Source organism: Camelus bactrianus, chromosome 2 (assembly GCF_048773025.1).
Source record: "Camelus bactrianus isolate YW-2024 breed Bactrian camel chromosome 2, ASM4877302v1, whole genome shotgun sequence".
Taxonomy (NCBI): Eukaryota; Metazoa; Chordata; class Mammalia; order Artiodactyla; family Camelidae; genus Camelus; species Camelus bactrianus.
Window position 1 is genome coordinate 114,119,335 of NC_133540.1, and position 531,249 is coordinate 114,650,583.

General features: G+C 35.9%; 1 protein-coding gene across 18 annotated transcripts; it reads right to left on the reverse strand.

Moving 5' to 3' along the window:
• Positions 1-9,860: 9,860 nt before the first annotated feature.
• PCDH7 (protocadherin 7) lies at positions 9,861-397,177 on the reverse strand. Of its 18 annotated transcripts, none has more exons than XM_074349482.1 (5): positions 392,905-397,177; positions 254,579-254,710; positions 215,398-215,590; positions 189,023-189,118; positions 14,064-14,200 (listed from the first exon to the last, which is right to left on the reverse strand). In XM_074349482.1, exons 1-4 carry the CDS (start codon positions 396,079-396,081, stop codon positions 189,030-189,032), a joined length of 3,591 nt encoding a protein of 1,196 aa, XP_074205583.1. In that variant the 5' UTR covers positions 396,082-397,177; the 3' UTR covers positions 14,064-14,200; positions 189,023-189,029. The 18 variants fall into 18 exon arrangements, with proteins under 18 accessions (XP_074205556.1, XP_074205568.1, XP_074205555.1 ...); XM_074349477.1 differs by having other exon boundaries at positions 215,374-215,590; XM_074349455.1 differs by lacking the exon at positions 189,023-189,118 and having other exon boundaries at positions 9,861-14,200; positions 215,374-215,590; positions 254,579-254,665.
• Between the last annotated feature and the right edge of the window lie 134,072 nt (positions 397,178-531,249).

The window sequence follows — 531,249 nt, forward strand, 5'->3', positions numbered from 1 at the left end:
TATGTGTGTGTTTGTTTTGTATTAATTGATCATTACATATTAAACTCAGAACATAGTAATCAGTGATGGGTCTAAGGAAGTTTAAAGCAAAGAACATTTTGGTGTATATTAATGTACATTATTCTCAAAGCAGCAATAGGGGTGAGTATTGTTTCTTGTATATTACAGATTTCAAAACACATACTCAAAGTTATGCCAACATGTGTCATAAATAGTGACGCTAAAAGGGGATTCTGACCCACTTTTTTGGCTCTTGGCTTTATTATAAATCATAGTACCTTTTCATGAACAATAAATAAAGATGCCTATTAATCAGCAATCTGCCACTCAAAATTAGTGCATTAGTGAATGTTGAGTCTGCTGAAACATGCTGAATGATTTAGCAGAAAATGTGCTCAATTACTTCCAAGAATATTGTTCCATAACTACATGTAATGTCACTCTTGAAATCCTTCAGTATCGAGACATAACTTTCCTTATTAAACAGAGATCTCAATAGCAAAACTAAGATATCATGGTAAGTGTTTTACTTATCTTAGGAGTCTTGAGATTTTATCAATCTTGGGAGTCTTGGGAGGCACTGTTCTCTCCCTAGCATTCCTGTAACAAGCAATCTGGGAAAGGTGCTGAAGAAACTGCAGATTCTTTATCTCTATCTCCAATTCCATCTCTATTTTTATCTCTATGTACATCTTTATAACAAGACCAATAGGATGGGGATGTAAATAAATACAAGAAGCAAAGAAGTAAAAGAAAAAAAATAATCCTCTGTGGTCAAATAAACTCTGTGGGTTTTATTTTTTTAATTAAAAAAAAAAAAAGCAAACTCCTGTGGATTCAAGAAAGAAAATGAGCAAATGTCTATTTTTCATCCTTAACTTAATTCATTCTTCTGTTGTGAGGAAGAGTGAGATGTGAGGCAAGCATCCAGGATGATTTTGTGAAACTCTCTTCTATAGAAAATGAGAAATAAATAAATGATATTTACCTCCCAAATCAGAGTTTAGGGAATAGAGAGATGATTCTGAGCAGGAAAAATCAGAGAAAGTGGCAGGGAACCTGAGGTTGATCCAGGCATCGTACCGTGGGCAGGATTCGGACAGAGTACGTACTGAGTTTGAGGAAGCACACATTTGGGGAATGGGGAGAGATGACCTAGCAACTGAAATCTACCAGGCAAGTTCAGAAACAGTGAAAATGCCTAAGTAAGACATAGGGTAGACATGAAGAAATTAAGGAAGATTCAACTGGAAAGGTAGGAAGATAAAACTGTATGAATAGAGCACAGAGAATATGCATCTATTTTCCGGCACTTGACTTTTTTTCTTCAGTCAATATTATTAAGCACATATTACAGGTATTAAGATGAAAACATTCAATAAAAGGGAGGTGATAGGTAAGCTCTTACATGGCTCTTTAGAAACAGCCCTGGGGCTCTAGACCACAGACACTGTAGAATAATCCTCAGGGTGCCACAATCAGAATCAATAAACTAAATTGTTTTCCACCTTTGGGTCATCCTCTGAATTGGAGAAAGAGTTAAGTTGGCCCAACATGATTCACCTACCCAGCACATGGCCGGGGGAAATGGAGACCCTTAACTGCAGACAACTGCAAAAGAAAACTGAGGTGATCGTACCAAAGGAAGGTAGGAGGAGTGCTTGGTTGATAAAAAGAGCAGACGTTCACCACCAGTGATGTATCAAAAAGTGTGTAAGAAAGATTAAATAATATACAGTGTGGGTGTGAAAAATGGCACTAAAAAGTAGAGCTGGGTGATGGGATTGAAGGACGTCTGCCCTTCCTCCTCCTTGTGCTCCAGGAATACTGAACATCCAGGGTATAACCTCTGACTTCTTTGATTCTCTTACTTTTAACCTTTAGCATCACTGTTCGCTTTGCTTGGAATATTTATTTTCCTCTAACTATATAACTACTCTTAATCTTTCCAGGTTAACCTTTAATGAAACTTCTTTTATCAGCCTCCCCAGTTGCTTCAGTCAGATTAGTCTTTTTATATCATATATATGTATTTCTCTACTGTGGTACTTATATCTGCATTTAGTATTACCTATGTTCCGACTAACACACCCTTTAAATTAATGGAGCATGTCTTATTCAATTCTGTATCTTCAGCATTAAGCATAATTGCAAATAGTTGTGGAAATATATATGATATGATGCCTGTAGCATCCTTCCACCACTAAAAACTGCAGTTGCAAGGATTTCCTTCTGGTTTGGTTACTATATTTGCCTTCATCTCACCATACACTCAAGTGATTCTAGCAGAATGACCTGAAAGCAGCCAGCAGGATGACCATCAAACTTTGAGCTCAATCATTCTCTGTAACTCAGTCAGACTATCAACAGAACTGAGCCTGAAGACTATTAATTGAATTAAATCCGTTTTGAAATAGCCCCATGTGACTAGTGGCTATCATATTGGACAGAGCATGTCTGAAAAGTACAATTATTGGCCACAACAGCAAGAATGGCAGCAGAGGCAGAGATGAATCAAGTCACAGCTGTGGTTAAGAACAGATTAGGGGACCCACAGCAGTCAGGAGATGAACAGAAGTGTTGAAACTGGATGGTATCATGACTTTTCAGTACCCTGAGGGATAGGGCGTCAGCTGCTAAGATGGACCCTGAGCTTTCTTACCTCTCACTAGTAAGACAACCTGAGAATGTCTCAGTTCATTGAAACAGGACACTAAATCATTCAATTGTTCAATCAAAATATTCAGATTTTTTTTTCAAGAAGGAAGACAGAGAGCAACCTTTGGTTGGTTCCTCCCTTTGTTACCACCATCTCCATTGCACCAACTCCCTATCCTCTCCCTCTCCGCCCCCAAACACCCACATCCCCTTCCTCCTCTATCATTTCCCCATCCTGAATTTCTTTCAATTCTTCAAATTTCATGCTCTCTCAGACCCTGTCCTTTATAAACAGTTTTTTGGGTTTTTTTTTGCCTGATAAAAACCTCTTCCTTCCTCACTCCCATCTAGCCATCCTCATTCCTGATCTTGGGTACCTCTGGGTGCCTATTCTTACTGCAAAAGTCTAAGGTTGATGCTTCACAAGTTATACTAAACAACTTTTATCTTCTCATCATTGCCCACATCAAGTTCTTACCGGTTTCAGTGTTGTCTACCTCTGGCTAACTCCAACAATTTTATAACTCTCTAAGAGAAGTGACCATCCCTATTTTGCTCATTGAATCCCAAATATCCATCACTGTGTTTGATAGACCTCATATATTTTTGTTAAGTAAATAAATTACATCCAGATTTTCTGGAGAAAATGCACAATGTAAAACATTTCAAGGGGAAAAGATACATGAATGCTTTTTCTGCCAGGATAGGATACATTTTTCAAAATTTTATTCTGACCTAAACTATCCTTATGGATCTGAAAGTGAAGAGAAATACCTTTCCAAACCAGAATGACAATGACCGTTTTAATAGACAGCTTTTCCAGAAGGTCGTTTCCCTGCACAATTGGAGAAGACTGAGAAGCAACATCACGTCTTTGAGAAGATGTCACTGAAATACAAACTTTCTCATTTGAATCATAGCCTAGAAATTACGCTGGACCTCACACGGTTATAACCAAGACTTACCTATTGGCTAAAGTTGAATCAAATTACAGATAAAGCCTATGTTTAGAACCAGGAGGAACATCTAGATATTCCTAGATGGAAATTAACCATAATGTGAGTGAAATAAACCCGTTCCACCTGATTCCTCTATGCTGGTTATTTTAAGCCTGTGTGGAAAGACTGACACCTCTGGGAATTCTTTGCCATGGTTATGGGGGAGCAGGAAGTGCAGAGATCAAGGATTTTTTTTCTCTGTAAGTGATGAAACAAGCAGTGCAAATGCCATTTCCAAATTCCTGTCTGGCAATTTGGTTCCAATCCACTATCCTGAATAATCTTTTTATATTTGTAATTCAGGTTGAAATCAAACCTGAGTATATCCTTCTGTTTACATATCTTCCTGCCCTTCTTGAAGAGTTAAAGTATAAATTGGTGCCTTCACCTCCATTGAAACACCAAAGTGATGCACGATTCTTTGTCAGTGTTGGGTCTGATTACAATAGAGCGAAGATTACTTTTCCACCTGTGACACTGTCTTTATAATAGTCTGACTTACATTTACAGTCAAGTGGGAGTGTTTCTCTGATGACTTAGAGCCTTTAGACCTGAGGATAACAAAATGCTGGCTGTGAAACTCATATAAATCCTAAGCAGAGAGAAAAATCAAATCACCTGTTAAACTATTTGTTTTCATCTAATAAAAAAAAATGAGCCTGGAGTATTCCAGGCAATTTAAGAAAGGAGGTCAACAAGCAATATATTAAATATCTCACTATGCTTCCTAGTAATTGACATAGCAGAAGCATAGCTCGAATTTTACAAAAAAGACGGTTCACTGAAGGATGTTTCTTTGGATTAGGGCTATATTGCTCGTTCTGTTCACCCTCTCTTTGCCGATAACATCTATAGCCTTGAAGCAAATTTTCCAATATGGTCGCATTCTCATTTGCCCTTTTTATTCCTTAAACCATCTAGGGACTGACAGTATCCTTCATTAGGATTGAAAATTTATCTTTTCCTTTCTTCAATTATGCTCCCAGATTACTTTAGTCAGTGACAACGTTGATTGTTTCTGGAGGAGGCATAGATTTTTATAGTAGCTATTTTTAGTAGAGCTATATTTAACATAGCTATTTTTCAAAAGCTTCATTTCTGAAGGTTTAACAAAAATCAAATAGCCCTGACTACTACACAGTCATCATCTACAATAATTCCCAGATTGAAGGTTCAGAGACAGTCATATTAGAAAATATATATTGAAATAATATGATTGATAAACTGAAGCTCTCATCCATGTTTTCTGTGTTGATCAAACCTTAGGCAATAGGTTCATTGTAATGGTTGATTTTTTTTTCTTGCTTTGTTTTATGTTACTTTCCTCAAAATATAAACTTCATGTTTAATTTACAGGCTTAGCAGTCTTCATATTAAGGCTTTGTATAAAAATTATTTCCTTTGTGCTAGTTTGGTAACAGCAGTCTCTGAAATTACTTAGCATAACATATTTACTTTGCTGGAATGGAAAATAGCTAATGTCAAATGTTACAAAAAGTTTATAATCTAAGCTTTTTTTTTTAAAGTACAATTTCCTTTGGGAGTAATTATCAGATGAAAAGTGTTCAATGTTTTAAAATTAAAATGTTTCTCTTATTATTCTTAAGTTATTCACTCAACAGCACACAATTTTAGGATACTTCAAAATGCTCAATTTTTGATATTGTTAATGTAAAACATATACATGTGTACAATTTGGAAAACATAAAAAAGAACTAAAAAAAAAAAATCACCTCATTCCGAGAATGTCATTAAATTCAGCACAGTATTTCTTATTTTTATTTTATGTATATCATGCTCTAAATATAAAACTTCTTACTATTTGTTACTTAGTGTAAACAAAATACATACATAAAAGAATCAGACCTTATCCATTGCATTTAAATGGAAGTATATTTAACGCTTTTGAGCCAATAGATACAAGCAAACCTCCCACCTCTAAACCAAACTGGGAATTTCCAGAATAAGACACTCTTTTTATTTTCTTATGAAGTGGACAGTGATGACTCCTGCATTGAGATTATGAGCTCTTTTCCTGTTGTGGATTTCATGCCCATAGACCTGCATCTCTTACGGTGTCTGCCTTTTGCGATCTAGGAATGAGATTGTTACATGGCTGGTCAATGGGAAGGAATGAGCCTGATACCAAAGTGATCACGTAGCCTAACGTTTGAGGGTTATTATTAGTGACTTCGATGGATAAAGCCATAAACCAGCATCGTCCAGATCAGACAGCAACGCACTTAAGGAGTAAGAAAAGAATTTCGGTGATGAATTCTAAAAATTGGTCTCAGTTGAAGCAGTTTTGGGTATATGCCAGGATGTACTGATGTATTGATGTATATACAGTTTGAACAAACCGTAATACCCTGATCAAATCCAGCCCACTGTCAGCCTTTATATGTCTCCTCGGCAAAGAATGGTATTTATGTATTTAAATGATTGGAAAAAAAAAACTAGGCATTTGTTTTCTCTCTTCTCATATAAATACCTACACAGTATCCTTGATTTTTCTTATTGAATTGAGAAGCCTAAAATGTTTGCTATCTAGCCCTTTATAGAAAGTCTGTGTGTGCTGGTGTCTCCTAGTTCAATCATTCACGTTGTTTAAGGGGCTTTGCTTCTTATCCAAATCTCTGATTTGATTTTTCTCACAACTGAGTAAAATACGAACCTCTGTAAAGAAAACCAAAAATTCCCTTTGGACTCCAGAGAATATAATCATTCACACAATTGATGGATAAATACTGACTTACAAATGTACATTTTATTCTATTAAATTCAGCTTCAACTGAGAATTATTACTGAAAACTATTTATGCTGAAGTATTACTTTGATCACAGTCTTAATAAAACTCAAAACTTTAAAAATTCGTGTAGATTACCTGGAATTCTAAAGCTCTGTGGTCTCTTACTGGATCACAAATTTCAGCTGAAGAAATATCATTCTAATATAATCCACCTTCACCATAGGGTCTGGAAAAATACTCAAATAATTGTTTCTCTCTTAAAGGACGTTGTTAAAACTATAAGTAAATGACCTAGCCATCTACTTACCTTATTTCTTTACTTTTTCCTAGTATTTTTTGCTCTGACTTACTTTTCATAAATGTATTATAAAATGGTCTAAATACATGGTCAAACTTTTACAACAATCCATAAAACTGTAATAAAAATATTCCATGTACTATTGCATAAAACACACTTAGAAAAAAACTGACATTATCCTATCAAGTTTCTATGAATTTTACTAAGTCTGAGATGCTGTAATGTACTTTCAATTAAATTACCAAAATAAAACATCTTGTTTTTATCTCCTTCTTTGGATTGCTCATCCAGGTGTTTATTTTAATGGATGATTTTTTTTTAAACGTTAGGCACCTTGATTAACATTTTTATTTTTCAAGCCTATTCTAATCTCTAAGATTGTATCTGCATTTCTCTGTTGACCTCATTCATCTTTCTTATGACCTTTTTGGTGTTAATCAATTGAGTCATAACTTTTAGTAGAAAAGAATAAAACGGAATATCACAAGTAAACTCTAATTTTGGCCTAGCATCATCTGAGAGTGTTGGGGGCAAATTTTACTTTTATGAACAATTGAGCATCTTCTACGTCTTCCCCCAGGAGGTTCAGTAAACAGACAAAATTATTTCTTTGTGGGTCACACATATTAAATTCAACCAATGAATAAAATTTACATTTAAGAGCAGCGTGACAGGAAAAATAATAATAAAGTTAAGGCTAAAGAAGAACATACATTTTTAGCTTTTCACATTTTACATTCATATCCTCTCCTCACTCCCTGCAGCTTAGAAAATTTGTATTATCTTGGTTAATCACCTTCCTCCATGCAGTTTTATAAACAAGTATTAGAGTCGGGATAAAGATAAGAGAAAATAAACAAAAGTTCAGTCCCCATTCACTCTGCCTCCTAAGAACTCAAGTAGTGATATTGTAAATTTCCATTAAAATAAAGCTGATTGGGTTGCAAATCCTCTAGTTCTCGCTTAGCTACCTAACATCCCCACCATCTCATGGGATACTAGGTTTGCTCCTGGAAGGGAAAACACGGAGCAAATAAACTTCTCAGAGTATGGCAATGGACTTTGAGATGAGGACACAAAAAGGTTAAATGTAAAGACAGAAAAAGTACGAAACAAAATCTCAATAAACAGATTTCTTTGTGAAATCAGCCCACTGAAGCCAAAGTAAGTTTGGGGATTCTACAATTATCTGGTCAATTTTGATAGTGCTGACTGTTGGTTGTGATCATTCAATAGTCCCCGAACCTTGACTGACTATTCAGCCAGCCAAAGGCAAAGAGTCCTCATTGCCTGGTGGATCAGGGCAAGGGTTTCAGCAGGAAAATCAGGCTATGATGTTTTCAAGGTCTACAATGTCCTGCGAGAAACCCAAAAACAAGTTACAGTTACTGCCAGGGTATGTCGTGCAAAGTTAAGTGAAGAAAATTACCTAACAATCTGAATAATTAGTGACCCTCATTCCCACTTTACCAAATGCCTATTTTATTCAGGTGAGTGGAGGAGCGTTCCTCTTCCTCGTCATTCTGCTAAATCATGCAAAATGATTTCATTGGTACCTAAGCTAGTAGAGAGAAAATGCTAATAGTAGCAGAACTTTGTGTTCAATTTGATTTCAATCGAAGAAAAATATAATGAAAGTAATATCCTTCATACATGGCTCTTCTAATAGATTCTTCAGCTTATATCACAGATATTATGGGAATTTTGCAGTCAATCTTATAAAAACACTTGTAAACCATAATGGGTGCTACATATGTACTTGTGCTAAGTCAAGCTTCTGAGGAACTAGATGGAACTCTTCAACAAATCAGAGGAGGAGAGATAATCAGACCTAAGTCCTGGAAGCAATATACACAATTTTTGTTGACCTTCTTTATGTATATCTTATTTCTAAAATGGATCGCTGTATTTGTACATGTTTGAGAGCTTAAAAGATATTTTAACCAAAGAATCTAATCTCAGGCTAAAGAGTAATGTATATTCGTCAAATCTAAATAGAGAATTTAGAAGAAAAACACATAGTGATTTTGTTTTATGTTCTCTTCTAATGATTTATGTACTGGTGTTTGGTTCCCATCATTAGATGAGTGCAAAGCCAAATGAACGCACGTGTTATTTGTCATTTGTTCACCTCATTACAACTTGAGGCAGACTTTCTCATCATACCTCACCCTTAATTCCTTCTTGAGGGAAGGAAGACTTCCAGCCAAAATCAATTCACAAAGATATCTTTGAGTTAAGAAAGAATGTGTCATTCTAGATAAAGTATCTTGAATTTTCAATCAAGAGAAGGAAAAATGGTAGAGACACTTCAAGGCAAGCATCTTTAGAATTCCAATTTTTTTTCACATTGGTGGGTTCTAGAAATACTGTTGTGAGATAGGGCAAAACTTCCTTTCAGTCAGTTAGTTTCTATAGAAAGTATTTCCTTTCTCTTTTTAAATCTCTGAGTTGGGTTGGGGAAGAGAAGTTGCTTGTTTGAATAGATAACAATTTAATAAACAAAGAAGATAACTGCTATGGTTAGGGTTATAATCTGACAATAAAGAGTAAACACAATTACTTAAAAAAGAGAGAGAGAAAGATAGTAAATGATTGAAAAAAATATAAACAGTAGAGAAAGTCCAGCTAAAGAAAAAAAATGAGTCAGGTAAAAATTCTAGTTTTTGCTTCAAGTTTTTTTCTCTATCTCTCACATGAGATAAGGTTTTTTTCTTAGTGTCTAACTTTTTTGTACTCATCATTATTTTATATTAAAAACAAACATTTCCTTTACAAAGATAATTTTGACTCAGAATTAATTTTATCTGAAATGTGAAATTTCTCAAGATGACACCTAAAAAAAAAAATCAATCTTTACATTACTGATAAGTTCTTTTACTGTACACTTAAGATTTCAAAGCCAGCTGGGTAACTATCTCAGGAATTATTTTGGTGAAACTGAAGAATCTAAGTTCTCCTCCATTATAAGGCAAAGTAATATAACAGTTATGCCCAGTGCCCTCAGAATTAACAATTACTGCAGCATCATCTTCCTTACTCCATCTTAGTTTAGCAGAAATCAAGCCATTCTAAATCAAACTGGTCCATGCATCCATTCACTTCTAGTCCGATCAAAACGGAATTACCTGTCAACAGAGAAGTACACTTACAAGTGTTAAACCATTTGACCATGTTATATTTTAATTTGCAGAGACAAAAATGACAAGCAATTTATTTACATAAAACTGTACAAAAGCAAATTAAATTATGTAAAGTATTTCATAAATATTTGGACGAGTGTTTAATACATTTCGCCATGTTTAGCATAGTTACGTGCATAGTGACTCGTAATAAACGATGATAAATTGTTCTCTGCTTCACTATCAACATCCAAGTAGCAGAACAATAGTCAATGATTAACATTACAAACGGATCGTACCACACTGAATGCAAGTGCTTTAAAACGTAGGAAAAGTCATCTGAAAGTAAACCCTAGGTAGCTGAAAAAATGATGCCTTCCTCCGGATGTTATATATACCTCCGCCCAGGTCACAACTGATCTTTACTTTACTCATGATCATCTTCACTCTTTTCTTTTCTTTTCCTTTTTTTTTTCCCCTTAAGAACACATTGCATATTTATCACTGATACAATATACCTAAAACTACTGATGTCTTCAGATTTCTCGTGCCTGTTTTAGGACAGCTGTTTGATTCTTAGCAGTTTCTTCTGCTCTTTGTGTTTTATTTTCCTATAGGACAGCTTCCTAGGGTAGCCTTTCAGCCAGACATCTTCAGTACCATCTTAATTTTTCTTCCCATAAAAATAATGCCTCCCTTGTTTTCTGAAACTCAGGCAGCAGGCCAGTCAGAAACTGTACAGAAATGGTATCTGGAGGTTCAGAATGAACCTTAGGTTTTAGACTGAAGCTACAGACGTTTTAATACGCTGAAATGTATATAGTTACTCAATTTATAAGTGTGTCCTAATGTATAATGCATGCAAAGTTCACTGAGCTTCTTGTGCACAGGAAACAGTTATGGTTTATATACTGTACAACCAAAATGAGACAGCAGCTAAAAGAAAAATAACAAAAAGAAGAAAGAATAGAAATGGTAAATCAGTATTTTACCTTGCAAAATGGACTGACTTCACCCTGATTCTCTCTGTTTTACTATTACAATAAATGCTTTAGCCTTCTAGTTGGAATTAAGAAGCCCATATTAATGCCTTGATTTTGTTTTATGAATGAATGATATTTAAGACTGGTCCACTATCTGAGTTTGTCAGAAGGCAAATTTTTAATATATTATTTACTATTTTCAGAAAATAAACATGGATAAATATACAGGATCAAAAAAGTTGGGAATAGCCCATTTCCCCTCATTGTCCAAACCCAACAACCGTTTTTCTACCATAATAACAGGTATAAAAGGCACAGTTGCTTATTTTGCATTCACTCATTTATTTTTTTTTTTTGTTCTTTTTTATTGATTTTTTTCAAAAGCACTCTATATATGGAGTGGCACCAGATTTAACCTACTCAAAATAAAAGTCATACAAACACAAAATATATTTCTGTGTCATGCCAGCTCATTATAATAATAAACATGTTATGATAGCTAATTCTACTAGAATTACTGCGAATACTTACAGTACACTGAATTTTATTCTTTCACACCCATTTTAGTTCTAAAGAGGCTCACGAGTTAAATGACAATAACATGGCTGTCTTGAATGTGGTGCAAACGTCATTGGGGAATGTGGATCCAATTAATCCAAAGGTCCCGTATGACCCGTATTAGCTTCATAGACAACAGAAGGGTTTTAAGATAGAATGAAGTGAGCTATCTAAATGCTTCAAGTGTCTCATGAAACAAAGAAAAAAAATGCATTAAAAGAATCTGTTGAACACCTGTGTTAAGCAATTGAATATTTCTTTTGTAACGTGCAAGAAAAATATGTATACATTTCATAAGTATCTTTAGAAGTATTTTGTCTTAATAGGTACTTACAGATTATACAAGGCAGAACTGCTTTAATGCAGTTTCCTAACAAAGTACTACAATTGCATCTTTCCATAATGTAAATAATAATCAAACATAAACATGTTCAATTATTGATATTTTAGTCCAATGTTTTTGTTTCTTCAATTACATATCTTCTTTCATCCTAGCTATTATACATAAACTAACATCAAAATGAAAACTCCGTTTAAGAGAGAGCATAAGGAAATGACCCCGGAAGAACACCCCACCAAACAGAGAAGTGATTTTCAAAGATAAGCATTGATGACCTAGAGTGAATTAACAACCTTCATTCCAGGCTGCTTCACCTTGTTGACTAAGAAATACTGCAAAGCATGAAACTACCCAAAGCTACATTATTTCTACAGTTCGCTAGAGAGCCGTCAAGGCTACGTCTTATTCCAAACATTCAGTGACTGGAACGTTTACTCTCTTCACCTGTTATCCCCTAGTTTGTCCCTGGATTGTCACTTTTGTCTGAATGTCCCAGCTCAATTTCCAACCATATTAGATCATCCTCCATAGAGCCAGTGACTCAAAATCTGCATATTCTTTTTTAATTTTTTATATTATACTGAAAAAACTGCCTATGTCTCATCTTTGAGATGGGCAAACCACCAGACATGTCACTGCCCAGAACTCATTTCTTTCATGTTCAGTCTAGACTGGTTTTAAGAGATATATTAAATAACCTTCCAACCACATTAGTGACAAGTCAATTAGGGTGTCATCTTGCTTCAAAGTTGTGAGTCTTGAAATAGTGCCAAATTGCACAGGATTCAAAATTAATGCACTTTTGTTACATGGAAGTGTGCACTGAACACGTAAAAATGCACTTGATAATTTGAAATATGGATAATAAGACCAGCAAGCATAACTTGGATTCTAAAATGATAATAGTGGATTTAAAGACTATTCACCAATGCATCTTTCCTTCTCTACCTACCCACAGATATGATTTTAAAAAGTAGAATCTTTCCTGATAATATTTTTGAAACTAAATTTTAACCTCAACTAATTGCCTATTATAATACCAAAACTATGTCTCATTGACTTTTCATTTTCTGAACTTTCAAAAATCCATTTTAAAAGAAAATGCATGTTTTTCTGGGTATAGAGATTATGTAAAATAAACCAGCATATGAGGATTTCTGTGGGTGCCTGGGTTCAGTTGCTTTTGCTGCTTAATGGATTTCCATGTCAAGACCAAATTTACTTCATGATTTCCCTGATCTGCCATATGATCTTTGGCCTTTTAATGACACAATTGTTCCAGTTAGTTGATAATAGTGATGCTGTTCTGAAATATATATATATAATTTTTACAAGTTACGACTAGTGTAATTGATACATGTAGTCAAGATTGTGCATGTACTAAGAATATTCAATAAATGTATGTGATTGAAGTTGATGCTCCTGACTTGAGAAAAACGACATACGCTGATTTGGGACTGCAATCTCCAACTGGGTGTTGTTTAGCTCTCAGCCTTTGTTGGAATATTAAAGCTGTGATCTTCCCCCAAGGGCTTCTTATAGAGTCCTCCTCCCTAAGGTTTGTACCTTTAAAGGAACTCTATCATTTTTGAGGGATTGCCTTCCATGGTGATTAATCATATTCGGATCGTGTCTGAAACTTTTTTTTACCTGAACTGCTCTTTTTGATCAACCAGATGACATTCGAACTAAATCAAAGTGACTAAAATCATGCTTCAGCTTAGGGATAATGAGAGTGCGTTGTGTTCTGCTGATCAGGCTTGTTACCAGGAATGAACCTTGCAACCGTCTTCCTGTAGTTGTTGCTGCTGTTTTGTTTTTTGGAGGGGGGCGGGGAAGAGAGATCGGGTGTCGGGAATCGGTGAGGGGGTTAAACATGCAAGTAACAAGGATGGTTTCTACATTGTACATTACAATCAGGCTGCACAGTATCACTCACTAACGGCCTGATCTGGAGGCAGAAGTGGCGGGCAAAGCTCTGTCTCTTTGGTAGCCCCCTCTTGTGATTACACGGTTTTGCTTTGTAAGTTTTTTTGTTTTTGTTTTTGTTTTTTTTTTTTGCCCCTTTATTCTCCTTCTCATATGTGAAAAGAAATTTGTGGTTGCTTCTTTACAGCCTACAGGTAAACTTCTCTTCTAGTGAGAGTGTTGACAGGAGATGGCTTGTATTCCCCTGTTTTGGTAAGGGGAATATCCTCAGTGTTGGCTTCCTCATTTTTGCTGAAACTAGCTGCACTGAAGGTCTCGTAGGATGAGGTTAACTTTTTGTTCAGGAGGTTTCTGTTGCGGTCGCCCATGATGGCGGCCTCGCCGTTGGCCAGCTTTTCCTGGCTTCCTCGTTCATCGACAGGCATGAAAGTGGAGAGTTTGGGCTGGCTCTTCTTCCTCTCCGGAGAAGTGCGGACTGGCATCCAGCAGGAGTCGGAGTGGCCGTACTCATCACACTCGCGGGTACACTTCCCGGTCAGGGCTACATCTGGAAGAGGTCTTGAATCTGAAAGCCAAGGAGAGGGAGCCGTTAAAGCTGGCCATTTCTCAAAAGGCTTTCCTGACCTTTATGAAATTGGAAGGGGGGACATACATGAACATAATGTTATATTACGTATATATTTCCTTTAGCATATTATTTCCCTTTTTTCCCAACACCCTGCAATTCATCATCCCATAGAACAGTTTTTATTTCACATCCATTAAAGATAAGGTTTTGCAAAAGCATCACATATTATAGAAAGAGAGGAATGGACAGATAAAATTTAGGTCTGTAGAACAGACAGGTATATATGCATTTGTTGCAGGACAGGGACGTGTGTATACTCTCAAGCAGAAATAAAGTATGTGTGTCTGTTTGTATAGGTATAAATTTTTCCACACGCAGAAGAAAAGTTATTAAACCCAAATAGATAATTTTCTGGATTTATAAATTATCCCAGAAATCATGTACCTTTGCCAATTGGATTCCTTCCTGCTTATACATTATTCATAGAATGCAAATATGCAAAACCTTATATTTTAAAATACATTCTAAAACATCAGGGTGATTCAAAAGGAGGACCTGAACTGACAACACATTATGTGGTTCAAAAGTTTAAAAAGGCACAGTACAGGTGGATTACAGGTGTGAGCATACTGACAGTACCACCTACCCGCCTAGCCCACACCCCCTCCCCCCCACCATGTTAATGACCTAACATGTGCTGTAGGATAGTCCCCTGAGTGTTCATGTAGAAATACATTTGCCAGTGTGTTTGCTGAATGGAAATATTATGTGAAATGCAATGTATTGGGTAAATCGAGTCAAGTGTCTACAATTTGGATGAAATGGCATGTCCTCCTAATTAATGGTGTTGCCTAATGGAATGCGGAATTGTCTTCGATTTTTATAAAGCTAAGTTATATCTAGAGAGTTCTCAGGGATCAGGATTAAAGATGGCAGTTAAGATTTACTTGTATGTGTAATTAAAATCATTATATATGGTCTGTCTTTGGACAATAGTTTTATATTTTCTATTATAAAAATTTTTTAACAGATTTTGTTTTTCTTTGAGAAAGAGAGTGAGAGAGAGAAAAACCTGCTTCACCTCAACAGATTCTAAGAAAATAACCTCTAGGGTTTTATTTAATATATTTTATAGTTTCTTTTATAGGCAAACAAAAGAACGTAATATGACTGTGCTATCATATGGTATCATTTTATTGCAAAGCTTGGGACTAAAAGGACTGACAAAATTTAACCTCTGCAAATATATTCACAACAAATGAAATCAGTTAGATTTGCAAATGCATCCTGGGTAAATTTGGTTTAAAATAGAAAAGAGGGTAATTTAAATTATTCCCAATATAGTTACACTCTCTGCTTTTGTCTCCACACACCATCCACTGTAGTTTCTAATGATTTTCCTATTTGGTTACCATTTGTGTAGTATATTTTAGAACTTTTACTTTGCCAAAGTTTCTAAATCAAGCCAGTCCAACATTGCATCTTTATTTTTCAGTGATGGATGGATAACTGAAGTATTGTTATTTGTCAGCCCATTGTTTTTTTGAACCACTGTGGCCAGAGATTTTTATGCTGTGTGCTCAGAGTTCAGCAAGGAAATGCCAGTGTTCTTCACAGGAAATCTAGAATTATTTTTCTCTTTTCCAAAGGTAAAATGCAAAAATAGTTATTTATGTAGTTGTACATGTTGCTGCTTGACTCTCAGTTGGGAAGATCCTATCAATTTTATCATCAAAAGAAAAATAAAAGGTACTTTCCTATTTACTTTTTATGCTAAATTCCTTCTGTCTCTCAAGCACATATTTGAGATACATTAAAAAAATCAAACTATTGACAAATTTTATGAATTGCTTTGTAATCTAGTTAGTTTAATTCAGCAAACTAAGTTCTTTGGGAATATTTCCGATCTTGGGATACTTTGTATATTTGAAGCTGACCTAAATGTTTTGAATAGGAAGAAAGAAAAACCTTATAAAAATGCAGAGTGTAAGATAAGATCTACATTGTATTCCAAACAGTCCTTTTTTTTTTTCTTTCTTTATTGCTTTAACAAGTTCAAACTTTTCTTTTTCTCTTATAACAGTGCCTATCAAGGACACAAGACAATAATCAGAAATTTAGCTACCAAAATAGGAAAAATCTCTAAGAACGTAATTGTCATTCCCTGCTGAAGGGATCCAGAATGGTCTCCCATCATCTCTCAGTTTACTTAAGTATCAAACATGTGACAGTTTCCTTATACAATGACTTACACAGGTTGCTGCTTTTCGGGGATTAATCTGTATTTCTGGTTTGAAATTCTTGGCACTTTTTTTCTTTCTTTGAGATGCATTTATAAAGAGCTGATAGACCTATATGAAGACTCTAGCACCTCTCCTTACCTGCTGTCCTTAACTTGTGTACCTGAATTTCCTATAGCTCATAAAATATTATATTCATAGAGATTGACTAAATTTCCAATCACCTAGGAGTGAGATAATCTTCAATTCCTTCCCTCAGCTTTTACTTCATAGTCTGGATTATTGCCTGCTAAAACTGGTTTCCTCTTATTGCTTTTAATGAAAGGCAGCTTGTCTTCTCTGCCATCAGCCACATGTGGGCTGCCACATCTCTATCCAAGAAGCTTGACTTTTAATAAGGATCTCTTGTCATTTCCAAAGTCAAAGACTTGATTGGGGACCACAGTAGAAGTTGACAAGCCTAATTGGCTGAGACATGTTGCAGTGTTTGTCATCAAATTTAGAAAATAATCAAGAAAGGCTATAAGAGATTCATCACAAGCAATCAAAACTTCCAACCTTGATGAGTCAAATGAATCCTCAAAAGAAATGCCAATGATTAACAAATGCAATTTATATTATGATGCAACCTATTAAGGGAAGGCATGAGTGGAATAGTACTTTTCTGTGTTTCTGTACTTTCTTATTTTAATTCTGTAAGTAGATGTTATACATCTTTTAAAACAGAGAAATTACATAGGGTCTTACAGAATCGTCAGATACACATCTTTCTCCCTTCCATAAATGATAAACTCTTAAAATATTCCATTTGTTGTGGGATTATAAAAGCAGATCTTCCATTTTAATCCCTCTGAGTCTTTCAGTCTTTCCTTGAAGGATGTGTTTTTGATACCTAAGAACATTATATCACACTTTAGTTGAGTACTCTTCCGTTGAATTTTTAACTTTAGTGAAGACGGAAAACAGTTAATCACAACCCTTTTCAGTTGGTATTGAGTAAATCAATTCAAAAAGTAAAATGTTCTTATTGATACATAATGCAACTCTCCAGCAGTATTTTCCATAACAAAGTCAGCTCCTTAGAGGTCCCCCGACACACGACGCACACACACACTCAGTCAGATCAAATCTTGAGAAAACTGAAAGAAGTAGTATTCATCAGATCTTGCTGTCCCTTTAGCATTAATTGCAGAGTTTTCCATTTTCACCTGGTTATGCTATTTACTAGAAACATTACATCACTCTGAAAAGTTGAAGTCCTTTCATAGAGATAATGTTAATTTCCCTCTTGAAAGTACATGGTTTAAAGCTGTCATATTAGCAAACAAGTTATAACGTATAAAATACTTCCCCACACTTCATCCCTTTTACTTATCACCTCAACCCAACAGTAAGGAAGACGGACGCAGTGAGGGGTCCAGACTCTCAGAGAGCTGAGGCCAAAGAGCGAGTGTTATGACTTTCACTTTAGTGTTTCCCATAACACCATATCACTCCTTCTTAAAATGTAACAGCAGGGTTATTTAGAGGTCAGTTACTGCTACCCAAAGCCATAAGGAAAGGCTACAATCTTCAAAGAAATACAAAAAAAAATTATCTGAGCAGCCCGGGAAACAGATGCCACAAAGTCACCCATTTTACTACTTAACGAAATAAAAATTCAACCTTCTTAAAACTATGCTTTTCCCAAAGTGGAGAAAATTATAACAAATTTAAGAAGTCATGTTCTTTCTCTAAAATGAAGTGCATTTGTTCTTATGAGGCAGGGTAGACAAGTGGTGGTGAGATACTCTTACAGCGACCTCAGCAAGAAGTAATAGACAATACGTAGCATCATTAGAAGTAAAAAGGAAAGCCCAGATTTACGGAGGCATTTGAAGTTTCCAGAAGCTGTCCTACACCATCCAGAAACCTTAGAGGCATCAGTTATTATAGGAGAGCCCTGGAATCATTAAGGCTCTTAAAGATAGCTCTGCACCAGTAAAGATTTTGATAGACTGAGTTACGCCTTTTGCCAGAATCCTATTCTGGGTTTGGGGCTGGAAGATACAAGGATATTTCCATTTCCTAAAAGAAGGCATGAAAATGTTGCCCTTAGTTTTAAAACACTTCCAATGAGCTTTTCTTTTGTTTGTCTTAAGCTCAGATATTTAAAGCTATATGCATAATTGCTTCTTTCTTTAATATACAAACTACTTAATTCCCTGACCCCATGAGATAAATGGATTGTTAATCAGCATGTAGACATCTCCGACATTCATGTCTTTCTTGTGCACTTAGCACATTCTTAACAGTATTTGACAAAATTTTGCAAATAAAAATTGTGTTACTCTCTTCTTCGGGAGAGAAAAAAGCACAAATAGGCACCTCTTCCCTTTTTTCTTTTTCAACTGTTTATTTTTCTTTGTATATATCTTGACTTCCTGTTATCAGAAGATTTCTTTTTCTAGAGATACACCTAATTCTGGTGGAATCTGGTGGACTATGAAAGGGTTTTACAGAAGGATGAACAAAAATAAGAAAAACAAATTTTGTTGATTTTCCAACAAGTATTTTAACATTACCTTTATTTTCTTTAATCCAAATGAAAATATCTCTTTCACTAAGATGATTACATCAAGTGCTTTATCTTAAAATAGCTGTCAGAAAATGATTTATTTTTGCCTTATATAATAGATCTGAGGAAAAAAAATGATTAAATACAACTTTTTATTGGAAAACTATTATTGTAGTCAGTAAAGTTCAGGTGTGAGCAGATGAGATCCAGAAGTGTGTACTGAGTTAGACTTGGCTTTTTTTTTTTTTTTTAAATAAATGACCTAAAGATCCCCGCCTTTTGACTAGGGGATTTAGGAAGATTAGAAAGGTAAGCACATAGCAGATCATGGAGAAGGTAGAAATCACTGACTTAGACAAGCAGTCTGTGATCCTCTAAATACCCAAAAGCTTGGGGAAATTTACAGTTATGCAAGTAAGTGTTACCCAGGGCTACAACAAAGGGGTTAAGTTTCCTAAATAGTGTTCTAATTTATCACAAAATTGTTAGAGCAGGCAGATAGCTAGATATGAGCAGAGAAAGGGGACTCAGGACAAATGGTAGGAGTTGGGCAAAAGAGGAGGGGCACAGGCCAAATGCAGAAACCATACATCATATAGACAACAGGGGTCCTTGGGCAGAGAAAGAACTTCTAGGCTGATAAGCAGTGACACATCTTGGGGTGACAAGTGGCCTGGAGGCTGACAAGGAAAGGGGGAAAAAGTAGGAATCTCCAGTATCTGAATGTAACCTTTTGCTCATTATGCCCTCATTTTAATAAAATTAGTCTTGCACATTAGAGGTGCCCATCATGCAGCAATGCCACGACACTTCTGATCCAGACTAAATAAGGGCAAAAATTCCTCTTCCCTTCAGGAAGGTGGAGTTGGGATACAATTCAGGGAAAATACCCCAAACCCTTCCCTCCCCAGCCAATATTCCACCCATTCATTTTTACACGCCATGTGACCAACTTGCCAAAGAAACTCAGGGCAGTTGCTCACCTGAGCCTGCCCACTGTCCCCTGGAGAGTGGACTACCCATCCCTTAATAAGTCCCCCTTTACTTTCTTAACCTCCACCTCTGGATTATTTCTGCAGTGAGATAAGAACTTAATCACTGGCAACAAAATCACTTGATCCAACCAATTAGAAGAAGATATAAGGATTACCTATCAACCAACCCTTATTTCAGTCTCATCTATATCTCCTGAGTGCTTCCCTCAAGGGAGAGTGGAACTCAGGGAAAGAACAGGAGACTGGGAGTATCAACAGTGCTGAGTGTGATTCTAGGCCCATCATGTATATGCTGTGTGACCTTGGACATACTTTCTCTGAGCCTCTCTAAGCCTCGAGCATCTCATCTGCAACATAATGATGCCCACTCCTCCATGTATTATGGGGATAAAGAGTTAATGTGTATAAAGTTTAGAGCATGGTGTCTGGTGCAGTGTAAAATTTAGGTAAATAGCTGGTGGTAGCGCTTGGAGAGATTTAAAAAGTAGTTTTTTGTTTGTGTTTGTGTTTGTGTTTTTTCTGTCTGGAGTCTTCCATGAATGAAATGGAAATTAACTGAATAGGCTCCAGAGCCAAGATCCCTGGATTCATATCCTAACTTTGTCACTTAATATGTACCTTTGAACAAGTTGCTTGATTAATTTAAATTTCTTCATCCTTATAAGGGGCAGAAGAATGAATTAACTTCTTAGGATTATTGTGAGGATTAAATACATTAACATAGGAAGAGTGTTTGCAATAATTCCTGATGCACAATAGGACTCCAATAAACATTAGATATTTTTCAGGTGCACAATCCCTTATCCATAATTCAGTCCTCAAAAAAAGCTTTGAAAACTCAAAGTGTTTTCTTCTCCCATAAATTTACAACAAATCTGACCTTCAATACAAGGTTATTTTTCCTCTTTATTTATCTCACATAGTGTGAGTATTTATATGTTTTACAGGAAAAATAGTGTTTAATTAAGGGCACTTTCTCAGACTCTTAGATCTTAAAAATAATATACATGCATGATACTACCTTTTCTAGTATATGATGGATTCTGAATTTTAAGATGTATTTGTACCCAAGGGTTTCAGATAACATACTGTGGGCTTAGTAGCAGTTATCAATCAAGAAAGAATGTATTTTGAGTTACTTTTCCAGTAGTACTAATGGATTTATGCTGATAGACTCTGCAATATACCAGAGCTACCATCTACGTAGGAAAATACAGTGGTCACTGATCACTCTGTTTCAGACATCCCCCAACACTTCTTTATTAAGACTTTGCCAGAGAAGATTCATTCAGTATGTGTCATTACAGTTGCTCAAAACTGAAGGGCAAATGCTCTGTTATTTGCAATTATCTTTATAATCGAAACAGATCAACCTCACAGTCATTTTGACTTGAAAGAGACTTGCCCCAAAGATGCTGCCGTCTTGCTTTGCCTGCATGGGCTACAACATATAAAAGAGTTCCATTTTAAAGATGTCAAAAATTAGGAATAAGATAACCTAAGACTAAGAGGCTGAAAATCAAGGAAAGAGAACAAAAAGCAAAGCAAATACCTTGAATGCAGTGTGCCCTTCGACATTAAAAAAAAAATAATAATAGTAAACTAAAATAAAACATAAAAGCCGTTTAGCATACAAGCTATGCAGATTTCATGATGTATGGACATGCTTGTTTTAAGTTGCAAAATAAGCCAGAAATTCCTCTCACTTTCTTATGCACACCTCTTTGGAATATGTCATCACTGCACCTACTGCCAAGCCTCTATTTCTCAAGCCCTTGAGGCTGGGCTAGCTTTGATGAGCAGAGTGCTACTGCGTAATTTCCAGGATAGGTCTCAAGAGTCCTGGCAGCGTCTGCTTTTGCCCTGAGAAGCCTGCGATCTCCATCCTGAGAGAAAGCGTGGTCTAGCCTCTTAGAAGATGAAACACTATTTGAGAGCGAGACTCAGCTATCTCAGCTGGCCCAGCAGAGCTCCCCAGGTGAATGCAGCCCGTGGGGGACCTGGAAAAACTCACAGAGGAGCCACATAGCCAATCCACAGTAATATGGAAAGTAATCAGTCTTTGTTGTCTGACATTCCTAAGTTATGTTTGTTTGTTTTTGTTTGTTTGTTTAGAGGGTGGGGGGAGTGCCTTGATGCAGCAATCGATCACTGAGCTCATGATCATGGATGTATTTTATTATCTGCAATAAATCAAACGACAGCCTGAGATCTGGAAACAATATATTCTATTTCTTTTATGCCTTCATATCATGGGCAACAAACTGACCAATACTGTGGAAAGTACAAACATTGTCAGGAATGTAAGCATGTTTAATTAAGAAGTTCAAGCAGAGGGCTCGCATTGAAAGCTCTGGAATTTCTGGTCCTGTAATTACAGGATTTCACTGCATTTTTCACCTAGGAGTGCTCTAGTTCAGGCTGACACGCCAAGACAATATTAAAATGTTTAAACATGTTTGAAAGCATCAGCAACTTTTCTCGTACCTTAGGCTAAATTCAGTTAAACATCAATTGAATGAATCTCAAGAAGCATTTCCTGCCCTGAGGCTTAGACCACTGTCATTCTGAATGTGGTATTATCATATGCAGTGGAGACTGGGCTCGCCAGGTCTCAAGCAGTCCTGCTGAATCAACTCAAACATGAATCTGCTGGTTGGCAAGTGAAAACTGCACGATGGCAGAAAAATGTATGGTGACTGCTGGAGAGTCATGTATTTCTGCACATCAGAGATGGGGCTTCATTTTGACTTCCCTCTTCATGAATGCAAAATTAGAGGCACTGGAGGTTAAGGGAGTATTAAGGGAGAATGAAAAGAGAGAAGGTGCTGGAAATGAGAAGATGCTCTGATACTGATCACAAGAATTTATCAAACCCAGTAAGAGACTGGGGACATTTATTACACAAGTTAGCAATTGATTACCCACTGCAAATAGACCCAGTTTTGATAGTGTGAGCCATGCATGTGTATTTTTCCACTGCAACGATCAAAGGCTTCATAATGTTTCTTCTAGTCTCCTGGGTTTCCTTCTATTAGAAACTAGTTGCTTCCAGTATCATAGACTTTAATAATCTAATGGAAGCTAGACGTACTGTCTCTCTCCATAAATGCAGATATGTGCCCACAAAATTGGCATAAAATTTCAGTGGTGTTCAAGATATCAGAGTTAGGGTCACTGCATACTTCCAACATTCTGGTGGATGGAAGAAAGAAGGGTATATTTTTTAACTCACTTTTTTTTCCCTTTGAGTTGGAATCAAAGGTTAAGAAATATTTAACAAATGTACATCCATCCTTGAAAAATAGAAATTTACATGGGGCAAATAAATTGCCATTCAAACAGTGACAGAAAGGGTTAAAATAAACAAAAAAAAAAACAAATTATGAAACACATATTTAGAAGTAAGGAAAATAATTTAGGTTTGATTATGCTAATATTGTAGGTAGGTCATGTAAATGCCCAAATCTAAAAACCCTTAATGACTTATAAGACTTTGTATTAATAGCAGATTAATGCTTGGGGGTGGATTTTACTGATCGGTGATCACCGATTTGAAACGTAGTTTTCTTTACTAAAACCTTCGTCCAATATTTGCACCAATGTCTTGAACTACCAGCAAACTGGATCTTCACTCACCATGAGAAGGGAGAAGAGTTGATGAATTCTTGTCATTAAGGAATTTTATACAAAATAATAATGATCCAGATGAGTTTTTTAAGTTAATCAAATGTGTTAGCCACTACATATTGGTTTTACTGTAAAGTGTGAAGTGGGTGCTTCTGAGAGAGTTGCAAGTATCAATTTAGAGTCACCTTCTAGGAATGATGTCAAATCTTCAAAGTTTTCAACATTGGCTATAAAGTTGTAAAATATATATCCTACAATAAATACCAATATTGTCTTTAGGGATGAATATTTATTCTAAAAATAATATATATAGGCTTTATTAACTGTAAGAATATTATTTTTGGATTGTAGTCTTGAAGGCAGTGCCCATTTTCTCTCTGCTTCTCCATATAACATATAATTCTATACAGATAAAAAGACTGAAAAACGGGAAGCTGAAAAAACATTACAATATATGTTCTCAAATCTTCTTTCCTCTCATATAAAGCACTTTTCATTGAAGTATTGTTGATTTATAACATTGTGTTAGCTTCAGGTATACAGCAAAGTGATTCAGTTTTATATATATATATGTTTTTTTCAGATTCTTTTCCATTATAGATTATTACAAGATATTGGATCTAGTTCCCTGAGCTATACAGTAGGTCCTTGTTGTTTACCTACTTAATAAATAATGGTACTTAACTTTTAATCTCATACACCTAATTTATGCCCCCACCTTTCCCCTTTGGTAACCATAAGTTTGTTTTTCTATGTCTGTGAGTCTTTTTTTGTTTTGTAAAAAAATTCATGTGTATTATTTTTTAGATTCCAAATAGAAGTGATATCATTTAATATTTATCTTTGTCTGACTTACTTCACTCATGATAATCTCCAGGTCCATCCATGTTGCTGCAAATGGCAATATTTCATTCTTTTTTGTGGCCAAGTAGTATATATATATATATATATACACACACACACAAATACACACACACACATACACACACATAAATATATACCACCTCTTCTTTATCCATTCATCTGTTGATGGACATTTAGGTTGCTTCCATGTCTTGGCTACTATAAATAATGCCGCTGTGAACATTGAGATGCATGTATCATTTCAGCTTTAGAGTGTTCATCTTTTCTGGATATATGTCCAGGAGTGGGATAGATGAATCATATGCTAGTTCTATTTTTTAGTTTTTTAAGGAAACTGCATACTGTTTTCCATAGTGGTTGCACCAACTTACATTCCTACCAACAGTGTATGAGGTTCCCTTGTGATAAAACTTTTTTTAAGTAAGAAGTTATAAAACAACTCCTATAATAAGTGGCTGATATTTAATATCTAAACACTTAATGTGAATATGTTAAATACTTTAACAAATTAATTTGGTATTTGGGGATGTTTTAAAAAGAAAAGAATCATTGCAGTGGCCATAATGTGGTATAAGGATTTTCTATGTATTTATGTGAAAGTCTAAAATATACTATGTTAAAGTTCAAATCATGTATGAAGTAGAGTTGTAATATAATATGATTATTTTTTGCATGGGAGCAAATTCTACCAATTCAGATTTACTAAAGTAATATATTTTTTTCTAAATATGGCAAAAATCATAGTAGCCATTAATCTTCCCCTTCAATGTAGTGATCCTAAGAAACTATATGATTATTCTAGTGCTATGGCCATGTTTAAAACACATTCTCAAACACTTTGCATGGGGTTACCTACCGAAATACTTCACAATCACACAGAAGAAACTTGTCTGGTTGGAAACACTCCTGTAACGACAAGCTGTGTGGTCCATCCATTATTGTGACTGGGGAGAAAGACAAGAGTTCCTTCTTTGTGTTTCTTACTGAGGAAGGTTTCACAAAATCCTTGAGCTCTGAAGTATTTTGAGAGATGAGGCTCTGAAAGCTTTTAGTGGGTGCTGAAATGCCATTTATAGGGAGAGTTCTAAAAACATTCGAATGCTGGCTCCTTACTCTGGTCAATAAGTTGATCAGTTAAAACTAAAATTGGCAGTCACAATTAGGGCCAAAGCGTATTGAAGGGCTTGGGAGTTCAGAGCAGGTAAATAAAAGGAAAAGGAAGAAAATGATCTCCAATGACTAGCAAACAGGACTCAATGAGCAGCTCAAGTGGAAGAAATCAATGAAGCAACACTGGATCAGTCGGCTTCATTGATTTTTGCTGCTCATTGAAATGTTTTCCTTTATTTACTTCCTGTTTCTTCAAAGAGTGGCAAAGTCCCACTGTTGAACCTCCCTGGGAGCCTGTGGAGGGCGGACAAGCAAGCTCTGGAGATCCTTTCATGCCTGCCTTATGCCTTTTCATGCTGGATGGATTCAGGGCACTTCTAATGCTCCATGTGATGTTACAAGGGCCACCCTGTTCCTGCAACCTTATTGTGGTCTGGTTGGCAGAATGACGGTTCCCTTCCCCAAATATCTACATCCTAGTCCCCAGGACCTGTGACCAAGTTAGATCACATGGCAAAGGGGAATTAATTAAGATTTCAGATGGTATTAAGGTTCCTAATAAACTGTCCTTAAAAGAGGGAGCTCAAACAACAAGGTCCTACTGTATAGCACAGGGAGCCATACTCAATATCTTATAATAACTATGATGGAAAAGAATCTGAAAAAGAATATATATATATATATATATATATATATATGCATAACTGAATCATTTTGCTGTACACCTGAAACTAACACAACATCATAAATCAACTATATGTCAATCAAAATAAACAAATAATAATAAATACGGAGCTTATAGGGGGCTACGCTACAAACCAAGGAATGTGGTCAGGCGCTAGAAACTGCAAAAGGCAAGGAAACAGATTCTCTTCTAGAAAGGGAGGCAGCACTGCTGAGGTTTTGATTTTAGCCCCTGGAGACGCATGTCAAGACTTCTGACCTACAGAACCGTAAGAGAATAACTTTTTTGTTGTTATTTTAAGAAGTGATGTTTCTAATAATTTGCTACAGTTGCAAGAGGCATTTGATACACACACCCACCAATTCTCTGCTCAGAGTAAGGACAGCATAGACTTGAAGCATTTGATCCTTTCTACCCATGTTTCGTCCACAAAAGGAAATAGAGCGGCAAAACTCTGATTTTCAAAGTTTTCATTGAGTCAGGTTTACCTAATTTGTGAGTGTCTGCTCAAGAAGTTTTTGTTTTACATTTTCGAAAATGTTGCTACACTTCAGTGTCTACTTGTCCAAGTTATTGGACCAATCAACCAAGTTCAATTTCTGTTTTGTTCAGAAAAGTACTAACAGATCATCTTCCTGAATGACAACATCTTACCTGGCCCCTCAGTGACGGCGGTCTCTGGGACTATCACCAGAGAAACCACTTCAAGGAGTTTTGGGGTGGTGTGATTCCCAAGAAGAGAAGAGATAGTGTGTTTGGCATAACATACAGGAAGGAGAGCCAGGTGCTGGGGTACACATTTAATGAGGGCTCTGTCAAATTATTATGGTGCTTTTGTGACTTCCTGATATTTATTCCTTGTGCTACGTTTGTCTTTTTAGCCTGTTTCCTTCTTAGTAGTTAGCAGGAGAGTGTGTAATAAAAAGGCACTTTTATGATTATTTTAAAAAGAGTACATAGAATAATAAGTCCCTCTCTAGCTTGAAACCTTCTTCTCTAAATTTCAGTGTAAATTTCAAACTTTGTATTTTTTGCACAGAAAGTCCTTCCGGATCTGGATCCTGCCTACCACTTAACCCTGGCCTCTTTCCCTTCTTATGTGCTTCCATTTGCCACTTCAACAGACCTCCTGGGGTTGTCATTTCTGGAAAGCCTCTCGCTGTTCCATGTCTCTGTGATATTAATGTGTTGCTTCTTCTGCTAGTCCTTGCCTCGTAATCTACTGCACACAAATCCTTCAAAATCCATTCCAGGATTGCAACTTTGAGATTTCTTCTAACCAGTCGGTCTAATTCTGATTTCTCTTTGTCTCTCTAGTCTTCATCTTATACCTGTCTCTATCATAGCATTTAATACATTGCAGTGAAACCTGCTACCTATTTATGTGACTTTTTCTGTAAAGGGTCACTCCCTGTGGCTGGGATTCACAAGTTACTTAAGGATGTATTCTGGATCCCAGCACCAAGCCAGTCACATATCAATAAGTGCCTTTTGAATGGATGAATGAAAACCATGGTAGTGAGACAGACCGCATGTCAGCCCTGATGATTAATTTCACAATGGCCACAGGTAAAGGATGCTAAGGACATCTGTTCATCATAAGAAGAAAGAAAGAAAGAAAGAAAGAAAGAAAGAAAGAAAGAAAGAAAGAAAGAAAGAAAGAAAGAAAGAAAGAAAGAAAGAAAGAAAGAAAGAAAGAAAGGAAGGAAGGAAGGAAGGAAGGAAGGAAGGAAGGAAGGAAGGAAGGAAGGAAGGAAGAAAGGAAGAAAGAAAGAAAGGAAGAAAGAAAGGAAGAAAGAAAGGAAGAATAGGATATATTTTGTGGAACAAAATGCAGTCCTCATACTCAGCCTGGAGCAGGCTGGGGGATGGGGGTAATCACTGGAAGCAGTAGTAGGTGCTAAGAAAAAGTCTAATGGGAATAGCCTATACTTAGCGGTCACAAGGCTACACATATGAACTAATTAGTTATGTTTCTTTGCTCATGGATGGTAGCTATTTTATAGTTATTTTAATAAAAGTTGTCAGGACCTCTGGTTGGCAGTTGTACAAATCCTTCAATAATAAACTTGGGAAATAAAATTTACTTTTGGCTTATACACAGCTTGTATCATAGATGAAATTTTACAAAGCATGGAGCCATGAAGGAAAGGTATTGTATGTGATGGAAAATGGAAAAAAGAAAGCTCTCTTCTCTTACTCTTTTAATGTGGGTGTATTTTAATAAGAACCATTGTAGGCAATGTGCCAACCTGTTTCAGTTCAAAAAATTTTATTTACCTTCTTGTAGCAACCTGATGGGTACACATTAAATGGGTAGGATCGTGGGCAATTTATGTCATTGCTTTTCAAACAGAGAATCATGATCCCCCAGTTGGTGACTGAACCCACTTGGAAATTTGTAACCAGTTTACACCATGTTCATATTATTTTGTAAATATTTTGTTTTTTTTTAAATATGTGTATGTTTATTTATATGGGTGAACTTGGTCCCTGCATAAAAGCAGTATTTGATTCTGGGTCACACTGAATCTGTAATTTAAATCGTATCACATAGAAATCTGTGTGTTCCTAACTATTTCTGAGTGTGCTGTGCATTATATGATATTTAATACAAAATACAATTTTAATATGCAACAGTGTCATGTAAATTTTAAATTGTACTTTTAGCTGTCATTTCAAGTTGTACTTCAGAGGCTAAAGTTTGATCCTTTTTAAAAAGGAATTCAGATAACTCAAAGAATAAGAGGTAGTCACGTCCCCAGTAACCACTTCAGGAAGTCTACCGTCAATACAGTTTCTTACCTTGAGACATTCTGAATTTACAGTTAATTCCCTAGATTCCAATTTTCTAGAATTATGTATAATTGTGATGAGCCTTCTCATAATCCACTTAAATCCTCTGATAGACTTTGATTTACTTCAATCAGCAAAATGGCAACAGACCGTTTAAAAAAAGAGGACTTAATATGACTTCTTAAAGTCATAGAGACATTAAGATGTAGGGCACATTTAAGCTGCCTAATTGTACCACTGGTCTAATGCCTAAATATTAATCTGTCACAATGTCAAATTACATTTAGACTTTTTTTTTTTTTTTTTAGTAAAACGTGTCTGTGCTTAACAAACTCATAGTGCAAAAAATTCAGGAGTGCAATTAGAATGTCGTCTCTTCTGCAGATGACTTAAGAAAAGCATGAATCAGAGCTGAACAGTCAACATAATTTCACAGATAATCGTGAAAAAATTATGGTTCTGCAACAACTCAGAGAATACAGTGAGGTTAGCAGGCAGTGATGATCAACTATTTATCTCTACCATCTGCCAAGCATGCTCTTTATTTAAGTCATTTTTTTTTCTTTTTTTCTTTTTTGCCAATGTTTTCAGTGTTGACTTTGCCAGCAGTGGGCATCATGTAGGAAACGAGGTTTCACGGTGCAAACAGATTTTTCCATGTATTCAGTGAATTTGCTTCACTGGCTCTTAGGCGAAGAAGACTGGCTGGAAGGAATTAATTTTAGAAAGCTTTTGTGTTTTGCCCAGTGTCTTGTACACTTCAAATGAATCAATCCTATAACAACAAAAGCGATAAAACTACAAGTTCTGTAACAATGGAAATCATCACTAAAGCATACGCTTTGGGATTTTCCTTTAAGTGACATACTTAAAATTTATGAGTACTGTACTCGGTGAGTACCTAAGTGAATCAATTGGTGGGAATCTTGCTACTTTGTCAACCTTCTCTATCTTCTAAATAAGCCAAGGGCTAGTGGAATTAGGACTTGCCATGGCAGGACAGGGGAACTCAAAGGAAATTCCAGTGTGCAGAGAAAGTAAGAGATGGACTTCACTACACAAAGCTGGTGTGAAGGTTTCAGGTTCAGGAAGAGAGTTTCCACTATTATGGTAACATAACCTGCAAAAATATATGCATTCATTCAAGAAATATTGATACACCAGGTATTATTCTAAAACTTTACATATATTTACTCATTCAATTCTCACAGCAACCTTGTGGGGCAGGTTGTATATTACCCCCATTTTACAGATGAGGAAACTAAGGTACAGAGAAGTTAAATGAGTTTTACCCAAGAGTTTGCATCTAGTGAGCAATGGAATGAGGCTGCAAACCCATATATTCAGACTTCAGAACTCTGCTCTTAACCACTATACCATACTCCCTCTCAACCAATAACACATCAAGGTACTATAAGCTCAAGTCATAAGCTTGAAAAAAATCATCTTTGTCGAAGCTGAATTAAAGCAGAAAAGCATTTCCCTATACACAGGAGAAGAAAGCTGGAAAAAGCAAATGTCTCTAGACTTCAGAAGTAGTAGGAATCGCCACAGTTTTAGTCTGAAAAAAGGGGAATATTTTTAGTTTGGACAGAAAGGTGAAAACTCAAGGAGCATGTGTGCAGAGGTTCCGGGGCCAGAATAACATTGGGACAGGACTGTTTTTCCTGGAATTTTCTCTCACAGCTGTCCCTCAGTTGATCTTTGAATAGGATGAAAAATTTTGTATCCAAGTCAAAATAAGGAGTCTAAATTACTATGTCGATAAAAAGCCTCAAACTTCTACTATTATTAAAGCCAAATTCATCTAAGAAAAAGTTGCATCTTCACAATATGGGTCTATTTTTAATTCTACAGGGTAGAAGGACACCTCAATTATGTGGTTTGGGGATCATTGTCATTCCAGAGACAGAAAAGCCATGTTTGGAAACCACAGTGTGCTGGACTGAACTTCTGCGAATGGGAGATGCTGGGCCCCTCCTTGGTGAATTGAATGTGAGAAGCAGATATAAATGCTTTAAGAACAGAAAACAGAAGTATGGACAGTTATTTCTGGCAAACAAGAAAGCATCAAAGAGATTATGTAGGACATATTAATCACAGTTGAGCTGGTTAAATTGGGAAAGAACGCCTGACTAAACTAACTTCTTAATAGAAAGTGAACACAAAGAGATATGTGGGTGATATTTATCTAACTTGATTCCCTGTATTGGTCAGGTAATTGATTGATATTCAAATTTTTACATTATTTGAGAATACACAGTTGCAACCCACGAAGCTGAGATTTGATCTGTAGGGATGGAGAGAAGTTATGTATTATCCTACAAGATAATGATGTAAAAAGAGTGGTGACTTCGAGTACACGTATACCTCGTACTTGTTCATAATGGTATCTCGGAACAGAAGCCCGAGGAACCGTGCGCAGTGTAAGCCTTCATTTTCATTTTGTGAAAACCTTTACTTTCATTTCCCTTCAATGGAGAGAATCAGTGAATCAGAGTGATTAACATCCTGGGACCTGAGCAAAGGAAGTCTGTTTGAGTCCACATTCTGTCATTTAGCAGCAAGGTAACCTCAGGCAAGTTACTTAACAGAGTCTGTCGCACTGGGCTGCCCGAAGGATTAAATGAGACAGTGATGCTGAGGGCTCAGCCCGAGGATCTCCATGCAGAAGCATATCGAATATTTTTCTGCTGTTACCATTACTCCTATTCTAACTACTATTCTTGTATCTTTTCCAAACGCATAATTGAATGGTAGAATATTGATTCTAAATTATTGAAACATATTTTTAATCAATGTCCTCTTGTCTTAGAACAATTAAAGGAGTCAAAAGCTTACACTTCTAGAATTTTTACCAAGTAACTGTAGGAAAACAATAGCTTTCATATAATAAAAATTAAAATTTCATGTTTTTGTATTATAAATTATAGTGCCAAATATATATCTTTTAAATAAAGCTGCAGAATAGTAAATGAAAAAAGATGTCCTTTAATGTTAAATTTATTTTAAAATTATTTGAATTAATAAATGTTAAAAATGCACATCACAGGAAGCTTGAAGAAGAAATGCAAAGTAATTTAATTTCAGAGACTAGGTGTACATAAGTTAATGATTTTTCTGACAGGTAGCATTGTATTTTATAATTACTAGCTGTTCAAAGTTAACTGAAACTTAATCTATTGTTACCTGCAGGTATATAATAATAAAGGCTATAAATTATAATTAGTACTCTGTCACCTACTTAACTAGTTATAATCTCTCATTTCCCCCAAAGAAACAATTTTTACATAATTATTATTTTGCTCACTTCAAAATCACATTTTTAACTGCTTAAATCCTAATTTGCTTTTTTAAAATATGAGGACATGAAAAGATGACAAAATTGAGAACTTGAAAGAGATTATGTCCCTTCGACATAGTATAATCGCTAACCTATTACTTGGGTGGACTTCACCAGTATATCAGTGCTAAAAAAAAAAAAAAAAAAAAAAAAAGGAAAAAAGAGTTTAAAGCCTCTTTAAATAGATCAGAAAGTATAAAAGGTGCAGAATCCCAGTTAATGTGAATTAAATTATCTTCAACAGAGGGGGGAAAAAGTTAAGAAGCAGTTCTCTGTCCTGCATGCTAACTAGTCTAAATAATGCAGAGCTTAAGTGAAAAAGCAAGAGAATTTAAAAGGGAAAACAAATATCTTGAGACGACTTGTCTTTTAAAGTAACTGTCAAGGAGAACTTGCTGCTCTGAATACAAGCTAGCCATGACTTAGGGGATTCGTTTATCCTTTAGGCTGTATTAACAAATGTCATTTAACTATTTAAAATGTTGTCCAGTCAAAATAAGGACTAATTATCTGCTCATGATATGCCTATATGGCTTCCAAAGAACGCAAGGGGATTTGGTGTGATTAAATGCATTTAAGAATTACAGTCAGGTTGAGGATTCAGAATAAGATGACCTGAGAAGTATGACTAGTTATACATTATTCATGAGTACGGGAAACAAGTCAAATCAAAAATGCTGCTTATGGTCTGTCCAGATAGTTAGGGCTAAATATTCCAAAATAGTCAGCATCAGACCTGCCTTTCCTTCTTTGCGTTAAAAAAAAAACTTCTGGGTAAACAGTGATTCACATGTAATCATGATGATACTGAATTATTTAACCCCAGGGCTACCAACCAAGAAGAAGCACTATGAACTTTTTCCTGCTGAGAAAAATATAAATTAAATCTGCTATCTTGCAGATAACTAAAGAGATCCACAATTTTTTTTCTTATAAAACGGAACTACTTTCCAAGCCACTCTCATCATGCTAGATTTGATTATTTTAAAATAAGTTGGAATAATTTAAATAAATTTTGTATGTGTGATATGCCTTTCCCCCTCCAGACAGTTGTTATAAAATGTTCAGTCATTCCTATTTGGAGTTTAAGGGTGTTTTTCTACACATGTGGAAAGCTAACAACTACAAATTCTCAACCAGTAATCAGAGTTTCCTGACTGTATCTAAAGGGATGCAGAGAAATAAAATTTCATAGAGATAAAATAACTTAAATGGCTAAGCAACTGCAGACTATAGTACTGCTGCTTGCTACACACCCAAGATATCAGCGTTAAATACATTTTTCTTTAATTAGTTATTCTTGAATTTTTAAGTGATCATTTACAAATGGTAGTCCTTCTAGTTTGTTCCTTTACAGTTAAGACAGCAAATCATAGCTACTGATAATTTCCTCCCACTCTTCCTTCCTTTCTAGTGCTATTTTGTTATATTAAAAAAAAAAAAATAGCCTGCTATATATACTCTGCCTTCTCTCCTCAAAATTTGTCTTAAATAAACATTCTATTCAACCTAAATTGAGTTTGATTTAAAAAAAAAAAAAGTCTTTTTTTTTCCCTCTTGCAGCACCTGGACATGAACATAAGAAAAAAATGTGCAAAGGACACAACAGCCCAAAGACATCTCTCTGTCTTAACATAACCTGTGAATAGTGACCATGTGCTGATTATACCCAGCACAGCAACATTCATTAAGATAAATAGCTGAGCTGTCATGATGAATGGATTGCATTTACCCATGTAAAGTGGTGAGGACAGCTTCGGGTACACAGAAGACTATGTAAGTGTAAGGAAGCATCATCGTCATAATCATCATCATAGGACTTGATTATTCAGTGCCTGGCACAATTTAGGGCATCTTTTCTATTGAGAAGATAAAGAAGCAAGTGTTGTGCCCATTTCCCAGAGGGCTAAAAATAAGAAACAATTGCCAAGTGATCTGTCTAAAAAAAGAAATCTGGAAAGCGAAAGAGGTATAAGGTATTTGGCTAAGTTAAGGATCCTGGGGTAGATACAGTCACTTTCTAATTCTACCACTCACTGTATGAGCTTATGCAAGCTAATTAATCTTGCTTAGCCACTGCCTCCCTACTCACTTGGAGGGATGTTTTGAAGAATAAATACGATTCTGCAACCTCAAATTTCTAGACGTGTGCGTGTAAGAAGTTTTCAATGGATATGAGATTGAGAGAGAAAAGGATGAAGGGATAAAGGAAGAAAGGTGGCATCCTCATTTTATCATCTACTCTTTCGATCACACCTGCCTAGTTTTCAGTGAGCATATGGTGATTGTAACATAAAGACTGAAAAAAATACAAAGAAAGGAAAAATAGAATAAAAAAAGACTGAAAGGAAGACAGATGGTGGGAAAGTTAGAGCAGACAAGGGAATGAAAAGAGGAGAAAAGACGGAACACATACATAGAAGGAAGGAGGGAAGGCAGGAGGGAGAAATAGTTAAGGGGAAGGAAAAAAGGATGGAAAGAAGGAAAAAAGAAGAAAAGAGTATGAGGAAAGTACGGAGGAAGGAAATAGAAAAAAAAAACAGGAAAATCAAAATAGAGAAAAAAAATGAGTCTCAGCTTGATGTGTGACCTGTGGAAGAATTTATATTTACCATTTACTTTATATGGATTTTTCAGCTCTGTTTCAAGGTATAGTGTGCAGATTAACTATAAACATTGACTCTCAAGGGTTACAGATTTGTAACAGAATAATCAAGGTTAAATCCATTAGAAGCTGTACTGGAGCTAGTAGTCCCCACCCCCTTCTTTTTTTTTTTTTTTTTTAATGTGTACGGGCAGGCAGTAACAGAAGGCTAAAACATAATTTTAAAAAATGACTCAGCCGGATATTAGCACATTGGCATGAAAAATAACAGGGAACGAGTGAGCTGATCAATCATTTCCTATCACGAAGGAAGAAAATATATACAGCCTACAAAACGAGTCGCAAATAGGAACACGGTAGACAAGTTAATGAAAAAGTATGGGCCCAGCAAGAAACACAAAAATTGCATTAAGGGAAAGAAAAGGTAGACACGGAACACTGGAACATTTTATAGCATCTGCCCTTAATTCCAAAAACTTTTCAGCAGGATTCTAGTGACTGAAAAAGAGGAGCAAGCCAACAGGAGCTGTCTGTTAAATATATATTGAGATCTACAGCTTTTCTTTTTCCTTCCTTTACTTCTTTTAGTTTGATTTTCAAGTATCCGATCTTATCTAGAGTTTTAACTAGCCTTTTCACGGTGTTAAAGAATACATTCAATTTAAGCTCCTTCTAAGTCGAGTGTTTTAAGGATTTTAGATGAATATCACGACCGGTCAGGAGGCCTTCCTGCGGCTCCTGTGCATCTTCAGCTCTTCTTCATCTGCACCATCAGTACCCAAATGATGGCTTTCAGTTGAGGGTAGGACATCCAAAAACAGATTTTAAATTAGATTCTACTCAGATTGACATTCTTTCCTTTCCTTTCTTTTCCTTTCCTTTCCTTTTCTCTCCCTCCCTCCCTCCCTTCCTCCCTTCCTTTCTTTCAGAATTTCTAAACACTAAACACGTTTGAACTAAATTTTTTTAAAGCTGAAAATATGATGGATTAGCTTCCCAGAAAAGAAGAACTTCCAAATGACTTGGCTAGGCAGAGGCATATATTTTAAAATATTTTTTAAAAATATTATTTGAGAATTGTTTAATGTTCCAGAAGAACAACTAATGACCTAAAATTAGTATAGGATTTAAGATGTTCCCAGTGACTGATTTCAATTCTCTGTCAGAGTAAATCTGCGTGCTGTAATGACAGCAGAGCTTTCTCAAAATTGACACAAGCTTTGCTCCTTTCTTACCAAGGTGGATGTGGATTTAAAAGAGGATGATGGGTTTTATAAGACTTTGAGGGGTCATCTTACTTAAATGCAGAATTCTGCACTCAGTGATTTACTCAACAGTTACTTGGTTCTGCCTACAAGGGGATGGTGGGAATTATAGAATTAATTTAAACATGGATCCTGTCTTCAGGATGTAGAGAATTTAAGAAACGGGGACAAATATATAGGGAACTTCCAATTGTTAGAAAGTAATGACTTTCATAAGATAAGTATAATAAATTATGTGAAATGTTTATGGAAGAATAAATAATGCTATTTATATTAAAATGAACCCATGTTTGTATTGAGAAATTGTTTATTTGAAACTTTTGAATTGTCACAGTTCAAAATTTGTTCAAATTATGACTACCTTTTTTTTTGTCCAGCATTTCATTAACATGTCTGTCATTGTCTAATATTTATGAAGTAAGTTCTGTAAGTTCAATTTTTTTGTACAGAACATTTGGTATCTACTGATATATAGATATTAATTCCTTCTTCAGAGTGAATCCAGTGCACATGTGCAAAGTCAAGTGGCAAGTTGAAAGAATCTTCTATTTAATAAATAAAATTTAGCTTTTGTCATTGAGTCTGATATTAGAAATGACAACATTGGTCCACAACAGTCCCCACTCACATTCACAAGAGACATCATGAATAATATCTCCACTCACCCTTCCCAACAGAGACTGACCCCCACTTCCCAGTCCTCCTAAACTCAGTATTGGATGAAAGATGAAACCGTTTTTCCACCCCTGATAATTTCAGCCAATTATCTCCATCTGTCATTTACCTCTACAGAGAAACAGATACAGCTTCATCCAAACTGGAAAAGTTGTGTTTTTAGCAATACCATAAAGATGCTAATATACTAGTAGGGAAAAACATATTGGTTTGATAAATATCCTTTCTAGAAAATCATTTGGCACATTTAGATATACGATGAATAATGGTGGAAAAAATGAATTAATGAATACTAAAATAGTAACTACGTCTCAGTATTATGATAATTCTCATTGCTCTATCAAATATGTCAAATATATACCAGAGTCTTGAGTGCCACTCAATGAAAAGCTCAGTGTCTTTAATGGAACTAAAGGAAAGAAACAGCTCTAAGGCACAGCACCCATCGCTAAACTGAGCTGGAACCTAGGGCAACATGGGAAAGTTTAAGTTTGGCCCAGGTCAGTTGGCTTCCTGACTTTTTTACTCAAGACAGATTCCAAAGTACCTTTAACTCTTTCCCAATGGCTTAAAATTTTGAAGCATAATCCAGCAAACATAATATAAAATTCACAGATTTTTAGTCAGAATGCTACATAATTTCATGGTTACCACTGGTGCTCACACTTAGCTTAATTTACGTATTTTATGTAACGCTTACTGTTTATTTTCTATCCTACTCACCCTCCTCTATACAACTAGCATTTGAAACTATACTGAGAGAAAATAAGGGGCAAGAATTTTCCAGGGATGGCAAAGTCATCGTGACCTGTATGAGTCTTTCAGGCAGCCCCATAAACTACTCTTGCAAATCATGGTGCCAACGCCGCTGAAAATGCCACATAAGTGGTCAAGACACGAAGACCTTGTCCACCTTGGCTACCTCACATGTGAAGGGATGGTATCAGTCCAGTTTAACTAAAGCCTTGGACATGGTGGTGGGCTCTCACGAGGTTACAAGTTTCTATGAAACCCAAAATACTCATAAAAGCAGCATTTTGATTACTGCCTATAACAGTCAGAAAAGTTCATAAACAGTGTTTATGGACCTTGTTATAACCAAATTCACTTTTGATAAACCAAAGATGTCTCACACTTTTCCCAGAGAGTTACTTCTCTGAGGGTGTCAGATACAATGATGCCTGAAGAATCGACAAAGATGAAAATATGCTTCAAGATATTTTGAGCATAAGGCAGACTTTTCTGGGGTCAGAGGCACGTACTTACGAGGAGGGCTTAGTGCTCTCAAGAGCATTTCTCTCCCTTCCACTAACCGGGTCTGGTCTTGTAGGAATCTTTTAAAACTACACCTAGAGAGGTATTTTTATATATTCCATAGCTCCCAGGAATAAGAGAATGAAGTGTTGTCACATCAGTATCTTTTTCCCCTAGGTTCTCTGTAAATAATATTATTTGTGGGGAGAGAAAGAGAGAAGCATTAAACCATACCTGAGGCATTTGGATACAATGGAGGTTTTTCTCATCTGTTTTGCAAGACAAAGAATAAATGTGAATTCATCGGCAATAACAGGCTGAATTCTCTGAGCTGGCAAAACGTATATTTTAAACTGATTTTCTGTTGTGTGAGATCCAATTACTTTTGTCAAACTGGTTTAAAATTCAATATCACTTTCTCCTGTCCATGATTATGAGAAGGAAGGAAAGCATAGAATATGTATGTTTTAAAGAATTCTTTTCCTAGTTATGCGAGTTATAATAAAGAATTCATTACATTGTATTAATATTATTACTTAAAGTAAAATTTAAGAAAAATATGAGTCCTACAGTTTCCCATAAAGTGAATGAATATAACTTATACTATATATATATATATATATGAGAAACCTTTAAAAACAAAATTTATTTGACGATCATGCTAGCTGTAGAAAATTAAAGAATGAGCTGAAAATAAAGAATTCATACTAAATAGCTGCACATATTTCACAACAAAACTGTGAAGTTATCACATCAATCATCTTACCAAACTACTTTCTCTTTCCCAGTTGAATACATTAAAGGGAATAAAAACCATCCATAATAATAACGTAGCAAAAATTCAAAGGACTGCTAATAATACTTAACATCCTTTAAAAAAATCATTACATACCCAAAAATCATCAAAATATATTGTTTGTTCATAAGCGTCTCTGTGTTCTTTGTTCAGCGCGTGCGGTTCTGTTAAATTCAAGCTGAACGTGACAACGCGTGACGCGCTGTTTATTTCGCTCTGCACTGTCCTGTGTACGCTGTTTCTTCCATTTGTAGATTTTCAGTCAGTGAAAGTAGGGGGAGGGACAGAAAGAGGTCAGAACTGACAGCAAAACTGAATCAGTGCGTCCCATGCCAATGAAGTAATGAAAAACCGCACTGTTCCTACAGCGGCAATAACGAACATAAATAGACAAAGAACGTTGAACAGCTACTGGGAGGAAAAGAATGAAGCATCCATTTCAAGAAAGAACCTTTTTCTGCCATCACAGATAGCTTTGTGGACTGGCTAAATTAGGATGCCATATAACAATTTCATGCTTTAAGAGAAGTCTTTGAAAGACAGCTCTTGCGTATTTTATTTAAGGGGTCTGATTTAGTAACAGGAGTTTTGCTTGTTGTAATAGGTGTACAGGCTCAAGTCGCTCTCTCTCCTCCTTCCCTCTTCTCTTTCTCCCAATCTCTCCCCCTCTCACAAAAGAAGAGCATTTTGAATACAGATTTGAGTGATTTACAGGCCTCTGAACAGATGATGACCTAGAAGGCAGGATCTCAGTGGATTCTGGGTATTTAAAATAATATCAATATACTGATTTAGTATTTACCCACCAAGGCCATGCAAATATGTAATGACCCATCACCTAAATGTCAGAAGTCATAGTATGGTTGTAATTATATGAGGTGATTTCTCTGACTAGACAAGTTTTTAATTGGAAAAAAAAAGAAAGACAGAATAGTATGAAACCATTTGAATGGAAGGCTTATGAACTTAAAGTGCCTAACTTCTAAATTTATCAAATTGTCTATAAATTAAGTGACAATGTGTTAAGAGTTTGGTAGATTGTTGTGAAGAGTTATTTAGTGATTTGCAAAATTTCTCATAGCCACGTGGTCAAAGCTCAAGAAAAAACATTTCTGAGACTATGTTAAAGTTAATTCTTGAACACAGAATAAAATAAACTTCTTATGGTATTTCAGTAAGATTTTGGATTTGCCTATGCAGTATGATACTATAAGCGGATAATTTACAGGATAAGCCATAAAATGCCTAATTTTCAGCTCCCCTATGTCACAAAATTTTTAAAAAGCTAATTTGCTAATATAGAAGAGATGGAAACAATATGTAACATATCTCCCTAATGAGCATTTATTCTGTTAAGTAAAGTTTTTTTAAGATATAATACATAGGCATCATCACAATTAAAATGCAAAATATTTCACTTTAATAATATAATTATCCTGTGATTTTCTCTTAATAGTCAAACAGAGGATTCCTTCAACTTGCCACTTGACTGCCGATGAACATTTCGTTCACTCTGAAGGAGGAATTTGTGTACATGCGTACATAGGAAGTTACCAAATATTCTATACAAAAAAAGGAATTTATAGTATTTACTTATTTCATAAATATTAGACAAAAGAGACATGTTAATGGAATACTGGACAAAAAAAGGCAGTCACAATTTGAACAAATTTTGACCTATTACAATTCAAAGATTTCCAGCAGACAAAGTCCAAATACAGAAAAAAGGTCAATTTTAATATTAAATAGCATTTTTGCTTGCAATGCTAGATCTGCTTGATTAAAAAAAAATAACAATACAAATAAAAAGGGAGCATAAAGGAAAACCTGAAAAAATGAATCAGCTTTCCTCTACACAGGATCTGAGCAATTATCCTGAAATTCACGTAGTGTAAAGAATAGCAGTCCTAGACAGTAAATCTGACTATTATCCCAAATAGCATAATTACCTCGTCTCTACTAAATATCCTGTGCTCTTTCCAAAAGGATGGGCAGAGGGACTAATTCTCTGTAGTTATGCAAATCCCGCCTAGAAAGAACACTATTGGTAATAACCATAGGTCAGTTTATTTCAAGATAATATACCAGGTGTCTACATTGTCAAAATACCTGCATTGTAATTCCATTCCAGTGGCTGTTTTTAATTATGAGGTTCTTCTCAACAGGAAGCAATCCCACAGAGAACTGAAACAATTTATTTTAAATACTGTAAACAACAGAGAAGCTTTGCTTCATGGATTTGAGATTCCTCTTCATCCTGAGAGCTCACAGCATGTTACACCAACTGAGCACACAGTATTGATAAAGATAGATTCTCATTCAAAATGTTTTGCCTCCTGAAAGACCTTAAGTAGAGATTCAAATGGCTTTGATTCTTTGTGGTAATTCCTAAGTACTTGATTTTCTTTGTTTCCCTAATAACATTTATGGAAATACAAATCATTGTACAAATCAAATACACCAGTTCTACACAAAGTCCAAGGAAAACATTCAGATCAGATGCAGCTCTGGACACAAGAGGACAAAACTAATTTTTCGAATAATGAAATGTCTATAGGGTTCTTGTACCACATACTAGTAACTAAATCTTATCTGCTTAAAGAAAGACATAGGACATCATCAAACCTCATCAGTTTGGGCAACTGAGGGGAGGTATACATTGATGCTTACAGGTTAATAAATAAAAAGACAGCAAATGGGATTTAAAGAAACTTCAAGAAAAAGAAGTATCTCAGATAACTAACATCTGTCCCTGTACTGAACTTCTAGAATTTGCAATAACATTTATAAAATGCTTATTAGATGCCACTCATGGTTCTAAATGCTTGCCTATTAACCCATTTAATGTTTTTGTCCTTATTTTTTTAAATCCTCATTTTGATGAGTCACAATAAAGTTAAGTCACTTGTCCAAGTCACTGTGCTAGGAAGTGCCCTAGGCTGAATTTGAACTCAGTCTATCTCCTGAGTCCATGACATACTAAGAGTACAGTTGAAGCCAGTAGTTAGAGCACAAAAGAAAAACTTTAAAAACTATAATCCTCTGTGGGAATGCTTTGACACAGAGGAGATTCTAAGTTAATTATTGTGAAGCATGTTAGGGCTGGGAAGTCTTCATCTTCCTCTACTAGCTCTTAGGGTGTTCACGACACACAATTGCTTATTGGTGTCAGAATATATGATGTTTGAAACTTCTGTGTCTCTGAGTTGTTGTTATTCTTATTTGCTTGTTTTTTTAATCATGGTTAGAGACTATGTCCACATATGAAAATTTGGAATGAATATCCGTATTATTTAAGCTAGTAAATAACAAAAAGTATTGAACTTCTGCTTAAATATTATTTTATATTGCAAATTACAAGATAAGCTCTAGGCCACATATAATGTACATTGAAAATATTTGTTTGTACCTTGTAAGAGTAAGTCAATTTTCTAGAATAAATACGAACATGGATTTTAGGAATGAATCTTTATGAAATCACAAATATACTGACCTCAGCCAGAGTATCTGCAATGTGAATCTCAGTATGAAACTCTGTTGATAAATACAGACTTATATTTAACAATGACTTTTTTTGAAGTTTGGAAACTGTTTTAAAGTTTATTTATTAATTTTTTTATTGAAGTATAGTCTGTTTACAATGCTGTGTTAATTTCTGGTGTATAGCACAGTGATTCAGATATATATATGTACATTCTTTTTCATTATAGGTTTTCACAAGGTACTGAATAAAGTTCCCTGTGCTAACCAGGTCTCAGCAACATTTCCTACATGAAAGTTAACTTGATCCTTAGATGATGTAAAATGCTTTCGGTGTTTTAGATTTCAAGATTTATCCTCTGATATTCAAAGCCATGAACTGCTGGGTCAAAACAATGAATTTCCTTCAGCAATATCTTTCTTGGTGTATGTGAGATGACAAACTAGTTTTCAATCTTTCAGCTTAATCAGCAAAACTCATTTTACAGCTAATGGAAATTCACATCTCTTAGTTTCCCTAATTGAACAAATAAAACTTCGCAGATGCTTTTCAGGCAAAGATGACAAGGCAGAAGGGTTGCCAGTAAGTCATTAACACAATTTAAAACTTGTAAGAAGGTATCAGACATTTGATTAGTTTTTCTTTCTCTTTCCACTAAACAGCTTAGTTGAACAAACACAGTCTACGCTCTCTGTATTTCTTCTTAACTTCTCCAGGCATGGTAAAATTTAATGTCAATAGAGAGCCACTAACTGAACTTAATCTTGGTCCCACATAAGTATATGACATCAGTTTTCTTAGCAGGAAAATACTAAATAATCAATAACAGATGATTAGCTTCACAAGTGGTTATCTGTACGGGAAAGCTGTCTATCGTGGATGGTGAGAGTGTTGGCACTTCGGATCCAAGAGTGTCGGTGTTGGAATCACAGCTCCAGCAATAAGATAGGTGACCTTGAGGAATTTTTAATGCTTTTCTCCTGAGTTTCCTCAGCTGCAAACTGGGATAAAAATAGTACCAACCTCCCATGGTTGCTGTGAATATTAAATGAAATAAATAATACATGGAACAAACTTAGAACAGGCTTAGGCAGCCAGGAGCGTTTTGAGTATTCAATAAACACTACTCTGATGGTGATTGTTCTGTGCATCCTTTTCATTGCTGATTAATAACATCGAGCCTTCAGCGGGGCCACACACTTTCCTTGGGCAGTCAGTTTACACTGAGGCTAAAAATTTTTGGATGGCTGTCAGTTGAGTCTAAGGCAAGATTGTAATGAAATCTGCCTGATTTATAGGAAAATGAAAAACAATTTAGGAATCTATCACCTACATTATCAATATCAGGTGAAGCACTGGCTGTACCAATGGCAAACCACAGCAGAGTACTCATATTAGGTACTTGGTAACACATGTTTGGGAAAGCAAACCATGTCTTCCATGGTTTCAACCAGGAGAATATCAATTTGGTTAGGACTTCCAGAAATAAGCCTTTATATAAGAAGCACATGACAATGAACATATAATTTGTCTGGTCCTTTGTATATTAAAAATTAAATAAATTGATTTAAAGCTAGAAATAAAAGCCAGCTGATATTCACCATGATATTTTTAACCTCTAAATGAATACATGTCCATCATGTAAAAATTTAACAATGAATTTGATCTATCCTTTTATATCTTTGACTAATTCGGTCGTTCCATGGCTCAATTTTTTGTCTGTTTGCACTGCTTTGTTTTGTACGGGAAAAGACTGAGACTGACAAACTTACAGTAGTAAAAATGGGTAAAGACATTTCAAAAGTAGAGCAATCGATGATTCTTTTTGCATGGTCCTAAGGTAAAGTCCTAAAATGGTTCTAATTCTCTGCCCTTTCCTGTTCCATTGCCTGTTTTGCCATTTGACTTCATAGCTTCTCTCATCACACAGTGGAGCTGCCTCCTCACACTAATTAGGCCTGGCCTTGGGACTGGCTTTGGACAATGGAATGAGGTGGAAGCAGCAAAGCAACACCTCCCACATTTGGGTGTTCCTGCTTTTGTTTTATTCCTGCCAAGCCATGAGGATAAGCCTGAGCTAGCCTGTTGGGTTAGAGTCGCCCTGTTATCCCAGCAGAAGACAAATGAAAGAGTCTATTCAAGGTCAGCAAAGCAACCCCCTGGCAACCCCCAGTGGGCCAGAGAGCACCCCACCAAGAACAGCTCAGCGTGGCCCAGATGGGAAGAGCCACTCAACCACTAATAAATGCTTATTGTCTTAAGCCACTGAGTCTTGCAATCTTCTCTGCACAGTTTATTCTTTTTCATTATATGACTAACGCACATAATGCTCAATGTGCAGTTGGGAGGAGAGTGACTGAATCAATCAATATTTGCTAATACATGATATCTACAATTTATTGCAAAGTTACTTTGTGCCAGGAATGTTCCAAATCTCTTACGTAAATGATCTCAGTTAATTTCCTCCCCAGTAAAAACAGCCATTGTGAGCCTTACCTTTTCCAGCTGGGAGGCAGGTGCCTACAGAATCACGAAAATAGGATTTGTCTCTTCTTGTGGCATTTTTGCCGAGAATGGGTTTCCAGGTTTCCATGTGGCACAAACACTGAATCACTGAAGCAGCGATTAACTTAGTTAAGAGGATTATTCAAATACTTGGAATCCTCTCCCCCTCTCTCTTTCTCAGATAATTAGAGTGTATATTTTGCTGGATGCCTTATGTTTCAGTCCACTGTTATTGCAGCTCTCTTTTTAGAAAGTCAGTTTATGTCGGCTGAATTCTACATTTCTCTCACAACTAACTTTTTTCAGAAATCTCTATTACTTGAAATTTCATATTTAAGAAGAAAAATTCAGGTTTTAGCGTGGGGCATAGGAATAGAGTGATATTTACTGACTTTATATTATAAACATGGCCATGGTCTATGTTAGCCTTGGAGATTAAAGCAATTTTAAGATAAACTTTTCCTTTCATTGGCCCAGTAATATATCTTTCGTCCTCTGTAGTTTTCTTTGTAAATATGACAAACTAAAATTGAAGCAGTACTATGTTTTATATGTTAGGGCTTTGCCTTAAGCTGGTTCATTTAGGGGGCATAAAAATGACTGAGTTTTTGGTTATTCATAAGTGAATTTAATGACAACTACAAATAAAAAAAACTTTGCTAATCAAACTTTTCCATGTAAAGGCATTTTACATATATAATTATATATGTAATTCTTATATATGTAATTATATATGATATATAATTTATAATAATTGAATATCAATTATATATAAAATAGAAATATATTATATATAATAATATATAAATGCATATAAAATTCCAATGAGATAAGGAATTTCATACACATTTTAAGGAACATAAATTTCTTATTCAAGTTAACATAGAAAAAAATCAGAAGGCTTTAGCTTCACAGACTTAAGACTATAATTCCCCCACTAAATTATGAACTACTTTTATTTCTCCCAGCTAAGAACTGTGAACTTTTTAAGATACATATTGAGACAGAATCTATTACGCCAAAGCCCAAAGACAAAGATTAGAAGCTCTAGTCCCAGATGCCGAGCTCACTGGTACCTGACTCAAAGGAATATTATACTGACATCTCTTGTCATTTTGACTGATGTCCTGTTTCTGTCTCAGAAGAAAAGAATATTTTCCTTCCCCATCATCTGTGCAGGCTAAAGCAGGCGGGATATTGCTTTTGACTCATTCTAATTACCAAGACCGCTTTCTCACTCTCTCATTACACCACTGGGGTGTCTCTCTGCTGAACTACACCGCTTCAGCGATTCAGTGTGGCAGTTAACGGGCCTTCTATCACATATATTTGTATCACCCGTCCCCGCTTCATTGCGAAAAAGAAAAAAAAAATGCAAATGCAAAATGCATTTCTATCACCATTTAGCCTTCAGTTTACATTCTATCACCCATGTATTCACATCATTACTGGTATACATTAGTGCTTAGTCATAACAAGAATTGGGTAATTTTGTCAGCCAGATATACGTTGCTTTGAGAATACATGAACAGTGTAGATAAGGTTAAGTTTTTACAACAGGGAGTATTACAGAAAAACAGCTTGAAAACTAAAAATAAAGAAAATGTATTACATAAATTAAAAAGTAAAGAAAATAAGTAAATGATATTAGCTTTTTCGAGAGTGAGTAGTTATCAAATAATTATCCAGAAGTTAGTAGAGTTTACAAGTATCACGCAGGCTGAGGACGTTAAAAGATTAATGGTTAGAAAACCATAATGGATTATTAATGGAGGCTGGAATGGTCATCCTTAATTTAACTTCTTAAACTAGGGACTAATGTCAAGAATGAAGCTCATGCTGTTTCACAAATCACACTGCATGCCGCTTTCGGAAAGAGAATGCTATTCTAAAAGAATTTCTGAACCAGTACTACAAGTCTACATAAGATCCCTTTAAAATGAGTGTGGTCATTTCACCCACTACCTTTTCTTCTGTTGCAAATAATTTTATGATAATTGATGTGAAATAAAGAGTCAAATGCTGGCTTTCAGGGGCCAGGAAGTATGGTTAATAATGTTAAATAGAAAATATCATGGCATTCATATTTTAGCCCAAAGGCAGATCCACTTTTAGCACTGAACCCAATCAGGAAGTGGGCTCTTCCATCTAAAGGAACAGAGTATAAAACCTCCTTTTCATCACCAGGGGACACGGGGAAGTCTCACTTCATCAGACGCGGAGAGAGCCATGTTCGTAGCAAGAGAAGCTCTATTCTATGCACAATGTGTACCTGGTGGCCAGCGTACTGCAGAGACCAAAGGAAGAAAAGCAGATCCTTCACAAAAGCACATACAAAGATCCTGTATATTCAGAAATTTTTGCACCAACGCTGACAGAAAGTTTGAACATTTCTGCAAATAACATTAAGGGTTCAATTCAAGAAAGCCACTTCCCAGCACAGACACAAGGTCAGGGAAGGTGGAAAAAGAAAAATGGGAGACCCTCAGGAAGAAACAGAATCAAAACTGGACCGGAAGGTAGATGATTGCCTTAAACATACCCTGATAAGTTTTTTTTGTTTTAACTAGTTTCTGTCATAAATAACATAAAATTAACATAATACTCCTACTACATATCATTTAAAGTTTTAAAATATGCATCCTGTGCTTGTACTTAAATCCATAGAATGAGCTCTATAATTCTCTGTTAATACTCGTGATTGTCCCAAGTTTCACACACACACACACACACACACACACACACACACACAACTGCAGGTAGTGTTATCAAAAGAATTCTGGACTAGTGACTCCTACTTCTTCACTGAGGTTGGTGTTCTCCAGAGTGACCAGAGTAAGTTTCTAGAACAGGCATTGCCAGAGAATGCAGTCCTAGTAGGAATGTTCCAGTCAGGGAGTTTCTCACTCTTTCACTCAGCTTCTCTGATACATATTTGAGTGGTTTTTAGAAAGTTCTCTCGATCTTTCCCTAACTTATATCCAGGCAGAAATTAACATAGAAAGCCTTGATTTGGTGAATCATCCATATACATTATTTTAAAAATCATACTGTTATTATAGTCATTCATACGAGCCAGATTTAAGATGTAACTTTTTTGCTGCAAAGCCAGTAAAGTAATTGTGATGAAACTGGGTTAATAGCTTTAGATTTAAAACGTCCTCTATTTACACACAAAGAAATCAATGAATTATAACAATTGTCCAGTTAGAGTGAATAGTTCAGTTCAAGCTAGTTTTCAGATTTGACTTTTTTCCACAAGCAACTTCATTCCCCATTCTATTACACATGAAGGCAGGCTCTATCTTTTGGGTCAACATGAACCTCTTTTGCAGTTTATTGGGTATATATGAAATTCTGCCTTTGAAATACACAGGATTGTCGTGCATTTCTTAAGGTACACTGATGCCATATTAAATAGCTTAACTCACTCTTTCACCATCTATCCCAGCCAAATTTTACCAGCCTAGCTTTGCACACAACTCTAACTTCCCTGTGGGTTGGCGCCCTCCTTGTTTGAGCTGGCACTAATCAACCAATACGCTCATACTTCAGCTGTTCAAGCAGCAGCTAACCAGGCAGCCACAACAAACACAATTCTGGCAGCTCCTAATGTGTGTCTCTGCCTGTAATTCAGATGCTGTTTGCAAAGAGTTTACATGTAGACCATGTCGCTCTCAGAAAGCTCAGTGCTAAAGCTTATTAGACACACAGTCCTGCAAATTAAATCATTATAAATAGTTGTTCAAAATAGTTTGGGAAGACAGAGTGCACGGTAATTATTTTGATACACAAAAACTAACATTTTCTTGGACAAGGCCACCACTGTAGCAGATGATAACATTCTGGCAATAAAGCACTGAGCATTGATTCAATTAAGTACTGTACCATTCTCCTATAAGAACAAACTCATTGCTTCCCAATTTAAACCACAAAGGTCGAGGACAGGAGGGGTGTGTATGAGACAAACAGATATTCTTTTACTTGCTATAAATGTATTTGGTGGGAAATACAGAGATGAATGCATCTACTCAAAACCTCACACATAATTCATTTTGTAGAAACTCTTCGAGCAGATTTGACACTCGAGTCACTGTTCTGAGTGCTATGGTGGTAGAAAAACAAACAGAATTTGGTGTTTGCACCGTGAGCTTACCACATACAAGATAACACAAATATTGAGAAACCATAAATGCACAAAGTGTTGTGCTGTAGAAGGCCATATCTGGGGGAGGAATTTCACCTGAGGCATTGACATTTAATCTGGATTTTGAAATGATTGGCTTTGAACTACTAAGGAATGGGGTAGGAGTGAGGAGAGCAAGGATGGGAGCAACACAAGTCAATGCATGGAGGCATGAAATGGTATCATGTGCCTAAATGGTCTAGAATGGAGAGTCCAGCTTAGAGGAGGGGATAAGGTTAGAAAAGAAGATCATTACGGTTCTTACTGCTATTCAGATTCTATCTCAAACACTTCGATCAAAGCAGTAAATCAGTAATGTGTCTACATAGGTATGTGTTATGATGAGATGTATTTTAAGAGGAGCATCCTTACTTCATAGAGAGTGGGCTGGAATAGATAAGATTAGCAATCTGGGTAACTTCAGCAGCACTGCTGGAGATGCAGAGGGAGACGGGAGAAATTTTAAAGATGGTAATTTGAAATATAATGAGTAAAGTAGACTAAAAAGTCAAAGAAGACTAAATCAAACCTTTTTTTTTTTAAGTGGATGAGTAGTAATATGTTATTGGTAGTTATTTGATACAGAGTCAGAAGGACGATACAAAGACATCCCCAAATTAAATAAACAAATAAAATCATCTTCAATATTATCTAGACTTTTTAATTATAGAAACATTGCAAGGAAATAGAAGAAAACAGATGTATAAGATAACTTGATATCTCTTAAGCAATGTAACTACCAAATGATTAATCACACCGATCTGTCAATTAGCCATATACTTTGTAAATAGAGCTTTATTATAGCTAATATTAATATTCAACCAAGAAGTCAGTGGACATTATTTTTTTTTCTGCCTGCCACATGAGAATACTAAGGTAAACATCAAATTAAATAAACAAACAAACAAATAAACAAAAAAACTTGTTCCCAAACATTAACAACCCTTTGGTATGATTATACATTATATAAACTAAATCTTATTTTTATTAGTTCTATGAAACATATCATGGAAAAATGTATGTATTTTGAATGTGAATAATCTAAATCTTATGATGACTCTAAATTATATCTCAAAAAGTAGACTGTTATTATTACTCCTAATATATCAAGCCCAAAGAAGGCACAGGAAGTGAAAATCACGTGTTCAAATTATGAATACAGATACACTTACACGTCTCCTTGACTGTAATCCTAGTATTCCTTTCATAAGCCCTTTTCACCTTTGTTTTGTGTACAAATGCTTTTCTTCATTGTTCCATTTGCAGAAGAAATTTTCAACATTATAAACCCTGATGCTCCCAAGAAGGCTGCCTCTTTCTGTTAATCTCAGTAGCCCTAGAGAGGCTAGCAAAATAAAGCTTTTCATTTCTGCATTTTTCACTTGACTTGGCTTAGACTGATACCAGGTGACATTATTACTTTGGGTTGCGGATGCTGTTTGGGGAAGAGGAAAGTAAAATAAAGGATAGAATGATCATTTCAAAAGTGGCTACATTTGGGGGCTACCTTACCCACCAGTTTTCATTTAAAGTAACAACTCTAAGAATGATGCCTATTGCTGGAATTCTTAATATCTTATTTCATTTTAAATGATTCTCTGTTACTGGCAGATAGGAAACCATTAATAGGGCTTGAGAAATGCTCCACAGGGGTAATATTTAAGTCATTAGGGTCAGAGCCATGCGAAGTTTTTCATGCATAAAGAGATGAGTTCGTTACAGCAAAGTATTCCTACCATGTCCTTTCATTTGTAATATAGAATTATGCTTGGTTCGTCCATATTGTACTGTGAAACTGTACAGATGCAGCATGCACACACAGGGACCATCTCATATATCTTTGAGTCGTTCAATATGCTTTCCAGTGCCTTGCATTTATAAAAAGTATGCTCCATGCATTTATGTAATATGCTTACTTTTTTTAACATTTCAGTTGAAGGGGAGATTTAAAGGTCAATGCTTACTCTGCTAAGATAAGACTTTTCATACTTAGAAATAACACCCCACTATGCAGCAACTCAACACACACATTGTTAGAAATCTAAAGGATAACAAAGAGCAGTAGGTTTTCCAGGAACCTGAATATATACGGTTTAAGGCACTTGTATGGTCACAGACTTGACAATTGTTAATTGCTTTTTTCCAAAGTATGCTTATTACAAAGAGGAAAAAAATATGTCTAGTTGTGTCATACACACACATACACACATACAACCGTCCCTAAATCTTCTAACTAAAATGCGTGAATACCCGAATTACACTTAACAGATATAAAGTGATACCTAGAATAAGTTCTCTAAAAAAATCTTTTTTTAAATAAAAATATCACTTTAGATACAGCAGTTCAAAACCCAGTACATAATTAAATACATATGATGGATTTTACTGAGTGCCTAATGCATGTAACATTTCCTTTGACAATTCAAATTTAAACTCACTTTAGTTCTTATAAATCTTGCAAGAGTATAATTGACTTAACATTTTTTTCCAAAAACAGCTAATACATTACTTTCATTTCTATCTGGATTTTCATATAAATGAGAATAAGAAATGAGAAAAAAGTGCTACCTGGTAATAATCAACAGAGAAGCAGCTTGGGAAAACCAAATGCTTTTTTTTCTCTCCTGTGCAGTCTTTTGTATAAGTTTTTGGTGATTTTGAATATGATTCATTACAACCAACACAGCAAATAGGGTGAAATTAATTTTAGAGTTGCAAATATTCTGATAGGGATCAGCAGAGAGAAATCTCCAGGCAGAAATTAACAATTTTTCTCTGGAGATCATGAAACCAATTTTCCACATGCCAAAGATATTAGTAAATGCATGTGCAGAACTATCTAGATAAAAGAGCATTTTTCTATAACTTGAAAGGCAAACAATTTATATCAGACCACAGTTCTACTTTCCTGACTCCTACTTCTAACTTGTCTAGAAAGTTGGACTGGGGAGGAAAGAGCACTGTAGAGGGAGCCAGGAGTTTGGGGATCCAGTTCTGTTCTTGTTCCATAAACTTGAATTAACCCTGGTTAATTTCTCTGAAACTCGGTTTTCTTCAAAATGAGAAGATCGAACTGGATGGTCCCCAACATATGGAGGAACTCGAAAGTTCTGCTTTCGGCTTCCATTGCTAACCATGTGAAAAAGGACAAGCGTCTTGCCTAATAATCACCTGTTTTCTATCTGGATTTCCCCGGTTGTTATACTTTAGAAACCAGCAGCGAACAGGCTTTACATACAAGTAATAAGAATCATGTGATAGTACATTTCCTCTGGGACTGATTATCTCAACTCGGTCTTAGGGAAGTTCTTTGCCTACAGAAATGCTTCACCTTCTATTTACGCTTTTGTTTGACACTGACTTAGATCACCTCCCGTTACTTTTCTCCAAACCTGTTTCAGCCCCATTGATCTCCTTTCAGCACCCCTGCATATCAGCTGAAATGCTCTTGTCTAATCTACTGATCGGAACCTACTTCTCTTTTCACCCTGTGCTGCAATTTTTATCTTCTCCTTAAGGCTTTTCCTGAACTAAAGAAATCGGAGCTCTTAATTAATTGAGCTTTAAGCTGCAATTTGTATGAATTTGTATGTTTGTGTATGATGGTTGCGGTGGTGTTACGGCACATCCATGGCAGTGTAGCAAGAAGGAGAACCATATTCAGCGACATGTTCAAGCCTACCTTCCTGCCATCCTTCCTCCCTTCCTCCCTCCCTTCCTTCCTTCCTCCTTAGTCCAGTGTTTACCAAGCCTTACCAGAGCATAAGCACAGTGTTAAACACTGTTACTGTAAAGAAGAATCAATCACCGCCCCTTCCTGCAAGAAGGAACAGGCACCTGTAGATACAGAACCACATGCCATTACTACAAATGCTAATGGAGACATGTGTCAAGTCATCTCTTCATATTTTGGTTTATCGGTCAATACAATTTAGAGCATGGATTTAGAGAATTTAAAGGACATACCTACTACACTTTCCAGCTCTTTGCTCTTGAAGAACTTTCAAAGCTTCTTAGGGGCTCAACTTCCCCACACATGAAATGGGGAAAATAATATTAAATGATGTTCTCCTCAGTTTTTAGTAGGAATTAAACAGATAATGTATCACAGTTCCTGACATAGTAAGCAATAAGGAACTTGCACATGATACGTTTTTATAGATACCTGTATGCTTATCATGGGTTTGCATGAATCTTGAGGCCAAGCCTCTCATCCATTACCAATCACTTTCCTTAACATGTATAATAGATATTATAGTATATCTGTATATCTAGGTATTAACGTGTGTAATAGATATTATTTGTAAATTCACTACCTATGATAAATGTATGACTGTCCAGGTTTCCCTGATATTTTTCTGAGGGTACGGTTTGCCTGTCCAGGTAGAACCAACAGCTTTAGGGAGAGTCCCTCTGCAGACATATGTTGCTTGGATAAATGAAATCCACTTTACCCAGACATTAGATTAAACCATACTCAGACCCACAATACAGGGTAATGGTGACCCACCTTTGCCCTGTAGTGGAGTACACAGTGTTTCCTAGACTGTTTCAATGGCAAATGAAATAATTTTCTCTCCCTCTGTTACGGACTGAATTGTGTTATCCCCAAATAGATATTTTGTAGCCCTAACACCCCAGTATGGCTGTATTTGGGGAAGGAGCCTTTAAAGAGGTAATTAAAGTTAGATGAGTCAGTAGGGCTGGTATCCTTGTAAGATGACAGAAAGACCAGGTGTGCATATGCACAGAGAAAGGGCTATGCAAGGTTGCAGCCAGAAGGAGGACATCCACGACCCAAAGAAAGAGGGCTCATGAAAAACCAAACCTTCCTACCCCTTGATCCTGGACTTCCAGCCTCCAGAACTATGAGGAAAAAATTCTGTTATTTAACCCCCCAGCTATTTTGTTACGGCAGCCCCAGCAAACAAGTACCCCCTGCATTAAAATGCTGGCCAAGTGTGTATCTAGCTCATCTATTTTAGAGGTAGAAGGGACTATGAGAAATAAGGTTAACTTTCATGATAACTAAAGCAAGGAAGATAACCGATCTTTATATTATGTGTTTAGTGCCTATCAGTTACATAGTTGCAATGGTCATAATGTTAAAGTGACCAAACTGAAGTGATCCCATGTGGCTGGTATCAGACTCCATGGCATAACCACAACACTGTTCTTCTTACTGCTTCTGCCATGGTTAGCTTTGGGACTCTGCAGCAATCGGTCGGTCTCTTCTACTCCTTGCAAACTGAGTGTAATAAAATTTACATTGCAGGGTTATTAGGAAGATTAGAAATACCGTATATAAACCAGTAAACACTAGGTGCTCAATATATGATTATTATGTGGTGTTTTCTAAACACAGATTCAAATTGTGCTAGAAATACACTTCACAGAAATAGCCTGTGATCAAGCCTGAGTTTTTCCAGTGGTCAGTTATAAGAACTAGAAACAAAAATACCTTCAGAGATGATAATAGAGTTTAAATATGGAACGGGAAAGCTAACTGGTGTCCCTGGCCTGGCTATGTGGGCAATGACATCACTTTGCAGGGAAATTGGCAGCTGTGGGGCATAAATCCAAGATCTTGAATCCATTTTTCTTCTCTCTGGATGAAGAAATAAGCCTAGGGTTGCCAAAATAGAAGTACATGAAGAATTTGGGATTACAGTGATACCCTGAAATATACTCCATTAGGATAATCCATGGCCTGAAAGACCTTTCCTAGAAAACCATTTATTTAGGTTAAGAATCGTCTTACTGAGACATGTAAATTTCCTTAATAAGGATAAAATAATGACACCCTATACCGTCAGCATGTTGGATCTTTGATAACTTTGCCATAGTTTAAAATAAGTCCCTTTTTCATAATTAAGACAAGAGAAGGTACTTATCAAAGTTAACATGTAAGGAGGGGAAAAAACATACTTATAAAGGTACATAGAGCCTAGTCTGCCTTTGAACTAGACCAGTGCTTTTTTCCATTATATTTTATAACACTTGTTGGATTTATCAGCTAGACAACAACTTGACTATAAAGTCATTAAGCCTCACTAGGGAAATTACAGAAAAAAGACTGATTACATATTTTTGGAGGAAAAAATAGCCCCATCTATACGGCTAGTTCATATGTGTTACTTGAGAAAACAAGCTTTTATGTTTATTTTCTTAAGATAAAAATACATCACTATGTCATAGACTAAAATAAATGGCAGGCCCATGCACATGACATATATTTGTCATAGTTTAGTGGATGTCTAGATGAGACAACTTGGGGAAAGCTTACTTCACCTTAAACAAAAGTTACGTAACAGTGGTAAAAATTTCTCTGTCTCTCTGTCACTGTACAAACACACACACACACACAACACCTAATGGAAAAGCACACATATACACACCCATTAACAGGAAAACCTATTGCCACAAAACAAAAAATTGAAGGAATGTATTTTTTTATTATTCTCAAAGTGATCAATTATGGACTTTTAGAGAAAGTATACTTATGAATTTTTTCTTTTTTGCTTGTTTATCTCTCCCAGGACACAATAAACCCAGTCATAAATTGTATGACTCAACAGAGAGCAAGGATCTTAGAATCTGTTTACCTGGATTGCTCTTTTCTCACATTGACAGATGTCTAAGGTTTGAAGTAAACAACGTGTCCCCAGTTGTGTTTTACTCTGGGAAGAGGTTTCTCTTGTCTCTATATATCCCTGTAAGCCTGAAAGCGTGAGATTTGATTATTCCTAAACCATCACCTAAACTTCTACAGCCATGAAATTATCTATTTGTTTTTAAACTCTAGACATAGATTTAACTCAACCAGCCGAGGCTTTAAATCCCACAGGTTGATTACTTGCTACAAAAAGAAATTCTAAATTTGCTACTCTTTAATTTAATTGAGAGTATCTATTTTTACCCTGCATTTTGGGACAAGGTGAAAAGGAGGTTCTTCTGTAGGTCCTTTTTATACCCTTCAATTACTTCTTAACTTTTTTCCCCTCCAGATCCAGTGACCCAACTTTCTATTTAAATGTAAGCTTGATTGCATCTTTTCCTATGTTGGAAAGGTGACTCAAATCTTGAAAAAAAAAAAAAATATATGTATATATATAATAGATTTTCCTGAATAGTTAAGCTAAATACATTCTAAAGACCAGAAATAATTCTACCTGCCAAAATTCTCATGACAGGAGAACAATTTTATGTAACGTAAATAATTGAGATATATTTTGCACACAGGGTTTGCCTGCATTTTAGACTACGATGTTGTCTTATTAGTGAAGTTATGTAATATTTCAGCACTTATTAAGGGCCTGAAATGTTAGACAGGTTATTTCCATACAACAATTTTCTATTTACCCTGGGTCACTAGCACCAAGGAAAATGCAGCCTCTGATGATGGGAACATCATGGCAAGACTACGTCAGGCTTCATTAGGTAAGGATTTGGAATGTCCTTCTTAACATTAACAAGGCCACAATATATTGATAAACGAGCCAGGATAAAATAACCATTCTATAATAATCAGAAGAAACAGAGTTAGTTTACAAATCAACAGAAAATTTCCTAAACTAACAGTGTACAGGGATTCTGAAAAATTCTTAATTCTTTCTTTCTTTTTTTGTTGTTGTTGTTTTTAAAAGGATATTATTTCCCGTGTAGAAAACCTCAGTTACTTGCTTCTCTTCCAAGCCTCAACTGACCAGTACTTGGGTCTCTGTCAGGACTAGGCTTTTTTCACCTTTTTTTTTTTCTTAAAAAAGAAATACTGAAATCACTTTTTGAAAAATAAGAAATGAATGATTTCTTACAATGCTCTATTACAAAACAGAGACCCAGACAAAAGACACCAGTAGAAGTTATTTTGGAAGGCAGAACATGTAGAGATGTCTGATAAGAAACTAGGGTTCCTTGAACGGGCTGCGGAGAATCGTTCTGGGGTCAGTTAGTTGATTCTCTGTAGGAAGAGAAAAGTTATAAATCCCCTGCAGGTGCCCCCAGTGAACTACCTCCATTGCCTTGGTTCCCTCTCCTTAATCATCCTTGTATTCAATACTCCAAAGTAAGGGTGGGGGTGACCGAGTGGGACTCACTAGACCAAAGAAATGAATTTAAGCTAGGTACAAAATCCACCAGGGGACCAATCCTTATAACCACAATTAATAGCCTAAAATAAAAGGAAAGAAAATGGCACCAGGCGATATTTAAAGCTAAGGTTTCAACCATAAAAATGCCTGCCTAGTATATCCATAATTCAGTTCTCTATTATATCTTTGGCTTTTGTACAGGTCAAGGTCTCTTTTGTTTCTGAAAACATACACCCAACTACTACTGGATTTGATTTTTCACCTATAGCTACACCTTTTGGATCATTAGTTTGGCTCTCAATATTTAAGCCCAAGGATCTTTTCTTTTCAAATAACAAAAGAATTATATGGCAAATTGACACTGGATGCTGAAGAACTTGTCCCTAAGGCATAATGTTTTTTTGTAATATTGATCATAAAACTTAACTTCAATGTTTTAGGGATTTAAAGGAAAATGCACTGGCTGCAGGCAATGTTTTGGAGAAGCAGACTTCTGCTGAACCATACGTATTTTTTTTGTTGTGGTTTTTATGTTCCCTACCAGTGGTGTCTGGACCAAGGGCAGGATTTTCACTAATGCTCTCCCCAGTTCCACTGGCCTCTGACAGATGCTGTGAAACTGCTCCCAGTCCCGCTGCTGGATGTGCCTTGCTGATTTGCTTCTGTTTATCAGAAATGCTTTCCCTTATCTCAGTGTGACCTATCTGTGATTCCACAGTATAAACTAACACATTTCTTACCAAGGAAATACACGTTTCTCCTCACGCTCCCTTGTGAAGATTCTTCAGCCTGTAAGACGTGCTCTGCCCATTTTGTAGCCTCTCATTGACTGGCTTTAACCTGTATTACATAATAATTGCTGAAGTGATGGTCATCCAGCTCCCTGTCTTTTGAATGAAAAATCTAAATGGATTGGTTCAGCTCTGTACTGGGAGGCCTGGAATGCTTCTGTTCCAGACATTGTCACAGACATCCAAGCAGGTTCAGATATGTGGTTCTGCAGATTGAATCAGTTTTGATGATTTTATTTACTGCGAGATTTTCAGGAGGGTGAAACTATCACCTTTTTCTCTTTAGCAACGGCAATTGGCAAATGGTTTTCACATACATTATTTCACTCAGTTCTTCTTAGGATTTTAAAGAGGCAGGTATTACAGTCACTATTTTGAGGATGTGGAAATTGTGCAGATGGAAGTTACAGACTGTCACCCAAGACAGTGACAAATATCTTGAATTCATAGCTTCCAACAAAATGCCCACCATAAACTGGAAAGGAAGAATAAAAGTGGGAAGAACTCTAAAGACTTAGGTGATGATAATCTCAGATGACACATTTAAAGATTTACAAACAGTTTCTGTATCATCTTGTGGTATTTTGTTTATAATAGAATTTCTCATGTATTGTTATCTCATTTATGCTTGCCAATAACCATAAAGGAACGAAGGGACTCTCTGGCTCACACTGTTGCCTTTCAAAGTCTCAGAAGTATCACTCCTCCAAGATCCCAGTTATAGGAGGAACCTGGTTACAGGAGGAAGCAAAGATGAATCACAATGTAATGGATGTATCTGCAGTGATGCTTTTAAGAAAACTTACATTTGAGTTTCAGGTTTAACAATTTGTCTTCCAACTAGTATATAGATGGAAATTGTACTGTATTTTTAATTTCATTTCTATAACCTCCAGAGGAAGCTGTGGAAGACAAATACGTTTCCCACGTTGCTCTGGAAAATCCCCGCTCTACCTGGTGTTCCACCACCTCAAGAGATGCACTCAGAGATATATGTTTTTAAGGAGCAGAAAGAAGTGGCAAGAAGTCTGTCAGTCAGTTCCTCCCTACCAAGTTCCACTGATCATCTTTTTTTAAGAAGAGTGACACAAAAACAGAACCTACCTTTTGACAATTACTCAGAACAAGAGAGAAGCATGCAGTGCTGACATGGACAGCCCTTAAACTGTGATTAAATGAATGTGATAAAAGTGACTCCTCTGGCTGTGCCTTAGTCGTCACAAAGCTCTTACTTTAAGAGGTTCAAAATAATTCCTTACTGTTTACAGCAAAAGAACATCTCAGCCTATTTGAAAATCAGGTAGTATCTGTGGGAAATAAGAACGCAGCATCCAAGTGCTTGCCACTGGACAGCAAACTTAGTCCACATTATTCTTTGGCAGATGGATGCAGAAGCAAACACTTAACAGAAAGAGGGAATAACCTATTTAAGCTTTGAAATGGTGATGGACACACACACATGCACACACACATACACACTTTCATAACAGAGAAAGGACAAAATACTTTTTCCGTCTATAAAGACAAAATTAGGTAGCAGAACTGGACTAGTCTCTAATGGAAAGAGGAAATCCCTTCCACACATTTCTGTTTCCTTCCGGTCATAGAAATAAGAAAAAAAAAAATGAATATTGGGTGGGAGTCTGTTTGGAACATTATCAGCGCAGATGGCTGGACAACTTGGAGAGGTATGAAAAGGTCAATGGAATTGGAGTTAAGGCATCTTTTTTTCTCTCTGGGTCTCAACACATTTATAAGATGAACTTTGAATAATCAGAGGCTTTTAAATTGCATCTGTGGGTTGTCTGGATTAATGAGAATTTCTGGAAATTACACAGAATTTTGTGCAAAACTGTGATTCTGGGCAAGTGTGTAATTATCCAGTGAGAGGGTCTTGAACCCTCATCATATTCACCAAGTGCCTCAAAACTCAAGTTAGTTAAGAACCATTGGACTAGATGATTTGTAAAGGCCCTTTCAATAATGATGGTCTATTATTTTAAACACAACAAATAGCTTCAGAGAAACATAATCAAATCTCTCTGGAGAATAGAAATGTTACCATTGCTGAGAGATTAGAACCTGATCCAAAACATACCTTATGTTTGTAGCTTTTTCTAATTCATTTTTTTCCTTTTCCAATGTCTATCCTTACAACATCCTTTGAATTTCATTTATTATATCATACTTAAATCTAAGAAAGATAAAGCTTTGACATTTGCCTTTTTGTATTTATTTGGAAAAAGATAATCTCCTTTCTTAGAGATAGAGAAATATGTATATTTTGGAGTATGTATCTATGGAAAATATTTGTACATTACTTTTCTTATTTAAAGGGAAACCTTATTCCACATCAACATTGTACCAAACACTTCTCAGAACATGGAATTAGGCAGCTTCTCATAATGTAAAGTATGCAGAAAATGTGAACACGTGCACGGGGAAAGAATAGTAACTCCATCAGGCAAGAGATTACTGAAACGACCACCGGAATGGAAATCATAGTACTTCACACTGAGCCTGATTATAATTTCACAATTCAGCCATTATAAATACTTCTAATTTTTCATTTCCTTTAATCATGCAAGCATTTTAGCTCCACTCTTTAATTATATACATCCAGAATCTCACTCTCTGCGCTTCTAAGTTGTGAAATTCCTCTTGAGTTGAGTGGAAACTTTATTCATAAATTTGTAAGTGGAATGAAAATTATTATATATTATGGATAACTATACATTATATTTTGGTTGAGTAAAACTTCCTGACAATAACGGTGAGAATAATTGGGAGTTAAACGAGGATATAAAGTTGTATCAAAATGTTCAAATGTTCAAAATACAGAACATGAATGAATTACTGATTAATAAATTTTGAAAAATCACTGTGAACCTGCATGTTGAATAGGATAACAGAAATAATTAACTTTTTTTACAATCATCTATTTTCATATTCTTAATCTTATAAAAAGAAATTAAAATTTCTTTCCAAATTTAAAAATATTTTCCTGAATTATTTTTAGATTTTTTATAGAAATCCACAAAGAAGTGAAATTCATAAGCATATATATATATATGAAGAGTTTTTTAAAGTCCTTTTTGGGTAAGAAATAAGAAAAACACCAGCAACCTCAGGAAGTTGCCTTTAGGTTTGGTGACTGGCTATAATAATAGCCTGTCTAGAAATTTTTTCCAGAAAATAGCAGTTTAAAAAAAATGAACTAAGCTAGAAATGAAAGTTGAAAATTACTAATCAGAATCTCACTGAAAATATTCATTATATTAAGAGATAAACTCTAATCATGTTACTTGTCAGGTGTATTTCATAAAGATTTTTTAACTGAACAAGTTTTGTGTTCTTAAACATTGATATATCATAAGTTTCGGGAAAGCAGAAACAAAAAAATATATATCTAGATAACACTTTCCAGAGATATTCTGAAAGGAGACATGGGATTAAATCTTATTTAAGAATTAATCGGTGAATTCAGAACAGAAAATCGTAAAGAAGGAATATGAAAATAGTATTTTTGTCATCAATTTGTAAACCTTAAAGATTAAAGAACAATCTTCTATATAAAAGTAGGTGTCCAGGTCTAGAGGGAAAAAATATTTTTTTGGCATCCTTGGAGTACACGTTTACTTTAGTGTAACTGCAAATATTCTTATTGCTTGAATTTCAGTTTTAGTATTTGTTAGCATTTATATTAAAGACAGATGACAGGAATTCCTTTTTTTCCCCATAAAGTCTTTCAGAACAATGCATACATCTAATGCCTGCACACACCAAGGACTCTCTTCTCGTTACGCACATTTGGCATAAGTGCAATGACCTGAATAAACTATAAACTGGCAGGTTACTCCTGAAGGCCACTTCCCAGCCTGCTGACTTGGCTGTTAGCCACTGAAATCAAAGGAGAGGAAGGGGTGATGGCTCGTGGTTTGCGTATGTACGCAACTTCTGAGTCAGGTGTTTCTTAATCACATCTTTAAGGGTAATTATTAGGTCAAATTACATTTGACAAGCAGCTCTAAAATCTTACTAAGTTATCTGGGGCTTGCAAAAGAAAATTAGCTCACTTTGCTCAGCAGAAACGTCTGAACGCTAAAACACTGGGCTTATTAACCGGGCTGGGTTTTTTTGGTATTTTTCCTTATTGTAAGACTGATAGCTGACAGTTCTCCGTATATCATGTTACTTCTCCATTAGCTAAAATTACTATTCAGGGAACATCATTAGGTAGAATTATGGGGGAAAAATGAAAAAATTTATAAGAAGTTTTTGTGAATTGCTTTAAAGAGATCCCCAAGTCAGAAAATAAATCTAAATATGTCACTATTCTAAATTTAACTTTAATATTTCAATACTGGGAGTTGAAAATGTAAAAATATAATTACGGTTCAAGCCATTTCTTGCTATTTTATACACAGCATTTAGTATAGCACCTATCAGTGCTGAGATTAATTTACAATCTTACTCAACTTCACACGTATGTAATGCCAAGAAAAGGGAAAAAAGGAGAAAAATTTTTCTTGGCATTTTGTATTTTGGTAAAGTAGCCAAAATATCCTTAAATTGTTAAAATAGCAGGGTGGCCTTTAAGAGACATGTATTTTTCTTTTTCTGTATTTATTACAAATTCTCTTTCTGTTCCTAAAACACATTATATTATGTGCTTTAGAAACTATAACATTTTACAGTTTAAACTATAGAAATAATGTTTGGAAGACATTATCCAATTATACTTACTGGCATAGTTTTGCCAACTTTTGCCAACAACACAATGTCACTGCAGTGTGGTCATTTTCAGCATGAGAGGTGATGAATGACCGGGAACCCGTTTATCTCAAGCAAACAAGTAGTGCTCTTAGCTGTTTTCTGACTGAGTCAGAATTACAAGATAACGTGTCTGAAATAGTCCAAAAATGTAGTGCAAATGCACCATATTAGGAAGTAAAAATGGAATACCTAAAGTGTAAGATATTTTGGGTGTTAACATGTGGTATATTGTATCATGGAACTAAAATAATTATTGGAGCATAAAACCATAGCTTCATATTATCATTGAAAGCACTGAAGATACTTGAAGCTTTTATTACACTTTAGTAGGTAGGTGGAAAGAACTATGATTACTTATTTTTAAAATGTGACTCTCATTGTGAGTTAATCACACTGAAAAGATGGTAGACATGGGTACAGGGATTCTAAGGAAGCAGATGCATTTTTAAAAAATTCTTTACATTTATGCATTTTAAAGGATTCAGCAATAATGTTTTGATTCTAATTACAATATAGGATGTTCTTTTCCTTGCTAATTTGGAGAATTATGACAGATATCCTTGACTCACGTATTTTTCTTTCATAAGCAACAGTTGAAATTATCAACACCATTAAATAATGACTCTTGCTTTCAAGAAGCCTAGAAAGAGAGAGAAGGCATATACAAATATAATACAAAACAAAATGTATGGCATGTACAAGATATACAGAAAGGCTCAGGGAAAATCAAGAGAAAGTCACTAAACTTTCTTGAAGTATTTCTTTTATGAATCTGAATTCACCTAAATAATGATGTGGTTCTTCGTGTTGCTTGCAATCTCCTGATAGAAGTATTAACAGGAATTCTTCAAGTCATATGCACCTCTCAAGATGACCAGAAGACAATGGTCTTTTCTGCTGGATTCCTCTATATAGGTAATAAGAGGGCACTGTCCCCAGGTGATGCTCTACCCAGGTTTGAGAGACAAACAGCGTCATGAATACATACGGGTGTACTATGAGTCTAAAAACACATATCAAAAGGTTCTTTTCATGTACAAGGTATTACAGTGGTTGGGAGCACAGGATGTGGAGAAAGAGGGCTAGGTTCAACTCAGTTTACTAACTGAGTGACCTTTGGCCTTTTACTTAAAATTTCTGCCTCAGGTTTCCTTAAGGAAACAATTGGGGATTGTAATGGCATCTACTCCTTAGAATTGTTACAAGAATTAACAGAGTTAATACGTATAAAGTATTTAAAAGAGCTCTCTTATGTCCCTCCATTAACTAATTATTGACCATCTATTATAAGTTAAAATATTAATTAGTTGTGTCATAATAGCGATGTATGAGGCTCCAGGAAACTGAAGGAAAATATAGAAATTTCCAAGGTAAATATAAAGCAGAGCATTTGCAGATAATTAGTTTGAATGAAAAAATGTCACAAGATGAAATTTTAAATCAATCAACATTTTAGTCCCCTTCACACTGGTTTCCAACTTTTTTCAATGGGTTCAGTTAAGGGAGCCAGAGTCCTTTCATTAAAATCTGTACTTGTATTATATTTCTTCTGCTGTGTTTTTCACTCTTCCTACCTGCCATTCTGTACCTGTTCCCATTAGCATAGGTCATTTCTACATCAACCACTGTCTATTTCTCGATACTAGGCTGCTTACCTAAAAAAGATGCAGATTCATATTCAGGCAAGTTTTAGTAAAGGTAATTTTTTAATATACAGAAAAATGTGTCTTTTCTAAGAATACCAGAGCCAAATACAAAGTGTAGAATTGTGCCTGAGTTTCACCTTAGGGACACCATTCATTAATCCTCCTGTATAAATCTCCCATTGGATATCACACAGCCACCCTTCTATTATCTTTATAAAACACAGTAAGTGACAGGGAACATGATGAATTCTGAGAGTGAATAAAGGTACAGACACCTCACATGATGAGATGATTTTGATCTACCCACAGCCGGTTGTTGACATACTGATTTAGAAATTATTCGAACAGAAAGACTCTATTTATTTACTACCAGCATCACAAACCATGCCACGTAATTAATCACACCCTGCACTAGCAGTAAGGAAGGCTGCTCCCCACAATACAGTGAACAGTTATTTGCCTCTCTCTTACTTGGCGTTTCTGCAACCCTATTGCGATTTTGTTTCCAGAAAGACCTCTGTCCCTGCTGTTTGGGGAAATGTATCTATAATGTCTTGATCCAAGAATTTCATATTCAACAGATGGTATTCTTGGCTATGTATTCACTGTGGTTTCTCTGAGAAGAGCTGAGTACTTAATATTGCTTGTTCTCTGCCAATCACCTCTTAGCCTACGAGTGAATTTTGATTAAATATGTATTATTCCTTGTGCTTTGGCTCTTACCCTTCTGGAATTCTGATCTCTAGCTAGCTAGAGTTGCAAAGATACCAGGCATGTTATTGTATGGTCGTGTCTTAAAGAGATGCCCAAGGCTATATGTTTATATGCATAGATAAGTATAAAATATCTCTATATTTATAGAGACAGAAACATACATGAGACTATCCCTACAAGGATTAATTCTTCTCTGAAACTGGAATTTTCTCTATACTGTTTTTTTCTGTGCACATCACATATACATATACCTGCCTCCAAATTTTGTAAACCCAAACAAGTTGCTTATTATGCATGATAAGGTAAATAGCATTAAGCACCTCTTTTAGCCTACAAATCCCTGTGTATATAGGTAGTATATCTGTATAACAAAGAGACGGGGTCACAGTGCTCATATGTTCCAGGGCACACACACATTCACACTGCAAGCAAAAACAGACTTCTTAAAAATACTTGTGGGAGACTATCATCTGAAAAGTCTTTAGAAAAGCTATAAATCAAGGATTAGGCTTTTTGCTGCAATTTAATTTATTTACTTAAAACCAAAAAACTGCTTTTTTTTTTTTTTTTCACATGGGTCTGGACCTCAAAAAGATGCATGGAAGGAGATGATGGGGACAGCATAGACTTCACAGAAAGCAGGAACTCAAATCTCATTCATTTTTCTGCCTCATCTAACAAGCCTCTATAAGGCTACAAGAGAAAGATTATGTTTTTCCAGACAAAGCAACTGGATTAACTGATTCAACGCCTTTAGTTTCCTGATGCTTTCCAAGCTGGCAAAATCCACTCTTTGTCTTTATCAACTTTTTTTTTTTGTTTTTACTTTCTGGCATTCTTTAAAGAGCGTCTTCCTGTTAGGCATTGAATCTGCCATCAACAGATTTGACATGGTCATTTGTAGGAAAAAACCCTGCGATTTCTTAGTGAAGAGGAAAGGATGAACAAAAGAATCAGATAAGGAGGATGGCACAAAATGTTTTTGACCTTATGATCAATTTTAAAAGTTGCCAAGTCAAGATACTTGTTTAACACGTCTAGCCATCAGTTGCTGAATTAGGAAAGTTGACAAGAATGCCCTACTCTTTAGATGAAACGCAATGAGTGAATTCAACAACAATGCTAACTTCTCAATAGCCATGCATTTAACTAATTTCACATCAGAATTAAGTTCCTGTCCCTGTAAATGGACCTATCATATAGTTTTCAACTTTTAAATATTTCCCTGCAACCTCTCTATATATTCATTATTGGAAATCAAATGTAGCCTTCCTTTCCAGTTATTATTTTATGTTCCCATAGTATAGGCAGCTGAACTTCAGTCTTAATATACTCACATCATTATGGGAAGCATAGTGGCATTTCTTAATAATCTGAATCAAAACTGTATATCAAATCTTTACATCAGATAATATTTATTCTTTGAATATAATAAGTACGATGAACAGAGTCAATAGCACAAGTATTAGGCAGAGCACACTATATGTAGCAAATGATTATATTTTTTCACATTTACTGTTATCTAATTTCTATTTATAACTTTTAAAGACAAAAATATTTATGATAGTAGGCATTTCCTATTTATTATTTTAGCATCACTGTCTGAGGCTGGGGAGGAAAGCGTTACAAGCAAAAAATACTGCATTAATGCCCTGGATGTTACTTAGTAAATTAAAGGTAGTCACACTTTGACACAGCTGACTTCTTTGATGAGGTCAAGGGCTTAGAGAGTCTGTCCCATCCTGTCCCACCACCGAAAAATGAGCATTTTGAAGACAGGTTGGAGTGCTCTTAGAGACACTGCAGTTTCTCTCTTTAATCCTGCTGGAACATTTACAATATCACACGATGTCTCCTTTGAATGTCAAGATTAAGAACGTAATCCTTTAAAATTTAGCTGGGGAAAAAAAAAGTGAAGTTAGGCTTTTCACTTTTTTAAAGGATGGCAGAAAGATAACTCTATCGGTCAGTTTTAAGGAAAAAATGATTTTGAAAACAAAACCAAAATTTTAATAAAGTCAAGATTCATTTCAACCTTCTTGCTTTTTAAAAAAAAGCCCTTTCTTATCAGTATCTACCAACTGTCCAGACACCCAAACTTTCAGTTCAATTTAGTTGGATCTAAAAATTTATGAAACATCTGAATTGTGTTAAATATGAATGGACAAATTCTTATTCTACCATATTTTATTCTATGCGATTCAGAATAAAACCCATATTTCATAGGGGAAAATAAATATAATTTACAGTATTTCATATGCATATTTAGAATATGATTCTCCACATATACTTGTCTTTTGGTTGTCATAAGTAATAATTTTCACTATGTTTCTTCGCACAAAAAAATTGCTGTAATATTGGACAAAGGTTAGCCCAGAAGTAATGTGGATTCATTTAAGACTTCTATCTGGAGTCCAAGCCTTTCAAAAGTAGTTCAGTTAATTTCATGTACTATTCCGTGTCTATTTTCTCCAGTTTCTGTTAAGTTCATTCTCAATTAGAAATCAGAAGGAAGTTAAAAAAAAAAAAAGTCCTTCTTAAACAAGATTGTTTTATATTTAAGAGGTTTCTCACAAGGCTATCTGATCATTCCGACTTTTTTAAGTAAGAAGTTGGGGAATGGGAAAAATGAACCTTGGTAACATTCTTGAGATAAGGTCATGTAATCTCAGCTATCTTGGCCAAAAATCATACGGAAACCTAAAATAATAATGCTGCAATATTGAAAGAGACAGAAATATGAGTCATTGTAGAGGTACCTCATGGGGACTTTTGGTGAAGTTCTAAGCAAAAGAAACTTAAGGGCCATATTAAGAAAACGTTATATAATGCTTCCAAATCTATCCAATTTCCACTTATAAAACTGCATATAAAAATGATCAAAATCTGTATACATATATGATTATAATTAAATTGCATGGAGAATCTAAGAAATATAAAATGTGGTCAACTTTAGAAATAAATGCTTAATAGGTTAGCTAGTTTGATATTTCCTTGATTATAGTCCATTTTATTCAGAACCCTAAGTATAAGAAAGTCTGCTTACTATTAAGAAAACACACCCAAAACACACCCAAATGGAATTTGAAAGCAGCTCTTTTCTCTGGAAATCTGTAGTGTAAATAGATATGTCAACACCAGAAATCTTTTTGAGGTTTTTTTCTTCCTTATTCCAACATATTGCGTGTTATGTATGTATTTTAGTTCTGCTTGGTACTATTGCTAAGGCCTGGGGCAAGTTTACTTTCCTTTTATAGCTTTCTGTGGCTCTGTCTCTTCAAAGATAGATGACTTTTGAAAATAGGGCTAAATGCAAATAAGAAGAATTCTACTTTTTCTCTAAAGAACAATCTTATTCTAATTATCATTAACTAGACATTTACTTAATAGTGAGTTCCGGTGGTTTCTAATAAATCAAATGATTCAATATTATGGGTTTTAATAGTACTTTGTTAACTCACTAGTACTTTTGCACACTGATTTTTTAAAAATCACAGCTGAAAAATATAATTGATTTTTTTTTAAGTAATCAAGACATTTTTGACAATTTTCTTATATTCCTTGCACACACTTTTTTTTCTTAATTGATTAATCAAGTCTGAGGCAAACAGTGGGTATCCTAGTTGAACACACCTTTCAAAACAAGGCTTAATAATAACTACAGATTTGTAGAAAAAAAATCAATCAGATGACATTTTACAATTCAAACATTTTATTTTCATTTTTAAAGTGCAAGAGGAGCCTTTATCCCATTATATTTAAATGTTTCTAATTATTGGGTAAATGGATGGCACTCTGAAAGATCTACTAGCTAAATTAAAACATATGTTCTAGGACTGTGCTTTTATGCTATTTAAAGCAAGGGCTTCGGTGGTAACAGGATGGGGGGTTAAAATTATGTGATGTGTAAGAAAGGACATGGCCCTTGTTACTGACAGTTTACTCTTACTACTGATATTTTCTTTGTACTACATACTTTTTCTCATCACTTCATCTTCCCTTTGAAATTATTCCTTTTTCTTCCATTGTGTACCATCCTCTCCTGTGTATCTGGAGTCGCGCCCTTCAACTTCAGTAGACTATCACATGGCATGAACCCACCCAGATGCATTGGTCTAGAAGTCCAATAACTGACATCTGGGCTCCTCCCAGAGCCACAGTTCACACTCCTGGGCGTGTCTCAACGTGTTCATGTACAAGAGTTTTTCCAAGGTCTGTCTAGAAGAATGAATGTCTCATAGGGGTCTGGAATTCTTGAACTTCACTAGCTATTGTCAATTTCTCCCCAAAGTCTCTATCAAATTATTGTCCAAACAGTTGTTGGTCAAACAGATAGGATGAGAGAAGTTCTATCTCTCCACATCCTCACCATGCTCTTGGCATTGCCAGATGTTATCCTTCTTCGGAATCCGACGGTTGTAAAATAGCATTCAGAGGTAGTTTCAATCAACCTTTACTTGAATACTAGTGAGACTGAGCATCTTTTCATGTTTGTTGGCCATTTGGATATCTTCTCACATCAACTGCTATTTTGTCTATTTTCAAAAATTGCAAATATCTTGTCACACTCTGTGGCATTCTTTCTTCACTTTAGTTCATGGTGTCTTCTGTTGTACCGAAGTTTCAAATGTTAATAAAGTCAAGTTTATTAAATACTTCTTTTGTAGTTTGTACTTGTTAAAAATAAATTGTCCTCATTCAGGAGTCATAATGTTTTCCTATGTGATCTATAAGTTTTACAATTCTATCCTTAAATTTCAGGTCTTTAATCTACCCAGAATTGATTTTGCGCATTCTGTGAGGTAGAGTTCTTTCTATTGATCCCGAATCCCCAGTTACCCCAGGATCATTTACTGATTACAGTCAATTATTTCCCCTGGCCTTCTCTATTAATAGCTTTTGTAAATTAATTGCACACACATATATGGATCTATCTTATTGTTTCTAATTCTGTTCCATTTGCTTATTTTATTTAACATTGTGCTAATACCATACGCTTAAGTACTCTGGTTTTAAAATTAGTTCTAATGTTAGGTAGAAAAAGTTCTTCCTATCATCAATTTTGTTCTTAAAATTTATCTTGCCAACGTTTGGACTTTTTAATCCTAAATGAATTTGGAGATTGGCTTGTTAAATTATCTGAAAAGTACACTTAAGATTAAATGCTTTAAATTAAAAAAAAAAAAAAAGATCATTAAGAGAATTGGTTTGGACTTGGCAGATGTTCAAAGCTGAATCCATTGTAGGATCTTGTGTAAGTTCCACATAAGGACCCTTGCTGGGTTCTGTCCTTCTGCAACTACCAAGAAATGAGTGACACACCATTTTCTTCCAGCCTCTATATCTGGCCTTGGTCTCCTAGTTTTTCAGGGTGGTGCAGATGTTTACTGCTAAATTCCACATTTGACCCTTTTTAGGCAGAAGTAAAACCAGCTACCAGCCAACTCTCTCCTCTTCATGGCTTACATATAATTCCTGGGAAACATTTATGCCCCTAACCTAATAAACTCTGGGATAAACCTAAATCAGCCTCCTCATTTTAATTCTTTCATCAGAGTAGCTTGTCACCTCTCTTATCTTGTTCTCTAGATTTCTGTCTAGGACTCAGCCAGTGGACCACGAGCCTTATATATATATATCAGGGTCACATATCAAATTCTCCAAGGAGGGTCATTGAAGGCCTTCTTTTTGGGCATCTTGGCATTTAGAACATGCTTTCCTTATCAATTCCACTTTATAGAGGGAGTGAGAAGCACATGTATTATCAGGTCTAATCACAAAAAGCTCTTAAATGGTCTCTACCTACCCACAACTCCCTTTCAATTATTTTTCATAAACATGTCATGATGAGGAATATTAACAGACAGGAGATAAATTATTTTGAGTGTTTCCTTTGAAAAATTATAATTTATTTGTCTACTGTTCTCTTTGGTATCTAATATCTGTTGTCTCTGCAATTCATTCTAAACTTCCAATTTAACATCCTTTTATAGAAGTCTTGCACATTTTTCAATAGATTTTTGCATATATATCACAACATCAATTAATGTGTGTACAGATACAGATAGCATTTCCAATCATTACATTTTCTTCTTTTCTTGTTTTTGCCTTTTGCACCAAAGACCTCTAATAAGATGTACTGAAGCAGTGATAATAAGCATTTTTGCCTAGTTTCAAATTTTAAAGGCATTCTTCCAATGTTTCATCACTAAATATAACATTTCATGAGGGTTGGGGAAATACCCTTTTATTCCAAGTTTGCTAAGTTTTTGTTTGACATGAATGAGAGTTGTTTCATCTGTTGATATGAGTATTATTTTTTCCTTCTTTAATCTTCTAATGTGGTGAATTACATTGTAGATAATCTGTGTAATAATGCTGTGTACCTGATCTCCCTTTATGTTTGAGATCTTCATAAAATTAATAGCTATTTAACTCTGTTGAAATGCTGAAAAAGTGCAATTTTGGCTTTTTCCTTTGGCATATGAATAAACCTGAGAAAATAAGAATGAAATGTAGCTTTCTCAGTATTTGTTTGAATAAAGTGTAGGGAACTTTATAAGTAAAAAGATTTAAAAGCGATTTAGATGAGAAAACATCAACACCAGCAGTATATTTTAGTACCATTGTTTTAAATTAAAGTCTCACTTATGTTTTAGGAAAGTAGAAAGAAATAGGTTTCTCTCCTTAAGATTTTCCTTTAGAACATTTCCACACGAATGAAATGCATTTCTAAATGTTTTTAATACTAATAGGCCAGAAAAGACAATTAAAGTGGGAACTAAAATGATCCTTTTTGATAAAGGATGCTACCACAGAAGGTGAAGATATTATATTCTGGATGTAAGTTTAGTTCATGTAAATTAATACACATCAAGAGAGTCGGTAACGTAAACTTGATGATGAAGAGGGCAGAGCTGGTCCCTCAGACATACTGTGTGATAATACAAAATTCATTCCACTCTCTTTTAAGAACTTTAAAAACAGCATGGCTTTCAGACTTCAGACTACACAGGGGCAAGCAAAATAACTGACTCACTGGAATAATATATACATGCCAAGTAGCATTTGCATGCTGCTTAACCTTCGGGAGATTATAGAGAAACAAACATCCCTATGAGATCAAAACGTACATTGAGACAGGTGCACCGGTTTCACACCTCCACGAGCGATGCCCGGGTTTGCTGGGAGTATTAGGCACCCCTTCAAATGTAACCTTCTGGGATATACAGAGGTAAAATGAAGAAAATTTTAATAGAGAAAGTGAAATTGGGAAGCTGATTCAAAGAATTTAATTGAAAGGAGGAGGGAAGCGAGAAGGAAAGAGGGACATTGTGGATTTAAAAAGCTATTGATACATCCCATTCCTCACTGAATGTAATTACAGATGTCATCTCCAATGAGACACAACAGGCCCACATCCAGAGAGTCGGACACTGACCTTTGCCTTCTGCTGTGACAAAGCTAGTGTTACCTAAAAAGGGACTGAGTTGGCCACTGGCTTTGATATTCCCAAGTCACAATACAGACCTCTGGTTCTCAACCCTGGTGCAGAGGTAAACTACTGTGAGCCTTTAAAACAGCATACATCCCTCGGACATACAGAATCAGTCTTCTTTTAGGTGACACACCTTTTCCTTTAATTTGTGAGGGAAGATACCTTAGAGGTAGAAGCTTAGAATCTGGAGACAACAAGGCTTACGGGCCAGAGGTCCAAGAGGACCAGGTAGCAGAGCCGGTTCTGTGATCTGTCATTTCCATTTTGGTTTACTCATAATCTCTGGCTGCTTCCATCCTGAGTACATTGCTGACCTATAAACAGCACTATAGCATCACTATAATTAGTATGATGCCATGTAAAAGGAGCACTTTCAAGCAAACGCAAAGGTCATGTTCATGATTACAGAACAGAGCTGAGTAAATCAAAATAAGTCAACAAGAACAAAAAAATGGTCGTTGATGGCAACATATTGTTACAAAGGATGTACAGAACAAATCCGATATGGTCACTTTTATCCGCATCTGTCTCTGTTTGTAAGAAAGGGTGAGGTCCAGACAGTCATGTAATTTCTTTCATGCAGGCTCCCTTTCAAAGCCTCTTTTGGTAAAGCCTTAATAAGTACTCTGCAGATGAGAAGGACATGGTTGATTATATGCTGGAGCAGGAGGAGAAGGAGAAAGGCCACTAACATTTCCTCCTAATTCCTATTAACTTTCCTGGTACGAATGATGAGCCGTGTATCCGCGCGAGTGAATCTCATAAGCAGAGTGGCGTGGCTGGGCTGCCAGACAGATGAAACGTTGAACCAAACCAAGGGCCTTATCATTTGCTTGGTGTAGAAAGGACTAAGTTGTACGCTGTTCTTTTCAGCCACACCCCCAAATAGTTGGTACCTATTATTAACACCAATCTTTGAAAATAATGATGTAAATATATGGGAAGGCTATATCTGCATTCAATCAACTAAACACCTATTGTCCTAGGCCCGCATGAAAACAGTTATGAGCTATGTGGGCAAGTTACTGGCTCTCATATTTTGCAATCTAGTGTGTATGTGGTGAGGACAAAAGGTAGGAGGAGGCAGAGTAAGTATATAAGCAAAGAGATAAATGGAATGATTTCAGAGAAGAGGGGTGATGCGGTTGAGTGTGACTGGGGCTTTGGGGTTGGAGAGTGTCCCTATCTAATTTAGACATTTGTCTTGGGATCTGAAAGACAAAACAGTTATAGCCATCTTGGGGAGAAAGAATGTGGGCAGTAGGAAGAGCAAGTGCAAAGGGCCTGGGGTGTGAAGCTTGGTGTGTTTGATGACTAGATAGAATGGTAGTGTGGTTGGAACACAGAGAGCCCAGAAGAGGATGACAGGAGAAGAGGTCAGGATTAGGCAGGGTTCAGGTACTGGAATATTTATAAGGCATGGCAAGGAATTTTGATCTCATTCTCAGAGAGATGGATTAGAAGATTTGACCCAAAGAATTGAGTATCTATGTTGAAAGGGATTATGATTTACCTACCTAAAACAAATACTATATTTTGTTGTATAAAATTATATATGAATACAGTGGGACCATCCTTCCATGTAACCATTTATGTCAAGAAGTACTGAGTCTTGGTATAAAGTGGTCAGAGAAGCTACTGTTTTATTACAAACAGTGCATGTGCTTCCTTTCAGATTGATCAGATTTGGGGACTTTATGTAGAAATAGTCATAAACTTGTTTAGGATACTTTAGAAGGTACAAGATATCATTGTGTTGGTCATGTTACAATCCATTTTGTTTGTCTATGTAGGCTCTAAATCAAGGCCCAAGGTGCCAAAGCTCAGCTAAGATCTTTGACTTCACTATTTACATAACTGCCAAGACCCTAAGGCCGTGGAATAAAGTCCAACCTCCTGAGCACAGCACTCAAGTCTCCCGCCCTGACCAATTGTGCCTTTCTATACCTGCTTTCATTTACAAATGTTTATTTCATCTGCTTTGACAATTCATATTACACTCTCCCCATCTACTTTAATATTTACATACCCTTCCGAATCTAGCCCAAATGTCAATTTCTCCATTAAGTTTTTCTTGATTCCCCCAAACAGACTTAATTATACATGTGTTTTACTCTCATAACACTCTGAAAGCTCCAAGTGAAGAAATTATCACATGGTCTTGTAATTATCTGTTTTTCCTTCCATATTGTACAATAAAGAATGATTCCCTCCAGGACAGGCATTATATTTCACTCGCTTTTTTTTCTGAACGTATCACTAGTTTATCCCAGGGACTAATTCATTTCAGGAACTTGAAGAGCTCGGTGGAGGAGTGAATGACAGGTGACTGCATGGTGCCGTCATTCTCCCCTTATATTTGATTGAGTTCCCTCGCGTGCTCTGTGTAGTGTGATTGAGATCAAATGTCTCTCTGAAATGGCTTCAGGTTTCTGGCTTTCGTGTCTCCACTCATGCTGTTGCCTGTTCTTATACTTGCTTCTTTCTTTCCACTAATGACACTACCTGTTAAATCTTACACATCTTCCAAAACCTATCTAAAATGATCAGTTCTCCACAAAGCCTGTCCTCTCTCCTAATCCAAGAAACTTCCTTCCTTCTCCTGTATCCCCTCACACATTGTCAGTGCTTCCTTTTTTCTCATCTTCTTCTGCACTGGGTCTGTTTATGTTAAATTACAATTATTAGTGCACAAGTCTTTATGCTTGTAATGCAACTCTAAGCTCTTTAAATGAGATCATAGATGGTTTTCTTTGTCCCACTCTCTTACAGCTGTGCACAGGAGCACATATTTTAGGGTCAGGCAACTGCAGTGTTCAGTAGAATAACTCATGTTGTTATAAATGTTATCCTGTTTGCATTTTTTCAAAATTGAAAATAGATTTCACATATTATTCCCATTAACGATGACAACAGCCAGCAAAACCCTTCATCAAATTGGGTATTTTTATTTGTCCAAAGGATTTCTTTAGAGTTTTATACCAGCTTTGTTTTTATCTCAAAGTGTGCTAATGTGCATTTATTGTGTGTTTCAGATGCTCCAATATTGTCTTCCAAAGAAAATTAGCTTTGTTACATTTCCAAACTTAGCAAAACAAAGATAGTTAAAATGAGTCATAGCTCTGACACCAGTTTAGTACTAAAAGCAGTTATTTATACGAGCTAATCTAAAAGTAATAACAACTAAAGAAAGTGTTCTCACTCGCTTCAGAATACACAGAAATGCAAATAGCCTATTACTGGTCTCTACTATTAATTACAGAATCTACTTAACCCTGCAGGGAGAGTTCTTTCTAAATGCTGTATTTCTGTGTATTTCTAAAAGTGCAAAGGGAAAAAGGAATGGCTGACTTAATATCACAAACCTAAGTGGAAGGTGAGGGGTTTATGCCAGGGAGAATGATGGGAGTATGTTCTCACGCCATCAGAGCACTGACTCTGTAGATGAACTAAGGTGGGTGGGGTAAATGCAATGAATTGAGCTCTCTCTGCAGACTTAACCCCATTATTTCATCACTAATGAATTGATTTGTCAAGCATCAAAAGCAGAGAGAATAGAACGAAAATGTACCTACATTTGTTAAACCTTCAACTCTTTTCTGTAATTTCTAAGCATCATTCTGTTAGGGTGATCTAGTCAAAGATGGATTCATTAGTGCTCAGTTTAGAAAAGGTTACCTTCCAGAAGACGTATTTTCTACCAACTTCTTTTTCTTGGCGAATAACTGATTTTCTTTCATATAGATAAAAAAATAAATAACCCTGTTTGTAAATAAAGGGACATACACGTACATGTAAGTGTGGTAGGATAAATTTAAAATATAGTTTCAGAGAGATGATGAGTTTTTGGCTTTTGGGAAAGTAATAGCCTCACAGTGAATTAATACTATGCATTTTCTATATATATTTTCCTCTTCCAGAGACTTAAAAAACATCTATTAAAGATGATTCTACCTGTGAATGAGATTTGAAATAACTTTGCTTCTGTCAAAGCTCATTTATCAACCTGACAGTGTGAGTTTCTAAAAGCAAATAAGAGCAGGAAAGGGCCCTGCACTCTTGCCTTGGGAGAATTAAGCTCCTTTTCCAAAAGGAAAGGCATCCTAGAGAAAGCTGTAGTATTTTGCACAAACTCAGCAAAATACTACATAATGTCTTTTTTTAGAAGACCCTATATAACTTGTGTCTGGTACACATCTAAAGGTCCCTCCCTTACAACAGTGCATTATACATACATTTGTTCATCTCCATGAATCTGATGGAGTTTTAGTTTTAAAATGCAAGGGTTCAGGAGAAAAAAAGTAAAATGAAACCGCCTCTGTAAAAGTAACTTCTGGTTATGTATTATTTTGATATTTTTATGTCTGTTCTTATAGTCTTCATATATAATCCTAAAGATAAAATAATTTGATACTGCTTGAGAAATATTTTCTATAGGCTACACTAACTTAAAAAATCTGAATAGGTCTACAAAAACTTAAGTTTAATAAAAAGGTCATTCAATTAATACTGCAAAATGGTTTGCTTGAGCAAATGCCTACATACAAACATTGAGGATCCAGGCACAGATGTCCGTGTTTTATTAACTGATGTCCTTGAGAACGTATCTATGTAACTTGAGTAACTCCCTTTTCACTAACGGTGTGGAACATCTTAGAGAGAATTCTATTAAACAAAAAGTCTGTCTTATTATTCGATCTTGCTGGATCAATGATGCTAAAAACATTATCCAACCAGTTCAAAAAGTATTCATTGTCAGATGTCCATCTAAATAATTATGGCCATTTTGTTTAAACAAAATGTTAAAAATCATACTACTGAATGACCATGTGTGTTGGTCAATGGATCAGTCATACTACAGGTGGAGTGAACTCTCTGGAAAACCCAGAATAGAAGGTGACGGTGGATCAAAAACAGTCATTCTCACACGCACATGCATATTTCACACTTTGCCAAGAAGTCACTTCGTATCAATTCCACCTTCAATGGAAAGAAAAACCCCCTTTAGGCTTGGACTACCTTTACCTTTTTAAATTAAAGTCTGACTAGGTCAGTTTATTTTCAGATTGAAAACAGGATCAGTTGCATTAAGTACCTCAATAATATAATTAAAGTATTTGAGCTGTGAAAGGTGATTGCATAATATTTTGGTTTTAAGAAGGCAAAACCTCAGAAATTCAGCTTAGAGTCAATGGATTGAAAGAACTGCCAACTGAAAATGAACTAAAACTGAGAAAATATGGGATGAAATTATATTATTACAAAATACACAAACTAGGTGAAGAGGGCCCAAAGGTTCAAACTTCCAGTTATAAAATTATTGTCACGGGGCTGTAATGTACAGCATGGTGACTGCAGTTTACAATACTGTATTGCATATCTAAACATTATGAAAAGAGTAGGCCTTAAAATTTCTCATCATAAGAAAAATCTTTTTGTAATCATGTATGGTCACAGATGTTACTTAGACTAATTGTAGTGATCATTTTGCAATATATACTAACATCAAGTCATTATGTCATACAGTTGAAGTTAATATAACATTATATATCAATTAGAACACACACACAAAGAAATAAAACAATAAAAGAAAAACAAATACCCCCAAATATAGCTAATGCCATTTTATGAACAGATAAAAAAAGTGAACAAATATAAGAATGAAAAAATATTTTTAAAAACTTTGCCAGATGGACAGGTGAGTTGAAAAGAAAAATTTCCCCAACTTTTATTCTTAGAAAGGTTTCAATTTTTAAGAAAATTTGAGTATAATTACATCTAACTTATACTGTCATTTGCTCTGCAACTTTATGCAAAAGCTAGAGGTTATCCTAAAGCAATGCAAGTCATTAAAGTGTCATTTTGAAGGCACTATATTGCAACTCATTTTTTCTTTCCTTAAACATTATTTTTAATGATATGCAAGGTGATACATATTTCTTCTTGCTGGGATGTCTCTGATAATTTTTTTGTTACAAAATTCTTCAAATGATCACGGAGAATGCCCTAAATCCTATGAGAGGGACAGGTGTATTCACAAGGAAACTTGAGGCCTGAGGTACCATGGAGACTTGCTGATTTCAGCAAAGTGAATGAATTGTATGCGGTTTCTGATGCCCAGATTGAACAGAATAAAGCAAGTCCTCCATGGATTAATGCTCTTGAAAGTCGAAGGGCCTCTTTTGCAAAAGTTGGCAGAGGGCTGCCTTACGGTTGAAGTAAACTCCCTTCTTTGAAAACTCCCATTTATCTCTAAAAATAAAGACACAGAAGAGGAAATCATAGAGGAAATCATAGAGCTTTTTTTAAAAAAGCATCTATATTGTCTATCGGTTTAGTATTTAGCTCAAACTTAACAGCTATACCAATGTGTAAATACACACATACATATTAAGAAGTTACAGGTACTTAACAAAGAGGTCATCTTTTCTGTGACTCCAACATTTCTAGGACAAAGTCAAGGGAAGTATTTGGAGCCATCATTTTAAAACAAATGTTGTTCTCCGAATTATAGGTCTTCTGTCTGTTCTGGAAATAGTTGCATGGCCAGTGTAATTACGGCTTATATGAGTCACAGAAGCTGCTCCAGGCCCTTCCATCCTATTTATATTCCAGCCCTGGAACAAATACTCAGACATTAAGGAAACAATAACAAAAAACTATGGCAGGTGAAGTTCAGCAGCCACCGCCTCCATTCTTACAACTTGAACTAAACTTGAGGATCCCAGCAGACAGGTTAGGGAGAACTCCTTCCTCCCTGGCAGTCCTCAGCAGTTATGAGGGGGCATGTGAGGGAGGTCACAGCATCGTTTGAGGTCTGACCTTGCTGGGCTATTGTAGAGAAATGAATCCTACTGAAAAAATTGGCCATAGCAATTTTCTCTACAGCAGAATAATGCACTTCACAAGAGAAGTGTCAGATTATTGAATTCTTTGTGCTGAAATGCCCTTTGTACGAGGGTGTATATATTACACCCTACAAGCCAAATACAGTTCCCATACATTCTGTCCAGCTTCAGCTTACAAGTCATCCTGTTGTGTGGGAAGTTTCATAGAACAACAATGTGTAAGTTGAACGCCACTGAATGTTTTTTCTATTTTCTCTTGAGTTAATAGAATCAAAGGAAAGAAGACCAAAATTATGAGAATTGTAGTTTCAAAAGTAGAAAAAAAATGAAGCCCCATTTTCCCACAAGACAAAACTAGCAACACTTTTGGAATATCTTGTCTCCATAATCAGTCTCTCTACAGGTAAGTATGTCTGGATTGTATCAAACTGTAAACCCATGTGTAGAAGAGACTATATATTTAAAAATAGTTCTTATCAATGAGATCCTTTAGGAGCAGATAGCAAATATTTAAAAAGCATCTTTTGGTCTGAGACAGACTCTGAGGCTTAAAATAGTCTTTATTTCAGAATAGGGGAGAATTTTTGCTATTCTCTTTATTTCATTGTATGTATAATTTAGTTCTAACAATTTAGTATCTCTTGCTTGGAAAATCTTCTACTATATCTTAGAATGAACTTACAAGATTCTCCACAGATCTTAAAAGGAAGAAGCTTGTTTGGTTTATTGAAATTGTTAAAAAAAAAAAGAAAGAGGTGTTGTAAACTCATAAAAAAATGAACTAAGTTGGTGACATCGTGCAAGCTTAGCAAACATTATTTTACTTCTCACTCCTTTCATTCTTTTTGGTCCCTTGATAATGTTACACTTTGTGATCTGGACACTTTTCTCCTTCACTCCCAATATCCTTCCAGCCAATAGTTACTGACACTATACTAAGTACTGTAATACATGCAACAGTCCTGGCAACACAATACTATCCTCATTATTTGGAGAAAGAAATTGGCTCTCAACAATTTAAAGTCTTGCCCCACAAGGCTGGTAAACAGTAGAGCTCAGACTCCAGTCTGGCCTCTTTAATCCTAATTAGGCAGATGGCAGCTCAGTGATGAAATTTCTCTGAAATAGACTTTGAGGGTCATATCTGCTTTGAATTGAAACAGATCGGAGAGATTACTGAAAGAGTGGTTCCCACACCTTGTTGTGCATCAAGGTCGCTATGGAGCAAAAATCACAGATTCCTGGGCACTGATCCTACATTCAGATTCCTCCGGACTGGGGTGGAGCTTCTGAATATGCTTCACAGCTGAATGGATGCGCAGTGGATTTAGAAAGCATGGAACTCTTCCAGATCTCTTATTTTAGAGATGGGACAGCTGAGACTCGTGTTTGTGCTGACAAGCAGAATAAAGCCCAGACTTCTCCTCTCACCAATCCTTTTTCTCCTCTATCATGACCAGCAACTAGTTCTGGTGTACAACTATCTCTGTGGAACACACAGTTATTCTTTTATTTCTCTTTATCGTCTCTAGTCATTTTTCTTTAAGAAATTGTGAATGAAATGAATGCATGTATTGGGAGAGACATGCTTTAAAATGTTTGTGAAACACTGTGCCTCCTCGACTGTTATTTTGGTTAAAGGACACAAAGGGAGGCAACTGGGTCTTTATGAAAAAATCTTGGATACCACAGATGACACCCTGCATATGGAAAAGCGTATTTGGGTTGTTAAGTACTGTGTCAGTGGCTTGACCAAAACACATTAATCCCCATTTAAAAGCAAATTTCATGTCAAAGCACCTAGCAAGAGCAATGTCATAGTGAAATTCCAAAAGGTGGAGTGCACAGAACAGATTAATAGAGCCCATTAGAAGGTGTTTGAGACACTGTTACATTTTGAGAACATGGCTTTGGTGAGTGAGAACGGCTAATAATGACACCTGAGCTAATTTCCCACTTGAATTCTCACTTTGTTTTTAATCTTACATTAAATATGAAGAGAAAAATTAAAGGGATGTAAATTTCCTGAAAGCTTCTCAGGGTTTGGGCAGATACAAATGAACTGTAAGTCTTTTTCTTTTTTAAAGGGGGTTGCTTATGAATACATTTATTCTTATGTAATAGAACATTGGTATTACATTATAAAATCCATCCTATGAAAACAATATTCAAGCTGAGCTAGCTCTAAGCCCTTCATTTAACATGGGAGAAATGGAACATTTCCTTCTAATTATTTGCAGGTATTATCTCCTAAATTAGATAGTGAATCTTAAGAAAAAATAGCCCCTTCTTACGCTGCACTGTAATGGCACTGGAACTCAAGTGAAGCCTAACTGGAATTAGGTGGGGATATTTGCTGAATGAATGAAGTGGCTGATAGGGAACTGGATGGTGATCATTGATTGGTCAGGGTGATGTTTCTGAGGCCACAAGAAACGCTCACGAGATACCAACTTCCAAGAACGCTTCAGGGAAAACGTAGCACTACTAAGTCTAAGATGTAATCACCCTGGATCATTTATCTCCCAGTTTCCCCTCTATTACCAGCGGAACTCAGTTTTTAACCCTGAAATTGTATTAGACCCTTAAAAGTGTCCTGCTGTAAAGTATTTTTTCCCCTAGTTCCAACAGTTTCCAGAACCATAGGAGATTTCTGTTAATATTCTGATAAACCCTACTGGGTAATAATGACTGTCAACTCCAGCTTGACAGAACACTTTTCAATTTTCTTAAGTTAAAAAGCTGAAGAAAGAAAAAACAAAGAAGATAAGGCAAAAAGCATACAGTCACAATGACAGATCCTGAACTCTTTCTGCCCAGTACCCGCTGATCGATTTAATAATCATGTGTTAAACGCCTACTGTATGCAAGATTCTCTCTAATGCCACATATTTTTCTGAAGTCCTCACCAGTACATGGACTGCCTGCTTTATTTCCTCTTCCACTGCTGACTACATGCTTTGTAATTGGAGAAGCATTAATTTTACCTTGAATGTGATCTCTTAGCAACAGGTAAGTGAGGGAAAAGAAAGTTGAAAATTGCAACCCTGACTCCAAACCACAAAGTGAAGACAATTTTCTGTAAAGTCCATTTAATTTAAAATCTCTTTTCTGCCTCTCAGACAGCCTTCCCACTAAGCACTGCTATTAAAGTGCTGCTCATTCCACCTCACCAAGAATTGCTCTCCTGCTTGTTTCGATGACTCACTGCCAAGTACACTAGGCAGAAGCTGCCACATGGATCTTATATTTATTGCTGATATGCGGGGGAGAGGATGAGAACAAGTCAAATGTCTGGGGTCCCGGCATTGCCAGAGGAAAATAATAACATACCTGGTTTACACAGCATCCCTCCAGTCGAGTTGGGGGGTCTTGCTTCCTTGCAAAAGCACCAGGAGGACGATAAACTACATTACCATACTATTTGACAAATGGGATTCTAAATTAAAGATCTTTGCCATGTTCAAAATCAAAGTAAGTCCGGGGGAGGGTACAGCTCAGGGGTAGAGTACATGCTTAGCATGCACAGGGGACTGGGTTCAATCCCCAGTATCTCCATTTTTAAAAACTAAATAAAAAAGTAAATAAATAAGCCTAATTACCCCCAGCCCCAAACAAACAAAAAAAAAAAAAACAAACAACAAAAAATCAAATGAAGTCAACTTGAGAACTGTAATCAAAAAGTAATTATCTTCATTAATGACAATGTAAGTTGTTCACAATATACTAAGTCAGATTCTGCAAAAAACTGAAAATAGGCTTATCTTATGATCCAGCAATCTCACTCCTGAGCATATACCCAGAGGAAACTCTAATTCAAAAAGATACATGCACCCCAAAGTTCATAGCAGCACTATTTACAATAGCCAAATCATGGAAGCAACTTAAATGTCTATTGACAGAAGATTGGATAAAGAAGATATCACACACACAATGGAATATTACTCATCCATAAAAAAGAATAATGCCATTTTCAGCAACATGGGTGGACCTGAAAATTGTCATACTAAGTGAAGCAAGCCAGAAAAAGGAAGAAAAATACTACATGATATCACTTATATGTGGAATCTAAAAAAGTGACACAGATGAACTTATTTACAAAACAGACTCATAGATGTAGAAAACAAAATTGTGGTTACCAGCAGGGAAAGGAGGTGGTGGAGGGATAAATCGGGAGTTGGGGATTTGCAGATAGTAACTACTGTATGTAAAATAGATAAAAAGCAAGGCCCTACTGTATAGCACAAGGAACTATATTCAATACCTTGTAATAGCCTATAATGAAAAAGAATATGCAAAGGAATATATGTGTATATATGTATATATTTGTAACTGAGTCTCTATACTGTACACCAGAAACTAACACATTGTAAACTGACTATACTTCAATTAAAAAAAAAAAAAGATATACTGAAGTCCTAACTACCGTCCCCTTACAGAATGTGAACTTATTCTGAAATCGAGTCCTTGCAAATGCAATCAAGTTGAGATGTGGTCACACTGGAGTAGGGTGGACCTGTAACCCAATATGACTGGTATTCTTGTAAGAACAGAGAATGCAATGTGAAGACAGACACACAGGATGGACATCGTGTGAGGACAGAGATGGAAGCAATGCAGCAAGGAAGGCCAAGGGCTGCTGTTCCCCCGCCCCCAGGAGTTCGGACCTAACATTCTAATTTTGCATTTTGGAAACTCTACTGATGATTATTACATGGCCCCAAACATAATATCAGGTCTCAGAATCTGCTTTCTGGTATATGGTGTGTTGTAATAGTTGTGTAAAATCAACCCTAAACATTTAAATCGTCTTGAGATGTCAACACATTTGTATAGACTTTGTGCCAGTGCAACATCCAGCTCAAAACTGGCTGGAACTGGGTTGAATCTCTTCTCCAGTGACTACCAGCTATTTGACTTCTCTTGACCTCAGTTTCTTCATCCATAAACTATTGACATTTACAGAAAACCTACGCTTATTGAGATGTTATAATACACAGAAGAGATCAGATGCAAGAATCACTTAGCTGAATGTCTAATGCATATGTGCTCATTAAATATTAGGTAACATTACATTCTATAGAGTGGGACAGGCAATTTAAATAATGAACATACTACTTTGAATATCTATCCCCTTGTCAGAAAAGAGATAACAGCATTCTTTGAAATCAGTTATCCATTGCTTTGACTGCAAGAACTACCATTTCATTTGTGCCATCTCTTTTAAAAGTTACTTAACCTGAGAATCAGTGTGCTCAACTGTGAAATGGAAAAAAAAAATAATACATATTTCATTTGGATAGCTTTGGAAAAATAATAATAATGATAATAACTACTGTCGTTTATTGGGTCTGACAATGAGTCAGGCCCTAAATTAAACACTGTATGCGTAGTAGTATATTCAATCCTTGCAAAATCTTTGTGAGTTATTTTGAGGAACCAATTCCTAAGAATTAAATGTAGGTGAACTGCATAAATCAAATGGTATGATCAGTTGGCATTAGAAATGATGTATTGTGTACTTGCTTGCATAAAAATTATATTATCTTCTCAATATCTGGATGTTTTTTGAAAGAAAATTTATACATGTATTTTCCCTGCTGTTACAGCAATCCACATGGCCCACAGCTCTGCTAAATGCTTTGAAGAAATGAATACATGAATTAATAAGAGAATGAACGAATGAATAATAGTCTATCTCTCTGAAGGTATCTGAATTTTCAGCTATATTAAGATTTGTGGGCTTACCAAAGTCTTTCCTTTTAGAATTGCATTTTAATCTTTATTCTCTCAGTATCTTTTCAGCGATTGAATACAGGTTAACTCAGCAAATATATTACATTATACCTACATATCATTATACACACATACATGCTCTCTATGTGAATAGACTACACCCAGTACACAAATCATACATAGCCGCAAATTTTATGCAAAGAATAACAACAAAACTGCCTGCCACCTTCAATATTTTTAAAACTATGAACACATGAAATTTGTATTTTGCTTAAAGCCCCTGTTGCACTTCGTACCAATCAAAAGTGCACATGAAAAAATCAGGTTTCATGGGACAGACACACTGAAACACAAAATTACATTTTGTATGGCCCTATGGCGTTTTGACAAAATGGCTCTGGAAAGGATATGAAGAAAGAGTGTGATGAGAGGATCATGAATGTAGAAGGAAATTGTTTTTATTGATTTTCATTGGCACTACAGTTCATAACATGAGAACTAAATTTATGAAATCAGTTGTAATTTTGGCACTGAGAAGCAGGCTACCTTTAGAACTCTGAAAGCTGGCTCTCATATTCTTCTGATTATTAATTTTTGAGTTTCAGACCTGTTTCTGATGTCCAAATGATAAAACCCAGGACAAAATAAAGGAAATGAGATATTTTAAAAGAACAAGAAAACTATTATTTTTAGAAGCATCCTTCACCAAGATCTTAGAATCTATGCTGGTTCTTTTATGTCTTATTTCATGTCTTTTGCACACAATGCTACCCTGTTGCAGCAATAAAAATTTGACTTGGAAACACAGGGATAGAATGCAATATCCTTAGTGCATTCAGATTTATCCCATTGTTCTAGGATACACTCCAGTTTTTTTTAATGTTGGAAATTATACAGTTAAAATAGATGGTTATCATACTGCCAATGGCTTTGGTTCTGATAACTTTGCAGAAGCCAAATTTCAGATACCATCTTTAATATAACACATAAGTGTAATACACAAACTATGTGAATCTGAAACAATTTGTAAAGATTGTTTCTTTGGATTTGAACAGTTGCTGAATCCACTGTTACTCTCCCTTGTGTACGGTTCTATTTCCATTTGCTTTCTGACACATTATTAAATGCAATCATAAAGCAGAGTGTTTCCTGGAGCAGAAGAGAAGCAGAGGGAAATTATGTTACTCAGCATATCCCAAATTCAATAAACAAAATCTCTGTATATATGCACAACCAATTTAACCATGTTGACTCAATTGGTCAATCAATTCTGATTTAAAACAAAGGTCAGCTCAGTCAAAGCAGCAATCAATTAAAAAAATCAGTAAAAACGTTCACTTTCAATGTGCATGCTTTGACTATTACAGGGGATGCAATTACATCAGAAAAAAAAAAAGAAAAAAACTGATTTTGTAACACTGAGTTTAAAATTGTTTTAAGTTTGTTTTGTTCAAATATGCTTTTTTCTCTTTCTGGCCTCAAGGTATCTTTTGACTGTAAAAGCAGGACACTAAGTAGGGGGAGACAGTTTTTCTTTGAAACAATCTATATAAATTCTATAATGAAGGAAAACAAATGCAATTTTATATTTTCTAACAATTACAGTCTCAGGAACAAAACAAAAGGATCTGTTAGAAAAACTAAAGCTTAACTCTAGAAAAAAATTAAAATTATAATCTTTGGATTATCACTCTGCGAAGGCCATATACGTCACATGACTTTAAAAAAGACAAACCAAATAAACAAAAGATTTCATGACCCCATGCAGTGTTGGGACAAGAAACCTAATGTACCAGTTATCCCCTGGTTGCTCATGCTAAAATAGATCATAAAATAAAATCACAAATACTCAGTCCAGGGGAATACCATGAATGAACGCACAAAACAGACTTTCAAGAAAACACTGAAACTGTTATTTAAAGCTTTCTTAGAAACTATACAATTATTATGTTCTAGAATTTTATACTCCATAGAAACCAATATGATAATAAAGAGAAGTCAGTAAACAGCAAAGGCACGTTCTTTCAAAGAGAAGATTGTACCGTGAAATGGTTACAACGTGGCTCCGAGAGATCTGGACACAAATCAAGATTCCCTCTTACAAGTGAAATAAACTTGCACAAGTTACTTAACAGCCTGCGTCTTATTTTCTTGAGAATAATGAAAAATTTCCCTAAATTTGTAATGATATTTAACCAAAAGAATGTGTGTGCCATGCTTACTACAGAGAATTTTGAAAAACTGGCATTTAATAAACGATAGTTATTATCAGTATTGATACATTATGTAAGCTAACTACATCAATGATTTCATCCACATGGCAAAGGGTTCTCATTCTTCTAAGGAAAATATAATGAAAAGTCACTAATTTAAAAAAGCTGTCAGATTACAAGAAGAAATTACACACTAACCTTCGAATATACTGAAACAATATTTCTAGACTTTGGAGGTGGTAGGAAATGATTGCTCTTGGGGAGTATTTAAAACTTAAGGTATATGGACAGTATTAAAAATATACACAGAAGTAGCCTAAGTAGATGGCAAAGACTTGGTAAAACAAGCTTTGGCAGATGTCCAATAATAAATAATAAAATCTATCCCCTCAAGGGGCTTTAATTAAATGTTTGGCCACTAAGGGCCATCCAACCAATATGGCAATACACAAGACAAAACCATTTAAGAATCTAATGGTACTGGGAGCTCTCTGGAGATGCAAGAAATAGGAGGTTTTGGGGTGTTCTTTGTTTGTTTTGAAAATTAAATGCTAGCAAAAATATAATTAAGTGACCTCAAATAAATTAAGTCTTTCTGGGTGGGCTCTTAGTTATTTAAACATTAAGGGGAGTAATTCATTATCATAGAAAGATATCTAGTCCCAAAGCCAAGATTGGGGACCACATATCCACAGAATGTCTCTATTTTATCTGTATATATGAGCAAAGGGAAATGAGCTTACTATCAAATGCAGCAGATTTATTCTTTAGAGGATTTAGCCAAACTAGTATAAACTTGTATGTAAAGATAAAGGCACTTTTTAATGGAAATCAACTCAATCTGTCCAGTTTTTTTGGGGGGGGGTCTGATACGCCTGACCAGATACATGTGATGTTATAACCTCAGAAAGGCAGGCTGATTCTAGCTTTTATTATGCCTGGATAATTGTGTAGTTTTCTAAGCCATTTTGCCTCACTGTAGCTCAGTCTCTTCGATTTGTAGAAGGAAACTAGGGTAGATGATCTCTAAGGTTATTTTCAGCTCGGTATTTCATACATGTAGGAAAACAATATAGTAAATATGCAGAACATTTCAGTTATAGAAATCTTTGGCAATACAAAGAATATAATTAATAAGACGGTATTTTCTTGATTCTAGTTTCTTTGGGTTATTAGAAGCATAAAATTGAACACAGAGATATTTAATTCAACTACCTTGTCCTAACTATAAATTATTTTTACCCTAGAATGTTGTGAAAATGACAATGTACATCTATTTAACTCAAGCTGAGGAGTATATTATTTTGCTATACATTCAAAACTATTTAATTTATATCATTTTGGAGGCAAATCAAAGAACATTTAAATAGCATGGCACTTAATCATTAGAAGAAAAAATATTTATGTAAATTATAATGAACATTATGAATAAATATGACGAGTATTCTCAATTTGTACAATTTTACTATCATGTTCTTAAAGTGTCAAAATCAAGCTGAAGGACTGTATTCAAAATGATTTTAGAAATTAATAAATTCTGTAATGTTAGAAATGGTATTGGGTACAAAATTGTTTTTATTCATATTATTTAAATTATTTAAGAATTTATGAAAGTCATAGCTAGTAATTGTCATCAAGGACTCAAGGAATATTTCTTCTCAGAATGAAGATTGCTTCATAATTGGTTGTTCTTTCAAGTTATCTCACATATACATAACCATAGACTTGGAAAACAAAACTTAAAGCAAGCAGATTGAAGCATGATTTTCAGGAACAGTGATGTGTTATATAAAGTCAAGACAAGCATCCACTTTCCAAAGTAAATTCTAAGAAAGAAACTTGAAATGTTTGTGAATCGTCGGGCTTCTCTGTTTAAGGGGAAAAGTTTCTTCAAGGTCTACTGAGTCTTGAACTTGGCCTGTGTTTTTGCCCCAATGAAAATGGAATGCTAGGTTTTAGGCCTGCTGTCAGTTATATGTGGCAGTGAGTGTCAGCCTGTAAATAGCTTCACAATTCTGTGCATCACTGCCTCTGTGGATTCTTCAACTTGGCTCTGCTTCTTCTATTGTTCCACTTTTGAATAACTGTCTAGAATCCCCTACTCAAAGACTCTCTCATTATCTGAAGCCTATTTGTCTGTATGAGAGACTAGTTATTAGGTTTGCCACTAGATTGCCAGCACAGTTGGTGTGAAAGGCTGCCAGGCAATTAACTTTTTCATTCAGTAATTTCCAAAAATATTACCTAGATTGTAAGAGGGCCTTTTACCTCCTTAATTAAATCACCTGTCAAATTAGATTTATTGTCCTGAGGAATCTTTTTAAAATAAAACTAATAGAAATTTAGAAAATCTTCTTTATAACAAAATGTCATATATATCATTTACAAATCAGGTAAATGCACTCTGCCTAACTAAATGATTACTATTTGCTAGGTTTATACATTTTGGGTTAAAATTTGCTTTGATAGATATAAATGAATATTTAATAAATCAATCAATGCTTACACAACTATCAACAATATTTAAGATGAATTCCAAAAAAGATGACTATTTGGGAATACTCTATTAAACAGAATGGATTAAAAGAAAGAATATTGTAATAGCCTTTTAAGTGAAAATGTGTATCACGTGATTCCTTAGCACAGATATATGTCTGACTTGGAATTAACAGACGGAATTTTTTTGCTTTTGTCTTTATTTTCTGTGTCTGTGTGCATGTGTGTGTGCATGTTGTAGCAAGCCAAAATTTCCCCTAGTGCTCCTAAATAAAAATATTTCAATGCTGCAAATTCTTGTTTCATATCAGATTCTGGTTCAGAATCTCATTGCTTTCAGTTGCTAAAGTTCACTTCAACTTAGAAATTTAAATCCTAAGAATTTCCTATAAGTATCTAGTAAAAGATTTCTCTTTTTGAACTTCTGTTATGCTGTCTTAAGGCATTTAGTATATGTATATACATTTATGAATAAATATATATATTTACAAATGTGACTTTTCCAGATAAGAATTTTTAAAAATCAAGTAAGAATTTTAAATGATGCATTTTTTTTTTAATCAATGCCCTTGTCCACTTTCATAGAGTGTATGGTTACTTTGGCAGTTGAGTTCAGTGACCGAATTAGATTCCTATAGTGCAAACTGGCATGTGATCTTCATTATCAGGTGTATCACTGGAGTCCAATTTGTTCACAGATATAAAGTTTTTTTTTTTCTTCTCTAATCACCAGTAAGGAGAAGCTAATATATGTTTATGTGTAGAAATTCAGATAATTAATTCCTGAATGCCTGGGTTGTTCTCTCTGAATCACTACTGTTAAAAGTGATCATGTTTGTTCTATTTAACAGACTGTGCTTTAGGACTGAGCTCTCATTTTCCTACTTTCCATGACGATTTTGTTTAAAAGAAAACTGGAGATGAGATGACTATTTCACTAGAATCAGAAAAATAGTGTCAATTTCTGGTAGGTGCGGGGGAGCAAGATAATATGCCTAACCTTTTTTACTTACGAAAATCAAAATGTTTTTGTTGGCAAAACCAGACAGTAAGAGAGAAAAAGTCTCACGTTTACCAATATTTTAAATAAAGCACATTTGGGTGTGCCATTATGAATGGACTTAACCAAATATCAAATTTATTATTAAGTTACATTTTTCCTAAACAGTGACATTTTCTAAAAATAAGCCAATTCTTAATATGTAAAAAAGGAAACTGAAATACTCACTGATAATCATACATATATATAAAATTTGTCTCATTTGGATGTTTGATTAATGGATGAAAACTTAAGAAAATGTCATAGAGAGAATATATAAACACCCGATGTTTATAAAGATGAGCATGGTATCTGGAATCTGTTTGCATAGAATATATTTCTCCTTTTACCCTCGAATTCAGCTATGTTCCAGGTGGGTAAATGTTTCCAATTAGGGCCCTAGTGATTAATAACATTAACAATTAAGTGAAAATCTAACTCCCTTTAAAAACAAGATACAAAGCCTTGGATGTTCTCTTTATTCAGGTACCTTAAAAATTATGTGAAATTTGTGATTAACTGATTAAACACACACCTCTCTCATTAGTTGCTTTATCCACTTCTGGGATGCCTTAGCCACAGAGGGAAAACATCACCAACTACAACTGAATTAGTCATAAAATTTGCATATTATAATGCTGTGTCGCTCATTGACCTAGTGTTTCCTCTTTAACAAAGATTAAGAGGTGTCTCCTGCCAGAGTACTTAAGGTACTTATTATTTTTTATGACATTTTTATATTATAAGGCTCAACTCAAGAACCTACTGTGATGCTAGGTGTGTACTGAGGTGAATGAAATAGTTGTCATTTGAGGTTTTAAAAGTTTGCTACTACCTAAAGCCATTGAATTTCAGTATTAGGTTTTTAAAAGCTTATTATCACCCAAAGTTTTTGTAGACCCCATTATATTCAGTTAGTGTATGAAAGACCTTAAAAATTAGTATTTGTAAATATTAAACTTTATTATGCCAATTAAGATCTACTAAATTTCTCTGGAATTTAAAAATTTAACAAAGAAAATGCTTTATAAACTTAAAAATATAATCTCTTAAAACATAGACAACCCTTTTTCATTTTGGTGGAAGGAAGGTATAAAAACATATTTCACTGAAAGATGAATCACATAAAGGAAGAAATAAAAATATCAGTTAAGGAAAAAAGGAGCAAAGGTCTTTGTAAAGTTAAAAACAAGTGCGTTTCCATGTCAAATCCATACTGGCTACCGTGAAACATAAGTGCTTTGCTATTCAGACGTTCCTATAATGTCTAGGGCCAAAACATGTATTAATAATGCCATACAGTAATAGTAAGAAAGAAAGACAAAATAAGACCTTGACAGCAGTTAGAAAATAACATGAAATGGGATGGAACTACAATTATGGCAGGTTGATACAAACATTTGATAAATACCCTAAACTCCATGTTAAAAAACAGAGCAAAACATTAAATAACAAACATTATAGGGAAAAAATTCAAATACACTGCCGTTCTAAAAAGAAAACTGCAGATAAGTTAGCCTAATTAGAATCAACAAAAAGCCACTGAGGACATATCAGACCAGGTGCACCCATCTGGCACTTTTAACCATTCTGCCTTTCCCATACAATGGCGTCATGAGGAGGAACTAGAATCTAGTCTCACTGATCTAATGGCATGCAGATTACTTCCTTTAAGTCAATCAAGCTAAATTTTTCAGTTCCTTATTTGCTTATACAGAATGTAGATGCTAAAAGAATTTTAAAATATGTTAGAAGCACTGGACCGAGATAATAACACAAGGCAGCTCCTTCCAAAGTTGGTGTGGTTTAAACTAGAGTTGTTTCTTTCCCTCTTGCAAATTCCTACCCTCCGAAAGAGGTCAGTTTGTATCATCTGGTTTGTTGTAACTCCAGCTGTAAGATTAATAATCATCAACCCTTTTGGGACATATTATCTTGGCCATGTCAATAATCTTCAGTCCATCTTACAGATGTTAAATATGCTGTGGTTGTTTTGATTTTACATGTTACTCTCAGGAAATTCTGCTTTGATGATTGCATCAAAAGTTTTTCTAGGGTCCAAGTGTTTTACCTGTTCCAGGTGAGTATTTTCATTATCATTACTGCTGAAAGGAATTTCAAATAACTTGTAAATCTTCACTGAGTAACTTATTTTTAAAATATATTTTGCTTAGTGGCATGCAGAAACCAAAAGAATTATAAAATGTATCTACTAACTCCTAGAGAGTAAAATTTTGTAGGGACAGAGCATGCCTGCTTGACAGGATATGGGACAATAGCAGTTTGGAGGTGACAAACAGCAAGTGACTGTCAACAGACTCATTAAGGCACAGTAAAAGGACAGCACAGTGAGAGGAGAAGAGCAGGGAAGGCTCACCCAAAGATTAAGATCGCTGAGCTCTGACATGTGAAAAGGAACACAGTTAGTGGCGTCATGAGGATGACACTGGTTGAGGAAAGAGCAGGAACAAATGCATGGCAACACGAGAAAATTCAGTTATGTTTGGAGGACAGGATATAAAGTTTGGAAAATTAGGTCAAGAAAGTCTGAATGACTAAGTAATGGGATTAGAATTGGGGGTGGGACCAGTGGGTGGAGAACTTTGAATGTGGGGCTGGGTGGCTTTGAGACTCCTGTTTTCAGAGGAGTAGCCTGGTGATAGGTAAGCTGAATTGTAGAAGTGAGATTAGCAGAAGAGACTCAGAGAGCACATGTGAACACTGGGGAGAGTGAGAATGAAAGGGAGTGCATAGCTTCTCTTTTGCTTTTGTAAATCATACCCACTTTTTAGCATCTATAAAGAAGACCATAAATTACCAACAGAAAAGGTATTAACTATTGCAAAGAGGGATCTGGAAAATGATTTCTCACAAACAGCCATCAGAGCTTGGGTGAAAAAAAAAAAAAAAAAGGACTTCAACTCCTGAAGGACAGATAGCAGTCAGAACATAACATTTACCTACTTAACAGGAAAAAAAAAGTTAAGGATAAAGAAAAGAAAAATTATTCAGTTAAAAAAAGTTATAAAAATCTCTATTCTGAAGGGATATGGTTTGATGATGTTACTTTCGTTTTTTCTTTCCCTTAGAAGAGGCTGATATTCAATCTGACACAAGTGATCCTATGAGAAGTCATGCAGTCAGACTCTGGCATCACCAGCTGTGAATCGTACGCAACAAAGTTTACAGTGTGTCAGAAACAAAGGTCCTTTTATAATTGCATATGTGGAGAGATTTTTCAGAATCATTCGTGCTTGTGATGATTTTTGATTCCCAGTCACTATTATACTTTTATTTCCTAAAGAGTGACTTGAGGGCAAAGACCAGAGAACTGGGACTCTAATATCCCTCAAAAAAAAGACATATTTTTCAATCTTTTCTTTGCAAAATGGTCTTTGGATTGAAATCATTGCAATGATTGCCTACCACCTCTCCATAAAGCTAAAAAAATTCCTCAGACATTTGGCAAATTTCAAGAATCTATAACTTGTTGATGTTCAGTATAACAACGATGAATTCCTCTGTGTAGTTCTCAACTGTCTAGTGGTGAGGAGGCTATTACCTCTGAGATGGTACTAAGAGTAGATAGAATTCTGTATTATTTTAACCAAAACTCCAAACATTGGTCCTGGGATCATTCTACAGTGAGGACACTTTTAGTTAAGCCAAGGTTGATAAGCAACTAGCACAAGAACACATTCCTTCCAACACCAATCAGCACTTCTCCAACATCTTATACCCAAAACTGACAGTTATATTCAGGACTGAAACACAAACATACCATTAGATTTCTATTAGTGTATAAAGCAATAATCTTAACACTTAGTTTAGACACTTGCAGAATTATCATCTCTTTCTATAAAACCATAGAAAAATAGTTTATTAGAATAAGTGAAAGGCATAATATTTAAACATCATAGAGCTAGAGGTCATCTATTTTCTGTTGAAACTGTATTCAGTGATGGAAATACCATGAAACACTTCCCCCCTCCACACACACACACACATTAGATTTTAAAAGATCAAGTCTGCTCCTATTTAAGACAAAGTGTAAGATTTTTCTTCAGAAGATTGCATACCTGATGAGGTGTCAACTCAAGATTGCTATTTTTATGCTGTGAAGGTTTAAGTTCTGTTGTTACCCATGGAAAGCATGTGAGTTAGTGCTGTGTTATTGTACTTGTTAAGAATTAATTTTAAAACAAAGGGCATTATTGAAATGCTTTAATATCTACATTAAGAAATTGAACCAAACTCTGCTGTAATTCTAGGATGGCAACTTAACAATATGAGAAAAATTTTGAAAAAACAAAGCTACATATAAAATCCAGAGACATTACGCTATGGTTGTAGATTACTTATCTCTAACTTCAGTATGCGCCAGCAAGGCACTCTATCCACACCTCGTTGCTGCTGTGTTTTCAGTATGTGTGGTCCATTCATTCATTCATCAAACACTGATAACTCAACTAATAGGTGCTAAGCTTCTGGAGCACTAGTAACTGGGATACACAGATGCCCGAGACATGATCTCTGTCTTCAAGAATCTCACATTTCAGTTGGAGAGACAGTCATGCAAAGAAATCACTGTAACAGAGTGAGACACGCTAACAGCTGCTTGTACAATGAGGCTGTGATGATAGACAAGACATATTTGCTTGGGGATTGAAGAAGGCCTTAAACAAAAAGTGGCGTGTGAGCAGTATTTTGAAGAAAGAATTGGAGTTTCTGAAGCAGGTTCAATAAAAAAAATCAATGAAAGAAGATGATAAATGACTATGTGAACTATGTGGCTAAGATTTAGGTGCTATTCACAAATAATACAGCTGGAAAGACATTAGTGGAGTAGAGAACAGAGGATGTGAAGGCAGAGGACCTGGCTATAAATGCAAGACAGTGAAGTCCCTGGAAAATTAGTGTCCATTTCTAATCTCTACAGTATAGATTTAAAAAAATGGATTCAGTATATAAATCTGTTCTGTGAATTCTAAAGCACCTTAGAAATGTTATTTACCTAATTATACCTATTTTTGTCCAGGGAGTATAGAAGTAGAGGTCATTTAATTATAAAGATGTGCTTCTTAGAAACAGCAAAGCCAAGAGGCAAAACTCACATTTCTCTTTATGTAAATATTATTTCAGTAAAATACGGGGAACATACTGTAAGGCCTCTTCATCTTACATTATAGTCATTAATGCCTATGAAACTAATTCTTGAACAAGGGCAAACATGATAAAGCATAAATCATATTTAAGAGACTCATTTACAACCAAATAGCACCTGAACGAGTGTCCTTCCAATTTCAGAGTACATCTGTTTTAATTTTTTCCAATAATTTTATTTTATTTCTCAGTCCCTGCAATTGCAAGTACAATTATTGTGTCACGTGATAATATTTTTCATATTTACCCCCACCCACATATAGTCAGTCTAACAAACAGGCTATCTAGTAGAGTGCAGTGGTTACAAAATCAACTCTCAATTCCAAAATAGGAATATTTTTATAAGCTGTTTTTTGAAACTGATGTGCAGTGAATCTGACACAAATCCAGGATTTGGCAATAGTCTGCCTGAGGGCAGACTCAGTCTCCTTCCTAAAGCGTATTCTTAAAGCCTGACCCTAGACTGAAGGTAGAGAGCTTCACAAGGAAGTGCTGAGCACCTAGTGTCACAGTCAGGGACGGGCCCCTCTGTAACTACTGAGTAATTGGCCAACGTAGGAGACATTTGTTGTGTTTTTGCCACCAGTATCCACAACCCATATTTTTAGTGCAAATAACATTATTTCCTTTTGGAAAACTATCCCCTTTCAGGTTTTAGCCATTGCTGTTTCTGTAAAGCTGGTCCCATCCCCAGTACTAAGGTAGACATGTGGCTCAGGCTTAAGCCAATCAGAATATTACTTTCTCCCATCCATATGATTGGCTCCAGTATGTCCATGAGATGCCACTGGAGACAAGAGACTGTGCTGAAATGGCCAACAGGGGCCATCTTTTAAATGCAGAAAGGAATCACTTATCTGAGCATGGAAAAGGGGCTCAAGAGATAGAAAGAGTCAAACAAGGCTTTGGTGATCACATGTGACCTTGTATATAATGATGCCAGGTCAAATTCCAAACATTTCAGATACCTGAGAACTGATAGATTTCCCTGTGATTAAAGCTAATTTGGGGGCAAGTTTTCTGTCACTTGCAATCTAATTAACAGATACTTTCAGTATTAACAATTTATACCCTACCCCTGTTACTTGAAAGAAATGAAAGAAAAAAAAGCATCGCGTATTCCTCGCTTGCCGCTTTCCTGGCTACCCTTCATGGCTTGAATGTCTCTTGCATCTTCACACTTGGTTCCTCCTAACTATCAGCCTATACAACCTTCACCTCTAAACTGAGTCGCATGCTGTCAGAGACATCCTTTGTAAGGGATGGTTATGCTTATCCGTAACCTAATGGTCTCTCACATGCCTGATGCTCCTAGTTACCCTAGTCTCATTTTAATTTACTTGCCTTGAAGCCCCGTTCAGGTGGCAATATAAAAGTCCACTTTAAGATTAAACCACCCACAGCGTGCTTTCCTGTTTCTGGTTTGCAGTCTAATCACACCGTCTGTTTCCTCACTCATACTTTTGTCCTCCAAGGGTATTTCATTCTTTTACATTGTGGAGCCTTGTTAGGACAACATTCTGATATGAGGCGCTTACTGGATCCTTTGGAGGAAGGGCTCACACTGCATTGGGTTAAGTGCATTTCCTTTGTTGAGCACCAAACAGCAACCCCATTTAAGGAATTAAGTCTTTCTTTTCCTCTCTTTTTCACAGCATCAGTGGGATGCTTTCTTCCGAAAAACTGAGTATCTGGCATATGGAAAAATCAACTATTTGTACTAAAAGCTTGAGGCTTCTGAAGACTTTTGTGGGCATCCCATATAAATTCACTGGGTTGGAATTAACAGGTCTGTCCTTGCATAAATGAACAGAAAGTCTTCAAAGTAATTCTCTGCTAATCAGAGCAAATTAGTCTTGGATTCTACTGACATGGAAAAATTCTAACTGGCAGCAAGCTTAAGGACTAGTAATAATTATATTACCATGGATTAGACAGTGTCAATATTTATATCCCTTTGTAAGATGCAATCTTTATTTAAGATAGAATAACTAAGTTTTCCCCAATATTGTAATGCTCTGATTATTAACATGCTTTTGGACTTGATAAATATATATCTTCTTGTCTGGAGACTGAATATAGCCATGGTTAAGGAATCTGGGAACATCTCCCACTAATCTCTCAGTTTTCAAATCTCCTGAGATGTTCTTATCCTTATTACATCATCTAATAGCGTTTAGTAATCAGCAATAGCTTTATTTTATACATTTCTTCAAGAAAGTGTTTCTTGAGTACCCATTATGGCACCAAACTTAAACTGAATAGTAGAGAGACAATTACGTGAAAAAGTGAAAAAGGATGAAGACATTCCTCTCCCTATGGAACTTAGGTTCTAACAAATGCTTGTACAGATAACTGCATAAAGGTTAGAAAAGTGCAAATAGTGTGCAACAATGTGTGTGTAATTGTTAAAATATATAACCAAGGCACAAGTTACCTGTGCATATGGATCTTTAAAACTGTTCATTGGAACACGTTAAATAGCTTATAATTTTATTTGTCCATTATACCTCGGTATACTTGGGAGGGGAGTGGAGTTCATCTGGAAGCTTTTGAATGAGACAGAGTAAGTGATGTTTCCTATCACATCAGCCGTGGTAGGATGGCTTTAATCAGGCTAGCTGTAAGAAACCCAAAACATCCAAGTAAAGCAGCAAAGGGGAATGACTAAATGCAGAAAAAAGACAAAGTTTTATTTTCCTTTCCTTCAAGGTGTAATATTTCAGAACACATGGAAGAAAATGCAAAACAAACATGCAGTTATGGCATCACTTCTTCTTTACAATATTCTAAAATGTAAACTGATCGTTGAAACGTAACATGGACCAGAATTAAACCATGATGTGTTTTTTTAAAATTAAGGCAAAAATATTAAAACGGTAATTGAAAAAGTCACTGCACAGATTAAATCAAATAGATTTGCCATCAAATGGGAACTTACCACTTTTCTATGTCTCTCAAGTTAGTTCTGAGTAGAGAAATAAGTACTAGCCTCAAGAAAGAAAATGATCAAAATGAATGAAGTATATGTCAAGACATCTGACATATTTGCCTTTGCAATTTTGAGAGCCATTCAATTAAATAAGACCTTTAGAACTTAAAAAGCATCATTGGTTTCAAAATGTAGATATGATGAACTCATAAAAGAAGCTCTGAAATCAAGCAGCCACCCAAACAATCAATCAATTAACTGAGCAGTCTCTTTCTTCTGTTGTAGTTCTCTTCAATACAGATCAGTGCATTTTGAGGAGTGATTTTTGAGAAGGGAGAAATGACAATTGTTCGACTCCTATGGAGTAACAGTAATTAGATAATCAGGGAGAGGCAGAGACAGTGGCTCCCACTACAGTGAGCATTTGTCCAAAAGATGCAGCTGTACATGCCCCACGATTTGTAACCTCGTAATGAAGGAAAAAATGTAAATGATGACCAAGTTTGAGGGCACTGGTTTGCACGCTGATGCTTGTAAATTTGGAAATCATGATAGTGGATGGTGTACCAATGCAGGGGGGATTTGTTTTTGAATATTTGTCCTCAAAAACAGCAGCGGAGAAATCCACATGAAATTATTCATTAGTTTAATCTTCAAGAGCATTTCAAGTTCATCATATCTGCTTTTTAGAACTACTGTTATGTAGTATTTGTGTATCTAGAGGAAAAAGAAAGCTTCAACTATTTGAAAATTAAGTCAATTAAAAAAAATTGTAAGTATTTTAGTTAACTTGAGACCATTAAAATTTAACTACTGACATCCCATTAAAATCAAATATAAATAAGCAGTATTATGTACAGAGAGATATAGCAGCAACTGTGGTCCTTTCATTCTTTTTTATCTCTTTATATCAATAATACATAATTTGTGTCTGCGCTTATAAATTCTTATGTTGGATTTATAACACATACATTTACAGCGATTTCTGTGCAAAACTAAAAATTATATCAGAATTTTTCCCCTCATATAATATTTGAAAAGAAAATATTTTAATATGATGGATATAAGTACCATTTAAACAAAAATAATTTATCTAGAATAATTTAACTCATGATACTTTGGAATACTTAATTCAAAAGGATTTGCCTCTTTGAACAATTAAATTCAAGTCACTTTAGAACAGAATTTCCACAAAACTGTATATATGTGTTTGTGTGTTTATATGTGTAAATATATGTACATATATATAGAATGCCTTCAAAAGTTGAGTAGTTTTAAAGTCTTTACCTAGTTAATTAAAAGTATTATATATATTTTCAAAAAATTAAACATTTTAAATAATCATAGACCAACTACATTTTACACAAACTATAAGTTAGATTATTTGAGTCACGGCAAGTGCAATGGAGAACTTTTGAAATATGTAATACTAATGAAATTAGCTTAATGTTACCTATATATATAGGTATCATGTAAGCCTCATAACAACCCAAGAGGAGAAGTCATTTGGCATATGCACATTCTCTAAACAGTAGAGATGCTATTTAAACCCAAGAAGTCTGACTCCAGAATCAAGCATGGTGTGTGTATATATATGTTATAGAAAGTAAAATCACTTATAAGCTATATCTTAATTTAAAAAAGTGGAAAGAATCAATGTTAAGTGGAGATGTTCCAAAGTGCTTTATTAAGCAGGTCTAAGCCTCACATCTCATAGCCAAAACTTTGCTATCTACACATATCAATTGTACAAATAGCAAGCATAAAGAGGTGCTTAAAAATACTTTTTGATGAATTGATAGCTAGGATGTATATAGTTGCAGCTATCTCGGTAGGTGGAACAATCTAGGAAATGTTCCTGGTGTAAAACCAGTCAAAAGTTGCGAGCTTGCTGGTATATAAGTTAACCCCTGCTATGTAACCCTGGACAGGTGGGGGTTGCTATAGACAGCATTTCAGATAAAAATAGATTAAAAACACTCTTCAAGTATTGCAAGGGTTCTTATCAATAAAAGGTACAAATTATAAGCTCTGTAAAACAGGTGACAGTGCCCTCTTGAGGACGCTATTGAAATTTGACACCAGCTACCTATCCAAGACTTCTGCAGGTAAATTGATGTTTTTTCCTTTATTCTAGAATCCCTGCCTTTTATTTTTACAATTATAAGAAAATGAAATGAAAGAACTATTCACATTGATTCTTCAAACTTTTCCTCAAAAGGAAGCCTTATAATACTGTAAAATTTAATGCAAGGATACAGAACTTTAATGTTAGGTTTTCCATAACCATAGGAAGGATGTGTTGCAATAATGGAACATATAGAGAGTATTATATGGCTAGGTACTGAGGGTTTGAACCAAAAATGTTTTAATAGCAAATATCCATACCAACCTATAGCAAATCTGGAATTGCACTCCACAAAAGATTCTAAACATGTTACCATCATTTACATGAGCCTATCATTTGCTTAGAATGCCAGGACTTCTAACAGAGAGAATATAATAGCCTGTTGGCATGTTTTGTGACACTCTTGATCTAGTTCTTTGGTCTAGAACCTTTATGCTCCTAGGAGTGAGAGTGCCTCCTGGCTCTTTATGTTGTCCCCTGAATACACACAGACACACACACACATACATGCAACATAGAGTTTTTCCTTAAGTCTAACATCATAAAAGATTTGCAATCAAAATACAAATACCTATGAAACAGCTTTGTCGTAACCTAAAGAAAACCTACCAAAAAAAAAAAAAAAAAAAAAGACCAAAAAATTTTTTAAATGAAAAGCAGGCTAAGTTTTAACAAAAAGAAAGAGATTCAGAGATTCCATTTGGAAATCATCTTAATAAAAAATTAAGAAAGGACGAAGAGAGTCAAAAGCTCAAATGGATTTTCTTTCTTAAGGTCACAGTAATTCCTATGTGTCACCCTGTGTGAGAACAAATTCAAAAACTGCTTGGAAATTACAAATCATTCATTTATAGGCTGCTTACTTCCTGAAAAATCTACCTGGTTATTTAGATTCCTTTTAGGCCATAGAATAGACAAGTAAGAGGTAAAAGCAAAAATAATATGCTTAGAGGTGACTCCCCAAACATTGGTAAGTGGATGTTCAACCTGAGGCAAAGATGTGAGGGACCAGAAACCCACTGCTTTTCCTCTGTTCAGTTGTGTTTCAGCTCCGGAAAAGGAACAAATATGTAAAAGTAACTAACCTTACCAAAACCAAAACCAAACAAAAGTGAAAAAAGCTACAATAAGTCTCATAATTATATTTATTTTCCAAAGAAACAACTCCAAGCTTATTGAAAATAATCAATTAATTTAGAGATTCTTTTATAATTGTTTGTTAAAACATCAACTTATTTTACTAAGAACACTAACATGTTTTTGTTGATTCACCCTCCGTAATTAGTAATTAATTACTCAGTAGCTTACAGGTATGGTAGTAATTTATTATCCTGGATATAATAAATGATTATTATCTTTTAAAAATTTACATAAAATACACAAGATTTAGAGTCTTTGGGCCCCTAGAATGAAGAAACATAGAAATAGTAATAAAATATACAAAGTGTCTTGTTAGTCTGTGTTATGTGTTGATAATTAAATTAAGAAAGAAAATGAGAAGAAAGAGAAAGGCATAATATATTTTTTGTCACAGATCATTATCTGTATAGAAGTGGGATGTGAAGTTAATAACATATTGATGTAAAAAAAAGGTAGAGTTTTAAAATGTGTCCCAATAGCGTTATACCCTCTGGCTTTTCTCTGCACTGACTTGAACAAAAATTCTAGAATCCACTTTGCTAATGCTGAGAACACTCAGCCTTCTGTACAACCTGCTCATTTCTTGCCACTCCTGCCCCTCAAATGCGGAATCTGTTATTTTCTATATAGCTTCTCATTATTATGTCTTAATGGCGGGCACTGTTATTATTTATTTACTTATTTAAACAGACAGAAATTGTCTATTATAAAGAGTGCTGTTTCCAGGCATGAATTCCATTTGAAGCTGCCATCTTCTGCCCTTTCTCTTATGATCAGACATCCTTAGAGAAGCATACACTACAGCCAACAATCTCTATCTTCTCGTCTCCCATTCGATCGCAAGCTGCTGATGCTGTGACCTGTGCCTTTACCCTGCCAGGGCTGTTCCCCTGAAGGTGTACAAGGGTCTAATTTATAAACTTGGTAGCTTGTGCAGGCCTCTTAATCTTCTGAAAACTCCTTGGCCTTCGTGACATCACACTTTTTGATTTTCCTTCTCTGACTGTTTCTGTTGTGTCAGACCTTAACCTCCACCCCCCCACCCACACAACTAGAGCTTAGCTGTTCTCCATAGTATTTTTCTATTCTTCTCTATAATAATTGATTCAGCAACGCCATGGCTTTAAAACATCACTTCCATAGGCATGGTCTGTGTATCTATATTTCTAAATTTATCTCTGTCTTAGATCCTAATTCTTTATTTCCCACCTTCTCCCTATTTTCCTGGTCGTCCACCTATGTTTAAAATATTTTAAGCACTTCAAATATTGTGCCAAAAATTAAATACATCGTGTATCTCCATAAATCATTTCTTTATTTTCTGTTCTGTGAATGTTTTAATGGTCATTGAATCTCCAAGAATTTTCTTGGAAACTTCCTTTTAATTTGTCTTCTCATCAAGTTAGCTTTCACATTTTGCATATTTTACTTCTTTATTATCTTTCTTATATGTAATTTTCTCTTAATTTCTGATACTGCCACCCTGATTCATACTTTTTGTGCTTTTCTAATGGAAATATTGTAATAGCCTTCTAAATAGCCTTTCTCCTCCTGTCTTCCCTCATTCCACTTTGTTCTGTCTATAGCTGTCAGATTAGTCTTTCTAAAGCTGAAAATTGTACAATAACCCACCACTGCATGTAAGTTAAAGTCTAGTTGTCTTAAGCTGCTGTACAAGACCTTGGATAATCTGGCCCCATTTTACTTTTCCAATATTTTATGTGCCCTGTGATCATTCAATACTACTATTCAATAATACTAGTTGACACAAGTTTAGTGGGTTTTTTTTCACCCTTGTCCACCTTTCCAAGCCATTCCTGCCTATTGGAAAGCCTTTTCTCAATGTTCATATATTCAAATCTATCTTTTTTTTTAACCCCTGGAGGTCAATGCCACTTACTCTGTGAATGTCTGTTTAATCCCCTGCCACAAAGACAATACAAGGAACTCACACCACTTTAAGCCAGATATTTTGCACTAAGTTCTTTATGTGAGTTACTCTGCTGAAAACAATCTTTTCTCTTCCTGCTAGCCATCACTGAATAGTCTCTGTATTTTTCTTACATCAGTAATTACACTTGGCTGAACATCATATTTATTTTTGTGTCGTTTTCTCCCCCAAGAGTAAACTCTTTAAGGTCCACATCCAAACATGCTCCATGCACCCAAGAAACTAATATAGGAGTCAATTTACAAATCTCTGTGTGAAACAATATGCATAAACTATTCATAAATATGAAACACACATACATATTCACATGCATACATACATGTCTATGACGGTTTTGATAAATTACTTCAACACTACTCATCAAAAACTCAAATATTCTCCATGTCATTGTAATTAATAATCACCAATGCGACATGCCAATATCAAAAGGAGATTAGACACTTCTGTAGGGAAGAGTTCTTTGTGACTCTTGTCTATCTGACTTAACTATCTGTCTGATTATCTATCTGACTCGACTATCTGACTCTTTGCTCTTACTTTAATAATCTGATTACCAGGGGAGGCATTGTTAGGCTTTGCTACCCTCCGTTCTTACCTAAAAAAAATAAAACTCAAGGAGAAAGAAAGAAACAATCACTCAAACAAACATATGAATAGTAATCAAGCCTGAAACACTTGCATATATCCAAATGATATGAATGACTGAGTGCATCTCCCCATCTCGGAGACAGGCTGCACACTCAGCTGATGGAAACCTTAGCATCCTAACCCGCTGAGCACCGAGCACGCTGTCAGTCAGGAACACTAGTATCTAGTCGCAGAGGGAATGCCGCTTGGATTCACATGATTACCTTTTTGATTAACTTTCCTACTCCCATTGCTCCGTTTGTTCCCTGTTGCACACAGCTCTCTGGAAGGAGAAGCTACTCAGCTCCATGTACAGAAAGCTTTTTAAAATTCCTGGTTTGTTTTATGCCCTTCAGATAGCATTTATTTATTCTTTGAAATATTAAAATCTGCTTTTTAAAGCAAAATTACCTTTTGAAAAAAAAATAGCTCAAAACAATGAATGGCATTTCTACATCTTCTTCAACAGGAAGAAGCATATTGATTGGGCTAAAAAAAAACTACATAAGCAAATGGGAACAGCTTGTCGGAGGGGAAATTGCCCTGCCCTAATGAAAATGTGAGTAACTAGCAAAGCAATGCCAGCTGAAGCGTTGCTCTGCTTGGGGGCAGTTCCTGTCTTTGTAGGACTGCTCGGTGCCAGGGCCGACTGGACTGTAAGTTGCAGGCTATGCTGCGCTCCTCCAGGGCTTTTTCCTAGAAGTGCATGGCTTCTGGCACACACGAGTCCATGATTTGATTTGCACTTGTGAAGCTGGAAAGTGCAGCCATGGTGATTAGCAGTGACCAGATTTCCACATGTTAAACAAGGAGCTTGCTCTTTACTGTGTCCTGAGTGGGAGAAAGTGAGGTGAAGGAAAGTGAACTACCAGCAAATGAGTATTAAGTCAACACTCGGCTGTAAAAGGCATCCTTTCCTCTCATGAATGTCATACAGAACTTGTTGAGCAAAAAATAACCAAACACAAAAGCATCAGTATGCTTCCATTTACATGAAATTCTAGAATATTTCTAGAGAGAAGGTTGCAAAGAGGCACAAGGATATTTCCTGAGATGATGGAAATATTTTACATTTTGATGGGGTGGTGGTTTTATCCATGTATATATTTGTCAAAGCTCATTGAAATATACATTGGAAAAATCTGTGCATTTCACTGGATGTTAATTATTCAAATTATATCTCAATAAAACTGATTTATTTAAAAAAACAAACATTCATCCCGGGCCATTTGCTCTTCTGAGACAGAGGCAACACTGTATAATCCTAGAATCCCTTTGGAAGTTCTGCTTATATCTAAGCCTATGGTTTTTAACTGAGTGCAGACTCTAGGTTAGGGGAGCATGAACTTAGTCTGCAACCCCTAGTAGTTCTGTTGGCTTGGCATTAATAAAATTTACCTATCCTGCTTTGAGGACATAATCATCAGGTTGTTGAGTCAAGTTTATTCTCTTAGCTTATGAGGAAATGTGGCTGAATTTCAGTTATGAAGTGTGTTTACACACACACAGATAAAAACACACAACCAACAAAACATTTAGACAAAATAAGCCTTTCCATTGATCTTCTAACAAAGAATGTATAGAGTCAAGGAATGCTTTATGTTGTTCTAGAGATAAAACTAAAAATCAGGAAACAGAGAACATGAGGAGGTAGCCTGGGGCCTGTAGAAAAGAGACACTAAAACCATCAACTGTAGACAACAGACCACCCTACTTCAAAACACACCCTCTCTTCTAGAGTGGAAAGAGCCTCTAGCTGGCCTTCAGCCTTCAGATGCTCTAATTTCACATCTGGTGGTAGAGGGGATTGTGCTGAATACTCAAAATGTCCTTATACTTTTATTACACTTTAACAAAAGTACACTTTTGCCAAAGTACAGTGAACTCTAAAATACTATAGACAAATGCCAAATTGAATCTATGATTTTGCTGTTTCAAATCATACTGGGTAAAAAAGGTAGTATCTTCTAATCTTTAAGCTCAACGGTCCATGTGGAAATGGTTTTGCTGATCTGAGGTAATACAGTAACCGTTCATGTCTGTTCTGCTCTTGTGAGCAGGTGCTGTTCTAGGCACATGGCATGTGTCATCTAAAAATTTCTCTTTGCAAACACTCTATGTAGCAAGTTACTACAATCATTCCCATATTACTCAAAAGGAGTATTCAACTCAGAGAAATTAAGTAGCTTTCTCAGGTTTAATGGCAGATTTGTAGGGGAGCTTGGATTTTAGAATACATATGCCATACAATATTGCAAAAGTGCGTATGTAGGATCATTGTTAGTTATAGCAAAGAACTGGAAACAATTCTAATGTCTATCAATAGAAGAACAGATAAATCAACTCTCACATAAGCCTTTAATGATATGCTATATACAACTGAAAATCAGCGAGCCGCAACTAATCACATCAACATAGATTAATTTCCAAACAAAATTCCTGGTCATAAATCACAGAGGAATATACAAAGTATGGTAACATTTATATGTAACTCACAAATGGAAAACATAAAACAATATGTTTTGAGGGGATATATTCCTATATATTAAAATTATAATGAAAAATAAATATCTATAAACCCTATTTCTTCTCTACATTTTAATTTCTTATTCCATCTCAGATAGTCCTCCAGCTAGTTTTGTGTTTATTTAGCTTAGATATAAGCTTTTCACCACTTTTCACCACTAAAGAAGGAATCATATTTGTTGCTTTTATCTCTTACTTTATGATTCAAATAGTGTATTTTAATAAATCTTTAAGCTTATAATGAGTAATAAGTAATAATTATAATAACATTTTGACAAAACTATCAGAAGCCAAGCATATAGAACAGTGTTTTAAAAAAGTATGTGCCAAGTTCCTTTGCTACTGAAAAATGTCGATCAAAGCCTGCTCTAGACTGACTCACTAGACCTCAGTTTACTCTAAATTTTTCCCCAGGGTCAAGTAGCTTGGCTAAATCCTTGAGAATACTCCTCTGTTCCATATCTTGTAATTTATTCTCTGCTACTAAATCTCTGCTTTGACCATACTTCTGGAATTGCAGGTCAGGCTTGCTCTCAGAAGTCCTGGCCTGGGCCCTAACCATCTGCTGCCAGACATTACTGAATCCATTTACTTGCCTGCCTGAATTCTGAAATAGCTTGTTGTCATCTTCCTTTGTCAATGAACTCTGATCATCAGCCAGGATACACACGTCGCCTGTCATCTGCCTGTTGTCTGATTAAGCCACTGTCAACTTCTATCAACATACTATCATGATATTATAGTTCATCTGCGTTTCCATCATTTAAAACAAAATCCACACTGCAAATGCTGGCCCCATAGCAGGGAAGTGGTGGGTGAAATGAGAGTGGCTTAAACACTCCCTAGAGTGCACTCTTCAGCATTTCTTCTAAAAAAGAAGCAACAGGAAGGAAAGATGATTGCATCCAGTATGGGAAGGTGAAACAGTCACAATTAACGTCAGCTACAGGTATATATTTCAGAATATTTCTTCAGTCGTTCAGTTGACCACCATTTTGAGATTCTTGAATGTCTCAATTATTGAAAATACAGAAATGAATAATATATGGCCCATTTTCTCAAGGTGGTAAGTTATTGTACGAGAAAAAATAGCATAGAACTTGCCTACAACAGCAATAGAAGCATGAACACAGCACGTAGGACCAGGGGTTTGAACTCCCTTCCCAGAGAGCCTATAATATCTAAGCTGAATCTTGAATACAATAATAATGGCAATATGATTAGTAAATAATTACTGTTTAACTAGTATTTGCCAATAATTAAGTGAAATGATTTCTAAATATTATTTCATTTAATTCTCAAACAACTGCTAGGTTACATTGTTATTTCCAATACACAGTTGAAGAAACTGAGAGTCAGATCAGGTAAGAGTTTTCAAGGATGGAGAATAGGTCATTGGATGGGGCAGAGATGGGGCTGGGACAATGAAGAATATTAAATTAGATAATTAAGGATTTTATAAAGTTAATTCAAAATGAAGGAGATGGGTAGAGAGGTAAAGTGGTAATGAGGTGTGGAATTTTTAAAGCTTTACTAAATTAGAATTACTAGTGCAGTAGAGTGTCTTGCATGTAATAGATTATGAAAAAATATTTTTAATGAAACAACGAGTATTACATGGTTTAGTCTCTAAATCAATTTACTTTGCAATTTAACAAAGTTGACTATATATATACATATATATATATATATATGTTAAAATGTTGGTTTTAGAGTTTCTTGGAGATGGAATCTACTATTGCTGCATGTACTTAAAAAAACTAGAATTTCTTAGCATCTCTCTTCAATGAAAAAGACCAAATAATACTGAGCAAAATACTGAGTAAGCAATTATATTAATTAAAATAATAAAAACTCAGTGCACATATTGATGCAAAAGACATTTATAATACCTTTTAAAGTGTCTATCTTAGCAATCCTAATGTTTTGTTCAACTTCAAGAAACAAAAAGCAAATGAATCCAGACAACATTTTTGCTGACAGTGAAAAACCAAAGGCGAAAGTGCACTTGGGACTCTTGGGAACATCGAAGGATGTACGCCAAGGAACGTTTATCATTATCATAAACATTTTACTTAATGTGCCAAAAGAACTGCACACAAGCATTTTAAGATCATTTGAATGCTAAGAAAATCCTTCCACATACTCAAGGCACTGTAAAGAAGACACATTTTAAAATAATAAACTGCTTCCCATTTTCCTCTATTAAGTGATTATCTGATGTCAGGTACTCGTCACTTAGAGCTTAATTACATGGCGGCACTACCATTTGGGGAATTATAGTCTAATGCCATGCTCACCTAAAAGTAATCTACGTGCCACCTGCTCTCTGGTTCTGTGGATGACATCAGCCACTGCGGATGTGGAGAGGGAACATGTTATTAAGAAGCATAGATGTTCTGTGAGGTCATGTTACAGAATAAGCTAAGGACAAGTACATCCCTTACTGGAAGGGAAGCCATCACCATGCTTCCTGCCATAAGAGACACAGATTCCTAAAGAACCTCATCTGTCACTCATTGAAAAGTGACCTGAATTCTAATTTTCTTCTCCAAAAATCTGCTTTGAAAAGCTGTTGATTCTCTATGCCCCAGTCTCCCTGTCTCAGAGTGGAGGATAGGATCTCCCACATCGCAAGGGCATAATTAATTAAGGTGTAAGTGTTTTCCAACCTGTGGATGAAGGTAACAGGTGCAAATTACCATTTGAAAGAGTGATTCATGTCACCAAGACTAACTGCTGACTAGGGAGGCTTAAATCAACCTTATTTGAAGTTCTATTATTTTTTAAATGCTGACAGAGAATCCACACTTACTGACAGCATTGCACAGATAAGATACGCTCCCTGCCCTCTGGGTCTGCCATTTCAGTGAAACAGATGGCAAGATTATAGAATGAATGTGGAAGCAGTGGGCAGGGAAATGACGAACGATTTTTCAACTCTAAGAAAGTTCTGGAATAGCATTACCAGTAGGTAAATGATACTTAGCTAATGGCAATTTCTAAATTCAGATGTTTATATGAATTTTTGAAAAGTCACAGGCTTCAGTGGTCCTTAGTCTAAAACTATTTTTAAAATAGGCATCATCACTCATGCTAATATTTATAATGAAATGTGAACATCAAATATCTCAATATTTTAAAAATGCACCCAACTGTTGTTTACATCATGATGATTGTTAGAATGTATTACAAATAATGAATAATTATTTTCTTTTTTTCAATTCAGTGACAGGAGGTAATTTTCTATGAAGAGAAGCACTTTAATGTAGTGCCTTCGGAGCCCAGGTCGAATTTGGTGTGAAGAAGGAGAAGCAATAGCAGGAAGGGGTGGTGATGGAGCTTAATGTTAAATGAGCTGCTGGTGAAAAGGAAAGAAATATTTCCTTGGACTATGAAGTTGACACTTACCAAAAAAGAAAGAACATTCAAGAAGCTTCTAGAGGGAAGACTTGAAAACCGAATTGGAACAGTAGAATAACAAACTTAAAAGTCAGATTGTGAGGAGGGAGAAATTGACCAGGGTGAGGACTATCAAGGCAAGATAGGGTTGAGCTGGGCTGTCGCTTAGTGGGATAAGTCTAGAAAGGTTTCAATGTGAAATAAAAAGCTACAGGAGTGATGTAACTGAAGGCTGAGTATGAAAGGAGGAGGAAGCTTTAGGAAGAAGAGGATGTGGGAACAAAGGATGGGGCGGAAAACTTGTAAAAATGTGTGAAAATTATTTCCTGTAATTATTAAATTGACTGTAAATAAAGTACTATATCTAAATGAAAGAATTATATAAACTATTTTTATAATTTGACTTGCGTTTTTGAAGCCAATGTAAATTCCAGCTGCATCACATGGTGGAACTGGAGTTAGCATCTAGGGGCAAATTCTGCAGTAAAAATAACCCTCTCTGCTGGGCCTCCCTCACCCCATATTTCTTTTCACTATTTTTCTATTTCTTAATAAAATATGCTGAAATATAACTTTTATTATCCGAGTAAAGAATCCCCAATCTTAGTATTTTTTTTTCTCCATTAAGCTGGGAAAGACACCATTTCAAACAATATTTTCCAGCTCTCTTTGGTTGCTGCACGTAGTTTGATAGATCTCTCAGCCGTATATGCTGTAAGTTACTGGCGAGGCCCATGGCCAGTGGTCTCATAGAAACATATTTCTATTGGCTGCACACAGTATCAAGTTAAAAAAATTACAAAGAATGGGATAATAAAACTTACATAGTATTCTTATTTTGCATTTTATGTTTATACTTTGTATTGTGGGGAAGTTGTCTTTTGAAAAAAACATATTACTTTAAAATTATTCAATCTATAAACATTTTCTGAATGCCTACCAACACACTGTGCGTGGATTAACCAGGCTTCTTACCCCAAAGTAACTTTCCATGGACAACGAGAGAGGGGACTTACAAGAGAAAATAATAAGCACTACTATGTAAATAAATACCCAAAATGACACAGTCTTGACAACAGGAAACAGCCATCACATAAAATCTATTTGTGATTTATTACTGTCCATTAAATAGATTCTAAGACAAAACATTATTTTATGGCAAAATTCAGAACTTTTAACCTCCCATGGAAAGTAGATTGTTTCAACACTGAATTTTAGTTTCAAAATAATTTATTTTGAATTTACATTATGTGTAAAGGTCAAATGTTCCAAAAGAACAGATATTGTTTCCTAAACCTTATCATATTCGTGTGTTGAAAAAAGTTACATTAGTTTTTGTAAGGGAATATGGGCTTTATGAGAACTCTCTAGATATATGATGTTACGTATAACATACACATGCATAATTCTATAATTAGAGGCTAAACCTTTTAAGAAGGGTGTGTCATCTGATAAAAAGTTTCTCTGATCTTAAAAGGTTGTTTATCACAAGTTGACACGCACAGGTAATTATGAACAAATAATTTTACTGAAGCAGCTAGAGTAAAGCTTTTTAAAAAAGTTAATTGAACATGAAATAAGCAACTATACATTCTATCTTGATTTTTTTGAGGTTGAGCAACAAAACTATTTAACCCTGCACAGATATTACAAACTACTTATGTGTAATTAAAATAATCATGAAAAGGCCATAAAAATATTTAAATATTTAATGGACGAAAGTCATGCCAGAATCATGAAAGGCTTAAGTTAGAATTCTAGCACTTATCTGAGGAAACGATCCCTTATTCTTTGTAAATAAGTCTGAAGGAAAATGGCACATAATGAGAACATTTGTTCAAGGAATTACTTGACTATGGTTCTAAGTGAATGCCCTGTTAATTCCTTACACTAGGAAAGGGAGACATATTTGAAAAGAACGAAGTCTACTGAATACTTAAAATAATATTGTTTAAATTAATGAAAGATATTTTCACATTCTATTCTATCAGATGTGAAACATTTTTATTAGGTGGTATCAGGAAGGCCCCTTAAGAAACTGAAATGCTTTAAATTGGCTTTGAAATTTGTCCTAAACTATCTCTCCAGCCTTCACTTTCCTTATAGTCCTTCACACAATCTACACCTCAGACAACTGAGACCAATTGGGATTTCCCAAAAGTCTCAAAATTTGGCTTTTGTGAGTATTTTTCCTTCTACCTGGAATGTTCTTTATTCCAAGGTTTCTCAATCTGGACACTACTGATGATTTGACCTGGAACAATCTGGTGGTGGGTTGTCTTTTTTTTTTTTTCCCTCTTTGTTCCAATAACCATTTTTATTTTCATAGCTGTACTGATAACATATTTCTTTTGTACTCATTCTTCAAATTATTTCAGTTGCATTTTCAGCCTGAAACTTATAAGACTGTGAAGTGTCTGTTATTTGCAAAATGTGAGCTCCATATACACATTTCTTAGAGATTAAAACACATAAGGAATGAGGGAGGCAAGGAGGGGCCACATCTGGAGATTACACAACAATGTAGATCTGTGGCAGCCACTGTAATATCTGGGAAAGCAGCAGAAACAAAAAGATGAGAGAATGGAATGAAATAATGCCATTTGCAAAAACACAGATGGACCTCAAGATTATCATATTAAGTGAAGTAAATCAGACAGAGAAAGACAAATATACAATATCACTTACATGTGAAATCTAAAAAAAAATGATACAAATGAACTTATTTACAAAACAGAGACTCACAGACATAGAAAACAAACTTATGGTTACAAAAGGGGAAAGACGGGAAGGGATAAATTAGGAGTTTGTGATTAGTGAATACAAACTACTATATATAAAAGAGATAAACAACAAAGTCCTGCTGTATAGCACAGGGAACTGCATTCACTATCTTGTAATAACCTACAATGAAAAAGAATACATATATATATATATATATATATATATATATATATATATATATATATATAAAAAACACTGAATCACCATGCTGTACACCAGAAACTAACTAAATATTGTAAATCAACTAACTATATGTCAGTTTAAAAAAAATGAAAGAATGACCCCCCCCAAAAGAAATTGAATTCTGTCTTCCCATCACTTTCTATGGACTGAGGCCAGTCTTAAAGATACTTGTTAGACCACGCTCACCACGCTTGGCTGAACAGGGATGAATTGCCACCAGAGATTATGGGAACAGCTTCAGGAAGGTGTAATTAAGGTTCTGAGACAAGATCTAAATTTATTCAACATTACACACCAGTCAGCCTTTATTCATTAAAACATACAAGAAATCAACTTATTTAAAATAAAATAATAACAAGTAATAGATTCTCCACGTTCAGGGTCTAAGTTCTAGAATTGTTGCAATTTGCCCATCTCCTATTGGTTCTCTAGATCCATCTAAGAAGAGTGCTAAGTATTCAGAAAGGCTGGTGTCAGAGTTATATCCATTTAGACAGGGTACCAGGAACCATCTTATCTCACCAACCCGTGACCTCTGGATCACTTTATCCCCTCTCAACTCTTTATCTTTTAGTTTTTGACTCATGATCAACTTTTTGCCTTTCATTGTCTACTGGCAAAGTTTATTCTTCTCTGATAGTTCTGATTCAAAAGAGAGGTTTTCTGTTTTCTTATTTATGCTGGCATCAGGGTTACATCTTCTCCCTACAAAAACTTTCATCTTTAGAGAACGACCTCTATTTATCAAAAATATGATTTTATTCATCCAGTGAAAGTATATTATGAATATGCAGCAAAATGGGTATGTTCTTTCCACTACACCCTTTCAGCAGCCTCTTAGCCAGCTTCTCTTGTGGATCTTGTGGCTTATAGGATGTTTAGTAGCATCCTTGACCTCTGCTCACTAAATGCCAGTTTCCTTCCCCCAGCTGTGAGAAATAAAAATGTCTCCAGGCATTGCCAAATGTCTCTTGGTGGGGGGGAGGGACAGTGCAGCTTAAAATTGCCTCCTGTTAAAAATCAAATCACTGTTTAATCCTTTCATATATACCTGATGAAATCTTAACCATCATTCCCCTTTCAGACCTAGAGTGAATATAATCTTTCCAACCTCCACAGACTACTAGTCACGTGTATCTTATTCAAACAACCTCATTCTTTCTTATATTACAACCATTTATGCTCAAATCTTATCTATATCATCGAGAAATCTGGTAATATGCTAGGATCGTACATTTTCTTCCTTGGTGTCTCCAAGAGGGCTTTCTCCACAAATACACCTCTTATTTGCTCAGAAAGTGTCACATGTTTGTTATATAATGGTCAGTATTACTGTCATCACCATATTCTTAGCCTCTACATTACTATTTGTACTATGTATTTTGAAAAAGCAAAATATGATTAATATTAATCAATCTGAAGAATGATACAGGCAAACTCTATTCCCTTTTATTGCTTAAAACTTGAGAGTAAGTCTTTGCTGTTAAATTCAGTAATGGTCTTGTTGTCTTTTCTCTCTGAAGATAAAGTTCATTACTAAACAAATTAGCTTTTCAATTACTGCTGCTAAGCCATAAGTAATTGGAATTCACTGAAACTTTTACAGTCTTTTTTTTTCTAGTTGTTCTTTTTCTAAGCACCAACAATTTAAAATAAGATGAAATTATGCTGCTCATGATTAAAAAGAAATATATATGAATTTAAAAATGTAACTTGGCTCCCAGCCTGAAGACAAATAATTCAAATAACAAACTTCAACTGCTTTTTTTTTTTTTCTGTCTGTCTTTCTGCCTTTCTCTCTTTTTCCTTTCCGAGTCTGTGGTTAAGCCTAGTTAGTATTTGGATAGGATTCTTAAAATATGAAACTTTGTGTTATTATAGGTAGTAGAGCAAATAAATGCATGTCTTGCTCTATTATTTGTGAGGAAGCATAATGTTCTAGAACTAGATTGCTAATTAAGTTCTAAAAGGGAAGACAAACAGAATGAATGAAATTTTGAATCAAATGGAAAAATCAATGGTCAGGCAAGTCTTTAAAAAAAAACGAGGCAGACTGGTAGAGCCACGTCTTTAGCCCCTCCCTCTTGAAACTGACACAAGTGAAGGATGAGTGCTCCCGGGTTCTCTAGCTCCAGGGTGAGGCCCCACCAAAGGCAAAGCAATTTGAGGATACAGCGAAGGATGGCTGAGGTGATGTGACAAGACTGGGACTTACAGGACAATCGAATAAAACCAGCCATCTTGAACACCCCATTACACACACACACACACCCCCAACCCAGACTCAGCTTATCCTCTCAATCACAGCCAGAGGTACTGAATTCATAGTTGGCCACTCAGCATCAGGTCCTTTGGGGAGCTGATTTATTCATGATCAGAATATTGGACTTTTTTTTCAAGACCAGGTAGAACCTAGCCCCCAGTATAATGGTTTTTTCGTTTGTTTTATTTGAAAACTTCCATTGCATTAGTCTTTTTAAAATATATATATTTTTACTGAAGTATAGTCATTTTACAATGGTGTGTCAATTTCTGGTGTACAGCACCATGCTTCAGTCATACATGGACATACGGATATTCGTTTTCTAGTCTTTGTTTCTCTTTTTCAATTCTCATAAACTACCTGGACACCAAGGTCTGCTTCTACTAATATATGACCCTTAGGTACCAACTTCTTATGCTTGAACCCCAGTCTAGTGCTCAGAGCCCTGTTATTTTTGATATGTGACCTTTCATTGTAAGGTCTATCTGCCTGCCTGGGGTTTCCACATTTTGCCCAAGTTCTCCATCTCAACATCCAGCACTGGTTGGATTTCTGAAGCACATCACATATCATCTGGGATATAATATGAATTAAGAGTGGCAGATTTAATTTGTAAACCCAAATACGTCTGTATCTGAAGTTTTCTGTAAACTTCCTTACTAGAGCCGAGAGCCCAGGCTTGCCTAGTGCTGCTACACCCAGGTACTGCTGTTTCCTGAAGACCCTCCACGATGCCTACAGGTGTCTTCGCGCTCTAAAGAACTCTGCCCTAGACTCCACTGGCTGCCATCTGAGGAGTCCTGCTCCAGATGCCTGGATATCTAGGACATTTCTGACCCTGTTTTCGTATTTGAGACACACCATCTTCAGAAGGAGACTACCTTTTATACTTTATGATTAGTTAATAGTGCATTAACGAAAACAGGCATAACATCTCTACACATAAAAAAAGAGATGTGCATGCTTTTAATTTGGGTAAATTTGCTGCTGATGCATGAGCATGCTCAGATTATTTTTTTCTGGTCACAAAAACACACCGATAATTACAGCAAAATGAAATCACCAGGCCTTCAAAGTCAAAGATATATTTAATATTTGCTACCTTTTAGGGGATAGAAGATAAAATTTTTGAATCATCTGTGAAAATTGCTGCCAATCTGTATCCAATTACAACCTACCACTGACTTGCTTTATTGGCTGTTCTGGGCATAGTCAATTATCAAAATAAATCAAAGCCACACAACCAGTTTGGGGTTGCTTCTGACCACTGGAGTAGTTACATTTTGGGACATGAGAATTATTTTTTTCTATTTTTTCCGTACCTATTACACTTCCCAAATCTTCAGATTATCCTACAGTGAGCTTAGTTTCTTTTTGCAAGATTAGCACGTTTCACAATGAGTTTCCTCTCATATGTTATTTATCATGAAAAAACGACAGTTTAGGCTAAAATTAAAGCATCTAGGTAAGTAATTCTACTATTAATCCTGAATTTTGGATCATTTTGAAATGAAATATTTATCTTACTCCCTTCTATTTTAAAGGGGATTTTCACTTTTAAATAATCAAATTTGAATGCAGTGTTCAGCATGAGCATCAAAACAAGAAACAAAGAGCTTTTGAAGACTCTACTTAAACACTTTTATTCTAAGACTATCCTTATGTATAATGCTACATACACATCATGTCAATTTTTTAAAATATCCCAAAGTACTAAAGCCCTGTTAGTAGATATTGGCTAGCTGCTCAAAGTCAGTATCATATAAGATAAATAATTTGACTCGACTAAAAACATTTTCTAGACTACTCATATTTTAGAAGAAAAAAAAATTAAATTAAAACTACAAGTTATAGAAAGCATAAAATGACCATGACCATTAATAAGTCATCTATAAAAAAGAAGAGTTGCTATAGCCAAAATTCAATTGGCTGATTTAATTTCCACAGGAAATTCAAGCATTTCTACAGTTAAATTGAATCAAGTTGATAAAATACCAATAAAAAATAGGCAGGATTGATACAAAACAGGTTTGCTCACATTGCAAAAGGTTATGTACAGCGATTTCAATGGAGCTTATAATCAGAGCCATGCTTCTATTAATATGTTTTAATAGATGTACATATTTATAAACATATACATATATAAATATTATGCATATATAAATGAACATATATACATATATATAAGTGTAAATTCGGGGCTTTTTTCAGAATTTTAGAAAATAATAATGCAGAATATAGTAAAGAATAGTGTAGGATACTGTATCAACACACAGCCAACCAAGGTGTTTGATCAAATGCAAAGCGGAATTTTCTTCACAGAACATAACGCCTGTTTGTGAGAAGGTTCCAAGGAAGCTCAGCTGGCAATTTAAAGAGTCCTTGGGGGGATTAACTTAGCTACTTCATCAAGACTTAGCAGAGATGTACCAAGAGTTGAGTCTGGTGAAGATAAATTTATCTTAACCGTCAGCAAAGCTGGGGCTGGATTTCCTTATGGCAAATCACGAACATTCTGCGGGACTTGGGCAGGGGATTCTAGTGCAATAATTGCATAAGATTAGCTTTTTTAAAAAGCTTAGAAATAGTGGTTAGCTGCTTACTCTGACATTTATTAAAAATGCAATCATCTGAAGCCCTCGTGAAAATACGATCAAACAGATTACTTCTATTAATTACCTGAATTACAGATCAACTAATCCATTCGGCTCTGTGGCATCACTGCATATATTTATTTTAACGTCGTGGACCTGCAACCGCAGGCCAAGAGCGAAGAACACAGGAGTGTGTGTGTGCCTGTTTGGGTGTGCGTGCGTGTTTGAAAGGGTAGTATATTTTACATTTTTTTCCCCAAAGGTAAGCCAAATAATGCAACATATTTTTATGGCAAAAATAAGAGGTGTTGCAAATATCAATGATATGTAGGAACGTTTTAATTCTGTGGGATGCCAAGGTGGCAGAATGTTGTGTCCCAAAGAAAGTAAACGAGGAAAGCAGAACGGCACGTATGCTAATACATATTTGCTCACAGACACATACACTTACAGCTTTAAAGGGAATACATAAAAATCATGCTGCAGACAATGTCTTTATACAGATTTATCATAGCATCTGTCAGCTCCATAATATGTTCATAAAACTAGGAACACGTGTCTTCACAGCATGCTCATTTTGGGATGCCCACTGTTGTTATCTCAAATCCTCTCACTGCTAGCCTGGCTGTTGTCTTTCAGATCACAGCCTCAGGAATTCATGTTCCTTCACTTCCACATCAAAATGAGAGGTTTACATTTAAATAAATCAAAGGTACAACTCGGGATACAAAAGGAGAGGGAAATAAAACTGCTTAGAAAGAGAATTCAAATAACATTTCTAGGATTGGAGGGAACACGGGAAAATATCGTATAGATGGGTGGGCACAAGGGGAGAAGGTAAAACAAATTAATGAATTATTAATACAAGTTTAATCCTACCAAGCATTTTGGCTATCCCAAAGTCAATGAAACCTCAAAGCGGTTTGGAATTTCAGTAATGGCGGTGGTAACATGTCACAGAATAGCATCTGACAAATTACTGGATAGGTACTAGTAATGACTGTATAAAATTCTAAGTGTAAGTGGTTGTTTAAAAATATTCATATCTTATCCATTGAACACCATTACTTTTTTGGTCTGTATGTCCTGAAAAGCTTTCAGCATTGTCCACAAAGATTTTAGTAGAGGAAAAGATGTTTGTAATATTTATATTTTCAGTGGCTGCCATGAAATTTATTCTGTTAAGTGTTACCTTTACAAAGACCTAAATTTCAAAAAGCAACCTTCATTAAAATTCACTGGGCTTACAATCTATGAGATAATGGATAAACTGGATCTTGATATATTCGGGAAAGACCAACTTAAAACAAAACATATCTGGGGCTGTATATTGTAGGGCAAATAGACATTTTTAGAGAAATTTTCTATTAAATAATAGGCAAATGGAAACATTTCTATTTTCATTCATCTGTTAACCACCTATGATAATTAGGAAGTAAATTATCCACTTCAAAACAAATCTCATTGATTTGCATGGTACTTAAAGAACAATACAACACTGTGAATCCTAGTGAAGTGGGTTCAAAACATTTCAGCTGAATGACAAGCAAACAAAAATTCTTCCAAATCCTCATACTCTTTGCCAGAGTTGGGAGTTCTTCCAACTCTTACTAGAACTACATTAAGAAACAAGTCACTCTCCTAATGTGGTTTGTACACTAATAGCCATTTCATTTAGCTTTTCATAGCTGAAAATTAAGGGCAGATGCTATGCAAGATGTTAAATGCAATGTGTCCTATATGTGAGGCAATTTCTCTGAAAATTCCATGAAATTTATGTTAACCTTTTCCTTTTCTTGGGTGGCTATCTCTTGAGTGAAAAATGACACAGACTCATGCATTTCATTAAGCTGCCCCCAAAAAGAGCAAGATATTACAGGCATCATGAACAGGATTAACATTTCTTAGTAAAATTGTTTATTATGTAAGTCTTAAAGAGTTAAAAAAAATCACAGAAAGCCAAAGTACCTACTAGAATTTTTTAAATAACTATGAATTAAGTAAAAACATATATTCTTTCTCTGAGTATTATTGCTATAGTGTATAGTTGCAAGGACTAAATGCTTTGAGGGAAGTGAAAAATAAATGTGATAAAGACAGAAAAAGAATACAGATATTAGACTTAAACAGGTTTAGATTCTGGTCCTGACTGATATTTATTTATGTCATGACCTTAGGTTATAAAATCCTCCTGTGCCTCAGATTCTGTATTTCTTAAATAAGAATAGCAAGAATAATTATAAGAGCTCCCTTTTGTGGAAGACAGCCTAGTATGTTTCAGGGACTGAACCAGGTGCTTTGTGTACTCAACTGTAATTTTTTTTCAATAACCCTATTATATGGCTATCATCATCTTAGTTTTTAAAAGATGTAGAAACTGAGGTTAAGGGAGAAAAGGAAATGAAAATATAAATAATATCTACCTTGCAAAATTTTTTTTCCAAATTCTAAAGGAAATTGTTTTATTCAGTGACAGAGTCCTCTGGAGAAAAAAAAAATAATGCATACTCTTTATTTATTATTTTTCACAGTTCTCCACCCTACTCTACCTTTCTGCAGTATATTCTTTCCTGAAACACAGAAGTTTCTCTTCAATCAAATAACCACCCAGGAGGAGCGTATAGCTCAAGTGGTACAGGGCATGTTTAGCATGCATGAGGGCCTGGGTTCAATCCCCAGTATCTCCTCCAAAGATAAATGAATAAATAAATAAACCTAAGTACCTCCCCTGCCAAAAAGATTAAAAAAAAATTTTAATGACTATACATCTACATGGCAGAAATTAGTATTTCATGGTTTTAATGCTCTTTTTTTCTGAGAAGCATCAATCCAAGCTTCCAACCAAATGGACATCAAGTTCTGCAGAGCCTCTGACCTGCTTCTCCTAAGCCATGCCTCATGACCGTCCCCAGCCCTGCTTTCTATGACATTGTCCTTCCTGGGGTTAGAACTTCCTCTCTTTTATATCTGAGCATTTCTTCTATATCCAACTCCTCCTAAATCCTAAATATGATTCCCAGGAGCTTTGTTTTGGATTCACAGTCTTTCTTTGCTACATTGTAACATAAGGCAGAGAAACCCTATGGCATGGATTTTATACATAACCATTCTTCTGTAATTTCAAAAAAAAAAAAAAAACAGAAAGGAAGGAAGAAAAGAAGGAAAAAAATTGACCCTTAAGTGACAGCAGGCGGGGAGCAGGGAAGTGAGTGATTATGTCAGATCTCCTTTGCACTGATATTGTTTGAGGTTCCTACCCGCACACACACACGTATTATTTCACTTACTCCTAACAATAGGCCTGAAAATTAGGAATTCTCCTCAGTTTTATTTAGGAGTAATTTTAGGTTGAGAGAAAGAAATGTTGAAATTATACTAATTTATAATAGAGCTGGAACCTGATCCTGGTTTGACTCTACATCTCTTGTTCTTCCTGCCAATTCTCTGAGAAGAGGGAGGTTTAGATGTCAGGATAAGACTAGGGATAAGAAATAGGTAACACATGCTGGAGCCTTATTTGAGTTCCACGGTCTGGTTTTATGAACCCCAGAGCATTTCGAACTACAGTCAGCTTCCATGAGATGAGCAGTTCTGGCCTTACCGATAATCAGGTCTGAATGTGGGAGTCAAAGACTATGAGTTCCAGCCACGTCATCCTTGTGAATTCCTTCTCTGCTGTTAGACCTTGATCTCACCAGCCAGCCATCCCCTCCTCAAGTTCAGAAGTGTCATGCTAACATTTCTTAAGTCTTGTTCCGATGTCCATTGCAAACATTTTCCAGTTTCTGTTTCTCATTAGCTTTCTCTTACCAACTCCAGCCTCTGGGTCTAAGCAAAGATATTTGGCATCATTTTCCTAAGATTTTACTTCCATTTCTGTCACCTTGAACGTACATTTTCTCTCAAATGTTTTTCTTCTATCTTCCTCATCCTCCCCCTTCTTCTTAACTCCTAATCTCTTAGCTTCATTTTTCCCTAATTATCCTATCTACTTTGCACAGCAGCTTCTGGTGTTTATATATATTATTTCTATTGCTATGTGTAAGCTTTTTGAAAAGCAAACTCCAAGTTTGATTCAACACTGTGTTTCTCTCAAGGTCTAATGTGATGGCTTACACATAATAGCTTGTCAACTATACTCATCAAATTGAGATACATCAAATATTTACAAGTCACATTCTACGGGAAAACTAAGCCCAGGAATGAGGGAGAATTTAAAAGTTCCACTTACCTCTCAAGCTGATAAATCTGATTTACAGTTTAAATATCTGGGCTGAAATCACTTGAAACATCTAGGTTGTCTATCTTTGATCTAAGATCTATTTTTATGAAATAAACACATAAGAAACATACAAAATATTCATTCATGCATTATTCTTAATGTATCTTTCTACTTCCCCATCAGGCTTCAGAAAGTGTTGTGCCTTGTTACCTAAATAGATTTAATGATACAGTAAGAAAAATTATGTACAACAAAACTAAACACTAGGAATTTTAGAGCCTCTTGTGTGAATTTTTAAAGTCATTACCTACTCTGCCGTTAGAAATAATCAGACATCAACTGTGCAAAATCACAAAATCTCTGTCGTGCCAAGAATACCTTTAGCAGTAAACCTAGGAGTTGTTTTCCACGTGGAGCACATGAGAATTGTAAAAATTATTATTAATACCCAAAGGGCACTTGCATACAACCAGCTGTTAGCAGAGTCTGTTGCTACAGAAAATCAAAAGGCTCATTACTATTAACTATTAAGGAGCCTTTCCAGTTTAAACACACACTTCATAAAAGGTAATTCAAAGGAAATATTCTCTATTTCACATCTTTATATGAAAATAATTCTCCCCCTACACATCAATTAAGCAAAGCAAGATGTGTGGGGTTTCTAGTCCAAAGCACACGCACTTTTATAATTTCAAAACAATTAAGAAGATATTTCACCAAGATGAAAGGTGTTGTTTTGTTTTGATCTTGTGTTTATTTCCTAAAGAAAAGAATTAACTTTCTCAATGAATTTTCTTCTGTGATAGAAACTGGTTATAGTCATCCAACCATTTTGTTTATCCCCTTCCAGGGACTCCATATACCAGATTTCCCCACCTCCCTTGAAATTAGATACAGTCACATGACTGTCTGGCTAATGTGATGGGGCTGAGAGACATGAGCCCCTTCCAGAACTGATCCATTAAAAACAAAAAAACCCCAAAAAACATGGTGCAGCTTCTTTTTCTCCCTGAGGAACTGAAAGGATTCCAAGGTCTCGGGGGAGGCCGGACCTACAAGATGGAAAGAGACTGGGACTCTGAACCCAAAGGAAAGTCACCCTCAGAACATCGCCAGTCGATTATTGTATAAGCAGAACTTCAAGGACCTGAGTTAAATCTCTACAGTTCTGGGGCTGTTTATTACAGCAGTAATGCTGACCAACAAAACTTCAGAAATGCCTTTTCAAAACTATAGAGTTCTTTTAATTTGGTGAAGGTTTTTTCCCTCAGCCCGTTCTGGTCAGGGATAATTCCCTCAAAGACTCTTTGAAAGGGGGACGAGGGAATGAAGCATCTTTGAGCTGTGATGGATCCAGTATGTGTTAGTCATGCAAATCCCTAGGGGCTGTGTGAGCTCACTCAGGAAAACAACTGAAACTGTCTTAATAGAGGTAATACATCTAATTCCCTAGGTCTCTGCCATCAGAGACCCCTTGTTCATGCTCATTACTTGTCAAACAAAACTGGCCAATTTACATCAAGATACCTTTTCTTTTTCCATGCATGATTTTATCATACAGCCTGAGTAAATCAGTATGAAATATTGGTCGTTCCCGTTATTCTTTCACAATACTTTCCAAATGAGTTATTTTACTTTGAAATGTAGCATAGAAGAATAATGTTTTCCAAAGAACACAGCTATCTTCTTTGGATTCTACCATTCAAAAGGCAAAATCAAGGAAGGGAGGAGGAGGGAAAAAACAATCAATTTGGATGAGAATCTCCACTGCACACAGTCAGTGGGTAGAAATCAATGTGAACCCTAGTCAAACACAGATTTCACAGGGGGAACCTATACAGCCCTGCATTACTCAAACAAATGGTTAGCGCCACTATGAACAACTGTAACGAGGCCTGGATGGTGCTGTATTAAAGCCAGCAGGATCCTACTGTTAATTTGCTAAACCAAGACTGCTGGGTGTCCTAGCTCATGCCACTTTACAGCAGATGGAATTTAGCTTCAGGATCTACCCCTCTTCTGTAAAGTCTACACTGACGTAGTTCCTCATCCTTTCATGGTTTCCCGTGCGCTGAGAGAGCACACCGGATGCTGGAGAGGGCTTAACAGGTCTTCACAACTGCAGGGGTTCCCAAGTTTACTGCGAAACTGGGAAGTGGAGCTTGATTTGCCCATAACATGGTGAAGGCTGCTTCGGGGTCCAGTGCCTCTAAACAACTCATGTCTCACACACAGACACACACACACACACACACACACACACACAGTCACACACCTTGAAATAAAATCCAAATAATAACAAATGTCCTGTTTTTCATAACCTTTGCGGTCACTGCGTGATAGAAATCTCAGTAGGAGATTCCATTCATTTTGACATTGTTTGGATCCTCTGAGGAATGTACAATGTTCAGGCTGATCTTTGGTCAGTTTTTACAATGTTGAAATGGAAATGTAGATTAGAAATTAGGTTATTTTTGTGTGGATCAATGGGGCTTTATGGATCTATTTATATAGTTTTTACATGTAGATACACTGATCTATTTTTTAAGAAAAAATACTAAGCTGCAGTTATCTCTGATGTTATCAACAAGTTACTCCATTTTGTTTGCCAAATTGTTTTTAAGACGCAAAATTTAATAAATCTCATATGTGCTCACAATTGACACATCAATCAAATACCATTGAAAGTATTTTCAAAAGCGAAAATCACCAGAAATCCCACTGCCTAGAGAGAGCTACGATGGGAATCTAGGAAATTTCCTTCCAGAATTCCTCCTGCTTCGCCCTACTATTTTTTTTTTTTTTTTGGCCTTTTCTCCCTGCTGCAAGTCCACTTTCTTTCCTGCTCTCACGGGGACCTCCAGCTCCTGGTTCCTAGCACAGCATACCGCACACCATGTAGGATTCTTTCAGGTGCTCATCAGTTTCACTTTTAGTGTGTGTGTGTGTGTGTGTGTGTGTGTGTGTGTGTGTGTGTGTGTGTGTTTGTGTTTAACAGATGTTCCCTCCAGTTAACTATGGGTTCCATGAAGGCAGGAACCCTGTCTTTATCAATCCTCTGGTCCATGGCCTCACACAGAGTGGAATTCAATCATTATTTTTACTGACTAAATGAATACAATGTGATCATACATTTTTAACTGTTTAAAAACCCCTTCTTATGTCAATAAATAAAATTCTAGCAAATTTGAAGGTCATATATTTCATTTTTAGAGTATAATATATTTAATGATATTCACATGCAGGCATTCTCTCTCTCTTTTATTCCCCCAGTTACCCACAGCAGTGTGCTGGGCACCAGTGTAGGACACACATTTGAGAACTGATCTCCTTCTTAGGATCAATGACTTAAGCTGGAATGTTGGATCAAAAGTTAGACATATTTACCAGTGATTCATGTTTCTGAACTATCTCATCAAAGGTTGTGTGGATTTAAATAGTCTCACCCAGTATAAATGAAAGTGTCTGTTTCTCTTCAATTTTATCATAACTGAATACTATACCTCTATTTTCACCTTTGTTAGTTATAAAAAGAAAAATCTAGACTAGAGATATTCAGCTATTTCTTTATAAATTTTGGCCATTTTTCTGATGTATTTTTTTAAACAAGGATTTTAGCTTCAAACTATATCTTAATCTTCTTATGAACTGGGTAGGAGATGTAAAAAAAAAATCATGGAGAAACAAGCTGCAAAAAAAAAAAAAAAAAAACCTAAGGAAACAATTGCCTCAATTTGTGTCAGGTACTATATATGAGATACTGTAAATTCTCGGTAGATTTAGAACCATCATGTAAGGGTCCCAGGTGATTGCAGATTTTGGCTCAAATGTCTAATTCTACCAAATGTACCTAATTTACAAAACTCCTAGCTCAAATTTTATAAGAACGGAGAATACAACGGGCAGTGCTTCAAGGCTTGGGTTATGTTTGTGAGACTGTAAATGACAAAAACAAGGAAACAGAAGATGCCATATTTAGGTCCTGATCTGAAGAGTGTTAGGATAGTGTCAGGATATGGAGAAGGTGCACGACAGTGAGGATGCAGTTGAAGGATATTAAGGAAAACACTGGTACGTGGGATGAAAAATGTTGAGCAGAGTCAGGAACTTTGTCTTTGACAACTTAGTTCACTTGTCTTTTGGTCTGGGTTCAGTGACCTTTGTTTTCTCATCAGGGTCTTTTTTTTCACAGACCACATTGGTGAATATTTTCCTTTTACTGATTCAGCTGAACTGAAAAATAAAACTGAGATAACTGATACAGGAAGAAACTCAAGTCAGGCTAAATATATCAGAATTTTGCAGAGGAAAATTTTCATTATCCTGTCAATCACCACATGCTGATAATCTTCTTTTCCAGCCTTTTCTCCAAGTTAATTAAGATTTCCAAATATTCATAAGTGCCAAAGGTTTAAAAAATAAAGTTTCCTGCTTTGATGTTGTAAATCTGGGAATTATTAAAACTGTCTAATTTCTAATTAAAACAAGGTTGAAACTGGCTTTAAGTTACTTAGGTAAATGGAAAGTTTCATTGCTGTCATATTATTGCACAGAAACAGTACTGTGTTTATTTGAGGTAAGATATAAAAAGGCTCTTGGGTTAGTAATTGCACTTTGTGCTGCCATCATTTTAAGGCATATATATCGCTCAACTCTGTACCTGTATTCAAGTATGGAATCAAAGTATCCGCAGCTCCAGGAGAGTTCCTTATTTATTCCCATTTTACTAAGCATTATTTTAATTTCGTCCTCTCTGTATTGTTTCCACCACAGCAACTAATCAAATAGACCACACTGCTTTTGTGGTGCTGCTGTTGTTGTTCGGTGTTGGTGGCGGTGATGGTGGTGACAGTGTGTGTGTACAGAGTTAAATTTTGATGAATACATTTATGTAAACTTTGTGTGTGTGTGTGTGTGTGAGAGTGTGAGTTCACACGAGGGTGTCTGCTGAGATGCATTACATACACATTCCTCACCATGTCTGAGTCTATCTTTGTATGTACTTGCACATAAACTATATACATATGTTCACATGGGCGTGTGTGTGTCTATAATATACATATGTTAAGTGAGTCTTCATACCATAAGTTTCAGGAAAACAAAGATAACCTCTTTAATTTCTCCTATTCAGGGCATCTTCACTCAGTCAATAAATGAATCTGAGGGCCCATTAGGCGGTAGGTACTAGGAACTGTTTATATGTTCCCATATATGTGGGATCTGTGAATGAGCACAGCTAACAAAATCCTTGCCCTCATTAGCTTAAATTGTAGCCCTTATAATTCTATGAGCAGAATGCATTTAAATCATTTGAAAATAATACCTATCACTTAATTCAGTTTTTCATTGGTCACATAAATTGTCTCTCATGTCAACTATCATCCAAAGGATAGAGTTAAAACCAGAATTTTGGAAGATAGCAGAATCCAGATTGTGCCTAGAAAGAGGAGGTACAAAATCACTGCTTCTTGGATCTGTTACAGCCTGTTCAGCAAGTAGCTCTGCTCTCTCACACCACATGGCCACACTTCTAAACAGCTTTATCTAAATGAGCTCCCACATTAATGAAGAAAATTATTAGCCATACACTGTCTAGAAGGTCTCAATGTTGTAAACAAAAGGAATACAAAACATACACACACACCCCTCTACCCACACACTACAAAACAACACTTATTCTCAACTGTTTGCCTCGAGGCACCCTATTGGGATAATTCATGTGAGAATTCTTTTTAGTGAGTTTTCCTATATATTGATTTCAATTTTTTAAATTTAATTTCATACGGACAGACCATCAAGTAATAATTTCCTCAACAAATCCTCCACATTTTATTATAACACTATTCATGATGGCTGCCCACTTCCTAGCAAGGCTGCTGCATTGCGTGGATCCAAGGGCACTACTTCCACTGTAGTTCATGTGAATGGCGCCACCAGCGTTGGTTGAAGTACACCCCACAGCTGAGCTCCAGGTTTAAAAGATGGCCCTTTCTCCTCTCCTGACTAATAAAATCAATAGCAGTGTCTTGTCAGCAAAATCTGTCTTTTCAGTTACTTGCTTTGCAAGCTCCTATAGTAAATCATATGCTTGTAAAAACACCAGGAGTCAACTTTCAGGAAGAATTATTTAAAAAAAAAACTCAAAGAATGTTTCAAAACCTGTTTCTTAAAGCACTCTCTTCTATAAAGTGGTTTTAAGGACCCATATCACCCTTGTAATCTAATATTCATCAATGTGTAGATATTGCATTACCAATTATAGATACTCAAAGTATATATTTTCTTTGGGTCATTTGGGAATTTGAACATGTTTTGCACATTAACAAGAAACTGTAAAAATAACCTGAACATCACCCTTTAATAGGTATTACTTTAATATTCTTGTGCGTTTAGAAACTAATTCATTATATTTTTGTAGTAACTGGTTGGATTTGGCAGGTGGACTGCTGGCCTTGAGTAGTTTAATTGCATAAAATATAATGGATTATATTACACCCACCATTCCCGGCCCATCCGCTTCATTGCCAGAAGCTATGTATCTTGGTAACTGTAACCACATCACAAAATTAATCTGTGAAAATTAATGAATGCACATATGAACATAATTAATAGATTTGATTCTAAAATAAATTTAAGTTGGATTTTGACATTTTATGTATTAACTGAAATCTGTTCTTACACATGTGAGCTATAATTCAATTAACTTTCTGAAGATCCTCCTATGGGTGAGGCTTTATACTAGGCAGTTCAAGACGGAGAAGGAGAAAACCAACACTGTCACTACCTTTAAGAGTTCATAATATAGGATGGGGGGACTAGTTTTATTAAAGACCCACATACTAGTAGTTTTACTCGATGAGAAAATAATGTGTTAAGTGATACAATGCAGGCATGAATAAAAGATTTACGTGGGAGTTGAGAATTAGATTCTGGGTAGTGTGAGATGTTAGAAGAATTAATGGACAAGGTGGAATTTGTACTGGATCTTAATGGATGCCCAAGGATTTTCGATGTCACTCTTGAAAAATATGCCATCATATACACATTTGCGTGGGAATTCTTGATTAATAGGGACAAAGTATTGCATGGTTTGTGTAACTTTTTTTTCCCCATTTGATAGACATATCACTTACTATGTCAATAATCTATAAAACACACTGGAAATCATCACCTGAATATTCGAAGTACATCTCTGTGAGGTTGTATTATACAATTATCGTGGACTTGGCATTTCATCATAAAGTGCTGACTTGAAAGTATAATCGCCAATTGTATTTATGTGCACGATAAAGCAATCGGTAGTTTGCTAAGTTTAAGCACACTGATTTTCTGAATAGAAAAAGACAGGGCATGAAAAGGAGCTGTTGCCTTTATGAGAAAAAATAGGTATGAAACCCAAAAGAACTTTCTCTTTGCACATCTGGAGAGTTCAGCCATCAATGCATATCCAGGTCCAGACATGGTACCAAGGTGCCATCATCGATGACATGGCAATATACTATGCTATATTGCATCTTCACTGACGAAGCACTTAGTTGACTTTAAAAACATACATTATTTATTTATTTTACTCATTCATTCTATGAATATTGATTGTCTTCCATAGACCAGGCAAGACAATCTCTCTTCTCTCATTAGCTTACATTTAGTAGTAGGGCACACATACAAAACAAATAAATAAACAAGTATTCATCAGGTAATGATGAACCCTGTGCAGGAAATTTAAAATCATCTGACAAGGAAGAAAGTGAATGGGGGACTAGAGAGATGTCTTTAAAGTGACATTTACTTGCAAACTAAATGATACGCCATTTTTGTCTAAGAGGTAGTCTTCCTGTGATGTCATTTAAGGAAAGAGTATTACACCATTTTAAGGAATACATTACACACCTCAAGTTTTAGAGCTTTCTGTACATCGTTGAGAAGTGACAGAAAAAAATGTATTCTCATTGGATATTTTGGCCCTAACAATTTATGTTAAGATAAAATTAATGTAGAATTGCAAAAGAAATGTGTGATTCATCAACTAGCCTGTGTGCTATTATATTTTCCTTTCCCTTCCTTTCCCAGCAGTCACCTCAACTCCTTCTCCTCTCTCTTCTCCTGTTTCCTCTTTATTTCTCTTCTTTCGTCTTTTTATCCTACTTTTTTCCCATTTAAATTCCCACTAGGTGTAATACAAGCTGCTTATCATAGATTAGCTATAGAAACAAATAATTCTAAAGTATATTGCTATAAACCTTTTTTTGGGAAATGGAAAAGCAGTAATTTCAGGTTAACTCTCTGAATAAGAGCCAAATAAATAACATTATTAAATGTCTCATTTTTTATGATTCTAAAGTTAAGTATATCTATATGTATTTCACACTTTCATAGCAGCATTTCAAACATTTTTATAATTCTGGTGTGTTTTCCTCATTTTTCCCCCTCTGGCTAGATTTTTGCTGTAAGATTTAAGTAGGCCATGTCCTCTTTTCTATAGCAATGCACACTTCTTTTAAATCAAGATTTTAAATGAGTTTACATTACAATATATACTTTAGCACTGAAAACAAACTTACTATTAACCAAATCATAATTAAAACTATTACTGTTTTCAGAAGTCTTCATAAGGTTTTCTTTGCTGTATTATTAGCCGAAATTCCTGAGATAATTATTTGCAAATCACCACCTAAACTGGAAATCCCTAGAAAAAAAAATGTTCCACTTACAAGAGGTTATAAATAACACGGATGCCAATGTAACAGAATGGAATTCTATGTGACAGGGACATTACAAAATATCTTATTTATTCTACATATAAATTATTAAATTCCATAATTATTTAATCCTTTTCTCCAAGACAGGGCCTTCCCTTATCACACACCATTGGTAACTGTAAACCATGTAATATACATGTGAAATTTATGTGACAAATAAGTCATAATAGCGCTCTGTGTATATTATGGCTAGTCTCCTTTCCCAGAGAAAGATCATGGTGTGGCGCTCTCTCTCTCTCTCTCCCTCTCTCTCTCTCTATATATATAATATATATATATATATTATATATATATATATATATATATAAAATCACAAAGAACAAAGTCTCTCTGACTAGAGACTATGTTTTCCAGTTTTTAATCCACTTACAGAACTTCAAATGAAAACTCTGAGATTTAAACTATAACTATTGTTTCTAGTAAGATGATCTGGTGATAACTGACATTTGCTAATTCACTTGATGCCTGAACAAATTATAGGTTATTTGTAGTAAATGTTTATGTAATTAAAATATCTGACTAAAAAAGCAAGGATGTTATAATAAAAATAATACTTGCTTTGGATTAACTTAAATGATAATATCACTGGAAAAGTACACCTTAAGAAATCATTATATACTAGGAATACTGTTTTCAAAATCTTTTATATTCTATTTTGTACCTGTGGTTTGTAAATTTCCTTGACTACTAAGTATACTCTCAAACATTATAAGTAAATGAATTATGCTTATAACTTTAAAATGTGACAATTATTTGATAGCTAACTATTATAAAGCTGAGAGTTGACTAGACTGTACCTGATTATTCATCTAAAAAAAATTAAATAATCCATTTATACCCCTTATCCTTGTGGTTATCACCTCTTGATTCCCACCTCAGTCAGTTTCTGATTTAAAATGTATACAGTTGGAAACAACCTAAATGTCCATCGACAGATGGATGACTAGATAAAGAAGCTGTAGCATATTTATACAATGGAATACTACTCAGCCATAAAAAATAATAAAATAATGCCATTTGCAGCAACATGGACGGACCTGGAGATTGTCATTCTAAGTGAAGTAAGCCAGACAGGAAGGAAAAATACCATATGATATCATTTATATGTGGAATCCAAAGAAAAAGAGACAAACTTATTTACAAAACAGAAACATACTCGCAGACATAGAAAACAAATTTCTGGTTACCAGGAGTGGAAGAGGGTGGGAAGAGATAAGTGGGGAGTTTAAGATTTACAGATACTTTTATATATATATATATATATATATATATATATATATATATATATATATATATATGATAGATTAAACAACAAGTTCATAGTGTATAGGGAACTATATTCAATATCTTGTAGTAACTTATGGTGAAAAAGAATATGAAAACAAATATATGTATGTTCATGTATGACTGAAGCATTGTGCTGTACACCAGAAATTGACACAACATTGTAAACTGACTATATGTCAATAAAAAATACATATATATATATATATATATATATATATATATATATATATATACACACACAAAAAATGTATACAGATCTCATTTATACCTGGAATCTAAAAACCAAAACAAACCAACAAAGCCACACAGAAACAAACTTACAGATACAGAGAGCAAAGTGGTGGTTGCCAGAGGGAAGGGCAGTGGAGAGTTGAGTGAAATGGGTGAAGCAGATTAAGGGGTAGAAAGTACTGGTTATAAAATAAATAAGCCACAGGGATGTAACAGACATCATAAGGAATGTAGTCAATAATACCTCAGTAATTTTGTGTGGTGATAGATGGTTACTGGACTTGTCGTGGCCATCCTTTCATAATGTGTCTGATTGTGGGATCACTAAGTTGTACATCTGAAACTAACATAATATTCTGTGTCAACTATGCTTCAAAAAAAAAATGAATAACATGTATACCAACATTAGAAAGTGTCTTAATTGTGTGGAAGGGAGAAAAGAAGGAAAAAAAGAAAAGAAAAAGGAAAAGTAATGGTCCCAAAACCTAGAATTCTATTAAAAGTATCATTTATTAGCCTATAATCCAAGATACTTTACCAGACATTTAACAAGCTTGGAAAGGAGCCAGATATCAGGAATAAAGATCCCTGTTGAATTTTACAAACAGACCAAGTTCCAAGAATATTGTCCATATTTCAATTGACATACTGAATAGAAAAGCAATTTGATGCACTTTCTTACAGCAGCACAGTTCTTTAATACCTTCGTATAAAACGGCTTAATGCATTTTTATCTTCCCATTTGATTTCTTTGATGAATAATCTAACAATACATTCCACATCTGCTACAAACTATGACCTATGGTTGCCCTTGTCAATGGAACCTAATGTCTCTATTTACCTTGACTTACTTTGACCATAATGATTAAAAGAGAGATATAAGAACCCACAAAATGATAATGGGCTTGATTTTTCTGTATAGGTTCAGGAGAGGTAGTAAGTCAGCTATTTGGATGAGAAAAAATATATTTCAACATAGTTATCAGGGGAAGGTAAGGGGATTGGCACTCAATTTCTATCATGTCCGTATAATTTGCTTGTTTCCAAACTACTCTAAAGGTTGGAATTACCATCCTAATCTTTTTCTTATTTAAATACAGAAAGAGAGAAATGAGGCTCAAAATGATCAAATTCCTTCTGCAACAGTTTTCTTTATTACTTCCTGTACATGCAGGGCTGATTAAGCATTCGTCTAGATGTCTTTTTTTCTTGAAACTATTACATCTATTTAAAGCATATGGCAAGAGTTTAAAACTAGGCAAGTTACTTTATGGTTAAATGTTCCCTCAGAAGGCTTCAGAATACTGATTTTACACTAGGTGGGACACAAATATATTTTTAATATAAAAGCACAAGTTCTGAGTTAGAGCCCTTTTGAAAATGTAATTTTGACTTCTAACTCATGGTGTCAAACACTAGAGATAATCAGATCAAGTTAAAGTTGATTCTTATTAATGTTCCTTGTTTCCCAATTCATTCAGGCCTGCTGCAATCATTAAGTAAAATGTTGCTTTTTAAAATGTTTTACTTATTTATTTATTGAAATAGCTCAGTTTTGAGGGGTCATTAGGTTTATTTATTTTTAATGGAGGTACTGGGGATTGAACCCAGGACCTTGTGTATCCTAAGCATGCATGCTACCACTGAGCTATACCGTCCTCCCTAAAATGTTGCTTTAAATTGCCTATTTTAACTTAAAAAAATAAAAAAGTAAAAGTTAAAGAATTACAAAAAGCGCAAAACAAGCAAACAGATTAAAAACTCCATTAGGTCTACACAAAAGAGGATTTGCACAAATATGTTCCTAATATTTAAATCTGTGATTTCCCTTGTTTCTAACTCTTTAAAAGAGTCCCACAGTAGAAAGGTCAGTTTGAGAAGCCAGAAAAATGCTTATATGATGCTCATCCAGGCATGAATTTCAAAACACTCTCAGCTTTATAAATGTGAACGTGGATTGCTTTTGCTCTGACTGCATTTTTCTCAATACCATAAGGAGGACACTATTCTGAGTTTGAGGTTTATACCACAAGACATTTTTGAATTTTGCAGGCAAAAGAAACTGTTGGAGTCTTATGGTCCAGCAGGGAACACATTTTCCCCTCCTCTCCAGCATTTAATTCAAATGTGGCAAAACTAGTTTTATCTAAGCTCCCCCAAACATTCACCTTTAGCCCTATGTCAATTAAAAAAAAAAAAAAGTTTGACCTCCTAAGAATTGCTTTCTGGAGTTTTACGAAAAAATTCATCTTTACCTCAGCAGTCAATGAATATCAAAGTTTTCAGTTCTGCCTTTATCATCTGCAGCAATATACTTCAGCAAAAAGCAAATATGGGGTTTGTTTCAGCATAAAGAAAATCTTTATGGCTAGTTAGTAAGAAAATTGGTCCAAAATTATTTTTTTGAAAATATCCCAATACATAATTGCTGTATAGACTGGGGATAGAGATGGTGTTGACATAGGAAAATAGTTCCTGATAACAATATAATTGAAAATTAATGACAAATCTTTAATTCTCAAAATATATCTAATTTAGTGATTTAAATTTTGCTCTATTAGAAGTTGCCAGAACTTTTTACCACATTGTTAGTGGTTTCTGTTGTAACTTCTGGCAGGTCTTGTGCAGAAATTGTGTATTATATTAACAAAAATATACAATGAAGTAAGCCAGAAAGAGAAAGAAAAATACCATATGACAGCACTTACATGTGGAATCTTAAAAAAAAAAAGAAGCCAAACAAACTTACTTACAAAACAGAAAGACTCACAGACATAGAAAACAAATTTACGGTCACCAGCAGGGGAAGGGGGTGGAAGGGATAAATTGGGAGTTCGAGATTTGCAGATTCTAACTACTATATATAAAATAGATAAACAAGAAGTTTATTCTGTATAGCATAGGGAACTATATTCATTATCTTATAGTAACTTATGGTTAAAAAGAATATGAAAATGAATATATGTACGTTCCTATATGACTGAAGTATTGTGCTGTACACCAGAAATTGACACAGCATTGTAAACTGACTATACTTCAATTAAAACACGTATTAAAAAGAGAAAAATTATATACAATGTGTCTGTGTGTACCTTCAATTTTCATATTAATCAGTTTAGTTGCTTTCAACCAAAATAACAATATTTCTCTATTGACATCACAAACAGCTGCTTCGCTATTTCCACTAATTGGAGTGAGGTTTTCCTATGCCAAAACATGGAAGCAGGTGGAACAAATGGCCTAAAAAAAATGTTATCCTGCTACAGCGATACGTTTGGCAATCGACTACTTGAGTAGAGCTAATCTGCCATTTTAAAGCTACAAGATATTAGACAGACAATATTTCAGTGTTAATATTATTTTCTATTTTCATTACACAATTCAATTACATATTTAGTTATAACACATGGTATAGAAAATTGGATTCCTTTTCAATGTCTCTCATTCATATGTCACTTATTTTCCAAACGATCTCTGTATTTTGATTATTAAAGCACCTAGATTGAACTCTGTCATAGGTGCAGAAGGATTTGGTGTATTATTTGATGGAATGTAAAGCGTGGGCACCGTAGGTAATGGGCGAGGGACTTATCTAAAATTACATAACTCTGCAAATTTGAGAATACAGTGGAAAGAAGTTAAGAGGTGAGGTTGAAAATAGAAGAAATAAGAACTATGTTAGCTCAAGGGAAACTTTTTCCTCAAAATGACTTTTTGAAAGGATTTCCCTTAATATGAACTTTACTGAGCTGTGGAAAATGAAGAGAAGGATGGACAAAACAGAATGGCAATCTGTGGGTGTAGGAGTTACAATAATAAAACGTCCATTTGGTTTCAGGAAATAGGACAAAGAGGTTAAACAGGAATTTCAAAGGCTATTTTACAGCTGTTGTTCCTTAAAAGGAAACCCTGTAAATTAACAAGCGAAAGTCAGGAAGAGAAAGAAACACTAACATCCATTTAAAATTTTTGTAGTATTTATTTTCACCAGATTGCCCAGGAAATCTAGTTTAGAAGTAAGAATGCACATCCTGAGTGTTAATTCATGGATTTATAAAACAAACATTTGGACATGATCTGTGAGAATGTGATTTTTAAAAGTAAATCACTCAAGTTCACCAACTTAAACTCAGCCTGTTTTATGAAACATTTCCTAAGTTAGTCACTTGAATTCTACACTCTTCCTCAAAAGCCAAAATTCAAATACTTTTCCCTAAGTAACATACTCACAAAAAAGGAGAGGGGCAGCTAAAGAATGTGTCTCAAAATCTGAATAAAACTAATAAAAGGAAGACACTCTTAGCACTTCTCTGGAATTTGATTTCTTTTTTTTTTTCTCATAATTCATTTGACTAATGTACCTTTTCTCCTCTCCAGCTGCTGTGCAGAGTGTCTGCCTTCTGTCTCAATATCTCTGATCATCTGCCATCTCCCACAGGTAATTTTCTGTTTCTGTTTATTGTCAACTTTTCATGACATTCACCCCCACCCCTTGCAACTCTCACCCCATGTCCTACTGCAGTGATTAAGTTGTGCGTAAGAGTTGTGAGTAACAGGAAAGTTACTTTTATAATGGGGTTTCCAGGTACAGCGTGTTCAGGCAGTAAAAGAAAAGAAAGCCGATTCTGTAATTCACTTTTCAGTGAAGCTTCAAGGGTAATCACTATGTGGTTGCCTTTGAGACCTGAGGTCACATACAAAAGCTATTACAAATGATTTAATAAATACATATTTAATTATTGAATCACGTTAAGTGCACTATTTAATTTCCTTACCACAGATGGCATGCAATTACTAGATTTACTCAGGTTTCTCTAAGTAATTTCCACTAGCGTATATTGCTCTTTTTTCCCTCTAAAGTTGAAGAACTCTTTAGACAATTATTCCCAGAGTGTCCAAATATTTTTTTAAAAAGGAAAACAATAACAAGAGCAAAAAGCACATAAAACTACACCCTTTAGCAACTGCATCAAAACACACATAAATACTGAACAGCACTTTTAGGAAAAGTAGAAAATTAAAACTAAATTTCTAAAGTTCTTATTTTTATACTAAGATTTTTAAATTATTATTTTCTACTGTGATAATCTCTGCTATACAGACAATGGACAAAAGCCTTCTTCTACACCAGATTTTCAGGAGGAAAATGAAGAATGAGAAGAGTTAGGAGAATTCTCCAAAATCACAGGCAGCCATTCGCTGCTACTGACGAACACTAAATACTGCTTGTATTGTCTATGCACTAAGCGTCAGGCAGTCTGCTGTTTCATCCTCCACAAAAGCCTGTGAGAGTGTTCCAATTGTTATCTCCATCTTACAGATGGGAAATTGAGACACAGAGTGATTAGGGAGTTTTCCAAATCATTCAGCTCATAATGTAGGAGAGAGATTCAGTCCACACAGTCAGACTCTACCTTCAGTGCTAAACCGCTGTTACATCAGTACCCCACCTCTAAGCTGGTGTTTCACATATTCTTAGCTTTCCCCTAGGTGATTAGTAGGGCCTATTGATTATATCTGCTTTTTTTTAATCTACAAACAATAGTAGGCTATTAAAATAGCTATGTGTAATAGGACATTTCCCACCAGTTCTATAAGGTTCTGTTACTTCAGAAAAGTGAGTTAAGGTTCACGTTGTACATGGGTGCAACTCTGAAACTTTTCTGACATCTATTTGGATGCAATCTGAATTTTTAAAAAATTTAAACTAAGATTGTGCCTAAATTACATGTCTCCCTTTGGCTATAGCTACAAGGAGCCTCAGCTAATGTCTGCTGTTCAATTGCAACAGCTTCCGTTAACCACGGTCTTCTATAAATCCCCATCCTCCTCATTGGTTTTTGTTTTTGTTTTTGTTTTTTTAAAATTAGGTTAATCATTTTTAGTTCTGTTGTGTCTGTCCTTTAAAAATTTTTGTTAATAGCCTCAAATCCTTTTTGAAAGTGAGCTGATATATGAATAAATGGAAGTGAAATGTGTTACTTTTAAACTTCACAGGTGTCTATTAGCATAATGATTTTAATCTTGGGATGTGTAATGGATCCTTTTCTAAACAATTAATTACATTTAATTTAATGACTTGGAAAAATATGGCTAGTCCCTAATAATAATAGCCAGCACTTATAAAGCTCTTTGCGCCGGATACCAAGTATTTTTCATATATTACCTCATGTAGTTCTCATAACAACTAAATGAGATAGGTATTATTAACATCCCCACTTTGCATGTGAAGAATGATACTCAAGATTAACTTGACCAAGGTCACACTGCTAGAAAACGAAGCTGGACTGAAACGCAGGAAGTTAGAGTCCAGCTTGACCTGTTAACCACAACTCTGTATCAGCACCATCGACAGAACTTTCTGCAGTAGTAAAGCATGCTGGAAAATCATGGCTATTGTGACGAGGATCTAAATTTTTATTTTAATTAATTTAAAAATAGTAGCTGTACAGGTGTAATGGTTACCATGCTGGGCGGGGCAGCTAAACTGCTATATACAGCTATATATTCACCACGTTTTATTTTATAAAAACATATACATTGGGCCTGTTTCTGCTCCTACTGTAAAGTGGTTAGAGTCCTTCATTTGATTTTTCAATGAAATAATGTTAACCAAACACAGTGACAAAAATCTTAAATCTTTGAAACCATGCTATGCTGATAACCTAAGAGTATGTTACTAGGGAGAAAGTCTTGTAAATCACTGCTTGCCTAGTTTAACTTTTTCCACATATGAAACCTGTTGTGAACTTGGTTTTTCCCTTTCAAAGCTGATCCTGTTGTGAAGAAAGGCCGGTTGTAACAACAGAGATGGACGCTTCCTCACGGGGGCAGACAGCTATCTCTCCCCGGCAAAGGTGGCTTTGCCTGGGGCACCTGCACTCAGGTGCGTTTCCTTCTCTCCACATCACTTTCAGTGTTAAGCCCTGTGACTAGGGTGAGACTCAGCCAATAAATGCTCCCAGCTTCCTGCAAACTTCCCATTAGAAGCAGTTCAAGCAGCACTTAGTTCCTCTTGGAAAAAGAAAAAAAGGAAAAGGAAACTTCAATAACAGATAAAAAAACTGACATCTGCGGAGCAATTTTACCAAGTTCTTTTACAAGATAAACCATCTGAAATTCAAGAAACCCTGCAAGCTGTAGGCCAAATAATTCTTCACATTCAAAAGGAGAAATAAAACTCAGAAATTTGACTTGCTGCATTGTCACAGAAATACGATTTCACACGGTGAAGTCGTCAGTGAAGATTTGGGGGATTTTCGTTCTGTTTTGCTTTTTTATGTTTCACTTTGACCCCTCCTTAGGACCTCAGGCCATCCCATGTGCCCTCAAGCTAGACTAACTGGTTTTCAGTGTTGTTTCAGCCACTGAACTGCAAAATCTTAGCATATTAATCACTCTAAACTGATTTCTCGTCTTTAAAATGGGAATAAAATAGTTCTGATTTAAGACTGCTGAAAATACTGAGTTAATAGAAAGTACACCAAACAGTGCTTAGTATATAGTCAATGTTCAATATGTGTTAGACATTGTTATTGCTTTTATTATTCTTACTAATCTGTCTCACTCCTTGTTTTAGTATTGCCTCTACTTCAAAGTCTAGTGATAAAGGATACTCTGTCCTGCACTGGGAATTAGTTATCATCTGCATGCATGGCTTCTTCCCGTAATTTTTTTAAGGCCAAGTCTCTGTCCCATATTTATTTCTCTTTCTCTCCCTTTCCCCGCCCTCTCCTACAAACTTAGTATAATGCAGCACATAGACTATACTTACCAATTACGTATGAAATGAAATTAAATGTGTCTCCCCAATTTTTAATAGATGCCAGTTTCTTATAAATGGGAAAGATTTTCCCTAGCCACTAGAGGACCATGGGAAATGTGGTCCCAATAGCTATGAAGTAAATCTCTAAGGCCAAAAAAGAAGCTTTTCTCATTCAGAACCTTAGCAGGATTTGTATTCACCCTTCTGGGATCCAAATGAGTTTGAGGAAAATGGCTTTGTCTTGCTTACATAACCCAATAGGCTAGTGCTGGATCTGTACAAAAGGAAAGAAAATCTATTTCATTTAATGTCACTTAAGGTGAAGAAACTGGTTTAATATATTTTGTGAGCAATGAAAAATAATGAAGCTTAGAGCCAAGAGAGGAGTGTTGCAATTTCTAAAGAAAAAAAAATTTTTTAGCACTTTTTTTGGTGGTGAAATGTTTACTGTGTGGAAACTTCTGACAGAAAAACTTCTTGGTGAGTAAGCTAAAACTACTACTACTACAGCTCGAGATTTGCTTTGGACCTGTTCATTGTCCTTTACATTAAATCTTTCAGTTGGAAAGTCTGCAAAGAAGAAAGAATCTAAAATAAACACATTTAAATGAAAGTATGCTTCTGGCTGGGACGCTGGGGGGTGATCAAGAAGCTTAAAACACACAAACACTTGGTGAGTATTTTAAAAGAAATTTTCAACAAGCATGATTTATTTTATTTTTCCAAACCAACTGTGCCTTTTCAAAGAGCGGCACGTGAATGAATAATGTGAAAACAGCTATTACTCTTAAAGGGATGCATTTAACTATGGAAGTGTTATGATTTAAGAGAAAGCCATCCACTCAGAGCAAAAGTTGAGACTAATTAAAATATATAAATTACTTTTCTGCTGACCTCAGGGAGAGAGGTGCAGGCTGGCGTCAGCACAAGCCGTGCTCTCAGCAGGAGAATTATGATTATAAATGGAGCGGAGCTTCAGATATTACAGGAATGCACATGTCAAAATATTTGGGGCTATAACTATAGACAGAATCAATATAACAGACACAAGTGTCATTCTCCCCCTTGATTTTTCTATTAAGTTGAGCTGAGAATATCTCGAAGAATAATTATTTCATGCCACAGTTGCAGTAAAATTTGCATTAATCAGTAAAGCATAGGTTTATTTAAAGAAACCTGCTACTTTGGTGAAGTTTTGTTACTGGTTTTTAGTGTATTCTTCCAGTTTTCTTGGGTTATATCTCTATGCCTATTCAAATCATGGACCAGAAGCTAGTTTTGTTAGCATCCTTGCACAAATCCTGGCCTCTGTTCCTATGACCTAAGTAGAGCCTATAACTCTAGCAAACTTACTTAGGTCAATTTACTTTAAAAAAACAAAAAACAGTCTACATGAAATATAGGAATATTTTCAGTGGTTTTCAGCAGTGAAACCGTGCACATTGCTTCAAAGAGGAATCATCTGATTTGGAACTGTGTGAACCGGGGTAAAAGGCACATGGCACCTGAAGGCTTATCATTCTATCCCCTTGAGAGGCTACTATACCCCTAGATTTAAATTTTGACTGGAATCATGCCCGTTTTCCTTGTCTCTAGAGGTCAAATAAAGATTCTCTATTTTTGAGTTAATATATTTCAAGTATGTGCATTTATAATTATGTTGGTGATTCTCAGTTAGGGGAAAACAGCTAGATGTACAGCATTTGTGGGGTGGAGGAAGGGCTGTTTGCTATGGTTGTTTATAAAAGCAAAGCAGCGTGCTCTACATAGTGGAAGAAGCTATGTTCTATCATATTGGCTTAGCACACTTTTTCTTTTCCCCAGGAATTTATAATTAGTTTAAGAAGTACAGTCCAAGTGATGCTTTTGTTGTTACATTGTTGTGTACAATTGGTTAATTGGACTTCAATATTATACTTAAGAAAAGATGTTTACATTAATCATAGAAGTAGGGGTAAATATTTCTGTTCCCAACTTCAAATATAAACACGCTATTGGATTTTTCCCTTCATTTAGGCAACTATTCTCAACCTTAAAAGTAGCAACAAAAGGTACTGTTCCAAATAGCTTCTCTATAATCAGACTTTGGCTCACTTATTCCTCACCTCATGATTTAATGGCTGTGTTAGTAGGCGTGCTTTTTAACTTCCTTTTAAAATGTAAATCCATGCTGGTAAATGTGTGTGTGAACTGGAATAGACTAGGAGTTTGTGGGTCCCTACAGATTTGAGAAAAAAAATATATGATGATCATCAAATGCATCAGGCAGGTAACTATACACATAAAAACCATCACATGATTAACAAGATTTGAGGTCTGATTCAGTAAAAGCGCTCCTCATATATGTGAGTGTATTTGTACATTGATTATAAATAATATATATATATATACACATATATAAAACATGCTCTGTTACGCTTATTCATTATGCATGGATAAGCATATGTTTAATGTTTTATGATACAAACTAAAATTTAAACTAATTTTAAAATATATTCTAAAGAAAATTTCAAAATCATATGTACAAATACACAATATTTGTCTTATTATTTTGTTTTTTGAATCAAAATATATTACCTGGTTTTGCTTAATTTAATATTTTTTAATGAGAACATAGGAGTCAGGCTGTGGAACATTTCATGGAATTTTTGTTTTAACCCACAGGCTTTTGTTACAAGTGGTTTAATATCTAGCCAACTTGCCCTTACTATAATCTTTGAAAATAGCTTCTATTCGTTTTAAGTAATTATTCAAGACACATTTTTACCATCAACTTACTTTTGTCCACACTACTACTGCTCACAACCCTAGTTTCACCATGTAATTAATGTATTTCCTGAAGTTTCCCCATCTTTATAAAAGTGTATATATAGTACATACGTAGACCTCAAAATACATAAAATACACCATCACAGTATAAAGATTAGTCAACACTGAAGGCAATGATAATGGTCGTTACCGCTGTACTAGACATAAGAACTACCTTCTAGGAATACACTATTTTCTCGTTCTAAACTCAGTTTCACTGGATTTTAAATAGATGGACCTTGTGCTGTTTCTTTTTCTTTTCTTTCTTTTTTTCTTGTGTCATATTTTGTTTGGGAGAAAGGAAGGGAGGGAGGGAGGCAAGGAGAATGAGAAGGAAAGAAAGATGGAAGATACTCGTAAGAGCAATGAATGCTGTGTCCTGCCATTTACTCTACCTCATCCTTTAACCTTTTCCTCATAAAAAACAGATAGCATCACTAAATCTTTTATCACATTAGCCAAATTTAAGCCCTCAGAAAATAATTTTTCAGGATCATAGCTATTTTAACTGCCTATCTTGGTGAAATAAGAATCAACTGGTTTGTTGTGTTTAAGATACAAGATTTTAGGAATATTATAAATGAAGTCTAATACATTCAGATATGAACCAGATGTCTATCTATATTTAGGGGCTTTCATATAGTGAGAGTGCCTTTGTTCCAAATTGAAAACCCCTTTTGTGTCTGAAAAGACACCCTACGAGTTGGAACACCTACTGGCATTATTTTCTAAATGTTAAAATTGACAGCAGACAGCTACTGCTGTTTTCTGTAATTCTGTAAAAATCTTTGCCCACTTCAGCCTTCTCAATTGCAAAGCTAGTCCAGATGGGACCATGAAATTTTTGCAGCAAGTTCTACAGCACATAATTTTGTTCAATAAAGTTATTATGCCACACACAGCTGTATACTGCCATATAAATGAGCACATGTGCAATAGAGTGCTTGTATTATAAGTTTTATAAGACTAAAATTGAGATTATGCAGCCATACACAATAATTTATTTGAAACATCAACATGTGCCTTGCTCTAGGGTTACACAAATGGTGCCATTTCTTTTCCAAGAGAAAACGTTTGTCATTTAATATTCAGTATTAACACAAATGTTTTCCTCAGAATTATAATCTAAATTAGGTGCTTTAAAATAAATCAATATATCATTAACTTCTTACTTGAACATATTAGATCTATAGAGGAATCAATTCTCCCTAACAATGGTGAAAGAACCTAATCACTCTCTAAATTTGGTTTTAATTAGCATCATCTGCATTAATTGGTGTAGCTGATAGCAAAACATTACAGTGCATTGCCATTTTATATTTGAAATGTAATATATCTTTTGGTCCCAAGTCTCTCCAAAGGAAACTTAGCCACTTTTTCTGCCATGCCTTGGTAAATATTTTCAGTTATATTGCTCAAGCATTTTCTCTCGGAAACTGACTCTGTGAGGCTATATCAGGAATGTACTATTCAAATAAATTTCCAAGTAACTATTTGGTCTTGATTTCTTCTGCAAGGCTGAGAATATCCTGAGAAATATTTTTCTCTCTCCTCCATCTTCATTCCCCCTAATTCACTAATGCTCAGTCAGATTTTTGGGTTTTGCCAAGGAAATGCTGTGTAATTAGCAAACAGCTGAGAAGGGAGAAAGGAATTTACCATTTATACTGTGTTATGTTTTGCACACATTATTTTTTCACAATAATTATGAAATATAGGCAATATTTCCTAGTGGGGAAAAATAAAAAAAAAAGAAACACAAATAAAAACCTAGAACTCTGAGAAGTGACTTTCCATAGGTAACAGAACTAGTGTTTAATAGCTGGGCAGTGTTACAGATGTTCTAGGCTGTAGCCATAGTTCAGGTCCTCTGACCCTCAGTCCAAGGCTCTTTCCTCGAAACCACACGTTCTAATGGTGTTCCAGTATCTATCCAGGCTCCTTCTCTGTAGAGGAAAACTACTAATTAATAAGTCTCCGGTTCAATGAAATTGGTCTAACCAAGACCAATGCCTAACATTTGACCAGAGACATATATATATATATATATATATATATATATATATATATATATATATATATATATATATATATATATATATATATTTTTTTTTTTTTTGTAATGACAGCTTCTTTGACAATTAAATATTTTCAAAAGTATCCTTTTTGGACTAACCTAATTCTCATCTCATATATCCTATCTCATATAATGATACCACTCTCCCCACTGAGTTGCCTATAATATAAATTTAACAGCTCCTGATTCCTCCATCCTCTCTACCCCAAGTCTAATTAATTGTTTAATTCTATTTTAACTCTGAAAATACATCTTTAAGGCTTTGTCTTCAAATATTAATGTGCCTCAGATTCCCTGGAAGACTTGTTAAAACATGAGTAGCTGGAGGTCATAAACATGTTTACCGCCTTGGTTGTGGTGATGGTGTATGTCCAAACTTAACAACATGTTGAACATGTGCAATTTTTTGTACGTCAGTAACACCTCAATTAAGCTAAAATAAAAACAGGTTGCTGGATCCCGCATCAGAGTTTTTGATTCAATAAGTCTGCGATGGAGCCCCGGACAATCAGCATTTTCAGTAAGTTGCCCAGTGATGACAATGCATCTGATCTGAGGACCACATTTTGAGAAGCACTAGTCTAGTGCATCCTTTCACTCCTGGTCCATAACTATTGCATCATGCTCGCCTCCTGCCTTGGACAGACAACCACAGAAAACATCAGTCATCACCTTTCCCATCCCCATCCACTCTCCTGTACAATTTTAATAAGTAAAAAACACAAGTCCGATAAAATTATCCAACTAACTAACATCTCTTGAATCTCTCCAATAGTATGCCACTAGCCAGAGAGCAAGAAAATCACCTTCGCCATATAGTGTTCATCTACCACACTCTTCTGTTTGCTCAGGCTGTTTCCCTTGCATAAAACGCTTGCCTTAATCTCAATCTGTCCAACTCCTACTTAACTTCCAAAGTCTATTTCAAAGGTCATGTATTTTGTGTGAAATATGTCTAAGATATCCCTGGCAAAGTTCAAAATGCCCTGCTGTGATTTCCTATTGTGCTTGGTGCTAGTGCAATCAAATCTTTCATTATATTGTATTTAATTATCACTTTTGGTCCCTTTGGGGGTTTATTTTTGTGTGCCTAATTCTCCACTAAAAGAGACATTTTAAGTAACTTCAGGTACTTTATGATTATTTCTGCTCCCACCGAGCAAAAAAAATTAGAAGAAGAAACAGAAAATGTGTTTGGTTTGCTGACTTTCCTTTATTAAGTGCTCCTTAAAAATGTCTTGATCACAAATATGTCACTCAGCATATATTATCACCTCTAACCTGCTATGTTAATGCAGAGTGGTGCTGAGGAAAGAGTTCAACATTATCTGTATGGGTTTAGAAAAACAACTTGTGTAGGCATGTGTCTCTGAGATACAAATGTCTAAATCGATAGACTGTAATTTTTGTGTAATTTAAATCACTATCTTTAAATATACACAGACTTTATCTTGATAAATGCCTCAGGATTTGGCCCGCCTTCCCCCTCAGCTTTCAGGATTTTACCTGATACATGAATATTTGAAATTTGCTACCCCTTACATTTGTATTTTCTAAATATAGACATAATCTAAACTCTAAATCTATTAAAACATATCTCCTATACTAAATGCATTTTGAAACGTCACAAAAGCTTCATCCAAACTGGGATTGAAATTATTATGGACTAAGTATATAGCAAAAATCCTTTCCTTCCATATAACAAATTTTTACTAATGTTACTTATATAATTTTAAAAATAACTAATTAGAAAATGAAAAAAACTATGATATCAATTATGGAATTATAAAATAAATTTATTTTATCTTCCTCAAGCATTTGATTTTATTATATTTATCTTTAGCTGATATATTTTCCCGTAAAAATTACCTACATGAAAATAATGTGTAAAGCTTTCAGAAGTAAAGTTGATTTTAATTGCTCTGGTATGAACAAAAAATAAAAAAGAAGAAAGAAAATATGCAGCATGTATTTAAATCATCATGTTTAGAGTTCACTGATTTTATTGTTACATCTCTGTGGCAGTTAGTAGCCAATTTAGCTTTGTCCAATAGACAGGATAAATTAATAGTTTTCTAAGTCTAGTCAAACCATTTTCATTGCTGAAAAGAAGAAAGCAATTTAAATATTGCAATGGGGAGTATAATATGTTAAAAGATGGGTTTCATTTAAGGCCATGGATTACAACCTTTGGAAGAGTCTTTGAATCATTTTGTGCAAAACTGCAGCAGGCAAATTCTGACCCCTAAGCACCGCTCATCAATTACCTTATAAGTAAGCTTTGTTAGCCCCCAATATTATACCAGCCAACATGAAACTGTGTCTAACCCACTATACTTTAAAAACAAGACTGAGTTTTTCCAGTTATCTGACAAGGTGAAAAGATGTCACAAACTGCTGCTGTGCTCCTACTGGTTCTTGGGGAACCCACTTTCCAGTCTCAGAAGCATGTCCCAAGATAATCTCAAAAGGTCTGAGCAGGTGTGCTAAACTAACAAAATCTCTTGGAGAGGCAGAGAAGTACTTTGCCTCTTTCCTTTACTTGGCTTTGTTTCAAAGCCTTTTCTTTTTCATGAAAGTTCTACTCCTTCTATCCATGCTGACAAATGTGCTCACCCGCTGGAATTCACAGTCCCTTCTGATACTGCTGTGGTGCCAGTCATTAATCTAGCTGAGGGACGAAGCAAATTACTCCAAAGGCTGAGGAGTTCTCCCTAATTAGACCCACCTACAGACAATGAACAACTTAGTTTTCCTATGTTATCATGTGCTGGCCTTTGGCTATGAGTATTTGGGTGAGACAAAAACTATCTGGAGCTTTTATGAGACTTAAAATGATAAGTAGTACCAAAAGGAAAATGATGAAAAACATTTAATTTTTTTGGTGTGAAATGGAGAGAAAAATGAAAGAAAGAAAGAAAGAGGTGGGGAGAGAGGGAGGGAGAGAAGAAGGAAGAAATATTTTATATATAAATTTTATATATTTATGTATTACATTAAAGATAAACATAAGTATACACACTGTGGTAGGCAGGATAGTGGATGCCCAAAGATGTCTGCATCCGAATCTCAGGAACCTTCGCACATTTTAGGTTAATGGCAAGGGGAGGCTTAAAGTGGCAGATCACTTGACCTTGAAATAGGAAGATTATCCTGGATTATCTAGATGGACCTAACCATAGGGTCCTTATAAGTGGAAGAAGGAGGGAGGCAGAGAGAACTGGAGAGATGACAGTCTCAGAAGTATTTGTCCCATGTTGCTTTGAAGATGAAAGAATGAGGTCACTAGCAAAAGAATGTGCGAAGAAAAGGCAAAAAAGGGATTCTACCCTAGAGCCTCCAAAAGGAATACAGCCTTCCTGATACTTTGATTTTTGCCCAGTGAGCTCCACTCTGGACTTCTGATGTCCAGAACTGTAAGATAGTAAATTTGTCTTGTTTAAAGCCACTAAGTTTGTGTTAAAATTCATTAAAGCAGCAATAGAAAAGAAACATACACATACATACACTTGCTTCATTGTTTATCTCTAAACTACAGAACTTCTCTTTTGTGTTGAAGGATAAACGCTATCTACATCAATACCAATAGGAATATATAATTCAAATCATGTGTAAGCCACCATAAACATAGTTAAAAATATCCTTGTGACTATATTTAAAAAAAAAAAGAAACAAGTGACATTGACTCTAATGATGTGTTTTATTCAACCCAAAATATCTAAGATATTTTGGTATCAATATAGAATCAATATGGAATTATTAATGAGATGTTTTACATTCTTTTTATTTGTACTAAGCCTTCTAAATCTGATCTCTGTGTTACAGCACAACTCAATTTGGACTAGCCACGTAATAATCGCTCAATTGTCATAACTGGCTAGTGGCTGCTGTATTGGGCGATACAAATCTAAATATTAAGATGCCTTAGTTTTCTAAAGTCAATTTTGGGATGGCTTTGAATATATCTATGTGATTAAAAAACTCTAATATTAATATTGTATCTGTTTTTAATAAAGAACAGTGATTTCTTTATATATTTCAAAGTGTACATACTTTGACTTCACCAAGACATTGCACAAACAGTCCAAACATAAACACAAAAACGTAAATGTTAACAGGACCATCTCAACCTATGAACTGTTTTCAAATAACTAAGTAGCAATGTATGATATTTACATATGTTTCACGCATTTAGGTGGGTATGTCCGAAAGCCGATCTTTGAGTCTCACACAAATTTGTTTTTTATCATCTTTCCCAATTTGAATTTCCTTTTACCTACTCTGTTTTCACTCTTAAAAGCTAGGAATCAAAGTTTTCTAGTGCAAAACAAGCTACAGTATAATGAGTTCACTTCTTTACATCTTTTCTGAACAGCTGCTTATTCATATCACAGCGTAGCTGCTCCAAAGCTGTCACGGGTCATGGTGTCTGCTCAGATAAGAAGCTGAAATAGCCAGAGTATTGCACGTGAAAACACAGGTACATCAGACCATCATTTCCCAGGCTAGCTAAATTCTACAGATTTCCAATTGCTTATAATTTGCAATAATCTACATAAACTGCACAGTTTGTTCTTAACGAGATTTAAATAGACATTTTATGGAAAGATAATAAGTAAATGTAGCCTATGAGAATTGATAATTCTGAGAATTTTTATTTCAACCTAAGCGGGTAGTAGGATTTTTTCCCCGTTATGCTTGTTTTTCTAAATAGAGCTGATACTTCTACCAGAATTTTAAGTAAGTATACTGATGTTTGAAAATATCAACTAGGCAGTCAACACAGTCTTTTTCACTACCTATGTATAAATTCTATCCAAATAGCTACCAACCTAGCTTTTTTGTTTTTTAACTTTTCTAGTTTCCAGACTCACACATTAGTGGGATGTTATAAACCATGAACATACACCTATACAGAGCCACCCTCTTCTAAACATTTGGTGGGCATCGTAGCAGTTTTGTTTTTCACTTTAATTTTATCCCAATCTTCTATTGAATTTACATTGAACTAAATCTTCCAAACTTAGACTTTTTTTTTTTAAGGGTCATCACTATTTGGCAAAAACCTTAAATTGATGGTGTTCTTCAAAACTGTTAAAATATTTTCTTTCCTGTAAAAAATATAAAAAATAAACCTACAAATTCTTTTTCCTCTGACCTGGCTTTAATTTGCTTTTCTTATAAGGCTGTAAAAAAAACCTGAGACAGTATAGCTGATGCCCAGATGTGGGCATACTACTTTTTGACAATTGTCTAATACTTATGTTAGGAACAGGCTTTCCTTACAATTAACAAAGTTTTATGCTTTATAATGATGTTATTCATCATCATTATTATCAGTCTCCATGTATCTTGCCACTCCAATGGTTCCTTCCCTCTCCATTTCCATTCAGTCTAGTTTATAGGTGCATTAGACTCACAGGCACATACCTCACTTTGGTAAGGGAAAACACTATAATCCGATTGCAAAGTATGTGAACACTTTGTTACTTAGATTTACTTAAAAAAATAATGGCAAGTACAGTATCCACCCACAAAGGATCTCCTAATGGGAAATGCAGAAACTAGGGTCAGAAGCAGCATAGACTGGCACGCAGTTCCACTCCTCCACCTTTACATTCAGCTGAAGTGACAGGAAGTGAACATCTTAGGAAGGGCAGTTTGATGTCTGGGGACTGTTTGCCAAAAAAAGAGTGGGATAATTGCCCTCACCGAGCCTTGACATTAATGATAGTAGTTGGGGGACTGAGGATGAAGAACTTACTATACGTATTTTAGTGTTAGTCATTTTTTTTCCCATTACAGTTGGTAGTGTCAGGTCCTTCCCTTTCAGCTGATGTCATTTGTAAGATCATAGATTGAAGGCCTCTCAAATGACAAGAATCTTTCCCTAACTTTGGCTGTAATAAAGAAATTGGCCCCATCTGAAAACCAACAGGTACATGGCTCCACAGTTTCACTATTCAAGAGCAAAAGCTAGAAGCTCAATGATACTATTTTCAAGTGTTAAAAGAAGCATCTCCTTTCCTTGGAATGATTCTTTTAACACTTGAAAATAGTACCATTTTCCCCGAAGTGTTTAAGATTCTTGTTATACTGAGATATTCTGCAAGATCACGCTATATCTTTGTGTAGTCAGTGGAGAAGAAAGTACTAAAACCCATCGGCACTGTCTGTGTTCAGCTGGGTTGGGGATTATCCATTATCAGCCCCATAAAAGAAACAAAGTTCATTCTGACACCTTTATTCATATGCAGCATTAGGAATGAGACTGGCTGACATGCTGACATTTACTGAAAAAACACTATGAGAGAAGTACAATGCTCTGTGCTTTGTAGTACTAGCTCATTTAATCTCCACCACAATGCTACAACATATGAAGCATTCTTACCTTAACCCATGGAGCAAATGAGGACTTAAGAAGCTCAGTTATTTGCTCAAGATCACTCAGCTGGTCACAGAACTAGAACTTAATCCCATGTCTTTTTGACTTCAAAGCCATGACCTTAACCATCACACCAGGGAAGTGTTAAGGCAATGGCTAATTTCTGTAACAATTTTTATATATGTTTATTGAAATTCCAGTAATAAAGAAAATTATATATATATAATTAATATGTAAATTGTATATATACACGCATATACATATGTCTGTAATTCCAACTTGCAAGATACATTTTAATTATATTCAGTGAAGGAGTAGTTGAAAACTACAGAAGCCAAGATAAGTTACATGAAATTAACAAAAGGAATAATGAACCTTCAAAAGAATGATGGCCAGTTTAATTCTTTGGGGTCTACTTCAAAGGCTAAATTGAAAATAGTTTATCTTTGTCTTTTAAAATGAAATGAGAACTTGAGTATCCAAATCTGTACTGTGCAATATGGTAACCACTAGCCAAATGGGGCTATTGAAGTTTAAATGAAGAGTGAATAAAATTTTTAAAAATCAGTTCCTGTCACATGAGCACTGATCTGAATGGAACTAAGGCCTGACAAAGCAATGCTTTTGTCAAGGATGTTCTACACTAATTCTCTCCCCTTGTACAGTCTCCGTCCCCTTTCTCTCTCTCACAACCCTGCACTCCAAATAAGATAGACCATTTGTCATTTTCACGTTATTTGTAAAGGATCCAGTGGACAAGTTGTCTGTTTACATGAAAATGAAGATTGGCAAAATAAGAACTGATATTAAGACTGGAGGGTGAGAAGTAGGACTCAGTTTCCTTTTAACATGAGCCAATGGTATATTTCAGGAGGTAAAATTTAAGACATAACATTTCATTGGTGACTTCAGTGCTTCCAGGAAGAGGAAGAGTCTTCAAACAGACAGCTTTTTGAAAAGTATGACATCTGAATTAAAAGAACTAGTGTGAGGTGAGAAAGAGATGAAGAGATGAAGAAAGCAATGAACATTTACATCTATAAAACCTCTTTTTTAAAGTGAGAAAAATAGAATGCCTTCTGTCCTTACTATATCCAACCCCTATTTTCTTCATTACATATGTAAAGAATTTTAGATAGTTTTTATACTCATTATGGAAACAAGAAGATGGAATTATTACACTTAACAATTTCCATAAGTAACTTTAAAGGAGTTTGCACTTTCAAAATAGGAGGTTGAGCAAGATGGTAATTTAGATTGTGAGCCCATTAAGAAATGGGCTCGCGTTATGCTTTGCCCCATTTTCAGTCCTTGAAAACAGTTTCAGTGATAAAGACTAGTATCAGTGACATCATTATTTTTAGTAGCATTAATGATTTCCATAATCACAATACCATTTACCAACTTCAGTAATAAGACTATTGGGTTTTATAAGTGGTTTGCTCAAGTCTATTCAATACCTATTTAATAAGGCTTTACCCATGGTAGATTGACTTAAATTCTTTTAAAACTTCACATTGTATATAAAAGGACACATTTGTAAAAGAAATTTTGAAAAAGAAATTTGTGACTAATTCAAAAAAAGAAAACTGGTATTTTGGAGGCACTGATTAAAAAGTCAGAATCTTTTCTTTTTCTTCCACACATGGAGGTTAAGAATATTTATGTCAAAGCCATACCATTCTGGAATTAAAGTTGTTATCATGTTGAAAAAATTTCTACACCATACATACACAAAATAATGTTTATATATATTATATATGTATACATTATATATGTATATGTAATACATATAAACATTGTCCCACTTCTTTGAAGCTATTACTGTATACTTTTTTCCTCCCTAAATTCACAAATTGTGAATTTCCCCAAGTGGGGAATAGTCAAATGCTTGATCTTATTTAATGACTACATTGCACAAAAAGTTCTATTACAATTTTAAAGAGAATCAACCAGTCAGTGTTCAGTATTTAATCCTTAATGTAATTAATTTTATATATGATCCATCAGCCTATTAATCTCTATTCGTCAACATTCTAACCTAGTTAATCTCTGCCTTCTATATTCATATGCCACATACATTATTGAGAATCTTTTAAAAAAATCAGCAGTATGTGCATACCTTCTAAAACATTTTTTCTAGTCACATCTTGAGGAAAAACTTTTGATAATTTGATAAAGTAATGATTGATCCAAATCTCTCAATCTCTCTCCTCTTTTTTTAAATCAATTTTTTTTTTTTTTTTTTTGGTCTGACGAGGGATAATATGCAGGAACTGTACATGGCCCTCATTCAATCATTAGCTACTCTTGTGTTTTACTTCCTTAGCTTGGTTGTGGATATCTAACACACTGGGTGGCCTCCAAAACATTGCTCAGAAGTGTGCTGTGCCTTTATAAGTACTGCTTATTCTTTTAGTACCTGCAGTTCCTTGGAATGGTGCGGCACCTGTAAAAGGTTAACGAGCATAGAGACTTTCAGGCATAAAGCAAATTACAGACAGACAGACACAGGCATTTCATTGATAAACTGACAAGCGACATGCACGCTGCAGGCACACTACAGGTGGCAGTTATTACTGCTGCTCCCCCATTGGGAGTATCTTATAGATCATGGATAGACATATATATTTATTTTTCAGTATGGTGAGATACCATTTTCAAATACTATTTTAAAAAGAGGGAAAAATTGTTTTTCAACACTTTTTAGGTATACTTAGCTTGAGTTGCAACAAGATATTTATATCATCCTTTTTGTTACAGGTCATTAGAAATCTCTTCAATGTCATCAAATAAATCAATTAAATAAATCTTTTTTTTTAAAGGCTCATTCTTTCTTTTTTAAAAAGCCTGATCCACTGCCATCCAAAAAGTATTGAATTCACAATTCAGCCACCTTGTCGTCACTGTATTTGATAAACATCTTTACTGCTAAAAATAAATCATTGTCTAAATCATCTGCAAGAAATATTTTAAATAGATTCAAACCATCTGAGCTATTAAGTAAAGTGAGGACTTTCTGATGAACTCAAATTTTTATAAAGGACCAAGCTGTCAGGTTTCCTAAAAAATCCTAAATTATTTGTCTTCAAAATTGCATTCATGGCTCTATTAGAATCATCAAGCATTAATGTACATGCATTAATACTACCATCCTTGCAGAGGGCCTGCAGAGAAAGAGTTCTTCCATTCCCAGTTTCATTTTTTAAACAATCTCTTGCTATTTTTGTAGCACTCAACACTAATACAGAAGTAATCAAATTAGCATTAGCGGTTCATGTTGCAAACTTCAGTTTGTATTGCTACCACATCAAAGTGAAAATATTTGCATATCAAAAGTAAAAGAGGTGGGATTTAAATTAATTTCATGTCTTAAACAAAATTAAGTAGGCCTTGATGGTAAATTAAATGATAAATAGTTCACAAATACCAAAATTGAATATATTTATTTTTCTCTTTAAAAAATCCCAAGGCCTGTGTACTAAATGTTAATGAAATATGAATATTAGAAAAAGAATGGAATATGACAGTGCATATGGAAAATGTTGGGTTTCTCATATTCTGAGAATTCTGTTTAACTTTCCTTCAGACTATCGTGTTTACAACTGTTTGTAACTCAGCGTATGTAGGTGGTAATTCTACCGATCATCTCTCTCTCTCTCACTCTAACATATTATAATATATTGAATCTAATTATCAGTATGTTACCATGGAGGGAAATGTAGCGGCTTTGATACACTTGTAGGCATAATCATGCCAAAACAATGTGATTTCCAAAAAAAAAAAATGCATTCCTCCTTTTATCACATGCTATTTTTGTGCGTTCCCTCTGCTTATCACAATGATTAATGTTTTAATATTCTTTTCTTATGTGGTTATTCATATGGCCAAACTGGGAGAAACACACAATTTTTATAAATGGATAGTTTCATGTAACCACCATGTCCGTGTGCTTCCCAGGGGATAGAAGCTGTTTTCAACTCTGCAAATTTGGCCTTTATAGTAATTTACATTTCTGCTTTAGCTCAGCCTCACCCTGACAGTGACCTAGTGAATGACCACCATTTGCAATATAATGCCCTCCCTAGACATTAAATATCCCCTCATGTACCTGGGCACATTATGTTCCTTTCTCTCTTGGTACACACTTCTGAACTGCCTGTTATGAGAACTATTCCCTAGGTCATGAGTATACAACTATGTACTGATATTTTATTTATTTATTTATTTATTTATTTATTTATTTATTTATTTATTTATTTATTTATTTTTGTATTCCAACTAACATTTAAACTAAAACATGTTCCTATGGTACTATCTTGCTTCAAGATATTTCTAAACTATAAAAGAATTAAGTATATTCAGACTATTTTACCCTTTAATCTTATATGTGTATCTGGAAAAGAAAGAAAATGCTATTTTATGAGCCATTCTCATGATTTTAAACTACATAATTGGAGAAAGAAAAGTGACAAAATTTCCCAGAGATACTATAAATAGTATCCACCATATTTTATAGCCACTAAGTGGGCAGCATGGAACTAATCTAACATCCATTCTTGGAAACTTTTAAGGTATTAGTCAGGTGCCCTTACAGAAAAGGCATACCAGGAAGAGATAAACAAGAAAAATAAAGGATTTTCAAGTGGAAACTTGGGACAAAGTAGATATAGTTTATTACCTTCACCTAATGTTTAAATGTCAAGGGATCTGGAAGTTAATTACATGATATTCCAGTAAAGTATGCTGGCACAAGGATGAGTATTACATACACTTATTAATTAAAGACTTCTTATCCTTGGATTAAGTTTTGTTGCTGTTGTCTTCTGTTTGCTTTTCCCTGTGAGTTGGAAAAGAGGAAGATTTTGGAGTCAGACAGAAGAATAACATTGAATAGCTTCTCCATCATAAAATCATAAAGGAAAGGACTAAGGGAAAAGTCACTCTCTCTAACTACAATCTATGAAACTGTCATTTCCACGTAGGTGTGAATATCACAATGTGCTGTGGAATACTGTGCCCAAAGACAAAGATATTTTCAACTGCATTCTGAAGATACTAGAATACTTTTAAATTTTAGATAGGGGAAATTGAGTTGTACAAAGATCACCTTTGTCATTGTTCAACCATTTCTTCATAGTGAGATTATAGTCATTATTTTTTTGGCAGAGGAGCAAGTAAAACGGGAATTGTCTATACATTTCTCACAAGTTTTGCTTTGCAGATTTGATATAATACCTATATGACAGTGAATCATTTGATTATCTAAAGTGGAGATAGTGTTTTTTTGTTTGTTTGTTTGTATGCTTTAAGAAAGGCCCTTGTAACTACAGTCCCTCTTCATAGGAAATAATAATTTTCTTCTCAGAAATACATGAACTTAATTTTTTAAAAAGACAAAAAGTGACCTTTTGGGAAGACAGGACAGAGATCTGAATATTAATGTAATCAGTGGTTGTCATTTAGAACACAAGGAGAAATCAGCTGCAGGCCAAAAGAAACTTCAACTTAGATGTTTACGACTCAATAGAAATTACTAGCAGAAGGAAAATTTCGAGTAAGAAAAAAAGTCTCTATTCGTGGATTAAACTTTCCCTGTTTTTAAGAAAGATTAAAAATACCCATCTCAAGACTCTAAACTAGTCCAGGTGGAAAGTAGGATGTTTTTCAAGATGATTCTCACATAGGATGAGGCTTTGATTCAAGAAGGTCACAGCAGTTAGTATATCCTTGGATTATGACATGTTGCATAGAAAACTATTGTAGTCTATTGCAGAATCAGAAAGTGGTAGCACATCTGTTTTGTTGATGTTGTTCCTTTAAAACTACAAAAATCTGAAGAAATAAAACTAGGTGAAAGGAGAGTGGAGGATTTAAGGTTATAGAGTTCAAATCTTCCTTTTACAGGTAACACTGGAGCGTAAAGGGACAGTGGTTTTCTCAAGGTCACACATTCTGCAGCAAAGCCAGGATTAAATCACAAGTTTACAAATTCCAAGAATTGAGAGTTGTGCTTATTGAGAGTAAGTTGAAGGAAAATCAACTGAGAACTGATGAAGATCCAGTCTATGGCAGATACCATGAGACATGCTTCATAGATAGTCTCTAATCTCACCCCAATCCAGTTCAGGAGGTTATGGATTTTACTAATGTTCCAAATGAGAATGCTGAATATCAGAAAGGCTAGGTCAATTGCCCAAGGTCACAAAGCTTATAAGTTGATTGAATAGTTACCACTAAAATCCAAAGCATTCTCTTCTGCCGTGTTCTTTCCATTTTCCATGTTAAAAGAACTAAAATTGAAAGCCTGTTCTATAACCAAACTAGCATAAAATAGTGTGTGTTGAGGTAATGAGGGTGGTGATTTATAATGCTTCCTGAAGAAGGATCCAAATATAAATTCAGTAAATACTTAGCTCTGAGGGGAATTTCTCTTCACACATATTTATGTTCGTCATGGCTGGCTTTCTTTCTCTTTCTAATATGAGCATTTTGTTTGGATTTAACGTATCTTTGCCACATTCTTGGATTGTCTTTATTGCCTGTGGAGATTCTTCATTGCCTTAGAAAGTAGAAAACTTTCTTAGAAACTTAGAAAGTAGTTGCCTTTAGATGTGACTCATAAGGACCCACAAATAATTTTTAGAATTCCATACTGGCAGGCAATTTTCTCTTGGATACAAGTCTAACTATTAAGTTTTACTCTGACTGTATTCTTTCTCTGGGACACCAATTATCTAATATCGAAGATTCCAGAACCATGGCCTTTTAGACCTAGTTGAAAAGACCTATAACGTTTGTCAGTCCAACTCCCTTATGTTGATGCGTGAAAAAACTGAAGACCTGAGAAATAAAATTGGATGGAAAAAAATTACCAAGGAATAGAAGATTCATGACCAAATCTAGAATTTGTAACTAATGCTCTTTCCATACATTCTCACAACGGTAGTGGTAGACAAACATTCCCCTGGCGAACAGTCCCAGATGTTTAAAGATGAGAAATGAAGGCTGGCCTTTATCCAAGAAGGCCGTTTTGAAGTCTCTTCTGTTTCAGTGTAGCCTCCGGTTATGATGCAAGAACTTATATTAAAACTAACCTGTGAGTATTGATCTCTCCCTTCAGTTCACCTTTACCTAATTCATAGGACGGTTGTGCGATTATATTTTTGGATTTTTACATATTTTTGATAATTAATGTATTTGAATGTAGAATGTGTTTTACTGATTCCTTTAGTCCTCTAGCTCTGTAAACAATGAACACAGTTGCTTTTCTTTCAAGTCCATCAATCTCAGTACTGTACATCCTAGTGTAAGATCATTACTTACTAGAGTAAGAAGCCTTAGAAGTAGAGGCAGTCTCATGAATTTACTACCAAACAATGTGGAATGCTTTTTTTTTGTTAAATTCGCACAAAGACTTTCTTCAACTCAGTGGTGTGGGGCACTATGACAGCACAGAGTATCAACAGACAAACGGAACTAGACTGTTACAATGCTATTATTGGTATTTACAGCAGCCCTAGCGCTCTTGATAAATGAAGCCACATTAATTAGTTTCAGGATCTTATTCTCACTTTGGCATATCCACTAGCACTTCTGAACATGCAATTAAAATATTTCAAAATGTCACTTATGTTTCCATTCTACAAGAAATGCATACTGATGATGGCCACTTGATTTGTACCAGGCCACATACATTTAGAAAAAAAATTTGTTAACATTTTAGGGGTTAAGAAATCTTTCCTCCACTGCTTGCAATAAAATCTGATGAAAACCAGAACTATCAAGGATCATGCACATGTATAATGATACCATTTTTCTGAGTATGAAATATTTCTGATTATATATATATATTTTTTCAAGGCCCAATCCTGGTAAGTTTGCTTTCCTTTTATTTTGGAAAATATAAATTCAGTGAAGATTTTGAATGATAATCAGTGAAAATAATGGCTTTTTTGACATCCCATAAGTTAAATTAGCTCACTGTTAAATAAATAGCATAGCTGATTTGAAAGTTAGATGGTAACTGATGCATTGACTTTAAAATAAATTAGCATTCCCTCTTAAATTCTGGGAGACTGGTTTTCGTCTTCGTCCAGTGGACACCAGAAACTCTTTGGTTCATGCTAAGTATGGTTTAAAATAAAAGAAGGACATTTGAAAATGGATTCCCAAATTAGGAGTCTGGGTCAAGATAATAGCTTTGTTCCGAGGACCACGTCAAACCTGGGTGTCAGGCTTGAAAGGCCCCATGATTCTATCGCATATGAGTGAGAAAGTTGTGAAGTGTCTCTTGAAAGAAAAAGCCAGAGCATAAGGAGATCTTCCAGAAAAAGCAGGAAGAAGGGGAGGAGTGAGCAAAAACTGGGAGAGAAGTTGTAGATGGGAGAGTTTGCTAGAAAGACTTGTGGAGACTCGGAAGGAGAGATTCACATGAAAAGGAAAAAAGAACTAGAGAATGAGGCACCCAGGGTCCCCCTTCTCCCTCTCCATAATCCACTCTGCTCCTCTGCCCCTGCGATGCCCTACTAATAGAGCCCATGTACTGGCAACAGAAATAGAACAGAGCCTGGCTGGTGAATGGAACTCTGAAGTGTAACATATATGAATTCTGACTCTCTCTAGACTGGGCTAAAATTGAATAAGGGCAACATTAAAAAGAGAAAACCTCAGTGACATAGAGCACAAAGCATTTTTATATCAGATCGACGCTGGCATCGAAGACTTCACATAAAGGAGCAAGGTTAAGGAGAAGGGTGAAAACGGAATCCTTTATTACTCTTGGATGCAGTATTGTAATACATGAACTGATATATTCTATTAATTTCCAAGAGGATCTTTGAGGAGCTTGTACTTTACCCACTGATAGAATATAGGCTTTTTATTGTCTCAAATTGATTTGATTTCTAATAAAATATTTGCTTCAACCTTGGGCAGCAAGAAAGCAGATAGTTCAATGCGAGACAGTAATATTATGAAAAATTGTGATATTTTTCCATGCAGCTCAAAGCCTCCTGTGTTATCCATCAAATTCATTTCCCTTGTAACTAAATCTGTCATAAATCTAGGCATCCAAAAATGAAATGTGTTTCTCAACAATAATCTACTGTCAATAAACTTAATAAAGACTTCAAATGATACAACAATTTCTAGTGGTTTTAAAATGCTTCACAGATAAATGATTGATTTTGGTAGTTGACAATGATATTAACAGTAATCTACAAATAGGAAGATGAGGTATGGGGGGCAGTTAGTATAGCCCAACCATTGGAGCATTATTTTTATTTTAATTTTTCACGATTATAAATAAACAGAATCACAGGGAAAAAATATTCTGATAAAAATTTGTATTTTGACACAAAATTAACCAAAATTGATTCAATTTTTTTAAAGAATTTAGGAATCATTGAACAATTTGAAACCACTTTTAGGAATTAAAAAAAAATGAGTTATTTACAATTACTAAAAGTGGGTTTTCCCCTTGCTCAATAATGAATGAATCATTTGTTTCCTGGCATGATACTTCTTTTTTTTTTTTTTTTTTCCTTTACAAGCCTTGTGTTTTCTTCTCTTCAGAATCCATTAGAGAAAACAAAATGTGAATACTGAAGTTAGGCGTAATTCTTAATGTTCATGTTTGGCATATTTTGTCTGTCAGTATCTTCTTCCTTAGACTAACTTCTGTTAAGCATCAAAGGAAACCCCATGCTTGTGCTAGTAGCTAAATACACTCTTCACAGAAAAAAAAAAAAATTAAATTAGTTGTAACATCTTAGTTTTAATAACGCTCTTGACTATTATGACCTTGAATTATTAATCTGATACTAGGAAAAAGTGTATTTTGTTACCAGAAAGCTTTAGCATAAATATATCATATACAAAAGAAGTATATGATCATTTATTGAATGTCAGAAATTACCAGATAATGTGATAGGTACTTTTAATCCTCACAGCTTTGAAAATATTATTATTCCATTTTTTTTTGCAAATGACAAAATCAAAGTTCAAAAAGTTTAAAATTTTGTCTGAGATCATATTGCTAAAAAAAGATTTGAACACAGGTAGGTTTGAACAAAATGATACCATCCCATTAAATCACAGCACTTCTCAATACCAAAATACTGTTAGGAAAACATGACATGTTTACATTCTTCTGATCGCAGGGCAGTATGGACTGTCAAACACAATGCTAAGATTATCCTGTATGAGGGTTGAAATAATTCTCCCCATGGAATATCAGCATGGAAAAAGTAGTTGAAAAATAATTAGTGACAAGTAGTCATTTTATTTTACAGATGAGGAACTTAAGGCTCAGTAGGAGAAAGTCTGGTACCCAGGGTTACGTCACACGCTGGAGACAGAGACATGATTGAAAACCAGTTCTAGATATTGACAGGTCCTGATTAATTTATAAGACAGTTTCTTACAGAATTGCAGGATAACGGATTCAGGACCCTATAAATTCAGATTGAGCCACATATATGTATAATATTTAGTTCACTGCAACAATGTAATAACCTTTTCAATGATGCTTATGAAATATGGCTAAGCAGCAAGGAAAATTCAGAGTATTCAAGGAAAAAAATGATCCACTGGAAAGTTTTAGATTTATACGAAGAAAGGGCACATGCGTCTCTACATCAGTATACACGCATCAGCATATGTGCAACCGTGTCCATCATGTTACTCAAGTACTAAATGATTTTCATTTCAAAATGGCCAACATGGATGTTTGAGAGGGAAAAGACAATTGTTCATTTAAACACCTGATCAGATGATCTGTCAGAGGTAAAGAGAGAGCTGGGGAGGGGAGAAGCCTGGAATTTCGGCTGCATCATAAAGAACCACAGGCCTACATGAACCTTCCAAGCCTCTCAGTGTACCGAGGAGAAGGCAGAGAGAGTGAATCCTGAGGTGGAATTCAGGTAGATCATTTCTGAGAACAAAATAGTGCTTAAAGATTTGCACTTGGTGATACTTCTTAACACAGCACCACATTCCAAACTTTGCTTCAATACCAGTCATATCCCCCCAGAGGTGGGAGGCAAGGAGACAAGCAGAAGAAGATGAAAAATCATATATCGCCTCCAAAAGAAAGTCTCCCATTGATGGAAGAGGCAGGTCTTGCCTTTACTTCGAAATACCTAACTGAGCACTCCACAGACAGCAATGGATCCAGCTATCTGGGAAGTGACACTGGGGGACAGAAGAAAATAAGGAGAAGGCTGAGAAGATTTGGGACAAATACGAGGATGACATGGAAGACAAGACCCTAGTGCTACCTACCTAGATGCTAGATCTAACTCTTGCAAGTAAGAACACTGACCTAAATGTCACCATTTTTTTCACATTTGTTGTGCACAGAAGACTTTTAAGAAGGGTGCTGCCAATGCTTGTTTATTTATCAGTATTGTGTGCTTAATGTGGATTGAAGTCTTTAAAAGTTTTCCACATAAGCAAAATAACCATACATTTTCAGTGGGGACAACTATTTACAAATAAACACCACATGGATTTAAATAACTTGCTATTACTTATAAAACTAAACTTGGTATACACTTAGTTTAATACTTACACAGTTTCCAGATGAGTTACTAATTATTTTTAATGAAATAAAATAATTCTCACTTATTGACCTTGAAAATTAAGACATGTAATTGCTTACTGTTATTTGACAATGACTTTCATTCTAATTCCTGGCAAGAATAAGGTTAGACATGGGCAATAAAACCTTGTCAATGGTAACCAAACATTTTCCCATCGAGTTGTACTTACTGGCTTTAAGCACTTTATATTGAAAGTAAATGTAATAGCTCCTGGAGGGACTACAAATCAGTCTGCAATTTGAGAGACTTGTTTTTGGAAACTGTAGATATGAAAACCCACTGATAATGTGACTGGCATTTGTTAACTGGGGAAATCATAATTATGAAGTGATGGGCATTTATAAATAACCACATTACGAGGGTTGTACATTCTTTCAAAGTAAGACAAATGCTCACCTGAGGAGGCAGGGATTTACTGGGGCTGAAAGAGATTGAAAAACATAATGGAAATGCTGTAGGAGGTCTGTGACTGGATACCCAAGGACTGATTGCCCGGGGAACACTGAAGTTCCAGTCTGGTTCAAATACTCTCAAAGGTTTGTGGGAGGGGGCCAGCTTTTACCTTCACAGACAATAAGCACAAGTAAATTTTAAAATAATTGTAACCAGGTCAAAGGGCATTTTTCACTAGTGTAACATGAACAATTAATCAATTCTAAGCTGCTTTCAGAGTATGAAAAGTGTTCAGGAGCTAAAAATGAACAGGCAAATGAAAAAATGAATAAACAAATAGTATAACAAGTAAAATTGGGAAAGCTAACATCCTCTTGCTTTATAAAATAGAAGTACTTTAAAAAAAAAAACTTTAAACAAACTGCCATAGGTGATAGCATCTCTAGGGAACGTCTGTCATTTGAACATTTAATAGTCTTCCTAGGATATTAAAAATCACTAAGAATGTCAGAGTTTCTTGCATAAGTAAAACTGCTCTTGTAAAATAATGGTTTTCCCTGTGTGAAGGAAAGCCCTATATTATATTAATAATGATGGAGAAAAAAGAATTTTGTTGATTTTGGAGATACGATATTACATGCTTTTAGAACATTCTAGAGTGATATGTTTTCTCGGGAAATCTTTTTCATGGCTGTTCTATAAACCAATCTTTGAGTGTTTTGAGACAATCAGTGCTCAATGAAACTTAAACCTTCCCTGGTTCCTGGTAGGCAAATACAAACACACACCACACACACACACACACACACACAACACACACACACACACACACACACACACACACACACACACACACAATGAAAGGGAAACAGAATGGGTTTGTAAAGTACTGCTTTGTGTCTACTTCTCTGTGGGTCACCTGCTCCCTGGACTCTCTCCACCGTCAGGCAGGCTGGCTGACAGCTCCAAAATCAGACAGTCAATGGCCAGAAAAGTGCAGTGCAGCTGCCTCCTTGCCCTGATGGTTCTTTCTAGAGGAATATAACCTATGTGCTTAACATAAGGTTAAGAAGAGTGAAAATGACTGAGAGAAATACAAGCCAACTAAATAAAGAAGCTTTTTCTTCTGTAATCGTTACTAATTCCTTCCCCCGCCCATCTCCTTCAAAATAGCACTCATACAATATAATGCAAAAAGAGTGATACTCTCAGCATTTTTTAAATGGTTGCTTACACTAAATATGGCCAGACTGTAGACACCACTGAGCCGGGCTATCCTTTCCAAAGGAGGTTATAAAATACTACCTTACATGCTTAATTTGTCTTGGCACTCTTGGATATTTTGGTTAATTATCAGAAATTAGCTTGAGGGAAAGATTAATCTTTTTATGTAGCCAACTCACAACTGGTAATTTCTAGTTAGTCAAGCCCCATGACAGCTTCCACTATTTCTTATCATTATCAAGAAAAATGGGAGGCTTACACAGTGAAAGTCTCTATTAGCCAATTTAGTTCATTAAGTATCTGACTTTTGGTTATGAAATGAAGCATGCTTGAATTTAAGAAGAAAACTTTCATACTTAGTAGGAAATTAAATCTTTGTGAAGAATTTCTGTATTGCTTTCCTCCCCAAGTCACCCAAAGCTAATAAGCAAAGAGAGAAACTCACATTTAAAAGAGAGAGAGAAAGAAAGAAAAAGAAAGAAAGAAAGAAAGAAAGAAAGAAAGAAAGAAAGAAAGAAAGAAAGAAAGAAAGAAAGAAAGAAAGAAAGAAAGAAAGAAAGAAAGAACATGCAATGATCAGATTCCATCTACTGATAACTTGAACTTTGGACTTGGCTTGAGAAATAGGAAAGCATCTAGGAGTATTTTTATTTCAACACAGTTCTAGGGGAGTCTTGGACTAAACGCAGAAGTACCTGCCTCAAGCCTACCCCTCCCACCCCTGCAAATATCCCTTCTTGTCTTTGCTATTTTGCTAGCAATTGAACAAGATTTGCTTTTTCTAAATTTACAAAGTAAATTCATATGAATTCAACAAGCAACATTTTCCAGAAAATTTCTCCCTCTCTCTCTCTCTCTCTCTCTCTCTCTCTCTCTCTCTATATATATATATATATATATAACTCAAGCCATTAAAGTAAACTCAATCCATTTGGGTGATTTTTTTAAGGCAAAATTGAGAGCTATTATAATAGAAATTAATATTTTTCCACCCTGAAATACAAATTGGGATACAGTGGAATCTGAACTAAACTAAAAAAAGAAAAAAAAAAAAAAAAGATTTGACCTCTAGTACCACAGTCACCCTGGCATTCTCGTCCAGTGCAGTTTTAGTCCCATATTCACCTCCTTTCCCCCACTACTCTGCTACCATTACCACCAACATTTAGTGCATTCAACAGTATAAATGCTTCTTGGCTTTAGTCTCCATCCTTAGGAAGGTCTCAGTTATTACTTTTTTCTTTTGGAAGGTCACTAAAATGATCTGCCCAAAATTCCAATAAGGTAGTTTTCTATTCAAGGACTGTAGGCAATTCCTCACCACACTCAAAGTTAAACGCTTGATCTGGCCATCAGGTAGTCTATGATTTAATTCTAACTCGTCTATCCAAATGCATCTTCCCAAATAATATTCTCTCCAAACCAATCTCCTCTCTTGTCTCCAAACATGCCATAGCATTGCCCAATCCCTACTCATCTGCATCCTCACTCTTTTTTTTTTTTTTTTTTTTTTTTGAGTACCTTTCTCTAATAGCAAACTTAGTATGAGTTTAATCAGGGCTCAACTTCACACTGCTGTGTATTTTAGGGAGTTTGTTTCTGGGTATCTTATTTTCTCAATCATGTCATCTTTTCAGAGGTCAGCAAAGTAGTCTATCATTTCTTCACATCTCTTAGTAATACTACTGACTTCTCATCCAGCAAGTATTCAAGAAATATTTGGAAGAATGAAACTGTCTATACTAGAAGAAAACCAACATAGTGACAACAAGGTGGTGAGGGATACATTTTAGCATTTGTTCATTTGAGGATGAATGTGAGTTTACATTGTCAGGTGAGTCCATCTCTATGGGGTGGGGCACAGCTGGGATGGACCAAGCCAGATTGTGCATAAGTAATTATACATCATCTTAGGTGGTACAAAGCTTGGGGTGTGGGATGATGTGGGTGAGGCTAGTGATTTTATGAGCAAAATAAGATCTGTGAAGTGTAACTGAGGTTTAGAGATAATTTGTTTGTGCTGTTGAGGACAATTACATCAAAATTAGGTTGGGCATTATAATGGTCTTGATTACCTCACTCTTTGGAAGAGTCGTGTGCTCACTGGAGGACCTGTTGAATGTACTTACATCAGAAAATGACTCTCTGAATTTTCAAGTTTGAAGGGACTTTGATGGGTCATGTTATTAAACTTCTTTATTTCCTAGACAGCAGTGGCCTCCCCCTACTTACCTTTCATAATCTCCATCTTAACTGTGGGACAGATTTAGAATGGAAATAGCTTCTGAAAAAAATTAACCTACACACAAAAAATTTTTTAAAAACTAAAAAAATATATATAACAAGTCAGTTGATAGACTCATATCAAAAGAAACAGTGTTAAGTTACCATAATAGCCCACAAATTTTAGCAACTGCAGGTGAAATATTGGTGTTCACATTAAGAAAAATCAGAACACTTTTCATTTCCATAATAATAATCCTGACAATTAAAGAGATAATTATTTTAGTTATAAAAAGATTTTTCTTTTCATCTTAAAAAGTGATATGACTAAAATTTATTATCTTAAGAGACTGGGGCTTCTTAGATTTTCCATAAATATTAAGCAAATTATAAATAAAGTCACCTCAATATTTTTTCTGTTCCGAGATCTTTGTAGCTTATTGTTTTCATCACATGTGACTTTTATGTTTAGTGTGGCTACTACAAGACCATCATTAAAAGGAGACATTGACCTAAAGTGTAACACTCATTATGCACCTTGGTCAAAAATGTTTGAAAAACACTGACGAGGAAGCTTGTTTAAAAAGAGAAAAGACAGCCAGGTTGATTCTGATTCAAAATTCTGGGGGCCCAGGGATCTGCAGTTTTAATAGGATGACTAATGCAGATGTTCCGAGGACTATATTTTAAGAAGCCCTGATCAAATTTACAGTAGTTACCAATGGAGCTGGAATTATTGAGCCACAATTACCTGGGACATTTTAGAGAAATAATCCTGCCTAAACTTGATTTACATAAACACACAGCAGGTGTTTGGGTTTATTTTCTTACTGCTTTGCTGGCAGAATTTGCAGAGTAATTGGAGCCCTGGTTTCAGCCTACTTAGGGATGTTGTTTTGTTTTGTTTTGTTTTGTTTTGTTTCCCTGAGATTAAGAAACCTGGATATAAGCTGTTAGTCCTTTCTTCATATTCCCCTGACTACATGTGCATTTAGTTTATACAAGCAATTTGAAAAACTTTGGTCAGAAACATATGCTCTTTAAAGGAAGTAAGCCAGAAGAAGAAAGAAAAATACTGTATGATATCACTCATATGTGGCATCTTTAAAAAAAAAAGATACATATGAACTTATTTATAAAACAGAGACAGACTCACAGACATAGAAAACAAATTTATGGTTACCGGGGGAAAGGGGGTGAGGAGGGATAAATTGGGAGTTTGAGATTTGTAGATACACACTACTATGAATAAAATAGATAAACAACAAGGTCCTACTGTATAGCACAGGGAACTCTATTCAATACCTTGTAATGACCTATAATGAAAAAGAATACGAGGAGGAAAGTATGTATTTATATATCTCACTATGCTGTACACCGGAAATTAACACAACATTAAAAATTGACTATACTTCAACAGAAAAAAAAGTAAAAAAAAAAAAAAAAGACTATAGTTTACCTTTTAACTGAACACAGTTGGACCATCTACATCACCTCTGGCAGGGAATTCTTTTACGTGTTTCTAATGATGCGGATCTGATAACTCTAAAAGGTAGATGACTCTACATCTTCATAACCTGAATTATCCTGTTGAGGTGCATGGAATATTCCTTCCTAGAACTTTACCTACAAGATCAGAGGGTCATTGACCTTAGAACTAGAAATGTCATCTGGATTTGAATTCACTCTACACTTTACATGTGAGGAGCCTGGAGCTTCGGCAGATGAACAGACTTCCACATCTTCACAGAACAGTGTCTGAAAAATCTAGGCTCTGAAATACCTTATACGACAATGCACTATTTCATTTATCACTCTGTAGCTGTAGAAAATATATTAAAACCCTCTTCCATCTGACAAATAGTTAATAGTTAGCAACATGTTCTGTAAAGCAGTATTGATTGCCGGGGATACTTGAAGCAGTAAAGAAAACAGTGTTTTCCTTTTGGCCTTCCAAAAAGGGATAGGAGGAGGGGGAAAAAAAAAAGCCTGATATTTAAAAGGTATCATTCAACTCATATGAAATATTATTTGTGCCGGGAAGAAAGCAACTACCACTTTGTCACACTTCTGTACTGTGTAATTTACAATCAAATGCTGGGAGCATAATAGGTCTCTTTCAAAATTGTTATTAATAAAACGTTATTTATATAGCAATGACTATGCCAGGCGCGGCTTGCAGGAAGCAGGCAAGATGCAGCGGGAAGCAGAGCACGTGGGGTTCAGACTCTGGGGTCTGCCCACTGGGGTGAAAATATTTGATGGGTAAAAGAGGCAAAGTGAGTAACTCTAAGCCTCAACTTCCTCATGGGTAAAATGAGGACAATAGGATTGTTGTGATAATTAACTTAACACATAATTCAGACAGCAAAGTCTAGCATGCTGGAAGTGATTGCTAATCAATGGTTATCTCTTTAATTCATGCAAAAATGATCTACAGGAGGAGATGCTCAGTGAGGTCATTCAAGTGTCTTCAACACTCAGCCTCTAAATACAGATGAGATTTGAACATGAGTCTCTTTGACTGGGAGGCTTGTAATTTTAACCACTATTGTTATTTAAAACCAGAGAATAAAAACTTTGAATTTTGTTCCACATGTGTTGTGATGAGAGATAAGATACTTTTAAAGTCATGTATTTCATTCTGAGCTTTTAGCTACAGGTATTCTCTCTGCGTCTCTCTTTATGTCTCCTCTCTAACTCCTTTCTCCTTTCTTCCCAAGCAGCCTTGGATCTATGAGACTCAAAAGTCACACTTGCATTTAAAAAAGAGGCGTAAGAAATGGCTTGCAAATTTGGACAACCACCTCCATCACTCCTTTCATTTTGTCAGTCCTGTAGATACAAGAATGGAACAAATACTCTGCCTCATTTGGGTTTGTCAACATATCTCCTAAATTGCTTTTCCAACGTGTCCTTCCGTTCCTGATGGATTCATAGAATAGGAATTGACACTCCTCTGGGGAGACTTCTGAGAAAAAAGTGAAACAAAACCAAACTTCTTTCTCATCGAGGGATTTGCCACATTGGTGCAGTGGTACAGTTTCAAGGAAAGAAACAGGGATGGCACATCTAAAATGCCCAGGGATTCTTTATGTGCTGCACAGGGGCAACATTCAAAGCGTTTAACCGACTGGTAAAGCAAGGGCATGAGGCTTTCAGAATGGACACTGGCCGTAAATAACCAGTCGGCCTATGCTCCGCATTCTGGCCTGAAACAGCCCTGTCTGTAAAGCTGAAATGACTCTTTGTTCCTGGCACAGTGCATTAAACAAAACAGGCTCTCAGCAAATATTCTCTGACCGAGATGCATACCAAATGTCAGACAGGGAAGGAGAGATGATCGTTTCATGCAGGACCCTGAAGCTGTTAACAAAAGTTCGTGGAAAGAGATCATATTTGTGGACATTAATCCATAAATAGGAGTTGTCCAAAAAGAAAAGAGAGAAAAACTGTAACAGGGCAAAGGAAACACAGTCTATACAGGCACATGCATGCTTGAGACACTTTGAGTTGTTTTGTGTCACTAGAGATTATTATATGGCATCTTCAGTTTTATGACATTGAATGAGAATTATTTTAATGTCCAAGTGACATTCTACCTCACATGGAGAAATACAAACTCATCACTGTTAGTCAGTCCTTTACTAAAGCTGGATTCCAAATAACTGGCAAGTGAACTTGACTTCTCTTTCAAAATCCCTGGTTTAAAAAACCGAAATTTTTCTTTGAGGGAAAACAAAACATACACCATTATGTAAGTGCAAGATTAAGTGTGAAAAGCATGGGTTTACAGGTTATGTTAAGAGATTAAAGTAGAAAAGAAGCCAAAAAAAAAAAAAATTCTTCTTATGTGTTCCCCTCATCAAAAAGTCTCTGACTCTGACCTGAAGCTGGTTGCCCTGTCTTTTTCGGACTCCTCCGTAATTCTTTCTATACATTTAAGATCACATTTTTTCTATTATTGATGTTTATGTTCTTCTTCCCACTGAATCCTGAATTTGTACAGAGCCGTATGGTTAGTCTTTTTCCTCCCTGGAAGCTAAATAGTACTTGGAACACAGGGTCCACTCAGCAAATACTTGCAAAATAAATAAAGTAAAAGAGGAACAATGGTGACTTAAAGAGAAAACCTTCTTGGGTCTGATTTGGCTTTTAAGGGCATTTTTAAATTATAGAATTGTAGACTGTATATATATTCTTTTTCAGATTCTTTTCCCTTATAAGTTATTACAAGATATTGAATATAGCTCCCTGTGCTATACAGTAGGTCCTTGTTGTTTATCTGTTTTTATACAGTAGTGTGTATCTGCTAATCCCAAGCTTTTAATTTATCCTTCCTTCCCTCCCCTTTCCCCTGTGTAACCATAGACTGTTTTCTATGTCTGTGAGTCTGTTTCTGGTTTGTAAATAAGTTCATTTGTATCATATTTTTTTTTAGATTCCACGTATAAGTCATATCATATGATATTTGTCTTTCTCTGTGTGACTTACTTCACTTAATATGATAATCTCTAGGTCTTAAGGGCATATTTTTAATAAAATCCAGGAGCTACCTTTATTCATCAAATATATATTGGGACCATCTAAATCCGAGACACTAAGTTGTGAGTGGAGCACACGTGGTGACATTCCTTTACTCACCAGGTCCTCGGTCTAGGGCAAGAGTCTGATGCCCAGCCTGGGGCTCCTCTGGGCAGGGATTTGGGCTCTCCAGGAAGGGTGTGTAAAACGCAGCTGCACCCGCTCACTTCCCTGGATTCCAGGACAAATGTCTCCCCGGTGGCCTTCCACTGGGGAAACTTCTATAGATGTGAATCTAAAGTTTTAGATTCAGAGGGAAGGGGTGCCTCATTTCTTAAGTTCTTTGATTTTTGTGTTTGGGGAAATGCTATTCAATACACTTGGTTCTGAAGACTAACATTTATTAATGTATTTTCAGCATCATTGTAAAAAGGCTCAGTTTGAGTACAATACATATGCGTATATATTATATATAAAAGTATGTTTATGTACATATTTATATTTTATATTTACTTCACTCTCATACACATGTTTTTTCTCATATATATTTTCTTCTCTCTCATACAGATACATATGAGAGAGAGCAATATAAGAATAGCCCTAGGATCTTACAAAGTTCTATGAGACTCAGTGTTTTCCACTGTTTACAGGGTACTTTGGTTTATACAATTGTCTATATTTTCTGTCCATCACAGTCTCTATAGTTTTTCTGAAAAAGCATGAACTATAATTTTAAACAGAGAGAATGAGGTCAGAAAGATATCATATGCAGACTATCTATTAAAGAGAATAATATGAACTATAAGAATTGCTTGATTATAAATGTGCAGGAAATTATATTTGGCCCAATTTTAGAAAATATCTATTGCTAGCTATTAGGCTCTTTTATGACTAGTTTTGAAAGTACCGTCTGAAATTACAATTCTAACAAAACCAAAAAAGCGAGAGGATAAAAATCAATTGTGTTTATGACTTAGGTTTTGTTTTCTTTTTGTAACATCAGTCATTACTTCCCTTCTTGTAATTCAACATTCTTCTTTAGCCACAAACCTTACGTGAATTGAAAATAGCTTAAAATTAATCATTATTTTTATGATAAATTTTTTTTACTTTACATATTCACATTTTATTTATATTGGCTAATTTAAAAATATCTAGCACATAGAAAAAAATAATTTAAAAACTAGATGGGATTTTAGAAATCTTTAGCCCCATTCTCTAATTTCACAATGTGGCAACTGAGGGGTCAGGAGGCTGATAGATTGCCTGGTTTATTTCCCAAGAAGGATTAAAATGGAGATTCTTAGTTCCCATTTTGATGTTCTTCTTACTAAAATATATTCTCTCACAAGAATAATAGGATTGTGTCCTTGAAAGCAATTATGATAACTTTTATTTCAGCTTTCATAGTGATCTGATTCATAGTCTCTGGGGACCTTTTGCCCCCTATTTGTAACATCGCCAAGTCTCAACATAGGGTGCCTCTCCTTTTTTCAACTACTAATCGTATGAAAACTTTGTGTGAAAGTTGATAAAGATTCTATACTTGATTTCCTAATTCCACCCTTGAAAGTTGGAGGCAAACTCTCTCTCTCTAGACACACACACACACACACACACATGCCTGTTTATATACCTATATGTGTATCTATATTTATCTCCCTTCTTACTCAATCCATATTGATTGCACTCCCCTCAAAAAAACAAAAATAAAGACTAAACCACACCAAACTACTAAATATATTTCTCTTCCTTTACTCTTATATCCAAAGGTCCCTGATTTCCTCTGTCCTTTAAGAGTTATATACTTTTCATATGGGGGGCCAAAATGAAACACTTTATGGATATTAAATCCTGTTGCTAAAGAAATGACAGTTATCCTCAGTGTGTAATTCGAGAACTCAAAACGGTGTAGTTTTGTCCTGAACGCTTCCCTCATGAAAGGGAAGAAGGTAACAGGCTTTTAATCCAGCAGAAACATTTAAGTACGTATGACTCAAAGTTCAAATGGCTGAGCTAAAACTTCAATGGAAATTCAGCCAGTGTAGTTCTTGCTCTGCAATAATGTATGCTGATTGGAGAACAGTGCTTCACAATTACTTAGAGAGTAGCTTCCAAGCTCTGACATCTAGCCAGCAGCAGTCAGGGATCCGCAGAGAAAATCCTTTGATTTAAACAGCTCTTGCTTTGGAAAGTCTGATGAGTTATAATGTTGATGGTCAGAAACAGCGTGCATGTTTAACGAGGCCAGGTTATCCACCTCAATCAGCCGTGTGCACTGAAAATTAATTACCTTGAAGATTCCAAGAGAAAAAACAAATACTTTCACTCCATAGAAATACATTTAGGGGAAAATGGCCATCCAGTCTGGATATTGCTTGAACATTATCCATAATAACCTAGCTGTGGCTACATCTGAATTTAGGAAAACATTACCTTTTTTTCTCTTTAAAAATGTTTTCTTCTTTAAGTTCCATAAAACTTCAAAGATGATTTGTTTTTAATGGAAGGATACAGATGCAAGAGCACAAAAGGGTAAAATATTTAACACAACTATCTCCAGCTGGCAAGTTGGGTACTTTCTTTTCTTCAGTTTCTTTCAGTGCTGATGTAGAGTGAGGAAGACACCTAATTTGCATGGAATGATTCAACAGCATGAAGTAAGATCTCTCCTGAGGGATAAATGCTTAGAATTTTGAAGATCTTTTGCTCTGCATGATTGGTGAAAGGTGATTTGATATCTTATCATGTGATCTATAGAGGAATAGCTTCAGGAAAAAGCAGAGGCTTGATAAAAGATTCTGGTCAAACACATTTAAAATAACATTATTTTGATAACAGTGATTCGTTGCACTTTGAAAAGGCTGGAAAAATTAAATTTCACGTTTTCTCCAAAAATTAGCCACCAATTTTAAAGATGTCATCCCATATAATTAGGATGATGGAGATACCATTATTTAATCAGTTCATCTACCTGCATGCTTTGGCTGATCCAAATTACTTCATCTCCCAGTTGTGAGTCAGGAATATCAAACATAAATTTCCATTGCAGAAAACAGCTATCATGTTTTCTTATTCTACATAAACTCATATATAATTAAAATACAAATGATTGTATCTTAAAGACCACCTGCCAAATACAACACACGACTGCTGCAGATCACATTGCAGTACAAACCAACAGGGACTACGAGTTGTTGGGTTGAAAATAACTGGATGTAAGCTAATTAGCATATATTCATTTCTTATGGATTCTAGAGAATGCCTCAAGTCCTTTGTGTGAAAAAGCATGACATAAATATGAATTAAAAACAAGCACTGAAGCAAAACTTAGAGCAACAACTCTGAGTATCGCTCACTTTCCCTGAAAGGGAATTTTAAGCAATGGGACAGAGGATGCCTCTCTACTTTCCAGCTGGGATTGGCATTAAGAAACAGACAAACAAAACCCAAAACTAAGCAGTCTGTCTAAAAATGTGGAAAAGGGAAAGGACTTTCTAGTCTGTGCATGAATTGCCTGAGCGAGGGCAAATGCGTGCGGAACAATCACACTTTGTTCTATTACACACTGGTCCTCCTGGTACCACCCTTTCGTTGCCCTCAGCTCTGAAACTGCACCTCTTCTGCTGCTATTTCTGCCTCCCCCAGGCAGTTAAGAAAAGAAGTCCATCTGAGGTTGGCATATGCAAAGATATGAGAAGTGAAATGCACAAAGTCCCCAAATAAATATAACTATTGCCACCGAAGGAGCTTAATACACCCTGTCATTTCCCCTATGGCAAACAAAAGCTGTGAGTGAGATGTTCCCCAAAGAAAATGAACTCTGATGTTCACCATTATTGGGATAAGATAATGTGCAGACAATTTAATGTTAGTTGAAAATAGAATATTTCTTACAAAGCCAAAAGACATGCATTTCCTGAAGATACATCAAGGGAGCAAGATAAGACATAAGTGTTTGAAACTGAAAGATTATAATATGCCTGTGTCTAATATACTGGAGAAATTGTCCTGGAATGGTTTATACATGTAAAAATATGGCCCCTCTGATACTGTCATGATCTATAAGACTCAGGGTGATCTTCTGAATTAAGCCTGGTTCACAAAGTTGAGTAAGGTTTTAACTCATGTCAAAAATTTCCCTAGACCTGAAAAATTATTTTGGAAATGAGAAAAAGGAGTAGCTGGCTCGGTTGCACTGTTTTTTTCCTTTTCTCCTTTCTGACATTCTATTCAGATCTGCCAGGGATCATAAATTCTAAAAGGCCCTGCATCTGTATATTCCACGTTACTATCTACGAACTGTGAAAAATGCAGGGATATCCAGCATCTCCATTTGTAATGAAATAGAAAAAAGGAGACAAACAATATAAGCAACAGATTAAATTCTGTAAATTCAGTCTAGCATCCAGCACAGGTTTGGACACAAAAGAGGTATTCTGTACTATTATTAATTGTTAGATGAAATTAATTACCACTATTTTCATAAGGGTGCATTATAATGTAACAATGCAATATTTGGCCTTAAACAATCACCAAGAACTGGGAAAACTTCTTCATAATCTAGAGATCTCCAATATTGAGGAAGCATATATACAATAGCTGAGAAAATAATATTATCCAAGAAAAGCAACTTATCAAAGTTAGAGAGGAATACAAAATCTCCAATGAGTTTTAAGCCTCAAAACATATGCTTACTCAACATATGGCATGATATTTTATTCTTGGACACATTATTTTTTGTATATATATATTTTTTATTGAAGTATAGTCAGTTTATAATGTTGTGTCAACTTCTGGTGTACAGCACAATGCTTCAGTCATACGTGAACATACATATATTCATTTTTATATTCTTTTTCACCGTAAGTTACTACAAGATATTGAATATAGTTCCCTGTGCTATGGATACACTTATTTTTGATTGACTAGGTTTAGACCAAAAGCCAGAGGAATCAATGAATTTTTTCCTGTCATATCTTCCTGACTGTAGCTACCAATAGCCAAGGTTTGTGTTCCATGTGATGGTTTCAACAGTAAACCAAGGCATCTCTCTTCTGCATTTTTCGCCCTACCTCCTATAACTGGGATATTCCTGAAATGTAAGAGTACCTTGGCTGATTAGAACACTAATGATAATACAGCTTGGTCTACAGGCTTATTATCTTTGTGGTGGAAGCCCAGTGGAGCTGTTGCCACTTCAGCAGAAATAATGAACAATTCAAACAACTACTGAGATAGATACTAATATTACATCAAGACTCATGTCAATCTCAAGACTCGAATAAATAACTTACATAGAATGACTACACTTAACTGACCACCTTTCTACTTCAACTGGAAATATACACATGTCCAGGTGCACACACACATACATACACACCTTTCAGCTTTTTAATAGTTTGAGGGCTAATAATTTAAGGAAGTCATGACTTAGGCAGCCCAACCTGAACTAGTCCAGCTGATGTCCCTTGGCATATATCTTCCGTGCTGTGTAACTCCCTTATTACAATATCAGAAAATCTCCTCCATCATTTTGTCATACTTCCTGTCAATTTCTACCAATTACAGAGACATATGTTTATTAAATATTTCTTAAACTGCAGATATCCCTGTTTTAGGATCTTAATAATCTTTCACGAACAAGAAGGAATTCAACTCATATAGTTCACTTCCTCCAAGACCAACTCCAGTGGTTCATAAACTAATGTGCATTTGTTCGGCTGAATTCTGTTGTTCCTACTATCAAGCTCAGAAGATGTGTACTGAATAAATGTGAGTGTTGACTGAAAGGGAGAGGTAGATTACCACAATGGAGAACAGTACTCTGTGGGTAGACAGGTTACTGAAGGAGACTAGTTAGGTCAGAGGAAATGTTTTAAAGTTACTAAGTCAAAATCTGATAACAGCCTCTGGGCATGTTCTGTTTGACCAAAGCAGCAATAGACAGCTTATCTATATCTGCACCAACAGGTGAGTTGGTTTGGTCTGTTTGTGGCAGAAAGATGGCAGTAAAAACAATGAGATGGTACCAGGTCAAGAGATCACTAGAGGAGTTTTATGTAAGTGCAGTCTGCTGTATCAATTGACAACACTCCTGTGAGGTGAATAATCACCAAGATGACATTTTCAAATAACAAAAACAGCACGTGAATGAAGTATGGGGAGGTATTTTTTTGGTAGACTTCAATATGTTTCAATTATAATAAAACTATGACTGGTTGTCAAGGTTTTATAATGCATTTTTATAAGCCACTTTAAGTCATTTTTTGAATAAGATAAAATATGAATGAAAATACATGAATTTAAAAGTGTTATTAAGAATATAGTAAATATTTTATAAATGTTCCCAAGAAATAATAAATGACTGTATTCATATAGCAAGAGCAGATCTGTTAAAAGGAAATAGTCCACCTAGAACACCTATAAATCCATATATTTTCATTTCAATGTAAAATAACAACTATGCTTTCTTTCTCTTCGTTCATATATTTCAGTCACCTAGAATTTTTAATGGAATCAACTCTAATTTAAAAAGAAAATCTGTGTTTAAAATGAGAGGTATCTCAGCTTATTTAGATTAAAACATTTAAAAAATAAATTTTATCTCCCTTTTCCTTAGCTCAGCAGAGATATTTTTTGGCCTCATGTATGGTCTTACTGTTATTTTCTCATCTTATATTACTTAAAAATCATATGACTGTAACTGAAGTTCACATGAAAAATGAAGGAGGCCCCCTTAGCAGCCAAAGATGATTTTCATCAATAATACCTAGAAAATCCTGGGACAGAAAACAAGATGCAGAGAAAGATAAATGATATTTTAACTAACTGCTATAGGAATTAGCAGTTCTCACCCAATTTTCAGGCTCCTGTTTATATATTTTATCTACATTTGCAAATTATTTGTAGCCCAACATTTTCTGCACTCGATCCATCTGCTTTTATCCTGAAATAAGCAATCACATAGGTCAGGACTGTCCCTCTAACCTTGACAGTGAAACTTGTCCAGTAATTTCTTTGCCAGATCTTTTCTGTTATCATTCTGCAAGAGTTCTCTAGAAGATTATCCCCCAAAAGTGGCCATGCCAAAGGAGTTCTGCCTACAGCTAGCAGTAGGAAGTAGTGCTACAGGGCAGCATTCTTCTCATTAATAAACTGCCTGGCTTCCTAGTGTCTCTATATACATACTCCTCCCAGTGCCCCGTTACGTGACCTAGCTGCAGCCAATTCTCATTCTCCAATTCATTCCTAAAAGCATTTCTCTAAATCCAGCTACATAGAGACTCATTTTTTAACTGCTAAGTATTCTAATTGTATCCACTCTCCAAGTCTTCTCTACTTGGATGGAGCATCTCCAAATGCACTGAGGGACTGACCCTTTCATAAATCAGTAGAAAATGTTTCTTTCCATCCTTCCCTCCTCCCTCCGTTTCTATTTGAAACCATCCATATAATGACTACATGAACTATTGGGAACTTGATGTATGTGACTATGTTATTTTGCAGGTGAGAAAATAGAACATGGAGCGGTTAGACTTTATATCAAAATTTAATAGGTAAGAGTTGAGTGTGAGTGCTTAATAGATGACAATTCAGTGTAAGTGCTTTACTCTGTCAGCCAATCAGTCATTGATTAAGGCTATGTCCCCTTTCATTTAGGACTTGTGCTAAATAAAATGAAAGCTCTCAATTAGTTATTCAAAGTAAAAGAGATAAATAAGTAAATGACCACTTACTAAAATAATGAAGGCACACATTTCAGATAAAAGGCAACTTCCATTTGTAGTTTTAAGTGTCTAAAAGTTTAATTATCAACAAAGTAAATTCTTAGGTGCCAGGGTACTAGGCACAAGAGTAACCCCAAAACACTTGAAAATCAGTTAAATGCCATCAGACTTCTGGATAAATAAGTAATACACCCATTTTACTCATAAATATAATATTCATACAACTATAGAAAATATGTTTTCATATATACTACAGCCATGCCAAAGTAAACCCCATAACACTTTAATATAGTTTATGTTTTTCTTTTCCCCTAAATGCTCAGCAATGATCAGTTCTGATGTTTAATTCTCCCTTTTTTCCTAAAAATACATAACTCATCTAATAAGACAAAATAATTTATATCTTTGACATATGAACTTTATGAGTCCTGAAAATAGTTCATCATTTTAATTATTAACAGTGCTTTTATATCACATATTTCCTTAGAGTAAACTACTTTGAAATCTCACAGTTATTTATAACAAATTTTTGGCTTAAAATAAACTTTATATTGCTAAATGCTCCTCTTAGTGCCCCTCAATTTATGAGCAAAATTAAAAAACATAGTCATTCTCATTATTGAATCTCATAAATTAGCTACAATTGAAGGTAAAAGCTAAACATATATTATTGTATCATTGCAATATCTGATAAATGGCATTTTTGGAAAATGTTAGCAATGCTTATACCAAATTGTAGATAATTCATTACTTTCTTAAACTTTCTGAACCATCTAATTTTGCTGTTCTAGTGCTTGGAGCCTCACACTATTAAAACAATAAGCAGGCTCCCCCCACCCCATATAAAACATAACAAATACTTAAATAATTGACATCTGCTTGAACTACTCTTCAATTTATTTATTGGTTACATTAAAATAAAATGGCTAACAAGTATACCGATGTTTGGACAAATATATTATTGCATACTTAATAAAATACTTTTATGGTTTATCTGTTCATGATACTTTTTCTTTTCTTAAAAATTTATTATTAAACTGGTGTTGAGATAATCTGGTTTTTGTGTTTTGCCAGTCACTGTTTTAATTATAGCAATGATTTATTACATGAAATTATTGGTCTACTTTTTCTTGATTAAATTAGATACATATTAAAATTCTCTCTTAAAAAAAAAAAAAAACAGAACAGGTGCTATATTCTTTAAAAGTCCTGTGATGTCGCATAATCACTGATTTCACTTGTAAACCGTTTACTTCCAGATTGAACGAGCTGATTTTGTTAAAATATTATCAGAACTTTAAAGTACTTGGCCAAAAATACTTGAAGATTTTTTTTTCTCCTATCTTTCACCAAACTTTTCTAAAGACTAAAAGGGCGTGTTAAAATAATTTTGTTACATAAAATATATTTCATTTTCTAAACTTATGCTTTAAAATGAAAAGTAATGAACTATAGTTTTACATGAACATAGATGTATTTCTTTTGTGATATATAATAACCTGATACCACTATTAAGGCAACCTGATTGGTCATAAATAGATTCTGTATTCTTTGATATAAATTTGATATGTTTATGTAACACTCATATGTCCCTGACATATATTCTGGAAATGTAAAAAAAAAAAAGAGAGAGAGAGATTATTGGCACAGTTAACCCTATGAGACATCTAAAAAAGGACCTTTGAGCAGACCTGCCAGGGTACTGTTAATTTTCTCCTCCTCTTTTCCTACTTCCCTGCATTCCCAGTCTGACTGCCTTGTTGTGCAACAAACAATTAACTAAAAAGTTAAGCATATTTCAAAACCTGTAACATCCTCCCTCACTGATCGTCCCCACGCACATGCAGTTTGTTCTGTACAGCTTTGATCTCTCTCCTTTCTTTACTTTCTCACAGAACCACCATCTACTCATCCCAGTCCAGCACGCATTCTCAGTCTCTGAGGCATAACCACAATGTTCTTACGTTCAGGTGCTGCAAAACGTAAGCAAATGATTTGATTTCTGCCTCTGTTCCCTCCTTTACTGAAGTAGAACCTATTTGGATATTATCCCCTAACCTAAGGCGATCCAGCGGAGTTCTCAGTAAAGCAAATTCATGGTTTAGCTGGAAGTTACCTTTCCACTGATTTCCATGATAAAATTAGAACTTCAGTCCCCTGGGAGAAAATGTCTTGTAGATACATACTAAAAAATACTTGTTATGCAAAGCCTGTTGAATTCACATATTTAAAGACATAATATACAATGTCTTTTTGATAATTGGTTCAGAAATAAGAAAAAAAAGCCATTGATAGTATGGTGCTTTATTGAGGAAAAAACAAAACAAACAAACAAAAAAACTTTAAGATAAGTGATCCAAAACACCTTTGGAAAGCCATCAGTCCTCTCAACCTTGTATTTTGTTCTCATTATAAATTCAGATATCAGTAAAACTTTAGCATTATGGCCAAGTTTTCCATGATCTTCCCCAAAGTGGTGCCACTTCTAAATTAGATCTACATTTCTTTGTTGTTTTAAAAAAATATTTGCCTGCATTTTCTTCACTATTTGACTATGTTGACTTATCATGGTACTGTACTTAACAAAGACCACAGATAATTCAAATCCTCACCAATATGCACTATGGTGTCTAAAGACATTCTCCCCCCGCCAATTAGCTAATATCCTATTACAAGCAGCTAATGTGCCTGTGTTAACCGTCCTCTTTATAATGAGAAGTACTATTTATTTAATTGACGCCTGCTGTCCTGATGAGAGTGGACAGGCAAGCTTACATAATGATGGGTGAGTCTGGTCAATGTTTTTGACTGGACTCTTCAGTAACTTGTTTCTGTAAACTTTGGGGGTGTTGCCTACTGTGGTGTCCCCAGTCACAAGATAGTGGTGATAAGATCATATCAGGCAGCTCCTGATTTTAAGTTGGAATATGTTTTTGACTAGTTTTTCACTTCCAGCAAAAAACTTTAGTGGATTACAAAGAATGTTTGTAATGTCAAGCTTTGCAAAGAGATGCCAACTTCCATGCCCCTCCGGGAGCACAGCAGGCTACACTACCTAGTGTTTTTCTGTTTCTTATGAATAAAATTGTTTGCTTTCCCATTTCATCCTGCTGATTTGAGGTAAATAGTGCATCCAAGGACACACAAAAAAGTGTCAACTCACCAAGATCTGTACTTTTAAGCAAGCTACTGCAGTAAGTTTGGTTATTCTTCCAGCTCCCCTGGACAGGGATTCAGAAAATCTGGATTACAGCTCTCTCACTAATTTAATGACCTTGAAAAAGTTACTTCTTCTCATTAACTGGATTTCCAAATGGGGAATTTTCATAATCTCTCCCAGGTGAAATAATTTATGATTCTATATGAATGCTTTATATTCCACACTTTAAGAAGTAGAAAACAATCAATCATAAAATTACTTTTGCAAGTTGTCTTTATTACAACTTTACTATAGTCAGTTATACTGCAATAGAGAAATTATATTCAAAATGAGGACAGAGTGGCATCTCTAGACACAAAAGAATTGATAGTTCCGCAGATGGAAACTAGTGACTTTCTCTTCAGAATAGTAGCTTTGGTAAGAAAAAGAGCTTCACTAGGACATTGTAGCATTGGTTAAAAATTAGGTGACTATGTTAAAAATTCTCAATCACTCCTTCCAATGAAATCTTTGAGAATTATGTCACCAGATTCCAGTACAGAATGATTGCTATTATGTCTGCTGAAAATCATAGAATCCCAGACCATTAGTGTTAGAATCCATTTTGTCTAACTTATGAATGAATTCCTTTAATAATGATTTTGAGAAATTACCATGCAACCTGAGCTTAAACATCTTCAGTGATAAAGATTTCAGAACATAGGCTATTCTTTGGAGCAGATTTTGCTGAGCATTTCTTAAGTTAATACATTTCCTCCTTATAAGGAAGCAATTTTCTACTCTTTCTACCTACCAGCGTTTGTTCTGCCCCCAAGAATTACAAAGAATGAGTCAAATCCTTTGTCTCTCTGCTGCATTAAAGTGCTTCAAATGTCTTTTAAATTACTGTCTTCTCTTCAACCTGTCTTCCTCAGTGCACCAAACATTTTCTTGGATGCACGTATTTTTAAAAGCACTATCTGCCTATACACCAAAAAAGAAAAATATAGCACCTTAAGTGATAGTAATCATCAAACTTTTTTTAATTTAAAACCTTAGAAATTATGTAAGAAGCCTGTAATATAAGTCATAATTGATCATATGATCTTGACAATCCATGCTGCAGAGTCAAAGCAAGTTCTCAGAATCCTTCTCAACAGAAACTTCACAAAGGAAAAATAAGGTCAACACATGCTGTATCACTAAAGATTACATCTCTGGTCCAACTTGGTCTCCATATTTTACAGATGAGGAAACCATGCCCCCAGGAAAGTTAAATATAGTTTATTGGCAAACCTAGAGCAAATCCCAATTACTAAAATTCCTTGTCTTCCATATTCAGAAATTTGGAAGTTACTTTAAAGGTCAGTTAGTTAAATCCCTTATCTTGGTGAAATAAGTGAGGTCTTGAGAGGTTAGGTGATTGATCTGTATCTCATACATTCCACTCCCCTCTTTCTGAAATATTAAAAGAGATTGAAAAATATTAAATTATATATGCACACATAGCATACCTCTTCAACAGCAGTGAGAGGCAGAGCACATATAGGTTTTCTATAGTTTTGGAATATTGTCTAAGACTCATATATAATCAAATGCCAAAAGGGTATTACTTTGGGAACTGAATCTAAGAAAAGCAGAACGGGAAGCCTACAAAGCAACATTCAACAGTATTATAGAGAAAGAATTTATGTAGGCACTGAAGCTTTTGAGACTATAAAGTCAAGCACTATAATTACCATATGGAAGATGTTCATTAAGATTATATAGGTTCATAATATATGAAGCAAATTGAAAATGGAAATCCTGGGTAGGGTCAGGGAAAAGTCATGTGGCATTAAAAGCATTCTCTGCCAGCAAATTAACTAAATGTCCCAGTTCTAGAAAGGCCATATATTGTGCCTAGGCACTCACTGAAAGTCAGATATACAGGGATGCTGAGAGATTGCCACCATCTACTCATAAATAGGACTCACCAAGGGACACTGACAGCACCTTGGCATTAAGGAGGAGTTCACATACATGAAGGATGTACTTTGCAGTAACTTTTATTAAGGAAAGTCCATACCTGTCAGGACATCCAATTCAGACATTTTTCAGTCTTATTTTGCTCTATTTTGATCTCCATGTAACATTACTGTTATATGTGAGTGAGTACATAATATTAGTCATTAAAATCAATAATTTGCACTGAGAAAATAGTTTTTGTTTTGCTTTGTTTTTGTTTTGTTTTGTTTGTCTTTTACTTCTACTGATATTATCCACTCAAGGAGATATATATATATATATTATATATATATATATATATATTATATATATATATATATATATAATAGTGCCAAATTTGCTAGAATGCTGAATGGGCATCTTAGGGAAAAATTTTCTTAGGGAAAAATTCATTTCAGGCACCAACTCAAATCAAAATACTTATTCAATTAAGAAATAAAAGGTAGAGACTGAAAATTCTTTTATATCAATCGAATATTATTTTTTAATTAATTCATTTTTTTCTTTTTTCATTCTTTTTTACATATACTTGTATTTATTTTATTTATATATTATACACTAGCCAAACCATACCTTTATTATGTGCAAATTCAGATCAAAGCCATATGCAGTTTTAATCTGTACCTCCCCTTTATTTCCCCAAAGGTATTTAAATGGATTTTCTGGGTTCTTCAAAATGAATAAGTATAAAAATATAAACTGGGGGAGCTCATCTTAAATTCCTTATTTCTTTGAAAAAATATTTTTCACTAAATGAGACTAACCAGAATGCTAAAAGGCTTTGCAACCAAGTAAAATAGAACAATTGGGAAGACTGAGGCTGTAAACCAGAAAAAAAAAAAAAAAAAACCAGAGGGAATATTACACATCCAGACACTATAACAGAGTATCTATCTGAATTTAGGTCCTGGATATACTTCCATTTGGGAAAGGAATAGAACTTATTTTGTGTTTTCTCAAAAGGAAAACCCAAGATAAATGGATTCGAGCTATAGAAAGGCAGATTTGGGCTCAATATTAGAGAAAGGTAGAAAGTTAAAAGATGTCCCAAAATAGAGTGAGCTACCTCTGGATTTTGTGTCACTGGAATTATTCAAGCAGAAATGAATGACTCATAGTAGCATTAAAGGATACGTGAACAATCTGAGACTGGATTGGTTGACCATAATCTCTCTACTAACTCTTAAACTTCCATGACTAATTCATCAAACATTCATTCTATGCCCTAGGCACTCTACCTAAAGAAAAATAGTCATGAAATGATCTGTATAATTCACAGAGCTAACAGATTGGTTAACACTCGGAATATCTTGGTAGGGTGGGGGGAAGGGTATTTTGATTTGTTTCCTAATTTTCCATCAAGTCCTCCCTACCTCAGTTGTATTCTCTAGGCACAACCTTTTAAGTTCTAAATACATAACTCCACATTAATGCTTAAGCCCTTATTTTGCTCTCAAAAGCACTGTTTCCACAGAAAAAGTCCTAGAAAAACCGTGTACACAAAGTAACATATCTTTACTCCCCTTTCTCTTTCCAGCCATTTTACCTCAAAGGCTTTCCTAAGAATAAAGGAAACATGAACTTATAAATAAAGTCCTTTTTCTCTACCTGCATTGATTTTTTTCCCTCCAAGTTGTGTTTCACATTCTTTTAAAGTCCTTTCAGTGTCCCTAGTTTTCAATGATCTGTTTCCAATTTTTCATTGCTTTCAATTTATGCACTCACCTCAAATCTCATTATTTCTGTTTTCTTATCTATATTTTACTTCTCCATTCCCTTCTATTCTTGTATGGTAAACTGTTAAGACTCTTTTCCTATATGGTGCATATTTTCTTTACTTAACATATAATGTCAAAAAAAGGTTTCTCTTATTACCTTTCCTCAAAAAATTTAGAACATTTTGGTTGAATTGTCTTCTTTCCATATGAGATATAAGTACTTCTTTTCTTACCACTAGATTTGATGAATTTTATAAAATTTAAATGATGTCTTTTCTGTTTTCAATCATTTTATACTTACTTGGTTTTTAGTTGCAGGTCCTAAATTTGGGGGGAAATAATGACTTATTTCTTATGATAAGATATATTGTCATCTGTGAAGCTAATGAGCCAAGAGCCACAAACTCAGGGGTATAAAAACAGAGCAGAGGGAAGTATGAGTGAGGAGAAGGGCCCATGTGAGGGTGAAAAACATGAATGACTGTTTTGTGAAAATTCATTCATTTGTTCCAACATTTAGTGAGTAACAAACACCGTGGACACAGAAGAGGTCATAAAGGATAAGATGAAATCATTGTCCTCTAGAAACTCGGAGTCAAACATGACTGAGAAGCCCAGCTTTGCTTGAGAGGATTAAGGACACTACTTAAGGCACATGCCCAATTCGGTCAACTCTGAGTGACCTCGGCCACTTTAGATTTTCTCCAAGCCTCATTTTTTACCTACTAAATATGGACAATAATAATTTCTAACTTTACGTTCCCTTGTGGAGATGAATTCAGAAAACAGAGATTATTAAGCTTATTTACATTGGGCCTGATGACACCCAATGTCAATCTTCAACATATGTGTGTGGTTATCATTGCTGTTGGGAGTTTTTCAAACAGACCCCGGGAAAGGGCATGCCAAACAGAGAGACCCAACTATGCAGAGGTCTGTGGACAGGAGAGATTTTACCCATTGAGAAAGAGATGGGGGCCAGAGCACAGTGTGCATCCAGAATAGAAATGTAGGTAGAAATGGGATCAGGAAGGCCAACTAATGACTTCAGAGCTTTCTAGAATAAGAGGACACACATTGCTGAATGAAGATTAATGGTCTAGCCTTTAATGGTTAATGGTCACATCATTTCACTCATGCGTGTAATGAAAATGAAAAGGCTTTGTTTACGTTCACAAGTCTTAATTATGCTGTTTTAAGGAACACCACAGATAGTGCTGCCACAGACATGCACACCTATATACACACTCACTGCTTTTTTTTTTTTTTAAAGACATCTGTCAATAATCTTCCTAGCCCAAAGGTAGTGTTTTAGTCACGTCTCAAAGATTCTGATGGAGTCACAATTATGTAGTGCAGAGTCTCACACATCCTCAAAACAAGCCCCTGCAGGAGCTAGGAGGACCAGTTCCTCCAGTGAAAAAGGAAATCAAGAAGGTGGGCGTTTCCCTGTGATGAGTGAGTGTTTATGTTTCATAGGTGATGACTCTGCTGGAGTTTGAGCCCTGAGGGACTAGCTCCTTTCAAAATGTAGCAGCCTGAACCAGGCAATCTTGGGACTGCTGAAGGAAATAGTCCCCTCCATCCCTCTCAAATACCACCAGCTGAGTTGACAAAAGGAAGTTTTGCAGAAAGTGATTAGCATACATTCAGCTCCTACATCTGGAGGACAGCGCTTTGTAGGGTATTCAGATTTATCTGAACTGGATTATTCTTAATTTTCTATAACCAGATGAATAAGTATTGTAATTGATGTGCATCCAGTTTTGTCCATGCTTTGGAAAATTCAAATGCTATCATAATTGCACTGAGTTCAAATTCACAAACTTTTCCCATTTTACACATTTCAAAGGTATGTTATATAAAAAGGATTTGTAGAACGTTGAAAGTGGGATATATAAACACACAAGGCCCATTTTTTTCCTGTGTAATCAGTTGAGGAGACTTCATAGCACCTTCCTCTGAAAATGGTATCATTAATTCTTCCATACGCTTAAAAAATAATCTACAACTGGGCAGGGAATTCTGAAATGCACAGCATGCTGAAATATGCAAAGATGTACTCAGGCTGAGCAATCCTTCCCTATCAGTAGGCTCTGTCCAGCAGGTGAACGAGTCTTGTAAACGTAAGAAAGACTGTTAATGGAGAACGCAGAAGAGGGGCAGTTGCTCTGCTTCGTGAGAACCACCATACCTGTTGATTAATGGAGAGGCCTTAACAGCACTCTTCTTCCGTGCGTCTTGCCATGAGGAAAGGGGAGGAGGGGAAAGGTGGTGATGGCAGCAACACCTGAGGAAGGGAGATGGGGAAATATGTAAAGGGAAAATCAGCAGCCCCTACACAGTGGTGTCCATCCACAGACCTCGCCATTAAAACCGTTTCCAAAAACCTGAAGCTTATTTTCTTTCTCTCTTTTTCTTTTTTTTTTTTTTGAATCAAGGTAAATTTCAAAGATCATTTAAACAAATTCAGTATTTCAAAAGGTGTTCATCTGAACATTCTCACAACAGTAATCTTCCAAGTCTAGGACAGGAGGGCTGCTGCCCTGGAGGGGCTACCATCTTATTTTCACTTTTGTGACTAGACAGAGTAGCTTAAGGCAGGATTTTGATATATGGGTTTAGTTTTTTTTAACAACAGATGTAAGAAATATTATAGGATGAACAATACCAACTATATATGTATTTTCTCCCAGCACACAGTAAGATTATTATCATTTCTTCATTTTGCCTCTACCCCATTGCTGTATAACTGACTCACGATGTATTTTCCTTTTTACATTCTCCTATGGGCATTTAGTTTTGATATCAAAACAATTGCAACTTGTGAAGTTGATTTAGTAGAATTCCTATACCCTGCGAGAGGTCAAACTGATAAAAGCTGTAAAAAAGTCTCATATTTTAATTTTATTTTTGTAGACATGGCTTTAGCTGGACTATATGTAATTTAAAAAAATTAAATATATAAAATTATTTGGAAAGAATAAACCAAAAACTTTTAATAAAAAGTTGATGATAACAGGAAATTATTTGAATTTTAATAGTGATTAACTACTTTAAGAATATCCATATATGAGACAACTCTACACCTGAAAATGAAACACTGCTACAAGTTTGGCTCTCAGTGTTTGTTTTTAAAAACATCTTTAACTTTGTATGTTTATATTTAAATACAAACTTCATATGAAAATGATTTTTTACAGTATTTAGAAAAGCTTTTATACATAGTGGAGCTAAACTGATTTAAAAATATGCATATTTTATGAAGACAAGAAGCAGTATTCCACGGTGGTGGGGGTGTTAATAATGGAGACGGCTATGGGTGTGTGGAGGCAGGGTATATCTCTGTACCTTCCTCTCAATTAATCGTGTTGTGAACCAAAACTGTTCTGGAAAAAAAAACAGTCTTTTAAAAAAAAAGTTTTGTAAAATATTAAAAAAAATAAGAGGAAATTAAATTTTTGCCTCTGAAAAAAATGTTTTTGATCCTCTCACAATACATTTCTCAGTGTAATATTTACGGAAGAGCTGGGGCATTCTTGAATTTTTCTCTAAGGACAGGGATTTTTGTGAATACATGTTTGCATTCTTGTGTCTGAATGTGATTCTAACCTTTAATCCTAATGTTTAGGAAAGCAGCTATCACAAAGATCTTTGGGGTTTGGAGCATAAGCCTTTCGGTCTTGCCCTAATCCTATTTAGATAGGGTATCTCAAAACTTTCCAGTTTCTCAACTCCTCTGGTCTTTGACACACTGCTCACTATTAGCCATCATCTCTGTTTAAAATAACATGACCCACCTAATACTTAAGCAAGAGTATTAGTCAGCCCTTGAATTGGGAAATTTGGAAGCTAATTGGTTATCATAAGAGATTAGCATCAAAGAATTCTGAGGGCATATGCACTATCTAGCCCTTTTGAATTAAAGAAACAAACTCAAAGTAGCAAACCTAAGTTTTATCTGATATGATCGAACATAACTTCTTGTAGCTTTCATTTTTTTCTTTCATTTTGTATTTAATTTAAAAAATATTAACTGCCATTACACAGAATCTTTTAAAATTTAAATCCCCCTCCAAACCAACATATTCCAGTAATATCAAAGCAAACGAAATCTAATTATTCCTACATTTAAATATACCTGAGTGATTATCTGGAGATCAGCATTTTATCTTTAGAAGAATCAAACTGGGGAAACTTGCAAGCCAGGAAAAAAAAAAAATCCACATGCTCTTAATCTGTGGTAAGATCCTTGAATCTAGCATAAAACACAGCATTTTTTTGGTATATGGATTCCTAATATCCTAAGGATTTTATATATGGTAAGTTCTTCCTTTGATCTTAGGAAGGGTAGATTATTATGAGTTAGTATATTTGGAAATTAGCACCATACTATAAAAGATACCAAAATAACAAAAGGTGTGCTTATGAGAAACTCTGGAAAATAAATATACATACACAAAACAGATAAACACTAATAGTACAACTTATCCAGATGTAACAAGTAATATAAAATGGTTTTATAAATAGCCAAGTCTATAAACTCCTAAAACAATGTAGAATGGTAACAGGAGAGATTAAACAGAAATTTTAGAGTCATGAATTCATAGAGTGGAAAACAGAACTTTATGGATTAAGGGAAATAAAAATGAAAGCTTTTTCTTTTTTTTTTTTTTAATATTTCAAAGATAGGAGCCAGGTACTAGAGGGGTATTTGTAGATATTTGTTTCTAGACAATGTTACGAGCTAGATTTTCACCTGGATAAAAAAGGGAAAATGGACCATATGATATTCAAAAAGAAGTGGTGGAGAGAAGGTTTGTGATTATTATTAAGTAGCACTGACAACAGAGAGTTTGTAATGAGATTGATATTCCCAAAGGACAGAAATTCTTTGTCATGTAGATGAAACAAGAACATCACAGCGAATACTGTGGTTCAGCCCTTGTAAAGTCTGTTTCTCTTTTCAGAAAGATGTATGATTGAAGAGGAAATACTGAAACTAGGGTGCTGATACTAACGGCTGTGTGATTTAGTGCAATGAGCACAGGGAACACAGCTGCAATGCCAACGAGAAATAAGGCACAAGACCTGCTTCATAGCCTCAAAAATACAATCTTTAGGAGGGGAACAAAAACAAGGGTCAAACTTTGTAGTGCTTGGGAGTTAAAAGCGAAGGGATACGGGGAGCGAACTTTGACAAGGCACATACTGAGCTGCTTCTTAAAGACACGGTGGGCTATGGACAAAGGATGAAAGGGGGAAAAAAAAAGCAGTTTGCAGAAAAGGAAGCTGACACAGCCTAATGCAATGTGGTGGGAAGGACGTGGTTTAGTGCTGGCAAGTCTGAGCTTAGTCCAACCAGAACAGATTATTTGGTGGGAGGAACAGAACACTCCTTGATATGCAGAAGAGACACATCAAAAAAAAAAAATATATATATATAGGGAGATTAATTAGGCAGTGAGACTGCTGTTCCCTGCTTAGTGTCCTTAAACCTATATCAGAACCTGACTTGTCTGGTACAAGGATATAAGAGAAAATGCCATTGCCATACCACATAAACATCCCTGATAACAGTATCGTTTTCCTTACCCTATTTGGGAGAGCCATCTTAAAGTAAGTTTTCTCTTAACAATTAGAAAACAGATATTTTAGCTCTGGTTCTGACTCTAAAACTCTCCCACAGTCTCTCACATTCCTACCCAGGGCTCTTTTGAACATGAACAGTCCTGTATATTCCTCTTGGGGGGCCAGGCTCCAGGCAGTGATCCGGTTCACTTTTCTTTCATTCTCTTTCTTGCTGATAGTGGCTGGATAGTTATCAAAAAGGACACTTTATTAATCTTAATGCTAGGGTCCACAGTGTGTCTAGGCAGGGCGGGAGCGTGGAGGGCCAGCTAACTCCTGCCTGACTGCCTGGCAGGATTAAGATCTGCCCTGGTAGCGTCAAGGAGAGATGGAATCTGAAAACCTCTGCAAAGGAAGGAATGCTATGTGTTCTTCCACCCTCAGGAAACTGCTCTACTTCTGACACTGCCCAGTTCAGTTTTTGTTAAGGAGTAACAAAGAGTATTTTTATGTATAAAATAAACAATCCTATAAACCACAGACGAGTTTATCAGTCAGCACTTGAATACTGAGGCCACAAGGAGGAAAAAAAACAGAAAATACAAAAGGGACTAACATCACTGCACAGGCACCACTGGGAGGTTTTTTTTTTTTAATCAATAAAAATTATGACTGATTTAAAAAGAAAGAATGGTTATTAATCCTTTATTCAGCTCTTTAAGGACGTGGTGTATTTCTCGTGCCTTGTATTGTATCTTATGTTCCTAAGATATAAAAGTATAAATTGCTTAGCTTAATGGCAATACAAATCTGCTAAATAACAGTGTTTGATGTTACCAGCTACCAGCTTTAATAAAACAATTGTGCAGTGAAGAAATTAGGAAATAATATTAAAGAGATGTAAGTGTAAACCTTTTTTACTGAATTACATTTTAACTGGGTTTAGTCTATGTAAATTTACAGTCTGATGTATTAAGGCTTGTCCATGATGCTTAAGATCTCTTATCTCAGTAAAAACATGAAATATTCTTTTGGTTTTTTTTTCTCTTTAACTGAGGATGTTCATTAATTTTATTATCACACACTACTTCCTAAAAATAACTTTTCATCATGACAATTAGATTATTGCCATATACAAATCTAAATCTGCGATAAAACTTTCTGACAATTGTATATAAATTTCAAGATTTAGTTGCATTAAAAACATTTTATAAAGGTTGTCACAAATCTATAATATTTTGCTTTGCTATTTTCAAATTTCTAATGTTTGACTAATCTGCTCTCTAAAATATCTCACAATTTATCACTATAATAGAATGACCCAATGTGCCTTCTATACAAAATAATAGGCTACCCGAGTACCTGGTTAATCATTGATTGATATATTGTATAATGTGCACTTCAAATTTTAATTTTAATTAATACAAAGTTTTACTCAATATAATTAATATTCTAAATGTAGGTTTTCCTAAAAAAATACACTTTAATATGGGTTTTGCTCATTCTCTTCTTAGCATTGTTTGAGTAAATGTATAAAACTATGGAAATCCTAAGTCCTCACATTGGACTTTTTTAGCCTCTACAACTAAAAGGTTTTATATCAATTTGATTATTTGGTTTTGTCCCTCGAATATTTCAAGAGTGTTCAGTCTGTGCTAGATGCTGCTTTAGCCGGTGGTGCTTAAATATTTGGGTTTCAAGACTCCTCTCGCCTCTTAAAAACTGTGGTTGACCCAAAGCCCTTGTATTTTCATGTGGGGTATACCATCCTTGGTATTCATTACATTCAAAAGTAAAACTGACACTTCAAACATAATTACTGTAAATGTATTTGAAAATAGCCAACGTCATTTCATTCCAACATAAACTGTCTTATGACAAATTATTACTATATTTTTTAAAACTAAAAAAGAAAGGGGGGAAGAATGGTGCCACTGTGATATGTGTTAACAAGGACGTGTGATACGCAGAGAGCTAAGGAGGAGGGCTCCACAGAAGAGGCGGTACTTGCAGTAAACTTTAAAGAAAGAATTGGCCAGCAGGACAGAGATGTAGGTGAAAGAGGTTAAGACCATTTCAGGGAAAGAAGGGCATGGCTAGACACAGCGTGTTGTAATAGAAAGAACATGCTTTTTTGGCTTGACAGATTTTTTTCAAACCCCATGTCAGCTATTTTGGCTGCATGACTTTGAGTAAATCGCCTAAGGTCTGTGAGCCTCCCTTTGCTCTCTTGCGAACTAATAAAACCTACATATTAAGAACATCAGGAGGATTAAGAGAGATGAAATATGTAAAGTATTTTCACATGTGGCAGTTAATTAGAACACTCAATAATATATTGCATTCTGTTGCATATTTAAGGAGCGTGAATTGGTTATCACGCTGAGAGCACAGAGTAGAGTGAGGTGGGAAGCGGATGGAAGTTATAAACAAGAGTGAAAAGGGCAGTGATTACACAGAGTTGGTAGGGAGGCTAAAGGTGGCTAGGAGCGATTTGAAAAACAGAAATACAATAATATGGAAGGAACTACCTTGGAAACTCCAAAGAGAAGCACTTCTCATGCAGATCTTAGCAAACTCATAGAAAACCCTGATTTCCACCCAGGGTCATCCTACCCTCTTCCAGGAAATAAACAAACTGCAATTTTAGAGAAACCATTTTCCAGTAGCATCATAAATACAAAATGAATATGTAAAAAATAAAACGGATGGAAGAAAACTTACTAAGACAGACATTTAACCAACCTCTTCCACTGCTAATAGAAATTTACTTGACCTGAATGTCCCAGCTGTCTTTGAAATTAGATTTCAATTATATTTGAGCAATGAATGAATGACTATATAAATAAATTTATATTTAAACCCATATGAACAATGTACTAAGAATTTGAACTGGCAACTATGACGTTCTTAACCTGGAATTGAGAATTAGGAGACTCAAAGAATCTACTAGTCAATGTCAGTTTACCTAGAAAACAGTTTAATTAAAAGTGTAGTACACATAGAATGTTAATGATTTTTCCCCATGATAGTGGGTAACATCCAGAAACTATCTTTGACCTTCAAGGACCTTCATGGATAGACATCAAAAAACATCTCTCAACTATAAAATATTTTGTGTTGATGCACCTTAGTTCTGTCAATTAGGATACAGAGAAAAATATATATCTATATCCTTAGTAGAGAAGCATGGTTTCTAAATATAATACAAACTCTTCATTGAGGCCCAGGTTTAGAATTTTATGAAACACAATAAATATCCTGGTTCACGTACAGACACCTGCTGCAGTAATACACCAAAGATCAGTGAGAACAATAGGAATTTTAGGTGAGAATGTTTGCAATATTCTACAAAGAGTTTAGGATTGGCCCATTCCTTTTCTTACAAAAGATGTTTATACTAGTCTATCATTTGGACTAATTTCTCTACTACCACAACTCAACCCAGACTAAGTTATCAGAAGAGCAAGCAAAGAAAATAAAGCATACAAACTAAGGAAATACTGGAAATTGTGGTTGGACCTTGAACCCAGGACCCAGAAAATATTCACTTATTCTTTGATTAATTCAACAAATATATACTGAGCATCTACTCAATGGCAGGCCCTGCCCTCGAACCTGGAGATAAAACAATCATGAAACATGGTCTCTCGCCTCATGCAGCACAAAATCTAGCAGGTAAGACACTGAATAAATAAATAAATAGAGGGTCCTACTCCACCCAGAACACATACAAATAATTCAAGAAATTCCTTTCAAGAGAATGTTGTTGTAAAAAATTACGTATCATAAAAAAGAGACCGAGTTCTTCAGTTTATAATTTCTCACATCCTGACTTTGTAAAGACAGATAGTAAAGCTCTACATCCAAACAGACAGGAGTCTAACTCCATGTAGCACTCATCATCGAGGACTTAACAATGGCTGTCCTAATAGCTGACATGAAGTCTTAGATGATAACTTTCACCTTCATTTCTCAGGCTTCTTGTGTGCCCATATGTGAGGGCAGGACACAGGATAATCAACTTATGGTGATAACTTTAGAACAAAATGTCTCTATTTAACCATCCTTCCCTAGAGCACAATTTACATAGAGTTTCTTCATTGAAATTTCTCTTTACAATTTTTCTTGCTACCTCCCTTCTCTTAGTATTAACTATCATAGTCTAACTTTGCCAAGTCAAACAGCAGTTGTCAATTCTGCCTGAATTTAGCCACATAAGTGTAGTAGTCTACTCATAATTGGGAAACATTTTTTTTTTCTTTTTGTCAAAAACGCTTCAGTCTTGAATAAGCTTAGCAGAAGCTACGCTAAGCCATTTTGAGTTTATCCAAAAGAAAATGAAAACAAAACGGATGGTTTCCTTTGTAAAGTCGAAATAACTCCACTCTGCACTGTTATTTATAAATTTAAACCTCAAGGAATGATTATTCATAGATATGTAGAATGGAAGGAAAGTAAAACAGTCTGTTCACCCTACCCTTCATTTGAAATACTTTGCACACTGCTCCTAGTTAATGTATTTTAGTTTATTTTAAAACACAAGTTGTTCTTTGACTATAAAACATCTCAGACGCTTAGTAAAACTTTTTTTGGTATTATTTTCTTCTCAACAAATTCATATACAACCAGAGAGGCAGTATGCTCTAGGTTGGAATTCAGTTAATACAAGAGAACACATTTTTCAATACTGTTATTTAAATGACACGAACTACAGTGTCAACTTTGGGCAATGCTAGTCCCTCACAGCATATATATTATTTCATTAGGTATGTATTAATTCATAATATTTTATTTCAAGACCATAAAATACGGTACACTCTTGAGAAATCTGACAGATGATAAAACTGCATCAGAGTGGTCATGTACATGTCCATATGTTTTCATATTTCTACAAAACTGCTGGTTTCTTTTTATTAAAATCAGCTGTCTGAATGAGTTGACTAGCATCAAATTTAATAAACAGCATATGGAACTGTTAATATATGAGAAGAACCTGTTCTTTCTTTCCCCTGCCACATACATGCTCTTTTACGTTTCAGTTAAGTGATATATTTCTCTGGGTGGGAAAAAAAAAAGAAGACATTAAAAATAAGCTGTATACCATGTGAATTTCATTATACAAATAATAGCTAAGTTTATCTTAAGAATATTGTATAAAAGAAACTAAATCTTTGTCTTAGTATATTCTATTTGTACATAATACACAAAATATACTTTTTTATTTTGCTTTTGTATATTTTTCCTTTTGTAGAACTGTCTATTATGTGGCTAAACATTTTGAGTCTTTTAAATCTTTAAGCAATCAGTTAATGGGGGCTCATTAAAAGAAGAAAAAGCTAAAATCACCTCTTTTAAGTTAAAATTTTACTGACCAAATGCATTGACTTTCTCAATGGATCAAAATCAATTCAGAAAGTGTGATGATAAAAGCTATTTAAAAATTCAAGACAAAAAAAATCCACTGTTTAAAATGTGAACCAAAACTTTAAGTTTAATTCCTGAGAGACAAAGAAGGAGATTAAACATATTTTGATATGCCAAATGCAGTTTCAGAGCATTGGTTAGAACCCTGACTCCCTCTTGCCTACATACTGATATTCCTTATTCTAGGGTAATTACTGGTCTCAAATGCCAGGCCTATGCTTATCAAACTTGGTCTGTTTTTCCTCTAACATGAACTCCATTAAACTTCCTACTCTTCATTGACCTTTCCATTTCTTGGCAATGAAAGAAACAGGTAAGGAAATGCATTGAAAGTAGGTATGTCTGGACCTAGAGATCATTATTCTAAGTGAAGTAAGCCAGAAAGAGAAAGAAAAATACCATATGATATCACTCATATGTGGAATTAAAAAAAAAGAAAAAAAAAAAGGACACTATGAACTCATCTACAAAACAGAAACAGACTCCCAGACATAGTAAACAATCTTATGGTTACCAGGGGAAAGGGGATGGGAAAGGATAAATTTGGGAGTTTGAGATTTGCAAATGTTAGCCACTATATACAAAAATAGATTAAAAAATAAATTTCTTCTGTATAGCACAGGGAACTATATTCAATATCTTGTAATAACTTTTAATGAAAAAGAGTATAAAAACAAATATATGTGTGTATATGCATGGCTAGGACATTGTGCTGTACACCAGAAATTGATGCATTGTAACTGACTATACTTCAATTTAAAAATATCTATCTAGAAGAAAAAAGGTTGGCATGCAAATGGAATGTTACATTCTGTGTAAGAGCAAGTACTTACAAAATAAATGCAGGTTCTAAATTTTCCTACATCTAATTTAGATGTGAAAAGCCAGGCCATGTATGATTACAAATGCTAAAGGCATACCTCTACTGTGGCTCAAGCTCTCAAGATTTCAAATTACAACAGCATCCTGTTTTTACAAGGCATTACTAGAACATTCTCCAGTGTGTATATTAGATTCCTTTATGGAGACAGTCATGTTCCTACAAGCCATAAATTTAATAAATCACCAGATATATAACTTTCATCCTCACATTTACATTACCAAGTATTTTATGGCGCAATTTTCTTAGTCATAGCAGTGAGACTGCTCAATGACATAAATAAATAAATAAATACTATTTCAACATAAAATCTTTAACTCTAAAGGAAAATAACTCTGCTGGAGTCTCACAAGAATACAATTCACTATTAAGGAGAATTCAGCTATCAGTAAGGTCGATCTTGGATTGCCTCCATGAAGGTTTATTACAAGTAGTATCAGAAGGACTTTATTATAACAAGTACTGCAGAAGCCAAGGACAGAGTTACGGCTGGATTCCAGGGAAGAGAAAAAGAGCTTGAAAAGCTTAATATACCACAATACGGAAATTGTTATTATAAATAACTGGAACATTTACATCGGATTATCATACATTTTCAGCAGAAACTTGAAATGCCAACCCTGTCCGCATTAGTTTCTGGGCACAGAGTTTCTTGTCGAGACCTGTTGTGCATTAACAGAGCCAACCCTAAGTATTCCCAGGGATTTTTAGGGTTATATTTGAAAACAAAATCCCTTGCAAGGAAAACTAGAATTTTAGGTATAAAGGATATTTTGAAATGATGGAATATTTGAGCAATTTACTGAAATTACTCTGAAGCAGTATTTTTACAATACTCTAAACTAACTCAAACTCACAGCTATTTTAACTTAAACAGCACAATTCTCTAAGTTGGAAAAATTGTAAATATACACCTTATTCTTGAGAGGTTAAAAAATGCACTAGAAGGCATTAGAAAACTATACCTACCCTTAAGTTAATCTTTTTTAATCTTTTTGTTAGTTTTTTACTTACAGGATTATATTGAATTTCAACTTGGCTTGTTAATTAATGAGAGAAAACGATCAAAAAAATCATTGCACATGCACTGCAAATTTTCTATTTGCAACTTAATAAACAATTTAATATAGGGGTATAACTCATTTTTACAATATAAAGTCTCAATATGGCAGGAGGCTGTCAAATTTGCAAATGATGAAGATACTGACTTTAACAGAACATTTCCAAAATAAAGTCTTTCTGAAGCTATAGTTTATTGGTCAGATTTATTCCCAAGATGTGCTTTAGCCTTTCAGCCCAGCTCATCGAGGATGGGCTGCGTGTCGTGTGTGTGTGTGTGTGTGTGTGTGTGTGTGTGTGTGTGTGTGTGTGTGTGCATGTGTGTTTCCCAGGTGAGCAGTGCTGAGCAATGCTTCAAATGTGCTCATAAATTTCAGAATGAATATCCAAAACAGACAGTACCTGAGAAGTCAAATTCTCCACGTGTGTGCCATCACATAAAATATTTGTCCTCATAATTGTTTAGGGAGGCACATCAGGTACAAGCAGATAGTTTGTGAGGTCCAATCAATAATGATACCAGCTAAATGAATGCAATATATATATATATAGCGGATCCTTCTGCTCTTTGGAATCCATGGCAGTAACCTTTGTTTAGAACGAATGTGTGTCTGAGCAATAACATGTACTGATATTTCTCAAGCTGCTAAAATGAAAAGAGCTCAGAGGCAGGCATCTCTCTGTGTAGCTATATTACATTTTCTGTTCTTTCCTCCCCTATCGAGGCAAGAGAACTGCCTTAACCACTTCAGAAATGCCCTTCCTTCTTCCCACGGAAGGAACTGAAGGCCTTAGCGCTGATGCTAAAATATATGTAATAGATACAAATGAGCAGCAGGGACAGATGGGGACTTTCGGCTGCTTAATGACTAGGTCAATTATTAGCAAGCTAAATATGTCAGCTTCTCAGTGAAAACAGATATTTTTACTTAATCCCATGCTGAAATATGTCTCATCTTTTCGGCATGTGTGCTCCTATATACATGAAGTGTCTATATGTCAAATATAAAAGCAATATTCTTACTTTAGTGTGAAAACCAAATTACACTATCTTAAATGCTAGTGCCAATTAAGTTAGCAATCCACATTTGTAGGCATATCTTTTTCTGACCACTGAAAATTTTAATAAGGCATAAAACTTGAGCAAAAGGGACTTGGGAATTCTTTTGTACAGATGATTTATATGCCCTGCAACTTGTTTATGCCAGTGATTTCAAAATTCTTTTTCAGTTTGTTTTAATGTGTTACTGTATCTAAGGAAGCTTCTTATTCTTAAGCAAGTTGGAGCAAGTTCAATAATTTAGATCAATTGATAGGCATAGTTAAAATACGCCCTGGAGAGGCAGGGGGCTTGAGTTGCAGCTAAAAATATGTGTGCCCCAGTCCCGAAATAGCTGTTTTCTAATTCAATCGTATATTATAAAAATTCTATTACTTAACACAGTCTAGTAGTATCGAAAGTAGTGATAGGGATATGGAAGTGTTTTTCTTATATTTATCCTACAATTTGAAGAATCTGAAAGAAAAATCTCTGAGTTTTTTGCTTATTTTGCTTATTTTGAAATTTTTTGCTTATTTTGAAATTTCTAACATTCCTGAGATAACATTAAAAACATTAAATAAACTGTTTAAATATCTTTTTTAATGCTTACTTTACCAAATGGTTTGCATAATTAAAAAGTGAATTGCTTTATTTCCACAATCTTTGGAAGTCATGGGACCAAACCCAGGAGCAGGCTCTTAGTTTTAATTTTCTTCTACACATGCATTATCTTATTGAGTGAGGCAAAGTCCCAACTTTGGCAGAAGGGTGCAATGAAGGGGTGTGTGTGTGTGTGTTTGGGCAGGATGAACTACCTATAAAACAGGCACAAAGAATGTAACTGTCTGGTTTAACCAGTGAATAAAATACCTGATATTAATTCTTACCCTATTTTGGCCCTCTTGTATTTCTTTAAAAAGCAATTCATTATATTGATTCTATTATATTTTTATTCTGAAGGGAAAAATATATATTATCCTCTTCCTAATTTTTGTGATACGAACATTTGACTATTCCACTTATGATCCCAGGTACCAAGTTACCAATATTTATGTCAAGCCACAATGTAGAGTAGTTCCTGATGATGAAATAAAATACTGCTTTACCCAAAATTACAGAGATGCATTGTGTTTTATAACTCATGCAAATAAAAAGAGGAACTTCCTTAATGTCTCTGAAAAGTCAGTAGAGAATGGATTAATGCTTGCCTTAGACAATAGGACAACGAGATTGGTGATTTGCTTAAAACTGCGTGATACATTAATGCTTCTGTTATATATAAAATGAAAACTAAATTTTCCTACTTAAAGAAGTTTTCAAAACAGAAATAATTACAATGGCTACAATAGGTTTTCATGAACTTTGAATGTAGTAATGCAAATACAGCCCTTTGGCGCTAAAAGCAAAAAGCAAGAATAATAAGTAATAACAGTTACTATGTATTGAACACCTAGTGATAATCAGGTAGTAACCATAATTTTACATCTCTTCTTCCCAGTTTCATCATTTAGAAAACACAGATCATATTAACTTCCTCAGAGTGATTCTATAAAGCAAATGAATATGTAGAACCCTCAGGTTAACATTACTGTACTGTAAAAGTATTTGTTTATTATTTCAATTTCTCCTTACCCTTTTATCATTTATTTTTAGATACTTAATAAGGATACTATTTCATCATCCTAGTAAGCCTTCTTGAGAGATTATCCTCTTTCTGTTCTGTTGCTCTTTTCTCTCCCATGTGTGTAAGAGCGGGAGGGAGTGAATGAATCCGTGATTCATTTGTCTCTGACATTGGAGATAGATACTTCATGATGACTTGGTCCCTTTAAAATCCCTTCAACCCTTTCTGTTTCAGTTGTATTGTAATTGGGGTGTTTTGCACTGTGATCTGAAAATTATCTCCAATACCCCATAAGAGTTGACTTATACATTTATAAACATATTTGGCTTAATTAGCAATTTAAGAGGAGACGTGGGTAAGTGCTAGGAATTGGTGCCTAATTGGCAGAGTCTATCCATGCTCTGTGATTGGCAGTCATCTTTACAAGGCTTTTCTTCCTGCCATGAATATTTGGGAGTTGACTGTAATCTCAGTCTTTTAGGAACCACTTTGCTACTGGGCACTGAATGATCTTTAATAATTATTTGATGAATATCTCTGTGAGTTACTGGTTTCTGTCATTTACTATTCCTCAACAATAAATCCAGGAAAATACGTGCAGACCTTTTAAAGCCAGAAGCCATTTAGCGGCAGAAAATAAATGTGAAACTATTCATATGTTTTCTCTGTCTATGGCTTTCACAGAATTATATTTGTAATAAATATTGGCACTTGTTCACAGCGGATAGAGAGCCATGTGCTCTTAGCCTTGGAAACCAATAAGAAATTATCGGTTTCCAAAAAAGGAGCCAAAAAACAACTTACCTTAATGGCAAAATACAAGGGAGGCCATTTTTGTAAGCAAGAAAACAATCACATGTTTGACAAATATTATGAACATTGTGGATCTGATTTAATGCGGAAAAAAAACTATAGAACCAGAAATATTTTTAAAGTATCTTTTAAAAAGTAACATAGTAAAGTAGTGGTCTGATAGAATTTTATGAAATGCTACCTACCTGAAAAATACATGTTCATGTATAGTTGTAATAATCCTTTAAGGAAGACAGGCCAGTAATTATTTTCATTATTGTCTCTATTTTACAAGTGAGTGAGATATTATGTGAGTTGATCTAGGTTGCCTTCTTGAAAATGTGATGGAGGCTGAACCAGGACTCAAACTCCTGGCATCAGTTGTTTGTAAATGTACATACTACATTATATACTACAACACAGCAGAATTAAGTTAGGTTTAAGAAAGATGTTTTAAAACTGAAAATTTGTAGAACAGACTCTTCTAAAAAAGTATCCCCAAAGGAATACAGAAACTTGATAGTCCGAATGACTCAAGCATAATGACTTTTGGTAGAGAAAATGAATTACTTGATCCTCAAAATATCATAGGTGAGGTATTACAAGGGAGAAAATGTGCATGCGATCGTGCAGTCGGGAGAGGCAAAGGAATAAGGTTATTAGAAGGATAAAATCAAGAAAAAATATGAAATCTCAGAGTCAATCTGTGGGACAGTCCTCTAATCTTCCTTCAGAAATGAAATGACTGTCAGAGGAACTCAGAACTTTTCATTAGGGTAAAGAAGAGTAATGCATTTTCCCTGCTATTTTCAAAAAAAAAAAAAAAAAAACTTAAAAAATAAAGACCAGAGGCTAAGTAATCAAGCAGAAATCTTGTACTTTGTGCCCTGAAATAAAATGTGGTTACTTGAGAAAAAACACACATGGGGACCTCTAAACCCATGGACAATTGATAGAACTAATTTAATAGCTACTTGATTCTGGGGACACAGATAATACTCAGACATGAGCTGCAAAGGAAAGGCATGTAGGTTTGATTTCACAAGCGAGGATAAAAACTGTCTGGGGCTGAAATAGGCAAGAATTAGATTTTAGATTTTCATTATTCTGGGAAAAAGAGATGAACCAATGTTGTCCAGGAAACTAAGAGTGTTTCTCAAAATTGAGCTCTCAGAGAACTAGGGAAGGCTGAATACAATTGATCAAGCTGAATAAAGGGCAATAAGCTTAAGGGGAAAAAAAAAACTGATAAAATATGGTTCTGTGTGAACACATTGCTTCCAATCACCTGTTCAAAGATGATGTATGGTTAACATTGCCTCGAACAAAGCAAAGGGAAAGAATAAGGACTGGGCCCTAAATTCAATTTTCTCAAATATTTGTGTAATTTAAAACTGAGTTTATTTTAGGTGAGAATTACCTGAGAAATTGTGACTGTATATATAATAATTTTGAAAATTCCGTATCAGTCTGGGAGATTTTTCTGATGGACAGAGTTTTTTTTTTTAAGAGTCACAGTACGTAACTCTGCCTTGTAAACGATGAACTGATGGAGAATTAATTGACTGTTTAGATAAAGCAAAGACATCTTACAACATGCACCAGAAGCAAGGAGGTAAACAAAGTCTGCGTATTTATTCAGGCCTAAAAGTGACATTGAGAAAAATCAATGACATATTTTTCAAAAGAATATGCAAAATCCTGAAGAGATAACTCCAAAGAGAAGAGAAAACAAACAAAAAACAACAATTAAAACAACACAAACACAAGTTAGAGACAGAGGACTGAATTTGGTGCCCAGTACTAAAAGAGGCCCTGAGTCTCGGGAGCCAAAACAATCTGGTTTTCTGGAGATGATCTCAGCCACTGGCAGACAGGATACAGCAGAGCTTACCCACCTCACTGGGTCTGAATACAGTTCCTCTTTACAGTCCATTCTCATCAGGCAATCTTTCAAGAGGTACACTGATTTTCCTTGGGTCTCCTTAGACAGAAAGAATATTGCCTTGGAGACAAATCAGAGGCTTTCCTATTTTTTGAATGGGATATTCTCCTGTTCAAAATTTAATAAACTAATATTCTGGCTTGACATCAGGATCTTGTAATAATGTTTAGAATTTGTCTTGGCTCTGTATGGTTCTGCATGCTGATGAAACTGACTTTGGGATCTAGAAAAAAATTTCCAGGTACCACCTCGAGACCACTCAGACAGGTAGCTTTCTCTGGGCACACCCTCCATTTCCATACATTCTATTCAGTGCTCCAGGACAACAGGGAGCACATATGCCAGGCCAAAAAAAAAAAATGACTATTTCTAGAGGTTTCTGATGAACGTATCATATGCACGACTAAATAGGAGTTGCATTTTTATTTGGAAATTATTATGTGGCAATTATTTAGATTATCTTGGGAGGGAAAAACAGTTTTATCAATATATTTAGTCCCTACTTACAATTCCTACTAAGCAACAATGAACACAGAGAAAGGAGAATACATTTATGTGACATTGATAGTTGTCCTTTCTTAGATAAAAACAACATCAAAAGTGACATCTGTGGGGCAATTCATTATCAGCAAGTCTTTGCACATAATATATTTGGAGGCAACTCTCCCCTTGCATGGTAAGCACCTTTGACACTGCATTTCTGTGGTGGTGTTCACATACAAAATACTGAAACTGGACAGTCAATGACTATACAATTTGAATCTATTTCCTGTGCAAATTCTATTTCATGATTTTCTGTTTTGAAGCATGTCTATTTGCATAATATTACTAACAACTGATAGCACTATTACAGTGTAATCACAAAAAAAAAGTTTGATGATGATGAGGACAATGTTATCAATTACTGAATCTCACTAAAAATGAAATTAGTCAGGTACTATTTTGATTTCAAGCCAGTGGGATGGACAAATGATGACCCAGTATAAAATAAAACATAGAAGTCATATAAGAGGCCAAAACTCACTTAAAAGAGTAATTACTATATTTCAAGGAAAGATCGTGAAAGCCACTACAGAAATTTCAGACTCTGTAGTACGTTCAGAAAATTTTGTAAAAATGAACAGACAAAAATCCTGAACATGACGTAGACTCATAGGCTGGTTAGAAATTCATTAAGACTGATGTGAAGGGATACAACCATGCTCTTGCCTCTGATAATGACACGATAATAGGCTTGTTGACCTGGGGAAGAAAATTCCCAAGTGTGTTTTTACACTACCTTTCCTGGCCTTCCACTTCCTCAGGTGTCTCACTTCCTTTGAATCTCCATCGGCAATGTTGGGCTCCTAGGCCATATAAATATATTCAACAATTTTTTTCAACATCTATGTGTAGGAGTCTAGGTGCATAATCCTAATTCTAAATTTCTCCTTAGCCTGCTATATTTTGTTTGGTTTTGCTTTTTATTTTTAAATGTCCTTCTCAGTCGCTTTCACGGAAACTTACTTCTCCATCATTCTCTTTTATTTCAAGATTTGTTTTCAGATTCTGTGTTGAGTATGAGCTTTTCTCCGGTGTCATATGTTTAATTGATGGTCACATCTATTCTCTAAATTCCATAATCAACAGGGTGCCAATGACTCTTATAGCTATATTTCTGCTATTTATGTCTCCTCCCAAGTTTCTGATGATACATTTTCAATAGCCTGTTAGATATCACCTGAATTTTTCGAAGATACCTTAAATCCCACGTGCCTTAATTAGGTTCATTCTCCTGGAAAGGCACTGTTCTTTCCATTTTTCCCAGGTTGGCAAACAGTACCACTGCTTTCCCAGCATCTCAGGCTGGTATCCTTGGTATCACTCACTATCCTCTTAAACTTATTCATATTTCTGCTCATCAAATCCCTACTCACCCATCCTTCAAAGCTTGGCTATGGTTTCTTATACTGGCAACTCATATCCTCCTTTGGTTCTAATAACATTTAGTGTCCTCACCTACAGCCTCTCACATCTTTACTTTTAAACATCTAACTCTGTTCATGTCATTCTCCATCACAATATTTAACATTTAGAAGGCAGGGGAGAATGTCTCATTACCTTTGAATCCTTCTGGGAATTCGCATAGAGTAAACACTCAACAAATGATCATGGAACTCCATGAATTTTCATAATACTCCAAATTCCCTGTCCATTGTATGAAATTTTAGCTCTGGCTGAGATGACCTTTTGCTACAAATGCTGGGTTGGTGAAATGCAACCTCATACTGAATAGAAACAATGTGCATAATTCAGTATAGGGCACTATGACTCTCAGGAATGCAACCTCAGAGAAGCATGCCATTCTCAGCTTATATGTGGGTCCCCCAATGACCTCACCAATGCAGATGGTAAGAATTTCAGAGCAGAAATACTCACAGACGATATATTTTGCAATAGAAATGAATGAGTGGACGATTTTTAAACAGGCCGCTGTTCTATCTTTTTATTACCGAAACATTTTAAAGCACTCATCATAGATTTCTTTTCAATAGATAGTATCAAAACTTAGTTTCTTTTGTGATTATCATATTTTTGCTGAAAATCTGTTTTAAAGGAGGCATTTAAGTTTTCATGTGTTTCAAATATTTTCTCATTTTATTAAAAAATTATATTTTCTGGACATTAATGAGAAGGCATACAAGATAATGAGATGGATGCTAAAAAGTCTACTTGCATAAATTAAGTCAAATTTATCAGAAACAAGATTTAGAAACAAAGCCACCTATTGTTTATGTTCCAGATAGAAAGGGAATGTGATAAAAAGACACATATCCATATACTTAACTTGAATCTTGAAAGTAATTACAAAAATTATATGCAACCATAACACAAAGAATGAATTGGTTTTTCAAAAAATAAGCCTAATCTAATCCAATCTACTCTAACCTAATCATCTATTTAATTTGAGTAATTCAATTGATCTTCTGGAAATAAATAATAATAACTTCAAAAGATTATTTACATGCTCTTACTAAGTTTAAAAAGCCTGATTTAAAGCACACATATTTTTACTAATTATTCATATTTATGTATAGGGAGAGAAAAGAAACATGAAATTAATCTGTAGATCAGACTTAGATTTAGCATACACTAACAAGTTGATCAATGATAAATTCTGGAGTTTTGGAACTAGTTATGTTCAGCACCAAAAACAAACAAAGAAACAATACATTGATTAGAAAAGTAAAGCAAATAATTTAACTTTATTTAGCTTAGCATGAAGCCTCTGGGCCAATATAATACTTACTTTTAAATTATGTAGAAGATGGGAAGGTAAAAAGAGAGGATATGATGCAGATAACATTTCAAGCCCTTCTTCTGGCCTAAGATATTATTTATAAAATGTAAAAATTTCAATAAGCACTTTCATAATTGTTTCATCGGTGTAATTTTCCTCTCCATTCTCTGTGCTTCATACCACCCTGAGCTTCTCTGAGGAGCTTTCTCCTTTTCAAATTATAGTGGAGTTACTTGAAATCAAGGTGTATCTCCCCAACATAAGGACCTCCACATGAAGGCAGAAGTTCTTTCTCATTCACTTCAACTTACTAAGAAAGACGTGGTCATATTGTATTTTCAATACATGGTTGTTGGATCAAAATGAACAACCACAGCTTTGCCACTAAACTAGAGGTGGGAAGGACATTATTCTGTTTTGCTTTACTTAAGAAGAGAAGGCTTTTCTTACCAAAAACAACAACAACAATAAAAACCAAACCAAAGAAACAAACAAAAACAACCTGCAATAGAAGAAGTAACAACAGTGGGTGTTTTAACCTAGAAGAGAAATATTGAGATAAAACAGTTTCTCAATAAGTGGACTGACCTCTGAGGTTGCATGCTAACTACATTTTAAGAACCAAGTTCCAGAGTTCCTTTAATCACATAGAAGTTGCTTTAGAGTGTTGTCATATTTCAGCAACATCGAGTTTTTCATACATAACTCTAGAAAAGAATCGGAGGAAGAACAGAAGTATATCCAATCTGAAAGCAAAAAAAGAATGCAAGAAACATGGGAATAATGCCTTAACTAAATAAGGAGCTAAACACAGAAGTCATTATCTAGCAAGTGTGCAGAAATTCAGATAAGCAAATGCTTTGAGAGTCTGGAGGCAACCAACCCACTAACTGACCTCCAAAGTCACTTTGGGATTTGATGAGAGCTCATTCCCTCCTCAAATGTCATAAGGGTTCAGCGGAGTGATCTAGTTTTAAAGGACCAAATTAGAATAAAAAGGGTAATATGGCCACACGTTTTATCAGTGTTAATTATTAATACTGAGATTAAAAAAGAAAGGGCTGAGAGTTCGGTAAGCATACTAATTAGATACTTTTTTTCAGCTCATTTTCCCTGTCAATGTGAGTATTTTTGCAGCAGTTTAAAGGGAAATATAAACCTGAAGAATAATGCATTCAGCTGGAAAAGTAGGTATAAAATGTAAAAACATTTAAAAAGAAAGAAAAGAATTCAGGGAGAGAATGGCTTCTTCTCACCTTGAATGACAAGAGTTGGGTTGATTTGGTGTCAGAGGATAGACTCTTTCTTTCCCCTCATTTTAGATCCTTGATATGTTTAAATGTCACTGCTCCTGAGTGTCACCCCTTGGTATCCCACAAAAATGAGAAATCGGCTGGGAAATATTCAAAGTGAGAATATTCTTAGCAGTAATTTTAGAATGCTACCTTTGTGAAACTAACATTTGATGATGCTATCTATCATGACTGACCATTGTGTTATATCCAAGCTACCTAAAGTTAATATTAATCACAATCATTTTATTATTGCTATTGAAACAATAGTAGTGAATAATTTCACCATCAACCAATATAGTAAAACTACTGGAACTCTTACTGTTTATTTATAAATTATTAGGTGCTACTATCTCACTTAGTTTCTTTCACAATCCTATTTGTTATTGGAGTAAGAGGGGCTGAGAGAGGTCAGAAAGTTATACTGCTAGTAAGAGGAGAAACCAAGATTTAACCCAATGTCATTAGATTTCAAAGTCTGTTTTTTAAATCACTACATTCCATCCACAACTTTGCCTCTTCTCTGGTAGGAAATCTTTAGATTCTTGTAGATTGTGCTGCTCATTTTATTGGAAAGCCGGAAAGCTACTGTAGCATACATCTTGATTGGCTGAGATTCTGGTTAAAAATAATCTCTATAATCACTTTCTCTCTCTAATCATTATGGAGACGTAGGAGTAAACAGGGTCCTCTGGAAGTGGGGACATGTTGACTTGTGTATACTTGGGAGGTACAGAGCCATTTCATAGATGGCTAGAAAAGTGGAAAATGTGGTCAGACGCTAGCAACTAGACATGGTGAAATGCAGAATCATAAAAATGAATCCTTTCCGAGGTATATCAGTCACTTCCCATAGAAAAAAAGTGCAGGGTATTTGTTTTGAGGCATTATGCTTATGCTATTAACAAGTATATGAGCATCTTTGGAAAGTTGGAAGAAGCAGCCTTGCTACTTAATTCAATCTAAATAAAAACAGCACAAACCAACAGTAACTAGATGAAAGTACCTTGCAAACGATTGCTGAAAATAGGGTAGGTGAGAAACAAGGAGAGAGACAGAGAGAGTCCTTTATCCCACACAAGGATATGAGTTTAGTCTCTATTCTCATGACCTTTGGTAATATATTTGATACTTCACCCAAATGTTATTTCAAATATCTTGTCATTTACTTCTGAAAGCAAGGTAAAAAGTCCATGATGGATACAAAATGGAGTCATGGTAAACTGCACCAAGTTTTAACCTTCAAGAACAATGTGCTCTAAACACTAAAGCAAGTAGAGTGAGGAGAAAAAAATAAAACAAGCAAGAAAGTTTGGAAGTGGGAAATTCGAAACTATCAGAGTATATAACTGAAAATTGTCTTTTAAGTATTAGAGAAAATCGAGAGGCATAAAATTTATTAGATATTTAGAATGGCTAAGTTTCTGATTATTCAACTTTTTAAAACCACCTACCTTATGGATCAACTGCTATTTTCTTATTTTAATTTATTTCTATGTTATACTATTTGTAAGTTCATCTAGAGGAAAATACATATTTTGTTCACATTTTGTTCACTCACTGTGAACAAAGTTTACACTATCAAGGAAGACGGTAAATGCACTTATTCTGTTGTGAGATCATTTCATCATAATTAATGGTTTTGAGGGCACTGTGCCCAGAGCCAGATCAGACCTATAGATGCCTCTTGCATAGTATAGTCTGGGATGGCTCCAAAACTGTCTCCCATCCCGATCTGCTCTTGGGCCAACCTTTCCACCTACCTGGCCGGAAATCACACCATTTGACCCAATTCAGTTCTTTGGCTTATGTAATACATGCATTACCTGCATGCATTTAGAAGGCACAACTTCTGCTTTGCCTGTATTACTACGTATTATCAAATTCACTCACCATCTCACTAAGAGACCCAAAGGTTTCTTTCTGTTCAGGAGAATAAGATATATTAAAAAAGAAAAAAAAAACTGAGTGTAAGGAAAGAATTGCAGCTTATCGGATCTGGGTATGATTTTAAACTTAATTTAGTTAATTACCTTACAGATGATTAGAAACAGACTCAGAAGGAGTTAGTGACCTACCCAATACTAAATGAAAATTGGGATCAGAGGTCAAGTGGGGTGTTTTCTATATTGAAATTGCTAAACACATCATATGATCAAGTGACACACAGTAAAAACAAACTAGCCTTGCAAATATGACTCGGGGGACTTTGAGAAGAATAAGTAGATGATGGCATGAGGCAGGGGTCAAAACAAATACTTACAATAGACTCATAAACACCGCTCCAAGAGAAAGTTTGAAGACTACTGCAAAATTAAGAGGACAAGCTTTTGCATAGTCAATGGTTGCCCTTACTGTGTTGTTGCTTTTAAGCTTTAATTTGGTTTTTACTTGAATTATCCACTTATTTTATCATTATCAAATATTTTTTCATCACTCAACTTTCTACCATGTACTCTATATTTTCAAATATTTCATACCACTAAATGTATTTTAATGAAATAACAAATAACCATTTTCCGCAATCTTATCAAAGGATCAACATGAAATAATCACAATATTGATAATAATTAAACCAAAGAAAAATATATCAGTGATCTTTTTCATTAATAAATGTATATAATTCATTAGAGTTTTCTTAAAATGTTTTTAAATAGTATAATTTTCATTATGCCTTTCCAGAGACCCATGGGCTGTAAGAACCCAAATTTGGAATTATCAAAATGTTGGGTCTCACTTTGATTACTACATTCAGGCTTCAAAAAATTATATTTATCCTTACACTATATTCTTTTACCTAAGCTAATAAGAAAATAAAACCTCATTCATCATTTGGCACTCCTATAAGCTGGAATATAGGATAAAACTTGTTATAAAGAGAATTAACCCATAAGCCTTCTTTATAAAATTTTATTACGCTGAAGTATAGAAGGCAGATAAAAGCTTTTGTAAAACAAAGTGCATTTCACTGCCTATGTACTGAAGTTTTCTTGTGTTTTAGTTATTTCCTTATTATAGCATCTGTAGTGATTTATTATTATTATAAACAATTTATTTTTATCATTCACTGTCCCAATTTATACTCAGTTCACATCATCATACTAGAATGTTATAAAGCTATTGCACTGGAAATTATCTTCTAAAGTTTACAACAAAAGTTAATCCTAAAAAATTAGTTATAACTGCATTGTTTCACATAGGTTAAAATTCAAGAAAAATATTTGAGGTAATAATTACGAACCAGGACAGCATCCAAAATGGTATTTTCAGGGAAAATCCAATACAAATCCTGATTAAAACTTAACCAAGCAAAACACTGCAGATTACCTGGATTCCAATTAAATGTGACAAATGAAAATTTGACAGGTTTCAATTCCAATTCTATTTATGTCAGAATAATCCATTAATGTTGAAGATGAAATTACCAGAATTCAAGCAACACAATTGCACTTTACGGTTAGACAGTAGTCTGAAATCTTGAACCCAACAAAACTCTTACTCAAATGTCAACTGCTACATTTGGATCACCCAAGTGAATCATGTCTCCTTCTGTCATTACCTATAGAGCAGGGCTAACATAATCACAGCTAGCGGATGACAATTGGTTATATAAACACTGAATTTCAAGTGTCAGTCACATAAAGTCAGAAAAAAATCAGTTACATTATGTTCCTTGGCTGTTGACAAGCCTGAAAGCATGGTTATAAAAAAAAAAAAAACTGTAAGTCTTCTTTGGGAAATGTTTTCTCAGTAAACTTTCTAGTCTCTTAACAAGCTCACCTGTTAAGTTTTCCATGACATGTATGTTTCCTAAAAGGTAACTGCTATGTGTTTGTCATATATCATTGTGCTTATTATTCATTATTTCTTATTTTAATGGCGTTGAATCTTTTTAAACTCAAAAAAGAAAATAACATTAAAATGGGATTATAATGCCAATGATAGCTGATATCTAAAAAATAAAGACTTACTTGTACTTTATTAATAGCAATACAAGTACTTTTTAAAATACAAATAAGTGATATGATATTATCAAAAGGTAACACAGATATTGCAAAGCACTTAAAGTAAATTAATCCTGCCTTCCTAGGGGCTTGTGTATGTGTGTGTGGGTGTGGGTATGTGTGTGTGTGAATACAAAACATTATTACAGTATTCTTAATTTAACTTTTACTTTTGTGCAAAGCATTTCAAACATATTTGCCTGAAATATACATTTATCAGCACTGTAATTCATACTAAATTTTTTACTTATTTAAAAAATACGAAAAAATGTTAACTTTTAAAAACCATATCAAATTCCCATCCACATAAACACACACTGCCATACACACAGATAAGCATGCCTTTACAGCCATAAGGCAAAATGCCATTTAAACTCTGGATGATTAATCAAGAGGGGTGTCAATCATCAGACCCCAATATCATATCTTCTCACCAAGATATGATAATGTGGAAAAATAATTATTTAGCATGATTTAGTTTAGCAATCATTGCACTTGGGGTCATTTATGATATATTACTCTCTAATGTTGGATTTTGATATTCACAGGTAAACTTCCAGAAAAAAATCAGACTTTCTCCTGCATTAATATGCTCTATTTGCATATTATCACTCAAGAAACTGGTATACAACAAAAAGTTAAAACGTCTTGTTTCAGTTGGAGGATGGAATGGTGAAAGACATAGATTTGTTTCAAGGTTTCATTAGAGATAAAATGTGTGTGACTCCTTTCCTTCCCCTACATATAGCCAAATCTCTTTTTATATATGAAATAATAATAAAGTTAGTAAGACTCTATCATTCCATTATTGGACACAGATCTATTCTCAGGCATTTATTTATAACCTGAAATAAAAAAAAAACCATCTAATTGTCTTTGGGAAAATAACAAATGTGAAAAGCTTTGTGAGTACTGCTTGCAGTCTAACTGCACAACTTAAAGGAAAGTGCACGTAAGGTCAATTGGAACTATGAGAACCATCTCACAACAGGACAGGAACAGAGAGAACTCTAGTTTTCTTTCTTCCCTTTCCCTCGCACAAAAATGAGAAAAACCTTACAATTAAATGAGAAAGGAGTACAAATAGCATTTACGATATATTTTGGAGAGTAAGATAATACTGTTCTCCTTCTTTGACTCCATTTCAGCTAGCACTTGAAAGGAGAGGTTTGAAAATGCTTCTTTAAATCCCTTGGAGAAGAAAGATCGGAGAATATGTGTTTATTGTCATTGTCTCTTACTAAGACTGGACGATTGCATTTGAAGAAATAGTTGCATGACAAAAATGAATCAAAGAAAACAATTACACGAGACCTTTCTCAGTGGCTACTGTTTAGATACTCTGCACTCATTTAGGTTTTTTTTCATAATAGGTACTACTCTGATTTCTTTGAAAATGTGTTTATTTCTGATAGGTGGTTTTAAAATGATGGTGCGAGTTTGGTGAATTTCATCTAGAGAGTTACGTTCCTTTATTTGGTGTTTCTGTACTTTAGCAAATGTTTGTTATTTCCAAGAGAATCGGTTCAGTGTCAGCTATTTTAGCTTGGTTTTAGACTGACCTTCGCGAGTCTACTTACTACGGCTCACTAGCGTGATTATGTGTGTGGATGTTGTGTTTGCCCCTACCATTTTCCATATGCTCTGCCTCACCAACACTGCCATCCGGCGTGGTCCTTTCATAGTTGTCCTCTGGGAGTGGAAGGGCACCCAGTCTTGGCCCTGATGAACTCTTACTGCTTGGTGTTTCTGACTCCTCCAGCCCGCTGTCATAGCAACTCTGCAGTGACCCCTGATGTGGGTCCTGAGGCTGACTCACAACAGAAAACGTCACTCTACGAAATGGCTGTAAAAGAAAAGAGTCTGAATGTCACTAAGACAGAAGATTGTCAATGATCTCATTTAAAAAACACATAAATTACATACATTAAGGTCTACTGACAACTAATTCAATACAAAATGGTTAGTATATATTGAAATCTATTTGGTTAACTCAGTATTATCTGAAGAAATGTCTAGAGCTTAGATTTTTATTTATGGAAAAACTGAAAATTCCTTTTTCGAAACAGATAAGAAAACAGCAATGTCACTAAAACACACATTGAAATCTGATATGTTAGTTCCACATAGTCAACATTTTTCTATTCTGTAGTCTTCACTTCATATACGTTTTTCACAAATAGACTCCTTATAAAAACAAGGGTCAGGGATTTTGGAAAACAATAAATATAGAACTAATCCATTGTAAGAAGACTTCATTTTTAAATTCTTTGTCCATACAGCATATGGTTTAAAACTGAGTGTTCTGGCAGTTGACTTAAACTATTAAAGGTACAGCTGAGAAATAGGAATTTAGATGCAGTGCTAGGAAATCAGAATTTAGTTCTTACTTCATCCATATAAAAAAATATTGTCTATTGACCTTGAAAAAGTAAGGATAGTAATGAAATAATAGATAAAAGTTTCCTTAACTAGGGAATTGAAAATAAAGTTTAAAAATTTAATTTTATGTGCTTACTATGACTGTTTTCAGTTTATTCCAAAAAAGTAACATCACGTACAGTCTTTAAGTCATATTTGAAAAGTCCTGCAAAACTTTACCCAATTGAACCTCACAATCTACTATGTTACAGCTTTGGCTGAATGCAATACTTGCTATGTATGGAACTTACAGATTATTATAACTACAAAATAAAGCAAAAATACTTTAGGCTCATTAAGGGAACAAATTAATGTCATGTATTAACAGGGCTACATACACGTAATATTTGGGAAAGAACAACATAAAAAGGTTCCGTAATATCTGTCTGAGATTATTCTCGGCAATAGTTGATTCCATTAAGCTCTTATATGATTTGAAAGTGGCATAAATGTACAGATTTGTAAACCTATAACTAAGACTAGCTCTTTCTAATATAAAATATAAAACTAATATTACCAGAATGGTGAGAAAGGTAAAGAACCCTTCTGTACTTTTATAACGTGAATATTTGCAGTACAAATCACTTATCATAACTGGGAATTTTTTAATGTTAAGAATTAAAATGTTAAGGATTATCTACATGATAGGTTGTTAAGGGGAAAGCTAAAAGGAAAGGTCACACTTCCCCTAAATTTATAAAATGGCTTTACTAAAGACAAATGCATGCTTCCACAATTCTTCCCTTTATTTTGTCTCAGACAGAAGATTGATCAGGAATATTGTCCATTGTTTGAGTTTCTAATCCAGTACCTCTCCCTCCATGTACATATTTAGAGTGTGCAGTCTTTATAAAATCTTCTTTTTCATTTCATTCAAAATCAAACTTTTAGAAATGCTAAATTCTATTGGAAAAGGAAAACATTTGAATCACATTCTCTTCTTTACAACGTTTTGCTGAATTGGAACTACAGTATTTTAAAGCAATTACAAAATATTTCTAGTACCATCAGCATACACACCATGGGCCCATATTTACTAGTAACACAATTTCTAGAAACATTATCCTTGTTTCACTAATAATTCTCATATTTATTTACAGCAGTATGACTGTAATATTTTACCTTATTTCTTAATAAATATAGAAATCAGTTTGTATTTACCATGCTTTATCTCATGTGTGCATATTTTCTTTTTTTTTTTTTCCATTTATCACTCCCAACTGACAGCTAACTACCTGTGAATTACTTTATGTTCAGTCTCACCTCAGAAGTGAGACCACTGACAGGCTCCTAAAACCACTGTTGTGCATACAGAAGATGCTCAGCGAATACTGCTGAACAATAACATTTTAATGACAATGTTGAATTTAGGAAAGAATGCGAAGGTCAGAAAGACATATTATCACTTCAAGACATAGCAATGGATTAAAAAATATATATAAAGAGAAAGGAGGGTCAAAGGCTATTCTTAATTCTATTGTAATGTTTCTCAAGTATTTTAGACTCAGTCCGCTAATTCAAGAAGAAAGTACAAAATGAATACAGAAATTACACTAATAAAGTGGAAATAAGAAATTTTAAGAGATAATGTTCCAGTGTGACATAAAAATAGAAAAGAGGGTGATGTTTGAATGAAGGTGGTAATCTCAGAATCTGTGCTCAAATACTGGTTCTGCCAAAAGTAATGACAGAATAGCAGGGACGGGTAATCAGCTATGTTTGCAATGAAGAATGTCAAAAATAAAATAATTATTTTTCTAGAATGTATTATACAATAGCTACTATAAATCAGTGCATTTTATTTGCTTGATTCCCTGCTTTATTTTGACAGTGACTATTTAAATCTCCATAAATTATTGTAGGTTACATGTTACATTTAATGTTGGAAGGAAAATGTAATTTTAAAACACTAAGAACTATATATATATACACTAGCAAATGCTTAAGGTCATTAATACTTCCTTTTAGCAAAAAAATGGTTTTTCATTTAAAACAATATCTAAATGAATGGAAAATGATTCACAATAAAAATCTAAAATAAAGAATATCACACAATGGATCATAAAATACCCCATCCAACATTTTTATCTGCATTTGAAAATATTCCATTAGACTTCTACATAAAATTTCAACATTACGTTACTATCTCTTAAACTCTATTTTGATAATTTTGAATACATAAAATTCTTGTGGCAAACTATTTAAGTTGGTAATGTGAAACAAAGTAGTACAAAATTCTGAATTATGAAAGAGAACCCATTAATGCAAGAATTAAGCTTTAATTCTAATAGTAAATCAGACACGTAGATTTAGATAGGTTGATATAATAGACAGACAGATAAGCAGATATATAAACATTTATACACTTTTCCTCAGCATCAGCAGGTTGGGTCTGTTGAGAAGATATGTTATATGGCAGAAGTTATGATATAGGATTCATATTATTTATATAGTCTGGATAATATTGACTACACTGGAAATGTGAGCAATGTGTTAAAAGCTCTGTGACAGACTGAATGAGTCTGTACTATATATGTAACTGTCACTTTGTTAATGACTGATACTCTGATGTAGAGTGGTTTAAGTGGTGATTCCTAAACTTAGATGTGCCAAATAACTTATGACAACACAATGCCAATGTCTGGCCTTCACTTAAACCCAATGAATCAGTGTTCAGGGTTGGACTGGATATTAGAAGTTTGTAAGATCTCTCCAGAGGTGATGAAGAGGCATAGAGAAAAAGCATAAACTCAACAATTGAAAGAACATTTGGAAAGAGGTCAAAAAGAACAAACTGCTCCAGGAAACCAGCTGGTCCTCTAAGTGTCCATAGCGTTTCCCTGGAGAGTCAGTACAATCATGGTTCTATCCTGAGATGCAAAAGTATGAACATGAAGACATCTAGTGACCTGAGACATCTGAGATTTCCATTTTTCTCTCTAGAGTGAAGAATGACTTTATGTCCTACAAAGGCAACCTAGTCTACTCGACATAAGAAAAAGCAGAAAAACTTGAAGGAGAGTGTCAGCTTTCCCGTAGGTTTTTTTTTTTTTAAACTATGAAAATGTGCTTGAAAATTGAATAAGTAGTGCAAGAAAGAGGTCTCTAAGAAAGCTGTTCCAAAAAATTGTGAGTGGAACATGTGTGAGAATTATAAACAATAGGGAGTGAAAATCAAAGATTTTATTTAGGCAAATAAATGATCTAATTAAAGGGAGGAGATTGAAGACATGATCTGATCATTCTCAGCAAAACGGGAGGAACAAGAAATGTTGAAGGCAGAGGATTATTCTGAGAAAGAAGGAATTATGGGAAACAGCACTAAGAATAGGCAGCGAGGCCATTATAAAGTGAGCTTGTGTGGTTGACTGGATTTCGTCATTATTTCACTGTACCTACATTTGTTTCCTCCCATTATGTCCCAGGGTTTTCAGGATGACACATTGAAGAAACTCAAATCTTATAGGTATATAAAAACAGACAAAATATAATATTATTTAAGTTTCCTTTAATAAAATAAAGGTACAAAAAATGCCATGAAATCTGCTGGGGAATTTAGGGCAGGCACTGCAGAGGAGGAGTTTCTGGGTTGAGATCTCAAAAATGATTTTGATAAATAATATACATTTGAGGACCAGTTATAGATTCCATATTGGGGGCCAGCAGCAAAGGATAAAAAATATGGTGAATAAGAAAAGTAGGTCACTTTTGAAATTCAGAAGCCAAGGAAGGTGGTAATTTCTAGAAAAACAGAATAAAGTTTTATGTGAACCAAAGCATCAGAGATGTGGAGAAGAATGCTGATCACCTTATGTCCATTCGGTTCATCCATTAGAAGGTCACTTGTGCTATAAAATCTCTAAGCTTTGGGGAACCACGCAAGGAGATAAAAATCAAAGGAAGTAAAAGACCCACTTGTAAATATATAGAGAAAGTGGGGATAGACTACTAATTTTTAAAATATGGCATAAGAGAGAGAGAGGGTGGCAGTTAAAAGAAAAAAAAAAAGATTTGTGTAAAATCTTTTATTTATGGACTTTCTGTCTTTCTTCACTATTATTGAAAAAAAAATTTGCTTTAAGGTAAATATTTGAGGATGCAAGCAAAGAAGGGCAAGTAAAAACATGCCTGATAATCTAAGCTTGTTGGGAATGAAAGAAATCAGAGACCAGAAGCAAACTAACTAAAATTAAGAGAGGACTGAAATTTTAAATAGAATCACAAAGGCAAAGTCAATAGTGAAACATGTTGAGAAGCTGCATGTACTGTTTGTGTGTGTTCATGTGTATATGTGTTTAACGATTAAAATGAGAAAACAATGTTACATTAGAAATAACAGAAAATAAAGATTCTATTCCAAGCAGCATTATAGATTCCCCATTGACCTCAGATAAGTTAGCTGACCTTTGGTTCTTGTGCCTTAGGCTCGGGGTCTGCCAAATGCAGAAAATAATATCTACCCCGTCCTAACTTAAATTCTCTGAGAAATAATGAGGTAGTTTATAAAAAGAGCCTTAAGCTCCCTCAAAGACATATACTATAAAAGGTATTATACCTCAGGCCACAGCTATGTAACTAGACCTATCTCCTATTATGTTTTAGATTTTTTTTAAAGAAAATATAGAGCTGACCCAGTAATTTACAAAGTTTCTAAATAGAATTTTTAAAATTCATGATATTTCAAACCTAATTCTATTCACGTATTGTTTTTATTTTTCTAAATGCAAATCATTTGTGAAACAAGCATGTACATACAATAACACTCAAATTTTTCAAGAACGATTGAAATCTAATCTTTTATTAACCATGTGTGTTTCTATACTCAATTATTTGAGAATGACATTCATCAATTATTTTTTGTTTCCATTATGACACACTGGAGACTTTCACTTGAAGATATACATACATTCAAAGGTAACTCTGGGTAATACGTAGTCCCTGGGGCGTGGGGTGCTACTCCATCGTCATGCCAGGTCCCAGATGAGAAAATGCATTAGAGTTGATTTTGCTTTAAACTACCATAGACTGGGACCCAGTGTTCTCCGTTCTTTATATAACTTTATCCACTTTAGAAATCCAGAGGGCACACTGGAATGGGGCACAAGTGCAAAGGGGGAGGTCCTCTACCTTCTGTGCTTGCCCTCATGATATGGGGGTCCAGAAGGACTGCTGCCTCTTCCTACCCTCCCCTCCTCATCAGAAATTCTGGTGAGCCCAAGGTGAGGGATGTGTAATCGCCATGACCATTTCCACATGAAATTAACCTCATGGCCTTGAAAGGACAAACATGGCAAATAAGAATGAAGTTGGGTGCTGTGGGGTGGACGATGTAATGTATTCAACAAATGTATTTACTTATTAATATCTCGGAGTTTTTAATTTGGAGACTGGGAACAGAAGCTAAGATGGGATATTGGTAAACTTGGGATCAAGAGAAAGACAGCCCGCTTGGAAGAAGAGGGAATTTAGAACATGTCTGGATGACACAAGGTTGGTGTTCTGGTGACATTATTGCAAGGGGTAAGGCATTCATGAAGGGGAAAGGTGGTGAGCATTTGTCTCATTCTTCTTTCTTATAAAATTGTCTTTCCATAATTGATAATGTGGATTACAAAACAGTAAACCTAAATCCAGGCAGTCTAGTAGGTTTAGAGGTCACATAAATTATCACAACTTCTACTTCAAATATGGACTAGCAGCTGCATCTCAACCTGGATTCAGAGGATTCAAAGAAAGTTAAGTCTGTACATTTCAAATTCATTAGAGGACTGGAACAATTTTATAAAAAGGTTTTTTTTAATACCTAGAAAGCTGATGACAAATTGTACTTGTATGTGCAAGTATGATAACTGCCTTTTTCTTATCTTGCAGATTCATTTTTAAATTGCTTTTTTAAAATTTTAGAGAACTATATAACCACCCTCCTTTTTTTGAAAATACTGATATGATAACACTATTTATAATCTGCACCTTTGGAAATTAATCCTGAAATTAATGATAGTATGTTATTCTGATTTCAGAATTCGATCATTATCAAATATGTATAACAGGGGCAACCTATTAAAAAAAAAATCCCTGTCACCAAGTTTACTTATAGTTTCTAAGAAAAGCAATAAGGACCAGATGCATATTCAAAAATACATGAATAATAATAAAAACTTTATTTTATCCATTCTTAATTGTTAGATTGATTAAAAGGTAACCATCCCACCATAAAAGCAAATATTAAGTTCCATAATCCGAAATATTTTAAAGTATTGGCCCTCCATCGACATCAGCAAAATCTCCTAAGTTACCACCTGCCCAATGATAATGGACTGCTTTCTTTGTTAGGGCAGTGGCCAATTTTTGAAAAAGGAAAAGAAAAGAGGTGAACTTCAGGAGTATCTTATTATACACACTACTTGGAGTAAAGAAGAAAACGAACATCAGGGTAAGAATGCAGAAATGTCCCCCTTGGAGTCCATTTCTTACAACTTTGTGACGACCCTGCCTTTATGAGGATTTCGTTTGCAGGAAGTTAGAGCCCTAAGGATGCTTCTGGAAAGAACTTCGGGTTAAATCTCTTTCCCTGTTGAATGCTGCTCTGTGTCTTACAGACAACTTTATGGAGGACTTTAAATTTGCACCTTCCTTTTTAGTTTCAATAGTTTCTCCATAAATTGTCTCTTTATCTGGAACTCACATATAGTTGTCTCCGTCACATCAATTATTTCTGAATGGGCTGAAAGGCTTTTTTAGTTTTTGCAATTCACTTAGTTACGTCCATCAGACAGACTTCTAATGACTCTTTTTGTCAGTCATAAAGCACTGAAACAGTCATGGAGCAGGACATGGCTGTATTATAAGGAGCCCTGCTTTGGCTTTTTATTTTTAAAGAGGAGTTATCTCAGACTGTGAGATCTTTCCTCGCAAATGAACAGGAACTTGATTAATCTGCAAACATTTTCAACCGGTGTCAGTGGCAACTGAACAAACATATCTAGGATTCCATAGGGAATTAGCTGGACTGTGTCTGGCAGAATCTTCAAACAAACCTTAATGAGGTCTTTTAACTTTTTAAGGGCATATTCCTTTGCTAACGTTTCAAGATTCTTCCGTACTTCAAACTGCCTTTCTTTCTTTCAAGTCAATAGCAGATGAAAGGGGAGTAAAAAAGAAACATGTTGAGACATTTGTATTAGTTAATTAAAACTCATTTGGGGAAGGAGAAGTTAAATAACTGTATTTATTTCTTTTGACTTACATGCAATTACAAAATGTCATTAATTTTGACAGTACTGTGTATGTTTGTCCTGAAAAAAGCCAAGAATGCAGGTTATACTTTATTGTTCTTAGCCCACTAGGTCACAAACTATTTAACACTGCAGAAGAATAACGACCAGAGTATTAAAACAGAAGCCACTATGTGCCGGGGAAGTGCTATTCATTTTACTGGTGTCACTTCTCGCGTACGGATCATGTTAATATTTCGATTTTAAAATGAGAAAAAAATAAATTTAATATTCAAACTACTGCAAGAACTAATCTAGCCTGAAAATACAAACTGGTTTCCTATTTTTTTTTTCTCTAATGAAAATATCAGAAAACAGAATAGCCCAAACCTAAAACTCTTAGTAAATGTAGGCAAACATCGTTTTCTTCTGAAAAACTCCTAAAAAGATAGTGTGCTCTAAAACATGAAGCGTGGGTCCTCAGTATTGTGCACACATCGTTTGATCTATGTTTTGCTCTTTTTTGCTGGCTTCTATTAAACCTAGTCAAGGATTTGGCAAACTTTTTGATAAAGGGCCCGAAAGTGAATCTTTCAGGCCTTATAGGTCAGAGGTCTCTTTTTTCTCTGTCACCCCTACTTATTCTGACATTGTCTTGAAAAATAACCCACTGAAGATGCATAAATGAATGACAAGAGCTAAGTCCCAATAACACTTTATTTATGGAAATGGGAATTTCAATTTCATGTAACTTTCCCAATTCATAAAATGCTGTTTAAAAATTATTTTCAACCATAATAAAATGTAAAAACTCAAATGTAAAAAATACAACTTTTCTGTTGTGTTAACATTTTTTAAAATGAAAAGAGTTCTCAACTAGTGTATAAAGTCCTCTCAAACAGTGTGTATCCATTATACTTCTGTTTCAGTAACAGTGCATTGAACATAGTTTAGATTCAATTGTCATTTATTATCATGGTTTACTATTTCTTGTTCTTTTTGGAAATAACTCTGACCTGAGGGATCAGGAGACCTGGAGTCCAGTACTTGCTCTGATACTAAGAGTAAAATCTGGGGGAAAGATTAATCTTTCAGCTTTAGCATTTCAACTTTAAAATAAAGTAGTTATAACAGATGGTATTTAATATCCTTTACATTCCTTAATTACCTGAAACTTTTAGAAGATAGGTTTGTTGAATCAGTGAATACATGATTGAAATCAATGATTTTAAAAGTAGACTCTGCTCATCCATTAAGAAATTCCTTTGTGCACTGCATGGTCTTGAAAATATTAGTGCAACTTGGAATGCATTTACTCATGAAATGAAAACCATGAACAAAAATACACATAATAACCAAACATTTTAGTCAATTACCTCAATGAAAAGCTACAAAGACGGCTTTAACATCTTTGTAAAAGACATTTGTGAAAAAGCAAAGACATTCTCTGGAATGTCAGCTCCACGGAACATGTTCTTCCCTAGCCTGTGAAACCACCTCTTCTGTGATTTCTTCTTTGACTCAACCACATAAAAATGTTCAGCTGCATTCCTACTGTGCGCTAGAGGCTGTAAGGTCTCATTCATCTCTTAAATGCATGATTCCAATAGCAGAGGTTAGTAAAGTTGGTATGAAATTGAGTGGTGAAAGCAAACTGGGCCACTGACTGGATTTCACCTCCCATTTCCTTTTGAGACCCTACATATTCCCTTGTAAGCTTCTATGTTTACGGGCACAGAGAAACAGGAAGGCAGAGGGAGGCCTAGTTAGGAAAAGAGAATATTGACAGGCAACTAATGAGAAAAATACTATCTTTGCAATGACATTCAATCCAGCAAAGACTTATTAAACACTTGCTTTGTGCCTACCACTGTGCCAAAAAGTCAACATGCTGCAAATTGAGAGATTAAGCTTGGTTGGGCAAGTGTAGATTAATCGTACAAAAGCACTCAGAGAATACAAGCAAAGGTTTCTTTTTCTTTCCTTTTTGCTATTGTGATAATCATCAAAAGCTCAGTTCATAAGCCTCTTGGTTGCTTTGCATGACTACTCTACACACCCATGGAGTTCCAGAAGCAGCTGAATGAGGTCGATAAACCTCTGCCTTAAACTACACAGTTGGAGTCAGTCTGCAGCGGTTCAAGGGAGCAATGCAGAACTCCAAGCAGAACTGCAAAAGAGCTGCCCAGGTTTCCAACCACTAAAACACTAAAAATGAACAAATAAACAACCACAAGGACAAAAAATCGCCTTTAAACAGCTACCTCCTAAAATACGGGGAAGCTGAGAAGCAAGCCCGCCTCACAGGCACCTGAATCAGCCCTCCACACTGAAAGGAATGAAAATGAAACTTGCGTTCTAGGATCCACTCAAACAGATGCTTCACATTTTTCTCTTTTTTTTTTTTTTCTTTTCTATCCTAGGCATTTCACCCAAACTGCACCTGGTAAAATCTGTTTGGGAAACTATATACGTTGAAAAACATTGGGTTTTCATATTCTACGGAATGAAGGACTGTGTCCTTAAGTAGCTTTTCTTGGTCTGGATGGAATCAGGATACACAAATGGAATAAGGCTCTGAAGTGTTCAGCTCAAGATTTAGTTCTTAAATTGAGTTGAAACCTAACTAACTCAACCCAGAATCTTCTGCTACCCAGGTAAACCCACTTCTCCTCTGCCATCCCTGCCACTTACTTGTTTCATCTATTTGTCAAAAAAGAACAGCTACCAGTGTCCCTAAGGAAGAATATATTCTTTGTCCCGTGTATGCTCATTTTCATTTCTTAATACAAGTCAAATGACTCCAGGAAAATCAGTGACAGTGGGTTTGGAAGGCAGAAAAGTGGACCCCAATCATGTCCACGTCCTAATCCCTGGAACCTATGAATAGGGGACCTTACATGCAAAGGGGAGTTTAAGACTGCAGATAGAATTAAGATTGCTAATCAATGGACCTTACAATACAGAAATTACTTTGGATTATCTGGGTGAGCCCAAGGTAATCACAGGGCTCTTAAAAGGAGACAGGGAATGCAGAAAAGGAGGTCAGCATAACGCAATGTGAGAAGATCTAAACTCACCTTCCTGAGCTTTGAAGAAAGAGGAAGTGGCCACATGCCAAGGAAAGGTGGTGGCCTCTAGACACTATTAAAGGTAAGGAAGAGAGTAGATTTTCTTCTAGAGCCTCCAGCATTAATATTACCTTACCAACCCCTTGCTTTTAGCCCAGGGAAACCCATTTTGGATTTTTGACATCAAAAATTATAAGTTAAAAAATCAGCGTAGTTTTAAAGCATTAAATTCTTGGCAATTTGTGACAGCAGCAAGAGGAAATGCATCCAGTGGGACATGGAGCACCTGAGACATGATGGGGAGAAAAGAGAAGTAAAGCAGTTGGGCCCAGGCTTCCCACTTATGGCAGAGGTTAAAGTCATCACTCAGATGTAAATTGATTTTCCATTCCTGAATCACCCCACCAGTAGGGCATTGAGAACCAGCATGGAATTCTAATAACTAGACTGATTTCATAACACACTCAAATACATTGTTTTATATTTTATGTTGAAAGTGTTTAGTAAGTGTCAAAATGTTAAAATAATCTTTAAAATCTATTTTCACATTTATTTTTCTCTTAATACAGTGAAAGAACCAATATCAAGCATAACAAAATCAAGTGGACCTGGTCTCTGTCGACTCATCCATGTGGGGAAATCCACTTCAAATTTATATTTCGATCAGATAACTATGTTGTATTTGGGGAAACCCCTGGACTTTCAAATCTGGAAACCAGAATTTATTTTTCTGACAGCAAAGAGAAGTTGAACAAGCTTGGGCCACTGACTTAATTCTTCCGAGCCAGGTTTCAACTTTTGTAAATATAAATGCTGATTTCTCCATTTTAAAAAATGCAATGAAAATCCAATTTGATCTTGTAAGTGAAACAGATTTTACATTGTAGAGTGTTCTATAAATGATAATGGTGAATTGAACTCAAAATTGTGTCTACAAGGCCGAAGATTTAGAGAGCTGATACAGGCACTAAAAGAAATTCCATGAACTTGGAAGAAATGAATCCGTCCCACCAGGCTAACATAAAAAAAAGATAATGAATGTCTTGATTTTCAAGAATAGCCTCATCTACACTAGAGAGAGTTAATAAATCCTAATTGGTGCCTAATTGGAGTTACCATATTTGTAGATATTGCCTCATATCTGCTACTTTCTTTCTTATTTCTTCTTTGTTTTATACTTGTGCATTGAAGACACTTTCTAGGAGGATGAATTCTTTGTATAAAAACTTGAGACGTTCAGAAGAAAGGAGGAAAATAAATTCGCCAAATAAATAATAAGTAAGCATGCTGGCATTTCACGACTCTTTAGGGAAATGAAGATACTCACAACTTGACCCTTATGTGAGGACTCAAATGTGATTCTTGTGCAGTAGGGCAGGTAGTCAGAAACTGACTGGAGGTTAATTTTCAGCCATAATTTGAAAGTGTAACTAATATTACCCAATATTTGCCATATATCATTTCGATATTAAATGCCACAAGAGCAACTTATTTAAATCACCACCTCCTTGAGAAAAATGGTTGCATTCTTAAGCTTATAGAAAAGAGACATTTTTAAGTATGAGGGAAAAAACAAGTCCATAAGGCAATTACATCATATTTTAGTAGTAGTACTACTTCTACTGGGCTTTCCAAGCCTGTTTACATTTCATATTTATAAGATACATGGGGAACCATATCTAAAATAAAATACTTTTATTCTTTCTTTTTTTTTTATCTTATGACCTTTTTCAAGTTTCTGATTCTTTTTCACACAACTTTATATACATTGATATTTTGTACACATTGCTTCACTGATATCTTAACATTCACTTTAGAAGCGCTAAAATGATAACACTTTGAGTACCCATGATTTGTGAAACTCATTATAGCTTATTAAAGTTTTTGAATCACCAGTGCTCCTGCCCCTTGGATCTCATTATACACATTTTTTGTATTAAGAAATAAAATTAATAATAAACCATGCAATTAAGTCAACTCATATTCTGGAGGAAACAAGACAGTCATGGGAAGCCTTTTTTTTAATGTTTAACTTCAGTTTTTTTTTTAATGACAACTGCTTATGATGGCAGATTGTGAATAACTAGAGATGGCATGTATTACCTTCATCTCGTTTGACAGGGAACCCTGAAGCAAAACAGAGATACTTTGCTGAGCGAGAAACTCACATATTGCAACTGATCAATGGAAAGAGAAACCTTTCTAGGGGGCAATCAGTATTTGGTAGCAGACATTTCCCAGAACACACTGGAAGAAGGCAAAGCCTCCTTAATGATATAGCTGATAAAATGTCTGTACTTGAACCCATAGTGATATTCCCTAACACTCATTGATTGCTTATCACGTGTCCATTCAAAACTTATTTAATTTTCACAATAGCACTATGGGGTAGGTGCTGAAACCAATATCCATGGAGGTCACTTGCCCAGAGTCACACAGTTGCTAAGTGATCCATGAGTTGGTTCTTAACTCAGTTATTACTCAAGTAGTAGCTTGGCCTTGATTGACCCCCGAGAAATTGATAAACAGACACTGACTTCTGCATAGATTCACAAGAACACTGGCTTAACTAACTCATATTCTTGCACAGATTACTTAAAAGTACAGGATGGTAGAACCTGGACTACACAAGAAAGCAAGGCCTGAGGAGAATAAAATCAATTATTTCAGCCACTTCTGATAAGAGTTCCTTAGGCTGAAAATTAGATACTCAGAGTTGACAAGACATATAGTTTACTTTTTACCATGTGGGGTTTAAGTAATTTTCTTAAAGTCTAATGAACCATCCTGCTTTGTTTTGCCCCGGTGAGCTGTGCAGCTTTGCTTGTGCATGTGAACTACCTTAAAGAATACTGACACTTGGACTACATCTCAAAATTATTTTGGGAGAGAGTTCAGCATTGAGGCCAGCAGGGTTGAAAATCCACTCTAATCATAAAATAAAATGGAAAATCATTCTAATTTCACTCTGCCTTGGCTGCCAGGAATCTCAGCCTTCAATCTCATCTATTTATAAGCCCAAGTAGGGCAGGTATATTTCCTCATTCTTCTCTCTATGTCGTTTTTGAGGTATTACTTCTATTTTAATGTCTCATTGTAAATTTGTTTTATCATAAATTACTCCAAACCCTTTTGGAAGCAGATGGCCTACATTTTTAAGATGATTACAGAAAAACTTAAAATGAGTGTTTCTTATCATTCACTTTATCTACTTTGGGAAAATAAATGACTTGGGTGTTATTTTCTAAAAGCTATAATACATTCTAGAGAAAGTAATTTGTAATTAAAATCAGCCATGCTTGGGGTTTTGTTCAAAAACAAGAAGACTAAGAGAGTTTTATTTATTCATTAGTATGGGGATGATCAACATGCCACTAAAAACACAAGCAAATTCATCTTCATGAAGTTATCTAATACTTGTCATAAGACATGCAGGACATATTACACTCCTCAATCAGCAATTAGTCTTATACGGCTAATGATAACTCTATTTTTCATCATTACAAATGTATATTGCTAGTCATCACTTTATTTCTATACAATAATTTACTAGGTCTTCCTTTAAGACTAGGACATCACCGGCAGCTTTATGAAGCATTTCTAAAACCATGTCTTTAGTTCCGCTTCCTCCTTTTGACATTTTTTATGCCATAATTTTTCACTTTCTTTTTCTCCCAAATTTCTCATGTCATTCTACTAACACATTGCATCACCCATCCAGGACACATTACCCTTGCTCTGTCCTGTGACCTCTGTGCTTCTATTTGTGACTACCCGTGGTATTCATATAATGACAACCAGAATGCATTGTCTTCTAGATGGTGCATTGCTCCCCTCAGATAACACAGTACCACTAATTAAAATACTTGGTGCCTTAAGAAAATCTTTCATGAGTGATGTAAATGTCAAAAATTTCATACTTAAGGATTATGAGACATTTGAAGAAGGAGATTAAAGTCCCAAATTCATAACTATTCCATCGATTCTTCTTTCAGCTAGAAAAAGGACTGGACTTAAAGTTGACACATAAACTTTCTCATTTCAGTAACAATTCAAAAATATTTCTTGGATCCCTACTTTGCTCACATGAGCTTTAATACTTACAAGCTCTAAGCTCTAAGGCAAGGTACTGAATTCCTGGAAGCCTCAGTTTCCTAATCTCTAACATGGGGGAAAACTGGGAGCACTTACAACACAGTATGACTATGAGATGTAAGTTACACAATCCAGTGAGTCCTAATCTCCAGTGTGCATGGCAATTATGTGAGGAATTGTTCAGTTCTCAAAAGCCCCCGGACCCCAAATTAAGAAAATCTGTTTAGGAAAAAAAAACAAACATGATTGTGATGCACACCAAACTTTGAGAATCTCTGATATAAACAGTGTAGAACTCTGAGCACATCATTTGTTTTATTAATGTTACAACTGTTACCTGTCTTATCATTATTCTAACACTGAGATCCTCCTTACAGTAGGCAATGAAGTGGCAGTCAGGCCCACCCATCATCAGGAAATTTAGTTACAGTAAAAACCAACACCAAGAATTGCAGCCATTCATTGCTCTCCTACCCCTACCCACAAACAAATGCATTTGGTGGAGAGTTGGTGAAAGATGGCAGAGTAATAGAGTCAGAGTCGAGTGGATTCTGTTCTAGAAAGGGTCCAGGGAAAGTAAGGATACATTTTGAAAGATGGAGGCAACAGAAGAGGCAAATCCAAAAAAGGGACATAATGGGAATGACCAGATGACTCAGCCTCGTCCTGGCTGGTATGCCACTGCTTCCCACTGGCTAAAAGACCTAACAGGACGCAGCAGCAGACGAGGGAGCTCCTACCTCACACGGGGCAGCTCAGATGGGATTGGCCTTACTGGAGGGACCTACATCTTGTAAGATAGCTTTAAGGAGCTGGAGATAATAAAGGCATGGAAAATTAGGGAAGGAGGGATTATTTAAACAGAAAGAACAAAAATTGACATGTACGCAAAGTACGTGAGTTTGGAAAGTCAAAGTAAGGGCAATTTTTATCCTTTAATTCTGGAATACTGAAATACTACAAGGGCCTTTTTTTAGAAAAGTAAGTTTATCTATTTTCAAAGCGGAGGGGATAGGAATATCTTAGAGTTTGCATTGTTCTAAATAGTCATTCTCTAAATCTATAGTGTAAGAGAATTCTCAGTAGTGGCTTTCAAAGTTGTTTTTTTAAATCACTACGAACAGTAGGAAATCAATGTTGCATTCCTATCCTGTATGTACAAGTATATACACACACACACACACACACACACACACGACAAAGGGAAGCTTGACAAAACAACATTTTTCTTTACTGTATGCAGTATAACTTGATATATATTACATATTTTAACCATATTCCATCTCATTTTATTCTCCTCATTAATTAAAAAAAATGCTTGTTAAGACTCACTAAATTGATTTTATGCCCCATTACTGGGTCTTAATTACAGTGTGAGAAAAAATGGCATTTGTTAAAAATGGATATTTCAACTCCACCTTTACCGCAAGATATGTATTTAATTGCTCTGGGGGTAAGAGTCAGGAATGTGCACTTTACAAAGGCCTTAGGTGATTCCGGTTTCTTAAAAACTGAATTATGGAGTTAAAAACGGCAGCCGCATAGAGTTGATCTCACCTTCCCCTCATACCTCCTACCTTCCTGCTCCTTTCCGTTTCTCTACTATAAACCAGAACTGAATTTGACATTAGACTGGACTCAGTCCATGCCTGGCACCACATTTAACAGATGGATAAACTGAGGCCCTAGAGGGTGAGTGCCAGACAAATTCACAGCCCCCTTCAGATTTTCCTGGATTTTAAATTCCTTCAGGTTTTGCATGGATCTCAGAGTTCAATTCAATAAGAACAAAACCCAAAAAACAAAAACAAAAATAAAAAAACACAAAAAACTCTACAGATGCAATTTATGGTTTACATGATGCAGAGTTTTTTGCCCCCTGAGGCTACTTTTATGCTAAGAAAATAGGCACATATTAAACCAGTTTGACTGAACTCTGCTTTTAACACGTATTTATCTTATTGAAAATTGGAAAACTTAGCTTCTCAGTTTTCTTATTAGAGTTCAACTACAGATGTACCTTTTTGGGAAAAGAGGACATTTCTAATGTACTCTGGAGTTGCATGAGTAAAGAGGGCCATTACAGGACTGAGAGCTGATTTTACCAAGTTGTAAAGATATTTCCTATTATTGCCTAAGAAGCATATATATTGTATTAATTGGCTAAAATTCAAAATGATTCCTCAATAAAACCAGAAGCAATTTTGCTACCATTCCCATGGTAGCAAAATTAAAAGTAAAAAAAAAAAAAAAAAATTTAATTTGTGTGCAGCATTGACATATATGACTGTTTCAGAGGAATAAACAATTATGTGTTTTAATTAGCTTTGCCTGATGATATTTACTCTCTATCATCAAAAGCAAAATGATGAACTCACACAGCTTCTGTCAAAGAATTTAGGAATCACAGAAGCTTACCCCTCTTTTAAAAGTCTATAATCGATAGAAATATTCCTAACTAATATCCACATCAAATACCTTTGTATGATCTTATTAAAACATTTATATTAATCAGTTATTTTACATTAATAGAGGAGATAACTATGTAGCTTAAGAAATATTTTCCATTTTTTAAAATAATCTTAAAAAAACTTCCAGAAATACTTTGGCATCGATATAGAAAATATGTCAAGTTAGTGAACCACTCACTCCTATGGTTTAGTGGGCTGTAATGTGAAATATTGTTGACTGAATAAAATAACAAGTAAGGGAATGGTTTTTAAATTTCATATCTTTAAGCCCTTTAGATATTTGCATTATCTCTTAAAAAGGAGATTCTGAGGCAATTTAGTGTTAAAAACAAGAGGACTGGCAGGAGGTAGGAGAACAAAGGGAAGCACTTGGCTAAAGTTTCCAGAGCATACCGATCTTCCTGCTCCTGCAAAGTGTAAACTGCAAATACTTTACATGTTTTTGCTTTAAAAAGTAAGCATATGAAGTCAGTATAATGACACGATTAGTTATTAGTACAAGATATAGTAAATATTTTGAAGAAATAAAACTTCATTTCAAACTTCTTTATCAAATTTTTCACTTCTTCATTAAAATTTTCCACACAATTAGTCTGAATTAGTGTGGTTTTACTGCACCTAATTTGTTAAATTAGTGTCTCAATCACTCATCATCTGTAAGACTAAAAGGAAAAAAAAAATTTTCTTTGCTCCAGTGATGAAGCTTGTACTATATATTCAAAGTATACAAAGTTCATATAGTTTGTTATTTTTATCATCGTGGTGGGTTAGAGCCTGAGTGGTGGGGAACATTTATAGAAACAAACCATTGAGAATCAGTTGGATTAGATTGGAAACCATTGGAATAGCTGTCCAGATCAACAAAGGCAATCAAGCTGCATTGGAATAAATAAATATTTCAACGGATAACATTTTATGTTTTGTTTAGTTGCCAACCTCACAGCAAAAATTTAGTGCCAGTTCAAATCCATATAACTAAATGGTAAATTAAATGCTCTCTAGACATACCAAATTTATAGTCCAAAATGCAAATATAACTGGATTTAGTCAGAAGTTGTTTATGATGTAGTGAAAGGGAGAAAAAAATGTCATTGGAATATTTAGAATTATGTCATGGAGTTCAGAAACAATGATCACTGCAACTCATTACTGCTTCTGTAGGGAAAATCATTCTTGTCTATAAGATTGTATGGAACCCTCTGAATACATTGACTCAGAGTTCTGTGTAGGATGCATTAGATGAAATGGGGAAAAAATCAAGCATCAATAGAGTTTTGAATTATTGATATGTTCATTGCACAAAGCAGACAGCGCTGTTGCCTGCGTCGCTCCATGCGCTCAGTGTTGCTCTGAATGGGTTTACTGTCATTTAGGTACATTTGTCACATAAATTGAGTCTGAGTAAGTTGACAAAGCCAGTCCTTAGAGCAACTGGCATCGGTGTTCTTCTTTTTTTGAGGGGAGGGGTGTATTTTCCATCACCTTGGATGGTCTGCAAGTAGCAAAGTAGGAAATGACTTTCTCAAGCTTTTACCACTGTTTATCTGAAAAAAGAAGTGTTCTCTCTCTTCTTGGGAGCAAAATAAATAAGGGAAAATAGCATTCATGGTGAGAGAGCAGGTGAGAGAAGGGTAAGATAGACACTCCTGTGAGAAACAGCTATACTCTGTCCCACATTAGAATATATCACATGTTCCTGTACCCAAACTATTTATAAGGTGTTTATTTTTTAAACATCACTTGCACTTTCTGGTAACTTTACATAAGATACATAAGTACATCTATTGCTTTACATAGCTGAGATCATAGGTCACGGGTATTATAGATCAATGCACAAGGAGGTATGTTAAAATGCTCAAGCATACACAGATTATGCACTGCATGTTTTCCTAAATAGACTGCAAGATTCTCTAAGATACTAGATTTTGTCTTCTTTTGTATCCTCCACAGCTATTGGCACAAAGTTGGTCCTTGTTATTTTTGCTGAAATTGTCATGTTCACATTGAAAATATAACTGTTTAAATTTAAAAATATATATTGATTTAAAATTCTATAAAGAGAGAAGCTATATATATTCTCCTGGTATAAAAAGATGAAACTGATGCATGACATAATACTATAACAAAAATAAAATAACAATATAATAAAAATAAGTATAATTTATTTAGCACCTACCAACTTGCTAAATATAATGCTAGATGTTTTACATATGTTGCTTCATTTACTTCTCACAAGAACCATATGGCATATGAGTTATTACCTCCACTTTATAGAGAACGAATCTGAGTTTCAGAGAGGTGAACAACCTTCCAACACTCAAACAGAAAGGGGCAGAGCCACAATGTAAAGCCAGGGTCTGGATCATTCTACTCTTGGAGTTGTTTTTTCATCTAGTAGTAACTGTGTGATCCATATTAAAACATCTGTATTTTTTCATCAAATATTTCTGGTGACCAATGCTTATGTTAGCAAGATCATATATTCACATTAAACAATGAAGTTGTGACTTCAAAATCTTCACACCACACACAAAAAATAAACTCAAAATGGATTAAAGACCTAAATGTAAAATGGGAAATGACACAATTCCTAGAATAACTCTTTGACATAAATCATAGCAGTACTTTTTGGATCTATCTCCTAAGGCAAAGGAAATAGACAAAAGGGAAAAAGAAACAAATGGGACCTAATTAAACTTAAAAGCTTCTGCAAGCAAAGGACCATCAACAAAATGAAAAGACAACCTACAGAATCAGAGAAAATATTTGCAAATGATATGACCAATAAGGAGTTAATATCCAGAATATATAAACAGTTCATACAACTAATACCAAAAAAATCAAACAACCCAATTTAAAAATGGGCAGAAGACCTGAACAGACATTTTTCCAAAAAAGATACACAGCTGGCAAACAGGCACAAGGAAAGATTCTCAACATAGCTAATCATCAGATAAATGCAAATCAAAACCACAATGAGATATCACCTGACACCTGTCAGAATGGCTATAATCAAAAAGTCTATAAATAACAATATTGACAAGGATGTGGGGAAAAGGGAATCCTAATACACTGTTGGTAGGAATGTAAATTGGTGTAGCCATTGTGGAAAACAGTATGGAGGTCCCTCAAAAAACTAAAATAGAACTACCATATGACCCAGCAATTCTACTCCTGGGTATATATATCTGAAGAAAAAGAAAACACTATTTCGAAAAGATACATGAACCCCAGTGCTCACAACAGCATTATTTACAATAGCCAAGAAATGAAAGCAACCTAAGCGTCCATCAGTAGGTGAACAGAATACTACTGGAATACACACACAAGAATACTACTCAGCTATTAAAAATGAAATATTGGCATTGGCAACAACATGGATGGACCTGGACAGTATTATGCTTAGTGAAATAAGTCAAACAGAGAAAGACGAATACTGTATGTTATCACTATATGTGGAATCTAAAAACATAAAACAAATGAAGGAATATAACAAAACAGAAACAGACTCACAGATATAGAGAACAACTCTGGTTACCAGTGTGGAAGGGGAAGGAGGGATGGGCAAGATAGGGGTAGGGGATTAAGAGGTACAAACTACTATGTATAAAATACATGAACTACAGGGATGTATTGTGCAGCACAGGGAATATGGTCAGTGTTTTATAATAACTTTGAATGGAATGTAATCTATAAAAATATTGAACCACCATGTTGCAGACCTGAAACTAATATTGTAAATCAACTATACTTCAATAATATGTATGTATACACATGTATATATACAGAATCTTCTTTTCCAAAGGTAACTGGTCTCTAGACCATGGCCTTGGCCTCATCAGTTCTGCACTCTGATCGACTGGCCTTCTCTGGGAAGCTAAATTTCCAGCAAGACGGATAAGCATCATTTACTAGTGCAAACTTTTGCCATAGACACTGAAAATGTCCTCTCCTAGCAACTCCTCATTTGATAGGACTTTAATCTAGCAGAGTTTCTCTTTGGGATAAGTGTTCACTCTAGGGTGCTGTTGTCTGGTTTGATGGCAATGCAAGCCTGACTAAACTGGGGGCCAAGCAAACCTGAAGCATCTGAGGTCCTGGAGATGACTCTTTAGAATGAGGCTCATTTTTCTCACAGGAGTAATTTCTTTAAAACAAAATAAAATAGCCCAGGCAGTTAATGTCATTATCAAGACTGAAAGATTCTATATTCAGTTCTCCCAGGAAGCACACAGGTATCTGCCTAGTACCCTGCACTGTCCCCTAGAGGAGTATGCCTGGCTTTAGCCTTTAGTGGCCTCCTTCTACCATATTTATTACACAAATGCTTAATTGCAATAACTTAAACTTACCACTCCCTAGACACTCGGTCTAGTCTATTCAGCCATGGTGATAATGAGCAGGTATGTGTAAGCAGCAGAGTCCATTTTTCATACAGAAGGCATTTGGTCTTCCAATGAGAAATAATATTTTAAGGAGGAATTAGTGGAATAAATAGTACAATTTGTTGCAAATGAAATTCACCTCTGGTTTAATCCACAAGTGGCATTGTAGTTTCTGAGAATATGATGACAGGTTTCTATGCCATATACTTATATTCAACTAGATGAGCCTTATCACCAGGAGATGAACCTTCCAGATCACATGTACAGCAGTCACATTTCTCCATGGCTATTAGCTCACATATCTGCAAGCCTGAATGTGTGCTAAACTGCTGACTTTGAATCCAAAAGTGGAAATAGCCATAAGCAAATCAAGAAACAGGAAGACAGATGTTCCTACCTCCACTGCAGTGCGCTGAATACTGATATTTGGTGGTACTTTGAAATTTAAGTGTTATTCAAAAGGAATGCCAATTCACACATATTTAATTTAAGTTAGATCTTTTACGTAAATTAAGTTACCATGCACATTGAAAAACAATGAAAATGGAAGCTTGGAAAATTTTAGATTACTGAAAATAGTATCATGTTAATAGACAAATTATTTTCTGCTTCTTTTGTCATGAAAAGCAATGTATTTGAAATTTACAATTTTAAGATTATATAGCATGTGACACAAAACGTTAAGAGTAAAACGGAAAGTAGTTTCTTATGAAAAACATAAAAATTTCTTAAGAAAAATGACTCCACAATATTCATATAACATATTAAGCAGTAATAATCGCGCCTCAATAGACTAATCAGACTTGACGAGGATGCAGCCACTGTATGCGTAGAGGGATTAGTTGCAGAAAGAATCGTGGCCTTTTTGTGGCAAGAGGAAGTGGTCTAGGTAACCAAGGATGACAGATCAGTGGGAGGGGTCAGTAACAGTATTTAATTGGCAATTGTCCAGTTTCCTAATCTCTGAGAAGGCTCATCAGATATATTTCCATTTGGGGAAGTAGAATACAATAATATATACATAAATACATAAGTCCTTTGCTTTTTTATATTCTACATGCATTATAGTCAATATAGAAGAGAAAATTCATATACATGACATATTAGGATGTGATTATTCATCTCACATCTTCATTTACCAATCATTCACTATTTAAATCCATTAGAGAAAAGGCAACTGGTCTACTTAACATATATGATTTTCACACCCCTCTGCCGTACACTTTATTATACAAAAAGGCTCCACTTTACAATTCTGTTTAGAGTGACTATTTTTCTCTGTTAGCATTGTTTGACTCAGTTTCTAGTTAACTGTAAAATATTCCAGTAAGTTTTAGTTTAAGTAAGTTTTAATTTGGGAATAACTTCTGAATTTTCTTCCCTTTTCACATAGTTTGCAGTTTAAGAAGTCTATCTTTCCACATATTTTGTAACCAACAGATAATAACTTCTATCAATTTTCTTTCATATCTAATAAAAATTTTTTGAGGTAAAACCGTATAAAAACCTATTAATGTATTTAACATTCGTACTTTTTATTTATTATTTATTTATTTTTATTAAAGTATAGTTGATTTACAACATTCACATTTTTGACAGATTATCTCTCTTTTCCTATATATTCTATGTGAAATGCAAGTAAGTTCATGTAAATTAAAGTGAAAAATGACAACATCATTGTAGTGTTTTCTGAAGTAATTTATATACTAGAAACTCTAGGAAGTGCAATTTAACTATCAACAGAATAAAACGGCCAACTGACAACTGGGGGAAAAAACCAAAAACACATACAATCAGCTAGTTGGTTGCAACATGTAGTTAAGTATGAGTCCTGTATTAATCAATAAGTGACCTTTGGTCATGTTTCCTCCTTCCCTAATGGAATTTGTTGTTGCTGCTATTGTTGTATTTAGCTAAAGTTAAAGAATAGTGGATTTGGATCAGACACAATAGTAAGTTTACTCACAGGGAGTAATCATTTCTTCATTAAGTGGAAGAGGAACTCTTTACAGATACCAAGATCCTAACCACATCTAACCCACATCTAACTTGGTATTCTAATTATATAAATTATTCCATTTATTTATACACAGGAAATGGCTCTCTGGGTTATGTCAAAATTAAGCTTAACATTTCTATGCTGCAATGCATGTTAAAAACCAAAACCTGAAATGACAGCAGCAGAATCGAGGTACCTTCCAGAGAAAAGCAACACTTTCAGTCCATTCAGCCTACTCCCATTCCTTGAGTGGTTCAAAATGGTTAATGTACTTCCAAAACACAATCAATGTATTCTCCTATCTCTGGTAAGACAGATACAATTGTTTACTGAATCATGAGATCAAACCAACTTAGAAACCCAATTCATTATTTTAGTGACTGAAGAGGGGTTAACAGATGATTCAAAATGACAGTTGGTAATTTTAGGACTCTCCCCTCATTTAAATAGGGCTGGAGAGATGATCTTTTTAAATATGCAGGCAGAGGGTGTACAAAATATTATCTCATATGACCACAGTGAGAGTTTTGATTTTTCATCAAGCATTTATTGAGCACCTACTGTGAGCCTGTGCCCAACCTTGGGGAACCTTCTGTCCATGTTGGTTTGGCATGACTAATAACAAGGAGACCCCACTTAACAGGGCTGCTACAATACATGTGAAGAAAACCTTGCCTGTTGAATGGTATCAGTTGCTTCACTTGGATGATATGATTAAAATGTCACTGCTATGAATTCGTACACTAGGTTTTAAATGTGCCCCTAGAAACAACAATTTAAGATTTTAAATATACCCTTAGAAATAACATGCTTTCCACAAGAAGGCTGGTACAACGCACCTCTACCTAAGTATCTCATGCATGCCATTTTTCCAAGAAATCTATCAGATTATTGATTCTATTTTCCCTCTGACCTTGAAAACTATTAAGATAAACTCGTGACTTGAACTCCATTAATGTGCATCAAAATAGATTAACTCTTTGAAAAGATTTTCAACTCTGCATGAGAACAAAGTTGTTCATATATTTAGGTGTAAATTTTCAAAATATCTGATTTTCAGCAGTTGATACTGACTACACAATGATCAACAAAAGTAACAAATGATGAAATCGAATGCAATTCCATCTTTTAGGAGACACATAAAACAAAGTGCACTACAAATCATGTCCTAGTCTAAGGTATTTATGGTGAGCATGCAATTACAGTGAAAGTATATTAAGTGTGGAGGACATTTTTTCTATCACCTCAGCTTCAGAATCTTTCAAATTAAATAAGTATGAATTGCATTAAATGAAAATCAGACACACTTGGCATACAAATTATAACCCTCTTTGACAGTGATCTTCATTTTCTCTGTTTAAAAGAAATCCCTAGAAACAGTGGTCAATGGCAAATTTTACTCGACAGTTCTTATTTCTGAAAGTCTGCTAACAATATCTTTTTAGTTTACAATTTAAATCACCACAAGGGAATGCTGCACATACCACATAGCAAAATCACATAATAACATTTTCTTTGATGTCTGTCCTGATGCCTAGGCTGAATTGATCACGATCTTTCCACGTTCAATGTGCACCTCTATTATTGCACTTATCCTATTTTTTGAAACTCTTTATGTATTTACCTGCCTACTAAAATTTTTCATTTAGTTAGGGCTGATTTTTGTCTCTGCTGCTGAGCACAAAGCAGATTTTCTGCATTTTCTTTGTATTGTAATATTGTGAAATTTATTATAATATTATTTTTCAAGTCTCATGCTATAGAGCATCACTATGAAAGTTCTCTTAAAAATTATGTTCTGTAGTCTAAGGTAAATTTGCTATAGGTTATAATTATTGCTTTTCCCTTTGCAAAGAGACCAGCAGTGAAATATATTGCTTTTATATATCACAAACCATATTTAATTTTATCACTCAGTTACTTTCAAACTACCCTAGAAATGTTTGATTAAGTGCCTCTACTTTTGAATTTATTAATTCAATCCAATTTAATGCCTAGAACTAAAGTAAATCTGTAGCATTCTCAAACTTGTTTGACTATGGATGCTTTCAAACGTATACAAAATTCAACAAAATAATGTAAGCAGTGCCCAGGCACGCACTGGCAGGTGCACTGGCAGGATGACAACAGTCATCCCCAGAGCAAAGTGCCCTAACCACGCTTCTGTCCACTTTCCTCCCTCCCCAAACACTAGGAAGTAAATCCCAGACACTGCTTCATTTCGTCCATATTTTAGTACTTATATCTATAAAACATGGACTATCTTAACCGAGCCACATCATCATCACTCTTAAATGATTAATACGAATTCCTTAATACCATCAATCATCCAGTGACTATTCACATGTCCAGTTGGTTCATACATGTAATGATTTGTTCTATGTTTTTAAAGTAGAATCTAAATAGCTTCATACATGATAACATGGCAATGAACTGCTGTATCTCTTAATCTATAGGCATTCTATCTCACTGTTTTTGTCTTGCCACCTATTTGTTGAAGAGGAAAGGAGATATTTGTTTATTTATTGGCTGCTGCATTATCTCAGCTTGGATTTTGCTGATTGCATTCTTGTGGTCAAGTTGAACATGTCCTTCCATCCCATGGAGATAGTTATATAGAGACTTATCAGATCCTGTGTTTTATAAGATGACTTCGCAGAAAGTGCCTATTTTCAATGTTTGAGTTTTAAAATTATGGTGGAGCCATTATTTAAATCCATTTAGAAAAGAAAAGGCTCACTGTTGCTTCCATTATGAAAATCAGATAAATGCCCCTTGAATATAAACTTATAAATTTCATTGAATTCAAGCTAATTTACCTACATGGTCTGGCATACAATCTTTCAAACTGAATTTTATACCTTTGTAGTTTGTACCATATCAAAACTATTGAATATAAAATTAACACAATTATATTAGACCAAATTGTAATAACATTTGTTTAATATCTTATAGAAAAAAATAAGTTCTATAAAAAGAAAGGAATGGCTCCTTGTATGTATTCCATGAACTACTATGGCAAAACCTTATATATTTTAGATAACGAATGTGTGTCTACCTTTTGCTATAGCCCTAATTGCATTTGGTACTTGAAAATGTGGCTCATTGTATTAGAAACTGCACACTCATTTATTGAGTGCTTACTACATTTGAGTGTTCTGGACTCCTGGAGTAGAAAGGTAACTTGAGACATATTCAGTATAACAGAAGAGAGACACATACACATAGTTGGTTCCTGACACAATCTCACTATGGTGTAAGTATGCTTATAAAAACCTCAGCTTTAAAAATTCAAGTTGAAAAAAAAATGATTATTTCATGAAATCTGACATCCTTACTATTAATAGGGAATTATTATTCAGACACAGCTGCCTTAGCATACCACTGCTTTATTTGCTAAGATTAAGATTTTGACCCCTCTGGTGGCTCTCAAATCTCTCTCTCATACACACACACACACACACACACACACACACACATTTCAAAAGAGGATAGGGCTTCTTTTGAAAGGGACTGAGGAAATGATGATAACACTTGCATATTGTTCATTATGTGGCATGTGCTATTTTGCACCTATTAACTCATTTAATTCACTTAGCACAATATATACTATCACACAAATTACCATATATGAGAAAACTCAATTTCAGCAACTTCCCTGACGTGTTACACTAATAAGCGGCAGAGCCAGGAATCACACTGAGGCAATGTGACCACGGGGTATGTGTTTTAAGCTCTCTGGTAAACTGCCTCTTCATCAAAACGTGTAGATGAGAAACAAAGGAGAAGTGTGTCATCCGGACTGTGTCAGACTGCTTGGGCTTGGGTTCTGGCTCATGACCTTGTACAATGAACTTCATGCCTCCTTCTGTCTGTAAAATGTGAACGTCGATAGTTCCTCCCTCATGTGAATTCTGTAAAGATTCACAAAAATGGGCAAGTGTTTGACAAGCAGTCAGGTGCTCAAAAATGTTAGCTGTTATTTTTATCAGTATGCACCCAAAACATAGGCCATGGTATTTAGATTTTTGTTTTGAAAAAAAGCAATCACCATATCTAACATATAATATTAAAATAAATAAAAAATGAGGTGGTCAAGGGAAAATATTTCTCCTCTTGCCTCCTGCAGAAATGAAAAGTTACAAGAGGAGACAGAAAGTGGAAAAAGGGACCAATCTGTCAAGAAAGATGAAAGAACATCTGCTCACAGTTATCACTTAGTATTCACTTTGACCCCACAAGAAAAGTGCTCTTATTCCCATATTACAGTCAGGAAAACCGAGTCTCACTGATTATTCAGAATCACACAGTCAGTGAATGGCGAACCCAGGAGGCTTTGAAACCATAACTCCCCAGCATCATAGATCTTATTTTTCCACTACACTGGTACTTTTCATTTTGTAGGTCATAAAAGAGTTTAAAGAGTCATGCAATAATTTTAGTAAATTGTGAGCAAGATTTTAAAAATATAGGAGAGAAGAGGAGAGGAAGTGTTAGTGTGCGTCCCATGAAGTGAGAGCAAACACTGGTGAAAATACTGCAGTTATATGTACATGTTTATATCCATGGGTCTACTGGGTTGCCATGGAAATTCTATCACTTAATGTCCAGAGTAGTCAAAAATTTTAGAAACACACAGTACCATGTCACATTCCTCACGCTGGTGTAATAACCAAACAAATATTTATTGATACCCAAACTATTAAGATCATGATCCAACAACTGCTTGGACCTACACGTATTCTGAAAGTACATTAAGGAAAAGAGAAAAAAAAATCAAAATATGTACAGACAGACACATGCACGGACATATATACACACACATGCATGCATTCAGATAGAGTAGAACATAGCTTTCTGTTCTGTCTCTTGTTCCCAGAAAGCGCTAGGAGAATTCGGCTTGATGGTTATACCATCACTAACAAGCTGAGTGGGCTGATACATCAATTAAATTTTATGTTCCTTGGGTTTTCGCTCTATAAAAAAGAAGATAACAATTCCTTCTCTCTAATTACCTTCATGGGACTCAGAGCTATTTAGGCAGAAGTCAGCGTAGTGATTTAGAGAAAGAGTTGAGAGAAAGATGTGTGTGTGAGTGTGTGTGTGTGTGTGTGGTGTGCACTTGCTTCCTAGGAAGAAAGTTAGTATTGACTCACACAAAGAATGGCACAGTGTGAGATAAGGCAAAGGATGTGTCACAACGAAGGAGAAATCACAGCTTCTTGAGATCACAGGATATCCCTGTCACCTGGCTGGCTTTGTGGACAATTAGAGTCACGGGTGATAACATGCGAAGTATGAAGTGCTGGAGAAATGAGGAAGTCTCCCAAGATGAAGAAAGGCACTCGGTGTGCCAGCTAAGGAGCACTGTCTACTAACCTCCGGCGTGAGTTCAATCCCCAGAAATCGCAGCTATTACTAAGGCTGTGACTTCCATAAGCCAAAGTTCTACTTTGTTTTTATCTTCTTTCAGCTCTTCAAAGAGCAAGGCATGCAATGAAAGATTTATTTCCCCCCATGACCAAAGCTCAGTGATGGTAGATTCACCAAGTGTATATTTTATTTATTTTACCAACTGTTACAAAGGAAAAAAGGGCTTCTAGCTAACATCCTCTAAAGCAGTAGAGAATAAGCATTCTCGGCATTGCTGGCCTCAAATAGTGAGGTCCAGAATAAGACCTGGGTCCCTATTTAGTGGCCCGTTAAGGCTGCCTCTCTGCTTTTTGGCCAGTTGTATTACTAGTGTTAAAAACGTTTTGCATCTGTTACTTTATATATGACCCAACTTTATATTACATATGGAAAAAAAATCCATAACTTTAGATTTCAAAAAATGCACAGAAACCCAGTCTCATCAATGTAAGGACTATTTTGAAGAGTCAGTTTCAAACAACACTGCTAAAAAAAGCGAAGGTGAAACCCACATGTCACATGAACGAAGATTCCATTTTGGCCAGTTTTAAGTTAACATGAAAGCAGCAGATGGTGTGACTTATTGAAAGTACTTTTCAATTTTCCAGGCAAAGTAATTTCTTAAATGAAAGGGCTCCTTTACGCACATCAAAACCTCCTTCCAAAGCTTTTCAGAGACCTAACTGCAATCACCAAGCTAGAAATGGTGGTAGGGGACAATGAGGACTCAGCGAAATCGTCTTCTAAGTTGTGTGAAAGTTAACGAGTTGTTCAGTGATCTCTGGTTGTTGCGAATGTGTCTGCCTGTTTTTCTGCATGTGTGGACAGCTGTTCTTCTGACTTGCCACACACCCATCTTTCTTCTTCTGGTACATAGTTACCAAGAGAAATCACTCCTTTCCTACTTCCTGAACCTGTGGTGAGGCTACGCTGATCCTACCAACAACTCCAGGATGGGTAACAGGATCTGGCCAATCTTTTTTCCCATCCACCTTGCCACTGCAATTGGTCTAGTTTGAGAAAATGTCCTGTTTATCCATACTGACCTGCTCCAAGAAAATGATTTGGAGAAGTCATGTGATCTGAGTTTGTTGAATGAGAGCTAATCTGATGGTCTTGGCGTTGAGAAGGTGTAAATCTGAGTTTATAGAGACAGACCAGCATGGAAGAGGGGCAGTGAGGCCAGCACAGAAGATAGCAAGGAGAACAAAAAAGCAACCGAATCTTGATGTCATTGTTTGAGTCCCCAGATCCAGCCATAACTGCAAAGACAATGCCTCGGGCCTTCCAGGTGAGTTTGCCAATCAATTCAATTTTGTACCCTCACTGTTTGTTTTACACTAATTCACTTCCTCCTCTTCTGATCATCATAACTCTACATTACTTTCTGTCCCTTGAAAACCATTTGCTTGTATCTTGACTAAAAGAGTGGTTGGCATATGAGGCTTCAGTTAACTTAAAGAAATAAGTAGGACAAAAAGAAAAATATAGAAATAAACTGCTTAGGAGATAGGAGAACTCCTGTTCCTGTGTTTGTTTTGTTTTGTTTGCTTCAAGTTGTATGACACAAAGCAGATGATACCTCAGTGGATAAAGAACTCTATTAGAAACTCACGGCAGAGGTGTTTCTATTGAGCAATGCTAATACTGATTTCTCTGTTTTTCTGTGAATCACAGCTATAACCTCGCTGTGTCCTATAACAGTTACACACATTCTACATATTGCTTTAAACCTGCATGAAGGTCTGGTTATTGAGACTATTTTAATTAAGCTATTTGTATGAAAAGTCTTTTGCAAATAAACTTTCTATAGAAAACTTAAAAGTGGAATTTGTTTTCTTTTTCATGGGTATTTGTGTTTTTCTGTGGATTATGGATGATGACAACTTACACCTTAGAGACCCTCCCAGGAAACAATACATGCCACCTTTTTTTCCATTGGCTATGTTACCGCAGTTAGTTAAAACTCTTAGCTTTCGTCAACTGTTCCTAGGTATTACATTTTGCCATGGAGTTAAGAATTCATCCTAAACCATATGCTTAAGGACATTCCATTAAGTATTCCACAAGTCAATCTAATATATTAAGAGTAGGGGTTCCAGTCATTAGTTTCTGAAATGAAAACTATTAATGGGCTTCAGAGAATCTGATAACCATGGAAGTCATAGGAGAAATATTTCAGAAACATATGTCTAGGTATATTTTTTCCCAGAGAAAGGATCCTAGCTTTTTTCAAATTCTCAAAAAAGTCTATAATCCCCAAAATGTCATTAAATAGGAGTAAGCAGAGAATTTTGATTTTTAAGGAAAACTCCAGGGAAAGGGGATGTTCTCAGAATTTCCATTTTCTATTTATCTTGTTGAAAAACAGCTTTAGTACAATGTCAGCTTCTGCAGGTGATAGGCTTACAAATATGCAAAGTTAACTATGATATAATCTACTCAATATTGCATTTTATCATAGCAATAATTGCTGTATTGTTCAGTGGTCAGGGTCTCTGGCAGGCACTATAATCCAAATAAGAATTAAATGCAAGAAGTACATCTCCATGATAGCACAATTATGCTTAGTACACATAGACCCGAACCTTAAAGGCAAATTTATAATCTCTCAAGATATTGTCACATAAGTGGTCAGAATTCAAAAGCTCGAGGATGAAATTTTTCAAAAATACAATAAAATAACATATAACCACAGTTCTAAAATTTTAAATTCTCTCATATAAAGACTTTCCTTTTAATGGACATTCACTTAGATAATCCTTAATAATCACTCTTGGCGTTTTTATGTCTAAAATCAGGGTCAGATCATTGTTTCAAGTCATTTATTGAAGGAATAAATAGGAAGAACCAAAACAACAGGAAAAGGAAGAAGAGAGGTGGGAGGGAACAAGAATAAAAAGGAGTCCTTTTATATTAACTGGAAATTTGCAGAGAAACTTCCATCTCCCTTCAAGTTCAGCTGCTATAATTCTGCACTATTTCCTAATTATCATATACATATACACAATATATATATGTTACTAAATATTGTTAAAAGATCTACTTTTGATATTTTTCCCCATCTAGCTATATTAGTTAAGAGACTGGTAGATAGGCAGCTGAAACAGAGAGACCAAAAACCAAAACAAAACAAGCAGAATAGCTTAAAATATAAGAAATCTATTCATTTTATATCAAGTTCTAGAGGTGAGTGATCCGGGCTGGCAGTATAGCTCTGCTTCAGGTGATCACTTGGATGCTCAGATTCCTTCCATCTTGTTCTGTCACACTGTCCGAAAGCTTAGTTTTGCCCAGGGCTACTGGCTGGCCATCAGTATCCATTCCAGCCTTCTCTTAACCATCACACGAACCCTATCTTCCCAAGCTACCTTGCAGGTAGGTAAGATCATTTGATTAATTTATGGGCAGCAGCATGCACACAAAAGTGATACATACAAATTAGATCATGCTTATGAAGGACCAGAGGCGACTTCCCTCGCCTTTTTACTTTCTTACAGACGTCATAGAGAGTCACCGCAACCCAGACAGGGTGGTGAGGCATGAAACCACAGGAGCCTATACCTAACACCGTGGAGCCCAGCCACTGTACCGGTACGATGGGTTTTAACGTGAGCAAGACATGAAACATGCTACTTTTGTTTAAGCCAGTGTAACATAAACAAACTTAGGTCACAACAGTTGATCCTATGTCCCAACCGCTGCATCAGTGGAACACTTGCTGCTCTTCCTCACCCTCTTCTTTTGATACAAACATACTTGTAAGTATCTCCCACCCACATTTTTTTCATACTGGGTTATTTGTCTTATCAGAAAAATGAATAAAATAAATGAAGGCACCATGGGAAATTTAGACTGACCCATTACAAAAAAATTAAAAAAAAAAAACAAATAATTGTCCCCAAAACTTTTACTTATCTTACCAACCAAATTTTAATATCCAAAAGAGAATCAGCAGTGACACCTTTCCATCTCTAGCGATTGATTCCAATGTAAATTGTCTAAGAACAGAGATTTTGGCCTAAAGCTGTATGTACTGAATTCTCCACCGAATACCATGTAGCAAGTGGCATGAAAATACGGAGAACAAAATCTTAGGAGAAACAGATGATGAAAAAGATAACAGGAGAGAGCTGAAAGCAGTATGTCAGGGATGTAAATTATGTGTGGGAGATAGAGGGTGGTGAGAGAGGAAGCTCTGATGAAGGCAGAGGGCCTAGGTTCCTCCAGGTCAAGACTTATTTTTTTTATTTATTTTATTTTATTTTATTTATTTTATTTTATTTTATTTTATTTATTTTATTTATTTTATTTTATTTTATTTTATTTTATTTTATTTTATTTTATTTTATTTTATTTTTTTATTTTATTATTTTAATTGCACACAAGCTTTGTTGCTTTAGGCATGTCTTTCTCCGACAGCTACAACTTCCTCTTTTTACCCCTCATCGCTGACTAATCAATACACAATGAGGTGCCAGAGTAATTTCCTTTTTATAAGACTCTCACCACTTCCTGACACTTTTCACATTTCTTCCCTAATTATTTTCTGATTTTGACACCAGATAGAGAGTTCTTGTTCCCGCTAACAGGCATGAGCTCTCCACACATTGGCCCAACTTCTTTGGCTCAGTCCTAACCTGTCAAGCTTTTTTGGGGGTCCTTTATTTCTGTCACCTTCTCAAAGAAACGACATGTCCCAGGCTCACTTTGTCCTTGCATCCTAAGTGGTCTTTTTTCTGTCTAATAGTCACTACTATTCTCACAAAATACTTCTTAAAATTTTCATAATACCTCTCAAAAGTCTCCCTAAGGAGGCTTTTCATGGAAAGGAAAAAGTAGAAAACAAGAAAGTGTTAACTTCTGTCAGGGCTGGTGCAGAATATATTACACAATATATGCCATAGGTAAATGACTCACGGCTTGTTTCTCAAGTAAATGCCTGCTCTGTGGGGTCTAAACTAAATTTTAATTTTAAACTAAAGTTCTTAACAAATGTGCCTCCAAATGTGCATGCAATATTATAATACCCATATACGGTGTTATAACAAAGTAGCCTTCTGAATGCATTAAGCATAGTGGGTGTATCTACACTATCATCCGCACAGTCTCTACTTTAAAACATTTTTGGATCTTAAATGCAAAAAAGTAATGATAAGAACAGTTGTTTTAACTTCTCACATCCTATGCACATTAAGTCCAAAATAAATATAAATTTAATATATTACAGGCTTGGCATATGTTTCCTGCAACTTCGCCTATAAATAATTTCCATTCTGATGCACTTTCCTATTTCTTAGGTGAAAAAAAGGTAAGAATATTAACATTAGAGGTTGATGTTAATGCATATTGCAATCTGTTACCTTCACTGGCTGATGAACTCGTGAGTGGCCCAGGATGAAGTGGAGGGAAGGGAACTGAAATTTCCAGGAACTGACATTCTTCGCAGACATCATGGCAACACGTGTCATCAGCACTCATGAATGTTACGGACGTACTTGGTTAGGAGCCCCATTTGTTCCTTGGAGAACAATACAACCTCAGAAACAACTTCCGTAACTGTTGAACAGCATACACCTGAAAACTCAGTGACACTAATTTCCCCTCCCTCACAGGACAGAAGAGAACACTCACAAGCCCTGTGGAAATTAACAGCCCACGTCTGGGTAGCCGCAGGACTACAAGGCTTCTTAATAAATCTCTGCCAAATAAATAGATGGTAACTATGTCTCGAAGATACATAGAAAATTGAATTAACTGATCCTCCCTTAACTAAAAACCTTAAGATAAGAACCAAAGCACGTATAGATTCAGGTGAACTTCAATCACTTCCCCATAAATTCAGAGGGAGTCTAAGTGAGGCCAGTGCTGAGAAACCTGCAGTCTATTTGTGTAGAATAGACTTACACATTAATCTAGGGAAGAGCGATAGAACACTCTGGAAAGTGTAAAAGAAATTAGAACTGTTACTCTGATCCTGCCACAAACAGAATGCAGAAGCTTAGGCTAGTCACTTAGACTCTCCAGTCTTTCTCTAAAGAATCTTATGAATGGAACTGTCTCCCCCAAATCTTAGGTTGAAGTCTTAGCTCCCATAGTCCAACTGAAACAACTATGAACTTTCTGAGCCATTAGATTATAGACAGCTTTCAAATACTATTAAAGTGATTCAAACTTTTATTCTTTAAAATTAAAAAAAAAGTCTCTAAATAAATAACAAAAACACAAGAGTGTATTTCTACAGATTTGAATTTATTGAAGCCAGTGTCAAGGTGACATTTATATGAACAGGGCAGCATATCGCATAACATACTCAACATATAGAAATAAAAATATCACTTTAAAGCTGAACCTCATGACCCCATGAATATATTGCAAAACAACCAATGTGACCCATATTTCATTTTTCTTTAAGGAAAGAGAGAAACTAGCTAATCCTCATAATTGCTTCTCTGCAAGTAGTTCTTATTATTTAGAGATACATATGTCTAAATTAAATTTACATTTGAAGTTACTAACAACAAAGTTTAGGTGTTTAATTTGTAATTAGCTATTTTACTACTCTAATTCTAATTCTATATTACTACTCTATTTCTTCTAAAAAGTCTTCATCCTTATTTGTTTCCAATAGAACAAGGCAAGTTTCTGAAAATCATTAATTTAAACTAACCAAGGAAAATATATCTATATCTAAAAAAATTTCTCAACTACACATTAGCAAAATGTTATCAAATTTCATGTATTTATTTTAATTGGAAGGATTTTAAAATAGCATTCGAACCCTCAGGTGTAATGGATACGTGTTTTATACCAAAGTTGGCTCTAAAGCAAAATTCCATTTATTGAATTCCATTTTCCTTTAAATGCCAATTGCAGCATGCATGAGAAACTTCAGGCATAGTCGGTCTGGAGGACAGAGTGGTTGCCTTAACAGTCTGATGCTTTTAGCCTCCCTTGTTGAGCAGAAATTGTGTAGAGAATAGAAGAGAAACCATTCCTTCACCCTAATATAACTGATAAATTAGAAAAAGAAATTACTTAGGCTTGAATAATCATCATGTATTCATACAGTTCACTCCTTGACTTAAATTCAGCAAAAATAAAATTCAATAATACATCCCATTGCTGAGTAACAAGAGATGCCAATTGTAACCATGAAGCCCAATATGAGTGGACAACGTTTACTGAGTGCTTATTAAGTGCCAGGCACTGGTCTAATTACTTTACATGTATTAACTCACTGAATCTTCATGAGCAGGCTAAAATGTGGACATTATCATTGCATCTATTTTAATGATGAGAAAAATGAAGCCTGGTGATACGAAGGAGTTTATCCAAGATCAAACACTCTGAAGGGGCAGTCTGGCTTCAGAGTTCTTGCTTATACCCAGTCTGTTATGCTGTCTCTGCAAAAAGACCTGCAGAGACAGCTACATCTGCCATCCACCGTGTGGATGATTTACGTGAAATGTAAATTCTGTTGATGAGGGACTAGCACTTAAGCAAGGTGAAGCTGTTCAAGGTCACTGCTACTCAGTGATGGCTGGAATTTGAATGTATGTGTGTCTGAATCCAGAGATGGGCTTCATTTCGTAACGTTCACATCCAGATGATGACGGACTACAGCCTAGCACAGCGGTCTGAAAACTACTGCCCACCGGCAAAATCCAGCCCGCCACCAGTTTTTGTAAATAAAGTTGTGTTGGAACTTACAGGCCCCTGCTCATTCATTCACTACTGACCATGACTGCTTTTCTGCTATAGTGACAGAGTGGAGTCACCGTGACTGAGACTAAATGGCCCACAAAGCAGAAGGGAATATCTGGGCCTTTACAAAAAGTCTTTGCTGACCCCTGGTCTAGGATGCCTCTATCTGAGATCGTGGCCGGGTTCAAAGAACCGTGTTACGATCATAGTTGCCATCCTTTGTATTTAATTTATAAATAGGCAAAAATTGCTAAAGATATTTTTTTAAAAACCAAAGGAGCTCAAAATTCTGTTATAGGTTGAATTGCTTCCCCCAAGAAGATAGTTTGAAGTTCTAATCCCTGATGCCCAAGAATGTGACATTGTTTGGAAGACAGAGTCTGTGCAGAGGGATCAGGGTAAGATGAGGTTGTTAGTGTGCACCCTGATCCAATTTGACTGCTGTCCTCATAAGAAGAGGGAAACGCCAGGCGAGACTGAGACACAGAAAGAGGATGTCATGTGATGATGGATGGATTGACTGGACAAATGTAGCCAAAGGATGACAAGGATCGGGGCCCCCACCAGAAACTGAAAAGAACCAAGGCAAGATTCTACGCAGAGTCGCAGAGGGATCAGGGCCCTGCTGACACCGGATTCCAGACTTACAGCCTCCAGAACTGTGAGGAAATAAGTTTCTGTGGCTTTGAGCAGTCACTCTGCGGAACTTCATTACGGCTGTCCTAGACATTACCACGCTCTTTAGGGTAAGCAGAGACATAGGACAGCACTAAAGTACTTATTTTGAATAGTGTATCACAGGTAACCAGCTGACCACCAACAATCTGTTTTTTTTTTTTTTTTCAGTAGAGTTATAATTGGGAGGTATCCATTCAGCCAGGGACAACATTTCCCAACCCCACTGGCTTTAGTCAGGGCCAGGAGACTCCCACTCACCAACTGAATACCAGTAGAAACATAATGTCCCAAGTGACTAAGGAAGCTGTCTGCATTTTTTGGGCTGGATGCAGAGGGTCTAGTAAATGGCTTAAAAGCCCTAGGGATGGTGGAGCCACAAGATGAAAGGCACTCAGGCCCTGGGAGTCTGCATGGAATAAAACTCTACCTACTGCCAACTGACCTTCATGTTAGTGAGAAGGAATATTCCATTAGGTTAAGCCCTGGAAATGTTTTTATGTTAAATCAGTTAACATGACATCAACTATATTAAATATTAAACACAAAATCTAGTTACTCTCCAGAACTTGAAATCCTCATGGGTGTTACATTATGATTTCCCTGTAAATATTTTTAAAACCAAATGGAGAAGGACCTCATCAATGTACAGTTTACAGGCGTATCAACCAAAGGTCAAGCAACATTTGCCATCAGCACAAAGTCTACAGAGGAGCCAAATAAAATATGGGGCAAGAGAACATCCAAACTGCTGCTACATGGTGAACCAAAAAGGTGTAAACTCAGAATTTTGGTCATAGAAGATGTTTACATGTACCAAGAAGTAAAAAATCTAGTGGTAAGACTTAGTCAGGGACATTTTAGATTAAAATTTAAAAAAAAGCAGCCCTAAGATCAACGTGATGCATGGACAGGATTGTGCTCAAAGCAAAGTGTGAGACAAAAGGTGAGGACCCATGAGTCACACACAACACTCCCTCCTGCAAACAATGGCTTCCGAGTGATGCCAAAATGAGATCTTTCCGTGGGTGCAACAGGGAAATCAACTGGTGCTATTTTTGCACTTCCTAGATGGGATAGCACACTTAGAGAACAGTGTCTGTCAAAGAAGAGTCTTGAAACCTGCAACTCCATAGAGGTTATCTACGACTAGGAAGAACAGTTACCCGCCCCAAGTAAAGGAGGATGAGCTATTAGATGTAAAATTTTCCAAATGAGACTTATGTTTTTCCTTTCTTTTTTTTTTTAATTAAGTCAATTTGATTATTTTCTGAATTTGCATAGGCAAAACTGCAATTTATTAATTGATTTTTGTCAGTGTTTCCCTTGCCTCTGAATGCAAACTTCTTTTTTACAGTAAGGCCTAATGAGACTGGAGGTTTACCTTCTTGGGGCGGCATGCTGCTCCACCATCAGTGGCAAGGCTACCATCTTGGAACTGGTGCTCTCCCTTGTAATATTTCTGTGCAATCTGACAGAAGGAATCCAAAATTATCACTTTGTTCTCTATCACTAGCTGAGGGGAAAAAAAAAAAAGGTTGGTAACATCCTTGGCTTCCTTTAGATTTTGTATATTTTTAATTCACTCTTTTCCATTTTGCTAATTCTTTTCCATACGGGTGAACTATTTTTGCGGATAAAGCCTCAAAAAGTAAAGTAAAAAAGTCTTTGAGTGGAACTCACACTGTACAGCAGAAAGCCAGAGTTACAGACAGAAACATCTGTCAACATATGGTGCTACAGATGCATTGTAACACTTTTGGGTTTGACAGCTTTGCATTGGATGTGCTCTTGAGTAAAAGAACAAATTGCTTTTGTTTTCTTGGATTCTAAAACAACAGGTCTATGCTAGGGATCAAGAATTTCCAACTCTAGATCCTGGCTTTCATCAGTCACACTTACATAAACACAGATTTTCCTTTTTTCCATCAGGGGTTTATCATTTAGTTATATGGTTTAAATGCACACAAGGAGCAAAAGAATAGGGGAAAAAAAATAAGCACTTGGAATTGCTGTTACACAAAAATTAGTCTTTAAAGAAGCATCATAAAATGGAAGGCATTGAAGTTTCCTTGTCAAGTAGCTAGATCAGAAAATATACAATGCTTGTTCCCAAGTGTTCAGGAAAAGGCAGAGACAATTCAGCAAGGAATTTCAGTCAACAGTGCAATGTTTAAAATTGGAGTTTTGCAAGCGGCACCATTTTGTATGATCCTAACATGCAAATGAACCTAAATCACCATTTCTTCATCTCTAAAATAGCATTATAATAGGGATTAAACGAGGTGATGTATGTAAAACACTTAGCACCATGCCTGGCATACAGGAATTTCGCCAGAAATGGTATCTTTAAAAAGTGAATATTCATGACAGTTGGTATCATTAACTGAAGTCCTAGTTAGTAGTGCATGAATTTTTATTTCTGTCAGAATACATTTCTGACAGCACTACTGAAAAGTAGTGAAAATGATGGATTTTACAAGATGTGTAATGATGGATAATAACGATTAATAATAACTAATATGGCTTCAAATTTGAGCCTCTTTTAGGGAGAGGTTTTGTGACATCCTCATATGCCAACATGATTGACAGACCTAAATTTCAACATATATTAAAAATATCATGCAATTTTTAAGTGCATCCTAATCTGGAACTATATGTTAGTTTCTCGAAATGAGCATTTCATCTCTGATAAAATCCAAACAGCTCTTTTGAATCGCCCAACAATCAGAATGAAAAATGAATGCCATTTTCCCCTCAGGTGATCCAGACATGTGACAGGGAAAAGCAGGCAGACTCCACATCATCCCGTGCAGTCTGTCTTTACTTCTTACGAGGAAAGTGGCAATGCCTTTTTTTTTTTTTTTTTTTTAAATCTAAGATGTCCCTGACTAAGTCTTCTGTGGATTCCTGCCAAGTGAAAAGCATTGTGCTGGGCTCTCAGATGGATACACGGATGTATAAAAGCTTGCCTTTCCTTCCCCCAAGAAGCTTCCAACTTAGGTGCTGAGACACAGGAGGAAAACATGAATATATGAATGTAAAAGTTATTGCAGAGGTCACGGACCATCTCAAAAGAGGCGATTTTCATTGCTTTTTGTTCAATAATTATTTGATTATAAGGTGCCCTGGAGTGTATGACAAATGCCCTAGATGATCACAAAGCCTATCACTAACCACACATATTTTCTCCCTGCTTGGAGTATATCCTTGAAAAATCAAACAATTTCCTGGAAGGGAGCTTTTGGGAAATATTAAACTAGCCCCTTACCTCCAGCCCCACTTTTCTCTACCTTAACACACAAGAGGCTAACTCTACATGGAATGACTGAATCAAATGAGAACAGCAAGGTCAAACCAGCAAGAATTCTCAAGCTGTGGTTTGTGTTTCTGGAAAGCCACAGCGAGCTCTGATCTATGCACGCGGACAGGAAGCCTGGGCTGACATATAACTTGATCTCATCACCCTAGGGAAACAGAATCTCTAGATAAGCAGCAAGGGAGGGTGCTGGAAAGACATTTGCCGTTCCTACCCCACGGATCTTAGTTTTAACTCACACTTAAGGGTGGGGTTGTATTTCTTGTCCCCCCTTCTGTCTAGCTCTGTGTTCTGGAAAAGCAACAATAACAACAAACACTAACGCAGGTTTGCTGCCCGATCACGTGAGAGTCACATGCAGACTTCTTTATTAGCTGATGGAGGCCTTCGTCTGTTCTTTTCAAGCCCTATTTCTCTGTAAACTATTATCTTATTCCAATTTACCATGTAAGGTCCTCAGAGAAGGAGTAAAAATCCATCAAAAAGAACAATACTGTTTTTTTCTTCTTTTTTTTGCCCAAGATACTATTCGTGGAAGCCGTTTCCCTTTTATGGCCATGGCTGGAAAGCAAATGATTACTCAGCAAAGCTGTCTAAGCACAATATTCATTCACTTCATCTCACAGAAATGCAACCTGAAAAACTGAACAGAAAAGTCAGAAACTGGTGTAAATTTGGTCTAACGTTATAGCCACTAGCCTAAAAATGCCTCTGTTATAAATGTCTGCATCAGATAAGGGAGACAGAGGGTGCAAGAGAAAGTTATGTGGACTTTGGGGTCAACCAGATCTCAGTTTTTTCTCAGTTTCAGTTTTAGCTACACAAAACGACTAAGCACCTATTACCTTAAAGTCACAACGATGATAATAATAATGCTAATAGTTTCTTGGAGAAGCTTAGGGAATTTAATGAAATCCTATGGATTCTTGGGTAATAAAGTAAACCTGTTGGTAGTAAGTGAAAGTAAACTTTTCAAACCACCGTCATAACTAACACACGAATAAAATTAAACTTCCTAATATAGTACTTTACCATGGAAATACCGGCTTCATTCATCTTACCAAGTAAAGCAATGAGGGTAAAGGAGGAACAGGAAGGAGTCATAGGATACTGAGCAGAAATAGCTCAAGATTATCAGCTAATAACAGAGCTTTAAAAAGCAAGAGGGGGGTGAGATCATGTTCACTTAACAAATGGGAATTTAATATATACAGCTTCAGGGAAAGAAACAGAGGGAGACCAGGCTGTGTACAAAATGTTGTCCAATTTTCCACTCCGTGAATCTATGCCCCCAAATGTGAGATGATAGAGATTGATCTGCTCTTCCCCAGTCATCTGAGTTCCAAACTTTCTCCCAGCATGTGAGGGTCTCTCCTGCCAAGTGTGATTCAAGGGTCAAATAACACATAGTCTTCCTACAACATATTCTACAAGTATGCCAACTACTTTGGCTGGGACCTAACTTAAGAGTCAATGTCTTGTCACCAGAGAAAATAATGGCTATGTTGGAAAGAGAGAGGTGTGTACACTTTCATCAGGTTTTTTTAATGAGGTTTTTCTAAGGTAATTTTCCTCAAAATATGATGCTGTTGTGAATCATTAAGAATATAAATTATCATTTACTTTTAATTATTATCTCCTGGCCTAAATGTCACAGCTATAAGAACACTACAAGATTACAAGTTGATGTTTAATATGGATAAAGCAACCATTGCTCAGGTGCTCAAATCCCCTTTGGTAGAACCATCTACCAAACAATGGTCCAGCCTCTGTTTAAGATCCTGAAGAGACAGACACTCACTACCTGCCAGGATTTCCATTTTGTTTCTGGATGTGCCCCATCTGAATACTCTAATACTGATCAGAGGCTACTTTTCCTGTAGCTTTTCATTACTGTCCTGAATACTACAACTTAACTCCTCTTGAACATGACAAATCTTCAAAAACTGAAATTTTTAAAATGCAGCCTTGTAAACATTCTAAGTCTTATATTCTTCAAGTCAAACATTATTAATATCTTCATCCTTTCTTTGCATGAACCTTTCGCCATCCTGACTTCCTACCTCTTAAAAATAAGTCTTTTTTTAGGTATTTTGTCACTTGTTACCTGAGATGTCTAAAAATAAGCACAAGTGCTGGTTTGAAATTTAAGGAGCTTTCCAGGTAAAATCTGAAACTGCCCCTGTACACAGAGGGCAAGGGGAGACCAAAGAAAGAGGTAAATCACTCCAGATTAGAAGGTGACAGGTTTGATAAGCAAGGGAGCTCACAGACCAGGCTTATCTTAGGTGGCTGCAAGGTGAGTTGATCTCAGCACCCACTTGCCAGAATCTTAAAAGTTCATACAGAGACCTTCACTGGGTTCAGTCACAAACACTGTCCAGATGGTCTCAACAATCCATCGCTCTCTCAAGGCTGCGTCCTTGAAGATGGCTCCCGCTGTGGGAACAGCGGGTAGAAGGTACATTTCAAGGGTGGAGGAGGGGGAGGAGTCTCTGGTTGTCTGGGTCCTGCTTGCAACTCAACCAGAAGTCTCATCCTCTCGATGCCTTCCTCCAACAACAATGCAACTGGTAGAGTCTGACCAGTATGGGGCCATCCCTCAGCAACTGCTTCTCAAATGCTATAATCTTAATCAAGCACTCAAAAATCACACGGGCTCATTTCATTGTGAGAGAAACACTCAGTGCTGACTGATTAAACTTACAGTCACATGCAGTTCCTGAAGATGTTTTCATCCTTGTTGCTTTCAAAGTTCATCCCCCTTATTCTTTATTTGAACGTTACCTTTTTAAAAAAAGTTTCCATTATCCATAGTAAATAGCATCTTCTAAGACCCCACCCTCAATCCAGCCTGTGAGAACCTTTTACGCTTGTTCACTCTGAGATGTTTACACCCTGCACCAAGCCACAGTATCCTGGCAACCAGGAATGTGGAACCGCAACAGGAGTTTCCTCAGCTGAACTTTGTAAATACAAACTTGTTCATTCACCGTGTAAGACAGCTGTTTGAAGAGAGTACAAAAGCATCTAATTTTTATGGACTGACTTTACTGTGCAATAAACAGTCTGTCATCCATTTAAGGTTAACCTAGAATCTATAGCCTACAGATTCAGGAATAAAAAAAAATTAAGCCTCACTGTTTTCCTTAGTAAACCAAGCTGGTTCCCTTGATATTAACATGACATGTACCTATGAATGTGGGTGTGTGTTTTCCAATAATTTATCTTTCTAATATGAAAGTTAAAGGGACTTTCTCATAGTAATTGTTTATTAACTTTGAGTCTGCAACTTATTCCTTTTCAAGTAAGGAAGAGAATTAACACTGCACTTCCAGGTTTACTTCCATGTCTGTCTTTCACTGTGAGCTTGGATGTCCTGAGAGGCGAGGGGACGTGCTCTATCGACGTTTGCTTCAAGGGTAATTAATATGCTCCTGCTATAATTAATACATTCCACTGAATGAATAAATATATAAGTGAATGGATGAAAAGGTCATACAATTCAAAATCAATAAGGAAACAAAGAGATGGTCTTGGAATAATTAAGCAACTTCCTCTCTGGTTGCAGAATTCCTCTGCCAGTCTTTTGTGCACTGTGTTCAGCCGATTACAGATTAAAGTAATTACAGTGAATTCTTGATTACTAGCATGCGGTCTAGCTATTTTCTGGATTACCTATCACAACTAATTCCAAACTTATCTGCTGCCACCCAGCATATGTCTGAGTTACAGTCAGCGTCGGTAATAGCAGCTGCATGCTTCAGGAAAGCACATTTATGTTGATATTTCTGTACAGAATACATAATTATGCGATTCATTCTGGTGGAGGTTGGAGAGAACCAACAAGCATTCCAAAATAAAAGACAGGGATTGCTTTTTAATTCCCAGAGAAGACGAGATGATTTGGATAAAGGGTTCCAACAATTTATCTGTATCCCTCCATAAGAGCTTTGTGTAGCATAATCAGCATGCAGCCTATTCCCCACCCTGAGACTTGCTACCTGTCTCTATTACCCCTGATAACTGAAAATAATTGTGCTTTAGTAATTCATTCTTTCATCTAACAAATATTTATGAAGTGCTACAGTGTACTAGGCAATGTGCTCAGTGATGGAGATCAAGCTTTCGGTAAGAACAAGTATGGTTCTTTCCCTTAAGGAGCTTAACATTTACTATTGATTTAGACTTGGTGGTAGGCAAGAATGGTCCCCCAAAGATGTCCACAGCCTAATCCCTGATACCCATGATTATGTCATGTTACATGTCAAGAAAGAACTGAAGTTGCAGATGGAAGTATGGTTTCTAATCAGCTGACTTTAATTCAGGCAGATGATCCTAGATTATCTGGGGGAGTCCAATGTAATCAGATGGGTCATTAAGTGGGGAAGACGGTGGCAGAAGTATCAGAACCAGAGAGATATTAGGAGAAAGAACTGATTTGCCACATCTGGCTCTGAAGATGAAAGAGGAGCACACAAGAAATGCAGGCAGCCTCTAGAAGCAGGAAAGGCAAAAAATGGATTCTTCCTAGAGCCTCCAGAAAGAAATGCAGACCTACTTAACACCTTGATTTCAGCCATGTGAGACACACTTAGGACTTCTGACCTACAGAGCTGTAAAATATAAGTCTGTGTTGCATTGAGCCACTATGTTTGTAGTGATTTTTTTTTACAGCAGCAATAGGAGACTAATACAGACCTTCAATAAAGAATCAATCAGATTAGATTTTAATTGCAATTGTAGAATGCAAAGCTCAAGAAAATGTTATGTATATGTACTTCAGAAAACTTACCTAAACTGGGGTGTTAGGAAAAGGATTACCTGAAACTTAAGCGGAGATTTCAGAGAAGGAAGAGATTTCAAACTAAATGAAATAAATGTGGAAGAGATTTGCAGGAACAGAGAATAATGGGTATGATGGATCTAAGGAGAGAAGAAAGCTGGTATTGCTCAAAACCTGAACAGCCGCTGTGGATGCTGCAAAGTGATTTTGTGAAGAAGGGGGCTTAGGCAATGCCAGGGAAGTGGCTGAAGATCAGACTATGCACGGTTTTATAAATGGCCATAATACAGATTTCCAGCTTTATCCTATGGGCACTGGAACCCTTCTGAAGACTTTATACAACAGAGAGATAGAACCAGATCTGTGTTTTCAGATCATCCAGGTTCATTTCTGGGTTATGAATTGAAGTGGGAAGAGCAGGTACATATAGGAAGGTCGTGCTGGACACTCAGCAGTGCAGATGGGTGGTAGTGGAGGCTGGTACTGCAGTGGATGCAGGAAAAATGTAGACAAAGGGACAGATTCAGGATTCTTTGGGGAAGTGGATTCTGTAAGACTTGGTGATTATTTGGAGATGGGATGGGAAAAGAAGAGCTGGCAGGAATGGCTCCCAGTCACTGTGTAAAGAATGGTTCCATATCCTGGGATTGAAAAATCTGCTGGCAAAGCAGCCTAAGAAAACAGACTAGGCATTCCTTTGTGAATCTGCTCAGTTTGAGATGCCTCGGAGAAAGCCATGCAGAGATGGTGAGGATGAAACTGGAACACTAGCCTTTTTTGTCTCCAGCAAGATGGCAGATACTTGGCATGGCTGCTGCCACTCCTTAATAAATCTGCTGTTGGCCTCAGAAATCTCCTCAAAATAGTGTTCCCTGTAACAATCACAAGTGCAGGAAGTTGGCATCGGAAAAGAAGCTTATTTTCGATCTGTGTTCTAGTCTATAAGCAGCATCAAACATTAAATTGTTAGTGAAATGGCTATGAAAAAGGAAAAATGCTAGTACTCACATTACAGGAAAATTTTAAATGCTTTTTTCTAGTTCTCTCCTCTTTCTGTGCTTCCACCCACTTCCTATGTGAATTTGATTTTAGTGGTTTCCATCAGAGGCTCCATCACAATGGGGAATTAATTTGTTTGAATAGATATATGTCAACATCACTTATTAGGAAAAAAACTCTCAGTATATAACCCTGGTGTGCTTTACCATCCCCAGTGCCCCCCTACACACACCACAATTTCTAAAAGAGAAAACTCACTTCTGTTTCCCTTTTAGAATTTCTTCCTCTGGTGTCAGTAAGTTAGTTGTTTGTGTTCGTGTTCCTTAAATCTAAAGATGTTTTGCACTGACAGTTGCTCAAAGCAGTAAAGGATGCCTATTTATATGTTCCTATATGAAAAAGGCATATTTCCTACTACAATTAAGGTTTTTTTCTGGCCACTAAAGATTGTAGTCATCTATAGGATACACTAAAAAATTTAATAATTCCCTTATGTCATTCCCATCTCTTTTTACTTAACACATCATTCCTTGTTGGAAAGAGCCTGTGATTCTACGTCCAAATCCCACAATCTCTCATTGTGGCCCCAGCCCCACTGCTAAGTAGTCATTTTCTTTTTGACAAGTCACTTTAAATTTCCCCATGGGTTTCAACAGTAAAACTAGAGTCTTATACTAAATAACTCGTAAGTTTTCATAAAGTCTTAAAATGCTAGGTTTAATATAAGATTATAATGTCTTAGATAGTCACCATGAAATTATACATTGCATGTTAACATGATTCCTCTCTTCTGCCCAAATAGATATCACATGTTATTAATATATGGCTGTAGAAGTTCAACTAGAAGAAAAATGACCACGATGAGATGAAATAAAGATAAACAGAATAAGGAAAATAAGAAGGAAAAAAAGCAACAGATACACATGTGGACAAAAGGTTCAAAGTATAAGGTGAACAGGTAAGCTGAGCACAGTGGAGGTATGTGTAATATGAGGAGGGATGGTTGACATAAATCAAGTAACAAATATTCCTTTTGTGACTTTAGGTGTTGTGAAATCAAGTTGCAGTTATGTTATAGCAGGATCAGAAAGGCTGAAAACAATAGGAAGCTATAAAGAGAAAAGAGAAAAACTTGAGCCTTTTATGCAATTAAATTTCTGCATCAGTCACTGATGTTAGAGGTTATTTTTATCCCAAGTAGCAACAAATTCCTTGTAAACTATACCCATGCTGCATTAAGAAAAAGGACTGTTTTGCCTATCTCTCTATATGATTATGTCTCATATTTCAAGATGAACATGTGCACGATCTAATATGATCTAACAATTACACTTCTGGTATACAGCCAACAAAAATGTGTGTATATACACACCAACACACATGCACAGGAATACTTACAGTCATATTAACTCTCAGGGTTAACACTGGAAACAACCAAAATATCCATTAACAATTAAATGAATAAAGCATGTGCTACATTAATCCAGTGAAATACTCTTCAGCAATGAAAACGGACAACTTATAGCTATACACAACTTGGATGAATCTCATAAACATTCTGTGATTTTGAACGAGAAAACAATTTTAAAACAGGAAAGTGTTCGAAGTCAAGATGGCAGTTACAAGTGGAGAGGAGGTAGAAAATGATGTTTGGGAAACACATAGTTTATGGTAGGTTGGCACTATTCACTTGTTAGTCTATGTAGCTATAGGGATGTATTCATTTTCTGATGATTTATTGACCTGTACACTTAAGATCTGTACAATTTTTCGTGTGTGCCAAATATCAACACAAAATGTAAACAATGATTTCCACAACTCCCCAATGAGGTAGCAGTCATAGTCAGACTTATATTTGAGAGTCATTCAACATTTAATATTTATGGAACTCTTCTTCTCGTTGAGAATACTTCAGGAGGCAGAAGGCTAGTCCCTGACCAGTAAAAATCTTACAAGCCAGTAAAGGTGAGACGCAAGTAAACAAATGATTAAGATACAATGTGATAAATTATTAGAGCAGGCGTTCTCTGCCTTGGCACTACTGACATCTGGGCCTGGGTAATTCTTTACTTTGGGAACCTGGCTTGTGCAATGTAGAAGGTTTAGCAGTATCCGTTCCCCTCTACCCACTCTATGCCAACAGCACCACCCCTGACTGTGACTACCAAAAATGTCTCCAGACATTGCCAAATGTTCCCTTGGGGATACAACAACCCCTGGATGAGAACCTCTGTATTAGAGCCACCTATGGCCGTCTGGGGTTACCAAATGGAGAGTAACTAACTGCTTAATCAGAGAAGGAGGCATCATTTTCCGGGCAGGAAACCAATACAGTATCTTTTTCATCCCATTAAATTTTGGAGCAAGGGGAAGTTATTCCATAACCACCAGGCAAAAGTCCAATTTCCCTTAGTGTCACTCTAATCCCAGAACACACATGAACTTGAAGAAAGCTTTAAAAATTGCAAAAGGGAGATATTTATTGGCAATGCTAAAGCTTTCAGGCCAAAACATCTCCCTTAACTGGTTTTAATATATATGAAATAATTTATTTTGCTTTAGTGTTTGTCTCTTGTACATGACCAGAAAAACATTTATTTACTTATTTTTTCATTTCTTGACTCACTTTGGGCAGTAAATTCTTACGATCAGAATTATGTTTCCACAATCTTGTGGTTCAAAACTACACTAAATCAGCCTTATGGTACTATATTAAATCTTTTAAAATGTAGTGCTGCAAACGTCAGAATGTCAGGAGAACAAATATTTTCATTTCAAATAAGAAACTAAAATCAAGCGATGTTCCACCTGATCTCACTTATGACCCTTTTGTTATTTAGCAGAGAAAAACTACTGAGAAAACCGGGTAAACCCGAGATTTTTCTCAGCGTATTTATTTAAAACTTACAGTAGCTAAAAGTTTCAGCAGAGGCAGCAGATTCTAAAAGGATGTTTACAATTGGCATAAGACATTATCTTGGTAAAAACACTGGACAAAATACATCATCAATTCTGAAATATAATTCTGTGATACTCACTATGTATATACTTCAAAGAAGGCTATTTCAGAGACAGATTTCTACATTTCACAATGGCCAAGGTATTAGGCTACAAATATCTTCTTATATGAATAAGGGTTACCCAATTCCTCAGCATGATTTTATACTACAGATTTTATGAGCTACAGATTGCTAATGGCAAGAAAGTTTTCTGTGGGGAGAATGATTCTGACCGATTCTGGGTCCTGTAAAGAAAATACGGTCAGCTACAGAGACTTTCACACTGCTGGCATTTCTCTCTGAAATTCCTGGAGAGCACAACAATTTTTGACTTGCATCCCCCCTAGGAATTCACACTAACATTATCACCTTATTATTAACTATTTTCCAATTTAAAGAAATCTATCATGGATAAGCTGGAAGACTGAGGATTAGAACTCAGAGGACCTGGACAGCTAAGGGTTGGAACAACATCGTCTTGACCTCAGATTCTTCAACCATAATGTGAGGGCTTAAAGGCTGACATTTCCATGGACCTTTTCAGCCTTCCTACAACATCGGCCAGACTCCTTCATGTGCCCCTAATAGGATTATATTTTTCCATGCTTAGAATTTATAAAGCTCATAATTTGAAACTAGTAAGGGCCAAAATGAATCAGAAGTTTAACTATGGAAAAAAAAGGGTCAAATAAAAAACAAACAAAATACTCTACTTCTGTGTTACTTAGACATAGTATCTGGCTGACCAAAATATGATTATTTTCTATCATTGAAAATAGATCAACTTGAAATGTTATTTTGACATGTACATATATCTAAAGATAATAATATTATTGTGCTTATTTTCCACACAAGTACAACAAAAACAACACTCCTAAAAATATTAAATAGTACAGTCCTATGTAAGGAATTAACATGTGGAAAATAATCTACTTGTTTGACCACATTGAATTTATGAACCACAAATTTTCAGAACTTGAGAACAGTCAAAAATCACCTATCCTAAATCCCTCAATTGACAGGTAATTAGATAAGGGTTACACAGCAGAAAATAGAAAATTTTTCATGTCTTTTTCTTTGTCATTTTGTTGTGTTTTCAACATAATGTGTATATACAGCTATTTTGCTCAAGTGGTTATTATAACATAGCGTGTAGACAAAATACACACATGCATTAATTGCTCAGATCTACTGTTAGAATCTAACGATCACCCAGTCAGTCACGTTATACCCACATGCAGTGTAACACTAGGGAATCAGAACCAAGGCGGGGGGTGGGGGGGTTGGTGAATCAGAGAAAAGTAATTTCCTCTACGGGAAAAACAACTCAGGATCGTGTAATGCTGATGTTGAATCATTAGAGGCATCATCCTCATATTGAAAGAACAGAACTTTAAGTGGATAAGGTGGGGCCGTCACGTAGTACAATTATTCCATAGAAAACCCATGAATCTCTCTCTCTTGTCTGTCTCTCTCTTGCTACTCTGCAACCACCTTTTCTTAATAATCAGGAAGTAAGATCTTTTAGCCAGAAACTCCAAAGGTCTATCTAAGTAGTGTTTAATATCCTATAAAATATGTGGGTCAGAATAAGTTTTTTCTTTAATGATTCTGATACAGAAAAGTGTTCTATTTAAACAGCATCAAAACAATTCAGTTCAAAAGCAGATGACAGTATACTAGGTGCTAGAAATTCAGAGAAGTATACAATGTTTTCTTTCCTCTAGGAGCCTAAAATCTAATGATCAAAACTGAAATTAGCCTGTATTTGTGCTATAAAAGTCACATATTAAATTCTGAAAGATTAAAAAAAGAATCTTAGTACATTCACATTCAGTTTTGCATAAAATTGTAAATAGATTCAATCACTTCAAACTTTGAACACTAAAAAAGAGCAAATGATGCTGGTTTGGGGTCAGGGGTAGGTTAAACAGAAAGGTGTTCACTTGAGAAGGGTATATCCTGGAAAGATAAGTGGAACATCTTGGATAGTACATGCTTGTTCACATAGACTCCCAACATAGGTAAAGAATGGTACACGATCTGAAAATTACAGTAAGTAGACAAGCCATATCTGGGGAATTTAACCTGAAACTTTCCAACTGGAAAATACAGGTGATATTAAAACAAAGAAACAAACAAGAAAATACTAGGTAATCATTCATTTACACCTACCAATATCCCGTCAGCTCTACTTCTTCAGGGTAGCACAAAGAGAGTTTATTTTCTGTTCAACAATGTGTGTTTTGGCAATCCAAAAGTTCACCAAACCTGTTTGTTTCCCTGGAAATTTTTCTTATTTCTAAGACCCTCACTGGAGACAGAAAGATCACACTTTGAAACCAGAGAGAGTTGGTGCTCCACTACTAAATAAACACATTGCAAACTATTTGACCTCTTTGACCTCAAATCTGATCTCAGATTTCCCACCTGTGAAATGGGATTTTGTGAGAGCCAACTTTTACAGCTCTGAGAATCCAATGAATCCAATGTCTTATTGATGTTTGTTGGTGGATGGTCCAACTAATGTTAATTCTCATTTCGTTCACTGATTTTAGTATCTACCCTCCAAAAAATGTAAAGAATTTCCAACTTCAATCACATTTTCATAAAAGTTTACTTTTTTTAAGTTTACTTTTTTTTTAATTGAAGTATAGTCAGTTTACAATGTTGTGTCAATTTCAGTTGTACAACATAATAGTTCAGTCATACATATACATACATATATTTATTTTCATATTCAAAAATTTACTTTTTTATTGGTTTTCCCTCTGAACTAGTGTTCAAAGTACCAACTCATTAAGAGGCCTCTTTCTCTTACTTTTCAATGAACTCTACTCACTCTGTGCTTTTCTATATCTGTTAGAAGCAAAATCATCCTGCCTTTTAGTTTCCTTTCAATCATCTAAGTTCTTCCCTTTTCTAATCAGGAATGACTTGGCTTTCCAAAGAATCAGAGCCCTCTCCACTGCATATACAAGGAAACACAATTAATAGCTTTTGTTTTTAAAATATGGCATGCTGAGAAGGCAGTATACAAGCATTAGGATAGATTGATTGACCTCATGCAATATCAATTGTGGTATCACTGTGCTCTCCTAATTGTAACCAAAAAGTTAATAAAATCTTTACATGCTGAATTGTCCCTACACATTGACCATGTCTGTCATTAGCATTCAACTTGTCTTTATCATTAGCATTCCACTTGACTTCACTGGTCTTTGAAGACATCCCGGATGAAAACAAAAGAGTCTCAGATTGGCAAATAGAAAGTTCTAAGAAAGAGAATGCACTGTACTACAAACAAAATGAACAACTTCACTACAGCAAGAGTAGTGACAGTAAAGAACAAAAAAAAGAAAAGGATAGGAAGAAGAGAATTATTTGTAGGGAGCATCAGAGCCCTAAGCCAGGAGGCTCAACACAAGAGACAGAGCATTAACACTGCTGACCAAATAGGTCTGTGGCAACCAGCCTTAAGAGGATGCAGAATTCCTCCAGGTAAATGATCTTATTTCCACTATTCAACGATAAAATAGCATATGGCACGTTGGAAGAAAGCAAGAAATTTAATGTATTCAGCTCAGAAATGACTCCTAACACAGGACACAATTAAGGTTAAAAAAAAAAAAATCACGCTTCATGTGGAGTGTCAGTACAATAACAAGATGAAGAAGTAAATGCCCAAGGGATGCTAAGCCAATGGAAGGAAATCAGTAAACAGCCAATTAGCTTGGTTACATGTACTTGGGCATTTGTTACTCTTGCCGAATAGAAGACCTTCTCCTTGCTACAGAGATATTATCAATATTACTTACTTATGTAGAGAAATATTTTAAAAATAATTTATGGTGTTATTTACTATTAACCTGCTTATACAGAGGCCTACCTCTGAACGTAATTCCAGTACATTTATTACCTGCGTGGTTTAGAATAATAAGGGTATCCTCACTACAAAGGAAAACTCCTGGTAGCAAAACAAAGAATAACAAAACAACAGAAACAGAAAACAACAAACAAAAACAACATAAGAAGACATAACCGTTTGGATTTTTTTTTTAACTGAGAGGAATATTTGCAAAATATCAACATATAGAGGTTAAATAGCCAAGCAGATGACACACCTTACAAATCAGTAAGACTCAAAAGAAGAACCAAAGGCATGATTTAAAGGCTTCTGCTGAGGTAGAAAAATAAAAGACTTTTTTTACATGTAGATCAGAATGGTAAATATTTTAAAAATTGACAAGGATTGGTATTAGCCATGTTAAAGGAGATGGCAACCTCAGGTATTACCGGTGATGTATTATGTATGAATCGATGCAGGCAAAATTTGATACACGTACAAATGATAAATCTTTGCACAGACATATGACTGTCAGTATGCTCGCTAAAATATTAACTATGGGTTTGAGTGACTGGTGTAATTTCTGTTCCTTTTTAGTATTTTCTTTATCTAAACTTGTATTATTTAAACTGGTGTCCAAGTATGTATTGTTTCTACAAAAGCAATAATGCTACTTTTGTAACAAACCATGTTTCAGTTCATGTTAAGAGTTCAGCCCAGGTAAATCATGGCATAAAGCAGAAGGCTGAGATCTGTGCTATGATTTAACATAAACAAAGGAGAAGCGATCCAGAACAAAAAGGGCTAATATAAGTTACCTGGTTTTCAGGGTCTCAAAATATAGTTCTAACAAAGGTAAGACTGGTGCAAAAAAAAAGGGTGGGGTGTGAAACAGGGAGAACACATTTGATGAAGTGTCAGGATATCATAATAGAGCTCGTCATGTTGGTGCTGTTTGGCAGGACAACCTGAGTTTTGAGCTCCCTCATCTCGAAAATAAGGAGTCTGAGCTTCAGATCTAATGTGCCAAGAAACTCAGATCCTGAGAACACCTGTTCATAACCTGGCCATGCTTTACTGACACGGAAAAGCCCTGCACGTTGCACAGGAAGCACTGCAGACAGAAACTGAAATTATAATGGAAAACAGCTACACATGAAAAGTTAACTTGGTGAAACCACATCCTTTAGAAAGGTTAAGAGGTTGTGGTCTTTAACAAATAAGATGCTCTGAGTGAGGGGGGATAACTTCCTTATGTCACCCTCAATAACAACGTTAATGACTTGATGAAAACAGCATCCAGACAGTCTAAAATGGTTAGGTTTCTACGGCATCGCTGATCTGAAGCAGACAGCGAAATTAGATTTCTAAAATATGCCTATTAAATGAAAGGCATTCAGAAAACACACCCCAGAAGGGAAGTCACTGTAAAAGGTACCAAGGTTGCCATGAGAGTCAAACAAGAAGGGAAAAGAAGTTGTGTTTTGACAGTGGGTTTGAAAAGGTTTCATTCAAACATCACCATTAACCCTGTTTTCTAATTTCAGAATGCATTTCATTACCTCTCTATTTCAACCTCCACGTTGACTCACCACTACCGCTGTTCCTTGATAACTGAAATAACCTGACAAAGTGGAGTCATTTGAAGATTAAAAAAGGGAAAAAAAAAAAAGCTTCCCAAATTATTCTAAGTAAAGAGTTAGATGCATAATTTCACAGTCAAATATTACAGGATTTTGTTTTCAGAAAGCAAATCAAATTACCTTTCTTTTTAGCAGTAAAAATGTGGGTTTTGAAAGTCATTGAACTCATATTTTCAGCAAGCAACATACATACACCTCTATTTAATCTTCTTATGTGAACAAATTATAGTCTTGGTTTACACTGGTTTAAAACATATATCAGAGTATAGTAAGTACTTGCAAAATGAATAGAATATATATATGCATACAGGTATACAACTATGATTTCATATTTTATAAATATAAAAATCTGTGATCAAGCTTATATTAGTATATGACAACTGCACAATACAGATTCTGTTTTTAGTATCTGACTTCCAGGCTTTAGTAACATCTTTTAATCTTGAATTATTTAAGAGGCTCAAAGTTCAGTCTATATTTCTTTTTTTGCCTGTCTAAACTCTCAGCCTAAAAGGGAGAGAGAACATATTCTATTATGAAAAGTTGGTTCAAGCAATGTCAAGGATTAATACAACTCTGTACATCCATAGCGGGGGAAGAACTCTTCTCTGTTCAAAAATTAAAAGTAAATACTCCAAAAGATTACTATAAAACCAGTGACTTAGCATAAGATAGAAAAATACAGTGCTTCAAATCTTATAAAATTACATTTTTTTCTTTTTGGGGGGTTAATCTGTTAATTCCTTTTGGCATAACCTTTCAGACAAACTAAGTTTAGATGTAAGAGTGAGAAACATTTTGTTTAAAACCAGTGTAGCACTCACACTATTTTCTAAAAATGTCCTCATTCCATCAAAAGTAAGAAAATGGGTTCAAGGGAGAAAATCAAGAGGGTTAAGTTCTCACTTGGTCCTTCAATAAAATTACTTGTCACCACATTCAGCTGATGATTACCCAGACAGTGCCCCTTACATTAACAATGCGGACAGATCCGACATTTTACTGATGGCAATGGCCCTCCGGCAGATTAAAGTACAATGTAGATTTAATCTCCCCAATGACTTGATAGCCTCAAATGAAGGATTCTCAAATTTCATGGTTCTGACCTATTCAGGGCGAATAAGCGTATAATAAATTACCTGTCCCCTAGCTCTGTAACAAGAAAAAGAGCAGGGCTGGACGGTTCCTGGGCTAACTTCCATATATGACTAAGTCTACCAATATAATCTGCATGCCACAGAGCGAAAGATCACCCTATTTAACAGATTTCAAGAAATTAACTTGCACTGATATATGACCCTGTCTGATGCCAATACAATAAGGAGGTAGCAGCAGGTTACAGAGAAGCCAGATTTCAAGAGATGCTCATTTGACTGGTGATTAAGGATAACTTCCAGTAAAAGTGATTTCTCATCAGGGAGGAAAGATGTGTTCGCTGCAAAGAGCAACAGTGCCCACCGGCCAGCCAGAATGTTAGCCACAGTCACACCAAATGTGCACGCCACAGTCACGCTGGAAAGTCTGGCTAAAGGGACGACGGACAGCTGATGTCTTAGGAAAGGACAAGAGTTAAGAAATTTGACAAAGCACAAACGTAAAGGAAGAAGAAGCAGGTCCACCTTGATGTTTTCTTCTGAGCACGACAGATCAAACATCTTCAGAAAGCTTTAATTTATGTTGTTCTCTCTAACCCAGGCTGATTAAATTAGAAACTCCATTATCCAGCAATAGTGCTGTCTATGCACAGGCACTCCCCAACGTGGAGCTTCCTGTCCTCGTCAGCAGACCCAGAAAGACCACAACAGCAGATTCTGTGGACATTAAAAATTAGCAATGAGCCTTCTGGCTTCAGAAGGCAAATGCTTGACCTCCACTCCTTGAGCAAGAAAAAAGATTCTTGAACCAAGGAAATGAATGACTAGATCGTGATTTTAGGCGTGTCACTTAACTCAGAACCACAGAGATCCTAATCAGAGATTTATAAATGAGCATACACAGTTTGCCTGAAAATAGCCTTAAAAATTATAAACATTACATGGAAGGTAATTCTTTACTTCTTGAATGCTCTTCAAATGTAATACCCCCTCCATCTACCCTCCACAACCTTCCATCCTTCCTTCTACTGCTCCCAATTTCTTCAAACAGATTTCCATGGTAACCAAGAACAACTATAAAAATTCAGACTCCTGGGTGACATTCATGAAGAATATGCATGACTCCGGTGATCTGGCTTTTGCTGCTGCACGGATTTTAACCCACGTTTCCACATACCTTTCAGCCTAACCCCCAGGGACCAGCCTCAAGGACTTTTTGTCTCCAAAACATTATTTTTTTCCTTGAAGAAAGTAATAGAAAGATCAAACTAAATAATTTTAGAACTGAATAAGTGTATTCCAAAGTTTCATCTATTTAAAGGAAATCTGGGCCAGAGAGAATAAATAAGTAACCACCCAAAGGGACACAGTTAGTGAGTATGAGAACCAGTGAGTGGTAGCCCACTTCTCTTCATTCCCAAATCAGCGCGTGGTATCTGGAGACACTTTTGGCATCATAATTGCCAAGGGTGGGAGGGGGGCGAGTTGCTACTGAAACCTAGTGGGTAGAGGCCAGGGATTCTGCTAAATGTCCCACAATGCACAGGACAGACCCTAAAGAAAGAATTATACAGCCCAAAATGTCAATAGTGCCAAGATTGAGAAACTTATCTGGACTATGAGGTGGGGAAATTGAAAATTTTCTAATAGAAGTTGTAATCAAGTTTAAATTATATCTTGAAATGTCAAAGCTAGTGTGTTAATAATGGTTTTCCTTTCAAATTTCCATTCTCTGCCCAAATGCACCATGAAACAGAATATGTTTCCAACTATGCATAGAACTGGTATTTACTATCATCACATTTCATTTTACCTTGAAATGTTAATTGCTGTACAGCAGGGCTCCATGGTTGATTTAAATTTACATTTGCTTTTAAATTTGATTAATCTAGTCTCTTAGGAGTCCATTCTCCCATAGCTACTAAGAGGGAAAATAGGCTTTTGAGGATACAGTGGTTTAAAAAAAAAATCCTGGCTGATTTGGTAGTTATACTTTTACATTAAAGAGATTTTTAACTTTAAGTAAAAAAAATAAGGAATATTAAGAGAAGAATAAAATATATCCTCATTTACCATGGATATCTGTCCTGAATATCTTAGGCATGCTGTAACACAGTAATAAATACAAGAGAAAATACAGCTTCAGCTTACTTCTTGTATTCAGAAAATATGCTACCTTTTACAAATAGCCTAATGTATTTAATTTAAAAATATATAAATATATAAAACTTGAATGAGTCTTCTTAGGAGCCAATTGGTGGATCACATAGAACCACTTCCTGTGCCTAGATTCCGGCTCACCTCCCCACTCTGCCTTCTGGGATTCTCCGAATGGATATTGCTAAACACTGGCCAGAGGCCCACTGTAAGAAGGTTCTTGTTGGCTACACCTAGAAGTGGCTTATGATAAATGAAAGATAAATAACATTGCTTAAATACTTCATGCTCACCAAGCACTCCCCTAGACATTTTATTTCTACCTAGAAATGGCAAATATTGGCAAGCATCCTCTCCATCCCACTCTAAGGCAAGTCTCCCATTAACCATGTCACTTTCCCAATAACTTAGATTTACCATAAAGTCCTTCTCAATGTGGCACTCCAACAAGCAATTACCAGTTAATCCTTATTAAGCAACAGGTTGAATGAAACCAATTTGCCATCCCTGATAAACATTAAAAGCATAAACGAGGTTCACTTCTGCTGTTCACTGAGGCTGGTCAACATGCTTGAACAGATCTTTTTTTTTTCCCTTGAGACTGTTTGACCTGAGTTTCAATTCTTATTCCAACAGTTCCACATCAGTGTCTATGAATTACTCCACCTTAGCCCCTGGCCCCAGGCCAGAGCCCATGGAATTCTGTGGTGAAGGTACTGAAATTTGGAGGGCACAATATTGTAAAATAAGTGTTTCATGTGCAAGGTTTTAAAGTCCTTCCTCCTCCTTCAAGGATTTTTCAGAAGGGCTATTATGATTCAATAAAGACTGTCAAGTAGTGCCATTTGATTTGCTCACCAAGAGGTTTTCTACTCTACCACCATTTTGGTTTACATATTAATAACATGAGGCTCCTTCAAGGAGTCTCAAGAGGGAGCTTAGGATTCTGTCTGATTAGATGAAGTAGTATTGCTGAAGGACAGAGTCTCCTCTGACACTTCTGACGCCCTTGGTAGCTACTGCTTAGGTCTGGGATAATTCTTTCTTCTATTCTCTATTCTTCTTCCCCTCACCCCCTTATCCATGCCTTTGGCTTCCCTGACTTTGATATAATTTCTAAATTGTAAACAACATGAATGTGTATATATCTACATGTAAACAATTGGCCTTTATTGAATCCGATTTGACTCTGTAACTTGGTAACCCGTATCTTAGCATGGTATTGTATCTTTTGACGTAGCCTCTTAAATATAAAATACTGAAGTGGCACAAAGACACTCAGCTCCCTAGCCAGAAATAGAAATGCTTACATCACAACCTTTTTTAGATGGGAAAACACTATTCTTAGGTGCTTTGTTCAAGTAAACACCATAAAATAGCGAAGTATTAAATGACAATTTCTGCATATTTTATCTATTACTTTCCTTCACAAAACTCTTTTCCTAGGTTATAACTTTCTTTGAGGAAAAAACACTTGAGCTTCATTACTTCCATGTGGCCATAATATGTAAGCTGATTTTCTTGTGAATGTATGTGTTCGTTTTCAGGAGTAAATTATTGTAAATTACCATTTTGATTTATCTGAGTAGTAATGTATTTGAAATCAGTGGCCATCAAATTTATCATCTCAACAATATACTCTAAGGTCAAATTAATGACAATCTGCTATGGTCTGATATGTTTGTGTCTCCCCCAAATTGACACACTGGCATCCTGACACTCAAGGTGATGGTGTTAGGAGATGAGGCCTTTGGAAAGAGATTAGGTCATGAGGATGGCACCTTCATGAATGGGACTAGTGCTGTTACAAAAGAGACCCTACAGAGCTTCCTCGCTCTTCCTGCCATGTGAGGATACAGTGAGAAATCTGTGACCCAGAAGAGGGCCCTCATCCAACTGTGCTAGCACCATGATCTCAGACTTTCTGTCTTCAGAATTGGAATAAATAAATTTCTTCTGTTCATAAGCTACCTAGTCTGTGATATTTTATTATAGAAGCCCAAACAGACTGTCAGAATCATTACTTTAAAAAAAAAAAAAAGTACCCAACTCAGTTTCTTAGGACAGAAAGAAGGTAGCATCATAATTCTATTCAGTGCTATTTCTAAAAGATACCCTTCACATACATGGTCTTATTTTAATCTTACTGATGTCTTTATCTCAATGTCACAACTGAAGCAACTGAAGCTCAGAGATGTTAAATAATCTGGCCATTTAGTCTCCAGTGATTTACCTTGAGGTAAGCTGAAGTCCATTTGCCCTTCATGCTAGAGGCAGAAAACCATGAACACTCTTCTCTTCAGTTACCTTATATGAACGTTCCCAAGCAGAGTATGTCTTATGTCATGGTGTTTGAAAAACAGATTTTTAGAGTGTGGTAAATTTGTGTTTGAATTCTGACTCTGGTATTTAACATATAATTTTTCCCAAGGTCATCTATTTAGTAATTGGAGGAATTGGGTTCCAAATGAGGTGAATCTGATTCTTAAGCCCAAACTTAAGCCATTGTAACATTATGTCTCCAAAGGAATCCCTCCACTAACATCACCTGTGTGGTACTTCAGCATAAACACACACACACACATACACACATTTACTTTCTTGGTCTCATAAAAGAACTGAAGGAAAATTGCAAAATCATGAAGAACATGTTTCTCTCCCTAAACAAGACTCTGCATTTCCAAAAGCAATCTTAGGGTCACTTTATAAGGATTTCCAGGGAAGAATCACTTGGCTTTATCCAATATCTCCATCAGCCAGAACGAAAGATAAATCAGAAGTAGAAACCAGACAAACCTAATGTTTCTTTTTGGCAGGCAACTGAAGAAAATGCAGGAAGTCAAGGAAAAGCAGCACAATGGCAGGTGACACTGCGAGAAAACCAAGAGGGTCACATGGAGCCCACACAGAGTTACCAGGTGGAGAGTCAACTGGGGAGGCAACGTCTGGGTATGAAGGACAAGCAGCCAGTGGGCATGCGGCTAGGCTGGTAGCAATGGTGACTGCCCACCCATGGTGGAGGGCCATGATATAGGCTCCCAGTCCCTCTGAAGCCTAGAAAAAGCAAAGTCATGCCTCGAATACAGATGCCAAGGGTAGCAAGCTAGCTAAACAACTGAATACAAAGCAAGGAAGTAGAATTAGACATTCCAGTAACCCCACCCCCAAAAAAACCTGATTTCTAGACCTGACTCTGAATGGATTCAAGACAAATCACTCAAGATTTCTGAGTCTCAGTTTTCTCACATATAATATGGGATGAGACTAAATTATCCCCAAAGCTATTTTTAGTGCAAATAGTCTACGGTTTGCTCAGAGGAATGAGAAGAGCAGTTCTTAAAACTGAAGGTGGAGTGAAGGGAAAAATCAATATCAAAGCAGACTCAATGCTTAGCCATCAAGTTATAGTTTAAAAGCCCTTCCTGTTTCTGCCATGAAGACAGCAGAGATCCGGGAACACCGTGCCCTCCAACAACAGATAATATGTATTCGCATCAAGAATACCTTCTCGGTTGAGGTCTTCACACAAAAGAAGTGTCATTTAATTGTACTTGCAATAACACAGGGTTATATCAGAAGATATAATAGCTGTTGTCTGTGGAGAAAGACACATTGGAGCTGTATAAAAACACAGGTAAGAAAATGATAAAGGACCTAGGAAAGAAGGGGTACCCAAAGGAAGCAGAGGAGACGTTCTTTTGCAGAATAAAGGAGATTATGCTACAGGCAGAGTAACGTTACAGAGAAAGGCTAGGGACCTCACAGAATTTTAACTTTCAAAACAACGATTGTAACCTGAAGCCACAAAGTATAGACCTAGGTTTCAGACTAACAGACATGTCTGTGCTCACAGAAGATGGAGAACCTATTCTGCCTTGGATTCAAGGAATAGAAGTTACAGAAGAAATAGCAGAGAAGAACAGCTCTTTAAGAGCGTGCAGCTTGAAGAGGAGGAGGTCAATGTGGAGGAGGGTGGTAAGTGGAAAAAAAACATCAATGCTTTGAATGTAGTGAATTAGCTCCCGCTCCCTCAGGACAATTAACAAGGTTCTATTTCACACGTGAAGAAAATGAAATCCCAAAAAGTAACAAAAAAATGTTAAAATAATGTAGCTAGTAAATTTTGAATAAGCAGAAGTGATACATCTGTAAGTAGCCTAATCGCATGCACAGGCACATATTACAGTCTAAGTATGTCACTGCTATTACTAAAACAGAATCCTTTCAACTGCTGAAAATCTGGCCTGTGGTACCTTGGGCAGTCAGAGGGAAGAAGGCTGAAAGTAATGTTAAACGCACAGAAGCCCTAAGTTATCAGCGTCTACCTGTACTGAGAGTCAGGACACCCAAGTTGTGATCTCGCAGCTAGCCTGCCATGATCCGTAAGATCTGGAGGAGATTGTCTCATCTTTAAAATAAAGAAGTTAAACTAACATGATTCTTCATTATAAGAGCCTCTGATCTCCCCAAGCATGGTCTTTGGTGGTGGGAGCGGAGGCAGGCAGGAGGGCAGAGGTAGTCCTCTCCTATACATGTGCACACGACTGCTAAAAGGCCAAGTTTCACCTAACAGTATGGTGTCTTGAAGGCCAGTTTTCCATATGGCCCTTTCAATTAGAAAAACACAGAGATCCCCATGCTATTTTTCACCACCCACAAACTACAAGTAAATGAATGCTTTTACTAGGAATGGAATGTTAAAGGCAAGTAAGTATTGACGAGACGAAACAATGTTTAAACAGCTTCATTTTTGAATCTATAAAGAACCTAATCTGATTTCTCCAAAGGGCTCACCCTCAGCAGTGTACTTTTCCATTTTATAATTAGTAATAAGAAGAAGTCTTGAAGAAAGAAAATAGTATTTCCAAAACCCCAGAGTGAGGGCCAGTTTATCAGCTAGCTAAGATAGGACAATTTTAATTGCATGTTTAGGTCATTGGCTGTAACTGCTGATAAGCTGTTACTATGAAACTCCCTAAGATCAATAAAGAAAATGTTAGAAGGAGAGAGAAGTTGTAAATGGAAATGTTAAGAGATTCTTAACTATGCTGTCTTAAATGCTACTGTTGGAATACACACTGAACTTTAAGCATGATTTAGCAAAACTCTGAAAAGAAAGACCTCTGAACCACAGCTCTTATTTTCAATTGTACTGAAAGCTAGCAGTGCTGTGTTTATGCCAGACTAATTTAGTCAAGAGTAGAAGTATTCATTTAGGCACACAGCCCTCATTGCATCTGTCCTCATCTGAAAAGAAAAACTAAATGAAAAAGGAAGGAATGCACTTTGCTATAGAAATCTTTAAAAATGTCCAAAAAATCATCATTTAGTATGCCAGCATGGTGATAAATACACGTTAAAACATAATTGTGCAGAGAATTACTGATGATACATTATCTCTACTATATTTGTTTTCCAATTGGATGAAATAGTTGTTTATATAGAACACTTCAAATTTTAAAACGTATTTAGAGTTGCTACCTGCAAAGTTTACGATCAAGTAAAAATTTCAGATTGCTGCTGCTACACACACTAAAACTGTTCTAGAAGGCAGTTGATGTAGAGAAGGTAATATGGTTGCACAGTTGCATAAGTTTGTGTTTATAGTGTATGCATATAATCCATTTTTATACAACTGGCCGTATGTACGTTTATTGGGAGGGAAGATAATACTGCTCATTAAAGACAGAGCAGGAGTGTGGCAAGCGAATTCATTAAATACATAGTAATAGCAGCAACATGGGAAGAGGTGTGCATTTTTCTCTTGAAAATTGTTTTAAAGTAATGCGCTGTCTTTATTGGTGTCACCTCTTAATCTCAAGTTCACATTGATAGATTGCTCGATTTAGAGATGCAACAGTAGTAGGAAATACGAACGAAGTAATAAAGGAAAGTGGGAGAGAGGAAAGAGTAAGAAGATACAATAGAAAAGGAAAAACTCTTTGCAGAATATATGATGTAATTCTCAAAAACAAAATAAAAATCTTGCTGTAGTTTATTTGTAAAACTCCTTTGTATTATTAAATCCACTATAAGATTAACTTAGAATCATCATTCTCAACAATAGTGATTTCCATCTAATAATTTCTAACTTATTATTATAATTTACTATATAAGTATTATAATTTATTATACGAAATATAATAATATATGACATATATAATAAATACAGTGAATATAATATATAATAAAATTATATATCAATTTATTATATTATGATTTGAAATAGTAACTTCTAAGTTATTTCAACCTAAAATTTCAGCTAATAATTTCCATTATACTTTGGAAAAAAGGGCCACAAAATCATCTTACATATGGACAAAGTCCAAGTTCACTTGGTTGGCTAAGAAAGTGATAATATAACAGTATACTGTTCACATTTGCATTGTGCCTTTGTCTATGTGAAGGCAACCAAACATTTTGGCAAGTCATACATTAATGTGCGTGGGTGTGGGCAACAGTTCCTTCACAGGACAGCTGGATGTGTCCTATAAAGACGTTTCAGCCAAATGTTTATGTTAAAGCCTTCTGGTGTGAAGCCCATAGGAGGCCTGCAGCACAGCTAGTCTGAAGCAGCCCCTAACGCAGAAAGCTCAGTCTACTGATTGCAGGTTCTCACTCCTGCATGTTCTTTGAGCAAGAGGGTACATACAAATCTGCATCCATCATTTGTCAATCCACCACATGAAGAAAAGAGGCAAAAGCATAAAGTCTGATAGTAGCCTTGTAAATTATAAACAGAATTAAAGAATTTTTGTTTTTACCTCTGCACTCTTGCCTTTTAAAAACCTGATTTCTACACAGAACTGGGAAATTAAACACACACACACACACACACACACGTGTGCCCATGTGCCACATATTTTAAATAATAAAATATAGTCGTGCACATTTACCTTAAAACAGTAGCTCTCAATGGAAGGTAATTTCCCCTCAGGGGACATCTGGCAAATTCTGGAGGTATTTTCGCTCTTCACAACTTGGGTGGCACTATTGTCGTCTAATGGATGAATACCTAGGATGCTACTAAATATCCTGCAACTCACAGGACAGCCAGGTGCAAAGAAAAGAATTACCTGGTCCACGATGTCAGTGCCACGGTTGAGAAACACCGCCTTAGATATATTCAGACATTTAGCCACCACTATTAAGGAAAAATTTAGTGAGTTGATAAACATTGTATCTGCTGATTAAGCTGATTAAATTATCTTTAAGATAATTCCAAGATGAAAACTCAATTTAAAAATAGAGCATTTCTAAAGCACCTTTCATAGTGTAGAATCAATTTCCAGTTTCACAGTAATCAAATAAGAATCATCCTGGTCCATGTTAACTTTATGCAGAACTGGGTTCTTTTCTTTCTTTCTTAAAAAATAGGTTTTATTTCTTAGAGTAGTGTTGGGCTCACTGAAAAACTGAGCAGAAAGCACAGAGATTTTCCATACTCTTCCTGCCCTCCACATACACACACACACATACATCTTCTCCTCTATTACCATCCCCCACCAGAGTGGTTACCTTTGTTAAAATCAATTAACACATTATTATTACCTAGAGTCCACATTTTACCTTAGGGTTCACCCTTGGCGTTGTACATTCTATGAGTTTGGACAAATTTATAATGGTGTGTATCTACCATCACAGTATCACACAGAATAGTTTCATTGCCCTAAAAGTCCTGTCTGCTCTGCCTATTCATAATCATTTCCTGTGTTTTAAGGTTTTAAACATACCGCAAAGTGAGTGGTATAGTTTCATAATAAATTCATATATTGATTAGATGTATCATGAGGTTGGTGTAGGTTTTACTAAAAGAACTGTAACTCGGGCTCCACAAATGATGACAAGTTAATAAACGTTAAACAAGTATCCCACAAATTTTCAAAGTTACATTTCTGCATCAAAAGAAACATCTCATACAAATATTTAAAGTAAACGTGACAGATGATCTTTCCATCCAATACAGCATCTGATAGGCTTAATCTCCTGTTAAAAGAACCGATATGCTTTTAATGTGTTTCACCTTTTGAGACCAATGTGTAATAAAACCCTCAAATTAAGCAGATTGCATTTTAGCTTAGATAAACTAATAGCACAATTAGAGCACTGCATAATTCACCATTACTGCTCCAAGGGAAATCACTTAAGTATTTAAGCCCTTTAGAAGGACTTCACTGATAATGACTATCTACAAAACTCCCCTGAAGATTAGTGGTCTTGGTGCCCATGGTAGGTGAAAAGAAGGTTGGGGGAGGGGCTATACGTTCTAAGATGCACTTTTAGTAGCCAGAATCACACAGGGTTTTGGGGTTTTTTTTTCAAAGGATACTTGCTGTGCTTCTCCCCTCCAGCCCACTCAAATGTGGAAGAGATGTGTCTTGACTAGTCCTACCTAACACTGATCATATGGAGCACAATTAGAACAACTGAATCTTAATTATTAGAAGTATTAATTTGCCCTTTTTCAATATTGCCCACCACTACCCTGGAACAAGTTTGCTTATTTCATTAGTAGGGAAACTGACATATGCTCAAGTTATTTTTGAAACAAGGAAGGAATTTGTACTACATATATTATATAGTATATATATTACATAATAATATATAAATACAAACACAAATGCAGATAATATGATTTTTGTGAATACTTGATTTGGGGAAGGAAATTTACAGGTTTAAGTTTCTATAACTTCTTTCCAAGTACCTTGATTCTACACTTATTTTAGAAACAACTATAGAAGGCTCTTAAAAAGCTAGAAAAGACCAAGTATGAAATAAAAAGTATGCAGTGAAAGTCTATGAAAGTCAGTACTTATATATCTGGGACCCACAGAGTTCACAGATGACTGATTAGAATGTAACTATTTATTTGAAAAGCTTATTATTCTGATAATTACAGCTAAGTATTTAAGAAAAAAAATCAAATTGTTTATCATACTTTTGTTTACCCCCATAGTGGCAATTTACCAATGGTGGGCTGTTTTTCTTTTTGTTTTTGCTTTTTTGATAACATTGCAAGACTCAGGATTGCTATACAGAAATTGCTAATTTTTCAGATCACACTGTTCATGTTTAATTGATGTATATTTATCTAGTGAGAGCTAATACACACGTCCACATGCTACATATAAGAACCTAGTGCTTGGGAACCATCCACAATGTAGACTCAAAATGAACCACGTATGTAAATAAACTGATTTTCCCAACTTTTCACCTAAGAAAATTTCTGGACTTTGAAGACAAGAGAACCATACAGTGCAGTGACTTTTAACAGAAAATAGACTTTGGTTGTCAAGGTCATTCATCTGCTTCTGGATACTATGACTTCTTTTACAACAGAGACTTGCAAGAAAATCATCACAGTGAATTACTGAGGTTTTGGAAGAATTTTAAATGCCTGGGCAGAGAAAAAGATTTTTTGTTACTAGGAGAAAGTGCAGTTGTAAACTTATTTGAACAGATTCTTGTGCTGATAAGAACAGGCTATTCTAACTTTGATGAAACGGTAAATTGCAATCCCAGCCCAAATGTACCACAAATCCCTAAAGGACAAAATCTAAAGGGCTGCAGGAGCAAGCTTGTTATTTAGATTATGTGTTAAATTTAGCTTGAGTAGGTTTTTTGTTTGTTTGTTTGTTCGCCTCATGTCTCACAGACCACAGGCTGAAAAAGGTGAAGACAAATCAGAAAATGTGACAGTCTTTGAAAATACTTGCTACATTCTCAACTGGAAGAATTATTTCTGTTTTATTTAAAGTCTCCGATGCCTCCAAGATGGAAGGTAGATTAAAAGGTGCATGTCCAGGAAAAGGATAGGTAGAAATAAGATACAATAGACAGCCCAGCGGACATTCATAAACTGCTCCCTAACTGTGCTCAAGTTCTTAAAAAAAAAACTATTCATTTATTTATTCAGTAAATATTACGGCTCTACCTTATGTGAGTAGTTGAAATTGCTGCGGCTACAGTATTGAATGACACAGACTCTCTCTCTTCTCCCATGGAAGGACAAGTAGGGTTTGATACATAATAAACGTATAAATAAGCAAATTTCAGGGAGTAGTGCATACTATGCAAACAATAATACAGAGTACTGTGGTGATGACCACCGCTACACTATCCAGCGTGTTCCTCGCTGCCATCTCTCTCTTGATTCTTCCTCCATAGAACCTTCACAGTGGTCTGCGGAATCATCAGACTTATAATGTCACAGACCTGCTCAAATGCTTTAACTGCCTCCTACAGAGCATGATCTAATATCTATGGTATTGCGGATCCTTAAAACCCACCTTCACCTCCAACCTCATATTACATAATACCAAGTGTACCACATCACATTGTATATAACTTTCATTTACTCATTCATTCATCCATACATCCACCTACTCAAGAAGGTATTCATTGAGATGCCTAGGTGTGCTCCTGACACAAAGTTGAATTTAAATATTCATGGTTTCCTCCATTACAAGACCTTAAAATCTGGTATAGAATACAGATATTAATCAGATCCCGCAAAGAAACTATCAGTTGCAAATGTGAAAAGTGTTTCAAAAGAGAGGAACATGGCGGGAGGGAAATAGCTCAGTGGTAGGGTGCGTGCTTAGCATGCGTGAGGTCCTGGGTGAATCCCCAGTACCTTCATTAAAATAATTAATTAATTACATTTTTTGTTTTAAAGAGAGGAAAATGATATCAGAGTGAATAAAAAGGGATATGATCCCCAGAGGAAATGACAACTGGGCATCTATTGGTATGTATTTTTATATGCTTTAATTGGGTGTTTTTATGTGTTCAATAAATTTCTGCACTCCTCAAGGGCAGGTTATTTCTGGGTTCCTAACCTAGTACATAGAGCGCCATATACAGTATCACAAGTGATAAAGGAATTCTTCCAATGGGTTTATAGCTCTTCCTAACATATTATATAGGTAGCTGAGATTATTATTAAAAGCAGAGGCAAAAAACCAAAGCTCAGTTTTTATTATTGTCAAGTTTGTTTTCCACATTGAGCTCTCTCCTCGGAGCCAATCATGTGACCAATGGCCTCTGTCTTTCTCACTCCAAGCTTATGAAACCCTGATCTCTGACTTTGCATTCTTAAAGAAAATGTATTTACTGCTGACATCTTCCTTGTGGGTAAGGATCTTAAATACATAGATAGGAAGACTTTCTGTTTGGCAATAGAGAACTCTAGAGAATATTAAACTTGCTTCATCTTTTTTTTTTTTCTTTCCTTTTTTGCAGGTAGTAACCATTCCTTCGTACGCACACTCTCTATCCCCAGGTGTTAGCCAAGACCCCCTGGAAATGATAAGGAGACAAAGACAATTTGGAGTTAGATAATTCTGACCTGGCCTAGTGTGGCGTTTGTTTATATTTTTATATTTCTGGGTATATGTATCATTTCACATTTTCACATATTCGAGGTTGGGGGTGGGTAACTTCAAACCCACATTTAGAGGTCAAACACTCAAGCTATCACCTATTTCCATCTATTTGTGTTCCCTGCTTAAGGCTGAAAATGTTTCAGCGAGATCATAAAATCACATATGTCAGAAAAGCAACTTTCTTAGAATGTCTGGAGGGTAATGTTTTGGATAGATTAAACTAAAACATCATATCAAGGAAGTTGCTGGCCTGCAAAACATAATGTTCTTTTTAACTAGAAAGATAAAGCCCAGAGCTGCAGAACCAGAATGGCAGAGACATTTAATTTTTTTAATGTATAAACAATTTAGCTCCTTGAACTCATTATATCATGATGAAATTTGAGGAATCATGTTTTCCCTATAAAAACCTCTGGAAAAATCTTACTATGAAGAAAATCATGAAGTTATAAGGTAAAATATATGGCTTTTTTCATTGTCTTTTTTTGTGCCTGTTTTAATCGAAGATTTTTATCTTGAAAAGAGCCAAGTTATACCAGAAACTTAATGTTTCTGTCTTCAATTTAATTCTGTTTCTTTTTCGGAGTCCATTAGAGCCATTCTAAAGTATTCTTAGCAGGTATATTACTTGAATGTACACATGTCAAGATCAGTTGCATTTATTTAAATCCTATGCCCTTATGTTTTCAGTATATTTTTTAGTTGTCATTTTAAATGCTTTAGCAAAGGAATTTGAATTTCCCAAAACTGAGTCCTTATGCATGGCAGTATTTCCCTGCATATGAAAAAGCGAACTCTTGATTTTGCAGGAAAAAAAAATGGCCAAAGAAATTATATGAGAGCAACTGTATGTCCTTTTACAGCTAGAAGTTGGCTTTACACATTCCACGACTCATAAATAAACAGAAGAGTTCTGTGAACTATATGCAGATGGCTGGGTCCACACTGGGAGCCTTTTGTGATGACTTTGGTTTGATTCCCTGTTTTGCCATCTCTTAAAATATCTGCAAAAAATTTTTTTTCTTTTGCTCTTTTCCTCAGAAATAGGACAAGTAGAATCCTGTAACTTGAGAATTTGCCCTCTATTTCGTTGGGGCTTTATAATGCTTGGAGAAATCCATTTTTCCTCCTCATTATTGTTCACATAAAGAAATATCTGCCTCCACAACTGGCATTAAAAAGGCTTTATGTTTTAAATATTTATTGTTGTATTTGTAAAAGATCATACAATAACGGAAGTACAATGAGAATGGCAAAACTACAAGGTGGTAGAAGGAAGTAATAAACCAAAGAGGGGAAAAAAATCCCACAAACCACACGAAGGAAGAGATGAGATCAGCCACTTAAGTGAGCGAGTTTAAGGTCACCACACTGGCAGCGAGCGAAAGTGTGCCTGCCAAGCCCAAATGAGGAAAGAAGTGGGAAGAAGAAGGGCACCTGACAGAGCAAGGCAGAGAAAAGAGGTACCAAAGTCAAGCAGAAATGCTAAGACAGCATTATGTGTCTTTTCTTTTTTTCTTTTCACCTGATTATGGCACAGAAATTCTCGCAGGCTGGTAAGAACACTGGGTTTAAAAAAAGAACTGAAACAATATGCGTGCCATTATTTATTATCATTTAAATGTTGCAAACACTTTTGTTCAACTAGCTCTGCTCCTCCAAAGACACTTTATATATACACAGACACACACACACACACACACACACACTCCTCACCATTACTGCTGTAACAACAACCGTCTGCTTAGCTAATCATAAAGCTACTTTCTCAACAGCAAAAGCCTAAGGGCTTTGGCAATGTAAAAAGTATTGGCATTTCTCTGATGTATATTCAAAAATCTATATTACAATTCTTAATTCAGACTGCATGAGTCAGCAATAGATATACTGTATCTTTAAAAAGGCATGAAGGCTTCCAGTCAAGCCTTTTAAAGGCTTTACAAATAACATTTCAAGAGGCTTGAGAATGTGGACTAAGATAGCAGATGGCTTTTAGTACAGTACTGCTCCAGGATCCTTTGATTTTATTACTTTTGCTTTCTGATGGTGTTCTTTTCTGGTTTGTTTTGATGACTTTGTGGCCTAATGGACTGAAAATCAGACAGCGAAGCCGAAAACCCTTAAGTTCTAATGACAGAGAGTGACTTGCTGGGTGACCTTGAGGAAGTGTTACATTTCCTTCATTGCCGTGGCAGAAAATAAAAATTTCTCTGACCTCCTCCCCACCAAGGATGGTCCAAGGAGACCAGTAATTATTACTCAACTTGCATAATATGAAATAATATTAGCTGCCATTTATTAAGCATTTCGATGAGTCAGACACTATGTTAGGTACTTAGCATACTCTGTGACTTTTGATCCATACAATAGCCATATAAACTATGGATAGTTAACCTCACTTTATGGATGAAGAAATGAGGCCCAAGAAGGGTGAGAACTTAAACTTAAGTCAACTTGACCAAAAATTCCTTCCTTTTTCCTTTACGCAACCTGATCTCTGCTAATGAATAATGATAATAATAAAGATTAAAATATTTAGTAATTAACTGGTGATATCTATGATAGCAATTATATATACTCTCTAATCCATAGCAATTACTACATACATACGTAGTATGTATATAAAAGTTATTAATTGATGATACATTATTGTGAATTCAGGGTGGCCTTTTAGCATTAGTGTTTCATTGTTACTTGATTTTGTTCAGTCTCTGTCTACTAGTGTATTACTTGAAAACAATACCCAAAAGAAAGGAAAGAAGGAAGTGAAGCTTTGTTCCTACAGTCAGTAAAATACTCTTAGATTTCTAATGTATGAATGGTGAATTGATTTGTAAGAAAGAATGATCCCTGGTTTGAGAATGAAATCCTGGCTGCTAGACTTTGTTTACTTGGTGGTCCTTGGTGGAATTATTTTTTCTGTAAATTACTGTTCTGCAACAGAAAATAAGATCTACAGTGCTCTATGGTTCCAGGGAGCAGACAGAGAGAAGGAATCTGAAGTTTCCTTAAAAGGAAAAAAGAAGGGAGGCAGGAAGGCAGGAAGGCAGAAAGGAAGGAAAGGAAGAGAGAGGAGAGACCCGGTTCCTGGGCTCATTCATTAAAATGAGGGCTTTTTAAGAATTGTTTTTAAATAAATGAACCTTCTGATAAATCACGTCCATGTGGCTAAATGCGTTTTCTGTTTTTCTTTTAAAACTGCAAAGAAAAAACTCTTTAAAATATGTTTAAAAAGCAGCGATAATTTACGATGATGTAAGAAGTTTGACTGGAATGATTACAGCCACTTCTCAAAGCTAAGGTATCAAAACACTGCCTAATTTCCGTATATCTCCCAAGAGTTGATTCCAGAAAAGAAAGGATCAAGTCTTTGAGTCTCTTCAAACTCCTAATTCCGGTGCCTGGGGAGAACCACATGCCTATGGTTTTGTTTTTGTTTCCTGTCTTGGGTTTTTTTAAATACATTTTTCTTTTTCTTTTCATTCTGCCTGTCATTCATTCAGCAAGGGGCTCAAAGCACATTAGAACATTAATTTATAATACTTATGCATATGTAGTGGAATCCTCTAAGATTTTAAGGACTAACTTGCCAATGGAAAAGAGGCCATATGGAGCGCCCAGGCATTCTGAACACAACTGAAGTCGATTATCTCCCTGAGCCCCCAGCCCCAGCGTGATGAAGAGGATATTTGGCTACAGTATTTTGGAACCTAAGATGCTCTTGTGGATTGTGGATGCCAAATTGGAATGGAATTGATTGCATATAAGGCAGTAAAGGATTCAAGCACAATAATGTTATACATACTTCTAATCGATTATTTTTAAAGTATGCACTGTGTTTAGTTTCATTAATAGAGACATTTAACAATCAAGTGAGATTTAATTTATAAAAAGTGAAGAAAAGTTTTCAGCTGTCAAGTATATTAGTCAACTTATAAAACAGTAATTTTCAGGGAATTCATGCAAGTTTGTCAGATTCTAAGGGGCAAATTACATAAAACCTTTGAGTTTATCAATCTGAAAAACTGATCTACGTTGGTTAAATGAACTCCACTCCCCAAAGACTCTACAGACTCACATATATTCTTTTTCAACCTCCATTTTCCATTTTGTTTTTTTATTTCCTTCCTTGTATAACACTACCCTCCTTCATGTCACAGTTTGACATATTTTTTTAATGACTTCACGCTTTCCTAGATAAAATGGTGGGCAATTATCTCTGGAATGCTGTAGAAAAGAATTCCTTAAGCCTCTGGCTAGCTACAGAAGGGCTTACATTAATCACTCACTCTCTGCATGCCTGTCTCCTCTCAGTAGTGTCCAATGTCAAGTCAGACGGTCGAGGCAGGGCCCTTGATAGAACGGTAAAAGGGCATTACTAAACACTGCAGGTGGCCAGCAGGAACAAAGCCTTTTGCCCTGAGTAATGTTAATAATTTCTGCCCAGATCAAATCCAGTGCCCTGGGGCATATTTGTTCCTGAAATCCTTGTTATATGACTTACCATACAATTGCTGATTCACCATTTAAAGGAAAAAAATGTTGTTCTTATAATCCAAACCACTCTAAACTTGGTGTGTCTGTCACTTGCTACTCTATTTTTGAAATTGCTGACAACCAAAAGCTAGCTTCTCATTGTTAACTATTTCATTTTTGTGTCAACAAGGGGCCCAGAATGCCCTACTGTGCTAGCCAGTTTGGCTTAAAGTGAGTCAGCTATAATGAACTCTAAGGCATCAACTCAGCTAGTGAAGTTAAACAGTGAATGATTTTGACAAGCATCAAGGTCACAGTAATGTAAGTGGGTGTATTCTTCAGGGGATTTTACCTCTGGTGTTTGAAATCTGCGGATATTGTAATGCCATCTTGAAATGGTCTAAACCAGCTTGAGCCAGACATTTTTCTTCCATTATCATAACATCCAGGCTACAGGTTTTATCATAATATTATTTTACTCCTTGATCTACTGATCATGTTTTCAAAACTATTACTCTTCACAATAAAACTTTCAGGAGAGAAACTTACATTTTCATAAACCACAGTAAAATTGCTATGAAAAAATGTACCAACACGTGCAATCTTCTGGGTAGCTTTGGTCATTCCTTATAAAATAACTGGGGGTTTTTAATCAAATGATACTTCTGCCACGCTGCTTGATTTTACATTGTTTTTTCTTCCCACAAAAATATATATATAATCCAGATTGTTAGTTACATAGTTTACCATTTCGTATGTTCATTTCTTCCTGTGAATCTTCACAGCTATTCTAAAGCGCTCAATACGTCTGGTCTTAGTGTGGGGATAGCTCAGTGGTAGGGTGCACATTTAGCACGCATGAGGTCCTGGGTTTAATCCCCAGTACCTCCATTAAATAAGTAAATAAATAAAATAAAAATAGAAAACAAACTTACAGTTACCGGGAAGAAAAAGGGTAGAAAGGGATAAACTGGGAGTTTGGGATTTTTAGATACTAACTACTATATATAAAGTAGATAAACAACGAGGTCCTACTGTATAGCACAGGGAAATATATTCAATACTTTAGAATGACCTATAATGAAAAAGAATAGGAAAAGGAGTATATATCTATATATGAATCGCTATGCTGTACACCAGAAATTAACACAACATTGTAAATCAACTATACTTCAATTTAAAAAAAAAATTAAATACAAAAACAAAAGGACATGTTCCCAAAAGCAAATAAAGGGAAAAAAAAATGCCAAATTTTATTGCCATTATCACTAGCAAACCATGGTCTCCATAAAGGTACAGACTGTATCTTATCTTATTCATCTCTACATTACTTGCAATGACTTATAAATAGTAAATGTCCAGTAAATGATTAAATGAATCAAATAAGTTAGCTTCATGTTTTGGCTCCCCTATTAACTGAGTCAACCAAATACGAATTACACACTTAAGATTGTAAATTAAGGATTAGAGTAAATTAGCGCTGCTAAGATCTTCAGTATTTTTGTTTTGGTCCAATCGCTGTCTGAGTCAACTGAATATGGATTATGTAAGGTAGAAAAATAGAGATTCAAATAATGTAGCTGTGTTTACTGTGAAATAAGGCTTGCTTATTCATACTTGTGATTTATTGCCTATACCTTGTTTGGAACTATTCTTAGTGCAAGAAAAACATCTCTGTTTAATACCTCCCTCCTCTTCCCTTTAAAAAAAATCAACATGTATTCACATTCAAGGATCCAGTAAGTACTTACATCACCTCGTGAAGTAGGTAGAAAAGATGCTATTAGCACCACTCTGCAGATGGTGAAATGGAGATACTGAAGGGCTGTGAGTTGCCCAAAGTTACACATGTTATAAATTGGTAGAATAAACATTACAATGTCAAAGTGCTTGCCTCAGGTTCTTACTACGCTGTCTCTTCCAGCCCTTGTCATGGACCCTTTCTGATGAGACCACCATATGATTGAACCTCTCCACCCATGGAACTCCGTGTTCCCTGAGGATGATTTTTTATTATTATCACTAATAAAATTATTACTAAAATTTCCCTCACACAGCCTAGCATTAGCACACAGCAAACCTCAGAAAATGCATATTAAATTAATTTGAATCCTAACAACCAACAAACCCTCTCAATTGCTCCTCCTACCCTACCTGTTTAATACTATATACGGCTTTCTTATTTCTCACTCTATTGAACAGACATGTAATTATACTTCTTAATTTTATTCATGGATTTCTATAATATCACTGCTTCTAAAATTTAAGATTTTTAAGGCTAAATTAGGACAGTGGTAAAATATTGCTTTGTGTAGTTTTATCAGTGCTCCCCAGAATATCTTGCTATATAATCTAACTAATAAATAATCAATAATGGACTTTGAACAAGGGAATATCCTTAGACATGATTATGTGAAAAGAAAAAAAGACAATTTTAGCCTGTTTGAACAAATGTCTTGGAAAAGATTCAGGATCTTTTTTTTTTTTTTTTTTTACTTTCATCTCTATTCGTTGAAAAATGAAATGAATATTTTTACCAAAGACCATCACATATAATTTAGTTCAACAAGCACTTAGCGAAAATTAACCAGGTAGCAGACAGTGGGTCATAGTTGGGAAGAAAATACTACCTCTGCCTTCAAAGGAGGAGGAGACTGAGGCGGTTCCGAGCTCTTTCTCCTGAGGTCCAAATCCTGGCTCTCCCACAGACCTCAGTGTGACCTTGGACAGTTAACCCTTCTGTGTCTCCATTTCTCTTTTACAAAATGTTGGTAAAATTTTTATCTAGTGTAAAGCTTTGGTGTGATGAACAGGACCAACTAAACAATTTATAGGGTCTTGTGCCAAATACAAAAAAAAGGGTCCATCCTTCAAAAACGATGAAGAATTTCAATAGTGACAGCAGAGCATTAAACTGAGGGGGTGGGGGCTTCCCAGAGTGGGGCCTGTGTGACTGTACAGATGCTCAAGGAGACAGCATGGTGATGAATAAACAATTAATAGACGTAAGGCAGTTTGAAGATCGCTTGGCATGCGGTAAGTGCTGTAATGTAGTGTTACTTTACCACTCATAGCGTTTACATTTTCACTGAACAAGGAAGAAATATAAAGGAAAATGGTCATTGTTTTTTTAGATGCTGGATAGATCTCAATTTTGAATGAGATCTAAAGTTTGTAACGATATTCTTTCTCTCCATCTGCCCTGGATCTGGGGTCCCATCATCAAAATGCACCGCCTCCTACTTATTTCACAGAGATCATTTTCTCCCATCTCTCCCTCACCCAAAATGTACAGAATGTGAGTTTAATCCTTTTTATATGATAACTATATGATACTTCCCATTTGTTTACCTGCATAATTTTTGTCTCAATATGGTACACAGTTTATGGAACAGGGAAGGGTCTTAACAAGAAATTCAAGTCCTGGTCTTCTCTCTACTGTGCAGATGGAAAGAGACTTTCAGTTTATTGCTCATATTCTTAATTTCCTCCCTAATATCCAATTCTTAACTGGAAAAAAATGTATACTTTTCTGGCATCAAAATAAAGCACACACCCCCCCCAACAAAGATATTCACATTTGAATCCCCAGAATCCATGAGTATATCATGTTACCTGGCAGGGGGTTGGTGGTGGTCAGGGGTGACATTAAGGTTGCAGGCAGAATTATGTTTGCCAATCAGTGGACAATAAAATAGATTACCCTGGATTATTGCAGTCAGCCAGTGTAGTCACACTGTCCCTTAGATGCAGGTAAAGGAGGCAGAAGAAGTCAGTGCCGGGCTGATGGGGTGTGAGAGCTCCTCTACTGGTCACTGCTGACTCAGAAGATGGAAGAAGGGGCTGTGAGCCAAGAAATTCAGCCAGGCTTTAAAAGCTGGAAAGGCAAAAGCAGATCCTCTCCTAGAGCCTCCAGAATGGAATGCAACCCTGTTGGCGCCTTGATTTAGCTCCCTGAGTCTCATTTCAGACTTCTGACCTCCAGAATTGTGAGATAATAAATTTGGGATGCTTTAAGACACTTAATTTGGGTAATTGTTACAGCAGCAGTAGAAGAGTAATGTAAGATCTGTGTGTGTGTGTGTGTGTGTGTGTGTGTGTGTATTATCCAGAGATGTTTCAGTACACGCACATGCACACACACACACTCTAGATACACTTTCAAGCACTGAACATTGCTGTCCTTAAGGGCCAGGAAACACTCTCACAAATGCGGATTGTTTTTGCTTGAAGTCAACGAAGAATCTCATTCCACATGGGATGCCAAACAAGCTTCCACCTTCTGCTATAGAGATATTTCAGTAGAAAATGCAAAGAGCCTACCTTCTTTGACTTTGACTGAGGATTCTGACCTGCCACACTGTTCTCCTGAACTCAATCTACTCCTCTATTAATGAATTGATCACATTAACTGGTGGTTAATATATTTGTCTTACTCACTAGACAGGGACAGTCTGCAGGACAGGGGCTGTGTCCTTCATCATATCTCATATCCATGCCATGACAATGCAAGGCACCTGGCAGGCCCATCAATGTTTCTTGATTTTTCTTGATTTAAATTAATGAATGAATAGCTAGAAATTTCTTTAAGCATGCACACACACACACACACACACACACACACACACACAAACACACACACACACACTGGGGTAAATTTATACTTTTATTTACTCTAACAACAATAATATGAGATAAGAACTATATTAGTTGGAGATGAATAGTAAGGTCTGATTCAGAAATCCAGGCTTGTGACTATGAGTCATTAGAGCTTTCTTATCCCAGTTTAAACACTGATAAGCAAAAGAGCAACAGGCTTCCTTGCTATCAGTTAATATAACATCACATTAACCAAGAATTGGTCAATGCTCATGAGGTATTTAATTACAGGGTACACAGAATATATCCAGTAACATAAAAGAAAGGAAAAAAAAAATCTTCCGGGGCCTAAAAGGTAGACTCCATTCTGACTGCATATGACAGATAAGTGAGATAAAATTCTTCAACAGTGGAGTCACAGGGTCTATTTTTATGTTACTATAGGTTGTATCTTTTCTAGCTGAAACCAAGTTTCATTTACCCACAGCAAGAAAAAGCTCACAACGCTGCCTCAACTTGCGATGTTGAGCTCAGTTCTAGGTGGGAATAATTTTGTATTTTTTAAAAGAAATTTAAAACAAATGGGACCTAATTAAAGTCAGAAGTTTTTGCATAGCAAAGGAAACCATAAGACAAACGGAAAGAAAACTTATAGACCGGGAGAAAATATTTGCAAACAATGTGACAGACAAGGGCTTAGCTTCCAGAATACACAAACAGCTCATACAACTCAATAACAAAAAAAAAGCCAAAACCCAAACAACTCAGTCAAAAAATGGGCAGAAGACTGAAACAGACTTTCTCTATTGAAGACATACAGATGGCCAATAGACACATGAAAAAATGCTCAATATCGCTAACTATCAAAGAAATGCAAATCAAAACTACAATGAGGTATCAACACATACCAGTCAGAATGGCCATAAATAAAAAGTTCACAAACAATAAATACTGGGGAGGATGTGGAGAAAAGGGAACCCTTCTACACTGTTGGTGGGAATGTACTTTGGTGCAGCCACTATAGAAAACAGTATGAAGATTCCTTAAAAAAAAAAAAAAAAAGAAAACTAAAAATACAGTTACCATATGATCCAGCAATCCCACTCCTGGGCATATATCCAGAGGAGACTCTAATTTGAAAAGATACATGCACCCCAATGTTCATAGCAGTACTATTTACAATAGCCAAGACATGTAAACAACTTAAATGTCGATTGACAGATGATTGGATAAAGAAGTTGTATATTTATACAATGGAATACTACTCAGCCATAAAAGAAGAATAAAATAATGCCATTCGCAGCAACATAGAGAAACCTAGAGATTATCATACTAAGTGAAGCAAGTCAGACAGAGAAAGACAAATATCACTTGATATCACTTGTATGTGGAATCTAAAAAAAGTGAAACAAATGAATTCATTTACAAAACAGAAACAGACTCACAGACATAGAAAACAAACTTATGGTTACCAAAGAGGAAAGGGGAGGGAGGGATAAATTGGAAGTTTGGAATTAGCAGATACAAACTACTACATATAAAATAGATAAACAACAAAGTCCTACTGTATAGCACAGGAAACTGTATTCAAAATCTTGTAATAACCTATAATGAAAAATAATACGAAAAAGAATATGTATACATAGGTATGACTAAATCACTATGCTGTACACCAGAAACTAATACAACATTGTAAATCACATATACTTCAATAAAAAATAAATAAAAAAGAAATTTAACAAATCCCATTTAGTCATGTGTGAGTTACTGTGCTTTGTTGAAGAGCCATTTTGGGGGGTTTAGAAAAATGACAAATCACTTAAGTACTGATTCATATGTGATTAGATCTCAATGAATGGGTGTACATTGAAAATACAAATTTGTGAACATTATAAGACATCTGAAATAGGAACTATCTATGTAACTTTAATTTTAGGCACAGAACTTATTAGCAGAATGAACACTTGCCTAGCAGAGCATGACAAGGAAGCTTTACTGATGGCTGTATCCACATCAATAATAACCCTGTGACTAGGTGGTTCACGTCCACTGTACAGATGTGACTTTGCTCCCGTAGCTAGAAAGAAAAATAGGCCTTACATCACCCTGCTGTTTGCTGGGTACATTGTAGCTAAGCTTGACTTCAATGTATCTCTTCCTGGTTTGGAGTCACCTGATGGAGGAGGGGCGGTGTGCACAATGAGTAGGGACCCTTCTGCCTTTTCTGTTGATTTTTGGTTTGTTTCTGTTTTAATCAATCAGTTAGGAATCGTTTCATAGATTATTTAAATGATGGAAGAAAAAATGATTTTTAAATCTCTTGGCATATTCATATCTATGACCCCTATCCCTTTGCCAGGAACTCGTGCCCAGAACTTTACACGTTACCTCGCTTAAGTTAAAACTTACATTACTTGTGGATAGTTGTCATAATCATCTTACAGATGAGGTTTTTGACCCATCGCCACTCAATGCCAGGATCAAGATTGGAACACAGTTCTGTGAGTTAATCAAATCCCATACATACCCTTTGTCTTTTCTGGAGTAGTTCTCAAGATGGTGGCATCTCAGAGCAGAAACATATTTCATGCAAATAAATTCCAGTTATGACCCTTTTTGTCTTTTTAACTGTCCAGGCATAAAAGGATGAAGCTTATGAGAGAGAAAATCTGGCCCACTGGAGAGGAAGCTGACATATCACAGATAACCGGACAGCTACACAAGACAGCTAGCAGGGCATAGAGAGTGTAGAAACGCCAAGTGTTAATGTAAGTGAGCCCACTTGTGGGAAATAGCTAACTAGTGACATGTCTGAGTGCACATCTTTCCAGAAAATCACTTTGATGAAATGTTCTCAGTCTCATAAAAGTGATTAGACCTTTGCTATATCTAACAGAGAGAAGTCAACAGTCCAGTACACAGAGGGAAAAAGAAAAAAAGAGTGAAATGAGTTGAAGTAGAAGAAAGTAGTGGAAACCTGCAGGCATGGTGAAGAGATAAGAATTAGGTGATATTTTAGCTAGAGCAGTCAATGTTAGGATGCATCAAACTTTTAGAAAAATAAGATCAAAGATAATTTGAGAGATTCAAGAAATCTGTGGTGATGTTGAGACGAGCATAAATAATTCTCACTCTGGAATGGCTAGAATGCTAACTAAAAGCAGAGACGTAACCTCAGTGACCTCCGAAATCCCCCAGATTTAGGTCCAAGATTTCTATTGTTATTATTAGTGTTAGCACTACAGGCCAGGAAGGAGTAAAGATAAACGAAGAAAAACAAGTCCTATCTAAACTGGAGAAACAAGAGCCAGACACGGAAGGAAAGCAAAAGAAGCGTGAAGGATGATTAAAAAAGGACTAAAATAAAGAAAACATGTTATTTTATTTTTATCTTTTTTTAGTCCAAAATAATGAAACAGAAAATGTGCAAAATGTGGTACCTAAACCCATCAACAGCAGGATGTAAAAAATTATAACGGCTCTATTACCTCACTGCATGTAGTACTTCTGATGGCTAATTACACTATCAGATGTACAGACGTATGTGATGTGAATAATGCATTTTCTGAGTTTTTTTTTTTTTTAAACCTAACTTTGGTTCCTGCATACATTGACAAGATTCAAATCTACAACAGACATAATGTGGAAATGCAGTTTTAAGCAATCATGAGATAAGTATATACTTTTCAAAACATTCGTATTTAATTTAAATAATGCGCATTTAGGCATCTTAGTTGAATTGGATTTGACATGCGGTACATTGTAAAATGTCTCAAGATGAGTCCATTAAAGAAAAGAATGCCAGAAAATAGAGACTGATAAAGAGAAAAACAAAAGAAAGCAGAATAAATAAGTTAAAAACTTAGCACTCCACAAAACCAGGGCAGATTCCGATTGGCTAGACATGAAATCATGATTTACTAGTCTATTTGCTCTGCTATTCAATAAATAACATGGTGTCAATGGAGCAACTGTCATATCACAAAGAATGTAGACCATGAAGTGGCCCATGCGACAATATATCATTACTGTGTTTCCACCCACTTTCTTAGAGCAAACTGTATTCAATAAGATGATAAAGATTCTGACATTTCAATCAGCATATTTCTTAAAACTGTGCATCACGCAAATTCTTTAGTTCTTTTTCCCAAAATTTATTGAAAGCCAGGATGCGTGACATTGTAATATTATTATGTGTTTAAAATAATGACATGTGGTAAGGTTTCAATCGAGACACCTGGTGGCAGAAGAATTTCCCTTTATTGATGTGGAGAGAGTTCTGAGCATATTTTTTAACAGTTGGCATTTGCAGAAGTACTTTATGAACATCAGTTAGTTACTGATGACAATTACTACACGAAATAGAGCCACACCTGTGGGTTCAGGCTGCCACTTTTAAATACTGATACGCTGATACCCTATCCACCAACCACCTTGCTTCTGAAGAGCAAAATCTGACTTATTAATAGAGTTTTTACTCTCCGGGTTTGCTTATAATTGGGGAAATTTCTTAAACCACCTCTCAGCTTCCTCTCTGCTAATCCATACCATTTGCTTTCTCAAATTATTGTATACATTTGGACCTTACCTGTTTGGTAACTAGGAAAATGAAAGGACAATTTTCCATGTTTATGTATTTGTATGCTTGTGGAATTAAGTGCTGTATTATACAGAACTGTTTGTTTTTCCTGCCTATAGCGTGGTTCCTTGGGTAGAGCCGTCTCTCTGTTTCATCATGCCCAAACCCCAATGTCAGTTCCTCAAAACCTCCTCCCCGCCCAGAGCTAAACCCTGAACTGAATGGCAGCTAGATGGACGGCTCCTGTTCAAAAAGATAAAGTAACAAAACGGTGCAGACACGTGCACACCGGCACAGGAGCTAGAATCTGGGTTAAACTCAAGCATCAACCTCCATGTCCAGGTTCATATACTCAAAGAAAAACATGCCAGAACAGCAACATTCAGAAAGTGCTCACAAGGCTGAGAGACCATTAGAAGCTTTTATAAAACATAGTCAAATGACTATTATGAATGAGTAAGAAATGCATGGATTAAGTGTTGCTATTAATATCTACGGTTGGGAAAAAAAAAAAAAACTCAGGGTCAAGGGAAAGCTACACTGTCTATAGAGTCCACAGAACGGCAAACCAGAAAACATTGGAGAGTTTTACACACGCATGACAGTGAATGTTTATATTGAGAGTAAAGCAAACAAGCACATTAAAAGAGAATCAGTCCAACCAGAGGACCGTGCTTTTGGAACCATGGTCACTGGCTTTCATTCCCCCATAAGAATCAATTCAGGAAAAACAGGTATGTTTATTAATGAACCACATTTTTTTTATTACATTTTTTTCATATCACTGGAATAAGACTCCATGATAAATGTATGTGCTCTCACAATGGAGAATGCCTACTCAACCAAAGAGAAAAATCTGAATAAGATTATTGGCTACTTTTAGGCCATCAAAATGTAAATAATTGGCATATCTCATATGTTACAATGGAAATTAAGAAGCTCATTGGGTCACATTCCACTGGACAGTTTCTCTTTATTGGTCACCAGAACCAAATCTATGACTGTGACTTCAGTAAGCATGTACTATGTATCTACTCCTGTCTCTGTATATTATGCACGCTATGTCTCTGCTTCCAAGATACTTCCCTGCTTCTTTGCTAAGAATGAGATTTATTAAGCTGCATTTACTGAGGGTGTACTTACTTAGCGCCAGCCATAGCTCTAAATACTTTATACACATCAACGCCTTTTATTCTCTCAATTTAACAATAACAGTAGCCACCTAGCTCTTCTGAGAACTCAACAACTTATTGTTTGTAAAGTGCTTCGGTCACTGCGCAGCATGTAGAAAATGCGATACAAGTCAGAGTTTTGTCAAACAGATGAATGAAATAGGTTATATTTGTTCTTCTCATTTTACACATGAAGCAATGGAAGCAGAGGTAGATTAAGGAGCTCCCAAGCATCATGAGCTCATAAGTGGTGAAGCTGGACTTTAGACACCAGCAGTTTCATTCTTAAGCCTACATTCTTAACCATTCTTGACAACAGGGCTCTGTCACGTCACTAAAATGTGCGTGGGTTGTTCCTTCAACAACTTGATCCTGAACACCTTCTCTAAGAACTTCCCAGAATGTATACCTGTACACAGCCTAGATTGCGGGCTTCTTGAAAATACAAACCACATTCTGTCACATAGTCTTTCTTCTCCTCCAGGACAGTTCTGCACTGATCTGTACACTGCAGATGTGCACAAAATGCACGAATGACTGTATAGATTGATGCCTTTGTGAGGATAATGCAAGGGATAATGTTTTAACTTTAAAAATTTAACAGATATGCACTGACTATTTTCTGCCTCAAGATACAAATACCCATCCAGTTTAATTATCCTTTTTTTATTTGAGTATTCAATGACCACTCTTTCTGTACTTAACCATCCCCAAAAGCATTCCTTAAAAAATGCCCTGCAAGTCCTGAATGCATAATTTTGTACTTTTTGAAAAATGAGTATTTCAGTCTTTACAGATTTGAGTTTGTGCCCCAATTCCACAACTGTGTGTGGTACTACCTGTGAGCTCTGGAAAAAGTTCTTTAATCTCCATGAGCCTCACTTGCCTTTGCTTTCACATGGGGATTCCGGCACTTGCTTAGTAAATGGTGAGGAGGAGTACACAAATCCAAATAATAGTGAGCACAAAGCAAGCACCACAGAGTGAGTGTGTAAATTGCTTCTCAGACTTTCTCCAATAAACATGTAAATGAAGTCTAGCTACAACTTTACTTGGGTTAGACACGTGAGTTTTCTTTGCATTTTTGTCTTTCTAATTCTAAAGCAGAAATGTATTTGCATTGTTTACATACAATTTGAGAATTAAAGGTGGGGCACATAAGAGTAAAATCTAGAGTAGCACTGGGAAGTCAAGCTGAAAATCAAATTTTCCTGAGAATAATTAATTACCAAATAAAAGTATCTCTAAGAATTCTCAGATGACAGCCTCTTCTAAGTCTGCAACATTTGGTGATCTAGATATTCTTGGAGGGGGTGCATCCATTTCTGGGTACAGGGCCAAAAAAATAAACTTCCTGGTTCTTATTTCCAAGTGAGATGCTACAGATCAACACTGCCCTAAGTGGAGCATGCCGGGAAAAAGCTCCGGAATGGCTTTTAATATACCAGATATGCTAGAGGCCCAGTTGCACTAATGATGGATTATTGACAAACTGTATTACTGTGATGCATTTTTTAAAAAGCATACATTTATTCCTACGAGGCTCTGTTCCAAGTCTGACTCAAAGTTCAGTGCATTTGTTTTATTTATGTATATTATCCTTGTCCCAGAGAATCCCAACTGTAGTAAGACACAATACACTGAATTTCTGTCAGTTGTATTTCCCTTCAACAAATTCCACAATAAATATTTATGATTCTAAACTCAGTACAGGTCGAAGAGAGAAAGAGAGAAAGAGAAAGAAATGGAGAAAGGGAGAAAGAGAGAAAGAAAGAGAGAAAGAAAAGGAAAGAAAGAGAGAAAGAAAGAAAGAAAGAAAGAGAGAAAGAAAGAGAGAAAGAGAGAAAGAGAGAAAGAAAGAAAGAAAGAAAGAAAGAAAGAAAGAAAGAAAGAAAGAAAGAAAGAAAGAGAGAGAGAAAGAAAGAAAGAAAGAAAGAAAGAAAGAAAGAAAGAAAGAGAGAAATTACAGCACCACCATGGCTTTAATGAGGTTATCAAATGCAGGCTAAGACTGGCCATTAGGTTGTAAAGAGTGGTCAGCTAAGAGAGAAGTCTGCTTTGGGGCATGAGTGTTGAGAAAGACTCAGCAATAATGCTTGAAGGGAAGGAAGGAAAGAAGGACGGAAGGAGAGAGGGAGGGTGGGTGGAAAGAAGAAAGGACGGAAGAGGAAAGAAAAGAACAGCTTTTCTAGCCAGATACAAACCGGAAGCCAAATTTGCAGGAAAATTCTACACTTACCAAGGCATGTTCCCAACTCTCAGGTCCTGGCAGCCACCTCATCATATTAAACATTAATCTAAAAAGCCAGTCAATGCTTGGCCTAGTCTGCCCTGCCCTTCTAGAATTTTTTCAAAAAGGGGAAAAAACAGCCATACAAAAACATATTAGTATCTTTGGATATGTTCACAACGATTCAAGGACTTAAGCACTTAAACCACTGTAGCTCTTTCTCAAAACTCCCTAATGAAGTTTTGACTCTTTCCTTGTTGTGGCCGCAAGCATTCTCTGAGCTTTTACAGAGGCAGCTACTCAGGACCACCATAAGGGCACAGCAGTGGTTAAGCGAGAGGCACCAATAACAATACAGATCTGACATGCTTTCTTTTTCCTGGCTTGCTGACAGTTCTCAGGAAATAAAGCATGTGGTTTTGATGAAGTAGTTCCTTAAATTTTAATGTGGCATTGATCTAGCTTAGGATTCCTAAAGGTTCATGGGCAGTACACTAACGGAGGAGAATTGACGGCTGAGAAGAAAAACAAAACACAAGAAACAAAATGAAAGTTTAGTTCTAAAAAATAACCCGTAAAGTGCAAATGAGAAATGGTATGATGTTACACAAAAACCCAGTATTGTTGATAATTTGGGGGTTCATGCCATAGATTCTCAAAGTCCACACTGAAAAACGAATCACGTGGTTAACATGCCTTGTCCATAAACCAAGACATGATTCAACAAGGCTGAAGCAGTAGAGGGTAAAAGAAATGCACTGGTGACATGACCTAGTGTCCTAGGTGGTACACTTCATCTCAGTTATCAGCAACGCCATCTACTCCATTGTCCAAGATAGGAGCCACAGAATAACCTTTACATCCTGTCCTCATGAACACACCCCATCCACATGCATTCATCAAGCTCCATCCATTCATCTTTACAGCTGCCTTGCATGTCTCTCTGTCCCTCCTTCACCACTGCCATTTGCTTTGCTAGGTTCCTCCTCACCTGTCTCCTAGACCCTATTCCAGTCTCTATGCCACTGACTCTAGTCCTCCCAATCTATCTGGTGCCAGAATTATCTTCCTGTAATACAAATCTCAGATCATTACTCTTTATAAACCATGGATAACTTCCCGTTTCCTACAGGATACAATCAGATCACCTCCTCACGGTATTCACATAGCTCCACGCCTCTCAGTGTCTTTCCCTGTGCAGTAGTGCTCCCCCCTAGGCTTCCACTTCTCCATCACAACAGAAGATTCACAGCCCACACCCATTTCCATGCTCCAAAACTGTGTTTGTGTTGTTTGCTCCTTCTCTGCCTAATACAATTTTACTCCAAGGTCAAACACTCTTTCCTCTCTGGAGCAGATCCTTCCCCTGGGGCAAGCAGTGCCTCACTTCTGTGTCCCTCAGTAACTTTCTGCATGCACCTCTATTACCTGGTTGTGGTAGATTTGGGGAGCTTCCTCTCTTAATCACAAAGTCAAGGTAGACCATCCATAGGCAGAAGGTGTCCAGCATTTTTGCTTATTCGTTTTTTTTTTAGGAAAAAAAAAAGTCTTTAAATTGCCTTCACGATCCTTTCAGCAAAATACCACAACCACAGATCTGAAGTTTCTCAGGAGAAGTTTAAATCTGATTTCAGAGCGTGGAGTGCCATTTTGTCCCCTCTTTGGAATGGAGGGACAACATACACAGGCTACCCTTGGTGGGCAAGGACTTAAAGAAAAGATAATGAAGACTTCTAAAGTCATCACGAAGAAAAGCTAAATGAGAAAAATTTCCCAGAATATGAAGGAAGGGAAAAAAAGAAACCGCATTTCCTTTACATTCTATCAGACAGACAGCCATCAGGAGGGGTTCTGCCTTTGCTATGACTGATACTTCTCTCAAATCCTCCAAACTTACTGGCCTCTTGAGATTCTGGGTTCCTTACTCCAAATTTGCTGAAGGATGAAAGGAAACTGCTTTTGCTGAGCAAAACAAGAAAAAAGCACATTCGGAGTGAGATGTAAATGGTAACCCTAAAATTAGAGAAACTGGAAATTCTCTTCGTGGGCTGGGTGTTTTCCATTCTGCAGAGACAGCATTCTCAGACCTGTACTGAGTTAACCTGTCCTGTTCTGGGATCATTCGAGGATGTTAGATTTTCAACTACTCTAAACATCAAGGTTCTAGCTCCTGATGTTATCAATCTAATAAGAATCAGGCGTTTCAATGACAGGATTGCAAGGAAGCCTCGTTCACATTCTGTCTCTGAAAGGCATTTCGTCAAACAGTTCTCGTTATCAAAGCCTCCCATCCACCCAGGGAACATCCTATTTAAATTTGCAGGGACTTTCTTGTAATCTCAGCAGTATGGTTGTCAGCAAGGAGGTGGCATAATGGACTATAATCATTTTGCACACAGTAAGGACAGGTCTAGCAGAAAATGTTTAATTCTAGGTGATGGCTTGTGCCCAGTCAGAAAAGGGCACGTACTAATAAGGAACTGCAGAAAAGTGCCGGTGACGACATGCTCGCTTCAAAAAGCAAGCTCAGCACATTTGCAGCAGCTAATAGAACCATTACAGCTGCATGTCAGGCCATGAAAAACACCAAAGGACAGGAGCACCAGAGTGAGAGGGATAAGAAGGTACCAACAACAACAAAAAGATAAATCGGGGTATCTGATCATGCCTCCATATTTTTATCAGCTGAAAGTTCGGTGAACCAGGTCATTAAATCTAGGAAATAAAAGTGTGCCCCAAAGCTTGCACAGGATGATCTCCATGTCTTAATTTATTATAAACATCACACACTACAACTGAACCCTTCACTATATGAATATCATTTTATTTCCAGTAATGCCTGTACTCTTGTCTGTTACTACATCCAAGCTCTAAGGCTTTTATCTTTGCTGTTTAGTTTTCTCTCTTCTTCTAATTCAAATATACAATGAGAAACTTTACAAATGAAGAGAAGGATAATGCGTGAAAAGGATCCTGTCGCTTTTAAAAGGGAAGGGTTCTTCACATAATTTCTAAGTGTTTGTTACCCCTGGAAGACTTAGGGTCAAACGGGTTCTCTAGAAAACTGGGAGCTGGTCTAGGAGTAATGCCAGGGTCCTAAAACCTCATCTAGATGGTCCTTTGCTCACCAACAGCCCCCACAGTTGCATTCTTCAACGAAGGACAGTCCTTGTGCAGTGACCACAAGGAGCACCGATGCTTAAAAGCTACCTATTCGAAACATCCAACAGAAAAATATAAATTTTTAATATGAAGAGGGGTGGAATTGCAATATAAGTAAACCAAGATGGATTCATTTAAAGGCACACGATATTCTCATAGGAATGTAAAATAGCTATTTAAGGCATACAGGACCATTTATCAGCCAGGAAAATAACACAAACAAAAGATGAAAACAGAACACCTGACCTTTTCCACAGCCCACTGGTAGTCTGGGCCGGGCTGTGGCTGTTTAATGCAACACAAGAATGAGAAAATGTTCCTGGATGTGGCGTATGACATTCCAAACCTAGCATGCACTGGCCTGCACTGTGAATCCGTCCCAGCAGCCAGCCCTCCATTAAGCATGGCTTCAAATGTACTCATTATTTTGAGTAAGAATGAAATTAAACAACAGAGGATTCCTGCAAATAAATGTAAAAGCAGGTGCACTTTGAAAATAGATTTGCTTAAGTTGGGGGTGGGGGTGGGGGTGGGGTCCTTCTGTGCCCTCACTACCAAGGAGTTTAATTAATCATGGCTGGGAGACGGAGGCAACGCTCGGATTACTGGCCTGCCCTTTAAGAACTTTCTGTGTTATCAGCCAATATCTGAGATACTGATCCTTTGCTATCGCTGGTTACTGTGCTGCTCTGTGATGGGGCTTAACTCAATTTATCTGACTCTTAATTTAACCGTTAATAAAAACTGAGCATTGGGGAACATAGCTCAGAAGGTTCAGAATAGTGCCTCTGGGATACACATTTTATCCTTCCCACTGTTTCTATTCTGGTTACATCAGTATGCAGAAGCCATCTCAACTGAATATTCCTAGACACAATACAATTGTATGCAGAAGGATGGGTCTGGGTTTAAATTAAAAGTTTCAGATGCTGGCAATTCCTTCATGCACACAGCACCAATGCACGGGAAATCCTGGGCCTCCGTAAACATAGGCCATTTGTCAGTGGAGATTATGAAGGAAATCCATGCAGGAGCAAAAGTATCTCTTTGTTTAAGTTTAAGAAGACAAGTGCATTTGCAGTAGACAGTGCTCCCTTACAACTATTTCAGGCCAGGGTAAGCGTGGGAAAACTTGAGTAGACAGGGCGAGAGATCTCTGCCCAGCATCTGAGTGAGACCTTGAGAAGGCCACAGTTACTCGCTTTATCTCAGATCCAGTTTAGCCACATTTGTATTTTCTGAACATGGTGCCAAGCTAGAGACACACCAAATATCTTAAGCCCACATGGGAATGGCAATCGCCTTTTCCTCTGTTATCTGAAAGGGGCCGACCTCTTTCCTCTGCATGATATCAGTCTTCTGGAAGCCTTCAAACACAAAGAAATGGATGAAACTCTTATTTTGGACCAGTACTTGGCTGAGAATGTATCTGCAGAGGGAATGTAGACACGGTGCTAAAGACGTGGCCTTTAGAACCAGACAGACTGAAGTTTGAATCTAGTGCTGCCTTTACTAGCTACAAGGTCACAAGGCAAGTTACTTACACCCTCTGGAACCCTTAGTTTCCTCACCTGTAAAATGGATTAAATTCACAGTCCGTGTCTCACAAAGTCACTGTGACAATTCATAAGACCTTAGGACAAATGCTTGGCTTATGTTAAGTGCTCAAGAAATGTTGTATATTGTGATGATGCTATACCATCAAAAGTTAAGCCATGGGGCCAACATTTTGAAATGAGGCATAGAAAATCATTCAGTTGTGAGGCAAACCCATGCTTAAAATATCCTGCAGAACTCAGTAATAATCTCCCGAGTTTTCTTCACTTAAGTCCTTTTTAGAAATCTTGCATTTTTCCCCATGTGTCATCTCCAGTAAATCCCTGTAGTCTATTGTGTCTTTGCAAATATGCCAAGTAACATTCACATTTGCATTAAAATGTGTCACTCCCCCAACCCCATTTGTTCCTAGACGAACTGTAGATTTTATATTCCAATAGTCATTTTTACATAAGGTGTGTTGGTTTATTGGCTATAACCTACATATTCTCAGAACTTCTTTATTCCTTAAAAAACTAAAAAGCTAATGTTGTTTAATTAACATAAGTTTTTTTTCCCACAAGTAATATGCTCAGTTTCTCATCAGAATGTCACTATTTTTAAATCCACTTGAATATGATTTATCATCTTTCACACGTTGCTACTCGTATGGTGCTTCATAGGCAAACACTAGTCAAATACACTACCCCTTCGGATTGATATGTCCCTTTTTACATATTCTGAGAGAGGGCAAAAAGAACTGTTATAATTTTTTTTTTCAAGTGCCTGAGTCGAAAGGGTGAAAACAAAGATAAACTAGGGATTTATAGCTTTTCTAGGGCTTATTTCTTTTGCTACTTGGGCGTGTTTTGAAAGTGTTCATATTATTTTCTATCTTTTTTCCATATTCTGTGACTTTTTTTAAATAGCAAAACAATTTTCCTATCATCAATCTACCTACAATTTTTAACTGAAAAAAGTCCAAGAGTGTTATCTGAAATGTTCAGTCTTGATCTATTAGAACTCTTTTGCACAACTTTTTTATGCTGTTAATCATTCTGATAACTGGTTTTATGAGAATTCAAGGTGCTAAGCACATTTTTGGAGAACATTTAAAAGACAGAACATGTTTCATATTTACTCTTCATCCAGTAAGGGTGTGCCTTCATCCAGGCTTTATTCAGGACTTGTTTATGAGAAGCTATCTCCTCTAAGCTCTTGGAAGATGATGGAAGAGGCCCCACTAACCCATATTCGTCGCCAATCCCTTCCAGAAACCTTTAAAATAGTTTTCTAGACGATTTACTTTTCAAAAATAGATGAGCTCTTCAGTCAAGCCCGATTACAGGAGTTTATTCACCATAGCCTCCTCGAGAAAAGTTCTACATGCTGAAAATTATCTGAGCAAAATTCACCAAACAAGTGATTTCATAACCAACTTGAACTTAATTATTCAAGAAACTATCATAACATAACACACTCATCAAGTTAATGACAGGGATAGACAATCTGAAGATGAATCATTTAACTCGTCCTTAGAAAAATGGTAACGGAGTCTATTTTTAATTTTATCTATTCAGTTTCCCCCTAACAATGTAAAATTCTTGTACAAGCACAAAGCCATCTGCACTTAATTAATCACACAATCCACCCAAACATTATCAGATCCCAAGAGAACGGGAAAGTATAGATAGATAGATAGATAGATAGATAGATAGATAGATAGATAGATAGATATAGATAGATTTATATACTTTAAAAATACATAGACAGTTACAGACTTCATGTAACACATTTAAATCAGGGCATATCTAAATGATCTAGAAAAAGCAGCAGTGCTCTGCCCAACCAGTTAAATTATTAATTTCAAGAGAGGAACACAGAAAGCCAGGCATAGGTTCCCATCACATCTTTTTAGCCTGTTGATATTGATTTTCTTCCCTAGAAGATGCAGTTTATGTTGAAGGTCTTTGTATGATGGGAAATTTCTAAAAGAGCTTATCCATTTTGAACCATGGCTCTGTACCCTCACAGACAACAAGGAACACACCATCTTAAGAGAAAAAAAAAAAAAAGCTCATCAATGTTCTGCGTTCTGTGGACCACAGCTCAGCCACTGTTGTCTCATCCTGTGACAACAGGAATGATTTACTCTGAAAAGTATCCTTCCCTTCCCAGTCAGGAGATGGAAACCAGAAATGGCTAGGAATAGGAATCATTACCGTGAAATCAAGAAGATTTACGTTTTAGAACCACAGGTATAAGGGAAAGAGAAAAGATTATGAATCCCACTGTCGGTCTCTATTTTGTAATCTTTCCTGCCAATAATCCTTTGGTTTCCAGGTCTCATCATGTTTGTTTACTCGTGTTGTTCCTTCAGGGCTGGTTTCCTGGGATCACTAAGTTGCATATATTGAAAAGAACATTTCCTTGGAAACCTCGTGTTCTAGATTCTAACTCAAGTTTTCCCAGGAAGACTGGACATGTCTGAAATAGGGGCATTAGACAGATCCTTCCTTAAGTCTTTATCGATAAAGAAGTCCTGATTTTCCAGTTCTGTGAAGCAAGTCTGAGGGTTACTATGGTCATCTAGCTACACATATGTATATACGGAGTTAATTATGATCATTAGAATTGTTGGGTGCTCTTCAAAGGGAAACGGCTGTGCTTTCATTGCAGAAAGAAATCATCTGGTGTTTCAGAGTTAACAACAGCCAGCTCCGTCTTATGAAGAAAAAAAAAAAAAAAAAAAAAAAGGCTTACTCTGTAGATCCCAAAGCCTTCTTTTGAGTTGATATGGAAAGTGGAGATATGGAGACTCAGAAACAGTAAATAATTTCCCTATTCGACACAACAAATACCAATGAGTACCTTCTCTTGGCTTGGATACAGCAGTGAAACACACATATACACACACACAAATTCCCAGACTCAGGAAACTTACATTCTAATGAGTGAGGAAGAAATAAGCCAAATATATAGGTAACTATTAAACACACACACACACACACACAATATAAACATATATACGTACATACTTACATGCATGCATACACATCCCAAGCAGGACTGAGGGGAAGGGAAGAAAAGTGGGGAGTGTTTGGGATCTAAGAGGAAGGTGCTATTTGAAATAGAGTGGTCAGAAAGTCCTCACTGCTACAACGACCAGAAGGAGGTAAAACTTGAGCTATGTGGGGACTGGAGGAAATACCCCGGAAGGCAGAGCAGATTTAAAGATTCTGAGCAAGAAGTGGACCTGGCTTTGAACAGGGAAGAGGCCAGTGTGGCTGAGGCCAACAGAGTGAGAGGAATGTGGTCAGAGATGTCTTTGGAGACGTGAGGAAATCAGATCATGCAGGGTCTTGACGCTTTTGGCCTTAACTTGAAGTAAGCTAGGGAGTCACTGGAGGCTTCTGAACAGAGGAGTAATTTGAATTATATTTTATAAGAATTATTCTGCCTGCAGTTTTAAAAATAGACAGCTGTAGGGGCCAGGGTTAGAAGCAGGGAGACTAATTAAGAGTCTTTTAGACACTCTTTGCCATGCAGATGAGACAGCATAAAATTAAACAAAAACAAAATAGCGTGCGTGCCCCTGTATAAAAGCAAAGCAAAACAAAACAAAACAAAACAATAAAAGTCCTTTAACAAAAATCCGCAATGTCCTGAAAAATGCAGTTGCTGACTAGTTACTTTCTCCAGGGTATGAATACGAATATCAGAAGAGAAAAGCCAATGAGGATGAAAAAAATGCATGTTCTTCAACAAATTACACAAACCCCTAATATTTCATTTCCTTCCTATTATTTATAATTTAAATATTTTTCTACACCTAATTACTTACTGAAATTTATAGAACAGGCACACGCACACAAAAGGAAAAATTGAAATCCAAATGCTTAATGTATAACGCAGAATCTTTTGCGTTAGGACACGCTAGTAATTAAACTAGGCTTAAAAAATAAATTTTAAAATATTAAAATAATTTAACAAGTCAGCACACTGAAACCTACAGAAAGAATGTAAAATTTTTAAGCACTATGAGTAACAGCCTCAGAAACATATTTCATTGAGCCCTCACGACATCCCATAGGATAGAAGGAGGTGAAAAAACTGAGGCTTCAAGATGTTAGATGATCTACCCAAGGTCCTATAGCAAGTGAGTATCAGTCGTGGATTCAGATCCAGGTGTTTGCTTCTAGATTCCATTTTCTTCTGTCTAAATTCCTCCAAACAGAGATTGCAAAGCAAATAATCAAATACTTAACGATGGTCAGTACTGTCAATAACTTGCCTTGAAGTGACTGATCTGTACTCTGCTGATTTGTTCACTGAATTTCTGGCAAAGTGATGCAGAAATAGGATGCTGTGCTAACTCATGATGAAACTGACTGATGAGGTTCTTCTACATGTGAGCAGAAGCAAAAAGCCTTTCATAAAAAGACTCCTAAAGTGTCCTTTTCCCCAGTTCTTTGCAGTAAGTGCACCCCCATCAGTATCTTTTTTCTCTACTCTTTACAGTGAAATCCTGATTGAAATCCAAGCCTATCTTGAAAGGCAGGTATACATTTTTTGTATAATATACAATCACTTTTTGGAGAACAGATTTTTTTTTTCTGTCTTCTGATGCCTAAATGAAAAGATAGAAAACTGTTTCAAAAATGATTATGAATTCTTATGGTAAAAAATAGGCACTTTCCACTTCTAAAATCTAAGAAAAATGAAATAAGTCTCATTTCAAAATTTTACCTTATCTTGTAAAGAATTACAATATAGACTTAATTTAAAAGAAGCAACATAATTAAAGAGGAAAGTCCCTGCTTACATGTTTTAAAAGGTCAGTGGCAAAACTTGACACGAGAAAATATGTTTCAAATTGCACCTTTTAAATTTAAATTCCTCTTTAAATGTTTCTCTACAAAGTCAATCACTGCAGGAGAGAAGTACTTCAGGGAGTTTAGAACTGAAAATACATCTTAAATCAAAATACGCCACTAGCAGCGTTATACAAAAACTCAAGAGACAACCTGACATCATCTGAATTTCTTTAAATGTGCACAGTATATTTCAAAATACATTTGAAGCCAATTTGGTCAAATTTAACTGGATCTATTTTTACCATAAAGGCAAAATGATATTTTAATAATATGATGAACAAAACTTACTCATCTACAAAACAATGCAAGTTAATAACTGATCAGGAGTCTCATGGGAGTGGTGTCCCTATGTAACATACAGATCCATTTGGTAATTTATTGAATGAATCCACTTGCATTGCTTCAAGTACCTTTTCTCAAAGTTCCATCTGCAATGAGATACTGGGTATATTTCCTTTTAATTTTTTAAATTTTATTTTATACACGCATGCACACACATATATAATCCATACTCACACATAAAAATGAACATATACGTTTACAGTCTCATTATATAACTTACAATTTAGCTTTATTCTCTTTTTTATTAATATAATGCCTTTTAATGTGTACTTGTTAATCTGTCTCAAAAGCTTTACTCTCTAAACTCACTGAGTAGAGGGATAGAGTCTTACACTAGTTTTTACATTCCCATCACATCAAACATAAGATAGGAAAGCAGATGCTCGATTTATGAGTTGTAATTAACACATTTGCTTTAATAAAAAGTTATGGGAAAATGGACTCTAATCCACTCTTACGTCTTTACATTAGGAATTAAATGTGAGGAGCTAGTAACTTATTCCAAAAGCTAAAGAATACATTTAGTTAATAAATTATATAAAGTGTATATCCGTATTTCAAGCCTCAGCCATCTTTCACAAGGGAAAAGAATCTGCTTGATTTGTTTCCATATGTCTTTTTACCAGCTATTAAGCAATAGTGCAATGAGTGGTGAACCAAAGTCAACAGAGATTACAAACGGGCTTCTTTGTGTATGTGTGTGTGTATATATTTATATATAAAGATAAAATTAGGTAGGTAAAGGAAATACCAGTGTTAGGTAAGGGCAAGGTGAAAAATTCACCGACAGTGCTTTTTAGAGAAGAAAGAACAAATGAAATAGAATTGAAGCTGCATTTCACCTCATTTTAAGACAACTCACTGAAGAGTAAAATAAAGAAAATCACATTTAAGTGAGTCAACAACAGAGAGTAACATGATGAATGAATTTTTTACTGTGGAACTGGACTGATATTAACGCTACAGAAATATTTGGAAAGGCATGATAAAAAAGTTTCTGAAGTGTGTTTACAATGATATTTCCTTTGTTCACAGATAGATAGATGGATAGATATTCCAAAAATAAACAAATTTCCACATATATATATATATAAACATTACTTATATAAAATACAAGTAAATGTTAATTATGTGTAAAAATAGGTAAAAAGAAACTGGGCCCTAGAGTATATTTGTTTATCCAAAATTTTAAAATAATATATAAAAGAGGTCAAAATTTCCTAATCACGTCAGACATAGATAAATCTAGGTATATCACTTAGAAAAATTTACCCAGCTCTTAAAAAAAACAAAAGACAAACAACAAAACACAACCCTGTGAGCAAGGTAAAATTACTTCCTTGAAGCAGCCTTCACAGCTCCCATGGGCTCTTCGTCTACGCTGCCTGGGTGCAGGGTGAGTCGTACCCTACAGTGTTCCCACTGTGTTTCTGTTGCCTCCACTAGACTGTAAACTTCTTGAAGGCAGGGATTGTGCCTCACACAGCCCTGCAGTCCCTGTCTTTAGCATGATGTGTTGCTAAGGTCAGTATTCTCTTGAGCGAATAAATGACATTATTTGAGGGATCTAGAAATTGATGGAATTCTTGCAACATCACTCGGTGAGTAACATTCCAAAATTAATAGTTCAATTTTTGCTAATGCCTTTGTCTGACTCCTCTTTAAAAATTTTAGAGTTGCAAACAAATATGCAACAAATGAAAAAAAATGTATTTTAAAGATTTCTCTCTTTATAGATTTCTCTCTATATTTAAAAACATAGATTGCAATATCCAATAGTTCAACTATTTATTTATAAGAAGGGCTGGTATTTTTTAGGTCTGAAGATGATGCTGTGACCTTCTACACCCTTTTATTTCCAATGGCTCTCCTACATGCTCAGTACCATAGATTTACAAAAGTTCCATTCAGGATAGAACCAGAATACAGCACTCTGATTGAGTTACCCCATCTCCCTAGATGTGTTAACCACCAGAAGCTCAATATATCTTCATAATACTTAGAATTATATTTCCTTCATTTTCTAATTAAAGGCCTGATTATATTTATGACAGTTAGAGAATTTAATATGTGCATGTTTAATTAGTTGAAAAATTAAATTCAACAGCTCACCTACTATTCACTACATCTATTATAATAACAAAAAAAATGTAAGTAGCCTTAATGTTATTCTCTCAAAATAAATTAGATGGATAATGTTTTCCCTTCATTATATGAGGGGGGAAAACGACGAAGACAGTACTGAGAATAGGGTTTAGAAAATATGGAGACAGTATATACTTTAAGAAGTTGACGGAAGGTGGAATGAAACGGGAGCAACGGAGTACACCAGAATGGAGTATTACTTTACTCTCTAAACTTTAAAAAATATACCTTAACAGAATTCATCAATGTGAATTATAATATGACTCACTTCACTGACTGGGATATTGAAGTTGTCCTAGAAAATAAAAGAAAGTTTATTGATTTATCAGTGAACATTTGTACAAAATGTACTTAAGAATTCCTATTTTGACTATAGTATTCAATTAATCCTGCCTGAATTTCTGAGGGAAAAAAATGATGCAAATTTTAATGTAATTTTGAGATGTTATCTTGCTAGGTAATATTTTCAAGATATATATGGAGAATAATGAAACAAATAGTGACAGATTCATAGTTACTGACATATAAAGATTTTAGGGCTTGAAGACAGTCAAAACCACAGTACCACCTACCCTACAGCCAAATATATTACACATACCAGAAAGCTGAGAATGTTACAATGGTAGACTTATTTTATCAGTTTTATTTATTTAAGCTGTCTGGTTGTAAATTTCTTTTTTGTGTGTGGGGGGGTGCTGTTACTAGGTTTACTAATTTTTTAATGGATGTACTGGGGATTGAACCCAGGACCTTGTGCATTGTAAGCACACATACTACCACTGAGCTCTACCCTCCCGCCTCTGGTTGTGAACCTTTACTCTCAGGAATGTTACAGATTTAGGAGCAGGTGCCTCAGCTCCCATTCTTGGAATCGGCATACATCTCCTATTACGCCTTTAGACTCGGCATACCTCTGTCTCCGTCCACTGAACTGTGATTTGGGGGCCATGTCTTGTGCACCCCTGAATTAAATCACCCTATACTTTCCCAAGTCTGGGCCTTGCCCTTGGCTAATCTTTTTCACTATAAGGCCTTCCTGTCCTCTACCTAGTCAAATGTTACTTGTATTGCAAAGCTCAACTCCATTGCTCTGAGTCTTTTCGGAATCACTCTGGCTTCCACTTGCCCTCAGTCAAGGTCACATTTTGACTTCCATGGACCCTAGGCTCTTCTGCCTTTATGGAACACTTTCATCATTAAAACACATTACACATTATGTATAATGACCATGTTGGTATAAAGATAAACATATTAATATTCTGTATTAAAACATTTTATTTGACTGAAAAGATCCTTGTTTATCTTCTGATTTTAAGTGAAACTGAAACACTGTCATGGGCCCCATACTAAAAAGTATTTTGGCTCCAAAATATTTTAACTACCACGCCCAGTAGGAGTCAGTTCCATCCCAGGGCCCTCCTCCAATGCCAGAGCTAAAGATTCTACACTGCTGTGTTCTTACAGTGCTTTATGAGTGCCCAACACAGTGCCAAGCAAAGAACAGCCCCTAAGAAATTTTGTTTAATGCTATTAATGAACATTTCACCATTTCTTTATCAGTAATTGAATACATTTTGCCTCCCTAAAACTTATGACTTCCTCGAAGAATGAGCCAAGGCTTTATGCACTTCTATGTATCTAGAGACTCATAAGTTATTTGGTATACAGTAAACATCTATTGAATTGAATTGAATTGAATGAAATAGTGCTTATTTTTGCCAACTCATGCCAGAAGCCACTGACTGCCACTTGGGAGGAAATATTCTTCCAACGGAAGGTGTAGCATCCTTTCACATGAGCAGAATATTCGAAGTTTCTGATTGTCATTCAAATGTTTCCAGTTATCTGAACCTCAGTTTTGATAAGAAATACACAGATAGCTAGACATGATCTGTGACAGTAATCCGTTAAAAGAGTCACTACGGGATTTTATGAGCTGTGTTCTAACATCGGCATAGTGCCTCTACTATGACTGTTAAAGTTCAGCCGTGACCTTCAAGATGAAAATAGTTTATACAGTACAAAAAAGAAATGAGAGAATGAAAAGTTGCTTTAAAAACGATAATTTACAAAAGCATTCCTCATTTATTTATTATACTTACGTCTATTTATTTGTTATTATAATAAAATTTATTTTTCAATATTTAAGTCCAATGAGTATGAAAGCACAAAATAAACTATGAACTTGTTATATTAACTGCAAATGTAATTAATTATTAGCTGTTTAATATCGTCCCATATCTATTTATGAAATTAAAATGAACTACACACATAAACTATCTGTATATCTATTCATTCATTCAACTTATAGGTAATAAATGCCTATTAAAGATACTGCAGCACCCATGACTGTATTTACAGAAGATCTCGGTCTAGTGAGACAGACAAATAAACAGTCCGTTATAAACGTTATCCACTCAGATAATTATTAGGAGAGGTGGACATTTGTGCTAGTAAAAGGCAAGAGGCGCACCTGACCCTTCAAAAAACTTCAGGTTCTTCTTAATGAAATCTTCAGACGGCATTATAAACTACACAAGTCATGAAAGAGAACTGAAGTGTAAAGAAGAAAAAAAAATTAAGTCTCTATAATCATACCATACAGAGTTGAGCTGCCTGTTGACGAACAAGGAAAATGTAACCAGAAGAAAAAGAGAATTTGCATTCCAGACGTGTGCAAATGCAAACAGGACTGAGAGGGCATCACAAAACCAGGAAAGGTGCCAGAGCATTGGAGCCGGGGCACAGGAGGTGTTACGTATACGAAGTAAACCAGACTAACCCATTCTGCTTCTGCTGAGATGGTCGCTGGGTCATCCAAATCAAAAGACAAGCAGGAGAACTGGAGTCTCCCTGTAGGGAAGGCTGTACAGAACTCCCACGCTGCGGGAGATGCAAGGTCAGTGAATTTTCACGAACCCCTCAGAGACTGAGGCTCAGAATGAAGCAGGGCTGGACCAATTCTACATACTACTTCTCCTCAGAGATAAAATACTTTAGTCTTCAGGTGGGTGACAAAGATGGCCCTATTGAGAAGCCTGGCTGGTGACAGCTATATCTGCCTCCTGAGAGGGACTTACTTTGACAAAATATTTGCACATTCTTCATTTTATTCAGTCTTCGTAACAGTGCTAAAGACTAGCAGAGACATTCCCTGAATATGACCACCACGGAAATGGAGTCTCAGAGACATGCCGAGTTTTTTTCAGGGTGAAAGCATCTCAAAATAAGAGCAGGACTAGTTTTTCCCTTTCCCTCTTTTCAGTGGGGAGACCTGGTTATTCAAGACATTCTCCAGCGGGCAACACAGAGAGTTGGGGGCCAGAGTTGAGGGAGTTCATACTGCTATCCAAATGATTGATTATGAAAGTTTATTTTTTGCTTTGATTTATTTAAATAACTGTTTAATTTTCCATTTTGTTGAGTGTATGTAGCTACATCATTAATCCAATTTAAGTTTTTAAAAGGTTATAGGCTTAATAGAGAATGAGAAAAAGAATGATAAACTCTATTTTTCCAGATACATTTGTGAGCTTTTCAGAAGTGACACCAATATGAATATTTCATAATTGCATATTTTCTCTTTGAGGACCAATAGCCATTTTAATATAGAAACCATTAATAGAATTACCAGATGGGCGCTTTATTTGCTTTTAAAGTGGGTTACAAATAGTAGCAATTAGTCATTGATGAAGACCTCTCAGTAGAGAGGTTTTTTGTAATTCAGCAACATGATAATTTTTTATTTCATCTGCGAAATAATAAATACAAAAATATTTGTAAAAAGCAACATATATCTTGACAATTTTCTAATTATCTGTGTGTAAAATACTCAATTCTTCCGCACAGACAGAACTTTTCACATGACACATTTGTATTCTAAAGCCTATAAAAGATTACTAGAAAGTCAGCCCATATTTCTACAGTTTGCTTTTTATCTGATTCTACCTGGTTAGAGCCCAGAGTTGTATTTATTTACCACACAAAAAGAGGTAACTGCTCATATGAAACACAGAGGGGAGAATGGGTGTTGAGCTGAAAGCTGAATTTATTCAGAAATAGCATTAAAAACTAGACTCCACACTTTTCAGTAAAAATAAGTAGAGAAGGATGCCAGATGGAAATCAGCCAAATGGTGTTCTTTTAGGAATTGTGTCTAAGTTATCCTGAAGGGGGAATAAAAAAGAGAGAGAGAGAAAGAGAGTTTTTAGCCAGATGCCCTGAAAAAGTTTTCTGGCTTTCCTTGCCAACAAAGAAGCAGAAAACAATTATTATTATTCAAACATCTTAACGAATCCATGAGAAAAACTACTAAATATTTTATACTAGGAAATGCAATTCATCGTGGCTTTTCTGTGATATTTGAAATTTATCTATTGTAATCTCTCTATAAAATCAATGATGGATAATGGCATTTAACCCCTTTTCAGTATGTTTGTTCATGTAGTCAGTACTGACGTCGCTTCCAACCATCCCACAGCCTTTCTGCATGTCTGGTTCTCACTCATCTTCTGCAAACACCAACACAAAGATGTATCTACATGCCTACCCCTCCTTCCTACACCAGCTAAGAAAAGAAGCCACCCATGTCACTGTAGGCCCCCAGAGAGCCCACTGTAATGACAAGTTTTGGCTCCTCTTAGGAAAAAAAAAAGAACTTGGGTTGAGACCTCTCTTGTTTGAGAGTCCTTCACAATGTATGCTCTAATTAAGCATCTCACTCTGGGATTTACAAAATATTTCAGGTCAAAAAGCCTCTCTCATAGCCCTTTCTATCAACTGGAATTTTGAAAGTGTGCCAGAAGTCCCCAAATTTCCTTTTTCACAAATAGATGATGACTGTTACAATATGTCCCGAGTTAGGCCTCGGAGTATAATAATATTTAGCTACAAAGTCAGAACACGTGCTCCATCCTATCTTTAAATAATCCAACCTGAATCCAGAAATATAATATTTGCAGTTAAGACTAGAAAGCCTAATTTTATATTCTAATCTTAAGTGATTATAAAGAGTTAGCTGGGACTGCAAATATAGCATTATATTTGATGAATAAGAATCTATTCTATTTTGGTAGTGGAAAGCCCACGATTGCAGTTCATGCATGCCTGATATCCTCATGGTAGTTACCTTAAAACAGTAATCCATGAACATGCCTCTATGGTCAATGTCTTGATCTCGTGATATTTATAATCAAAAGACATGGTTTCTCAAGTTAGTAAGTATCCTTGCTTCAGAAACAATAAGAAGTAGGTTTTGCACTGTTTTCCTCAAAAGTAAAATAAATGTAAGGAAGACAATATTTGTTTGTATTTCATTGTTTACACTTTGGAGAACTACCTACACAACAATTAGAATCTTCTGATACATTAGCTTCATTGATAAAGTAATTCATGATTCAAGTGAAGTATTTCTAGGCTTACAAACAACCTTCGAGTCATTTTAGCAGTGTCTTCTTATATATATATCTTGTATATAAATCAAAAGGTGAACAGCTCATTTTCCAAAAATAGTTCTCCAAGAGAACTCCAGATCCAAAACAAGTACCATTTTATTCACATCAACTTTTACAAATATGAAGAGGCTAGCTGGAGATGGTTCATTCTAAATGCTGAATGTACCAGCAAACACCAGTGTATCATCTAATAATCACTTTCCTTATACGACCAAGTATATACAAAAATAAAATTTAAGAACTCTGCTGACCAAAATGTAAATAATCAAGTAAAGCAAATGAAAGTTTACAAGAGGTTTTTAAAAAATTTTTCCAGATTTAGGTATGACCAATTTAGGCAAACTAAGGTTGGAGTGGAAATGGCAGATCCTAATGAGTGCTACAAAAACTCTACAACAGAGTATCATGATGAAGACGGTCAAGGGGGCCCCAGTGAGGACCTGACATCTGAAGTGAGATTTAAATGATGAAGACAAGGCCTGCATATGAAGACTGGATGGGAGAAAGAGTGTTCCAGATAGAAAGCAAAACAAATTCAAAGGCTTCCAAGAAAGAATCTTTTGGCATGTTTGAGTAACAGAAAAAGGGGTCAGAGTGGCTTTGGTTTAGAGAATAATGCTGAGAGTGAAAGGAGCTAAGCTCCCAGGGGCAGACTGGTCCCCAAACAGGGCATGCTTGTAGACCACTTTGGAAGATTGGGTTTTATTCTCATTGTAATGGTAAAACAGTGGCAGATTTTAAATAGTGGAAGGACATATATGCATTTGCACACTAGAAATATCACTCCATGGATATTGTAGGAAGCATGGTAGAATTAGAGACACAGCAGATGTCAGTGGCTTGGTTTATGATTTAGAATAGAAGGTGGTGAAAAGTGGTCAGATTTGGTAAATATTTTTGATGTAAAGGTAATAGAAATTACTGGTGGACTGGAGTGGCATATAAGGGAAAAGAGTAAAAGATGATTTGGGGATTTTCCCCTGAAAAAAAAGTGGGTGGATATCAGTACTATTCATTCACCCGAGAAAGGTTTATTAAAAGGGCAAATGGAGGTATATGAGGGGAAAAAAATCAGTGGTTCTACTTTTACTGTGTTATGTTTGTGATAATAATGTTAATAAGTAGTAATTATTAAGCACTTATTCTGTGGCAAGTATACTTGTAAACACTTACATTTTTATTTATTTGTATCTTTTACTTATTTAATTGTCCCAAGAATCCCATGAAGTAGTTTTTATTATTATTCTCATTTTAGAGAGAAGAAAACTAAAAAAAAAGTACAGAGAGACTTACCCTAGTCAGCCAGCTAATGGAGTCAAGGAGAATCTGATGCCAGGATCTGCCACATGACCACTGTGGACTACTGACTTTACCAGTAGAAAAGCTAGATAGGTATTTGTATTGAGTAGGGACCCAGAGGAGAAGCCTGGGATGGTGATATATAGAGCCAAAATCCTGGGGCACTATATGATCTAGTCATCTTACTATTAGAAGCAGCATAGGAGACTCAGAAGATGCAGTCAACAATGGAGAAGGAAAACCAAGTGAATATGGTGATGAGAAGTACCCCAGGGAGAGGGAGTGAATAACCAAATACTAAATTTAGACAAGGGGACAGAATTGATCACTGAATTTAGCAAAAGAAATTCTGCTGACCTTGACAGAGCCATGCCTGGGGAGTGGAAAGGATCAAAGACCCACAGGAGTGGATTAAAGAGACTTTGAGACTTAAGTGGAGAATGACCATATGGACACTTTGATATGCTTTGGTGAAGCAGATCAGGCACTTGAGGCTATACCTGGAGGTGGTAGCTAAGTCAGAGATCTACTTTTTACAGTTAGTTAGGTTCTTTCTGTTTAAGATAGGTTGTACTACCATATGTTCACGTGCAAATTAGCATGACCTAGTAGAGAAGAAGAAATTTATCTACTAGGACATATCGTAGGCCAAAAACAAACTAAGGTTCCATGCCTGTGAATTGTTTGCAAACAGTTTTAAGGTTTATTCACATAGATTTCACTTCAAGCTATACCACTGTTAAAAATAATAATCAACTTCTTATCTCTGGGCAAAGAGGAAGAAGCACATTCTCCTGGACTTCCTCTACCAATTCTGAGACATTCTTCTATTATCTTAGTTCAATAAGCCTTATGTCTACATCAAGCAAACTACCTGTCTTTTAAATCTTGTCATCTATAAGTAGTTCATCAATTCACTTGAATAATTTGGCTGCTAGCTTGTTTGGTGTTTGGTTTCTGTTTTTTGGTTTTCTTCTATCACTTGTCACTATCCTAGATGACTTGGATGACTCATACATCTATTCAGTTTCAAAATTCTTTTGCTCCTATATTCCAGTGACTATCACTTCCACTAAGCTTGGGCAATCCACACTAGATACAAAATGGATTGTTTCTAAACAAATTCTACTGTAATATCCAGAATTGTGAAATTCTCCTTCTAATCCCCTATCCCACTCACTCATGCCAACAAAAATTCTTCTTAGGCTTCAAAGGCTGATGCTCTTCCCTGCTTTGTCCTTCCATTTTTTTTTTTGGCAGTCTCCAGTCGTTCCTGGCTTGACTCTTACCTCTTCCTAGTTTTGATCCCCCTGATAAGATACTTTCCTGGGTGCAACTGATTCTTCCACTCTTTGACCTTCTCTCACAGCTGTCTTGCCAATCCCATCACCAAATCAATCCTACCATCTGTTTGCTCTCCTCCTCCTCCCGGGCTGCCAAGAGTTCCTGAGAAAATTGAATAACCACGCTGATTGACTCTGCTACAAATTTATGATTTCCGATGTCAGCTGAACCCTCAGAGCTGCTTAGCAGTCCTATTACTCATTCCTACTTGGCTGGTCTTCCCATTGCATACAGCAGCTGTTCCCACCACACCCTCCTCAGATCCCCCACTCACCCTCACCCCCCTCAACCTCAACATGATTTCACCTCCTACTGCTGAGAACATTGCGGTCATCATGTGTGAATCCCCTCGGCTTCCCTCCTCTCCATTTCCTAATTTATCTGTGTATTTACTTACCCAGGTTTCACTTTGCATCTCAGAAGAAGAACCCTTACTCTCTTGTTCATCTGACCCTTTGATTCCACTCCTTCCTGCCTCTGCCATGACCCTGTTTCACCAATGTGCTTTCTCTTTTCTGTTCAACCTCTAGCTTTCTTTCAACCTACTAACCTACCTGAATTTCCCTATTTTATAAAAAAAAATCTTTATTCCTCTCTTCCACCACCAAATTGCTGTTTCCTTTTTTTTTTTTTTTCCTCCTGCAAAAATTCTTGGCAAAGTACTTGCATTCAATGGCTCTACTTTTATTTAAAACTGGCTCCATAAAACTTGATGTTATCTTACCCGGCCACCATGTTGATGAAACTATTAGAAATGCTACATAAAGGAGTCTTTTCTCACTCTTAATTTTCTTGATCTGAACTGGGAGTTTGGCTTTAATATGATTTCATTCACTTACTGCTTAAATTTGGCAAAGGTATTTAACTTCCTTAAGATTTAGCTCACTTGGGGCTGGGCCAGGGTGGCAGAGGAGAAGAATATGTGGCTCACCTTCTCCCACAAATACCTCACAAACTACATCTACATACACAACAATTCACACAGAGTATCTCCTGAACTTTGGCAGAATATCTCTTACAGAGGAATACAAGGAGAATCCTCACAAAACTGGATAATATCAATATCTTGTAGTAACCTATAATGAAAAAGTGTATGATAAGGAATATATGTATGTATACGTATGACTGAAACATTATGTTGCACGCCAGCAATTAATGCACCATTGTAAACTGACTATACTTCAACTAAAAAACAAATAAATGAGTAAGACTGAGCTCCCTCATATTTAAATTGAGGATGCATGGGTCAGTTTTAAGAACACCTCAACTTCCTTTGAGCAAATTACTTTCAGTCACTGAATTTAGTTTGGTAAGACTATTATCCAAAGTGCATTGCCCTTCTTTAACCAAAAGGCTGACAAGTTACCCCAAAAGGATATTTCAGCCTTGCCTCCCTGGAGTCTGAGTAGCGAGCATAGTGATGAAATAATTTAACATAATTGGATTTAAGTCATCCCAGCAGTAGGTTTTGAAGAGACAGCTCACCAATCCCTACTAGCCTCTGAATTTACTTCTACCCTCTGGAGTCGGACTAGACCTTTCTCTTACCTGAGCACGTGCATCCTCCACGAGTACTTTGTGAGCCTCACCTCATGGTCCCCTCAAACCATCTTCAGTTTACAATACTAAGTGATAAACTTGATTTCTATTGCTTGAAAACAAATTTTATTATGAAAATTAAATGAGCTCATCTGTGTCATATTTTTAGTGCAAAGACTAGTGCCTAGTACGGGTTAAGTCAATTTTTGCTATTATTATTGCTTCTGATATTGTTATTATCATTATGTTTATTAGTAGATACACTTTCCATCTTTTATCCAGCTTTTCATCACAAAATTTTCTTCGAATTCTACGTTTTTACTTCTTTGGTGCTGCCTTTATGGTATCTTTCCCAGGCTCGTCAAGATTATTTTTTTGCAAACTTCTGTTTTTATGTTCTCTGTAAATTCCCTAGGGATTGCATATACTTCCAGGGAGGCACCGACCACTAAGTGTAGATGAACTGTTTAATTCTCTCTTTTCCCTATCTTAATCTCCTACATTTCAAAGTCCACTTTCTTATTAAAATGTTCAAACTAAAATCTGAAACAAAATTCTTTTCCAATCCTGTTTTTTCTCTCCTCTTTTCCCCAGTCTCAATCATCTACCAAATAGTTTATATCCTTTTGTCCAAATGCCTCTTGATCTGTCTCCAAAGTCATGGCATCAGAATCACATGATCAGACTGTATCGGACGACAGGAGTTCCCTGACAAATATCCCTCTCTCCAGTACTTTTACTGTGGCCTGTCCTCCACTCTTTCAGCAGAGCCATCGTCCTAACAGGTACGCGTTATACCCTTGCTTGAAATGGTGACTTCCAGATGCTTACAGGATAAACCCAGACTCCTAGGCATAAAATCCAAGGCTCATTTCAAGGTACATCGACTTCATCTTTCAGGTTCACATCTAGTCATATAACCCATGTTCGCTATACTGTAACCACACTGGATTATGGGCCTTTTAGCAAATAAGTGATGAACTCTGATGCTTTCATTATCTCGTTCATGATTTCTTTCCCAGTTTAAATGCATCTTTCTTTCCTCCTTAGAGAGAGTAAACTTAATTTATTATAAGGCTCAATGCAACAGTTTCTTGTATTATTAAATCTTTCCCAAATGTCTTCACTTTCCTTCTTTATCTCTGTTGTCCTATAGCACTTGTAACACATTTAACACTCTTGGTAATGAGTTCCTTGAAAACACAGATAGTATCTTTCCCATATTTATATTCCCAGCCTTAATCACAGTGCCTGGGCTAAAGCAGGTATTCAGTAGTTGCTGAGTAATTGTTTCTCTCTGGTGATTGTAGGAATAGAAAAATACATTCTGAAACATATATATATATATATATATATATATATACACACACACATACACACACATGAATATATATGAATAATATGCATGGACATAAATATGGACATGTGAAACATACATGTGGAAAAATATATTTCCAAATATTTATTATATATCTAAATATTTATATGTGTGTCCAAAATAATTCAGACCTTTTATACTTTTATACTCCATTGGGTAATGCTTCAGCACTCAGTACATGACTCAACGCTGACATTAATATTCCTGATACGCTTTACTTATGATATCAAGAAAAGTTATATTCAGAATTGGCAAAACAAGCATTGAGAAAATTCTAAATTATATCCAATGGTAAGGTATCCTGACCAGGGATATGATATATCAGAAATTATACCTTTTTATAATAACATTAGTAAGACAATTTTGATTTCCAAGTGAATTTTTAAAAGAAAACATTTAACTCTTTCAATTAGAAAAGACATGATGCATTGTCACCCCGTGTAACAGCAACAGTAAAGGCATGATGGTGTTTCTTCTAAAACTGATGAAAAACAACGAAAACTTCAAATAAAAATATAGTCATTTGTTGAAAAACTGTATTTAAAAGCATACTGAGTATGGTTTATATAGGATTTTGCATACATTTTATGACAAAGCCTAAAACAGGTACTTTGAAAGTTGCACATAGTGAATGTGGATGTTTATCTATAGAACTATGGGTTAAATATTTTGCATTGATATGATATGAGCAAACTGCACTCTGTGGAGTATTGACAAGTACTTCAGCAGCACAGAACAATGCCACAGGACATCACTGTTGTAAAATTTAACATTATGAGTATTACACATTATTATTTATAGGAGAGCGGTTCTACATTCTTGAAACAATAGACAGCCCGTGGCGTGCTGTGGGCCCTTTCAGCTCTAGCAGGTTGAAGCTGAACTTCCTCGGTTGCAAAGCAAAGATCACACGGAAAACATTCAGGCAGAAAAACATTCAGACTAAGGGAATATGTATCTTTTAATTTGAAATAAAGGTGAAAAAAGATGGAGAAAAAAAAAAAGAAGAACTTTGCAGACTGTGCCTTCACTATTGTTAATCCTTAAAAACTTCACTGTTATAGAACTGCCAGAATAGTCTTATTACAAATGAACTCCTATGAATTGTTTTATTTTTTTCAAAAGAAAACAATGAGCATTATAAACAGTAGGGCCGTGAAAATCATATCTGCATTATCTGCAGCATAAATTCTTTTTTTTAAAACCATGAAACACAAAAAGCAAATTGAAAATACTTTAATGATATGATGCAAGGTTAAAAATCAAATAAAAATATTTTGGGGTAAAGTCTGAAATAAAACTCAGCTTATAGCTTGAGCAGTTAGTTCAAGCAATGATGGGGTAGAAATGGAATGGCATGAGTTTCATGAGTGATGATTCTTTAGCCTTCAGCCTTCTGGGCATGATTTACTTGAGCTCATAGCTTAACATCAAGGAAAGTCTTTTTTGACAGTCAGTATTAGAGCAAAGGAATTTATATTTAAATGATGCTTTCCTTCCATTTCCAAACACCATACAGATTTCCCATATCATCCCATATAAACATTTAATTTGAACTGAACTCCACATTCAAAGAATAGTGTTTGATCTATGGATTTTAGAAAAGATGCATTAATATGCATTTCTTTTGTTATTAATTGTACTAATTCCTCTAATAAGGAAATAAGTCTCTAGAGCTGAGCAGTGCGTTGGTGCCAAGAAATGGTGAAAGAGAGCGATTGTCTCTACTGCTTCTTATTCCACATAAAGTGTGGCCACTAATGGCACAGAATTCCACGTCCAAGAAAAACACGTCTCCGTTAAACCACAACCCAGATCCCTTTAGGGTTATCTGTGTCTTCCCTCCCTAGTGCTACTTTTGCACTGCTTTTAAAGTTATTCCCCCAACAAATCAAGGCCTCCACTCCCCTCTGCTCCGCTATTAAAAGACATCTGCTGTCTGACTCCCACTTCTCCCAGGATCAAGTTGAATTGACTTAATGTGAAAATCTGATGCCTTTTGCATTTTGATCTATTTCCCAGTCTCCTTTTATACCCTCCTGCCACTCTAGGCACGAGGTAGTTATCACATCTCTGGGTGACATGCTTGGTAATAACAGAATTCCTGCCATAGGGTGCGTCCCGAGTAACACAGAAGAACACAAGCTGTAACAGAGCTCACATGATCTGTGATATTTATATCTATAAATAGGTGCCTATCACCTCAACTGTTACCCAGCACTTTGTATTTTGTAGGAATGTGATAGCCTTAGCACCTAATCTATTGTAGAAATGCAATAAATATTTATTGAGTACCTATTAATACATTACATTGAATCCCATTCTAAACGGCATAAAATTCCCATTTATAGCATCAAATGAATTCAATCACTATTGAGTCAGCATCTACTAAGATACAATCGGCAAGGCACTTTGCTAAGAACTGGAGGGAGATGGAAAATATGAATCAGACTTGGACCTTCCCAGTGAAGAGATTATGGTGTAATAAATAAATGGTACATATACACACTTACAAAACCACAAAAAAGTCCATCACTAAAGATGGAAAGCTCCAGGTAATATAAAATCGCACAGATAAAATAACTTAAAATTAGCACTCCCAACTTGGTAACCAGAAAAACTTGATGAAAGAAGAATCAAAGAAAGTAGGATTCACACACATAAAATTAGAAGACAAAATTGCTGGAGGAGATGACAGTTTAGGTTACGATAAACCGGTAGGAAAGTGTGAAGTAGGTAAAGTCACTTGAAAGTTACCAGGCTTCACTGGAGCAGAGAGCTCATGAAAAGGCAGAATGAAAAGTAAAAATGGGAGAGGGAGATTAGAGTCAGAGGAATATGATTCTAAATTGAGAAAATGGAAATGTATTAATTAGAAATGAACAGGCACTAAATGTTCCTGAGCATGGCTTAAGAAGAAAAAGTTTTCTGTTCTTGTAAGATTTGGGGGCAGCAATGTAGGGAACACTTTAACCTTCAGTGTAATATTTGAATCTACCAAACAAGTTTGTTCACAAACTTTAATAGCAGTTCGACCATGCTCCCCTGCCTAGCCATGATCTATTTTATCTCACAGTCTTGATTAGTTGACAGTAGCACAGAGAGAGAGAGAAAGCTCTTTTTAACACGTATGTTTATGATTCAGTATTGCTAGATGGCACAGTAATTGGAGTAACTTCTAATAACAGTCATCAGGGCTTATCAATTTCAAATTCAACTAAACAGGAAGTAACAGGGACTACTGAAGGACCATGCTAGGCTTTACAAACATCTATGTGGAAAGTAGCCAATCTAAAGATCCAACTGTAACATATATTTTAAAATAAGTTAACAGGAAAAATTACAGCACATTATTTCAAGAAAGCTGAAATAAAACGTTCCTCACAGTTAAACAAAACTGAATGGCAACACAATTGATGCAGCAATAGCCGAAAAGAAAATGTCACAGTACAAAAGGTGCTTCCCACAATCACGGCAGTGATTAACATAATTAATCACTTAATTTCATTTGATTAACATAATTCCAAATAGTCAAGAAACTGAAAGTGAAGGTGAGAACTTGAGCTTACCTAATTACCCTGCTGAAGAATACTAGAAATAAATAAACTTGTTAGATATTTCACTGGGGTTTATTTTAAACAGTAGTCTCTAAACTCTAAGAGATAATTCATTGAAACAGCTCAAGGTATGCGTTGATTGATTATTTTTTATTATGTTCCCACTTATAAACATTACCGCGTTTTATAAGCATATCTGTATTTTCTAAATAATTCCAAAATTACCTTCCCAAGATACACTGAACAGTAAACTTATTTATAAAGTCTATACCAAAAAATAGTTCTAAAATCAAGTTTAAATTCCTGAAAGGGTTTAAGGAAATCAGGGTTAAAAACCAGGCACACCTGAAGTTCGAATCTCAGCCTAACTCGTGGCCAGGGGTAAGACTGGTGTAAAATGGATTTGCCTCTTTTTAATAGCAGATAGCACTTAGAGACATCTACTAAATGTCAGACACTGTTCTGAATTGCGTTCGGACTGCTTCTGGAATCTTAGCTCAACTAGTGAATAGCTATGTGGTGGTGGTGTCACGTTTCTGAGCCTTTCTGTAATAATAGCTGTTGTTTATACTTCCTCACCTTATGCCAGGCAGTGCCATAAGTGCTATGTATTAACTTACATTAACTCATTATAGGACATATAACTTACATAGCATACAGATTCGTGCATATTTCCTAATATTACCATGAGACTACTAACATCTTCATTTAAATACATGAGAGATTAAGGAACTCGCCCAAAGTGTCAAAGACTGATCCACAGTGGATGCTCTAAATACATCATCTGTCAATTCGTGAATTATATATACCTTTAAATCACATATTTTTAAGGAACTCCCAAGAGAGGACAAAATATAGCAATTCAAATGCTTAACAAACATGTTTACACTGAAAGATCACTCTCAGAGCAGATCATCATCATCAGCTAACTATCAGACCAAAAATTAAGTTGCAGCTTTCTGATTGCTGAAAATACAATGCCACCAACTAAAAAGAAAGAAACCGAAGTATCACACATTTTTGTGTCCGACCTAGCACAGATGTTTACGGAATTGGCTTTTATCACAAATTCAAATTTGTCCTTATTTTAGAAAACAGAACTTGCAATTGATCATATGCTATCTATATATGTTCATATGCTTTCTCTTCTATTTGACAAAAAAATTCTGCTAAATGAAAAGGGAACAATGTGAATTGACGTGTTAGACAAAGGAAAAGAGTAAGGAAGGTAAAAAACAACTTAACTGGCTTTTTTTCTCTTTATAAGGTTTTGCATAACAGTGTCTAGATTTCCATAAATACTCAGTTTTGTGTACAATAAAATATCTGTGAGCAACATAATAACCAAAGTTACGCTCCAAATGGCACCCGTACATTAACTGCCAAAAGAGGTTACAGAATAATTTTTGAAAGGGAAAAAAAAAAAAAAGCCCTTTGGACCTGCTGTAGTATGCAATCTCAAAGGAAACCAATAGCCTAATTACACAGCCATGAGGAGGTAGCCAGCAGATTTCAGTGATTGGGAAAGAGAAAGCTTGACAAAATCTAGGATATTAGTCAGATCTGTAAAATCTTTTACTTCTGTGCAAGTTCTGAATTGTCAGCAGTGTAAAATGAAAAGAAAAGTACCTTCAGAAGGTTCGCTATATTTTATAACTCACTGTTCACAACCACTGTGGCCACTCTACACACTGCTGTAAAAAGGAAGAACCAATCAGCTGGTGGATGACTGTCTGGCTCGGCAGAAACTTCCATTTCATGTAATAAAGACAAACACACACAATCTGAATATGTTCTCACTGGGGAGGGAAGGAGGGGTGAGAGACCCCTTCATGTCAGGTACTTGACAGATTATTTCAAAGATGCATATTTTTCCCCCTCAGGCCTGTCCAAAGGCAGAGTCCCATTGTGCCTTTCCAAAATGCAGTCCTTTGTATGTGATTTCAATGGCCCTTAATAGAATCCCAAGAATCACATTATACATTCAAAAATATGATCACCCTAATACATATCTTTTGTGTTTTCTCTCAAAATCATGAGAGGAACTTCTTTTTTATCTAAGTATATTCTTTAAGCATTTACTTGTGGTCACTTGGAATTGAAAATGTACTACATTTGACACTATTGCACATAGAGTGATTTGATATGCTTTTAATTCACGAAAGTATTTCAAACCGTAAAAATGCCTTAAAAAAAATCTGTTCTGAATTCAGAAAAAAAGAAAGCATATGCATGTTCTCTTCTTTTAAAATAAAGAATTATTTTTAATTCTGGTGGCATTTGATATAACCATCAACAATTCTGATGCTTTCTTTCATTTTTCAATTTTTTTCTTTTTCATTGTCTCTGATAGACCCATTGGGAGTACAATGGCTTAGGTCACAACATGAAACATCATGCTAATTAAACTGCTAATTAACAGCTATAAGAAATATACTGCTTGAAATGGACTGCTGTATTACTTTGTTTTAACTTTTGTGTCATTGCCACTTGGTAACCACTAATTTAGAATCCTCTAATCAAGCTCTTTAATCCAAATGCTAATCTCAGATGCCAGGAGCACAGGATGGCTGAGCAACCCTGGTGCAAGATATGGACTGCATTTCTTCCCGGTATAAAAGATGGTTTATTGAAAGATTAAAAAATTGAAGATGACAAGATCCTGTGTTTATAGATCCTTGGTATTCACTTGAATGTAACCTCTTTTAGTGTAGTACTAATAGCAAGTCATCCTCAAAAACATTTTCTCAAACATCTCCATCTAAATAGTGAGGCATCTATGTGACAAGTCATCATAGGATTTTTATTTAAAAAGCTCATGTGATAGATTTCCTTAATATCAGTCTTTTCTTTAACATGTATTTTGTTCAGTGACATGACTCTATCAACCACGTTTCAATTTGGGCTTCCAAACAACGGCAGGTTTGTATTCAATAAACACGCAAGGGTTTTAAAAAGTCAACCAGCAGGAAGTGTAGACTACACTATCCCTACTTGAAATGTCTTATTAGGAGGCAGCCAGTTTCTGATTGCCTGGTATGTAAATACCAAATGTCTGCTGCTTACATGAGCTTGACACATAGGGGAGAAAAAGTCCGTGCTGACCCATCTTTTAACAGCTTGACACAGGGAGAAAGATTAGAGACCCGGGTCCCCTTCAGCTGCTACTGAGACAGAATTTTCGCTGACACAATTGGGCAGTAGCAATTAAAAACCAGGCAGAGCTGTACCCAATCTCAGAACTCCAATCATTTACCATAGGAAATGTGCCTTTTCCCTCTAACATCTAAGGACAGAGTCTAGAAAGATATTCATTTTTAATCAAATTAATTTTAACTCCTCATTAGAAATTCACAAAAAGCAGCATAAGATAGGTTATTATTGGGGTATTAACATTCATAAAAAACAGAGAATAGGCAGATTTTTCACAAAAACAGTAAAAATTATCGAAACGCAAGGTATACTAAAAATCTGTACTTGGCTTTATCTCTTTTCAGATGCTCAGCCACTAAATTGTGATGTGAACTTAAAATATAACTTTCTCACGTTTTCACCAGCAATGCTATGCGTTTCCAGGAACACAGCGCCATTTCTGAGGTCTACACGTTCCACAGTCACAATTATTATGCAATATATTTCATCCAAAAGTAGTTTCAAATAGGCAAAATTGAGCATTTTCAATGGTTGTTTATTTGTTTTCTCCTCTCGTATATGCTTACATAACCAATTACTGTGTTAAAAATGAAATCCTCTGACTTTCCAGATATTAAATACGATCCAGTTCAATTCAGCCAGTATTTATTTTATTTATATTTCATACATTCAAATCTTATCATCTAATAAATGCAATGCCACTTTTTTGCTCAATGAAGGACTTTTTGAAAATAAATCCCTCACCATATATAATAGATATGTATTGGATATTTACAAAGGATAATAACTACTTATTTGTGGATAGGTTGTCACAATCAGCATGATCCTTAGTTTTTTAATAACCCTACAAATAATTTCTCATTCTTACATTTCACAATTTTTAAGCTACTAATAATGGGAGAAAATCGTGTTCCTTTATGACCGTGGATAAAGTGATCTTCAAAAATTGCTCTCTGACCTTTTGGAAACTTTCATCATTGAACTGTGACAAAGGTTTGATTTCAGCTCTCACAGTTTCCTTTCACTTGTCTATGCCTGAAAAAATTACAGCTCCCCGAGCTCCCAGATTTGAATTGTAGCAGATCAGAAACTGATGGATTTCCCTGGAGAACTGGTACCTGCACAATTTTTCTGAGTTTCACACCCTGGCATATGGAGAATATTGAGGGCTTGGCATTATACTTCTCTGTGAAGTGCCTTTGATTTCACTTTTGCCAGTGAGGTTGAGTTTATTTTGGCCCATGACCATCTCAATCAGCAGCCACTACACTCTATTCATGTCAACTAGAAAAACGACAAGAAGAAGATGAATAATTACCAGTGTTTATTGAGTTCTTGTTATGTCATACTTACTTTGCCTGGCTAAATCTCACTTAATAATCACAGCTAATTTATGAGGCAAATACTGTTATTAACTTCATATTACATGTGAAGAAACGGAGGCAGAGAGATGTTATTTGTTCAAAGGTCATTCAATTTATGTGTTTGAACCACGTTTCAAACCCAAACAGCCTGGATTCTAGACACAGAACTCTTAACTACTGTGCTATTCTGTCACAGTTCACACATGGCACTGTAATAATTAGCCTGCATGGCTGGACTTCCCATTAGACTGTGAGCTCTTCCTACTCAAAGAACGAAGCTGCCATTTTCCTCAGTCCACCCAGATTCCAGCGGCAAAGTCTTCATTTTCAAAAAGAATTGATGCAAATAGTACATATTTATATTAATATATTTTAAACATGCAATGCAGGTAGTTTAGAGACAAATTTCTCTTCTCCTCCATATACAGTATTTAGAGCAGACCTTTTATCACAGATTCCATCTTGATCCAATATTTCAGTGTACTAGAATTTCTGAATACCTTTCATGTCCAAGTCATGCATGCTGGATCTGCCTCACTCAGGCTAATAAATGTGTGATCTACAAACCACAAAATTTATCTCTGCACCTCTAAATAGTTCCAGAACCTACTTTGCACCCCCATCTATAATAACATTTGACATGAAAGCTCTGTGGCTCATCTGTTGAGTGTCGCCTCTGAAACCAGAGTGACAGGGCTCAAAGCCCAGTACTACCTCCTGCTAATTCTGTAGATTTGCAAATCTACCAAAACTCTCTCATTTTCTCAGCTGTGAAATGGGTACCATGACAATAATAGTATCCGCCTCATGCAGTTGCTATAAATATTAAACGTAGCAACTAGTATACCATCTGCACAGAGCCGAAAGTTAAAAAGTTCTCAAGGAAATATTAAAATCTGTTTAACTACATTATATTTACCAAAACAGGGAAACAGACTTATAGTAGTCCAAAAAATAAAAAGAACTAAAACTAGAAACATATTTTAATCCTCCCAAAAATATTTTAATTTTTCCTTTATATCTTTGTGAAATGTGTACCTATGTGCATCCAATCTGATGGATTCCGGGTATAACTTTTCAAGTGGTAACTCTCACGCCCAGTTGTTCCACTGCTTTATATAGCCATTTCCCTTGAGCACTAAGCTCCCTCTCCCTGCCACCTTTTTTTCTTTTTTTTCCCCAAATGGATAGAGGCAAGAGGCAAGGGTAGTTTTATGTAGAGATAGTGGGACTTGGGAGAGGCTTGGTAGGTGGAAGCTTGCAAGTCTCCCATCTAAATTTCTATTCTTGTAAAGACAAGATTAAATTGACAAAATTAAATTTTACTATCAAAATCAGCCTCATCAGGGGCCAGAAGTTCACCTAAATGAAAACAAGTTCAGTCTGACCAATTCTCTAAATAAGGATCCCTGAAGATTATCCATGCCATCATTGTGATATTGAAAGTGACACTATTTTGCAAGTCAGTATGCTGCAATGAAAAAAAAAATCCACATGATATATCTGCTTTCATTTTGCTTCCCACTGTTTCTCTGACCTTTCCCAGTTGGAGTAGTAGCAGGAAACTAAAATAAAAGTACCGTTTTTCTGTGTGAGGCACTTCATGACTAAACATTAATCGTGAAATTGTAACAGTTACAAGACTCCTCTGCCTGTTGCTTCTCCTCAGCAGAGAATTACTATTAGATGAAAGCGCCTACAGCAATAAACATCAGGGGCCAGTGTTTCCTCCTCCTCTGAACCCAACCAGGCTGATCCAAGTCCAGAAACTCCTTTGAAGTCCCGCAGACCTTCATGTGCTGATCAATCCTTCCGGAGTAAAGAGCAAGAAAAACTGGTTCTAGCACTTTAATAAATTCTGCCAGGGAATGTATTCAACTCAGTGCAGTACAAAAAGGTTTCCTTTGATACAAATTGAGTGATTTTCTACTTGGGTGCCACTTGGTTCAATTAACTTAGAGGGAGCCATTGATCCCAGATGTGATTATTTATACCTCAGTACATATTTCTAATAAGGCTAACTAAGGTTGGAAGAGTAACAACTGTAAATTCATATTTTTTCTTGGTCTTAAGGCATATGTTGAGCTTTAGGTCACTTTAAGTGGAAAACAGCACATGGTTCTCTTAATACAGATGATCAATATCGAATGTTGATATAATCAGTATTCTGTAACACACTGTAACACTTCTAAGTTATCAATCTACGAATTAAGTTAACTTATCAAGATTTAAGAATTTAAGTGATCTTCAGATTGATAGTGCAATCCAAACTCATCATTTATGGATGAGAAAACTGAGCACTCAAAAAAAAAAAAAATGTATCCTTCAGGTCTGGCTGTTTGGTGGCAGAGTAAAATCTGGAGTCAAGACTCCTGACCCTGTTAAGGGTGCTTTTCTCCAAACATTCTCCAATTTATCTCTGTCAAACCTTTGCTCTTTATCTTAAACGGCTAAGCTCTTCACCCTCAAATGGTAAAGAATAATGTCTAAAAGAAGTAGACACCGTCGTCTAAAAGCCAGCAACATGAATATGTTGAATGTCCTACTACGTTTTAAGAGACTATTAAAGTGGGAAAGACAAGGAATTTTATAAAGTAGAGGTTTTTTATTATTATTTTGGTCACATAAAAATATTCAATACAATGGAATTATACAGTTTGTAGACTTATAACTTATTATAATAGCATAAATAAAGACAAAAATCCCTGTAAGAGTATAGATAGGGTACCTTTCAGTTGATTGTCACATAGAAAGAAGAGGTAAAAATTCCGACTATAAAGTTAATCAGCAAGATAAGAGAAATGAATACAAATACCAAAGAACAATAGTTTCAAAATTATTATGGCACATGGTGACCACAAAAAATATGTAATACTTCAGTCTGTTTTAAATACTCACTATTCTATGATATATGATGACTTGTTACATAATTTCGATCGAAGGAAAGTGGAAAAATAATACATGTAACTTATTAGAAGATTAATAAGTTGTAGTCAGAAAACAAATATTTCCCGAGTCTCATCTCCAAGAGCATCCGTGATTCACATCCTCTGTCACTGAGTGAAGAGCACAACTTTCCAACTGTCTTCAAACTGACTTCACAGGAGCCTACTCTCATTATTTTTCAGACATTGCTACCATCTTAATTTAAATGGCTCAATTGCATTAAATATTACACATAATTGGAGAGCCGTTGCAGTAGTCATTCTATTTTTAGAACTGCTTCCTTTGTGAATAATAATCTTTCATAACAATCATGACCCATGTGAAATGGCTTTACTCTATCTCTTTATATTCTAGGTAACAAACCAAAGTGCAAATGTCAAGCATTAAATTTTACCTCCTTCCACTTATATATGTACACACGCACACAAATGCATACATATACACTCACACCCATACAAAAATTAGACTTTATATAGTATCTTCAACTGAGCAGGTAACTGTAATGCAAAGAGGTATTTCCTGCATGCAATTCATCTTTAATAAAATTCAAAAGCCCTCCTCTGCATACGTAAATGCATAGGACCACAAATTTAAAAGGCCAGTTTCCTACTGATATAATGGCCATACATTCCTTTAACACGGGGTTTACGTTAAATTCAGTCAGAAATTGGTAAAATGTCTGTGAGAAATATTGGGATCTTCTGCTTTTATACCATAATAAGTGATGTTTCAACAAATATCAGAATGACCTAAATTTTATTTTCTCTCGTGTCCACTATTTTCTCACTTTCCCTGATTGGCAGTAGTATTTCTTCCTCGGCCCTCATTAAATAGCATTGAACAGCATAACTTTCTCGGAATTCAGTCCTGAGGTATACATTTCCATTTTCTTTGTTGATCTAGCACAGGCTCAGGTGATTTCTACAGAATGCATTCAATTAATTCAAGCAAAGCAAATTAAATCACATCTATACTAATCACGTTATTAACCATAAACAGTAACAGGATACATGTCTCCACTCTTTGCTTGAGTCCATTCAAGTGCAAACCGAAGGAAAGGGACTTCCTGTTCTTCTTTTCATACTCCTGAGATGATGATTTTTTATTCTGTTTCTCCACAGTAATTGACAAGATTGCAAAACCTCTCTCACATCCCTTCTTTATTCCATACTGAGAGCTTGATTTTCTTTTTCAGTTGTTTGCAAAGTATAGTTTGATTCCTTTTTTGCAGAGATTTTATTTTAAAGCCATTTTTGTTTTCTTCAAAATCAGAGCTTCATTTTAATCAGCTAGCGGTCCTGCCCCTTGGGAATCGATTTCTTTCTACACAAGACAAATTCAAGTCTTTTGGGATCCAACACACTGAGTTGGAACATTAGATGTATTTCACTTACGAGCACATACATTCATTTTACACGATTCCTCAATGTGGCCAGGGGGGGTTCGTGGTCTGCACTGTATCCACCTATAAAAAATACAAAAATATATGTCTGCTTTACAGGGATGTGAGTAGGGTTTTGCTAGCCTAGTTCCAAAGCTTGGATGCACATCTTGACTGATTGTATTCCTTCCGTCTTTAAGATGTATTTGCAGTGGCCATAACTTCTTTCAGAAGTCAAGGAGACATAACAGCTCCAGCTACAACTAACAACCCTGGGGCATCGAGATCAATACTGCTGGGCTAATCTCTTGGATGCTATCTCTGACAAGAGATATTTGCATGGTAAAAGAAACACGGAATTAACTGTGTTTCGGGCTTCAAGCATTTGAAGGCTCTGAAGTGTCACCAGGAGATGGGCGGTCAGGGGAGGGGGAGTTGTTGGTTTTATTTACACTGGAAATACAAATAAGATTGAAATGGTAATTTTGTTACCACTGCTTTTACAATTTACTGTCCCTAAGATCTCAGGAAGTGAGCTTGATCTGAATGTTCACACCTTTCAAAGTAGCTCTTAGTCTCTAAATGCAATTATCACACAGCTCACTGTCTATAGAAATCTGAGCAATTTACATGCTATCAACAAATGGTCTGCTGATCTCTGGTCAAGGATGAATTACTCTCCCTTTCAAAGTCATGACCATAAAAAGACAATGTTTTCCACAAATAAAAGTGATGATAATACTCCTTCAAAATGTTTTGGTGCTAAGGTGAGTTTTAAATAGTGTTGAATATTTATTTCTTTGAACTTGAGCCTGACCAGTTGGCTTATTTTTCCTCTCAGTGCCAAAAGGTACACAGAATACTCTTTCCAGTTTTATGGTGAAATTGATGTCAGTAAAACCTTTCATGAGTTTGAATATTGCCGAAAAGACAATAAATCACTTCCATAAACTAAAAGTGATATAGTTCGCTACCGAAAGAATTAAAATCCTTAAGAATTAGAATTTTTAAAAATCAGTATCGTGCTAATTTCCAGTGTCACAACACATCAGCACGTGAGAATCAAAATTAGAGAAGACGTAGATTATTTCTTTCACTGAATAATCAACCAATTAATTTTTGAAAGTAAATGATGTAAAAAAATAATGATTAATTTTTAATTATATTCAAGAGAAGACAATGTTTAAAAATGGCTCTGACTGCAGATTATCCATATGCGCTGTATAAATCTAAGCAGCTATGAAATGTCTTAATTTTTTTAATTAAATTTTTTATCTTTCCTTAGAAATAGAATTAATATTTTTTCTTGCTTTAGTAGCTCTAAACGTTAACATAACTTGGGATGCTCAGGCTAATTACACAAGAAGCACAAATTTACCAAGGAATTGATGATAAAGTGAGTCTTTATGATTTAAACTGTAAGTTTAAAATGAACATAGTTTATCTTATGTTTATATTTCATCTATATATGTTGTTGCCACAGCATTTATCAAATATTTCAGTTTAACTATTTTTACTAAGTTATTCATTTAACATTTTCATCCTCCATAAGGCTACAGTGCACTCCACGAGGGCAAACATCACGTCCACTGTTTACTGCTTCATTCTCCGTGTTGGCACATAGTTGGCCCTCAATAATTATTGCTTTAATAAGTGAATGACTGTTTGGGACTGGCTAATTAAGGAAATCATATTACTTGTCACATCACAGTATCACTTTTATCTAATTTTAATATTTTGAAATCATGTGGTTATCTTTGACTTTCTATTATTTATCATATGATAGATTATGGAAGAGAGGCTTTTTTTAACTGTAGTAAATGCTCTTTATTTTACTGGCATATTATTTTTTCCTAATTCTTTCTTAAATTTAGTCTGTCCATCTAAAATTTCATTAACCTTCTCTTTTTAATTCTTTCTATATAATAGTCATTATTTTCTTTCCTTAAAGGAAAGATACTATCTAAGACTTTCTGCAAGGTTTTAAATAAATGAATGAACAAGTAAAAAAATAGAAAATCAGAGGTGTCCAAATGTTTCATTTTCTATTTTCAAGACCTGACATACTTTTAATTTAACATATCCAAGAAAGAGAATGCATTTAAGTAATACCGTCACTATTCTGCCATGCAGCATAATGAAATCCTCTTATTAAAATGTTCTTGAGGAACAGAACGCTCTCATTTCATAAATTAACTATGTAAGGGCAGGTTTCACGTTTTTGTGGTTTTAAGCTTTGATGCACTGAATAAACGCATCTATGTACTAATATCCACCTGTCACTAAAGCCAAGAAAAACGGACTCTTTCCTCACCATTAAAGATTCATGTTTAAAAACAAAAGCGCTCACCTCAAATCACTTATTGAGTCTGCGGAGAACTACTTAGGAATCACTATTCTGAAAACAATTGTTGGTGAGGGTCAGGGTGGAAATGGATGTTACCAGTATGTGTTTGTTTTGATTTGAATCAGCTAATTAAGATGGCCCTGGAAGCAATTTTCAGATCACTGCTACTGTGAGGAGACAGGCTCCAGTAAATCAGTCCGAACCAATCTCTGAGTCAGGTCCAATTCTGCTGGAGTCGTATAGATGCAGCCTTTGTCTTCCCCTTTCAGCCTTTCTCCTCAATTTGCTCTATTACCCATGCACAGACACACAGACACACAGACACACAGACACAGACACACTACACACACACACACACACTACACACACACACACACACAATGAGATGAAACCAAGTCATTCCTGGAGCGCGTTTCACCAGGCCATCTCTGTATCTCACTCAGTTTCCATTTCCATTTCCTAACCACAGAGACTGAAATAAGCTTGGAATTTAATTATCAAAAATTATCAGAAAAAAAGTCAACTTATAAAAGCTTTGTTCTCCTTTTCCCGACTTCCCTGGTCAAGAACTGGTGACTCGCACTAGGAAAAGGAGCTGAATTCCACACAGAACAGGAATGGGATTCAGACTCAGGGGCAAGAACACACTAAATACTCACACAAAGGAATCAACACACTCTTGACAGTTCTGAAAAAAAACTTCCAAACCATACTCAAGGAAATACATGTATTTTGAGAGGAATATGTATCTATTTTCTACTTATTTCTATTAGGTATGCTTCAAAACTAAATCACACACCTACATAATTGGTGTAGAATGTGCAAGTGTCTGTTGAATGTGTTTGCATGTAATTGGCAATATGTAAAAGGAGTCTATGAATATTCATAATCTTTTTCCCCTGACTGATGTTCAGATCTAGGGAAAAGTAAAAGGTATCAAATGAAAAACAGAGCCGATTCCATGACACAGAAAACCAGATTGATGGTAGTTTCTGCAATCTAGGAACAGGAAGTGGATATTTGTATTTTAGAGCAAAAATTCACGATATAGGAGCTGAACCAGGGCAGGGCCATTATCAACACTGAACATTTATCTATGTTTTAAACAAATACTGGCAAATCATTTGAAATAGAAAGCGGGACACAAGGTAAACACAGGATTTGGTGAAAGGACTATGAGAACGACAATTCTGGATGGTATTTTGGTGTTTTACTTTATTTTGATTTTATATAAATGATGTACCAAAACTCGTCAATTATGATTATTAGCTACTATATCACCTATTTAGATGTTTATTACAAGATTACACTTAATTATCTAACTTAACCTCACAAAGTCCTTGTGAAGTAGCAATTATAATTTTGCTCATTTTACATATGAGGGAATTAAAGAGAGCTTAATTTTCTTGCATAAAAATCACATAGATAATGGTAGAATCAGGGCCCCAAACCAAGACATTTGGCTCCTAGTCAAAGATTTTCTTCTTCTACATTATGTCTTCTCATAATTATTTCTTAAATCTGACTTGGAATCTTTTAAAAAATAAACAGCTACGTCATAACTGCAAATATCTCCATTTTTGCCACAGTTTAAGAAATAATAAGCAAAATTATGCTGATTTTTAGTTTATTCCTAAACTACTATAAATGAATGTGTTATGAAGCTCAGTCCTAGAAGCCTATGTATTTATCAGACTCAGGATTCCATCATAATTACTTAAATTTGTGAATATATAAGAAACAGCTTCAACATACTCGAAAATCGTCCAAACTGCCAAAAAAAAAAAGGAGAGGAACGGAACACAGAAGACAAATCCCATCCAATCAAAGAAAGGATGTTTATACCCATTTACACCTGTAAACGTGCACACACACAGGAAGGCCATTCATCAGCACTGTTTAATCTACACTCTTCAGAAAAGAGGGCTGTTAGATTGGGAGTCAACGACGACTGGCCATGGAAGGAAAGGGCTGGACAATACCATATCGCATCCTAGGAATTGTACTCGGCCCTGACTACAGAATACGAATGATCTGGGGCCTAACAAGAGAATGCAGTAGGTTGGATGGCCCAGCAATCAATATGCATTGACTGGCTGACTGTGAGAATCAGGGAATCTCAGTCAGAAAGCAAGCCAAAGGTTACAGAGCCCAGTCATGCGAAAGGCACTGCCTGAGGCATGGGGGGACAGACAAAGCACCATCCCAGTTCTGAGGAATCCTTTATCTTTTGAAGAGATATGCAAATATATACACATCAACAGATTACTAATCTTGGGGTGGGTGGGGAAGATACAAGCCCCACAGTTAAAACTAGGAGAGCCCCGAGGAGAGAACTGCGGTGAGGGGAGGAGGAAGAGGGCTCTTTGGCTAAAGAAACCTAAGTTGTGTCTTAAAAGACAGGGAAGCTTGACATCTTCCGAAATGAGGGAAAATTGCCTTCCAAGAAGAAACAAAGTTGTGAAGATCTGAGGTGAGGTCAGCAGGCAGTGAGAGAATTTCTTTGCCTAACCCACAGATTTCTGGAATTCCACTCAACTCCATCATGAGCCGTTTTCTCTACTCGCTCTCCTTAGCTCAAGTCTACATATAAAAGGAACCAATGTAGTAATTAAACACCACCACCACCACCAACAAAACTGCCCTGAACATCCTAAATTGGATGTTCAAGACAAATCAAGATAACTGTCAGAAGCCAGAGAACGCAAAAAAAAAAACTATTTGTTAAAACTAATGCAATTAATTTCTGCTTTAGAACAGCTTATTCTTTAATGTTAAAGTGTGTCATTCTTAATCCATGATTTTATTTTTTTCTTGTTTTTCTTCTAAATAAGTATTTTACAGAAACACCCTTTCTGAATCAGAGAGGGACAGAGATCAATCCAGACAGACAACTGTGCACTATATAAGCAAAAACGTTAGACTGCATCCCAGCTTTCTAGTTCCAATTACGTTTGTCCAAAGTTGAGCATTAATGCATTTCCATCCTTAAAGCTTATAAACAAAATGTAAAATGATGTAAACTTAAGCTATCATCACTATCCTTTTTGGACCATAGTATTGGTCACCTTTGGAAATAGAAGCAGAACTGGCTAGTATTCATATACCAAAGCAATAAGCTGCCTGAGAGAAACGGAGACTAGATGTTAATGAAACAAAGTGAATAGCAAACTCGGCTGTTGTTAAATGCCACTGAAATTGCAATCCTGTGCCTGAAAAATTGAGAGCTACTTGGGGAGCCTTAAAACACTCACAGAGGGGAGCAGAAAGCAGTCAAAGTGTTTCCAGATGATGGATAAACTAAGAGTTTGATCCACGAGCCAGAAAATGAAGTAAATATCCAATGAATTAACTGAGTCTTGGAAATGTAAATGTGAGATAGGACAAAATGATAAAATCTAACCAACCAGTTTCCTGCTCGTGAAAGATAATGTTGAAAGTGTAACAACTGCCAGTGAGTATGTGGATCCTTAGTTAATAATAGATACACTTCTAAGTTGAATATAATTCTCTTTTAATATGATTTGTGGTTAACCAGCTTTAAAAAGCTATGCTTTCTGATCATCAGAAGTTTCTAAAAATGTTTTTAGAAATACTTTCATAAATACCAAGTGGCACTGATTTAATGATCGATATGAGCATATTAAGTACTGACCTTCAGGACACAGAAAGGTATTATAGTAATAACTAATGCAGAAGTGTAACTTGAGAGATAAGGAAGTCACCGGGAATCATCCTCTACCAAACTATTCACTTTACCAGTGATAATACTGAGGCCCCGAGGGGCGACAAGACACATTCAGTATAACACTGCAGACCTAGGATTAAAACTAAACATCCTCACTCCTAATCAGAGGTTTATTTCCATGTATCTTATGAGAATTACATCTCAAGGAAATGGAAAGTTGGGAAATGAGATTATTTAAGTAAAGACCAAATAGCTCTAATTTCAGTGCATTCCAGTTGTGAAATACAGGGACAATGCACAAGTTACAGAAACTTGCTCTTCATTTATAGTGGACTTTGCATTAATGTCAGTGGGCCCCAAAAAAACAACCAATGGTGAGTGTACATTAAATACCAAAATAAGATTCTTTGTAATAAAAATGCTTTTTGCATGGGCAAAATTTGCAGAACCCTTTATTTTGGAGAGTTGGAAAAATCATAAGAAATTTTCATAGCTTCATTTCAAATTTTGGCGAGGGGCTGGTCCCAATCAATATTACATAGAACTTTTTTTAAAACGTGCTTCCTATGTAAAGGACTGTAAATCTTACACGTTAAAGTAGGTCACAAGTCTTAAAGAGCTTAATCAAAAAGCAATATGGTGTTTTTTAACATAAAAAAGATTATTTGCTCCTTTTTTACTCCTTTGTCTTATAAGTGCAGTGTGATGTATTAGTTTAATTAAACTCTACCAAATTATCATAAGGATTTTATGTGCTGCAAATAATTGGCTTTGTTCTCTGTTCACTTTTTCTTAATGGAAGCAGAACATTTTTTTTTTTTTAAATGATACTTAGTATAGGATACCAGAAAACCACTAGGAAGAAAGACAAATGAGGTACCTAATGAAGTGACCTTTGTCATCTTGGACATGAAATAAAATTAAGCCTGCACTAATGCAATCAACATAAGTCAATGTTTCCAAAGAGTTAAAAGGATAGGTAATGTGATGGCTCTGAGCCAAACCATACCAAGAATCCTTTCATACATAAAAAATGACAATCCTATTAATATGAAAAGCCGATAGGCCGTAAAATGAAGTAAAATGTATAAATAGATCACGTTTTAAGATTTTTTTTATGGAACCCATAATGAATCAATCTTTTTCATGGGACAGATTTAGGTGATAATCCCGATAAAACATACTACCAGCTACCTCTTTGATAAGAGACAATTTAAGCATATAATGGAGCAATGAATACAGCATATTAAATGAAAGTTGTTTCAGAAAGTAACGGTACTAACATAACTACTCTTGCCAAAGGTGAATTGGAACAAATTATAATTAAAATATACATTCATTTATAAGACCGTCTCTAAAAGTAACATGACAAAAATTGAGAATAATCTACGAACACGAAATCAGCTAACTGATTATTTTATGGAATCTGAAAGATAGAAATGACCAGTGGCTTTCTTACAGTATAGATCTCAAAGTACATTACAGTATATGTACAAGACATAAGGGGCAATCAGCAGTGCTTCTTTTGTTAGGGGGAAAAAGAAAGCATGCGATCACTACTCATTTACTATTGTCCTGAAAGAAACATGATTTGTATGTTGCAGAATTCCTGAAAATTATTGAGCTTTTAATTCATCCTCTGAATTACCTTTTTTTTAAAAAAAAAATTCTGCTTTTCTATTCATGGCTTAATAACATGGTAAGAGTTTTCAGTTACCAACAATAACTAATACTGTTGAGTGTTTATGAGATCTCAGGCTAGCGGTATGTGGACTCTAGGAAGTAGATACTATCATTAGTCCCATTTAACAAAGAAGGGACTCAAGAACGGAGAAATTAACTTGCTCTGGATCACAGCATTGGAATTTTTAGCCCAAGAAGTCTCATCTCTGTGTCTGTGCTCTTAACTAGACTACACTCCACTGCCTCTCCAGTTAGCGATACAACTGTTCTCAAAGCAGGTTTTATCAAACTTGCTACACCTTTTCAAATATACTCAACAACATTTTTCATCTAGAGAATATTATTGCATTTTTAATATATTCATAAAATGTTTAGAATCTAACCTTAGGCTTTTAAACCTCTCTCACACACGCATGTGCAAACACACACACACACACACACACACATACACAATAATAATTACATTATTGCATTTCTAAAAAAACATGATAGAGGCCCATAATGATATACTCAGATGGTGTTAAACTAGGAGATTCTCCTTTTCCTCTCTTTTTAAAGGGACCACTATGTTCTAGTGAAATCCCATGACCTCAAAATGTGCCAAATAATAATTAAGCCAAGAAAATGAAAGTCTTCCCGATCCGTGAAACATGTTTTAAAGGTAATCCTCTCATTGGTTGTCTCTGAAGGAACCTTCCTAGGAAGGGGTGCTTCCTCCATGAGTGCACACGCATATTTTGAACAGATATACTTGATTTACTCTATTTGTTTTAAGCCAAAGAGTGAAAAGGGATCTTTGACAAAACTGTCATCTTTAAAACACGGTGATATTTCATTTTCCCCTTCTGCACTATTTAGATTGCCTGGAACTGAAATGCTTCCAGCGGCTCCGGTGTCCAATTTTTCAAAGCTGTCACTTTCTAGCAAATCTGCTTAAGCAAAATACTTATGTTGTTAGAAAACAGAACAAACATACATTATAAAATACATTCTATTCTTCTTTGCAAGTCAAAGTCTTATTCAAGAATGGGAACTTGGAAAAACGTGGGGAAATAAATTAAAAGATGACTATGATGGATTGGTTAAAGTCAATGAATCTGGTGCACCTCTGATTAGTTTCCAGAGATACACTTGGACTTAGCTCAGTAGAGTCTTCCACACAATAATCATATAATCAAAATGTTATTTTCAGTGCATCCACTAAAGGTCATTAAACTGAAAAAGAACAAATAGAGAGGCAAATGGGACATTGAAAGATGACCATGGTTACTCTTCCTCAGATCATGTCTAGAGCAGCTATTATAATGTTCTTGTCAACCTCCCATGTCCCAGAGGGTAACGAAAAATTGCCAAGCATTTCACTTGTAGACCTCTGGCCTCTCTGAAGTGTGAGCACCATAACTCATATTCTGCAGTACCTACGTGAAAGCACAACAGTAACAAAATGCAAAATAATGATTATAAGAATGATGTGAAAGACAGCAAAACTTGTTATCACCAATTGACTTCCAAAATGTGAGGAGAAATATGTTTTGAAAAGGTTTAGTCATATTGACTTGAAACATTACTCAGTGTTCTTAGCACAGAGTATGCTGTCTTTAATCACATGTATACATGCACTCTAAACTGTATGCATACAGATATGCAGAGTACGTATTTACCACACGTGGACCATTTTCCCTGTATGCATGATTACGCGCTTCTGGTTTAAATTAATCTTTCCAAGGATATGCAGGAAAAATTACGAAAGACTTACAATTCCTTCCATTACTTTAAAAAGCTAGTCATGCCTCAGCAAAAGCCAAGACTGCTTATGGTGTACAATCTGAAACCCAGTTCTCTCTTGGCACTTTAACACCGGATCTGTCACCCTTTAACACCACAAAATCAATACCCTGGAATGTCATGGTTCTCTGATGGCCCACAAAGTCCAGGCGTGATCAATTTCAACTTCCTTACTAGACAGAAATAGACTTAGACAAATAAAAAAAGATTTCATTCAAGTTAAATTCAATAAAACAAAGGAATAAAGGTAGAGAGAGTCAAAGTTGTTAGAATTGAGCCCAATAAATTTACACTTAAGTCTGGATCCTTGTTTGAATCTAACAAAATTGCACACCCTGCCAAAAGATATATATCAGATACATTTTTAAAAGCCTAGAATTTATTGTAACCCCCAGATTAAGAAATACTATCAATTAAATATATGTTTCTTTGAATGCATTCGCTAATAAGCAGTGGGGAAAGGTGATGTCTGAGTTCTTTATTGTGTATCTCTAGAAAACAGTGATTTTTGGCTTCAATGTTCAAAAGAATACAAATCTTGTCTTTCTTGTCATAAACTGTATATCCTGTATTTAGAACAGTCCAAGACACAGAGTAAGCCCTTAGTAAATATTTGATTAGTGTATGAAAATCAACGCATATTTGTAAACTTTACTGAGGGCAAAACTTCCTCTTCCATGTTCACTGCTGTATCCGAGGCCTCTGTCGTGCCTGGAACGTAACAGGCACCCAGTAAACATCTGCTGACTTGAAACACTAGAGATTGCCTCCTATTTCACTAGTCAACGCCTAGCACTCTGTGGAATTGGAATTACAGGGTGGTCATTTCAAGAGTTTTTTTTCTGTAATAAACACTTTCTATGTCAGTGATTTTATTTTGCTTCTAAATTTCAACATATATGAACATATAGACATATTATTTAGTAATACTTAGAAAAACCCAGGCCTGGGAGTCCAGAGATGTGGAACCTAGTTTAGGTTCACTAACTTGCTATGCAGCTTTGCCTCTCCAGGCTTCCATGTCTCATCTATAAAATGTAAAGAAGGGATATGGGGAGAACAGGATGGTTCTCAGATACCCTCTTGGGATTAGGTAGGTTTATAACATCTTGGATATGTGTAGAGATATGGATTAAAAAAATAATCATTGGAAGGGGCTCTAAAGGTCAGAGAAAGTTAGAAAGCCATCCTATTAAGAGAGTTAGAGGAAACTGGAGTCATTCAACTGAACAAAGAAAATGCTGAAAACATCTGAGTGACTCATGCCAGTGTGAGAAGACTTAACAGGCATGTGGTACCAAGACCCGAGTTACTACTTCTGGTCCCTTAAAGCAGAGGGTTAGTTTGGCTCACTCCCTCGTCTTCCACACCACCAAAACTGAAAAGAAAAAACACCCACACTCCCATCTAGCTTTCTCCGAGGAGACGCTGAGTGGCAAAATTTTGGACAATAAAATATTGAGAAAAGTCCTTGAGGAGGGAATCCTTCCCGGGATAGAAAGGAAATGGGGTCAAGGAAGTTTTTCTTTTTCTTTTTGTCCCTCTTCCTTCTCCTCATCTGAAACAAGGACAGAGTGGCTGGAGAAGCAGCAACTGTCTCGGGAATATGAGAAGGAAAACCAACAACTGAGGATGACAGAGCCACAGGACAGCAGCATCACGACTCAGCGAATCCTGCTGACTGGTGGCTTTTTGAAACTTGTTCTAAGGGAAAAATCAACCCTTCAGTTAAGCATGGTTAATTTATTACTTGCAGCTAAATGCATTCTTAAGCAATCTATTTGCTAAGGGAAAAATCAGAGAGAAGGGTTAGCCAAAAAAAAAAAAAAAAAAAAAAAGAATAAGAAAAAAAAGAAACTATGACTGTAAGGGGTCCTATTATTAGACACCAAATACAAGGCTGTGGGAGTCTTGGGTCTGATTAACTACCATGTTTCACAAAATTTTGTATCGCTGACACCCTGCAGAAAGGAGGTAGCTTTTAAGTGTAAAAAGCTCTGAAGGAAGAATCGGAAGACATGGTTTGAAATCTGATTCTGTCACTTAATAACTCACTTAAGTTTCAGCAAAAGCTTTTTCAACATCAAACAGAAATCAAAGCATTTAGTTGATAAAGTGATAGTTAGGATTGACGATATAATGCAAGCAAAAACACTTTTTTAAATGCACAGTGCTTTATGAATAGTTATTTACAAGAGATGATGCAAATAAAACACTTAGGCACAGATTCAGGCATACAGTAGGTGTCTATTTATTATCATTATTGTTATTATTATTTGATAGTATCTGCATCTATCTTCTCTAGAATACCTTGTTCATGACCCTTCTCCCCCAGGGAACAGCTGATTGAAAGAGCCTTAATCTAGGCAGAGCCAGAGTTTCTCTCCCTGACATTTGAAATTGGTACCCAGAAAAATGACCAGTCTTGCAGGTAGATGGGCGTGTAGCATGCAAATTAAGGAACTGTGGAGTTATCAGCCATGGTTTACCATCTAGAATAGCAGAAGATAAAAAGATGGTCTCCAGTGTAAGAAGAGAGAAGTGGATGCACAGAAAAGAGAGATGAAGAGATAGAAAGGGAGGAAGGGAGAGGGAGAAAGGGTAAGCACAGATACTGGTGGACCGATCTTCCAATACATTGATAAAAACTGGGTTCCATGTACTTCCATTTTGGCATAATACACCTTGAGCTAATTTCTCTTACCGGCAATTAAAGAGTGCTAACTGAATAAATACATTCGTTTGGGTTTTAGCATTAAAACATGTTACCAAGTTTGTTACAGAAAATCTTAATCTATGAAAGGTTTGTAAGAAAAGGCCACACGTAATCCCCTTCTGTTTCTATAATTTAACGTTAGCTATATAATTTTATGAGAAAATGTCATAAAGAATTTTAGAAAATGAAAAGATATATACAATTCAAAACACAAAATAGTTTTCTATTTATAATTTCTAACGGTTGCAGTCATTAAAGAAAATATAAGATTAGTTAAAATCCTGAGGCTACACGATATTTTCTTGAAATGTTTAATCTGTGTGGCTTCTTGCAAAATAAAGACAAATGAAAGGCACATTTATGAATACAATTTCCCATTATTCTCTCCTGTGAACAGCAAATGGCCCAAGTAAGAAAATGCAGATTTTAGGTGCCAGGAAAATAAAACTGACCAACTTCTAAACCCTCCCTGACAATGTAGTGAATGCTAGGATCCTCTGGGTACATCACAGTACCCAGACCCTAGAACCAAAGTACAGGTTTTCTGAAGGTGGGGACCGCCAAATTGCTAAATGCTTTTGGATGAAGTCCCAGAATGCAAGGGCTTATGTGTACAGTTTTGTTTTGTTTTGTTGACAATGAAGAAAAACTCCTAGGTTTCACTAAAATCCTGGTTTAACAATTGTCATTATTCAGGGGTAAGACTGTTCAAATACAGTCAGTTCTATGCAGCTAGAACAAAATTTTGAAATTGTTCAAAATAAGTAGAGATTAAGTATAAGAATTACAGGAGATTTTTTTCCATCTGGTGACAATAAACAGATCAAATAATGCATGATTCCTGTTTAAGACATTCAGGTAACTGATTTTGTCAATGAATTTTTAGCTTCCAATGGAAAGAAGTTTTATGACATGACCTTCCCGGAACAGAGAAGTCCCATATTTTGTGTGTTTATACTTTAAATTGTCACAGCTCAGATTTAAGCCACCTGCTCATTCATGAGATTCAATGGCAAAAAATAACAGTGATATGAAGTAAGCCTATAAGCTGGTATCTTGCCTAGTTTTTTAGTAATAAATCTTGAAGCGTATACTGATTTTTTTAAAAGACAAATGGAAGACAAACTATTGTTTCCCCTTAAAATGTGGTTCATTGTATAATTTCAATAATAACCAATCCGATCTTTTGATAATTATTAAGTGAAACTTTTGTTCAATTTTCCAGTTTTTCAGTGGGGAAGCTGTATGTCACTCTTATGTTTTTAACAGGAATTTTGACAAGCTTCTAGTTTATAATCATTTGGAGCACAGATTATAACATTAACAATAAGTTTTAAGCTAGAAGAGTAATTGGCATGATTCAGACACACAATTAATATTTGTAGGGTGAATGAATCTATAAAGAAAGAAGAGTGTACACTATCACTGAGCACTCGCTTCCCACCTGAGTTTCATATTTCTCTTTCCATTTAACTTCACCCCAGTTTCCAGAACAAACACATTGGGTAACAGGGCTAAGACACTCAACGCTATTTCTTATTGTTAAGAAGCAGGAAGTCATAAGCCAATTTCAAACCACAATCCCATAACTAAGGAAATCTGCCAAAATACATGAAAGCTATAGTGATTTATCTCTTGAAAGGAAAGAAAACCTGATGGACTATTTCAAGCAAGGACAACTGGAACTTGGTGCATTAGCAGTATCTCAGGGATCTACTTTTAGAACAGACATTCCTTGTTTGAAAACAGAGCATGAAATGATGTTAATGTGTAAATGAAGGAAGCTGTTCACAGCCCTCTAATCAGAGCATGGGGTACTTGAATCATCCGCCCTTTCATTTTCCAACTTAGAATACCCACCAAGCCTGCGCCAGCGGCCATCACGAGTACACCACTCTTAATAAATTCATGGGGTGTTTTGCAAGAACAAAGCCTGCAGGATTGGACACTTTAGACTGAATTTTAGCTGCATAATCAAGAATATGGCTGAAAACGCCAATTAATGGTGCAAAGCACAAATAAACTTTAGCTATAGAAAAGCCCTTTATGGACTAAAAATATCAGTATGTAATCTATCCCTGACTGCAGTGTGGCTCACCAGAATATTAACAACCAAAGCTATTCAAATAAATTCCTGCTGAAAAGTGACCTCCTGGCTAAAGAGAATTATGTAAGAGAAGAGTCAAGTGGAAAAAAAAAGCCGTTATATATTTAAGTCATCTCATTTTGCTGTTATTTAAACTTTAAAGCCAATAAAACTTGCAACATGGTAGATCTTAATGGCTTAAGACACTCAAAATGGGATGGGCAATGTGGAAAAAGACTCTAAGCAGCTTAATAGAGTGTGTCTTCAAACAGAAACATCTCAAAGTTAAGAATTAAGTAACAAGTATAACTAAAGGGAAAACACACCCACGGAGAAATTTCATTTTGAGCCACAACCTGGGAAGGCAGGTCTTAAAGCCAAATTGAGGCTTATCAGACAAATACATGCATGCCAGGCAAGCAGTGAAAAAAGCCATGAAAGAAGATCAACACAGATGGGAACGAGAGAGCTGACTTGCAGGAAACCATGCGGAGTGACAGCTCGGCGGCATCTCCACACCTGATCTGGCGGCAGGGGCTGGGGGGATGTGCTGCAGCCAAGTCAGCGGGGGCCGCGGGCAGATGTGGCTCGGCGCTGGCAGCCGTGTGCAGGAAATCCTGGTGCCTACCAGCCTGCAACTCTGCAAGCCGTGTCTCAAAAAAATACATAAAAATCAAAACTCACTACTGGGCGCATCAATACTTAACTAGATGCAAATTATACTTTCCATTCGGGGGAAACTTTTCAGAAGGGAAATGTCTGCCAATAATTGCTATGAAAACATTTATTTGACCCTGATCCATGTAGCTCCCCAGATCCAATTATTTTAAATAATGGATGGAAGTGGAAACAAAACCATTGCTAATCAATATTAGATGGATTCTGTTGTACAAAATCTACATTTTCTTAAACCCACCTGAAACTATCATTCTCTTCTAAACCTGATTTAAGAAATTTGATTTAAAAAAAACTTGATTTAAGAAACCTGATTTGAGAAATTTAGTTTAAAATGATGCTTTGCTTCAATTTGTTTTCACAGCAAATATCATCACCTGTTTGTCCATAGCTGTATTGCTAAATACAAGTCTCTCTAAGAGAGGTTTCAAGTTGATTTAAAAGACACATGGGATTACAACGCTGCAAAGTATTATTTTTAACCTCTTTAACACATTGTTAGTTGCTTCATCTCAACTCAGTTACTACTCTTCATACAAACTCTAATGCTAGTTAACTTTATTATCTTTAAATGAGCATTTCTCTGTATCTCTATTTTAATTAAGCCCCCAACCCACCACATCTAGACAGAATGCTGGAAATGGTTAGGGCTTGGTCTGATTGTCTCACAACTGTATATTCAAGAGCATCACTGTAACCTCTATTTGACATTTGAGTTCAGGTAGTAATTACAGATAGCATTAAAAGGCCTTAATTTTTCACTTTTCTTGCCAGTAAAGGTATGTTTACTTATTCTGTTCATTTAGAGTAGTGTTTTAACATAACATTACTGTGAAAAACATTCCATTACATAGTCACAAGCAAGTTACTGCACATTTTAAAATTGTATTTTACAATTCAGTTCAAATATTTTAAGCCTCATTCTTAATTTCAAATCACTGGTATTTTACATTTGGTAATAAATATGAAATCACATTTTGACCTACAGAATGATCATATTCTTAATTAAAATACTTGTTAATATTTTAGGAGGTTTGAGTCTCCATTCTTTTGGAGTTAATATTTAAATTCTCATCACTTATTTTGATAGTGTCTAGTAAGAGGAAATAGTATTCATTGCAATTAAACAAATTAAAACATACTTCAAAGGATTTTTTCTAATTGTTAAAATTTGTCATCATCGTGATTAAAGTTTGGCCTGGCATTCCCTTACAATATATATTAACACGCTTAACCACTAACTGAAACAGTCTTAAATATGATGCACCTGCATATAAATGAAAACAGCGTGTGCATAAAGACATTTTCATGGGAGATGAACTGGAAGATTTCTGAAAGCACGTGAAATTGCACCTAAAATTGTGTTATTACTGACAATGCTAAATTTATTGCACTTGATGAACGAATGTATTTAGTCTAGTCAAAGTTATCTTGGTTTAAAAGTCTAAACAATTTCTTTTGGTGGAGGGTATAGCTCAATGATAGAGTGCATGCTTAACATACACGAACGAGGTTGTAGTTCAGGCCCCATTACCTCCATTTAAAAAAAGGGAAAACAAAAAATGTAAAAATAAAATTATTAAAAAATAAACAATATCTTCCTCTTTTTAAAATGTGCTTGTAATTTGTACTACTGATGGGGGTGTTCCTGGACTACAGAGGTTGTTGTTAACATGTGACTTGTGTTTTTTATGTTATAGAATCATCTAATGTGACATATCAATTTTTATATAAGTGATATTAAGGGAATTCTAATAAATGTATATATGACAACCTATTTAAATGTTTTGCATTGGAAAAAAATTTAAAAGACACAGGAAAGAGCAGAATAACAGAAACTGGAAATCAAGTCAGGGGTAAGATGGAAAATGTATATATACCCACCAGCATCTGGTTAAATAAATTAACTGACATCGAAAAACAGCAAAGTCGTGTTTGTAAGGAACTTTTCTCTTATTTGAAAACTTCCTACTCTAAAACTGTCATTCAGTCACAATATGTATTGAGAGCAATTTCCTGCTTTAGTATCATGGGATTACAAGGAGTTAATCTCTGATTCAGGCTGACTGAGGTCTGTCTTCCTGTTCACATCTCCTTTGCAAATGGGGCTTCCTGGGGAAGCTGAAAAGGAACCAAATGTTTCACAGCTGAAGCCATTCACCTGCCCTTCTGGTGGCATAAATTTATTTTTTAAAGTTCTGAGGTTTCTACTGTTAAGCAAATGAAAGTTGAAGATGTAAACATACTACTTGTAATTGACAGTATACCTAGTACACATATATTCAATTGTGGAAGCGAACAATTAATTCAGAGATCGAAAAAGGTATTCTTGCTAGATCTTTAAAAGCTCGTCAACTAATGCATGACATTAGATTTACCATAATAGCAGCCACACACACATCTCCTAAGAATATTTTATCCAAAAATAGATAAAAAACTATTTTTTAAAAAGTATTCTGTCTCCTTCTGATTCTGAGTATCATATTGTTAAGGTACAATGATGATTAAAAGATTATTAAACAACCTTCTCCAATGAAGTGGAAAGTGGATATCATTTTCAACTGATAAAACTCGAACAATGTAGGATAGGAGGTGAGTTACTTGAACTGGCATTTTGCCAGCTCCGTTACTGCTTTTAGTTCCACAGGGCTTCAGTTTTCCTTTCTGTTGATGTGTATTTCAGTGGATGGGCATTAAGATTTTTCTGAGAAGTTTAATTCTCTCAAGTTTCCAGTTCAATGTTCTAAGTTGCAAGATGAATACCAAATTCTGCCTTCCTAGGAAGATCTGATAAGGCTGTTTAACTTAACTTCTAAAACCCTTTTCACTTAGTACCCCTAGGAGACCAAGGGTTTCCTGACTGTTGGCAGAGCTACTGAAGATTCATAGCCCCAGTGAAAGGAAGATTTTCATCAGAGTCCGAATTTTTATGAACAAACCTTACCAGTTCTTGTTATCATCTCTTTCTCTTTTAAAAATGTACCTTGGACTTCTGCTGGCAAAAGGTCTCAGGTTGGCTGGAATATCCAATAGACACTACCTTGTGCTATGAAGTTGCCCGTTCACTCTGTTCTCAGAGGCAAGTTTACCACTTGATAAATCATTAGCATCACTTCCTGTAGCACTGAAGTTTTCCCTAGGGGTCCCTACTAGCTAAGGGCTAATCATCTGTGTTCTTATTTAGCTCTTAAGTTCTGATTAGATCATAGTTTAAAGTGGATGACTGCAGACTGATAATTCTTACCCGACAACACAGTGAACAAAGACTATCTATTCAGAAACCATGCTTTATCTTTCCTTTTAACAAATCCATACCTTACTATTGTATCATTAAATGTGAAATCATGCTGAGTTTAGCTGCTCAGGGAAAAGATATTGATAGGATTTCAGTGGCCACACATTATTACTATGGGAATTTGTACTGACTAAGTTATTTACAGCCTATTACTAATTTTAAAGTTTGATGTAGCATTACAAAAATGTATCAGATACAGGTTAATGCCAATAACAAAGTATTATAAGTCAAATTCATCCAACAAACATTTAAAAATAATTTAACTATTATTTAACTAAATTTAACTAAATAATTTAAATTTTAGTATTTGAGATTATTAAACATTGTATACAAATTTCTTTTCCATTTGTAAACCTATCTTTTAACATCTTTTTTGCTAAATAGTACATTTTATTCATCTGTTTGTAACTGAAATAAAATTGCATTGATCAATTCTAAACTATTGTAATTTGAAGAGAAGGTGATGAAAATGGCAATAACTATAATACAAATGAATCAGATATAATGTTCTAGAAAATCTGTCTTAGTAAATTTTATAAAAAATACATAAAATACAAAAGAGATTGTCTTCTTGCTTTTTCCTATATAAATGAGCCATTGTTTTATTATTTTATATATATAATTGATCCTCTCTGAGATTTTACATAATATTGTACTTCTAAAAATAACACATTATATGATATTTAAAAATACAGCAGTATCTCAGTTAAATAAATTTAAAAACATGTGTTTTTCCCTCCACACAGTAAAGCAGTTGTCATAAAATTAAAATTTCAAATCATGTATTGTTATCATTTAGCACATCACAAATCTTGTTAGATCAAATCTTAGATTTTGAAAGAATTCTTACAAAAGAAAAATACAGTTACCAAAATTTGAATTTTAGTTGCCCTTTTAAAAACTGTTTATAAGCATTCTCTCAAATTTCTGATAGTTGCAATACTAGATCTAACTTATAACAAAGTAACATTTTACAATTAAGGGGGGATGCTTTTCATGAGAAGCAGTGTCTTCTCTTCTCTACACGTAAAGGGAAAGATCCCACTGGTATGGAGTCCCCTGCCACTCTTTCCTGTGACGTCTTTTCCAAGCCCACTAGTGTCTCCTAACAGGCGTCATTTGGTTCCTTCCTGTCTCCAGGGAGTTTGGCTCCTCCCCACTCCCTCCCAATTATAAATATGCAGGTTAGATAATTGACCCACCCCTCTGACTGATGCATTGTCTCCATGGAACAGATTGCCTTCTAGCAAACCACTAACAACAGGTGGGAGAGGAAGTACTAATTAATCAACCTGAATAAATGAAGTCATTATTGACTCAAATCCTTTGATACCTTCTTTAACTCTCCCAACTATTAAAACACTCCACCCTCTAACCCACCTGCATCACTCATACACTTGTTGGAGGACACAGCAAAGGGTTTAAAAATTATAGAGAAGTTGCAAAAAAATAAAAAAATATGTGTGCACACATGGATATTTAAATTATTTTTCTTCTTGGTGTCCTAGGTTTACCAATCAGATTCTCAAATTTGAACAATTGTAGAGTCTAGAAAATGTGGTTGTGAAAAACTTATTCCCTTGGCTCATAGAGTATTTCTTCACACCAGTGTCTCCACTAGAAGTACAAAAAGAAGCCCATAAAAGTGTAAAATCAGAAACAGCAGGACCTTGAACAAGAGGTTCTAAAGGTTCCTAAAGTTACCAGGTCCTAAAGATGTAGTCCCGAACGTTAACAATCCAAAACCAAAAAAACCCATTCCAGACTGTTAGGAATAATAAAGAAAAATCTCTGTGAGGACAACTTACAGCCTCTATTGCAGGCTAGAATGTCTGATCATAGACAAAAAGCCACCAGAAGCCATTGATAAGAGGCCTTTTCTGCTCTTAGATTTAAGGTGGCAAAATGGGATTTGTATATCCAGGTAGGAGGGTTTCCAGGTCCGTTAACCAGCAGTGTGACTTTATCATTCAAGGCAGTTTTCAGAAAAAAATGTGCACGAAATGAGACACCTTAATACATATTTGTTACTTTCCTTTCCTTCTTACCTGAATCCATTCTAAGTGTCTGCAGACCTACTCCCCTTTCCCTTAAGTGACTCTTCTTAATTACAAAGAACATTCCCCAAGTGGAATATATATGCAAGAACACAGATGAGATAAGAGACTGAACAGTCAATCAGGTCAACTGTGTGCATTTTAGTAGACTTAGGATCGCAGTAACATTGAAGATTTGGTGAAACCTTAAGGCCAGTATTTTAAGGTTAACACATTTCATTCCCACACTTCATTTATTTCAATGACATATAAAGATTTAACAGTAATGTTTACTTCTACGTCTTTAAAAAATCCACAGTCATGGACTGATTGGGCATTGAAGCATAGATAACCATGTTAGGGTCAATTATAAACTATAGGCACTTTGTGATACAAAATTCTTGAGTCTTTACTTAAAATTAGATACAAGGATGGCTCACTGATGTTCGCAAAAATTAAATCTATACAGCAACATACCCATTCAACACACATTCAACCATTTTGGGTGGAAATTTTCCAAGATGTGTTCCATGGTGACCTGCGTTCTTAAACAAAGGATACATGAAGACTGTAAGATCAGTATAAATACCAATCAGGCTGCCTAAGCTAGTGTCATCTGAAGGCAACAAAGTACATGTAACTTTATGGATCCAGACAAACATCTGAAGGCAACGAAGTACATGTAACTTTATGGATCCAGACAAACGTCTCTCTTGGATACATATATCTTCCTTACAGTTGAGTACTGTTCACTTCTGATACCAGAATACACATGTAGTACCAATGCCTCTTCATTTAGATTCTAATTGGCTGCTTTAACCAAGTTAGGAGTGGAAAAATAAATAAGCATATTTGATACAGTCATGGATAAATAAGAAACAGCAGGTGCTGGTAAGGACTTGGAAGTGAATTATGTGAGGTTTTCTGAATACATTTGGTAGCATTTTTTTTTTCTTCAGTTACTCAATGCTCTTTTTCGTTTGTTTTGAAGTTTCATTTTTATTCCAAATAGTAAAAGGTTATGCTGTGAATTACGCTCAAAATGTGTAAATTTATCAAAGTGCAAGTCAGTATTTACAGGAAAGCAAGAAGAAACTTAGACAAAAACGACTAGGGTGTGAGCCGCATGATCTTCCTCCTTCTCTTTCCAAGTGGCAGCTTTGGATATTGAGACGCTATTTCATCATTAATGAAAAGGGATTTAAGAAATACTGGGATCAAAAACAAAACGGATCCTGAAATCCCAGGCTGACAGAGCACCCTGGGATTTCATTTCCTACTTCCGACTAGACGGCTATACCCATGAGGCAACAGCTGTACTTCATGTAACACTGCAATTTACTGACTGCTAATGAGTGTAGCCTCAACATCAGGAGAAGTTTCTAAGCTTCCATGTTTGTCTTATATACGGACAGACGATTTTATAGGAACAATGGAAGAGAGCCCTTGATATTTAAATCATTTACACTGGATTGTCTACATAGGAGAGATGGCGTAGTGAATTATCTAGGCAAAACTTTTAACTCTAGCTTGACTTTCTGTCAGAATGCTTCTAAAATATTTTATTCATTGACATATTACTATACACTCAGGATTGGAAAATAAAGATTTAAAAATAATACACTCATTTTAAGCCAAATATAATATATTTAAATTACTATTTGCCATTTATCCATGCCCTTCTCATTAGGGTGACTAATCAAGTTTGGAACACTAGGATTGTATGTAGACTCACTCTAATGATAGATAGATACAAATCCAATAAGTTGGTTTGGTTTATAAAAATCAAGATAAATAAAATGTTTGTTTGAGTCCGTGTTTATTTTCATTCCACATCGTACAACTGGCTTTACATTTTCAAAGCGCTTGCTGCCTTAATCTGAAGATCTAATGCAATCCAGTCCAAGACAGTAATAATAGAAGACTAATGCTTTCCATTTAAAATAATATTTTCTTTGGTCTTTGAAAGTCCTCGAGGGGTAAACTATTTTAATTTAATAGCTGCAATTGATCTTCAGATATTCAGCAGTATTAAAAGCAAAGGGAGTCCTTTTTCTTTAATCAACTGAGATAGAACTACAATAAAAGAAGACGTTCATATCACGCATTCAGGAAGCAAGGGAAAAGAAGAGTAAATAACTTTTGACAAATAAGCTTCTATGAACAAATTATCCAGTGAGAATCTTGCCCTAGAAAAACTTCAGCTCTTACAGTTTTATTACACATTGGCCCAGTTTATGTCTTTATTTTTTCATTCATATTTAAGATAATTAATAAGCGTTAGTAAATGGCCTTTTTATACTATTGGTTATAATGTTTCCTATTGCCTCAGAGGGAAAAAACGAACACTAATCTTAAGAAATATAAAACTGTTAAGAACAAAGCCACACGTAATGATTGGGTATTTACATAATTCACAATTTTTATGTCGCGTCCTCCCAAGCATCCCATGCCAAGGACGCTTACTGCAGTTCTGGGATGTTAAGTGGCATGAGAGACTAACATACAAATGTAATCCAGTTGCCTCTGAATTCCATTTTGTGATATATTTATATCACACAATCCCTTGAACATGTACGTCTAGGACTTTTCACCTTAGATAGAAGTCTGTGTTGCATGTAATTGCGTAAGAAATAAGCGCGGTGTAGAAGCGGGTCCTCCAGGGCAGTTAGCCCGCGTGCTCTGAGGACGTGTCGACCTGTTTCGTCTCCCACTCGCTGTACGATTTTGGACATATCACTCTCTAGAGCCTGTGTTTTTTCCTACCGAGTAGATAAAACAGCACACCTACCTCATATTCCTGTTCCTTGGGTTTTACAACATGATGCATTTTAAGAACTTAGCTTAGTGCCAAGCACACGATAAGCACAAAAGAAAGCATGTGTTTATTTAGCATCGCGAGCTTATTCACTAGATTTGAAAGTAATTCTCTAAAGCTGTGTTGTCCGATGTGGTAGTCACTAGCTCCATATGGTTACTCAGTACTTGCAACAAGGCTAGTCCAAACTGAGAGGATGCACCGTCACTGCAAAATACACACCAGATTTTGAAGATTTAATTTTTTAACGAAAGGAATGAAAAATATCTCATTAACAATTTTATAGTGATTAAATATTGAATCATAGTATTTTGGATATATGGGGTTAAATAAGATACATAATTAAAATTAATTTCATCTGCTTTTTTTCTTACTATATTTTTGTGCCTACTAGAAAATGTAAAATTACATGTGTTGTTTGTATTATATTTATATTGGATAGTGCTGCTGCAAAGTATTTTCCGTAAGAATGACCCAGGGTGCTTTTTGAAAATGTAGGTATCTGGCCCATCCCTGAGGTGAACAGAAGCAGAACTGCACTTCCTAAAAGCTCCTCCAGTGAATCTTCTGCAGGCAAAAATTTGAAAACTATTTCCCTAGATCTTCACATATTAGATGCTGCCAAGAATCCAGCCTCATCTGGACTACTGATCTGACTGTCCTGAAAGATTTGATTATTTCTACTTAGTGTCAAATGAGAGTGTAGTTTGATACAATTAAAAGGTGCCTATTAAATAGACAGCAGTTCCTTTAGGCAAGCACCCAGACAAATGGTCAACGTCAGGGTTAAGGGGGAACTTGCAGACACCTTGTTACACAAGTAGAGTTGAACAACCAAAAGGATGACGAGGAAGAAGCACCTTGTATGACCCAACATGATCCACCCCTAGATATACCTCCTTAAGACACACAGTTGAGCTGCAGAAGGAGGAGACAAGAGTCAAAATGAAAGGTTGGATGCCTTACTAGTTTGTGGTTCTCACACGTGCTTGGTGGAGGGCTCATCAGTGTCAACTGTCCTTTGAGGAACATCGTGGTACAGGGAAGGATTTAATACATTTAATCTAATTAAGAATAAAGAAAAGTTTACATACAGAAAAATCAGTATATTAAACTTGCTCACTCTAAAATCATATAACAAGCATATCTGTTACTGGAAGAAGGGGCTCAATATTCCCATTGATAGTATGACAAAAGTTTGCTGGTTGGTTGTTTATTCAACCTCATGTTTTATTCTGCCACATGCCAGATCCAGCCAAGAAGTGATAAGAGGCAACAAAAGCAGAAGCAAAATGTACAGAAGATAAATCTAAACTGAGAAAAAAATGCATGCATTATTTTTTCTGTGAATTAATAAAAAAGAAAAAGACCATTAGTAATTTACTTTAGACATAGAACACCTTCAATTTCCAAATACTGTTATAGAACCACAAGCCATCTGCAAGGAGAGACAATCACTGATCAGGAGGAGAAACAGCAGATTCTCTGTGAAACAGTCTGACCATAGCCCACATCCTTTACATCCCTGCAAAGCGAGAGAGGACTTGGGACAAAGAAAGAAGAATCCTGGGGGGAAAAAGTCACAACTCCAAGGAGGCTGCGAGCAGGAAGGAGGCAGCAGGAGAGGTGGCAGAAAGCTAATGCTGATGAGTGTTTTGGGCAGCCGAAGTCCCTCTTCTCCCATTTCTCTCTTCTTCTCTTTTAATGTCTTCAGTAAGAGTTACGAAACACATTGTGGGAGAAATTTTGGCAAGAGAAGACCCACAAATATGTAGAAACGCTGCAGGATATTGACCTTAAGAAGGAAACAATGGAAACTGAAGCTTAACTATCATGGTTCTTGAGGTCTTTTTTTTTTCTTTTCAGTAATAAGAAACATGTATGCATGTGTGTATATATACTGTGTCCATCTAGCTCCAACGTAAAGAGGTGATGCCAAGATTGTAAAGGAAGTTTAATGAAAAGATAGGCCTAAGTTTCGTTATGGGGGAACTGGAGAGTGGAAATCAAACCAACAGAAACATAAAGAGAAATACAACCTTAGGTTTTTGAAGCACATGGGTTTACGACCAAAAAATAATATGTAGGATAGATTTGTTCTTAGAATGCAGATCTGTGTATGACAAATACAATGATGTGCTTTCTGATATAACCTAGCATTTACTCATTATTTTAAAAATATTTCAGTTAAATTAGATCATAGTATTATAGAAAATGCTTTGAAATCTATGATGTATATAAATTATGTATATATATTAGTTATATATATTAATTATATATATTATAATATAATATATAAATATAAAACACATTATATCTTTTGTATATTTAATGTATTTATTTGTATTTTAATAAAATTGTAGCTGAGATAAAGAAGCATTTTTACAATCTTTTTTCATATAAAGACAAACCTCTGGCATCCAATAATTTAACATTCAAGTTCCATTTTTTGACTGCCTAGAAAAATAGGAACTTTATCTTTCTCTATAGAACACAGATTAGCATAAACTTGGCTGCTTGATTGGGTTTCTTCTGTCTTTCAAAGAACTTTTACTTTTAGAATTTCCTAAAAGCAGATCCACTCAGTTCTAGAAATTCTATATTGTCTGTTTTACCATAAAAGAAGTATGGCTTCAAAGCAACTGTAAAATTGCAACAAGGAATCAGGACAGAAAATACACAGAATGATTGCTGTACTGAACGGTCCATAAGGAAGAACGCTCTCATCCTCGACATCTCTTGTATCAGCATTTTTTTCACAGCACTTGCCACCATCCTATCTTAGGCTTTACTTATTTATATCATTAATTATCTGCATCCCTCCCGTAGATGTGACAGCAATGATAGCAGTGAGTTTTATCAGTGCCATTCTTTGCCATATTCCAGTGCCGTGACCACTGCCTGGCACAGAGCATGTTAAATACATATTAAACAAAAGTTTGCTGTTTACATTTGTTAATTTGACCACTGAAACTGTTCTACAAGCTTTTCTTGAGAATCCACTATGTATAGGACACCAGATATTCAATAATAAATTAGGTATAATCCTTTTTCCTAAGAAGGTCACATTATTGCAGGAATAGGCGTACAAAAAGTGAATTACAATGCAAAGTGATTAGCATATGTGAACAAAGACGAAAAGCAAGAAAACAGCTCACTCTGAGAGGTAGGGAAAGCTCTGCATAGGAAATGACATTTGAGCTGAGTCATTAAATCATGAAATATACGTGTGTTTCTGAGGAATGAAACACAGGATCAGGATAGAAGGACATTTCAGACAGAGAAAAGGGAATGCACAAAGGCATGGAGCAGATAAAGGGAACGTTCACAGAGCAAACGGCAGACAGTTTAGTGTGGCTGTAGCAGAGTGAACTTGGGAAATAAATCAAGAAACAGAGATGGATTCGTTCATTTGCTAAGAATCTTTTTGCGCTACTCATTGGTCCTCACTTTATCCTGTGGGATGCGACTGAAGGTTTTATTTGTTGAGAAAATAACTTAGGAGGACAAAGATGTTTTGAGGGTTCAGGACTAGAGGCCTCTTTTTTTTTTTTTTTTCTGTTAGCAGCAGTGAGGAAGTACAGGGAAGTGAAAGGAGCTTTCAGGGCCCAACAAGAACTTGTTTACAACAACCTTTCACATACAAATTTCTCTAGATGTAAACAATTACAGAGAGAACCAAATCTATGCATCACCTCCGGCCACCATCAATATATGAAAAAAGCAGTAGCTTCCTCTAAACTTTCAGAAAATAAATTTGTACGTGCAGCTTTCAGAAGCCTACTTATTCAAAAATAGAAATGCACCCGGGATTTTAAACACTTAGGTTGTTTACATTTCTAAGGTCAAGCACATTTGAGCCTTTGCCCCCTCATTAATATTACAGAAAAGCACAAATCTTGTGAGATGCTGGGTGAGGCTAGTGACTAATCTTCGAGAGAAGAATCTGCGAAGTCACAGAGCCGTGGGTTCCGGTCCAGCTCTACCTCTGATTAACTAGACAATCTCAGGCAGGTTATCAAAGCTTGAGCTTCAGCTTCTTTAACTGAGAAAGCCAACAGAAAAACAATATCCATCGGCACCCTGAGAATGAAATGCCCTAATCAGCCTAAACACACCTAGCACAGTGTCTAGTATACAAAAGAACCTCTGTCAGTGTGGATTTCCTTGAATATCATTATCAATAAAATCATTGAAGCCATCTGAACACCACCAAACAATTACAGACACTCACCAGAAACCTTGACCACCCGTCCATTTGTTAAACTATGCAATTAGATATGTCAAAAAATACGTATCGGTTTCTCAAGAGTTGACTTAAAATATTTAAATACCAAATCAAATCAAAGATAAAATACTGAAATCTTTTAAAAGGGTATCTGTATGTCATATGAAAAATGATGAATCTCTTTAAATGTATTAACATATTTCCCTGAAGAGTATTATCTTATGACCTTCATTTTTTTTTTTTTTTTTTACAGCAATGAAAGTACCTTGAGCCTGACAAGATTTATTGTTTCCAACTAGTATCTCCCACATTGGATGTGAATTTCATCCCTTAACACCTTACAATTTAGGACCTTTAATTCATAACTTTTGCAACCATAAAATACCTTAGACCCTAAACAATCTAAAATAAATCAATATATCATGTTTTCTATAGAAGAAAGGGAAAATAATAAAGTGACACATTTTTTTGCTCACATTACCAGGGATGCTTGAATTTGACAGCCTCCTTCCTTTTCATCTGATAAATGACTTGGGAATGCTTTGCTGCCTGCCTGATATGGAGCTACACTTATTTCAGGACATGTTCTAATGAGTCATGGTAGAGGATAATAGTAACCCCTTCTACTACTGCCTCCTCCTTCCAGAAAAACCATGGAAGTATTTGCAGGATACCTTGATGGCTCTGAGTAGACGCAACAGGGCTAACTGCTGGAGGAGGCTTAATTTTAAGCTAACTCTGATTGTCCAACTTGACTCCAATTTGACAAGGGTGCGTACAGAGATTCAATGTATCTTATGAAAATGTATTTCAGAAACCCACTATGCTGTTATTTTTGGTAGTTTCTATGATCAGTAACACTTTGCAGACAAAATCAAGGTTTTATCAATACACTTCACAGTAATCAAATATAATTCAAACCTCATTTTAAATTACAGACAAAATGATTTATTTTCCAACACAGTTCCTTATTTATGTGCACAGTGAAATCAGAAATTACTGGTAACTACTCCTTTGGGAGGAATACTTGGAAGAGGCTACTTTGCAATTTTTAAAAATCCATCACATATGTAAAAACCTTTATATCTTCATTCTAAATTAAGATGCAACATGAGAACAAGAGCAGAGTCCAAGAGAGTAGGTGTTTAATAAGTATTTGTTGAATGATAGAAGAGTCAGTTTGTCCTCTAACAGAGCCTAAAAATAGGCATTGCCATGGAAGCCCGGCTCAAACTTAGTATGAGCCCTGTGCCAAAAATCCATAAATTGTATGGCACGTGTCACGCCATCTTGCATGGTGTACTCTTAACAATCTGCCTATGCTAAGTGCCTACTTGAAGCAACGTCTCAAGTTTGCCTACAATGCACCTTCATGTATCAACTTAGCAAAATTTGCAATTTATGTGAAAACATACTTCTTAGAAAACTCCTGCTAACTTAACCACATTACCATTCAGAAAAATACAGTTCACAGCAACTGCATATAAACTGGGGGATTTTCATTCTGTTTCCTTACCGATAAAAGAATTGTAAACGTTCTCTCTCTCTTTACAGTTAAAGATACGTGAAGGGAAATGAGATATGTACCAGAAATAAAAATAATCTGTATGGAAGAGTTAAGAGAAATGCTTTGACCTTGTCTTTTATACTGCCCATTACTGTTTATAATGACTTAAAGAGTCGCCAGACATGATGCTGACACATATGGTTGGTGTTTTATCTCCCATACCAGCCAGCTGAGAACTCTTCCACTTTCATTAATGTAATTTAATCAAAGATTCCTGGAATCTAAATGCTTCTTATTCCTTTCAGAACTTCCCAAAATCCATGACACCAAGTTCAAATGCTCCCATTTTGAAGCCTAATATTTTTAATTGGGTTACAGTAACACATTTACTTACTTGGAAATTGAATTGCCATTTATTTAAATACCAATAGTGTATGTGGGGCAAAAAACTTTTATTCATAAAATCTGTCCCATTTATTTCCAGGGATTTTCACCCCAAAACAAGAAACCTAAAGGGATGAGGAAGACAAGAGACTGGTTGTCTAAGAATCAGGGTCAAAGTTCCATCACCAGCTTCTGCAGCCACCAGTAATTACCAAGATTCTGACCTTCACTGAAAGACACCAACTCAGGAAGGTTTGCAGAAAGTGTCAGTAGCAAAAGAAGTGTCCACATCTTCTAATATTTACTTGTATTTTTAACACTTCTCATATTCAGATCAAAAGATAGCTTCATTATTTTGAGAAGTGGAAATAATAAGGCTAACTACTCAATTATAATGACATTTCCCTTCAAGCTTCAGGTTCAAAACTAAAGAGAAGAGACACCAGGTAGTTGCTGCTAGTTCGTCACTGCTGGCTTCAATCCCTTGGTTTGGAAATGTATTGAGGGGCACACAATGATTAATAAATCTTATAGAGACCAAGAAAAATGTATGTGTATTTATATTTAAATAGCATCAAATTTAGGTGCATCCACATAGTATAAAACTTGAGTCTCAAAACATTATGCTGTATACCAGAAATTGATATGTTGTAATTGACTATATTTAAGTTAAAATAATTTTTTGAGTCTCAATTATTTAGCTTACAAACTTTTAAAAAATCTGTCCCCCAACTATGATTATTTCTAGAAGATAATGATATAAAAAATATTTCTCAGCATGCATGTGAGGATTTAAGGAACATTTATAGTTGAGAAACAGAAGAGGGACTCTTACTCTCAAAACATGTCTGAGATCTTTGATCCTCTGACACTTTAATCAGAATAGCCCAGCAAAGGACATTTATTAAGTGCTATCACTTTTGAACATCAAAATGCTCCATTAAAATCTTCACTAAATTAAGCTTACTCAGAAATAACTGAATTGGTACAGCATCAAGTTTAAGATATTATTTCTAAAGATTTCAATTTAGAGACAAAATTCTGAGTGGCTCATACCACACAAGGGTACAGAAGTTGGAAATTTAAAAAAAAAAAGTCAAGTTTGCAAGAACATTGCCCATATATCCAATGATTCTCGACTACTTTGTAGTTATAGTTCCAATATCTTTGCATGGAACACAAAGTCCTTGGAAACAGAATACCTTATCGCTGTTTCCACTCCACCACAAAGGACATCTCCAAGTCTTGACTAAACTAATCCTATTTTTCTGTCCAGAAAACACCTACCTGACCTTCGAGATTCTGTCAAGGTCACTTTCTACAAGGCCTTTCTACATCCCAGCTAGTACCTCCTCTGTCTCCCATACTACTTCATATGTAAATGCTCCAAGAGTTGCAGTGATTTGCTTTTATAACTGTCTTTCCTCCTACATCCAAAGCTGCTTCCAGAGTGACACCATTTGGTATCCATTTTTTTGTATCTTCTGTACTTGGACCAGTACCAGGCACTCAGCACACTCTCAGTAACCTGGTAAATTAATGAATGGACATAAACAGACAAAGGCATATAGTAGAAAAAGATACATGCAGATCCTTACTATGTTTTACTACCATGAACAAACACAAACTATCTCTAGGGAAGAATTAATTTACAGATGTATTTCTGAATTTTCCTTCTCTTCAAATTTGAACCCATGATTGACTTTTCTCTCTGCATATAGATGAACCTATCCACAGACATTGTTTCCTTATGGACTCACAGAGCTGAATATTAATTAGACACAGTGATTCATGGTTGGGGATAAATATTTTCAATTTCTCACCCCCAACCTATGCACCTGTTCTGTCCACCCTCGTCTTATCCTTATGATCATGTCTAACACTCAGGAGGCTGACCAACATAGATTACATTCACAGGATCCCTTTCCCTCTGGCTTAGAGCCAGGTTTGACCAGTGGAAATTCCAGACCCAGACTAAAAAGAGAGAGAAGAAAGAGGTCAGAGTACTTATTCCTTGACTCCCAGCTTCTGGGGCCACTTTGGGCAGCCCTCTCCAAATGTTTCTCCTTTGTTATTCCACTAACTTCTCTCTCCTCTTGTCACCTTCAGCCTAGAGGTGGGAGAGTAGCTATTACTCACTATAGGGCAGGGGATCTACTTTGGCATTATTGACATTTTGTGCATCACATTTCTATGTTGTGAGTAGATTCCTTGTTCCTTGTATAATGTTTAGCAGCTTCCCTGGCACCTACCCAATAGATATATATAACTTCTGTACAGCAATTTACAGTTTATAGATTACTTTCACCTACTTACTTGTACTTGAGCACCACAATTCTATAAATAGATATTATTTGAACACTTATTTTTACAGATAAGAAAATGACACCCATAGACACAGCAACTAAGAAACACGCACCCAAAAATCCTCCAGAGTAATAATGGTATGTACAGAATTTTTTATATGCAAGTCATAATCTCATTTCATACTGGCCTTGTAAACATTTACTGAACTAAACTTCCTTTTATTACTACTTGCCTAAATTCCAGTGTTTCATCATCAGGGCCATTGTGTTTCCTCTAAAATGCAAAAGTCATGACGGAATTCTTGGGGCACTACAGAAAGCGTGAGTGATATAGTTAGTCACCTATTATCTCTTTTTCTACCCATTAGAAGAATAATGTTGCAGGCCTGCTGTATTGACAATTGGAACCCTCTTGAAAGATAATGTATTCTGAGCCCCTTCTACAAAAATTCCTACCAGAATTACAATGGAAATACAGAATAACTCCAGGCATGCTTATATATTTGATCATTTGATGTTAAAGTAAGAAAGATGTTTAATGCATTTCAGAATTGTAGAGACTTTTTCTACCTTTCCTATCCTTTTGTAGAGAATCTGGCCTTACTGAAATCTGCTCATTCAGACAAAGAGAAACAAACTGCTATCAGACTTTCAGGAACAAAGTGCTGTCAGCATATACGTGCCAGAAGAAGTTCAGATATCAAAGGAGCACCAGGTAACGTTTCCTTTTATCTCAGGGAACACTGATTGATGAGAATTGGTGAGACCAAATCTTTTCTCCAGAGTCAACATTTATTTATTTATTTATGTTTCTTTCATAGGGGGACATTATCTTGGATTCACAGTCTCCAGTGAAACTTCACACAGGACTAAACTGAATGCTTTTGAGTAAGCTATGACTGAATGGTCTTTTCTAAATCAAAACATATCCTTTCCTCTGTTGATACCTAGTAGTCCAATCACAATTAGTATGGACTCCTGAAATAAAACAAATCATAAGCCCTGGCAGTTAGAAAGAGAGGAATTATGACTATTGCCAGATAGAATTACATTTTACTGCCCTCAAGACAGCCCCGCCATCATGCTGCCCTTCTAGCGGCATCACTGTCGGGCCAAGTCCTGGAGAGTAAGGATACTATCCTTGGTTGAGTTCCTGTATGTCCCAGGATTGTGGCTCCATTATCTCATTTAACACTCATAACACCCCTTCAATGGCAGACACCACTATTCCCAGATTACAGATTAGGATATTAAAACCCAAAGAGGAATCAGATATATTCTGCCTGAAAGCTATTCTCACCTCTTTGCTGCCTCTGGTTGAGCAAGTCAGTCAGACCCCATCTGACAACAACTATAGTATTTGCACATAATAGGTACTTAAATTAAATAAAAACTAGTTTAAAAAGTTACTGCAGTTATAAACTCTTATTAAAGTTGAGAGTGAAATCATGAAATCATATTACTGGTCACATCTTAAAACATTTGATGGCTTTATATATAAAAGTTTATCTTACAGAAAAAAAAAATCACTTTAGCCTTTTCTATCCTTAAGCTTTTTCAAATACAAATTCTTTTGAGGGAAAGGTAAGATCCAGTAGAGATAATAATAAAATATCTATCTGGTGATAAGATAAATTGTTGAGATTTCACAGGGGGAAAAAAAGTCAAACTGGAGACTGCCCAAATAGTATTTTGTGGTTTATAAAATGTGGTTATCAAATATTTAGATTTGCCTGTCAGATCTGTAGTGAGCAGAATAATGCCCCTACAAAGATGTCCACATCGTAATTCTGGGCATTTATGAATATGTTACCTTGCATGGCAAAGGGAATTAACAGTCCAGATGGAATCAATTTCTAATAAATTGATCATAAAATAAGGAGATTTTTCCTGGATTATCCAAATGAGTCCAATGTAATTACAAGACCTTTCAGTGTGTAAGAGAGAGGAGCAGGGAGCCAGAAGGTTGTATGAAAAAGACTCTACCTACCATTGCTGGCTTTGAAGATGCAAGAGTCGAGAGCCAAATAATGCAGGCAGTCTCTGGAAACTGGAAAAGGCAAGAAAATAGATTCTTCCCCAACTCTCCAAAAAAAAAAAAAAAAAAAAACAAAAAAACCCCACATCCCTGCCAATACGTTGATTCTAGCCAGAGGAGAACCATTTCTGACTTCTGACCATCAGAGGTATGAGAAATAAATGATTGTTGTTTAAGTCACTATGTTCATGATAATTTGGTACAAGAGCAATAGGAAACTAATTCAAGACTAAAATAAGGCCTGCAGACCCTTGGAAAATGGAAAATGATGGTTAGATGCATTAACCAACACCCCTTAGGACATAAATTAAAGCTTCCTAGTTGTGTAGTACCATCACACCTCCATTTTCTTAGACAGAGTTCAACACTAACTATGCAAAGGGTATTAAAACATTTGATCATTACATAAATGGTTTTAGCCAACACCTTTTTGAAAACCACAATATAAATTGCCATGATGAAGAATAATTCAAAAATGCATTAAAATACTTGAAGGATTAAGACACATCATAAATCTTGTTCAAATGATTAATTATACTGCTCTATTCTGATTCACGGAAGAATTCACCATGATAACAGTGGTATAAAAGACCCAGTGATAAAAATAACCAGTATGACTAAGTCCTCAAACATCTATTTATGGTTTACTAGACTCTACCCAATTAAAAACTTGAGAAAGAAAGAAGGAAGGAAAGAAGGAAGAAAAAGAAAAAAAAATCTTCCATTAGCCAGACTTAGACAATTGGAATGACCATTGCTAGCTGGACTGTTCTTGCATCAAGTCAATTTCCAGCTTTTACAAATAGCTGGTAGTGATATTAGCATATTAACCCACTAATATTCACCAGTGTAAATACGCTCTCAATAGAATATCCCAACTTATGTACTAGCTTAAACCATTGTCCAGAGAGAATTATCAAGAGATTCTGCAAGATTTTGTAGAAAGTAAATGGGCTGGATTTCAAGAATAGTTACTGAAAATAAGGTCTCAGGAGACTGGAAAAGTTGGTAGCAAAAAACACAAGGAAACAGAGATACCAAAATGCAAAGGGAGAGACTGCAACCAAGGCTAGCTGCCCGGTGACACCCTCTAGAACTTCTACCCATCTGCTCTCCCTTCATGCCATAGGCCTTACAACTGAAGCTAATTTCCAGAAAAATCAGTCTGAATGTTCTTCCAATAAATAACCTTTTTTCAGGATCTTTTTACCACAAGGTTTGACAGGGACATTAAAAAAAAAAGTGACCCTCTGCCTGCTGCTTCTTACTTAATACTTAGAGAAGATACATATATTTGAGAAATATAATTTAGAATTTGAATTTTTAAAAAATTATCACCTAAATGGGAGTTACTAGCCTCTGTTATCACTCAGGGTGAGAGGTTTCCAGGCCAAAATTTACCCTAGGATTTAAAATATAATATCTCTTTTGAGAAAAAAAATGTATATATACATACAAAATGAAATAAGTAATTTGACCCTGAGTGGCATTGGCACTAAATAAAGAATGCTTTACTCTTTACTGCCACCTGGACACAAAACCAAAGATCTACCGTGAAGTGACACCTTTAAGAGCTCAAGGGACCGAGAATGACAGAATAGTCAACTAGGATTGCTTTGTCTCCAAATGTTTTCCTCTGTATTCTGGATAATGTCTTATATAAATCCCTTCATTAGAAAGCTTCACATCAGGGCTTTTGTTCTTCCAGAATCCTCCATGAATAGGAATACAACTTGGAGAGGCAATATCTTAAAAGCTGTCATCAACCAGTCACTTAAGCAGGATTATCTGGAAGCCGGTTGATAACAAGTACCAGTGTTAATAGAACACAGGATAGCTGCTCAGCTGAAAAAAACAGAGCACCAAAAAAAAAAAAAAAAAAAAAAAAGAAAAGCATCTAAAATAATTAGAAATTGTATGGAAAAAAAAATCATTGTGATTTTTCTTAGGCTATCTACTAGGGCTATAACACTTTCAATAATCAATGCAGAAAATAAATACAAGGTGTGAAAATACAAGATTACGTGACTAACTGTTTTTAGGAAAATATCACTTATGACTCAGATGAATTGTTGTATTTTTCAAAGAAGTTGCCTCAAGAGGGTGTAAATATTCCAGCAATGTTGCCACGATTAAAAGCATCTATATGACTCCTCTTTGGGAAATTGCTTCTCAGCATGTGTTCCTTTTCTTTCAATCTCTTCAATGATAGTAATAGTAGCCATTTGAAGGTGGTTTGACATCAGAAAATTACTTAAAATCATTCAGAGCCAAGTGTGAAGAATTCAGAGTGAACAGTTACAGTGAGTAAGTTCAGTTTTTGGTCAAAAAGATAGGATAACAACAAAGCAGTGAGGCTCACTGAATTGCTCATTAACTGGTTCTAATTTTAACAATCAAAGGAAAAATCCATTAGAAATGCATCAAAAGCAAAAACCTGTTGAAATGTAAAGGAAGGTAGGGTTCCAACCCAGTTCCCAAGAGAATAGTCAATTCCCTATGGCCAAAGTTGCAAGACTGATGCAGGACTGCTGCAGGAGAGAGAAATGAAAGCCGCATTATAACTTCCCTGTGAAGTGACTGTCTATTATCAACCTTCCTAGGAATCAGTAAGTCCTTCCCAAAGTACCAGAGCTCCCATTAGAGCCATTATAAGATCACATTAAAATTACGCCTTTACAAGTCTGTCTCCTCCACAAGACTATGACCTCCTGCTTTACCCAGCACGATAAGACATCAATAATTGGGGGTTCAATAAGTGAATGAACAACACTCATGTGGATGTGCAGCTTCTAGAAGTTTTAAAGTCCCTCCTTCTGCAGAGTTACATAGGTGGGTGGGGACACCTCTTAGGCAAACTTCGAGCTCTACCTTTGCTTTTACAATTTTTTAATTATATGATCAAGGAATACTGGAAACTTGCTGATTTAAGAGAAAAAAATCCCAAATTTGTTAGTCCTTTATAGCCTTCTCCATCCAGCTGAGACGCTGAAAACTTCAAAAACATTCAGCATTTAAAATATTCTTATCACTTGGCTGCTTGGTACTCACTGACATCTGACTTCCTCCGAGACAGTGAGAAAACTCAGCCTGCTTGGTGGGAAGATGAAGCCAGAGCAAGTGTAAAAGCTCACAAGATGCCACAGGGAAAAGAAAAGAGCAGCACCTCAGACTCCCACAGACTGACTCCACTGCACAGGATGCTGAAGGATCAAGGGAAACACAGACTGCCTCCAATCCGATGCCTTTCAGGGAAACTGCCAAAGGCAGGATGTCCGCTTTGCTGAAGTCATGATTCTAGCAATCTTCCTCCACAACTTGAAATCTGAGGATTAATCATCATTTTTCTGAAGGCAGCTTGCAAAAAATGCCAACGTGCCCCTCAAATTTCAATGCTCCCTAAACTGATTTTTGTTTGTTTGTTTGCAAAGATAAACATATGACTGTGTTAAAACTTAATGTAGTTTGAGCCTGTGGCAGTGTGTGCATGTGTGCACGAGTGTATGTGCGTGCGTGCATGTGAGAGAGAGCAAAAGTGAGAGTGGGGGTAGAAGGGGCATAGGATGTTATGTTTTATTCTCTAGCAGTTTGCTCAGGACTTGATATTTCTTTCAGAGCTTTTCAACTATGAGTTTAGGGAGAAATGTAGGCAATCATGAAAGTACAGAAAGACACAACTTCCTTTCTCTATTCCCTCAGTACTTTCATTTTTCACTATCTTTTGCCTTTGATGAAAAAGTTCCTCCCCCACCCTCCATGTATTTCAATTATTCAGTAAAAAGGACCAGCAAGAAATCAGCTTAAATGATAAAAAAGAAATAAGCCAAACATTTTTTAGACACCTGAGCAAAACCCTGCATTTTTCCCTTTTTGTAAATTGAGACTTTCCTCTCTAGTCTGAAGCATACTTTTTTCTCCTTTCTTCAGTAAGACATTTCTGCTTTTACCCAGAGTGATAAAATAATATGTCTTCAATTCTCCTCCACAGATGAGTGCTAGGAACAAAATGACAACTCTGTTATTTTTGGTAACAAAATATTCTTTATTTTTTTAAACTAATTCTTCTAGGAGAATACTTATCTTCAGCTATGGCATCATTACTTCATTTTTGCTTAATCTCCCTCCTCCCTCCTTAAAGATAGTTTGTTTACTATAACAGAAATTGCAGTCACCAATATCCAGTGTTTCTCTGTTTGATTTTTCGTTTCTTACATTTCCCATGGAGTTTTGAATAAGTTAGGAAAATGAGATAAAGGAAAACCGAGTGATCTGTTCAACATCAGAGATCAAGACCAAAATAAACCTTATAAAAGCTGCATCTGCCTCTCAGCCAGGATTGTACCCACTAATGCGGAGGCATATTACGTGGTAAGTCATGCTTTTAGATGTGAGGATCTTTCTGTGTTTCAAGGTCTTTTCATATGAAATAGGCTGTGATGAATAATTTCTTTCTTTCTGTTACTATTTTATACCAAAACAAAATTCACAGCTCAAGTGGCAGCCCTGTCTTAGTCCTTACTAACACTGGAGATCAGAAAAGCAGCACACAGGTCAACTCTGAACACAGGATAAACTGCACAAGTGTGCATGACACAGTAATTAAGGACTAGAAGGGCTGCTGGATTTTCTTTGTTTGGGTTTCACCCAGATCACTCTCATTTTCTTCACATGGCACCTCTGCAGCCTGAAATGTAGAGCTGAGCATTTCTAACCAAACCTATACAGACATTTGTACACGTAGATTACAGAAATCTACATGTACATCTACATGAAATTACTATCTACAGATTAATTTTTTATTCACAAGCCATGTCTGTCCTTCCTTCACGATGTGCATACGCTGCCCCGTTAACTGTAATGTGACACAGTGGGGACATCAGGCACTTTATGTCCCTCAAGGTTCACGTCATCTAGTGATTAGCAAACAGCCTTATAGATATTTTAAAGCATAAGCTGACAGTAAAGCCAGATTCTTCACTGAAACTCTTCTCAGGCTAAACAGAGCAGTTACACGATTGTAAATGCATGGTTTCCATTAGGAGTTTCTGCCTTGTGCTCTGGCAACAACTGTTCTTGTTTTACAAAAGAGCAATCAAAAAGTTCGAAGTTAAGAGTGGTGAATTCTCAATAACACATGAGCATGCACTTTTATTACTTGCTTACTGTGTAAAGTAGTTATTCATACTATTTATTGCTGGGGACTGAAAACAATTCCCACTTGTCTAAGTGGATTTAAAAAAAAACCAAAACTCTCACAAGGTGTATCCAGGAAACATTTTGCTAGCATGATAATAACACATACAGGCTGAATTGTGGACGTCATCAGGTCCTGACAATGTGGTTATGCCCGACACATGGCAATCTTTGTCTTTTCTCCTCTTTTTCTCTTTCTGAAAGTGTACCAATGTCTACATTGAAGTTTAGAGACGCATAACTAATTGTCCATTTTCAGACACCAAATTTGAATGAGCTTTCCAGCTCAAACCAAATTGTTCCATCCCTTACTTTGCTCATGCTCTAATGATCTGGTAATTTCAGACTGCATGTATGATGTTCAAACGTAGTAGTCCAGTAACTAACGCTGATTAATTTCCAGAGTCCTTTGGCTTTAAATTGGTTGTTTCCAAATGAAAGTTAAACTTTTAACCAAATGGTAACGAGGTGATCTGTGGGCTTTGTAAGAATTCAAGTGAGGCCTGGAGGGGGTTATTAGTCGGGCTTCTTACCAGTTTATCATGCTTTCTTTCTATTAATAGAATATGACTGCAAAGCTGGTGACATTTTTAATGCTTATTGTTAAGGAAACAAAATTCCACAAATTATTAAGTGGACTGTGGAAACAACAGCCTCAAAAATTTGATTCACTAATTCTGAAGATTGAAAAATTTAAAATCATTCCAGTAACACTAAGATCAACCCAGATGACAAGTGTATAGGGATATTATATTACTGAACCCAAAGTTATACTACAAAGATTCACATTTTGGGACATCTGCCAATTGAATAAATATCCTATATTTAAAAACGTATCATTAACACATTAGGAAGACACAGTCATAGCAAAAATGGGTATATCATTATCGTCATAAAGACTCAACTTCAGATGGGCTTCACTGGTACGCACCTGAATTTTAGGTGATTGAAAACGTGTCTCATAAAGAAATATACATATCTATCTATCTATCTATCTATCTATCTATCTATGATATCTATCTAAACACACAGTTTAAACAAAGAAATAGCAAACATGATAATATATATATATTTTAAGAATATAAAATAATGTATTTTAAGAAAAAAACTATATATAGGTCATATTTTAATTGAATGTTTAATAATGAGCACCCAATTTAAAGAAAACCAGAATATGTACAGGAAATCTCTTACAAAGAATTCATTTTTAGTTTGTTTTCTTTCAAATGTGAATGCTTAAGGGAAAGATAAAAGATGACTTTTCTTTTTAGTAAAAGGTAAGCAAAATGTATGTTTTAAGAATCTTCTAATGAAAAATTTATTCTCTATATAAAGGCATGTCCTGTCCTAAATCAAATGGCAATTCACAAAAGTTAATGAGTACATTTTATTCCTAGTTGTATGAATAACATACACAATAGACTATGTGAATACTGAATGAAATGAAGAATATTAAAATTAAATGACAAAAAAAGGAAAATACATTTATGAGGTGTTCCCCAAGCACAGAATGGGTAGAGGGAAGGAGGGGAGGAGGGCCTACTGGTCTAATATCTGTCTTCCCATTTTTTGATTTGCACTTTGATTAAGGTTTAAGATGGTAGTATTAAATAAAATTGGACTGACTGACCTAATTTCAAGAACATAGTAAAAGGTATTAAAATAGGAAGGTTGAAATATCACCAAAGCCTTCAAGAGAAATCAGTGAATTCAATTTCATTCTCATAGAACTAGTTAGCTATAAAATAGATCTGTTTCCTCTACTCCGCATGTGCATGGTGGTGGAGACTGGCCTCTGCCGCTTTATAAATTGTGAGACCATGAGCAAGTTACTCGACTCCACCGCCTGTCATTTTTCTCAACTACAGAATGAAGACAATCATAGGCATTCTTCCTAGGGCTGTTGTATCTACATAGTAAGTTAACACATGTAAAATATGTTGACCACTGCATAGTATATAGTGTGCATTGTAAGTTTATCTATTATTTAAGTATTATCCCACTAAAAATGAATCTCTGCAGGAGGAGAAATGTTTGTTTTTATTATTGCTTTCTCCAGTCTCCAAAACATTGCCTTGCATATAATCATGTAATTGGCATACAATATTAAGTATTTGCTCTCTGAAATGTTACTGTATTACCTCTGTGTGTGTATTGTGTATGTGAATGTATATATACATACATATATATATTATACGTATATACATCTACATAATTACACATACACGTTTCTTATTAAAGGTAAAACTTTGAAGAGAAAGGCTAGGAGTCTTTGTAACAATGTAAATTTGAATGCTCCTGACCTAATACTATGTGCATTGGTTTGGAAAAAATAGGCATCACCATCTTTTGTTCCTAACGCCCAAAGGAAATGCCATCTCTGTATCTAAAATTGGTCTTTGTGCTCAATAGTTAAATACACTGAAAAACAGATTTAGAATTTAGATGCAGTTTTTAAAAAATCCTTTAAATTTATGCCATAATTATTGCCATTTCCCTGAACAAAAGAACTGATTAACTTGCCATTTTTAATATAGGGGGTCAAATGTAAAATTAGCTCAGGAAGCTCAGAAAGGTAGTTCTTAGGAAAGGTCTGTTCAGACGTTAGAAATTCTGACCAAAGGACAGAAAAGGAGTCCCTCCTCCTGATGTTGATGTATTATCCCCCTAAAAAAATCATTGCTTTATGCATATATAGTTCCCAGGCTACTCATTATGTATTTCATCACATGAATTTTTAACTAAGAAAATTAAAAGGCACAGTGTAAAAAAAAAAAAAAACCCTTGATGTGTCCATGGGTTTGCGTCATGATGCAAAGTGTTGCATGCACACATAATAATAGCTGGTGGAGAGTCACTCAGAGCGTGGGACTAGCCTCGGTTACATGCTTGGCAGTTTCCATATGCCATGAGAAATCATACCCACTGGATCGTTGTCAGACCAATTATGCCACTATGCCTGCAAATCCACTGAGACTGTCCTTTGAAAAGAGGGATTATTAAGCCTACCTTATTACTGTTTCAACTGATTCCCTCCCCACTCAACTCCTACTGCTTTTCATTCGGACTTTAATGCTGAAAATATACCAGACATTTAAAACTAAATATAAACATCATCATTTAAAAAGAACTCTGTTACATTTGTGGAACAATTTTTGGACTCTTTTATACAAATATTGATTTTATATTAATTAATATACCTACATGAACTTATCAGTTGGCAAAATTAAAATAATTAAGATGTTATTTAATGTCACACATCCCTGTGAAAGCTGAAAACTGTAGAAAGCATTCAATGATGTGCATAAAATGTTACACATAAGCTAAAACATGAATTTCAAATTTTATGCACATGCCTACATGTTATAGATTCATATTATTTCACAAAAGCTATAGCTATTGTACCAATTTTCCATCAATGCCAAAACACATCTATCTGGCTGCACGTCTTTTGAGGCTGATCTGAAAAGGGTTGAAAAGGTCCTCATAAAATGGGAAGTGTACCTTCCTTCCTATGAAAGTACAGACCGTATGTGGTAAATGACAAACTCATGAAGAAATGATGATCTGGTCCAACAAGTTCTTGCTCGGACCAAGAAAGGATTCTGTTACGGAATGAACTGTATCTCCTGGGAATTCACTTGTTGAAGCCCCAAACTCCAAAGTGACTTACTTGGAGTTAGAGTCTTTATGGGGCTAATTATGGTTAGATGGTATCAGAGGGTAGGGCCCTAATCTGATAGCACTGGTGTCCTTAGAAGAAGAGAAAGGGACATCAGAGCTCTCTCTCTCTGCAAATGTGCTGGCACCTTGATCTGAGACTTCTAGCCTCCAGACCTGTGAAAAAAAGAAATTTCTATTGTTTAAGCCACACAGTATTTTGGTATTTTGTTACCACAGTCCTTGTGACTATCACAGACTCTCTTCTCAGCCTGCTCAGGAGACATAGCAGGGATTGTGCACTAGAGCAAACTGCGTACAAATGCCTAAATATATGAATACGTAAATCTGTGCATAATACAAACATTGATCAGGACTATTATGCTAATAATAATTCTCAAATTCAAAGAGAGAAATAGGTTGGAGGAAAGTTGACTGCAGGTAAATTAAGGCCCCCTGTTTTAGGTAGAGAAGAAGGGACCTAAGAGCTTCTGTTTGTTTTTTTCCCAGTTACATATGTCACATGGAGAAAAGAGCAGGCCCCGCCTCCTGGAGTCGTTAGGAGGAGGAAATGCATGCGTGTGACAGACCCCGTGGCAGAGTGACCGCACAGACTTAGAGCTCAAATAAATGACAGCTCTTAACGTTACAGGCTGGCATGAGGAGTGAAAGAAAACCTCCCAGGAGATAATGCGCAGAAGAATAAAGCACTCTTAAAAAGTAATGAAAAAAAATTTTAAGTATCAAAATGGATACAAACTATTGTGAGCCTTTCCTAAACTCCTTGTTTTACAGCAACAAGCTATTGCTTCTCTTTCACCGTCGAGATGCCACAGGCACTGAAATGATTTGTGACCAAACCCAGTGCCTTCCGGCAGACAGAGAGGCACACGCACTGGCTGCACCTTGAGCAGGATCAGTGTAACCCTGGAGAAATCAGCCAGGATTAGAGAACGTCAGGGCTCCAAACAAGTACATTGTGACCAAACAAACAAAAACCAAAACCAAAACCAAAATAACTTTTTAACATCATAGTGAAAATACCCCAAAAGTGTAAATGCACTTTAAGAAGGGCTTAGAGAAATTTCTTGATAACTAGAAATATTATCTTAAGTTGCGGTAGCGTTTTGACAAGCCCCACACGTTTTATGTGGCTCTCATGAACCCTGTCATGTAATCAGAGCAGCGGTTATTATGTAAAATGACAGAGGATGAGTTTGAGAGGCTTGGGGACTTCAGAGGACTTACATAAGGTCACACTGGCCAGTCAGTGACAGAGCCAGGACAAGAAAGCAGACTTTCCTGTTACCTCATCCAGCTTTAGTTTCCTACTTCCCAGAGGCTGTCGAAGAGTGAGCCAGGAAGCAGAAGTTAGGGATTTCAGGGGCTCTAAACCTCACGTTTTTTGTAGCCTGACCTACCCTCTGCAATCAGAATAGAGAAAGTGAAAATGTCAAAAATGCAGGTTTCTGGGATACAGTACAGACCTACTAGAACTCAATTTCTGAGAACAAAGTAAATTAGGATAAGAAACAGCTCCACGGCAGTAATGTGGCAACAGCTTTGATTCCAGCAGTCTAATAATAATAGTAGAGAGAAAGGGAGTCTATTGCCATGCAGTTTGTGGTTTTTTTTCCCTTCTATTTTCCTTCTCTGTTCTTTCTGTCAAAAATACAGGGGTAGAAAATGAATGAAGACAGAGCAGGTGGACATACATTCCAGGCTGAAAACAAAAACCAAACCCAAACAGAACACCTGGCAGAAATGGGAGAAAGTAAACATCCACTGCTTTTTGACACTAAATCTTGCAATCACATGAAGCCTTGACGTTTAGTGTCATCCTTCGGTCACCAGGGCCCCGGGTCAAAATTCAAGGCCACAAACATTGGCTTTTGTCAGGACTGAGTCCCGTCCCCCCCCCTTTATTTATTTGTTTATTTATTTAGTTATAATCTCACCTTACCTCCTGACTCCCAGCTGGAGTTCGAGCCACTCGTTGCCTTAACAGAGTTCTCGGTCTTCTAAACTACTGAAAGTTGACCACCCTTCCTTAAGGCCCTCATCAAATCTGTATTTCTTAAGAACTACTGGTCTTTGTGAGGTGCCGACCTAGTTATCTGCTTACAGCGGTTTACACCCAGGTGTGCCAAAGACTGAACCAACTCCTCCGGAGGTCATTTGCTATTTAAAAAAAGGTGCTCCTTAGAATTTGGGGCTTGGAAGGCGTGCTTTCGAGTTGCATTTCTCAGCTCCCACCTCACTGCTCATCACTCCCCAGTCAGGGCACACTCCCTCTTCTAGACCTCTCTCCCGAGTACGCCAAGTACATGTTTCTCTTTACAGATGTGCTGGACTCTCACCTTTAAAGATGACCGCTCCCCAGGGGCAGTGAGAATGGAAACGGGGGGAAAAATGTGTTACGAGTGAGCGTGGGTTGGCACAGCGAAATACTACTACCTGCGGGAAGATACACGTTGACAAAACGGAGACTCATGCATGTGTTTGGGGACACATGTATCTGTTTTTCTCCTAAAAATGGAGTGCCAGAAAAATCCTGAAAACCCATACATTTGCACACTTTTTTCAAAGCCCCTCAAATATATCACACATCTACTGTGTGACCAGTGCCTCCTTACATGTTTGCTTTAGTTTACTTTATCTTTTTTAAGGGTTTGGTGTGTATACCACCACCCAGAGGAAGCAAAGAGGGGAAATCAGACAATTGCTCATTTGGTACCAAAACAAGAGTCACACACCCCGCAGAGAAGGCAGAGGCTCTAGCCAACCCAGCAGGTAGCCTTTTATCATGGAGACATCCACCCAGCAGGGAAAGAAAATAACAATTAGGATGTTCTCAGAGATGGATAGAAAAGTGGCCACAGCGCAGTTCAGTGATCCAACGTGGGTGGATTTCTCAGGCTACCTAGCACCAAGGCCCAGGCCTTTTGTTCAGTCATCTGTTCAACAAATATTTAGGAGTGTCTCTGGTACGCGGGACACTGTAGTAGGCACTGATCGCATGATGGACAAGATAAACTTGGGGATAGTTCCCCTGAACTTCACGTATCCCTTACCTTGTATATATTATTTTTGCGCTGAAGATAAGGGCCTTGTTTTAGCCATCATTTTAATTACAAAGCCTTGTACTGTATACTAAAGACATAGCCAATCTATTCTTTATAAAGTAAATGAATTAAAAAAATCATACACATCCAAGAAAAGTGTTTTGCAAAGTTATAGATAGAAATTATTCCCAGGTAGCTATTTCAAACATGGAATTACTTCTGAAGGACCTCGATAGCTTTTCTAGAGAGCCTCAGAAGTAAAGTTAGGATTAGAGTGATTTACCCAATTCTTGAGGTTGCCTTGTTTGTTTTTAATCACATATGAGGCTATTGTTTACAAATTGGGTGAATTAATTCAATCTCTAAATTATACCCACAGCACTTTTTTTTTGTAATAGAAAGTGCAGTTTGTGACCAAAAGAAGTTTGAAAAATGAGTCCCATTCTAATTCTTTTGCAAAGATTTTACCCAGGTAAGTCTGAAAATACACTGTAGTCAGAAGTACAAATGTCACCACCTCCCCTAAATGCTGTCAGTACTTTTGAATTTGGTTTATTTCTTCAAAGACCTGATAGTTCTTAGCCAGTTCCACCAGAGCCATGAAAAAGCTGTTCATTACCTCAGCTCCCTTGTCTCAGAAATGGTGCTTTTCCTTGCAGACTGTTCTGAGGAGCAAACATGCACTCAATGCTTTGAAACTGAAGAAGCATAATGCCAATATTATCTATCGTTTTTCTGCTCTGTAATCTTCTTTAATATATTAATTCCATGAGGACAAAGACTCAATCTCATTTTTCTTTTCATACCCAGTACCAGCTGATATGAGATGTGTTAAAAGAAATAAACTTTATTTAAACTAGTCTCTAACATGCTCATATTTCTCTTTAGAGTTTATAGAGTAGAATGAAGTATTGTCCTGACGTTTAAAAGAAAATGTCCAAATGCTAAAATATACAGGGTATTGGATGGTTGGCTCTGAGTCTGCCTCCACCTGTCCGCAGGCACCACCCTAAATGGTAAATTCCAGTAACTGAAAAGGAGCCTGGTCAGGAGACCTGAGGTGGGGATGACAACTGGGAGCAGGGGTTTGGGGGAGAAATGTCTGTGCACGGATAGGAACCAAGGGCGACATCTTCAGAGATTAAAAAAAAAAAAAAAAGGAGGAATGATAATGGACTTCTCAAAAGCTCACTGCTGTTGATTGTTCTGATTCAGTTTAATAACACACTAACATTCTGGGGAGCGTTAGTAATTCTTTTGTTTTGATTTATTATGTTTTTCCAGTCATAACTGTAAATAGCCACTGTTTCCCACCCCAAACAGTCTAGAGTGGTGGTTCGCAATACTTTTCAGCTGCTTCCACAATAAGACACATTTTTTTATGAAGCAACCAAAAGCCAAAGACACACAGGCATACAAACACAACTGAAATAAAGATCTCCCAAGACAATATTTACTCTTACTATATGGATGGAATCCTTGAAAATTTTTGGCTTTATTTTGTATCTTTCTAATTGTGGTAGAAATTCACAAATTGATTCATGTCCCAATAGTGTGTTGCAAACCAAGTTTGCATAATTCTGCCTTATAATGTTCTTCTTTGTGAAGATATTCATAAATATCCCCTCCATGTGATTACACATTTTAGGTTATCCCCAAAATTCTGGCCTTTTTTTTGGTCTATAATTTGTTTTGGAGTTGACGTGATTTGTTAGAGGATTTACACTTTCAGCATATCTGAAGAAGTTTACTAGTTAAAATGAGGAAACATGACATTTCCAAGAAGCTAAAAGCAGTAAGAATTCTCTTCACCAGTTTCTCACACTGGTCCTTGTGCTCAAAACGAAATGAGAGGTTGATGATCATTAGGTTTTATTCAGGAATTTCACTATAGTCTCAGTGATACTTCTGAAAATTTCCTTTTTGCAGAATTAAATCAATGGCTACTAAAATAAAAGGTCTGAAATGCATGCATTAGTGACGTTCATGGGTTCGCGTGCCTTTCCTGTCACTCCGTATTTTAATGTTGTTCCAATATTTATTTATTTTTCTGAAAGTGCTTTTCTGTTAACAATAATTCACCAAAATTTTCTCAAGAATCTGGCATTCTTGGTCAGTATTTCAAAACTTGGGGAAAACTTTAATTGGGCAGATGATATGATAAATATATTATACAATTATCAAAGTTTACAAGTGGAACACTTATTTTTAGGCACGTAAACACATACAACATAACAAACAGAAACACAAATATACAAACAGAGAGAGTTAGAGGGACCATACAGAGAATTCCCTGACTTACCTAGCAAATCGCTACTTACACAACTAAAATCCGGCTACTTGCTTTCTCAGTATGTCACATGCTGAATTCTCAGAAGCCTCTTGCATTTATGTTCTCTGACATTAAATAGAATAGCCTTCAGATGAATGTAGTCCACAAAAACATATTCCTTCTGAATATGACCACAGTGACTTCAGTGAATCTAACTGAAAGTTTCTAAATTTTCTTAAGGAATTTAAAAAACAAACAAACAATCCCTTGGAAAGTCTACAGATATTTTGTTCAGTATTTCTTGATTAAGGAAAAATCAACCTTTGGCAGAGGCTATGATAAATACAAAATAAATCTCTTGAATATGTCTTTATAAACAATATAATTTATAAATGTTGCTCAAAGTCTTTGCATACACATGTGTGGGAGGACACGCAAACACACACAGTGGCATTTAGAAAGACACACACAATGATCAAGAGACACCGTCCTTTACTCTCACAACTATCTCACTGGTCTGGAAAAGACTGTGATTACATAACAAGTTAAAACTATTGATCAATTTAGGATTTTATTCAAAGTCATTATTTAATGTATTATAGACAAAGACTTAATAGACTAAATTTTCCTCGGTTCACCCAAAGCCAGAGTCTTCAAATCATTGTTGAAATAGGCTTTTGGGTTTTTTTGGTTTTTTTTTAAGACTTTACTATTAAATTCTGCTAACTACCTCTTTGAGAATGGAATTCCTGGTGACTTTGACACCCATTAGTAACACATTTCTTTATTAATACTTCTTTTATAGGTTTATTTATTTCAATACTATTTTTCCTTAAATGAGACGAAAAGAAAAAAAAAAAAAAACCTTGAAAATCAAATGCACAAGTGGAACAAGCAGTGATTGGCTGACACCCCACGGCCAAGGGCAGGCTCCAGCAGGTTGCGAAGTAGCAAGGTCATCAGAGTATGGTGCATAATGGAGCATCATATTAGAGTGGAATTCAGCCAAACACAGTAATGTATGGAAGTGGACGCATCTGAAAAAAGGAAAATAAAGATTTATGCAGGTCAAAAAAAAAAATTGATGAAGAAAATTTCCCCAACGTCTTATGCCCGATTGGAATGCTGTGGTGGAAGTTTTGGAGCAGAGAATTTTTATTTGCAAATTATGTGTTTGTAAATAATAAATAAGTTCAAGGGGGAAAAAGTTAACTTGTCAGATGAATCCTACTTGCAAGCTTTAATGGGTTCTTTTGTTTGTTTGTACACAGCATTAGAGTTCAATACAAACATCACTAAATTCCTGAAAATAAACCTTTATTCTGCCTTTAAAACATTAATTCACCAGAAGTGATAATTAAGATTAGTTTTAGTGGTTTCAGCTCAATTCTTCTTGGAATGTGATTTCTCCCACAACACTAATGCTAAATTAAGCACTGTGTAATGTTCTGAAACAGAGTCCCTGCTTTAGAAAAGATACTAAGGGCTTTTAAAATAAATAAGAAAGAAAAGCAAAGCTGACTCAAGATATATATATAGAGAGAGACAGATCCTACTATTTCTATAGAGTTACAGTAAATAAATGGATGGGGAGCCTGGGGATAGCCTAGAAATTGGTTATACATAATTTAAACATAAAACTCTAAACAATTGTCATACTAAATTTCCTATATAACCTCTACAACCACCCTCTCCCAGAAAAAGAAATGATGTTAAAATGCCTAGGAGCATTGGTGGTTATTGTGAAACCATGGTTTTGTTACACTGTATTTAGTTTTAAAAACAGTTCGGATTTCATTCTTGACTTTAATAAATAATTTAGATGTTATCGATATGTAAATTTAGAATCTAAAACACGAGATTGGTTAACCGACTAACAAGGAAGCGATCCAATTGAAAAACGACAAAATGTCACATTCTTCTATCAATTTTCTAGAAGACACTTTTAGAGGAAAAACCAGTTCACGACTGCGTGTTAAGGATACTACCAAAGTACAGTGCATCTGCAAAGTTGCCAAAATGCAAAGACGCTTGGAAGCCAAAGGAGTCATCAATATTGATGGAAAAGGTAGATTTTTCTCAATCAGAATGCATAGAACGTTTCATACATAATGTATAAAAAGCTTTTATTCATTTCCACTATAAATATGTTTTTATTGAGGATGTAAATGCTAGGTAGGAGCTTACATCTATTGTCATTGTTGTGCTAAAATGAAAAATCCTGTCAACTTATTGAATATATCTTCTAAAGCATGTTAAATTACTTTAATGTCTGTCATCAGTTGCTTGCTTCCATAAGGGGGGAAAAGCTATTAATTTCTTTTAAAAAGCTATAAAATTAGAAATATAATTTCCCTGATAATTTTACAGATAAAACCTAGAGCCTAACGTAAATTATATACTATGGTAAAAAAATCAGTTTTCATAGCTAAATATATAGCTATATGTACATAAGTCAATCTCAACAGATTTCTGTTACTACTGAAATAGATACAGAGAAAGTTGTAGAAAATCATTTTTTTCCTACAAGTAGCATGACAAACAAACAAACAAAAAAAGAACACTGGACCCTGCATTCTGTGTCCAGGACTCTGGTCCACATTAAATCCCTGATAATCTTATGATCTCAATCAAATAAACTTTTTCATACGAGGCCTCAGTTTCTTCTACAAAATGAGGGGATTGTTTTGGTTGGTATCTTTTAATTCTAAGATATGACGACTCTAGCGATTTCAGATACAAACGCTGAGCTGTTGACGATGATATATATTTCTGTCAATTCTGTATGTGTTTGAAGTTCAACTCTTTTCCACATTATCAGCGTATCAATATCACAGGAAATGAGCCTCATAGCGCCATAGCCGGTTTATATGAGTATATCTGTGGGTGTGTGAATGTGAGAGAGTGAGAGATAGTGATATATATTTACTGCGTGCATGCTTTTCCCCATAAGAGCTATGTACTTACTCAAAGATGAAAAGTTAACAAGAAAAAATGATTTTGCAGCTGCATGGTTTACTTAGAATCCTTAAATTGACCTTATGGTCTTATGTCAAGTCATTAATTGACTTAGGAGAAGTTTGGGGTAAGTTTCAAATTGTCATACCTGGATTTCAGTAAAAATCTGTACGTACGCTGCAGGTCAGATCAGTGGATGACCCTTCCCATGTTTTATTGACATCCAGAAAGCCAGTAGATACCTCCTGACTAAAGACACAGCCTAAGTTTCATCAGTTACTAGCCTCTTACCTATGATTTCAGGCCAAAGGGAACAGAAGTCTCACCATAGGCAGATTCATTGTGCCTCTTGAAAATATCCTGGCTTACAGGCAGGAGAACCATACTGTAGAAGTTCTGCTGATAGAATTAAAACTGGAGGTGGCTGGGGTTGGCATCACTAGACAGATGCACTTCCACTGTAATACATATGGTATAATACACACTCACAAATAAACTGATATTCAGTTTCCTCAGTGCTTATAACTCTAGTAGATGGTAAGTCATTATTTGTTTCCCAAATGGAAGTAATTTAAAAAATTTATGACATAATTTTACTATATTGAACACAATTTGATCAATTAGAGGGAACATTATTCAGACAACATTCAGCAGTTCCTTAGGCTAGGGAAACTGTCACTGGAGCTAATATGAATTTTTCTTGAGTATTTCAGGATCAGCTACAAATGGATTTTCAAATTAATGTTTATTCAAGCTGCATCCTCTATATGCTTGCCAAAAATAAAGTACCTTACTTTCCATTCACTAAATACAATAAAATTTTTACTTGTCAGTGCATTATCTAAATAACAACATGGCAAGGATAAGCTCAAGAGGACTTGAAAACAACATGCAAAGTGGTAACTCTGCTTTTATGTTCTCTGTCAAACTTTTGGAGTTATATTATTTTTTTAAGAAAATTGAAAAATACTTAACACATAGTAAAATATTGGTGATTTAAAAATAAATTAAAAAATAGATTGCTTCTGCTTTCATTTAACAAATCAAAAGCACTGTTTGTACTTCCAGGTCACAAAACTTTAACAACCTCCAAGACCAGGTTTACCACACAAAAGAAGAATGAATGGAAAGGTGGACACCTAATGTCAATGATCTACAGTTTGCTCAAGTAGACACATTATTGAGTTGAGAAGAAGGGCTTTTGTTTGAATTGTAAATGTCTGAAGTATGAAAACCTGGGCTACATCATCAGTTTTTTCACTGTATGAAGTTCAGAATAATTCCAGCAACTCTTGCAACACATTATCTCCTCGATTCTGCCCAAGAGTAACTAAAGAAGATTGATTTGAACATTGCTAGAGCCTATGAAAACAAACCAAAAAGAAGTGGAGGGGGTCAGTATTTACAAATACATTTCTGCAAAGCTGTTTACCTCATTATAATGTAACCATTAAGGGAACTTAGGAGCAACACTTCAAACTAATTCTCATAAAGATAAGAACACTGTCATAGACATCGTTTCCTTTATATCACAAGTAAAGAACTATGATAAGGCAATTAAGAAAAATTACAAATAAAGTGAAGGCTCTGTGTCAGATGAAATCTCAGATTTTTAATTAATCCCTACCATTAAGAAATTAAAGAGAGTAACCTTGGAGATTTTCTTTAGATAAATTCAGCATTAAAGGGGAGAAACTATAACAAAACCTTGAATTAAAAAAAATTATGTGAGGTTTAATCAAAGAAAATACATTTGGGAGTGTTTAAAAAATCAAAGGTAATATATTTAAAAAATAAAAATAGAAAATCATCTACTTACAGTACAAACAAAATTGAGAACAAAAAAGATCCTGTTTAATATGTCAGATGTCTAAACAGAATGTAACTTTGTAAATGGATCCCTCGTCTCCTGACAGCAAGATTGAGGAGATGAAACATATCAATTACTATTACTAATTACATTAATGGGAATGCATTTCATTTGTCCTTATTTCATTTTAGGTCAGCTATTTATTGTGGTTAAAACTTTATACATCTTTTGACTGTCCAACAACACACAAGTTTTCCAAAGTCACTTTTACAAACTGCATGCTTTATTTCAATGACTTTGTAGGTATTCTCTTCTGGTATATGGACTTCTTTGCTCAGTTAAGAGACTAACACCATATATTAGTTTATTTATAAGCATATCACTTTGCCTTTTAAACAGGATGCCACAACAGTCTTGATATTGGCTCTTTTAAATATTCAAGAATATAGAGCTAACTCCATTTGATGACCAAGTAAAGCTTAAGTGTCAGCACAGAACATATGAGATGGCTGCATAAAATATCTACAAATCTCCCACTTAATATGTTCACTCAGAAGTTTAAGATTATGCAATTTAAAATATAAATGCCAGTCAGCCACAGGACAGAAAATCCTGTTAGAATGACAGTGGAGAAGTAAATATTCTGCAGAAATATCTCTTCACATGCTTTGGCATAACAAATTACCATTTTCTAAAGAAATTTCTACAGATCTTAATTTATTTGTGGGTATTATTATAACTAACCTTCTAAAAGTGCTATTATTTTTAACTGGAATTGTCCTTGATTACAAAACTGATAAAATCACCAAAACCAAAACAAAAATCTGCAACTAATTCCAGGTAAAGCACTAACACAACAAATACACTCTCCACTTGCCATGTTTCGTTTAAAAGAAATAACTCAGGCTCATGTGCATGAAAAGACATTTTTTTGAAAGACATTTAATGCAATGTAGCCCAAACCTGTGTTTTCTCAGATTGCTTTGATAACTGGATATAAAAGCATATTGTCTGTTTCTCCTTATCCAAATAGCTACACTTAAGTACTATCTGTCAAAAACATTTCTTTACGAAACTGATTTTTAAAGTATAAAAACAATAAGAAATTATTATCTATCTCTTTTCTATAATATCTTTAATAAGCCCATCAATAACATTTTTAATGAGGCTATAAAATAACTTTTTCCTTTGCTTTAATTCTTCTCAGATCACACATTCCACATGCAAAGCATATTTAATAGAAAAACTACTTTTGGATATTATTTGACAGACATAAATGTGTTTCTTGAGATGCTCTGGCTATAAGAAACATGTGATATTTTATCAGCAGAGTTGCTACAGCTTTAGACACAACAATTTCCAAAAGGTTTTAAGTTGTTGGGTGAAACTTTGGTGGGTGTGAAAAGTAAACTTTGTGAGATGTATGTTATATATATATATATATATATATATATATATATATATATATATATATGCACACAGATATAATCACACAAGCAAAACTGTCGAAAATAAACTTTATATCTTCTGAAGTTCACCTCAGAATATATAATTTTTTTACTGTTTCCACATTTCACATGAAAACAACTGTGTCAACTATTCCATAAAATTATTATAGTCTCAGTATATCACAATGCATATCAAAATATTCTTGCACACACTGCATCAAACAGGAAATTTTTGTTGCTTGGCTTAAATAATAATTGGTTTATGCAATTTACTTTTGCTTATGAACTTTTAATACTAAATACAAATAATATGAATGCCGAATGCATAGCCTCATAGAAGCCTAACTTTATGGATACTGAAATATTAAAAATGTAGATTTGCATGATATTTGTATATCATTAAATATTTTTAAGTCAGCATTTTTGTCAAAGTAGTAAGGATTTCAGTATCTCAGAGTTGGTACTTCCTTTGCATGAATCAGCATCTGTTTATCTGTAAAATCCTGCATAACGTATAACACAGCTAAAATTTTTATACTGTTCAATTTGCATAGATAGCAGCAGTAACTTTAGAAATGTTCTCTCTGGATGCAGTTACCCACTTAGTAGCACAAAAGAAAAAAGTAATTTCAGGTTAAAACTAGCCATCCAAACAATGCATAGATACTTATCCAGAAACAGAAAATGTAGGATGAATTAGGACTGTCAAGCCAAAGAGAAGTGCAAAACACTGCCTACAGTGTTTTCTTCAGTAGCTTAGTAAACTTAGTAAACTGGTGCAAAAGGCAATGGTGTACCTTTTGTGAACGGCCTCCACTAAATAAATGGTGTATGAACTACACCAGCACTAAATCCCTATTTCATTTTAACTAATAGCTTTCAGAGAGAAGACAAAACTTTGTAGAAGATGCTGTCTCAGATACTTAAACATATGTGGGATGCATCTTACCTGTTTGCTGTACTTGTTATTGGTTTGACAGCTGTACTCAGAGCAGTGATCTGATCCAATTGAAATGTTGTCTCCTGCTCCCACAAATGTGTTAGCTGGTGGTAGATCTTGTACGGCCTGGTGTTTTTTTCCTGCAGTTGGTGATTGGGGGTGAAGCTGGACAGTTGGCAATGGGGAACTAGATTTGTAATGCCTGGCCAGGTCAGGACTGCCGGGCCCGCCGTTAACTGATCGGTATCGGCCCATGCTTGGGCTGTCTGACAGCTTCTCATTGACACTATCATACCTCTGTCCATTTGGTTTAGAAGCTTCTACAGTGACAATGCTGCTGTAGAGAGGCTGCTTAGATTTTTTGTTTTTCTTGTCCTTTTTAGGCTTTTTAGATTTGTCATGCTGTTGGGGTGTAAAAAAGTCTTCATGATCTTTTTTGCCAGCTTCATAGCCATTTTTATTTTTGGAACGGCAGTATCTTGCCATCACTACAATTAAGATGATTAGAATCACTGTCATAATTCCAGCAACCACCCCAATCACAATACTGAGTCTCTGTTTGCTAATTTCATAGCTTGGGTCACCAGCTATATCCTGGGTAAGTGGGGTGTGCAAACTTCTGGCTATCTGGGAGTCAATCACAGTTGCATTAGAAACACTTTCATTGACAAACACATGCACCAGAGTCGTCGTGGACTGGGAAGGCTGCCCACTGTCATTCACTTGCACTACCAACCTGTGCAAGCCATAATGCTTTTGGGTGAGTTTTCCCACTAAGGAAACCACACCACTGGTGGAATCAATCTCAAACAGCTTGAAGGGATTCCCTCCCACAATGCTGTAGTTAAGGTCTGCATTGATGCCATCATCACTGTCTGTTGCCAACACTGTAGCTACCACTGTTCTGACATTACTTGAAGGTGGCAGTAAAGTGTAGGAAATGTTTCTGGGAAGGGTAACGGTGGGAGCGTTGTCATTCTCATCCATCACAAAGAGAGAGACTGTGGCTGTTGCAGATCTGGGAGGATCTCCCCCATCCACAGCCTTGACTCTGAATGTGTATGTGGTCTGATGTTCCCGGTCAAAAGACATGGTGGAGTAAATGGTCCCTGTGTCATTTTCAATGGAAAAAATGTTACTGTTCTCCTCTATGTACAGGCTCATCTCCGCATTGCGCCCCTTGTCAGCATCCATCACTGTGACCATTCCCACGGGGCTGTTGGGCTGCAAGTTTTCTTTCACATAAAAGGTAAAGACGTCCTGCATAAACTTAGGGTCATTGTCATTCTTGTCAGCCACCTGCACAATCACAGTGGTGCTGCCCTGCAGCACCGGGATGCCTTTGTCTTTGGCGTTAACTTTAAACTCATACCTGTCAGTCTGCTCACGGTCCAGCACCGTATTGACGAGGATGTCCCCGGAATCGGGATCTATGGCAAAGATCCCCATGACGGAAGAGTCCAGAGAGTAGGCGATCTCAGCGTTTTTCCCGCTGTCGGCGTCTGTCGCCAGCACCGTGGCTACCCTCTCACCAGGGATGTTGTTCTCGGGAAAGTAAACCTCCACCACCGACTGGCCGAAGACGGGAGGGTTGTCATTAGTGTCTCCCACCTTGACAATCAGGGAGTTGTTGCTGGAGAGGCTAGGGCTGCCCGAGTCCACCGCCACTATGACCACGTTGAACTCCCGAGTGGTCTCATAGTCCAAAGGGGCAGACGTGTGCAGAAAGTACTTTTTCTTGTTCTGATCGCCCTCTGTGTCGCTGGCCGGTTTGAGTTGGAAGGGCACGTCGCCCACCACGGTACAGGTGACCACTCCGTTCTCGCCTTGGTCTCGGTCAGACACCTGCACCAGGGCGATGGGGGTGTCGACCAGAACGTCCTCGGCCACGTTGGCCACCCCGTCCTTGAGTGGGATACGCCCGATCTTGCGGATTTCAATGGACGGCACATTGTCGTTCTCGTCCTTGATATTGAGGACCACCGTGGCTTTGTCGGTCTTGGGGGGCTGCCCGCGATCGCGGGCCATGACAGTGAAGCGCAGCTGGTTCACCTCCTCGCGGTCGATACGATGCAGGACACTGAGCCAGCCGGACGTCTCGTCGAGGCGCAGCAGCCGCCTCACGGACTCAGTAGCCGCCCCAAACACATACTCAATCTGCCCGTTGACCCCCACGTCCAGGTCGGCGGCGCGCAGCTGCAGGATGGGGGTCCCTGGGGCGCTGTTCTCGGCCAGGTCAGCCTCGTACACGCTCTTCTCGAAGCGGGGGCTGTTGTCATTCACGTCAGTGATGAGCACCCGCAGGATGGCCTGAGAGGAGCGGGGCGGGTCGCCACCGTCGCGCACCCGTAGGGTCAACTCGTAGGAGTCGCGCTGTTCGCGGTCCAGCGCCCCCTTCACGATCAACTGCGGCTGCTTCTCGCCATCCGGGGTGTCGGCCACCTGCAGCTCGAACACGCTGCTGCGGCCTCCCGGGTTGGTCCCGCTGCCACCCTCCGGCGCGTCCAGCCGCCTCTTGGAGCCACCCGAGCCGCCGCCGCCGGTCGCGCCGTTCCCGCCGCCCCCGGGGTAGGGGGCGCTGTCGGCAGGCCCGGCGCGCCGGCCCTCGCCGCCGCCGCCGCCGCCCCCGGGCTCCTGGAGCAGCTCGTAGCGGTCGATGCCGTTGCGACCGAAGTCACGGTCGGTGGCGGTGGGTAGCAGGTAGAGAGTGCCCACGGGCCGGTTCTCCTCCACCGTGAGCGTAAGCACGGGCGACGGGAAGGTGGGCGTGTTGTCGTTGATGTCGAGCACGATGACCCGACCCTCGAACAGGTCCACCCAGCTCTGCGAGGGCCCGATCACCGACACCTCGAAGTCCAGGAAGCACTCGTTCTCGTCGAAGATCATCTGACACTGGGGCAGCTTCTCGCGGTCGATGCGCCGCTCGCTCGTACTCAGCTCGCCGGTGAGGTTGTCGATCTTCAGGTACTCTGAGCCCGACTCGAGGCTGAAAGTCACCTCACCGGAGCCGGTCACGATGCCCAAGTCCGAGGCGACGTTGCCGATGCGGACGTCTGCTGGGCCCTCCTCGGCCAGTCGGTACCGGAGGAGTTGTTTGGCGGCCGCCAGGCTGAGTGAGAGCGGCAGGAGGAGACAGCAGCCCAGGCACCAGGCGCGCGCCCATCCCGTGGTCCGCATCCTCAGCATCTTCTCCTGCTGCTGTTGCTACTGCTCCTTCTAATCAAGGCCCCCTCGGCGCCCCCTTCCTCCGGGGCCGGTCGCCTGCCCTCCTCCCAGTCCTCTCTCCTCTCCGGGAAGGGAAGAAGCGAGAGGAAGAGGAGGGAGGGGGCAAGAGCAACGTCCAGAGTCAGCCAGGGGGGACCAGCGATAGATCCTTCTTTTTTTTTTTCCTCCTGCTTCTTCCGAAAGTTATTGTTTCATAATTCATGCAATGGGTACTAATCGCCCACTTGCCGGCCGCCGTTCAGTCGCAGTACTCACAGTTCACGGGACACTGCGCGCCGCGGACTCGGCGCCCCCCCAGAGTCATTCCCGCAGCGGGCGGAGGATCCCGAGCTACTGTCCCCGCTCTGTCGGATGGGGCCGGAACCGCTCCGGGAGGCGGGCGGTGGAGCCGGGAAGCGGAGGGGAGCGAGCCTGCAGCTCACCCCGCCTGCCAACCCCGCTGGTCTTTGATGCTACTCGAGTTGAGTCCAGTTCACGTTTCAGCCACTCACTCCAGACCCAGCTTCTGCTCCGGCTGCCCAGGCAAACGTGAGTCGCTTCCTGCACGAGGCGCTAGGGTCAGCAACAAGCCAGTCTCAACTCCGACTCCGCTCAGGCAGCGGAGGAGCCAGGCAACGGATCAAGAATGAAAAATCCCGGCAGGTCGCTTCGGGCACCGTGCAGTGGAGACCACTCGCGTCACACAGCGGTCCGCGTCTGGGTCCCCCCCGTGTGCGGAAGAGCAGCCCGAGCCATCTTCAGAGATGCCCGGAGAGTCAGTCCCTTCACTCCCGAGAGCTCGGGTTTCTCTTTTTTCTTAACAACTCTGCGCAAGGTCATTAGTCACGAAGCCGCCGCCTGAAACCGCAGCAGCCGTTCGCCCGCGGGGTGAAGCCTGAGCCGTGCGCACTTCGCGGTGCCCAAGTTTGGGTTCGCAGCCGCAGAGTCCGTGCCTTTCCTCACCTGCATTCGGCCCGCATGTCAGAGCACTGGGATCTGCAGCGCTGTGCGCGATTCAGGGAGGAGATTGCAGCCTCTCTCTCTCCCCGCGCGCGCTCTATCTCTCTCCCTCTCCCTCTCCCTCTCTCTCGATCCCTCCCCTCCCTCCCTCTATCCTCTCTCTCCTCCTCCTCTCTCCTCCCTCCTCTCCTTTCCCCTTTCCCCTTCTCCCACTCTCTCTAGTACGCTCCCTCTCCTTCCTCCAAGTCCCAATGCTGGCAACTCGAGCTGAACTTGATCCCTTTGCAGTTCAAAGGTGAGCAAACCAGGCTCGGCGCGCAGGCGACGTTGGCCTGGCGAAAGCCCCCGGCCAGGCTCCCCCAACGGCAATTAACAAAGATGCCCAATTCTGTCCGGATTTCTGAAGAAAAAGGAAAAGGCACCGGGGAGGGGGGTGTTAGGGGAGGTGGAGTCAGATACAGCTGCCAAGTAGCTTAAAAAAAAAAAAAAAAGAAAGAAATCCAGTTTGCCAAGGGGAGAAAAAGTGCCAGTCGGTTGTTGCCTCGGAAGTGCCCTGGCACGGCGGGTGAATTCCGCAGTTGTCTCGCCCCCTTTCTGTCTGGGAGAGTCTGGTGCGGGAGCTCCCGCCGCCCCTTTGGCTGCCTCGGCTCAAAGACACTGAATGGCAAATGGGAAGCTCCCTCTCGCTAGCCGAGAGCCGGAAACCCTCAAGTTTTCCCAAAGTGATGGTTGCTGCTGGGAGCTCGCTGCCTAGCTCGCGGCTCAGGCTTGTCCCTGACGCTGCTGCGGTGTCGGCGGCGGCGGCGGCGGCGGCGGCGGTAGCAGCCGAGCCGCGGAAACTACACACTCTCAGAGAAGGAGGGAGGAGTGCCGGGGGGAGGGAGAGAGGAGGGAGCACCAGCCAGCCGCCCCGCTCCGGAAAGCCCAGCTTCAGCTTCGGAGGTCACTCCAAGTGTGCACAATTCTAACAAGTCCCCCTTAAACCAAAGCCTGCCCCTCTCCCTCCCCAGTGAGTGCAGCCGCGGCCTCCCAGTTGCGGGGGGGACTTGCTTTCCCTCCGTGGGGCTGGTAAATTTCCTCCTAGCTCTGACTAATGCCGAGTGCGTGTGTGAGAGCGCTGGAGCGGGTGTCAGGAAACGTTTCTCCTCCTGCCCCTTTTCAGACGATGTTCCCCACCCCTCAAAGTGTCTGTGGTTCTCGATTTAGCATCTTGGCTGGGGTATGGTCAGCTGTGGCTTCGGGGACCCCGCGTGCGCCCATGGAGCCACGCTGGTGTTCTGAGAAACCATGATGGGCTGCAGTGGTTAAGAGAGAACATCAAACTCCAGAGAGAGACGGAGAGGGATCCTTTTTTGGGAGCGCAGAGTTAGAAGGGCTGGGGTTGGGGGGCGGGGGACTGTCTTTGTTTAAATGCTTGGCATTCCTGTCATCGTGCTTGCTTACGGGGGTAGACCGTGTGTGTGCGCGCGCCTGGGGAATAAACACATGTTGGAAGCCTCGATATTCTTTTCTGAGCAGAAAGCTGCAGCCTTTAGTAACTGGCAAAGTGTAGCGTCACCTATCTGGATAAAAGGGAAATAAACTTTAATGGCAACTTTGTGTACCGAAGTGTCCCTAGCTCCTTTTCTCTCCTTCTTTTGACTTTGTGCCACTTGATCGTACATGGTATTCCCCGACGCGAGGCTTCCCCAGTTTTCAATCACGGCCACTGCAGCCGGCCTCATCGAATCTCAATTCTAGCTGTGTTTTCTTAACTGTATACTCTGAGCCGTATACTCTTTATTTAAGCGGCTGTTTAACAACCGGGCCCCCGCCAGGATAAGGGGGGTTGAGGTGGGCAGGAAATACCTGGGGAAAATTCTTACCACCTCAAAAAAGGAAAGGGGCTGCTGCTGGATTTTGGTTGGTCCTCAGCTGATCTGCTCAATCTATAGGCACTGAAAGGCCTCCTCTTAAAGGAAAATTTAAAGCGAAAAGAAGAAAAGAGAAAGAAATTCGTCCAGAGTGGGTACTCTGCCTTTACGAGACTTGTGTGAGGAGGCAGAATGATTTAAAGAAGACAAACACCAGTAAAGTCTACGAGCAGATGTATCGCGCGGTTGTTTAGGCGGGCGCAGCCAGCAGGAACGGGGGGAGAGGCGGCAGAGATTTCCAAGCATTCCCTATGGGTGATCGTAGAGGCGCGGAGGATGGGAGCGTGTGGGTATGTGCCAGGAAGCTGGCGTGTATTTTCTAGTCTGCTAAAACAGCGGCACGCGGGGGTAGCGGCTCCCCCTTCGAGGCCAGGCACCGGGCCTTTCCGCCCCCAGACCTCCCACCCCCTACCCACTGGCCTCCACCAGAGCCTCTCCGTTCTATATCTGCAGCATCAGCGAGAAAAGCCCCGCGCGCAGACTCAGTGCGCACCGCCGCAGTCTGGAGCCGGGGGGCGGGGGCGGGGGCCCGCGCCGCAGCGTGCTAGCTGCCGGCTAAGTGTCAGTAACGCCAAATTCCCCTTTTATTTGAGAAGCTCCGGTTTATCCGAACGCCTGCCTCCCCCGACACCCAGTCCCCCTTTTTCCAGGGTCCAAGGCAAAAGAGGGAAGCCGGCTCCACTCTGAGGCCTTGCGCCAGAGCATTCCGATACGCGGCAATATGGTGCAGTGCACTCACTCTCCTAGCTACCTTTACTAAGATTTTGCAAACTTCAGGCAGCCGCGTGGGCAGACAGGTTGTGCACTACTTGCATTGCCAGACCATAAACTTGAACAAGCCCCTGTGCATCTTCAAACATTCTCCCACCGCTCCGGCGCGCAATCTTCAGGCGCACACCAGAGCGGGGCAAAAGAGTGGGCGGCTTTTCCCCAGTGCCCTGAAAATGTTCCTGAAGACGGTGTGTGTGTGTGTGTGTGTGTGTGTGTGTGTGTGCACGCGCGCGCGCGCAGCGCGTCCTTCACAGTGGAGTGGTTTCCTCATTGCGAGCGGGAGTTAAGTCTCCAACCCTTCCTCCCTGCTCTCATCCCTACCAACTCCGCCGCCAAGCCAAACCAGCGTGGGAAATGGGTCCGACGTGCACGGCATGGAGAAAAGCGCGGCCAGGCTGCCGAGGCCCTGAAGCTTCCTGGCTTTCCTCCCTCCCTCCACGGTCCCCGGCTCCGACCTCTCCCCGGGAGCAGCCCGGGAGTGTTGGCAGATTTGCCCAGCCGATCGGTTCTTGGGAAAGGGAAGGGAATGGGCGGGGTATGGGTGTGGGCGAGGTGAGGGGAGCCCTCGGGGCGTCCTTGCCACAACCGGAGCTCCCAATCCTCTTCCGCCCCCTATCTAGGGACTGACACTCCAACTCTAGCCACCAGCCGGCGCGGAGGATGAATGGAGGCGAGAAACCGTTTCCCCCACCCCCGCCCCATTTCCGCAGTCTTAGAGCCAGTGTCACAAGTGCTCAGCAATTTCATTAAATGGAACCGGGGGACTTAATCCCCCCCGGTACTAGACCTCACCAAGGGAATATGATATCCGGCTTCGCTCCCACCCACAAACCCCGCCCGGCTTTTCAGACCCGAGGCTGCATTTATCTTCTCAACCTGAGAGGAAAGGGTTCAGAAGGAAATGGGATCGAAAGTGCAACCGGCTGCAATAAATTAAAGATCCCGCTGCTGCTGCTGCTGGGAGCTTTGGCGGCCAGAACTGGAGAGCAAACGAGATCGGTGTCCTAAAACCTGCATGATCAGTGATAGGACGTCATCGCAAAGTGAGAGAATTTTGAAATGTTGTGAATGTCTGTGTTTTTTTCCCCTTATTTTAAAGGACAATAAAAAATAAATGTCCCTTTGAAACCAAGATAAAAAGGGAATATAAAATTCCATCCCATTCTAATAGACATTTAATAAAAGTTCAGCCAACGATTTCTCTTCCATGCCAAGTATCTTAGCCTAACTTACAATATCTGGTAGTTTTTGGTTTTACTTTTTACATCTACCGACTAACCTTGCTTGCTTAAAACTGCTTTGCAGTTAAAAGATTTCAGTGACTGAGCTGAAATAATAGCATTCAGGGTCCGTGACGTAGTTCAAGCCTCCAAGAAAAGACAGGAAGAGAAGTAACAACGACAACAAAAGTTTATGGGTTAGAATGAATACAAAGAAGTAGGAGCCGGAGATATGATCTCTGGGGGGCTTTCATTTATTATAGGCGCTGTATTAACGATAATACAAGAAAAAGGTTAAATACAGTAAACAGGATAGCCAGTTCTGGAAAGAAATATAAAGCAATTTGAGGGGAAGGGAGAAAGTGACTCAATATCGCCACCAAGGGACAAGCTGAAGAAATGACACCCTTACATCTTCAAATCCATTGACCTTTCATTTTTTTTTAAAAAGGTCCTCTGTATCCACTTACATAAAAGTGTAAACTATTTTTGAGATCTTTACGATCAATTATTTATCCAACTAATTCTGGTAAATTTCATACGCCTTACTTCTCTAACTGATTATCAGAAATGATTGTCCTTCAAACAGATATCATTTCAAACAGTAATTATATGTATAACTATTGTCTTGCAGTAAGTATGATTCTGATTTTGGGGACTGTGAGAAACATTAGGCATATCTTGCAGCCTTAAATCCATGCCTGTAGTATTAAAATGTGTAGTAGACTGAAATGGCTAAATTATTCATTGCAATAACAGACTTTTTGATGGACATTAAAACTCAGCAGTTTAAATAAGGAAACCACAGATTTCCTTTTAAGCAGGTAATAACTGCTTGCATCAGTGGTTATTTAATTGGTCTCCAGCCAAGAAACAGAACAAGCTGTACTGTTTAAAATCGTGAAGTCATGCAATGCAAAGCCATATACTGCAATATATCAATTAAAGAGGAACACAAGCTAAGAACTAATCTAAGTTGATTCAGGCTACCTATTTGGATAGCTATTAAACATTTCCTCAAGGCTAGTATAAAAACTGTTTAAAGAGAAAAAGAAACTCATGAAAATAATTTTAAGTGTTTATCTAAATATTCATTTATAGGCTGTGTGATTTTTAAATGGAGTGTTTTTGGTTTTAAATGACACCTGACAGAAATAAGTTTCACTTTAAGCTTAGCACAGATTGAGAGTTCTTTTTCAATTTCTAAAATTTTAAATGCCAAAATAAATGCAATGTAGCATAGATTTATAATTTGAGATATTTATATAAAGATCTAGTCAGTTGCTATAACTGACAAACTATCTTTTGTTTACAAGATAATTTATGGATTCTTTTCAACTTTATATTATTTTTTATACATTTGCAAAAATCTAAGCATGGGAGGAAAACAGTATTTTGCAAACTCTGGGTGAGTTTTTGGGAAAAAAGACCCTTGATAGGCCAAAACAGTATATCCTATTATTTGTGGCCATCTGAAGCTGTTCCCTGTCACTATCTATGGTAAAATTGAACATTCCAATGCCCTTTCCAGGAACTTGAGACATTTGGCATTTCTTTACTACTGTGGCAGGATATGTCAAACACACTCTGAATAATGACCTCTAAGCTAGATAATATATTAAGGGTTTTTGGGGAAAAGTTTCATTATAGTGTCTTGTATAAATATAGTAGTCAAATAAGTGACCTGCTTGTACTAAGCATGGTTGAAAATTATGACTTAGCTTTATAAGTTTTAGCTCCTGTGTGGACCTATGCTAACTTGATTGCTTCTTATGTTAATTACCAATACCAGCTGGTACAAAACTTTACCCAATCAAATTTTAACCCATTGCATTTAGAAAATACAAAATGTAGAATGTTTCTAGGGTGGGTAATACAGTATATTTGACTGACTACTTTAGCAGCAATGAATTTTCCAGTAATGGATGCTGATCCTTATATAGTATCTCTGGGACCTTTCCCCAAATACTTCTGACTTCTGGACCTAGGATAGGATTATTCTTCTTGGCCCCCTTGTGGCTGGATGAGGCCACTGACTAGGTCGGGGCAATCCCAAGTGGAAGTTGAAGTTCACTTCCAAAAGGAACGTGGATGGCTAAAATGAAATCATTGTTCAACTCTGTCAGTCACATTGATTATTTACCTAACATGGGACCAATACCTGGAAATTGTCAACGCATTTCAGACCCACAATGACTTTGGAAAGCAGTAGTATGTTCTAAATGTCTGTTTCAGCAGTTATAAGATGAATTATACAAGTCAAGCTGGATTAAAAGGCCTACCAAATAGACAATATGGGTTTCAACATAGTCCCTATAAATCAACAATTGTGCTATTTAATTACAGGTGGAAATGCAAGTTTCAATGGCAAGACAAATTCTTGCTGTATAAATAAAGCTATATAAATTTGTACCTAGTGATTTTTAAGAATTGCAAAAAATATTTTAGTCTAGTTTATTTTTTCCTCATAACTGGTATAGCATTTAACACTTTGAATAGGACTTTGATAAAGTATTGATGACTACAGTGAGATGGAAAGATAATATTGATGTATGTACCTATGGTTATTCTTTTTATTTCTTGTTTTTGCTGCATAAATGATTTTCAATTTTGTCTCCAAATGACTAGCTAAAAAAAGCAGTATATGGTTGTAAATAGAAGCCTTTGATTTGGCTAATTTATTTATAAAATATAAAGTGTTTTGCTGTGTTATTAAACTAACAGCTGTGATTAAGAACAGTATGTATCATCAACAGTATATATCTGAATTCAGCACTGATAGGTTTACTAGATCTTTCTGTTTCTGAGTGTTTCCTTGTTTCTCTCTGTTAGCCTGATCATGCCTATTTGGAGGAAATAGTACCTACCCTGCCTTTTCAATGACGTTGGATATAAAGCTTCCTTTTTCATCTAACAAATGGGAAGCTTTGCTTCTATTTCTTGTAAAACAGATTTATTTAAAACATAGGAGAGAGGGTGAGAGAAAAACGTGATACACTTAAAAAAAGGTGTCACTGAAACTAAGGCAGTCTTCCAGTTTCTGTCTGATTTTGCCCTATAAAGACAGTATTTTGCAAAGGTCTGGAAACCAATATTGCCTTCAACTCCCCAAAGTTATTCTCTTTAGGCGTCCTGGTCAGCCTGGCCAGTGTTCCTCAGTTTCTGAATTACTCTTCTGGGCAGACTCAGACAGTGTGATGCTAGTGGAGCTTCAGCTTTCAGGGTCTCTCACTTGCACCCACCTCTTCCAAGACTTGGGGGTGTGGAGGGTGCAATAATGTGGTTGCACAGTCACATGTTTTTAAAATTCGCAAGAGTAAGGTTAAGAACACTGCTTCCTTCCTCTTCAATTTCCTCTCATACTTCTTGTTGGGGATCTAGTTAAGGGGAAATTGAGACGGGGATACATTTAATTTGGGTGTGTTAAGATGTACTTTTATGAATTTGCAGTCTCTTTTATTTATACGTAAGTTATTTCTAACAACCAGGGTGCAGAATGTCTTCCAAGAATTTGACATCCATTGTGCCAGCTTGCCCTGGCACAGTTCTACTGTGATGGAATATCCCCTTATATGGCTTCCTGGAAATATATGGGTGGTAAAGTAGAGTCAAGGCTTAAGTGTGTTGAGCCAGAACCACATCTATAGAAAGTTCTTCCAATTATTAGGCATAAAATTCCAAATCAAGAATATGCTTCTCACTGATGTCTAATTAAAACAAAAATTCTCTCTTGTCAGGAACTGAATAAGGCAGAAGATACATTTAAAAACACATGATTCTTTGGAACGTGTGTGTGAAATTTCTAAGCAGAAATTGTACAAATACAGAATTTATCAGAATCCCTCTGTTTGAAGGTATAAATATACACAGTACTGCAAACAGATCGAGAGAGAGAGAGAGTGTGTGTGTGTGTGTGTGTGTGTGTGTGTGTGTGTGTAGTGTGTGTAGTTGGGTGACTTCTGCATCCCAGTGTATTAGAGTTAGGGCATCAGACACATATTCTCTTGACAAAGTCTGGCACTTGGACATGAAATGACACACTCTGTATCCACCAATGCAGTAAAGAGATCCTAAAGAAACAAATGTTTCAGAGACAAACTCTTACAAGTATTCATCAATATGTCAAACTATGTTGTGTTTACACAATTATGAAGCTTGATACAGTACAACATAGAAAAAATCTATTTCCACTGCTCTTCTATGTGTCAACTTCAGGTTGATTCTGTGTATCTTTTTTCATACCAAAGTTTTAGTCATACCAAAAGTTTCAAGAAGAAGTATTATAGACATATATCAGCCCATTAATTAGATGATAGGTTTGGGGTTTGGGGGAGACACTGCAATACTTTTCTTTTTATTCAGCTGACTTGTAAATTGTGGAATTTCTTATACTTTATGTAAAGAAGTATTTAGTTGGTAACTATCTTTGTATCTTATTTTATATTCATTTTCTTAAGAAAGACCACCGAAATGACATAAACTTTAGGCCTTACAAAACTTGATTCTGTCCTTGCTTGTAATAGTTAAGAGCATATATAGTGGTTTAAGTGAGTAAAACATGAGACATCAAAGATTTCCCCAAATCATAAATTCAGTTCTGCAAAATACATACTAAGACTTTACATACCGTAATTTATAGGTAAATGCTGCTTAATGATATTTTCCTAAGGACAATAATCGTAGTGCTATAACAAATCATTTTTGGACCAGATTGTTGGTGCCAGAAGTTGCCAAAGCGGCAGCATGATGAGAAAGAGTTGGAAGAAGTATTGGGAAATTAAACTGGCTTTGAATTCAAGACCTCCACTCTGAGCCTCTGTGATTCTGATGAACCCCCCTGAGCCCTGATATTTCTCATTTGATTCAATTCATCCAACATGTATTTAAATTCTATTTTACATCTACCTTTGTGTTAGATTTTGAACATAAGTAAAATCCAATACTTGCCTTTAAATAGCTCATATGTTAATACTATCTATATAATGGGGACCATAAGCCACGTTTAAGGTTGTTGTGAGGAGGAAACATGATCATTTTATAAGACAACCTAACACTGCCTGGAACAAATTAAATTCTTAATAAAAGTTATTTTTCCCCTATTTTTCCTAATGTTTCTCTGAAGACTTAGGGTTGAATTTCCTAGACTTTGCAGGATCTTCATTTCTACTTTGTATGCATTTTCAGAGTTTAGAATTGGAGCCATTTACACTTGTACTGCTCTTCATTTGTTTAGTGCAGAATACAGCCTGTGAGCCGAATCTGGCCCTCTGTTTGTTTTTGTATGGCCCCTATGCCATGATTTTTTTTTCCCCACAGCTTTAAAGGGTTGTTAAAAACAATCAAAAAAGAGTCATAGCATGTGGCTGGCAAAGCCTAAAGTATTTACTATCTGGTCCTTAACAGGAAAAGTTTTCTGAAGTCTTTTCTGAAATATCAACTTCATGAGCATAGTGACAATACTGAAAAATACCGTACTTCATATTACATGTGAGAGAGGAGCCACTGCAATATGTAAATGCACAGATGGAACAGATGTTGCTAAACTCCATGTGGAAGGCTCCACATCCCAAAAGCTCTAGCCCAAGTATACCCCACGTCACATGACATAATCCCTATACATAGCGATGGGCTACTTTCATTAGGACACAAAGAACTGCTAGTGGACCTTGTAATGATGGTCATTATAGTAACCTTGGAAACATGGTCATTCCTCTTACTGAGAGGTTGATTCTCTGTTCCCTCTCCTTGAATGTGGGCAGAGTCTGTGACTGGTTTTACCAATAGGATGCAGTGGAAGGAACACCATGCCAGTTTCCATCTGGAGCACTCTCGTGGAAGCTGCAAACTGCCACGTGAGAAGTCCATTATCCTGTGACCATCACGCTGGGAAGGCCTCGTGGCATGTAGGCACTGCAGGTGACAGTCTCAGCTGGGCCCTGACTTTCAATCATCCCCTCCAAAGCACTAGACGTGCGAGTCAAGGCATTTTGCACCCTCCTGTCCTCTCCATCTGACAACTACATACCACTGAGTAGTTGACACCACAGTTAACTCCATATAGAGCCAATGAATCAAGCACCTGAGCCTTGAGCAAATTCTTGACCCACAAGATACGGGTGAGATATTAATAAAAGTTTACTGTGTTAAGCCACTAAATTTCAGGGTGTTCGTTATCCAGCAATAGATGGCTGGAACATCAGTATTCTGTTTGCAAATTTAACATATGCTGAATGTCAGTATTAGATTTAATAATGATAATTGTTATCATATTGTGGCTCATCTGTGTGCCAGACACCATTCTTAACACACTCCATAAGGTTATCATTTAATTTTTGAAGATTACAGTTTAATATAATATCCTTATAAAGTTATTACATCATGGAGATTATTTCCATGTAGCATTGAAGAGGATATGGAGGCTTAAGGAGGTTAAGTTTCCTAATAACCCTATGAAGTTACTAGATTATGGGGATTATTTTATCCAGAGTAAGATGAGGGCACTGAAACTTAAGGAGGTTAAGAAGGTTAGGTAATGAAGAGATATCATAGCTATTAAGTGACTGAGGCTGGGGGATCCAATTTAGTTCATTCATATTTGAAAACCGTTGCTCTGATATATTATAAATAATACCTTATATTATAATGAAGAACTGATCTAATTAGTTTATGCAGTTTTACCCATAAGCAGACACACCTTTCTTGCTTATATACTTTATTTAATTAATCTTATATGTTTCTCTCTTGTAAAAATCTGTCTTTAGTGTAGCTGATTTTAACTGACAGTCTGCTCAGAGTTCTCTGGACTGAAACACAAAATAGGGCTGTATTTAAATGTACCTCCTCCTTTATTCAGATCAAAGCAACGGTAACAAACTTGCAAGGGCCCTTCATTTAATCTAGACTGTTTTGAAGGAAATATTCAGTCCAAGGAGTTTTATTTCCAAAGATGACACATAATCAGTATTTATGGAAAAACTCCATTCATTGAGATTTCATTTCTGCTTTACTGTAATGTTTTCTTTATCTTTGTGATCCACACCACAGTAATAATGTTATAGTGTGATGAGCCACAATATGGTCACAATTATCATAATCCCGGTGCTTTCAAAAGGAGGCTCTCTTTAAGGATTTCTTTTTTTTTTTTTTTTTTTTTTTAGTTTTCATATCTGTACTAATTATTGTTTCTAAGAACAGATTAGATCTTTAGCTTTTTAAACTTACATAGTTATCAAAGGAATAAAGCCAACTACAAAATAAGAATCAATAGAATGCAGTAGTCCAATCATAAAGGACAGTCAAGAAATCAAAATAATAATTAGGTCATTTGTGTCCTTATCATTATTGTTATTATTTTTTAGATTCTTCATATAAATGATGTCATATGGCAGTTTTCTTTCTCTTTCCAGCCCACTTCACTCTGAATGACAGTCTTCAGGTCCATCCATATTGCTGCAAATGGCATTATTTATTTTATTCTTTTTTATGGCTGAGTAGTGTTCCATTGTATATATGCAGCACATCTTCTTTATCCAGTAATCTACTGATGGACATTTGGGTTGTTTCCATGTCTTGGCTATTGTAAATAGTGCTGCTATGAACACTGGGGTGCATGTGTCTTTTTGAATTTTGTTTTTCTCTGGATATATGCCCAGGAGTGGGATTGATGGATCACATGGTAAGTCTAATTTCAATGGGGGTTATTGATCACCTAATTTTTGTTAGTAGAGCACCATTTTTGGAACAATGATTAAGAGCAGTTGGTAATATTAACTAAGCACTTATATTATACCAGGGACAATTCTAGGCTTTTTATACATATTAACTTATTTAATAAAGAGTCCAATGGGTAAATATTCATAAACCTCTCAAATTTGTTTGTATATTTCTGCTTTGTGTTCTTACTTTGATTCCCCCATCTTCCATTATGGCTTTGACCTTCATAGCATGCCTGAAGGATGGACAAGAAATGTGACAAGAACTGCACTCAACTACAAACTAGGAGTGGCTTCTTCATTAGTGGACAGAATTACTGTGATAGTCATCATTCCTTATTCACCAAAGTGCATTCCTGATGACATTCACACATAGGAAGGAATACACATCCATATATTTAGAAGTTAGGGTGGCCATTGTGAATTGCTTTGGTCAAGGATATATAAGTGGAAATGATATGGATCTCTCCCTGGTGGAGGTATTTGAGAGACAGCAAACAATTCCCCATCTTTTCTTCCTTAACATTATATTAACATTGTTCAGCGAAACAGAATATATACAACTGACATTCTACTCTCTCTTTCTCTCTCTCTCTCCCATAGATAGATAGATAGCTCTAACTATCTGTCATTTGAGGGAGAAATTATAAGGAATTGGCTCACACAATTATGGAGACTGAAAAATAGTAAGATATGCAATTGCAAACTAGAGATCCAAGAGTCACTGTGTAGTTCTAATCCCATGAGAACCAGGACAGCCCATGGTATAAATTTCAGCCTGAAATATAGCAGGCTCAACCTAAGAACTGATGTTTCAGTCGGAGTCCCAAGGCTGAAAAACAACAACGACAACAACAAAACAATGTCCCAGCTCATGCAGTCAGAAGTTTCCTCATACTCAGTCTTTTTGTTCTATCAGGACTTCAACTGATTGGATAAGGCCCACCCACATGAAAGAGGACAATCTGCTTTACTCAGTCTACTGATTAAATGTTAATCTTAACCAAAAACACCCTCACAGACAGACCCAGAAAAATGTTTGTGGGAACAAGAAACAAACATTTTTCTGTGGGTCACTAGAGTTAGCAGTGAGTGGTGCTACTTGAATTTCTACCCCTTGATTCCTGGCTTGATTCCTGACCTCTTGATTCCTGGGAATCCTGGCTATCAGGGAAATAGCACCATGTGTTGAACATTGATTCAGAGCATATACTTTCTTCTGGTGAATGTTTCCCCAGCCCTTGAGGATACTGTGACCCAGCTGGCACTATAACTGAGTCTTCAAAAGGCCATTTCACAGTTTTATCAAGCCAGCTGCTCCAGGATGTGTGGGAAATGTACAGCAAAACACTTTGTACACTTAACTAATGCCAAGGGAGGACTTAAACTATGTGGGAGAAGAGCAAAGATCATCACAACACCAGCCCAAAGGATTAGAAGTCCAAATACTTCTGTCCACTGCATCTTAATATCAGAGTTGCCAAGGAAAACACAACACAGTCAAGCTCTGGATGGGACAAAGGCTTTACTCACATAGAGAAGAGACAGAGCAAGATCAGCTTCAGTAGTGTGCATTGGTCTCTTATGATTAGCATGCTCCATCTCATCCCCTCATCATCCTTCCACAAGCAGCTGCAGAAGGACCATTTGGCTAGGTGCACTCATGCTTCAGTAGAAGGACCGATCCCTCCTCCATGGAGTCTGGAATACTAAAAGGTGGGGTTCTGCCTGAGGGCCATCGATACGCACGCCTAAGCAGAACAAAGCAACTCTCATTGAGACAGAAACAGTGAAAGATACTCCCACACAAGTTGATAAGCCTGGGACAAGCTGTGTGGGCTCTTTATCTCTTGGTAAGGAAGTGTTCCAGGCCCAAGGCCCATTCTTAGGTGGCCAAGTCGGGGGTAGAAAGACTGCACACATGAGATTGCCTCTCCCAACAAGGAACATGATAAGAACAGTGAATTCCATGAGCATGAACCCACTGCTAAGCTCTTACTGTGAAGTGAGACCCCTGATCAGAAGCAATGCTGAGTGGAATACCACAATGGTAGATAAGGCATTCCGTACATTGATGGGTGGGAGTTTTGGCAGAAGCACTGCAGTCAGAAAAGGCAAATCTGTATCTAGAGCAAAAATCTATTCAGGTAAGAACAAGAGACTGCCCCTTCCATGATGCAAGCTGTCCAGTGAAATGAACCTGTCACCAGGTAGCTTGTGATCACTCTCAGGAATGGTGTTGCACTTTGCTGATGGCAGATTGGGTATTCAGTCATGACTATAGCCAGGTTGGCCTTAGTGAATGGGAGTCCATGTTGCTGAGTCCATGTATAAACTTCAACCTTGCCACCATTGGTGACTTTGTTCATGAGCTCATTAGGTAATGACAGGGGTGGCTAGGAAAAGAGGCTGATTGGTGTCACAGAAAGGGTCATCTTATCCACTTGATTATTAAAATCCTCCTCTGCTGGAGTCACCCTTTGTTGAACATTCACATAGGAAACACATACCTTCATATTTTTGCCTACTCAGAGAGGCCTGTCTACATACCTCTTCCCCAAATTTTCTTATCACCAATTTCTAAGTCATATTCCTTCCCTGTCTGTGTCCATCCAGTCAAATCACTGGCCATAGCCCATGAATCATTATAACCGTACCTCTGGCTGTTTATCCTTTCATGCCAGGTGAACAGCACACGCACTCTTGACGTTCAGACCACTAGTATGATTCCCCTCACCACTGGCCTTCAGGGATGTCCCATGGGGGGCTGCAGTGCTGCAGTCAACCACTTTCGGGTGGTGCCTGCATATTGTGCAGAATCACTCGTAAACCAGGCCCATGTGTTCTCTTCCTCTGTCAGCTGACTGTAGGAAACTCCCCATGAGGCCAGAGAGGCAGACAGAGAGAAAAGGCAGGGTAGCAGGAGTGGGGACCATGAGCATTTGGGCCACTTTTTCATGTAACTTACTCGTGCCTTCGGGGTTTGCTCAGGTTTGACCATGTGCCTACCACTTGGAATGCTGCCGTGCACACCCACCTTTATGAGACTCAGCTCACAATGGGCAGCTGAGGTCACATCAGGATATAATTCCTTCCCAATTAATGCCTTCACTTTAACAGGAGACACCCTGAGAAGCTGGGAATTCAACTTGAATTGTAATTCAGCCAGCTACAGGATGATATTCCTTGTTTAATTTTCAGCCATCTCAGCATTGCAACTACAGGAGACAAGAGTCTGCCTGAGGTCACATATAGAAACTTTCAGGTCAGGTATCTGGCACTTGAGCTGGGAATATGAACCTCTGAGCCCATCCTTATTTCCCCCACTATATCCAGCTACAATAGGAGCAACCAGCCAATCTCATTATACAACTCAGTTTACCAAGAATGTTCAAAAGTATCAAATACAACGTCACCGAGGTCCTTGTTTTTCCTAAGTGGTTGGTTAGGAGTATCCAGTGATGACATTTTACGTGTCTCTAGTGCCAGATCATGCCATGGACTATCAGTACCCTCTCTTTCACTGCAAACAAATTCATTAGCATCTTTACGTCTAATCACATTAGAGAGCCAATTCCAGAAACCTCAGAATCAATTCAGAAAATTCATCCTTAAAATTCTGTTCCTCTAGAACTACTGTTGGTACCAACATCTGTATTACGTTAGTCTCCAGAAAACCAAAAACTATAAGGTACAGGATATATGCATATACTTATATACATACATACACACTATATATATAGTGTATACATATATTTGTGAAAGAGAGAGAAATCATAAGGAATTGGCTCAAGTGATTATGGAGGCTGAGAAATCTGTGGCTGGCAGGCTCAAGACCCAGGAAAAGCTAACATTTCAGTCTGAGTCCAAAGACTGGAAAAAATCAATGTCCCAATTTAAGTACTAAGACAGAAGTTCCCTGCTACTCAGTTTTTTTATTCTATTCAGTTCTTCAGTGGTTTAGATGAGGGCTACCCACATTAGGGAGGACAAGCTGCTTCACTCAGTCTACTGATTCAAATGTTAATCTCATCCAAAACATCCTCATGGACATACCCAGCATGTGTGACCAAATACCTGGGCACTATGTGCCCCAATCAAATTGACATATAAAATTAATCATCACAACATGTTAATATATATGCATCGTGAGATTAAAGCAGCCTAGAGTGTTAGCCAACAAGCAGAATATACAAAGATTCCCTGGTCATCCTTGGTAATGTCCACTATAGTAAATGTTCAATTCAGTAACTGATCATGGGATTTAGGGGTGACAAGACTGAAAAAATGCATACATGAGATTTTAGGACCTAATTAATTGTAGCCTTATTAAATTATTTAATACAGATGCCCAGGATTATTACCCAAACCTTGAGTAAGCAGTATTTGCAGGAGTGGGACATAAACACTTGTTGTTTTGTGTTCCTGAGATTTAGGGAGTGTTTGCTTCAGTGGCACAATGCAGCCCATTCTGATGGATATAGCCTCTCGATCTGTAAACTGTAGGATTTTAATGAGATGTCTCTAAGGTCACTTACAGAACTTACACTCTGTGATTTTGGGGTTCCCAATTTCAAAGAGGAAACTCAATCATATTAAAGCAAAACAACTGTACCAAGGCCACTCAGCCCATTGAGTAAAATTCTGCAGCAAGAATTGTGTTTTTTTAAATGACCAATAATATTTATTGAACTCAGATTATTTACTGTTGTAAACATTTAACAAAAGCATCATGAGATATAAATACAGACATCATGGCTTTTAAAAGTATCTACCCAGTAATCTGTTTCCATTACACTGCCTCATGCTCTCCTCGACTCAGCAATTATTCAAAGGAAGCATTAAAATACATAGCTTATTCGAGAGTGATTTTCATCTTGCAATTAACTTCTTGCAATTAACTGATTGTTATGGCAAAATTTGGGATGTATCATCTGAAAATGCCAGAGTAGCTCATCAGTAGTCAGTTTCACACATACAATTTAATTTAAATACATGTTATTTACCTATTTTGTGCCTAGATATTCACAAGGAATTATGGGAAGTGAAGAGGTATAAGAAGTGACCCAAGTAATTTCATTAATTTTATCTTAACCAGCGTGAGATATAATCACACACAAATCACACATTTAATTTTAGTATGAATGAGTCCATGCCTTTACTTCTCATGGAGAATAGCACTCTCCTAGGATAAGGCTAGCTATAATGTAATGTAAAATTGTTAAAGACTTCTCTCTGAAAGCTAGCAAATCAGAACCTACCATCTAATAAGTGCAAATATCTTCAAATCTGTCACACTGAGAAGTTGTGTAATTACTCCTACGATACCGCAATAGTCTGAATATTCTCAGATTTCCTCTTCAGCAAACTTGGGACTATTCCTATCGTCCTTCGAAGGTGCTATTGATTACTAGAAATGGACATTCAGAGCCTTCTTATGTGAATTAAATACGTGATAGGTCTGGACAGTACTACATTTATTCAAACAATAAGTTGCATTTCTTATTTTGATGAATTTGTGGTGCATAAAAGTAGCTTTGAAGGCAATTATGAAAAAGATGACCCTTAGAAATGTCAAATTATATCACAATCATTGGACTTGGTTGATATATGTAGTTCCCAGACAGACTATATTGATGCCAATCATCCAATGATTGTGTGCATGCAAATGAGTGTACACAGTATGTATGTTGTGTGCATACCTGAAAGGGAGAGAATGAGAGAGATTCATTATTTCATACTTTACAAAATGTGTTATCTCTGTTGTTGAGGCATTCTGATCAAACTTTAGGATATAAATACATGCAAAGCCAACATAAGGAAGACTGAGCCAGGCACATAAGGCACTGAACCAGTATGATGTGATATGTTAAACAAGGAGGTTGCTTTCTCTGGAGATTTTAAAGAAAATGATAGATGGATATATTTTTTTGGCTATGGTATTGCCTGGAGGTAAAACAAAAATGATCAAGATTAGTAAGGTTATTACACCTCTAAAATTCTGAATGGGGCAAAATAAAGACCCTATTATGGACTTGCCTTGGAGAACAGGTGAAAGGAAAAATAGAGCTACTCTCTCTGATCATTAGCTGTACTCCTTCTTTAAGAGTCAGTATCCTATAAAAGGAATGGAGGGGCTACCCCCTTAGAAAGTAATTGTGAGGATTTAAATGAGCTCATGTATATAAAATGTCCGGCACAGAGATCAACATGAGTTAGGCTCCATAAATATTAGTTTTCTTTCCTTTGGCCATTTCACATTTTTGCTGATTATTTGCATATCTATGGATATAAGATGAAAATGAAATTTAGCATTGATGTGCAGTATAATGAGGAAATAAATGGAGAAGAGATCTGATCTAATCAAAATGAGTTAGTCATAATCCCTTGTCTTTGAAAAATAATAATATAGTAAAGTCATATTTATATTAAGCTCTTAACTTTTCATATCTGTGACTTTTCTTTTATCCCCTGAATAGCCCCAGGACTTTGGTCAGATAGGTTATTATCATCATGAGCTTGATGAGAAAATTAGCAGCTGTGATTTGCTGAAGTCATTACTGTTTTGTACCAGACTCTAAATAAATCAAAATAGAGATCCTATGATTGGTAGACTGCCTCTAAGATGGCACCCAATTACCCTTGCCTTTTAGTATTCATGTAGTCCCCTCTCCTTGCGTGGGCTGGGTCCAGTGACTCACTTCTAATAAACAGCTTATGGTGAACGTGATAGCTGTCGCTTCCAGCATAAGGTTATGAAGAGACTGTGGCTTCCACTTGGCCTATCTCTTGCTCTCTCCTTTGCTGTCTCTGAGGGAAACTGCTGCCATGATGTAATTGCACAGAGAGGCCCAAATGGACAGAAACTATCATCTCTGGCCAATACTCACCAAGAACCTTACGCCTGCCTACAGTTACATGGTTAGGCTTAGATGTTCTGAGACCTGCCAATCGCCATGTGAGTGAGCTCACTAGAAGAGGCACTTCTTCCAGCCGAATTTTCAGTTGAGACCAGAGACCAAGAAGACACCTTGACTGCACTGTTGTGATAGATCCTGAACCAGAGGCAGCAGATAAACCACTCCAAATTTCCCGACTCAGAGAAACTGTGAGATAATTCATTTTGTTGATTTAAGCTACTAGGTTTTTGGGTATCACGTTATGCAGAAATAGAATTCTATTACATATAATTTTCAACTCTCTGCATGTCAAACATACAGTCATTATGGTAGCTCTTGGTTATTAACTAACTGTTGAAGCATTGGAGTTTGAATCTTTTGTGGCTTAACTTTGTGACTTTGGCCAAGTTATGCAAACTCTCTGTGTCTCAGATTTCTTATCTATAAAATGGAAATGAGTAGAAATCAGCTATGGGAAGAATAAAAAATAAAATCTACATAAAGTGCTTAGAATTGTGCTGGCCCAGAGATAGTGAGCAATATATGTTATTATCACCATTTGTTCATTCAAGTAAGCAGCACAACTGATACCACAAATAAATGGAGAAAGAAAACTAAGCAAGCATACAAAAATTCAACAATATATATCAATTAATGATATTAATGGTGTACAACTACAGAAGAATAAATGCATGGGGTAATGTGACAAGTAAAAAGACCAATCATGAACTAGAAGTTATAAGCCAGGTAAGTTCTGGCATATTTCAATTTGTGTTGATTTCTCTTTGAAAAGATAGTATTTTTCTATTTAATTGTAATATTTGCTAGCTGTTTTAATTTAGAAATCCCTCTGCATAAAAGTTTATGGGTAATTTTTCATCTAATTATATAAATTTTATTATTTTTATAAAGATCTTTTGTTAAACTGTACTTTGATATGCACAAACATACATGTTTATTTGTGAATATATTGAAGTACAAATGGAGACATGTCAAAAGTATTAAAGAGTATATATTTAGAGAAAACTATGTCCAGAAGCAGCTTGATTTATATTGTCCTAAATAAGGAATGGAATGAAAATAGTCAATTTGCTCTTGGCCATCATTTAAGAGATATCACCAAAACCAGAAGTAACCCTTAGTCATAATCACAATACTCTGAGAAGGAAAAATAACGAGTGCTGGGGGTAAAGACTGAGACACAAGATAGGACTTAAAATATCGAAGAAGAATGATTAGATTTAGAAACTAAATCATATATAAAAAATTAGAGGAACACTAAACACTACCATTGCTGTTTTTATTTTTTTAGAACATTTAAAAGACATGAATGTAATAAAGATTCTTGTGTAAACATATAAATTAAAAACATGAAGAAAGACAGTACAATAAGCAAATAGAATTTATTAGAATTGCTTTTCATCATTTTCTAGCCTGCAGCAGACCCCTTGACTCCAGTACAATGTGTACATTTTAAAGATCTGTAAGAACACCATGTTTTTGTATTAAGGGAAAAAACTCTTGGAGACTTTTTCTTAGAAAAGCTGAAAATAAAAATTACTTTTTATCAAATTTATTATGTAACACTCTATGTTAATATTTATAAAAGATGGTGTTTATAGTTATGATCAAGAAAATGTCTTCTTTTTTTTGCATACAGTATCTAAAATAACTTTCCTGATAAAGACTGTCCTAAACTTTAACATTATAAAGACACAATATGGTTAATGCTCCAAATCTGCAAAGTGTATTTTCTAGCTTGTTCCTGGTGGACATGATTTGTGTGTGTGTGCTGCTTTGATAAATAATAAGCCAATTGGTAATGTAGGGGTGTCACACAGATACAGAATGCATTAGAATGCATTCTAAGCCTAATCCTCTTTCTTCCCTTTTCTGTCATTGGCATTTTTAAGTAAAAAAGACAGAATGATATTTCATGATTATTAAATATCATCCAGGGATAAACTTATCTAATGAGATTGCAATTTATGATCATCTACCAAATTGGCTTCCGTGATGGTCCACTCTAATGGAAACCTACTGACTGATCTTAAAACCAAATGCTCATGTGTTCCAATTCCAGGAGCAAGCTTGACTGGAATTTGATGTCTCTGGCATCATGAGTGTCTTTCTTCAAGGGCAGTGAAAATGCAGAGAGGCACTTGCCACAGAAAGCAGAAGTACTGTTTGACAAGTCAGAGCAGAGTAAAAATGAAAGATTTCAGATATGGTAAGGCGTCTGCAGTCGCTAAAGCAAATCTTCCCACAGTGGAGAAGTGAGGCTGCTAGGTGTTCCTCTGTCCTCATCAGATCCCAACTGACTCAACGGATGTGATCTAGCTCTGGGCTTTTCTGATTTTATTTCTATTCTATGTCACACTTACCTGTGATATGTCACCTCTCATCTTCTCTTGCCATTTCCTTTGCCCTCATCTTTTTTTTTTTTTTTCCCCTTCCATGTCTTTAAAATACATATTGGGTTTTAAAAATTAGAAATGTAATATTTGCTTCTTGTAACAAGTCAAACAGCACAAATGTACAAAGTGGAAAGTAAATGATGTCCATTCCCTGGCCAGTGTCATCCCCTAAGGTAACAAATACTAGCGCATTGGAGATACAGCTTTCCTCATTCTACTCTAGTTTTGTACATACAACTTGCGTCTGTACATATATATCATTTGTTTTTGTTCTTTAATAAAAAGTTAAATAATACCAAATACTTTGCTTACTAATGAAACTTTCTCCAGGTCAATATGAGCAGTATAATTTATGATTTTTCACAGCTGTGCAATCTTCTAGAGTCTGGATATATTGTATTTTATTCAGGTATTTTCCATACAAAAATAATTCAATATGTTGGCATTACTTTATAACCAAAAACAATGATTACTTCCATACTAGCATATTTATTTCTATAGTATAGGTTCCAAAGCGAGAGTGGCTAAAACACATGCAGTTTGAATTACAATAGATATGCCAGATTAACTTTCAAAAAGATTTAAACAATTCACATTTCCTCCATGAAAGTCTGAGTTCCCAGTTTTTTACACTCTGTGTTGTATTGTATCTTTTTAATATCTTTAATTGTTTGCCATGAATATATTTCATTTTAAAAACTGAAATATCATGTCATCATGACATCACTGAATTTTTCCCTTTTTGAATTTCCTGCTTATATTTTTCTCCAGTTTTTGTTTTTAACATTTGTATTTTGTTTTTGATTCTAGGATTTCTTTGCATATTAAATATCAACTAACCAATTTTCACAAGGCGAGGAAATGTACTGGAAGCCATACTTTCCCCAGAAATTATTTGTCTTTTGATTTTATTTATTCTACTCTTTGTCACAGGTTCATATGTATCTAACTGAATCTCAATGTATTTTTCAGTGGATTTGAATTTTCTATCTTACTTATATTGCTTTCCTTTTTTTTTTAATTTGAAGTAAATTTAAAGAAATTAGAATTATTAACCTAGATAAGAAAAGAAATCAAGGATACTAACAGGTTTTGAATTATCACATACATGTCACTTTGATAATTCATATATCTTACATATACTATTTCATACACTTTTCATAAGAACTTTAAGAAGGTAAATTTTTTTCTGTGTTACACATGAGAGAACTACAGCTCAGAAAGATGAAAAGATCACTAAGCAGAGAAACTAGAATGAGGACCCAAACCTGTATGATTCGAAAGCTCATGCATTTCAGCTGCACCCAAAAGTGTTTGTTTCCCAAAAGCACTAACTTGTTGTCAGATACTTAGGTTCTCACCAAATGGCCTGGAGTGAGAAACAAAACATAAGATATTTAAATAATTAGCAAAACAGTAGGCACTGACTTCTCTTTCTAGGTTCTTAACACTGCAAAAGTAACATAACCTATATGACAGAATATTAACCGGTAAATGAAAGTTTCCAAAGCACCTTAAGCCAAAATGAAGTTTCAGAACACAGTGCACATTTTCAAAGACAGTGTCTATCATTTTCAAAGATAGACATTGTAGAGTTCATAGATGGGTCAACCCATTAGGAAGATGTAATACTTAAAAACACACGTGCACCTAACAGAGTCCCAAAACATGTGAAGCAAATTGGCAGAACTGAAGAAAAAAAGAGACAATTCAACAATAATTGTGGGAGATATCAATACCTCAAAGGCAGTATCAACTACGAAGATCAACAAGCAAATAGAAGACTCCACCAAGACCAGAAGCCAACTATGACTAGCAGGTCTCTAAAGAGCATCTATAAAACACTACACCCCCAAACAACAGAACCCCCCCTTTCATATCCGCATGGAACATTCTCCAGCATAGACCCTGGAGAATGTTTTTACCACCAGGTCCCCAACCACCATAAACAAAAAGACTAAATAAATTTAAAAGGATTAAAATCATATAAAATATGTTAGAAATCAATGAGAGGGAAAAAAAGGGAAATCACAAATATGTGTAAATCATATAATATAATTAAATGACCAATATATCAAAGAAGAAATCACCAGAGAAATCAGAAAGTACTTTGAAACAAATGAAAATGAAAATATAAACTAATAAAACTTAGGAAATGCAATGAAAGCAATGCCTTAAGATAAATTTGTATCTGTAAATAGTTATATTAAAAAGAAGTATCTCAAATCATAACCTAAGCTTCCACCATAACATTCAAAAAGGAAGAGAAAATTAAATCTGAAGAGAGATAATAAAACTTAGAGTGAAAATGAAGAAAACAGAATAGAAAAACAAGGAGAAAAATCAATGAAAAGTTGTTTCTTTGAAAAGATCAACAAAATGGACAAACCTTTTGATAGACTAAGAAAAAAAGATAACAAATTACTAAAATCAGGAATTAAAGAGGTGCATCACTGCCAACCTCACAGAAATAATAAATAAATTAAAAAAAAAACAGTATCAGGGAATATTATAAAATCTGTATGGAAACAAATGAGCTAGCCTAAAAGAAACAGATAAATTTCTAGATAGACATAAACTACCAAAATCAATTCATAAAGAAATAGAAAATGTGACTATATCTATAAAAAGCAAAGGGGTTAACCAGTAATTAAAAAAAACTTCGCATAAAAAAAAATCCCAGGCCCAGATGGCCTCATTAGTAAACTCTATTGAAATTAAAGAAAATTTAATGTGACTCACAAACGTCCAAAAAAAAAAAAAAAAAAAAAAAAAGAAGAAGAAGAAGAAGAAGAAAAAGAAGAGGAAATACTTATACTTTCACAATCATTCCATGAGATCATGTATTATCCTGATACCAAAACTGGACGTAAAACATAAAAAAGAAAACTACTGACCAATACTATAATGAATACATATGTAAAAATCCTAAACAAAATACTAGCAAGCTAAACTTATCAACGTATAAAAAGAATTATGCCCTATAACAAAGTGGGATTTATCCCAAGAATGCAAGGTTATTTAATATCCGAAAATCAATTAATGTGACACATTATATTAACAGAATAAAGGAAAAGAAACACATCATCATTCCCATAGAAACAGAAAAAGCATTTGACAAAATCAAATATTATTTACGATTAAAACACTCCATACATTTGGAATAAAAAGGGACTTTCTCAACCAGAAAAAGGGAATCTATTAAAAAAAAAAAAAAAAAAGAACATAGCTAGCATCACACTTGCTGATGAAAGTCTATATACTTTCCCCCAAGATCAGGTACAAGACAAGGCTGCCTTTCATCACTTCTATTTAACACTGTGCTAAATATTCTAGCAAGGGCAGTCAGGTAAGAAAAAGAAATAAAATGCATCCAGGTAGGAAAGGAAGAAAGAAAATTATTTCTATTTGCCAATGACATGGTCTTAAAAAAAGAAAATCCTTTAAAATGCACAAAATAGAAATAATAAAAGAGTTCTGAAAAGGATGAGGAATGTAAGATCAGTATACAAAAATCATCCGTATTCCGTACCCTGGAAATAATCAGAATATGAAATTAAGAAAATGACTTCCCAGAAAATAACATCAAAAAATATAATGCTTAAGAGAAAGTTTAACAATAACAACAAAAAATTAACATGTGTACTCTAAAAAATGCAAAACATTGTTGAAAGAAATAAAAGAAGTCCTAAATAAACGTAAAGACATTCCATGCTCCTATATCAAAAGAATTAATATTAAGATGACAATATTTCCCCAAATGATCTACAGATTCATTACATCCTTATCAAAATTTCAGTTTCTTTTTCAGCAGAAATTGACAAGGCATTCCTAAAACTCATATGGAAATGAATAGTCAATATAATCTTTAAAAAGAAGAACAAAGTTGGAGGACTCACACTTCCTGATTTCAAAACTGACTGCAGAGTTACAGAAATTAAGACAGTGTGGTCCTGGCATAAGTACAGACGTATAGACTGATGGAACAGAATGAGGTCCAGAAATAAGCTCCTATATTTATGGTCAAATGATTTTTGACAAAGGTGCTATGACAATTCAATATGGTAAAGAATAATCTTTTTGATGAATGGTAGTGAACAACTGGACATCCATATGTAAAAGAATGAAGTTGGACCCTTTCCTTAAGTCATATATAAAAATACCTCAAAATGGATCACAGACCTAAATATAATAGCTAAAAGTATAAACTCTAACAAGAAAATATGAGTATATCTTTATGACCTTGGGTTAGGCAAAGCCTTATATATGACATCAAAAGCACAAGTAACAGAAGAAATAAAGATACATTGGACTTTGTCAAAATCAAACACTTCTGTGCTACAAACAATTATCGTCAAAAAAAGTGAAAAGACAACACACATAATAAAATATTTGCAAATCATATTTCTAATAAAGGATTTGTATTCAGAATATATTAAAAACCCTACAATTAAATTAAAAAAATAACTAAATTAAAAAATGGTCAAAGGATCTGAACAGACATTTCTTCAAAGACAACAAATGTCCAATAAGCAAATGAAAAGATACTCGACACCATGAGCCAGCAAGAAAATGCAAATCAAAAACACACAGGATATCACTTCACATCTACTAGGGTGACTACAATACAAAAAGACAGACAATAAGTGTTGACAAGAATATGAAGAAATTAAAACCTTCATAAATGGCTGATTAGAATGTAAAATGACATAGACCCTTTGGAATATACTTTGGCAGTTCTTAAAAGATGTTAAACCCGGAGTTACCATATGATGCAGCAATTAAACTCCTATGTACAGTCCCAGGAGAAATCATAAAATATGTCCACACAAAAACTTCTATGCAAATGTTCATAGCAGCATTAATCATCATAGCCAAAATGTGGAAAAAACCCAAATTTCCATTTTAAGTGATGAATGGATAAACAAAATGTGGTATATCCATACAATACTTTTTCACAATGAAAAGGAATTAATTATTGAAACATCCTAAAACACAAACTTTGAAAACATTAGATTAAGTGAAAGAAGCCAATTACAAATGGCAACATATTGTATGAGTTTATTTAAATAAAATGTTCAGAATAAGTAAATCTACAGAGGTATAAAGTAGATTAGTTATTGCCTAGGTCTGGGGCAATCAGGAGGAATGGGGAGTGACTGCTAATGTACACAGTACTATTTCTTTTGGGAGTGATGAAATGTTTTGAATTTAGTATGGTGATGATTGTACAATTCTGTGACTATAATCAAAAACTACTGAAGTTTATACATTACAGGAAAAAAAAGGAAATCCTTTAAAACCCTATTAAATGGCTCATAATCTACTCATCCATACTGAGGGTATACAAAAATTTCAGAGCTAGAGATTGGGGAAATTTTCTTTGGTGAGAGCCATCCTGTGAATTCCAGCTCCCTCAATTACAAGATAGTAGCTTTAAGGTGACCACTCTAAGGGCTCATTAACATGTCTCTCCTGAACTTTGGAGGACACGGTTGGCTGGCATCCACAGCAAGTCTGATTAGTGGAAAGAATGAATGGCTGGAAGCCTAGCCACTCCAGTGGTGGAAACAGGAGAGCTTGCTGCTTTGTCTAGTAATCTAAATCCCCAGAGTGTATTCAGGGCAAAGGATGTTTCCCATGGATCAGAGATTAATCATGAGTATAAAGAAGATGCAAGATAGAGTGATCCTAGTGAACAATCTTACCTGGAGGGGCAAACAGACCTCAGTAGAGGAAATGGAAACCTAGGGATGGAAATGAAAGGAAGCTATACCCTATCTCTTCATTCCACAGAATAGACATGTTTGACAAAGGAAATGTAGAGATGTCCTCGGGAATGGAAAAATCACTAGAAAACTTACAGAAATGCCAGTGAAAGTTGTCTTAGTCCATTTGGGCTGCTATAACAAAATACCATAACCTGGGTGCTTCATAAACAGCATTTATTTCACACAGTTCTGGAGGCTGAGAAGTCTAAGACCATGCCACCGGCAGATGCAGCATGTGAGGAAAGCCCATTCCGGCTGGTGCCTTCCACCTGGAACCCCACATGGTGAAAGGGACAAGGGAGCTTTCCTGGGCCTCTTTCATACCAGCACCAATCCCAGTCACCTCCCACAGGCCCTGCCTGCCACTGCAATCATATTGGACATTAGGTTTCGACATACGAATTCTGGAGCTGGGGAGGGGACGTGAACATTCAGACCATAATAATAGATGCATTATCTTAGAACCAGCTGTTACAGTCAAGCTGACAGAGGAGGAAAACATGTGCTTGGCAGACAAACAGGGAAGAAGCTGACTAAACCTCCCTTATCATATGACGTCTTCCTGCCAGCTCTGGTCCCAGACTGCAGGAAGAGAGAAGCTTCAATTTGAAATCAGCTTCAGAGCTTTGATAATTACATAGGACTAGACATTCTAATTATTGAATTGATGGTGTGTTTCATGATTTAAAGCCATGACAGAAAGTTCTCAGAGTGACCAGAAAAGTCCTGGACTAAGTTTTCACATAGGAGCGAGAAGAAAAGTAGCCCCACCCAAAGGCAGTGGGAGACACAATTTAAATTATTTGTAACCATATCCCACCAGTCATGCTTCTTTAAGCTCTAAAATGAGAGTAACAATATTCTTTCTTAACTCCCTAGCAAATCATGAGTACTTTTAATTAATGTTATTACTATGACCTCACATTTACCATTGTTGACATATCCTCTAGAACAGCAGTGCTGAACATAATTTCCCCTGTAGATAGGAATACTCTCTATCCTGTCCAATCAAGTTAGCCACCAGCTACGTGTGGTTGGTTGTTGAGCACATGAAATGTGGCTAGAACAACTGAGGCACTTAATTTTTAATTTAATTTATTTTAATTTAATTAACTTAAATGTAAATAGCTACATGTGGCTGGTGGCTATTGTACTGGACAGCTCAGATTCTAGACTGTATAACAAAGAAAAATGACAGCGGTCAGAAAAGTTGATTGTAAACTCAATCCTAAATTCAGCCAACAAGGAAGACTTTTCCAAACCAAATTGTTTCATTAGTGTAAGTGCTGATGCCAGAAAAACCTCAGAAGGAATCACAAACAAGTAGAATTGTAATTCCTACACAGATTAGGATTGTGGGCAACAAGAATAACAAATATATACAGATTAAACTTTGTCAATACTAAAATATATTCAAACTAACTTTTGGACATCTAGTCTGCTTCATTAGCAATGATAATCAATTGCTTGTGGGATTTAAACCAGCCACTTCCTAAAGATGCAAATTGTTAAGCACAATATCTTACCAACAGAAGCTGCACCATCTTATTCTCTATGAATCTTAGACAAAAAAAATATGTGTCCATCTGATTAGAACATTTCAGCATAAATCTCTGAAAGGTTTGGTGTAATTCCTTTGTAATATTGGAGGGGGGGTGTTACAAACCGGTAAAGGCAAGGACATTTACCTGCCTTTGGTAAACTTCCTGACCTACTCTTAAGCCACGAAGAAAGTTCACTTTAGTGAGCAATGTAGAATCTTGCTCACCAAAAAAGAAAAGAAAAAAGAAGACACTAATGAACTCATCTACAAAACAGAAACAGACTCGCAGACATAGTAAACAATTTTATGGTTACTGGGGGAAAGGGGGTGGGAAGGGATAAACTCGGGAGTTCCAAATTTTTAAATATTAATTACTATATATAAAAATAGATTAAAAAACAAATTTCTTCTGTATAGCACAGGGAACTATATTCAACATCTTGTAGTAACATTTAATGAAAAAGAACATGAAAACAAACATATAGATATGACTGGGACATTATGCTGTATACCAGAAATTGACACATTATAACTGACTATACTTCAATTAAAAAAAAAGAAAGAAAGCTCTGAAGTAAGAAGGCAGAGTCAACAGGCCTCCACGTTGAAGTCTATAGATTGGAGGAAAACACTAGGGAATTAAGTGTTATAATCAAGCCATGTCAGATGTGAGGGGAAATGGTACCAAAAGTTAGGCAATTCTGGCTGTGTTCTCGGTCAACGTCAAGCCAAACAGCTGTGTACTGTGAAATCTACCACCGCTGTCACACTAAAGGTTTATGTCCACTGTGGTATCTTCCATGTAACAGATCTAGGAGTTTTGACTTTATTTTTTATGAGTAATATTTGAAACTGCTTTTGCTCCCTCACCCCCATCTAGGCACCTCTTTCATCATCCTCACCCTACACACATACACACACACAGTTTCCTGTACTGAGTTAGGAGTGCATCCTCTGTTTGGGAATAGGGTAGCTGTAGAGAACTTATAATATTCTACATATGTTCTAAGCTAGAGGCTGCCTTGTTGTATCTAGCCTGAACTTGACTGGATGCCGTGGCAGCAGGTCATAGAATTCAGGAGTGTTCTAAAAAAATGTGAGATTAGGACTTCTTAAGAAGGTAAATGATTGTTACAAATATATATACACACACACACACTCATACATATACACATATTTGTACAGCATATCTAACATTTGTAAAGTGCTTACTATATATGTAGCACTTTATATGAACTGTTACTCATGAAACATCTTTATAAGTGATATGTTAGCTCCAACATACAAGGAAAGCAAGGCTTGCAAGAGATTAAGAAATCGTATGCTCAAGGGGACATAATTATTGATAGAGGTCCTGAGCCATTTATTAAGCACAATGCAATGTGATCTCTGATAGAGAACAGAATTCTTCCTATCAATCACGGTGAAGGGTGGTGCCATCATCTTCCCGGGGTCGTAATGACCTACTGATATATGAAAACAGCCTGCAGCTCTCTATAAATACAGCTTGTATCTAACCTAAATGCTTTTCTCACTCCTGCTTGTTATGAGTATAGAAACAACTGCAGGAGAAGGCATGAACTTGCTTATGTTGCAACTCTGTGAGGTCCTTACTGGAATCTGATCAAGGCAAACTAGTGTTAAATAGGAAGATAAGTGGGAGCACTGGGCAGGTAGGTGGAGGAGAGGGAGGATGGTCCGGAAGACGGTGTTATGCCTGCCTCCAGCATAAAGGGGCTTTACTTCTAAATGAGTGCCAGCAAGAATTCAGTTAGAACCTGACAGGCATGAGTGCATGCTAACAGTAAGGACTTAACTGGGACTCAGTGTTCATTGTATGATAATTAACCCTGCAGTTTAGGCCCCACCATGGGTTTTTCTGTGTACACAGTGGGTAAGGACATGCACAAAGGGGCCAAACATGACTGAGCACTCCAGGGACAAGCGCTGTCAATCAATCAAAAGACCATCTCTAAGCAAGGGTGTAAGAGAAAGGGGGAGACAGAAACCATCGCTTTTCCTCCCTTGGGTCAGCCCTCCTCCCATTCTTAGAAGTGTACTTTTTCTTTTTTAAATAAATCTTTTAAAATCTTTCGCTACACAACTCATGGTCTCCCATCTTGTCTTCCAGGTATGACAAGAACTGGTGTCTTTATCTTTTGGGGAAACACTAGGACCATCACTTAAGTCTTTCCAAATGCTAACTTTCTTCAAGTTTAAAGCCTTGAGATAAAACGTTCCCTCCACATATTCCCAGAAGTCATATTTTCACAAAACCTGTATCCTTTGATGTAATAGGGCTTCAAAAGCTAGTTTGTGTTTGGGTGCCTGTCAGGGTTGTTTTGGTTTTTGTCTTTTTGCTATAAACAACAGACTCTACCCTGGCTAGATCAAGCAGACAAGGTTTAAGTACACAAGTGTATCAGGTTAGAATTTCCTGGATGACTGGAGTCAGGCTAGGAGGTTACTCTGCCATGACTTATGCACAACCAGAGAAAGAGAAGGGGTTGGTAGAAGGGCGTAGGCATGGGGCAAGTCAGGTGGGGGACTTCTTTAGGCAAAAATCTGCTGTTGCTGCTGCTATGTACATAGGATATGGGGACTGGTCACCCTGGGCACTGCCTTCGCAGGAGGTGGAGTCTGTGTGGCATGCGGGACATATTCCTCGTGCTGTTCACCACCAAATCCACATCTCATCTCTGTGGCTGCTTCTAATTGTTAGATGCTAGATTATGTGCCTGCATCCAGCTGCAGGAGAGGCAGAATTTTCTGACCTGTACTTTGGAAAGGCAGATTTGCAAAGTGAGAAAATGGACCAAGAGTAAGGAGGCAGGTGTAAGCATGCTGCTCAGACACAGCTGAAGACCATCCTCCACAGCTGCCCTTGAAGTCATCCTCCAGACTGAAGTTTACTCTTAAAAGTGTCAATATTAAGTGAACAATAATAAAAATGGGAAACTGCCACAGACACATTAAATGAGCCTCTGCCTTTTGAAAGAGAAGATGGCTAAACAATGTGTAAACTTTTCTTGATGACACAAAATTTGTAATATAAATTCCAATATTACAAACAGGATTCCACAGTATCAGGGAACGGAATGCTCAGTATCTGAATCCTTGAAGTTACTGGCCATAAAAGAACTGATCACTTATAAATCTGATTTCATTTAGTGGACATTCTCCCATTTCTAATTATCATGGGGGTTAGGAAATATCCAGGAATCAGATAGATCTAGGTTCATATCCTAGCAGAAGGACTTTGGGTGTTTTAATAACATTTTTGATGATTATGTGAGATGATGAATGTGAAACGTGGTTCACAGAGCCTGGATCAATGTGAGTACTCGATGAATGAGAGCTGGTGTTGAAGCCTGCTCTCCTTTCCCTGATTTTTCTTCATAAATCTGTCTCAAGTTACTTTTTTTCTGATCATGCCTGCCTCTCACTCTGTTAGAGCTGCTTCTACTGTGTTATGAGATGTCTTTATTAAGAATATTTGGTTAATAATTCTTTAGCTTACTGATTACTCATTTCCAGGGTCTGTCTGCAACAGTCTTGTGTATCTTTATGGGGTTTGCCATAAAGGAACCCCATGCCCCACCCAATCAGCCTGTATTGTGCTTGACTTCTTGATTTCAAACCTTTAATTTCTCATTGCCTCTATCTGGTGTTTCTGGGAGGGTCTGCCTGCCTTGCAATGCTTTGGAGGTAGATTCTACTGTATAATTAAACATCTTATTGGGCAAAGGTTAAAGAGAGAAGAAAAACACCACCACAAGGAATTTTTCTCTCCTCATTAGCACGTAAGGGATCTGGAGCAAGAAAAATCTCTGATTGCAAGCCAATTCATTTATTACTCAAGATCTTTGGCCAAGACGGTTAACTTCTCTGAAATATTTTCCTGCTCTGCAAAACGGGAGTTCAAAGGCTGACTTGCAGGGTTTCTGTGTAGATCAGAGATGCACCGGTTTCCCAGGGCAGCGTCTAGCATTCAGTTGGTGTTCCACACACGCTGGTTGTCCTTTTCATTGCAGGTGGGAGCAAGCCAACAGACAGCAGTAGACCCCTGAGAAGTGCATGTTGACCAGCATAAGGTGGGAAAGTCACCCAGAGACAGGATTATCTACTTCGGCTCAAGGTCAGCCCTGTCAGCCCGCCAGCAGGCAAAGACCTTTAATTTCACCATGTCATTTTCTCCTCCTAAAAGTACAGTCTGACATATATTTGCTTTTTAAATTGAAGTGAACTAAAATTAATCTCATTATGGGAATCTGATAGTCCTTAAGGTACTTGGAGACTCCGGAGTGTCACAAAACTAGGATCAACATCCCTGGCAAAACGCCAGTGGGAAAAGCAAAGGCAGCTAAGTGGACGCCTGTGGGGCTAGGGGTGAGGGGGCAGGGGATGCTTATGTAGAATTTGACTCCTTTTGACATTCTGTCAAAGTATTGTGGCTCAAATGGACACTTGAAGCCTGATTATTTCTGAGAAATCCTTAAAGACCTGCCTTGTTTCTTAGCCAACAGTTTACGTTTTTGAAAGTCATTTAAATATCATTTGAATTTTATTTAAATATTCAGTAGAGGGCCATTGTTAAGCATTAATTTGCACACATACTTTGGACAACCATGGCTTCTGGAGCTGTTTCTGGAGCTTCATGTGAACCTGCTCTGCATTAGAGGACAGGTCATACGAACAGACTATCACCTGGGGTCGCTGTGCCCTTCAGGTAGGAGAAATTGAGGATCAGCCTTTGGGAACAGAATGGGTGTTGCATCCCAGAGATCTCTATTTTTTCCTGATGACGTCTTCCAGTCCCAGTGTGGTTGTCTCCCTGGCTGGGGTCTCCCCTGTGCCCTTGGTTTTCTGGCTCTTTAATTCTCACTTGATGGGCTGCTGTCCACTCTGACATCCTGAATCTCAGCATCTTGTGGGTACAGGACACTATCTTTCTCATTATCTTGAGGGTCCTAGAGCTTCCTGGAGAAAAAGCTTTTAGATCGTCTTTTTCCACATATTTCAAAACATTGAAGAGATTTTGCTTTAAAATGCCTATTGCTTTTGCTCTAAATTTAAGCCTCTGTCCTAAGTTTTATCATTTCCATTTCTTGATTTTGAGAGCCACGATACTGTCTATATCTCACTCTCTCCAAAGACAGAAACTAGGTCCTTCTTTTCTATGCGGACCATGAAAGTTGTTGGTCTTGCCTCTTTTGCCCATATTTTGTAGTGCAAGTTTGCCAGATGTCATTTTCTTATTAAAAACAGTGCAATTCACTCTATGTATCCATCCCTTCTTCTATCTGAAGACAAAATAGCATAATCACTAAAAGCATGGTTCCTGGGGTCAGATTCCCTAGATTTGTTCACTTTGTTTTGTGGTGTGAGCTTAACAAGGCATACTTTGCCCTAATTTACTCATCTGTAAAACTCATCCAAGGGATAGCACTCATCCAAGGGATTGTGGCAACCCCATTTAATACGGGGTAACCCATATAAAGCACTTACAATCAAGAGGGGACCTAACTTGGTGAGTCGATGGAGAATGAGGTAGAAGGATCAGGAGATAATGATCTGTGTTGCTTCTTTTCTGTTTGAGGACTTGCCCCCTTAATAGTGACAACTTTGAGGATGCTCCATGCACAGCACGCACCAGGGAGAGTGCTTTGGAGTAAAGACTTGCATCTAGCTCTGATATCACAGATGTCAACTTCTAGGTTAATCACCTACATACCGGATAGCTGTATAAACAGAGATTCAGAAGTAGGTTTGCTAAAGGATACCTACTGCACTTACTAATGGCTGGGACCTGCCAACTGCCAGACAGTTTTCTTTGACTTGATATTGTTCTGCTTGTCCAGGGTAGGTTAGAAGTGCTGAGGAATTAACAAACCACCTGCCACCTCCTAGGAGTCTTTAATCCACGACTGGCTAGAGTTGGTGTATAAATTCCTTAGCTCTAATGTCCCTTGTGTGGAATAACTCTGAAACACACAATCCTCACTGACTTCAGAATCCATCAAGGGGATTAAATTCCAGTAACCCACTGTGGTAACGGAATTGATAAACACGTCACCCCCGGTGCTCCCTTGCCTATTTCACCAAGCCACCTCACTGCTGGTTTTTCCTGAGACCACCTTCCAAACAAACTACTTGTGCTCAATTCCTTTGTTTCAGGGTCTGCTTCTGGGGAGAAAGCCAAACTAAGATTGATGAAATGAGAACATGACATTGTGGAAGGTCCTAGAGAGTCAAGTCCTGGCACATGGTACATACTTGTACATTTCTTTGTTCTTTCATTCATTGATTCATTCTTTGAAGTTAGCTAGTCAGTGTGTTATTTCAGAGATCTACAGGGTCTCCAGAAGCAGCCCACCAGGCTGGCTGAGAGAAGCACAGCCCTGAGAGCTACAACTGCTGACAAGAAAGGAAGCTTGCTGGTGGCCTCACTGGCTCTGGCTACCTGTTGCCACAGGTGCAGGAAGGGTGAATTTTTTCCTTTTTTTTATAAAAACAGGTACTTTTTTAAATGAAGGTTTCTCTTCTCAGACTTTACTGAACTTGCTTCATTCTTCACACAGCATTATGACTGACATCACAAAGTGGTTCTTAACTAGGAATAATTTCATTATTTAGAGGACATCTGGCAATGTCTAGAGATAGGTTTGACTGTCACCGCTGGGAGGGGATGCTATTAGCATCCAGTGAGTAGAGACCAGGGACACTGCTATAGATGTCTTAAAATGCACAAGACAGCTCCTCAAACGAGGGATCACTCAGCCCAATGTGTCAGCAGTGCTGAAGCAGAGAAGCCCTGAATAGGGAATGAGAATTTGCTGACCTGAACTGTAATCTCATGGAAGAAGAGTGGTAATTACTTGGTTTTGAAATTAGCCCTCTTCCATCAGGTAAGAGGATAAGAAATTCTGATAAAGCAGTTTAGTCTATTGCAACACTGTCCCAAAGGACTTTCTGCAATGCTAGAAATCTCTGTCTGCTCTGCCCAATATGGTAGTCGCTAAATCCATGTTGCTATTGAGCATCTGAAATGAGACTAGTGAGACTGAGGAACTGAATTTTAGTTTTTACTTTTAACTAATCAAAATTTAAATTGTCACAAGTGGGCTAGTGAGTACCTATTTAACAGTGGTTGCGATATCAGAGGCTAGTGTCAGAGAGACCTGAGTTCAAATCCTGACTCTGTCCTTTACTCTGTAGCCACATGAGCTTGAGCAATATATTTAACCTCTCCAAGCCTCAGTTTCACATCTGTACAAGGGGAATAAAAGTTGTACATCCTTCCCAATACTATTACAAGGATTAACGGTGAAGTATATAGCACAGCATTTGCATATATACATGCTCAATGAATTATTATTAACTATAGGTGAACTGTTAATATTCACATAGTGAAGCTTCTTTTCACCCCTCAGCCAGCCTTAGTAGCAAGAACTGGAAACTGGTTAAAACAGTAACCTCCTTTCCCAGAGCCCTGAATCTGATTTACATCTCTGTTTTGGGGTTTAATTCTGAACGTGTGTGTGTGTGTGTGTGTGTGTGTGTGTGTTTATAAAATTCATCATCTAAAATCTTTTAACTACAAACTTCCTATTCTTAATCCAGCCACACACAACCCTCCCTTCTTGTTTATTTTGACCTTATATTCACATTTGCATTCCTCTTGATTATGCTTCTGCCTCCTCCCACCCCCGTGAACCTGCCAGGCATTCTGAGAACTTGGGTAAGGTCTTTCCTTTTCCTCCTCCTGACTCCTGCTTCCCATGGAACAAAGCTGTTTGTAAATGTTTTCACCTAACTGATCATGATATCTGTGGACAGGGTCTAGAAAGGTTGTTGGAGTGTTTCATTTAGAGAAAGAGATAAAAATAAAACTTCGTCTAGAGTTTCTCCACAACACTTAATATTATTTGAGACAAAAGGGTCACTGTAATTAATTTGAAATATACCTACTTCATGCGGGTTTTATGCGGCTCATATATTGCTCCCATTATTCAGAAAGCAAAGGGAACAAATGATCATTCAGAAGACACCATAAAAAAGTATTTAAAAGTGTGTAATGGTTCAGCTTTATGTGCACATTTATTAGTTTGTCTGTGAATGAGTATATGAGAGAGAAAGAAATAGAGATGGAGAGAATGTTTTCTGCTTTTGTGTGTGGGGGGGGGAGTATAAACCAATATATTGAGTAACAGTACATCAGTTCATGTATTTCAACAAACATAAATATCATCATGCCTTCTGCAGAATGATGCACCTTGTAAGAATGCTGTCTTGAATATCTCGAGTTATAATAAAACAATATGATGTCTCTGTGATACAAATTCACATACACACGCACAGACACACACGAACACAGACCTTCACACCAACACTTACACGTACACATACATGCATATTTGATTAAAGAGTGAAAGAAAAGAAAGAATACAAGATTCAAAGAGGCACAGACACTTTTTTTTCATTGAGTTATAGTCATTTTACAATGTTGTGTCAAATTCCAGTGCAGAGCACAATTTTTCAGTTATATGTGAACATATATTCATTGTCACATTTTTTTTCCGCTGTGAGCTACCACAAGATCTTGTATAAATTTCCCTGTGCTATACCATGTAATCTTGCTTATGTATTCTACATATGCCTGTCAGTATCTACAAATTTTGAACTCCCAGTCTATCCCTTCCCACCCCACCCTGTGGCAACCACAAGTTTGTATTCTATGTCTGTGAGAAGAGGCTCAGACACTTTTAATAAGTCATCACTAGATAGATTTTCACCATCTCTCTTCACAAGTTTCCACTAGGGTTAGTTTTAGTTTTAATATTTAAGATAAGTTATTTACTGTTTTTAAAAGAGTGAACATTTGAAAATTATGTCTTTTTTAGTAATTGCATCTTCATAGATCCTGGCCATGCTGGGACATTGTGGGTGTCAACATGCTCAATAGTTGCTACAGGAAAAAGACAATGTTTAGCGTATAATGCACAACATCAAAGCTACTGAGTAAAAGGCAACATTTGCTATTCTTTAGGAAAATTGGCAACATTAAAAATACATACTGTGCATAATTAAAACCAAGGAAATATGTTACTGGTTCCAATAAATTTGTTCCAGGACCAAAGGAATAAGTATAGAATTAACTGCATTTATGCACTTTATTTCAAAATGAATACTGCAATTCAAAAAGACAGTCCTTTAGCCGATTTTTGCTTTTGAATCATTGCCATTGTTAATCAAGCACCCAAACTGTAATCAAAACAAAACAATTTTTATTAAACTTACATAATATGTGAGCACACTGCTGTATATATATTTTGTAAGTTTGGATATTTCTATTTTTATCTTTTATCTTCTTTCCTGTAGTGATAATTTAATAAGAAATATTCAGTGGGTATTTACAGTCTACCAGTACTGTTCTAGGCACTGAATAGTGTTGATTAGAAAAAACAAAACGTATATATACTAAATGTTTATGTGTGTTGAAAAGATTTTGAAGGAGTTGAATTGAGTATGTTTTAATTTAGATATCACAAGTTGTTGGATGGGATATAGTTTCTTTGAAGACCACTGTTCATATATTTTATATATTTCTATTTACTTTTTTCTTGTCTAATGAATTCCCAGCACATGATCAATCATATTGTCATTGCAATGAGATTTCACTGTTATAAACAGTTCCTGAAATAGGATGGGGGAGACGTAAATAAATAAATAAATACATAAATAAAATAATGCAATATTCTGTATTATTCAAGAAGTATGAATCAAATTATGATTCCAAGATATTCAATATTTTGTAGTAACCTATAATGAAAAACATGGAAGTTAATATGTGTATGTGTATGGATGACTGAACTATTATGCTGTATGCCCGAAACTGACACAACACTGTAAACTGACTATATTTCAATTAAAAAAATATGATTCCAGATAAAATTTATTTTGGTATAATATTTAGGAACATAGACATCAACATTTTAAATATTAATTAAAGGAATATTTACTTAAATATTTTTTAATTCTTAACATCTTTAATGTAACATCAAATATTTTTAGAAGAATTTTCATTGATAGCATAATACACTCATTAAGTGACATGATTGGGGAACAGGCTATCTTAACTCAAATTAATTAAATTTTCATGGAAAATGAATAATTAAAAAAATTTTTTTTTTTTTACTTTTTTGGGGGAGGGGGTAATTAGGTTTATGTATTTATTTACTTTTAGAGGAGGTACTGGGGATTGAACCCAGGAAGTCGTGCATGCTAAGTATGTACTCTACCATTGAGCTATAACCACCCCCACCCCAGGAAATGAGTATTTTCACATTATGTAAAACAAATGTCCAGACCAAGGATGTTGACATGGTTTGGCAGTTAAGAGATGTGCCTCTGAGTTTTTTAATATATCTGGATGTATCTCAGTATGTTAGCTTTGTAAACACATCATCAACTACAACATAAACTCTCTTTAAATAAGTATCATATGCTTCCACTGTGGCCATGGTGGTTTAAAGACTTGGACTTCACTTCTTGTTGATCAAAACTGGAAAATAGGACGAAGTACATGTAGCTACTATTATCAAGACTGTTCCTGAAAGAAGGGGACAAATGAAGGGCATTCTATTATATGTTGACTTCTGTATAACTGCACTTTTCAAAAGTTTAGTGGATTCACGGCATTGAAGAGATGGTGATCAGAGTACAGGGAGACTGGGGTCACCACAAGTTGCACATCAGTTTTGGAAAGGAGGGGTTACACAGCATACTGGTTGTTGCCTGGGGCCGGCATGGGGGTGTTGATTGTTTGCTAAGGAGCACAAGGGGACGTTTTAGGAATGATGATATCTTTCAGTATATTGATGGTGATAACATGAGTGTATACAATTTCAAAACCCATCAAAATATACAATTAAAATTAATGCAGTTTATTGTATATACACTATCCCATGATAAATTCGATTTTTTAAAATGCTTAAAGTTGGCAACAAACAATTGGAAGAGAAAAAGCATTTAATTTTAGACTCTGAAAAGATTTAATGCAAATATATGAAAACCCATTACTATCCAAATTGTACAGAATAATAAGAATTTTAATAAAAATCTGTATTTACTGAGTGCTTCCCATCTTACAAGCTTTGGTTTAAATACCTGATATGCATTAACTCAGTCTTCAAAGGAAACCAATGAGGTAGGTGTGGAGCCGGCTGGCACTCTCTGGAGTCAAGCCCCCACCGCTGGGCTCTCTGTTCCTGGAGTTTATTGACACGTTAACCCCCACTCCCCACTACAGAACCCTCTACATACCTGCACTTCTGCAAGATATAATAGAACATCTCTTGATGTGTGTTTACCCTAACAAAACGCATCGCCCCAGGAGATAGCCCGTCTCACAATACTCTAGGCGGACAGGCCTCATCCTGCCCTTATCGAAGTCCTAAATCCTATAGTTCAGAGAAGTCCCTGATAGGTCTGACAACCAATCAGGTCCCTGTGCAGGGATTGATCATGCAGCCCCTTACTCCTTATGTGCACAGCCTCCTCCCCCTAATAAAAGGCCCTGCACACCTACCATTGGTGCTCACGTGGGCACCTCTTGCCAGTTGGCCCGCTGTTGCTTATAGCAGCGTCCCTATTAAACTTTCCTAAATTCTTTTCAGTCTCTGGTAATTCTTTACCAACCCGTGCATCACCATCACTGTGTTGTGTCACAACTGTAGGGAATATTATGATTCTCGTTCCATAAATGAGGAAACTAAGCACAGGAAGGCAGCACAGAAACTTACCCAAGGTTTCAGTGACATTAAGCAGTGGAGTCTGCATTCATTCCCACACATCCTGGCTGCTCTCCTGACTGCTGGATGAGTGCCTACCCTGATTCGGCTTAGATGCTGGGCATACAATGTTGTGCAGAAACATACTATGAAGGAGTCAGAGATTAATCGAAGAGCCAACATGTACATGGGGAAATGTCATCTAGGTAGTAATAAAATCCACTAAAAATCAAATTCAAGATATTATTTTGTAAACATGGAAATACAATGAACGGTGGCAATACAATTTTGGCCACAGTTACTGTGTTAATCACTGCGAGTGACATTATCAATTAACAAACCTTTTTTTCTTCAGAAATCATTTTGGTGATTTATATTAAAATCTTAATGTATAATGTATACCCAGTTATTCTATGGTAGGGACCTTAGCCTACGAAAATATCAACTAGGAAAAAAAAAGTCTAAGAAGAAAGAGTTAATTTTGGTTTTCCTGTGATAGTAAACAATGATAAATATCATTTTACTCTGCCTAGAAAGGTAAATGTCCGTTAAATCACATCCATTAACATAATATTTATAAAGGTTAGACAGAGTCATAAGAACAGGCGTGATTTAGTCACTAATTCAAGAAAGATACTACTACGCGCCTGAGACAGCACAGCTGTTGTGGATGGAATCATGTTCTCCCTCGCCACCACAGTCATCTGCTGAAATCTAATCCCCAGCACATCAGAATGTGATCTTATTTGCAGATAGGGTCTTTATAGGAGTAATCAAGTTGAAATGAGGTTAAAATGAATTCAGGTAGGACCTAATCCAATATGACTGGTGTCCTGACAAAAGGGGAAAATTTAACATGAAAAGAAGATGATCTGAAGAGACATAAGGAGGCTATGGCCATCCTCCAGCCAAGGAAAGGGACCTGGAATAGACCCTTCCCTAATATCCGTCACAAGGGAATCAACCCTCATGACACTTCCATTTTGGACTTTCAGGCTATTTGTGAGACAATACAGTTCTCTTTAAGCCACCCAATCTACAGTGTTTTGCTATGGCCAGGATAGGAAACCAATCCACATACTTAAAGAGACTGACTGTGGGTGTGAATGAAAAATACTGCCCGTCATATCAGTAACAAAGGATGCTGCGGCCATCAAGTCATCAGCCACTACTACTGACCCCCAAAAACCTAATTCTCAGTCTTTAGGTTGTAAGCCAGAGAGAACTCAGGATGGAAAATAAGCAGGCAGCCCGGACTGGGAAGCCATCCCCAACAGTGTGCCCTGAGAGCACTCAGGATGGAAAAGAACAGGATACTGGCCCTAGATAGCTAAGGTGCACATCAAAGGGACAATTTCAATGAGCCCAGACTTATGCATTTTCCCATAAACAGAAAAGCACTAAACTTTATATATCTAGTTTTCTTAAATTAACAATAATCTTTTGAAGTTTCAACTACCTGGACTTTGTTGTAAAAACTCCTATACATCTTGGTTCCTCCCCCACCTCTTTGGAACAGTCTCTTAGAGCAATCTGAGTGGCCAACTCCTGGGCTTGAGTCCTCAGAAAGTCCACCAAATAAAACCTAATTCTCAGCCTTTAGGTTGTGCTTTTTTTTTTTTTTTTTTTTTTTTTTTCATTTTACAGGCTGCTGACTGTTATCAGTGCTATTCACCAAATATTCATAACTGTCTTCTTCTGGCAGATGTAGGATTCAACTTCCTTTCCTCCTGAGGATAGGGGTGGTCATGTGCTTTCTTTGGCAAAGAAAGGTGAGCAGACGTAACATGTCACTTCAGGGAGATGTCTTACGAGCCAGTGTATACTTCACTACGCTCTCTCTCTGCCTCTGCTGTGGCAGCTGGTAACCTTACAGATGATGGCAGCTTTGTCAGTTGAAAGTGCACAAAACAGAGCCTCCAGCTGCTCCATGATACACATGGAGTGTGAAGATGAAATAAACCTGTGTTGTCTTCATCCACTGATAATTGAGAGTTATCTGTTAACTGAAGCCAAATCTAACTCATCCCAAGTAAAAAGACTGCTGGGTCACAGGCTTTGCTTATAGGGACTTTAAAGTCTGGGTGAGAGCTGTAGAAATAATCAAATGACTATAATTAAATATGAAAAATGCCTGGATAAAAGTAGGCAAAGAATTTTATGGGCACATATCAGAGAGTCACTAAACCTAGACTAGGAAAATCTCCTGAAGGGAACTGACACATTAACTTAGTCTTCAAAGGCAAATAGGAGTTAGTGGAAGAAAATGAAGTCAGATAGATGACATGTGCACAAAGGTGAGAATTGCAAATTTCACATTGTGCTGAAATGTAATATATGAGGGTCAAATGAGTAGAAGTGATGTTGGGGGCAGATCAAGCTGACAGGATCCAGGTCTTGGGAACTCTTTATACCATGTTTGAAGGCTGTATACTGCTTTCTTATGCACCTTCCCTAGGCAATGAAAAGTTCACAAAACAGTGTTGAAATTGAAAAAAAAGAAACTATTTTGTACCTTGCGGCTGCAGTTATGTAAAATATAAATGGGCAGAACAGCAAAGTAATATGCAAAAATAGTTATGAGGGAGCATGAGCACAGGTAAACGGCATTGCTTATTTAAAATGTTACTATATAGTGTGTTCAATTAAAAGGAAATTTAATATAATGGTCTGACTAGGTAACCAAAATAGAACTAAAAATATTTTTCCCCAAATCTTGAAAACATATGGGAAATGAAAATACATGTTTACAAAATGCAGTTAAAAATCTGATAGGAAAGGACTTATTAAGATAAGCAGCACAAATGGAGATGAAATGAGTTTTCTGTAGCCCTCTTGCTAGGAAAATTAACTTATACCAAAGGCAGAATAAATATTTTAAAAGGTTGTATTTCTTGATTGGAAATTCAGAGAGGGAAAATAAAGAAAAATGAAAAAAGCAAGCCTGGTAAACAGAAATCTAAGATGTGCCCTCAAGTTTTCTCTTCTCTGGTTGTCTAATCAAACACTAATCCAGGCACTGCTTTGAAGGGAGCTTTCAAATAAAACTCAGGTCACTAATCAACTGACCATAAAATATGAAGATTATTCTAGATTATCAAAGCAAAGCCAATGTAATCACTTGAACCTTTAAAAGCTGAAGAGATGGCCAGAGGAGAGAGATGGAGGTTCCAGAAAGAGAAGCAGAAGAGAGATCTGAAACATGAGAGAGATTCAACTCTTCACTGTTTGCTTTGATAATGTTGGAGGGAGGACATAACCAGGGAGTGTGGGCAGTGTCTGGAAGCTGAGTACCACTACTGACTGACAGCCCCCAAGGTAAAGGGCACCTTAGTCCTATACCCACATGGAACTGAATTCTGCCAACAACCTGAGTCAATCTGGAAGTGGATTCATCCCTAGAGCCTCCAGAAAGGTAAACAATCCAGACAATACTTCGATGTCAGCCTTGTAAGACCTGAAGAAGAGGGTGCAGCTGAACCTCCTGGATTTCTGAACTAATAATAAATTTGTGTTTTAAGCTACTGAGTTCACGGTGATTTGTGACTGAAGCAATACAAAACTAACCACTTGTAAAAGAAAATGTGAAATAAGATGGTAGGAGATGGTAAAACACATGCTTCAGTCTTTAACCAATAAGTTGAAATACACTGTAGTGATCAAGGCTGTAGCTTCCTGAGCCAGATGGCCTGGGATCAAATTCCAGTTTCATTACTACTGCATGACTTTGGGCAAGTCTCTGCCCTTCAGTTTCTTCCTCTGTATAATGGAGATAATAATAGTTCTTACTACAGGTTATTAAATTATTATATTGAAGGGTCTTAGGACACTGCCCAGCATGTGGAGACGTCTTCTTATTTTTAGAAAATATTTTTAGGCCCATAGGTTAAGTTCACCTATCAAAGACATTTCAGATCAAATAAATAAAAATAAAAATTTAACTGTTTGTAAAAACACATCTAAAACTAAATGACACAGAATTGTTGACAATAAAGGATAAGAAAAGAATTATCAGACATATATAAACAAAAGAAAGTAATTAAAACAATATTAGATATGAAAGATAATTAATAGTAACATCATTAAAGTGGATAAAGGATGATTTAAAATATAAAACTTGTAATCTCACACTCCTAATTTCTCTCTCCCTCACCCTTTCCCCTTTGATAACCATACTTTGTTTTCTGTGTCTGAGAGTCTGTTTTTGGTTCATAAATAAAATTTGTATCACTTTTTTTTTTAGATTCCACATATAAGTGATATCATTTAATATTTATCTTTGTCTTACTTCAACTAACACTGTAAATTAACTACATTTTGATAAAAAATAAAATTAAAAAATTACAAAAAATAAACAAAATAAAAATATAAAACTTTTAAGACATAATTTTGGTTGCTGAATTCAACTCTACCTGGCAGATTACCCAAATCTAGTTATCATTTTTCCATTGCTTAACTTTTAGTTTGTTCCTAATTTTTTGCTATTTTAGATAAGGCTATAATGAACATCTTTGTACATAAAGCTTTTACTGTTTCATTGGATTCTTTCACTAGGATATATTTCCAAAAGTGTAGTTATTAGGTCTGAAAGTATAACCATTCTAACATTGCTGATACTATTACCAAGTTGTCAAAATGATTGTACCAGTTAGTAGTCCAACCGCGTAAGTTAATCTTAAACTTTGAATTTTTTCTGAAATGATTCTGTTACGGGCAAAAGTCATTACAAGAGTACTATATACTTTCACTTCCTTTTAATGTTTTAGAGAAGTGCTTCTCAAACTTGAATATGCATACAAATTACCCTCAATCACGTTAAAATGTAGACTCCAGTGCAGTACATCTGGGATGGAGCCTAAGACTCTTTTCTAACAAGCTCCCAAGTTTTTCCCATGGCTGGTCTGATTCCACTGTGAGTTTAAGACGTGAGGCTTAAGTTACATGGAGAAGGAAGTAGAAAGCCTTTCCTGAGATTTAAAAATGAAGCAAGTTTGAAAAATCTCACTTTAAACTAATGTTCCATGCAGAGTAATCTCCCCAAATTGTCTAAATCAGATTAAAGATCAGGAAAATAATACAATAATCAGGAAAACTCATTAGTAATATCCCCCCCATTGCATGAATGTACATATAAACATCTACTTACTTACATGACATGTTTTACATATTTATCATTTTAGTCTTACAATAATCCTAGTATAGCACAATTTTTAAGTTTAAAAATTCATCAGTAACAAAGCATTTCCTGAGTCAAGTATCTTTATAAAACATGATTTCCAGTGCTAGCAGGGTACTCCAGTTCATGAATACGTGGAGATTTATTAAATTAGTTGCCTTTTTAAAATACATTGAATTTCCTTCCAGTTTTGCCTGTATAATTCCCCAGTGGCCATTCTTTTGTATACACTTTAGGTGTATATTTCATTTTATTTTATTTTTATCTTAGACTAAGTTTCTAACTTTTTTAAAACAAAATTTCTATAGTAGCATTCATTTCTGGATTAAAATATAAATATTCTTTTTTAAGCCTCTGATAAGTGTTACAAACTCATTTCACTGACATTGAGCATGAGATTATGGCTGAAAGGGCACCAGTGTGAATAGGAAGTAATGATCTCATAATTGCAATTTTGCTTCAATGATCCAAACCAAGAGGTATCAAATAAGTTTAAAAATGTATCAGAAGGGACATCATGTTTTAGCCAAGTGGATTATTTGTTAACTTTTTGTATTTGCTACAATACCAGAGGTGTTGATGATCTAAGTCCAGGAGGTACTTGTTAGGGTACAGACTCCTCCTTTAGGGAGAGGATCTTCAACTAAGATGGAAATCAAAAGATTTCTACGTTTCAGATTTTGAGCTGCATGCCTCTGGGATGTTTTAGTAAATCCTTCTACAATGGCTTAAAAATATTTTTCTTTCCCTTTGGGTACACAGTTTCATTTTAGCTTACGGGAGAAGGTCTTAAAAAATGGTTCCTATCAAGTTCTGAACATCAGCTTCCAATCTAGCCAACTTCTGATCCTAGAGAAGCTTAAGGAAAACTCTTGTCAAATGCTTTGTCAAGTCTCAGCCAGCACAAACAGGAAATATTCCTGACTGTACTGAACAACTCTATGCACACAAAAAGGGTCCCCAACAGGGTGCAAAAGATACTACTCTCCCAGGATTCAGAGCCACACCCAAAGAGAAATAATCAAAAGAAAACAAGACTTAGACAATTCCCCTAAGGGCCGGCAGCACTCAGAAGGACCCTAGCTGCAAATGGAAGTCAACGCACATTTCTGTCCAACCATATTTTGGGGGTCCCCAAACTGTTGGTGGCCAAGCCAAGTTCTCAGGACACAAATGAGACAAACAAGAAGGCAACAGCTGTCCCTGGGAAAGAAATGATCAATAACCAATGTTTTCTTTCTGCCAATCTGATTTTGGAAAGGAAGGGATAATGTGAAATTTTACCTTCCACTCTCAACCAGACTCCACAGATAGACATATGGGAGAGTTGACTTAGGTAATGGGACGGAAGGGAAGGGGGGCTGAGCAAAACCACTGAAGGAATAACACAGCAATTGAGGACAGGACAAACTGTTTAGAACCAAGAGGGTTGAAGATTTGACTTCCTGTAGACCTTGAGCCTCATGGCACACTCACAGGCACCACAACAGTTCCTAGGCTGCCCATAAAAGGTCAAAAAGTAGGCAGAGTGGTGGGGGACTTTCCTGGAAATCCTCGCCCCTTCCTCCAAATAGCTGGAATAATCCTCCTACACATTAGCATATGAAATTACCAAGCCCATAAAAACAAACAATGCCACACCTCTCTTGCCTTTTGAGACCACCACATTGTCTATGGAGTGTGCTATCTCCCTGAATAAACTTCCTTCATTTTACTATGCGTCGCTCTTGGATTCTTTCCTGCCGGAGACAAACAATTCTCCGGCAACAGTAGGCATTCTTACCATTTGCCGGCTTCTGCGTTTTGCCAGGATGCCATCTGCAGGCTCCAGAGTCAGCGGGATGTCCCTGTGGGTCTCATTCTGGTCGCCAGAAACTGTAGAGGAGGAAAAATAATTTTCCTTTTAACCTTTAGAGTGACTGCCTGGCTGAGACCTCTTTCTCTAGGGCATCTCATAAACGGTTAAAAGTTCTCCACTGTGGCCACTATAACAATATTAGTATCTTTGGTAGGTTAACCCCTGTAGAACCCAAACTAAAATGGAGTCACTTATGTTGGGGACAAAGTGGAGTTGGCCAACGCAGGAGCATTTAAGAAAACGAAACTTTACCTCAGTTGCAGGAATTTGCAGTTCCTAGGAAGCAGCAGAGGACGCCAGCCAATCGCCAAAAGCCAAGTCTGTTTATGCCATCTCTGGACTTTCTGGTCCTCGACTCAGCTATCCCTCCCCAAACAGAGAAACAGATCAGCAGGCAACCCATAGGCTGAAGAAAAAAATATCGTCCGCATTTACCACATAAAAAACTCGCGAGTCTGTGAGCGGCTCGGAACACGTCGCTTCCGCTGCCGAAGGTCTGCCGCCTTGCAGGTCAAACCCCTTGCAATGAACGGGTCTTCCTGCTCGTTGCAGTCAGGGGGCAGGGTTTGGTTTCTGACACCTACTTCTTCAGGCTTCAAACGACATTCTGTTCCCCGAGGCCTCACACTGGACCCGGTCTGGTTTCTAGGTCGGACCAGGTCCGGTCCGGTTCTGGACCCGGTCCGACTCCGGCTGGTTTCCGGACAGAATCCGGAAGAAGAAATGCTTCCAGAAGGAAAAAGCCGTTGCGCTGGGACCTGAGGCCCGCCAGCTCCAGAGGCAGAGAAACGGCGGGCGGGAGGCCAGCGGGGGTCTCCCCGGGGTCCTTCTTCTGATGCCGAACCGTTCAAGGTAAACTGACGCCGTTTTACAAACGTGAAGAGTTTGAGCGAAAATCAGTTCCACTAAGGCGGAACTAAACTGCAAGTGGCCCAGGGCCCTCTGGGCCCCCAGTTATGATTTTAGTTTGTCCTTCATTTACTATTGGTGAGGTTGTGTGTTTTCACCACTGCTGACCAGCCCTTTTTACCACTAATTCGATCTTCATCTGTTTTGTTTGGGAATATTTTTCTCTAAAGTTACTAGCTTTTTTAAAAATTGATTTGTGGAAACTAACTTGATAGTGATAATAGCAGGTGCTCTGTCCTAAAAGTTGCAAGTGTTTTTTCGTGGATAATGATTGTCTTTTTTTCTTTGTTTCTGATAATGTTTGACCTAAAATGTTTTACGTTTTCTACATACTAAAAATCCATCTCTTACATTATAGCTTCTTCCTTTCTTTTTATGTTTAGGTGTACCTTTTCTTTCCTTACAAGCAAAGAAAAAAAAAACCTTTTCTTTCAGTGATGAAATCATTTTACTTTTTAGCATTTCAGATTTTATACAAAGGGTGATATTTTTAACCTTCAAAACCAGATATCTCAGCACCATTTGTATTAGAAAATTCATCCAAAACATTGAATTTTGAAATACTTTCTCTAATTCAACAAAAATGTATATGAAATACATTTTTAAAGGGCAGAGATTGAGGTTTCTTGATCTCTACAAACTATTGTGAAAGATACCTGACTTTTGAGTTAAAAACAGATTCTCCATCATTTTTGAAAGTTCAACAGGATCTTGAATACTGAATCATCTTGCAACTGGTAATAAAAAAATCTAACTTTTTGAGTTATATTTCATATCCTAAGTCCTATCCTTACATGGATTTTTGTGGTCTTAAAACAAATGTACATTCTTCTCAGTTTCCAGATATATTTTTTATGAAGGGTGAATTATATAAAGTTCATGTATAAGGTCAATACATTTTTTTGTTTCCTATAATAAAATTCACTTTTCTTTTGAAATATCGACTTACAATTTACAGCAAAAGATACTACAATTAAAAAATAATAAAATAAAAGGTAACAAATATTTCAATGCAAAGGACAATAATGTTTTTAGTTACAGAAAATATGATTCATCTTTTAAAACCAGGTTTTGTAGATTAAACTAGTTATATACTTAAAATCCATTTTCTAATATAAACAAATTTTCCTCTTTTACTGTTCCCTCATCATCCCGAAGTAATACATCTGAATTTGATACATTGATTGGCTCATTGAAATTGAGCTCTTCAGTAGATGATGTTTAAATATCAATCACCTTATGCATATTTAAATTCAAGAAATGTCAATTAAAGCTTTGCTCATCTTATTTACTTTTAAGAGTTCTTCAGAAATATCAGATAAAATGAGGTCATACTTGGTGGCTGTTTAAAACTCTTAAAGGGCTGATCTTTGCATAGTAATACTCCAAATTATTCATGGGGAAAGTATTAAAATATAATGTAGCCTTCGGGTTTATTAAAAGAAAACTGCTTTAATCTCAGGAAAACTTGTATTATTTAACTTCAACAACATTTTCCAATTAACTCTTGATTTAATATAGTGGACTTAATTCTAAGCTGGTGCATTGGAATGATAAATCAATTGTATTAAGCACTTTTATTGTGCGATTAAAGTAAGTATCAATATAGTGGTCATTTTTCTTGCATTCTGTTTCTCGCTGATTACATTTAACTTTTTAAAGAACCCTCAAGTCACTTTTATTATATTTTTCATTTCTTTTCAAATACTTAATACTTTAAATTTTGAACCACTACATTATATCTACATTCTAAATAATACCCATACACTCACAATTTAATGAATAAACTTAATGGGTAAAATTTTATTTCCTAAGTATATATTCTCCTTAAAAAGGAATCCAATAAAGTCCTTAGGAAAGCAATTTTTTCTATTGCCTTTAAATATGATATAATTCATGAACGTGTTATGTTTATGTCTGAAGTCATTTGTTTACAAAGCTTGTCCATCGACAATAAGAACATCAGTGTTCACTGTACAGTGTATACTGAGCCCCCCCTACTTTCTGAGCGTAGATTAAGGGGAGTAAGTACATATAAGAGAACAAAGTGACTGCCATAAAGGAGCTTATTTCAAATCCATATTTATAACTTGTTCTTTATAGATAAACTTGTTTGAAAATGGCCAGAAGCAGTCTGACCAAACTTGGAGAAAAATTTAGGGTCATAATGTTTTCCACAGGCAATTTGGTTTTCTTTATGAAGTAAGTGTGGAGAATTAACTTCTTCAGGGACATGATGGCTGTCTGGGCTAGTTCATCTGTCCAAATTCACATCTACATCTTCTCTACCTGCCACTCCCCCTTCCTCCTCCCACAGAGCCTGGAACTACTTTCCGCTTCTGACTCAGTTCATCTGTTTGACTCTCCCTTTAGTTTCTAACCTTATAGCTCATCTCCTTGACACTCCCAGATAATTTGACTTATTAGCCACAAATCTTTGATCCCAGGCTTCATAAAGGATATGCATGTCATCCATCTTGCTTGGTTTCTTTCTGCCTCTCCCCTTCACTAATCACAACCCATCCCTCAGACTTGCCCCAGGACTTGGATTTCCACCATACCTATAATTAACCCCTATAGTTTTTTTTTTTAACAATAAAAAAGATAGTCTTAATAAATCAGTCTTTGTTGAATTAATATTTTTCCTTTCCACATAATTTTCTAAGCTGTTGTCAAATTCTTAAACTTTGAATTTCTTAAGTCTCTTCTAAAGGATGCATTTTTGTCTTTTTTTTTTCTTTTAAATGAAAAGTGCAAAGCATACTTTAAAACACCTATGTGCCATTTTTCTGGAAGTTAACAAATGTTAGAATATTGTCACTGTCACTTTTTATTAAAAAAAATAAGCCATCTTTATATAAAGATGAAATCCACTATGAAACTTACCCCAGGCCCATTCCATTCTCTCCTGGATGTATTACCTATACTCAGTGTCCTTTTTTTTTTCTCTTTTGTTCGTTCTTAAAATTACTCCTGTTAGGCTCTTGCCCCATCACTTCACATAACTGTTCTTTTCAAGGTCACAATAGCTTCCAAATTGCTAAAGCTGGTAGGTAAATCTCAGACTCTTTTTATGTAATCTAGCAGCATCCTTTGGTACATTTGATCACACCAGCCTCTTTGAACACATTAATTTCTTGGCTGTCAGCATATCACACACTATTCGTTTTCCTCCTAAAAACTAAGCCTTGCTTCCTTGTTCATTTTCTTCTCCTGGATTTCTTAGAATTGGAGTGACTTTGTCATCTTTTCTGGTTAGTCACCAATTTGTTGATTTCATGCAATCTGAAGGTTTTAAATAAGTTATAGGCTCATAAACTCCTTTTTTTTTTTTTTTTTAATTCCTCCTTTCTCCCAAACTTGACATCTACATGTGATGTCTGGTTGCCATCTCATACTTGTATGCTAAGTGGAACTCAGTCTTCTCCCTGAACCTGCTGTGCCCACAATCTTCCCTACTCAGTTAATGACAACTTCCAGTTGCAAGTTAGAAGCTAGAGTTTGACTCTAACTTCGACTTTTATTTCTCTCACATCCCGTATGAAACCCACTCGGAGACCTTGTGTCTCATCTTCAGTACACATCTGACCCCATCTCTGTGCCTCCATATCCATCACCCTGGTCTAAGGGGTCACTTTCTCACTTTGATGGCAGTATCCTTCTAAGCTGTCTCCTTACTAACACCCTTTGTCCATTTCATCTAGTCATAGCAGCTACAGTGATTCTTTTAAAATGAAAGATCACATTACTTCTTTGCTCAAAACTCTTCCTTTACTCTAAAAGCCAAATTCATTACAGTAGCCTACAGAGCCCAACAGAATTTTACTCCTTCTCCCCTCTCTGTGGTTGGCAACTTCCCAGCTTGCATACCTTGCTCCATTCACACTGGCCTCCTTGCTCTTCCGTGGATGTGTCAGACACATTCCCACTTTTTGCCTTGGCTGTTACTTGTGCCTCAAATTCCCTTGGCCAGATGTCTGCATTCCTCTCTCCCTGTGGCAGATTGTAATGGTTGTCAAATATTTCTTGCTTTAAGAAAAAGGTATTTTGCTACCCCATTTGGATACATGAGTTGATTTGGGTAATGAAATGAACAGAGTGATATGTGCCGCTCCGAAGCAAAAGCTTTAAAGCTATTGTAGAATATTTTTTCCCTCTGCTGTGAGATCTGTATGATCCAGATAGGGGCAGCTCCTTCAGCTTAGACCCTGGTGTGAAACAACAGAGAGCAGAAACACAGCTGACCCATGAGATACATAAAACACAAGAGAGAAGTATTGTTGTCAGAAGTCCCTGTAAAATGGGGATTTTTGTTCCTGTATTATACTTAACAGAACCAAATACAGAAATTAGTACCAAGAATTGGGTGCCAATTAAACAAACACAAAAAGGCTTCATATTGACTTTCCCTGTTGATAGTGGATACCTAGAGGACTGTTACTGGAGTCCCAACAAATGACTACAGTGTTATGCAGCGGTGAATGAGAAAGAGAATATTGCGAGAGTGCCTAGTTGAGATGGTCTGCTTTGAACAGGCACTATAAGAAAGACATTAAATCAGAAAATAATTGGTCACCAAGTAAGCAAAAATAAATGGGGATATAGAAAGCTCAGAAATTCTCAAAGCTTCCAGGAATGGAAGCTGGAGCTGCTTCTCTTTTCCAACAGATAAAAAATAAAACTGAGGTAGCCTTTGAAAACAAAGGCTAATTCAAACCCACTCTCTTCTGAAAGTAGTTTAGAATCATGACCGTAAAACCTTTTGTTAAAGTCTCCAAATTAATTAAGATAGTGCTTTGTGAAAACCTTAAGTTAGACCAAATAGCTCAAGGGAAAAATAATAAAGGAATGGCTTCCCCAATAAGGCTTGGTAAGTTCCAGTTACCTACAATTAAGTCTGGAAAAAAAGAGTAATTTGTGGGTGAGCTACTAGCATATGAATTGAGTAACGAGAAAAGCAAGGCAGGCTTTTGAAAGAGTTGTGCTACCAAGGGATCGTTAGTCTGGTTTTAAAACACTGTGATTCCTTAAGTCTTAACTTTGGGCCCCAACCTTCCAGAGACAAAAAGGAGGATGAGAAAGCTGTGTGGTTCTCAGGGAGGATATTTTTTCCAGTGTCCTCTTCAGATGAGAGGAGGAAAATAGAAAAGGAAGGATCTCCTAGAGGGAGAAACAAGTACCAAAAGAACAATGGACTAGGATTTTCTTCAAGGGAAGGAAGCAGGGCCTAATTGGTGAACATTCTATTCCTCTAGGGTAGGGTCCTTTGCAGTTTCTCCCTGGGGAGATTTTGGTGTTGCACAGGTCAGTGAGATACTTTAAGAAACTGGGTTAAGTGGAAGAAGTGTGCAAGTCCTGTAAGTGTAAACTGTCCTTACTTTACCTGGTAAACCATGCTATATCATTTTTTCTTGGCTAATATATAACACATATACTGACTTTATTTCTGTAATTTAATGGAAGTTACCTAACTAAAATTGGCTGTTTAAGTAAATTATTAACATAATACAACATTTATTGCATCAGTTTTATTTGGGGAAGTGTAGTATGTCATACTACCTTTGTCACAACTAAACTTCATTAATGCAGGCTCCATCTCCATGGTGTCTGTAATGCTTTTAGCAGTTGTCATTTAGTTTACTGTTGCTTATGTCAATCTTCTTATTTTTCTATAGATTTGTATAATATTAATACTCCACTATTTTGTAGAGAATCTCTATTAGTAGAGAATTTTTAAAACAAAAATAACTTATTGAACATCCGTTAATGATGATGAAGATGACAGTAACCATTTATCCACCCATAATATGACCAACCAATAGTTTATCACTGATAATTGTACCTATGCTGAAGATTTAATATTTGTAAACATTAAAATATTTAATATTTAATTTATCATCACTGAATAATACATAGATAGCATTGCTTATAATTTTAATGGAGGCAGCAATGCTTCATTTTTAAAAGGAGTGTTATAATTCAGATTTTGTTAATTTAGGTTAATCAGCATCAGTCAAAGTGAGTAAGATAATGTAACTATAATGACATTTCTTAGAATAAAATAAGAGTCTTAGAACAAGGCAGATGTTGGATGCTCTCCTTATCAATTTCTTTTTCTCTCGCTCTATATATGCACACATATGAATGTTACCCAAAGCATGCACACATATATGCATATGTATATGCATGTGTATGTATAAATTTACTTGGGAGGTGATAATCTCACAGAAAGAATAAAAGAATAATTCACGTAGTATTTTTATATAAGCTATATATATGTAATAAATATATGTACATATCTTTAAACTATATACAGAATACATTAAAATACATTAGCCTAAGTACAAATTCTACTGCTGCTATTGAACACTACTGCAAGTCCTGCTGGGACTACCTAGTATTTATTGGGCATTTTTTTCTACATATCTAGCACTGTGCTAAACACATTACATCTATCATCATGTAAAATCCTCACCACAACACTCTGAGTAAGGTATCAACATACTCTCCGTCACACACATAAGAAAACTGAGACTGAGCGTTCCAGTGACCAAGTTCATGCAACTATTAAGTGGCTGTGTTCAAATTTGAACTCATGCTGTCTCGAGGCTATACGTTATGATTTGTCCATGTCTTTCCTTCTGGAGATACAAGGTCTCAAATTACTGCCTTAGAAGTTTGACTGACCTCCGGAGTATCTAGCATCTATGATGCCTTCCATGAGAGAGTGAAACAAACACCCTTGAAAATCCAAGAAGAGCCTGGCATGTGCTAGCCATTCAGTTATTATTTAGTAAACAAAGAAGTAAATGAGTGGGGTTATGAACCAGTCTGAGAACAGCAAAATTTAATAATTTTTTAAGTCAAGTTTGATTAGAAAACTGTACCTTAATAAATGTCTTAAGAAATAATTGAATTCAAAATATTTATTACGTATGCCTTTCAACTTATTGTTGTCAGTTATTATATTCTACTGTTAAGTATCTTAGAAGTCTGTGGGTTTTGTTTCCAATAGCTTCTTTGCAGAACTTGGGCTTACATTACAAATAAACCTTAGAAAAGAGTAACATGCTGCAGAAAAAAAAAAAATGTTCATTTTGCGGAGAACAACCTGACAAGTTAGAGGTCTTTCTCTAGATATTGGGCTTCATTAAATCAAGGGTAATCTCACAGTCTAATGCTTGACAATTTGCATCTTTCATATTTAATTTGAATTTTTCTGCACCATCTATTTGTGCTGGTGTATAGTTACCCGATTTTCTGTTAAATGAAAAGTGTGAGCTTTTAGTTCCCAGTTCCAAAGATCAGGCATTATGTTCTTTTCTAACACAAATCTTGAGGTGTCAACATTTTTCAGGCTGATTAAGCCCCTTGTCACACAACTAAGTAGTAAAACATAGCCTGGTCGTATGAGTTACTTACAGCATGTTTGCAGTGAAGTACCTTTGAGGGAGGAAAAAAAAATTGTACATTTTTACAGGGTGCAGCCTTCATTTGTATTCCTCCAGACTACATTTAAAGTTAAAAGTTGATAAAAATTTAAAGTTTTACAAGCATTGCTTCCTACAGGCTTAAAAGCCTAGCTGACATTTATGAACAAATAAATTTATCATAGAGTGAATATATTTTTTGAACACTGAACATGTATTCCCCAACCTAAAAACATCTGCCAGGCATGAATGACAAGAATGTTTTTAGTTTTAAAGACAATCTATAATTTAGTTTTATTCCGTAAAAAAGTGAACAAACTGGTATGTTGGGATTACTTAAAGGTTGACATTTATTTCATCAGTAACTAAGCTTTTCCATAGGTACTTAACAAAGAATAGGAGCATATTGTAGCTTTCTGGAATTAGAAAAATATTCAGATATGTAAGTAGGGCCAAGACTACACCATGAAAATATTTTTGTAAATTAGATAACTTGTTGGGCAATCATTCATATACCAAACATCCAAGCAGACAACTCATTTGCCTCTGGGTTCTATGAAGTAAAGACCAACTATACCTTTTTGAAAAGGAAATTCTAAACCCCAAATATCTGAAAATTCCAAGGCCCATGTAACTGGACAAAAAGATTGATCAGTTTGTCAACAAATCCATGACCTAAGCTTTTCCCTTTCCTCCATGCTTCTTTGTCTCCTTTATTCACTGGTCAAGACTGGTAATAAATGTTTACTTTTCTCATTTCTTCGAATCCATAAACTCATAGAAATCTGAGCCTTGGATGGAGATTTTTATTTTTCATTCTGAATCTCCCTGGAAAGCTAAGAAATGGACTTTTTGTAAGCACACTGGAAAGAAGGTAATAAATTTGTTCAGGATTCTGGAGTGTGAGGGGATGTTGAGAGAGCCATTGAAAGCACAAGGACATGAGGGCATTAAATGGGACTCCAGTGGCCTGAATTTGTTGACACATCTCACCACACAACAGAGATTTACTACTGGAGAGAGAACAAAAGATGAGGAAGGAATGGAGATTGCCATTCAAGAGGGAGAACACTTTTCTTTTTCCCTTACCTGACATATCATGTGCTTAACGTGTGGTGTTTCTCCAATAGCAGTTGGTAGCATCTACATGCATTGTAGCGAATGCAGATGGTTTTCTGCTGAGAATCCAGTAAGCCCAGGAGGTCACCCTGGGAATAACTAAGGTCTTAAACTACATCGTTGTGAATGCTATAATTTTTAAATCAAGGCCTTATTATTTAGTACCTTAACATATTTCTCAATAGTTAAAACATATGTGCTCTTGACCCACTTAGGAAAAAAAGAAAAGAAAAACTCAACACTCACCAGTAAAGCAAAGGCTAGTAGCATAAATGATTGAAGTGTCTGTAAAAACACCTTCCCAGGAGAACAGCCTGCTATTGAAGTTCAGATCAGCAAATATACTTGCCTCATTATTTTTGCATGCCTCACATACCTGCTGCTTTTCCAAACTTCTGGCATGTTACTTTCTATCTTTACAAACACTGTGCTCTCATCTGGTATTTTAAAAAATGAAGGAATCCAAAAACCCTTGAAGAGATAGGATATTTTAAAATGTATCACTGGACAAACTATTGAACTATATTTTAAAGATTTGCAAAAGTTGGCCCCACTCACATTCAAATAAAGTATTCATCTTGTTTTTTAAAACAGTGGTGCCAACTAATAAGAATGTATGCACTAGTAGAGTGGCACTTTGGTTAACAGTCTCATAGTTGGACTTGAACTGGAGGCAAGGGAAATTAAGGACACTGAGTATTGCAGAATGCAATTACTTCGAATTTATAATAACTCGTATTTTTTGAGATAATTTATTGCTATCAGTTATAGGTAGGTGATTTAAAAGTTGTCAGAGAAAGTGTATCCCAAATGAAAATCATTATTTAATGGTATCTAAAATATGTATTTTAAAACATTTATGTGTTCATTTCTTAAGTATATCTTTTTCTAATATCTATAATAGAAATGGCACTATGTGAGCACTTTGCATGGATATAAGGATGGTTAAATATTTTTCTTGTAGATTGACTTCTTTCCAAGGTTGTATTAGTAAATAGAAACACATTTTAAATAAGTATAGAGTTATTTCAGAATATAGATATCAAAACTAAAGCAAACTATATGATGCTAAGCTTATCAATTTCATACAGTTAAACACCAAACAGATACATTTTAATGATTCCAGGTAGTGATGAGGGTTATGCAGGAGTCTAAGGAGATGGAGATTAAAGGGATGGAGAGAGGAAAAACCTGGGAGAGTTTGTGAGATAGATTTGTTAGAGACAGTGGAGCAGATACCTAAGTAACTGGGGAGGGAGCCATATAAAGATCTGGGAGAAGACTAGAAAGAAAGCACAATGTCACAAAATGCAGAAGCACTGAGATGGAAACCAGCGTGGTGGTGTTTGAGAAGCAGTAAAGATTGAGTGGAGAGTGGTTGCTGTGAGTGGAGGATGTAGGCAGGGGCAAAGTCGTGTAAAATGATGTGGGCCTGAGTCATGCTGAGAAGTGCACTTTTTAATCGATTTTCAATAATCCAGAAATAGCAAAATTAAAGCCACCAGATCAATAAAATAGTATTTAGTAACAGTTTATTATGCATATAAGAGCAGTTCAGGAACTGGGAGCTTTAAAATTCAAAACTCATCTTTGAAGCTCAGAGACATGACGTTACAGGATGAGTTATAAAGTGAAAATGAAAATGAGGAAGTTGTTTAACCTTTACAGTGATTGGATAATACAGTGGGGATACCAGATGGCGAGGGATTGGCTAAAAGTGATTATCTTATACCATTTTTAGGAGGATGACTTAAATTTCTTTTGATAATCAGCGGCATGTATAAGAACCCAAGTTTCACTTAAGTTCATCAAAAGTGCTAGATTTAGTTTTGCTCACATGGCTTACATGGTTTTGTCTGATCAAGGAATTTTCAAGTCTGGTCTCTATTTGGTGTTTTACTTTAATACACTGCATAATGAAAAGCTGTTGAATGGTTTTGGGCAGAGGTGTGAGTGTACAACAGTGCGAGTTAAACAGGCAGGTGCAATCCCAGTCTGTCTGTCACCAGCAATGATCTTGGGTACGTCACTCATTTTTCTTATCTGTGAAATGGAAAAGTAAATGTAACCCTTGTAGTAGGTCATTGTGAAAAATAAATGACCTAATATATGTAAAATATTAATTATTCATATTTAAGAGAGTTCACTCTTGTTACTTGTGGAAAACAGGCCATCAGAAGGCAAGTAAGAAACAAGAAGGCATTTAGGAGGCAACAGCATAGAGAGGTCCATTCTAGAGATAAAAAAGTTCTTGTCCAATGTTTAATAGGTTAGAAGTGATGAAAAGTGACCAGATTTAGCCTATATTATGACAGAACACCTGAGAGAGGATTGAGATGGATTAAATGTGAATTGTAAGAGAAGAAGCAGAGATGATAACACAACAACTGCCTCAACAGTTGTAGCAACTGCTGATGCTGAGATAGGAAGGATTGTTGGAAGGTTGAGTTGGGGTGGGATGGGAGAGAATCTAGAGCCTTGCTGAATGTCTTAGGTTTATGCTCTTTGTTAGACATTTATTTGGAGATACTAGGCAGAAAGTTAGATATACAAATTTAGTGGGGCTGTGCATGACTATAGGTGTAAATTTCAGAGTCACAATTTACAGATGATATTGAAAGCCTTGGGAGTGAACAAGTGTGTTCAGGCAGAGAAGAGAGTAATGACAAGGACTGAAGGACTGGGATACTACGAAAGTTAGGAAGTGGAACGAAAAAAGAGTTGCCAGACAATTAGGGAGAGCCCAGGAGACTGTGGTACTGTGAGAGACAAGTGGAAAAAATATTTGAAGGGGTGGAATGAAGAATGACAATTAATGACTCACTTTGGCATGATATAGGTCAATGGCCACTTGACCAGAGCAGTAACCGTGACCAGAGCAGTTTAAGAGAAAGTAAGATGAAAGTCCCAGGGTCAGTCAAGAAGAGCTGGGAGATCAAGACGTGAAAATGCATTAATGAGTTAAAACAAAGTTCATAGAGGAGCTAGAAGACAGTGAAACTGAATATTTAATTCAGTCAGTGATAACTTTCAAAGCTTTGAAATGTTAATAGAAAATACAATGAAAATATTGAAAAACTTGAATATATACATAATAAAAACTCTGTAAAAAGTGAATAATGAAATAAAAAATAACAAATGAAAACATTGTTTGAATCAATATGACAAACAAAACATCTGTGATAATTATTTATAGGTAAAAACATTAAGCTAAACATGCATAGATTATAACATGCAGAAAGAACTCATACCAGAGGAAGTACAGATGAGCAGGATGGGTCAACTTTAAGTTAAAAATATTAGTAACCATTTTTTAAAGAAAACAGATGACAAATAATACATTTAATACTAGTACATTATACATTAGTTAAATTATTGTTACTTGGAACAAATCTTTTAGAATATATGAAAAATCATGTATTCAGGGCCCCTTAAAAATGGTTCATTAATTTCACCTGCTGATTCTATTCAAATAAATATATTCCAAAAACAATTTTAAAAATTAAAACAAAACTCTAGGATAATTAGGACAACTGCTGTTCATTAAGCACTTAATATGGTATATACGTTATGATTAAGATAATCTACAAATATTTGAAGCTTAAGTCATAAAAGTACTTAGCATAGTATCTGACCCATAACTATTCATTGTTAATTGTTGTTGTTATTAATAGTTATGCACATGGACAAAGGATGGAAAAGAAGCTGTGGAAATGAATAATTGTTCTTGTTTTATTACATTTTCTTTAATATTGTTGTTTGTGTGTGTCCATGTATATATTTTAATTAGAGAATAATTCATGGTTGTTTTTTTTAATTCAGAGGTCTACAGTTTAATGCAAATGTGTATCTGTCCCCTATTAGACTCTAACCTCCATGACTGTAGTCACCTTGACTGTTTTGTCCTCATGGAATATTCAGTGTTAGGCACAAAACATTCCAGCTAAATGTTGCTGAATCAATGGAAAAGGAAGATGGGGAGGGAAGGGAAAGAAGAAAGGAGGGAGGGAAAGAAAGAAGTGTATTAGCTTCCTAGGGCTGCCATAACAACATACCACAAATTGGGTGGCTTAAAATAATAGAAATGTATTATTTCACAGTTCTGAAGGCTGGAAGTCCATGATCAAGGTGTCAGCAGGATTGATCCTTTCAAGTGAGAATCTGTCCCATGCCTCTCTCCTACTTTCTGACAACCCAGCATCCCTCAGATGTAGATGTATCATTCCATTCCTCCATCTTCACATGTGTCTCTGTCTACATACACATGGCTGTTTTCCCATAAGGGTACCAGTCATAATGGATTAAGTGCTCACTCTGCTGCACTGTATACTCAACTAATTTGTAAGAACTCTATTTCCAACTAAGGTCATATTCTGAGGTATTGGGGGTTAGGACTTCAACATACCTTTCTTTGAGGGGGACAAAATTCAACCCAAAGCAGTGTGTTAGGATGGGACATAGAGGGACAGATTATGAAAAGTCCTGTATAGGATGCTAAGTAGTTTGGGTTTTATTCTAAATGACTGGAAAGGCAATGAAAATATTTTAAGTGACATGAGTAGAATTAATATTTTTGTAAAGATAATCCTAGTAGCTATGTGGTAAATGGGTTTTAGAAGGACAGAGAAAGAGGATGAGTATAAGGTAGTGGACTTAAAGGCAGGAGCATAAATTCACGACAGCTACTACAGTAAGTCAGGAAAGAATATATGATTACCTGAATTTGAATAATAACAAAGAAGCTGGGGAAAAAAATCCTATCACGCTTTCCACTACCGCTGTCATCCTCTCTAGAATTTTGTCATGTTCCTAGAAAGAGCTTTAAACCTCTTTAAATATCAGTAGGATAATTAGCCTCTTAACTGGATCTACCAACTTCATGCCTTTCTTCACTCTAATCCCACATACATTACTTCTAAAACATTACTACTAATTACAGTTCTTTAATGATGATACTATTCTATATTCTTTGACTATAGAATGTATTACTCAGCTCAGCCTAGTATTGGTTTAAGTTGCTTTTGGCTGCAAGGAACATTATACTTATCTCAATTTGTCCTAGCTAATGAAAAATTTACTATCTTAATTAATAGGGAGCCAGATGTAGAACAGATAACCAGGGGAGGTTGATTAAGTAGGTCAGTGGCATCATCATCTTGCTCTTCTGTCAGGAATCCCTTTGTCCTCTGGCTGGTAATAAAATGCCTGCTGTGGTCCCAGACTCATATACAAACAAGACAACATAAGAAGGAAGAAAGTAACTATCTCTGCCTCTGTTCTCTCTTATGGATAAGAAAACTGTCCCCAGAAGCATCCCTACTACCTCATGTCTCTTTGGCCAAAAATGACTTAAGATTGCCTATCCATAAGTTGACCATTGGCAAGCAAGAGGCATCAGATTACCATGATTAGTTAAGATTAATCATTTGAAGTAGAATGTAGGTTGAGTAGTCAAGATACTGGCCTACTTTATGTGTATTGTATGTATTAATTCACTAAACTTATTTATATTATTAACTCCAACATGTATATCCAGCTTTATCTTCCATCACTTGGTATTTATGCTGCATAACAATAAAATATCTGTTCACTATGGCTGCCATAACAATATACCTGGTGGCTTAAACAACAGAAATTTTTTTTCTTCCAGTTCCGGAGGCTAAAAGTCCAAGATCAAGCTGTCGTCATGGATGGTTTCTCTCCCTGGCCTGTAGGTAACCATCTTCTCACTGTGCACTTGCATGGCCTTTTTTCTCTGTGTGTGCATCCCTTGTGTCTCTCTGTGTGTCCAAACTTCCTCTTCTTCTAAGGACATGGGTCAGATTGAATTAGGACCACCCTAACAGCTTCATGCTAACTTAATTACCTCTTTAATAGCTCTAGCTCCAAATACAGTTATGTTTTGAGGTGCAGGAGACTAGGCCTTCAACATATAAATTTTGAAGGGACATTGCTCAATCCATAGCACTATCCGTGAGCATACTCTGAACATTTTTGTCTCTGTACCTTGATTCATATTTATTTAACTGGGAATATTCTGCACCTTATCTCTGACTGCCAAAATCATTTCATTTTGTTCAGGATCTACATCAGTTATCACAAATGAAGCTTTTCTCAGCAGCAGATTTTAATATCCCCCCACCCCCCAGAATTTTTATATACTTTTCTTAGGAAAACTTTCTCACTCTTTTTGATATTATTGTCATTTGTACATGGACCTTGTATTTCCATTAGATTATAATAATCTTTTAATATAATTAGTATTTTTTTTAAATTAGTATTTTTTTTTAACTGCAGTATCCCTTGTACTGCCTAACAGTGTCTTGGCCATCATTGGTTCTGAGTATAACTGTATTAAAATAAAAAATATCTACAGAAATTTAATTAATATACAGCCTTAATAGGAATTAAGTGGAAGAAAAAATTATTATGTCTTAGGTGATAAGGGAAAGATTTGTGGATGAGTTGAAATTTGAAATAGGGCTTGAAGTATGGATAATTTTTAATAGATGGAGATCTGACAAAAGGGGAATTAGAGATTAGATTAAATGCCCCTTCAAACCAGAGGTAAAAGAACAGCACAAGCTAAACTCAGAATTTAAAATAAAAGGTATACATCTATGCAATAACATGTAGTCAGTTTGATTACACTGCAGAGTTTTGATATATCTTAGTGAGAGCTAAATCCAGAAAGACGGTTTGAGACTAAGTCATAAATGATGCAAATAGCATTCTAAGGAAATTGGAATTCCTTTAGTAAGCAATGGTTAGTCACTGAAGGATGTCACGTTTGGGAATAACATTAACTGAAGCACTGGTTACGGAAAAATCTGTAGGCTCTCTCAAGTGTCATTAGTTAAAGTAATATGAAGAATAAAAAGGGCATTTGAGGGTAGAAAAATGATGATAAATTTGAAAATATGGATGGATAGCAAATAAAAGTGTTCAGATGCCAGTGTGAAAATAAGAAAATTACAAAAATGGAATGCTTTTCAGCATGGGATTAAATATTAGAAAATAGAAAGCTATTTGGTTATTTGAATATATCTACTCACTTATGTTTTAGAACTAGTCTATGGCTAAACAGTCTGTGGGCAAACGTTAGTGCTCATCTTTGCTTATTGTGCATTCTGTATCGGGGTAATGCACATTATTAATCCTTAACATTTTTTAAAGCTATTTTAGTTTGCTTTGTCAGATACTTAAGAACATATTAATATGAGCAAAATTACGTGGTATATGATTGATGCATCTCTTTTCAAATACCCACCTTCTTATGAACCTTGTTTGTAATTAATTTGCAAAGTGTATATCAAACATAATGCTCTAAATATATCTTCATTAATAAATATAAATGATAAATCAGTTTAACTGAATTATATTGTACTCTGTTTTTCTAGCTGGTGAAATTAGGTAACAGTTATACTGGATTTTCAATTTTTAATTAAAACCTAGGCTAATTCATTGCTCCAGTTACTTTTCACTTGAAAGATACTATTTTTTGACAAAGCATTTTTAATGAGATGTTATAAATTAGTTTACATTTACCTTTTGGTTATTTGTTTTCCATTACTAATTTTAATGACCAGCAACAAACTGAAATTTCTATTAATTTACATGAATAATTTACTTGCAGAATTTGTCCTATGTTTGTTAAACTGTCAGTACATCTAATTTATAACATTTTTAAGAATAAAAGTTCACCTTTATCAAAAATATTGTTATAGCTCAAGGTATATTATTCATAAATCTTAAAATATATATTTAGCATTTATAAAAATAAAAATATATGTATATGTGTACACAAACATATATACTTTTTAAGCAGGCTATAAATGTGTAAAATGTGAAGTGGAAAAAGATACAGTAAATCAGACAACCTAAATTAAAAATAATGTAAATAGAGCAATGCTTTAAAATTGTGGTGAGGTGACACTCTTCAAATAATCTGGATACAAAAATTCAAATTGTAGTGTCTTTGGCCACCCACTTTTATAGTACAAAGTCTTTGATTTTGTTTCTCTGTTCTTATTTTTCTCAATTATCTATCTTAATTATTAGTTTATAGGTTTCCTTCAACTGTCTCTGTTTTCTTGTGATACAGTGACTATGATTAGAAAAGATATGATGTATTTTTTTCCCTTTCCATCCTCCCATTTTACAGAGAGGTCATTTCTCTACATTAAAAAAAAATGCACATACTGTTTGCACTCTTTGGATTTGGGGACTACATTGGTGTGACCTCCCTCACCTCATCCTACCCCAAAAATTTGGAAATGGATAAAAGACTGATTTTGGAGTCTTTTAGACTGATTACTCTGAATTTTAAACCACATTACATAGAAATGAAAAACACTGGAAAGAAATAGACCATCTTTTAAATCAACTATCCTGAACTGTAAATGGAGAAAAAAAAAGTAGTGTATCTATAGAAAGAATGTGTCAATATGAAAAGAAGTGGAAGTTGAACAACTGTGGAATCATAGAAATAACATACACTCATGGGACAAATAATGTGATTCCTATTTGAATATGTTGGGGATACACATATGAGCAAGATCTGATCCCTGTCTTATAGTCTGCCTGAGAGAGACAGAACAATAAACTGAAAATAATAATTTACAGCATAATTGCAGAGTAGAGGAACGCACAGGGTACACATGGAACTAGAAGGTCCAAACGTTGTGCCAGCCCAGTGCAGGTCCAGTGATGCTTAAGTGGGCAAGGATTCCTCTGTGAAGAAGGAAAGGATATTGCTGGCAGAGAGGCCCGCATAAACCAAGATATAGGAGTAGCAAACAACATAGTGTATTCTAAAAAAACCCAAAAAAACCCAAGTACTTTGGTTTAAAACTTTAAAATTGGGGGCATGAAATTAAAATAGTAGGGAGGAGTCATCCTATCAGTATTTAGTGGGCGGTGCTCTACCCTACGCTGTGTTCCCCATTCCCTACCCTGACTTTTTCTCCTCATATTTTCTACAGATTTATTTTTATTTTTATTTAATTACATATATGTAATTATATATTTGCATTATTTATGCATATTTAATTAATAATTTAATATTTACATATTTGCTTATTTTGTTTATTGTCTGCCTCTTAGATGGCAAATTTTCAGGGGACAGATTTGAAGAGCTCAAACCTAGTGACAAATCAAGAGACTAGCAGCCTTTGAAAGAAGCAAGAGTTCAGGATAGAGAGGGCTGTTGACTGGAAGAGAGGAGGGTGGGGCACTAGCAGGGAGGGGATGAGGGCAGGCCACTTTTTAGGTAATAAAAGCAAGAGGACTTACTTGGTGATGGGTGGGGTTTGCTGATGGGTGGGGTTTGCTGACAGTTGAGGGTTGACACCATGACTCAGTTTAGTAGGCCCTTGGGTATATGGCTTTCAGAACCATAACAGATTTTGTGCTGAAGGTATATAGATTTAGGAATGATTAACAGTGTTTCATGCTAAAAACCTGGGCTTGAGGAGTAAAAAGAGAAGAGTTCTGAGAACAAAAGCCTGGAATGGATGGAGGGTGAGGAGGCTATATAGAAGTAGGGCAAGAAGAAGTGTAAGATCACTCAAGGGTTGGTGGGGACAAGGTAAAAGGAAAGCACATTTCAAGAACAGTGAAATGATTCACCAATTTAAAAGCAGCAGTAAGTTTTAGTAAAGTAAGCAGTAAAATGTGCTCTTTTACTTTGGCAATTAGGATATAAGTGGTGACCATAAAAAGATCTTTGCTAGGGTGGTAGGGACCCAAGCCAAACTACAGGAGGCTGAGGACTGAATGGGAGGTGAGGAGGCTGAGAATATGCATATATGCTGTTCAAAAAAGAACTCATCCTGTCCTGAAGATCTTTTCTGTTTCCTGGTTTGCTGGTCATTAACAAATAAATTTATTAATATATCACCTTTCTCTGATGCACTTTGATTTTAAAAAGAACATTTCTGGAAGGGCAATAACTTGAAAAACAGAGCACCTCATCATAGGAAATGCAGGTCACATATAGTTTAATACCTACAAATATTAGCTCAAATACCACTAACATGTATCAACCATGACTCCTTGCCCTTTCTGGCCCCCCTCCTCTGGCTTTGCCTCCCCTCTTCTCCCCCGGAACAGCCTGATTCACCAAGACAGCAGTGATTTAGCAGGCAGTCAATAGGTACTCAGCCAAGCTTTGCGAAGGATTTTGCTTTTTGGCTTTTAGACCATGTCTCTGTAGCATGACTAAGTTGGTCCTGGATTGCTTGATTTATTCTTCATTTTTTGCCTTGGATGTATTAATAGAACAATCAATCAGACCCTGGCAGGGTTCAGAATTGGGCATTACAGAGCCCAATACAATGAATCATGCATAGATTTGCCCTTTTTTTTGGGTAAACAAATAGACCTGACCTTGGTTGTGCAAATGTTACATATGAATGCACTGTACAGCTTTTTATTACACTCACAATATCTACCTTTCAAAAGCATTAAATGAAAATCTTTCTGCTTTATAATCCTACTGAAAAAATAATACAAAAACATATTAAATATGCAGTGTAAAATACACTTAAGCAGGTGGCTCTGTACTCCAGGTGCTTCAGACATTTATTTAGGTTGACAATTTTTTAGGTAGCAGCTGGGAAAGAAAGAGGTGATCAGGAATGTTATGTTTGCTGCGATTTTGCTAAGATTATGTTTGTTTTTAAACATACATTTCTGACATTTTTAAAAAATTAAAATTGTATTATTTTACAATTGGAAAAGATGAGATGAGGTGTACATTAAGAAGACCAATACACTTGAATGATTTGTGAGGAAAAGACTCTTTTAAGTAAGAGTTACTTATTATTTAGTTGGGAGCTTAAGAAGTGTAATGTTTTGCATATCGGTATAAATGAAATTCATCTACGAAAAGGCTTGAGATAATTTAAGGCCATCCTGAAGAGAGATAAAATACCTTTTCATTTCCACACAATCCCACTTTTCAAAGTACATTTGGTTCACAATTTTCAGAAAATCTACATACATGCTTGTAGGATCAACAGGGACTGGAAAATTTCTTGCAGTCCTGCATTTGTTACCATGTAATCATTTCATACTATGGACAAAGTCATCCCTAAGGAGTCAATGAATCTGATTGATCATCTTGGTCCTTTCACTTTGGGACTACCTTGTCCACTGACTAGTGGCTTGGAAAAGCATGGAATTTTGAGGGGATTGACAAAGAGGGAGAAGGTTCTTCCAGATGATGATAATATACATCTGGAATATTTAGCCACTTCATTTCCATTTCAGTGAAAGGCTTGATCACTTTTAACAAGGTCTTCCTATATTTAGCGAGTTCTTCTAAGTATAAAAAATATTGCAGGTGGGAATGAGATTTGCCCTACGTGTTTTCCCTGTCCCTTATGCCAGGACATTACCGCTTACTGGCTTTCCCAGGGACTCTAATCTAGTTGAAAAAATAATGTCACCCTCTTCTGCCCTCCACCCTTATAACCAGAGCCTCTGCTAAAAACTTTTGGATCCTGCTCAAGGTTTAAGTTCTCCACTTTCTTTAGAGCCGTAATTGGATACAACTAAGAAGAACTGTGGTCTCGAGAGAAACTTGGTGAGGGGTAGGGAAAATATTATTAGAAATAGTCTTTACCCAAGGCATTTGTAAAATGTTGGCAAAGTTACTAATTCCTCAAAATTATTATAAGTTTTATATTATATAATTATACATAAAAGACGCAGAAGAGTGACTTGGAAATCGTGATGTATTAATTAAAAGTCATTTTTTTGATGTGTGGCCAGACAAAAAAGCCTGCTCCATTTTTCAGCATCATTTTACTTGCACCTATTTTTCCCTTCTGCAACCCTTTTGCTTCCTTCATATTTGCCAAACAGTTTCTTCTTTTCACAACTTTGTTTCTCATGCAAATTTACTAACAGATTTCCTACTATAAATGTCAAAAAGGACTCTGGTGAGTTTAGTACTTGTGACCCCAGGGTGTTAAGAGCATTAAACACTTAGACAAGATCAACTCTAATAGAACAGTGAGTAAATGGCCCAGTCCCTGGGACCTTTTTGTTTGGTTTCTTGAAGCAGGTGAACTAATAATACATTCTTCAACATTACCCTGAAGTATAAAGCTTCACATATATAAGATGTCTTACAAATATTGATTAATGTTAATAATAACAGCCATATGGCAAAACTAATCTATGTTTGGAGCCTTGCAAAAATGACTAATAGTTATTTCTAAAGAATGATCATCTACTTTTGGAATCTCCTCTGGGACACGTAGCTCAGAGGACACGGTAGAGCAAGGGTGCATGAAGGCAATACCGGTAGTGCCTGGACTTAACCAGCTGTGTGAAATTAGGCAACTTACCTGGCTTCTCTGTGTCATAGTTTATTTGTGTGTTTGGTTGGTTTTATTTTTAATTTGTAAGACTTACCTACTCCATAGGGTCGTTATAAGGATTCAACAAATTCCTATATTTAAGCTCTTACTACAGTGCCAAGGACATAGTAAGTGCTCACTGTTAGCTAATGTCTCATTATTAAGCATTTTTAAATTCAAACTGCACTTATTGGGTACTTCATAAATTTAAGGACCTGTAGCAATATCATAGGATCTTTTAATTAAGAATTTCTACTTAATACCTGGATGTTACAATGCAGCCATTGTTTAAAGCACATAATTGTAGCTCTGTCTTCTGGCAATAACATCTTGTCCTCATTCCATTAAATCTAGAGTTCAAGATTTTCAGTTGTTGGGTTGGCTGATTTAATCTTGAGATTTTCGTGCCAAGACAATTACTCCTTTCTGCATTTCTGATTAGCTGTACGTTAAATCCATTTATTTTGAAATAAAATAACAATTATTTTAGGGAAGAGCAACATGAAGCCCCCATCAGAGAACAAGAAGTTTCTTTTTAGCAGAGGAATAAAGGTACCTGTTGACATAGACTCTTCATACATCAAAATTGATCCAAACAGTCCAAAAATCATACTTAAGTACACAGATCTCTGCTTAATTTCAGAACTTCAGGCAGTTAGTATTGAATGGGGCCTTGTGCAGTGGCTAGCCTGACGACCCTCAGGAGAAGTTTCTGACTTATGGTTGCAGTCAGTAGTGGAAGTGAAGTCAGAAAGCTGCCCTCCTGATTGTCTGGACAAAAAGATTATCTGCTTTGAGTACCACAAACAAGATATGCAGAGTGAATGTTTAATAAGACATTGTGGGAAGATGATTGCTGATGCTAATTCAGGACTCTTTCTATGATTTCTCAGTATCCATAAATGCTTCAATATTACTCCAGGCTTTGATACTAATGCTATATCCAGGCCTGAAAAATATATATTGCCCTTGGTTACTGATTCCTAGAGGAGAATTGAATAAATATTGTTGTATCCTGGCTTGGTTTCTGGGTGCCACTCTCCTAGTCACTTTGTGATTTGGGTCCTTTTTCCATGGAATGTGTCTTTCTGTGAGGTAACTCGGTTGATTAGCTGCTGGATAACCTCCATGGGCCCATCTTTCCCCATGGCTGGATCCCTATCTTGTTCCCTTTTCCTTTCTTATGGCTTGAATCCCTTCCAGTCTCTTCAGCAATGGAATTCTTCTGGGCATGTTATTTCCCAGTAACTGGAGTTCACTGCTGACAGCTTCTCCTGGGTGTAACTTGTTGCCTATCCTGGTCCTTTTCACTATCCTGTTACTTGAGCCTCCTCTAATCTCCTGCCTCACTTTTGCTATGAAAGATAGCCTGGGGTTTTGATTCAGCTTTCTTCACTGAATCAATTTAGCAGTCAATAGCCAACATGCATAAACTACAACTTTCTCTTTTGTACTACATCCAAGGATCTGCCTGGTTTCATTTCATAACTGTAACAAAGTAACCATGTTCCTGAGAGTCCGTGGAGAGACAGGGCCTGGTATGATACAGCTTCAGATGTTTCACATTTAGGTGCTAATGTTGAGAGAAGAATCTTTAGTGCTAAGGTGAATTATTTCTAGGCAGTCTTGTAAGGCACTTAGTCAAATAGCTGTTAAGAAAATTCTAGGTAAAGAGAAAAGTGCCAGTGAAAGCATGGGTGAAGAGCCAGGGGAGAAACAAAAGCACAAAGGGCCTGGGATTGTCAAATACTTGGCAGATAAAAGAATAATAAACAGTAATATTATGAGAGAGACTTCATCAGCAAAACATTTTTAGTTCACAAATCAATGAGGTCTCAGATATCTCTAGGAGAGGGTAAGTTATCATGGGACTCACTGCTTCTGTCCGTTCGGGAAGTAGTCAAGTTACCATCAACCATCAGTGGATCTTCCTCCTCATGTCTTTATGACCTGCCAAATTCTCCCTTAAGGCTATGATGGTTGATTTTATGTGTCAACTTGACTGGGCTAAGGGATGCTCAGCTGGGAAAATAGCCTGGGAGGGTATCTCTGGAAGAGATTAGCATTTGACTCCATCAACTGAGTAAAGAAGATCACCCTGACAAATGTGTGTGGGCACCATCCAATCTGTTGAGAACCAAAAGGCAAAGAAAGACAAATTAACTTTCTCTGCTTGGGCTGATGCCCTTGGACATTCAGACTGGGACTCACATCATCAGCCCCAAGATTTTCAGTCCTTTGGACTCACACTGAATTACACCACCAGCTTTCCTGCATCTTCAGCTTGTAGATAGCAGATCATGGGAATTCTTGGTCTCCATAACTGTGTGAACCAATTCCTATAATGCATCTCTTCTTATGTCTAATGCATATATGTCCTATTGGTTATGTTTCTCTGGAGAACCCTGACAAATACAAAGGTCATGGCATAACAGTTGTGTGTGAGATGGATTACAACCGGAGAAATATTTGAAGTAGCTTTTACAGCTGTACAGTGGTAATTATAGCAAGAATAAAGAGAAAGAGATTAATACTTAAATTTTTCAGAGAAAGAATCAGTAGACGCGGAGATTGTGTTTGTGAACGAAGGAGGGGAAGTGATGAGGTGGAGAGTTATTAAGTGAATGGTGGTGCTAATGTAAATGATAAGTGTTATGAGAGGACTGGATGGATTTAGAAGTCTGCAGAAATGTAATCTGACTCACAGAGAGTCCTCCTTCAAGACAGTTGCAACTTCTTTCACCACTAGCAGCGGCATAGAGGTGGATAAGCCAAAATCATGCAAAATTCATAAAGCGTCATATATGTGCAAAGGGAGATGCAGTCTAACAGAAAGCTCTCTTTTAAGTGCATTTTGTTGCAGAAATTTTTTCTCATTGCAATGAATTCATTTTTTCTATATTTAGTTTACAGCATATAAAAGCAAATATGGGTCTTTGGACGAGATTCTTTAAAATATTCATGTCTTCTCCCATCACAGCTTGTATTATACGCAAAGTGTACATAAATGCATTGTGAATAACGTAACTTCGAGAGGGTTTAGGAAGTTAGTGGCTAGTACTGGAAGCATATTTGAAGTAACTAGAATTATGGAACAAGAACATTAATCCACATTGGCCACACAGTAAGAAGCCATAGAACAATACTTCACGTTTATCTGAGCTGAACATTTTGATTATAGAGCTTGCTTTATAATTGCAAAAAAAAAATCCATGGAAAAATGACAGTATAAATGCACTCAGTAAAAAATTAATGAACATTTGTAACATTAGGCACTAGATGTGGCAAAAATTGTTGCTATCCCGTTCTCCTTATTCTTCCAAACGGAGCTCTGGTATCAACCAGAGTGATCCTTTTAAGACATCTATAATTCGTCTGCTGAAATCTAATGTCCCAACCTTTGTTTTTGTTTGTTTGTTTGTTTTCCCAGAGGAAATGGCATAGTTCTTCCACAGGCATCGAAAGTCATAGATCCAGAACCTTGTTACTTCTCTGACTCCATCTCCCCCTTCTCCTACCTCAATATGCCCTGCTACCCACATCACCTTCCTTGCTTTCTCTAGCAAGCCTCATGTTATTCTAATGCAGGATTTTTGCACTGGCTGTCTCCTCTCTGAAATGCTTTACCTACAGATATCGATAAGACCAATTTGTTCCCTTTTGATAACGCTTTGCTTAAATGTCGTCTTCTTTAAGAAAGCCACTCCAATCATCCTCCCTCCCTCTCTCTCTCAAACCATTTTATTGATGCATGATTGTCGTACAAAAAGTTGTAGATATTTAACATATACAATTTGATTAATTTGGATGTTTACATCCATGAACTCTTTATCACAGCAATTAACATATCCATCATCTCCAAAGGTTTCTCCCTGCCCTCTTTTTTCTTCTTTTTCTCCTCCTTCTTCTTACTCTTATTTTATTAGAACATTTAGCATAAGATCTACCCTGTCAGAAAGTTTTAAAGTATATAACACAGTGTTGTTAACCATAAGCAATATATGGTATAGTAGATCTCTAGGCCTTATTCAATTTGCATAACTAAAATTTTGTATTATTTCTCCCTCCTCCTAGCCCTTGCCAACTATACTTCTACTCTATGCTTCTGTGAGTTGGACTACTTTAGAATCTTCATATAAGTGGTAGTACATAATATTTGTGACTGGTTTACTTTACTTAGCATAATGTCCTTCAGGTTCATCTATGTTGTCAGAAAGGGAGGATTTCTTTTCCTTTTTATAAGGCTCAATAATATTCTGTCATATCTCTATACTGTATTTTTTGTCCACTTATCTGTTGATGGACACGTGTTGTTTCTGTATCTTGGCTGTTGTGGATAGTGCTGCAGTAAACACAGGGATGCAGATGTCTCTATCAGATCCTGTTTTCATTTCTTTTGGCTATATACCCAGAAGTGGGATTGCTGGATCTTATGGTGGTTCTATTTTTAATATTTTAAGGGGCCTCCGTGCTGTTTTCCATAGTGGTCGAAGCAGTTTACACTCCACCAAGAGAGCCCAAGTGTTCTGTCTTCACATCCTCACCAACACTTACTTTTTTAGCCATTCTAACAGGTGGTAAGTGATAACTCCTTGGGATTTCAGTTTGCATTTCCCTGATGATTTGTGGTGTTGAGCACCTTTTTATAAGATTTGTATGTCTTCTTTAGAGATATGTCTATTCAGATCCTTTGACTTTTTTTAAATTGGGTTATTCATTTTTTGAGTTGTATGAGCTCCTTATTTATGTGATACACGGTTTTCAAGCATTTTCTCCCATTCTGTAAGTTTCCTCTTTATTTTGTTGATTGTTTCCTTTGCTGAGCAGTTTTGTTTGTTTTGTTTTTTGTCATTGGTGGTGTTTTGTTTTGTTTTCCTGTAGTCCCATTTGTCTATTTTTGCTTTAGTTGCCTGTGCTTTTGGTATCATATCCAATAAATTATTGCCAAAACCAGTGTCACGAAGCTATCCTCTGATGTTTTTTCTCTTATTACTTTTATGGTTTCAAGTCTCATGTTTAAGTCTTTAATTTATTTTGAGTTAATTTTGTGTATTGCATAAGGTAAGGGTCCAGTTTCATTCCTTTGCATGTGGATAAACAGTTTTCACAACACCATTTATTGAAGAGACTATCCTTTTCTCATTGTGAATTCTTGGCAACCCTGTCAAAGATTAGGTGACCATACATGTGTCAATTTACTTCTGGGCTCTCTATTTTGTTTCACTGGTTTATATGTCTGTTTTTATGCCGGTACCATAATATTCTGATTATTATAGATTTGATTACTATACAAAAATGTGTAATATAGTTTGAAATCAGGAAGTGTGATGACTTGAGCTTTGTTCTTGCTCAAAATTGTTTTGACTATTTGGGATCTTTTGTGGTTCTATGTACATTTTAGGGTTATTTTTTCTATATATGTAAAAAATGTCATTGTGATTTTGATAGGGATTGCACTGAACTCATAGATGGTTTTGAGTTGTTGGGATAGTTTAACAATATTATTTCTTCAACCTGTGAACATGGAATGTCTTTCCATTTATTTATGTTGGCTTTAATTCTTTCATAAGTGATTTATAATTTTTGGTGTACAAGTTATTTACTTCCTTGGTTAAGTTTATTCCTAAGTATTTTGTTCTTTTTGATGATGAATGGAATTGTTTTCTTAATTTCTTTTTTGGATAGTTCATCGTTGGTGTATAAAAATGTAATTGATTTTTGTATGTTGATTTTTTAATAGCCTGCAACTTTACTAAATTTGTTCTTTGGTTCTGTTTTTTTACAGCATCTTTTAGGTTTTATATCATGTCTTCTGCAGAGATAATTTTGGTTCTTCCTTTCGGATTTGGATGGCTTTATTTCTTTTTCCACCCTAATTGCTCTGGATAGTACTTCCAGTACTGTGTTGAACAGAAGTGGTGAGACTTTGCATCTTTGCCTTTTTCATGATCTTAGCAGAAAAGCATTCAGTTTTTAACCATTTAATATGATGTTAGTTGTGGATTGTTCAAATATGGCTTTTATTATATTGAGGTACATACCTTCTATACTTAATTTGTTGAGAACTTTTATCTTGAAAGGATGTTAAATTTTGTCAAATGCTTTTTCTACAAATATGGAGATTATCTTAAAATTTTATCCTTTTTTCTGTTAATGTGGTTTATCATACTTACGGATTTTATTATGTTAAACCATCCTTGTATCCCAGGGATAAATCCCACTTGGCCATGGTGTATGTTTTTTTTTAATGTGCTTTTAAATTCTGTTTGCTAATATTGTGTCCTAGATTTTTGCATTCGTGTTTATCAGGGGTATTTGCCTGTAGTTTTCTTGTGTTGTCTTTGTCTGGCATTGGTATCAGGGTAATTCCAGCCTCAGAGAAACTTTAGAGGTGTTTCTTCAAATTTTTGGAGGGTATAAGAAAAATTGCTGTTAATTCTTATTTAAATGTTTTGTAGAATTCACCTGTGAGGTCATATGGTCCTGGGCTTTTCTTTGTTTCTAATTCAATCTCCTTATTTATTTTTGGTCTGTTCAGACTTTCTTTTTCTTCTCGATTCAGTCTTGGTATGTTGTATGTTTATAGGAATTTATCCATGTCTTAGGTTGTCCAGTTTGTTGGTATATAATTTTTTGTAACATTTTATGATCTTTTTTTAATTTCTGTGACATCCATTGTAATGTATCTTCTTTCATGTATACTTTTCTTTGAGTTTTATCTTTTTTTCTTGGTTAGTCAACCAGAGTGATCCTTTTAAGACATCTATAATTTGTCTGCTGAAATCTAATGTCCCAACCTTTGTTTTTGTTTGTTTGTTTGTTTTCCCAGAGGAAATGGCAAAGTTTGTTTGTTTGTTTTCCCAGAGGAAATGGCAAAGAGGAAATGGTTAGTCTGGTTAGAAGTTTATTTTGTTCAGTTTTTCAAAAAAACTACCTCTTAGGTTTGTCAATTTTTTCAAATGTATTTCTATTCTCAATTTCATTTATTTCTGCCCTAATCTTATTTCCTTCCCCCTGATAACTTGGGACTTTGTTTGTTCTTTTTGTAGTTCTTTTAGTTAGAAAATTAGATTGTGTATTTGAGATTTCTTCTTTTTTAATGTAGGTATTTGTTGCTATAAACTTCCCTCTTAGTACTGGTAAGTTTTGTGTTTTCCTTTTCATTTGTCTTAAGATATTTTTAAAAATTTCCTCTTGATTTTTTTGACCCAGTTGTTGTCCAATAGTGTGTTGTTTAATTTCCACATATTTGTGAAGTGTCCTGTTTTTCTCTATTACTGATTTCTAGTTTTAATCTGTGTGGTTAGAAAAGATACTTGGTATCAAAACACAAACAAATAACAAACAAACAACTAAATCAAAAAATGGGCAGAAGACCTAAACAGACATTTCTGCAAAGAAGACATACAGATGGACAACAGGTACATGAAAAGATGTTCAGCATCACTAATTACTAGTGAAATGCAAATCAAAACTTCAGTGAGGTATCACTTCACACCAGTCAGAATGGTCATCATCAAAAAGTCTACAAATAATAAATGCTGGAGAGGATGTGGAGAAAAGGGAACCCTCTTACACTGTTGGTGGGAATGTAAATTGGTGCAGGCACTATGGAGAATAGCACAGTTTTTTTCCTTGAAAAACTAAAAATAGAGTTACCATATGATCCAGCAATCCTACTCCTGGGCATGTATCTGGAAAAGATGAAAACTCTAATTCTAAAAGATACATGTATTCCAGTGTCCATAGCAGCACTATTTACAATACTCAAGACATGGAAGCTATCTAAATGTCCACTGACGAATGGATAAAGAAGATTCCATATATACAATGGAATATTACTCAGTCATCGAAAGAATGAAATAATGCCATTTGCAGCAACATAGATGGACCCAGAGATTATCATACTAAATAAGTCAGGCAGAGAAAGACAAATATCATAAATAACTTACATGTGGAACCTAAAATAAACGATACAAATGAACTTATTTACAAAAGAGAAACAGACTCACAGACATAGAAAACGATCTTATGGTTACCAAAGGGGAAAGGAGGGGAGGGATAAATTAGAAGTTTGGGACTAACAGATACATACTACTATTTATAAAAGGTAAACAGCAAGCTCCTACTGTACTGCACAGGAAACTATATCCAATATCTTGTAATAGACTGTAATGGAAAAGAGTCTGAAAATGAATACATATATGTCTATACGTATATATGTATGTATATATATACCTGAATCACTTTGCTCTACACCTGAAACTAACAAAACGTTGTAAACCAACTATACTTCAAAAAAAAAAAGATACTTGGAATAATTTCAATCTTCATTTTTTAAGGCTTTTTAGCAAACTAACATATGAGCAATCCTGGAGAATGTTTCATGTGTGCTGAAGAAAAATGTATATTCTGCTGCTTTGGGTGGAATGTTCTATATATTTTAAGTTAATTTGATTTATAGTAGTGTTCAAGTCTCCTATTTGCCTATTGATTTTTTTTTTTCTGGATGATCTATACATTATTCAAAGTGGGGTGTTGAATTCTCCTGTAATTATTATATGGTCTGATCTATTTCTCCCTTCAGCTGCCGATGATTTGCTTTATGTATTTAGATTCTCTGATGCTGGGTGCATATATATTAATAATTGTTATTTTATTGTTAAATTGACTCTTTTATTATGTAATGTCCTTTGTCTCTTATGATAGTTTTTGACAAGCTCTATTTTTTCTCATGTAAATATAGGAATTTCTGCCTTCTTTTGCTTACCGTTTCCATGAAGTATGTTTTCCCCATGCTTTCACTTTCAGACTATGTGTATTATTAAATCTAAAGTGAGTCTCCTCTAGGCATCATATGGTTGGATCTCATTTTTAAACCCATTCAGTGACTCTGTTATCTTTTGATTGGGAGTTTAATCCATTTGTATATAAACTAATTATTGGTAAGTAAGAACTTACTGTTGCCATTTTGTTAATTGTGTTCTCTCTCTTTCGTTCTTCTCTTCTTCTCTTGCTGTCTCCCTTTGTGCTTTGCTATTTATTTGTAGGGATATGTATTGATTCTCCTTTATTTTTCCTTTTTGTATCTACTGGAGGTTTTTTCTTTGCACGTATCATAAGGCTTGCATAAAAATTCCTGTAGTTATAACTGTCTTAAGCTAATAACAATTTAACTTCAATCACACAAAAAACTAAACTTTTCTTTTACTATGGTATGGTAATTTTTCTAAACTAGAAGCAGTCAACAACACCATTTTTCCTCACTGGTATTTTTTATTTAATTTTTCAACTAATCTACTTATTTTACTTTCACAAGATCTCACACTTCACCACTCTCAATTTCCGTCGCTCCCGCCTCCCACTTAATTATATTATAATTACAAAAAATTTGTCTTATATCATTCCATCATTCATATTTATTTTTTACCTGTAGAATAAAGTACAAACTCTTTGTCATGAAGTCAATTGTTCTTCAAAATCTGTTTTCACTCTACCTTTTGAAAGTAATCTTCCTAATCTAACCCCCATTCTCATGTACCCTAAGCCCCATTTCACACAAGTATAATTTTTGTTGCACTTATATACTGTGAATCTTTCTTCAACTGTGCCTTCGCACGTGCTGCCTTCTAACTAAAACTACTTCAACTCTTGCTGTCTGTAAAGATCCCACTTATTTATACTGATCAGGATATATATAGGTCATGCTATAGTAGCATACAAGCTGTAAACTCAAGGTTATACACGATTAAACAGTGATGCTCAAAGTATGGTTCATGGATACATTGGATTCCCTGAGACCCTTTTAGAATGCTGGTGAGGGCAAACCTACTTTCAAAATAATAGTAAACTGGTATTGCCTTTTACACTTGTTGATTTTTGCACTGATGATGCAACATTATGGATAAAGATAATGGTTTCAAACTGAGTTACTGTTAGACATTGTATTTTTCACTATATTTTTCTGGCAAAAGAGAAAAAAAAGGACAGCTTCACTTTAAAAATGTCCTTGATGAAGCAGTAAAAATTATTAATTTTATTAAATATTGACTCGAGTACATATCTTTTTAATATTCTATGTAACACAGTAGGAACCAGTACATGTAAAAAGTATGATGATTTTCATACAAGAAAAGCATTTGTGCAATTGCGAGCTGAATTAGTATTTTTTTCATGGAATGTCATTTTTACTTGAATGAATTACTGACAAACTGTCTTATATTTGTACCATCTGTTTATTGTGAATCCTGTAAAAATCAAGGAAGCAGACATATAATACACATAGCAACATGCTAAATTCTGTGCAGTGGTTTAAAAATACCTGAAGATAGGGAAGCAAGTGAAAGATGTTGCTAAGGAGTGTCAAGTAGGAAGCAGTTCTTAAGTTGGATTTCCAATGAGTGGCTGTATTTGGATGGGGGATGGGCACGAGAGAATCACTCACAGAGAAACAATATTAAAGGTGGCCCTTCCAGATTTGTCACAAGTTGTCTTCATGGTCATGAGGAGTTGATTCCAACTTTAATGGAAGGTCTACATTGGCTGATAGAGGAAGATTATATATTCAGAAAGCAAAGTAAGATTAAATTGTAATTGATTTTAAAAATGAAGCCAAATAATTGAGATTTGATTTACTAAACACAAGGATTTTGGTTTTGAGGAGGAACATGATGTATGTAGCATTTGAAGAAGTTTAGATTGGTGTTAACAGTTCATAGGATAATTAATTGGATGTGGTTGAGACAAAATCAGAAAAGCCAGCTAAGGATTTTGAACTAGTTGTGTTAGCAGTGTGAATCTGTAAAAGGGAGTCAAGAGAAGGAGGATAAAAAAGATCAGGAGAGGAAAAATTTAAGACAGTTGGAATTAATAAATAAGTCTTGTTAACTGACTGAATATTGAGAATGAGGTAATTGTCTGTTACTAAATGTCATTTAATATATACTTCTGTGGATTTTTCTTGACTCTCCTTTTCAGTCATCCCCCTAACTCAAAAAGCATTCCTCCCAGCACTGTGTCCACACAGAGTATCCCTCCTAATTTGTATAATAATTTTTTCCTTACATGTATATTTAGATGGGTAGATCTCAGGTGTCATTTAAATAATTTCCATGTATGACTTAAGCCTAACACAATGCTTGGTGCCTAACTAGTGTTTAATAAATACTATTTGTTGAGTGAATGATAGTATTGTATAATTAATGTATCAATTCAAGAAGAGTGATTTTTTATTTATTTATCTAAGGTTCAGAATGTGTGGATGACTGACAGTAAATAAATAATAAAAAATAAGTATATTGGCTAAACTTTTCAGTTTCAACTTGGACTTATTAAATTTTAAAGGCAGAGCTGGAATATACATAGTATGTATACAATGCATCCAGTAGAGTATGACATTTCTCCGCCCTCTCTGATACGTAGCACGGCATGTGTTCCTAGCAAATATTGCACTATAAGTCAATGTGAAAAACTTTCAGACAAATGACAGTGAGACATAATATAAATCAAGACATAAGCCTACATTTAACATACCGCCAGATTATTTGCCAGACACTTTTCTAACTTCTTTCCGTATATTCATTAAATTTATTCCCAAAACAGCCCTATTATCTCTGCTTTATACAGGAAAGAACTGAAACACAGGACAGCTAAATGATGTGCTCAGTGTCATACGTGTGCATCACATATGTATATAGCAGAGGCAGTATTTGTTTGAGGCAGTCCATACTCCTGATGTCTGTCTCTGGAACTGAGATTTTCCTAATAGGACATTATAAAGTTGCAAGAAACTCATTAAAAATGTTATGAAGTCCTATAGGATAGTATTTTACAATTTTAAAGGGTGATTTTTTTTTTTCACTTTCAAGAAAGAGCAGATTGGCTTTTGCCAAATGGAAATTACATGAAGGATTCACAATTGCTTAGAAAGTTCCATGTATTTATAGATTGAAATTTAAAAATAAGGATTTAAAATAGGGAAATAATGATTCAAAGCTCTTCTATATAGATTTAGAAAACAAAGTTTACAATACAAATGCATAATTGGATATGTAAATGATTCAAAGCCTGTGTGGGTCTTGGAAGTAGCAAAAGGCTCTTATTAGAAGAAAAAGCAATACATTATACACCAAGAACTTCTCAAAAAATGTGAATGTGAGAGCTACTGAAATCATGAACACATCATCATTATTATCATTATCATCATCATTTTCATCAGTTGCTATTTTTTATACATACAGGGTTCATAATACTGAATTAGATGCTTCAAATCCATTAAAATATTTTTTTAAAAATTGCAAAAGAGCTCAAAAAATAAAAGCCACTGTGTATGACTAGAGACATTAAAATAGTGGCTTATTTATTGATCAAAGCTTAATACTTTCCAATAACCAAAAGTACAACATTTAAAATTTTTAAATAGTTTATATAAGAGAAACTCCTCCATGAAAGAGTTAACAGACTTGAAATCATCTGCAATCAAACTCTGCTGAATGTTGGAGAATCTGACTCAATATTTGCAACCAATTAAGTTTCCCTATATATAGAGATGACATTCATGCTTAAAAAAATCAAAATGCCTTTTTTCTTTATTGTTTTGCTGTGGGTAGATTTATGATTTTTGGATGAAAAGTATTTTTTCCCACAAAAGAGTTGAGATTTGAAATGAAGAGTTGAAGTAAAAATGACAGCTTTTATATACATAAATATACAATCAAATTCAGTGGCATATTTGTGTTTTTGAAAAAAAGAAGAAAATTTGCTTTTTTAAAAGAAAAAATATTCAGTTCACATTCTACTAGCTAAAATTAAAACTAACAAAAGAAATAAAAACACAGTTGTTCTAATCTTAATTGGTACGTTGAGCAGCAGGTTAGAATTAAAATAATCATTCTGATTTTCTTTCTTTAAGAGTCAGTGGAAAATAGTGGTTCAGTCCCTAATAAACTTTAGAAAAATATGATGCACAGTTATACTTTTTTATGTGTAATGGATATGCTTGAAAATTTGGCAGATATTTAATTAATTTTTTTTAAAAATTGAATTAAATTTCAGTTGGCTAAATGAGATTACAATTCAAATGATCCTGGTCTAAAAAAGGATTCTTGTATTTCTAGGATAACTTTATACATCTATTTAATATAGTGTAGCTTTATGTACGTCTGTGTGTGTGTATGGGGTAAAAAACTGCTCATTTAAGTTTAGTATTATTTGAATTTTTTTTGAAGACCTAAACAAAATAACAAATATTTGAACAGAAGATAGACATCTTATGTTGTGAAGGTGTTCCTCTTTTTTAAAATTATAATTAAATCATTTTTTCTTCAAACAAGAAAACTATGAGATGATGACTCACGTCTAAAGACCACCTTGTGTATTTTTTAAATTGTGATTTCCCCAACGAGTGTCATAATCACTTAGTTCATTTATGCGGGGTTTAACCAAGATCCACAGGTGATGCTAATGCATGTACACACCAAATAGTCATTGCTTTATTGCATTTCAAATAATCTTTGTTTACAAAAATTTCATAATACATTTTATGCACTTTTTCAGATATCCCCTGGCATTGCCTCTAGAACCTGCAGACACTGGCTTTCTGAGTAAGTTCCTCTGCCCAAATCTGGGGTTCCTCCACCTAGGATAGCTGGCCCTATACTCGAGAGTTTTTGTGTCCTCCTCCAAGAATGCCATACCCAGCAGGAAGGTATAACCAGGTTTTGAGAGGCCACATTGGCCAGCAGTGATCAGAAATGCAGTGGAGTTAGACGACTGTCAGGAGAAATTTGACTAATGGAAATAGGCAACAGTAGGGGTCTGGGTAGAGGTACCTCTGTATCCCTGCCAAAGACATGGTCTCTCCACTTAGCAGATCTGTATATATACCACTCGGCTGAATGGACACATCTGCCATTCACTTTCTGGGTTGCTTCATGGATGATTAAGAAGCCAGAGAAATCCTTCTCATCCTTCCTTATTTCAGTAACTTTTATACTCAATTTTTTTAAGGAACTCAGGCTAGAATATTCTCTGTGTACACAATTTAAAAGATCTATTGATTACATCAGATACACTTGTATTTAGAAGATGTCTTTAACTTAAGTCTACCACAATGATATGAGTCACAGAAAAAAACAAATCTAGTCTTGCATTAATAATGCAGTGCAACCAAGAGTTGCACACACAACAAAAATTAGCTGATCATGGTGTGCGAGCCTCTTATGTGCTGTTGAATTTGGTTTGCTAGTATTTTGTTGAGAATTTTTGCATCTCTGTTTGTTGGGGATTTTGGCCTGTAGTTTTATTTCTCTATGGTTTCCTTATCTGACTTTGGTATTGGTAATGCTGGCCTCGTAAAATGTGTTTGGGAGTGTTCTCTCCTCTTCAGTATTTTGGAAGAGTTTGATTAGGATCTTCATTCATTCTTCTTTATATATTTGGTAAAATTCACCAGTGAAACCATCTGGTCCTAGGCTTTTCTATTTTGGGAAGGTTTTATTTGTGAGTCAAATTTCTCAGTTTTTTATTGGTCTGTCCAATTTTCTCTTTATTTATGATTCAGTCTTGGTAGGTTGTATGTTAATAGAAATGTACCCATTTCTTCTAGGTTGTCCAGTATGTTAGCATATAGTTGTTTATAGTAGTCTCTTATGATCATTTGTATTTCTGTGGTATCAGGTATTATGTCTTTACCTTCATTTATAATTGTATTTATTTGGGTCTTCAGACATTATGATCAAGTGGAATTCAAGTGGAATTCATCCCTGAGATATAAATAATAGTCATTGTGAAGGAGTATCTTAGAAAAGTTTCCTTAAATAAGTATTTTGCTATAACAGTATCACTTAAAAAATAACTTTACTTATGTATTGTCTCATTGATGTCATGCTTGTTAATATTCATTTGGGCCCAGCTTCAGTGTAGCCATTAATCACCCTGCTATCTCTGTTTGGAGTTGTGTGTATGTTGTGGTAAAATACAAAAATTTAGAACATGTTCTGTGTCTTCAAGGAAGTAATAATCTGGTTGAAAAGCTAACCTATAAATGTGAGAAAATTCTAAAATAGACTTAATACATGCAAGTGGTAAACTGACAGCAAATCTAGATAATCCTGAGGTTGTCAAAAGGGAAAAAAAATGATAAAATTGAAGTGTTTAAGAAAGGTTTTATTTGGCAGTTCAGGCTTAAGCTGGGCCTTTGTCATTTGGTGGGTGCATTTGTCATTCTTCTTCCTACAATTATATATCACTTCTTAACATTTGGGGAACTCCCAATTGTGTCTTTTTTGGCAAGAAGAAACATCCTACTTCCCAAGGTACATATTTCCATGCCAGCTGGAATGAAGTGTGCTGGGAATGAATCTATCAAAAGTTTCTACCTAGAATTTTTCATACCAGGCAAATTAGACAAAGATAAATAAATTCTTTCGTGCTGGGGATGTGTTCTCTGCTGCTGGGCCTACGAGAACTACTTTGACTTCTCTTGGTTTTCTAGTTCTAGTTTTCCCAGTAACTCTGTGGGCTACTCATACATTTTTTTTTTTGCTTAAGGTAGACATCTGTTTATCATGTTCCCATTCATTAACTTGGCTCACACAGCCAAGTGTCATGTAGGTAAGAACCATGTGAAGTTTGTTTCCGGGTAGGGAGACAGCAAGAACAAAGGGCTGTGGCCTTGCAATATATTATGGTATTTTATTTAAAATGATCTAGTGTTTTTCAGCATAATTAATAACAGGGACAGATGTGTATGTCTGATCTAGTAAGCATATCTGTGACAAGAACCATGAAGTAAACAGAGAATGCTAATTAGACAACACCTGTCTCTGATAAAGATGAATGTGCATATTTTTGGTCTTAAAATTTGAAAAAGCTTTGTACAGCTTCATGGAAGTTGTATTGTCAGGGCTGGCAACGATAACAGAACATCTGCCTGTTACACAAGTCTGTCCTCCACGCTACAGCTTCTCTACTGGAAAGTGGAACTTGGAATAGTGGAAAGATCAGCAGGAGTAAGCAGTTTTCCATGATTTTGGAGTATAGGGAAGAGGAGAGAAGCAGGTGCAGTTGGAAATTTAATTCAATATGCCTTCTCTTCTCTCATTGTCTTATTTACTTTTCATATAAGAGGGATGAGTCTGCACAGTATCTGGGGAGGAAAGCAAACAGTCCCTTGACTTTTAGAAAGTTGTCTTGTGTCCGTGTGGCTGCTGGCCCCTTTGGAGATGGGATGATTTCTAAACCCCACTGAATGCCAGTTAGTTTACTTCAGGAAGATATTTTGCTTGTTGCTGCTTTATAGTGGCAACAATCAAGATCTTAAATATCAAAATATTTTTTCAGTTATTAATCCAGCCTTTAAAAATAATATTTTACTACTACAGCCTGAAGCTAGATGGCTTTAGGAGGGACTATAAAACTAGTAAAGCATTCAGCATAGCATAATATGAAAGTCAAGGTAATGCTATTTTAATAAACATTTAAGTCCATCTAAAGCCATCTACATTTTTAATCACTTTTAGCTTTTTCTTGACTTGAAAGGGAAACTACTGTGGAGTGACACTTCTTTTTATGCACATTATTAAACATTTGTCTTCTGAAATCTGTGGAATCTGTTTCCAAAGTGAAGGCTGAAGTTTTAGTGTGACTCCTTCAACTTTGTTTCTGCTAGACCTAAAAGTACTAGAAGCACAAGTTAACAGTGCCTTTCACTCTGACTTCATCAGTTCCTAGGAAACCCAAATAGCATTTTGAGAAGAGTACATAATAAATGCATTCAGACACTGCAGCTGTTTTTTGTCTGTTTTACAAACACATAATGTGCTAATTTGGAAAAAAATCAACAACAGCTGCAAATACATGTCAACAGCAAGGTCTTCAAGGGAAGGCCTTAATAGGTTTTGTTAATCAGTGGTGAACCAGGTGTGAATAAATAATTAACACACTTGCTAACAGAGCCCTCTTGCCACTACTGCTGTAGCTAAAGTTCTGATAGCCTTTCCTCTAAGTTCAGGACTTACCTGCAATATTTAGAAGAAGAAAATACTTAGATCACTACCAATTCAATATAGCTAAAATCAGACTAAAAGAAAAAGAGAATATTGGATGTGGATATCAGGAACATTTCCTCACATAATTAAAATGCATTTTTAGTCTTATAAGCAAAAGTAGATGTTAAATAATCTATTTCATTGGCTTTTTTTTTTTTTTTTTTTTTGAATGAAGAGCTGGTGCCTTTGACTCTAGAATTGACTAAGCAAAATTAACTTCATGGAGAACATATCAGGATATTTATTAACATTCTGGTTGTTATACTTTGCTTTTGAAGAGGGAGATGCTATAATATAAAAGATACATGGTCTTAACAGCAAGTGATCATGAAATGCCCTCCAGAACCCTGTGGTTATTACCCTTAAATCCTGTGCTGTAAGTGTCAGTAAACCCACATGCATTTTAAACATTCACTGTGTAAGGGAGTAGAAAAAAAGTGTAAGGCATTAATTTTATTGAGTATAAAATATAATTGATGAAATCTTAACTTTTGAAGATAGTTAGTAATAAACCAACTTGACAGAAGACTTACCATTTTATAGGAGAATGTACCATGCACCGGGCTTAGAATATGTTGGTGGTTCTCCAGGGGTGGTCCCAGGACTAGTTACAGCAGCATTCCTAGGAACTGATTAAAAAGGCAAAATTTTTAAGCCCTTCCTCAAACCTACCAAATCAGAAATCTTGGGGTGGGGCCCAGAGATCTGTGGCTTAAGAAACCCCATGCATTTTGATGCTTGCTAAAATTTAAGGCCATTTTTCTATGCTTGTGTCTAATTCATACAAGGGTAGTGTTAATTGCCAAGTGCATGGCTTGATGACTAAGGCCCACATCTGGGGACAAAAGCTGTTCAGTATCCCACACACTCTTGTCAGATAAAACACCAGCTGTTTTTGTCACGTCACTGTTTAGCTTGCTGAGAGGCACCAAACAGGAGAAAAGTGACATGCTACCAAATTATTTTTCTGTTGACATAGGAGGGGCCTGTGTGGGAGGAAGGTCACGTGTTGCAGAAGTGCAGTTCCCATGGAAGAGTGTCCCTCCCTTCTTCAACTCATGGCTGTTGAGATTAAAGGTACTTTACTCTCCAAAGTTAAAGGTGGGAACATCAAGTGATTGACAAAGAAAGTTACCATTTCCAAAACTTTAATTTTTCTAGAACATTTTTCCACAAGAGGGCCATTTTTCTGGAACATTCTTCCACAAGAGGGCTATTCATTACTGTGGTGGACCACTGACATTGGAAGATGAGGCAGGGAGGAAAGAGCCAAACAAAATCCTTACAGGAGTTTCAATCCCTGCCCACTCAAGGTCCCCACTCTGCAAAACTTACCCATTAGGAACTGAATGTTTGTGTCCCTTCAAAATTCATATGTTAAAGTTCTAACCGCTAAAGTATACCAAATACCCTCAGGTGATGTTACTTGGAGATGCAGACTTTGGGAAGTACTCAGTAAGATGAGGTCATCAGGGTGTGGATCTCATGATGGTATTAGTGCCCTTGTAAAAAGAAACACCCGAGAGTTTGGTCTCTTGCTCTCTCCACTTGCAAGCACTGAGGAAGGGCCAGTGTGACGGCAGCCCTCTGAAAGCTGTAAAGAGAGCCTTCACCTGAACCCAGCCATGCAGGCACCCTGATTCAGACTTCTAGCCTCCAGAACTGTGAGAAGATACATTTCCCTTATTCAAACAACTTACATTTAAAAGTGAAGAAACATAGCAGTTATTTGACTGGACTAAGGTCACAAACTAAGGTCAGATAATTTAACTTGTATTCTGTTAACTTAAAGAAAACTTCTCTGAGTAAATTTCTGTTAAGCTACCCAGGCTATGTAGTTTCGTTTTGGCAGCTCGAGAAGATTAAGACATTAACTGACCTGTGCTGCTTATTCAGGAGGATGCTCTTGGCTTTGGGGAGAGAAGGCATCCCTTCTTCCTCCAATCTTCAGGAACATTGTATTCTTTCAAAGGCAAACTTTTCCCCTCTGGGTCCTAGAGTTGTATCTTGGGGGGAGGTGAGGATGTGTTTATGGGAAGGGCACTTCTCAGCCACTTTGGGTGGAGGTGGCTGGTGGTTTTCTTAAGTTTTGAGGGATTTAATGACATTTCATTCTCAGTTCAGCAGCTTTGTCCCCATGCCTAGAACTTGATACTGAAGGATATCCTGTTATCCTCTTTGAAAAATGAGGAGTCTTTTCTCAAAATAGGAGAACCAAAATTAATTATAATCATATCATAATCCACATTTTCTGAGAAGTTACCACATGAGAGGCCATGTACTAAGGCTTAACATAAATCTCTAATTCTCCTGACCAGGCTGATGACAGGTACCGTTAGCATTAAAGTGAACTGTGTCCTCCCAAAATTCATATGTTGAAGCTTAACCCCCAGTACCTTAGAATGTGACTTATTTGGTGAAGTCAAATTAAAATGAGGTTATTAAGGTGGACCCTGATCTGATATAATTGGGGTCCTTATAAAAAAGTGAAATTTGGAAAGACAGGAACACAGGAAGAACACTCTGTAAGGATGAAGGCAGCAATCAGGGTGAGGCTTCTACAAGCCAAGGATGCCAAAGATGCCAGCAACACATCTGAAGCTAAGGGAGATTCATGGAACAGATTCTCCCTCCAGTACCTGAGAAAAACAGCCCTGTCCACCTTGATCTTGGGCTTTTAACCTTCAGAACTGAGAAAACCAATTTCTGTTATTTAAGCCACCCAGTTGCGGTACTTTGTTAATGCAGCCCTGGAAACTAGTACAGTTAATATTCCTACTTTATAAGTGCAGAAATTGAGTCTAAAAATCTCATTAATAGGTGATATAATAAACTGTTTCTGATGGTGGTCTGCATGATCTCCACCTCCCTATGTTCATTCTCTTGTGATCTCTACTCCTTAATTGTGGATGGGGCCTGTGGTTTACTCCTACCCAAAAGATTACGACAAGGATGATGGGGCTTACGTGGTTGATCATCTGCACTGAATTCTGCTACATAAGATTGTAACATCTTACTAGAGGATGCTCTCTCTTTTGCTCACTTTAAAGAAGAAAACTATCATGTCATGAGCTCTCATAAAGAGGGGACCACGTGACAAGGAGCTGAGGGCAGCCTCACGCCGATAGCCCACAAGAAACTGAGATTTCTCATTCCGGCAACGTGTGAGGAATTGAATGCTGCCAACAACTATGGTTTGGAAGCAGATCCTTCCTCGGGGAAATTCAGATGAAAACCCAGCCCTGGTGAACACGTTGATTGTAACCTTGAGGAGAGCTCAAGTATAGACCCTAGACTAAAGAAACTGTGAGATAATAAATGTGATTTTGTAACAGGGAAGAACAAATCTGATTCCATATGAGATCTCTTCCTTTAGCTCTAACCCTGTGCTCTGTTTCCTTGGCTTAGTCATGCTGGCTCTGCACCTTTTGTAAAAGAATGTTGCCTAGAGCCTGAAATATACAGGAGAACCCATTCTCAAGGCCCTGACCTTTAAGGGTATAACAGTTTTCCGCTCACATAGAGATAAAAAAGTTTCAAAACAGAATAACATTTCTCTTGTTGGAGATTTACAGGAACATCATGACCTGACCTACACCTATGTGGACAGTTGCAAGAAGAAAGGATTCTGACACCAAGAAATTTGCAACAACCAACCACACTGCCCTTCCCCTTTTTAGTATAAAAGGAGCCTGAATTCTGACTTGGGGATGGTTCTACAGAACATTAGTCTGCCATCTTCTCAGTCTACTGGCTTTCTGAATAAAGTCGTTATTCCTTGCCCCAGCACTTCATCTCCCGATTTGTTGGCCTGTCATGTCACAAGCAGAATGAGTTTGGACTCAGTAACATTTTTTCAAGCCACTTTTAAAGTTTATCACTTTTCAGTTTGTGAATTTTTTTTTAGCAGCACTAGATAACTAATACATGTGGTATTGCCTCCTTAAAACTCTTATTTGTCGGCAGAAAAGAAAATTGCCATCTAAGTTTTGTTGCATAAGGGTTTTGGAAATCAGGAATTTTAGTTGTTTTTGTTGAAACCAGCACTCTGTTGTAGAGAGAAAAAGGCACCACAGTTAAAGACCATGGTGAAATAAGGATTCTGAATTTAGAGTTAGAAGATTTGATTTTAAGCACTGTCACTGCTGCTTATGTGACAGTGGGACTTAGGGCAAATTTCTTGAAATGTTGTCTTCTCTACTATAAAACAGGATCAATGCTGCATGTAAAAGCCACAAGGTATGACATATAATAGGAATTAATAAATTTTTTTGTTTTCTACTTCACCTCTTTTCATTCCCTGACAGAGCTATATGTAGCCTAGCAGGAGCTCCCTATAACTCAAGGGCAAGTGTGTCATTGATCTTTGGGGGAGTCAAGGTGGTGGTTAAGCTTCTAACACTTACATAAGATTCAAGGTGAAAGATATTTGGGGATCCAAACCAGAAGATATGTCATGTGGCTCTCTGAAGTTATATAAAGGTAGGCATGCTGATCTTCTTTGGGGTTCAGGAAAGATTTATTTCTTGCAGTGGAATTTCAGAGAAACTTAGACAAGAATAACTCCTCATATTTCATTTGTGAGAGTACACAGTTGGTCAGACAGTCAATAGGGCTGGAGTATGTTTCTATCTCTTTCCCTTTTCATCTTTTCACAAATGAATACAGTATGTGGCCTGCTAGCTGGGAGTGGTTAAGCTAGGACCTTTGAATAAGCTGGGCTATCACTGGATTAAATTAATTCACAAGTGACACAAGGAGACTAGCATTAGGTCTCATTTTAGTGACATTACAAATTACAACACATTATTATATGTATCTTGCATAGCCCTATGGCAGTATTTCACGAACTTCTCCAAATCTCTGGTCCATGAGAAATGTGAGCACAGCTTTCTCTCAGCTGTCACCTTGTTATATATGTATAAAGATAGAAAATTTATTTACATCAATTATTTTTTTCACAAATAATGCTTCCAGTCCAGTGGCCTGATTACCTCAGGGTTATACGTTCTGTGTTGTGTTTGGCATCATTTTAACCATACAGCAACAGTGGAATGAAGTGGATAATTTGGAGCTCAGGGTGGGTAGACACTGGATACAGAAAACTTAGGAAATTATTGCCCCAGGAGGAACGGCGTTATGAGGAAGTCCTTACAAACCTCCAACTAGAAGGTAAGTCTAGTTGTCTTTTTTAAAGAAACAACCCAGAATGAGCACCCAGCCTCTGTGAAGATCGCTCGCTCCAGCATTTCTGCAGAGGAAGGAGTTATGATTCTGGTAGGAAAGGGGTAGGCAGGGGGACTTGTTTTGAATCTGTGTTGGCAGAGTGATTTACATTAGATGAAAAAGTAATCAGTTATCTGTACTAAAGAATGGGTGTGGGTAGGAAACGAAGACCTAGTGTCTAGAAAATCGCTCTCCTGACAGTGATTCTTTTATGGGTGTTAAACCTTGAGCAAATCTCAGTTCTCTCACATGTAAGATGAGAAGAATAATAGTGTATAGCTTATCCAGTAAATTAAAGCAATGTACGTTAGACACTTGGTATGATTTGTGGTATATAGTAATTGCTCAATAAGTTGTGTTTTTGAAGAATGTTATTGTGATGTTAATCAAGAACCTAAAAGGCAGCAGTTTATCAAATCTGCCACCACTGTAGGTGCGCAGAACTGAACATAGTCCTTGGGAACTTATTTTCTTTCTGAAGAGTTTTATATTTCCTTCTGGATAAAGTTGGCCTTGTATGCACAGTTTTATACAAGAAATAATTGCTACTAGCTAGCGATGTACAGGGACCCTCTTTTTCAACATGCAGCATGTGTTATGAAAAGTGACAGGGATGTTTGCATTTATTTCAGCCAGCCAGAGAGATTCTCTGATTTTGTTTGTGAAATCTGACTGCTCTGTTGCTTTTCCATCAGACTGAGGCAGATTTCAAGTTTCTCTATATTTTTAAAGGCCCATGTACATATTTTGTTCTTTTTTTATACTCATACAAAATCCAATTTCTCGAAAAGTGCACATGTGCATGTTATTGAGCTAGAACCATCCATCAGATAAGTGATACTTAGAAGATAAACAAAACACATTAACATTTAAACAAAAATGAGTTTTGCCCCATCATGCTATCTACTTCTGAAATAAGAACAGTGAGACAGAGGTGAAGAACAAAACTACCCATCAGGAGACATGATTGAACCTGCGGTAAAGCTGGATTCCTGTGATGGGGAAATATTTTATAATGAGGTATGACTGAGTTAAACACCTGATGGTTGCAATATCAAATTAAATCACCCTTTTTGAACTTGGTTTCGCTCATGAGGTAACTGTAGTTTTGTGTTTTTTTTTTTTAAACATACAGTGAAAATAAACTCATCAACCATAATTGTGCTAAATTGGTCCTAAGGTAAGGGGAAGCTGATTTTAAAAAGGCCACATTATCATCTTGTCCTAATTAATAAGGCCACATTCCATCTTTGTATTTATTCATCTCCATAAATTAATTTTGGTAAATGATTGCATAGTGTCTGTCTTTTCTCATATACTTCCAAGTGTAGGTTACCAATTTATTTATGTTACCCCTTCTTTTCCTCAGTTTCTTTTGGTAGGGAGGTGTCTTAGTCCATTTGAGCTGCTGTGACAGCACATTGTATCCTGGGTGGCTTTATTTCTCATAGTTCTGCCAGCTGGGAAGTCCAAAATGAAGGTGCCAGCAGATTTAGTGTCTGGTGAGGGCCTACTTCCTGGTTCATAGATGACCATCTTCACTCTGTGCCTTCACATGGCATAAGGAGCTAGGGAGCTCTCTCAGGTCGCTTTTATAAACACACTAATTCAATTCATGACCAAATCACCTCCCAAAGGCCCTGCTTCCTAACAGCATCACATTAGGGGGCAGGATTGCAACATATGTATTAATGGGATGGGGAACATAACCACCCAGTCTAACATTGGTGATCAAAATGATAATAATTTAACAAAGCAGTACTACTATACATAATGATAGCCAACATCTATAAATGCTTTCTTTATAGTAGGTATCATCCTAGGATTTTTACATACATTAACTCATTTCATAAGGAAGACCTTTCACGTTGCTTTTCACATTGCTTACCTCTCCAAGGTTAATAAGAACTCATGCTCCTTAAATCTACCCATGACTCCTCAGTGTTACATAAGACCATCTGGCTGCCAAGAATAACTCAGAATTCCCTGAGATGACTGTGTTCTCTTCCGCCTCTGAGCCTTGACCTGTGTTTTGCCCTTTGCCGATATTCTCTTTTTTTAATCCTTCCACTTCAATTCCAGTCGTGCTTTAGGACTGGTATTAGATAATCACTTTCTTTAGGGAGACTTCCCCAACCCTCTGAGATTAGAATGGAAACCCGTTCTTTGGACCCAGAGTGGTAGGCACTTCACCCTCTCATAGCCCTTACCAGATTGGGAACCTTCTGGTCTATGCTATATATAATATATAATATACCTTCTGGTATATAATAGGGACTACATCTGGTTTATCATATAAAGCAATGTTCCAGGACACAGTGGATATCCAATACATATTTGATGAAACAGTGAATAATTAGATTTACTGTATTTCTAATTCCATTTGGATTACTTTCCAAATTATTCCTGTGTGATGAAACACAACACAGAAGAGAAAGGGAGTGAGTATAGCAGGGCAAGCATATTCAGAGTTACGAATGAACAATTTGTTTTTTTGTGAAAATCCTAGATAAGTTGAAGAAAGGGTCGGGAAATAGATCTCAGAGCTTTGGACAGTTAATTCTAGGGATATTGACTTTAAGATGTCCTCATTCAGGGTTTTATTTTGCCCTTTAGTTATTGAGGGATTTTCCAGTTCATTTAAAAAGCACTGCCAAAAATATACTACTATGAGTGATTTAAAGCTAATAGTAAGAAAATTGAATGAACAAAAAGATGGAAACAAAGAATAACAACAAAATAAAATAAAAATACATAGTAAGTATCTACACTATATGGGCCTTCAGTATGAGTAGTCAGACTGCTTACATTTCTGCAAAATAGATTCATCTGTTTCTTAAGAGTGAAATGATGTTTAAACTAACTTTAAACTAAACTTCCTTGTTTTTAACGGGTTTTTGATGATTAATGATACCTCCAGGTTGAATGCTTTGAGGACTGATATTTAAATAGGAATCAGGTAGTGTTTAAATAGCAAACATTCTTTGCATATTTAATCTGTAGCTTTCAGAAGTCAGGTACAGAAATAAAAACCATATATATTTTAAAATAAATATTGAAAACAAATCAAAAAGATGTGTGCTGTAAGTGGCATGCATTATTTATAGAATCGATTACAATCAGAAGTATTACATATGCACGTGTATCAATTATGTTAAATAGATTTCAGATATTTAATGACTAAATTTCATAGCAGCCTCAGAACTAATTATAAAATGAATAAGCTATTATCCATCTTTATAGTTGTTTCTGAAATACCTTTGAATATTTAGCATTGTTTTGAGCAAGATTTTGTATATTAGTTTTATACATTTGACAGGAAATTAAATTTATTAATCAAATATATTTGCATTTATTTTTTCCCACTAAATCTTAACCACAGTGATTGAACTCTAGAAGAATTATGTAAGGGAATTTTCTCAAGATGACTGAGATACTATGGGACTCTGAAATACGACATCTTGTGTCTTAGTGTTAGATATAATATCACTCCCAGCAAGAAATAAATGCTTTAATTATTATATAACATTGGCAGGATGACTGGCCATGGTTAAGAGTTTAATCAAATAATGTAAATAGAATTTGTTTTCACAGACAGTTAGTTGATCAATGTGGAGATGAACACTAAAATACCTAAATGAATAGAACCCATCTGATTTTCTTGGCCATGCATGGATTCTATGTGGCTCTGGAGGTCGCTCCAAATTTTCTGATTGTCTTGTATCTGTTCAAGTAATGGAGAAACTCATTTCTTGGTGTGATTGTACCCACACAAAATTGAAGGCCTTATTCAGAAATGTGGTTTTTCTTTAAGGTAAAGACATGTCTCTCCTGTGTAAAGATGAATCAGCAATTACTAACAGGTATGAAAAACCAGCTGCCGTTTTTTTTCCTCAATATAGTTCCTTTTTTTAATTTTTATTTTTTTAAATGAATATAATCGATTTACAGTGTTGTGTTAGTTTCTGGTTTGCACAGCTGCCATGTATTGTGACAGCAATTTTACATACTTGATATCATCTAATATATAATCTGTTTTGAAAGAAATGTCTGCTTTTTGTCTGTGAGGGTCACAAGTCTCAGAGAGGAAGTAATTTTCCCAACAACACACTGATGATGGGAAGTAGAGCTGAGCACTGAGCCAGGACTGCGTGGTCCCAGCCTATACTTGTAAACCATGGTGCTACACGTCATGTTTAATACACAGGTGCTTCTTAGAATACAAACTCAGATTCCCTTTTGCTGACTCATTGCGGGGGGTGCCTCCGATTAACAGAATTCTCCATGGAAGTCTTACAAGAGATTCTGTCAATGCCACATAATCTTTGTGTATAAACGACATGAAGATTTCTTTTCTCTTCTTGATATCTCAATAGCACAACCAAAGGAGAGGGTTGAAATGTTTTGGATCAAATATCTCTTGTTTCAACAGAAAGCTAATATCTTGAAAAATTGGAGGAAAAAAATCAAGCATATATTTTTAGATTTTTTTCATATCTATGCTTCAATTTTTAGGCTTATTTGTTTTATTTTGCTCAGTTTTGTTTTAAAGTCTGTGAGGTCTTCCAGCGCCTTGCTGCTCTAAGGTAGGCCAAGGACCAGCACCAAGGGCATTTTATGGGAGCATTTTAAAAATGCATACCTCTAGGTTTCATCCAGACCTATAGAATCAGCACCTGCCTTTTATCAAGGTCCTCAGCTGATTCACAGGCATTAAGTTTGAGGCGCACTGCCCTAGCGTGCCATCAGAATGCTTTTAAACAGTCTTGAGAACCAGAGAGCAGACACAAATGTTACAGTCTCTCAAGGATCAACAACTCTATTTTGATATTGCCTATACTTCCAAATGGGAACAGATGCAATTTCTTAATCAATCAACTGTCAGCCTCACCCTGGTTCTCAGCGTCATCCATTATTTCCCTAACAGTTGACATCACTTGACTTCCATCTGTAGGACTCCCTCATCTTGCTTCTCATTTCTGGAATCAACCCTTACCTAGATAAAGAATGTTTTAACGACTCCAGACTTGTAATTTGGTTTAATCTCAGGTCATTCCCAAGTGCTGTCCTGGTTCCTGCTGTTTACATAACTTGGCTTCTCTTATTCACTGCTCCTCTGTCTTCAGGCTAATGTCTCATATATGAATCTTTCTCTCTCAAGATTTGTATTTCTTTTCTTGTTTTTATCCTTTTGGGTGCCTGGTACCTGTTGACCTATGGGCCTGCCTATAGTTTGCCTCTTGAAATTCCTGCTGGCTCCTGCCCACTCATACATTCTACCACTTGGCTTCAATAGCCAGTTCTGGTAAACTATGCGATCATTAATTTTGTGTTTTGCTTTGCCCCAAAATAGAATAACAAATGCAGGTTAACTCATAATAAATCAGTTAACATGGATATAATTTTCTAAAGGTGCATATTAACTGTGAACTTGCAGTTTGTGTGTCTAGCTGTCTGATACTTATATTCTATCAGTTTTTGATAATCAAGAATTTGATTTTCAAAACTACTGAACTCAGAAAAATGTGGTAACTTGGAGCATTTTAGACATTTTATTCAGAATCCACTAAGAGCTGTTATTATTAGTTCATTACATGAAATGGAAGTTTTGGCAAAAAAGAAAATCTACAAAACTTTAGAAAACAAATGATAAAGGTCATTCAGAAAGTTATAGATAGAAGATAAAGATTTAGTGTTAGGTTTATTATTTGAACGTGAAAGAAATAAAATGATCCTTAAGTCAATGCTGCCTGGTCTTTTTCCTGGCCCAGGATTACTACCGTCTTCAGGATTCTTGCTTTGGATGTATGTGTCTATCCCAACTGTCTCCAATGAAGAGAGAGCACTGGGGTTTTGTAGAAATCTCCTCTGTGCATCACTTTTCCTTTACTCTGTGCTTCAGGACTATCTAAATGCTGCCTGATGTCTAACATCTTGGAACAAAATACATTCATTTTTCTCTGTCATGTTACATTTAGTCACTTCTGTTGTCAGAATTCCCTCTAGGATTCACAAAATCCTCTCTTTTTCCACCAAAAAAACCCAAAAAACTCCCTTTTGATTAGCACAAAACTATTGCCATAATCCCCTTCCACTGGTTTCTCAATGTTTATTTGTTCTGTCCCAAATGGTTCTGTGTTTAGCTTTCACATCACCTGGAGTGCCTCCTGTCCCATCATGCCTGTTTCTTTAGTGACTTTATCCAACTTCCATAAAACAGTAAATGACTTCAAACTGCTCCACCTATCACTTTAAAAAAAAAAAGAACCTTTTAGAATTGAAGATTTTATGTATGTATGTATATATGTATTTATCTGTACACACAGATATGGAAAAGTACCTGTAAGTATACAGATCAATACATTTTCAAAATGGAACACACATAACCAGTTCTCAGATCAATAAAGAGAACATTTCTGCCCACTCCTTTTAGCCCCTTTGTACTAAAAGTTCATGCAGAGTTGCACTTACTCTGTTTCCCACCACCATCAGCCAGGATGGGCTGCGTTATGCTGCAGTAATAAACAGTGCTATTCTCAGTGGACTGAAAGATTAAAGATTGTTTTCCCCAATGCTACGTGTCCATTGAGACCACTGCAGCTCTGCCAAACCTTACTTACCATTATTCATTATTTGAAATGTTTTTTTCTTATAGTAGAAAACTGAATTATGGAGAATTACATCCAGATACTTGAAGGCTTGTGTTGTTCATAACCTACGTTAACCGTCTTTCTTTGTATTCTACACAAATCGTATATTTTCTTGAAGAGTTAGTCTAATCTAGTTTACAGCTGCAGAGATCATTCTCAACACAACCAGAGAATTATTGAGTGCATACCTAATATTAAACACTGCATTACTGGTATTACATATTTTGTTTAGTCCTATAAATCAATCAGTATAAATAGGAGATATGAATTTGAGTCAAAGGACATAAAATCACATTGGATGATATTGTAGGGTTTTTGCTTAAGAGGCTACTTTTTCCCTATTTGGACAATGCTATCAAAATTGCACTCAAGGCCTGTACTGAGGATTTTGGTTCACCCTTAAAGTTTCTCTGTTATATTTACAGGATTGTAAGGTAGTGGGAAAATATGTCCTCAATTATTTTGTCATATCTAGACATTTTTGCCTAATCCCAGTTTATAAAGATTTTTGTATGTGTTTTCTAGAAGCTTTATTGTTTGAGGTTTTACATTTAGGTCTATGATCCATTCTGAGTTGGGTTTTATATATGCTATAAGATATGAATCAAAGCTCTGATTTGATTTGTATATATATATCCAATTTTAAATTGTTCCAGCACATATTTGTAGAAAAACTGTCATTTTTACTAAATTACCTTTTGCAGCTTTGTCAAAAATCAATTGTTCATATACATGTGGGTCTATTTCTGAGCTCTATTCTGTTTTTTAATCTATCCTATGCTCAAACCTCAGCTTCTTAATTACTGTGGTTTTATAATAAATATTGAAATCACATAATGTTCTCAATTTTTCTCTTAGATTTTTAAACTAATCTAGGTTCTTTGCATTTCTATGTGAATATCAGAATCAGTTTATCAACTTTTATTTTTAAAAAAAATCCAACCTCTGATTGGATTAAATCAGATCTATAGCTCATTGGGGAAAATTGATGTCTTAACAATATTAAATCTTATGAACTAAATTTCTCCTTTCATTTGGGTCTTTATCACTACAGTATTTTCTCATTTTCAGTATAGCAGTTTTTCACATCTTTAGTCAGGTTTAGGCCTACATACTTAATCATTTTTTATATTGGAAACAATGCAGTTTCCAACATCAAAGTTGGAATCAAATAATATTGAATTTTCTAAAAATTCAAATATTAGCCTAACTGTTGTACTTATTTAAGTAATTGCTTTAAGGTTTCTAGTATATATCTTTAACTTATCACAGTCTACTCTCAAGTGATATACTTCTTTTCAAAGAGTATATAAATCTTAGGACAGTAGAATTCCATTTCTGTCTACTTCCAAGTCCCCCCACCAAGACAAACAAATGAACAAGCAACCAAATCAAAACTAAACTTGGCCTCTGTGGCAATTTGTCCTGTAGTTCTAGCTGCCTTGTTCTCTGTGGACTCTCAGCTCTGTCTCCTTAATTCAAGAATACTGTGAGCCTCCACCTGGGTTCTTTCATTCTTTTAAAGAAATGGCTTGGACAATTACAGGGTTTGCCTCTGGTTTCCTATGGTAGGCTGAATAACAGTCCCCCAAAATGTCTACCTCCTAACTTCCAGAACCTGTGAGTATTACCGTATAGAGCAAAAAAGCAAAAAACTTTGCAGGTATGATTAATTTAAGAGTCAGTGTTGTAATAAGCAGCTTAGCCTACATTACCAGGTGGGCCCAATGTAATCACAATGCTCCTTAGAAGAGGAATGGAAGAAGCATCAGAGTCCAAGGAGAAGGTGATGTGATGCTGGGAGCAGGGAAGAGAATGGCACACTTTGAAGATGCAGTTAAAGGCCACAGGCCAAGGGATTCTGAGGACCCTAGAAGCTAAAAAGAACGAGAAAATTGGTTCTCCACTCAGAACCTCCCGAAAGAATTGATCCTACCAGCACCTTCAGTTTAGTCCAGTGAAACTGACCTCCAGAACTGTAAGAGAATTTGTTATTCTTTTAAGCCACTAAATTTTTAGTAGTGTACTACAGCACAAAAGGAAGCTATTATATTTTACATCTTTCAGGGATCAGTGTCTTTTGATCACTGATGTTCAGTGCCTTAAAAATTGTTATTTTATATATTGTGTTTGTTTACTTTTGGCTATTCCAGGGGGAAGGGTAAATTGATCCCTGTTCCTTTATCTGGATTAAGTGGAAATGGAAATATGTTTTGTAATTTTCAGGGAATTAAAAAAAGATTAATTCCTTAAAGACCCATGTGTGGAGTTGCTTGTTTTAGGGATAAAAGCTAGTTTTCTGAAGTGTATGAATTTTGTGCAGTTAATGAATTGATAGTAGGGAAAGTAAGTGGCATAAAGATGATGTCTTCATCTAATAGAAAAAGAGAGCGAAATTCATACTATCCTGTGGTGGAAGTAGAATAGTATGGTGGAAAGGCAAAGAGCTTTGGAGACAGACTTCAGTTCATTTCCTGATTGTACTTCTTTTTCCTTGGTAGTGAAGTAAGACGTGAACTACTCTAAGCCTTGATTTGGTCATCTGAAAGACAGGGGTGATGCTCTGTGATTGTTGCAAAGCAAATTATGAATGTAAAGAGCTTTGCCTGATACTGGGTACGTAGTAAGGATTTAATAAATGTAAATTTCCTGATTCATAATGTCTTCTAATAGGAAAGTGAAGTATTAGGCAACAGAGGAATTCTGGAAGCTGAAGTTCTATCAGCTCCTGTTTTAAAAATGGGCAGGAAGGGAGAAGGAGTGTTTAGACTGGTTAGTAGCAAGGGGCTCTTGGATGACAACTGGAGTGTTAAGGAAGCAATTGTAAATTTTTATACGGTAGATGATATTGTATAGTTAAAGTCGAGACTTGAACTGTCTGTAAGAGTTTTTCAAATTGGAACTATCCTTTAGTTTCAAGACTGAGCTAGAATTGAGCCAAAACTGAGAGCCAAAAGTCTTTTGTTCCAAAGAAAATACTTAGGATGATTAGGTTAATTAACTTCAAAGCAAATCCAAAACTGTTTGGCCTGCTCCAGCCCCCTGACTGATGGAGACACCATCTCCCCAGTGAGCTCTGGGGCTTACATAAAAAGAAAACGGTGTGTACTGAATGTCTAGAATTCATAATTTTAGCCCTTTAGCCACAGGACTTCACAAACCCTGCCACTTTCATCTTGGGTTTCCTTCCCCCATCATCTGACCTCAACTCCATCCAGCTGTGACTGAGCCACTGCTTTTTGTCCTCTGATCACTTCTGTCATGCTACCTATCATGGTAACTTCCTGCCTGTATCTGGTCCACAGACTTTTCCCATCCTTTAGAATCTTCCTGGACTTAAAATGTGGAACTCACACAGAAGTTAATTTGCAGAATGAGATAAAATTGAAGTTTCATTTTACATCACTTTCCTAAGATTTAAAAATTCTTTAAATTTTGTGTTATGCTGACTTAAGGCAAGTTACCTGGTTTGAATCCTTGCCCATGATTTGCTAGCTGTGTCAGTTTGGGAAAAACACTTAGTTTTTCTTTGTTTTAGTTGTCTTCTATTTAAAAAAGACAATTATGGTACCTCTCTTATCAGGTACATGTAAGAGTTAAATGACTAATATATGTAAACGTGCTTATAACTGTCCGGTGCATGATAAGTGCTAAACAAATTTGTAATAATCAGCATTTCAAAATTTATGCAGATATATTTTGAAAATTGTTGACTATACTTTTATTATAGTACAAATTTATATTTACTACAGCTACTTAAAACACAAAAAACTAAAAAAAATCTGAAATATTTACTAAATTTTGGGTTCTTTTCTCTTTAGAAAGCCTAGATGCTTTACCCATGTAACCCCATCTTTTGATGCCATCAGCAGCAGCAGCAGAATGCTGTTAGAGGTAACAGACCTAGTGGCTGTTACAGAACTGCTTTTGTAAACTTGATGCCCTAGATTACAGGTAAAAGTGTCAGATGACTCACAGACTTTGAAACACTGGTGTGTATTTATTTAATCCACTACAGTAGAAGTGAGTGACCATGGGAATAGGCTAAGTAAAGAATAGATGTTGCTTGTTTGTAAATAAAGATTGCAGAGAACACCTGGTGCTTTTCATAATTTAATATGCCTGAAAATCACCTACAGATCTTGTGAAAGTACAGATTCTGAATCAAAGTCTTGAGTAGGGTCTGAGCTTCTTCAAGTAGAGCCAGGTTCCAGGTAGTGTGTCTGTACAGCACATTCTTGAATCGCACTGTGAGTAGCAAGGTTTTAAGACGTGGAGAATTAGAGCAATAGCAGGCTAATAATTAAAGCTGTTTAGCTATTTTGAAGTCCTCTATTGGACAACAGGTACATCTCTTACACGTGTGAGTGGAACATATTCTGTGGTTTTGAGGTTTTTATTTTTAATATAAATTGCAATAGTAAAATATACCTCTTAGATGTCATGTTTCTCTTAATGTTGATTTCATCCCATTGATCGTTTTACTTGTATGACATATTCTACTTTAGAACTTGGCTACCAAATATATACCCATTAGGAAGTAAAGATAAAGTAGGCAACCTTCTGATTTTACATAATTATAACATACACATAATGAGTTGAAAATTGGATCATTTAGAAAATCATTAAAATAATTAAGTTGCCTATAAAATATCCAAAGTTTATGTCCTTTCTCCCCACTCTCCATAAAAGTTGTAATCAACAGAACTATTGCAGTTGATACTAACAGACTCATATACATGTTGTCTAAAAAACAAAAAAATCAGAAACATGTTGGCTGAGAAAATACCTGAACCCAAGAAAAATCTCTAAAAACATAAATTCAATAGCAAGAATTAGAAAAGAGCAAGTCAGTAACATTTTAAGGCAAAGATTTTTAGGAGTAATGAATAATTTTTCAGTTTTATATTTAATTGAAAGATAGAAGTGTACCAGCATATTCCATAGAAGAGACTTAAATGTTCCTTAACAGTAGAATTCCAAGACTAATTACTTTTGAAAAATTCAATTCTCTCATCTCTTGAAAAATTTATTTACTTCATGTGAGCAAGCATTTTACCTCTAACAGGTCTGTGTTTATTCAACTCACACTTGTATCTGGTCTGTTTATCCAGTATTCTTCAGACTCCCTATTCTTAAAGTTAAGATATTCTGTACTAATGAAACATTGCCTAAGGTTTGCAATGCCTTGAACTAATAGACATTTATTTCCAATAAAGGGCTTGAACCAAAATAAAACAATGTAAGATAGGTTTGCTTCTACAAAAAAAGCACTTTGCTTTTTTCCATGGTTTCTTTTAATTTCTTTGATTGTTATCTCTAATTACTAGAACTTTACATTTGGGTCCAACTACCTTTTAATATCGTTATCTCTTGCAGTGTTTATGACAAGTTTGGGTGAAACCACAGAAATCACTTTGCTACCGCAAATTTTACATTCTGATTTTGATGTAATATTAGGATGATTATGGATTACAGTTGTTCAAAATTTAAAAGATTTAGTAATAAGATGACAAAGAATAAAATTTTAAATACTCAAAGGTTAACAGATTTATGTTACAATGAACATTTCCAAGGTTCTCTTTTTCTGTTATGAATATATTCATTAGATGAAATAATACAGTTTAATAACCTTTAAATATATGAAGTTGTAATTTTATTACCAATTAAGCTCAAAAATGATTCCATCAGTGTGAAGGGATTTGGTTTACTATCATTATAAATGGAATCAATTAGGTCCAATAAGTATAAAGTCACTTGCTATCTTATAAAATCCATAAAGTTACTTGCTATCTTATGAAATTCATATTCTTAATTGTATCAAACTAGTGACTTCCCAGATACCTCTAATTCATTTAATGTGAATTCATTTAGCTTCTAACAAGTGCGTGAAGGATGCAAATGACTGAAATGCATGTGATTTGTGTGTGTTTTAATTATTTGGAGGATACTGGTCCAGTTACAGTGATACAGAGTGGAGGCTGCCCACTGCTCTGCTTAATTTCAGGAATTTATTAAAATAATATATTTTGGCTTCAAAAACAAAGACACTCTTAGCAACAGAATACTAGAATCCTAGTGATCTAGTCAAATGCAAGCTTTTGGATAGTAGATTGCTTTCCCAGGCACTATTTTTTGGAGGTCTTTAAATAACTCTCTATTGAACTATCATTTTGACTTGCTTCATGAGTGCATATAGCTCGCTGCTGAAACATCCCATCCTAAGAGAGCTTCCCCTGAAAATGCTATGTAAAATAGCAAGTTTCAACCTCTGGCACTTAAACCACTTTTTTTTTCTTCATAGCACTGGTTACCCCTCAGGATTGTATATTCTTTGTTTTAAAAAATTGTAATATAGTTGTAATGTTCTAATATACGTACTGGCATATAATTTCCATGGGGCCAAGGCCTTATCTCTTTACTCATTGCTGACCAGCATCTGGATCAGTATCTGGAAAATAGTAAGTGCTCAATAGAAATGTTTTCTTGAGTAAATAAATGAATATATCACTAACTGTGCTTACTGCAGGCATTGCCCTTCAGCAAAGCATGCAGCTCACACATTGACCCACCCTTAGACTTAGGCAGAGTGATCAGAATTGAGTTTTAAAAGATACCAAAGTAGGGAAGGTGCAAGCCAACTGCTTGAATGGAGCGTGGATTCACCATTTTTCTAGGGGTCTGCTTTTATATTTTATTTCTTGATAGCTAACTTTCCTTGCTTTGTATATTTTTTCTCTCACCCTAGTCTTCTAGTTGCAATTCAAATTGGTGTGATAAATAGTGGAATGGATAAAACCAAAATAAATGAATCTTTATTGTACAACTGCTAAGATTTTCCCCAATAGTTAAGAAAAAGAAATGAGGGAAACAAATAGAAGAACATGAGTGAGGTAGTTCTGGGTACATTTAATTCTCATTTCTTTACCCAATATGTAACATTTGGGAAATACATTTAGTAAGCTGTCTTGTTATTATTCAGATCACTGTTGCTAGGAAAAGATGACTCATCAGGATGCTATAACTTTTAAAAACCTATTTAGTTTTAAAATGTATAATATTTCTTGAAAAAGTGTTCTTTAATACAATGTCCTTGTTGCCCAAATGAAAGTACATAGCAATTCGATTATGACAAAGGGTAAATTCTAAAGGAAAAAGAAATTTGGGTAAAGAGCCATTTTCCTCGATTTGTTTTTCTTTATTTATGTTTTTGTCTGTACTATGTGTCTTTGCTCATATGCCTTTGAGCACTGTTAGAAATGATCAAGACAATATTAACAATTGATCTTCCACATCTAACTCAGGATAAAAGCCAAACTAAATCAATAATTTTACCATTGTACAACACTTTACTGTAATTTACTTCTAGAGTAATTTACTGAGTATGTGCTTGAATGAGTGAGAACTTTATCCCCAAGTGTGTCTTAAATATAGCCATAAGGCACTGTTGCAAACATGTCCTTTTACTCATTCTCATATTTTACCTGCCCTGGACAGCTATAATTTTGGATCTACTAACTACAATTAATTTCTACACATTTCAAAGACGGGAACGTGGCTCCACAGGTGTCATTTGTATTCTCAAACCAACTCATCAACTTAGGGCTTTGTATTGGATTTACAGAAAACTCAGTGTGAGAAAAATCACTTTACGGTCAGCTGGAGACTCCCAGGGGGTAGGTTATTCCCTGGGAATAAATGTGTGACTGTGTGAGAGAGAGAATCAGGGCTGAAAATTCACTTGTCCATTTCACTACAGCTCAGCTAAATGACTAAGTAGTGCGGTAAGAATATGAAAAGAAGGGTTCCATTAAGAGAGTCTCCAGGGAATTTAGAAAACACATCTTGTGGTTATATGATGGGTTCATCTGTGCCCTGTAGTTCTGATCCGAGTTGGTCATTAGGGGACAGGTCTTAATTCTTCTTGGTCATTTAAGTAGTGGTAATGGATCCTGATCACCACTGAACAAAAATAAAAACCTAACTTTACAAAGGAAAATTGAAACTCCACCAATCCTAACTTACTACCTAGAAGTAAAATATTTACTGGGTGAACTCAAATTCTAAGGCTGCATGAGAAACATGGGTGTTATTTGTGGCTAGGCCTTGAAAGGATGGAGCAGGAGACTGTAAGCAGTGAATGGTTTTGTTTCTGCCTCAGGCTAATTAAGTTACATTAAGCAAGCCATTTGACCTTCCAGTGCTTCCATGGTTTCCTCGTGTGTAAAATAGAGAAGAGTCCTATCTCATAGCACCTCTAAAGCAATAAAATGGTATCATGGATACTAAAGGGTTTGGAAAGGCGATGACAATCTTTGCAAATAAGACTACAAGTAAAAGTTTCTGTTTATGAAGATACGTGTGTATATGTATATATATATATATAAATTGGTGTATATATGTATCTATTGGTGTATATATGTATCTAGCTATATATAGGTTCTTCTCCCACAAACTTAATACTGTATAGAGATTAAGGCAAATCTCAAATTCATTCTCCCTCATACAACACATAAACAGCTAGAGCACACACAGTTTTATAAAGCCTCAGGTTCCTCATCCTTTAGTCTTTTTGAGCAAAATCTTTCTTTAAAGCCTCATCAAGTTATATGTAACAGTAATCTAGCTAAATTTCATGAGTGAATGAGGTGATAAAATCTATCTGGAACTTTCTGGACAGAGGATCTATCAGACTGCTAAATTTTATCTTACAGTCTAGCCTGCTTAACATGTTTGGTTCTTATACCTTCTTCTTGCAAGGAAGGAGGTATCTATTATAGTATTTCTTGCTATTTCACATCTTCTACACATTCTACCAATGACCACTACCTCTATTACCTATTCTGTCAATGGACGAAGTCTCTGCAGTGAGCTTAATTGCTGATAAAGGCATCTGAAGCAGTAAACATTTCCAAAAATGGGTTTAAGATTTTAGTATTTCAAATGAAAACCAATCACCCTGAGCAGCTCCTCCTGATTGAACTCTTCAGATAGTAACTACCAGTTGGGTGTAGATGAAAGTGAATGTACACATACTCGTCACTTTACTTACACTGAAGGGTTTTTAAGTAACTTGCTGCCAGCATTAAAGTTCTCTATGTGGTTGTGGGTTCATTTCTCTATTTCTCAGTCCCAAGCAGGGTACGGATCAGTTAACCAATGCTACATACAGTCAGCTCTTCTTTAACGCTTGTTTTGAAAATGTAAACTTATTCCTATGTGGTTGATGTACTGGGAACAATTTGGGTGAAATGTTAATTTCTTACTTACTTATGGCAGTTTTGTCCCTGAGAAACACTAAATGATAAAGGAAACCATCCCCAGATGCAGTGAGCCTGGCAGGAGATACAGACCACACACATGCACACGCCTCAGACATCTGTCAGTTACTTCAGTTCACTGTCTGTGCTGCGGACCACAACCATCCACATCATTACAACTCCACCTGACCTCAGACCAGCTTCCTGCTACCTTCTCCCACTTCGTGAGAAGCAGAAAACACCATATTAATTGTAGTATTGTAGTATTTATGTACTTCTTTATCATTTAACATGTGTAAAATGCCATTACTTTTTTTTTTCTGTTGTTTCTCTTTTAATGTGTCACTGATGAAGTCTTTGAATGCTGTTTCATAGTCAAATCTTACCCTTAAGCTCCATAGTTGAATTTATGGCTTGATTTTTGCATAGCCCAGTGATTTCTGGGAACATTATGTGGGGTTTTATTGCAGAACTGACTATATTTACTGTAAAGCTTCCTATGTGGTGTTTTCAGACGTCTGTAGTGCTGGTCAGAAGCACAAATGGCATATAAGTCACCTGTGTAGAATCTATGAAACTACTACTTTTTTTTTTTTTTTTTTTTTTTTTTTTGGTAAAGAGTGGTCAGTGGCCTAAGCGTATTTGGATCATATTGTGCTGGGGCAAAGGGATTTGAGTGTGCTTCTAGATAAGCCAGTGGCTATTTGAAATTAAAAAAAAAGACAAGATGAATTTTCTTTTATGATTCAGCTTGGTGTTTGCTCTGATTGTTAGGTTTATTTTCCTCCAGTCCTCATATCACAGAGTCTTACATATAATATGAGTAAATAGAAATACCCTTAGAAGAACAGCTGGAAATTCCCCTCTTACATACACCAGGGACAGAGCCAGCATTGTAATGGGTAACAGCAACACCTGTCAGGCAGGAGCTGCTATAAAGGGACTAAAGTCATGGCCAATCCAGGGAGACACCGGTACTCCTTTGTTGAAAACAGAATATAGGATCTATTTTTCAGTCTCACTGAAAAACCATCGTTTTGATCAATCAATGCAGCAACAGTTTTGTCAAGTTATTTAAATTGGATGAAAATATTTTAAAATCATTTTTCCTTGTATGTAATTACAGAACCAGGAAAACTAAAAGTATTAAAAATAAATATAACCTAAACTAATGTTGAACAAAATGTTTACCATCAGTGTTGATTTGCAGCAAGTTTTAGTTTTCCAAATAACCACATGGGTGACTTTAACTCCCATGTTCAAGGCTATCAGCCCAGTGAATATCCCCCATCCGCTGGTTCTCAGTATGATTGGGCCCTTGTAGAAATAGCAGGGAATTTTAAATACTTTCTGGTCAATCAGTTACATTGTTTTATTGACGTTTCTTCTTTGAACTCTGGGTCACTGCCTCAAAGCTCTGTACCAATAACCATGGAGCTTTTGTAATGTTCAAAATGAGGTTTGTAGTGCTACTCATTTCTAGGTAAAGCAGAATCCTATTAAATAGAATTGACACAATTAGAAAGCTTTGTCAGAACTGTCCTACATGTATGTATGAGTCTTAATTATTTCTGTTTAAAAAGATGAACCTGAGGTTCTGTAAAACCCTAAATTGCCTATTGAATTATCAGTATGCGTTTGGAGTAATCAGTATATTCATATTCTACTGAATGCTAATAATTTGAAAATGTGTGATACATGGATTATTTATATCAGTGCTGAAACAGATCATTCAGTGAAGCAGAGCTTTTGAAATGAAAACCTTCACGGCTTTGAGTCATTCGGACCTGAGTTAAAACATTGGATTTGCTACCAATTATCCATAATTACTGTCATGTTACTTAAATGTTGTAAGCCTCAGGATATTCATATATAAAATGGGTATTATGTCTACTTTACTTGGTGATTATGAGAATTAATTGAGGTAAGAGTAAATACCCAGCATACCTATACACTGTATAAAAACATTGGTTCTCAATTCCTTTTATTGCTTTTAATTATCTGATTCTAGTTTTAAGTGGTATTTTATGCCATCTATAATTCAATAATTGATGTCATTATATAGGCTATACTTGATTTATGAAAGTATTATTTTGTAGGTTTGAAAGAATGGATACCATCTTCTATAGTGTAGAAGATAGAATAGTGAATTTCTGCATGATAATTCGATAATGTTAATAATAGAGAATATAACTGTTGATAAATCTTGTAGTAATTCAAATATAGCCCCCCAAAATATCACAGTGTCCAGCAGCAGCAAATTTACCACAATATCAGCAGAACTGCATAATCTCCACTAATGTAAAGAAGCATTGGTGGTTGATCATGTATGGCAATTGCCCAATGAAATGTGTAAATAATGAAAAGTACTGGAGAAGTTAAGGGGTCATCTTCATTTGGATCTGATAACAAGTTTTGCGTTTTCCTAACTACACAATGACAACAACAACGTTTTGGGAAACTTACGTGATTGTTGTATATATGAGATCACCCAAGGGATTCCTGAATATCTTGTTGGGAACAGTGGGTTTACCTTCAAATTTATTTGATAGGGTGGCTTATGGAACACATGTGAGTAAGTAATTTTCTTATGAGTCACAAAGTCCTTATATAAATGATATGAAAATATAATGATATGAAAGTGATGTGAATAATATTAAAATAATCAAATCTGCTAAAGTCTTAAATCACTGGATGTTTAAATTTAACATTCTTTGCACAGTATTTTTATCCTTGAGGTTTTATTGTTAAGAAGTCACCAAAGTAAGTCCTTGTTTTTGTTTTGGTTTGTTTGTTTTCATCTTTCTGGAGTTATTACATATTTAAAATGTTTTGTAACTGGAAACCTTGTGAGGGACATAATAGAAACAAATTCTAGGTGTCTCATTTTCCTACAGTTGGACCTAATGAACCATTATTTTCCTTTGATCAACTATACAGATTAGGTAACTTTACCTTTTAAAGGTAAACTGAAGTCAACTCTGTGGATCCAATGTAATTAATATTCCTTTTTTTTTAAACTCCAAATCTGTGTATTTTTACCTACTTTATGTGGAGAAATTTAAGAATTTGAAAATAGGTGTACCATGTTTTAGACAATTTAGGGAATTTCCTAAAAAAATGAAGAAAAGTCCTCTTACTAAATTGTTCCAAGTTAATTTTTCAGGCCCAAGACATCCAAAAAAAAAATGTTCAACTTAATAGGCAAACTCAGGGGGGTTTCTGAGCTAAATATTTGGAGTTGAGAGATTTCCAAGGAGGAGCCTTGGTGAACTGGCTAGTCTTTGGATAAAAATACTAAAAGGCTAAAACTCTGAAGTGAGGATAAGTGGAAATAGATGGATCCTCAAAGGAATTGACTCGGAATTGAATCACTGTAAAATGATCAAATGAGAATATTTTGAGATTGCCATTTTCTTTAGCATAGTCACTTATCAGAGGTAGCTATAAGTTATCTCTTATGAAAAAAAAAAGTCAGCATTAAATTATCTTTGTAGTATTTTCTAGTGTGCATTTAAAAATAGTAAGACATTCCAGGAGGCAGTGACACATCACTGAAAAACAAGTGAAACAACAGATGATAGAAAGAGACCTATAGAGAATCTAAGTAATGGAGATAGGGAAAAAATTTTAAAAGATTACTGATATTGGCATAGAAGTATAAAATACTTTAAGAACTATATGTAAATTCTTGATTAATATTCAATGAAAAATACTGTAATTGAATTTAAAAACTAACTCAATGATTTAAATAATAGATTAGGCACAGATAAAGAGAGGAAGCCTGTGAATAGGAACATGGGTCTAAAAAACATCAAGACTGAAATTTGAAGAGACAAAAAGATAAAAAATACATAAGGTTAAATTGTAATCCAATTTAATTTCTAAACTGGAAGAGTTTGGAGGGTAAAATTAGTCACTCAGATAAAAGATAGTAATTGATATCCATAGGTGTAAACTTTGACTGATTGGTCAAACCAGGACACGTGGTCACTCTACTCAGAGGATATACTTAAAAGGCCAAACGTTTTTCAAAGTCTAATTCAAGTCACAGAAAGGGATAATTGAGAAAATGGAGAGAATAAATGTTTGTAGAGATAATAGTAAAGAATTTTCTAAAATTGATGAAAGATATCAAGCATTGAAAACCCTTTAGGACTATGAAGCCATTCAAACCGTGTCCAAATTTAATTCTCCTTTTGGTTTGAAAGTTTAGATTTATAATGAATAAGTCATCAAAATAAATACTTACTGTAAGATTTAAAAAAATGGCACAGGCAGATTTTCTTGCAAGTGACAATCATAGTGTGAGTTTCACATTTTATGGTGACTAAACTCTGAAGGAAAAGCTTGCCATATCTTTGACTTGAGGAACCAAAGGAAGGAGCCTCAGATATGGGCCACAGAACGGTGCACAGGGAACTTTAGAAAAAATAAAGCCAGAGAGAGTAAATCCCAAATTTAGTGTATAATCTTTACCATTGTGTCTACCTGATTACTACTGTTTGGCTACATGGTAAACAGAAAGCATTCTAAACTGAGATCCAAAGCTTTCAGACACGACAGAACTTGCAGTTTGAGTTTTACAAAGTTAATTATCAGCTAAAACAAAAAATATTTTTCAAAGCCATATAACAGAACCCAGAACAATATAAACACTCTACTTAAGGGCGTGGAGAGTGAGTGGAGAGTGAGTGGTAGCCGGAATGATGCTGGAGCTATCCTCTCAGCCCAAGCCTAAGCTGTAAATTAAAGGTACCATGGTTTCTCCTGTTGCATCTTCCTCGGTGTCAGTTTTCCAATACAAAGAGGCTAGTATTACATCAATGCTATTCATATCTAGGACAAAATCCCAAGTTGTTCAGTTTAACCATATTTAAAGACAAAAGTAAAAGAAAAGATGATCATCCCAATATATGAAGAAAAAGCATTTGAAAAGTGCTTTTGTGTGATGAAAAAAATCCACACATTCATGATTTAAAAAATCAGCAAATGAGGAACAGTAGAGAACTTTATCAACCTAATGAATAACATATATGTAAAACTTTCAAGTAACTCCAAAGAGATGGTTAAAAGAGAAATCCCTTTAAGAGTAGAGAAAAAGGCAAGGATACTTTTTCTCCACAATTCTAAGCAGATTGTACTGAAAGTTGATGCTATTGCAATTGCACAACTTAAGTGGACACATTTTATTCCAAATAAATTATACCTCAATTAGGTTGATTAAAAAAAAAAGTACTTGAATTTAATAGTCACCAATGTCTGCAAGAAATTATGAAGGAACAATGGATCTTCCATGAAACCTAGGTAAATCATAGTAGAGCTACTAGAAAACAAAGACAAAATAAAATCTTAAATGCAGCCTGAGAAAAATTTACAATTAATATTTTTATGCCCTTCATGGTCCAACAAATGAGATGGTTAAATTTGAGTAAGTCAAGGATCTATGTTACACTTTCTAGAGTAAACACTATAAGAATATTGTAAGATTCCACAGTATATCAAAAAGCTAATTGGGTCCAAAATAAGGAATAAAAACAATCCACTGAAAGTTGCCACATAATGAAAGAAGCATTGATTAAGACAAATGCTAATAGTAAAATGGTACTTCTAAACTCGTATGTATCAGTTAGTACCCTAAATACTGCATTGTAATGTCCGAGACCATCAGATTATACAGATTTGAAAACAGCTATATAATGCTTAAAAGAGACATGTTTATGTATGTATATGCATGACTGGGACATTGTGCTGAATACCAGAAATTGACACATAGTAACTGACTATACATCAATAAAAAAGAGACATGCTTAGAAAAATAAAAGTTAGCATTTGCATGACATATGTATTTCCCATTATCCTATCTAAAAGAAAGAAGAAAGTTGGAAAATTTTTTAATATCTGAATAAGGTAAAATATTTAAAGAATGATGTTTCATAATGTTAAAAGTTTAGAGATAGGAAAAGCGTATAGCAATTCTAAATTTTAAGGACCTATTAACATGATTCCTCATATATGAAACCAAGAGCTACAAAGGTAAATAAATACATCGCAATTATATTTGGAGATTTTCAGATAATTCCCAGTACAGATAGAACAAGTAGACTGAAAATTAGAATATATATAGAAAAGTTTAACAAAAATGAAGTTAACAAACATGCTCTGATTATCATATAAACAACACTGTGCCCGACAAATGAAGAATAAAGATCTCTTTAGATTGCTCAAAGATAATTTACTGAAATTGAACATATGCTGATGCATAAAGCAAGTATGAACAATTTCAAATGAGTGAAATCATAGAGAATATGTTTCAGAACCAGTAGAATTATGATGGGAATCATGACAAAAGAAAGCTAGAAATCCCACAGATGATTTGAATTACTATAACACATTTCTCATAACTTTTAGTTTTAAAGCAGACATCACAATGTGAATGAGTAAATTTGACATATCAAAAGTTGGAGGATGCAGCTATATATCACGAAGAGAAAATTAAGAGCCACAAATTCATAAATTATAAAGAAGAAAGCCAACGTCAGTGATCTAAGACTATACTAAATAAAGTTAGAAAAAAATCAATAAATCATACCCAGAGATAGCAAAAGGTATAAAACACTACAGAAATGAACAGATATTATAAAAATGTAAAATTAGCCTATGATAGAGGTGACTAAGGAAGAAGTTAGTTCTTTGTAAAGACCAATAAAACTAGCAAATGCCTGAAACCTGAAACCACAGCTCAATATCAGAAAAGAGAAAAACAACCCAATCAAAAAAATGGGCAGAAGACCTAAATAGACATTTCCCCAAAGAAGGCATACATACAGATGGCCAACAGACACATGAAAAGATGCTTAACATCGCTAATTATTAGAGAAGTGCAAATCAAAACTCCAGTGAGGTATCACCTCACACCAGTCAGAATGGCCATCATCAAAAAGTTTACAAGTAGTAAATACTAGAGAGGGTGTGGAGAAAAGGGGATCCACCTACACTGTTGGTGGGAATGTAAATTGGTGCAACTAGTAAGGAGAAAGTGTGGAGGCTCCCTAGAAACTAAAAATAGACTTGCCATGTGATCCAGCAGTCCCATTCCTGGGCATGTTATCAGGGGGAAGCTAACTGGAAAAGATATACGCTCCCCAGTGTTCATAGCAGCACTATTTGCAATAGTCAAGACATGGAAACAACTGAAGTGTCCATCAACAGAGGAATGAATAAAGATATGGTGTGTGTGTGTGTATGTATATTTAACCATAGAAAAGAATAAAAATGCCACTTGCAGCAAAATGGATGGAACTAGAGATTATCATACTAAGCGAAGTAAGTCAAAAGCAAATATATCATTTATATGTGGAATCTACAATAATGATACAGATGAACTTATTTACAAAGCAGAAATCAACTCACAGACATAGAAAACAGCCTTTTGGTTACCAAAGGGGAAAGAAAAGCAGAGGAGGAATAAATTAGGAGTTTGGGATTAACAGATGCTATATATATGTGTATATATATATATATATGTAAGCAATAATATATAAATATATTTATACACACACACAAAATAGGTAAGTGACAAAGACCTACTACTGTACAGCACAAGGAACTGTATCAGTATCTTGTAATAACCTATAATGGAAAAGGATCTAGAAAAGAACACACACACACACACACACACACACACACACACACACACACCCCTGAATCATTTTGCTCTATGCCTGGAACTAACACAACATTGTAAATCAAATATATTTCAGCTAAAAAATAAACTTGACAAGGTCATGGTAATAAAAGTACAAACCAATCTCATTCACAAACTTAGAAGCAAAAATCCTAAGCAAGTATCAGGCAACAAAACTCAGTGATTTTAAGAGGCTGTTATATCAAGAACCAAGAAGGTAGTATTAAGAAATTCCAGAATGACTTGCTATTTGAAAATTTATCAATGCAGTTCAGTATGTTAATAATAATAAAATGATATAATTCTTTCAATATATTCAGAAAAATAAACTGATACAATTCAGGACCCATTCATAAGAAATTGTTGGAAACTAGGAATAGAAGCTAACTGTTAAGACAGTAATTATACTTATAAAAGAGCATTCAGAATATATCACACACATCTATGAATTTTTTTAAAAATCTGCTTTATTCGTATGATACTCCATGTCCTTACAAACTTGAAATTTCTTTTTGTCGGGAACCATGTTTTACAATTAATTTTGTATTTGTCTTTGGCACTGTACTGGGAAAATAAGGCACACTGAGCTAATTACAAAGACAGTACTTTTACATCTTTTTGCTTGGAATTCTGTTGACTCAGATCTTTGCATTGCTAGCTCCTTCTTTTTTCTCTGATTTACTCAAGGATCATCTTTTTAGGGATGACTTCTCCAACCATCCTAGCCAAAACGATTCCCTAAGATCTCTGAACATGTAGTCAGCTAAGTTACCAGGGATAAAAGCAATCAACTGATATGATTATGTATTCATACTTGCATGGGACAGTATTTTTTGAGTTCTTCTAAGTGTCAAGGGTCCATCTACTTATTAAGGATAGAATAGTGATGAAAACACGATCCCTGATCTGTTTTATTGTGGGAGGAATGAGCTAATTAAAATAACAAATATTAAAATTTCAGAAAGTGATGAAGAGTCCTTGACAATAAATCATAGTAGCAAGATAGAAAACAATTTGTTGTAGTACTTTTCATCCTTGGATTCCTCCTGTCAATGGCCATTTAAGAGTAATAATGTATGTTCATAATTCAACCAAATACGTTGTGATAATCACTTTTGGCTTAAAGATATGTGATTCCAAAAAAGTAGTAAATGGAGATTGTATATGTATTTAATGGTAGGCTTTACAACTAAATTAAAAATCAAATCTTTGTGTTTTCATTAACATTTAAAGACAGTAGCACCACATAATCAGTTCTACATATTTTAAAGTATATTTGAAATTTTAAATGTATTACTTAGTAGAAGTTCTGTATTAATAATATCACTTTTCCTTTCCTCTAACCCCCAGAATTTATCCTACAAATTGTGGAGCACATAATTCTTTTTTATAAAGCTCTTGTCATTTTGTAGTGGTGCATTACTAATTAGACAATTATTTCTGTACTGGTAAAACATTACTTGAAGTATTTATTATAGCTCTTAGACTATTAAAAAGTTACCCAGTTGTAAATTGCTTACATTACATCAGGTATCATTTGTTACAGAGTTCAAAACTGCTTGTCCTTTCTCAAAGCAAGTGTTGCATAATTATAGTAAGCAACTGCAATTATAAACACATAACTTTCAAGAATGACATTCACTGACTTAATTGAAGTAAATTTCAAATGAATTTTTTTTCTTCAGACATAAAATTAATAAATACTGCCCTTTGTAGAAAACCTCAATTATGTAAATTTTGTAATCTGTCCCTTCTGTGTTCATTCACATATTCTTTTGTTCAATGACTTGAGTACCTAATATATGTAAGGAAACATACACAGAAAAGTCCATGGAACCAGCAATATAATGTAATAGGTGTTAGTGAATTTGTCAAGCAAGTGGCATCTGTTGCTAATTATCAGGAGTAGTAGTCTGAACACTTCTGTCCACTGCGTTTTGATACTGGAGTTGCCAAAGAAAACACAATGTAAGTCAAGCATTGGGTAGAACAATGATTTACTCACATAGAGAAGAAACAGAGCAAGATTAACTTCATTAGTGGGTGTTGGCCCCCTTGGCCACCAGGTCCCTACCAGCAGTGAACACAGGGCAGTTAACCTATAGGAGCCCCTCTTGTGCTGCAGCAGAAGGATCTGATCCCCTCCTGGCAGAGAACAGATAATAGTAGTGGGGTTGGCCAGGTGCCATATGATGCACATGCTTAAGCAAAACAAAGTGCACGTTGAATCTGAACAGAGAAAGCTGTTCCCACGCAAGGTGATAAATTCAGCACAAGCTGTGAGGTCTCTTTATCTCTTGGTAAAGAAGTGTTTCTGGCCTCAGGCCCATTCTTAAGTAGCCGAATGGAAATGCAAAAACTGCACTTAGGAAATTGCCTTTCCCTACAGAATTCATGTTGAATTCATGCTCTTTGGGAGCCACCTAGGAGATGCAGCTGCCTGTATGCAGTCTTAGCCTGACTTGGTGAAAGCATGGTGGCTAAATTAAGAGGGGAAACATTCTGTGATAATCTATATTGTCAGATAACATACAGAATTCTACTTTATTTTTGACATCATATTTTAGAAGAGCATTACCAAATAAGACTGTATTCAGAGGAAAATATTCAGAACAATAAGACTGGAAACTTTCATGTAAGGCAGAGTTGAAGAAATTGGGGAGGTCCAGTGTTAGCTAAAGAAAAATAAAATGAACATGGAGGAAAGGTAAAGGAAGTATAATTTGTGCTAAATGTCTCATAATAAGAGTGTAATTCTCAATAAGGTTCTAACTTTCATTACAATTTGCATCATAATTTATTACAATAATTAATAAAATGTTTTAAAGAGAGATAGAAACATAACAGTTAAAAAGTAGACCAAAAACCCCTATAAAATATATATTTTATGTAATTAATGAATAAATCCAAAAGACATACTGAATTTGCATCCTGAAAACTGGAGTGAACTTTGTTTTCAACGGTTCATGGAACTTTATAAAGCTTCAATACAATAGAGATTTTAATAACCAAATCTTTTTAAGAAACCTAGACAATAAGAACATCAGAAAAATGAACATTAAAAAACATGAACTACCCTTAATGATTATTTTCTAGCAAAAAATAAAAAGAAATTCTAAATTGCCATATAGTTTGTAAACAATAATAAACATGTCATATCTAAAACTTTGAAAACTAAGTAAAACAACCCTCAGAGGGATATCCTTAGCTGAAATATTTATATTAATAAAAGAAATAATTTAGTTGATTGAATTATCAAATCAATTAAAAGAATTAGAAAAATGATCAACAAAACAAATCAAAGGAACCTGCAGAAAGAGCATAGTGAAGGTAAAGACAGTGGTTAGTGAATTGAAAAACAACAATCACATTTTAAATATCATTGCTTCTTTGAAAATGAAAAATAGCCAAGCCGATCAAGAAAAAATAAGGGGGAAAGTGGTATTAAATTATATATGAAAAAAAAATGATAAGCTCTAAACTCTGTGAAAAACTAAAGAAAATGAAATATTTTATATCGAATATAATTTCAAGAATGGACTCCGAAAATACTGGAATAGTTAACTGACCAAACATTCTGGAAGAAAATTAGAACACAAAATGCCCTGAGCTTTCTGCCCCGCTATGACTTCCTTCAAATCTTTCAGAAATAAAAGATCCCATTGCTACTTAAACTGTTTAGGAGTTGAGAATAGGGAAAACTACAAATCATTTTTACAGAAGCAAGTGTTGTATCATTGTATCAAATTCCACTATGATATGCAAATGAAAAATACCATATGCTAGCCTTACCCTTGAAAAATGCTAAAGTATTTTAAAATATTAGCAAATAAAAATCTGAAACACTATAGGAAAAAATACATGGGATTGATTGTAGTAATAAGAAGTAGAATTTATTATTAGAAATTTACTGTTTTAAGTTTATCAACAAAATTGATCAAAGGAGAAGTGACATTAAAAAATCTCTAGGGATGCTTACAAAGCAGTTGATAAAAATTAATATCCATTTCTGATAAAGAGTCTTTTTGAAATACATACACACACACACACACACACACACACACTCAAAGCCACAATTATGCTTACATGTGAAATACTAGGTCATTACCATTGAAGTCAGTAATGCCCAATATTGCCACTATTTATAAACACTTCCTGGCAGAACTTGACAATACAATTAGGTAAGAGAAAGACCTAATTGCTATAAATATGGGAAGGAAAGCATCTAACTTATCGTTATTTGCAGATGTTATTAGTTTTATACCTGGAAAACGTGAGAAAGCTGAAAAAAATCCTCAGAAACAACAGACAAATTCAATAAGGGAGCTATTTACAAGATTAAGATATAAAAAACAATAGCTTTCTTACATACACATAAACATTTAGAAAATATTGGTGGAACTATTGAAGTTAACCATCTGTCAGAGATAATGTAGAAGGACCCCTTGAATGGGAGCACAGTTATTTTGGATGAATTCTAAACTTTTACCCATTCTACAATTTGGGGAATCTGATTCTGTGAACAAAGGATTTTGACACTAGTGGCATCATTCTTGCGATCCAGCTTCCTGTAATTCTTGCACCTATTCTGATAATTCTTGTATGTACAATAAGTTTTGTTGGATTCTTCATTCTACACTCTGGTCTTGGTGCCTGAGTATCTTCTTGGACATTCAGCCTTCCTTGGCCCATTGCTCTAATCTGCTGAATATGCATATTTTAATTACTGTCTGTCTGTTTGTTACTGATCTGAACCTAGCTTGATCTTGACAAATAGACCATCCCAAACTGTGAGTTTTTTGATGGCATGGATTTTTGTCTTCATGTTAAATCTTTAGCATGTATTGAAATATCTGACACATAATGGGCATTAACTAAATACTTTGAAATTAATACGTAAGTAATCCCCTGGTATCTGAAGGAGATTGGTTCCAAGACCCCCGTGGATACCAAAATTCATAGATGCTCTTGTATATATAAAACAGCATTGTATTTGCATATAATATATGCACATCCTCCTGTATGCTCTAAATCATCTCTAGATTACTTATAATTCCTAATGCAATGTGAATGCTATATAAATAGTTATAAATACAATGTAAATGTAATGTAAACAGTTGCCAGTGCATCCCAAATATAAGTTTTGCTTTTTGAAACATTTTTCCTGAATTTTTTGATGCACAGTTTTTAAAATTCATGGATGAGGAACCTGTGTTAATGGAGGGTCCACTGTACACTCTGATTTTCTACATAATTCAGATTCATGTATTTGTTTTTAAGATGAGGACTTTCCCCAGTTTTGGTCTGCATAATTGCTTCCAGACTTCTGTCTCAAATTTGAGGTTTTGGGCCTTTGTTCCTATTCATCCTGTCCAAAATTATCTCTTCTAACCTAGAGGTTCTTTACTGGAGATTCACGCAAGCCCAGAAAGTCTGTCTGAGGGATTTGTTTATTTTTTTTGTAACTATCCTAATTGTACACCAAAGTTTTTATTTACATACATATATTTCCATTTTTCTGAAGAATTGGTTCATAAATTTCATCCCGATTATATTATCTCTCCTTTCCGTTTGCTTTGATGTGTTTTGCTGATTCCACACCAATGCCTTCCAATACTAACACTCAAACTGAAAACTGACATTGTTTTATGATAATATACGTAGCTTGATGTCAGTAATAGTTTTTTGTTGTGTTAAAGGCTGTTTCTTCTGGAGATATTTTTTGTCTTGCCACATTCTCTCCAAGAAACAGTGTAGCAATAACTGGTGGATTTTACAAAATTTTCACCACATTAAAGATTCATTTTCTACTAATAGTATATCCAGTGATGTATTTCCCGTTATTCTCCATGTGCTTGATCTTCACACACAGTGCTGGTTCAAATATCAAAGGGAGGACAAAATCTCATGGTATTGGCCAAACAGGACCCACTTATTTAGAATTTTAAAATGTGATGTTTTTTCTTCCTCTTTTTAAAGGCTTTCTGTTTTTAGAGCAGTTTCAGATTTACAGCAAAATTGAGAGGAAGGTGTAAATACTTCCCACAAACTCCTTTCTCCCACATATGCATAGCTCATCCATCATCATCAAGTCCTACCAGAATGGTACATTTGTTACAACAGATCAACCTTCCTTGACAGATCATAATCACCCACAGTCCTTGGTTTACATTAGGGTTCACCCTTGGTGTTGTACACTCTAAGGGTGTGAACAGACTTATAATATGTGTCCACCATTGTATTATCGCACAGAGAAGTTTCACTGCTTTAAAATCCTTTCTGGTCTACCCTATGTGTTTCTCCCTCTCCACTCATCCCTGGCAACCACTGATCTTTGTACTTCCGCTATAGTTTTGCTTTTTGCAGGATGCCGTGTATAAGATAAATACAAAATTTAAAGTAAATTATGTTTTTCTTCTCAGGATTGGATTTAATCCTTAGTAAAAATTTCAACCTGCTACAATGAAAATGTTGAAACCTAAGTACTGCTCTTTAATAATGTGATTAGATTGGATCTAACTCTTCTGCCAGAGATTTGGAATGAAATACTTCCTGATCAGTTAACTATGTACATTTGGCTCATTCTTTTCTGAAATAGAAGTATAACTCAAAGAATTTTCTTATTTTCTTTTCTTTAAAGGAGGCTGCCACCAGAAAGGTCTTTGTTCAAGATGTCACTGAATCAGTTACATTCTTATCTTGTATACTTAGGGGGCAGTCATCCAGGACAATGACTATCTTCTTACTCAGGTAGGAGAAACTGAAGCAGGAAGGAAACTAATTGAGGGAACTATGTAAATTGAGGTGACTTCCTAATGCTTTCGAAAAGTATCTTATAAATTTGCACCCAGTGAGCAGTTTTGCTTCGTCACCTTTGTTAGAGGAAACGTAACACGCTACAGCACAGAGGCCAGTTCTGCCCACAGAGGTGCTTGTTTCATTTCATACACACACTGTTTGCCTGCACCACTTTTAAACTGAGCTTTGATTGCCAGTCTTGAATAATGATGAGATTTTTGCATTTAGCAAGATCGAGATTTCTGCCTTCACTTAAAAAGTCAAAAGATGTGCTTTGACTTTCCACGTCCACAGTGGAAAGATCAGATGACTCTGAGCAGCAGCTGCCTCTGTTAGGAAGGCTTAGGTAGAAGGCAGGAGTGAAAACTCCTGTTTTCTGCTGTCAACTCAAGGCAGGAGTGATGTGAGTGCCATTTACCATTGTATTTGTACTATTGTTCGTCTTATGCTGGGCCTTTTTCACTCATTTGTGGCAAATTACGTTTAACACACTTCTGATCCTAGACTAAATGGCAAAAATACAAAATATAACTGAAAAAATCAAAATATTTATAAAGTACACATAGAGACTAGTGTAAGTTACCCAAGTAGTTTGCTTGAGTAAATGCCTTCTGAGCTGATTATTTTGATTCCCCTGTTTTAAAGAGCTTATTTTCAACTACTCTTTTCATCTCTTTGTTGGCTTATAAAATTTGCATCCACCAGACTACTATAGATACTATCTGCATTTCCCAAAACTCTCCAGTGCTTTGCTCACTTCCCATATTTCATATAAACATACTCCTTTGTTCATCTCCCATTCCCATTCCCCAGTCACTCTCTCCATTCTGTTCCCTTCCTTCCTTCCATTGGATTCTTCTCGATGTGTTCTTTCATACCCAACTTTTTCCTCTCGTGGCACTCAGCTCATACTCAACTTCAATACTGAGTGCTTCTCACTGTAAAAAAGCCATTGAGGAACATTTGGGAAAATTTATATATGGACGGAGTAATTGAAAAGTGCTGTAAAATTATTAAAATTTCCAGAGGTGATGTTATTGTCGTTATGAAGGAAAATGTTTTTATTCTTAGATCTATATATAGAAGTATGATGAAGAAACTGTCAAAGTTTGTAATTGATCTTACAATTCAATATATTGTTAAAGATTAAATCTAGATGATGGGTACACATCTTTTCTTTATAATTTTATAAATTTAAAATTTTTCAAAATAGAAAAATTTTAAAGGACTCAGAAGTGTATGTGTCTTAGATAAAAAGCATTATATTGAATGTACCTATATTAACCCATCATCCCTGCTACATTTTTTTTCTTCCCTATTGTTTACAACTTTAGTTTCTAAATTGTTTAAGGACAAAAATCCTGTCTTTTATAAACTTTAGGAATAAACCTTGCATTCAGTATACTTACATTCCTCTTAAAAATTTGTATCATGTATTAATTTCTAAATGATACACTAGAAATAGCAGTGACTAAAGGTAATAATATATGTCTGTCTCTGTTAATGAAGCCAGGGTACAGATAGTCTGGGACTGATACTGTTGCTTCACATTATCTGTATCTACCCCATCTTCATTCTAGAGTGGCTTCATTCTTAGTGCTGTCTTATGGACCAAATGCTCGATGGGAGTCTAGCTTTCCTATCCCTGTGGGGGATACCAGTGAGACAAGGGATCAAAAAATCCCATATCATATATCACATGTCCTTACATCAGTGAATCTTCCTTGGGGCTCCGTCCAACAACTTTCTCATAAATCTCCCTTACCACGTCTAGTTGGGAGGAAAACAGGAGATTCAGTCTTTTATCTGGGCATGTTGCTACCTTAAATGAAATTAATTTTGCATTTCTTAGAAAGGAGAGTGGAGCAGTCAATTTACATTCTCTGTACAATTCTGGTTGGTGATAATTTTTTTTTTATTTTCAGATTATTAAATTTGAATAGGAATAATAACACTGACCTTGTGAAGAAGACATAAATATAAATTTCCATGCAAAGGCAGTGATAGCAAACTTACCCATACTTTAAGAAAGTTAAATACTGTTGCTTTATGGAGAAAATTGATTTAATGAAAAAAAGATACTCATCTTCTTTCTTTTTAGTACAGTTCATTATGTAGCAGGTATGTCTTTTCCCTTTTCTCCCTTCTAGTTGTTTTATTATTGGATTGTAAACCCATGATCTAACATAAATAATAAAAGAAGGAAGAAAGTATGAAAATGAGAACCTATCTTTTATGTTATTAAATACATTATTTTTTCTAGTTATCACTAATCACCCATAAAAACTACTGTATCTTTGCTTGTGTTTCTACTGTGTAATCTGAATTTTTTTTAAAAAACATGATTTCTATTCTAGCAATGGAAGAATCTTCAACATATAAGAAAGACTGACAAAGTTGTGTATTGTTCTTATATTCTTATATTTTCAAATGTGTTTTTGAAGCTGATTGTTTATGCCCCTCCACATTGTCTTCTTCTCCCTCTCCCCTCTTTCTCTCTTTCTGCCTTTCTGTCTTTTCCCATCGTCTTTGAATGAGGCCAGTATCACCCTGGTACCAAAACCAGACAAAGATGTCACAAAAATGTAAAATTACAGGCCAATATCACTGAATATAGATGCAGAAATTCTCAACAAAATACTAGCAATTTGATTTCAGCAATACATTGAAAGGATTATACACCGTGATGAAGTTGGATTTATCCCAGGGATGCAAGGATTTTTCAGTATCTGCAAATCAATCAATGTGCTACACCACATTAACAAATTGAAGAATAAAAACCATATGATCATCTCAATAGATGCAGAGAAAGCTTTTAATAAAATTCAACATCTGTTTATGATAAAAACTCTCCAGAAAGTGGGTGTAGAGGGGATGGACCTCAACGTAATAAAGGCCATGTATGACAAACCCACAGCTAACACCATACTCAACAGTAAAAAAATGAAAGCATTCTCACTAAGGTCTGAAAGAAGACAAGAATATCCTATCTCACCACTTTTATTCAACATAGTTTTGGAAGTCCTAGACAAAGTAATCAGAGAAGAAAAATAAATAAAAGGAATCCAAATTGGAAAGGAAGAAATAAAACAGCCATTGTTTGCAGATGACATGATACTACACATAATAAAGCCTAAAGATACCACCAGAAAATTACTAGAGCTCATCAATGAATTCACTAAAGTTTCAGGATACAAAATTAATATACATAAATTTGTTAAATTTTTATACATTAACAGTGAACTATCAGAAAGAGAAATTAAGGAAACAATCCCATTTACCATCACGTTAAAAAGAATAAAATATCTAGAAATAAACCTACCTAAGGAGGCAAAATATCTGTACTTGGAAGACTGTAAGACACTGATGACAGAAACTGAAGATAACACAAATAGGTGGAAAGATGTCCCATGTTCTTGGATTAGAAGAATCAATATTGTTAAAATGACCACACTACCCAAGTTTATCTACAGATTCAATACAATCCCTATCAAAGTGCCAATTACATTTTTCACAGAACTAGAACAAATAATTTTAAAATTTGTAAGGATTGATTTTTTCTTGTGACCTGTCTCTGACCAAGAATTTTTTTTTTATATTAGACAAGACAGGGAAGAGGTGAAATGAGGGAGAAAGGAGAGCTTCACAGTTAGCAGAGTTAGGTTGATGCTGTAGATTTTCAATGTATCTACAGCAAGTGAAGGAATAAATGTAAAGCTAAACTTAAGATGAAAAAGTACAGGGCCTGGTCCCAGTGAAAATTAGACTTTAAGCCCTGCATGTGTTTCAATTGTCTTTGTAGTTTAAGCTCATGAACATAAACAATGTGCCACTTGTTAGAAAGCATCCTTTTCATCCATTCTGCAGCCCAGTGGTTCTCAAACTGGCTACACACTGAAATCATCTGGAGGGTTCTACTATTTGAGCCCCATCTTTAGAGTTCCTGATTTACTTGATCTAGTATAGAGCCCTGGTATCTTTACATGATCCCTCTATACAGCCAGTGTTGAGAACCAGTTTTAAGCTCCATAGTTTTCTAAGTTTTGTGAATAGAAATGCACATCGTCCCTGACTTAACGATGGTGTGACTTACATTTTTTTGTCTTTATGATGGTGTGAAAGCAACAGGTATTCAGTAGAAACCGTACAACAAAATTTGAATTTTGACCTTTTCCCAGACTAGCAATGTGTGGTGTGATACCCCCTGGGGATGCTGGGCTGGGGTAGCAAGTTGCAGCTCCCAGTCATCTAAGCGATCGAGGGTGAAACCATTCTGTACCCATACAACTATTGTGTTTTTCATTTTCAGTACAGGATTCAATAAATTACACAAGATGTTCAACACTTTATTGTAAAAGAATTTTGCCCCACCATAGGCTAATGTAAGTATTCTGAGTACACTTAATGTAAACTAGTCTAAGCTATGGTGTTCTGTAGGTTGGGGTTTTAAATGCATTTTTGACTTGTGATATCTTCAACTTGTGATGAGTTTTTTTTTTTTTTCAGATGTAACCCCGTCATAAGTCTGAGATCTGTGTTACCTGTAGAGTTTTGTTTAAAAATAATGTCATGACTTTTTTTTTAAAAATTTACCTTTCTTTAGTCATCACAGTTAATTATAATACAGATATTCTTAAAAGAATTAAACCAAGAAACATTATTAGGGTTTTGATTTAACTAGATACTAATTAATAAGCTTTGATGTTTATTCTTTGTATTGTCATCACATTTAACCCTATACTCAGCTACATGTTTGTTGCACAGTGGTTACCTCAGTTGCTTTTGGCAGAATCTTAATTCCATAAAGAATGAGAATTATCGAATCAGGTATGAGAATTTTAGTTTTGGTTGTTTACTGCAAAGTAATATGTAGGAATTAGAAACTAGAAACATGGTGCTAATCTTTGAACATGGTTCTTGATGTCCTATATTAGCAAAATTTCCAGCATGCTTTACATCCAGACATTTATTTTCCAGAGCTTACAAATGCCCTTGTTTTTCTTCTTAACACTAGCTTTAGGAAGTAGTAGATTTTAAGTAATAAACTGTGAGTTTGGAGAGTTTTGGAAAATTTGAAAATAAAGCATTAAACATTATTCCAGATTAGTCTTTCCAGTAACAAGGCTAGTAAATATGTTTACTGTTTGTGGAGGGAGTGAGGTAGGGTGGGGGTAAAATAATACATTTTAAAAAATTATTTTATTTTTAGATACTTTTAAAAATCATGATATATTTAATGTACATTATTAGTTACAGGTATACAACATTGTGATTTATAATTTTAAAGGCTATTACTCCATTTATAGTTATTATAAAATGTTGGCTGTATTCCCTGTGTTGTAAAATATATCCTTGTAGCTTATTTATTTTATACATAATAGCAAACAAGAAACTAACCAGTAAGTTTTTTAATATAGAAAAAAAAAAATCCAGGCCTAGGGTCCCAAATTTATAGAATTACCAAATAAATTTATTTCTACCTGTAAGCCAAGGGTATCAATGAGAAAGATAAAGCAAAAAGGAGGAAGGAGTGAAAAAACAGCCTTATTTTATTTTATTTTATTTTATTTTATTTTATTTTATTTTATTTTATTTTTTACTCAGATTGACAGTATAAATTGTCCTGAAATCACTGGATAATTAGGCAACCTTCTGCATGGCCCTGAAGTGGTAGGTTTGATACTACATAATTAGTAATGTTCTCTTCAATGTATGAGCGATAATCTCTTGATTGAATGCTCCATTTTCATTACAGTACTAAAGGAAATGAAACAATAATTAGAACAATGTGCAAGGTAAGGGAGGGCCATTTCATTACATGTTTGTATGTAGGGAAGCAGAAGAATTAATCAAAGGAAATGTGAAATTATTATGGATAATTGCAGGCGTATGGAGATGATTGGCTTGCTTGCAATCAGAATTCTGTAAAGGGACAATACATGTGCTCATCTTTCCTTGATAATGCCATCTACATCTTGGATTGTAACAGCCCTAGTATCTAGGCTTACAGTAAAGTCTTTATTGTTTTTTGGATGTCTGTAAGATGCCTGTTGAAAAACTGAACGTTTTCTTTTAGTTAAATTCTATTCCCAATTCCCCTTGTGAAAATTTAATTTTTATTTTCTACACACTCTCAGAATACCTTCTTCATGTAATTACAAACTTTATTGTTTATTGTAGGTTTATTTTACCCTTATTTTGTACCCTCCCATCCCTTTGGATGGCACACCTTTAACTGTCTTATGCCATACTCTTTGTGGTCTCTCTACACACTTAATACTATGAGCACACATATTTGGTCTTCAGTAAGTGCTTGATGAATTCAGTCAAATGAAAGACATCATTAAAGATAAATGATAAAAATAAATCTATAGATCTGAGTTCCTAAGGGTAATCATGTTGCAAAATGAGACAAGCCTTTACGTAATGCAAAGATTAAAAACTACTTTTATTTGTTCATTTGATAAGTAGTCGGTGATTACAAGATATGGATAGAGCAGTACCAGAAAATTCAATTCACAGTGAATGAAGAGCTAATACTTGGGGCATCAAAATAGCAATTCTTAGTACCAGTCACCTGTCAAGCTCAAGTTCCAAGTTCTTAACTGCTGATGGAACATCTTAACTACTTAGGGGGAAAAATGTTTGTTAAGCATCTACTGTTTGTGTGAGACTATGTTGTGTGTTTTTAGAGTTCAAATAGTAAGAGAGTCTACAAATGGCCACGCAGATTGCACAAATTGCCCAGCTGTAGGAAGGGAAAGAGGGATTTATTTATACATGGCATTGATTTAATTTCTGCATTAAGGGTCTAGTAAAATTCCCCAGTCAACCCATCAGAACTTTGGCTTTCTCTTTTGCAAAGTTATCATTTACTCAATTCCTTAAGTGTTGTACTCTTTTTCAGGGACGTAGGCTATTGAAGCCTGTGATCTATGATAGAGTGAAAATTATAAAGCACTGCACTTTGTCTTTTAAAGAATTCCACCTATAGTTACACATTTTACTGACCAAATCGAAGTATACGATAACACCCAACTTCAGAGAGAACTGAAAGTAAGATCCAATTCTGTGCCTAGTATGTGCCTGGAAAGAGTGTGAATTAGTGGAAATAGGGTGAATAGGACTGATAGCATACAATTATTGACATGAATAATCATGAAAGGTTTTATATAGCACTTGAGTATTTTTAAAATAGCTAGAATTCGGGCAACAGAAAAGATGTAGAAATGGTAGGGGAAAATATGGAGTACCAACAAACCAATGGGAGTAAATAAAATAAATTCAAATAACTCAAGTTAGTTTAAACTGCCTCTATGAACTGCTGTCACCACATACTGTAATTCCTGTATGGTCGTTTTCCCCCCATTTCCATTGATGATTACCAGGCTTGAAAACTTGAAGCCATTTGAGAAGCACTGCTAACAGATGACTTAATTTGGGCTATATTACTGCTTCTGTGTTGCTTTAATAGCTTCTTAAGTGGTCTCCCTGAATCTAATAATACCTTTCTCCAGTACATTCACTAATAATCTTATTTTTCTAAAATTGTCTTTGATCACTTCTGTGCTTAAGAGCAATAACTATTCTTTGTTGTCATTTGGGTCAGTTGCTTAGTCTGTATCCAAATATCTAAGTTTATTGATTATTTTAACTTTTAAAATTTATTTATGTATCTTTTTTTGTACACCCAAGGAGTTGCTTTCTGTATTTTTAACAACAAAATAAAACATATTCATGAATAGTTCTTTCTTGTTGTTCTTCATCTGGAATACCCGTTTTCCTCTTTACTAGTTCATAAAGTGATCTCATTCATACTTCATTGTATCCATGAAATAAGTTCCATATTACCTCGGTATACTTCCTCTTTAAATTATATAAACAATAACAATAAAGAAACAAAAAGGACATTAATGTATTAAATTATTACTGTATATTACACAATTATACATACTCTCTATGATATAGATATATCTTCATCTGAGAAAGGAGAATGCTGAAGCTTAGAATCTGAGCTAATATCCAAAAGCTACAGAGGTCATATGGCACATAGCTGGATTTAATTTCAGGCCTGTGTAATGCCCAAACTTGACTAAACATTGTAACACTCTCTAAATTATTTTAAAATTGTATAGTTTGTCATTTTACTTAAATGTGGATTCTTATTTTTTTCTAAATTATTTTCATATGCACATCTTCTTTCAAGCAGATTATCAGCATCTCAAAGTCAAGGACGTATCTTTGACTTGTTTTGTATCCCCAACACCACTGAGCACTATAGAAATAGAAACAGAAATGAGAAAAGCAAAGGTTATTTATTCTGAGCTTACTAATATGGCAAGGGAGTCAGCCGCCTTGAACTGAGTTTTGCAGACCCAAAGGAAGGCAGAGGAAAGGGAAAGCTTTGCAGTGGAAAAAGAGGAAGACTCGGTAAGCCCTGGCTGGAGGCTGTTGACAGGAAGCTGTGGGTGGACAGCTAGAAGTTTGGGGTGCCGCATGATGCTTTAGGGCTGCATATTCATTTCTCTCTGGTTGGTCTCAAGTTGGAAGCGGGAACAAAATTTAGGAAACTTGCAGTTATTAATCAGGTCTTGGCCATTTCTGAGTGACTGTAACAGAAGTCATTGTGTAGCTTCCTGGTTTGTCACGGGAGATAGCAATCTGCCTCCCAGATTGCTTATTACAGATTAAAGGTTGGTTTCTTGGGCAGATTGCTGCAGGTTGTGGGTCAGCATGCCAATTTTTTGTATAGTCTAGCCATTGTCAATTTGCATGTTCGGACTCTAAGCTCAGTTCTGTTCTGAACAACTGAGAAGGTATCAGAAAATACTCAATTTTAATTTGGCTCTGCCAGAGGGAAGGTAAAATGAAACAATCACCTTCTTTGTAGGTTTCTGCATGCCAGTGGCTCTATTCTATACCTGAGTTTTTATGAGTTGGCCACATTCAGAGTCTTATCATTTATGATTTCTTCACTACTGAATCATTTTCCACTTCTTTAGGAAAAATAAAAACAGGGATGGAGGAGAATCTCTGCTTCAAGGAGACAGGTCATTATTGTTCTAAAAGATCAACAATAGAGTTAAACTACCTGAATTCCTGTCTTGATCCTGAATCTTACATGTCATATGATCTGGAATTCTTACAAAATATCTTTAACCCTCTATTTTTTTTTTTTTAGGTTTTTGCTAATGTATTTTATATTTCCCAGTTTTATTGAGAAATAATTAACATATATCACTATTTAAGTTTAAGGCATATACTATGATGGTTTGATTTACATATATTGTGAAATGATTACCACAATAGTTGCAGCTAGTATCCATCTCATATAGATGCAATAAAAAGAAAAGAAAGAAAAAATTTCTCCTTGTGATGACAACTCTAGGATTTACTCTCAATGACTTTCCTATATATCATACACCCAGTATTGCTTATATTTATTATGTTTTACATTATATTATATCCCTGGCACTTATTTATCTTATAACTAGAAATCTGAACTTTTGACCACTTTCCTCTAGTTTTCCCTCCTCCCACCCTTCACCTCTGGTAACCACCCAGTCTGATCTTTTTTTCTGTAAGTTTTTTTTTTCTCTAGATCCCGCATAAATCTGTCTGACATACTTACTTAGCATGATGCCTTCAGGGTTTATCCATTTTCTCACAAATGGTAGGATTTTCTTTTTTTTTTTTTTTTTGGCTGAATAATCTTCCATTGTGATTGTGTGTGTGTGTGTGTGTATACACACACATATATCATAACTTTATCATAATGGGCATCTACCTAGCTTGTTTCCATGTCTTGGATATTGTTAATAATGATGCTCTGAGCATGCAGATAACTTTCAAGTTAGTGTTTTTGTTTCCTATGGATAAATACCCAGTAATGGAATTGCTGGATCATATGGTAGCTCTATTTTTAATTTTTTGAGACTCCTCTTTACTATTGTCCATAGTGGCTGCACTAATTTACCATTCCACCAACAGTGCACAAGAGTTCCCTTTCTGCACATCTATGGTATTATTTACTATTTCTTGTCTTTTTGATGAGGATCATTCTAATGGTTATGAGGTAATATCTCATTGTGGTTTTACTTTGCACTTTCAAAATATATATATATATATAGCTGAATCACTATGCTGTACACCAGAAATTAACACAACATTGTAAACTGACTATACTTCAATAAAAATAAAAAGTAGTTTGCATTTTCATAATAACTGGTGACACTGAGCATCTTTCCATGTAGCTGTTGAGCTTTCATGTATCTTCTCTGGAGAAATGCCTATTCAGATCCTTTGCCCATTTTTCAGTTGGGTTATTTGGCCGGGTGTGGAAGGGGGATTGGTATTGAATTGTTTGAGTTCTTCATATATTTTAGATATTAAGCCCTTATCAGATAAATGGTTTGCAGATATTTTTCCTATTCTGTAGGTTGTCTTTTTACTTTATTGCTGGTTACTTTTACTGTCCAGAGGCTTTTCAGTTTGATGTAGTTTCACTTGTTTATTTTTCATTTTGTTGCTTGTGCTTTAGGTGTTTTATCCAAAAAATTCTTACTGAGACTTATGTCAAGGAGATTTATTCCTGTTTTCTTCTAGTTTTGTCGTTTCAAGTTTTACATTTAAGCCTTTAATCCATTAAGATACAGGTCTATTCTTTTACATGTGACTATCAAATTAACCCAGACCATTTACTGAAGACTGTCTTTTCTCCATTTAGTATTCTTGGTTCCCTTGTCAAATATTAGTTGACCGTATATGTTTGGGTTTACTTCTGGGCTCTCAACTCTGTTCCATTGGTCTGTTTGTCTGTTTTGTGCCAGTGCCATATTCTTTTGATGACTATAGCTTCACAACATAGCTTGAAATCAGGTGTGATGCCTCCTGCTTTGTTCTTCTTTCCCAGGATTTCTTTGGCTATCTAGGATCTTTTGTGGTTATATATAAATTTTAGGAGTGCTTTTCTACTGCTGTGAAAAAAAAAACAGCACTGGTATCTTGATAAGGATTGCATTGAATCTATGTGGCTTTTGGTAGTATAAAGCTCCATTTCTTTATCAGTACATTAGAGATTATGATATCAGTTATCTTAAAAGACTGTTGTAACAAATAGGGATAAATTAAGAAGTTGAGAAGCCCAAGCATTGACCTGTTTATTAAATTTCTTCATATGCAAGTCAAAATGGAAATATTTCTAAACCATAGATTAATTAGAAAAAAGCCCAACAGTATTTTTATTCTCCCTATGATGAAAATATTTTATGTCATTTTAAAAATAATGTCAAATAATTTCCCCTTTTTTCTTTAGGGAGGGAGTTATTTAGGCATGCTGATTCCTTAAGCACATATTTTAGAGTACCTGTAATGTAATCTATTGTTGGTAGTGATTAAAATAAGCCTCACATATAAAACACTTAGCAATAAATAACAATATTATAGTGATGATTAATTTCATTATTATGTTTTGAAGTTTCATGTAATGTTACAATGATAAATAATAAATACATAGAAACAATTCATTGTCTTTAAATGCAGTTCTGTTTTCTAAAGTTTTTCAGAAAAATTCTCATGTTAACGGGTAAAATAAAGTTTCTGTTAAAACTGTAAAATTGGTAGAAAAGTTGCTGCTTTTAAATCAAAAGAACTTTTAGAGGCACTGAGAAACAGAAAAGAACTCATGACATTCTTTAAGGGTCAAGTCTGTCTTGAACCTGTTTTAAAAAAATGTAAATTATTATTATTTTTTTCTTTTTAACTTGAAGACTTGAATAGCTTGGTTAAAGACAGAAATGTTATTTTATAAATGTAGAATAAGTCATAACAGTGTCGTGCAGAGTGACTAAAACACACATTACCCTGCATAAGAAGGAATTAACTGCAGAACAAATGGGAAAGTTGTAATTTTAGAGTGGCCAAATGTGTGCACCTTTAAAGTAATTTACTTCAAAAGGAAATTTATTTTGTTACAATACTTTCTCAGAAACAGGGGAAAAAAGTTTTAATTCATACTTTCAGGACAAATGTATTATGTATTTTTTTTGTTGTGTTTTCTTTCTTTTCAGCAAAGCCTTTTTGTTTTAATACCCCGAATTAAATAAATGGGTTCTTGTCTATTTTGATGTTATATATTTTCATTAATTCTTACACTGATTCTTCAATAATTCATCCATTTGTGGATACATAATATTGAGCACCTATTATATGCTAGTCACTGGGCTAAGCACTTGAGATATAAGTGTTGAGTATGACGGCTGTGGTTCCTCCCTTCCAGGATAATAGCTCCAACAGAAAACTAGAATGCAGTATAATTGGGGTTCCAGTGGAGGAAGTCCCTTGTGCTGTGACACCACATAAGAGAAGATCTTGATACAAATGTTACCATATGTGTGTGGAGATCAGGGGACAGAAAGGAACTGAGGGTAGAATACTTCCTAGAGGTACAAAGGATGAGATATAAAACCTAGAGGGAATAGTGGTCCAGATTCAGAGGAAAAAAAGAATGTGGAAAGGCCCAAAGGTAAATGAGTGCAAAGAGGTAAATGGTAAGAATGAAATTTAGAAGTTTATTAAGAATCAATTTGCACAGGGCCCTGTATGACATTTAATTGGCTTTG

Coding starts and splice junctions, on each gene's coding strand:
- PCDH7 (XM_074349453.1), bottom strand. CDS start 396,081: ATGCTGAGGATGCGGACCACGGGATGGGCGCGCGCCTGGTGCCTGGGC. Junction 254,711..392,904: donor ATAACAAGTACAGCAAACAG/GTAAGATGCATC, acceptor TTTTCCCCTCAG/CTAGTGATAGAGAACAAAGT. Junction 14,201..215,373: donor GGCAGAGCATATGGAAAATG/GTAGGGGCAAAC, acceptor CTTGGCTTTCAG/ATTCAAGACCTCTTCCAGAT.